This window comes from Homo sapiens, chromosome 20 (assembly GCF_000001405.40).
Source record: "Homo sapiens chromosome 20, GRCh38.p14 Primary Assembly".
In the NCBI taxonomy this organism is placed as follows: domain Eukaryota; kingdom Metazoa; phylum Chordata; class Mammalia; order Primates; family Hominidae; genus Homo; species Homo sapiens.
This window is the reverse complement of record NC_000020.11, coordinates 10,276,449-10,853,164: the sequence shown is the minus strand read 5'-3', so window position 1 is coordinate 10,853,164 and position 576,716 is coordinate 10,276,449. Positions and strand designations below refer to the sequence as shown.

Below are 576,716 nucleotides of genomic sequence, written 5' to 3'. Positions count from 1 at the left end.
TCTGCCATATCCAATTTATCAGGAAGCCTCGGCTCTACCTCCAGAATACCCCCCACATTCAGCTCCTAGCTCACCCCCTTTGCCACTACCTTTTAAATTCAAGATACTATCATTTCTTGCCTGGAATGTTACAACTGATGGCCAACTGGGCTCTCTGCCTCGCCTTACCTCCATCCTACTCTCCACACTGCAGCTGGTGAGAGTATTTTCACACCCAAATTACCTTCCAAAGTTTTCCCACTGCCTTTGAGTGGAATCTAAGCTTTTTACACAGCCCACATAATTTTCCTTAAGCTGTCTCCTTCTCTCATCTTTACCACGATTCCCTAATACTCTCCCCTTCACTTACTGGGCTTTAGCCATGCTGGTCCCCTTGCTATCCTTCCATTGCACCAAGCTCTTTCCCTTTGTCCCAGATGGGGTTTCCCAGTGGAGAGCCTGTGATGGGGATTCTTGTGCATGCAGGGAGGACTCTCAGGACAAACCTACAAAATAGTTTGGGAGATAGAACAGAGAAAGGAAAGACGCCAATCAAAGATACAGTCTCCACCAGAGACCAGATTCAGCCTGATGATCCCATGGCCCTGCTTAAGGCAACAGACTGGCATCTTTTTCCATTCAGTCATTGGCTGTGGTCCACCCCTGAGGGTGGACATCATCTCAGGCATTCTCCTGCAGGAAAGCGCAATTGCAGTTGTAAGCAGATAGCAGCCAACACTCAGGGAAGCCAGGGGATGTGTACCTTGGCCCTTGGGATGTAGGCAAGGCATTAACAATTCTACTAGATCTACCTTAAGAACTTGTTTTAGCTATTCCTTCTGCCTGAAGCATGCTCCTTCTAGATCTGCATGTTTCTAGCTTCTCATTATCATTTTCATCTTGGTTTAAATATCTTTTCTGAGTGGCCATGCTTGACCACCTAGCTAAAGTAGCTACTCTGACACACTGCCCTTCCAGTTAGTCAATATCATTATCTGATAATATCCTTTTTCACTGTCTGAAATCATATTTTTTATTTAACGTTCATGTGCATGTTTATTGGCTGTCTCTCCTACTACAATGTAAAGTCCAGGAGACCAAGAATTCAGTCTTATTTGCCAATTTAGTGGTAAAGTAAAAATACTCTGAAGTGAGACTTCCAAGTTCAATTTCTGACTCCACTATTTAATAGCTATATAAGCTTGAGCAAGTTAAGTAACTACTTATAAGTCATTGTGTTGCTGACTCCCATCCTTCAGATTAATTGGGTCATTTGGAGGATTAAATAAGTTAATGCAAGCAAAGTGCTTGGAATACTGTCTGATACATGTTAATTATTCAGTAGATGCTAGCCCATGAGATGTGCCTGGTATATGAGTGAATGAATGAATGGATGGGTAGATGAATGAATGAATGAATGAATGACTTCCTTGGCAACTCAAGCTGCCATTCTGCTCCACCTATATGGTTTATAGCAGAGGCCACTGCCATTTCCTTGACTTTTACCCTTTAAGGCTTCAAACATTCTTATTCTCTTTCTCAGCCATCAGTAGGCATCTAAAGTACCCAAATTAATTTTTGTTTCTCAGTGATTCTTGGAACCACCCAATACTCCCATCTCGACCATACTCATTGCAAGTCTGTAGACTTGAAGGCTTAATTTCCTGGGCAGCAGCATGCTAAATTCTGGAGGCAAGGCTCTAGTCCCACAGTCACAAGCACTCACTGTTCCACCAACAACTCTTTCCCATCGCTTTGCTCAGGCCACCCTTGCCATGTAATCCAAAAAGCTGGCTGCATCAAGACGAAAGGAAGTTTTCAGTAAGCTTCAGCCACCAAATGAACTGTGGTTTTGTCTGTGGCCTGGATGAAATGGATAAAGGTGCAATTAGTTCAATTCTCCTCTGAAAGGCAGAGTTTATGGGAAGTAAGAAGCAGGGGCAGTCGTTAAGCAAATATAAACTGACCGCGTTCTGTTGAGCAGGCACTGTGGGGAACATGAACCGTATCATAGGAGGAGACGAAGAATAAAAGACACAGTTCAGAAAGCAGTTGCCCTGAGAGGGGATAATTTTATTGACCTAAATTTTTCTTAAGGAGGCTTTTGTATTTTTTTGGGTGAAAAGGTCGGATAAGACATTTAGGATTAGTGGAAAGGCATCAAGAACAAGCCTAACCTTCCATTATGGGAAGACCAGGCAATGTATTTGTCATTGAAGGGGGAGAAAAAGAGCAGTGCAAACAGAAATAGGAGAGGGAAGTTAGAAGGCAGAGGGAAGACAGAGGCATCTTGAAGAGCTGTAATTGTGTTGCTTACTCCCATTCTTCTATAAGGTGGCTAAATTCAACAATGCCTGGAGTGAGGGGAGGTTTTGTAGAAAGCAGTGAAGTGTCTGGGTTTCTGGACCAGCAGACTTTAAATGATCTAGAGACCACACCTACCCAGTAGGCCAGAGGAGATGGGAGGTAAAGGAGCCTCAGGCAAGCTTGGCTTTTGTGGAGGCCATGAGATGGGGTTTGGCCGAAATTAACCCAGATCTCCAATGAATCAAGAGGGTTCAGCAAACACCCTAGCAGCATCTAGATACTCTCCGACTCAGGGAGATGTTTAAGGGCAGACACCCACATCCCAGTGTCCATCCCTGTGGCCCCATTTTCAAACCGGGTCTAGAATCTTCCTCATCAATCATATACCCAAATCTAAGCTAATGAACAATTTTAAGCAGTGGCTGAGGCTCAGAAATAACATGTAGAAGGGCAGGCCCATGGAGATCATCCAGCATCTCTTCTTCTGCATAATCTTCCAGGGTGATTTCATTCACTCTCTTGGTGTCAGATCTCGTCTGTAGTCTGGAGAATCTTTAGCCCAGATCCCCCCTTAAGAGCTGTTGTGTGTAGCAGCCACTAGCCACATGTGGCTATTGAGCACTAGAAATGCAGCTAGTATGACTGAGCAACTGCATTTTAAAAATTGTATTTCATTTTCATTTATTTTGATTTTTTAAAAATTATACTCAATTTAATTATTGGAACACCTTTAATAATGTTTGGAACAATTTAGGTATGTAAATCTACTTTTAAAAAATTTTTCATTTTGATTTTTGTGGGTACATAGTAGGTGTATAAATTTATGGGGTACATGAGATGTTTTGATAAGGCATGCAATGTGAACTAATCACATCATGTGAACTAATCACATCACGTGAAATAATCACATCATGTAAAATGGGGTATCTACTCCCTTAAGCATTTATCCTTTGTGTTACAAACAATCCAAATCTACTTTTACAACTATCAATTTTTCATACGAATGAAAACTTAACATCCAAATTGAGAGGCTCTGTAAATGTAAAATATAAATTGGATTTAGATGATTTAGTATCAAAATGTCTAGTTTTCATTAATAATTTTATATTGATTAAATGCTGACATATTATTTTGGATATATTGAGTTAAATTAAAACAGTATTAACATTAATTTCACCTGTTTCTTTTTATTTGTCTTGATGTGGCTACTAGAACACTTAGAACTCCATACATGGCTCACATCATATTCCACTGGACAGCACTGCTCTGGAACCATATGGCCACATCCCCCCTTAGGTTATTCACAAGTACCTCAAACTAACATATGCAAATTATCATATGCAAAATTACATTATCTGTTGTCTCCCATCTCACCCCCAACCTCTTCCTCCTCTAGAATTCCTTAAATGCCTTCATTCATCAGATTACATTGGAAAATAATCTGAGAGTTATTCTTGATGCTTCAAAGTCAGTACCACCTTCAGTAGCATGTAGCTTATGCACTCCATAAGGGCAAGGGCAGTATCTGTCCATCTGTCTACACTTAGCCAAATGCAGCGTGTGGTAAGACCTCAATAAAGACTTTCTAAAAGAACGAATGAGCAAACAAGTGAAGGGGTGACTCATCTCTGGCATTGCTGAGAAGACAAAGCACGCATAGCACAGTTAAGCAGAAAAGAGACATTCCAGTGTGCTCCCTAGAACAGCTGGCCTTGAGGAAGAAAGTCAAAGTCCCGCCTACAAAGCCACAGAGCAGTGACATGAAAACTGAGGCTCCAGCAGCCCCTCTATACAGGGGGGTCTGGAGATAACCAAAGCAATCAGGGCCTTCCCTATGAATTAAGGACATTTGGAGGCGGGTGGGGGAGTTAGCTTCCTGGAACCACACCCTACTCAGCTTTACAACGTGGCCTCTTTGCTGTAAAAGCTGGAAGGGGAATTACAGAGACAACAAATCTAGGTCAGCAAGAATCATGGACAGACTAAGTAGGGAGTGGACAGCCTCCCTGAGTGCCAATTAAACTAGAGCAATGACCAGTTAACAAGTACAACTAAAGAATAGGCTGAAAAAAGTCAGGCTTGTTCCAGAAAGTCTAGCGGCCTAAACACCATCCCAGAGCAATAATAGCAGTGGGAATAGCCATTGACATCAATTTATACAGCACATACGATGTACCAGGAGCTACTTTAAATACTCCTTTCTTCTCACACTCTCTCTCTGTATGTATACATGTATATGGTGTGTGTATATGTGTGTGTGTGTGCTAGCTTCAGTCTTCATAGCAACCCTATACAGTTGTTATCATTATCATTCCCATTTCACAGATGACCTAAAAGAGATGTGGCTCTGGGATTCAAACCCAGGCCATCAGTTACAAAGTCTTCATTTGTAACTATCACGCCATTCTGTCAACCACAGATCAGGGAAAGGAGGGATCAAATCCTAATTTCTGGAACACCAGGTAAGATTGTGGTCCATCTGCTCAGTGTTCTGATGAGTTTATCCAAGGAGCATATTTGGGACTAAGAGAAGAAATAGGCATTATTCTCTTCTCTGACACTAGCCACGTTCATTCACTTCTGCATTAAACGTGTATATTTTTTAAGCTCTCTCTTACCTGTGTTTCTATTTATCCTAGTCTCTTCTTGAGACAAGGACTTCTCTTCTACTCTTCGCTACTACTGCAAGATTGGAAGATCTTAAGGAAAACTGGTGTATTTGGAGGGCAGAGATTCTGCATTAATGGAGAGTTAGGTTGGCTCTGCTATTTCTGCCTCCTTGTGCCTTAAACTGAGGAATGGATCCAGCTAAGCACAACTTTGTAAAAGAGCATGGAGCAGGGCCCTCAATCAACGAAGCTGGGGGGCAAGAGGAAAGTAGGGACACGGGGAGCTAACATTGTGTGATGATATTTGCAGTGGTTTTAGACAAACTAAATAACACCAAAAAAAGAGGAAACGATACAACTTCTGACAATGTCACTATCCTCACATTAACTTTTTTGGAAAGAGAGACATAGAAGGGAATGATACAGAAGAGAATGATAGACTTACTCTGTTTTGCTCATCACATAAACACAAGAATAAGGGTGGGAGATTGTTTAAGGAAGGAAGATTGCAAGTCAAAAAGGGGGAAATTTTTCTAGCCATAAAAACGCGTCAAAATTGAATCATCTCTTTTGTATGGTTTTGAACTCCAGTTTGGGGAAGAGACCTCAACCAAAGACTATTGACCACTGGAATTTGAGTTTGAGATTGATGACCATTTAATCCCAACTCTAAGATTTTATGCCCTGAATGTTACCAATATATTTTCTATTAAGATATAACTTATACAACATGAAAGTTACCATTTTAAAGCGTACAATTCAATTATGTATAGTATATTTGTAGAGTCATACAAACATCACCATTTTCCAATCCCAGAATATTTTTATGAAGCCAAAAAGAAGCTTTATATATTAGCAGTCACTCCTAATTCCTCCTCCCTCAATTCCTGGCAACCATTAATCTACTCCTTGTCTCTATGGATTTGCCTATTCTAGACATTTAAGTCATATAATATGAGGTCTTTTTTGTCTGGCTTCTTTCACATAGCATAAGACTTTCACGATTCACTCATGTAGTAGCATGAATCAGTATTTCATTCATTTTTACGGCTGAATAATTTTCCATCATACGGATATACCATATTTGGTATATCCATTCATTTGGTAGTGGATATTTGGGTTGTTTCATTTTTTAGCTGTTATGAATAATCCCACTATAAACATTTATGTACAAGTTTTTGTGTGAACATGTGTTTTCATTTCTCTGTGGTATACACCTAGGAGTGGAATTGCTTACTTGCACAATAACTCAATTTTTTAACTTTCTGAGGAGCTGCCAAACTGTTTTCCAAAGCAGCTGTACCATTTTACATTCCCACCAGCAATGTATGAGGGTTCCCACTTCTCCACATCTTAGCTAACAGTCAGTATTGTCTGTTTTATTACAGCCATCCCAGTAGATGTGAAGTGGTATTTCCTTGTGGTTTTGATTTGCATTTTCCTAATGACTAATGATGTTGAGCATCTTTCCATATGCTTATGGACCATTTGTATACCTTCTTTGGAGAACTGTCTATTTAGATTTTTGTCCATTTTTAATTGGGTTGTCCTTTTATTATTGAGTTGTAAAAGTCCTTTATATATTCTGGATGATCAATATATCTGACTTTCACTATAAGTGAATAAATTTGAAACCTGGGTAAATTATCTTTCTAGGGGAAAAAATAGGAAACTTGAAATTATTTAAGAGAACCTAATATGAATAACCAAAGAAGAGATTATGAACATTTATAAAGAGCTATTTCCCTGTTCTCCCTAAGCCCCTCTTATCCTACCCTACCTAAAATTCCAAAAAGCACCAAAGCCAGTTGGTTTCAAGGGTGAATTTTTCAAATCTTCAAGGAAGAGATTTTTCCTTTGCTATATAACATGTTCCAGAGTCTAAAGAAAGGATATTTCTTAACTTTTTATGAAGGCAACATAAAACTTCACCAAAACCTGAGAAAAAAAATAGCCCAAGAAAAAATTATAGAACAACCTTACTTATATATGTTGACATGAAAAGCTCATAAATTAAATATCAATAAATGAAATTTGTCAGTACAGTAAATGAATACTACAGGGGAATAACCTTTGGAAATCGTAAGATGATTGAATAATGAGGATTCAGTATAATTAACAATGCATGTGAATAAAAAACTCAATATTCAGAAAAGGCATTGAATAGAAACATTTATTTCCAGTTCAAAAACACTCCTTAGGACCTGTACATTGAACAACAGTACAATATCATCTCACATCTTATATAAAATAACATTAAAACATCTGAAACTATTTTTAAAAATAGCAAAAATATATGGAAACGGAACTTTCGTAAACTCCTGGTGGGAGTTCAAAATGGTCAAATCACTTTGAATAAATATTTGGTAGTATCTAGGAACACGGATAACCTACATACCATATGACCAAGGAATTCTACTCCAGCGTAGAATATCCTAGAGAAATTCTTGTACAGTTTATAAACCGACATATACAACAATTTCCATGGCAAAACTCTTTCAAAATAGAAAAAAATAAATTATATTAATAGGAGAATGAATAAACATTTGTATTTTCATTTCATACAACTGTTAAAATTATGTAGCTCTCTCTATTCAGTCATGTAATTAGAACTCCACACAAAATGTTGAGTGAAAAAAAAGCAAAAAAGCAAATAGCACACACCTTAAACATTTTTGTTGTTGTTGTTGTTGAGACAGTCTCACTCTGTTTCCCAGGCTGGAGAGCAATGGCACAATCTTGGCTCACTGCAAACTCCGCCTCCCAGGTTCAGGTGATTCTCTTGCCTCAGCTTCCTGAGTAACTGGGACCACAGGCGTGTGCCACCATGCCCAGCTAATTTTTTTGTATTTTAGTAGAGACAGGGTTTCTCCATGTTGGCCAGGCTGCTCTTGAACTCCTGACAGGTGAACCACCCACCTCGGCCTCCCAAAGTCCCGGGATTACAGGCGTGAGCCACTGCACCCAACCTTAACATTTATGTCTATTTTCAAAACACAAAAACAAACATTGTGTATTATTCATCAACACATACATAAGTATGTAAATATATTAAAATGGAGTGAAAAAGATACATATTCCTTTCACATTTACCTCTGGGTTTGGAGCAAGAACAATACTGCCAGTGGAGGACTTTATCATTCGCCGTAATCCTTTACTTCTTTTATTTCAATTGGTGAAAATTTTAACAATCTTCAATTCTGATTGGTGAGTGTATGAACATGCATCATTATTCATTGTACTTTTGAGATTTTTCAGATTTCTGAGAACAAAAAAAAATTTTCATAAAAACAGACACCAAGTTCCTCAGTATGGTAAAAATATATATTTCCAAACAAAAATTAGTCCCATTCTTAATGGCAAAACAGGGGAAGCATCCACATCAAAATAATTTAAACAATAAGGATCCACACTATTAATTTATATGAGTCTAAAGGGCTCTAGCTATTTAATTAATTGATCAGAATTTTAAGATGTATATGTATCTTTAAGTATATGTCTATAGGATTGTATATTTGTGTGTATGTATATGTTCATGGAGTGTGTGTATGTGTGTATATAAGAATTTGTATATATGAGTATGTATATGTATATGAATGCATATGTATGTGTGTGAAGGGGGTGTATGTGTATGAGTATGTATATGAGTGTGTCTGTGAGTACAAACACCCACTAACAGACACACTCACATATATACTCTCATACACATATACCCTCTCACACACATATATACACATTCATATACTACATAGCCACAGGTATATTCGCTTACATACATAGGTATATGTATGTAAGAGTATCTGTGAGTGGGTATATATGTATGTATGTAGGAAGGCGTGTATGTGTATATATATGTATGGGTATGTACATATGCATATATGTGTGTGCATGTGTGCATATGTGCCTAGGTATGCATATGTATGTATGTGCATGTGTACATGTATGGGTATGTATATGCATGCACATGTGCATGCAAACATATCGAATAGGAAGAAATACATACCAAGTGTTCCACATGTGTTTGTTCTGTATTTTCGGGTAGAGTTTATGCTCATTAAAATCTGAACCTGTGACTTGTGTTTCTTTCAGAATTTGGAATTAAGTTCTCAATAATTCTTGTAGAATTAGATTTGGCACCAGAACCCCACAATTTCTACAGACGGGCAAGAATTCACAGATCAAATTTCAGGACTGTTTTTAGCTCAGTACAAGATAGTTGGTGGTGAGAATTTTAAAATAAAAATGAAACCCTAGAGATAAGTTTCTTTTAAAATTTTTACAGATATAGACACAGTTATCCCCTTTTCTGGAATTCATAGCAAACATCAGGAACTAAGATATTACAATTACCTCTAAATTTTGACAATTTCTCAAAAATTGCTAAAGTTCGTTCAGGAAAGATAGAGAAGATACGACGCTGTGGATGACCTGTTTTGTTAGCCAGAAGGACAGAAGAGAACCCACCAGGTGGACTTTGCTTCCACTCCGGGCCAGTGGGTAACCATTCATTTGAAGAAGGTGGCATCAAGAAGTCAGTAAAAGTGGGGGAACCCCTTCGTGGATCCCGTATAGCAGGAGAGAGAAACGGTGGTGTTGGTGGCAGTGATGAATGTGGCCTTCTGGTCCTGTGTAGGAAAGCTGTAAACTCACGGGTTCAATTCCCAGGATAGGAGGGTGGGGTCTGGAGAAGAGCAGCATGGCCTGAGCCTTAGCAGACATGCTTAGTGATTGCATCCCACTGACAAGGAGACACAGCCATGGCTTTTGTTCTGCATGCCTGGAAAGGCAGCCAGAGCAGGAGAGCCATCCAAAAGCAAGAAAAACCATTTCCTCACAAAAGGAGAGGTTATTCTCTTATTTTCTTTTCCCCTGGAGCCTGAGTCAGGCAAGAAAGCAACACCCTAAGGTCAGATCGAAGTCACAGAGCTGAGAGCTCCATTCGGGTTCAATTTGACAGGCTGAAAGACACTCATAGCCCAGATGGGCAATAAACCAGAAGAGCCACAGCAGCAGAAGCAATGCCTTATTCCCAAATATTGCTTGGAGCCCAAGAAGAGTCTCTTGCATTTCAGCTCATACTCCCCACACAGCAAACCAAGCTGTGCTCTTTCTGGGTGGCTGGCTCAAAGAATCATACATTACAGTGGAAACTCCCATTTACTTCATTTACTGCCATTTATAATATTTTCCACTATTTGTAGATAATAAATTCATCCTTTTCTTTTTTCCTTTTTTTTTCCTTTTTGTCAAAACTGCAGGCCACTCCAAAAGCCAAAAATGTTCCAAAATCTTACTCGAATGTGTTCCCCTTCATTTTCTCTGATAGCTTTAATGGTTTCTTTGGAATTGCCCCAATATCAACCAAATTAACAATGCTGAGCAATAAAAATTGTTACCTTCATTCTTGAGTGCCAAGGGGCCTTTTGAATGAGGATGCTTAAAGAAGAGAGGTTAATTAAAGTCACTCCCAGAAAAATAACCACCCACCACAAAAAGTTTCTCCCCAGCCCAGTCTAGCTCTGTATCATAGTTATTGACAATCTCCAGTTTATTTGAAACTCATTTAACATGCAGGACTGAAACCATGAATTTTGTCAATGGAATTACATCTCTGCAATTGCCTCACCTAAGCCTTTCAGAAGGATGTTAAGCAGGAGTCTTAGCAGGAGATCAAAAGGAGAAAGGGAATATTCCAGGCTTACTTTATTTCACAGAAGCCTGGTGGTTTTCTCAGTCTGTGAAGAGCCGGGCACACGTTGCATATGTGCTGCATGTGGAGAAATTAACGTTCCACTTGGAAACCTTACTTTTTACCAAATAACAGCCTCAGAGAAAAGCATGATGAACAAAGCCACAACAGCATCTCTTTCATTTTTACACCCTTCAGTCTACTGGCAAAATTGGAGCAATAAACATGTCAGCAGCTCATTCCTCTTTCTTATATTCTGTCATTGTTTGCTTTGGCAACAGCTACTATCCTAGGGCCAGGAGGAAAAGTGGACATACTGGACCAGGATAAAAGGTGTCAGCCAGCTAAGTTCATCACCAAACCCCAACTGGTAAAGGAAATTGGTATCCAATTCACGTGATTGCTACTGCTCATAGCTAAGATGCTGAGTCAGGCTGAAGAGCTATCCTAGAGGAGGTAGCAGAAAATTACTTTTGTTTCATTAAAAGTGAATCCTAATTGGCAATTATCTACAAAGCAGTAAAGAGAAGACATTATTTTGATTGTTTGCTAAGCTTTCTGCATCTCTAGAGAGATGTTTTCAGCATCCTTCAGTGCTTGGCACATCCTTGTTCCAAGGAATCTTCTTTGTATGTTGCCTCCTTCTGTTAAGATATCTATATAGGTGCCCTATACTTCCTACATTAAGTAATGCAGGGGTTCTCAATTTATGTAGTTCAGTCCCTTCCACATGCATCTTTTTTTCTCTTCATATTACTTTTAACTTGTGTCTTTACATTGAAAATGTATTTTTTATAAACAAAACACAGGTAGACTTTCCTCTTTCACTCAGTCTGACAATCTCTGCCTTTTAATCTGAGTGTTTAATCCATTAATGCTTAGTGTAATTATTTCTATAATTCAGTTTAGCTCCACATGCTTCCTATTTGTTTTCTATTTGTTTCAATTTCCTTTGTTCCTTTGTTTCTGCTTTCCTGACTTCACCGGGATTGATGAAGTATCTTTTAATATTTTTTAATCTACTCTACAGTTTTTTAACGATATCTCTAGTTATTTCTCTTAATAGTTACTCCAAAGATTATAAAATGCATTCTTAACTTGTCACAATCCATCATGAATTAATACTGTACCACATCTAATGTATTAATCTTACAAAAGTATTCTTCCTTTTACCTCCTTTCTATTTTTATGTAATTGTTATCATATGCATAATGAGTAAATCCCAGAACACATTGCTTATTTTCCTTGAAATAGTCAATGATCTTTTAAAGAGAATAAAGGGGGAAGACATTGTATATTTACCCAAAACTCATTGTTTCTAGAGCTCATCATTTCTTCCTGTAAAATATTGAATTTCTGTTTCCATTCAGTCCTTTTGAATAACTAGGTATGATAGAAAGCTAATGCAAATTAGTGTCTGGCTGAAGAGCTAACTCTAACAATGAACAGTAGGAATGAACAGCAGCTTTCTTGTGATTGTGAATACATATATCACACAAGTGATTTGCAGCAGGGACTTAGGGCCTGTTTATTCTGAAGGAGAGAAAACCCAGAGGTGATGGAGTAAGCCTCAGAAGGCTGTCAAGCCAAAGGTAAAAATAATCTTCTCTAAAAGTTGGATCTAAGATCAAAGAGTTTAAGAAACTTAGAAGCTGATTTACATTCAAGATAAAGAACTAGGACTATTCAACATGGAAGAAAATGTCTTGAAAACCATCAATTCTCCATGACAGGGCTGCTCAGTCTGGGGAGGCCGCATGACACAGAGGTTGAATGTGGGCTCTGGTGTCTGACTTTCTGTGTCTGACTCCTACCTCACCATTTACTTGAGATGTAATCTTGGGTAAGTTCACCAACTTCTTTGGACTCATTTTCTTATCTTTAAAATGGGCATGATAACAGGATCTGCCTCAAAAGTTTGCTGTTGAGGAATCACCTGGAACATGCCTGGAGCACTGTCTGGCATGTTCTGTTCTGAGTACTCAGTAAACATCAACTATTACTGTTACTGTTGCCAGAGGACTCTTCATGTTGTTTCCAATGCTAAGATTCTGTTTTACTCTGAGTCTTCTGTCTTTTATTATGCTTGAAGTTCAAAGCAGAAACAGAACATTTGTTTTCATGTCACCGCTTTCTTCTTTCACTAAACCTCAATAAACACATGAGAAATTCTCTGTAATTTTTGTTTAATTCCTAATCAGTACCACTGACAGGAATTACTTCTTTTATTGAAATAATCTACCAAGACAGGAACTATGGGACAAATACATCACATCACATTCCTAGGACAATGAAAAAACACAAACCATAGATAAAAACAGAATTATTCCTTGATGCATGCTCTTGAAAACTGGTCAGCAATGAAAGAAATAAGACTTGGCCTCAAAGTTATCAGACAGTGGAAAAACAAGAGAACCAACTTATGATGATGGCCGATGCTATCCAGTGAACACTTGTAGGTAATTTAAAGTTCTAAACCATCCTCATTACAGGACCCACTAACTTCATTTTACAAATGTCAATGACTGAAGTTTGGAGAAATTTATGTTACTTTTTCAAATTCACACCTGCAGCCACACTCTTTCCTCTTTGCACCATAACAATGCTACATCATGTCCATGGGCAGCAGGAGGGCAGGGGCACCTAGACTATGTCAAGATTTAGAAAACTAGATATCGATGTGACTAGACTCAGTTAATGGAAGGTAGTACACTTGGGTATCAGCAGGCCTCTCTTCAGGCAACCAAAAAGGGGGCTGAGGAGAGAAATTAAGAAAAGGGCAGTCTAAGTTTAAGTTCCCCAAAAAGTAGACAAGAATCAAGGACAAGTTTAAGTAGGTGATCTGGGAAGTAAAGAAACAACAGCAAGAAAGTGAAGTCAAACAAAAGGAAAGGCAGCCAGTAAAGCTTGTTTACCAAACAAGTTACTACTGTGGGCAACTGGAGCTTAACCTCACTGGAGAGCCCTGGGAGCCAATATAGAGCCACACACCTCTGAGTTATTGGAACCAGAGAGTGAAGGAGCTGGGGTGCTTATACACCAATCCAATTTATTTTTTCTGTCAGTCAGTGGTTGAGAGCTGTCTCCGGGGGGCATAATCCCATGGCACTCCTATCTACCATGTACATGAGCAGAGTGGCCTATGATGGCAGAAGAAGAGTCTCAAACTAAAAGAGGCAGGTGTGGGCAGTTGAGAGCTAGGCCAGCACACATTTACATTGGTAAAGGCCAACATCAGGAATTCAGCTTAATGAATATCAGAAATCACAGTAGGGTGATGGCTTAGTATATCAGCAAGAAGCTAAGGCTAAGAAACCGCCTCTATAGAAACTATACTTATTGCCTAGATCAATTCGTTTATGTTGGTATTGAGGTAACTGATGGCCAAAAAATGTCCCTGGATGCTCAGTGCACTAAAGGCAAATTGATATTGCAATTCCCTGCACTTGAACTCCTGTACTCACATCTATTGTATCATACAGAAAACTATAATATGATGTACTTTCTTCCAAAGTAGATTTAATCCAGACAATAGCCTCCTTTAAACTACCAGGGAAAGAAAAAAAAAAACGGTGTCTGGATCACAAATCCATATAGGAAAGTAAATTGCAGAGAGGAAAATAGAGAAATAAAAAGCCACATTTACACACGTATACCTTGAAAACAATTTGGCTGTTTCTTAAAAAGGTAAACATATATTACCATACAACCCAGAAATCTTCCTAGGTATTTATTCTAACTATTGATCTAAGAGAGATGAAAACTGACATTCACACAAAAACCTATATGCCAACATTTATAGTGGCCCTTTTATAACTATCAAAAACAGTAAACAAACAAATGCCTCTCAGCCTCAGAATGGATAAACAAAGTGTGGTATATCCATATAATGGAATACAACTCAGAAATAGAAAGGAATGAACTACTGACATATGTAGTGGTTGTTGTTGTCATCCAACAACATGGATGAATCCAGCATGGATGACTTTCAAATGCATTATGCTAACTGGAAGAAGCCAGATTCAAAAGGCGATATTGTAGGATGCATTTATATGACATTCTAGAAAAGGCTGAGGTTGGGGAAAGAGTTGACTCCAAATGGACAGCACAGGGGATTTTATGGGTGATGGCTATGTGCTATATCTTGATTGTTTTCGTAGTTGTATGACTGCATACACTTATCAAAATTCATAGAATTGCATACCAAAAAGAGAATTGTATTGTAAATAATTTTTTCAGTGAACCAATCAAATAAATAAATAAAGCAATGGTAGGTTCTCATAGCAGCAAGGAACCTCAGTCAAAGTTAAAAACCTAACCCAGGGCACAGGGTTTGTGAAAGTTCCACCCTTTTGTGCTTCAGCCATTGGCAGCAGAATCCCAGGCCCTTAGTAACTGAGATGGTCCATGATTAAGGCAAAAATATGTGCAGACTAACAGATTCTTTGAACCTCCACACCACTACACCTCCAGCCCTGTGGTAGAGCCAAATCATGTGGATTGATTGCAGTCCAGTACCACAAAAATGACAATCATTCAATGAGATAAATAACAAAATGTTTAAAAGAAGAATATCAGATTTTTTAAAGGTTGGAAACATAACTTCAGTCTGGAGACTAGGAATCACATGAATGGTAAAACTGTCTTTGATAATACATGAAGTGTTTGGGACAGAGGAAGGAACATAAACTCTGGAACTCGACAAAATCGAATGTGAACTCCAGGTGTGACCCTGGCTCCATACTCCAGCTATGACTGTGGCAGAGTGAATTTGGGTCCCAATTCCTCTCCCCTCCCTGGACACTGCTTTTTACCATGTGACTTCATAGTTCTGCCCCTTGCACTGTGGGCATCGTGTACTTCCCCAACCCTTCACTTTGGGCTCAGTGAAGAGATCTGCTTTGGCCAATGGAATGTGGACAGAAGTGATGACATGTTTCTGAGGACCCACCATATCACATAAGTTTCTGTTTGCCTCTTGAGCTTTTGTCATCTGCATCAACAGAGCTTCTCTTGTGTAGCTGCTGTTCCTTTAGCCTGAACCTCGAAATGATCTTACACAACATGGACCATGCCAGCTACTCTCCTGACCTAAGAGCAAGCATCAATTATTCTTCCTTGAAGTCACCGAGTTTTGGGGTGTTTTTTATTCAGCATTACTGCAGCAATAGCTAATGGATACAATGATCTAGATGAGCACTTTTATCTCCCATTTATCCACTTATTCATCCAAAACAAATTTTTATTGAACACATACAGTATGCTAAGGACTAGAGTAGATTTTAAGCCCTCTGCCAAGTGATGAGCCTAGTTATCTCTTATGAAAGTAACCCAAAGCTCACTACCATGTGGGTACAAATGAGGTCACCAATGCACATATTTTGCCAGCTCCAAACCTCCCTCTGCTTACACAAGTAGTCCAGTCCATAAGGTAATTCTTGTGAAGCTCTGAACTGATCTGGGCTGTAGTCTGACGTCTCTCCCTCCACACTGTGTTTCACATTACCTCCCTTGCCTTCCATATCTCTGAAGTCTGCTTTACTGAGCTGTGCTTGACTGTGAGGATCCCACAGCACTGTGGGTACTGAAGCTTTTAGCTGTGATAGGCACTAGACCTATGGGGCTATTTCAGTTTAAATTTAAATTTATTTAAATTTAAACAAAATTAAAATTCAGTTCCTCAATCCTATTAGCCTCATTTCAAATGCTCAATAGCCCTATGTGTCCCATGAATACTCTATTGGACAGCACAGATAAAGAACATTTTCCTCATCACAGAATGAGGAAAATGGACAGTGTCCATTGTAATACTGGACAGTGTCAATTTGAATGTGTGAGTCCCCTCTTCTAGCTTGCTAATATTGCCCTTTTTCTCCCATGGGCTTATATATGCCGTCAGGGTGTCTTGTGCCAGCCTCAGTGCTAAACCCAGAACCAACAACAATGCAGACCCTATTGCAGAATCTGCCTCATCACACCATTTCCTTCTTTTGGAATTAATATTCTGGGGTCTCCAGAGCCCTTTCCCGAAGCTTGGCTTCTGTTGTAACCCTTCCCCCTGCCAGATCCATTCCATTCAAGTTATTTTCCTTCTGCACAGGTTTCTTGAATTCCATAAAAATTTGTCAATACATTTGGTAACATAAAGGAAGAGACATCACCCAACTCTTTCTGCCTGATGTAGTCATACCTCAGATCCCTCTAGGCAGAGCTGCATTCATGTAGAATTAAAATAGAAATACGAATACTCAGGCATTGAGGTGAGGAATAAATGCAATCATATGTTTGGCCAGGTGCGGTGGCTCACGCCTGTAATCTCGGCAATTTGGGAGGCCAAGGTGGCTGGATCACTTGAGGTCAGGAGTTCGAGAGCAGCGTGGCCAAACATGTTATTTAGTAGAGCCAGGGTTTCACTAAAAATACAAAAATTAGCCAGGCGTGGTGGCAGGTGCTTGTAATCCCAGCTACTCAGGAGGCTGAGGCAGGAGAATCTCTTGAACCCAGGAGACAGAGGTTGCAGTGAGCCGAGATCATGCCACTGCACTCCAGCCTGGGTGACAGAGCAAGACTCTGTCTCAAAATAATAATAATAATAATAATGATAATAATATGTTTAACATGTACAGTGCAGGACTTGGAGCATAGTGGATATCAACAAACGAGACTTTTCCCGCTAGTCATCCCAAGTGTATTGAAATTGGACAAAATTTTCTGATGCTAGATACTGGCTGATTTCATTACAGTAATGCCCAGCCAGACAAGTTCATAGGTGACTAGAAGTAACTCTCAGCTAGGATCCATGATTATCTCCCTTCAACTGCACCAAGGTCTTATCCTTTTGCCACTGGAGGAATAAAAGAAAGAGAGATTCCTGATTAGAGGATCCAACTCCAACTAGATGTCCCCTAAATGATTCTAAATGTTTCTAAAGGAATCTCCAGTTCTTCCTTTGGCTCCTTGGCAGCTGCTTTCAGAAACATAGCATGACCATTTAAAAAATCTCAACACCTTGGCCACTCCTATGTTGATCCCCCTACCTTAACCACTGGAGTAACATTCATGTGCTTAAAAAATTAACATAGAAGGAGGCCTCATTGGGAAGAATACGTCCGTCTTGAAGGAAGAATTGTTAACCAAGAACAAAGCTACAGGAGGGTTTCTGTTGTGTTTTCGTCCAAGCTCTTTGGAATTTTTGGTCTTGGACAGACAGATCAACACAGCACATCGCTCCCAAGTTTCCAACCCCAAAATATTTTTCTTAATTTTAAATCTTTGAAGAAGAAATGCTACATTTGCTTCATGATTTTTTACTATTGAACATGATGGAAAGAGAATGCTAGCTTCTGTCTCTTGTCCCCCAGTGGAAGTGGGGCCAATGGAAAAAGCTGAGATGTTGCATTTTTCTGCCCATCTATTGAGATTTTCAAAGTACACCACTAAGAAAATATTCCTATTTAAAAAGAAGTTCATCCCTGTTACTTATGGCTTTGATGATTAAATTTGAAAAAGACTTATAATTCTAAAATAAATGAACCCTCACCCCTTCCAAGATTCCAGATCCTAAATATCCCCAGACACTTCCTCTTAGAGGAACTGGCAGGATAAATTTGTATTTGCCATTCTCCGAAAATGCTGATCACCAAACCGAGCTGCTTTGAATAGGCCTTTCAAACTCCGATGCATCTCATAATATTTTGCATGAAACTTTCCACCCATAGTATTAAAACTCTGTTTATTCTGCTTTTCTCTCTTCCATTTTGTTCTAATTTTGCATGTTCTGCATTTTATTCCATACCTTGTGACTTGTTCCTCTTCCTTCTTTTCCCTCACTATACCTTTCCCCTCATGTGTTTCCTTCTGTCTGTGATACACAAGATCCTTGATTCTCCCTTGGTCTTTCCCAACTCAGTCAACAGCTAAACCTTCTGCCAGACCCCAGAGCCACAAACCTAGGACTCATCCTTGATTTTTCACGGCCAACATCCAATCTGTTCATATGCCCTCCTGAATGTGCCATCAAAACATTTCCCGGATCCATACACATCTATTTACTCTGTTCCACCCTTCACTCCAAGCTAACATTATTTTCACCATGATCTCCTGATTGGCATCTCTGCTTCCATTTCTGTTCTTCTACAATTGATTCTTCATATAGCGTTGGAGTGATCTTTTAAAACACATGTAAGTTTATTTCATTCCCCTACATAAGCTCACCAATAGCTTCCTTTGAGACTTATAATGAAATCAGAATTTCTTATAACTCTTTCTAAGGAATGGCTCTGAAGGATGTAGTCTGTTCCTACCTTCCAACCTTATCCTCTGGACTCATTTCCTATCATGTTCTCTTTGGTCACTATAATCTAGCACACTAGCCTTTCCTCTGCACTTTGAATTTTCCTACTTTCTTCTGCCTTAGGACATTTGCATTAGCTGTTCCCTCTGCCTGAAACAGTCTTTCCCCATAACTCCAAATGACCAACTCATTCTTGATCTTCAAGTCAGTGTTATTTCAGAGAGGACTTTCCTGACCACCAATCTCAGTGTAGCTCTCCAGTCCTTCTGGATCCCATCCTCCCAGCATGTATTTTTATAGTATTTATTACTACCTAATATTTGCCAGTTTTACTTCTTTGCTGATTGTCTATTCTTCTATATTGGAATGTTAGTCACATAAGGGCAGGGATTTTTGTCTATCTTGTTCACAGCAGTATCCCCAACACCTAGAGCTGTGACCAACACACAATAAGTGACAAATAAATATTTTGTAATGAATAACTGAGTAACGCTCCCAGAATTATTCTCTTCTCCTCATCTGTGAGGGGGAAATAGGCTGATTTCTTTGAGGAGCTATTCTTCATCTCAACCAGAGAGATGATGTTACTCTCTTTAGACAAGACTGGAAGAGAAAGAAGTTAACATCGATTAAGGGCTCACTCTGTGATTGGCACTGTGTTTAATCCTCTAAACATGTTATATCATTTAATCTTTACAATATTCCTTTGAGTCACCAGTATCTTCATTTTTATAAATAAAAAGCTGAGAGCTAACTCTAGTAAAAGCTATGTAGCCTCATCTAGATTGTGTTTAAATCCGAACACTGTGAATAATGGTTGCTAATGCTCAGAGCATTAGCACTGAATCAGCATCACCTCTTCCCTGAAAATTGCTCTCTTATGACAGAAACACCTCATAAGAAGATTGCATGTCCTGTGTTGTCCCCTAGACAAAAATTGACTGACACAGGGGCCCAAAAGTTGACCAACCCCTTGGGACAAATTCCGTGGTACAATTTACCCTCCAAGTCTCCCCACAGGATCAGGCTGAAGCTAGATTCCAGCCAAGCTTTTCTACACTTGCTCAGCATCCTCTCCTGCCCCTCCTGCTTCCCTCATTCTGGTGCAAATGTTTTCTGAGAGCATCCCCTTAATAAATCATTTACACAAAAGTCCCTATCTCAGGCTCTGCTTCTGAGGAACTCAACCCTAAGACACTTGGAAAGAATGAATCACATACTCAAAGTCAAAGAATTAATATGTGGCAGAGCTAGAATTCGATCACAGGTCTGTGTGACCCTTGGGCTCTCACCACTGCATCGCACTTACTCTTGAAATTCTATTTTTGAGCCTTCAGGGAAGACTGCCATGGACCATTCTGGTATAAGAGTTTCTGAAATATGCCTAATGCCAAAAAAAAATTCTGCCACAGGAGTTAGTGGTCCTTGTACTCCCAAGAACTACAGCATAAAGGGGAAAAGGATACATTAGGGAAAAGAGGACAAATGGTAGCTAAGGGACTGGCTCTGTGCCCTTCTATATCCAGAAAGCCTCTGTCTACTCTGACCTTCAACGCATTACTTGAGTCCTCCATCTGTTTCTTTATCTGCAAAATGGTGATAACATCTATGGTGAAAAGTCGTGCTGCAATGTCTGCTAGGTAGTAGGTGCTCTGAAAATGGAGCTAATAGTCTCCTAAACCACAAGTGTTGCTACCCCACTCCAAAGCTCTCTTGAGATTCAAGTCCTAGGTCTCCAAATATGTTCCTTTCATCTCCCACTCCTCACCACCACTTTTTCATGGAGGCTGGTTTTCAGTGCATGTAAAATAAGTTGGTTCAACTAGTTAGGCCAAGACTGGGGGTTGCCAGGGAGCTGGGTGTTGAGGGGAGAATACCTCATTGGCTTTTATCTGAGGCATCTAGTTCTGCCTGAGCATGCTACTGGGAGATAGGCTGGTATTCACCTCCCCCAAGTGATGCTACAAGAATGAAGACAATTACACATGGTCCAACTATGCAGAAAGTTATGATGTGTCTTATAGACATATAGCTTACCTCCCTTGACATGAGAAAAGGAATTGAGCATACTTCAAACTTATTTAGTGCCTCTTAAATGGCTGGCTGAGCTATAAAAAATATCACCTTCAATGTCATAGTTAACATTCCCTGTGCCAAGAACATACAATCATTATTCTGTTCATTCCTTACTACAGGCCTGTATTTTTAAATACTCCTTCCCATTTCCAGAGGAAACTAACACTTAGAGTAGTGGTCCTCAAATTTTAACACCCATCAGAATCATCTGGATGGCTTTCTAAAATCCAGATCACTGAACCTTCTCTCCTGAGTTTCTGATTTAGCAGGTTTGGGTCTGCAGCCGCAGAGTTTGCGTGGACCACACTTTGAGCACTGGCTTAGACAACTTACATAAAATTTATAAGACTCCAACTCTTCTCTGTTTACATGGCAAAATTCCTGCTCTTTGCTATGGAAGGGAAATCCTTGCCTGGTTATCACGTTAAGTGCTGGACCTGGCTCCTCCTGTCACAAGAGCCAATGGTTATAATATCTTCCCAACTTCACATTCAATTATGTCACTCACACTTCACACAGTAGCCCAAAATCAGCTATGGTGGGAGTATTAACAACATGGAAATTGGTGAACACTACAAATCAGAGTTGATATTTTCTAGAAGCCAATTATTAAACTTCTACCAGTAGACTACAGATCATGGTCATGCCTTCAGATTTCTCTCCTCATTCTCCATCCCCTCAGAAGGAATTCCTCAGTGACCAATGGCCATGATGTGGCTAGGGAAATGGCTCCATCCACACAGTCATATGGGTTTTAACACCACATTCTTAAGTCCGTTTCTTTTCTTCAGTTTTTTGTTTAAGAGGGAAAGTGACCAATTTCAACATGAACATCTTCTCCTGAAAATCATGGTGAGCACAAAACAGCCTTACTGTGGATACTTCAGATTTGCAAGGCTCATTGTGAAGTCATCTCATGCATCCCATCCCTTCATTTATATTTGTAACATATATTTTTTGGTGACAAATATTCTCTTCCAGGCACTAAATTAGACAAAGGGGGTAGAAAAGAAAAGACAATGGTAGGCCTTGTGAAGCAAATAGTCTATCGCATGGGCTTAAGGAAAAACAAATTTTCAGATAGAAGAAAGTCAAAAAGAAACCTTCACCTTGGAATTCTTATTTAGGTTTCAATTTTTAAATGGGTAATGCATTCATATACACAGTACGAAATCCTACAGGTACAAAAGGATACACAGTAAAATATAAGTCTCCCTCCCACCTTTGTCTTCCAACCACTCAGTTCCCATCTTCTGGGAGGAAAAAAAAAAATGCTACTTTCATTTTCTTTGTTTATCTAAAGATACTTTATGCACATACAAACAAAAACATTTTTTCATTTTTTACACTAATGATAGCTCATAACACAAATTGTTCTTCATCCTTCATTTTTTCATAATAACATACATTGGATATTATTCTATAGCAATAAAGATCTGCCTCACTCTTTTTGACCATCAACCATAATATATTTATCCAGTCCCCTATTAAAGTTGTTTATAACGTTTTTCAGTTACAAACAGCACCACATTGAATAACTTTGTGCATTCATTCCTTCATCCATGTATGGATATTTCTACAGGATAAATTCCTAGAAGTGTAATTCTAGGTCAAGGGACATTTGCAATTTTAGTAGTTATTACCAAATTGTCCTCCAAATTATTTGTAGTAATTTACAGGGCCACCAATAATGTATGACAGTTTCAGTTTCTTATTTTTTCAACCAAATATATCATTAAACATTCAGGCGTTTGCCAATCTGAGAAATGAAAACTATTATAATTTTAATACACATATTTATTATAATGGATGAGGTTGAGTGGCTTTTTACAAATACAAGATTCACTTGTATCTGCTTTTTAGTAAACTATCTGATCATATACTTTGTCCATTTTTTTCTACTAGGTTTTCAGTCTACTTTTATTGATATGTAGGTACTTTTTATACATTATAGAAATTTTTCCTTATCTGATATGAAATGTAATTTTTTCATATGGTTATTATAAACTGAGAAGAAATCCATTAACATTAACCACAGGACCTTTCTTTTTTAGCCCACAAACTACCTCCTATACTTAAATACATTTGAAAGTAGTAAAGAACTTTGGGTTCAGGAGCCATAGACAATATTAAAAGTATTTATTTCCATCCAAAACTATAGCTTTCTAAAATTGTGGTAAAAGGCATAAGCTCCAACTAGATCATTTGACAGTAACATGTAGAATCTCACTCCTGAACCAACAAGGAAAAGAATCCCAGAATGAAGACCATGAGAAGTAATGGAGAAGGACCAGCTTCGGTTTGTTGTCTCAGCAAGTGTCAGAGTGGAATGCTAGGATGTCTTGGGAAGCTTGCTCGCTTGTTTATTTTCAAATGCCTTTTGAGAACCCATAAGGAAAGCCTAGATAAGAGCAGACAGGACTAGAGATGGCTACTAGCTATGGGGATTCATGTGGGCCTTTAAAAGGGACACTCCACGCCCACCCTCTACTCTGCCCTCCAAAAGAAATTTGCAAACTGGAAAAGGGGGCAGCATGAATTATCTCCACACAAGTCCCTAGATGCCTGGGTTTACTTATAATAGCAGCTTTCTTTTGTGATTCAACAAATATATCTCTTACAAATAGGCAACTTTCTGCTTCGATGCAGGATTGCCAGCTCTGAGCTAATGCCAGAGCCGTCTGGGCTGTCCCTCACTCCAAATTAAGGTTTTCTTAAACACTGTTTTCAAGAAGTTGGGGGTGGCTCTGGTTTATTTCCGATAATCAAGTTTTGCAAAGACTTCTGGCTAAGAAAACACCACATAAGCCTCTAAATCCCAAGAAGGCCCAATAGAAACCTTAAGGAGAAAAGATAAAACTCTCAACAGGCGCCAATGTCCTGGGGCTCAGATCTTCAGAGCAGCGTGAAATCCACACTTCAGGGGGCTCAGAAATGGAACTCCCTAGTCTCTTTGAAAAGTGGTCATGAGACAGTATCTTCTGAAAAAACTGGCAACCAAGCCTTTAACTGTTAGCAAGAACACCTAAAACTGTACTTGTTGATCTACAATTTTATGGTTCTCCCTGCATCCCGCCACAAAGCGATAACCCCAACAATGTAGATGGAAATGAATGATAGGCTGAACTCGTGTTGTGCAAATGCCAAGATGTAACTTAAGAGGAGCTTGCCACCCCAAAGGCAAGTATAACACTCATTTTTGCAAGACTAGGGTAGTGTTTCCTGCTTCTTTTTCATCTCCTGTGGTTCCTCACACTGGGTTTAGTGCACAGTAGGTGCACAATGGGCAAGGATGACCAAGTAGGCACTCTCACAAAGTGCCCCAGGTAGTTGCAGGAATATTTTACTCTTCCCTGCACTCCCAGCCAAGTCTTACCCATTCCTTAAGTCCTAGCACAATTCGCTTATCTTCCAAGAACCTTCCAGGCTGCTTATTTCAGTTCATATTGATTTCTCTCTCTACTCTCTTCTCATCTCCTGCACTAGGGTCTGAATAAATTCAGCACTTAATATAGTTCACCTTGTGTAATCATAGACTTCTCTATTTGTGTATGGATCTTGACATCACAGCTACACAAGAAGCTCCTGGAGCAAAGAAACATTTACATTCACATGCTTCTGCAGAGAAAAAAAATGAACTCTGCTCTTCATGTTCTAAGTCTTTCATGCTGTTCTCTCTGTCTGAAACATCTCCTTCCTTTATCTTCATCTTTCAGACCTCAGCTTAGCAATGTCTTCCTTTAGGAAGGCTCCTCAGATGCCCTGTCTTTATCTCTATGACAGTGGCCATCACGCCATGTGATGATTGATGGCTGCCACATGGACGGACTGTGTCTATATCAGTGAGTGAATGCTGCATACAAATCCACCACACCCCAAAACTTAGCGACTTCAAACATGAGTCCATGAGCTGTGCCCAGCTGTGTTTGCTCATGCATCTGTGGTCATCTGGGTGGCACTAGCTGGTCTAGGATGGCGTTAACTGGGCCACGTGCCTGTGACCTCTCATCCTCCAGCAGACTAGCTTGAACTTGTTCACACAGCATCTGGGCAAGGTTCTGAGAGAAAGAAAAGGGGCAAGGGAGAGATTCATACAAGATATTTTGAAGCATAGGTGAATAACTGGCACAAGGTCACTTTTGCTGCACTCTATTGTCAAATCAAGGCACAAGCCTAACCCAGATTTAAGAGTGAGGAAATGGACTCCTCTTGAGAGGAGCTAAGATAAGTCACATTACAAAGAGGCATGCTACAGAGAGGGGTGAAGAAGTGCAGTCATTTTTGCATTTAGTCTCCCATACTCTCCCTCACCCAACCATAACCTCCTTGCAGACAGATATGATGTTCTGTTCACTGTTACATCTCTAGCCTCTAGGACAAGACTAGCAGAGAGCAGTCTTATTTGTTAAACAAATATATGAGTTAACTAACAAATAGTGATGAAAATAGAGGAAATGGGGAGGAAAACCCTCAGGCTTCACCATCTATGTGCCGTGGATGAATGTTTTACTTAATCCTTTCAATTTATTTCATTGGTTCCAGGAGCACAGTCTCAGAACTCCTATGCCATTGCATTGTCTACTTTTAAGTCTGGTTTTCTGTGTCAGGTACTATTCTAACCTTTTTTTTTTTTCCCGACAGAGTTTCACTCTTGTTGCCCAGGCTGGAGGGCAATGGCACAATCTCGGCTCACTGCAACAGCCGCCTCCCATGTTCAAGCAGTTCTCCTGCCTCAGCCTCCCAAGTAGCTGGGATTACAGGCATGTGCCACCACGTTCAGCTAATTTTGTATTTTTAGTAGAGATGGGGTTTCTCCACATTGGTCAGGCTGGTCTCGAACTCCCGACCTCAGGTGATCCACCCACCTCGGCCTCCCAAAGTGCTGGGATTACAGGCGTGAGCCACCGCGCCTGGCCTATTCTAAGCGTTTTATGTGAATTAGTCAATAAATTATTACACAAATACTGTGAGACAGACATTATCTCTCAATTTACCAATGAGGAAACTAAGGCACAGAGAGATTAATAGCCTCTGCAACTTCACAGTTCAAAAGTAGCAGAGGTGGAATTTGAACTCATCTAGTCTGGGTTCCAGGTCAGCTCTCTCAACCACTACATTACATTGTGCCTCAAAATGTGTGGCTTATACAGGCTTTGCCAATCCTAGCTACTAGAAAAGTTCTCTACTTCAATAGGGTTGTCCAATACAGTGGCCACTAGCCACATAAGGATATTTAAATTTAAATTCATTAAAATGTACAGAATTAAAGGTTCAATTTCTCATCACATTGGCCACATTTTAAGTGTGCGATAGCTAATGAATACCAAATAGGACAGGGCAGAGAACATTTCCATCGTTGCAGAAATTTCCACTGGACTGCATAGATCTAGAATATTCCACTCTCAGAGAATTTTCCTTAGATCACAAAGAGAATGAAACCTGAAGCTTTTAGGGTCAAGATATGATGTTCTGTCATATGGCCATTTACCAGCAATGTAGGAAATTGGCAACTTGAATTCTGGGGTCCTTCAACATGAGCATGTGTGGGCCACTGAGACATCACAAGTTGTATTTCTAATGAATATCATCTGAATGTAGAATTCATGCAAGCATGAAAAGCAAGCATTTTTTTAAAAACCTATGCAATTTGAGTTCTCAAAAGCTCTATGCCCTGGCCCCATATTCTCCATCTCAAAAGCAAACCCCTATACACTCAAGGTGGAAAGGTCCATCTTTTCTGAATGGGAAAAACACCACATGATATGGGGTGGAGGAAGGCACAATACAGAGAAAAGCAGTAAAGAACCTTTTCTTGGTGAAGAGAGGAACAGCTGGTGAGCAGGATCGAATGAAGCTTTTAGAACATCTGACTCCCAGAACTAGAGACCTGGCCAAGGATTCTTGCTTCTCTGAATTTCACTTTAAATGTGATGTCTAAGTAATTCCAAACAGCTGAGGAAATTTCAGCTATGTTATATAAATATTGCTGTTATTTCTCCACTCATAGCTTTTCATGCCATTATTTAAATCTGATGATCTGCTCTGCAAATTTGGCTAGGGCTCTCCTGAAAGCTGCTTGCTTAGTATTGAAGGTGGGTGACAACAGATGAAACGTGGGGTGATGCCTTGCTTTGTGCCTCTGTTTGCAACTTCCCACCAATGTTCTGAGAGCAAACACCAACTAGCCTACAGATGACTTGTCTCTTTGTCTATCTAGATATTTCCAGAACTCTGAAACTAGTGAGAAAGTAACAGTAAGAAATCAGCCTTGAAGAGAGTCTTGTTGGTGTCTCAAAAATCAGTCATGATTTGGAAAATAAGAAAGAGAAATTAGTACAAATGGTATGCCATACCACGTGGATTGTCTTTGACGTCACCCTCTTTCATTATAAAGTCTGCTAAAAGGTGTGCTAGTTTTTATGGTTTTCAAAACATGATGAGTTTCCAAAAACTAAACCTCAACCCACTAATAGTGGCTAGTTTAATAATCAAACATAGTCTTATACTGCAAGTCATTCCCCTAACTGCTCAAATCCAGGTTTTGTCTTTCTTCTTCCTTTTATTATAGAAGTATATAATTAGACCTGAACTCAAATGTTAAGAATGTAAAGCCTCTTTAGAAAAAAGAATGGAGTCTGTGGAGGAAGATGCACTACTAATTTTAGGATACTGCTCAAATGCAGTTGAACAGGTTTAGAAAATCTTTGTGGTTAAATTCCCCACCTTTCCCACCAGGATGGTCATTTAATGCCTGTCATATTTTTACCTAATACTATAAGCCGCGTACACCCAGACTCATCTACAATATCAGCTTTATCAGAAAAGCTAGAGCGGAATATGATCAGTGGGAAAGATTAAGGGGGCTTTGCAAACAGAGGAAGGCATGTTCCATGTTAATTGCTAATCAGTTTCTGCCAATATGGCACCGTGACAGAGGCAGCAGGCCTCATATAACAAGAAGGAGATGGTCTGCTTTTCTGGGGTACAATATGTATAAAGAGAAGAATCATCCAACGACCCCAGGTGACTAATTTCTCTATAAATTTATTATTGACAAAATAGAAGCCTTTTTAATGGGATTATAACTACCCAGACAGCTGCTCTGCTAGTTGTGGAGAACATGGTTGACAAAAAAGATTTAAAGGAAAGAATAGAGGAAAATAGCAAACCTCCAGCCAGGCACACTTAGGACCCCATTTGCTTGAAAATAATAGGATCACATTGCAGATATGAAAGGAAAAGCCAATGCGCTTAAAGCAATCGCTTTCTGCACGCTCCTCATCATTTCTCTCCCACTGCTCAGCTAAGGGCACTGTTCAACAACAAATGGAGACGCCCCCATTTCCCTTGTGCCTGAAGCAGGCCTTTCAAAGGAAAGGCCACATTGTCTGGTACAGCGTTCTTTAAAGGAATTAGGTTTGAATTTAAACGGTTTCTAATGTGGACATGTTCTTTGCTTCCACTGCCAGGCTAACTTTTATAATTTACATGAAACTCATTGCAAGTTTTACTCAAAAAAAGCAATTATCTCAGATGCTGCTCTTCAGAAAAAAAAAATAATAATAAGTATATGAAGAACTGATCAAGGAAAAGAAAAATTGCCTTAAGAATCAATTCCACAATTAAATTTCACTTGGATTTCAAAGGACATTAAATAAAACGGTAGTATCTCTTCATTGTCCTCTATTAAGAAAAAACAGTGAAAAATAATATATGAGATTGTCTACATTTTTTTAAGGTTTATGGAAAATAGTGCTTTCAGATAAGATGAGAGAACATAGAGCCAAGTCTATGACTTATTTCCTTATATTTATCCATAGTTTCTAGTGACTTACACATTCATTCATTCGATAACTAGAAATTCAATGGAGAATGAAACAAAGTACAATCCTGCCATCAGGAGCTTATATTCTAGGGGGAAATGCTCTAAGTTAGATTCTCATGGAGCTGAGCCTGAGATGGGGATTCTTTTACATGTGATTTATAAGGGAGGAGTCTCAGGTAATACCAACAAGGCAATGAGGAAGCACAGGGCAGAAGAAGCCGAGAAAGTATATGATTTCAGCTGATCCCACAGACAGCCCTGGAGTGTGAGTGACACCACAGAGGCAGAGTGGCATACCCTTGCAAGCATGCCCATACCCCACCAAACCCCATATCCTCTCCATTCCTCCAAAGTTAGTCAAGGCAATAAAACAAGCACACGTGACACTGTCAAAGGCCAACACAATAGGAGGTGTTTGAGTTTTTTTGTTTTTGTTTCTTGTTCATGTAATCATTTCGTACAGATTTTCTTGATCATGTAGTTCTTCTTCAAGCTCTGAATCAAGAACCGAGGTTCCTTCTATCTTCTTCCTTCACCATCTTCACATACACGATTTCCATGATGGAAAAAGCAGATGTGGAAACCCCTAGAGGGTGCTCCTGGGAGCTTTTGAGGGCCTGGAAGCAGCACACATCACTTCCACCCACATTCTATTGGCCAGAGTGCAACCAGTGATCAGATTTAACTGCAAGGGAGGCTAGGAAAGGTTGCTTAGCTGTGTGCCAGGAAGCAATGAATACACATTTAAAGAACATCTAGATAGTCTCTACCATCCCTCCTCTCTGACTCTGTGCTCAAAGAAGCCCAGAAGAACAGACATGCAAGTGCCTGTAGAATAGAGAAGACCTTCTCCCAGCACTCATTGACTGCACCCGTGAAAGGTAATCCATTGCCCATAGGCATCTCTGCCGCCTAGGAGCAATGGAAGAGGCAAAGGCATGGGAGTGGGAAGAGGAGAGACCTGTTGCATCCGCCCAAAGCTGATCCTCTAATTCTCATTTATTTCAGCTCAGTTTCCTCATCTGCCAAGTAGGACAAAGACCCAGTGATAACTACTCTATACATCACACTGGAATTTTTTAGAGGGAAAGTAAAGAAACAAAGAATTTATTTTTATTTAAATTCAGTGAATTTAAGAGCTTTGGCCAAATTTACAATAATTGATTAGTGATGTAGGTAAATTCTAACTCCAAGTTTTTTCAAGTCCTACTGTAATAGCTCTCATAGCAAACATAGAAGCTCATGGAAGAGTATACGTCACTGCCCAAGTGTATGGTGGAATTGTCTTTTGTTGCAAACATGTGGGTTATCATCACTTTTCAGAAGGACATTTAGGGGGCCACAAAGGAAAATTCTCCAATCAGCCTACAACAAGATTAACAATATCATGAGGCATAGCTAGCTCCCAGAACATCGTGATAAAGCCGTTAGCTTATTCACCAGGGAATGCTGGTTACCTATTCGGAAAACAACCCTCTTCCAAAGGGAATGTTTGCAGGCTGGAGCAATCAAATGACAAGAAGTAGGATCATAAATAAAGAGTAGAATGAAATCTTGCATAAACACCAGCAATAACTTGGCTGGGTGACTCTCACCCTAGAGACACATGAGCACCACATGAAGAACTTTTTAAAATGTGGATGCCCAAACCCCACTTCGGATAAAGTAAATCAGAATTTTTAAGGTAGGGCTCAGGCATCAGGATTTTTTAAAGTTTCCCAAGCAATTTTATTGTGCAGCTATATTTGAGAGCTACTGGTTCTCCCAGTGTGTCTTCACAACATTTTTTTTCCTCAAATACTGTTAACACTTTTATTTATATTTTTACAGACTTTTCTTATGGGTGCATGTACTATTCTTTCAAGGTTGAGATCATATTAACTACATGTATTCAGGATACCAAACCTTGCCAATTTTTAAATTTTTTTAAAATTTTACTTTAAGTTCTGGGGTACATGTGCAGAACGTGCAGGTTTGTTACATAGGTATACACATGCCATGGTGCTTTGCTGTACCCATCAACCTGTCATCTACATTAGGTATTTCTCCTAGTGCTATCCCTCCCCTAGCCCCCCACCCCCCGAGAAGCCCCAGTGTGTGGTGTTCCCATCATTGTGTCCATGTGTTCTCATTGTTCGACTCCTACTTATGAGTGAGAACATACCGTATTTGGTTTTCTGTTCTTCTGTTAGTTTGCTGAGAGTGATGGTTTCCAGCATCATCCATGTCCCTGCAAAGGACATGAATTCATCCTTTTTTATGGCCGCATAGTATTCCATGGTGTATATGTGCCACATTTTCTTTATCCAGTCTATCACTGATGGGCATTTGGGTTGGTTCCAAGTCTTTGCTATTGTGAACAGTGCCACAATAAACATATGTGTGCATGTGTCTTTATAGTAGAATGATTTTTAATCCTTTGGGTATATACCCAGTAATGGGATTGCTAGGTCAAATGTTATTTCTAGTTCTGGATCCTTGAGGAATCTCCACACTGTCTTCCACAATGGTTGAACTAATTTACACTCCCACAAACAGTGTAAAAGACTTCCTATTTCTCCGCATCCTCTCCAGCATCTGTTGTTTCCTGACTTTTTAATGATTGCCATTCTAACTGGCATTAGACGGTATCTCATTGTGGTTTTGACTTGCATTTCTCTAATGACCAGTGATGATGAGCTTTTTTTCATGTTTGTTGGCTGCATAAATGTCTTCTTTTGAGAAGTGTCTGTTCATATCCTTCACCCACTTTTTGATGGGCTTGTTTTTTCTTTTAAATTTGTTTAAGTTCTTTGTAGATTCTGGATATTAGTCCTTTGTCAGATGGATAGATTACAAAAATTTTCTCCCATTCTGTAGGTTGCTTGTTCACTCTGGTGATAGTTTCATTTGCTGTGCAGAAGCTCTTTAGTTTAATCAGATCCCATTTGTCTATTTTGGCTTTTGTTGCCATTGCTTTTGGTGTTTTAGTCATCAAGTATTTGTCCATGCCTATGTCCTGAATGGTACTGCCTAGGTTTTCTTCTAAGGCTTTTTATGGTTTTAGGTCTTATGTTTAAGTCTTTAATCCATCTTGAGTTAATTTTTGTAAAAGGTGTAAGGAAGGGATCCAGTTTCAGCTTTCTGCATATGGCTAGCTAGTTTTCCCAACACCATTTCTTAAATAGGAAATCCTTTCCCCATTGCTTGTTTTTGTCAGGTTTGTCAAAGATCAGATGGTTGTAGATGGGTGGTGTGATTTCTGAGGCCTCTGTTCTGTTTCATTGGTCTATATATCTGTTTTGGTACCAGTACCATGATGTTTTGGTTACTGTAGCCTTGTATTATAGTTTAAAGTCAGGTAGCGTGATGCCTCTCGCTTTGTTCTTTTTGCTTAGGATTGTCTTGGCTATGTGGCCTCTTTTTTGGTTCCACATGAAATTTAAAGTAGTTTTTTCCAATTCTATGAAGAAAGTCAATGGTAGCTTGATTGGGACAGTATTGAATCTATAAATTACTTCAGGGAGTATGGCTATTTTGATGATATTGATTCTTCTTATCCGTGAGCATCGTATGTTTTTCCACATGTTTGTGTCCTCTCTTATTTCCATGAGCAGTGGTTTGTAGTTCTCCTTGAAGAGGTCCTTCACATCGCTTGTAAGTTAGATTCCTAGGTATTTTATTCTCTTTGTAGCAATTGTGAATAGGAGTTCACTCATGATTTGGCTCTCTGTCTGTTATTGGTATATAGGAATGCTTGTGATTTTTGCACATTGATTTTGTGTCCTGAGATTTTGCTGAAGTTTCTTATCAGCTTAAGGAGATTTGGGGCTGAGACGATGGGGTTTTCTAAATATACAATCATGTCATCTGCAAACAGAGACAATTTGACTTCCTCTTTTCCTATTTGAATACCCTTTATTTCTTTCTCTTGCCTGATGGCCCTTGTCAGGACTTCCAACACTATGTTGAATAGGAGTGGTGAGAGAGGGCATCCTTGTCCTGTACTGGTTTTCAAAGGGAATGTTTCCAGTTTTTGCCCATTCAGTATGATATTGGCTGTGGGTTTGTCATAAATAACTCTTACTATTTTGAGATACATTCCATTAATGCCTAGTTTATTGAGAGTTTTTAGCATGAAGGGCTGTTGAATTTTGTCGAAGGCCTTTTCTGCATCTATTGAGATAATCATGTGGTTTTTGTTGTTGGTTCTGTTTATGTGATGGATTACGTTTATTAATTTGTGTATGTTGAACCAGCCTTGCATCCTAGGGATGAAGCCTACTTCATCCTGGTGGATAAGCTTTTTGATGTGCTGCTGGATTTGATTTACCAGTATTTTATTGAGGATTTTCACATCGATGGTCATCAGGGATATTGGCCTGAAATTTTCTTTTTTGTTGTGTCTCTGCCAGGTTTTGGTATGAGGATGATGCTGGCCTCATAAAATGAGTCAGGGAGGATTCCCTCTTTTTCTATTGTTTGGAATAGTTTTGGAAGGAATTATATCAGCTCCTCTTTGTACCTCTGGTAGAATTCAGCTGTGAATCCATCTGGTCCTGGACTTTTTTTGGTTGTTAGGCTATTAATTGCTGCCTCAATTTCAGAACTTGTTATTGGTCTATTCAGGGATTTGACTTCCTCCTTGTTTAGTCTTGGGAGGGTGTATGTGTCCAGGAATTTATCCACTTCTTCTGGATTTTCTAGTTTATTTGCGTAGAGGTGTTTATAGTATTCGCTGTTGGTAGTTTATATTTCTGTGGGATTGGTGGTGATATCCCCTTTAACATTTTTTATTGCATCTATTTGATTCTTCTCTCTTTTCTTCTTTATTAGTCTGGCTAGTGGTCTATCTATTTTGTTGACCTTTTCAAAAAAAAAAACTAGCTCCTGGATTCATTGATTTTTTTTGAAGGGTTTTTCCTGTCTCTATCTCCTTCAGTTCTCCTCTGATCTTAGTTATTTCTTGTCCACCGATCCCACAGAAATACAAACTACCATCAAAGAATACTATAAACACCTCTAAGACCACAGTGCAATCAAATTAGAACTCAGGATTAAGAAACTCACTTGAAACCACACAACTACATGGAAACTGAACAACCTCCTCCTGAATAACTACTGGGTAAATAATGAAATGAAGGCAGAAATAAAGATGTTCTTTGAAACCAGTAAGAACAAAGACACAATGTACCAGAATCTCTGGGACACATTTAAAGCAGTGTGTAGAGGGAAATTTATAGCACTAAATGCCCACAAGAGAAAGCAGGAAAGATCTAAAATTGACACCCTAACATCACAATTAAAAGAACTAGAGAAGCAAGAGCAAACAAATTCATAACATCTTGTTGAGAGTGAGGGACACTTGAAAGGAAACGGGGGAGTGAATTATGCAAATAAGAGGCTTGAGGTATGAGCAGAGCATCTGAATAATGATGAGAACAGACACATGAAATTCCCACAGTAGCAGGACAAGTAGTCAGCTCCATGTCCTTCCTCCTGCAACTTCCCACCTGCTGGAGTCATTCCTGTCAACATCTCCCAAGCTTGTGTCCTCCTTGGGAAGTGTCTTATATAAATAGTTTCTGAGCTTCCATCACCAGCCTGAGCAAGGTTTCTCAGGATAGGAAGGCTGATACGGTGTGGCTCTGTGTCCCATCCAAATCTCACCTCTAATTGTAATCATACCCATGTGTTGTGGGAGGGACCCAATGGGAGGTAATTGAATCCTGGGGATGGGTTTTTCCCATGCTGTTCTCATGACAATGCATAAGTCTCAGAAGATCTGATGGTTTTATAAAGGGGAGTTTCCCTCTGCACACTCTCTTGCCTGCCACCATGTAAGATGTGACTTCACTCCTCATCCACCTTCTGCCATGATTGTGAGGCCTCCCCAGTCAAGTGGAACTGTAAGTCCATTAAGCCTCTTTCCTTTATAAATTACCCAGTCTTTGGATATGTCTATATTAGCAGTGTGAGAACAGACTAATACAGAAGCTGATGTTCTAAAATACTTTTGATGGCAATGAACTGGAGGCCACAAAGTAGGCTAAGAACAGTCTCCATTTATTGAGCACTAACTACCTGTAAAGCACTGGGCAAAGGGCTTCACATGTGTTATCTCGTTTCACACTATAAAGTAGGTAATGTGACACCTATTTTTCAGAGAGGTAAGCTCAGGCTGAAAATGAAAAATTTGCTTTAAGCTATCCAACTAATAATAACAGTAGAACCTGGTTTCAAACCTAGACTACCAACTTTCAAAACTCTTGCAGTTAAACAAAAATGGTTGCTAGATATAGGGGCCTATTCAGTGTCTTGAGCTCAACCACCCTTCAGAGTTGGAAACCTATAAGGGATAGAGAGGGAAAAAAACCCTGAGATTTATTTTAAGTAAAAATTTCAGGGATTACAAAGCTCAAATATTACATAAATCCATAACATCAGAAAAAAAGTAAAAATATAATAAATTCTTTAAAAAGCCAATTGTAATCATTCTCTGATCCGTGCATATCCAAAGCAATCAGCCTTTTAAGACCCTATCTGAAATATGGAAGGGGAACATAGTAGAGAGCCCTAGAATTTGTTCACAAAGACAGTGAATATCATAGGCTCAGAGCTGACCTTGGTGAAAAAGGTATACATAGCTTCCAGCTTAGGAAATCTAAACTCTGTAAAGAAAGGTAGCATATTTTAAATCCAAAAGACATCTTTTTGTTTTTAACAAATCCAAAATATTGGGGTTTTCCTATGGAGAAAAGGCAAAGCCCCCATGTGTTTAGAGGGGAGCTGATTTGACCAAGACTCAGCTGTCAAGAGTTTTATTTTTCTGGGAACTCAGGGACTAAATGAACTACATTTCAACAAATCAAATCAATTATACTAATATTAATTTTAATAAACTACGTATAAGCCAACCAAGTATGGTAGACAGGTTGTAAAAATGGTCTCAATTCTTTACCTTCCCCTGGTTCTCTACCCTTGGCTATATAATGTTGTAGTGCCTGCCTCATGTCCCTAAATTTAGCCCTGTGATTTGTTTTGGTCAATTAAATATCAGCAAAGGTGATGTGGGCAAAGGCTTGAAATGGGTTTCCATTTAGTCTGTTGCTCCTCAGCTTCACATATAAGCATGCCTTGGCTAAACTGCTCAAGGTAGAGACATGTAGAGCAGGCCCCAAATGTCCCAGTCAAGGTCTCAGACATGTGAGGAAGTCCAGCCAAGATCCGCAAAGTTACCCAGCCAAACCCAAGCTGATAGACATATGAGTAAGCCCTACCAAGCCTGGCTCAGATTGGCACAACCACTCAGCCAAACCATAGATTTATGAACAAAAAGGTTTATTGTCACATGCATGCGAAGCTGTATGGCTACTTGTGATGTTGCATTATTGCAGCAATAGATAACTGATATATCATGTAATAGAAATTATATTTGTGACCATTTCTTGATACTCTGCAAATATTACCACCATTATATATTTTCAATAAAAGGTGTCCTTCCTCCTCCCTCCCACCCCTCCCAATTTCCCTTAGGCTTGAATCTCTCTCATCTCTTGAGTTATTTTTAGAGCCAAAAACTTCCTCTATGCCTTCTGGCAATCAGCTGTTGCTCAAAGACATACCTACCTAAAGGTAATTTGTTCTGTATTCCAGAAAATTAAAGTAGAGCTGAGCTTTATTTTACATATCTCTTTCTTCTCCATGCAACTGGAAGCTGAACTTTTTCACAACATCAGGTACAGAGTAGGCACTCATTAAATATTATTTGAATGAATGAAGTAAAATAAAAAGTAAGATTGACCTTAAATGAGAGTAAACTCAAAGTATCTATTGGTATCTTTTGGTTGCAAGTGATGGAAACCCCTTATCAAATTGGCTTCAGCAAAAACAAGTATTTAACTGGTTAATGTAACTTGAAATTTCCATGGGTGGCTGAATTCAAGAATTCAAACAATGCCATCCCATCAGGACCTGGTTTTTCTCTGGATCTCAGCTCCATCTCCTGCTTTATTCATTTTTTTTTCAAGCTCTGAGTGGTACCCCTGAAGCTACAGTCTTACATCTTCCAAATAGAAAAAGAAAAGGTGTTTTTTCCCCATTAGTCCTGGGAAAGCCTTGATTGGTTCTCTCGATTCTGGCTGTATCACATCCCCGTCCCTGAGTCAATCACTTTGGTTGGGGAAATGCAATGTTCTCATTGGCCAGGCCTGGAGGACATAAGAGGTGGAGGTAGTGAATGGGGGACACCTTCACTGAAAGAAAGTGAGGTGTGGGTTCACAAAGAAAAACATCAAGATTAAATAGATGCTGCATCCACCCAGGCTCCAAATCTACCTAATTAAACAGGGAAAGCACACATGAGGTTATAATACATGCACACCATGTCTGACTCCTCTTGTGCACTTCCTAGGGTCTCTTACCACCACCCCCACTTTCCACTACAGCATTGTTGCTGCAACCAGATGTATGTGATGTAACCTGACAGCACTTCAGCTCAACTATATCATGTACCTCTCACTTTCTATACTGGGCCTTTCTATGCCACAGTCATGTAGGATGCCAGAAAGAACCCAACCAGCCATTCTGGCACACATGCAAACTTAGAAGTGTAAGGGAATTAACTCATGGGGCATCCTTGACCATGAGTAATGGAAACCAGTGGAGAAATACTCCCTTCTTCTCAGAAGACAATCCTGCATGGCTTCTGGGGGCTCTGGACTGAGCCCTAGTACCCACAGCAAGAATCAGCTCAATAATTCACCATGAAATTGGCTTTTCTTCTTTCCCTACTTCACTCTCCCCAATCTCCTGCTTCTGATCCCTGGAATCATTTCCTAAAACAACCTGCACGCAACCCCTTGCCTCTGGTTCTGCTTTTCAGTGGAATCTAGGCTTGGGTGCATGCACACACTCACACACAAAAATGTACACACACACACACACACAGCCCCAACTATATGCAGGAGGTGAAAAAGAATGCAAAACAAGATAGAAAAAACTATCCTTTTCCTCTTCTTTCAGCTTAAAATCAAGTTATCCCATCCACATTCATTTCTGCCAATCATTAAATGGACTTCAATAACTTTACTGGTAGTTCTATAAGAAAATAAAACTCCCAGGAAAACTTCCCCCAAAAATTCTCCTCCAGATCTTGAGAAGGGTTCTCTCTCGAATGAAGCACAGATCTTTGGGATTACTAACCAGGAAGAAGCAATGGAAGGAGACCAGGAAACTGGAAGAGATTACATGTGACCTAGGCCTTAAAGGGTATGTAGGATTTCCATATGGAAAGAAGTGATGTGAGCAAAATCTGGGCTTGACACCTGAAATGTGAAAGGCATCACTAGTATCAGAGCTGGGGTGCAAGTCGGTCTCCCTGGAAACAGAGATCATGTCATCTCAATGACAGCACTACTGCCCTCCCAGAATGCCCAGTCACCACAAAGTATGCAGAAATGGTATTTACACTCACATCATCTAACATACCAAGTAAACAAAACACTGCTCTTGCAAATTGCAGAAAATATAAAAAAAGATCAAAATATAGTTAATATGTATACTATATATCACAGATCAATGTTTTTTAAAGTACAAAAATTCAAAAGCTAAGTCAGCAAAGGATGAGAACAGATGATTCGTTTGAAAGGATATGGAATTAGATAACACAAAGGAAACAGAACAACCTTATTGTCACCAGAGATATGCAAACTGAACAAGATGCTGCTTTCTACCAAAATGGTAAAACACTAACATCATTGGCCATAACCAATAATGGTAGCTCTGTATGTTGCTAATAAGACTGTAAATTGATAGAACATTTTGGAAATACATTTGGCAATATTATCAAGAGCCTTAAATCTTTTCACTCCTTTTGATGATATAAGTTCATCTTTTGGAATCTATGGAAAGGAAATAATTCTGGATGCAGAAAACAAACAAATCTGAATTTAGAATTATCCTGCCCATTTGTAGCATTACAATAGCAAAAAATAAAATGGAACATTATCTTCTAGTAAAAGAATGCTAAAGCAAATTACAGCCTGTTAATGTAGCATATTATTATGTAACCATTTAAATATTTATCAAAAATTTATAATAATATATTATTAAAATCATGTGAAATAAAAAGACAGAAATCATAATTATATATGCAATATGAATACAATTCTTGTTCATATTGCACATAGAAGAGGCAAAGCAAGGCATATATAAAAGTTTGAAGAAATAAACACTAAAATCTTAGCAAGCATTGTGTTTGAGCAATTGGTACTACACTTTGTTATATTTTTAAATGTTCTATAACAAGTACGTACTTAATGAGAAAAATTAACTCGGTATTTTTTAAAAGATTATTGGTTAAAAATTATACCTATATAACAAAAACTGAAACTATATAAGCCTGTAGACAAGTATTAGGAAAAAAAACACAGAAATATAAGCAGTTGTTGCATTTGGATCCTAGAATCAGAGTGATTTTTATTTCCTTTATGGTCTTCATAACATTGTTTTGCAACACCACATACACACAAAGAGATAATATTGAACTGATTTCAAGGAAGGTAGTCCCTCTGCTCTATAGGGATGGATCAAAATAGATTCCTACAATAAGGATCAAATCCTTGCCCTGGAAATCATGAAGAGTCAATGTTCACAAATGTAAATTAAAGCAGGTCCTCTCCCAAGTCTGAATTAAGGACAGTCCAGAGAATTGGAAGCTTCGTCCATGATTACTCTCCAAAAATGGAAAGCCTAGGCCTTTTGCCTATCAGAATGTATCACACTGACAAGACCCTCAAGAAGCAATGCCAAAGAAGAGAAGTCCCAGCACATATAAACATATCCACGCACATAAACACATTCATTCTCAAATAATGGGGGTCAAAGGCATTCGGTCACAGCAAAGGCGTGGCTATCTTAGAAAATGCCTGGTTTCCTACCTTTGGACACAGCCAAATAGTAGTAGCTACTTTAATTTCTGGATAACAAACAAAGCTTAAGCGCTAGACTCTAAGTGAAGGGTTTGGGGGAAAGAAGGAGCTCGGGTTAAGCCAAACTGCAGTTCAATTTACTGAAAGCTTCAAAATATTACCAACTGTCTGTTTGAAATGCGTCAGCAACGGTTCATTTTTTTTCCTTTTATCAAAACACATTTAGACTGTGGTGAATGACAGCATAAATCTTAAATAGAAAAGATACAGGGAAAAAAGACCACCCGGGTAGAACATAACTGTAAATGTGTCCATAAAACTATATTTGAATTCTGTTCTTATACACAGAAATGCATTTAACCTTCCCAGCAAGACGCTTTCACCAACCTCCAAAGAAAGTGTTACCAATTAAGCTAAAGAAACTTTAAGAGTCAATTTTAATTACACCAAGAGATGCTCCAATCACTTCCCAGCTCCAGCTGAAGTTTTTACTAGAGATGGCTGGAACCAATTTACGTGCTTTTATGTTGCGTCTAGACTTTAATAAGCGGTTTAAGCACGAAGCAAGCCGATGCCAGCATCAAGCAGGCTGCAGTATAGTCTGCATGTAGAAATACAATAACCCTCAGGTCCCAGCCCCTTCTTGCTGATATCAGGGAATACTCTCTACGATGCAGTTTCAAAAGCAACAGGATCCAGCATTTATGATAAGATTTTCGACCCTTTTCTTTAGCCTTGTTTAAGTTTTCCTCTCTTTTCTCAATACCAAATGCCTTATAAGATCAGCCACTCTAGCCTTTCGCTTAGTCTTAAAATTAACAGTGGGGAATGGAGATAACTGACTTGGATCAGGTGTGCCTCCCAAGACAGCGCAGCTGGAGCCAGGTGCTGCTTGTTACCTACTGGCAAGAGGGAACTTCTGCAAGTCAGGTGAGCCTCCATATTCCACATCGGTAAAGTGGGAATCCTACCTGACGTTTTGTGTAGGTGAAACACAGTCCCGTTTATAGTTAGTCAGGTTGCTAGGAGGCAGACTGAGGCCAGGATTCACAGATTAAGGAAGTGCTACCAGAAAGCACCAGGTGGGGAATGCTGGACCGAAAAGGGGAAGAAGTGGAGCCAGAGTTGATATTCCCTACAAATTTCCAGTCCCTGCCTCAGCTTGCATAAATCGCTAGAGCACAAATTATACCTCAGAGTTTGTCCTGAATCAAGGCAAAGGAGCAGGGCTTTCACAGTCGTACCCTAGCTAGTCCTTGGCTACAGATGGTCAGGCTGGTATTGGTTGGAAATGTACACTCCCAGGCACTTATGGCTCTCGGAAAGTAAAGCATCTCCAAGTGCCCAGAGGTAACTTTCAGAAGGTCACAGGTTCAAGCTGTTGGCAGAAGCTGGGAATGATGCAGCAAGCTTGTAAAAGAATTTTGGCAGGGCACACGTTCACCCCGCTTTGCAAACTGTGTTGGAGAAGTATTGTACGAGTGATGGCCGCTACTAACGTTTTTAAGTACTAGGTACCTCTTACAAAGCACATCATGTGCATTAGCAAATCACTTATGAAGTATGTTCAGTTACTATCACCATTGCACAGTGGGGAAAACAGGCTTAGAAAGGCAAAATTACTTACACTCACAGCCTTAGAAGTAGCAAAGCTGGATTGAGAACCTTGTTCATCTACCTCCAAAGGATACAGCCCAAGTTCCTACCTACTATATATCCCATTGTTATCTCTGAAGCATCTAAATTAAAAACCAAAATGGCAACCACTTTCATGGGATCCATGCACATAATGAGAATGAATGAAACTGAAAGGTTTTAGACAATTGGGTGAAACAAAACTCCAAACAAAACCATTTGACCAACTTATGGGATCAATAGGCAGACAGTTTAAGACTCCTGAACTTTCTATGTATCTGTCTGACCTTTCTCATTAACATCAGAGGCTCCATAGAGACCCTGGCCAACAACCACTCAGGTTAAACATTTAAGTCTTTGGGGCCCATTTTTTCAATGTATACTGTACAGGGTGGTAGGTTATAGGTAGGAAGAAAATAAACTCCTGCTTCCGTGGCCATTACACACATTAACTGGAATGTGGAAGGCACCACCTGGAGTTGTTCAGTGCATCTGCCCTGTCTGGGTCTTATCTTCTTTGAGTAGCACAGAATGGATTGCCAAGCTTGGTAGGATTTCCTTTGCTCTTTTTGGGGGAGAGGTGGGGGGAAGGGAACTTGTTATGTTGCCTAGGCTAGTGTCAAACTCCTCAGCATAAGCAATCCGCCTGCATCAGCCTCGGGAGTAGCTGGGATTACAGGCACGTGCCACAGGCCCCAGCTCTGGGTTCCCTTCTCTCAACCTGACACTGACCTAATGACAGCAGGTGACTCTGGTCACTACTGCATAGTACATAATCGCTCTCAGGTAAAAAAAAAAAAAAAGTATTATTAACTACTAAAATCTACTCTGTGCATCTATATTTTCAGAGATTTCTGCACAAAAGTGCAAAGGTGTAAGTGATACATTTTAGATTGAACCATGTGAAATTGACATTTTTGTAGTTTAAAAACAGTTGAATATCAGCAAGTTCACATGGTTCAACACATAGGCTACTGAGAGCAAAAGGAAGAATAAAAGATTAGATTAGATTTAGATTTGCTGAGGCTCCTTCATGGCCCTTTCAAATTGCTGAATGGTGTGCATCATGAGTAAATGGGCACAATTGTTCGTTGGAGCCACTGCTGTCCTTCACCAGAATGGTGGATAAATGACAATAGATGACTAAAACTGGAAGCAAATGTATGATAAATGCATCTGATAGCAATAACTTAGGCATACCCTTAGGATGACCCTGTATGGAAGATGGACCTGAATGTGTGTTCTGAGCTAGGGAATCCAGGAGTTGCCAGCCCAGAGTTCCTTCCTTGTCTACAAGGAACATCTGAGTCCCTGTCCCATTCCATAGAACACTGGCCATATAGGGGATCAAGGCCCCAAGTTTTAGGTTGAATGATGATTGCCAGGTGGAGGTTGTTAGTGGGAAGGCACTAAGTGGAAACACTATATAAACTGCATGCATTTTGCAAGCTGTTGTGGTTTTCCCACCTAGTCTGCCACCTCTGGGCCATGCAGTTATCTTGTCCAGCTCACCGCCACTGGACCGTATGTAAGGCAGTTCTCCTGCCCAGCTCACCACCACTAGACTCTCTCCCCGGTATGTAGCCCCCAGTAAAACCCCATGTCTCATTTGCTGGCTCTGGGTCTCTTCTTCAACCGCTTGAACATGGTGCCTACCCCACTGGAGTCCATAGAGGTTCAGCACAACAGCAAATGATCTAGAAATGTGGGGTCAACTAAACATTTTAGCCAAACATAGAGAAGAATAGATTGATGCGAGCTTCCTCAAATTGGTCTATGGAGGTGGTTTAATTCATGGATAAATAGTTCAAAGGAAGGTAGCAGAAAGAGAAAAAGATAAATCATGCCTGGGAAACTTTCAGACTGGATGACAAATGTTGAACAGAGACATCCAGCCTGCCTTCCTCTCATGCCTGCGGCTGCAGCATCTGTATAAATTACACATGTCATTTACAAATTATATTCCAGATAATCCACATGCAGATAAAACTTGAAAATTAAAGACTTAAAAGGCAAAATTGGACTGTTTTGCTCTGTCACTAACAAGAGTTATAATCACTGAATTTTACGTCTAGAAGTGAGAGACTACTTCTAGTCCAGGGATGACACATGAGTTGCAGTGTCTATGATGAGCTGGATTGCTGGTGCCTGCCTAGAGCACTGAATGGAGGTGTCTTAGGTCTTATTTGGGCTTGGCGGAAACAATCGCCATGGTCAGTTGGTTGTGTGTATCCCGGGCATGGGAGAACGGGTGGTCACACATGCACCACACATTTGTCATTCCTGACCTAGGCATGGAGCCCTCGAGGCCTCAGCTTGCTCATTTGTAGAAAAAGACACTTGAACTGGGCTATGTCTGAAAACCTTCCATGTCTAACACACTGTTGTTGTTTTTTTTCTGATTAGCTATATATGTGATATCTTTCCTGATATTCTGTCGCAGATTCCTGGTTGCCCAAAATTTTTATTACAACGAGACAGCAGCAACAATCCAATGATAGCGGCCCTTTTCTTTACTTCTTCACGTTCTGAGCTACCTCTCCTGTCTCCTCCGACCTCAGCTGAGATTCACTCTATCACGTTGTTTCAGTCATGCGATAATGATAGGTGCTCCATATCATGCCCTTAAATGATATCTCACAAAACTTTGTCACATCCCCTTCTCTCTGAATTTGCTCCAGAAAATTAAACATCATTTCATTTGAGAATCGGGCCACCGATGAGTGTACAAACATCATTCCCATTATTTTGGAAGTGACTACTTTCAAGTCACTGAAGAAACTAGATGGGACATGTGTGAAGACTTTATGTCTCTGAAACACATAATTTTGATTAGCTTCTTCCACAGAGACATGGCAAAAGTAATGATGACAGCAGCTGCTAGTTGTTGAGTCCCCTGATGCATCAGGTCCTTAGGAACATAAACTCAATTCTTACAACTACCCCTGAAGTTGAGTGTTTGTCCTGGATAGCCCATGCATGATATATGTTGAGATCCACCATACCTAAAATCCCTGTATCAGTCAGTCAAGCTTCCATCATGTAAGACCTGTTTCACTGAAAGGGTTCACTAACAAGAGTGGCAGGAAGGGATTATTTACAAAACTATGGTCGGAATTAAGGGAACCAACTAGGGATGGTGAAGCACCCAGCGTCCAGCAGAAGTGGGAAGCCATTACCACCTGTAGGGCTGGAGAAAAGAGCTGCTACTAAAATGCCAGAGAGTTGTAGCCAAGGTGGGGATGCTGATTAATAGAGGCTGTGGACCCTGCCAAAACCATGGCCACATGGTAAGGGACAGATGAAGAATACATACCCCAACTTCTCTCTCCTTCATCATCTGATCGCCTTCCAATGCTTCCCATTGGCCACACCTAATGGGAACAAGACAGCACAGGCAATGCAGTCTGTCGCCCAGGCTGGAGTGCAGAGGCGCGATCTCGGCTCACTGCAAGCTCCGCCTCCCGGGTTCACACCATTCTCCTGCCTCAGCCTCCCGAGTAGCTGGGACTACAGGTGCCCACCACCATGCCCAGCTAATTTTTTGTAATTTTAGTAGAGACGGGGTTTCACCGTGTTAGCCAGGATGGTCTCGGCCTCCTGACCTCGTGATCCGCCAGCCTCAGCCTCCCAAAGTGCTGGGATTACAGACGTGAGCCACTGCGCCCGGCCCAACATGGCTTTTTTCTTCTTTCTACCACTCTTTCCCTGTCTCTGTCTTTCATTTAAACCTCACCAACAGAGAGAATACCATTGAGTCAGGAGGTGACCACCCATTAGGGACCCTCCACTGGTTAGAGTGCTCATTTTAGGCTTCCTCAGAGCTAGCTCAGCCCATGGATGGTTGCATTTGATTCAGGATCCCTGGAACCATCTGCAAAGGCAAGGCCAATAGGGTCATATGACATTAAACACAGCTATGTTGCTCAGTAAGGGACTGTCCTTGGTAAGCTCCACCTGCCCCTTCAGATCCATTCTCCACTCTTCTCTGCCCTGCTATGTACCCTGAAGGCTGAGCTCTATAAACTGCATTGCCTGTGCTGTCTTGTTCCCATTAGGTGTGGCCAATGGGAAGCATTGGAAGGCGATCAGATGATGAAGGAGAGAGAAGTTGGGGTATGTATTCTTCATCTGTCCCTTACCATGTGGCCATGGTTTTGGCAGGGTCCACAGCCTCTATTAATCAGCATCCCCACCTTGGCTACAACTCTCTGGCATTTTAGTAGCAGCTCTTTTCTCCAGCCCTACAGGTGGTAATGGCTTCCCACTTCTGCTGGACGCTGGGTGCTTCACCATCCCTAGTTGGTTCCCTTAATTCCGACCATAGTTTTGTAAATAATCCCTTCCTGCCACTCTTGTTAGTGAACCCTTTCAGTGAAACAGGTCTTACATGATGGAAGCTTGACTGACTGATACAGGGATTTTAGGTATGGTGGATCTCAAAAAAAAAAAAAAAAAAAAAAAAAAAGCTGTGTTGGCAGAGTAGAAACAGACATAAAGAGGGAAGATGAGACAGGAAGAAACTCTACCATGAATATGGTGGCAGAGCTTCTTAGGAAGGTTCTGCTGCATCCTGTGTAGTGATCACTTGCTACGTTTCCTTAAGTGCCTGCATTCCTTTTAGTAATCCCTGATCTCCAGGGTAACCTGAGCCTGCCTTTGATCCTTACAACCTGAAAGGTTGCAACCAGCAAAGTGCAATTACTTTGATACTACAGTTGAGCTAATTGAAAAAGAAGAATTAAGAATATACCCTAGGTGACACAGAAAATAAGTTCCCACAAAGGAATCTAAACCTGGTTCCATCTGTCACAAGCCCATGGGCTCTCCACAGAGCACAGTGCCTGTTGCAGCCCAAGACAGAGTTACCCCGATAACAGAATTCAAGGACAGTTCTCTGATTTTTCCAAGAAAATCCTCCAATGATTGCAGAATTTCCACCACTAAGAGCTGATAAATGTGTCCATGTCTTCTTTTTTTTTTTTTTTTTTTTTTTGGCCGAGCACTCAGTCTTTTCAGAGCCATTCATAATGGTCTGCATAACACAGGGATGTTAAGAGCACCATCTCAGAGCTGTTGGCAGATGTTCCTGGCTAAAATGACTTTCTGGAATGCAAGAGAAGGATATTTCACACCAGCTTCCACTTCCTTCCCTAGGTCCCTCGAGACCTGACTGTGACCAAGGCATGCTCAGAACAATATGTGACACAAACAATATTCGAACTTAGAAAGAACAGAAAGTATTTCAATTATATGCATAATAAAATATTGCATATTCCATTGCTTCAGCTGGTAGAAGTAATGGAACCATACTTGGTGATGTAAGTCATTGAGCTGTAATAGAGCAATTGGGAGATTTTGGTTGGCAGCTGAGGACTAGGAAATGTGTAGATAAGATGTCAAGATCTGCAAAAGGTTTTTAAGACCTCCTGCCTCATGGATGCTTATATTCTAAGACAGGGTAAACCTGTGTCCTGCAATCCCCAAATGAACCCCTTACAGTCTCGTCATTCATCTGAAGGGCAAGTCCATTTCCACAGGTCAAGCTAAAACCCAGGTCAAAACCCAGTCCATTTTCACAGGTTAAAGCTAAAAACCCTGTGTAGCAGTGGAAAAAGCTCTAGAATGTTTTTCCACATTCAAACGAGGGCTTCCTTATCAAGTTCATCAAAGCATTTTTTAAAAATATAAATGTCTCACCAATTTGCCCAGGAAGAATAAATCTTCACAGCCACCTCAAAGGCTTGACAACTTTATTTTCATTGTGTGGAGCTGGGTGGGTCCCCTGAACTGGGCTTCCTAAGGAGACCTACCCCTTCTCCGCAGTTTCCAGGCCTGCCACTCCAGTGAGAGCGATCAAAGGGGAAGGAAAGTCGAGCCGCTGAGCCTCAAGGAATAAAGCTAAAACAACAGATTTGTTCCTTGGCTTCTCTCTTAAATACGGGCAGAGTGTTTAAAGCCCTGTAAGGAAACGCTCTGGGGCCCTGGATATGAGAGAGGCACATCTAAACCCTTTCCCAAGAGGAAATCTCTCACCTCGGTGGGGTAAATTAGCTCATTAAGAGCAGCCAGAAGCAGGCAGGAAACCTGGGAAGTGGGAGCTTTAATTCAAAGCATAGAAAATTATAGATTTCTTTACACATTAAAAAAGCATTTATCTTGGCTGAAAATGAAACAACTTTTCAATGATCAACACATGGTTTAAATCTGCTTTACTAATTTATATCTCTCCACCCATCTGCCTAGTTGTTCAGCTACCAGGAAATTCAATTATATTGAATACATCTTCATTGAACACCTACTATGTGCCTGTGGTGCATTTATAAATTGTATAAACGCAAACAAAAAACAAAGGCAGGTGCCTTTCCTTTTGTTCAGGAGGTGATACTCACATGTATTAAAAATTGGAAGACATTTGCTTTTCACTTCTCAACAAGCACTTATTTTTTATATACCAGGCATTGAGCTCAGATGGGAACACCACAAAATGGAATGTCAAAAGGGCTGCCTTCAGTGGAATCAAGTGATAAGATGTATAGAAGGGGTAACAGGTAAAGCAAGGCAGGGGATTGAACTGTAGAGAGTGAAGTTTCTCCACAAGGTTTTCTAGAGGAAGCAGGACCTGAACTGATCTTGAAGTATACAATACAAGCAAAAGTGGTCCCTAGAGGATATGGCTTTAAGTCTTTTCTCTGCTGCTATAACCGCAGACAATTTCAGTTCTCTGGGCCTTAATTTCCCTCTTTAATATGAGCACATTTTACTAGAATTATTCATGTTGTTTTCTTTCTTTCTTCTTTCTTTCTTTCTTTCTTTCTTTCTTCCACTATTTGGGACCAATTATCCATTCCAGATAGTCCTGACTTTCTTTGATGAAACCTATGGGCCTTTCGTCAGACTGTTTTGGATATAAAAAACAAAATAGATAAGAATACAAAGGTAACCAATTATATTTTTAAAATACTTCTCAAACTACTTAAAACCAAAATTGTAGTTTAGTGTTAATGTATACCTTTATTAACACTTTGTAATGACTAGATCCAGGCTTAATAATCTGGAAATTGCATAGGCTTAATAACTACTGCAATTTCAAAGTATCAAGAAGTGTCAATGATATTTCAAGGTCTCTGTAATGTCTGTCCTATGATACGCAAGGATCTGTGATTTCAATTGGTGACAAAATCACAGATCCCACTAAAACTACATTTTGTTTCTTGCATTCATGATTGAAGGACATGCTAAGTTTCAATTAGAGATACCTTAAAATAAAGATATAACTTTTTCCATCCATGTTCACAGACCCTGTGTTAATTTTCTGTGGCTGCCATAAAAAGTTACCATAAACTTGGTGGCTTAAGATAATAGAGATTTATTCTCTCACAGTTCTGGAGGCTGGGAGTTCAAAATCAATGTGTTAGCATGACTTTCTTCCCTCCAGAGATGCCAGAAGAGAATCTGCTTCCCGCCTCTCACAGCTTCTGGGGGCTGCAGGCAGGCATTCCTTGGTTTATAGCCACATCTCTCTGGTCTCTGCCTCCAATTTCACATCACCTTCTTTTTTGTGTGTCAGTGTGTGCACACATGTGTGCACATGTGTATGTGTGCCTAATCTTTCTCTCCCTATCTCATGAGGACACTTGTGATGGCATTTAAAGCCCACCCAAATAATCCAGGATAAGCTGGTGCTCCAAAGATGTTTAACTTTTTCCCATATTTCTCCATATAAGGCAACGTGAACAGGTTCCGAGGATTAGGACGTGAGCACATCTTGGAAGAGTCATTTTTAAGCCTACCTTAGCCCCCCTGAATTCTACTCACACTTTGTAGAGATCTATGGACCCCAAATGAAGAACCCTTATATTTTACAGGGATTATATCAAGGTGCCCACAAGTACAAATATACCTATAAGACCAGATAATAGTAAGCGCCATACAGAAAACTAAAACCAGGTAAGAGAAAGAGACTAGGGAAAGAGGTGATAACTGAACAGGGTGAATGAAGCAAGAGACTGAGCCATTTGACTTCACTGCCGAAGAATATTCTAGGCAGAGAAAATAGCAAGTGCAAAGGTGTGCAGTTAGATGCATGCTTGGCATGTTTGAGAAGAGGCCAGAGGCCAGGGTGTATGTATGGATGAGCAAAGGGGTGAGTAGTAGGAGATGACATGTCAGAGGTAGTCCTCAGGCAGGTCATGATCCCCAAGGGATTTGTAGACCATGGGAGAATTTTGGGGTTTATATCAATGCTTTGCAAAGTCCCTTGATGGTCCAGAGAAGTGGAAAAACATAGTACAGTGTCTCTTCTAGAAGGATCGCCCTGGCTGCTTAGGGTGAGTTTGTGGCAGAGGGGGAAGACCAGGAGAGCAGGCAGGCCCATTGGACAACTACTGCCAGCAGGACAGGCAAGAAGTGCTGGTGGCCTGGACTAGGGTAAAGGGTGGAAAGGAAGAGAAAGAGTCAATGTGGGAATACATTTGGAAGGTAAGGACTTTTTAAGATGTCTGAGACCTCAAGAAAAGATTGGAAGAATGTGGATCAGTGGTATGGTAGGGAGAAGAAAGGATGTTTGACAAAAGGAACACGGGAGTGTCACCCCCGTTAAGCCTGCCCATATAGGCAGAAGTGGCAACGAGGGATTCAGCTGAGAATGAAGAAGCCCAGTGTGCCTCTTTGACTGCTGGATTGTGATCACACAGAACAAGGCACAGCACAGAGAAGACAGAACCAGGAGCTTGCACAGCAGAAAGAGAAGACTGATGCCCACCAAGGCAGAATTTGTTCTGTTGTGCCCCTTTCTTGACATGGAGCTTAAGACCTTATTTACTTGTCCTTTTCCATCTAGAAAGGTAAATCCTATAACAGCTGTCTTGCTTTCATTGCTTAAAATCACTTGAATAAAGGGATACATTGAAAATATATATATATATATATATATGGGAGGATAGATATATATATGGGAGGATATATATATATATGGGAGGATATATATATATATATGGGAGGACATATATATATATATATATGGGAGGATATATATATATATATATATATGGGAGGATATATATATATATATATATATATATGGGAGGATATATATATATATATATATATATGGGAGGATATATATATATATATTCAGAGGACATTGTGGGTTATGTCCCCCAAAAGTCCTAACCCCCAATACTTGTGACTGTGACCTCATTTGAAAATTAGATCTTTGCAGATATAATTGATTTAAAATGGAGTCACACTGGATTAAGTTGGGCTCTAATCCAAAGACTGATGTCCTTATAAGAAGAGAGAAATTTGGAGACAGTAACCCATACAGAGGGAAAACAGCCGTGTGACAATAAAGGAAGAAATTGGAGCAATTGGAGTCATACAGCTGCAAGCCAAGGAATACCAGGAATTCCCAGCAACCACGAGAAGCTAAGAAGAAGCAAGGATGGGTTTTTCCCTGAAGTCTTCCGAGGGAAAAATGGCCCTACTCACACTTTGATCTCAGACTTCTATCCTCTTGAACTGTAAGAAAATAGATTTGTGTTGTTTTAAGTCACCCAGGCTATGGAAATTAGCATGGCAGCCCTGGGAAACTAATGCAGAGAAATTGCATGAGAGAGAGAAAGTGACATGATGGCCAAGCTGTGGGACTTGAGACAGACTCCTGGTTCCCCTGCTTGTTTGCCACATTGCAATCCATTGCCCATCCATATTGATAGGAGGTGCACAAAGAAAAGTCTCTCTGTTCACATGCATCTCCTCTGACATAAACTGTCACCCCAAATTCCCATCATCCCTGCTTTGACCCAATGCATGTAAGAAAGGCCTCTGCTCTCCAGGAGGGGCTCAGACATGCATGACACCATGACAAATCCTTGTTGTTAGCTCCTTTTCACTTTTCAAGCCATCGAGGTTGGCTCTGGGGGAACAGGACACAGGATAGGTGAATTGCATTGAGAAAAGGTCAGAAAACCTGTGGAATGTGGGGAGTCGCAGGAGAAATTCCATAGTGGCAACTTCTTGGTATCTAATGATCTGTGTGGTAGCAGGATGAAGTGGGGGCGGGAATGAACTTAGATGACCATGATAAGGTGTGAACACAGTGGAAGGGCTCAGAGGAGGGTTGCCATTTAGCTCAGAGTAGAAACACTTGACAGCCCACTTGAGGCAGGTGTTGTCCCCTTATGTGGCCAGCTGACACAAGGCCAGGAGCAGGATTGGAAAGCTTGGGGCTTCATCTCAGCTCTGCTATTGGAAAGGATGGAGTTACTGAACACATTTAGTAGCATATATGTGGCCTCCCTTTTTAAATGCTTTTTAAGCATTTTTTAATCAATAATCCTTAGTCAAAATTAATTGTTGGATAGGGAAAAACAGAGGTTAGTGTGGCTGTCACCAGAGAAGGACCATCAAGATTACAAACTCCAACATTACTATTTTGATGTAGACCACTTTATAGATTGTGTCCCAAGGGCTTTGAGTTTTAAGGTTATCCCATTGCACTGAGGTCCACAAGGCCCACTAATTTACATTGCTTGAGCCTAATTTACATTCCTTATGCCTATTGAACTTGAGGCTCAATATTAGTCAAACTGGACTGATAAAGTATATTGGCATTTTTCTCCCTCACATCTAAAAAACAATTTAGGAAAATGAAGAAAAATAACATCTAGCATATTCAGTATGCTACTTTTTATATCAGTTTTCACGTATTAGCTCTAGGCAGAGAGCCCTTGTGGGTAATTATGTTTTAATATAGTACAAACCTCTTTAAAAATGATACCATGTGCAATTAGGAGTTCAAAATGACCTTGTTTGATGAAGTTTGATAAAATGTCTCTATTTGAGAAAATACTACAGCAGTCTTCAAGTGTAAGACCAGTGGGCCTCATGTTGCTTATGAAAATGCAATAGAATAGGCACATTGAAGTAAGATGTGCTTCACTCAGATGATTTAAATTATAGATAAACACCTCACATCTTCTGCCATGCTTTTGATTAAGCAAAATAAGGAGTGTGAGCAACTGACAAGTTGAAGGCACATGCCCCTCTCGTTCAACACTCTATCCAGTCTGCGGATGCCATTCCTACATATGAAATGAGTTCTAATCAAAGACATGCCCATTCCAATTTGAGAAAAACATCATGGTAGTTTATAGAAAACTTCCTTTCTGCACTGACCCACAACCTAAACAAAAGGTCAAAATCATTTAAGTTGTTTCAAAACGAACAGTTGTGATATAAGCCAGCAACGTGGTGTGGACGAAAGCCCACACAATTCCTTTGTAAGCTGCAGAGCTAAGTAAACACTATGAAAGCCTGCTATTGTTTACTCCGATACCTTAGTCAACACTTCGGAATCATTAGCTTTGGGCCCTTGGGTAAAGCTGTTTTTAAATTCTCCATTTCATAGTCAAGGTCAACTTCTACTATAGCCAGCAGACTCAGAACCCGAAGGCCACTTCTCTCCTCACATACACATATTCACTCTCACAGACATCAACAGAAGGGTCTCCTGAGACCCAGAGGCAGGGTGGTGGTTAGCTCCCTCTCTCCTCTTTTACCTTAAAGCTGAAATGCTAAGGAGTCAGAGTTTAGGTCTATCAAATACGGAAGCCACAAAGAAAGAAATAACACGTTTGAAGTGAACAGATGGATACCAAATTTGTTGGCCACAGAAATTTTAGCAGTGTCTAACAGTGTTAAATTATCTTCTCACCAAACCATCCAACTGAGATACAAAACCCTCGGCTTCAAGTATCACTCTTTATGGCCACAGATTATCAGTGGGATTTAAAAAAACCAATCATCATAACGCATAGCCCTCCCAGCCTCTGTATTTGCACAAAGACCATATACATAAAATACATAAATCTTGGTCTAGAAGGCAGGAGGCTTCAGTCCCAGTCATCCAGCCACTGACACTACCTAGTAGGATGACTCCTATGAATCACTGAAGCTCTCCAGAGATGTGTTTTCATTTCTTTTTTTAAAAAAAGGATAACTCAAAAAATGCTGAAGCTTTTTCTGTGATGTCTAATAACTAAATGACAGAATCTAACTGCATAAGTCCACAAGCACAGCAAGAAGAAACTGTAAACTTAAAATAAAATAAATTATCTGGAACAGTATTATCTTCAATTATGAAATACAGGACATTAATCATTTACACCACACCACTGGCAAAGAGAGGTAAATTAAATACTAAGGTGACTCTCTGGGCTGTGCCTAAGGTGCTGACCCAAGCAGCTAGGCTGGTACAATACCAGTGCTGACACTTAACTAGATATGTAGCCAAGACCAGCCAAACCCAAGATGCCTGGGATTAGGGAAGGGAGAGGGCACACATACAGAGCGAGTCTAGAAATTCTCCAAGGTCAAGACTCATGTCTCAGGACCTGTGACAGGGCAAAGAATACTGCAGTCAAGAGGTCCCTTCATTTTCCACAAGCTGGATTCATTTGCAAGTACACAGGAGCCATATACACAGAGGATTGGTGTCCTGCCCAGCCCGCAGAAGCCTCCTCAACACACAACACCCTCCCTGAAGCACAATAGTTATAGAATCACTTAAATGAGACTCAGACATCATATATAAAAATCCTTCCAATGATAACTATCTTCCAAGTACTAGGAAGAAAGCAATGCACACCTGCTCCACCCTGTCATCCCCCAGCCCCACCACCCCCCTCCCCCAACACACACAGAGCAGTTTCGGTCAGCTTTGACTGCTCATTCAGAATGACCACTAAGAGTTTAGCCAGCTCAGATAAAAGTAGTAACCCAGGGACTCTGCTGGCAAACCCTCAACGGGTAGAAATTCTGTGGATTAGTCAGTCATCTGCCAAACCATGGAATTCAGACACACTTTGTGGATCTGTTCCAAACATACAAGTTACAGCATGCTACTTACCCCGCTGAAAGGCATTGGAACAAATTCTTCTGATTGATTGATTGCCCAGTTGGTTCATTGGTTGGTTGGTGAGTGGGTTCATTGGTTCTTTTAAGGATTGGTTGCTTAGTTAAGCTGTTGTTTGGGTTTCTTATTTTGCTTGGCTTATTAAGAATTGACTAGACCATCTAATGTATAATGCTTCTAGAAAAGAACATAGAATAACATCTTCCTGAATTTGGAGTAAGCAAAGATTTCTTAGAAAGGGCCCAGAGGGCACTAAATATAAAAGAAAAAATGGTAAATTGGACCTCATTAAAATTAAAATTAAAATTCTCTGCTTATCAAAATACATCTAAGAGAATAGACAAGGAACAGATTAGGAGATAACTATATTTGAGAAAGAATGTCTATCCAGAACATATAAAGAATTCCTACAATTCTATAGAAAGAACGTCCATCCAGAACATATAAAGAATTCCTACAACTCTATAGTAAAAAGATAAGCAAACCAATTTTTGAAATGAACAGAAGACTTGACAGACACCTTATATATAAAGGTCATATATATATGACCAATAAGCACATGAAAAAGTGCTCAATATTATTACGATCAAGGAAATGCAAATTAAAACCACAATGAAATGCTATTTCACACCTATTAGCATGGCTAAAATGAAAAATATCAATGACACCAAAAGTTGGTGAGGCTGTAGACCAAATGGAACTTTCATACATTGATGATGAAAGTATAAATGATACCAACACTTTGGAAATTATGTGGCACTATTCACAATAGCAAAGACTGGGAACCAACCCAAATGTCCATCAGTGATAGACTGGATTAAGAAAACGTGGCACCTATACACCATGGAATACTATGCAGCCATAAAAAAGGGTGAGTTCATGTCCTTTGCAGGGACATGAATGAAGCTGGAAACCATCATTCTCAGCAAACTATCACAAGGACAGAAAACCAAACACCACATGTTCTCACTCATAGGTGGGAATTGAACAATGAGAACACTTGGACACAGGGTGGGGAATATCACACACCAGGGCCTGTCAGGTGGTAAGGGACTGGGGGAGGGATAGCATTAGGAGAAATACCTAATGTAAATGACGAGTTGATGGGTGCAGCAAACGAACATGGCACATGTATACCTATGTAATAAACTTGCACGTTGTGCACATGTACCCTAGAACTTAAAGTATAACAAAATAAATAAATAAATAAAAATATAGGGGGAAAAAAGACACTTTCTTTAAAATGTAAACATGCATTTACCCTGTGACCCATCAGTTCCATTCCTGGGTATTTATCCCAGCTTATAAAAAGACTTAAACAAAAATGTTCATAGCAGCTTTATAAACATAGCAGTGTTTATAATAGCTAAACACTGGAAACATCCAAGGTATGCACCCACAGGACAATGGAAAAACAAACTGTGGTATATTCATACAATGGAATAATATTCAACAATAAAAAGCAATAAATTATTGATACATGCAACAACACAAATGGATGGATCTCAGAAACAGTATGTCGAGTTAAAGAAGTTGGATGTAAAGATTTTACACCACATAATTCCAATTGTATGAAGCTCTAAAGGAGGTCGAATGAATCTATCATGATGGAAATCAAAATAGTAATTTCTTCTGGCAAGGGGAGGGAGACTGTCCAATGAGAAACCCAAAAGAACTTTCCAGAGTGATGGAATTGCTTTGTGGGTTACATGTGCATATGCGTTTGTCAAAAATAATTGAAATCACACTTAAGATTTGTGGATTTCACTGTAAGTAATTTATATATCAGTTGAAATATATGAAAAAAAGAACTGGCCATTGCAGGGAAACAGATGATGACGTAAAGATGAAATGACGATATTCCAATCCTCAAGGACTCTTCAATGATGGGGGAGACATCATTTCTCTGACAAGATCAAAGGGTGTAGGGGAGGAAAGGATGGAGTTACTGAACACATTTGACAGCGTATATGTGTCTCCCTTTCTAAAGCCCTGATGACTAAAAAGCATTTTTTAATAAATTGAATCATAATCCTTAGTCTAAATTAATTGTTGGATAGGGGAAAACAGAGGTTAGCATGGCTGTCACCAGACAATGAGCATCAGGATTACAAACTCTGGCTGGGCACGGTGGCTCACACCTGTAATCCCAGTGTCTGGGGAGGCCGAGGTGGGTGGAGCACCTGAGCTCAGAAGTTTGAGATCACCCTGGGCAACATGGTGAAACCCCGTTTCTACTAAAATACAAAAAAAATTAGCCGGGTGTGGTGGTGCACACCTGTAGTCCCAGCTACTCAGGAGGCTGAAGCACTAGAATGCCTGGAACCCAGGAGACAGAGGTTTCAGTGAGCCAAGATCGTGCCATTGTACTTCAGCCTGGGGGACAAACGTGAGACTCCGTCTCAAAAAAAAGATTGCCAACTCCAACATTACTATTTTGATGTGGACCACTTCATAGATTGTGTTCCAAGGGCTTTGAGTTTTAAGATTATCCCATTGCACTGAGGTCAAGAAGGCCCACTAATCTGTGTAAGGCACAATCTTCCTGAAGACCTTGAAAATATCTTGCCCATTGTCCTGTTCCAATGCCCAAATGCCCACATCACGGATTCTTTTGGGTTAAAGTAGAGATAGACACTAAAAGACCCAATACCCCACATCTTCCCTGTAGCCCATCTCTAATCCATGACATTTGAAAACTTGGTCTTCCCTTCGTAGACATTCTTTCTCAAGTGATACCCTTCCTATCCTCCCACAAGCTGTCCAGCTTTATTTCCTGCATCCTAAAAGACACATATCAGCTGATAAATTCAGCTCTCTTCTCAGAGACTTAATCCAGAGTATTAGATGGAACCTAAGAAGGGGAGCTGGTGTATTCTAACATCAGGCTTGGGAAACCCAAAAGCTAACAGAAAGAGCTAAAACACTCTAATTCCTAAGCTTCTAGATGACTCTCCTGCAGCCATTGACTGTTGACCATTAAAACATCATGGCAGCGCCCTCTTTGAAGGTTCAGAGTCACTGAGCACCCAAACATGCCACCCTTTCCATTACTTCCCCAGGTCACCCTGTCCCGATTCATACATAGCAACAAACTAGCCTGACCAAATAAAAACAAGCACGCTGCAGCCCAACAGCAGATCTGAAAGCTTCAAAAATGAAAAACCACAAGTGCTGAAAGACAGTTACGTATTTAGCCTTTTCATGAAAAAAAAAAAAAGAAGAAAAAATATCAAACATGAGAATAAATCCACCTGTGGGTCCCTATCTCTACTGAGGTCACCAAAAATCCCTCCCTCTTTGTTTGCAAACTGTTCAGAAGCTAATGAAGGAAGCCAGCAAATAAACCAAGATTAATGGCCGATTTGTCATCTGGGAAGGGAAAGGTGAGCTCCACGCCTCAGCCAGAGGAAGCAAACCGGAGGAGGTGGGGGCTGATTTATGGGTTTGGGAGCAGACTAATTAGAGCCTCATGGCAGGTGATAAGGGGGACCAAAGGCATTTGGGGAAAGCAAAGTGAAAGGAGGCAGGAACCCGGCCGAGTACTTAGTGCAAACTGCAAGCTGGAGAGGGCAGGGGCCACAGAAACAAGCTCCAGACGCAAAACAGACCAACTTTGAATTCCAAGAAAATTGCGTTTTGGAAAGTTCCCAGAAGCCACCAAGAAAAGCCCATGTTCCTGCATCTCAGATAAGGTCTGGAAACAAAGTCCTTGCGGCTCAGTTTGGAAGAGCTGCCCCCATGCAATTGCTCACACCAAGCGGCCAGCATGCCAGGGTCACCCAGCCCACCCTCCCGTGTCCTTCCTAGCCCAGCTTGCTTAGTGCTCCAATAGGTCAGTTGGTTGAACAGAAATTGTCACCAAGATGTAGCCTTCACTTTGAAGGTCTGCACACACTCCAGCCATGTTTACTTCCCACAGATTTCCTGCATGTAGGGAGGAGCCATCGGGGTGGTGATGGGGCTGAACCTGGGACTGGAAGAACCAGCACACCAAGGAGGGAAGACTCTCCATGCATCATTCCCTTGAGAGAAGCCCAGGCTGGACAGTGCAGGGGTGGCCTCTTCAGATGGCAGACACTGTGTTCAGGGTAGGAACTCAGAAGGTCATGGACTGCTGGAGTATGTCTGGGGAGAAGGAGATTGAGAGGAGAGGACACCCTGCCTTATTTTTCTGAGAAGAGAGCTTCCTTTTTCCAGAACAGCTGGCACCATTTGCAGTGTGTGTGTGTGTGTGTGTGTGTGTACACTAAATGCACACACACACCTGCAAGTACTCAATCTCCTCTCATATCCTTCAAAGGCTAACCCTGGGTTCTATCTACCTTTAATGGGATGTGTCATTAGATGTAGCAAACAAGCCCAACGTCCCTCAAGCATCTGCTTAACACAGCATTTGGGCGACGAACACACAAAAAGCTCACGCTTCACTACTATGCAATATATCCATGTAGTAAAATGGTATTTGTATCCCATAAATTTATACAAATTTTAAAAGCACAGCCGTCTTTTTCCCTCTCTCATTTTAAAAATGTGAACAAAAAGGAGGCAGAGAAAGAGACAGAAAGAAAGGCAGAGAGGGAGGCACAGGGAGGGAGGAAGACAGAGAAAGGGAAAAAAGGAAAGGATGGAAGGGAGGGAGGAATAAAGAGAAAAGAGAAAAGAGGAGAGAGACAGAGAATAAAAGGAAGCAAGAGAGCAGGCAGCTGGTGCAAGAAGTAAGGGTCTTTTCTCTCATTTTCCTGTCTTTTAATAAATCACTGTAGCGGCCTGTGACCGCTCTCTGTTATCCCTAAATGCTCAAGCAAACAGCTTTTCTTTGAGACTATTCAAGTGGCTGCCAGGGAGGCTGGAGCTGAGCAAGCAATGCGAGCCGCCGGCCTGCCCGCCTGTAATTCAGGTAGAAAAGCAAGCATAAAGTCAATATTCATGGTGCGGGTAAGAATTGCCACCACACAATGAAATGGTAATGAGCCGGCTCACAAAGGAGACAAGCCGGATAATCAGCTTTTAAGGAGGTGCTGGGGCACATGAGGCTGCCAGGGCCTGAGCGGGCGTCCCGGCCATGGGCCCCCACCATCTGCGGGCATTGGCAGAAGGCCGGCGGGAGCCAGGGCGGGTCTCACCAGGCCCTCTTCCCCTGGCCCTGCCTCTCCATTTTGTCATTCTGGGGCCTCAAGGAGCCTAAACTTTGAGGACAAAAAGCCGCTTTGCAGCCACTGTCTCCTTGCTGGCTTTCAGATGAGTCTGGGGTGATGGCTGGCAGGCAAACGGGAAAATTGGAAACCTTGCAGCTGTACCTGGCGTACATGCTAAATGCACGCAGCGGTCGTTACCTGACTAGCTCCAGATCCCTAAGCAGGAAATCTTACCCAAAATCACAGACACTGGGGAGTGGAGTCAGGCACTGGGTATGTCAGTAAATTCAAATACACAAAGGGATTTATTTTTATTTCTTCTACAAGATTCCACTTTATACACCTTTTTAACAGGCGATCATTTAATCTCTTCAGCAAAATTAGAATAAAAGAAGGGTCAAAAGGAAATGAAGCCATCAGATGAACGACCACATGCAAACTGCGTTTAGACAGCTATGGGATGGTTCCAGGGTGATTGGTGGCCCTGGATTTGAAGATAATGTTTTTCCTGAGACTACAATTTGATTTCATCTATGGTGTTGTCTACTGATGTCTGTTTTGAGATCGACTCAAACAGGCTTTCCACAGTTTCTCATTATTCTAGAGTAAATCTGTTGTCTTCATCACCATCATCATCATCTGTATTTGTACCTCTAGTCATTACAAAATTAATTTAGGTGACTGTATTGGTCTGTTCTCAAGCTGCTAATCAAGATATACCTGAGATTGGGCAATTTATAAAGGAAAGAGGCTTAATGAACTCACAGTTCCACATGGCTGGGGAGGCCTCACAATCATGGCAGAAGGCAAAGGAGAAGCAAGTCCCATCTTACATGGTGGCAGGCAAGAGAGAGAGCTTGTGCAGGGGAACTCCCCTTTTTAAAACCATCAGATCTCATGAGACTTATTCACTACCGCAAGAACAGCATGGGGAAAACTGCCCCCATGAGTCAATGATTCTCCACCTGGCCCCGCCTTTGACACGGGGATTATTATAATTCAAGGTGCGATTTGGGTGGGGACAAAGCCAAACCATATCAGTGACCTACAAAAATACATACCAAAAACCAAGACAACATGCAATTTAAAATAAAAAGTGAAAGGAAAATGAGGTAAGAGGTGAGATGAAGCCCAACGTCCTGTATCCTGGCCCGAGCTGAGCTGAGAGCTGGTTCATGGCTTTCTAGTAACCAGTTCAAAAAGAAAAACACAATCCTTAAAACCAGTGAATCTCAACTCAGCCCCAGGGTTTCTGATACATGTGGTTTGGGGGTGGGGACCCACACATTTTTATGTTTTAAAGCTCCCTGGTGAGATAAAAATAGACCAGTTCCTCAGGACATAATCATTCTCGATGTTCATAGGAAGAACATTGTGTTATATGGGAAAAAAAAACCCTCTCAGCAACTCCCTTACAGTAAAAGCAACAAAGTTGGTTATGTTAAGGCATGAATAAAGCACAGGAGATCAAGGAGAAGGGACAAGTACTCCAGGGAAAAGAAATAGGATGAGAAAAGAAAAAGAAGTATACGAGCAAATCATGAAACATTTAGTTGTTGGTGAAAACATACACACAAGTGGAAGGAATCCAGCAAGCTGATGAAAAGAGGGTTGTGGAGAGTCCTGAATGCCCAGCTCAAGGCGTGGGGTTAAGAGTGCAAAGGGAAGGGAAAGTGCAATTGGCTGGGTTCAAATCCCAACTCCCCTGCTTACTAGCATGTGGGACCTTAGGCATGTTGCCTACCTTTTGGGGCCTAGGTTCACCCATCTGTAAAACGGGCTAAGAAAAGTACTTACCTTGTAGGCATAAATGAGATAATCTATGCCAAGTGTCGAACATGGCACCCAATACAATAGTGCTGTGAACTGAATGTCTGTGTTCACCCCAAATTCCTATGTTAAAATCCTAATCCCCAAACTGAGGGTATTTGGAGGTGGGCCTATGAGAGGTGATTAGGTCATAAAGGTGGAGCTCTCAGGAATGGGATTAGTGTTCTTTTAAAAGAGGCCCGAGAGAGAACCCTTCCTCCGGGGAGGTTACAGTGAGAAGATAGCCTACGAGGAAGTGGGCCCTCATCAGACACTGAAACTGCTGGTGTCTTGGTCTTAGACTTCCCAGCCTCCGGAACTGTGAGAAATAAGTCTCCATCGTTTATAAGCCACTAAGTCTATGATTTTGTTATAACAGCCAAATGGACTAAGACAATTATCTAGTGTTATTATTTTCATTGTTATTGCTGTTACTATTTTCTATGCAGTGAGAACAAGGGAATAACATTATTTCATGGAATGGCTCCAAGATGTACTAGACTTTGTATACATATATCTTATTTAATTTTGCAACAACTTAGTCTAATAGGTATTATCATTATCCCCAATAGCCAATTCGATCTCAGTGTGGTTAAGTACTGTGCCCAGGTTGTGGAACAAGGAAGTGGTCAGACTGAGATTCAAACCCAGAAACTGTAGAATATTCCAATGATAAACTGAGGCCAATTTGCAGTAAAGCAAATAAAGCTTAAGCTTCACAGACATCTTCACTTGCCGAGGATGCTCCAAGGCTCTAAATCTAATTTTGCATTTGTACTCTGTAATTTTTTTTTTAAGTAGAGATCCCAAATTGACTCAGATCCACAAAACCTGGACCTATCTTGATGATAATATATATGAGTAACATGGTCTGATCAGAACTGTTCCCTAATAAGGGAGGACCAAGGATAAAGTGACAGGAGGAAGGTCAAGAAGAAATGAGTTTTGTGGGTAGAGACAAAGAGTTCAACCTTAGCCACATTGCATTAAGGGGACCACAGAATAATCAAATTGGAGTATTTGTAAACATGGTTCAGGAGAGCAGGTAGGGTAAGGAGATACAGACTGGGAATAATGGGGCAGACTGTAAGGGAGAAATTATTACCCATAAAGACTGTTCTAGAGCTATGCTGTCCAATAGAGAAGCCACTAGCCACATGTGTCTATTTATATTTAACTTAAATAAAATTTAAAAGTCAGTTTCTCAGGCCCATAAGCCCCATGTCAAGTGCTCAATGACTATATGTGGCTAGTGGCTACAACAAGGAACAGTGCAGGTACCTTTGCAGATAGTTCTGTTGGATAGCTCTGGTTCAGAAGGTCAGAAAGTGATTAGGGACAGGTTCACGGGAAAACATCTGAGGAACAAACAGAAGAAGAAGACAGGGAATAAACTGGGGAAACTGGGCCATAGAATCAGGAAGAGAACCAGGAGATGGAATTCTCAGCAAAGAGAATTTCAAAACGTTTATTCACCAGCTCGGCAGTTAGCAAAGACCTTGAAACGGCACCTTTTTCTTACAGCCACAAATACTCCCTGACATGGCCCTGCCCAGAAAGGAAACCTTGAGAAGGACAAACGACAGCAGCAGTTAGGGAAGCAGGTGCCCAGAGGCTTGCTTGCCCTCCCTTCCATCAGGAGAAGCCTTTAAAATTGTACTCAAACAGACAAGGCCCACGCCTGCCCATGCCCACACGCACCTCTCAACAGGCAGCTGCCTGCATACCTACGCAACTTCCTGTTTGCTTGTGCAATTACCTACGGTTCACATAAGAATGCATGTCCTGAGCGCAGCCTTTTCTGGCCCACACATGTATGTGCATATTTTGAAGGTGCAAATGAGGCACTGAGCATAGTTTTTTAATGTAGCCCTAAGGGGTACATTATTCTGATCAGCACTAACATAGCCGTCCTACATTAAGGCATCGACTTTAGGTCCCACTGGAGGCCACAGTGTTAAACAAGCAAACAAATCTAGTTTCCCCGTGTGGCCCAAAGTTTCCCTTTGCCCTTCACTTCTACCTCTGCCTATTAAAGTCTCACCGCCTGCCAAGCACCCACCTCCTCCTAACTCCAAGTCTTTCCCCAGATTCTTGCTCATACCCTAGGTATTTACATAGGTATCTGTGTGTTTCTCCCCTACTTAATCATGACCTTGTCTTTTTAACCTTTGTCTGCCCCATACTATCATGCATCAACTTTTGAAATGTGTCCCAGTGCACTTTCTTTGGGAATGAGTTCCTCAGTCACAGAGCCTGTGACTGCAGCAGAGTCTAGCTAGGTGCTCAATAAGCCATTTTCCTCTTTCTCCTAACAGCTGGACCACATTTCCCAGCTTCCCTTGCAGTTCTATTCAATCATGTGACCAAGTTCTAGCCCTGGAAAGGGGCAGAAGTGATATGTATGACACCTCCAGGTTGAGGCAATTAAGGACAGATATTTCTTCTACATATTTGCTCTCTTCTCTCATCTAGTGGATGGAAACGCAGGACCCAATCAAAGGCTCTATGGCTTTGGATAACACAGCAACTAGACAGAAGGAAACTTGGTACCTGAATGGCTGTGTGGAGCAATCTCTCTCACTCCCCTGCCCACCTCTATTGGACTGTGATACAAGATTGGACTGTGAACAAGAAATAAACATTATGATGTTTAATCCTAAGATTTGAGATTTGTTTATTAGAGCAATCAGGCTACTCTGTTGTAAATTGATTGCAAAATTTCCTCCAATTATTTCTCTTCCATACAATGTGATTTAGCAGTTTCTTCCATCAAGTGGTGGTGTTTATTTTCCATTCCTTGGACCTAGGTTTGGCCATGTGTCTTGAACTGGCACATGAAATGTAGCAGAAGTGACAGAGCCAGTTCCAAGCCTAGGCCTCAAGAGACCTTGCAGGCTTTTGCTTACTCTTTGAGATCTCAGACTCCACCACGCGAAGAAGCCAGACTAGTCTGCTGAAGGTTGAGAAACAACATGGAGAAGAGCGAATTGTCCAAGCAGACCAGAAGTTAATAAATCAAGCCAAGCTGAATCAACCAAACTCAGACCAGATCAGCAGAACTTCCGAGCCAGCCAATCCATAGATTTATGAAAAATAATAAGTGGTTGTTTTATGTCACTAAGTTTTGGAGTTCTTTGTTACACAGCAAGAAATAACTAATATGCCTGACTAATATAGTAACTATTTTAATAGATTATTATTCAAGCAGTGATATTTATTAGACCCATACTCATTCGTCTTCTAAGAAACATCTGCTGTTCTTGTTCCCTAACCAGACACTGGTGGCAGGTGTAATCAGAAAGACACTCCTACCCCCACCACCACACACACACACACACACACACACACACACACACACACACACATAATCCTGGGCTTTTCCAAGACACAGATGTGTCCTATCTTTACTCTGTTGTCAGTTACAATTATTTAGTGTCTCCCAGTCATAGCCAACAGACCCTAATGTTGTCTAAAGTTTTACCTTCCATTAAATATTTCAATGGATTCCATATTTTTGCTTAGGTGAAGAATTTTTTTTGAAATCTGCTTCGAAAACTGCCTATTGCTTTTATTTTGTATGTCAGGTATTTTATAAATAATCTCTGGCAAATTCCCCTAAGAAAACTCTAGTTGAGGCTATGAGTTCCTTTTGCTACATCTCCTTAGCCACCAGCTTCAGCAGCAGCTGGGGTGGGTCATGATTGCTGAGGACTTCCTCTCTTCAGCACATACCACACACTTCTCACCAGCCCACACACAGGGGCAGCCACCAGATGGGGAGAGGGAACATTAAATCCCTCAGGAACAATCTTCAGCGTTGGGTGATGGGAGTAGATGGAGAAATACCTTACTCCTTTGGGGAGTTTTTTAGGGTATACTCCTGAAAAGCATTCCACATGGTTACTCAAAGGATCCCCTAGAGAACTGATCCCTAGTTCCGTGTAATTGTAACAAACTCAATAGTGTACCTTTTTACTGGCTTTCTCTCTATCCCTGTCTCACTCTTCTCTGCTCCGTTACTCCGTCTTCCAGGGCTCAAGTACCGGTACCCAAACTACCCCTACCCAAGTCTTTGCAAAACAATACACAAAATTTTTGTGTATGTGTGTATGGCCTTATGGCTAAACTCATGCCCTTTCTCAACAACCCCCCATAGAGTAAGTGATGATTTTAACTCAGATTTTATCTCAAGGGCCAATTCTCAGCATGGTGTTGGTTCACAAAGTTCTTTCATTCTTTATTGAATGAATGAATTAGTTAACAAAAGAGAAGCTCGACCTTGTAGTTTTCAGATACAGTCATTCTTGCCCTGTTTTTATGAATAGGTGGGTTTCTTACCTTCATTCATTCAAATACTTAGTATTTACCATGTGTTAAGCACAGTGTTAGCCGCTATGAATGTAAGAACAAATAGGGTCCTATCAGACAAATGTGGTGTCGATTGCACCGACTTTGTTTGTTCTTTCATTCATTTATTCACATTCCAGGGCACAGACCTTCAGATCTAAGATTGCCACTTAAAACCTAACCCAGAGTTGGCCTGGAAGGAAGATAAAGCTAGCAAAATGGGGACCAAATCTGGTTGCCTAGAAGACACATAAGGCAGGTGGCCTCTGTTTTAATTCCCCATGTGGCACCCTGGCCATGAGTGGACACAGCTCATAAAAAAAGAGCACTAAAATCTAAACTTTACTTCAGCCAATACCTTCCCCCATTGGTATATTGCTGCTTTTCTCTCCCCATACCTGAACCCCTTCCTCCTCCTTCGGCCACCATCTGCACATAATTCTAGGAAGGCTTGTTCTCTTCCAGATCTCGTGGTCACAAATGACTTATTGCAAAGGTTTTTCTGCCCATAATACTGACATTTTCAAGATGGGTTCTCAAGACTCAATAATGGTGGAATTTTAGCTATTGAAACAAACAACCCAAATACTCTTCAGGCTGTACCTGTATCATGACACCTACAAACTTCAACAGCTGACCTTATGATGGAGAGTGTGACAGTGAAAGATTGAAGCAATGATGAGACACCTCTCTGCTTCCTACACATGCTTCAATTCTTGTACCTTGAAAGTCTGTTTCTTCTCCATGTGACAGCTAACAGTAGATAACGGCTATCTGTCTTATCTTGACCTCACAGGGACATGTGAACAACTAAATAACATCCAGTGAAGCTGAATGTCCTTGAATAAAAAGGCCTTAGACTACTAGGAATAAGGCACAGAAATATGTTCTCATTAATTCAAATTTGTGCTGCAAATTTGTTTTATTTCAACTAAATAACTGAATATTCTTTTATCATCCTTATTACTAATATCAATGCTTGTTTCAATATTTCATGCAATTTTTAAATCAGTTCACTTTGATTTAAATATCGTTAAAGAGAAATGTTAAAACTCTGCCCTAAATTGAAAACCAGTGACCCTTGTCATAAATAGACATTAATGTTAAAAAGTACCTAATTAATTAACCTATTAAACAAAATGTTAAATAGATGAAACTCTTTTTGTGTAACATCAGGGATACACATTTCATTCTTTGGAAACACTACCCTAAAGGAAACAAAAATAAAGGTATTTATAGTAGAACCACCTAGAATGGAAGAGGGAGGTACAAAACCAAACCCAAGCTTTCTCATCAGAGTAATTTAGGTTAATCCATTATTTATTTCACCCTTCTGGCATGCCTCAGGGAAAGTGAAATTTCATCACCCCACCCAACCCCCACCATGAGGTCTGTCAATATTTTCATCCACACTCATGTTTAGAAGTTTATGACAGCTGGGCAGGAGGTTCTGTAATGTTAGGACACCAGCCTTAGGGTCACAAGAAGCTCTTGAAAATGAGATGGGAGAAGAGATGGCTTTACTCATTTCAGCCATGGATTTTTCCTTGCCCATTCTTGCTCTACAGTCTCTGAAAGAGTCTTTCCTGTCCTACACACGCTCATTCCTAGAGCATGAGAAGCAAGTGGTCTGAATAGAACCCTGTACTTGCTGTCTTCTAGCACGTGGCAGTTCTGTGTTGCAACCAGGCATCAGCATCTCCCCAATTAGTGACTCCTTCTCTGTATCAGTAAGCTATTGCTACATAACAAGTAGTGAGGGTTTAATAAATATAAAGAATGATTTGTAATTGATCTGTTAAACTCTGCTATTAAAAGGACGCTTCTCAAGTCTTTGAAATTGCTTTTCAAAATTTGTTCTCTTTAGACATTTAGCCAGCTCTCTCCACACAATTTATTAGTCAAGATTTATTTTGTAAATGATTCCTTCAATGGTCTTTTTAAAAGAGAAAAAGTCTGAGCACAGGAGCTCACAGGTATAATTCGAGCACTTTGGGAGACAAAGGTGGAAGGATCACTTGAGGCCAGGAGTTCAAGACCAGCTTGGGCAACATAGCAAGACTGTCTCTACAAAATAAAAATAAATTAGCCAGCCCTGATGGTCCTTGCCTGTAATCCTAGACACTTGGGAGGCTGAGGCAGGAGAATCACTTGAACCCAGGAGTCTGGGGTTACAGTGAGCATGACTGCACCACTGCACTCCAGCCTGAGTGATGGAGTGAGACTCTGTCTCAAAAAAAATGAAATAAACAAAAAAGCAGAAAAAGCAAACTTTAACCTTCATCCATTACAAATATCTCAGAGTCTATTAACAAAGGCTGGTGATATTTCAGAACTAAGACAGACAATTACCTCTGTGGGTTCAGAGACAGAAAAGGAATTTGATGATTCTGAAAGCTTCTACTTAGTGTACAGTCTAAAGACACTGCGGGGAATCACAACAGCCCTTTAACAGTGGTGTTTTTCTCTGTAATTACTGTTATGTCTGATAACAACATGTCTTTATCCTTTGTGGAATGAAACAAGGTATAAATATAAATAACATCCTCCCATACATTCACACTTGAAAAAAATTGAAGCAGGTGTTTTTTAAGAGCTATGTGTTTGATTTAACGTTGTTTAAATATTAGCTCACAACAACTAAGCATTACACCATTGTATCGATTATTTGAATCGCATCTAGTTTTTCCACTTGTTTGCAAGGTCTCCTTGAGTACTTCATTTTTGTCTGATAATATTTTTCAGTGGTTTCACTCAAGGAATTATCCACTTGTTATGAGCAGCAACAGTGCTTCCAAAATTTTAATATCTATACAAATCACTTGAAGATCTTGTTAAAAACACAGTTGCTTTTCAATTACTACTACCAGTGTAGTAGGTCTGGGGTCAGGACTGAGACTGCATTTCAGACCAGCTCTGAAATGAAGTTGGTGACGTAGGTCCACACAAGAGTCAAGAGTGGACTTGTGCTGTTCTTCTAACACTTAAAATTTTGCTAAGATGGAACATGATACAGCACGTGACGATCAGGCTGGAAAATAGGCAGCAGCTTATATCATGTCTATTAATGTCATTCACTCTGTGATCAGCAACCTGAACTCAACCCGGTGTAATGCCAAAGGTGTTATCACCTGGCTGGTCTTTTGCTGAATAAAAACAAGACACCCATTTGTGTGGACACAGGAAGCAGGAGTGCTGAGTCATCTTCACTTCTCTTCCCGTCATCTTCTAAATTTGCATCTAAATTACTTTCCATTCTAAAAAGGCTGGATTCTTCCACCTCTCTTTGTAATTCTCTTCCCTTTCTTTGCTCAGACCTGTTATCAAACTGCCATCTTGTATACACATTAACCAAAGCTAAATAATGCAGGTGATATTGAGGTAGGAGGTGGGACTTGACTCCAGCGGCAGGGCTTGGACACTGGACCAAATTGAAGACTAGCTAAAACAAAAGGCAAAAGCAGCTTTCCATAAGACATACCCACCAGTGTCCCATGTCAGTTTACTATTGCCATGGCAACAGCAGGAAATTACTGCCTTTTTCCATGAGGAGGCTCTGACAACTGGGAAGTTACCACCCTTTTCCTAGAAACCTCAGAATAATCTGCCCCTTAATTTGCATATAATTAAAAGTGAGTATAAATATGCCCAGAGTAACAGCACTGCCTCTGAGCTGCTACTCTGGGCAGACTGCCTATGGGGTATACCTGCTCCACAAGGAGCAGTGCCTCTGCTGCTGTACATTGCTGTTTCAGCAAAAGTTGCTGTATAACATCACCCACTCACCCTTGAATTCTTTCCTGAGCAAAGCCAAGAACATTCCCCGGCTAAGCCCTGCATCAATATCTGCAGATCCAAGGCTTCATGGTGAGGTGTACATGAGCTGGATTTTTTTTTATCAGGTGTTTGGTCCACCTTTTCCACTTGATAACAATCCCTGTGGATGGGACTGGCCTTCTATTGGACAGCACATAGAACAAATCAGCAGGAGAGTGTTTCTAAGGAGGTGGAGCCTCTGATATTTGGTTTGAGCCCTTAAACATGAATATCTTCCAATTTCATGATCACAGTGCTTGGATCAAGGGGATTTCTTTAGCCATTTGTCTACTGTTTGTCTCAGAAACAGTGCTGTTTAATAGCTTGCTACAAAAAGTGCAGTCTGTAAACTAATAGAAAGATCCATTTTCCTGGCACGGTGCCTCATGCCTGTAATCCCAGCACTCCCAGCACTTTGGGAGGCAGAGGCAGGTGGATCGCTTGAGTTTACGAGTTCTGGAGAAGCTTGGGCAACATGGCAAAACCAGACTCTACAAAAAAAATACAAAAAATCAGCCAGGCATGGTGGTGTGTGCCTGTAGTCCCAGCTACTCAGGAGGCTGAGGTGGGAGGATTGCTTGATCCTGGGCAGCAGAGGTTTCAGTGATCCAAGATCAAGCAACTGCACTCCAGCCTGGGAGACAGAGCCAGATCATGTCTGAGGAAAAAATAAAAGTGGGGGGAAGAAAAAGAAAAAGAAAGAAAGAGAGAGAGAGAGAGGCAGAAAGAAAGACCCATCAATCGAATAATAGGAAAAAAGGTTCTGGCTCCAATTCTGCCCCCTCTTAGCTGAGTGAGCTTGTACAAGTCATGTCATCTCCTGAGCTTCACTGCTATTCATTACAAGAGTTAATTTCCATCTCTAACTTTTCTGCCAGCTCAGATATCCCTTGACCTGAAATGCCTCCAGACCAGAAGCTGCTCACAGCTATTGACCTACACAGCACAAATAGCCCTGGGACCACAGCCACTTCTGCAAGTGGACCTGCAGCCACATATTTCAGGGCAGGAAGGTCTGAAGGCATCCTATGCCAGCTCCGTCATTAAGCACAGGAACAAATCAAGGTCCTGGAAAGCAAGATGACTCCTCCAAGGTAATTTGGCTCTTCAAGGGCAGAACAAGAACCAGAACACAAGTCTCCTAATTCTCAGTCCAACGCTCTGCATAACAACCCATGCATTCAAGAAACCAGGCTTAGGGAGGCCACATCAGGATGAAAAGTTCCCCTCTGTGCTGGATGGCACGGAACTCCTTATGGAACAAAAGTGTTGGAGTACCTGCAAGGCAACAGATAGTCCATCTTCTCCACATTTATCCAAATACACAGGAAGGGCTTTATAAAGATTTGTTGAATGAGAGAATGAGTGATTCCTTTGCATTTTATTTCAGAGATGCATTTGTTGGCTTTTAGCATCTCTGAGTGTGTAAAAGGGGTTTTAGTGTCCTTCCCAAATTCCCTCAGCATTTATCTCTATTCTCAAAGGCTGCTTACTGCAAACATGAGACTCTCTTCCTAAGGACTTCTTTTCAGGCCACAGTACATGATCAGTCTGAGTGCAGGGCATCTCAGAAGCACAGGAAAGTTAGTACTCCTAGAGAAACCCTTGATCAATGATGAATGAGGAGTTGGTGATCAACATCTTAACTTCTTCACTTCTGGGACAGGACAGTTCTGAGGCATGTTCTACGGAGTTCCAGAGTGCCTCAGCAGGACTGGGCTGTAGCTACCCGCACTCGTGATTGGCTTGATAACATCCACTTTCTTTCTTCCTTCCCTTCCCTATCTCACTTTCCTGCTCCCCCTGGAATCTCCTCCCAAATACACTATTTGTACCAAAATCATTATCTCAGGATTTGCATCGGGGAATCCAAACCAAGGTACAGTGGTATCAACTTGGTGGAAAAATAGAACTTTCAAGAGGTCTCAAATTCTTTTGGATGCAAAAACTGTACTTTTATCTGATTCTGTCTTTGGGTTTCCCCAAAAGCAGCTGCTAAGAAAAGGATGTGGGTACAGGTAGTTTATTTGAGAAGTACCTCAGGAAGCAGAAGTGGGAGACTAGAGGAGTGAGACAGAGAAGGGAAAGAGAGCCAATACAAAGTGTGTTCATGAGTCAGTTGCTGTGGGAAGCTGTGGGCACAACCCCACTGGGGAGCCCCTGAGAGGCCGCAGGGAACGCACCTCAGAATTCTACACTGGAGGGCAAGAAGCTGGTATTCATTCACTGACAACCATCCTGGGGCCTCAGCTTCTGGGTTTCCTAACATGCCCCACGAGCAGCCCAGCCACATCCTAGAGATCACAGAAGCTCTCAGCGTTCAGGGGAGCTGCCTGCAAGGGACCTCCAGGAAACCAACAGCATCTGCCATAGATTCTGCAGGATTTTTACTGATCAAAATGCTACTCTGTTCAACAAATGACAATCTTGCTGCTCCCCAAAAAAACTATGTTGAGCCTCCTCAGTTCTGAGCTTGCTTTGTTTTGGCTTCCTTGAAAGATATCCTTGAACTCCATCAGTTCCCAATGCAAAACTTCTAGATAAACTGAAAAGCAAGAAGGATGAGAAACGGAACTACTAGGGGAAAAAAATGAGCCTGAAACCTTCCAACCTCAGTCATGCAACAAACACAACTGGAAATATTCAGCAGTCATGTCAGTACCATGCCTGCCCTGTCTTCAACACCCTCTCCCGGCCGTCGCACCTCACCGTGGAGTCCAAGCTGCAGTCAGGCTCGTGGGACCGCACAAGCCCTTCCTTTGATGCTTCCCTGTTCAGTGTTACTGAGACCTCCTGATCAGGGGGGCCCCCGAGGTCAAGGCTCTATCAGGAATAAGGTTTCTTAAGTGCCATGTGTGAGACACCATCTGACACTGTTTATAGATCGATTTAGCCCCTTATTGACCATGGGACAGAAGTTAAAAGCATTGCTTTTGGAGCTCAAATGTGTTAACTTCTGAAGTGATGTTTGAATTAGGGTTAAGAAGGGCCCAAAGTTTTGATCTGCTGATTAGAGAAAAGAAAAAAAAAATAAAAAGAAGAAAGGACATAAACTAAAACATTTTTTTCAGAAAGGAAATCTGATTCTTTTTACTAAAACCAAGAGACCAGCCCATGATTAATCTATCAACTACAGAGTTGACATTAGATGTTCTGTAGTCACAGAAACATCTGAATTCTTCAGCTGCCAAAATGTGGATGATCTATTAAAATGCAACTGCTGGTTTTGAAGTAACTCACTGAAAAAAGTAGCTTCCTTCTTCAATAGGTCAAGGCTAGAAAGAGAAGTATCCACTGGGTTCATATCTGGAACAATCACCTTTTTGCCAACTGTAAGTCAAATAAAGCACATTCCTTGCCTAAAAGTTGACATTAGTAAGACAATAGTTGTGTGGTAAACAGACACAAGCAGCCCCACAACTCATGCTGTTAGTATTAGGCCTGCATTCCCTGAAATGTCTTTGGATTTATAACACAAAAAAATCTAGCAAATAAATTCCCCTCCCTTATATGAGCTCTGTGATAAAATGCCTGTAATCTAGGTATTATGCAGTGAGGTTGACCATTTTTAACTGATGTGTTTCTTATCTACTATGTGGCATAATAGGAAGCAGTGGCAATTAAGACAATTAGATATGAATAGGAAATAGTTCTTCTGATTAGAACCAAAGACTGGGCATGCTGGATATTCAACAAGTGGAAATCGGTGTGTATGGTATGTTATGAGCTGACACAGACACACTTCTGCAATGCAATCATGATTATTGCATTAACAATGACCCAAGGCATGACACAGCCCTGGAGTCTGTTTGGGCCAATCAGAAAGAGCAATTGAAGTTCAATAGGATTTGAAAAGTTTAATAAACTCTATTGTATTCTAATTCTTTTAAAATTAGTAAGGTGAATTAAATATGGGTTAACTCTCTATTAAGCTAAACAACTGATGATCCAAAGGCTCACCAGAAAATAGTTGACTGTGGAAATTATCATCCCCAAAATAAACAGGCCAGAATCCTTAGAAAATTAATGAAATGATGTCTATAAGTAAAATATCTAGAAGAAAAAGTATTGTGTTAATATGAACTGGAAAGTATTTATAGGCAACTCAAAGTATGTTCTAAAATTATTTTTGATCCTATTAAGAACATAAAAAAGCAATAAAGATCTAAATCTTTTAAAAGCCTCTGGATTAAATGTAATATAGGCGCAGATATTTTGCCAGAGCAAGACCTTTGCTAACGATGGTTCGTGCAGTCTTTGTATCTCCTATGAGTCATGTCATATAAAGCTTTTAACTCGTTTTGAGCTCTGGAAATAACAATTGAAACTTTTATCATTTACATAATCGTTTAATAAACATTTGTTAGATATCCGCAATGTTGACATATCAGTATGCAGGCCTGGAGAACTCCAGATAGCTCCACCTTACCCAGGTGGCAGGGGTACGTTCCAAATGATTGACGTATGCCCAGATGGTCTAAGCATATTTAATAGCATGTATGTGTGGCAGGGTGGGGCACAGGAATGACATATATACATCATGATAGAAGGGGCTAGAATTAATATCTTTCACGTCTTAGACAAATACCTGTGGTTCTGTAAGATGATAATTTGAACATAGACCTTGATAGCTATCTGAACCACATTCTCTGAGAGCCACTAAAAAGCCATTCATTATTTAATTGTTTAGTCAAGAATCATTTCCTGAGCATCTATTAAGTGCCAAGAACAATTCTAAGTGCTAAATTACATTAGGGAACAAAGACAATGTTCCTGGTGCCTATTGTTACAGTCAAGGTAAGTCTGAAAAATTTTTAGAAACAGAGTTTTTGATCCATTTTTATCACACCTTTATAATACAAAGGCTTAATATTGAATAAAATGCTTTAATGGCAATCTCATTTGATCTAGGCTGAACTCTATTCCTGAGAAAATCACATGAATTGAGAATTGAAGGAAGTCAATTTTCTCAAACATAGTGAGAAAAATTGTCCATGTGAATGAGGTTTTGATAATTTTTCTCTGGTGGTTTAAATGATCTATTCCAAAAGTTAAAGTTAAAATTGCTTTTATTAGAGTTTCAGAATCAGTGTTTTGAGGTGAGCTGTCAGACATGAGGCAAAATTATGTGTGTCAGGAGCAGAAGTTATTAAACCTGACAGCCAAGCTCAGAATTTGCTGTTCTTGAATTTTAAGCCCAGTTCTTGGCCTATTGAAGCACTCTGTCTGTACTGTTTTTTCTCTCCTGGATAGAAGCAACCTTAATTTCTTCATATTTCAAGAGGTCTACCAATACAAAAATTAAAAAGATAATGCAGATATATGGGGCCATTTTGGGAAGGCAAACAGAGAGGTAAAATAAGCATGTTAGACAGGATAACTTCTAAACATTCTGTCTTGGCATAAAATCTGTAATTTGACATAATTATTAGTTATCTATTATTAGCTAGCTTTAGATATGGCTAGCTAATTACGTAGATATATAAGACTCTGCCTTTAATAGCCTGATATAGAATTCTAAAAATATAAGGTGATATATGAAAGGTAATAAAAGAATGCAAGATAATGTTATAAAAGGAAGAAGGAAGGGAAGAAAAAGGAAAGGAAGAAAAGGTGTGTAGGGAGACCATTCTCTCACACTGAGGAAACAAGCAGTTTGTTAACTTTAATCTCTGCCATTTATTTACCCCTTGTGTGAAAATTAGCTCTTTTAAGTCACTGGATATAGTAGACACAGTACCCTCTGCCCACCTGAGTTCATCTCCATGTGCAGCAGCCAGTTTTCATGCAGGCTGGCAGCTTCCCCCTCATGCACTGACACCTCCCTCTGCTTCTCAGCCTGATGGCTTTTTCTAGCGCCGTACGTGTTTGCTCAGTCCAGCACAGGACAGCCCAGGACAGCTCAGAAGCACTAGGGGTTTAACACCTCCACGGCAATTCTTAACCAATGAGAAACAGAAGTTGATAAATATGCAGGGTTCCCTGACATGTGTGAGGTGTGTTCCACATGGTTTCCCAGAGGCCCCCAGCAACAGTGAGCCCCACCACCCACAGCGGTAGCCGGAATTGGCTTCCTTCCCTCTCTGTCTCACCCTTCACCACCCCCTCACCTGGCTTTCTGGGGTCACCTTCCAAACAAAGTACCTGCCTCAGGGCCTGCTTTGGGGGGAAACGAAACCAAGACCAAAGGAAATGATAATTTAACAGCAGTCATTTTTAGAAAGTTTTCAATTCAACTAACCCTAATGTCTCCTCCTATAAAAGTCATGTTCTCCCTTAGTAAGTCCTTGGCAATATAACCTTAACCCAAACTCAGCATTCCCTACAGAGAAAGTCAATGGAATGTCTGTAACTTTCCTTACCAGCCCTCTTTCCCTGCCTTCAACCATCTCTCTTATTCTCCTCTCCAAGCGTCCCTCCTCCCAGTAAATCTTTGTATTTTAACATAAAGTGAAATTATGACTGTTACATAGAAAATGGAGAAATTTGAAATGGTTCATGCTGAAAATTTTTTCCCAAAATTGATGTAATTTCTAATGATACCAAGTAGTAAAAACAACAGAAAGCAACATCATGGTTTCTCCTCATATTGGCCACTTTGCCTTCCCAACTGATCTTCCCAGGCTCTTTCTCCTGTTTTGATATTTAAAAGGCTGACACAAATACCTTCCTTCAGTTCAGCTTTTCAGAAAAATTGATAATAACATTGGCTAAGGTTTATTGAAAGCTTAAGAGTATTTTATGTCAATTAACTAACAACTTTCATGACAGCCTCATTTTTATCATCCCTTTTTTTCAGCCTTATTGAGGCATAACTGATAAATAAAAATTATATATATTTACAGTATACAATGTGATGTTTTGATATATTATACATTGTGAAATGATCACCATGATCAAGCTAATTAACATATTCATCACCTCACATAATTACCTTTGTGTGTGTGTGTGTGTGTGTGTGTGTGTGTGTGAAGAGCTTTTAAGATCTACTGTCTTAGCAAATTTCAAGTATACAATAAAGTAATATTAACTATAGTTACCATGTTGTACCTTAGGTCTCCAGAACCCATTCATTTTGCATAACTGAAATTTTGTCCACTTTGACCAACATCTCCTCATTTCTTCCATCCCCTAACCTCTGGCAACCATTCTACTTCTGCTTCTATGAGTTCAACTTTTTTTAGATTCCACACATAGTGAGATCATGCAGTATATCGTTTTGTGCATGACCTTCCATTTTCCTCTAGGTTTAATCTTATGTTGTTGCAGATGACAAAATTCCCTTCTTTTTAAAGGCTGAGTATTATTTCATTGTCTCTGTGTATCACATTTTCTTTGTCCATTTATCTGTTGATGGACACTTAGGTTGACTCTGTAGCTTGGCTATTCTGAATAGTGCTGTAATGAACATGGGAATGCAAACATCTCTTCACAATCTTGTTTTCAATTTATTGGACAAACATCAAGAAGTGGGATCCTGAATTCTATGGTACTTTTATTGTTGATTTTTTTGAAGAAGCTTCATAGTGGTTTCCATAATGGCTATATTAATTTACATTCCTACTAACAGTGTACAAGGGTTTTCTTTTCTCCACATCCTTGCCAACACTTGCTGTCTTTCTTCTTTTAGATAATAGCCATCTTAACAGGTGAGAGGTAATATTTTATTGTGGTTTTTGACTTGTATTTCTCCAATAATTGGTGATGTTAAACACTTTTTCATATACCTGTTGGCCATTTGTATGTCTTCTTTGGATCAATGTCTATTCAGGTCTTTGCCCACTTTTTATTTGGGTTATTTTGGCTTTTGCTATTAAGTGCTGTGAGTTCCTTATATATTTTGGATATTAACCTCTTATCAGATATATGGTTTGCAGATATTGTCTCCCATTCTTCAGATGGTCCTTTCACTGTTTATTGTTTCCTTTGCTTTGCAGAAGCTCGTTAGTTTGATGCAATCCCATTTGTTTATTATGAATTTGTTCCTGGTGTCTTTGAGATCATATCCCAAAAAAAATTCTTGCCCTGACCAATGTCAGGAGCTGTTTCCCTATGTTTTCTTTTAGTAGTTTTAGAGTTTAATGTCATAAATTTGTATTTAATTCAGTTTGAATTGATTTTTGTATATTGTGTAAGATCCGGTCCAATTTCAGTCTTCTACATGTAGATATCCAGTTTTCTCAACACCATTTATTAAAGAGACTGTCCTTTCTTGGCACCTTTCTCAAAGATCAATTGAATGTAAATCAATGTATTTCCTTGATCTCTTTTCTGTTCCATTGGTCAATATGCCCATTTATATGTCAGTACGATGCTGTTCTAATTGCTATAGCTTTGTAGTATATTTTTAAATCAGGTATTGTGATTTAGCTTTGTTCTTGTTCAAAACTGCTTTGGCTATTTGGGATCTTTTTTGGTTCTATATGAATTTTAAGATTGTATTTTCTATTTCTGTAAAAAATGCCATTGGAATTTTGGTAGGGATTTCTTTGAATCTGTAGATTACTTTGGGGGTATGAAGATTTTAACAGTGTTACTTCTTCCCATTCATGAGCATGAGCTACCTTTCCATTTACTTGTGACTTCTTCAGTTTGTTTCATCAGTGTTTTACAGTTTTCAGTGTATAGATCCTTCACCTTCTTGGTTAAATGTATGCCCGTTTTTTATACTACTGTAAATGTGATTGTTGTCTTAATTTTTTTCAGATGCTATTTTGTTAGTGTATGCAAACACAATTGATTTTTATATATTGATTTTGTATCCTGCAACTTTACTGAATTTATTAGTTCTAACAGTATTTTGGTGGAATCTTTAGAATTTTCTATTCATAAGGTTATGTCGGCTGGGCATAGTGGCTCGCACCTGTAACCATAGCACTTTGGGAGGCTGAGGCAGAAGAATCACTTAAGCCCAAGAGTTTAAGACCACCCTGAGCAACAAAAGGAGACCCTGTCTCTAAAAAAGATTTTAAAATTAGGTAGGCATTGTGGTGTATGCCTGTAATCCAACTACTTGGGAAACTCAAATGAGAGAATCGTTCTAGGCCAGTAGGTTGAAGTTGCAGTGAGCCATGATTGCACCACTGCAATCCAGCTTGGGAGATCCTGTTCTGTAAAAACAAAAAAAGAAAAAAAAAGATTATGTCATCTGCAAACAGAGATAATTTTTCTTCTTCCTTTCCAATTTGGATGTCTTTTATTTCTTTTTCTTGATTAAATCACTCTGGTTAGAACTTCCAGTTCTATATTGAATAGAAGCAGCAAGAGTGAGCATCTTTGTCTGGTTTCTGATATTAGAGTAAAAGCTTCTAGCTTTTCACCATGGAATATGATGTTAGCTGTGGGCTGGTCTTGCATAGCCTTTTTATTTTTATTTTTACTTTTATTTTTATTTTTATTTTTTTGTAGAGATGGCAGAGTCTTGCTCTGTTGCCCAGGCTGGTCTCAAACTCCTGGCTTTAAGCAATTCTCCTGCCTCAGTCTCTCAAAGTTCTGAGATTACAGGCATGAGCTCCTGTGCCTGGCCATATATGGCTTTTATTAGGTTTAGGTGCATTCCTTCTATCCCTAATATATTGAGAGTTTTTATTATAATAGGATGTTGTATTTTGTCAAATGCATTTTCTGCATCTGTCAAAATGATCATATAATTTTTATTCTTCATCCCGTTAATGTGGTGTATCACATTTATTGACTTACATATGTAGAGCCATCCTTGCATCCCAGGGACAAATTCCACTTGATTATCTTTTTATTGTGCTGTTGAATTCAATTTGCTAGTATTTTGTTGAGGCCCACAGGAACCTGGGGCCATGGGAGCCTGGTCTTGGGACAGGTCTGGATCCTGGATCTGCAGGGCCAGCCTGAAGACTGGGGTGGGCCTGGAGCCTGGATCTAAGAAGGCCAGCTAGGTTTTACTGAGATAGGCCCTGTGCTGGAGTTAGAGAAGTCAGGTGCTTGCCTCACTCTCCAACCCCCATGCAAAGGAGTAGGAGTGATGCAGGTAATGTGAAACTGTCCTTCCTGTTCTCCTCAGTGCAGCTTTTCTTATTCCTGTGCTCCACCCACGTGCTGTGCTGTAATCTCTCACTTAGATTCCTCAGCTTTTGTGAAGTTATCTTTGCATATGAATAATTCTTCAAATTGATATTTCAATATGGGGACAAGCACTGGAAACTCCTATTCTGCCATCTTGCTGATGTCACTCTTTCCATCATCCCCATCAACAGATGAGGAAACTGAAGTAGCTTGCCCAAGGACACTGTCTTAGTTCATTTGTGTTGCTATAAAGGAATACCTGAGGCTGGCTAATTTATAAAGGAAAGAAGTGTATTTGGCTCACAGTTCTGCAGGCTGTACAAGAAGTATGGTGCCAGCATCTGCTTCTGATGAGGGCATCAAGAAGCTTCCACTCGTGGCATAAGGGGAAGAAGAGTAGGCATCACATGCAAAAGATGAGGAAAGAGGGAGGAGGAAGGTTCCAGACTCTTTTTAACAATCAGATCTCATAGGAACTAACAGAGCAAGAACTGACTCATTACTTTAAAGAGAGCACCAAGTTATTCATGAAGGATCTATCATTAAGACCCAAATACCTCCCAATAGGTCCCACCTCCAACATTGGAGATCACACGTCAACATGAGATTTAGAGGAGACAAATACCTGAACCATATCAGACAGTCAACTCCCAAGTGTTAAAACTGGGATTTAAATTAAGGCAGTCTAGCTGAAAATGGACATTTAGTTCCCATGTTAATCAGCCTTCTCTGAAGTGATGTTTATTACAAAACTAACGCAAAACACAACAGAAAACCACAAACCTTGAATTATACCTCAGAAGATAAAAGGAAAGGAAGGCTACATTGACACAAAAGAGCTCAAACCAGCATAGAGAGGCGAAAAGCTGGTTTGGACTGAGCTGCCACCCATAAATTACCACGATTCCCAAGACTGAGCAACAACTTCTTCTGACTAAGGTGCATTTAGAAAACCTGGTAAATATGTGCAATGGCACGCCATCCTGGGTTACACTGATGTCTTCAGACAGATATTATTAACAATAAAAAAACCTCTCAACTCAAACTGCTCCAATGACAACTGAAATAATTGTGCTAACTCAAGCTTTCTGTCCTGGCCACATGGCTACTTCAGCTGTGAGGTATTTTGGAGAATTGCAAAGAAAAAGGCAGTTCTAGGGCAGAATCCACCTGATCATACTTCGCAATTTAGTTCCTATATCTCTAATCAAGGCAAAATGTCAAAAAAATTATTTCATATCAAATCACCTCTAGGGAAGCCACAATCTAGTTAGACTCACACCAGAAAACTGGCATTTATCAAATTAAAAATGCAAGAAAATATCTTTAATTACTATTGTGCTGGTGTCAAATACGTAACTATGAAATTCTTCAATCATGACTTGCCTTAGGGTTAGACAGTAAAGGTATTAATTGACTTTTCATTTGCTTAACGTATCACTTCCAAGGCAGCCACTAGTAATCCTGATTACCTGCCTTCCCCATAAGAGAAAAAAGAATGGGACAAGAACTAGCATATAATTGGTTGAGGGCTCTGTTGTTGTTGTTTTTTGTTTTTGTTTTTTGTTTTGTTTTGCAGATCTGCTCAGGCTTGTGCATAACTACGTAAACACAAAAACCCAGGGCTCCAGATGTAAACATGCAATTACAGTAATGAACAAGAAAGCAGAAAGTGGAGAAAGACTAGGCCATACTTACAGTTTTACTTATTAAGGAAGAATCAAGAATATCCATGGGATTACTGGATATCTGCCCCATGAGTGGAGATATCAGTGGCAATGGAATGTTTTTAAGGGAGGAAGGAATTCAGAATACACGTCTATACACAGCAAAGCCTGTTGATCTTGTCATGGTGGGTGGCAAAAGTTGACAAAGAAACCTGAGTCACTGAATATCTTTTGTTTGCCAGTTCCATATGATTTTCTTTATATGTGTGGGTTTCATCTGTATAGTTTGATATAAAGAAAAAGCTACAAGCACTTTAACTTAGCAAGAAAAAAAAATCAAGACCCCAGATTCCAGTTCTCCCATTCAAACATCACTTTCCCCATCTCTCTGCAAATACAAACAACTTCACACTAAGGAAAGTGAGCCTCCCCAATTCACTGCTCATGCATGACATCATACCCCTGTCATTATTCAACTCTCAGTATATGAATAAGCTACAGCACAGTTTACAAGCATAGAGCAATCCATTTTGTCAATGGGAACATTGAATTGTTTCTCCTTTTTTACTTCCAAGAATAGGGTAATTCCATAAACAAGAATGTCTGGGAACACATGCAAATTTCCAATCAACACTCATCTTTGAAAAGTCACAGGGTCTCTTGTCAACAGTCCAACTTACAAGGTATCAGGTTCCGCTTACCTTTTTTAACATCTAACAATTAGCCAGAAAGACAATCCATCAGGACTGCTATACCACTGTGTACTGGAGGAAGCGACAAGTACAGATAGCTCTAAACCTTGCTCTTAAATGCCATTGAGAATATTCCTATTACACCCTCCAAAACATCTTTCTGATGACTTTTCTACTGAAAAAAAAAAAAATGTTTTCTTTTCTCATTCTGCCTTTGAACTATGATAGAAGATATGTTTTCCTGATGTCATGGCTATTGCCAAAGAATAATGATAATCCTTACTCAATCCAGTAATACCTTGTATATATATAACACCTCTGCATTCCAAAAGCTCAAAACATTTTTATGAAACACTAGCTCTGTCTAGCACTTCCATCCTCAGCAAGGCATATACATAATCCTCACATACAGAATAGGAAAATGGAGACATCAGAGTTAGGTAAGTCATTTCTCTAAGATTGCACAATGCAGTTGACGATGAGGCCAGAACAATCTGCATCCATTTACTGGGCTGCCTTCTCTTCTCCTACTAAGATTCCAAAACACGTAAATAAATAAATCTGACACACCTTTGAAATGAGAATAATAATGGTTACTTAAGGCAGGGAAAACGTTTGTCTTACCATCTCATAAAAAAAGGTACTAATTAAGGGCCTTTTAAAAAAGCCCAGGCCTACCCATTTTCAGGTGAGTAATGGTAGTAACTTGGAGGCTCACCACCAATAGATATGTAGGACGAGGCTAAGAGTTAGCAGGAAAGGTATGGATCAAGTTTTAGCACGATAGTGTTACCTCCAGCCTCGCTAAAGAAGGATACTAAAGGTTGTAAAAAAAAAACTACAATTCAGACACCATATCAGACACTCTATGCCTGATTTCTCATTTACTCATACATCAACCTATAAAGAAGATAATAGCATCCCCACTTCACAGATGATAAAAGTGAGGCTTGGGAGATTTACTTACTTATACAAGGATCCCAGCCAAAAAGTGGCAAACTCTAGGTAGTCTTGAAAGAAGATGATCTGCCGTTCCCAGAAGTACTCAGCTGCCTTCAATTCGGACTAAGGCAGAATGATGTGTCCCAAATAAGAGACCTCGAGTGGGTACATGAAGTTGAATTATAAGAAATTGTTAATATCCAACTGCTTTCAACTCACAAAACGGATATGTCACGTGGTTCAAAGTATTACTTTGGGGGTCCCTGAGATGTTAATGAAGGGAACAGACTCTCAAAAGTATGAATACCAAGGGCAAAGTCAGAAGCTGCATTGGAAATCACAACTGAGGGCTTCAAATAAAAGGGGCAGGCTGATGGAGAATTGTAATTCAAAAAATGCACCAGTACATAATAAGCTTAGTGAGAAAGGGTGTGTTCCCACCACTGGAGCAGAAACTTTCTTTCCCAGCCCTTCTAGGATTTTGCCCTTTCCATTCATCCTTTCCGATCAAATTCATCCTTTAGGTAAACACAGGAGGGATTAGAGACCTTTAATTGGCTTTCAGGAAGGAATGGTAATCTGAGATGCCTGGGCAGGAACTATCTTGTGTCTTGTGGGAGATAAGCAGTGAGAGAAAGAGGAAAGGAAATATCTGCAGCCTGACAGGCCGTTCCCAGCCAAAGAGGAGAACATTCAAGAATAGGCAAGACTGTTAAGCCATTCACCCAAATTTGTCCCTGAGCTACCAGCCATTTTGAATTTCTGCTTCCCCTCTAGCTCTTCCTTGGTGAAGTAGAGAGGTTCAATGGCATCCCACAGTCTAGATCAGTGGTCTTCACACTTTCGCATGCATCAGTATCACCTGGGGTCTGGCAAGGGTAAGGGATGCTAAGACACAAGTTGCTGGGCCCCACGCCCAGAGATTTTTTATTGAGGAGGTGTGGGGCAGGTTTTGAGAATTTGCTAACAAGTAACTGGGTGATGTTAATGCTGCTAGCCAAGGAGCTCACTTTAAAAATGAGTAGCCTAGCTTCCAGCTGTGTGCAATGCATTGAGTCTCTCTGCCATGTAATGCAATTACCTGGACTGTGTTTGCACATATGGGAACCACACATGATCCAACAAGGATGATGCAAAGAGATGATGCTGCCCAAAGGATTGTGACAGTGGGTGCTATAATGTTGACTTTGGTGCAAAACAGTTTGCAACCCAACTGACTCTGTGGGATTAGTATTAATGATAATATCTAACAGTCATTGACTGGTTAGTATGTGCCAAGCAGTATGCCAAATCTCTACCTATGTTATCTTTGAGGCATAAGTACTGATATAACCCCTGTTTTATAAATGTAGACTCTGAACCTCGTTGGATTAAGTCCACCATTGCTTAGCCAGATAATGGGGAAGGTGGAATTGAAACTCATGACTCTGACTTGCCATGGTGCATTGTACTTCCTGAGCTCCAGAAACAATAGATCAGGAAAAGAGAAGTCTAACTCCTGCGTTCTTTGATAAAGGAATAAATATGGGTGACTGGGAGGTCACAGTTCTTTCTTTGCTCTACTTGCTCATGTCTTCTCTGGGTAACTCGAACATTCTCCTCCAGCCCCATTCTCTCCTCCACCTTATCTGCTTTATGTGTTAAAATGCAAGAGGCAGGAGAAGGGGGTGTCCTGCTGCCAGAGGTGGTGCCTTAGATTTACTTCTCTTTCCCTGTTGAAACAAACAACTAATCTTCCATGGGAACATCACCTACTTTTTGGGGACTCTGGCACAGGAAACGTTATTATGGTATTGGGCTCCAATGGGAGTTAATTGCAAGGAATGGAACATCTTGAACAGAAAACCTTCTTGATTTTATGACATCCAATTCTTACATTTTCTATCTCAACTCTTTGTTGGTGGGAAGAAGGCAAGAGGTAGGAAAATGAAGCTACAGAGACATTGGGCTCTTATATGAATGGAGGATTACTTTCATTGTTACCACTCTGGCTTTGATATGCTACTTAACTAATCTCATAACTTGCTCCTTCACTCTGACAGTTTCAACTTAATAATTTAATCCATGACCTGGCTCCCAGGCCTGGGACTACACATTACTAGGGTAGGAGTTGATGGAGCCTCCTATCTAAACAAGAAGAGGGCTGAGCATATATCAGGAGTCAGGCATCTGACATACAAAGTTCACATGCAACCTCATGGACCATATCATTGGCTAGGCATAGATCTTCAGGAACACTGCCACACAATGGCCAATTGTCTTGGGGTCACCATGTTCAGAAGAGTTTTGTTCTATTCTACTTCGGTCCTGCCTTATGCCTTGATTTTACTGAACTTGAGTACACAAAACTGTGGCCACACATCTGCTTACAGTGATGACATCCTACAATCTCTAGTGAGTAATAAGTGAGGCATTAGGTCCCAACCAATCGCCTTTCATTCTGACCATTTTCAAACCTGTTCAGATATCTCTGCATTAAAATTTTATGTACCCTTTGGCCCAACAATAACATTTCTAGATATTTATTCTACAGATATACCTGCACCTGTGTAAAATAAGACACTATAGCATTACCTGTAATATCATAATACTGGAAGCAATCTAATCCATGTGATCTATGAATAAAAAACTGGCTAAATAATTATGGTCATCTATATAATAGGATCACATGCAATCATTAAGAAGAATGAAGCAATCTACCTGTACTGGAATGGAACAAACCATCAGGATGTACTATTAAAAAAGGGGGGGGGAATATTATAGTATATTATGTATGTAGGTAGAAAAAAAGAAAAGTTTTACTGTACATGTATATGATGGAAATATAATATACTTGAAGGAATCATGAGAAAATAGTAACATTGCTAGTCACTTCAGGAGAGATATTAGATGATATGCCCTAAGTATAGCCGGTACTTACTCATCACTCCTGAGAGGCTTTGAAATTGATTATAGACATTATTCCATGCAGCCTGAAATAGAGTCAAGGAGGAAAGGTAATGATATGGAATAAATCTCATGTTTATTCTTGCCTCCTCCCTGCCGCAAATGGAAGATCCCCCATCCCCAGCCAGGTCCATGCATGCTGGGGAATACCATTCACACACACACCATTCATTCCAGCTTTTACCAAGCCCTCTCCTCAATATTCTACAGCAGAATTTTCCTGTGGAAATTGCTGGCTTTTAAAAGATATAGACACAGCCAGGCGAAAATGCAAAGTCGCAGCCGGCCTTGGGACAGGCCTACAAAAGACGGCAGCACCCTCACGTGAATGTACTTGGACAGAATGAAGATTCGAGAGCCACATTGCCTAAAACATATAGCTGCTGGAGAGCTTGCTCTTCTGTAAACAAAATCTTCAGAAAAATACAGCAAGCAGATATTTTCCCTAAATAAAGTATTATTTCTCAAAGTGTGTTGATTGTATCTCATTGTAAGAACCCCTCTGTATTCAAGAGACCTTGACCACTTGCTCCTTCACTCTCTTCCATGTGAGCCGTCTCTCCTGACTACTCTCCTACCTCTCTCCCTGCTTCTTTCCAGTTTCCTCCTGGCACAATCTTCCTCCTAATCCCACTTGTGAATGCTTGTTCTCTGTTTCCTTCTTGTCTCATGCTACAGACCTTCCTGGATTCATCTGTTCCTATTTGTTTTATTATTATCACCTATGTACCAATGACTCCCAGATGTCTTATCTTCATTTTTATTTTTGAGACAAGGTCTCTGTCACCCAGGCTGGAGTGGAGTGGCACAATCATAGCTCACTGAAGCCTCAAACTCCCAGCCTCAAGTAATTCTTCTACCTCAGCCTCCTGAGCAGCTGGGACTATAGGCATGAGCCATCATGGTTGGCTCTTTTTTTTTTTTTTTGAGACAGGGTCTCACTATGTTGCCCAAGTTGGTCTCAAACTCCTGGCTTCAAGAAATCCTCCCACCTTGGCCTCCCAAAGTGCTGGAATTACAGGTGTGAACCACCATGCCTGGCCCCAGATGTCTTAATTTGTTCTGCAATCTGGAACCCAACTTTCAACTTCTTATGGAATATCATCACTTGGATGTTCCCTGGGTACATCAAAATCCACATTTACAAAATTCTGAGCATATCATTTTTCTTATCCTCCAATCAACTTTTTTTTTTTTTTTTTTGAGATGGAGTCTTGCTCTGTCCCCCAGGCTGGAGTGCAGTGGTGCGATCTCAGCTCACTGCAACCTCGACCTCCCGGGTTCAAGTGATTCTTCTGCCTCAGCCTCCTGAGTAGCTGGGATTACAGGCACCCACCACCACACCTGGCTAATTTTTGTATTTTTTAGTAGAGATGGGGTTTCACCATGTTGGCCAGGCTGGTCTCGAACTCCTGACCTTGTGATCCACCCGCCATGGCCTTCCAAAGCACTGGGATTACAGGCATGAGCCACTGTGCTCAGTAGATTCCCGTTTTTTTGTTTTTTGTTTTTTGTTTTTTGAGACAGAGTCTCTGTCATCCAGGCTGGAGTGCAGTGGCACAATCTTGGCTCACTGCAAGCTCTGCCTCCCAGGTTCATGCCATTCTCCTGCCTCAGCCTCCTGAGTAGCTGGGACTACAAGCACCTGCCACCACACCCGGCTAATTTTTTTTTTTTTTTTTTTGTATTTTTAGTAGAGACAGGGTTTCACCATGTTAGCCAGGATGGTCTCAATCTCCTGACCTCGTGATCTGGCCGCCTCGGCCTCCCAAAGTGCTGGGATTACAGGCGTGAGCCACTGCGCCCGACCAGTAGATTCCCTATTTTAAGGAATATGCCCATCACCCTCCTAGCCACCCAAGGCTGAATCTTAAAGTCATTCTTAGCTGATGCTTCCTCATAAACATCACATCCCATCTGTCAACAAATCTTAATACGTCCATCTCTGAAACATTCTTCTCATCTATACCACTTCCTCCATTCCCAGGCCCATCATCTCAGTTTAGGCCAGCAGTCCCCAGCCTTTTTGGCACCAGGGGACTGGTTTTGTGAAAGACACTTTTTTTTCCATGGCTGGGGTTGGTGGGGGCAGAAGGCTTCCAGATGAAACTGTTCCACCTCAGGTCATCAGGCAGTAGTAGCTCTCATAAGTAGCGCGCCACGTAGATTCCTCCATGCGCAGTTCACAGTAGGGTTTGTGCTCCTATGAGAATCTAATGCCGCTGCTGATCTGACAGGAAGCAGACCTCAGGCGGTAATGCTGACTGGCCCGAAGCTCACCTCCTGCTGTGTTGCCCGGTTCCTAACAGGCCATGGACCTGCACCAGTCTGTGGCCCGAAGGCTGGGGACCCCTGGTTAGTCATTATCACTGCTCAATATTTTATTATGACAGTGCCCTACTGCTGTGCCTGCCTCCAGTCTCTGTCCCCTCCAACCTCTGCCATTCAATAATGTGGCTTTTTTGTTGAAGTCCGTCTGATGATTGAATAATATGGAGATGACATTCCAAGCTCCTTACATGATCTGCAAGGTTCTGCATGATCTTCCCTTTACTAATTTTTCACTTCACCGCCTGCTTTTCCCCTGCATCCGCCTGTATTGAATTACAGCCCCTCAAACTACAGCCCAGCCTGCAGCCCACTATCATGTGCTATTCCTCCTGCCTTTAATGTCCTCCCTGCCTCATCTGCCTGCCAGACTCCTATGCATTCTGCAAGCTTCAGCTCAGTTCTAACGTTCTCCGGGAGTTCTCACCATCGTTTTCTCCAGGCCAATTCCAGCTGAGTTAGCTACTCTCTCTTTATTGCCATGATCATGATTCTCTCTGTTTTCTTCTATTTTTCTATCTAGCTTCACATTGCAATAAACATTAGAGGAACTTATGCCCTTTTTAATCTATCTTTTCTTCTACTACAGCTATAAATCCATGAGAATGAGGACTATTTTTCACTTCTTTTTCTGTCTTTAGGGGTTACATCGTGTCCATCATACAATGAAAAACTAGTTCCTGATAAGAAATTAAAGATTAGGTATCATTCTTCTGACTTCCAAAAGAGTATTCTTTGTAATACGCTTACAATAATAATGGACCAATTGGTTAAAGGAGGGGGAGGTATATTAACAAAGTAAGTAATCTGCAAAAAATAAGATAGCTCTTCACACTATACAGAAATATAACTGTACAACTCTCTCATGATTTCAAAGACCCTGTAACTGGAACTGTGTTTCAATAACAGAAATAATTCTTATTTAAGTGTCTCCTAAGAATTAAGTTATTCATTCAAGTATGTATATGTGTCAACTTCTTATTACTGAGTAAAGCTGGAGATTCCCTTTCAACCTAGATAAATTTACTGAGGTTTATTTCAGGGATGACATCTTTAAGAGTTCCCAGATTTGATTGCAATTTGTAACAATTACTGCAATTCTAAGAGTCTGATCCCCGGTTCTCAGGAAAATTTCTCAGCTGACTGGCAGGTTTGTCCAGAAATGTCTCAGTCCTTAGGAAAAAACTAAGGAAAACCTTCAATTGTCTATCAAAAAACAGGTGGAACACCTTGAGTAGTTCTCTCATTCCATACTATCTCCTCTTATTTCATCTTCTTGGTTTGACAATGACATGTGGGGATGAGTGATAAATCATATTTAGATTTACTGAAATTTTGCAACATTATTATTTCCAGATTTCATGCCATAGGACTAACCTATAGGGGAGACTTTAAAGTAAGGCTATTTGGAGGCCTAAATAATGAAACCCATCCAAGTGGAGACAAAGATTGAACCACATTATAGCAAACACAACTTTCAAACAAACAGAAGCTGCCAACAAAGAGCTCATCTTGTTGCAAAAGTTAATTTGTACATAGATTTGTTTACAGCCTAAAGTTTATTTTTCCATAGAATCTAAGCTATACATCATAAATCTATTCCCATCTGCTTGTAACGCATATTTAGTGCTCCTACAATTTAACACTGATAAAACTGAAGAATCAACCCATCTGTCACATCCAACACGATGTCTGTGGGAAACAATATAAGTCTAATTTCCAACAAGCAAAGTATCAGATTTTCCCACAACTCTTGCAGAGAGAGAAACCATGTTTGAAGAGGATAGGGAGGAAATCCCCAAGATGGGGCAAAGGGGAGTTTGCATGAGCTCTAGCCTGCTAGGCTGGAGAGACTGTTTCCTGCAGCCAGTCACATCCTAACTAGGCATTTGTATTTCAGGAGGCAGCTTATAGAGCTAAAAGGAAATTCCACAACATCAGACAAACCCAAATTGAGGGACATTCCACAAAGTATCTGGCCTGTATTCATCAAAAATATCATGAAAGACAAAGAAAGACTGAGAAACTTCCAGATTAAAATAAAAGAAAAAACAACTAAAGACGTGTTAACTGAATGCAGCATGTAGTCTAGGACTTTCTTTTGCTATAAAATATTTATTTTTGGACAGTCGGGGAAGTGAATGAAGTCTATGAACTGGATAATAATATTATGGCAATATTAATTTTTTGATTTTGGTAATGGTACTACAGTTATATAAAAGACTGTCCTTGTTTTTAGAAAATATGCACTGAAATGTTTAAGATATCATGTCTGCAACCTATTGCCAAACAGTTCTGTGGGAAATATACATTATATATATATATATATATATATATATATATACACACACACACATACCCAAGAACTGTTACATATATGTGTGTGTGTCTATATACACACACACACACATATATATATATATATATATATAACATATATATGAAATAAAGAGGGAGGAAGGGAAAAAAGAATTGGTAAAATGCAGAATGTGGGTATGAAGCATACACAAAAATCATTTGTACAATTCTTGCAACTTTCCTGTAAGTTTGAAATTATGCCAAAATACGAAATATATTTTTCAAGGAGAATCCATCATGTTATTATAATTCTCAGTTATGTGTTAGGATTCTCAGTCATGTGGTCTTGGGGCCTAACTTGCTTTTTAAAAACTTTTGCCAGTTGAGTAGCAATCAAGCAATGCTCCCAGTCCTTCACAGTGTGAGGTCCTTGCTTTGAAAGAGTCTTTGCCTCTGATTCTTCTTTGCTGAGATGGCTCCTAGGGGGAGGATAGAACCGACCTACCAGCCTGTAGTCACCTCAAGAGGACCCACCATTGTGAGTATTCTAAACAGAGCTTCCCGTTCTGAAGGCATGAGCAATATTCAACACTTTCACTCAAAACTTTGGTTGAGCCTGTTTAATTTGGCTTTCCTTTAGTTTTACTCTGCTATGCTTGGATAACTGTGTGCATCTATTTACAGCTTTCCCTGTTGTCTGAGAACGTGGCTTTGAGACAGTGTCATAAGCCATTTCCAACACAGATGCTAATGATTTCTTTACATTAGCTGCTCCCCTCCACTTCTCCTGAAGGTCATCTGTGCCATGGGATGTGGGCTGGTCCTCTTCATTCCAAGCAGCTCACCCAGACTGCTTCGCCTGGCCTTTCTTCCGGCAGCTATCATGGTAAAAGGCTTGACACAGCCCTGTTCAGGCTTGTCCGTGTGCCAAAATCAACATACAATACGTACTTCTGGGTTTTTTAGAGCTGACCCCAAAATATCTATTTACCCAGACGTTGACATTCTCATGAGTAATAGGCAAAGCTCCGAGGACATGCTGTTGGTGGCAGAGCAGAATTCAGAATTCCACTCTGAATTGTTGAGTTGGACGGAGACTTGGAGATCGTCAGTTGCAACCATATCATTTTAGAATAGGGAAAATGGGGCTGTAAGGGGTAAATAACTTGCTCATCAAAACTGGGATTAGAACCCAGGTACTCTGTCACCTGGATCAGTTTCTTTTGATTCTACCAAAGGAATGAATGCACTTGAGCGAAATGGCCCCGGGAGCCTGAGTTATTAGGTGGGTGATGGCGAAGGCAGCCTCCCAGATACATACTTTGGGATTAGAGACAACAACGTTTCCAAATCCTTTTTTCAGATTCCTACACGAAGAAACCTCAAACCCAGGATTCAAGCCAAAAACAATGATTCTCAAGTTCCTATGAAATCCTGGATGGATGTTGAACTGGGCAACGTACTAGCTGACTCCCGTGGCAGATGCGAGCCTCAACAAAGCTCCAGGGCTGGCACTTCAAGGGAGCGGAGGTGTGTGTTTGAGTCTGAGTCACATGCAGTAGGCCATCTGCTCTTATCAACAGGATGAGTGAGTGTAAAGGAATATGAAGGCCATTTCTGAAAAGCAATTCAAAATTATATGCCTCCTATTAGCCTGACTCATGCGTTTCTCACAGCCTATAGAAAAGCTTACTGAGATGCTTTACAGAGAAACTTCCAGAAACTTACAGAAAAGTATACAAGAACAGGGATATTTCACTGTCTCTTGGGCCTAGGACAATACAAGGCAGTCAACACTATTGACTCATTCATTCGTTCACTTATTTGTTTCTTTATTTGCGTGATAAATAATCACTGATTTCTACTTCGTATTAGGTGTCAGGCTGTATTACAGCAAGGTGCCACCCTCAAGGAGCTCATAGAGCTGGTACAAACCCTAAGTAACATATGTATTATAAATATATATGTGTGTGCATACACACACACACAACTGAGTTGCCTTTTCAGTAATGTTTGTAGCAGCTCTAACAATAAAAAAGGGCAATTCAATTGAATTTTGACCAAAAGATATGCATAGGCAGTTCAAAAAAAAAAAAAAAGAAATGCAAAGGCCAGCTAAACACATGAAAGGGTGTTCACGTAGAACACCATACTAGAACAGTTTAGAACAGTGAGATACCATTTTTAGATATCAGATCTGCTGAAATTTAAAACACTGACAATATCCAGTGTCTACAGGCTCTGGAGAGCCAGACTCTTCAAACACTGTTGGCACTGGGAATATAAATCGCGATACAATTTTGAGAGCAGTAGCTATCAAAATTTTTAATGTAAGCACCCTTTAACCCTTTATTTCTGCTTGCAGACATCCTTCTCAAATCCATCTCAAGTGGACATTAATTCCTTTCCTTGCCACACAGCATTCCTTCCTCCTTCTAGTGACAAGAGCAAGGCTAACTAACACTGGGGAATCACTCCCCTTCCCCATGTCCAGTTTATGTCACAAGGCATGGCATATGCCTAGTCCTAGCCTATGTTTCTCTCTTTTTTTTTTTTTGAGAAGGAGTCTCGCTTCGTTGCCTGGGCTTGAGTGCAGTGGCGTGATCTCTGCTCACTGCAACCTCCACCTCCTGGGTTCAATCCATTCTCCTGCCTCAGCCTCCCGAGCAGCTGGGATTACAGGCGCCCGCCACCATGCCTGGCTAATTTTTGTATTTTTAGTAGAGACGGGGTTTCATCCTGTTGGCCAGGCTGGTCTCGAACTTCTGACCTCAAGTGACCCACCCATCTCAGTCTCCCAAAGTGCTGGGATTACAGGCATGAGCCACTACACCTGGCCAGCCCTGACCTATGAATGGATTACATCCTCCAGCCACAATAATTAACCTAGAGGTGGGCTTTTGATACAATTTGGGAACATTTCCTTGGGCAACTAAGAAAACTGCCCTCTGTTTTCCAATGGCCTTGGAGTTCTGAGGGTAGAAACCTGGAGCTCCTGGCAATGAAAAGGAAAGACCTGGAGAATGACACGACATGGGGGACGGGGGGGTGGGGGGATCAGTCCCTGTGACACTTCTTGAGCCCTTGGTAACTGATTCTAAAACCAGATCCACCCTTTCACCACATAAATTTGCTTTTGCTTAAGCTAGTTGAGGTTGGGTTTTCTTTTTTTTTCTTTTTTTTCTTTATTTTGAAATAGAGTTTCATTCTTGTCACCCCTGCTGGAGTGCCGTGGCAGGATCGCTCACTGCAACCTCCTCCTCCTGGGTTCAAGGGATTCTCCAGCCCTAGCCTCCCAAGTAGCTGGGATTATAGGCACCCGCCACCAGGCCTGGCTAATTTTTCTATTTTTAGTAGAGATGAGGTTTCACCATGTTGGCCAGGCTGCTCTGGAACTCCTGACCTCAGGTGATCTGCCCACCTCAGCCTCCAAAAGTGCTGGAATTACAGGCGTCAACCACCACGCCCGGCCGAGGTTGGGTTTTCTATTGCTGAAAACTAAAAAGCTCAAACAGACACATTCATCTACAGGATGGCCAGCACATGTGTGCAAGATATATGCACTCACATAGTCATTGCAGCATTTTTTTATAACAGTGGAAAAAGTATCAGGACCCTAAGTGTTCATCAATAGGAGAAATGTTTCAATAATTATAGTATATCACACTATATTATGGAATCTAAGGGTATTGTATTATTGAAAAAAAAACAAGTCACAATGCAACATGTATAATGTGATTTCATTCATGTGAAAAGGACTGTGTATAAGGATGTGTTCAAATTCACTTATCATTGTATACACAGATTGGTAAATGTATTTACATTTGTATATCTACATACTTTTAAATGTGTATATATAAAGAAAATATTTGGAGGTATGTATACCAAATAGTGGTTAGTTCTGGGAAGGAAAGTAGACCAGGATGAGAGAGAGAAGGGAGGGGAATAGGTGATGAAGGAGAAACATTTTATTCTTTCTTTTCCTGTGCTTTCCTGTGTCATTTTAAATGTTTGTTTAAAAAGAAACAAAGGGGAATCCAGACACAAACAATGTCTTATGCAAAGGCAAGAAAAAGCTGAAAGAGAATACTGAAATATTTTACGTTAGGTTCCTCCAAAAGCCAACCCTGAAGCAAGGATTCCAATGTGAGTAGTTTATTTGGAAGGTGATTCACCGGAACACTGGTAGGGAGGTGAGGAAGTAAGACAGGAAAGGAAGGAAGCAAATAAAGGATGAATCAAGCCCGAGTTACCACTGAGGGCAACTGGAACTTAATCCTGCTGGGGAACTCCATGAAGCAATGTCAAACACGTGCCTCAGAGTTATCTCACCCAAGGGAGGAAAGAGTGGAGGTATTTATACACCCATTCTTGGAAGTCACTGGTCAGGGATGCTTCCAGGGGCCATTAACTTCCTGGCACTTGAAGCCTTCCCCACACATGGGCAGAGTGGGTTGTGTCGGTCAGAGAAGCCCTTGGGCAGAGTGTCGGGTGCTGGCAGCTGGAATTTGGGCCAATGTTCATTAAAATGCTAAGTGTTGAGAGAACATACAGAGGGCGCAAAGATCATTGGCTTTGAGTGTGTTCTTCCAGGACTGATAAGGATCTTAGCGTAGATGGGGACAGATGGTGTCAGGATAGGTAAGAGAAGAGACCTGGAAAGACCAGGGTGAGGCTTGGAGGTTGAGATGACGAAGAGATCTTTTCCACCATGATAAGAACTTCTTGACAATGGGAAGCTACCAGCCTGTGTAAGTCAAGAGGTGATTAGATTAGATTCATACCTTAGAAATTCATTTTAGAACAGCGTGTCTAATTAAAGGGGTCTGGTTGTATTCAACACATTCACATGTAAAGATCCACTAATTGTGAGTGTCACAAGTAACATTCACCCCTTTAACAAATATCTGTTCGGCACTCTCTATGAATATCTATTAAGCCCCAAGAATATGTTTTCAATACTTTTTTTTGAGACAGAGTTTCACTCTGTCACCTAGGCTGGAGTGCAGTGGTGCAATCTCGGCTCACTGCAACATCTGCCTTCCAGGTTCAAATGATTCTCCTGCCTCAGCCTCCTGAGTAGCTGGGATTACAGGCACACACCACCACGCCCGGCTAATTTTTGTATTTTTAATAGAGACGGGGTTTCACCATGTTGGTCAGGCTGGTCTAGAACTCCTGACCTCGTGATCCGCCCGCCTTGGGCTCCCAAAGTGCTGGGATTACAGGCGTGAGCCACCACGCCCGGCCTTCAATACTTTTTTCAAACCGAGTGTACAAGTTATTTTTCTTAATGAAATACAGATAATTCCCTAATCATCACATGAGATCTGTTTGATTTGCAGCCTCATGTATGCTCTTGAGGGGGGAACATAGGCAAGGAGCTCCAGCCGTGGGGAATTGTGCTCATAGATGATGCTCTTTTCCTGTTAGCTGGCACATGAGCTCCATCTGTCAGCATTGAAATTGCTAAGAAATGGTGTTTATAAAATGAAATTAGAGCACACACTGAAGTCAACTGGGACCACTGGGAAGTTTGTTTATTTGTTTGTTTTTTCCAGACATTCAAGAAAGAAATAATGGTCTTGAATTCAGGCCGAATTTTCAGGTGTTGAAGGGAGGGGCTGAATCTGGGCTGGCCATTCTCCATGTGTTGCTTACCCTACCAGATTCCTTTTGCTCCCCTCTCTGCACTCTTTCTACCCCAGGAGCCTGCCTCCTATCTATGGCCTACAGCTCCTTTGCCCTGTGATTTTTGGTTGGCCTTTGCCAACTGGAAGCACTGGCAGGAAATCAGAGGATGAGAAGAGGGACAGCAAATGATGGTGGCGATTGTCTCCCTGGCTTTCGTCCCTCACTGCCCCTACACCTTTCCAGAGTCCTGGCAGTGGCTGCATCTCCTGCTTTAGCTCCCATCAGGTGGCCCTTCTTCCACAGCTCCAAGCTTAGAGATCAGGTACTTTTGGGAATTCCACTGCCACCCCTTGCACCTTATTTTCCTAAGGATGGTAAAGGCATCCTGCAGCTTGCCCTTGGGTCTTTTGCCACTGTTTGTTTGTTTGTTTGTTTGTTTGTTTGTTTTGAGATGGAGTCTCACTCCGTCACCCAGGCTGGAGTGCAGCAGCTTGATCTCAGCTCACTGCAACCTCTGCCTCCTGGGTTCAAGTGATTCTCCTGCCTCAGCCTCACGAGTAGCTGGGATTACAGGTGCCTGCCACCACACGGGCTAATTTTTGTATTTTTAGTAGAGATGGGGTTTCAACATGTTGGTCAGGCTGGTCTCGAACTCCTGAACTCAGGTGATCCACCCGCCTTGGCCTCCCAAAGTACTGGGATTACAGATGTTAGCCACTGCATCCAGCCTTGCCACTGTTACTTAGTTTTCTCCTCCCTATTCGAAAGCCAACTGTTCATTAAACCCTACCTTTCAGCCCTTTGAGTGCTCAGTTTCCTGCAGGAACTGTAATTTCTACAGAGAATAAAAGAATGTTTCAAAGGTTACATTAAGCCTGGCTAGATTTCATGATCAACTAAACATGTGCATGGGAGGTTGGGAAGAAGGAAAAGACAAAGACTTCCCAGTTTCTGGCTGGAAAAGGGAGACAGATAGTTGGCAGTGTGAGAGCTGAAGCCACACAGGAATGAGCAGGTGAAAATGCTGCATGATAAGGAGTAGGCAGAGTTGCTCACAGGTGAGTTGGCATTTTAGACATGTTGACTTGATTCTCCAAGCTGGAGATGCTGCCACTTGGACAGAGCAGTTGGAAATAGAGCGGAGGACTGGAACCGAGATTGCAGATAGATTTGGGAGAATTGAAAGCCATTAAGAAAACCTCGGGCAAACCTTGTGGCTTACACCTCCTTCCTTTTTCTCTGCATCTGCTTCTCCTCCAGCCCCACCCAAATCCTCCCCCTTCAGCCCAGATTCCCCACATCCCCACATAAGGTTACCTTTCCGGCACAGTATCCCACACTTTCAAATCTTGCCCTTTTTCATCACCAAAGATTTTCTGGTTTACAATCTTTCCAAGACCAGAATATTGTTTTCCAAAATGAAAATGAACTCCTTTGATAAAGTACCTCCTTCTAATGTAAAAATAAACTCACATATTACTGTTCCAAGAGAGGATTTGTACATTTTCAAAGGACAATGGCCAGACTACCAATTGGACAATGACTGAAGTCCTTAGTTCTCAAAGTAGGATCCCCCTCCTCCTGAAAAGACCAGAGAGTATTCTGCAGAGTGGCCAGGACTGTGGAAGAGATACGGTCCATCCTCCTGAAGCTTCATTTCCACTCAAAGATTTGCAGAATGGGTGATAATTTTATGTTACATAAAACATGAATATGTGATGGAAAAGATGCAAAGTTCCTACCAATTTTTAAGATAAAACATAAACCTCCAAAGGATTCCCTGCCAAAAGTTCACATTGAATTTGACCTGCTCATGAGGATGCTTAGTGGGAAAGGGGGTCTAAGTTGGAGAAAATTGTCTCTCCAAGGACTATTCCAAAGGCAGGAATTTCTGGACATTGGAGAGCAACTATTTTAGAGCCAGGAACTCTCATGATATTCCCACAAATCTTGCTTCTTTGGCCCACCCAGACTCCATAGACAATGCCTGTGTCTTAAGTGGCAGTCCCTTGCTTAGTTGCCTTCTCTAACTTTGGAACTTGGTGCATAAAATACCTTTCAGATAATGTAAATTCATCTACTATAAGTCTTCTTTAGGTTTTTCTGTCATACACTGAATTTTAAGTATAGCACATTTGCTTTCTTCCTGCAGAGAACATATCCTGATTCCAGGAAAGTCTGCCAGGGGAGAAAAAAAAAGTGCATACGCCAACTTCTTGAAACATTTGGCACCTGCCGCAATCACCAATAAATCTAAACTGGACAGCTTGACATTTCCTCAAACAAGACCCCACCTCTCAAAGAACATTTGTCCTAACATGAAAAACAATAAAAGCCCAGCTGATAGAATGCAAAACATTCTTCCTTGTCTAACTGCAGAAGCAAAAACAAAATAATTGCTTGCTTAGGCAGTGATTTGAGCCATTCCACCATCCATGAATGTTATGGTCCTGTTCAAATGGCATCAGTAATAACCCTCAATAATTTTCAAATTGGAAGAATTTATACACTGTGTCAACACTCTTTTTTTTTTTTTTTTCGAAACCTACCTGCCCAAAGAAAACTGCACTCTGATCTTCTTAAGCATTGTATATGCCTGAATGAGGGCTGTGGAACTCGTTGCATCCTTTTCTACTTTGTAAAAACACAGTTGTCAGTTCCGGCTTTAGAAACAATTCAACTTATAAACAATTTAATGGAGGTTTCCTGTCTCCTCCTTTCCCCTTTAACATGGAGGCTTCCTCCGTTGTTTCCAAAGGAGGACCTTAGCTTCCCCACCAAACCCCCATGCCCACCAACCCTCCTCCCTCTCTCTACGCAAGGGCTGCCAAGATCTCCCAAAAGGAGGACAGGATATAGCAGAGCCTCTTCCAGTTTCCCAATCTCTTGAGCTGCCTCTCGAAGGGCTGAAAGTTTAAGCCTCAGCAGCTTCTGAGCACATTCGTTGCAGTCAGCCACTTGAGGAATCCAATAGACCTTTGCTTGGAACATTGTTCTGTAGGAAAAATACATCCCAAATTCCAGGGGACTTTGGAACAGAACATTTTCACATGATAGCATGTGATCTACACAATATGTTAGAGTCTGATGCATGGTTTCCATGGACCTACAAGATTTCATGGGAGTTTCCTAGCAATGTCACTAACAATTAATCTAGGGGCCTTTGGGAAAGACTAGAAAGACCATCCATTTACTTTAACCATTATTAGCAAAATAGAGACAAAAAGTTCATTCTTTGAGTTTGATTTCTGTTATTTTATAATATATCAGAAATAGTCACATTGGAGGAAATCAGAACTGTTTGGGACTTCTTTTAATTCTTTCATGGGTTGACATTGTTATTTTGATTTCTATGTAGACAAACCAAGCTTAAGGCCTATTAACAATACTAAGAAGGCCTTGATATTAGATAGAGAAGAAAAGTATATTTATGCAAATACCAGCCTTGGTTTTGGTACTAAACTGGGTAACATGTGGGTGTCTGTTTTCCCATGAGTTAGGTTTGCCTAGGGCTTCCTTCCAGTTTAATGTTTCATGATTCCAATCATTTCTTCCCTGTCTTCATGCATGGTTCTCCAATGGTACCTTCCTTCCCTGGAGGAATCTTTGCCAAGAAGACTTCTGCTATAGCTACCAACATAGCTGTGCCACCTGATTCCATGGATTGGCATCTCCATCACCTAATGAAGCAGAGATAACACGGAGGACCTCAGTCAATACTATCTACAAACCTCAGTTGATATCATTTGCAAACCTCCCTGATTCAGTATTAACATTCACAATATTTAATTAGGCACCATTGAATTTCATTTACCAAATGTCAAGCAGATGACAAAATTCTCCCAATTTGATAAAATTTGATAAATTTTAATGTTGACATTAAGTCACTTTTATTTTAGAAAACAGCAAGACATCTTAGATTTTGAAAACGGAAAAGTCAATATCACCAAAGTCTGTTTGTTGGTATAAGATAAAAAATTGAGTTAATTCTTTTTGTTGTCTGTTCTTTGCGCCTCCCTTCTTTCTTTCTTTCTCTCTCTCTCTCCCTCCCTCCTTCTTTCCCTCCCTCCCTCTATCCCCCTCTCTCACACACACAAACACAAACAAATATATACTCACCATCCCTTCAATGTGTGCCAAAGGTCTCTTTTCAACAGTCAAAGCATGTTGAGCATAAAACCAAGTACTACTTGGCAGGGAGGTTTTTATTCCAAAGAACATTAGATTAAACAACCTGCTAAGTCAAAACAGCTTGCGTGAGCTTTAGAATCAGATAAAACAAAGGGTCAGCTAAACTATGGCCTATGAGCCAAATATGTCTTACCGCCTGTTTCTGTATACCTGTAAGCTAAAAATTGTCTTTACATTTTTTAAAGAGTTAAATATAATTTTTAAGTATAATATTTTAAGACACAAAAATTACAGGAAATTTGAAATTTCAGTGTTCATAAATAGTTTTATTAGAATACAACCACACCTGCTTTCCTCTATATTATCTGTGGCTGCTTTCACACTACAATAGAAGAGACTAGTAATTGCAACAAAGACCATATGACCCACAAAGCTGAAATATTTATTATCTGCCCCTTTATAGAAAAGGTTTGCCAATTCTTGCGATAGGACTGCACTTTGATTCTGCCATTTAACATCTCTGTGGCATTAAGCAAGTTTCTTACCCTCTGTGACCTCAGTTTTTATTTCTAAATTAAGTCATGATATACAACTTGCAGATATCTACAATGATGCTTGGCACCACATATATTGGTTCTTCTGCCACACCTCTTTCCCATGTCTTTCTCTATGTAGCTGTCAGAGGCAACAAGCCAACAGATGTTGGCACAGTTCAACTTGCAAAGAGGGCAGACCACATCATATCTTGGTTGCAAGGGCCTGGGCTGGGCTTCTGGGTCTGCTTTAGTAATAGTTATTTTTGGCCAGTACCTGGACTTTTTATTATTTTCCTTTCAGTGGAGGAAAAAGTGGATATTCACAAATTTGCATCTCCCACTTTTGCTAGTATACTCCTGGGAAACTCTTGAGCAAGAGGAAAGTGTGTTTTAGTTGTTAAACTGATAAAATGTATAAAAATATGTCAATAAGCACTAAAAGTTGGAGGGTCCGGGCAGCCCACTCCATGAAAATTAGAATTATGTATCCAATATGCAATTACTGCAAAGCATAACAACTCCCACAGTGAGAGCCCAAAATCACAAGGTCCTTGGAGACTTCCCTGCTGTTCTCCGGATCTCTCTGCCCACTTCATTCAAAATTTCTTTTACCACTAAGTCAACTCAACAAGGAAAATGGTACTCTGAAACCAGCTGAGCAGATGATTTCTACCTCAGAAGGAAACCACTATGTTTAGAGAAATTGAAGTACAACTCGGGTAGTTTTCTACTTAATTGGGTGGCGGCGTGTTCCTGTGGAATGAACTTTGGAAGAGGCCTGAGTTCAGATATCAGTGTGCCTCCTACAGCTTTGTGACCTTACCCATCCGGCTCTCTGACCCTCAGTCACCTTATCTGGGTAACGATGGAAATAATTTTTACCCCATAGGGTTGATATGGGATAAAATATATAAAGCATATCATGAGCTTATGAGCAATGACTAGCACAGAAATGCTGCTATCCTGACTTCCATTCCAAGTGGAATCAGGGGTTCAGGATTGCCACCATACTGAATACCTGCCAGTGCCAGGAACTATATCTATATACAAGATGCTAGTTAATATTTGCAACAGCTATGTGTAGCTGACATTTCTGGCTTCATCTTTTAGATGAAGATATTGATTAAGCCATTCTGAAATAATGATGGGAAAGTACTATTTTCTGTATGAAATGTATAAATTTAAGGACTGTAGCTGGTTGGTTCTGCTGCTAGCTTTGTTCCATAAAAATTACTAATGGTGTCCAGGGCTGAAAAGATGACAAAAATAATGTATTTAATCTTGCCAATTAAAAAAAAACTTTTTATTAAAATACAATATACAAAAAGTACCCTTAAGCATACAGTCCAATGAACTTTCACAAACTGAACACAATCTTAAAACCAGCACCCAGACTAAGAAACAGAACCTGACTAGTACCCAAGAAGTCCCCGGGAATGCTTTCTTCTGGTCACCAATACTAATTAGTATCCTGACTTCTATTTTTTGTTTGTTTGTTTGTTTGTTTGTTTGTTTGTTTGTTTTGAGATTATGCCTCACTCTATTGCCCAGGCTGGAGTGCAGTGGTGCCATCTCTGCCCACCGCAAACTCCGCCTCCCAGGTTCAAGCGATTCTTGTGCCTCAACCTCCCAAGTAGCTGGGATTACAGGCACCTGCCACCACACCCAGCTAATTTTTGTATTTTCAGTAGAGACGGGGTTTTGTCATGTTGGCCAGGCTGGTCTCGAACTCCTGGCCTCAAGCAATCTGCATGACTCAGCCTCCCAAAGTGCTGGGATTACAGGTGTGAGCCACCACATTCGACCTGCTATCCTGACTTCTAACAGCACAAATCAGTGGTGTTTGTTATACAAACTACAGTCATAGAGTGTGAGTTTTTGTGCATGTATCTGGCTTCTTTTGCTCAACATTTATGTTTATAAATAAGATTCATCTATATTGATGCATGTAATTTAGAATTATATCATGCACTCTCAATACTGTATAGCACCCCATTTTTGCAAACATGCCAGAATTTATTTATCCAATCTATTGCTGATGGGCATTAGAGTAATTCCAGTTATGAGGAGTTTGAACATTCTACTACGTGTCTTTTGGTGACTGTTTTCTGCGTTCTGTTAAGCACACACCAACAAGTGGGCTGGTTGAACAATAGCATAGCTACTTTCAGCTTTAGTAGATACTAGCAACCATTTTTCCAAAAAGGTTGTGTCAATGTATACTCCCACCAGCAGTGCATGTGAGTTCCAGTTGTCCCACTTCCTTGCCAACAGTAAGCATCTTCCATCTATTTCATTTTTGTCATGCTGGTGGGTGCCTGCTTGCATTCTTATTTTTGTCCTATATACCCAAAATATTCAAGGACAAGAATGAAAGACAAGAAGTGAGTACAGGAAGAGCAAATTGAGGGAGTATCACAAAGACTCCAAGAAAAACATGGGGGCCACAGCCACGTAATTACCGACTAGAAACCATCATTATCAAATGCATGTGGAATTCTAGTGCTCAATGACTCAGCCCCTCGCCATTGGTGTATTTAACGACAATGGTATATTTAAATTAAAATTCTACAACAGATTCCTGATTTTCCATCATCCCACCTTTGCACGTCAGAATTGCATTTTCTTCCCACCACTTTTTGGGTCTCCCAGAAGAGCCTTAATGAAATTTGTTGGCAAGGAACAAGTAGGAGAAATAGGAGAAGACTGGGCTCTGGATATAGTAACAATTGATAAACATAAATGTGTACTTCAAAATGGGAAGGAGTGGGGAGGAAGAGACCCAGGGTGTCCCTAACACATCCTGTCTATAGGGATAACATCACCAGTTGGATACACGGTAATAGTAATACCTTGCCATTGAATAGCCTTTTTCAATTTATAAAATGCTCTGTGAATCTATGGCATGCATGGCAAGAAACAGATCCTGTGAAAGCAAGGTGCTGGAGGGAGGGCTGCTGCATATCTGGCTTCACAGCAGAACCTTTACTGCGGTAATGGAGTAGAGGCTGCCCTCAGTGAATGAGGGTTTAGGACAATAACAGGAGGGGCTCATGCTCGCTCTCTCTCTCTCGGTCCCTCTGTCTGTGTCATGACATCTGACCCTGGGGTGATGCTGAAAATGGACCTCCCTCCCTGACTGTTCCCATGCAACATACATCCCTACTCTCTACAGCAACCCAAAACAGTTTCACTGCTGAATGTCTTGTAGCATGTGGCCCAGACTCCATAGCTCTTAATAATAGCCAATGCTTACTGGATGCCCACCACACACTGGGGAGTGTGCTAAACACATTACATGCATTATTTATTTTGATTTGGCTTAATTCCCACAAAACTCAGTCACACAACAGATAATTCACAAGACTCAGGATAAATCTAGCTCTCCCTCTCTACCCAGAAACCCATGTGATCTCAGGAGGACTTTTCCCTCTCCAAAACACACCCATGCCTGCTAATGCTTAAGGTCCCACAGTTTCAGCTCTGTTCCTGTGTCAAAAAGGGTTTGTACTTGTTTGATGCATTAATGTTTATTGGGCGCATTATCAACCATTGACACCTTAAGGGAACATGTTTAGAAGAAAAAAATCTTTTTGTAACCTGAGAGCCTGGGATCATGAGCTTCTGAAATGTCAGGAACGTGAACTACAGAACAATTTTCTCTTCCCTTTAGTGTTTCTAAATCCACAAATATTTTTGTAGATTTCCTTTGAGAAAACTCTCTCAGACTCCAGGGCAAAGACTAACTCAAAAGGTGAGGATGAAACAGACATCAAATTATATAAGTCCCAACATGATAGAACAAAAAATTTCCCTTTCACTCTGTACTTGGAGCTAAGTTTAATTATTTTACCCAACAACATATTAACCTCCAAATGGGTATGGTTTGAGGAAACAAAACAGACACTTGAAAAGGTCTAGATATTTCATATTTGACAGAGGCATAATGGGTCCTTACAGTCCACTGGGGTATCATTGAGATAGATGGTGATGGTTGACACCAGGCAAAGGACAAACTCAGCAGTACCACCCAGCCCCAAGCCCACCAAGATAGGAAGAGCGCTGTCTTCTTTCACCTTTCATCCTCCCCTTGCTCAATTCTCTGGTCTTACCTACCTCCAAATCATTTTCTACAATGTAGACAAAGAGAAATTTCAAAATCTGAGTGATTCTTTCCCCTGTGGTTACCCCTTTGTTCTTGGAGTAAGAATTCAAATGCTAACAGATACAAAAGTATAGTGAGAGAGGAGGAAAAAGTGCTAGTGTTCTATAGCACTATAAAGTGTCTGTAATTAACAATAATTAATTATATATTTTCAAATAGCTAGAAGAGTGGATTTTGAAGCTTCCCAACACAAATAAATGATCAAGGTTTGAGGCGATGGACGTGCTAATTACCCTGATTGGATCGTTACATATTGTATACATGTATGGAAATAACATACTGTACCCCATAAATATGTACAGTTATTAAGTGTCAATTAAAAACAATGACAAAGCAAGAAAAACATTCTAAATGCTGAACAACACCAACAATGACCTGAGGAATCTGGCTCCTACCTACTTTATTTGACCATCTCTCACCAGTGCATATGTCAGTCATTTCAATATTCTTTTAGTTCTTCATGCATAGTGAGTGCTCACCCACATTCAGGCCTCCCACCCCACCGTTCTGCACATATGCCTGGAAAAATAATTAAACTTAATTCCTGCTCCCTGTCACTGAATAAACTTTGACTTACTCCTTGGATCTCAGATTAGATTTCTGCAAGAAACCTTCGTCAGGTCCCCAAAAGTGAATAAGACCCAAGTGTTCCTAATGCCTTCCCTTGCATTAACCTCATGTCCATTGACCATAATTGCCTATTCGTTTATCTACATCTTTGAATGTCTTGTTCATTGGTGTATCCCATGTCCTAGTACAAGGCCCGCCCCACAGTAAGTGCCAAACTATTTTTTCATGTTGAATTAATTGAATAATTTGTTTATTAAAATAGGATAATTTCCTCTAACCAAAGAACAGATTGCCAAATTGCCTTCAACCTTCTAAGATAAGCTTGCTATTTCCTTTTGAGAAAAGAAAAGAGAAACTTAACGGAGAGAAGAAAGCCTAACACTCTGCAAAACTAAATGAATTAATTCCATTTAGCCAACAAGTAAATACAGGATTAGGAGTCAAACAGCGACAAAACCTCCCTTCCTTGGCATGTGTTGAATGCATGACCAGCTCTGAAATGTCTTCTATTTTCCCAGACTGCTTTTGTTGCTTAATTGTTCAGCAAAAAAAGAAGGAAATTCAGGCACTCCCAGGTCTCCCTCCCACGGAAACCTGTTTTACTAGCTGCATTTTATATGGCTGCAGAAGGCCCCAGAAGGAACTTACGGAAAAGAACAGGGGCTTAACAACCGTGCATCCTTCAGCTCCAGAACACACATTCAAGCTTGTGAGAGACTCCGGCTTGGGTGTTTTCCTTATGTTCCTCTCAGAGCTGCTGCGTCATTCATTGAACTTGTATTTTGGTACTGGTACAAAGCATTCCCTTTATGGTTCACTCCCAGTCTTAAACCTTACATGTGACCACATGTAAATGTGTATTTTTATGGTCCTATAATCTCAAGACTTTTAAATCTCTGTTGCTTAAAAGCATACAGTGAGCTGAAGTGAAAAGCTCTGGAGGTTTCTGATCATCTAGAAAACAGTTGATGTGCTGGTTCTAAGTGGCTTCATGGCTTCAGTTCTTTCAGGGACTGGACATAGCAGACAAAAGGCCCTGACACCTAATTAATTCTTCAGGGCCTTCAAAACAAAAATTCAAAGTGATCAGAAAATATGCAACCTGTTTCTAGGTAAATGCTTCAGCTGTAGACACCTGTATCTGCTTGTCCACTGGCAGGCTTCCTCCCTAGGGCCTGCTCCTTGGCTGTCTCACAGTACATCCACAGAATTGATTTTCTTCCCTGAGCTTACAGGGAAATCCTTGGGTGGCCTTAATGAAAGGTGGGATTTAAAAAAAATAAATTTTATTGTGCATATTTGAGTTTTACAACATGATGTTATGGGACACATATAGATAATAAAATGGTTACTATAGTAAAGCAAATTAACATATCTATTATCTCACATAGTTTTTTTGGTGACAAGAGCAACTGAAATCAACTTATTTAACAAAGATCTCTAATTCAATATAATTGTATTAACTTTAGTCCTCATGTTGTACATTCAATCTATAAATTTGTTCATCCTATATATCTGCAATTTTGTTCCCTTTGACCTATGTTCCCCCATTTGCTCTCCACCCTTCTTTTACCCCATGGTAACCACAGTTTTCTTCTGTGTACTTGACCTCTTTTAAAAAATATATTCCACATATAAGTGAGATCATGCAGTATTTTTCTGTGCCTGGCTTATTTCACTTAGCATAATGTTCTCCAGGTCCGCCCATGTTATGGCAAATGGCAGGATCTCTTTTTTAAGGCTGAATAATATTCCATTGTATTATGTATGTACCACATTTTCTGTATCCATTTATCAGTCGATGAACATTTAGGTGTTTCCATGTCTTGGCTATTGTGACTAGTCCTGCAATAAACACGGGAGTGCAGATATCTTTACGAGGTAGTGACTTCATGTCCCTCAGGTACATACCCAGAAGAGGGATTGCTGGGTTGTACGGTAGTTCTATTTTTAATTTCAAACTGTTTTCCATAATGGCTACATCAACCTACATTCTGAAATGTGGGAAATTTACAAGGAAAATAAAAACAGGAGAGAGGCTCAGGATGCAGGAAATGTGTTCTCTTTCTGTTCTGCAGAAAGCTTTCCTTACTTTCTCTCAACTCACATTTATTTTTCTCATCTCTCATTCTTCATTCTTATGATGAATATTTTGTGAATCCGGAGCAAGGTCTGATTTTATTCCAAAATTAGCACCATTTTTCTGGCACTGAACACAGGGGATTATGTATCAAAAGAATATTTGCAAATGTGAATTTGATGAAAACTACTGCATCTACCTCTCTATTTTGACCTCATTAAATAATTTTCTATACCCAGAACACTTGAGATGGTTTTGCATTATACAAGTTTAATTCTCATATGCATCAAAATATTTGTTTTTTAATGCCAAATTGGTCAGTTATTACTTTTTTCAAAATCTTCTTTGACTTTTGTTTCTCCTTTTTTTTTCTTCTTTCTTTTTTTTTTTTTGTTTTGAAAGAATTCATTTGTTTCTGAAAGATGGTCATACAGAAGAAAATAAGCTCAAGGCCCTCGATATTTCGGTCAAGGTCTTCACTTTCAGTTGAATAAATTCTGCATTCAAGGGCCCCACACGGAAGTGGGTGGGAATAGTTACATTTCCAGCCACTCTGCATCTCTAGCTTTAGTTTATTTGCAGTGAAAATTCCCAAGGTTTTCTTTCGTTTTATTTTGTTTTTCCATTTGCTCCCTCTCTGACCTGTACTTGTGCCAGCAAATCATTTCTGACCCAAGTGAACAATTTTACAGACAGCCCTGTTCATTTCCACTTGTTAGATTTGGCCCAAACTCAGCGGTCATGGCCTTTTGAATTTTAAGTCAATCTTAAAGTCAATTTAAGTCTCTTATCTAGAAATTGTGTTCCCTCTCAGCATTGTGTCCACAACATACTTGATGATCGTATTTTCAAATCTTCCTCTGAGGAGCTGATTACATTGTTGGTAAGGGTTGGTCAAGAAACAAGTTTTGGCATTACTATTATGATTAGATTTTGAAAGATTGGGTTTTTATTGATGCAGGTCCTCAGGTGGGCATTAAGAAAGAGTTTTGACAGTAACAAGGGATGAGAGGTGATGGAGGTGTTACATTTCCAGCACTTGAGTTTTCTAAGAACTGGCTTAGAAACAGCAATGGCTTCTGATGAAGTGAAGCAGGAACTAGCTAAAGGTTTACGAAATTGTTTTGTTTGGTATCTTGGAAAAGAAAAATGATCCCTCCTATAGCAACATCTTTATTTCATATGTCTATATTTTAAGAGTTGGCCCTGAAACAAAAAATCAGTCTAGTAGGAAGCTGATTCTTTTTTTTTTTTTTTTTTTTTTTAGACAGGGGATCACTCTGCAACCTCGGCCTCTGGAGTTCAAGTGATTCTCCCACCTCAGCCTCCTGAGTAGCTGGGACCACAAGCGTGCCACCACACCCCACTAATTTTTGTGTCTTTAGTAGAGACAGGCTTTCACCATGTTGCCCAGGCTGGCCTCAAACTCCTGAGCTCAAAGCAATCCACCTGCCTCAGCCTCCCAAAGTGCTGGGATTACAGGCGTGAGCCACCATGCTCAGCCAGAAGCTGATTCTTATTCACATTTTGGGGATTGCTGTAGATAGGTCTCTACCAGCTGGCCCCATGCATTCCAAGAACAAGCAGGCAAGCCTCTTTTCTCTTTTTGTGGAGGCCCAGATATATCTCAGAGTCTTATATTACCTTCCAAAGCAGCATGTAAAATCCGAGGTAGGAGTTTTATTTTTCTGCTTACTTACGTGTACCTAGACTTGAGCTATAAAAATACTGAAGTCGATAGTCAAATGTTAATCCAAGAAATTTTCAGATCACAATTCTCCCTCTCTGTCCTCAAGGCTTCAGCTCACTTTGATGAGTCTTAGAGTACAACATGAAATGTATGATTTTGACACCTGTGTAACATGAAGGTTTCCTTTCAATATTGTGTGTATTTATTAGGTGTTTGAAGCCTTGAAGGTATAAATAACTATGCTCTTCTGTACTCATGGGATGTGATTAAATTACATTCATGCATAAAATAATTCACATTGTGCCTTTTTCTGTGTTGTTAAATACTTGAAATCCGATCAGAACCTTCAGGAATTACCACACTTATCTTGCAAGGACATTTAGATTGTGTGAACATTCGTAACTGTCACATTCTCATGGCATTTATAATGAGAATGTAAATAAATAATGAGAGAAAGAAATTAAGCAAGGTAATGAAGTAATTATAAAAAACCAAGCTGAATCTCAAGAAAATTAAAATTGTGGATTTCATGTTAAATATTGAATCTTCTCTTTAACAAACTTTTTCATACAATCCTAACAGTTGTTTCAAGCAAGATCATTGATTAAAATTAGCAGGTGAAAGTAAGAGGGGAAACAAGATTTTTATATAGTCTCAAAGCATATCCCCACAGAATACTTACTGATTACAACAGGAGATGTGTAATTTTATAGTGGAGAAACTAGCGGACACTCCGTTAACCAAGTGATCAAAGTTAATATCACCAGTGATAAGATATCAACACCACATGCCTCCTAATAGGCTGCACTGAGAAGGACACAATATCTCTTCCATGGTATTCCTACTAAAAGTGCATAACCTGAGAAGAATCATGAAAAACATCAGACAGACCTAAAATGAGGAAACTTTCACAAAATCACTGGCAAAATGTTTAACGTTCAATGTCACAAAACACAAAGAAAGACTGAGGAATGTCTCAGATTAAAGGAGAATAAGTAGAGGTGACAACTAAATGCAACATACAATCCTACATTGGATTCTGGATCAAGAAAAGGATATTAGTGAAATAATGTAAAATCTAAGTAAAGACTATAGCTTAGACAATAGGATCGTATCAACGTTAATTTTATCATTTTGATCACTGTACTGTAATTGTAAGAAATATTACTATTTGAAGAGTCTGGATGAGGGCATACTGAAATTATACAATATTTGTGACTTTTTTATAAGTCTGATATTATTTCAAAACTAAAACATAAACATTAAAGCCAAAATAGATGAATAAATGTGCCCCTATCTATGTCCCATCTGATAAATTGCTGAAAAAGAAAAAAGAGAATGGTCGAGAAATCTAAAGTTTGAGAATTACTGAATTAGATGACATATAAGATCCCTTTCCATTCTACAGTTTTACAATTCCACAAATTATGAAATTTAGAAAACCACAATGTGTCAGGATCAATTGCTTTGAGAAAATGTGCCATCAATTTAACCATTAAGAGATAATTTATTTGAATTTCTTTCATCTTTATGTCCACACCAAGGAAGTAGAATCAGCTAATGCTTTCATGAGAGACATCAACTACTTGAAATGAATGTGCTTCTTGTCTTTTCCACTAGTAAGTACATGTACACATGTATATAATCAATGCATGCCATTCTAGATAATACATGAAGTTGATAATTTAAATTATCCATACTCATCGTAACCTAGCTTGGTCTGACACCCAGCTTCCTAAGGCTCACAGTTGGGGTGTTCACAGATTAAAAATTTCATTTCAAATTGCCTTAAATATGCAGGAGATAAACTTGCTGCTATAGGTGTAGAAAATAACATGAAATATATTCTGTGGAACTGTTTAAATATAACCCACATAATTGGGCCTCCATGTTAATTTTTTAAAATAACAACATTCACTTAACTTGGCAATGTCCACACTTTAAAATGAAGGTAGAAAAGTATATTTGAATTTGAAAACAAATTCTCTAGCTAAGACTAGCCTCGGGAATTACTTATCATCCCTGATTCCTACACGTTGAAACATTGTTTTAAGAAAGTATTCCATGTTGTTTTTACCAAGGGTACTTTCTTCTCCTGCAGAAGAATGGTGAGAACAGACTTAGAGACAGCACCTTGGGGTTCCAGCTTTTTCTCTGCCACTTGCCAGCGCTGCCTCGATTTCCTCAGCTGTAAATAGAGAAGACTGGGCGAGAAGGGGATCTTATACCATGTATTATGGACCTCTTGGCAGTGTGATAAAGACTATGTCCTGTTCTCAGAATAATGCTTTTTGCTCATAAGTAGATAAAATATATAAAGTTACTCAAAAACCTAATGACAGAAAACACAGTACTCAAAATAGTTTTAAATGTGTGATATAGTAATATATGTATTTTCTTTAGTAGCACACTAAAGAAGAAGATCTAGCAGTGGGTTCAGTAACTACCATAATTTCACAGAAGTGATGGGCAGAGATGATGTCTTGAGATATCTACACTATAATATGATATAAAGACATCTTTGATTTCCACTGTGTCAATATCATGGGTATAGCTGATGTTCTTATGATTTTTTGTCCTCATTTGAAATAGAAAGAAAGAGTATATTTCAATTAGACGTTAGGGAACACAAAAATGTAATTATTTTCCCATCCAAGTTCACAGAATCCCCCTGGATTCTCTCCAAGGATCCTTTGAGTACAAACCTCTGGACCAGATGACCTCACGGTTCTCTCTTCCCCCCTCGAGCCAGTCGTTTCTCTAATCTTCTCTGGCCTTCCACCTTGAGGACCCGAGTCCATCATGTGTATGTGTGTGTGCCTCCCTCTGGGGACTCAAGTTTAACAAGATATCAAAATATTTCATTTGCGAGTCTTGGCTGCTGTACAGCACTTAGCAAAGCAGAGCCAGTTTTCCTAGTTGAGATTGGTCAACACCAGGTTCATTTGTCTAGTATTTCACAAAATATTTTCCCACATTTGTCCCACTGCAGTTTGAAGGCTGTAACTGACAATATAAATGTGCCCTAAGGTGGAAAGTCCGACCCCATTTCCCTGAGTGATCTCCAGGGTTGGCCATTACCATGCAGATGCCCGGAGTCAAGGGATCTCCATAGATCTGCTAATTATTCCCCAGACTTTTCCACCAGCAATAAAAATCCCATTTGTTGCAGCTTGTTTGTAGAACAGCCCCCATTTCCACAGTGGTGGTATTAATTAGCAAAAACCTGTGAAAATGACCAGAGTTTATGTGCTTTAAGGAGAGGGAAAGAAAGGAACCTGGATCACTTCTAAATATTCTTATAAATTCCCCTATTGCAACCAGGAGCTAAAAGCTCACTTGTCTTAGATACTGTGACTTTTAATGCTTGTAGTTCTAAGTGGGAATTAGTGAAGCCAATTAGTGAGTTCCCATTAGAATAGTGACTTGGTGAATCCTGAATGCAAATAGATACATTTCTCAGATAATCAATCACCATTCCCTGATGATCTAGTGGCGCCTGAAACTGAGCCTGGAGAGATCCTGGAAGCACCATTCTTAGAGGAAAGACCCCTGCTAGTGGGGAGCTGTAGAAACAAACCATCCCTCCAGGGTTCCAGAAGATATTCCAGATGATGACACTGGGCACTGGGGACTGGAGAGTGATGAAGGGTGTCCCTGTACTCCAGCCCAGGAGGACACACAAGCTTTAACCTCAGAGACATCTGATATACACACACAGGGACAGAGGCTGAAGGAGAAGAACGAATGAAGCTGTAGACGTTTTCGTCAATGATCTTACCAAGTTTTCCTGTTGGAGCAGCTTTGTTTCTTATATATGTTTGTGCTAATTTTTAAGTGGCCCTATTTTCTGTTTGTTACAGGTTAGCCACAGGAGAAAATGGTCTGTCCTACGCTTAAAAACCCAGTACTTAATCACTTGCTAAGCAAGTGTGACTCTAGCTTTACTTCTGAAGGGTTAACCAAATGGATAAAGGGTAATAATTCTTCCCTCTCTTCACTTTCAATGAGTGTTTCAGAATGTTTTACTCCCTAATTTCTACCTCGAGCCAACAATCACTGCTGACTTTAGCTAAGAATTCTATTTTTTAATATTTTTATAGCTGCAATGTGAGTTTCCCATGCAGTTTTTATTAACTCTGTTTCATTGCAAGGCCTTGCAAGCAAAAACGGCCCTTATTTTTATTTGGAGAAATCTATTTCGGTGACAATCTAGCCTCGGGGTAGCTATATGTCAATCTCTTTGCTTTTTTTCCTGTTGAAACAAGCATGGGAAAGTTGCAAGACAAACGCCACACAGGGCAGGGCTGAAGGAAGCAGCATACCGATCCTCATCTCTGGCCAGCTCAATTCCAGAAAGTGAAAGGAAAGTGAATGCCGAGGAGGTGCAACTATGTAAGGTAGAAGAAAACTTCTGCATGTCTACCCACTTTTATTCCCAACAGATGAAAAGGCTTAAATTCTCACCACTTATCAACTTTTCCCAGAAATGACATTATTTGGGATTATGCCGGGAGGCTGGAGTGTAATGTTTACAAGAAGCAGCATGTCTTCTTAAAAAAGAAATGGGACTAGGTGCCTGGTGATTCTGGACTGCAACCCCATGGCATCCTAAACTCTACTCACTGTGACCCCTTTGGAGATAAAGCCAAAACTCTACTCACTGTGACCCCTTTGGAGATAAAGCCTAGTCCTTCTGAGGTGTCCCACAGGGATTATCAAAATTCAAACCCCAGCACCCTACACTAAGAAATGGCAGTATGACAGCTGCACCAGTCCTAGGTGTGCACATCATGAGGCCACGTTTTCCAAACACACACAAGCTTGTCATCTGAAGCCTTGGCTGCTTGATTGAAAACAGTATTTGGATTCCCAAACCTTAAAGCTAAATTCTGAAAACAAATGGGAAAATATAACAGAGAGCAGGGGAAGTGTGAATATCTTTGAACAAGTCTGACATCGTCCCAGATTTTTACATTATTTCACTTAATCCCCCCGTCAACACTACCAAGTAGACTTAATACTCACCTTTTATATATGAAGATAAGGTTGGCAAGAGAATTAGCAGCCAAAGAAGCAGGTATAACTTATATTCTCTCTTTCTCTAGCACAATTAGAAAAAGACAAAGTTGGAAGCCACCCTAGAGTCCCTCTGGTTTTACCTCTTGTTTTTCAGTTTATGTGCAATAGAAGAGGGACAATCTAGCCCCCCACCTGTTTTTGTAAATGAAGTTTTATGGAGACACAGCCACACTTGTTCATTTACATATTATCTATACTTTTGCATTGCAAAGGCAGGGTTTAATAGCCACAATTAATATCATATAGCCTACAAAACCTAAAATATTTATTGTCTGTCCCTTTACACAAAATATTTGCCAATTCCTGCTAGAGAGCAATTTGAGAAGAACTGACATCTTAATGATATTGAGTTTTCTAAACCATGCATGTGGCATAGTTTTCCATTTATTAGGTCTTCCATGACTGAAATGTTTTGTATTTTTGTGTACAAGTCTTGCACATTTTGTTAGAAATAAGTTTAAGTATGTTATGCTTTTTGACGCTACTTTAAATGGTATTTTTAATTTTATTTTCAATTGTTTGCTGTTGGATACACAAATACTATTGATTTTGTATATCAACCTTGAGTACTGAAATCTTGCTACACTTACATATTAGTTCTAGAAGCTTTTGTGTCAATTTCTCAGGATTGTTACATAGATAAAAATGCCATTTGTGAGTAAAGAGTTGTATTCTTCTTTTCAATCTCTATGCCTGTTTTTCTTTTTCTTGCCTTATGGCACTGGTATGAACTATAGTACAATGTTAATGGAATTGGCCAGAGTAAATATTTTTGCTTTTTTCATGATCTGAAGGTGATTTAATAGCCACCATTAAGTACGAAGTTAGTTGTTGCTTTCTCCCTGGATTTTGAAGTCCACCCTTTCATTTCTTTGTGTCTAGTGACAATGATTTTTTTCACAGAATGAATGAGAAAATGGAGAGCCTAAATAATCTGAATGTGTATTATTGAGTCCTGCCATATGTTCAAGTTTTCTAGAGTTGACTGGTTTGACAAGGCAAAAAGGAGATGGGGGTGGTGAGAGAAAGTAGTACAAAAGTCCGCCTTTCTGTGCTGCTAATTGTTTGAGAGAAAGTCTTGAGTAAGAGCGTGAAATGGCACAACTGCCTTGGAAAACTGCTTGGTGGTTTCTTATGACATAAAACATACACTTTCCCTCTGACCCAGCAATTCCACTACTGGGTATCTACACAAAAGAAATAAGTGCATCTGCCAACAAAAGTCTTGTACATGAACTTTCATACCAGTTTTATTTGCAATGGCCAAAAATAAGAAATAACTCAAATGTCCATCAGCAAGATTAGATGTTTAAAGTGTGGTATAATCATACAGTGGCATACTATTCAGTAGTTAAAAGGAATAAACTCTTGATACACACAACAATGTGGATGAACTTCAAGAAGATAACACTAAGTGAGGGAAGCCAGACTCAAAGTAGTGAATATTGTTGGACTCCATTTATATGAAATTCTAGATCAGGTAAAACTAATCTCTAGTGATAAAAATCAGAACATTGGTTACCTGGGGTGGATGGAGGGGGAGGAATTGACTAGAATGGGGCAGAAAGGGACATTCTAGGGAGATGAAAATGTTCTAAATCTTGACTATGGTGGTGGATCCATGGGAGTATATATTTGTCAAAACTCAAACTGTATACTTCAGATCTGTGCATTTCACTGAATGTAAATTAATCCTCAAAGAATAAAGTTAGAAAAAGCAAACCTTGCACTTCAGCCTGGGCGACAGAGCAAGACTCCGTCTCAAAAAGAAAGAAAGAAAGAAAAAGCAAACCTGCAGAGCAAATGCAAAACATTAATAAATTAGTCTTCATTTATTTGATGTACTTTATCATTTGTCTGATGTAATTTCAGATACTTTGCCCCTGGTATGCAGAAGATCTGCTGAAGACCAATCGGCAGTACCATGGAATAGCTTTATAAGCAGGAGTCCAGCCCCACAATCTCTACCGACAGTACCGACAGACATCCCCCTACTAATAAACATACACACTATGCAAAAACCATTTGTGTGTCAAGCAAAGAAGCTTCAAAACTGGTTCCATACACCTTTTCCAACTGAACTGCAGGCTTCTGAGCCCTTCTAATCAGAAATTTGGGGGCCACCACTGTGAACCTCAAATCACTTAGTCAGCCAGCCACTCAGACTGAAAGCATCCTTTTCCATCCACTTGCAAACCCTTGTCCACCCTCTTAGCTTCCTGGGTTCACACACATGCCCCACCTACTGCTCTAAATCACTGGAGTAATTAACTAAACAAGTAAATGCAGTCCAGGTATCACGCTTACAACAGTACTGGAGATTTAGCCGAAGACCAGGCAACATTAGATATCACTACACTTACCACTTCTGTCTTCCCTTTTGTTCTCCTTCAGTCCCACTAGATACTGAGAGGTGTCTGCTTTCTCAACTGTTCTAGAATTTCTGAATGGGCTGCAAGAGCCTCCCCAGGAGATAAGAGACCAGAGAGCACAATTTTTATCTAGAGAGGCCTAAATCCTCACCGAGTTCACCACACCCTAGAATTTCAGAGGGCTCCAGAACCATAACATTTTTTTTTCCTTAAACCAAGACTCAGGCCAGAAAAACTGGGTTTCACCAAGCTCATCAGTCTGTCAGATCCAAGTGAGGCCTTTGCCCTTGCTGCACTTGCTTCCCAGGACCAACAGGCAGCCATGGTATCCAGCAGGTGCTCTATAAATGCTTTCATAAAATGTGCACTAGGGTAGGGAGATGGTGACTCTCTTTTCAGGGTACTGAGAAGTTTAAAGTGTGCAATAACAAATTTACTCATCTATACAAATTAAAATTGGTTGACTCATAAGAATTTTCTTTTGAATTTTTACAATTAGATTTTTTTTCCCCGTAAAGAATCCTTTGCTCTCCTGGGCTACACAGGGGCACACAGGCAACTGAGTTGAAATATCTGCTTTTGTTTCTAATCCAGGAAAGGTAGTTTAACAGAGGAGAAAAAGCAGCGACTTGGAGGCCAACCCACCCTAGCTTCTGACCCAGAACGTGTTACTTAAAACCACTCGGTATCTGAAGATAATAATTGCTTACATTGCAAGGTTGGGAGAGCCTGGGACCGTGCCTGGCATCATGCTTGGCACATATCTGGATCTCAATGATTGGATGTGTTTTTAGGAATAATAGAGCTTCCCTTTCTCTAGGCACATGGGAAAATTGGCCCTGAGCCCCACCACCCCCAGTCCATCAGCCTCTGCCCCATTCTAAATGTATCCCAGGGTCAGGGGTTCAGAAATGAAGTAGAACATGAGGGCTGTCTTAAGCCAGAGCGATGAAGTCACGTCCTGGTCCAGCGTTCACTCAGGCCTTTAGGGAACCGGAGAAGAATGATGCTTCGAGTGTCTGAAGTAAGCAAACAAAAGAGGAGACAAGCAGCCTGAGCTCCAAAATTCAAACCTAGACCCAGCAACCATTCCAAAACGGCCTCAAACTAGGGCACCACGAAGCATTATGTAACCAGAAGGCTTCTTTATTTATTCCACTGGCAAACATTTCCTGCTTGGTTTTGTATAAACACGGGTGCAGAATTTCCTAGCAGTCGTATCTTCTGTGGGGCCAGCTATCATTACCCTGTTTGGTTCTGAAGGCTGATCTCATTGTTTCAGCAGCTCGCTTCTCCTGCTCACACCAGACGCTTTCACTGGTGAATTACCTCCATTTAGGGATGGGGTTTGGTTAAACACTTTTGGATTTACAACACAACAAGATTTAATTGTCCAAAGGAGCATCCGCAGCATGAAAGAATCCCTTCCGCCAAAAACCTGGGAGCTCACGTGTAGTCCTCAGTTTTTCTGAGAGGTGAAAAGAATGCAAAGATACTTAAGGGCTTAATTCAGGCAAGGTTCTACCTTGGTAAGACCATATGGACATGGCAGAACTCAATATGTTCTAGAAGAATCCTAAGAATTTTACAGATATTAAATCATTCCATGCATACACACAATTCTATAAGACAGATATTATTTCATTTCCATTTTACAGATGAAGAAACTGAAGCACGGAAAATCAAGGTGACACAGTTAATAAATGGCAGAGCCCATATTCAAATCCAGTCTGGCAAGCTCTAGACTCTGTGGTCTTATCCGCTATGCCACATTACCTAAACACAGTTCCTAGGAACAAATAATATTTGAGCTGTGTCTTTCAGCCCCTGCCTCAGGCAACCATGCTCCTTTCACATAACAAATATTTATTGACAACCACCAATCTAAAAGATGCAGAGCTAAATAGGACATAGATCCTCTTCTCAAGACCTGTGCTGGCCATTTGCCATTGGCCACATTTAATTAATTTAAATTAAATAAAATTTAAAATTTATTTCCTTAGCAGCACTACCCACATTGCAGCTGCTGAATAGCCACATGTGGCTAGTGGCTGATGTCTTGGACGGTATAGATACAGAGCATTCCATCATCACAGGAAGCCCTCCTGGAGAGATGTTCCAGCCATTTGCTACTCAAAGAGGGTTTCCTGGACCAGCAGCATCAATATCACCTAAGAGCTTTCTAGAAATGCACAGTCTCAGGCCCTGCCTCAGACTTATTGGATCAGAATCTTCATTTTAACAAGATCCTAGGAGATCTGGGCATACTTTAAAGTTCACGAAGCACTTCAGTCTAGAAGCTTTTTTTGCCCTTAACTTCTATTTTGCCAATAATCTCAAACTCTTTTATCAGACACATACACCATTATTCCCATTCCCTGCTAGAGTACTCATTAAAGTATATTGTCTTATAATAAATGACTTAAAGAACCAAAGCTGTCCAAGTTAAAGGAATAAAAAGATAATGGAGTGACAGGCAGCGGGGTTCTGTCCAATATTCCTTCAAACTGCACTATGTAGAGGGGCACCCCTTCCTCCTGTAAGATGAGTCTGGGCAGAAAAGATTAGATGGGAGGGAACAGTGGAGAGACCTGAGCTTGATGGTCAGCACAATGGGGATCCCAGTCTTGGATCCCTTCCTAGTAACTGGATGACATTAGACAAGTTGCTAAAATCCTCTGGACTTTAGGTTCTCCATCTGTAAAATAAAGCAGATTGTGAGGCCCCTTCCACCTCTAAAACTTTGTGTTCCCATCGAGCTGGTGTGTAAAGGGAGGAAGAATTGGTCCTCTGGGGTGGGATGTCAGCCTTGGATCATGATGAGGAAAGAATTATAATATTTCAATCAAGTATAAAGGAATCTCACAATAAAGATCCTTCCTAAGCAGAAATCAACATGGAATAGAGCATCATGGACCCTGTACACAGTGGGGTCAACTGAGGCATATTGTAAAATGTCTCCCAGTGCTAGACTGATTACATTAATGGCCTCAATTCTCCACCCCTTTCTATGTCCACTATCTTTGCCATGTGACTGCAACTCCCATCAAGTGGTGTGGTCTTTTTCCCCTGCCCTTTTCATTCTACCATGTGACTTTGTAGTGCCCTTCTCCTCTGACCCTGGAGATGGTCATGTGACTTGTTTTAGACAATAAAAAAAAATAAAAAATGATGGCATACAAGTCCAAGCCTAGACCTTAAGATGCCTGAATACTTCCTCTCTTGTGCTTCTACCACCACCATGAACATGCCCGGGCTAGCCTGCTGGAGGATGAGAGACACATGGAGCAGAGCTGAGTGATTGCAACTGACCCAAGAAAAGCCATCCTAGATTAGCCAACAGCCAGCTGACACCCAGGCATGTGAGTGTGCCCAGTCAAAATCAGTGGAGGTGGCTAGTTTAGACAAAGCTGACCACAGATGCATGAGCCACACATGTTTAATTTTGTATGTTACTGAGGTGTTGCATTATTGATACACTGCATCATTGTGGTACTGGATAACAGACATACTCCCTTATAAGGCAGCATCACTGTATGTTTCTAAATACAGATAAGATTTGTGATTAAAATCATCATCATAGAATCTAAGCCCTTTTCATCCATTTCTAATTTAACTCTCACAACTACCCTATAAAGTAGCCTCTTAAAAATGAGAAAATTGACGCTGATATAGGTTAAGTCCCTTGCCCATAATTTCATGGCTTCTAAATGTTTGAGCCAGGATTTGAACCACGTTGTCCAATTCCAACTCTTTTTCTTTTTTTTTTTTTTTTTTTTGAGATGGAGTCTCACTCTGACTCCCAGGCTGGAGTGCAGTGGTGTGATCTCGGCTCACTGCAGCCTGTGCCTCCCAGGTTCAAGTGATTCTCATGCCTCCACCTTCTGAGTAGCTGGGATTACAGGTTCCCACAGCCATGCCAAGCTAATTTTTGTATTTTTTTTTTTGTAATAGAGACAGGGTTTCACTATGTTGGCCAGGCTGGTCTCGAACTCCTGACCTCAGGTGATCCACCCGCCTTGCCCTCCCAAATTGCTAGGATTACAGGGGTGAGCCACCACACCCAGCAAATCCAATTCCATCTCTGAGCTACATTTTAAAATGCCAGTGCTATCTGCATATTGTAAGATGACATGGAAAATGACTGGCCTAAGATTCCAGGCTCCACCCCAGTTCTTGCCAATAAAGAGTTGAGTAAATGAGAACATATCGTGGCTCTCTAAGCTTTGGTTTCCTCAACTTTAAGAGGAAGAAAATGAACAAGCTGATTTTAATTTTTCTTTTATTTCAACATTCCATTATTCTATAAGATACGAGCCTAGTTGGCCAGGCACAGTGGTTCATGCCTGTAATCCCAGCACTTTGGGAGGCTGAGGCGGGTAAATCGCCTAAGGTCGGGAGTTCGAGACCAGCCTCACCAACATGATGAAACCCCGTCTCTACTAAAAATAAAAAATTAGCTGGGCATGGTGGTGCACGCCTGTAGTCCCGGCTACTCAGGAGGTTGAGGCAGAAGAATTGCTTGAACCTGGGAGCCAGAGGTTGCAGTGAGCCGAGATCGTGCCATTGCACTCCAGCCTGGGAGACAGAGTGAGATGAGATTCCATCTCAAAAAAAAAAAAAAAAAAAAAAAAAAAAAAGATATGAGCCTAGTTTTTCTAATATCTAAGACTCCTTCTTGGAATGATAGAATCATATCTTAGAGGCTTTATGGTATTGTTTATAATAGACTTTGGGCAGAGATCCAAGTCTGATGGACATTGGGGTTCTGCTGGGGTCTCCTCCATCCCTGCTTGAGGTTGGATAAGCTGAGGTTGAAAACTCAAGAGTAAACACAGGAGCCAGATTGTTCTCCAGGGCTCAGAGCCAAAGGAGCCGGATGGATCTTACTACCATCACAGCCCTTGGCATCAAAAACAGCTCTCTTAGGGATTGTGCCAAGCATGGGAGGAAAATAATGTCATCTAGGGGCAGTTGGGGGGACAGAAAGAAGGCTGAGATAGAAAAAATGTACATATACAGACATCAAGGATAAATAGCAATAATAATAACAGCTAACGTTTATTAAATGTGTACAATGAGCTAGATTATGTGGTCGACATGGGAAGCACCTCCCAGATTCCTTTTCAGGAAAGGCTTGCTGCCCAGTTGTAGGTGTACAATCTGCATGCAGCCTCTAGCTGCCAGCTCCTTCAGGGTCTGCCTTTTCCACAGTCACCACACCCAAGCCACGTCCGTTCTTGGGCAGCCCACACCAAATGACTGATCTATTCAGAAATTTAAATGATTAGTCATCTCAATTCAACTCAGGACAGCTCTGGAGGGCTATGCTGGCTTCAGAGTCTATGTCTGGTTGGTTGAGGCTTCATCGGACTTATAACACCCAATCTTACTTCTTACCCCTTCTTTTCATGGGCATTAATGCTTAGTAAACATCTTGTTTACCAAACTCTGTCTCAGCACCTACTTCCAAGACACCAAACCAAACTCACTCTATGGGTTAATGGTGATAGTAAATACTGTGATATAATCTATTCGCCTGATGGAAATTTCATTTTGTTTAAAAATAAATAAATAAAAGAAAAAGGAAAAAGGAAGGAAGGAAAGGAAAGAGGGAAGGTAAAGGAATGAAGGGAAGGGAAGGCAAGGGAAGGGAAAAGGAAAGGGAGGAAGGAAGGGGAGGGGAAGGGAGGGAGGGGAGGGGAGAGGAGGGAAAGGGAAGGGAATGGAATGGAAGGGAAAGGAAGGGAAGGGAAGGGAAGGGGAAGGGGAAAGGAAGGGAAGGGAAGGGGAAGGGGAAAGGGAAGGGAAAGGGGAAGAGAGGAGAGGAGAAAATTAATAGAAGTTATGCACTTCCTAAGATTCTTGACTCACTACCATAGGCCCCCAGAAATCAAATTTGTGACACTTTTGGACCATTATGAAAGGAGTTGTCAGTGCTCAACTAAGCATCAGCCTGGATGAGGAAGAGAGAGAGAAGAGAGAGATAAACTTCTCCCCTCTGTTCCCAGATTGCTAACAATCCTTCAGGTTCTACAATAGCAGAGGAAGAAGCTGGCAATAAAGGAGAGACTCGGGGCAAGTTGGACCATGAATATCAGTAATGCCTGACTGGGTTCTCAGAGGTCCTTTTGTCCTTTGTTTTCCTTTCAGTTTATGGCACCACCTTTTTTGTAAGACATAATAATAATGAGAAATGCATCTTGATCTGTTACTATGACACAAGCAAATGTGTATTACATCAGTTATCACTCACAGCAACCCCAGAATAGTGAGGTAGATGTTATTGTTCAGCAACTACTCACTGTCCCTTCCTCCTTCCATGGGAAAAGCATGATGACCCACCCCTCAATGTTAAACTTGGCCATATGACTTGCTTTACCAATGAAATGTAAATATATGCAAGCAAAGCCTCTGCCTTGGTTGTTAAATGGTTCAGTTCATTCTTTCATGCTTCTCACATTGGCCTCAGAGAACCACTGCTCTCTCAGCCTCATATCAGTGGACTAGACCTGAATCCAACTGTCAGCCAGTAACAGAGTTGTCATACTTGACCTACAGATAATTAAAGGAGAAATAAAATATCTGTGACTATAAGGCACTAAATTTGTTTAGGGAAGGGGCTATTTGTTACACAGCAGGACTGTAATAAAAGCTGACTAAAACAGACATGTTCTGTGCTTATTTCCATTTTCAGCTGGGAAAATACAGGTACAGAGAAGTTAAGTGGCTTGACTAAGGTCACACAGCTAAACTGGTGAAGCTGGAATTTCAACCAAGCAATACAACTCTAAAGCAAAGTTCTTAGGCCCTGCTTTATATTACATAGTGTTTGAGATAAACATTGTGAATCCATTCTATGTGAAATGTCCGGGGAGCTTCGAATTCCACCTCAAACCAAGGCACAGATATTTTATTTCCTAGGTCTTCTTTTTAAGCATTCTTACATTATAACATCTATGAACGAGCCCATATTTAACATATGACTACTGTGAATATGAGAATCAAAGCAATTACACTAAAATGTCCAATTACATCATTGGCTTAGGAACTATGCATACAGTTTCCATTTCCGAAAGACAACGAGTTATCATTTTTTAAAAATCTGATTTTTCTTATCAATGGAAAACTCAGAGCTACTTCAACTGCAAGAGAGATTAGCAACATGTTCTAACAGGCATAGCTCTAGGCCTTTGTGCATTAAGAGAAGGACATATATGAAGGAACTTGAATTTAACACTTAAATTAAAAATATGTATATACTTTTTAATTTTGCAATCGAGTAATCAAAAAATCTTTCCCCTTGTGATTTTATACTTATAAGCAAACTTTCTCTATGTGATATCGAAATGTATACAATTAAGACAAATGATTGATGTGAGCCTCTCCATCCCCTGCTTTTTCTTCTCATTTACTGAATTTAGACTACGAAAAATTCTTGAACCTTCTTGGGGAATTTAAAACCCAAACAGAACTTCCATGCACACCCTTCCTCAGGACAACTTTATCCATCATCCCCTGCCATTGTGGCTGCTTTCACAGCCCTTTGAGAGGATAAACTTGTGACCCAAGCTGGGAAGTTAGGACTGACTCATGCTGAGCAGTTGAGCAGTATAAAGTTCATCTAGTACTTTAATTTATTCCTTCAGAGTTCCTACTGCCCCTACCAGAAGCTTATTGCCACCGTCCTCCAAGTTCTTTCAACTCAAACCGTTTATGCACCTCACTAGAGATACAGAACTATAAAAGTTCTAAACCGTTACTTTAGATTCTTTTCAGGCTCCTTCAGAAGATCCGCTCTAAAGACAGTGGCATGCGGCAGCAAATTACCTCAAAGGAAACATGCCATAAAATACTTACTGGAAAAATGACCTCGGGTAGAAGATGCATAACAAAGATTATTATTATGCATTTTAAGAGCCTGCCTCTAATTATCTGAAATGCATTTTACCTCTTTTAGCCTATGAACGTCATGAACAGAATCAGGGTAATTGCTCTCCTCACCTCCATACTAGATGGACGAACTGTTCTTTTGTGGCTCTGAAGGTCTATATCAATGACTTTCAAAAGGCAGCTGAGCAGGTGAGAATACACATTACAGCTGCAAAGCAAAACAAAATGCCTGCCAGCTTTTTATGCTCATTATGAGGTCTGCTGTCAGCCTGGCCCTGACCTCTGCATGACAGGAAATGCACAATGGTGATGGAGTCCTCATTCCTGCCTTCATGATGCTCAAGAAGCTCGTGTTCCCTCTGCAAATAATTGTGAGCAACAAGCTCAAGATGTGTTCCAATCCTTGAGAAAGAATACAAGGGCAAGTTGATCAATTATCTTGATCTCAAGTCTACAAGCAGAGAATAGACTGACACTAAATAATTCTCGTACGAAGCAGAAAGTGATACATGCCTAAGAGAGACCCAGATAATAAGCAATGAGGGGTTGAGCAGAAAGAGAGAGTACTTGAAATTAAGGGGAACAAACTGAGGCAGGAACTCTGCACTGAGAAAGCCTTTGAGGTGGGTCTTGAAAGACAGAATTAGGACTTATGCAGATGAAGGGAGGGCTTTCTAAACAGAAGAGAATTCTATTCAAATAAGCAAAGGATAAAAAGTGGGGAAGCAAAGACAGAAGATGGAAATAACTGTTCCACAATGAATCAACTGGAGGAGACACAGTTGGCAATAATGGGCCATAGATGGGAAAAGTACAATGGGAGTTAATTTGGGGGGTCCATTACTATGAGGCTCAGGAAGCTGGCATGTCTTCAAAATCTATGTTGCTGAGCTCTTGGTGTTGTGAAAACAGAATGGGGGGACAATCCAGGATACTACCCTGTTGTGACTGGGACAGTCTGCTTTTATCTAGTTGACATACTAGAGTTCCTGGACAAGATTTCATATGAGGGACCAAATATGAAATGACTGCTGTCAGCAAATAGAAGCTATGCAAGATCTTTAAGAGGATCGGGTGAGTCAAGAGATCAGATGCCAAAAGATGAGTCTGGTGGCCGCAGTGTTTAAGATGGATTAGAGTGAGGAGAGTGCAAACTTGAGAAGATGAATTAAGAGGTTAGTGCAACATCCCCAGGTAGAGGCACTGGGGGCCTGAACTCAAGTACAGCGGTGTGGGAGGGGAGGCCAGGCAGTTACAAGCAGCACTGAGGTCAACCTTCTGGGCCTTGGAAAAAAGTGGAATACAGTTGAAGCGTTTGAGCCTGGGAGATGGGAAATTGTCACTACTAATAGAGGACACAGAACACAGGACAAGTTTGGAAATTGAGAAGCCGAGTTCAATTTGGGAAATATTAAGTTTAAGGTCCTGGCAAGATTTCCAGTTGGCAAGCAGCGTGGTAGAAGTGTCTTGTCGGAAGTTGGGAAGAAAAACTCACTGGATAAACACACACATGAGAAATGAGCACATGAGACAGTTAATCATATACAAGAGGGTATTTTTTAATAAAATGCAGAAGCTCATTACATTCCAGATTCCACTTACTGTTTTGCCCATTTGCTGCCTTGGTATTTCTTCCTGACCCCGAATAGAACAGGTGCACAATATTTGGTCCCGGAATTCTGCTCTTCCTGTTTCTTATTCTTCTACTCAGAGATCTCATTTATTACCAACTTCAAAAATCCACTCCAGTCCCATTCTGCTGCTCACTCCATAGCCCCATAGTTCCAACTGCCTGGTAGAGATGGCCACCTGACTTGGGCATCTCAATCCCCAACTCAACACATACAAAGATAAATTCATCGTCTCTTCTCTTCCTTAATTGGTACTTTCTCCAAACGTCTTTATTTCTTTGAATAGGGACTTTGAGCTGTGGTGCCTCAGACCTTTTCTAATTCTTGACACAGCCATCCTAGAATAGCCGTTTTCTGGGACATTGTTTCCCCTTGTATTAGGCTGTTCTGATGCTGCTAATAAAGACATTCCCGAGGCTGGGTAATTTATAAAGGAAAAAGGTATAATTCACAGTTCCACGTGGCTGGGGAGGCCTTACAATCATGGCGGAAGGCAAAGGGGAAGGAAGACACATCTTAAATGGCAGCAGGCAAGACAGCATGTGCAGTGGAACTCCCCTTTATAAAACCATCAGATCTCATGAGACTTATTCACTATCATGGGAACAGCATGAGAACGATCTGCCCCCATGATTCAATTACCTCCCACCAGGTCCCTCCCACGAGATGTGGGAATTATAGGAGCTACAATTCAAGATGAGATTTGAGTGGGGACACAGCCAAGCCATATCACCCCTCCTCAAAGCTTCTGGGAGCTCCCCAATGTGGACAGAATAAAAGCCAAGGTTCTCAGCCCAGGTTTCAAGGTCGTCCACAAAGGCCATCAATGGCCATTCTTGGGTCCACCCCAAATCACCTTTCTAACCACGGTTTCTACTGCCTCTCTTCTCAACCCTGCATGGAGGACACAAACCTGCACCTGATACTCAAGCATGCTTACCTTTATTTCTTCCCTCCTTCTCAAGTATATTAGCATTCCTTCCTTCTGGCAGGGAGCATGACTCCCCAGCCGATTCCTCATTTGACCTGTATCCATTCTCCAGGCCTTGTCAAAAGTCCTAACTTGTCCTGAACCCCCTCCTTGTCCATTCTGGTGGACAGAGAACAAAGTTGAGCTTCCTCTACCCTCACTAAACAAACCAGATGGTGTTTGCATATCTGTTTCCTCATGTATGATATGGGGGTTAAAACCTTACCTATATCATAAGATTTTTAAATTAAATATGAGCTCAATAAATTATTATTATGATCACTAGTATTATATGTTAGACATTGGGCTAGGCATTTAAGGATGTAAGTAGGAATACTTACATCCTTGGCTTTTCATGGCAAAACATGCACAATCCCCACCCTCTTTAAAAACTCCATAAAGAACCAGCCCTTTGCCATGTACTTCAAACATTGTTTCACTAATAGTGATTTTCTAGTTTTTAACTCTTGAGAGCAAGTAACTTATCATCTTAGCTTAATTATTCATGGCCCTGAAATAAAACAAGAACATCCTTCCAAGTCATATTTTACCTCAAGGAGCTCAAAATCTAATGGGAGAAAAAGCAGAAGTGAACAGGAGAGTGCTTTGTGCCTACTGGACTGGGAAGAGGAGATACAAGTGATATGACACTTCTTCGCTGTCTTGTCTAATTATCTTTTCTAAGATGTCAGGTATGATTCTTCTATGTGAATGTAAGCCTTGGACAAAGTATTTTAGAATATTGTCCTGAAGTAACTCCTAGGAAAGTGTATCTTATTTCTCTTTCTTGTGCTTTTACCTTTCCCAGAAGACTAGGTACTAAATAATTATATGTTCATGGGATAAACGTTTTTATTCCAAGAGTTGGAGATTTTTGCTCATCTTACCATACTTAAAATTATAGTGTAATTATTAATAGTTCAATATTTAACACCTTTTACTGATAGGTCCTCACCCTTATGTATCTGCATATCACACACATACACACACACACACACACACACTCATCTCTAACTGCCCAATTCACATGTACCCAAAGACATTTTAAAAGCACTCAATCTAGAGTCAAAAAAAAAAAGAGAGAGAGAGATTCTAGATTCGAGTCTCAGCTCCACATCTAGAGCAGCGATCAAGCGTGTAAATTATCCTTGCCAAGTCTCAGTCTACTCATCTGTAAAATGGGTACACCAAAATGTGGCTCCCGGTCCTGATTGATCATAGGACTCTCATACGGGGAGACTTGTTATTCATATTCCTGGATTCCAATCTGAACCTATTAGAGCAGAAGTTCCAAGGGAGGCCTGGAATCTGTATCTTTAAAAAATCACTCCAGATGATTAGGTTAATTCATGAAGTTTGAGGATCCCTTTAGCAATTCTGATTCCCCTCACATTAAAAGGCCTCCTCCAAGAAGCCTGGGATATCCTGGAGCTAGGATCTGAAGCAGAGAGTGTATAACTGTTCTAAGACAGAAGCTGTAATAACAGGGTCACTCCTCCTTGTTTTCTGCTCAGAAACAGCCTTTCTTTTCACTTCCCAACTGCGGTTTCTGATTAACATAAATATTTCAACCATTTATAATTCTTTCTCATTGATGGCTAAGGGCAAAGAAAACACTTTGATTATTTTGATACCTCTTAAGACTTAAAGCCAGCTTTGAACATGTGACACAAAATCTCCTTCATCAGATAGTATTGTTGCAGTTGCTGAATTCAGTTTAAATCAGATGGGTATCTTCAATTGTTTCACTGACTGAACTGTGTTATTTTAAAATCTTATTGCATCCTCCCTGTTTACCTAAAGATATGTTTAAGGAAATATACTCAGCTTTACTGACTTTGATCAAGGCTCTTCTATAAAATGCCACTTTGCTGGTGCTTTAGCTCAATTGACTTAAGAGAAAAAATTTTCCCACTGTCCCCGGGGAGCTCCAGGGCTCTGCTTTGCCAGCTCTGGAGAATGAGTTTTTCTAAAAGAACAAAACTACCTACAAGAGCTTCATGGACTGAAGTTTCCAAACTCTGAGCAAATTTGGGGAAATTTGAAGAAATGTGTGTGCTCATCAAATATGACCATGCACCCTCCCCCTATATCAAATGATTCCATGCCTATAGACAAACTAACAAAATCATCTAAATTCTATCAGAAACTAACTTTCTGTTAGAGATTCTGTACCTTTTTTTCCCTGCAGTTTCTGGCACAAGAAACCTGCTCCCAAGGAGTCCAATTTTCTGATAAGGGGTCTCAGCCTATGGAATCTGACTGCCTGGCTCCATCTTTTGCTAGCTACGTGAATTTAGGCAAGGCACTCAAACACTTTGTATTTTAGTTTCCTCTTCGGAAAAATAATAGTGCCTGCTTTTCCAGGTTGCTATGAGGTTTAAATTAGATATTACATATAAAGGGCTGAAAATAAATCCTACCGCATAGTAAGTACTCCACGAATGCTAGCTTTTATTTCTCCTTGCAGGGTTATAGCATTTGAGGCAAAATAAGTAAAAAAGAGTCCCCTATGCCCTGTCTGTCCCACTACCTCAGCAGCAGACAGATGTCTTCTTGAGTGCTTTGCCTTTGTCTATACCAAGAAGCCTGTTCAACCAGGTGAAACAACTGCCCTGGTCCATACATGCTTCTATTTTCTTCCTCAAAGAGAACTTGGAGTTCCCCCATGCTTGGATGGCAGTCACTCTTAATCTTTCTCTGCTTTCTTTCCTATAGCCTAAGAGATACCACTAGCTGGGTCTCAAGTACTCTATTCCAATTTGCCATTGTGAAGTCATCTTAATAACACTTGCACACTAGCAAGCTCAGAACAGCACTACTTCAGTTTGTCCCTACTGCTGCCATTCTGGAAGTGAGAGATGCACAAGCCAAACTCAGGTAACCTCAATCTCTAGCATCTAGTAGACACTCAATAAATACTTGAGTTATTAAATCAGTCCTCTCAACCCTTCCCACTAAGGCATTCAGACTGTAGCAATGGTAGTCTAAAAACCAATCCTTCTCTCTAAGAGTGCCCTTCCAAAAGGGAAAGGAGGGAAAGAAGAAAGAAGAAAGAGAGGGTTGGGATTGTGCATGTTTTGTCACAAAAAGCTAAGGATTGTTATAGCCATTGGGAGGGAGGACATAAATATGAAGTAACAGACATCTAAATAAATTCCATCTATTCTGCAAGATTCAAGCTTTTATTTGATGTAGATGAGACAGTAAAGAACCTGATGTCTTGACTAGGGAAACAACAAGAGAACTACCCACGACTCTAGATGAGTTACTTAGCAAGGGAAACAGGCTTTTCTAAACAGCTTCTGCCCCAGAAAGGCTTAAATAACATCAACTCCTTGGCCTTGGGTCCTTGCATGCTCATTTCTTACTGAGCAAGATGGCTCTGCATTAACAAAGACAATCGAAAACCAGATCATGCAGAAAATGAATTGATGGCAAAGCTTCCAGAATGAAAAAAAAAAAAAAAACTTACCATGAAAGTGACAAAACCTAAAATCTCACTGATTTAAAATATGGGATTTTGAGATTAGGACAATTCTTACTAAAATATGACTTGGAAGGGTGTTCTTGTTTTATTTTAGGGCCATGAATAATTAAGCTAAGATGATAAGTTACTTGCTCTCAAGAGCTAAAAACTAGAAAATCACTATTAGTGAAACAATGTTCGAAGTACATGACAAAGTGTTGGTTCTTTATGAAGTTTTTATTACATCCTGTTCACTGGAATACTGAAAACTCAGATCGTTCCCAGAACCTATTATCATGGTCAGAATTCTATGTTCAGAAAAAAATGTACTGAACTTTCAAAATTTAGTTCGTATCTGAAGGGAGGGAGCTGGGAATGAACAATTCTACCCAGGAAAAATAATATGAATTATTCAGAAGAAAATTCTCCATAATAGCTTAATCTTCTCTGCTTCCACATATTTGTAACTGATATAGCTTCAGGAAGTAAAGAAGTTACACCCATGCTAGTTCCAAGTGAAAGGGCCCATGGCATTCTGGGAGTGGTCTCCTCTTATCAGTGTTACTTTGGGGAACACAATAGCTTCTGGGCAATGCCCATTATTGGGAGATCAACCAAATTGCCAATTTTCGACCCTAAGATAGTGGTTGAATTAGCGTAAAAATCTCTAGTTATAATGTATTTTATTATTCTGAAGATATTAAAAAAGGGATGACTTTTAAATTTCAAAATATCCCACTAAGAAAGCTTTCTAATTATTAATAAAGGTGGTATAGACAGCAAGGAAAATGACATAGAAATGAAATTTTATTTATGTAGAATTCACTTATTGAATACTTTTTAGTCTGATCTATGTTCTAGACAGAAACACAGCCTGATCCTTTTTTCTATTCTCTTTCTGTTTCTCATGGCTGTCTCTGTTACCAGGGCTGTGCCATCAAAGGAAACCACATATGCTCTTGGCCTGGCTAAACATGGCACGGTTGGCACGTGGATAAAGAAGGTCACTGTGGAAGCATGAACAGAAACAGCACAACATTTTGCATGCAAAAAAAAATGAGTCACAGATACCTTAAGAATATATTACTTAGAGAAGAGAAAATGTAAACGGATTACACATTTGGGAAGGCGCAAGGGGAATAAATGGTTAAAGGAACTGAGATTGGCCCCACAGGGTGGTTGAGTAATATATGGAGTGTTATTAGATCAAAGTTCTCTATCTCCAAAGAAAAAACAACCAAAAATTGGCTTTAAGTCAGTCCAGAAAGATGTCAGCTTAGCTTTTAGGATGAATTCTTGATGTATAAGTTGATATGTATCATATTAGGTTACAAAGAGAAGTCTTGTAATCTCCCTCCCAGGAGAGGCATGAGACAGGAAAAGTCCAGTAATGCGCACGGCCATGTCAAGTGGCCGATTCACCCAGAGCCAGAGGAACCCACCAGGAGACTTACCAAGGTCCTTAGAGGCTCGGGATTTTCTCATAAAACAAACACGAGGCTACAGAAGTGACTGCTCTGCCTCTTGTTCAGCAATTTTAGCAAATTCCAAATACTTTTCCTTCATACAAATGAGGTTAACAGCAAGAACAGATTTTACAAGGACATTTTACAACCAATCAGCACCTCGTGGAATGAGATAAATACCTGCTTTTTTCCTTAATATGGTAAATGGCTGGACATAGTTTAAAATAGAGCCAAAGCTTGGTGCAATTAAAAAAAATAGGTGACAAACAAGAGACATGTGCAGGGCAAGCATGTAAATAGCTTTTGGGGAAGAAAGCTAATGGATCTAGTGTTCACACAGGGAAATTTCACTAGACTCTTTAACCAAAGTCAATCTGCCACGTTGAGGAAATGCAGGATCAGCCTTGATACTTTTTGTCCCAAGGGAAAGTTGCCTGGTTGCCAGCAAAAAAAGAGAACTATTTCCATTTCTGTTCTTGCTCTGAACAGTGGGCTGAGAAGAAATTGATCTCATGCGGAAGTCTACAAAGAGAAAGCCTTCTGTTCACTTCTTTCTCAGTTGAGACTTGCTCCTGCCAAACTAAAAAGACACACATGGAATCACAGACTCTTACAAATAAAAGAAATTTAGAAAGCTTGCAATCTAAAACACACACGCATCTCAAAACATACCACTAGCTAAAGAAGGCCCGTAGCCCAAAGAATATTTTTCCTTTTCTCACAAGAAAGTTGCAGTCTAGGTTAGAAAACCTGCTGGAGGGCAGTCCCATCTCAAGAACGCAAGATGGTTGCCCCAGTTCACTCTGCACTGAAGTGAAACCTCCAGCTTCCTCCCCAGACAGGTCCTCCCCAAAGAGATCACAGCATCTCTGTTCAGAAAGAGATCTCAGTAATCTGTCTTAATTGCTGAGCTTCTAAAAAGCTTTTGACTCCGCCACAGTTATGCCTTAAAAACCCCCACACCCACACTCAGAAATTTTTGTGTTTTAGCCATAAATTTTTTTTAAGACAGTTGAATCAGAAACCTTGGGACCATATTGCTCTGCCAAATAAGTCATGTACGTGGAAACTGAACCCCCACTAGAATGCCTCAAGTTGTGGCTAGGTGTGTCACTGATCTCTTCTCTGTTTAAAAAAAAAAAAATCCTTTCCTTCTGTTCCTTTACTTCTTTTCTAGGTACTAAGTAAATAAGTAGAGAGTTTTGTAGTCCCCAGCTTGTACAGCTAACCCCTCATAAAACAATTCATATTGTATAAAATAACAATGCTATCCATTGAAATTAAAATGGAAAAATTTTAACTGTTACTCAGCAAAGACAACAAAGGTGTCCCCTTTCAGAGTTGATAAGAGATCATGAGATTGAAACTCTGCACAGCACTTTGAAAACTAGAAGCCCTAGTCTTAGGACCTCATTCTTTTAAAGCCAATAGCTTTGAAAGCTTGCTAGATCTGAAACTGGCTCCATCCTATGTTATGTTTTTGATCTACAACACTGTGAAACAATTACTGTTGTAATCAAATACACTTTGATTATTTACAGCTCTCTATGCCATTTACCCTTACAGAAAATAGTTCTTAAACCATATGGATAATAGAACAAAGCAAAATGGCCTTGAAAATAAACCAATCCTGCAAAAAAGTCATGTTTTTAAAATGTGTGTCTGTGTGTGTGTGTGTGTGTGTGTGTGTGTGTGTGTGTGTGTATAAGAGGGAACAAGTATTTCTGAAAGCTCACAAAATTGGAAACAAGGCAAGTCAGTAAAATTTCTTCTAAACCACCTTTCTCTACCCCTGGAAAGCATTTTATGAGATAATGAAAACCTCTAACATTGAGTGATGTGATTAAGTAATAAAGGGCTGAATTTTCCTTCCTATGTAACTCCACAGGGTGCTTCCTAGTGCATTGCAAATGTCTGTATAAAGAGCTAACTGTGTGTTGGTGTGCCACCAGATTACTGGTGTTCGTTAAAGGAGATCCCACTGAGATTTTTCTCTAGACTGGTAAAACAACAGCTTCATTCTCTCTACCCTAATGGGCTGATTAGTGAGTCCTACCCTTCCTAGAAAGCACTGTACACAGCAGATATAGGTGCATTGTCTCAGCCCTAAGTGTGAAAGAAGAGCAAGCTTGCACACTTGAAATCTCATGGTTCACCAATCAACACTATTTGGTTGGGAGAGTTTGCCTGAAGAACTAACATGCCTTCACATGCTTCATATGAGATGGTGACGTTCAGCCACTGCAGATATTCCAGGCTACTAAGAGAAGATATATAGCCAGCTGTCAACCCCCGGAATGCAACACTTAAAGGATGGGGAATGTATTCCTTCCTGGGTTTAATCTCATCACTGCTTCCCTCTCTGAGGATGGTGCAGGGCACCCAGGTTTGACCCAGACTACTGCTCCACAGGTTCCAAGTAACGCATGGGTTAAGCCAGCCAATAAATCAACCTCCTAACCAGGGCTTCATCACCCTATACCTGGACTCTCACAGCTTTGCAGCCATCTGAAATTTCTTTAATGGGATTACCCTGATGGACATAAAATCTCTGGAGTCTGTCATTGTAAAAGGACTGCTTCCAACAATATTTATGAGAAGGTGCTTTTGCAGTTATTCCTCAAATCTTTCTCCCAATATTCAAACTTTCTGTATTCTAAATTCTCCTCTCATAAAACCTTTCACCACCAGATGCATGCATATGTGAGGAGGTGTGTGTGTTGGGGGGGGGGAGTATTAGCTTTATTTTTTAAAACTTTTATTTTGAAATTATTTTAAATCTACAGAAACACTTTCACAAACCCCTCTCTGTTTCTGTGTGTGTGTGTGTGTATCCAGGCATACACTCAGTCGCAGACAGTTGTTTCTGGACCATGTGACTCTAGGACACATGTAACGTGTCCTTGTTCTGAAATACCTCCATGTGTATATCATAGGAATAAGGATAGCCTCTTACATATCACAGTACTGTTACCAAATTCACGAAATTTAACATCGATGTAATATTTTCTTCCTACAGACCATATACAAATTTCATCATGTGTCCCCAAGAACTCCCTTTATAACAATTATTTCTCTGAAAGGATTCAGTTCATAATCACATATTTTATTCAGTTATCAGCTCTGTAGTCTCCTTTAACCTGGGAGCAATTCCTCAGCTTTTCAGTTATTTTATAGAATGTTTCTCAACTTGGATTTCTCTAACATTTCCTTATGATTAGGTTCATATATCAAATTTGGGCCTGGAATACTACATAATGATGTGTTCTTCCTGAAGTCTCATCTCAGGATTCTGATACCCAATTTGCCCGTTTTTGTGATGTTAGTTTCTATGATTTGATGAAGATCTTGCCCCACTTCTTCATTGCATAGAGACCTGTTTTCCTTCTTTACCTTTAGATACCTTGAAATTATGTAAGTAATCTGCATTTTTTTTTTTTTTTTTTTTGAGATTGAGTCTTACTCTGCCTCCCAGGCTGGAGTGCAGTGGCACAATCTTGGCTCACTGCAACCTCAGCCTTCCAGATTCAAGTGAGTCTCCTGCCTCAGCATCCCGAGTAGCTGGAATTACACTTGCCTGTTGCCACACCCAGGTAATTTTTGTATTTTTAGTAGAGACAGGGTTTCACCCTGTTGGCCAGGCTGGTCTCAAACTCATGACCTCAGGTGATCCACCCGCCTTGGCCTCTGAAAGTGCTGGGATTACAGGCGTTAGTCACCGCATCTGGCCTAAGTATTCTGCTCTTTATTTAATCTGTACCTCTAGATTTAGCATCCAATGATGAATCTTGCCTAAATCAATTTTCACTCCGACGTTCTCGTATTCTCTAAGTTACATTGCAGAAACTTAATTCACTGACACCACTCCAGGGCAGAAGAAAACTAGATTGCTTTAGCAGTCATGAGGCGTTTTCACAGGGTGACCATCTCATACGCCGGGAAAAAGGGGAAAATGCCTATGCTACAAATGGGCCAGCTTTGTCACAACAGGCTTTCCTTTTATCCCAGTTTCTTCAAAAGAGTCCTGTCTCCAGAGGTGCAATTCCAAATCAGAAGTCACCACACCATCTTCCACTCCTGTGATTCAGTATCAAGCATTTTTCATTATGCTCACATACAGCCTTTAGTCCAGGGCACTTCCTCCCTTTTGTTTAAATTGCTTGTAGAGTAAACATCTCAAAAGTTAGGATGGCAGCCAAAAGAAGATAATCTCTCAGGGGAAAAGATTGGAATCCTCACAATTTCCATCACCAAGAAGCAAAGGAAAATGACAAGTTGCTATTCATTTCCAAAGAAATTGTACTCTACAGTGAAGTTTCCCACCTTTAATTTCATGAAATGAAAGTCTTTCAAAATGTTACATTTTATAAATGGCAAAAAAAAACCTGCATCGCAACATTTCCTATGGAAACAAACACTTTTGCATATATTATATAGATAATTTACACACAAACACTTTTCCTTATAAGAGGAGCTGCAGGCATCTCAGAAACCTGATAGGTTAATTATCAAGAGAATACTCTTCTGCTTCACATGAAATGAAACAAAGTGAAACCTACTGGTTAGGGGAATCTATCACTTATGCCCTCTGGGGTTTATCATGTTCGCTAAAAATAAACACACTTCTTTGAGGACAGATGGAAAATGTGAGGTGACAATTCATTCTCCAGGAGAGCTCGTTACTTCCCAAGAGGCAAATTCTCACTTCAAGGTGTGGAATCCCCACCTGCATTAAAAAACCTCTGCAATCTATAGGCAAGCATGCCTACTGCAGTGAGGATTATTCTAATAAAACTGGAGTTTGATTGAAAACAAAAATAAAAACAAAGTGATAAGGTCCAACATATAGTTGCTGATATGGCCAGTCTTGCTTCCCTTATCACTAATCAGAATCTGGCAGCATGAGTTAGATTTTGTCATCTAAGAAAGATTTGCTTCTCTTTCTTATATTGGCATGTATTGTGTAAAGAGACTATAGCAAAATCCCAGCAGCCCAGCCAAGTAAAAAAGACTACACATGTTCAAATAGAGTGAAAGAATACTGCATCCTGTTGTATGGTATCCTGTCATGTCAGATTTTATTGTATTTCAGAGCTGGAAGCAACTTAAATATCATTTTATAGCCTCCTCATTTAATAGGCAATGCAAACAATGGCACAGCTTGGATACATATTCATTTAATAACTATTTAAATTTATTTAAATAAGTATTTGTTCACAGAATATTTACCAAGCCCCTACTTTGTGCCAGGCACTGGGCCAGGCCCTAAATATATGATGGGAAATAAAGTAGAAATAATAGTAGATGATCCTTACGCTCACAGATATTGCAACCTACTTGTGGAATTTATTGATAATAACATCATAGTTCATTAAAAGCTTTCATATAGATCACTAGTGTTCAGTAGAAACGTATTATGAGTCACTTATGTAATTTTTATATTTCTAGTCCTGTCTCCAGAGGTGAGAGTCCAAATCAATTGGCTACATTTTTTAAAATGTAAAAAGAAATAGGTGAAATTAATTTAATAATATACTTAATTTAATGCAATGTATTTAAAATAATCAATATAAAAAGTTATATAGTCAACACAAAAAGTTATTGATATGTTTTACATTCTTTTTTATATTAAATCTTCAAAATCCAGTGTGTATTTTACATTTACAGACATCTCAATTCAGATGGTAAATTTTCACCAGAAGTATTTGATCTATATTTAGATTAAAATTTACAGTTTAAAAAGAAGATTGGCAAATTCAAGTTGTATCAGGCATTCTTAAAAGTTTTCAAAGACCTGAATCAAGCAGGTCTTAAATTTAAGTTAATCAAAATTAAACACAATTAAATAATACAGTTCCTCAGTCACACTAGACCCATGCCAAGTTCTCAGTAGTCCCATATGGCCAGTGGCTGCAGTATTGGTGCTGTAGCTCTAAACGGCATCCTTTTATTTTTCTAAGAAATACATGAACAAAGCAGGGCAGGCATTACTGCCCACATTGTATACATGAAAAACAAACAAGCCTCGGAGACAGATAAAATGAGTCATCTGAGGCTGTACACTACTGCAGTGAGTGGTGGAATCAGAATTCAGTCCCAAGACTCCCAAAGCCTAATGATATTTCTCCTCCACCTCTCTGTATTAAAAATGAGAGTAAAGAGTCCTGTTCTGTTCACAGCACTATGTTAGGTTGTACAGAATCACAAATGCCAGATTAATAAATCTGGACTTGAGCCAGCCCACAGGTAACACACAAGTAGCCTAAGAGCTGAATTTAGCCACAAATGTGTTCCATTGAGCAGGTCTTGTTTTTCTTTTGCAAATCTAAACTTAACTGCTTCTCAATAGGACATGCATTTTTTAGTTTACCAGAAACCTCACCACCCCCTATTAATCATAACCATTCAGTTTCACTCACTTACTCTTCTTTCCCTAGCCCCTGATGCTTTTGAATTTGCAAACCCAGTGAGGCAACAAGCATCATTAACAGTTTTCAAGCAAGGAATGAGAGTCACCCAATACTGCTTTCAAAAGACTAATCTGGTCCTCTGTGCAGGCTCAGTTGGTATCAGTAAAGACTAGAATCTAAGAAACTAGTTTAGTACTAGCCTGTTTAAAACCTCATTTGCCCCTTTCAGATTTTTCTTCTAGCTCTCATTAAAATATTTTTTGACCCCAAAAGAATCTTCCAGAATATCTAAAGTTTTTAGTGACTCAAAAGAAGCTTTTAATGAAAAGATAGAGCTACACACACACACACATAGAGCTGGTCCCTACCTGCAGGGCATCTGGATGACTCCTATGGAAGGCTTTTGAGTTCAAGATTAAGATAAGGATTTTAAAGATGTAAAGACATCTTTTTTCCTCCCCTGCTTCCTTGCTAGGATGCACTGGACAAAACTTATATCTTCTATATATCTGTGTTCTTTTCTAGTCAAGTGAAAATTTATTAAAGCAAAAGCAATCAATCAAACTTGTTTTTCCAATATGAGTTTATCAGTTAATCTGGTGCCACTATGACATAACATATTCATCATAACTTGGGAGAAGGTAAGAATTTGTTTAAGTCAATTCACTGAAATAGTCCAACTACATTTTTTGTAATTCATTTCAGAGTTAGTTTTCCAGATACGAAAAATATGTTCTATTACTTGAATCTACATGTTTTGATGATTGCGTTGAGTAGGTGAGTCTAATACAAAAATTCTCAAACCTGAATATTAGAGTTATGGGGTGGGAGTTGGGGAAGAAGTTTAATTAACAAGCAGATTTCTGAGACCCAGAATTAGATTCTATAATAATTCAGTAGGTCTAGGGCATCTCAAATCCCATAGGCGAATCTGATGCAGAAGATACCTGTATACCACATTTTGAGAAATATGGTATGAGCAATTGGCCATGGATCACAGCTCTTTCACCTGGATCAGAGATCCCTAGATTTATTGAAGATTACTTACCAACTAAGATGAAGTATATTGATTGCATTCATAGTGCGAAGTAATGGTTGCTTTGTGTGCACACTTTCTGCAATGTGATTCTGTGGATCCTCCCGTCAAGAGGAAGATTCTACTTCCCTCCCTTTCGAGTCTGGGCTGGTCTTGTGATTTGCTTATAACTTTGCAGTGAAAGTATCAGCACATCAGCTCCAAGTATGGGCCTTGAGAAGTCTTGCATGCTTCTGTCTCTCAGATCCTTGTCACCACCATGGGAACAAGCCCAGAAGAGCCTGCCAGAGGATGAGACTGCATGGAAGAGATTCCAATTGTCCCATTCAAAGTGACCTTAAATCAGCCTACAGTCAGCCAGCCATTGAACGTGTGAAAGAGCCCAGCCTAGAAAAACAGAGCTCCCTATCTGTCCCACAGTTGGCTAGAGACTCACAGTGAGCTGGCCAGTGTCAGAAGTATCCAGCCAAACCAAGGGCAATAAATCTTACTGTTTTAGGCCACAGAGTTTGGGGTAGCTTGTTATGTAACAGTGCTAACCGACACATAAGGCAGAGTACCTACCATCTGTCCTCTCTTCAGGCAAGTTTGAATGAGAAAACAATTCCTTCATAGGAAGAAAATACATCTGTTATTGTGGCAGATAAACCCATGGGCAGACTCTTACCATTTGATTTCACTGGGTTTTATCATGGCCCTATAGTTCTCCCAGCACTGGTGGACCAAGGTGATGGCCAAGGAGAAGTGATATCCAGGCCCCAAATAAAGTAATAGTTAATAACAAAAAGCAATGTTATTTAAAAGCATTGCAAGATTAAAGACCCAAGCCAAAACTTAATGAAGAATTTTTTGTGTGTGTTCCATCAAGGTCTTGCTGTCCATTCACCATAAAAGAACATAGTGAAACTCTGTCTCTACTAAAAATACAAAATAATTAGCTGGGAGTGGTGGGTGTCTGTAATCCCAGCTACTTGGGAAGCTGAGGCAGAAGAATCGCTTGAACCTGGGAGGCGGAGGTTGCATTGAGCCAAGATAGTGCCATTGCACTCCAGCCTGGGTGACAGAGGGAAACACTGTCTCAAAAAATAAAAAAAAATTTAAAAAAAGCAAAAGGAACACAACAGATACAGACTTTATTCTTTTGAATGATAAAGGAGACATGTAATCTGGCATTTTTTTTCATGTTTCCTGTAAAATCCTTCTAGTCCACGTGAATTCTTCAAAAGCATTTACAAATCAGATCTTTTAAGGCTCCCTAAATGCAAAACCAAAATTCAGACTTTTCCAATAATTCAAATATGGCTCTGCTGAATCTCACTGCTGCTAAATTATTGCAAGCTGTTTCATGTGTCTAGAATCCAAATGTTAGAAAGATCAGGTCTCATAAAAGAAATGCATCTTTGGGGTCTTAGAATATTCATCGTTTTGGCACCAGTTGCATTACTCTCTTCTTGTAAAGAAATGTCCATGGCACAGGGAACTCTTGGAGCAGTGGGTCGCAGAATAGCAAGCATGCCATATGCTCAGCAGTTCACAAGCACAATGGCCTTATGTCAAGGGTGACATTTTGACTAAGAATCTCTTTACAAACTCGACTTTACATGAATGTAATGGGTATGTCACATTCAAAGGCAAAAAGAGTTACTTCTTTTGTTTGACAGATAATTATTTCACCCGTACAGAAGAATGAACAAAGCCTGTCAAAATCATAGCCTGTCCTCATCGCTGGCCATCTACAAACACACAAAAAATGGAAATGAGACTAACAAAGTCTATTTGCCCATTAGAGCAAATATTGACCCCACTGGCCCCATATGCTTTCCATACCTTTCTTAAAGATTGCTCCTTATAACAAAATGACCAAAAAAGCCAACAAAAGAGCCACAAAGCTACTAAGTCACATTCTGTAGCATTTTATAAAGTTACATATGCCAGAAAAGAAAACAGGGAGAGAAAGCTATATCACAGACTCCAAGACGATTTCCCACACCTTTCAACAAATTTCCTACCAGGTATGAGTCCCAGGTTTTTATAATCCTAAAGCAAGGAAAGTCCTATGGTTTCATAATCCTCATACTTGGAAGCAAAAGTCTAGAAGTCAAAATATTTCTAGATCATATTTTCAGAAGAAGGTTTTCTCGCCATTTTAGGTTAAACCTACAGAGCCTCAGGCTTTCTGATTATACGGATCCTGACGTCTGGCTGTTTTACTAGTAGCTTAGTGACTTCCAGTTCACGTTTGCCAACACTCTAGGAGTGCCCTCTTAGTGTGAGCGGTCAGAGATGATTAACTGAAAAATATTTCCAAGTTAAACATTGATTTGCCTCTGCCTCCATTTATTCCTATCTTGGATGACCTTTCTAACTCTTTTTTTTAAACAAAGAAAGCAGGCACCAGTGGCTTTGCGTTTCTCAGTGAAAAGCAGAATTCTGCATTTGTTAGTTTTTGTGGTTTTATCTTATAAAGAAATGAGTAGGGTATTGGGGCAATCCAAGGGAGACTATTTGCTTTTCTTTGAACACACTCACACACACACACACCTACACACATAGATGCACACTAACTCACACACACAGGCACACAATACATATAGACTCATACATACATACACACATTCATGCACACATATACACACAGGTGCACACACATACACACAAGTGGCCACACACACCTATACACACAGATGACTCACATACACACAGACACACACACACAGACTTACACATACATACACACAGATACATACAGAAATACATACACACCCCCCACCCCATACTCATGACTTGAATGAGGTCATTCTGTTATGTTTCATTTCAGTTACCATTTTACTTCAGTATTTGATCTACACCAATTCAGAAGGTATGAAACTAGCTTAGCTTATGAGGGAGCTGAACGCTCTCCTCACAGTTTTCTTCCTACACTTTAGGAAAATGGCCTTATATATTTAAAATAGCTATCTCTAGGTCTCAAGCCCCTATTTTTGAATCCATGACCAAATCCTGCTGCATTTGAATCTCAGACTATTTCCAAAGCCCATAAAATTTTATATTTTGATAGACTTCATTATATTGAAAGAGAGAGAGTGAACATCAAGGGTAAAGGAGAAAGAATACTATGCTGAGGTCAAACGAATGAAGCACAGGTATCTGTTATGTTATTTCTTTATTTCCAACATATCCAGCTGTCTCACAGAGGCTAACATAAAAACCAAAACATCTGTGCACATGAAAGATTTTTCTTTTTACTAAAGATATATTGTTTAATTTTTTATATATTTTTTTCATACAAATATAATGTACCCTTATTCTAATTTTTGATGTCCTTATAGAATCTGGAATAAGTTTGTATAGCAAAGATAAGAAACAACTTCCTGGGAAAAGGGCATTTATGATCTAAAATTATCTAAAATATCGCATACCAAAAAATAGGCCAAATGTGTTTACATCTTTTTCTTTATCTTTTTTTTTTTTTTTTTTGAGATGGAGTCTCACTCTGTTTTCCAGGCTAAAGAGCAGGGGCACAATCTCGGCTCACTGCAACCTCTGTCTCCCAGGTTCAAGTGATCCTCCCACTTCAGCCTCCCAAGTAGCTGGGAGTACAGGCATGCACCACCACACCCAGCTAATCTTTATATTTTTAGTAGAAAAGGGGTTTTACCTTGTTGGGTAGGCTGGTCTCAAATGCCTGACCTCAAGTGATCTGCTGACCTCAGCCTCCCAAAAGTGCTGGGATTACCAGTGTGAGCCACCAAGCCCAGCCTCTACATCTTCTTCTGATGAGAAATTTCGCACGTGAATATTGGTGGATGTTAGGAAATTATTGTTAATATTTTTAAGGTATGATAATTTTGTTGCAGTTTATGCTTTTTTAAAGTATTATCATTTTTTAGAAGGTAATAGCAATCGATAAAATATATGAAGTCAGAGATTTGTTTAGGAAGGTTAGGGAGTTTTGCTGCAAGATTAACTATAATTAATTATTGAATCTGGTAAAGGGTACTTTAGTGTCTGTTTAAAAGTTTCTATAAGACAATATTTTATGGAAAAAAATATTTTTCTATTGGCTTACAATCTTCCAAGTATGAGTAGATATCCTTCCTTTAAAATAGAACCTCTTTGGGCTAGGCACAGTGGCTCACACCTGTAATTCCCACACTTTAGGAGGCCAAGCAGGGAAGATGGCTTGAGCCCTGGAGTATGAGACCAGCCTGGACAACACGGTAAAACCCTGTCTCTACAAAAAACACAAAAAAGTTAGCTGGGCATGGTGGCATGCACCTATAGTCCCAGCTGCCCGGAAGGCTGAGGTGGGAGGATCACTTGAGCCTGGGAAGTCGAGGCTGCAGTGTACCATGATCATGCCACTGCACTCCAGTCTGGGTCACGGAACAAGACCTTATCTCAAAAAATATATAAATAAAAATAAAATGAAATAAACCCTCTTTGCATCTGACATTTCAGAAACATTTCCAGAGCAATAAGCATAACACATAGAAGGTGAATAGTGTTTCTTTGAACATTAAAACCAATTACCACCTTTTCTTGATAGTCAGAGCAAGGGTGTTCTAAGTTCTTTGACTTAACTGCACTCAGATTTTAACTTTAGGTTTCAACTGCTACACATTAACCACTGCAATTTCACTCCACCCTTGCTATCTTTTCTTAGTAATCATCCATTCACCCTTGTCTGAGCCACTCTCTCATAATGCTTTTCTGGGTAGCAAAGTATGGAGCAAGGCTTATGTTGATTTTATGCAGCCCACATTCCTGGAATGTTAGTACTAAGTACAGAATTTGACCTGTAACACAGTGAAGAAAGAGTTCAAATGCAAACTCCAAAGATATCCATCCCACAGAATAAATGCCAATAAGCAATTTCCTTTTCCCAGCCTACCAGAGATTTTCATCAGATAGCCCATAACAGACAGAACCCATGCCAATATTTTATAACCCATAAAATTTCTTCAAGCAATCGTACAGATTTCCAGCCATCCTTTGATCAGTCTTTGTAACAATGACTCTGGGCCCTCGCCTAAAAATGATTCCTAGATCTCGATATATATACAAGGGAAAAGATCTGGCCTTCAGAAAGCCTCTCATTAAAGCGCTAATCTGTTCCACCACATTCTTCCAAGACACAGCGACCAGCATTCTAGCCAGCCTCAATGGCCAGCCCTAATAAGACTGATAGAAACAGCTTAAGTAATTGGATTGGTATATGGGATTGAATGTCTGACAACAAAAGATAGCCATCTCTATTCGACCACCAAATCTTTGTTCCAGCAATGAATTCATTTAGCAATGTGCTTAGAGGCTCCTGAGCCTGGGCAGAAATAACAGACTGGGGACACAAAAGCTAGGCCAGCTGATGAGCCCAGAGACAGAGGCTGCGCAGTTCCAAAAAGTTAATTACAGTGGACAAAGGCAGCAGACGATGACTTGTTGAATCATTACTATAATCACATTACTGCACTGCTCTGAAGTTCCCAGCCAAGGTGGCATTGCTGCTTCTCATTCTGCCCATGTACTTCATACTCATTTGCCACCTGCAATTTACTGTGTGTGACTTCTCAGTTGACATGCTTTTAACAGCTCAGCTTGTTTGTGTATGCTAGACATTCTTAAATTTTTCATATTTTTCTATCAAAAGAGCCTGATAGGAGAAAAGTGTTAAAGTAGCTGGTACAGAAAAAGTTGGTGTTAAAATTATCTATTTGTCTCAAAATTTGTGATTCAGGAAAGCACTATCATGCATTAGTGCAACTATTGCAACATAATTGCAATATCAAAATCATATATTTATGTATATAACTTTAGAAAGGTCTAAGTAGGGTTAATATAATATAAAACAAAACATCGATTTACAGCTTTAGGTAGGTCTAAAGAAGGTGAATATAAATCAGAATATTGACATCTAAAGCCCATGCTAGGGTGAAAAGTATCAAGGAGTGCCCATACTCAGTGATTCTGAAGCAACATTATTAGTTAATAGTTTCCTAGAAGTTTTGACATGGTTATTTCTTGACCACTGGGTATTCAGTTTCCTCAGCAGTGTGACATAAATTATTTTCACTTTTAACTTCTCTGGGACTGTTTTGGTCTGTCTGGAAAACATACCAGTCAGCGAGTGAGAAGAGCATCTCATTTTATAATAAACAGAGATGGTGGTACAATAATCACAGCTAAAACGGTAATAACACAGCAGCAATAATAATAGTAGAAGTGGTATTATTAATTAATAATTATTTTAGATAGCCAACTTAGAGTGGATTCTAAATATTTCTAAAGGAAGGTCTGATTTAGCCATACAACATTCTGTAAGAGGACTCAGGCATCATTCTACATTAAAATGGAAAGAAATAGCAAAGCCAGGGTGCCTTTGCTTTCTCAAACAGTGGCACCAAAGAAGCCCAAATACAAATGTCTTGACATCTAGTCCAACACTCCATGTCTTTAAAAAGCATCTTTCCGCCAAGATTCCTTGCCCAACTTGGCAAAGATATAGAACCAGCTTCATAGTCCAAATTGTGACTTTGGATTGCAACTGAAAATACACAATCATATTTTGTCCAAAGTTGGCATGTTTTTCCGTTCCCAACTTATCATCCTGCCAAATGGAGAACGTAGTCGCAAATGCTTGGAACTATAACCATAAAAAAAGGTTGGAATATTTCTAATCAGGGATGAACATATTTTTTTATTTTAACATAAATCATGAAGAGAACCTTAGAAGGATTTTTGCTCAGACCTTCTTGGCAGAGATTTCTGGGGGCTTTGCTGATGTTTTTGAGGAGAAATGTTCAGAGGAAAGGACACTGGTACGTTTCCAAGCCAAGCGGTCACTCCTTTGCTGGGAGCAGGTGATTCCCGCATCCACACAGCCTCCAGAACACACCACGTCTGTGACCATCACATTCCACAAAACTGACGTTACCTTGATAAAAACAGGTCCCCAATTCAACAAAACATCCCAAACACCTGCCTAAATGCCTTTGTCTCTTTTTTGTTTTCTAAAAGGGACTGAAGTTGCAATCGATCTGTACGTCTGGCAATCAACTGCAGGATATTTGCCGTATCCCTACACACAATCCCTACACACACGCGGAGCTTAAGTGGATCCTGCGCTCTACAGAAAGCTCCTCCACAGTGCGGTCCGTCGGGGCCTCCGAATCCCCCTCCAGGCCTCAGGCTCCTTCCGTTCCCACCATCCTTTCCTCATTCCACATGCCCTTCCTGTACTGGATACAGCTTTTCTTTTCCTAGGACTACGTATTTCTTCCATCCTCCCCAGGATCATAAAGCCCTCAAGGGTAGGGATGGTGAGGTTTATGATCTTCCCATTCCTCACAGTGCCTAGCACAGAGTGGCATCCCATCAGTGTGTCACGGACCCATTAGGATGGACTGAGAACATGAGACAGACAGAATCTGTTGTACTTAGGTACAACGTGAATAGGCATTGATGACTTGCCTTCGAGGTCAACGTCAGTTTACCAAGAAAATAATAGGCTTTCAGTTCCAGTGTTTGCAGTCTTTCTAAATCATCCAAGGTGTGACTGGAACATGACCACAGCTTTGTATAAACCCCAAACCTGACAGCCACTCACAGTGTTACAGGAAATGTGTGTCCACACATAGACATACAAAGCCTCTGTCTTGGAGCGGTAAACACCCGCGGCGTCTGTGACTAACGGTGAAATCACTTCTGTGCCGAGCCGACGCCCTGGCTCCTCTCGCAGTGCCACTGGGACAATACAGGTAGGCATGACATGGCTGAGCACAGGTGGACGGATGTCCCGTGGCCTCAGTCATTTCACATGTCACTCTTTTCTTACCTATCATTCTCAGCCTCACCCCCTGCCCCTGCTTGGCCACGGAAGGCTGCTGCTTTTTGAAGGTATTCTGGAAAATCTCTGATCAAAGGGTCTTTCCCAGCTTCTTTGTAGCTCCTAGTTGGTGCTGGAATGAAGTCCTACCAAGAGCCAGGCTGATTTCTGCCCCTTACTCTTCTGCCTGGAGCATTCCCAGGCCTGTTTTTCATTATCAAATTATCTGTCCTTCCCATTGAGCACATGGTCCAACATAGACACAGTAAGTTGGCAGCCTAAAACACACAGGCCACACTGGGCCTGCAAGGGGATTTTGATTCTTCTTGACACTATTCGTTTGTTTCATAAATTCATCACCAATGTTTTTAAGTCAAGAAATTTTCTATGTCAGTTCAGATGTCTAACCTCTTTTTAAAAATTGGAAGGTTTGGCCACCTCTGGTTGGCATTTCTACCTGGCACCAATCAACTGAAGCTGAGAAATGGCTGTCTTTTTAGCTGGGGAAGCAGCACTCCACTTCTCCACTGTTCCCATCCATCCCCACTGTCCCCATCCATCCCCACTGTCACACACTTGACCATCCCATGAGCTCACATATGTACCTTGCATGGCAGAGACGGGAGAGCAGTTCACAAAACATGGTTTCTCTTTCTGAACACACAAGACTATATATCCTTATTTGTACACCCATGGTTATAGAAGCATTATTCACAATAGCTAAAATGTGGAAAAAACCCAAGTGTTCACTGATGGATAAATGAATAAGCAAAAACGTGGTATAGACACACAACACAGTATTATTCAGCCTTTAAAAGGCAGGAAATTCTGAAACATGCTACTACCGGGAAGAAGCTTGAGGACGTTATGCTAAGGGAAATAAGCCAGTCACTAAAAGATGAACACTGCATGATTCCACTTACAGGAGATACTTAGAGTAGTCAAAATCATACAAGATAAAAAGAGTTCTGGAGATGGACGGTGGTAACAGATGCACAACATTATAAATGTGTTTAACACCATTGAACTATATTCTTTAAAATGGTTAAAATGGTAAATTTTTTGTTTTGCATATTTTATCGCATTTGATTTTTTTTTTAAGATTATAGTCATATGACTGAGCTCTGGCCAGAAGAATGTGTATAGCAGTGACATGTGCCAGTTTATGGTGAATGCCATAAAATTTCTCACATGTGATTTTCCATGTTCTTTTCCTCTCCATTTGATGCAGTCAAACCACATGTTGAATATGGCAGAACCATCATATGGAAAGATCCCAGGTTGGAAGATCCACTTGCTGACTAGAACAACTTTAGATAAGTAAGAAATGAAAATACTTCTATTATGTTTCAGCCATTATGCATTTTGGGTTTGCTATAGCAACTAGCAGAACTTTAATGCACCTACCTTTGAGCATCTGAGTCTGGGACCTGATTTAATACCTATAGGCCCATCGTTCTCATCTTACATTGAACTACCCATGACTAATCCCTCTGAAAGGCACCATTTCTTGTAGAAATCAACCCACTATGAACTTCAAGAGATGGTCTTCCTCCCTGGACCTCTCTAGTGAGTGGCTTTGTCCAACATTAATTTGTATAACTGTGATTGTGTCTGAAGTTGCCTGACTCTTAACTTAAATCTTTACTTTCTACTCTAGAAAGTTCTGGCTCTGGTCTTCATGAACTTCTTAGAAAAGTAATGGATGTTTATAAACAATAGAATCATGGCGTATTATTCTGTTCTCACATTGCTATAAAAAATACCTGAGTCTGGGTAATTTATAAGAAAAGAGGTTTAATTGGCTCATGGTTCTGGAGGCTGTACAGGAAGCATGATGTTGGCATCTGCTCAGCTTCTGGGGAGGCCTCAGGAAACTTACAATCATGGCAGAGGGCGAAGGGGAAGCAGGCACATCACATGGCCCGAGAAGAAGCAAGAAAGAAAGAGGGGGTGAGACGGGCAGATCACTTGAGGTCAGGAGTTCGAGACCAGCCTGGCCAACATGGTGAAACCCAATCGCTACTAAAAATAAAAAAAATTAGCCAGGCGTGGTGGTGCATGCCTATAATCCCAGCTACTTGGGAGGCTGAGGCAGGAGAATTGCTTGAATCCAGGAGACAGAGGTTGCAGTGAGCCGAGATCATACCGCTGCACTCCAGCCTGGGTAACAGAGTGAGACTCCAACAAAAGAAAGAGAGAAAGAGAGAAAGAAAAGAAAGAAGGAAAGAAAGAGAGAAAGAGAGAGAAAGAGAGAGAGAAAGAGAGAGAGAGAGAAAGAAAGAAAGAAAGAAAGAAAGAAAGAAAGAAAGAAAGAAAGAAAGAGAAAGAAGGAAGGAAGGAAAGAAAGAAAGAAAGAAAGAAGGAAAGAAAGAAAGAAAGAGAGAAAGAAGGAAGGAAGGAAAGAGAAAGAAGGAAGGAAAGAAAGAAAGAAAGAAAGAAAGAAAGAAAGAAAGAAAGAAAGAAAGAAAGAAAGAAAGGGAGAGGGGGAGGTGCCACACACTTTCAAATGACCAGATCTTGGGAGAACTCTCTTACTACCACAAGGACAGTACCAAGGGGGATGGTGCCAAACATTCATGAGAAATCCACCCCAATGATCTAATCACCTCCCACCAAAACCCACCTCCAACCTTGGGGATTACAATTCAACATGAGATTTGGCAGGGACACAAATCCAAACCACTAGAGTAGTCTGGTCCTTTTTCCTAGATTCCCCAGCCAGAAGACTGTAGAAAGAGAATCAAACTCTCCTGGTGTACTTTCGAATGCAGTGCACTTGACAGCACCATCCTTCATCTCTTATTGCAACTGACACTATTATTTAGCCTTGACCTCACCTCCACAGTCTCTAGCAATTTATGGAACACCTATCACACACAAGTACTACATCAAGTATTTTATGTAACTTTTTAAAGTTTATTTTATAATAAATATACAAGATTGTACTATTATCTCCACTTTTAAGATATAAAAATTGAGACAAAAAGAGTTGAAATTCCTCAAGGCCACACAACTGGAAAATGAAAGGTAGGCTATAACTCAAACACCTATGCTTTCCAAAACCATGTTATATTTCCCATGACAAGCTTATCTTTTTCCCTAGAGGAAAGCACTTTTGTGTCAGTTAGCTGTTTCTAGGAAACAAATCACCCTAAAACATGGTGGCTTAAAACAACCACATGTTTAGCCCATGACACTGTGGGGTGGCAATTTGGTCTGGGCTCAGTTGGGCAGTTCTGCTGGTCTTGGCTGGGCTCACTCATACATATGAGGTTAGCTGGTGGATAGACAAGCTAGATGGCCTCACTATCTTATCTGGGGCCTTAGCCAGGAAAGCCAAAATGACTGACAAGGCAGGGCCTCTTTTCATATGGTCTCTCATCCTCCAACAGGCTAGCCAAGGCTTGTTCCCACAGTGGCGGCTGCAGAGTTCCCAAGAGCCTAAGAGCATCAAGAAAGGCAAGTAACCAAAACCAAGCGATTTTCAGTTCACCGCCTATGTCACATTTGCTACTTTTCCATGGGCCAAAGCAATTCACATGACTAACTCCAGTTGCAAATATCAGGAAATAGACTACTCAATGAGCAGACCTTCAAAATTATATTGCAAAAGGGCATGCAGAATGGAATGGGAAGAATGTATAGACATTTTCAATATTTCAGGTAATTTAATTTGTTTTCTTCTAGTATTTTCCTCCATATTGCTAAATAATATTTATATATGGCTACCACTTAAGTAATTGACTTCAACTACTATCTTCCAGTTTATGATCATGACAGTTAAGAATTTGACATTTTTACCCTTTTACTTTCTACAAAAAATTCCCATATAACTTTCACCCAAATTCCCTAAATATTAACATTTTTTTACCACAACTATTTTATATGTATTTTTTCCGAAAACCATTTGAGAATGGGTAGCAGACATGATTCCTCTTTACTCCTAAATATTTCTGTGTAAGTTTATAAAACCATGGCTTAAATAACCACAGTACAATTATCAAAACTCAGGAAATCAACTTTATAATACTATCATCTAGTCTACCTTCTGCTGTCCAATATGATATACATTCACTACACATGGCTATTTATATTTAAACTAATTAAACATCCAATCCCTTGGTCACACTAGCCATATTTAAACTGTTCAGTAGCCACATCTGATTAGTGGTTGTAATGGGTAATGCAGAGAACGCAGCATCACAAACAGTCTTATTGGACAATGCTGGTCTATATCTTTCAAGCCCTGTTGGGATATAGTTACAGATTTACAGAGATGAAATTTATATCTGTTACATGAGGCCACAAGGTAGTAATTATTACCTCCATTTAAAATATATATATAAGTAGAGAGTTTATTTGGGCCAACCTTGAAGATTGCAACCCAGGTACATACATTCAAATTGCCCTGAATATATACTCTGATTAGCAGCAATTAAAAATGGAATTTTAAAGGCAAAAAAAAAAGGGTCACAGGGCATGGGCTGATACAAAGTTTTCTGTCAAGAATTCTCTTTGGTTTACAGCAATAATATTGATTAGTGATTGGCTCTACATTGTTAAGCTGTAAGGTATGGGTTACAGTGTCTGGTGCAGCACTATTAGGTTAATTTATAGCTACTTATAGCACTAGCAAGCAGTTTCAAGAGATGAACACATAGCTCAAGGGGGAAGTAGGACATGATTTTTGTCATTTTAGTGTCTCTTTGAGCTTAATAATTTAAAAGGACTCAGGCCGGGCCTGGTGGCTCATGCCTGTAATCCCAGCACTTTGGGAGGCCAGGGTGGGTGGATCACTTAAGGACAGGAGTTCGAGACCAGCCTGGCCAACATGGTGAAACCCTATCTCTATCAAAAACTACAAAAATTAGCCAGGCATGGAGGCACACACCTGTAGTCCCAGCTACTCAAGAGGCTAAGGTGGGACAATCCCTTGAACCTGGGAGGTAGAGGTTGAAGTAAGTGGAGATCATGCCACTACACTCCAGTCTGAGTAACAGTGAGACTCTGTCCCCCCAAAAAAGGACTCACATTCCTCAGATAAAAGTTCTTTTCTTTTCTCGTTTCCCCCTTTTGATCAAAAATCTTTCTTCTTGAAAGCATCAATGATCAAAATTTGAGTGTCAAGGTGTTCTTTGTTGCCATGAAAGCATATTTCCAGGTAATACTGTCATAGTAGAAATACCATGTACATAAGAATTATAATTAAAAAGATAATTTGTATGCCAGAACAAAAAAGAAAAAAAAATTTTTCTTTGAGAAGTCAACTAAAAGCACCATGAAGAAAATTAAATCCAGGTTCTTCTTTAGAGATTTATTATAGCCAGGAAGTAGTGCAAGATTTAGCCAAAATTTTAGGCAAATAATAAAATTCAAAAACAATGGAGAAAGCTAGAATCCACCTCCATATTTTAGATAGAGAGACAAAATTAGAAAAGTAAACTGGGTCCATGACTGTATAATAAATCAATTCTGTATTCAGAGACCCGAACACAAGCTTGATTGTTTTAACACTTCTCTTTTACCATGACATTTTATTTTATATCTTAGTTTGGGTTATCCAGAAGCAGAGCCTGAGACAAGAATTCACGTACATGTGGCTTATTAAGGAAGAGCTCCCAGAACAAACTAGTAAAAGAATGAGGAAACCAGAACAGGGAAGGAGCCAGCCAAGGTGGTGATTTCAGGCAAAGTCCCGGCCACAGGCCCATCCTGCAGGAAACTCCGAAGGATAAATTATACCAGAGAGTTTGGCCCACCTAGAGATAGGGAGCTAGGCCTTCATACACCCACACCTGTTAGTCATTGGCTATGTAAACTACCAGATACTTCTGGAAGTCCACTTGTTGTATGGGCAAAGCAGTGCTGGTAGCTTAAGGGCCATCCTCTGAAGAAAGCTAATAGTTCATGCTGCTAGAATCACAGTGCACACAAGCTGAGGCATGGGGCCACCCTGAACCAGTAAAAAGGGTCCAAGAACATCTGGGTGCAGGCCCGGCAAAAACCATGACAGACTATTCTATCTTATTATTCTTCATAAAACATGTTCATTGAACATCTCCATTTGCCTTTTGTATAAATAAAACTTGAAAATCAAGCTGATTCAGAATAAATGCTCATATATTTACCCTGGCCTATTTCCACGAGGTATTTTCTTGTGCCTACAATATCAGTTGAAGAAAAATGGGTGGGGTGGGTGGGGCCACCCTTGATAAGAAGCATAAAATCAAAGGGCAGGAAACATGGAAAACAGATTCAGGGACAGCCTAGTACAAATCAGTCCACTTGTTAGAAGCGAAACCCCTCTGTTGGAGAACTGTCTTCTCTTCTCCTGCTGTCTACCCAGACTGCAGAAATCCACACAGCTTTCTTACAAAAAGTGGGGATTGCTTTTAGGATACAAGAATGTCTCACAAAACTAGAGATGATAAATCAGTGGGGCATCACAAGGAAGCTGGGGAGCCATCAGCAACAAACACAGGTTGCCTTTCCTTTTTTATTCCTTTGTTTCGCTATACAGTCTTGGATCTCTGCTTCTCTATGCAAATGGACCAAAAGTGCCTGTTTCAGTTCTGAAGTCCACAAGCTGTGTTGACTCCAGAAGTAGATCCAGAAGTATAGATGTCTCATTCTGGTTCCTTTGTTTAAATTCTTGGTCAGGACAGAATCCAATTAGCCCAGTTCTCATGACAGGGGTCGACCTCTGATTCAGTCATCATATCCCAAAAGAAAATAGGATTACCTTGCATAAAGATGGTATCAGGGGCTTGAGCAAGGGTGCAGGTTAAGTTAAAGAATATGGCAGACTTTTTTTTCTAATGTCCACAGCAATATTTCTGGTCCCTGATACTCTTCAGAATTTTGCCACTCTTCTTCACTCTGAGTGGTGGGGTTTGGGTTCCCTTCTCTTGAATCTAGGCTGAGACTTTTGACTGCTCTAACCAATACAATATTGCAGATGTGGTGCTACGGGCTTCCAAGGCTGCTAGGTCATTAAAAAGATACAGCTTCTGCCTGATATTCCTCTCGATCTTCCTACCTTTTCCTCATACTCACCCTTGGGAACCCAGCCACCATGCTGTGAGGAAGCCTATGCCACATGGAAAGATTACATGGCCATGTTCCCTCCAACAGCCCCAACTAAGATATCAGCTGACAGCCAGCATCAACCACCAGACCTGTGAGCAAGGAGCCCCAGATGACTCCAGCCCCAGCATCCAGCCACTCTAAATGACCTTGAATCAAGCAGACGTGAGCTGTCACTACAAAATTCTGCCCACATTATAGATTCATAAGCAAAACAAATGTGCCATTGTTGCTGGTTCTAGCCACTTGGTGGAGGGTGATTTGTTTTGCAACCATAGTAATATCTCAATAAGCTTTGGCGTTCCCATCTTCTTGAACCTCAATGAATTTGTAACCTTGGAATTTCTGACCCCAGTGTCCTGATTTTCTCTTCTGGTCCCCTCACCTCACAACTACCAAAACTAAGCAAGCATGATTGCTGGGAATATGTGGAAAAGCAGTCCCTAATTTATTATGTATTATGTTTTCTATTCCGTTAAGGGGGATTTAAGATACTCACTTCCCTCCCAGAACATGCAAGGGAGAAAACAAAAACTACCATGTACATGTCAAGGAAGAGTATAAAGAACAAGCAAGCATGGAGCTGTTCAACATGGTCAGGCGTGGGCTTTTGAGTTTTTATTTTCATTTGTTAGCATGACAAAACATATAAGGGCAAATCTGAACTCCCCACCAAATAACCTAAGATTCTTTCATATATACTCTTGTTTAGAACCATTTAGATGTACCTCATTGAACCACTCCCTCTCTGAAGCCTGTGGGTTTATAAAATGCCAGGAACACCTCTTGCACACCATTCTGAAACTTGATATATGATCACACTGCAGGAAACTTTATGAATGATCACACATGCTCTTCATTTTTTTTCTTACTACATTGGCAATTGGTAGCACCTTGGACATCACCCTACTTTATTTTCAAAACATCATTAACTCATTAGTCAATTGGGTGTACTTGGGGCTACTATTTCCAAGGAGTCTTATGGTGGTTTCAGGACAAATATTTCTCTAGGAGTGGACTGCTTTGTCCAGTGCAATGATTCTCAAAGTGGGGCCTCTGGGCTAGTAGCATCAGTATCACTTGAGAATTTGCTAGAAATTCACATTCTTGGGCCTGGCACAGTGGCTCACACCTGTAATCCCAGGACTTTGCAAGACCAAGGTGGGAGGATCACTTGAGCCCAGGAGCTTGAGACCAGCTTGGGCAATATAGCAAGGTCCCATCTCTACAAAAAAATTTTTTTTAATTACCCGGGTGTGATGGCACTCACCTGTAGTCCCAGCTACTCAGGAGGCTGAGGTAGAAGGATTGCTTGAGCCCAGGAGGTCAAGGCTGCAGTGAGCTGAGTTCATGCCACTGCACTTCAGTCTGGATGTCAGAGAACCCATCTCAAAAAAAAAAAGAAAACTCAAATTCTTGGACCTATTCAGACCTACTACATCAGATTCTCTGGGAACGGGCTTAGTAATCTGTGTTTTCACAAGCCCTCAAGATGATTCTGATGCATCTTAAAGTTTGAGAACCACTAATCTAGTTACATCCAATAGAAATCGCAACAGTGACTGCAAAGAGAGAATAGAATTGTTAACTAGGTAGAAAATTCTAACAAGGTAATTGAACAGGCAAAAAGGAAACCATTAGGTGTCAAGGAGATAGCAACTGTAGGCAGCAGCTCCTAGAGCAAAGGGAACAAAGGGAAGAGATTGGAATCATTCAACTTACATTCTCAGAGGAGAGGAGGGCCCTGCAGAACTGAAAAGGCACCATTGAGAAGGATCCGAAGCTCAGCTGGTGCTGTCCTCAGGATTCACAGTCCCTCCCACAAGCTGGACCCAGGCATCTTGGAAGGACACGGGCAGCTGATGCTGGTCTGGTGTCTCTAAGGGAATGTGATAATGCTTGTTCTGTGAGTGCTGAATACACTGCAAACCAGAACCACCTGCTGCTACCAGAACTAAATGAGGCTTCCTCAAAGAACAAACGTTGCTCAGGTGACACAGGAAGGCATTGCTTTCTTCTCCAATATTGCAGTTTCAGTCTAGCACCCCCTACTGGCAGCAGCTGGCAAGGCTGAAACGGAACTAACAGGGTCTCCGCTCCAGCGGCCCCAGAGTCACAGAGAAGGATATAAGAGGGAGGGTTTAGAGTTGAAAGACAACAGCTTAATAACTGGCAAAGTTATTTGGAGCTGTTATTTCCAAGGTATCTTATATGGTCTCAGAACAAGTTCCCTTTTGGGACAGGCCACCCTCTGCCTAGAAATCTGACACCCCGAGTACATTGAGTGGTTTGCAGTGGCGTATTCACTGGAAAGGGCTCCTTCAGATAACAGAATACGCTTTCACTATCCTCTTCTTATTGTGAAATGGCAGGGAATTCTTTTCCCCACTGCGGAGGATGAAAGCCAAGGAAGAAAGAAAGAAATGGGATTGCTGAATGAGCAGGGATTCGGGGTGAGGGGAAGGAACTGAAGGTTACTGGTGTCTCAGGGCCTTTAGTTGGTTCAGACAGCGAAACCTGCTCTGTCTTCCTCCAACATTAACCTTCCCAGGAAGTGACAACTCCTTGGATTTCACAGAGCTGGTTGTGTCCAGCAAGCATGCTCTTTGGCTACTTCAGAAACTGTCTCCTGTGCTTTAAAAAAAAAAGAAACTCACATGTCCTTGAGGCCTCCTCTGACAGCTGGCAGCAACACCTCTAGTTCAGGTTGTTCATCCCTGCACCCGTACCTGTCAGGTCCCCCATCACTTTGAGCTACATTCCTTCCTTCCACGCTCTGGCTCTTTTAGGAAACAAAAGATGATGCTTAATGGAGAAAAGAATATGCACAACTTTCAATGAAATTGAAATGAAATTTTGAGGGGGAAGAAAGTAAATCACTTATCAGGCAGTGGAGAATAATGAGGGCTTTTTCATGAAGGTCACAGACATCCAGAGATACCTTCATATTACTCAATCAGCCCCAACCCATACCTCTGCCACATGACCTCAGTAAATGCCAAGAAGAATACTTTGAAAAGCCCAGGTAATAAAATACTTTTTTACAGAAAGAAAATGAAGATAATAAAGAGGTTATACTGTGTGCTAGACCTTGAGCCATCCGTCCTTGGCAGTTCCTAGAACTCCAGCTTTTTCTCAGAATTTTTAAGAGCAACGCCTTCTCTAAATCCTGACTCTAAAACTTGTCTTGAACGCATTTGATTTCATATACAACAACTGCTTTGCCTCAGTTCACAACCATCTGTGAATCAAAATGAATTTAAAAGATTTATCACAAGGTAACCCCCCTTCTCCTAACTTGCCTCTTTCTACAAATGTCAGACTTGAGGTTCAACACATCATCCAACTTTGGAAGGCTTCCTAGGGAATAAAAGATAAAGTGCAAACTTGTCCTAACATTCAATGTCATCCAGAGTCTGGCCACATCTCCTCACCATCTTCAACCCTCTGTCACCTAACCATGTACAACTTTATGTTGATAAGCTTTCTTTCAGCATATATATTCCATTTCTTTATCAAAATGCTACTAAACCTTCAAGGTATATCCCTTTGATGAGTCTTTCTCCAACTGAACCAGCCTGCCTCTGGCCTTTTCTCTCTTCTGCACTACCTCGTATCAACTAACTCTGATGATGATTGGCACTTCATCCTAGAATGCCCACATAATCCTGTTGTTCCATCTGTCTTTGCTCTTCAGTATGAATTATATATAAAGATAAGAACTGTATTTTATACAGCTGCATTAGCACCTAATATATTTTAAATTGGAGCATAAATATGAATGCATATGCCAGAGTTCTTGGTTGAGAACAACAAAAACTGGCAGCAACAGGAAATATAAGGTACCTAGAAGTCTAACAAAAGATATGCAAATATTTTACAGATAAATCCTTTATTGAAGGGCATCAATAAATAACTTTAATAAGCAAAGAAATACACCATGTTCACAGATGAAAAACTTAAAATTGCAAAAACATCGATCTGCAAATTAAAATTTAAATGTAATTTCAATGAAATTGTCTACCCAGTTTTTCATGAATCTTGACAATCAGGTGATAAAATCTATACAGAAAAGCAATGCCCCCAGAATAGCCCATTTTAGGACCAGGCATGGTGACTCACACCTGTAATCCCAGCACTTTGGGAGGCCGAGGCAGGTGGATCACCTGAGGTTGGGAGTTCAAGACCAACCTGGCAAAATGGCAAAACCCTATCTCTACTAAAAATACAAAAATTAGCTGGGCATGGTGGCAGGCCCTTGGAGCCCCAGCTACTCAGGAGGCTGAGGCAGGAGCATCACTTGAACCTGGGAGGTTCAGGTCGCAGTGAGCCAAGGTCATGCCACTGCACTCCAGCCTGGGCAACAGAGCAAGACTCTGTCTCAAAAACAAAAACAAAAAAGAATAGCTCAATTTAAAAGAAAAAAAAATGAAGACGGATACAGAAACTCGTTCTACCAAATGTTAAACATGTTTTGTGTATAGCAATAGTGATGAATGTGGTATGGTATGGGCACAGGAATAAAGAAAGGTCAATGGAACAGAATAGAGACCCTTGAAACAGTCACATCCATACATTAAAATGTGGCAGGTAACAGAAGAGGCACCACAGATTATTGAGAAAACAATGAACTATGTATGAATGTGGCTGGGGAGATAGCTTGTTAGACTGCTGTCCTTGCTTTACATCATGCAGAAAATCTATTCCAGGTAGTCTAAGGGCTCAATGGTGACAATCCAGGAGAATTTCTTTATGGTTTGAGAGTAATAAAGATTTTCCTGACAACATGTAAAACACACACACATGCACGCACACACACACACACAGAAATTACAAAAGTGGAGATGAAAAAATTCAACTACATTAAAATTTAATATTTTGTATATCAAAAGATACCATTTTAAAATGAAAAAGTCAAGTCATACACTGAAAAAATATATTGTCAATGCTTGCAATGATAGAGTCACTCTACAGATAATTTGAATAACTTACACAAAATCTGTAAGAAAAAACAACCCACAAAAAAAAATTGACAAAACATGAGATTCACTGAAGAGGAAATTCAAACGTCTAATAAATAGCTTCTGTAAAGTAATCAGATGTACAGAATGGAACAAAATACCATTTCTCATTCATCAAAAACTGGTAAGAAAAATGGTTATGTGTGATAACAGCATTAGAAGAATATGAAACCATAAGACACAGAATTGTTACATAGTGGGAGGATTGTAAATCGCTGCAACCATTGGGGAGAACCATTTGGCAGCAGCTAATATATTTGAAGGTAAATGTATGCAGCAACCCAAAATTCCGCTCCGAGGAATATACCCCAGGTAATGTTCCTAGACAATGCTAATGCTGCTTCAAGGGGCAAGTTACTAAAGATTACCTATGGTAGTAATGGATGGCCAACTCCCCTTTCTCAATGGAGGTAACATATGAGCTAGAAGCTCAACTAAATGTCCACTTAACATTTCAAGGTCTTTAAAAAGAACTCTACCACCAAGTATTCATTCCAGTGGTTCTCAAAAAATAAGACACTTAACAATTCTGGTAATTTTGATTTTTAAATAGTGAGTAATAGCATCCAATAGTGTTCTGTGTCTTCAGTAGCCACTTAGCACCTCACAGTCAGAACACAGATATGATTTAAATGGGCTTAATTCCCAAGGATAAAATATCATAAAAGTGATTTTTTACCCTGCTAACTATGATCCAATTGAGAGTTTACCCCACATAAATTTTAACATCAGGGAAAAGGGTCATCTGAATTAAAATGTCATCATACCAACAGTTTTACATCTGTGTCTCACCTGAGAACCCTGGTAAATAGAACCAGGTTTTCAAGAATTAAAAAGGCTCAGCTTTTGACATGAAATGCTTAGAGACCAGGGCAATTTAGATTCCACTTTTACAGCCAAATGGATTAATTATTCTGTCCACTTTATACCAAGAAAGAGAAGCAGAGGCAACTGCAAAAGGAAAACTAGGCAAGATTTCCAACAAGGGGCCTATCTTTTGTCCTTTGCTTTTAGTGGCTTCCAATGTGACCTATTAAAGGTATACTCTTGGCCCCAAAAAAGGAGAAAGAAACTATAGCTTTGTATTCCCAACTCATGTATCTTTGCTTGCAATCTTGCATTCAATTTCAGTGTAATATGAAGAGGCCTATTCTTTTACAAAAAGTTCCCTCTTCCCACCAGGCTTGTTTGTTATTTTATGTGTTTCTGCATCATTTGTAGGCTTTGCTTTGATCTGCATTCCTCCTGGATGTGGGGTTTCCTTTTCAGCTACCAAAAGGAAAGCTGGTCTGTTTGAAAATCTGTTTATTTGGATTTTTTGCTAGCCTAAAGTTCCTATCTTTATCAGGATGCGCAGAGCTCCGTGTCTGCCAGCCTTGGACATCACTAGTTTTCCCTCAGGAAAAGGCAACTTGGAAAAAATACAACTTGCCCGTCTGTATTTGGAATACTCTGGGAAAAAGGTTTTAGAGGTTTCAGTTTAAAACTTTAGGAAAAGATTCTTTACCAGATACATTTAATCAGCAGTGGCTTTTTCATGTTTAGACTGAGAAAAAATTGTTGCCTCTCTCAATATTTGTCAGGAATTTTCTCAGCAAGTAACTGCTTTCTTGCGTGCATTGCCAACTGCATCTGCATTTACCAGCACCATTCAAAGAGAAAGGAAACACAGGACCGTGTGGCACCCCTCTCCCCATTTAGGCCAGCATGGTCCTGTGGATCTGGGGAAAAAGAAGGCCCCAAAAAGCACATACAGTTGGCAATATCACATTATCACTGTCTCCAGAATATTTTCCTTTTAAAAGAAATGTTGGCCGGGTGCAGTGGCTCACGACTGTAATCCCAACACTCTGGGAGGCCGAGGTGGGTGGATCACCTGAGGTCAGGAGTTTGAGACCAGCCTGGCCAATATGGTGAAACCCTGTCTCGACTAAAAATATAAAAATTAGCCAGGTGTGGTGGTGCACACCTGTAATCCCAGCTACTCGGGAGGCTGAGGCAGGAGAATCACTTGAACCTGGGAGATGGAGCTTGCAGTGAGCTGAGATCCCTCCACTGCACTCCAGCCTGGGCAACAGAGCGAGACTCCATCTCAAAAAAAAATTAAAAAAAAAATAATAAAAATAAAAGTCAACATTCCTCCAACAGAAATGTAAGAATAAGACAAATAATAATTCTAAATAGAAAAGCCAACACTTGATTCAGGGATGGCTCCTAGGTTGCAACTAGCATCTCAGCTCTGGTTGCTGGGCAACGGCTGCATGAAGAATGTCAAGCATATCAGGACTCCTTGGGTATAAGGATCCATGGCCAAGTGTTAGGGACACCTTTCATGGCATGAAAGTGTGTGTCACATATAGGGTGGGATCAGCTGAATGCATCTAAAGGCATGTTGCTGGTGCTGTATAACTCTGCTTAAAGTGTGTTTCGAGGATGGGGTGGATTACTTGTTGAGGACAGGGTCACGGGTTATTTAAAGCAACCCATAGTCTACAATGTATTACCTATAAGTGATATTGGCTCCAGACCAACATTTCTTCCTAGGAATAGTTCTTCTTAGGAAGACTGAAACCGTCTATAGACAAAACATAGGGAGGAAATAAAAAGGCTCTCTGAATGGAGAAGACAGGAGACATTCTCTCACATCCTCCAATTGCCTCTTTGAGGGAGAAACAGGATGTGTTCCCCAAGGACCTCACGAGACAGTCAACCTCACGGATGGCAGTGCTCGGGACCCTCTCTTTGGAGGGTTAGCCAGAAGGATTCAACCCGGGAATCCAAACAAACTTAGGAAAACAATAGGCAGGACCAGGAAGGAATGGGAATTATTTGTCTGTTTTTAATAGAATCCTGCCTTCAAATTGCAGCTTTCCTCTAGGAAAAAAAAAAAAAAAAAAAATCACAGCTTTCTTTAAAGTTAAACATGAACAGTTTCTGGCCTCAAAAGATAGAGATCAAAATAAACTCCAGTTGTTGTCTAAGAACCACCTCTTTTGCAAGGACACCAGGCCTCACTCAATTTAGGCTGCCTTGGGACAGGTGGCAAATCCACAGAATGGAACTAGTTAGATAAGGCAATTCCACACTGAGGCTTCTCAGAGGACCAAGCAATTACAAATCCCAAATAGGAATTAAGATGGACTTGTTTACAACAAACTCTGGGCGGCTCTGATTTCGCAGTTTGGCCATCCATAGGGAGACCTTTGAGTCTCTGAGAACCAACAGAACCTTTCACCCCCTTCAGTTACCAAACCCCAAAAGTCCACATGTTGGAAGAAACCAGGACTATTGTTAAACCAGAAGGTTTTGTTTCGGCAGAACATTTAGATTGCATTTTATTCCTTTAAAAAAGGCAGTTCTAGCATACGTGTAAGTGCTATTTGTGAGGTAGGGCAAGCCGAATTGAGGATTTCATCCTGGCAGATCAGGAAGAAACAAAGGAGCCCTTGTGGAAAGTTTTGGTTTTGAGACTCAAACTTCAAAGGAAGCTCAGCAGAATGAACAAATTGTCAAAAAGATGATTGTTAGGAGGAGGATGTCTTCTTTCTCAAAAATTCCCCAGGTGCAAAAAAAAAAAAGCCATTGGCATACAGACTTTAAATAATTTACAAAATTTTATAATACATCTCACCCTCATCTTACCCCTTCATGTCTCTTAAGCTTAGATGGAACACAATACGCAATGGTGGCCCTCCTTAGAAGAACGTGGGCATCATAGACTCTGTTTTCCATAAAATCTCTTCCAAAAAGACCAATATTTGAGTCCTGTTTAAAAACATCTGCTGAGAATCCCCCATCTGAAGCCAGAATCCCAACTAACAGCCCCTGGATAATTTACTAAAGTTAATCCCCTCCCCTAGGAGATAAGCAAACGCACACACTCAAGAATCCTGAGGGCAGCAGGGGCTGGGATTGCAGGGTGGTCAGATCAGGGCTACTCAAAGTGTGGATCTCAGGCTAGCAGCCATAGCATCAACTGGGAGCTTGCTAAAAGGCAAATGCTCCAGCCCCACCCCAGACTTTCTGAATCAAACTCTTGGTAGGGGGAGGGATGAAAATCTGTTTAACAACTTCTGGAGGTGATTCTTAATGGAGACTTCACTGTGACAAGCATTAAGCTAGAGGGATCATAAGGAACTATCTAGTAGCTCTCTGAGAGGTCAGCCCCAGAAGGACTTTGAAAACAGCAGGAAGGACATTGAGAGAGGGCAGTTAGAAGAGAGTGGGTGCCTAGGACCTTGGAATGGAAAGGGAGATTGGCAATCATCACCCGTGCCTTGGTCTGAGGCCATAAAACCAACAAGTATACATTACCTTTGATCTTGGGAGGAACATCAGACCCTTCCTGCCACCCTTCTCATTTTTCCTGCCATGCAAAGGAAGGGCAGCCTATATTTTGGAGAAGTTTAATAAATATTGCCTGCCAGGGAATTGAGATTTTCATGGGGGTTCAAGGGCCACGAAACCTAAAGAAGGGTCTCAAATGAGAGCGGGTTCTTCACTAATCTAAGACCATCTCGATTTCACCCTCAGCAGCCCCTTCAACTCTATGGCTTATGACCTACTAGCAACCTCTCAAACATACACCAGTGCTCTCTTTCTCCTCACTCATCTCCGTCCTCTTTCCCAGGTGCATCCACTCAAGCCCAGGACTCAGCTCTCTGTCACTGAGTGTGGCCTGGCTGCCCACCCACACTATTCTCTCATGCAGAGCCAAGCTTCATCTAAGACTTAGTGTTACAGCTACTCAAGAGGTGTTCACTTCAACTCATCAAGTTTTTAACTGAGCAACTATTATATATAACCTGCTGCTTCACTCCCTGGTTAAGTTCTACCTCCCTTCCTCTGAAAATGCCATGCAAGCACAAACTTTGTCACAGATAAATGAAGCCTTTGAGAGATCAAATGTTCCAACCATAATGTAACGGCTCCTTTGGCCTTAGTTTGTGAAGTATTTTTATGATTTTTAGTTCCTACTCTGTTCATTCAGAACAAACTTCACTCACTTCTCATTTCCCTATACCCCTTGGTTGAGGCTGACCATAGGTCTCCATTCTACACCAAAACAATGATGACTATGCTGAAGATAATGGCAGTGGCAACTCAGACATGTGGTGAGCTCACCATGTGCCAGGCATTGAACTAAGCATTCTACATACATTATTTAAGTTTCCCAGCCACCTTATAAGAAAGGCACTATTATTATTTCCACTCTATGGATGAGGAAACTGAGGCTTAGTTACTTAACTGAGGCAATTTAAGTAACTTGCCCAAGATTCCAGAGCTCAGCAGTAGCAGAGCTGGAACTTTAACCCAAGTCTATCTGACTTTTATTCTTTATGCTTTCTTACCTCCATATTTATGAGGAAATAATGTGAAAGTGATTTTAACCTGTAAAGCACTATCTACAAGAAACGCATTTTTCTAAGGACTCTCCTGCTCTTTCTGGTCCCTCCATTACTCAACCGTATTTCCTACTTGACAAGCGTCAGTGTGGCATTTTCTCAGTTTCTCTCTCACACAACTCCAGATCCCAGTCTTATGTGTCCTACAGCTTCCTCTCACCTAACTTTCCTGGACCATTTCACCGTGAGACACACATTGGATGGGCCCTCTGCGAAAGAGAAGGCTCTGGTAAAGTCATTAATTCAGTCACATGCTTAGTGCATGGTTTGTTTAGCTAGAACGGCAGGCTTTAACCTTAGCTACACATTGGAAGATTTAAACAGTCTCAGTGCCCGGGCTGTAACCTAGACCAATTAAATCAGGATCTCTGGGGGGTGGGGCCCAGGCATCAATAATTTTTAAAGTTCCCTAGGTGATTCCAATGTACAGCTAAGGTTGTGCATGTTGACTACGGGTTTAATATCCCTGCTACTGCTCTGATATTTTTTCATGTACTCTGTGATTACAAAGCCCTTTGGGATAGACTTTACATTTGTGTTTCTCCAGTATGCCTCATGGACCAGCCTATGTTTAGGAGAAGTTTAATAAATATTGCCTGCCAGGGAATTGAGATTTTCATGGGGGTTCTTAAAATAATTTTTTGTATAAGGAAGTCGCCCTTAATTAGCCATCTGGGATCATTTATTCTCCAAATACTGTTTGGGTCCCGAAACAAGCCAGAAGAAATTTATTCTCTGAATATGGATGAAATTGCCCATGCTCTTTTGCTTTCTCTGTAACTGGTGGAGCTATGAAACTCTTACGGGGAGTCTTCTCCCAGCCTAAAAACACCTGAGAAGGTCAGAGAGCATGTTTCCAGTGATGCATATCAATGAGCTCTGCAATAAAAGAGAGTAGACTGAACACTCATTCTGGATATAGCTTTACAGTATCTTATGTCCAAATTTCTTAAAATGAAAGAACTTAGCTATAAGATCTCATACTTCTTGGTGGCAAGAGAGAGAACTAAAATATGTGGCCATGATTGGCAACAGGGTAAAATGGTTGTAGAGTTTTCTTTTGCCATGTGTAGGATAAAATGTAAACAATCTGGTAGATGTTTAAGCTGAGTGATACATAGGTAAAAATCCACTCCAAACCCCTTGAACCATCTCTACTTTACCTCTGCTCTTTTGCTCCGTTTTCTGAAGTGAATGCACCTTCAAAGAAAACCCAATTGTGACTTTACCTTGAAGATTTTATTCTGACCACTTTCAAACAGGGGTTATGAGTGGAAGCTTCTAGATTAGGGAAGAGTCAGTTTCCTAAATAGAATGTCAAATCATGTGACACCTTTCATCTGCTTTCCAACACATGAATTAAGCCCAGGTTTACCTCAGCCGACCACACCTCAGCGAGAGAGAGCGAAGAGGATTTTCAACAGGATTAAATGATATGAATAGCTTTCAGGTTTCCACTGGGGGCAGAGCTGGGGGCGGGGTGCTGCCGCAGCAGCTGCTCAGAAAAGAGAATAAAGGATTTTCTGGAGCTTTGCGACTCCATGTATCTGCTGAGGATTGATCTGAGCGCCTTTCTTATCCTCCTTTTGGTGGGAGAGGAGGGGCTTCTTTTCAAAGTCACATTATCTGACAACAAAGCCTAAACCAGGAGGGTGGTGTTTTGGGGCTTGCACACTTGCTGGGGAGAGAGGTGGGCTCAAAGGCTTCTTCAAGGAGGAGGCGCAAGGGCCCTAACAGATGGGCCTGAAGGCTGGGAAGGACTGGGGGAGGTAGGCCCAGGCTCGCTGGCTTTCCCAAAACCTCTGACCTCAGTCTTCTCCCAGGTGGCTCCTGCTCTGACAGCGACCTCACTGAAATCCCTGCAGTGAAGGGTGTCCACCCATGTGTGTCTGGGTACTGGGAGGAGCGTGTGGGTCGTGCGTCTCAGAAAGACCATTCATGCGTTGCTGGGGAGAGTGCAAAATGCTGCAGCCACTCTGGAAAACAGTTTAGCAAGTTTCAAGTTTCCCAAAAAGTGAAATGTACACTTCCCATATGACACAGCAATCCCAATCCTGGATATTTACCTAAGAAAAATTAAAAGGTGTGTTTACACAAAAACCTGTACTCAAATGTATAGCAGCTCTATTCATAGCCAATGAGATATGAAACAACCCAAAGATCTCTCAACTGGGGATGGATAAACAAACATCCCTGTATGGACTATCACTCAGCAATAAAAAAGGATCCAACCTGGAAGACACACTACAACGTGAATGAATCACAAATACACAATGCTAAGTGAAAGAAGTCACACTCGAAAGGCTGCATACTGTTTGGTGCCATCCATGGAACATTCCAGAAAAGGCAAAACTATACGCACAGGAGGAGGGAATGAGGACCAAAGGGCAACATGATCGGACTGGGGGAGTGATGGAGATGTTCCGTGTCTTGATCATGGGGGTGATTACATGACTGCATGTGTTTGTCAAAATTCATAAAGCCATATACCAAAAAGAGTGAATTTTATCATATGCAAATATGGAAAATAAAACAGCAACAGGTATGCCATGAAAGGTATGAAGAGGGATTTTAAAGTTCCTGGCCCTCCTAGCTGCTTTCACTATAATTCCACACTCCCTTTTCCAGTAGATGGTAACTGAGAGGGCAGAATGGATTGTTCTAGATTCCCATCACATGCTGCTGCAGTTGGTGAACAGGTGACCATATTCCCTAGTTGGTTCCCAGGCAGTCCCAATTCCTTTTTCCTTAGCTCATCCTCCTTTTTCTCAAGAAGAATATATGGCCTTGGCATTCTTTCTTGGGCTTATTCATTTAATATAAATTTCCCTTTGGTTCCCTCTTCTAATTCTTCACTGAGAAAAATGAAAGGCAAAGTGTACATATTATAACATGACTGAAGGGCCATTCAGGACCTCCACTTCCTGCTAAGGGACATCCCAGGCTCTGCACCCAAGCAAATGGGGTTGAGAGCACTGCTTTTCTAAGCATCACCATCACCTAGGAACTTGTGAAAAATGCAAAATCTCAGGCCTGTCCTAGAGCTGTAGAATAGGAATCTGCATTTTTAACAAAATGTCCAGGAGACTCATATGCACATTAAAGTCCAAGAAGTCCTGTTTTAGATTTAAGTGTTCATCTTAGCGACCTGATAATTTATATTCCCGCTAGATGTTGTGGAAAGAACAGGGCCTTTGGTCTCAGTTGACCCTGACTCTTACTCCACTGATTACTAGCTGTGTGTCCTCCATCTAGACCATACTAAGTGAAAAAGTGATGCTAGTTATAGAAGTGCATCACCTTTCTGACCCTCAGTTTTTCTCATCTATAAAATGGAGATATTAATATCAACTTTATAGTGTTGCTGTGGGGGTTAAATTATAAAATGTAATAAAACAACACTGTACCTGGCCCATAACCTAGGTTTATATATCTGTTGCCTCATCCCAGCCAATTAACTTACCCAGTCAATTCAATATTCATCCCATCAATTTACCCAGCCAATTCAATACTTATTGCCAGAACATTGAAGTCAAATCCAGTATCAGTTGAGACATTTGAAGGAATTAAATGGACTGGGGTAAATGGTTAGAGGAAGAGTAAGATGACCTTGATAACTGTACTATTCTGGAGGTATACCAGGTCAGTGACTCTCAAAGTTTGTTCCTTGGAATACCATCACCTGGCAACTTGTCAGAAATGTAAACTCTAGAGTCCCACCTCAGACTTACTAAATGGAAACTCCATGATAGAGCCTAGCAATTTACAGTTGAACAAGGCCTCCAGGTGATTCTGATACATGCTAGTGGGACACTGTCAACAACACCAAAAACCTACGTTATCAGCCTTTGTTAGAGACCTGGTATAAACAAGCAATATTTAGAGAAATATTGGAAAGCTAAGCTGTTCCTCCATCTTCTACAAGTAAGGTTAAAGAAAGTATGGTTAAAGTAAAAAGTCAGGTATTTTTTTTAACTCAGTATTAAAACACATTGGTGTGTGAAAACATGTCTGGTTTGGTTGTAATGGGCATTGCCAGCAATTTGCCGCTAATTCATCCAACAAATTCATTCAGCAGTTAGTAATAATGCTCCTGTTATGTGTCAGGCATTGGTCCAGGCTCTACTAACAGAATAAAACCTTCTTAAGTGATGCAACCATCACTAGTAATTGGTTGGTTAATCAAAAATGTTGGTTAAAGATGGAATCATAAAACATGAGACACAAACGTTTTACTTTAATATCAAATGTATAAATGAATATGTATTTGCCTATCTTTTGATATAAGACAAAAACTTTTTAAGTTGTTAGTATTGCAGCTTATCACATCTATAACAAGCTAATTTATTATTGTTAGTCAAATAGGAAAGCTAAAAGACATTTGGAAAACAATTTAAACGCAGAATTCTTCTAGATTATTCAGAATAGTTAAATATTATTTTAAAATTGTCTTGGTGACATTCATTGAATAAAAATTCATTTTTAGCTACTCACATTTATTTTCATCAAGTTACATTTAACTTGGGTTGCATAGAAGCACTATCTTTTTTAAGAACTCATATTCATCAGTTTATGTAATATTGAGTTGAATGATATAATAAGTACAATTGGCATATACAGATTCGGGAACCCTCCCAATTGACTACTGGGAAGTATAACAGCTGATTCCCTCTTTGAAACAGACTGCATAGGAACATGAGAACTCAGTCTATTTACTGCAAGCGTTCTCCACACTGTGGGGAACAGTCAGTATTTATTAAAGAAGGAATGCTGAACATTGGTTAATCCAATGATTAGGTTAAGTAGAAGTTGGTTATAAGAGTCTTTATCAGGATTGTTTCAGGGGAGCCTACTAATAACTTATTTTTTAAGATAAGTTGGAGCAGACTCAAGATTATTCCTGCAATAAGGCCACTTTAACTCACATTTCAGCTTGCTTTCTCAAGTGGAGGTTATTGAGTTAAGGTTGGCCAGTCTCTGCTACGTTTGGCTCACAGAAGTTTACTAGTAGTGATTATCATTCATTGAATACTTGCAAGCTGACATTTGTGGTTCTGTTTTCTTTAAAATTTTCACCCATGAAGGCTGTAGTAGTTATCTAATGCCACAATAGTGCTTCATAACAAACCAGCTCCAAACTTGAATTAAAGGAGTCAGTTGTTATTTCTCACAAGTCTATGAGTTGACTGGAAAGTTCTGCTGATCTGGGCCGGTAAGCTGATCTTAGCTGGGCTTGCTCATGTGTCTGCAGTCAGCTGGTAGGTCAGATGGAGGCTGACTGGTCAAAGATGATCTCATCTGGGACTACTTACTTCTCTTCCCCATAACCTTTCATCCTCTGGCTCGTTAGTCCAGCTTGCTCCATGGCAATGATAGAGTCTTCAATCCACCCCCACTTCACCTCCAGACTGCTTCCTCTGAGCTGTGCTTTGTTGCCATGCCCTCAGTTCAGGGTGCACCGTTCTAAGAAGCAGTTGCATTTCCTCTGCATTCCATAATGTAAGACGCAAGGTCACCCAAAATATTTATAATTATATGCTCACACATATGTGTATATCTTTCATAACAAAATGCCAGAAAAAGCTTTGCTTCATCTGAAGGACTAGCTTGTTGATTCTGCATGGAGACTGTTAATCTTGTAGCTGACTGTGTTTCCTTGGTTACTTTGGCTGTCAAGGAGCTCAGCATCCAATTCTCAACTGAAGTAGCCATCCTTGACCTGCCTGTCACTGATCTTGATCTTCTATCTTCAGCTCCATTTTCCTTGGTCCTGATATTTATTCATTTATATTTTTCTATTGGCTTATATATTTTACCTGAAATTTGCTGAAAATTATTAAAAAACTATCTGGTCTATATATACTTAAATAAATAACTGTAATTTCCATTACGACGCTGAGCTCATAATGGGACAATCAAAGATGGATTTGATTAGCCAATACTTTTACCCAATGATAGAGTATTGCAATCATTTAGTGGAAAGATCATTTGATAACTTCTACTAACTCTGGAATATTTCTGTTGTTGTGGGTTAGATTAAGGCCTCTTAGACCTTAATGTGCACACAAATCACCTGAGGATCTTGTGAAATTGTAGATACTGAGTCAAAAGGTGTGGGACAGGGGTCCGATATCCTGAATTTCTATCAAGCTCCCAGGTGATGCCAATGCTGCTGGTCCTCAGAGTGCATTCATAATAGCAAAGGTATAATAATAAGACCGAGGCTATGATGACCAGTGCTGTGACATTTAGAATTGACTCACTTGTTGCAGGCAATATGTGTGCGATAGATCCTAGAAGAGTGAGTTCAAAAAGCAGATAAATCTGTGCAAAATGGTCACTTCTGTACTCCAGGTTGTGATCATCCTCAATCAGTGGTATCAACTTCACATTTTGTTTAAAAGCTGGCTCCTAGATGCTTTTTATGTTTATAGACCTGAGTTTCCACCCTATCCATTTATTTTGCTGTGGCCTCATAAAGAGTAGATTCCTAGGAAATCACTCAGTTCAACCTCCCATCCAGGACAGGGAACCTCCCTCTCTCCTGCCACTGACAATGGTCCACAGCAGCCTGTCAGCCTGTTTGATATCCATAGATGGCAGGGACTTACTATCTCCAAGGGAGCCTCTTCCATTAAGGAATGGCTCTTATGAAAACAAAGTTTGTTGCTGAGTCAAAATCAATTTCCTTGTAACCTCACCCATTAAGCCTATTCTGTCATCTGCAGCATTTCAAGTCCGCTCTCAAGTCAGCCTTCCCCACACTGCAGAGAGCTGCTATGCTTCCTTTCTCCTCTTCTCTGGTTACACCCTCTCAATCCTTCATTTGCTCTGCTTAAAGGTCTATATTTTTAGACATTTTATCACTCTTTTCTGGGAGTGGCACAGTTGGTCAATATTCTCTTAAAAAACGGTGCCTAGGCCGGGCGCAGTGGCTCATGCCTGTAATCCCAGCACTTTGGAAGGCCGAGGCAGGCGAATCACAAGGCCAGGAGTTCGAGACCAGCCTGGCCAATATGGTGAAACCCTGTTTCTACTGAAAATACAAAAATTAGCCGGACGTGGTGACATGTGCCTGTAATCCCAGCCACTTGGGAGGCTGAGGCAGGAGAATTGCTGAACCCAGAGAGGCAGAGGTTGCAGTGAGCTGAAATCGTGCCACTGCACTCCAGCCTGGGTGACAGAATGAGACTCCATCTCAAAAAAAAAAAAAAAAATGGTGCCTAGTAGATACCCCCCAAAATTGAAAGCAGGGTCTTGAATAGATACTTATACACCCATACCCATGGTCAGAACAGCATTATTCACAATAGCCAAAAGGTAGAAGCAACTCTGGTGTCCATCAATGGTTGAATGAATAAGCAAAATGTGGTCTAAAAATACACTGGAATGTTATTCAGCCTCGACAAGGAATTCTGACATATGCTACAACATGGATGAACCTTGATGACATTGTGCTAAGTGAAATAAGCCAGGCATAAATGGACAAATACCATATGATTCCACTTAAGAGGTACCTAGGGTAGTCAAATTCATAGAGAAAGAAAGTAGAATGGCGATTGCCAGGGCCTGGGGGTGGGTGAGGAAGGTAAATGGGTGTTGTTATTTAATAGGTATAGAGTTTCAGTTTTGCAAGATGAAAACGTTCTGTAAATTGTTGCACAACAATGTGAATTTACTGAATACAACAGAATTAAAAATTGGTTCACATGGTGATTTTTATGTATATTTTACCACAATTCCAAAAAATCTCCAGCCCAGAGCTGGATAGACCCCTCTAGATGTGTTAAGGCCAATGCGGAATATGCTGGGGCTATGATTTTTCCTTGACTGCCAACGCCTACATTCCTCAGACTGTGAGCCCTGCCCTTCCTAGTATCTGCATTACACTACCTGTGTGGTCTGTTGAAACCCACCCCCGCGACCCCAACTTCTCTTCACATGAATTTCTGCCAAACTATCCTGAAATAGAATAATTGACTTCTCTAGTTTTTATCTGGCTTTTAAGAAATATTATCACTTCAGTGGAGGAAATAACCATCTTTTGGAAATTAAACTTTCTTCTTTATAGTCTTTCTAAGTTTTCTATGTCTTAGCCTTATTTCCAAAAGCAAAAAGAACTTCTGATATTGCTCTGAAATGATTTCTGAATGATGCTTATGAAAATCTATGTATCAGTAAACCTATGTTATGACTAATATCTAAGGATCTAGAAGTGTATAGTTGTTACTTGTACCAATATTTCTGTGCTGAAGCTAGTATTTCTTTATTTAGTCATCCTTAAGTGCTGTTAGCATAAAGCAATAATAAAAACAACTATTTATCTTCCCAATGGGAAATCAAACCTAAGCATTGCAATGATCCACTTTTGATGTTCTTAATAACTTCTAATTTAGAGGAAGCCATCAGTACAGAAACCACTGGCTTGAGAACAAAAGTGTCAAACACAGACACAGTCTTGTAATTTATTTGGGACCATTAACCTGAACATGAAATATGTAATTCAAAGCTCTGTTATTTTCATGCCATTGGCAGGTGCAATCACCTTTCTTTGACTCTCACATTTATGTATGTGAAAATTTGAAATTTTCTCAGATAACTAAATACATTTAGCTCTCCTTCCTCAAGTTCCAGCAACTACTTTACCTTATTTATTTATTTATTTGAGATCTGGAGGCATCTGTTTGGAAAAGCTGAGTGCAAGTGAGATGAAAGGTACTCACAGAGAAAACTGTATTGTGGTAGTTTCCAAATACTACCTGCTTCTGGAAGTGTAATTTCCAGAACCTTTCAGGAGATGAAAAGGCTTGTAAGAGATCAGTCATACTTCACAATTATAGAAAATTGTTAGTTGCATTTAAATCAGTCGACTGTACAAATGGACCAATTTGGTTAAAAAAAAATTCCATCCCAGAATATCTATAGGTTAAGTCATTCAAGTGCCATTCACAAGAACAGACGACTCACTGTATCAGTGCCAAAAAAAAGGAGGATATGTGAATCATTTACAGTTGTTTTGAGAATGCCAATTTAACAGCAACTTACACGCAGAATTTTTTTTTTCCCTGAAAAGACTGAACTCTAAGAAAAAAGTACATTTTGTACGTAGGACTTCTCCCACACTCTAGCTTCACAAAGAACATTTGATTTTAACTAAGGAGTAAAATGTAAATATTAGTCTCGTAGTTCTGAGATTTTGCATGTAAGTTTTTTGGCGACTTTCTGTGATTGGTTTGGTAAAGGGTATGTGGACACATAATTCTATTCATCCTGATGGTTTTCCACATAATGACTATGAAACAGGATTGGGGCAGGGAGGACAAAATCATAACTACCTGGGCTCAAGATAAAACCAAGACAATGTTTAACATGCGCTCATACAAAATCACTGTTGATAATACAAAAAAATTCACAGTTCTGGTTTCAAAAAATTAATCCAGATCTCTTGTGTACATATGATGAATCTTTGGGAAAAAAATAGCTGGATCTACTCAACTTATGCTTGAATGAGCAAACTTGTGGCCTGGTTGTGGTTGCTACAACTATACCCTGATTTTCAGTGTCTGTTATCTATAGGTTGGTGGTGGGTTTTTTTCCATGTAGAATATCTTGTGATGTGGGAGAATGATGTTGTGCTTCCTTAGGGAGCTGGCTGGACAGGTTCATGGGAGGCAGTAACCTGGCGGGACATGTGAGCTTCACTGGGCTCTGCTGGAAAGGGGCAGAAAGATAACATATCCGTGGAACAGGATTTGTGAACTTGTGTTAACATCTCTGCAAGTTCAAACAAGGAATAAGGAAGATCTTAATGGATATTTTACATGTGCCTTCTCTACAATTTGAACCTAACTGGAATGAAGAATGGGAAGAAAGAACTACTTTCCTTTCGTTCACTCTTTTTTTTTTTTTTTTTTTTTTTTTTTGAGATGGAGTTTCGCTCTTGTTGCCCAGGCTGGAGTGCAATGGTGCCATCTCATCTCGGCTCACCGCAACCTCTGCCTCCCAGGTTCAAGCAATTCTCCTGCCTCAGCCTCCTGAGTAGCTGGGATTACAGGCATGCACCACCACGCCTGGCTAATTTTGTATTTTTAGTAGAGACGGGGTTTCTCCATGTTGAGGCTGTTCTCGAACTCCTGACCTCAGGTAATCCGCCCGCCTTGGCCTCCCAAAGTGCTGGGATTAGAGGCGTCAGCCACCGCTCCCAGCCTCATTCACTCTTAAAATCTACAGTATCACCATTCCTTTGAAACACACTCTCCACTCAGTAGTGCTGAAGACCAGTATTGTGGTGTTGCCCACCATATTCTTGGCACCCACAAAATACCTGGCAAATCAATAACTATCTTCCCCAAGATTTAAGAAGGAAAATTTTCAAACATAGAAAAATGTCGAAGAATTTTGCAGTGAACACCACTGTAACACCTAAATTCTACCATTAAGACTTTACTGGCTGGGCGCTGTGGCTTATGCCTGTAATCCCAGCACTTTGGGTGGCCAAGGCAGGAGGATCATCTGAGGTCAGGAGTTTTAAAGCAGCCATGGTCAACATGGTGAAACCCCATCTCTACTAAAAAATACAAAAATTAGCCGTGTATGATGGCATGCATCTAATCCCAGCTGCTCGGGAGGCTGAAACAGGAGAATCACCTGAACCTGGGAGGCGGAGATTGCAGTGAGCCAAGACTGTGCCACTGCGCTCCAGCCTGGACAACAGGCTCTGTCTCAAAAAAACAAAAAAAGACTTTACTATTTTGCTTCAGCGTGTAACCACCCACCCAGCCATCCTCTCTGATCCCTCTAATTTTGTATGCATTTCAGTGTCAGTTGCAGATATCATTCCACTTCCCCGCTAAATGCTTCAGCACTCATATAACTGGAGGTGAATATCTGTTCACAATTCTTTTTTCCTCTTTTGAACACCTAATGAAATACAATCTTAAATGTACTATTTAATAAATTTTGACAAATGCATACACCTGTGTAGCCCAAACACCTATCAAAAATATGAAACATTACCCCACAATGCCACCAGAAGAGCCTCAAGCCCATCCCAGTGAAGCTCTGCTCCCACCCACCCACCCTCAAAATCACTCTTGTGATCTTTTTTCACCAGTTTTTCCTGTTCTGGAACTCCGTATAAATAAATTCATACAGGATGTAGTCTTTTGTGTCTGGCTTATTTCACTTAACATAATATTTTTTAGATCATCGATGTTACTGCTTATAATAGCAGTTCTCAATAAATATTGATTAGCTTATTTTAACCACAGTGTTGATTAACCAAGGATTACAGTTGATTAGATGTACTTAAATACAGCTAATATAGCTTGAATGTCTCTTATAAAGCTTTTGCAGGTTCAGAACTGCTATATGTTGTTGACTAGATAAAAGTGGGGCAAGTTTTCTGGGAAAAGAAAAAATGAGGCATCCATCATCTTTTTAGAATTAAAGGAAAAGATATCCAAGGATGATGTTTGAGCACACGAGACAGGTCAGATAGTAACTGACTACAAGCCTCTCCCCTTCTCTCAGGTGTAGGTATGACAGCTAAAGATGGCATTTTCCACAGGAAGGTTGTTCTGGAATATTCATTTACACTTGGAGGCTATACCCCAAAGCAGGACAAGCCCTGCCAAGGGGGAATCTCTGTATTTCAGTTCTCTCGGCAGCAGTTCCTCATTCTCTAAGGAGGGGGCCTGACAACCGGCTTCAAGGAAGCAGAGGATAGAGCTTCCACTCAGTGTCTGTTGTGGTAAACGTGACTGGCTTTTTGGGGGAGTCCCAATTATTTGGAAGAGCCCCAACTGAAAATTTTCAAAAGAATTCCCTCTAGCCCACAACTGCCTTCTCTAAAAGTGGGTTCCCAGGCTCAGGAAGGGTGTGGGACTCTGTGCTATGTGACATAAAAATTTTGTGTTTATCAGTGATTTGACATTCTTGTTAGGTGTAATCAGGTAGTTTTCACCTCTCAGAGTTTATATTTTCTTTCCTATCAGTCAAATGGGCTAAATTCACTGGTGGACTGGAGGTGACACCAGCTTGCATGTGGCCCAGATTGCAACTGGTGGCACCTGCAATCTCAGGTAGCCCTTCTAGGTGAAGCCAGGTGGAGATCTAAACACTTTAACTAAAGGTCTGGCTCCGCAGCCTCTTTCCTGAGAGCTGTGGGGGGCACAAGGCACAGAATTAAAACAGGGTCCGACATAGGGAACTCCAAGGAGTGTGCTCTTTAAGATCACACCAGCCTTTTTCAGCACCATTTTGCCTTTTTTTTTTTTTTTTTTTTTTTTGAGATGGAGTCTCGCTCTGTCGCCAGGCTGGAGTGCAGTGGCATGATCTCAGCTCACTGCAACCTCCGCCTCCCAGGTTGAAGCTATTCTCCTCTCTCAGCCTCCCGAGTAGCTGGGACTACAGGTATGTGCCACCACGCCCAGCTAATTTTTGTATTTGTAGTAGAGACCGGGTTTCACCATGTTGACCAGGATGGTCTCAATCTCTTGACCTCGTGATCCACCCGCCTCGGCCTCCCAGAGTGCTGGGATTGCAGGCGTGACCCACAGCTCGCGGCCCATTTTACTTTTAAACCGTTATTTAGCACCCAAACTCAGGGATACTTGGGAGTAGAAATTAGAACGGGACAGATAAGTGGGGAGACTGGTGTTGATGGAAACCTCAGTGAGAAAAGTGTAGATGGGATTACAGTTGACAACTGGTTGCCTTGATTTAGGATAATTGGGGAAAGGGAGGCTGGGGCACATTGAAACACCCAGGTTGTCGCTGCCTACCCCAGCTGCTAACATGACCAGCTGTAAACTTGCTCTGTTCTTAGAAACCTCCCTTCCAAAACATGGATTCTCCCGCCAGTGCTCAAGATGGGACACATTACCACTAAGTAAGCACTTTTCTTAGGAGCATTTCTTAGGCTGTTAAAATGCCAAGACTCCTAACCATCCTTGGTAGCTTTGAACCTATGTAAAGAGGTCAGTTAGCTGCCCTAGTTTATTCCTCAGAATGATGAGATTTGGCACTGAAAATATTGTTCATACTGAGCCTCCCATCAAATGCAATAAGTAGATAACCACAAATACCCACCCTTTTATGCTCATAACTCAGCATGTTGGAAACTATTTTCCCTTGACCTATTGCCAGCCCATCACGCCCCACACCCAGGAGAACTCAAGCCCCAAACCGGCCGCTGAATAGTCACGCTTTTCTGCAGGACATACCTACTATTAGGGCCAAAACTTTGTCCACCCTTCAAAGGAAGTCGATGTTTCCATATAAAGGTCCCCTCAAATGCAACAGCAAGCCCGTGGGAGAGGGGTTAGCAGAGGCTACGGCCAGCCCACGGGCTTTCTTCGACCTTGATTATGACCAGGAGTGTAGCTGTTAATTGCGAGGCTTGCCTCAAGGTGGAAAACAGTATCGGTTTCCACTGCCACCCCAGAGAAGGCAAGTTCCGCGGCTGGCGGTGCTGGGGACACGGTCCCTCCCAGGCCCATCTCTTGCCACCCAGAGAGCTGCTCGGAGGCCGCCTACAGGTGCAATCCCGGCACTGCGGCCGGGGCGTCGGGCCGGGGAGGGCGTCCAAGCCCACCAGCATCTCCGCCGGCCCTTCCCAAAGCCTGAACAGGGCCCCGGCGTGCCCGCCGCCTTCTACCCCCGGTTTCCCCGCGCCTCTGCCCCGGCGCGGTTTGGATAGGAAGCTGGGAGCCCTCCCAGGCTCCGCAGACTCGGATTTGGGAGGGGGTGGGACGCGGCCGAGGCTTCCCCTCGAATCTGCGGCAAGCCTGGCTCCAGGAAAGTTTTTCAAAGTTCCCAGCAGCGTCTGCCCAGGTCGCCTCCGCGGGGCGAGCAGACGGCGGCAAGCGCGCCAGCCTCGCCGCCGCCTCTGCCGCCAGCAGAGCGCTCTGGGCGGCTCGCTCGCGGGAAGCGGGCCGAACTCCCGGCGGGCAGGCAGGCCCTCCTCCCGGGGCGAAAGCCGCAGCTGACGCAGGCGGTTCGGAAGGCGGAAGCTGCCCCGCTCCGACCGCTCAGTCAGCGCCGCGGCGCCTACACCTGGGGCCCCGACGCGCGGGCAAAGGCGCACGGCCCGGGGCGCCCGAGGGGGCGGTCCCCGCTGGGGGCCTCCAGGCGTCCCTGAGCAACGATCCCTTCCAAGTACCTCCCCGCACTCTCCCTTCCCTCCTGGCCCGAAGCTCCCGAGGGCGGGGGTTGGTGTGGGGCCCTGGTTCTTCTACGCCGCCCTGAGCATCCCGCTGCCCCCAACCCCTTCCAAGTTCCTCCTCGCACTACCCCCTCCCCAGCAACGTGAAGGGGAGGGGCGTGCCCAGGGTGAGCACGCCCTCTCATGAATATTAATAAGCGCGCATGCGCCCTGCCCGGCGTGCTGGGTAGAGGTGGCCAGCCCCGGCCGCTGCTGCCAGACGGGCTCTCCGGGTCCTTCTCCGAGAGCCGGGCGGGCACGCGTCATTGTGTTACCTGCGGCCGGCCCGCGAGCTAGGCTGGTTTTTTTTTTTCTCCCCTCCCTCCCCCCTTTTTCCATGCAGCTGATCTAAAAGGGAATAAAAGGCTGCGCATAATCATAATAATAAAAGAAGGGGAGCGCGAGAGAAGGAAAGAAAGCCGGGAGGTGGAAGAGGAGGGGGAGCGTCTCAAAGAAGCGATCAGAATAATAAAAGGAGGCCGGGCTCTTTGCCTTCTGGAACGGGCCGCTCTTGAAAGGGCTTTTGAAAAGTGGTGTTGTTTTCCAGTCGTGCATGCTCCAATCGGCGGAGTATATTAGAGCCGGGACGCGGCGGCCGCAGGGGCAGCGGCGACGGCAGCACCGGCGGCAGCACCAGCGCGAACAGCAGCGGCGGCGTCCCGAGTGCCCGCGGCGCGCGGCGCAGCGATGCGTTCCCCACGGACGCGCGGCCGGTCCGGGCGCCCCCTAAGCCTCCTGCTCGCCCTGCTCTGTGCCCTGCGAGCCAAGGTAGGAGCCCTTCTCCGGGCCTCCCTCCCAGCCGTCCTCTCCCTCCCCTCGCGGCGCCCTGGGCGGTTGAGCCCCGCGAGCAGGCTCGGCAGCCCTCGAGCGCCCGACTCCTCGCCCCTGCGCCCGAGCGGCTGCACCTGGGCTGAGCGCGCCAACTCCCCCACGGGAGCCCCTGCCTCCTGAGGGTGACCCCTCCAGGCCGGACAGGGGCGCGTTCGCTCCGCTGTTGCCCCCCGGGAAGTCGTCGGATTTCTTCCGCACTCGTGCATTTTTTTTTTTTTTTGCCCCGGAATCATGTTGAGTCCTTGAACGTAGTTTCGCAAAATTATTTTCACTCGGCGAGGAGGGCTCGTCGGGGCGGGGAGTGGGAGGGAGTCGCCACCTCTATACTCGAAGAAAACAGCTTTCTCCCGCGCTGACCTACCTCCTTCCCTCGCCGGCAGGTGTGTGGGGCCTCGGGTCAGTTCGAGTTGGAGATCCTGTCCATGCAGAACGTGAACGGGGAGCTGCAGAACGGGAACTGCTGCGGCGGCGCCCGGAACCCGGGAGACCGCAAGTGCACCCGCGACGAGTGTGACACATACTTCAAAGTGTGCCTCAAGGAGTATCAGTCCCGCGTCACGGCCGGGGGGCCCTGCAGCTTCGGCTCAGGGTCCACGCCTGTCATCGGGGGCAACACCTTCAACCTCAAGGCCAGCCGCGGCAACGACCGCAACCGCATCGTGCTGCCTTTCAGTTTCGCCTGGCCGGTGAGTGACTACTCGGGAAGGAGGCCGGGCGGAGCCTCACACCCGCGCCTGGCCGAGCCCTGTTATCCCTTGCGAGAGGGATTTAAAGGGCTTTGGCTTGAAACTAGGCGCTAACTGGGGAAATCTCTAGGGGTGGCGGGTGAGGGAGCCGGGACACTATAGTTAGATCTCGGCTGGGGTAGTCGAGGTGGGTCCCATTCCTGCTGCTATTTGCTTAGTGCACAAAAGTGGGGATCCCAGAGGGTTTATGGGACCAGGCTCCTAGGAAGGCCGGTGTAAACTTGCAACTTGAAGTTCCCAGAGTAACTCTCCCGGCCCCAAGCCAAGAGATCGTTGTAGCTGATCTCTTTGCTTAACTAATTAAACCTGGTGCGCCGTGGAAGGCGACTCGGCGCAGTTCTGGCCTGCGAACGCCGTCCAAATTGGCAACCTCCCCTTTCCCGTGAACGGCCGGGAGGGCGGGTGTGTCCTTCCTGGAGGGTGTGGGGGAGTCCGTTTCCCGCTGCTCCCCGGGAGATTTTAGTGTGTGCGGGGGCGCTCTCCAGGTTCGGCTTAAGGGCCGGGGGCGGCCGCCGCAGGAGGAGGTTCTTGGGGCCCTCACAGGAGCTGTAGACCTGGGAACCCCCGCCCGCTGCTGGCCCCTTCCTGCCCCCGCCCCCGAGTGGTGTAGCTCTTGTGGCCTCACTTCCAGCGGTTCCCGGGCTCTGGAACAGCTGTGTTTGCAGACTTCCCCGGGAAGGGCGGGTGCACGGCCCCCGCAAGCCTTCGGGGGCCGTGCCAAGGCTTGGAAGGGGTGGTCTTCTGGAGGTAGTGCCTGAGGGTGTAAGTGATAGGCCCTCATCCCCCCGCCCCATTCCGCCCCCAAAGGAGCTCGAGGCCCGGGCCCAGCTGGCAGATCCTGCAGCGAGGCCCTTGCAACATCCCAAAATGGGTGGAAGGAAGATGGGTGCGATTGCAGAAGGGGAGGAAAGGGAAATGTTGGGGGTGTGCCCTCTGCCTGGCTCCTGCTGTCCAGGAGGCATGACTCATTGCCAAGACTGGGGCTTGGCCTAGCCTGTGCTGGGAGGGTGGGTGGTGAGAGGGGGAGCTCGGTGCCCCAGAGCATTGCTTTCCACCACGTGCTCTAATGGGGTGCACTCTGCTGCCTCCTGTCCGCCGGCTTAGGTTGTGATTCTGGGAGGAGACAGAGGGGAGACTATCTGGCTGTGTCTGTGTATGAAGCTTGGGGTGGCTCTTAAAATCCACGATTACAGGAGCTGGCATTATAAAGTGCCCTCTGCTGTGGGTGAGATAAGACAGTTATCAAAAACTGCCATGAAAAGGGGTTTATAAAAAGAAAAATTAAAACCAACGCTGTCTGTGAAGCTCTCTTGAGGTCCAAGGGCTGTTTCTGTTGTGGGATTTCATTTTTACCAAGAGTATTTATCTTGTTTGTTAATCCCCTATTAGGGAGAACTTTAAGCTAAAGAGTCTGGCTGCGTTTAAATCTGGCTGGCCCAAGCTGACTGTGAATACTCAAACTGCCCTTGAACGTGTGTTTGGAGTTTAGGGGGAAGGGGCCTGCAGGTGGTTCCACCCTCCTGCCGGAGGATCTGTCTGGAGCCCCTCGCTTTTCACAAGACCATAAAAGGAATCTTATTAGTGATGTGGAAAAGCAGCAGCCTGGCTGAGGCTCATTTTGGAGAGTAGGGTCAGAGGGATGGCTAACATGAAAACAAGGAGGCTTGCTCCCTCGCTGGCCAAGGAAAAGTGACCTAGAAAAGTGCGTCTGTCCGCTTTTGACACTTGGTCAGAGTCCTCAATGGAAAACGAGCGGAAATAGTGTGGGAGGGTAGGAGAGGCGATTGATTTGCATTTGCTGGTGCTCTTCTGTGGTTTCAGGCCCCACGGGTCACCAACCATGAAATAGACTCTCGGCTTTTCTCGAATGGGGGAAGACCGATGGGGCACCACTGAAAATGTGGTTCTTTTGAAGTTGGGACAAACGCATGTATCACTCATAAACAAGTCTCCACCCTGATGCCCCAGAAAGGCCTGCTGTGAAACATAAGATTTAATTCTCAAGAGAAATTGGAGTTTAGGTGTATTTGTTTTTCTGTATGTGGTTGGAGAAACGGCACAGTCCGTAACTTTCAAGAATGATTCCAGGCTGAGTAGAAACGTAACTGAAACACTTAAGTAGCTGAGCGAGTATTTAACTAGAGGGCACAGCTTCATTTAGTTTGGCAATTAACTATGTCTTTTAAAACTGATTTCCTTGAATGGGAAATAAATGAACTTAGTACAGAATTCAAGAGATAGCAAGAAAAGGATATATGGTTAAAAACAAAACAAAACTCCAAACCACCTTGGGCTCCCAACCCCTAGCAGGCACAATTACCATTTGCATGAGTCCTCCCAAATTTGCTGACGCTGGGTATCAGCAAAGGGTGCAGGGGTAGGTCAGTGTAGAAGGTCATGTAGTTCATGCTTTTTGTTTGGAATTATGACCCCTATCCAAGCAACTGTTCATGTTCTAGAGAGGACGAGGAGGAAACGATTTGGTCAGATATGAAATACAGTCCATGTTCTGGTGTGCATGTGAAAGGCTTTGTAGAGGTGGCCCTTCCTGTCATATATCATATCTGAGTATGTCCCACGTGGTGTCCCCTGCCCCGGCTCTGGTCTTGGGGTAGTTTTTCACCACTGGCTTCTAATTCTCATACTGTTGCTGCTCTAAGGGGCTTAACTTGCAGCAACTATCTGGATTAATGATTCTCAAATTGGGGGACCAAGTGATAAGAACCATTATTGTGGGAAGTAATTGGGCTTAACAGGAAATAATTTAGGAATTACCACTTATAAATCACTGAAACGGTTAATCTGTACCTCCCAAAATTAGTGCTAAATCCCAGTAGTGCCTGCTTATTAAAAATACATTAGTGTAATTACCACTACTCATCTCCAAAAGCTTTTTGGGAACTTCAGAACCCCAGTTAGCTGTATTGCTGCATCGGTGGCCCCAGAGTGAAATGAATCTAGAGAAACGTTAGGGGAAGAAATTGGGGTATCTGGCTTATTAGCCTCATATTTAAATTCCATTGATCCTATTAAAAGACTTGCTGAGATCAACTTTTTTTTTTTTTTTTTTTTTTTTTTTTTTTTTTTTTTTTTGGAAAATCCAATGAAACGTGATTCTTCTGTGTGAGGGATGCCAGCTTTGGCCCCCTTCATGCTTCAGGCCTGAATGACCAATTGCCACGATGCTAATCACAGAATGTAATTGACAGGCCCTTACTTTTATGCCTTTTGCTGTCTTTTCCAGTCCCTGAGCTTCTGTAGATATGGTGTGGGCACATGGAGGGCTTAAGGATGGGGTTCTGATTTGACCTGCCTCCTTTCTGCAGCCAGGATTTGCATCCTGCCCGTGTAGTCAGCATGTATACAAAGAAAGAGCATGTGTGTACGTATGTGCTCAGAGCAAGGGACTTTCTGCATGTGGAGAAAACGCCTTTTGCCCTAAGAAGTCTACCTCAAACCAAAGGGATGAAGTGATGTATCTGTGTTGCAACACTGGGCTTGGGGGAAAGTGAAGCTGTGCTTGCTTTGAAAGAGCTGTGCTAAGTATCTGCAGAATAGCTGCTCCAAAAATGGAATCTTTATTCCAGGTACTTGGTTTCTAATTTTTTTTTCTCTTGCAGGTGTAACCTTCTGTGTTTTCTTTCTCCTTGTTGTCTTGTTTCTTAGCAACTTATTCAAACCTCCAGTACTTATAGGAATTTGCAACCCACCAGTTCCACACCCGTAATTCTACAGGGACTTAAGATGTTTTTAGAAAACGGTGAAACTTTGGCGTGGAGGCTCTTGGGGGAGTTCAGTGGGTTAAAAGGAGAGTCAGCAGCAACTTACAGGCATGCAACCTCCCAGAAAATCAGCAATCTAAGTGCTGCTCAAAATCTTCACACCAAATAGTGGTGCCTTTGGGGACCTTTTAGATAGAAGACGTGGAAAGTTTAGCATGGAGAAAAAAGTTACTTAAAAAAAAAAAAACAGTGTCAAGGTAACAAGGAGCCTTCACAGTTCCTGATCTGAAAACAGGAATGTGAACCAGAGGCCTTGGCTGGATTCATATCACCCACTGGCCCCATTGTAGAAGGGCCAGAAGTTGGTCCCAATGTCCGGCTTTCAAGGTTAGTGACAATGTAAGAATGCATGATCTCTGGATGTGCATACAATTAGCGTTGTAATCCATAAATGCAAATACTCCTGCAAATTCTTCCATGGTAAACTTCTGTAAGGCATGTTGCTCTTCCACCTACCCCCATCCTTCAAGCCTAGGATCTAGGCTGCTGAGAGAAGTGACTCTTGGCTTCAGCTTTTAAATATATATATATCTCTCAAAACTTAATCTTTTCTTCCAACTGTTGGAAGATACATTGGGATGAATGGAAAGTGGTGATTCTAAAATGGTGGTGGAAATGGAGGAGGGTCCTGGGTTCAGAAAAATCCCACCTTTACTTTGGTGCATGGCACTGGGTGGCTGTGTTGTGACTTCTTTGCTGATTTCTGATTACCGCATGGACCACAGCAGCCCTGTGACTGCTGTTTTTTTTTTTTTTTTTTTTTTTTATGGTGCCAGTGACATCTACCATTGGTGCAGTGCGTGTGCTGGGAAGAAATTCCGCAAGGTGGCTCCCAGTAGTTAAAGGAGTACATAAATAGTCAAACATGCAGAGTCCTCTACCAGCTCAACCCAGTTTTTATGCACTTTTGGTAAATAAACAGAAAGGCTTCTTGTTCAGGCTTGCTCTGTGTGAACCAGACCGTTGTGCTTGGCTGGCTTCTTGGTATTCTATCTATTAACCTCGCCACCCTTTTGTAACTGGTGCATTTAATTATCAGTGGGATGCTTTTCAAACAGGTAAGGGTAATGATGGGAAAGGGGGTGGGGATGTCTCATTGAGAGTCACAAATCTGGATATGAGCTTTGGGGCCCCTTGGTGAGCCTTTGAGTGGGCTTTGATGAGAAAATCACCCTTTGTAACCAGATCGGACTCTATTGACATGTCAAGCCCTACAGACTTGATTGCTTTCTGTGCCTGAAGTCTTAGCCTAGATGCTATAGGATAGTTGTCCTTTCTTATCTCACTTTCCCAAAACCCACTCGCATTGTGTGCATGAGTACGTGTGCATGCGCCACACATGGACTCCCTGCAACCTTTTCTGCTTAATATGTTTTGTGACTGGAATATTTTATACTCTGGCCACCCAGACACAGGCAGGACAATAGAGTTGGCCGAATTGACTGAAATGAGGATTATGGAGAATAATAGGGCCTCTCCAAAAATAATGCTAACACAGGACAAGCGACAGGAAGCAACAGTTGAGTCAGCAGAGCTCAGGGCCCCTGACGAACCCTGGGAGCCGACTGACTGTGCACAATGGCCGCGTTGGCACGTCGGGCATTCCCAGGATGTGCGTGCCGCCGGCGGGCCTGCCTGTCGCAGCAGCCTGGGGTTTTGGACGCCGCACGCGTGCCGTTTGGATGGCGGTTTATTTGTGTCCGTCAGCTTGGCAGGAGGGGAGGCAGCCGCTTCTCAGGGCTTGGTTTGGCTGTCACTGTTGCCAGGAAAAGGAAGCTCCCGGCTGCCAACACAATTACCTTTGTTTCTTACATCCCCCCTTCTTAATGTGGCAATTAAGTGCTTACCGCTCTGCCCAGTGCCAAGGTAACCGCCATGGAGTGGGACAGGGCAGAGAACACAACCTTGGCACAGCAGCCTAAGTGTGGAGGGCGGGAGGAGGTGCAGGGGCCCCAGCCTTGCTGGGAACCTGGTGGCCCTTGGATGCCTTGGGGCTTTGATGCCAGGACTCTCCTCTAGGTAGAATTCCACAGAAATCTTCCAAAAAGCAATTCCGAAGGCTGACCATTCCTCTTTGATGCCACACCAGAATGGGAACCAGCTGCCAGGTTTCCAGATTTCCTTGGGCTTGGAGCTGGGAAGGGGCTGAAGTGACTCACTTTGCAAATCCAGACTAAAGATCTGTTTGCTACCCCTCCTTCCTGTGTGGCCTTCACAGTACTGTTCTGGAAAACATAAGGAAAGATGAAAGCCAGGTGACTCTTCGGCAGAGTCTTAGTTCTGTAGTCTGAAATCAAGAAAAACCCAGGTATTTGCTTTTGTTGTTGTTGTTTTGCTGTATAAACTTAAGTTTGAACACTTGCCTTTCCAAGCCCTCCTGGGATGGAGGACTCCGCCTCTACTGGGGGTCAGAGTTGCAGTGGCTGCTTGTATGTGACTTCGGCATAGTGGATTTGCTGCTCTGTGGCCTGGTCCCTGCTTTGATGTGGGGTGCATGATCTGGGATCTCAGTGCCTGGGTGTATGTTCAGGGATGTACAGAGGTCAAGTGTGGGCCTGGGAAAAATTAAAGTTCTCTAGCAACTAATAATCATTGTTAAATTATCTTGATTGCTGATCTATAGTGTGGGGATGGAGTGGGAGGTTGAGTGCCTCCTAATAGGAACCTTGGAGGGAATCCTTTTTCTCTGTAGGGCTGGGCAGGAGGAATCCTCCTGCCCCAGGAGACCCTAATCCCCTCCCTGAAACAGACAGGAAAAAAAGTCCAGGCTTTGTTGCCGTCACTGTAGCTCCCTGCCCTCACCCTGTCTCTGCCTCTGAGAAAGAAGGGCAGTTCATGGAAAATCACAGAGCCAGGCACGTAGGGCTGTGTGCAATTCTTTTCTCTCCAGGTGGGGTGATGTCGGTCAGCAACTTCTGAGGTTTTCCCAGTTCTGGCGAGGATGAGCCTGGTAGACTGCTTGGTCGTCCAAGTTCTTGTGCAAGACCTAAGGATGCTTTCCTCTTTGAGTATTAAACTGAGTTAGTACTGCCATGCCAGCTCAGTCCCGGCACCTTCCCTTGCAGTGGGGTTTGTGGGTATTATGTGTTTAGCGCTTGTGCAAGTCTGTCAAAACTCCTGGTATCAATGCATTTAATCAGAGGATTAATTACAACAATACTGTTGAAGTGGAGGACGTGGGCCTCAACGTGACCAGCAAATGAAGGGCTTAATTATACAGAATCAGCCACACATCTGGCCTCATTTTGACTGTGCTCTTACCTCAAATCAGTAGAGAAATATAATTTCTTGCTGCTCTTAGGGAAGAGTCCTGTAATTTGCAGGAAGTCCTAAGAAACTTAAAGAGGCAGTAAATAAGGTATAACTTTCGCTAATAAAATAGTAACAACAGCAATGAATTTGGACCTGTGGCCACTAACAGGAGAGGGCTGGGTATGTGCCCTGGCTTGCCCGGTTTTGCTTGCTTTTCTGAGCATTTTCCCACAGTTATCAGTGAACGAAATGGAATCCTACTCTGCTTTGAGTATGAAACATATTTCGGCTGAATTCCAAGGCAGGGTCTATCACAAGATATTTTTATATTCAGAGATGACCTGCTGTGTCACTCTGAGAGCGCTAAGCTGGCCTTGAGTTATGAATGAAACTCCCTTTTACCCTCCCTTTTTCTCTTTTTCCTTTATCTTATAGGTGCTTTCTCTTCTCTTGGCAGCAGTGTGCTTCTGGTGGCACAGCACGGTATTATTTAATCTATACACGCTTCTATTTCCTATGGCTTGGTTTCTGACACAGCAAAGCAGGGATTCATAACCTAGTTCATGTTCCTTGTCTACCCCACCTGCCTTGAGTACATTTCTTCAGTGCCAAGATAGCAGAAGCTTCATTTAAACGCTGGTGTTTTGTGAGACTGACCTTACTGTAAATTACGAAGGAAAATTTTAGAAAAGGAGGGAATTTGCTAATAGCTTAGGTTTGGCTGGGGGTGGGGAGGTGGAATTCTGAGATAAGCTTGGAAGATAAAAGGTGCCTTCAGTTTAACAGCTGGCATCTTGCCAGTATCCAGGGAATTTGTTTAGTTAGTAGACTCTGATTATTCTTGGAATGTTAGATCTTATTAACAGATAAGTTCATCAATAAATATAACCCATGGGTGTGCGGTTGTTTCTCCCTTTGTACTTTCTTCCCTGGGATCTGCCCCCAACTCCACCGCCCAAGTGAGGTTGACTTCTTTGTCTTGCAGAGTCACTTTGCATCTACCCCCTCCTGTTTCCTAGAGTTACCCGATACTTGTGGGAGCCAGGATGGTCTCACATAGACAGAGTTTTCAAAGGGGTTCTAAAAAGGAAAAGGGGGCCTCCCTAGAGACTGCCTCACCAGGGCCCAAAGTGTAACCTTAGCAATACCCCCTCGGTACAAATACCTGGTTAGGTTAGCTTAGAATAAATTCTTTGTGTGTGTGTGTGTGTGTGTGTGTGTGTGTGTGTGTGTTTCCTCATGCACTAGGGTCAGGGTCTGGAAAGTTTTGGGAAACTATATGCTAAATACTCTCATATCATATAGTGAGGTGGCATTTCCTGATCTCAACTTTGAGCTGCCTGCATGCATGTTGACTCCAGTGCGTCCCTGCCAGGTGAAAGGAGTCATTTGTCAACCTGGGAAGAGTGCTGACAAAGGAAGGGGAGTTGGTTTGGATTTAAACATCCAGGAACTCAATGCAACAACCAACAGAATTTTTATTTTGGCATTATGGTTTTGTTTGGTGGGGTATTCTGGGAGGCCAAGAATGTACGAGATTTTGGAAAGTCGACCCTGTTTCTGAATTGCTAAATTGTTTGTTTGTCTTGCAGAGGTCCTATACGTTGCTTGTGGAGGCGTGGGATTCCAGTAATGACACCGTTCGTAAGTATCGCTTCTGTGGACTTTTCTCTAAACACACGTGGAAGTGTGGGGCTTGGCCAACCAGTTGGAGCTGGATCTGTCTCCTTAGTACTTAGCATTTCTGCCACCTCTTGCCTTCTGTTCTCCCCTGTACCCCAGGGTGAACCTTCAGTGGAATGTATTCCTTAACTTTTCTAGGATTTTTGCTTGGAATATTAAGTGGCCAGAACAGAATCCCAGTTAACTCATTCCCTGATTATGAAACCTAGATTATCTTCGGGATAGAGATCTTAATGGTTTTACAACTTTAAAACCTTGTAGTCTGCTAAAGGATCAAAGTAGTGACTTTTTAAAAGTCCATTTAAACTTTAAGTGAGTGTTTAATCTCTCATCAGAAAGATAAAGCCATAAAGGTGGTGCTGGGCTCTAGAGACCGACCTTGAATTTCACTTGGTGGGCAGGTGAGCTTCTAGTCTCTCCGGGTTTCCCACACTGCTCCACAAACCTTTCATTGAAGCGCAATTCCAGAGCTTCACAGCCATTACCTGCCTTGTCCCTTTCTGAAAGATGGCTCTGTTTTCAGTGCAGGTTGCCTTTCAGGACTGAGGGGTTGGTTTTGGTGGATAAGCCATGGAGGATGTGATTGAAATGACATAGTCTGGCTTACAAAGTAGTCTTGCTCTTTAATTGTAACTTTACAGTGTTTTCGCTCACGAGCCGAAACTTCAAGTTCCCTTTTTGCCAGCAGAGTTTGGGTTGCGGTCGCTGGAAAACTTGATGCTCACTGAAATCTCTTGGTCTGTGCATGAGGAAGAGTGGATCCAGCTTCTTGTCTTGGCTCTCTGTTCTCTGAATGCCTTGTACTTTTTGCTTTTCTATCTTACCATTTTTTTTTGTTTGCTTTCACTGTGAATAATATATTTTCATCTTTCCTTGCCTTGCTTTTTTTTGCTGACAGAAAATGGTGAATGCACACCGTGGGTGCAGTGAGGGCTTGGTGCCTGCTACGTGGGCAGCTTCCACCTGTGGCTGGCTTATTGGGCTACTTGGAGCCACAGAATCATTGCTGAGCTCCGATGTGCCAGAGAGTCCCAGGCCATTTGGGTCACTCTTCTAGCTTGGGAATCTTAAGTCCAGCTTTTTGGATGTCATCCTCCCTGGAGGGGGAGCTCATGAAAGTCCAAGGTTCGAGTCTTCCTCCCCAGAGGGCTACCCTGTAATGCCGTGGGGGGGTGTGTGTGGGGGTGGCAGGGAAGCTCTGTCAGCCTTGGCTATGGCTGATGCCAGTCAGGGTCATAGACACCTGTTTGTTCTCCCCTCCCTGCCACAAACGTTGAGGACTGTGAACATTATGTCACTGTGACCTGCTTACAATGGTAACTAAGCGTTAGGCAGAAGGGGTTGAGGAGGGGGGAGACATAGGCTCTTCTGTAATAGTATGGTGTCGACATGGTGTTCTTTCCCCTCCCTTTTAGCTATTGAAACAATCCACCCGGTAGAGTGAACAGCTTGAGGTTGATCCTGGCCTGTGATAAGAGCCAGGTCAGTATACTTGTTAGGGACATGTGAGAGACCTCCCCGCCACACTGCAGCATTCACAGCACCTTTCCTGGACCTCCTGTCACCTCGCAGGTCAGGGAGTTATGTCCCCTGGGAACCCAGGGCTTGTCCAGAGCTACCCACAGTTGTCTGCATTTCCAGGTAGCCCGATTTTGGGGTTCTAGGATGTTTCATCTCCTGGGGGGGTAATCAAATCCCTGGAAGAGGACAAGAAAGACTGAGGTAGGAATAAAGTTCTTTTAAACCTCAAGGGTGCCCATTGCAGGTTATCAAAACTCACTTGGTGAACCCTGAAGAGGGAGATGGGTTTGGTGGAAATGGTTTCTCCACTTGCCTATTTGGCCTCTTTTATGATGCTTCCAAGGAATCTTGAATTCAGCACAGTCAAAACCAAACTCAGGATCTTCTCTTGCCAAAAGCAGTCCCTTCCCAGGGCCCCTTCTGGGTGTCTGGCACCGATATTTGAACACTCATTGCCATAAGCCAGAAATATAGAAGGCGATCTGTGTACCCCCTCTCTGTTAGCATCCATACCTAGTCCACCTCCAAGTTCTGAAAAATCTCTCCAGCTCTTCACTTGAATCTGCCTGCCTTCTGCCACTGCCCTGGTCCAAGTCACCATCTGCTCATGACTGAACTTAGAGTAGCCTTCGTCTGGTCCACCTTTATCTGCTCTGACTCACCTCTAGTGCTTTCTCCATTCTTCTGCCATCCTGGTCTTTTCAGAGCCATAACATTTGCTTGTCACCCTTATTATGAAAAACCAACCACTTGGTGGCCTTCTGTTGCTCTTGGGACAGATCTTCATGTGGCCCACAAGGCTCTGTGCAGCCCAGCTTTGTCTCCCTGCCAGCCTTGTCTTACACACCGTGTTGTCCATCGTATCTGTAGCCTGGCCATACCCTAGCAGTTGCCTTCCTATCCTCAACTACATCACATGCTTTCTGGCCTCAGGACCTTTGCACATGCTGTTTATGCTACTTGGAGTGTTTTGTTCCTTTCTTCACCCTCAGCCACTCCCTCTGGACTGCACTCCACAGGGCAGAAGCTGAGGATGTTCAGAAGCCCAAACGGAGTTGGCTGCCCTGTGGGACCCAAGCGAGTTGTAAACATTCTGGCTTCAGATGTAAATCAAAGGCAGAGCCCTGAGTTTTAGGGCAGAGAATTCCTTCTATCAGCTCTGCAGTGAGCCCTCACAGGCAGACTCGGGCCCAAATATAGCCTAGGTGCTGTTTATGTATTTGAAAGTATTTAAGGCTGGTCCTTCTGTCATCGGTCCTCCAAAGTCTTTTATTACATTTTGGGACTGTGGTATATAGAGTTCCAAATTTCTTTCTCCCCTAGAGCAAATGGTTTCAGTTTACTGTAATGCATAATAAACATGTAAACATAAATAGGCACACTTCAGACCAGGTTTTCCCTGTAGCTTAGCTTTCTCGGCTAAGGCCCCCTTCCAGGTTTTTGGGTCGGTGTGGTCCCAGGTTATGCTCAGACTCGCCCTTCATCACCTCCTCCTTGGCCTGCGAGGCGGTCATGGCTTCTTCGTGACTCATCTTCGTGGCACTGGGGATTGCAGGGAGGCATGGTGATGTCCTTTTCCAGTCACAAGGCTGGACTGCCAAACGAACTGCCACAGATTCCTTTCCAGTGCCCCAAGCTGAAGGAAAGCGTGATCAGGAAGCAGGCAGCAGACGTATTTGAACCCAGACATGCTCGACCCCCTCCCTGAGCAGGTGTGAAATTATGTATGCAGCTCCATAGCTCCACTGAGGATTCTGAAGTGATCCTCTGCACGACACTTCCCGGAAATAAGTGGAAAGCTTACTGCATGACTGAAAAGTACATATCAGTCCTGCACCCCTAGGATTGCCCTGGACTCTTGTCTAAACTGTTTGTTGTTGATACCAGCCTCAGAAGCTGGATGCCTTTAAGCCATGGCTAGTGTGTTTAACCGATCCCTTTTATGAAGATCTTGTAAGCGCGTGGTAATAGCCCACTATGCTTTTTAACTGAACCAGCAGAGCAAACATAGTTAATGGAGAGACATTTTTGTCATTCCTTGGCCTCTGTTTATTTGCAAAAACGAGTAAAGTGTTACCTGCCTGCAAGTGGTTCAGTGCGTGCCGGGGTGTCAGGCTGCAGGTATGTGAGCTTGTTCAAGGCTTGTCTTGCCCACGCAGCAGTTTGAGAGCCCTAGAGGGCGAACGCTGGGGCCCTGTTGGAAGCGGTGTGTGGATGAAGCCACCCAGGAGTCCCTTCTCTCCTGGTCACTTATAGGGCTTGCATCACTTTTTAAAGGAGCACTGGCCCGAGGCCTAGAAAAACAGCCATGTGGGTGGGTAAGAATCACAAAGACATTGCAAGTCAGTCCTAACTGTCTCTCCAAGATGGTCTTGAATTTGACAAGGTGATGAAGAGTTGGTGCTGGCAGGTTTAAGAAAACAAACACAAAACCAGGTTGGGGTGCTGATTTAGTGCCTTGCTGCCTTTTCAGATCCCTCCCCTGAACTGCTGGCACCTGATGTTTGAGCTATTTTTGTACCTGTCTCTTCTCAAACTAGATGATAAGTGGCCTCAGGGCAGGGACTACATACTCCTGAGAGCTGCTTGAGCTCGAGGTGTTTATTATCCTCAGTAAGCATTTTTTTTCAGGAGCATGACTTGGCTCAAAAAAACAAAAAGAAAAAAGAAACCCTCCCCTCAATTTACCTGTGTCTAAACTTTGGTGAATTATTCTCCCATCTGCCTTCTGGGCAGAGGAGAAAGGTGGAATGCATCAAGTTCAAGGTCTTGGTATTTAAGAGCTGGCTTTAAAGGTTGCCATGTTAACAATTGTAAAAAAAAAAAAAAAAAAAAAAAAAAAAGTAACTTAATCGTCTCCTTGGCTTCCAGTTAAGAGTTTTGAAATGGACAAAAAGCTTTTCTGAGCAAGACATAAAACCCTAAAACCAGAAATGATTGCTGACCTTTATCTGGAATAATGAAATTTCTTCAAGAGCAACATTCCATAGGGAGCTACTGTCTCTCATATGTAAAGAGCACTTGCAAGTCAGTATGGCAATGTAATAGAAAAGTTGGCAGAGAAGAGAAGCTGTTGCTGTTCACAGGAACAAATATAAATGGTTTTGTAACTACCAGAAAGGGCTCTTGCCATCACTTAGTTAAATGCTAATTAAATGAGATACCTCTTTACCTATCAGGCATAGATTAGAAGGTTTGATAATGTACAACGTTGGCAGTGTTATTGGGAAACACAGCTTCCTGGGTGGTGGGAGGACAGACTGGTAGTTTGAGACTGTGGACAGAGGTTGATTTGTTGTGCACGGACTCTGATTCAGCACTTCCATTTCTAGAGTATCTCATTGTGGGAACCATACACAGGCAGATACGTTCAAGGAATGCTCACTGTGGCTTTGTTTAATAGTAAGAAGCCCAAACGACTCACATGCACACATGTCAGGGACTAGGTAAATTATTTATTGGTGTTTCCAGACAATGAAATACTGTGTACCCATTAAAGAAGGTAAACAAGTGGTAACAGGTTGTCTCTGGGTAGGGGCATAAACTTTTCATTTCTTTGCCTTTTTTACAACAGATAGAATTTTGTAGCAGGTGCATATGTTTTTATTTTAAAAAGCCAAAATGGTCAGGGAAGAAGGCTGCAATGTGAATATTAACATGATTCATCACTTTGTCTCTAGAACCTGACAGTATTATTGAAAAGGCTTCTCACTCGGGCATGATCAACCCCAGCCGGCAGTGGCAGACGCTGAAGCAGAACACGGGCGTTGCCCACTTTGAGTATCAGATCCGCGTGACCTGTGATGACTACTACTATGGCTTTGGCTGCAATAAGTTCTGCCGCCCCAGAGATGACTTCTTTGGACACTATGCCTGTGACCAGAATGGCAACAAAACTTGCATGGAAGGCTGGATGGGCCCCGAATGTAACAGAGGTATGTGTGTGTGTGTGCATGTGCACGTGTGCCTGTTGCTTTTAGTGTCCATTTATCACCCCACCAGCAGGCAGGTGGCATGCGGCTATCTCAGGTGGGGTGGGATTTTGGCTGTTATTCTGGGCCTGCAGTATGAAGATGCGGAGTGTAGAAGATGCTGTTGGTGCCCCATCCAGATCCCCTTTACTGGCATCCCCATCCCCCAGGTGCTGTGTTGGCTGCCAACAGCTCACAGCTGCTCCTTCTCAGGAGACTCGTCCTTGGCCAAACCAGTGCATGCCCCATTCCTCCAGCTCACAGTCAGTGATTGACAGACATAGGGCTACAAAGCCCAGCTTCCTTTGCCTTAAAACAGTAGTACAATTTGCACTCTAGAGCTTACCCTGGGATTAGGCTGAAATCAGACTCCAGTTGAGACCATGTTCTTGCTCAGCTCTTTCCCCTACCCCATCTGCTTCCCTCAATTCCTTCTACCTATGTCCAGATCCCCTTCTCAGACTCTGCTTCTAAGGAACTTGACCCAAAATAGATCCAGACAGGACTAGGTCAGCCCAGTTGTTGTCTGAACAGGCTATCCTATAGGAAATGATAGCCCCTGCATTCAGGGTAGCCTTGCAGCAAGTTTTCACTAGGTGTCTTTGGGGGCATGGCTTTGATGGGGAGAGGTATGTGGTTAGCTCAAGCTTTCCTATTGGTGTAGGAGTGGGCCCACTTTTAGTCTCTGTGCTGTCTACTGTCCCAGTCCCTTTATAGAATTCAGTGATTCCAATTCATAGCAACTTGATGGGTAATTCTGTTAACTGTATAATATCCCCTCATGAGCAATAATGTACTCTGCTTATTTTACATGATAATTAGGTAAATTGTTTTGATAGACTCAATTTCAAAGTGAGTTTTTCAACCATGAGAGAGGGGTGGGTCATGGGGGAAGGAATTTACAGCTCTCCCGGGTAGTACTACTGCTTTCTTAAATAATTGGAGAGAAGAGTTTAAAAAGGATGGCATTTCTGGAATTCAAATGAAAAGGGGAATTCATTAACATATTTTAGTGTGTTTTAAAAATTAAACGACCTAACACTTAGTGTGGGTTTTTTGTTTGGTGTTTTTTTTTTTTTTTAAGATAAGGTGCTCACTTTGTCACCCATGATGGCACAATCATGGCTCACTGGAGCCTTGAACTCCTGGGTTCAAGTGATCCTCCTGCCTCAGCCTCCCAAGTAGCTGGGACTATAGGCACATGCCACCACACCCAGCTTTTTTATTTTGTGTAGACATAGTCTTGCTATGTTGTTGAGGCTGGTCTCGAACTCCTGGCCTCAAGCTATCCTTCTGCCTCAATCTCCCAAAGTGTTGGGATTATAGGCATGGGCCACTGTTGCCTGGTCTTAGAAACTGACATTTTTTAGAAGTTACTTTTTTCTTTTTTTTAAACGAAGTAGAGAATTGCTCTGCAAGGATACTTTATAAAAGTCTCACCAGATCTGGCCACCAGATTAGCCTGCCCAATGAGTCCAGCCTGGCTGGCTCTGTTAGTCCCATGGAATTTTCAAACCAGGCATTTGGTATGGGTTGTTTTTTTTTTTTTTTTTTTTTTTAAAGGCTGAGGCTCATCTGAATGTGTCCTGGTGGGATGGGGAAGGATTATCTATACCTTTTTTTCTTCTAATGAAAAGGGTGTGGGCAGAATGGAAACTGACCAAGCTCTGCTCAAGGAGCCAGGGTAGCTGTGGTTTAGAGAGGCTGGACGAAGGTCCCCCTTCCCTCGTCAACTTGTCTGCATTTTGTCCCCAAACAATATCATGTTTTCAGAATCTGCTAACAAGGCCTTGAAGTTTAAAGCTGGTTTTGTTATTTGGGCCCCTCCCATCTTCCTCTCCTTACAAGGGACTTGATATGAGACCTGTTAAAATCGTGGAATTTGCAGACTTTAATGCAATGGGCCATTCTCATGACCGGGGCGATGCAAGGAACAGGCAGTGTGCTGACACGCCCTTCTCTGTTTTTTACAGCTATTTGCCGACAAGGCTGCAGTCCTAAGCATGGGTCTTGCAAACTCCCAGGTGACTGCAGGTAAATCAACTGGTCTTTTGTGAGATTTCTTTTAATTTTCCTTTATGTAAGAGAGGAACTGACTTTATTGTGACTATGCCTCTTTTTTCCTTGGAGAACAAGAAAGCTTTTTTAAAAAAAAAATTCAGATAGACACATCCGAAGCTTATTAAATTATACCAGCTGTCTGGTGGAATGCACACACCACTTCTCTCTTGGAATAAAAAGAAACTCTTTGGGCATAGCCAGTGACTTCATGTATTAACTGTTCTGTAAATTGATAACACATTTTTATAATCTTCCCTTATAGTGCTGATGGGCTAGATGGAGGGATGTGGGCTTGTTTCTTTGCGTCTCTCTCCTCTTCCACCAAGGCTTTCTTCTCCCAGCCCCCTCCCCGACTTTTCCCATCAATAGGCGAAAGTCCAGCATTCTTTAGAATGGGATTAGTCCAATCTCCTGGCCCCTTTGCAGGCGGGAGCTGGGTTGGTGCTGAGAGGTTAATGGCTGCCCTGGAATCTTGTCAGTTGAGCCTGATGAATGTAGACTTTTGCTGCAGTCCTTTGAAGTCTGTTCCTTTATGGTCCAGGAACAATGCGGAAGCCAAAGGGAGGCCTGCCCTGACCACTTCACGATGGCGGGTTTTGGAACTTCTTGAAATTTATATTACGCCCGTTTGGAAAAGGCTTATTTTGGGAAATATTGTTGGTGTCTGTGGTGTTTTTGGCAGTCTTAATGCTTTGCTCTCCCTCCTCCCAAATTTTAAGGAGTAACGCTAAATGGATCCTTTGAGCCTGTCACTTTTGCCCCCAAAGCTACTCTGACATGAGTAAAGGGAATCTTATGAAACATAGTCTAAACCAGTATGTCCCAAACTAATGTTATTTGGGGCTCTTATTAAAACGCAGGTCCTGATTCTATAGGTCTGGGCTGAGCCCAGGTTTCTGCATTTCTAACAAGCTCCCAAGCGATGCTGCTGATGGAACCATCAGCAATCACTGCCCCCAGACCTCAGTACTCAAAGTGTAACTTCCAGAATTAACAAGGGAGCTGTTAAAATGCAGGTTCGTGGGCTCCGTCCCACATCCATAGAATCCTAGTCCTTGGTTTGGCCCAGGAGTCTGCATTTGACAAGCTGGCCACATGACTTTGCTGCTTAGTAAATTTTGAGGCTACTCCTTTAAAGAGAACTATCTGTGGCCTTTACCTTTATGATTCCACCGCTCCGTCTGTTCCCCTCCCATGCAAGGGGGAACATGGAACTAAATTAAGAACTGGTTGTCCCGAATTGTCTCTTCCTACACTTCAGAAAGATAGTTTATTTCCTGGAAGGCTGAGGGGCTTCTCCTGCTGTCTCCCATTGGTGGCGATGGACTGTAGTATTTAACAGCATTGCTGTCCAATGCGGAGCAGGAATCCACCTACCTTAACTCTTCCTAATTAAGGGTGTTCTGGAGAAAGTCCCAATGGCAGTGCTATTAGTGATTCCAAGCCTGCTGCCTGCTCAGATGGATATCAGCGGAGGCCGACTGTGATTTGTGCTGCTGTCATCAGAACACACATACAGCTATACAGGGGAGGGCCCTCCCAGCCAGAACAACAGGCTTTGTTTCCAGAATTTAGCCCTTTCTCTTTCGAAGTCCCACCTCCCTCTCCCTGCCCAGACACGCACTGATGGCCTTATTTACTTAAGGTGCGACTTTCCCACACATCATTTGCATAGTCTCCCAGCCCAGTTTTCCCTCCCTACCTTGAAAGAAAGTCAAAACAGAACCTTCACGCTGAGGAAGTTCAGGTTGTGTCCTGCTGCAGAAATAGTTGAATGGCAAGTTACCTGCAAGTTGTCTTTTGGATTATGTATTACACAGGTTATTTTTTTTTTCACCCCCACATGAGAAAATTTACTGGTTTTTGTTGTTCCCAAGTAGACTGAGTCCCTTTCCCTGGGTATACATGCTTGCTTATTGCAAGCCTGCCAATAATATCAAACTTAATTATGAATCATCATCTGAGGAAAGTCACTTCAATTTCTCATGAGAATCTTAATCATATATTATTAAACTGGGATAACTTGGTTGGTGCCTCTTTTAGGGTCAGTATTTTTATTTGTTTTCTTTTGAAGTCATCCATGGCCTCTTGTGGTTGCTTTTTTATGCTTGGGGATTGAGGTCTCTTTAATTAGGTGAGGTTGGGTCCTCAGCTGCCTCTCCTTGCCTTTATGAGGCAACTTGAAGAGGGCTAGTGATCCTGAATTTGGAAGAGAATAAGGGAAGACGGTGAGAATATTGCCATTTCGTAATCAGTTCCCTCTTACTATCTTTCAGGCTAAGAATATCAGCCTTGACAGAATGGCTACACCCTTACCTCCCACTAACGTGGGTGTCCGCTTTTGAGAAATTATTTAGATTGTAATTTTGTTCTTATCTTACTCCTTTAGTCACTTGTCACGTTGACATTCCATTTTACATAAACCAGAATCCAGTGTCTAACTTTAAACCACACATTCTAGTGATTTCTTTGCATGTGGGTGTGCATAGCTTGGTTTCAGAAGTTAGGAAGTGGTTAGTCAGTATTCTCAGGGGTTAAGTTGACTCTCAGCCGTGGGTGATTAGCTATTAGCTAGATCCCTATAATTTTCCCATGACAAGGATTTGCTAGCCTGCCTCCCGCTCTTGGGAAACCGAAAGCCTTTCCTTCTGGGGAGCTAGAGGGGGCGGGGGTTGTTTTCCAGAGTTACAGCTGAGCAGCTTAGGGGGTTGGCGCTGATCGTGGCTTTTCCCAGGTCCCGTTCTGGAAACATGTTGCCCATCCCACCCGCACCCCACCCTCCACCCTCCACCCTCCACGCTCCACCGGGAGGCTAGTTGATGTTTCTCCCTGCCTTCCCCCACCCTTGTTAAAGCTTGGCTCTTGAGAAGGCAATTAAAGTTTCAGAGGGCTTGAAAATTCAAGGGAGAGTGGTTTGAGACGCTGCCCCCTCTCCCACCCCAGATGAAAGTTGTTGTATTTGTTTTTGTTTTTGCTTGGGGATCAGAGGCACTATTTGGCCCCAAAAGAGTATGATTAATCAAGGTGCTTATATAAAAGAACCTCAACTCCGCCAATACTAGATAAATTAAGCAGACTGCTTTCTTTTTTTTTTCTTTTCTTGGCAAAGCAAGAAATCACTATAAATTAGCACACAGTAATGGGACACAAATTATGGAGTTGGTTCCAAGTGTTGTCATTTCCTTCTCCTTCCCTATAGAAGTGGGTTTAGAGAGCCTACTCTGGCTTTGGCCAAGGGAGGGTGCCCCTTTCTCTCCTTGTTTTTTTAAATAAAGCGTCATCGTGAGGCAGTTTCCTGCTGCACTTGGTGGCTTGTTGCATTTCTGTGCACTGGGGTCATGACTTTCTGTGCAGACAAAGAGCAGAGTGGCAAGTGCAGCGTCTGCAGAGACTTTGGCATAGCTCTCTTGTCACCGAGAGAGTCCTTTCCTCTATAGTCTGTCGCAACTAGGTGCACGGGTTGATTTATTCCATGCCTTCACCTTTGGCTCACTCGTGTGAGCCTGAGAAGAGAGTGGCTTTGTGAAGGGCATCCCCATGCTGGCCTCTTCCCAAACAGCCCTCCTTTTGTCAGGAGTCGGCTGGGAGGGGACCTCAGCTCAACTGTGAAAATGTTTGTTTATACGGAGCCCCTGATGAGCCTTGGGAGTCTACCTTCCTGTCCCCAGAAACAAAACAGAAAAAGCCTGGACTTTGCAGTCTTCCATTTGAATTGTACAGGTGTCTCTTAACGTTCAAAAGGCTAACCTGGAGGTGTGCTGTGTGTCTCCAGGTGCCAGTACGGCTGGCAAGGCCTGTACTGTGATAAGTGCATCCCACACCCGGGATGCGTCCACGGCATCTGTAATGAGCCCTGGCAGTGCCTCTGTGAGACCAACTGGGGCGGCCAGCTCTGTGACAAAGGTATGGCCCTTAGGGATGAGACCCAGGGTGGGATCTGGGGGTGGGATGGCACTAATTTGGTTTCTAATTTTATTGGCAGGGGCTTTTATTCTGAATTCTCCTTGAATGCTGTGTGGGTTTTCTGGTTTTTCTTTTTAAAAGACGACTGGGGCTAGAAACATGGTGGGTTCGCCATCTTCACAGGCGTCTCTTAGTGACTCCAGGATCTTTTTGGCAGATCTCAATTACTGTGGGACTCATCAGCCGTGTCTCAACGGGGGAACTTGTAGCAACACAGGCCCTGACAAATATCAGTGTTCCTGCCCTGAGGGGTATTCAGGACCCAACTGTGAAATTGGTAAGTGGTCCAAGATGAATGAGAGCCCTTTGTCTAATTTTTCTGTACTCAGCTTTTAAAAAATATACTTAAGGACTTGTTTAAGGAAAAAAAAGTGAAAATAGCTTCCAAAGATAGGCCTTATCCCAACCATTCTATAAGCCTTTGTAACTTTCAAGTCTCTAAAGTTTTTTGGGTGATGCTGATTCGTATAGGAGGCAGCGGGAGATGAAATGACCCCAGCTCTGAGATGTCTTGGAATGTGGTTAGAGACAGCTCAGCGAGAAAGATGACTTCCTTTCTTTCCTAGACACAGCAGGGTTCTATCACACGCTTGCTTTTGGTTTTTGAAATATGCTTGCACTAGTGGCTGTGGTGTGGGATTCGGTTGGAGGGGGGTGTGGGGAGGTAACGGTGTGCAGGCATCCCTCTCTGACTGCCATCCTGGTTTTTGCAGCTGAGCACGCCTGCCTCTCTGATCCCTGTCACAACAGAGGCAGCTGTAAGGAGACCTCCCTGGGCTTTGAGTGTGAGTGTTCCCCAGGCTGGACCGGCCCCACATGCTCTACAAGTAAGTCCAATTTTCAGCCTGTGTCCATTCTAAGGATCCTTGTGCCAAGATACCACGCTGGGGAGAGGTACCTAGGCTTGTCCAGTGTGAATGTCTCGGTGAGAGAGGGGCGGGTGCAGGCCTAAGTCTGGTAAGCAGTCTGGTGGCTTGTGTGTTTGGAAGTCTCCCAGCACCCCCATCCTGTCCCACTAAGGTAGCGCATGTATCTGTTCTTGGAAGGAACGTCCTCGTGGAATCGCTTGTTCCTTTGCATCTGCTTCCTGGAGCTGGCCACCTTCCAATTGTGGTTATTCTTCTTGCAGCCATGGAGAGGCTGCCTTCAGGGGAGGTTGTCACTTACTACTGGATTCTGTCATAGGGCCAGGGGGCCCCAGAGAAGAACCTGGCCTGCAGAGTTCCTTTGGCTGTGAGACAGGGCTGTATATCAGAATCACCTGGGCTGCTTTACAGTGTAAATCTCTGGGTCCCCCAGATTCCCTCCAGAATCGGGGAGTCCATGGTCTTTGATAAACTTCTGGAATTCTGCAGTGCAGCCAGGTCTGAGAACCGCTGTCATCAGCACCCCAGGTGTGGTTATGGATGTGGATTTCTGGGGTCAGATTGCCTGTGCTGGTCCTAGGCCCCCACCTGTCACTTGCGGAACTCCAGCAGGCCACAGAAGCTCCCCGGGCCCTCTTTAAATGGCACAGTAGCAATTCCCATCTCCGAGGTTGTCATAAAGACACAAAAGTGAATACTTCATAAATTGTTAGGAGTTGTCTCTGGTCAGAGCAGAAGTGGAGAATGCAGCCTCTAGGTGTGCTATTTTGGGCAAACTCTGTAAGCAAATGAGAGGAATAAGGTTTTCCACCTGTAAAGAACTATTTTTCCTGACTTCTTAGCTACTTCTGAGCCATGATGAAACTTTTCTTTAAAAATAAAGATTAGGCAGATAGAGATGTCCTGTGTTCCTCCTGGGCGGATGCTCCGTCAGTATCCAGCTGTCTTTCTCCCCCACTGCTTAGGTTGGGGATTACATGAACTGGGGCAGTGGGGGATTTAAAGCTAAAATCAAGGCTTCGGCCTTATCGTCACCGTCCCACTTGTCCTGCTGTAGCTTTCCTTGTAGCAGGTGTCTGGCTCTTCAATGACAGCCCCTCATGTAAGAGGTGATGTTAAAGGATCTAATTGTCAGATGGATTGAATTAAATTGTCAACCCCCTCCTTTTCTTGTTGACCAGACATTGATGACTGTTCTCCTAATAACTGTTCCCACGGGGGCACCTGCCAGGACCTGGTTAACGGATTTAAGTGTGTGTGCCCCCCACAGTGGACTGGGAAAACGTGCCAGTTAGGTAAGAACATCCCTGTGACTGTAATTTTTATACCAAGGTTGGCTTTGATTGTCAAAGCCATTACAGAAGACGAGCGTGTGGCCGGCAGTGTGAGTTCACACTCCATCATGCTAAGAAGTAATTTATTATCAAGAGTCTAGCAGGCCTGGGAGAAATAACTTGAATGCAAATGGACTAGCTCTTTTAGGCCCTGTGGGAAAGTCGTGGGATTCCTTGAACCATGTCAATCGTCTGTCCGAGGAGTGTTCAGCTGGGTTCCAAAAGGGGATGATCTCATGAGGAATGAGCTGTCTGCATTCTTTTTGCCACATTTAAATCCCAGCAACTAGGCTGCCTGGGTTTTGCACAGAAATGCCTGGTGGCTTTCTGCTGTTTTGTTGGGGGCTGGTTAACTAGCAGCTGGAAAGTTATCAATTAGGGTTCTTATTGGATAATAGCTAGGGAGAGGGATCAGATGCTTAAAATAGAGGGAACCTCTAGTATCTTTTATTTAGCTAGCTTATTAAAATGTCTCATGTCTCAGACAAACTCTGGCCTGTTCTTTTTTTTTCCAAGGTGGGGGAGATGGGGGTTGAACTTCATTTCTCATGCTCATCCCCATCTCCTTTCAGATGCAAATGAATGTGAGGCCAAACCTTGTGTAAACGCCAAATCCTGTAAGAATCTCATTGCCAGCTACTACTGCGACTGTCTTCCCGGCTGGATGGGTCAGAATTGTGACATAAGTGAGTGACTTTGTTTCCATTTTGATTTTCATGAAACTTGGGTAGCCGACTTGCTGGTCCGTACTGGGGCTCCAGTCCTAGGACTTGAGCAGTAGAAGGAAAACCTTAGAGTGGGAATGGTTTTTTGAGAGGGAGTGGTCAGGGCAGCAGTGAAAACATACACTTTATCAGGCTCATTAGCTGCGAAAACCAGCCATATTCTGATAATGTGGCTGAAACAATGATGTGAAGTTTCACTCCCTCATTCTGGAAGAATTAGGGAGGGTCCCCACCCAGCGTAATAACCTTATCTCACGGAAAGCACACAGGAAATCTGATTTGAAACTTATCTATCCTGAGCTGAGAAGGCTTTTCAATTAAGCCCAATTTCACTGTAAATTACCTCTTTAAAATGATGACTTATTTATTTTTTAGATATTAATGACTGCCTTGGCCAGTGTCAGAATGACGCCTCCTGTCGGGTATGTAAATCTTTGCTTAAATCAAAACTTTGACAATTGACAACAAATCTTTAGATTTGTGCGACACTAGGAGAGCTCTGTCCCTGTGAGATTTAAAAATTTGGGTGAAAAAAGAGTCTCTTGGAAGTTTCGCTAGGGCTTATGTTACCCCAGCCTCGTGGGAGTCATTTTGAAGGCATGCACATAGAAATTCCTCTAACCACTTTCAGAGGTTTAGCATTTGGCTATTTCAGTGAACCAGCTAAACCGCAACAGTCATGCTAAACCGCTGAAGCCCTGTGTTTGTGGAATACATAGAAAAAAAGCATGTGTCTCTCTCTCCCCTTCTCCTCTTCTAGGATTTGGTTAATGGTTATCGCTGTATCTGTCCACCTGGCTATGCAGGCGATCACTGTGAGAGAGACATCGATGAATGTGCCAGCAACCCCTGTTTGAATGGGGGTCACTGTCAGAATGAAATCAACAGATTCCAGTGTCTGTGTCCCACTGGTTTCTCTGGAAACCTCTGTCAGGTGAGTGGTGGCAAAACCTCAGATGGCCAAGTTTTTAGAGCAGAGCCGCTGCCTCCTCCGCTTCCCTTTACTTTTCCCTCAGCTCTTGTGTCTGGAATTTCCTAACATCTATTAACATCCTATTGATGAGAGAGTCTCTGCTAGACAAATGCTGGTGGAAGGAGATACTGACGAATTATTTTCTTCTTAGTGTCTTCGTCTTTGTGTTCTTTTTGGTTCCCTCCACCCCCTCTTGTGCTCCCTCTCCCACTCTGCCCCGTTGTTTCAAATACTGGACATTGGCAGTCCCTACAGCATAGAGATGTATCTTACAGGGTGTCTCCTAATAGAAACCGAAGGAACTGTCAGATTCCAGTGCCTGCTGCCCCAGAGAAGTTATCGTGACACCTTTGTTTTACTCTGATCCCTCCCCCTTTTCGCTGTTCCTGATATTTGCAGCTGGACATCGATTATTGTGAGCCTAATCCCTGCCAGAACGGTGCCCAGTGCTACAACCGTGCCAGTGACTATTTCTGCAAGTGCCCCGAGGACTATGAGGGCAAGAACTGCTCACACCTGAAAGACCACTGCCGCACGACCCCCTGTGAAGGTACCTCCCTTCTCCCGGGACCTGGCTGTCTCCAGACTTGCTCCTTTTGTCCCCACTTACTACCACTGCCCCTTGTTACACTTGAGAAGTAATGTATTGGTGAGGAGGACCTCTATAGTGAAATGATCCTGCCTGTGTAGCGGGCCGCAACACGTGGAAACAATCTATTCCGGCCTGCCAGTGGGAGAGCCGTGTCTACAAGTAGCCCAGGGGAGAGAATGTGAAATCCATTTAGCATTCCTGTTCTGGGGTGGGCTGATGTGCAACGCTGAGGCAAATGCCTGAGAACAACACTGTCAACAGAACTTCCTGCAACGGCAGACAGAGGGGGATGTTCTGTATCTGCACGGTCAGGTATGGGAGCCCCAGGCCATGTGGACTGTGACTAGTGTAACTAGAAACTGATTTTATTTCATTTTAGTTCATTTAAATGTAAATAGCCACATGTGGCCGGTGGCTGCTGTATTAGGCAGCACAACATTTAAAGCTTCTATAAGATTGTCCTTGAGCCTTGCTTAAGATCAAAAAGGAAGTAAATAAAGCAGGTCCTTTTGCCTTAGCAAGTGTTTACCAAATTGGGTAGATGTCAAAGGTAGGATGAAGGGGATCCACAAGCATGTGGGTTTTCCTGGTTGTGTGGAGGGAGAAAATGCTTTAAAACTCTTTGCCTGGAGTCTCAACTTTGCCTGTCATAATGTGATGTGGCACGTTGCCAGTATCTTGGCTTCCCTGGGGTGTGTCTCATTAGCCAGAGGGTCCCTGTCTCCAGGAAAGTGGGCTTGGCCCAGGCCCTTGGCTTAGGAATGCCGCATCTGTGGGTGCATGGCTGTGATCTGATCCCAAGCCTATCTTCTAGTGATTGACAGCTGCACAGTGGCCATGGCTTCCAACGACACACCTGAAGGGGTGCGGTATATTTCCTCCAACGTCTGTGGTCCTCACGGGAAGTGCAAGAGTCAGTCGGGAGGCAAATTCACCTGTGACTGTAACAAAGGCTTCACGGGAACATACTGCCATGAAAGTAAGACTCCCTCATCCGGGAATGGACCAGTGCTCCCCAGCCTGCCCCTGCCCCTGCCTCTGCCCCTGGCCCACCCTGGGATCATTGGTGTTGAAAGTTTTTTTTTTTTTTTTGAGACCGAATTTCGCTGTTGTTGCCCAGGCTAGAGTGCAGTGGCACGATCTCGGCTCACCACAACCTCGGCCTCCCAGGTTCAAGCGATTCTCCTGCCTGCCTCAGCCTTCCTGAGTAGCTGGGATTACAGGCATGCGCACCACGCCCACCACGCCCAGCTAATTTTGTATTTTTAGTAGAGATGGGGTTTCCCCATGTTGGTCAGGCTGGTCTCGAACTCCCAGCCTCAGATGATCCACCCCCCGACCCCCAACTTGGCCTCCCAAAGTGCTGGGATTACAGGTGTGAGCCACCATGCCCAGCAGTGTTGAAATTGTTTTAATCAGAAACAGTAAGGCTGGGGAGACTGGTTGAGACTTATCCTTACATCTGGGATCTAAGACTGAGGTCGTGTTCAATTTACCAGATCACTCTGCCTCGGAGCCTCCATATCTATGTTGGAACATTCTGGAATGTTGCTAGGTTGGGTGATTCCTCTTTTCTGTAGGAGTTTCTTCCCCACTTTCACCTAGTACCGGTGACTAAATGCCCATGTGAGGGCATTAAGTGGGTAAGGCACTCTCTGGAAGCTTCTGCTTGATAAGCCGCCTGTCTAATTTGAGAAACAGCCCTGATGGAGGGTAGCAGGTGGAGGTGCCAGGTGCATTGTGTCAGGAGGGAGCCATGAAAACTGCTGAACAGTGCTTGTCTATGGCTTCACAAGTCCTTCAGTTCTTTTTTTGCTTTACTTTGTTTCATAGATATTAATGACTGTGAGAGCAACCCTTGTAGAAACGGTGGCACTTGCATCGATGGTGTCAACTCCTACAAGTGCATCTGTAGTGACGGCTGGGAGGGGGCCTACTGTGAAACCAGTGAGTCTGCCACTCTTTGGGGAGCTCTGGGATGTATGGGTCATGTTGGAGGGATCCCACTTCAACGTGGGAAAACTTTCTTTGTACTGGAAATCTCTGGAAGCAAGACCGCAGTGATTTCTGCACTGGGACAGTATCACTTGTGTCTCATTTGCATTTATGAGTCCTGATGATAGCTTATGGGGAGGAGCTTCTGCTGAGGACCTATAGAATTAGACTGTGTAATAAATATTCCTGCTTGCAAGGAAAGTCATATTTCTACTTTCATTTCCATGGGACTTCCAGAGGCCCACCCCACATCTTGCCTAACTTGTGGCATTCAAAGTAACCCAGTTGGGAGCTCCTTTATTCCTGGAAAAGCCTGATTGTGTTAAAGTACTACGACTGTGGCTGTTCTCAGAATAGGATGTTGGATGTAAGCAGTAGGAAAGGCTTGGCTCTCGCCTGTCGTGAATGGTCCTGGATCTCGTCTTCAGCCGATTGTCTCCCCTTTGATTCTAGATATTAATGACTGCAGCCAGAACCCCTGCCACAATGGGGGCACGTGTCGCGACCTGGTCAATGACTTCTACTGTGACTGTAAAAATGGGTGGAAAGGAAAGACCTGCCACTCACGTAAGTGGTAGTTGGCCTTGGATGCTATCTCTGGGACCCTTCCCTCTGTCTTCTGTGGGAGGGGGCCACTGGGACTCACACTGAAATATTTTCCTCCAGGTGACAGTCAGTGTGATGAGGCCACGTGCAACAACGGTGGCACCTGCTATGATGAGGGGGATGCTTTTAAGTGCATGTGTCCTGGCGGCTGGGAAGGAACAACCTGTAACATAGGTAACTTTATGCCCCACGTGGGATCTGCAGTGGGCATGGCCACCTGGGCGTGTCTGCTGGTTGGCCCCTGGAGCTTATGATATTTCTCTGGGCCTGGTTCTTGCCCCTCCAGACTGTTTCTGGATACTCAGGGAGGGTGGTCGTGTCTGCTCTTCTTTTATAGCCCGAAACAGTAGCTGCCTGCCCAACCCCTGCCATAATGGGGGCACATGTGTGGTCAACGGCGAGTCCTTTACGTGCGTCTGCAAGGAAGGCTGGGAGGGGCCCATCTGTGCTCAGAGTGAGTGTCCTCCCCCCTTGAACTCTCCCAGGGCTGTCGGAGCAGATCCTGACACCCTTGGGGACTTGCAATGGAAACCAGAAGCAGAGCTGTTTGATGTCTGCTTTTGTATCACCTGGGTCTGCATTAATGACTTGATGGGATACAGCCCTGACCTGGGCATGAGAAAGTCGCCAATAAGATAAGTGGAGACAGATGGCGTCTCAGTTCCCAGCTCTGGGTCTGACCAGCAGCCTGTCTCCTTCCATTCTCACCCCCACCCCTATCCCCTACCAGGGCCTCTTCCTGTGTACATGTGTCCCACAGCAAATGAAACTAAGTGTGGTGCGGGCCTGGTTCCAATTTAGCAAAGGTATTTTGCTGGTGTTAACTACGACTTTATCATTTGGGTATTAGGAAAATAAGTGGTGGTTTTACTTAGGGCTAAGACCGCTTTCCCTGTTGAAGTCCTCACTATTAAGTTGTCTTTTCTTTGCAGATACCAATGACTGCAGCCCTCATCCCTGGTAAGTGTGACATCCTTTTAAGCCAGCACTCATCCACTATCGTGTGTGTGTGTGTGTGTGTGTGTGTGTGTGTGTGTGTGAGAATCACCCAGGGATTGTGTTTAAAATGCAAGTTCTGAGTCAGGAGGTCTGGGGTGGGGCCTCAGACTGCTTTTCTAACAAGCTCCCAGGTGAAGCGATCCTGCTGCCCCATGGACCACACTTTAATTAGCCAGGTTGTGTCCTCATTTAGAGCAGTGATTTTTCAACCTTGGCTGCACACCAGAATCACCTGGGAGCTTTTAAAAATCCCGCTGCCTGGGCTGCAACCAAGACCTGTGAAATTAGACTTTCTGGGGGTGGGACCCAGGCATCAGTATTCTTTTAAAATTCCCCAGGCAACGGCCATGGGGTGAGAGCCACTGACTGTAACTGGTGTGGTGACATGTGAGTGATTGGCAGCCAGAGTAATGGACTGGGAGGTTGGTAACCAAGGTGGTCTTTGCTTTCTTAGTTACAACAGCGGCACCTGTGTGGATGGAGACAACTGGTACCGGTGCGAATGTGCCCCGGGTTTTGCTGGGCCCGACTGCAGAATAAGTAAGGACTGTCTCCGTCTGGTTTTCCCAATGGCTTTACCGCTTCATTCCATGCCTCACCCCAAGACTTTCATCTTTAAAAACAAAGCCACCATTCCCTTTAAGTAGCTCTCATAGAGCAAAGGATCTCTCTCCTCCAGCTGGGATTAAGATATGCCAGGCTGGATCCTCCCAGGTACCTGCTGGTAGTTCCCTGGGTGGTGTAGCCCTCCTTGTTCTTGGGGAGAGAGTGCCAGTCACAGAATCTGATGATTAATCTACAGTGGGGTCCTGAAGAAAGTATGTGCATTTCCCCATGACTAACATGAAATTATGGGCAAGCAGATGTTAACCACAGCTACACTGGTATAGGATAAAGCTAATACAAACGGAAGGGAGGACGACTGTGGCTTCCAGAGGCTTGTCTGTGCTGGGTCTGATCAGGCCCTGGAGAAATGACTAAAACAGGAAAATAGGGGCAGGCAACGCAGTTTTTCAAGAGGCTTAAAGCATATTATTTTGAGCCTTTTCTCTACTTTTTTACAAGCCCTTTCTCTTACAGAACAAAAAAGGTGCTAGAGTAGTTATGGTTTGATTCTTGTACCCAAATTGTCTGAAATTTTACTGGTGCTTGAAATCCAAGTCTGGGATTAACTAGTCTTCAGCACTAGATGGGGGCAGGTTGTATCTGTTTCATGTTTCTAAATAAACAGTTGGCAAACTGTGGCCCAGGGGCCGTATCCAGCCCACTGTCTGTTTTTATAAATACAGTTTTCTTGGCACACAGCCACACATTCATTTATGTATTGTCTATGGCTACTTTCATGATACCACAAGAGTTGGATAGTTGTGACAGAGACTATATACCCCACAAAGCCTAAGATGTTTACTGTCTGACCCCTTCCAGGAAACTTTGCCAGGCTTGCTGTAAATTGCACTGTCAAAGGAATCAAATTAAAAATTGCTGCCTCCCAAAATGGTTCTCCACTGTTAGAACTCAGGATGGTGGTGGTCTTTGGGAGCCAGTGATTGGAGGTTTTTGCAATAGATCTGTTTCTTCTTTTGGATGCTGCTTACCTGAGTGAAAATTCATCAAGCTTATGATGATATGCTTTTCTTGTATGTTATGTCAATAAAAACAATCTCAAAACATTGCCACACACCATCAGTCCCTAAACTTGAACTCCATTTCTCCTAGACATCAATGAATGCCAGTCTTCACCTTGTGCCTTTGGAGCGACCTGTGTGGATGAGATCAATGGCTACCGGTGTGTCTGCCCTCCAGGGCACAGTGGTGCCAAGTGCCAGGAAGGTATGTGTGCCAGGCTTCAGCTGCCCATGGGTCTTCTGGGGTGAGCGAGCTTTGCAGTCACCATTTGACTTTTCACAAATAAGCCACTGTGCTCAGGGAAGGGAACACACAGTGGGACTACAAGGGAAAGGGAACGTGAAGAGTCTTCCCCAAAACAGGTAGCTGTTGTTTTTGGTCAGCTGTTGCCACAAAACTGTGTACCAAACCATCCCAAACTGCTGTGGCTTGCAGCAAGCATTATTTTTATTGCTCATGATATGCAGCATGGGCAGAGAGATTGCGCTGTGGGTTGGGTTCAGTTCGACCAGTGGCTGTGTCTGGGGCATATTCCTTTCATCGCCAGTGGGTAGGTGTGCAAGAGGCTAGTCAAAGGCTCTGCTCACATCACATCTGCCAATGTTACATTGGCCAGAGCAAGTCTTGTGGCCAAGCGCAGAGCCAGCAAAGGCAGGAAGTACACATGCTGTTACTGTGGGAAGAATGATCTTAACATGGCAAAGGGCACAGGCATAACCATTTCATAACAGGGACCAAAGAATTGAACCCCGATCCGGTTCACAGAAAAATAAACTGCTCACCCGTCTCCACCTGTCAGTTTCAGGGAGACCTTGCATCACCATGGGGAGTGTGATACCAGATGGGGCCAAATGGGATGATGACTGTAATACCTGCCAGTGCCTGAATGGACGGATCGCCTGCTCAAAGGTAGGACATGATGGCTGCCGCAGTTCACCTGTGTTCTGGAATCAGGGATGAGCATGCCTGCTAAGCTGCCAGCTTCTGTTTTTCTCCAGGTCTGGTGTGGCCCTCGACCTTGCCTGCTCCACAAAGGGCACAGCGAGTGCCCCAGCGGGCAGAGCTGCATCCCCATCCTGGACGACCAGTGCTTCGTCCACCCCTGCACTGGTGTGGGCGAGTGTCGGTCTTCCAGTCTCCAGCCGGTGAAGACAAAGTGCACCTCTGACTCCTATTACCAGGATAACTGTGCGAACATCACATTTACCTTTAACAAGGAGATGATGTCACCAGTATGTAACAACCTTTGTTTTTTTTTTGAATGGTGGATGTCTGCTTGCTTGCTTTAAAGGAGGAATGCCATGAGCTAGGATCTACTTCTCCCTAGCTTACATTCCTGTTTTATAATAAAGTAAGCTTGAACTTAGCCAGCCTCAAAGAGAACATCTCAGCCTTTTGTTCTTCCTCTCAATCTTACACGTGTGTGGGTTTTTAAAAATCGTTTTAGGGTCTTACTACGGAGCACATTTGCAGTGAATTGAGGAATTTGAATATTTTGAAGAATGTTTCCGCTGAATATTCAATCTACATCGCTTGCGAGCCTTCCCCTTCAGCGAACAATGAAATACATGTGGCCATTGTAAGTATAAGACCCATTCACACCTCATTATTCGATGGCAAGGCAGTTCGGTTAACCAGTGTCTGAATGGAGCAAATTCACTGACAAAAAGCTTTGCAGACACAGATTGTCGAGTAATTTTGAAGAAAGGCTGCTTTGAGTATTCCTCTGACTCTCAAGTCTGACAATTGTTTTTCCAGTCTGCTGAAGATATACGGGATGATGGGAACCCGATCAAGGAAATCACTGACAAAATAATCGATCTTGTTAGTAAACGTGATGGAAACAGCTCGCTGATTGCTGCCGTTGCAGAAGTAAGAGTTCAGAGGCGGCCTCTGAAGAACAGAACAGGTAGGTGTCAAGTGGGACTAGTTTGTGTGATGATAGTAGATGATCTCATTATACTATTCAATAAAGCCATCAGGTCGAGGGATTATCTGGCAGTGCCCTACCCTCGCAGGAGCTCCCAATTTAACTGAGAACTGAGGGCAGCCTACTTTACTAAGGTCACATGGCCCATGGGAACAGAGGTCTGCCTCATATTTTCCTTCCCAACACACTATGCAACGTTCCCTGCAGAACAGGTATTGTGCTAGATCCGTGACAAAGCCCTAGGACACTGCTTGTCCTTTGTCCTTGAGTTTGAAGCTGTACAAAGCCTGACTTGGCATTTTGGTGTCCTGGGACAGCCTAGCCACTGCTGAGCTCTGTGAGGCTCGATGGCCCCGCAGGGGTGTCCAGGCTTCCCTCCTGAGGATCTCGAGCACCGTTTCAGCCAAGGGAGAGATTGGGCATGGAGCCATGGCACGTTTGAGCTGTCTGTGCTAATTTGAATCGGATTTCTAGTTCTGAAAACCAACTCCTGTACTGAGCTGCCTCAGTAGCCAGACTTAACAAGACACTGCTCTCCCCATGCGAAGTCAAAGAGCCTGTAGGAGCTGCCGCTCCACCCAGTCTCTCCAGGGATAAGAGTATCAAGGTCTACAGGGGCCTGATCCCAGCATTTGCTTATCAAGTTGTGAAGTGACCATATGCAATGATGAAAAGGGACTTGTCCCTGTGGCCCCCCTCTTAGGGATAAAGGGCAGGAGAACCACTGTTGGTATTCTTTTGTTCCTGCGATGATGCTTTTTTCTTTCTTTCTTGGAGAGTTAATTGGTTTTGTGCCTGCCTTACAGATTTCCTTGTTCCCTTGCTGAGCTCTGTCTTAACTGTGGCTTGGATCTGTTGCTTGGTGACGGCCTTCTACTGGTGCCTGCGGAAGCGGCGGAAGCCGGGCAGCCACACACACTCAGCCTCTGAGGACAACACCACCAACAACGTGCGGGAGCAGCTGAACCAGATCAAAAACCCCATTGAGAAACATGGGGCCAACACGGTCCCCATCAAGGATTATGAGAACAAGAACTCCAAAATGTCTAAAATAAGGACACACAATTCTGAAGTAGAAGAGGACGACATGGACAAACACCAGCAGAAAGCCCGGTTTGCCAAGCAGCCGGCGTACACGCTGGTAGACAGAGAAGAGAAGCCCCCCAACGGCACGCCGACAAAACACCCAAACTGGACAAACAAACAGGACAACAGAGACTTGGAAAGTGCCCAGAGCTTAAACCGAATGGAGTACATCGTATAGCAGACCGCGGGCACTGCCGCCGCTAGGTAGAGTCTGAGGGCTTGTAGTTCTTTAAACTGTCGTGTCATACTCGAGTCTGAGGCCGTTGCTGACTTAGAATCCCTGTGTTAATTTAAGTTTTGACAAGCTGGCTTACACTGGCAATGGTAGTTTCTGTGGTTGGCTGGGAAATCGAGTGCCGCATCTCACAGCTATGCAAAAAGCTAGTCAACAGTACCCTGGTTGTGTGTCCCCTTGCAGCCGACACGGTCTCGGATCAGGCTCCCAGGAGCCTGCCCAGCCCCCTGGTCTTTGAGCTCCCACTTCTGCCAGATGTCCTAATGGTGATGCAGTCTTAGATCATAGTTTTATTTATATTTATTGACTCTTGAGTTGTTTTTGTATATTGGTTTTATGATGACGTACAAGTAGTTCTGTATTTGAAAGTGCCTTTGCAGCTCAGAACCACAGCAACGATCACAAATGACTTTATTATTTATTTTTTTTAATTGTATTTTTGTTGTTGGGGGAGGGGAGACTTTGATGTCAGCAGTTGCTGGTAAAATGAAGAATTTAAAGAAAAAAATGTCAAAAGTAGAACTTTGTATAGTTATGTAAATAATTCTTTTTTATTAATCACTGTGTATATTTGATTTATTAACTTAATAATCAAGAGCCTTAAAACATCATTCCTTTTTATTTATATGTATGTGTTTAGAATTGAAGGTTTTTGATAGCATTGTAAGCGTATGGCTTTATTTTTTTGAACTCTTCTCATTACTTGTTGCCTATAAGCCAAAATTAAGGTGTTTGAAAATAGTTTATTTTAAAACAATAGGATGGGCTTCTGTGCCCAGAATACTGATGGAATTTTTTTGTACGACGTCAGATGTTTAAAACACCTTCTATAGCATCACTTAAAACACGTTTTAAGGACTGACTGAGGCAGTTTGAGGATTAGTTTAGAACAGGTTTTTTTGTTTGTTTGTTTTTTGTTTTTCTGCTTTAGACTTGAAAAGAGACAGGCAGGTGATCTGCTGCAGAGCAGTAAGGGAACAAGTTGAGCTATGACTTAACATAGCCAAAATGTGAGTGGTTGAATATGATTAAAAATATCAAATTAATTGTGTGAACTTGGAAGCACACCAATCTTACTTTGTAAATTCTGATTTCTTTTCACCATTCGTACATAATACTGAACCACTTGTAGATTTGATTTTTTTTTTTAATCTACTGCATTTAGGGAGTATTCTAATAAGCTAGTTGAATACTTGAACCATAAAATGTCCAGTAAGATCACTGTTTAGATTTGCCATAGAGTACACTGCCTGCCTTAAGTGAGGAAATCAAAGTGCTATTACGAAGTTCAAGATCAAAAAGGCTTATAAAACAGAGTAATCTTGTTGGTTCACCATTGAGACCGTGAAGATACTTTGTATTGTCCTATTAGTGTTATATGAACATACAAATGCATCTTTGATGTGTTGTTCTTGGCAATAAATTTTGAAAAGTAATATTTATTAAATTTTTTTGTATGAAAACATGGAACAGTGTGGCCTCTTCTGAGCTTACGTAGTTCTACCGGCTTTGCCATGTGCTTCTGCCACCCTGCTGAGTCTGTTCTGGTAATCGGGGTATAATAGGCTCTGCCTGACAGAGGGATGGAGGAAGAACTGAAAGGCTTTTCAACCACAAAACTCATCTGGAGTTCTCAAAGACCTGGGGCTGCTGTGAAGCTGGAACTGCGGGAGCCCCATCTAGGGGAGCCTTGATTCCCTTGTTATTCAACAGCAAGTGTGAATACTGCTTGAATAAACACCACTGGATTAATGGCCTGTAGTGTCGAGGTGAATTGTTTGTGAGCAATCAGGGGAACTGGCCACAGCACTGAAAGGGTTTTAAAGGGTTTGGAATTGGTGTTGGGAAACGAGCAGGGAGATTTAATGTCTGCCTCTTTTTTTTCCCTGGCTACTTAGATTCATATTAATGTCCTGTTGTAAGGGTGTGGTCTGAAATGACTCTTGTGCACATTTACCCATGGGGTGGTTTCCTCACGGCACAGGAGGTGGTAGTTGCAAGCTTCTGGTGTTCGGGCTCATCACTCATCACCTTGTTCCCAGGGAATGAGTGTTCTGGCCTCACCATGCAGCCTTGGAGTGCTGGTGTTCTGGTCTTCTGTGAGGTTCCAGAGTTGGGCTGTCCCCACCTGTCACGGGCAGGAGAACTCTGGTTCTCTCACTTGTGGCTGGTGGAGGCCCTGCCCCCGCATCGCGTGGTGGGGTGTGGGAGAAGCTTTGCCTCTGGCACCTCTGCGGAAGGAATAAGCTGTGGTAACAAGCACATGGACAGCTTCCAGCAGCCGTGCAGAGTCACCAGGACTCTGCTTCTGGCTAGGAAAGCCAAAGCTCACCCTTCTCAGAGCCATCCCCCAGCACTTCAACATTCAGGCCTGTCCACCCACGTCCGGTTTTCATACAACTGGCACAGCAGACTTTGAATGGAGGAAAAGCTGATGGGGATGTTTTTCTTTGTTCTCGGGGAAACATTTTTTCTTCTAGGCTTGGAGTTGTGCTAAGGAACATCTTAAGAATGAAAGATGAGCTTTAAGTGTCCTGGGATCCTTGTGCATGAGCAGAGGCCATCGAGGGATTTGGGATTGTGACAACCCTAAGAGGGCCAACACTGTTTTGGCTCATTGGGGAGGTGGCCTGAAGGACCCGGACAGCGAAGAGTTGAGGTTTCCATGACATCTCCCTGCCCTAGCGTAGCTCCGCTTTCTCACCAATGTCTGCCAGTAGACAGCTGGGTTTCCACAAGGTGGGGTCAAAGGGAGGGAGAAATCTAGATCCTACTAGCCAGGAGACAGTCATTTCGCAGCAGTGGAGTCAAACACTATCCTGAAGCAAAACCTTGTTCTGGTGGTTTGTAAACTTGGATTCTGCAGGACCCCAGAATTCCTTGGGTAGCTGCCAGATGCTTTTGTGCCAAGAAAAAAAAAAAAAAAAGTTGAATGAGTCTCTGCAATTCTTTATTCCAGGAGGGAAGGGATCTTGGGATTCATGGGTGTTGTCTTAACTCACCTTCTGTCTGGGACACCCCTGGTATTGGGAGGGCATAGATCAGCCTCCTCTGGATGTGGCTCAGTGCCAGGACTTTAATTGTGAAGGGTGGATTTTCCCCTTCCTTCAGGAAGAAGGAAGCAGGCAATGGTGCTCTGGTTATCCTGGGGTTAGGAAAGTTGAGAGGAAGGGACTCAGTGCCTTTACCATTCATTCCCCAGGAACGCCCTGGGCTCTCTTTAAAGGGGCCCTGGAAGAAAAAATTTTCAGTCCAGAAACTTGGCTAACTAGAACTCTAGCATTAGAATATCCCATGAAACTCCAGGAAAGAACACTTAAAGCTGGTGTTTTTTTAGGATGGGAAGCTCTGTCCTGAGATTCTATACTTCCATGATGTAGAATTTGAATAGAAAGTGGAGGGGGAGGATGTATCTTAATTGACTAAAAGCCAAAGGAGACTCAGTGGTGATTTGCGAGAGGGTTTACAGTTTGAAGATGCAGATTTCCAGGACTGGTCCATGACCCTATTAGACCAGATGCACCAGAAGTGGAGCCTGGGAATTTGAATTTTTGACAAGCTCGCTCTTCCTCCCCGACTCATGCACTCTAAAAATTGGGAGCAACTCTGCTAAAGTGCTACAGTACCAGCTCTTAACTAATTATAATGTTTTTCTTCCTTGTTAAACTGAATTAAATAGCCTGGAAGCCAGTTTGTTGCTAAATTGCCACCTGACATCATTTTTAAGTAAAATGATTACACCGCCCCTTGAGCAAGATGTGGTCTAAGTGCTTCATGCCTATTAGCTGATCTGAGGGGTCAGTGAGTCAAAATGAACTTATTCTGTAATATTTCTTAGGTAGCAAGGAGCAAAATGGGCCAGAGCGTGGGTTTCCCACCTTTCCAAATGGCTTACACCTGTCTGCTCCAAAGTGAGCAAAGGTGCAGCAAAAAACCAGTTGCCTTTAAAGGAAAAAAAAAGTTCTACAGGCCTTTCGGGCTTTGAAACTTGGGCTGAGCAATGCTCCACCATTTCCGTTTCGACTGTGGGTCTCTTTCTTGCCTCTACTGGGAATGAGAAACAGGAGTTCAGAGGTTCCTGGTCTGGGAAGACATACAACAAGCACATGGGTTATGGGAAGCCTCCTCCTGCTAATGTGTATTTATACTTTGTAAGCTCTGATTCATCCAAGCATTGGAACAGAAATCTGCTTCCTGAGGTTCTGTTTTTAAATAGATAGTTTGCAAAAACAACAATTATTTTTCTTAACATTTTTTTTCCACCCCACAAGCAGCTAAACATCCCAGCTCAGGGTATGTCAGTCTCCAGCAATGCCAACAAACAGCTTGGTTATCTGAGCTAGAAGGGTGCCCTGAGGCAGTTCTCTACAGTTCTGGCCCCAGAAGTCTTAAAAACAAAGTTTAGAAACCATTAGGGCAATCTTGTTGCATCACTTCAAATCCACGAGGTATTTCGGGGTCTATTAAAAATAACGAATTTCCGTTTGCGAACCATTGCCTTCCAATGGCTGTTAAAATAAAACTAAGAGCAGGTTGGGGGGAGTGATGCTTGTAGGGCCGCCGTGGTATCGCTGCCTGGCAGCCGAGGAGCCTAAACCCTGCCCGGCAGCCTCTGAGATCATGTCAAAAGGGTGCGGCTCTCTTGCTTTGGACATATATTCTACCTGTATTACTTGCTCTTGCATGCTGGGCACAACCTTCCTGGCTTAGAGTGTGTTTCTTTCAAGTCCAAGACAGCTTTTACAAGTCTCAAATTATGTATCATTATGCCTGGGTCCAGTATTAACCTGTGATACGCAAGTCAGGAAAATTAACCTGGAGAATAAAGGCTCTTAAATCCAGTAAGAACCTTGAATTGAGGTCTGCCTGCTGCCTTTTCCAACCCACCCGCACTGCAAATATCCACACCAGGGCACCCAAGGGTTGAGTTATCCAGAAAGCAAACGCAGATGCCAGCAACATGAAAGTAACAGCTTTGTTTTAAAGAGAAGCTCTCTTGGCAGGGCTGGTGGTGCTCATCGGTGATCCTCGGGGGAAATACAAGTTTGCAGCTGGCTTCCTAATCACTACTCAGTCAACCAAACAGGTTCGCCCCCTCTGTTCTGCACCTGAAGAGTGAAAAGCTGTTTTAGTTCACCCTTGCTGAGATATGTGCAGTTGAAATACCTTTATCATAGATGTTACATGTGAAACACCTTTATCACAGGATGTTAATGCAATCAAGGACCTTATCCATCAAAGGATCCAACCCCCACTACTTTCCCAGAAGAGGAAACTGAGGCCCAGAGAGGTTCAAGGACTTGTCTGAAGTTATACAGAGTTAGCAATAGCCAGAACTAGAACTCTGGGCTCCTGCTTCTTGGGCTGCTGTGTTTTCTGCCTCTTCTGGGAATTTGCGAGGTTTATGCCGGCATCCTGCCCTTAGTGTGATTTTAAAAGGTAAAACCTTGGGAGATCAGCACTTCACAAAAATGGATGCAAAGTCTCAAGGGAGGTCACAGGAAGCGACTGCTACGACAGTGTCGCCAATCTGAACTGGTTCTGCCTAGAAAGTGACATCTGTATAAACCCAGGAGCAATAGGTGTTTTCTGCATCAAAGGAAGATTAAGCCCTGCTCCTTTGTAGGCTGTTCCTTTGTTCTTGGGAAGTTTCTGATTTCCCTTTTAGTTTTTGCTTCATAGAATTAAAATGAGTTGCAGGAAAAGAGGTTCAGAAAGGAAATCAACAGCCTCACTAGGTCTTATTGCTGCCTGTGTGTGTGCACGCATATGCACACATGCACATTTTACAGGTGTTTTCAGAACCACACTGCTGCTCACCGGGGCTGAGATGCAGGTGCCAGGGTCCTCGCCAGTGTCAGGTGATTGCAATTATCATTAGGCCTCATCCCACGTTCTCTAACCACTCCCACTCCCCCTGGCAGCTTCCTTCCAGGTTATCACCACAAAAACACCTGAGCATTTAACAGGACTAAAATCCAGATCGCTTGAATGTGATGAAGTTCGCCACGTCCAGTGTGCGGTTGGGCCAGTTCAGACACACCTGAGAGTTCCTGGAACTGCCTGTGGGCAGCTCTGCTTCCTCCACCTGACATCCCCAAAAGGCTACTCCTCCACAACCTGTTTGTCGTGTCAGGGTAGGCCAGAAGTACATTCTATGTAGAAGTTTCCTCTGCGCCCAGGCACCCACACTGAGTGACTTGGAAAAACCCCATCCCCAAGACAGAAACATAAACCCTCCAAGTTCAGGACATGAACAATCAGATACCCTCAGGGGCTCTCTCTGGCTTTGCAGTGATGTTACTTTAGAAGAATTTTTAAAGAATTCAAGGCATAAAGCAGAAAGGAAGAGCGCAAACGTGACATGTCCTACAGGTTTGCAACAAACTAAGAAAAAAGTGCCTCTAGTAAAGTAAAGGGAGTGGGAAGGGGCCGGGAGGGACCACAATCTCTGGCTTTCTCCACCTCCACGCCCTGTCATTTCCGTGCTTCCTGTGAGCTCTCAGTCGGACAGTGTTGGCTGCAGTGCAGTTACAAAAGAGGTCCTGAACATCTCCTGCAGAGCATTCAGCCTCCACGTGGGCCTGACCCTTCCTTCACTGGACTGTTACTTTCACCCTCTTGGTGTGCAAAGCCAGGCTGTGTGCTTAGTGGTCAAGAGCATGCATTCTGGAGTGAAACTTCTTTGATTCCAACTGCAGCTCTTCCTTCCAGCTCCTGGTTTGAAATTTTCCACCTGTGTGCTCTAACAACACAGTTTCTGGGCTTTGAGGTTTGCCAGACCCAGATTCTAGGCACTGCCATTTACTAACTTGGGAAAGTTTCCAAAATTCTTTGTGCCTCAGTTTCCTCATCTGTCATGGTGACAATAAATGTGTGCCACTATAGTTAATATTCATGAAAAGGGCTACAGGTAAAGGAAAGAACACTGCTTTCAGTATTTGCTCTAAGTAACCATTAAAAGATTAAGGAATTCAGCTAGATTCCAACTGACAGTCTACTTTCTCACCGTTACACCATTAAACTGGGCCTGTCAGAGAAGAGCTAAGTGCTGTTGGATCTGGTCGTAGGCAGGACTCCACGATGGCTCCCAAAGCTCCCTGGTCCCTGGTTATTCAATCAAACGCTAATCCTGGTACTGCTGTGAAGGGATTTTGCAGATGTCATTAAAGTCTCAAATCTGTTAGCCTTCAAATGTAGATTATCCAGGTAGGGCTGACCTAATTACAGGAGCTTTTTAAAAGCAGAGAGTTTTCTCTGGCTAGTCACAGAAGGAGAAGTCAAAGAGATTCAAAGCATGAAAGTGATTCAATGCCAAGGTTTCTCCATTAATGAAATGGACGAGGTCATGTGGCAAGGACCCGCGAAATGGCTTGTAGGAAGTCCCCTGCCAACAGCCAGCGGGACAATGCGGATCTTAGTCCTACAAATGTAAGGAACTGAATTCTGCCAACAAGGGAGCTTGGAAGTGGACCTTTCCCTGGTTGAGCATCCAGATGAGGATGCAGCCTGGCTGACGCCCTGATTTCAGCCTTTGAGACCCTCAGCAGAGGACCCAGCTAAGTGTCAAAAACTGTGAGATAATAAACTTATGTTGTCTTAAGTCTCTCAATTTATGGTAATTTGTTACACAGGGATAGAAAACTAACATAGGCTTCTTCTAAAAAGGATCGTACCAGCTATGTCACTTGTAGGTGTCGTATTTGGTTGTGACTATACAAATCGTTGTTAGCTTTTTCCCTGATCAATTCAGAGCCGGCTTCCGGTGCAGGAGAAAGAAAAGCTCATTTAAGACAAGAATGAACTATAGGACTGTACAAAACTTGGTGCCTAATTGAAGTCTACAACAGTGTGTGGTCTGTGAGTGTCGACAGCTGTCTACAGCCTGCGAATAATGAGAATAGAACACAGTTTTTTTCTTCTATATCCCTCCAAACCCCTATTTTATAAAATGTGTGCCAAATGAGGTAAGCTCAGATACCTGGCCTTGGAGGACTCCAGGACACTCAAGTCTTGAGATAGTTTTCTCTCCTTATGAAACGAGATACTGTTTTGACTTCCATTTTCTGGAGGTTTTCAGTGGGTTGGGCATTTCAGAAATACTTTGTATTCCCACCTCCGGCTTCCTCAGAGGCCTTCCCTACAAGGAAGTTCCCTGCTTGGCCGTCGTCACTGCACAGTGGCCATTTCTTTGGCACTGAGAAGGGGCTAAATGTGAAGCCAAACTTTCTCTCCCACCATCTCTCTGCTAGGAGTGCCCTTGCATGGAGGGCAAGGCAGGTGGCCTAGGCAGACTTGCATTGCTGGTAGCAGAAAATTAAGGTTTCTCTTAAGTTCAGTGAGCTTTTCTAAAACAACATTATTAGGACCTGGAATTAGACTTGACAGACATGCAAAACAAGAGCCAAAGTTGTTTCTACAACTGGGGCCCAGAAGAACATGAGATTTGATAAACTGGTACCAGGAAATGCTATCTTCAAGGGAAAACAGGGAAAATTTGCTGTAGAAAATTCACAGATGGATGCAGAGACTCCTTGTCTTTGAGCCTGTGTAAAGATTTTGGTGACATCTAGAAGGTTCTTTCCGGTGAAGATGCTTATTGGCATCAAAACAAGAACCCCAATAGCAACCCAGATCCCTGACACCTCTGGCATAGAAAGCTCTGCTGCCTACAAGTGCCTTCAGATTGATTGATGGGGCATTTTCACAGGAGAGCCACCTAAGAATATTCTTTTCTAGATGCCCCAGGCTCTGCCACAGGCAGATGGCCCACATGCTGAGCAGAAGGGCGCTGGGACAAGGCTCACTGGGGCAGCATTTTAAGGAGAATATATCAATAGAGCAATGTTGCTGCTTCACAAGGTCCTTCTCTTGTGCTGTGACAGGAAGGTCCCTCTAGGCTCCTCCTACTGGGACACATCCCAAATACCCAGCCCAGTCTCCCACCTCCTGGCTGGAGGCTGCCCTGATTTACCATTCCACCTCTCCCTCTGACAATAGGAATGGATGCGCTGGTATTCATCTTTCCAGGCACCCACCGTGGGTTTGGGAAAGAGCCTTCTGCGTTCTTCTCACCAGTCAAGCATGTGAAGGAGGAACTGAAAAGGCCTTGGGAGCTGCTGGGCCTAGAAAAATTCCCAGTCAATCCATCACCTGCCTCCTCTGGAGCAGGGTCTGTCAGTCTCTCCACTGTTCCTGGGGCAGGTGGAGAGAGGGATGTGAAGCAACGAGTGGAAATGAGGTGTGAGTGTGCCTGTGTGTGTGTGTGTCTGTGTGTGTGTGTCTAAGCGCAGAACAGGACTGGTAACAGAAGTGCAGGCGAGAGGGCGTGGGAGACTGGGAACTCATTTATAAAAGCTCTTCTGCCCTAAAGCAAGTCAAACTCCCTGCTGAGGAGTTGCTTTTTCTTCCTCCCTTTTGAGTCTTGTGTGCTGAACTGACCTCTCCCCTGGCAGAGGTCAGCGCTCTGCTCACCCCGCACACACTCAGCCTTCTGGGGTTTGATCGCCTTAGAGCCTGAAGAGGAGAGAATTCTTCAGCATTAATTTCTAAGAGAAAAGCCATAGTAAATCTTGTGAAGAAGCTGGATTTTTTTTTTAAAGAAATATATATACACGTTATGATAAAAAATCTTTCGGGAACTGTGCAGAAAACAAAAAGCAAACATAAAAACCATACATCATTATATAGCCCCCTCCCACAGCCTACTTCACTCCTAAAATAAATCAGGCTGGGTAATGAATGAGGTTTTAAGAAATGCAACTGAACTTAAAATACAAGGTCAGTATCTCATCCTAGGTAATCCTTTGGAGGATGAGAAATTCTCCTGATTTTCCCACAGGGTTATTTCAGATGCACTTTCTGAGCCAAACTATTTTAAAAGCATTCATTCTTCCACTGCCCTGCCAAATGCTAACTTGAGATTCACACGCACTTTTAGAGAGAGCCTATTAATGATATTAATGATCATGATCAAAGGCAAACCCCAGAGGTTTATGTAAAAATTTCAGACAATTATTTAGGTGCTTTAAAGACCCATCTTCTGAACGAGGGTAACAATTTCTCAATGTTGGCAAAGATGATGGGTGCGTTGGGATGTGTAGGTTCTAAAGCAGCAGAACCAATGCAGAGGGGCCTTCAGAAGAAAACAAAACACATCTCTTTGTAAGATTAACATGTATGACTGTTGACTGACACCTTGTCCCCAAAGCCATGCCTACTCATTTACTTGAAAGTAGGTACACTTCTGATTTGCAGAAAGCCCCTCTTCTAAAGAATACTCAGCGAACCCTGTCTCTTTTAACATCCGCTATTTACATGCACACACCACATTTTTAAACAATAGTTCTAACTATGGTGTCTCCTGAGAATCATTATTTGATGAGCTTTAAAAATACCAACGCCCAGGCCAAACCTCAGGGATTCTGATTGAACTAGAAGCTATCCAGGTGACCCCAGTAGGTGGCCAGTGTAGAGAACCATTTTCAAACAGATGTAGACATTAATACATGGGAGGGGAATGTTTATCCCGATGCACTAAAAGCTGTGTTTGGCACTTAAAATATTAGAGATAATTTTATTTGACAGATGAAGAAACTGAGGCCTGGGAGGTTACATGACTTGTACCAAAACATATAAGACCAACTAGTGGCAAAGCAGCAGCCTGGACCCAGGGATTGCAGCTTGCAGCCCCATGCTGTTAGGCAGTCCCCAGATCCCAGGCCCAGCCCCCATGTCCAGGGCAGGGTGTCTTTCCTGTGGGTTAGGCCAGACAGCGGGCCACCATGACCAAAACACTAGGAAGAAATGAGCTACGCCTCATCGACTGCAGTGGTTCTCAGCATTGCACGCACAGCTATTCAAATGTATTATTCCAACCTGACTAAACTGCTTCTGAAAAGTTATGTACAAAACTAGAGAAGCCTGCAGTACTGAAATAAAAGGCAGTGTAGACAGTCAGCCCAGGACTTCATCAGTTCTGAGTAAAGATTAGATTCACTTGGAAAATGGAAATGAATCCACTTGGGGAATGTCAAGATCCTTGGAAAGGAGTCAAAGTGCCATAGTTTAATCTTGCCAAAGAGGTCTATCTTAGCTCTTAGTTGGCAGCAGAATTGGGAACAAGTCCACATTGTAAGGAGCACCCCAAAATCTTAGGGGTCAATTTAATCCAAATGTTTCATGCTGGGTTTTCAATACCTAAATCTTTAAGGCCGATGGTTAAATGGAAAGCTCCTTTGATTATTTTACACAGTATTCAAAACTGCAGAATTATTTCAACAAAGAAAACACAAACACTTCTTACAAATAGAGCATAATTTAAAATAGCTGTCCAGAAAAGGGCATTTTGAATATGCATTTCTTGGGGTTAATTCACTTGTTTTTGAAGAACAGAAGTGATACACATTAATTTTTTAAAACAATTTTACTCCTTATTCATAAAACAGTACATTTCTATTACATAGGTTTCATCCCCTAGGCATGCACAACCATTTGAACTATTTAAACAGTTTATAACAAAACAAATGAGAAGATAAGGGAAAAAGAGCTCTCCTGGGGACTTACATAGCTGTTTGGTTTTTCAACTTGATTGAAGAAAGTTATTCGGGGGATCTGTCCAATTCACACCTTCTGTTCCCTGATCAAATACTTTAGGGTCAAACATAAGGTTTTATTGATTTTTGCTCAAGCAAAGAATTAACATTTTTGATAAGGAACTGTAATGGCAATTATAAGGTAATATGGTGTATGGTAATATTATGCTGCCAGAGGAAACATTTGACTATGATTAAATTCAAGCCCAGTACTGGGTAGCTCTAGATAATTAAAGATAATTTTATCCATTCAAGTCCCCTCTGTTAAGCTGCACATTGACACATATTTGTTCCCTGTCTTGTAAATAAATATAGAAAGCAAATTAGAGTGAGTCCTGCAGATTTCTGAGAATTTAATTATACCCTTAAATTGCAATACCAATGATATATACGGTTAGATTTCTGTACTGAGTAATTACCTGAATTAACTTCGTTTTACAATGCTTAATTTATTTTGTACTAAGGAAGGCTTTTAACTATTTAAGATAAACCAACCTAATTTTGATTTTTTACTTGCTTCAACGTGTTTCAGTTCATTAATGTTTCAATAATAAGGAATGAATTCTCTTGTCTTGACAAACCAAGCATGGAAATTTCCCCATAAGAGAAAAGAAGAAATTAAAATGATTTCCATATTCAAGTCACAGCACGCTGAAAAGAGAACTTTGAGTTCTTAGGAAAGGCATCTGTTACCTCCAAAGGAGGGCCACTCATTACAGTTTTGTGTAATATTACAGTAAGGTCTGCCAAGAAGGAATTCAAGGAAATTGGGAATGACGACACTGTGATCCCAGGCCACTCTCTTGAGCAGAGGTTTCCTTCCCTTATGTGTTCTGCCCTCGCCAAGCTCTTTCTGAAATCAGAGGCCACTGACATGCATAACAAACCATGCTAAAATCCAAACATGACACCAACAGCAAACAATTACACTGTGATCCCATTGTGGTCCCCAAGATATATCTTGAGATACTTCAGAGAGAAGCTATATTCTTCATAAATCAAAATACAGAGGGTTTTTATGATTCTTGCTTTTTATAAAATGAAATACACTTCTATAGTATTAAAATAAGTGAACAAAAGAACTACAGCACTTACTCCCCTACCCCCAAATGTTTGCTTCTTTGCATTTCACAATTCATATGCATATCTGGACGACAGTTAACCTCCAGTGGCAAAGATAAGAAAATGTGAAAGAAAAATCATACAGATTGTTCCCAGACCTTTCTTGTTTATGGACATTAAAATAACCTCAACACCAATCTATTAAGATGCCATCTGAAAGCACATGGAAGTGGCTTAGAATCTATGCCGCTGAGAAAGTTAGGAAATTCAAAGTTATAACATTAATCAAATCATATCAATGACTTCTCCAAGCATTGGAGTCACAGGGACTTGAATATAATTTGGGGTACTACGCAAGTGGTTGAAGAACTTGTTCTTTTTGACTAACAATACTGACACTGTTTCAGACTTTCAGATGCCAAATTATTAAGATCATTAAGAATGTCAAAACAGGCCGGGTGCGGTGGCTCTCACCTGTAATCCCAGCACTTTGGGAGGCCGAGGCGGGCGGATCACGAGTCAGGAGATCGAGACCACCCTGGCCAACACGGTGAAAACCCGTTTCTGCTAAAAAAAAAAAAAAAAAAAAAAAAATACAAAAAATTAGCCGGGCGTGGTGGCGAGCGTCTGTAGTCCCAGCTACTCAGGAGGCTGAGACAGGAGAATGACGTGAACCCAGGAGGCGGAGCTTGCAGTGAGCCAAGATCGCCCCACTGCACTCCAGCCTGGGCGACAGAGCGAGACTCTGTCTCAAAAAAAAAAAAAAAAAAAAAAAGAATGTCAAAACACATACCATTCCCAACAGTGAGAACTCTTCATATCCTACCTAATAAGCAACAACAACAAAAAACCCCTGGCATCCATTTACCCCTTTGTACTTCCAAATATCCAAAGAATCATGCAACCACTCAAATAACAAGAGAGCCAGGGGTGTTTCAGCCATGTGCAAGAAAAATGCTTAAAGGCAAAATTCCTCAAACACATGTCACAGTGTGGGAACTGAGAGCCATTCCCTCTGTAAATCCTGTTAAAATCCCTTTTACATGAAGGGACGTGAGGGCTGTGAGGAAAACTACATCTATCTACAACCAAAGGTGCTATTTTTTCTCTTCGATCACAGTAATTGTTATATCCCCAACTATAACAAACTCTAAAGCCAAGACTTTTCCTGACAGAGAATCATTCTAAGTACAAGTACTAGCCTTAACCACCAAGCCCAGGTTAGCTAATGAAATAAAAATTTCTCAATACCAGAGTGATACTTCAGAGAAAGATTAGAAGAAAACAGAAATAACAAAAAACCAACAGAACAAACAAATAAAAACTTCTCAATAGAAATGTTCTCTGGTGGCTCCAGCTCAAATATCTCCCCCCTAGTTCTGGAGCAGGCAGTGGCTACTGTTCTAGTACAGCCGTCTTTTTAATTCCAGACTCTTCCAGAGAGCTGCTTCTTGGTCTATCCCCTGGGTTACTTATTACTTGTGCCCTCCCTATATCTAAATCGTTCTAATTGCTTCTGTTTAAGAAGATTCAGTGACACACTGTGGTCCTGTGTTCAATAAAGAGCACACCTAAAATACTGTTTGCTCTAAGAGAGGCGCCTACAGTGGGCCATGGAAATGCACATTCTACCAGGTACTCGGTTTCCACTCTGTGCAGCCCACCCCTATTGTATAAGCAGAGTCAGCTCCACTGAAGTTAGTATTCTGTTGGGCTCCCTCTTCTCCTATAGAATCCCCTGACTGGGTTCCGCTGGGAGCAGGAAAAAAGCCAAGAGGGAAGAGGACAGGATACCAGTAGGAAGGGCTGTTTCAAGTGGGGGTGGTGAGGCTGGGATCATGGGACAGGAACAGGTTTCTAGGCAGGGTTTGGAACATTAAAGTAACAGTATCTACCACCACAGTCAGGCTTGGTGACCAAGATGGAATTTCATGACCCAAAATGGTGCCATGAAATATAGCTGCTGCTTCATGAGTCTTACTGGTCTTAACAAGTGGGGACAGGAGATACGGGAAAGGATAGAACGGGATGGAATAAACCACTAATCCATCTCAAGCATGAACCTACACTATGCCTGTTTCTGTACTCTTGTCATTGTTTTGGGCTTTTCTGGGTGATTTTTCTGCTAACTTCAACACTTTAGGGAATATACTTGGTTTTCCTTATTACTTAGGGGAGGTGCCATTTCAAAGGACCACCCCATGTTGAACAGAAAAAAAAAAAAGATGTATTGAATGAATGGACCTTGAATATTGTTTCTTTCCTCTTTTAGAGTGAAATTCGGTTATTGGAAACTTTTAGCGGGTGTCCATCCAAAATAAGTCATTGCTACAATTCACTATGTGACATTTCATCAAGCCCACTGGAGACAGTGGGTGACATTGTAAAGGGAAGGCTCCCATCTTGAAATTTGAACTGCCTGCGAAGCCTTCCAACTGGGAAACTGGAACCTGGTCACTGAGTTCCTGTTAGGTTATAGTCTGTCCCAAACCAAAATCCTGGAGGTGGGTGCAAGAGCAGGGACTGGGACATGCTTGAGCTACAGGCAACAACGAGCCTCTCTGATGTCTTCTCCTAAGGTTGGGCAGAATCGCCCATCGACTTCAACAATTATAAGGGAAAGTAACACCTTCATGGGTGCCATGGCTGCCATACTGTAGAACCCGGAAGAGAGTGACCCATACACCAAACCCAAGTGTTTTACGAGTTTGAGGGAGTCCGAGGGGATGCATGTGCACATCTGGCCCCAACTGGTGAGCTGGAGGCCATGGCAACCAGGCTGCAGGAAGCACTGGGGAGTGTTCTATTAGTCCAGTGGTTCTCAAACGCGAGCATGTTTCAGAATCACCCAAAGGCAGTTACTCAGCATGGGGCAGGGCCCAATAACCACATTTCTAGCACATTTCCAGACAACGAAGCTGGTCCCAGGACCACGCGCTAAGAACCACTAGCTTGTTCTTTCACTGCCCTCCTACTCAGGCTGAGGAGCAGGGGGATGGATTGTACCCCTGGAGCTGAAAGGCAGCACGGCAGCACTGTCTTTGCACGGTCCATTGTGTGGTCTGCACAGTGATGTGCCAAGAAGGGGCTCATGATCAGTTTCTTCATGCAGTCCTTGCACAGTCTCCTCCCTGACAAGGTGGATGGCTCTTTGTCATTACTAATTCTCTGAAGACAGTCATAAAATACAATGATAAAGAAGCAACGCTGTTAGAACAAGCATATAGCCTCCCGGTTTGAAATGCTTTGAAAACAAACCATAGCCATAACACAGATAACACACTTCCTATTTAAATTAGTCATTCTAATTAATTCCTTTAAAATCCCGGCATCTATATTCGCAGCTCTCTTGTCACAGGTTTGGCCACTATGTCCTCAACTCCAACGGTACAAACCTCTTCGGTGTTAATGGCCTCTTTCGTATTTCTTTCTTTTCTTGGTTGGGCTGTTCTGAATTGTAGATAATCTTTCAGTGTTTGTGGCTAAGCCGGTTTGCTGTGCCTGCCCTGGGTTATTTTTCATAAGATGTCTGGAGGAGAGACTTTCCAAAACATGCAACTCTTCCTTAGACGTGGTTTTTGCCAAATCTTGTTTCAAAAGTAACCCTGGATCTGACAACTCTGAAGCTGGCAAAACCCTGACAGCTTTGCTTTTTTCCACTATTATTTCTCTCGGGACTAATCGATCACTTCCAAGAGAAACTCTCCCGTGGTGGTCGAAGTCTTCCGCAGAGCTGCAGTTCCTGCGTTTCTGTTGGGTTTTGGCCACTCGTGGACTTTGTTTTGGACATGGTGATGCTGACTCACAGCTACAGACGGGGCTCCTGCTTAGAAGCCCTGTCTTTAACCGCTCCCCAGGATGAGGTTTTTGCTGGCCACTAGTGTCTTCTGGCTGGGTCTGATTAACTTTTTCCAGCTTTTGAACAGGAAGCCCCCAGTGGCTCTCAGCTGCCTTTATGGAATCCTTTGCTTGTCCCATGGATTCTGATGGGGGACTGGAGGAAGCCTGACCATCATTCCTCCTCCTTGCTATCTCTGCAATCACTGAGTCACTAGATGTTTCCACAGTGTCTCTTCTGGTCTGCGATTTGCTCGTGACACTGCTTTTTGTTTCAGTTCTTTTCACACTGAAACAAACAAAAATGATTTTATGGTTTGTAAAGCTGTCACTGCACTGTTTCCTCCAGATTCCCTCTACCACATTTCCTACACCTGAAAAAGGAGGCAGGCACTACCTGCCCTCTCGCTTCCCCAGCAAATCTGGAAACACTCCCCACCACAGGTGTATGTTTAAATGCAGACTGAATCAAGCAAAAACCTTCACATATTCCATTATACATGATACTGCTTATCAATCATTGGGTTAAAAATGGATTTATGATGGCGTTCACATTTTAACTAAGGTAAATAGGTATTCATTTCCAATGTTAAGGGTCAGTACTGCCTATATACTGATTTTTTTTTTCCAGGAGTAGACTCAGGCTCTGTGTACACAAATGTACACATACACACAATTTCTACTTGTGAGTAAAGAAAAATCTTCTGGAATTTCTCTCAGGCTATTTCAAGATGTTACCCAAATATAACCACCATTTAGCTGGTATCAGGTTTGTTGACCAAACTTGATCAACAAATGGGAGTAGGACTTAGTTAATATAATTTGAAATGTCCTGGAAGAAATTTCAGATAGTCAGCATGAAAGGCAATAAAATACAATCGTGGAAGACAAAAGAGTGTCGATATAGCTGTATATAAGCCCCTTGCTCCTTACAGCGTGCACAACAGACAATGTAACTTCACTCTGATGATAAAGTGAACTTTGAGGGGCAGGATAGAAGCTGCACAGGGAGAATTAGAGACTAAAGATGTTAACTTCAGCATATATTTACAGGTTTGTGAATGGCAAGAAATTTCCTCAACCACCAAAACATTGAAAGCTGAAATATTTATTTCGGCTAGCTTCAGTGTGAAAACAAATACATGTAATATTCATGTTCTTACTGTTGACACCAGGAGCATGAGGATTATCGTAATTATATTAAAGTCGGAACAAGGATCCTAGGAAAGGAATTTTTTTTTTTCTAGATCTGTCTGTAGTCCCTCCGAAAGTGGTATGAAACACACCACCAACAGGTGCTTTTCATCTTCAAAGAACGTGTCATTAATTACTCCTTGCAACACACCTGTGAAGCAAGGATTCTATCCCTATTGTCCAGAAAGCAAGAGAGTCAGGAGGGAGGGGAGAGTAAGTACGTGACGGAGGGGAGTTTGTGCTTCAGTTCCAGGCACTCTGTTTAATTCTGGACTTCATGTTATCTATCCATACATAGAGACAGGCAAAAATGAGAAAAAGGAAACACATTGCACCTACATTTCTTTCAGAGCATTTCTCCGGAGCTTTGCACTGGGAGGAAGTGAACTCTCTGCACACTCAGCAAAGTAATCAGACACTCCATGGAGAACTCTTTCTGTCTACTCCAAAAGATAACAAAGGTTCAACCAGAAATCTATTAGCTGAACATGAGAGAAAACAGTTACACTCTGAATGCCCCAATGAACACATTTATTTTTGTAAAGACTGAATGAAACTGCTCAGTGGTAAGCTATTTTAACCTTTTTTACCTAGGACTTTATGGTTAATTGTAACTTCTTTTGGACTCCCAGTCCACATTTCATACATTAACATGCGTCATAAACATACAAAACTGTAAGGCAAATAATGTTGATTCCAAACCATCTGGGAACTCTTGGCCAATATCTGGTATCTGTGAGGCTCAGGCTGTGACAAAAGCCCCAGAATCCTACTGTGTGGGGCAACGTGCCTGTGAGCTCTGTTCTTCTAGCAAGACCTGGTGACACAGTGGTCTACACCCTTATCATCCTAAGAATTCCCCATATTTTCTCTATCTGCAAAAACAAAGAATATTTTGTGGCCGGGTGCAGTGGCTCACGCCTGTAATCCCAGCACTTTGGGAGGCCGAGGCAGCCAGATCACGAGGTCAGGAGATCGAGACCATCCTGGCTAACACGGTGAAACCCCGTCTCTACTAAAAATACAAAAAAAACTAGCGGGACGTGGTGGCAGATGCCTGTAGTCCCAGCTACTTGGGAGGTTGAGGCAGGAGAATGGCGTGAACCCGGGAGGCGGAGCTTGCAGTGAGCCGAGATGGCACCACTGCACTCCAGCCTGGGCAACAGAGCGAGACTCTGTCTCAAAAAAAAAAAGAATATTTTATCACACCCAAGACCATAGCAACAGTCAAATCTTTTAATATTGGTATTTTGAAAACTGTAGTTTGTGATTCTTGGCTACCAAAAAATTCGGGACTTTTTTCCTTATACTAACCACCACTCTGGTTTTATATAATTCATAGATTATCTGCCTATCTAGCCTTTTGTGTTCCCATGGAAGCATCATAAGGAAGTAATTATAAAATGTAAAAGCCTACCTACCTTGCCAACATTAACCCATTTCATGCTTTTGGAATCTCTTCTCCTTTTGGTTATCAAGTAGATAATCCATACAAGGTGTTAACTCCTCATATTTTCTGAGAAACTAAGTATTCTTCTCCATCAAATTCCAATAAAATGTTGCTACCACCAGAAACAGCTTTAGTAAGTTGTCAGTAGGTCCTTGCTTTAGACCTACACTGGAATTAGCAGTGACAGCCCCAGAGTACCTGGTGGGTGGCAGCCATGAGTACCGTGCCTGGTTATCCTACAAGCCGAGGGGATGTGCTTTGCCTAATCACTGCCCTGCACCACTGAGGATGGGCTCTTCACACTCTTCAATTGTGCCTATCCATCTCAGACCTGGGCCAGTGTCACTCAAAGTCATATCTGGTTATAACCCAAGTGAGTTTTAAGCTAGTGAACAGAATATTCTAGGTTTTATTGGATTTTATTGGATTATACTCCCTTTTTTTTTGTTTTCTAAGACTTACTAGTTGGCCAAAATGAGTGACAGCTTAAAATTCAACTGAGAGAAAGAGAGAGATCGAGAGGAATCGAGATTTATGTGTGAAACACTTCTAAACATGCCCTATAAGTACAGTAGATTCTCCCCTCACAGCCACACCCTGTAAGTGCTGTATTTTCAGAGCTGAACAATTAACATAAGGAGCATGAGTCAGGCTTTGAACAACTCTGTGGGAACCAGAAAGCCTTTTGCTATTAGGAATGATGTAAATTCCCCAAGGCTGGAAGAAATCCACAATGGAAGGCAGACAGGGTCATAAATAACAACAATGAATACTGCATATGCCACATAAAGTATGATGCTGTGATAGTGACACTCTTTCAAATCTCGTATTAAATTCAATCACTGCCTTTATTTATTTATTTTTAAAATTCAGTTTAAAGAGCACTATGCATTTCCTATGGGAACTTCAAAAACTCCTTTAAGAAGCAGAGCAGTCGGCTCTCATCCCAAATTCCTCTGACAACAATGGGGGAAAATGTCCTTGGAAGAAAAAGGACAACAGAAAAGGTGATAAGAGTGACAGGAGGAAATGTCCTGTTCAAAAAGTGTAAAATCTGTGACTTAGTTTTCAAAAAAAAAAAAAAAAGAAAAAAAAAGAAAAGAAAAAGAAAAAAAGAAAGAGAAAAGCAAGGCGGGGTCTCCCGCTTACAAATTAAAACCACATTTGGCAATTTGTTGAAGGAGGCATATTTACATTTGTATGAAGACTGGGTGGGCAGGAAAAAAAAGATTAGACTCCCTCTTCAGCCCCTGAGCTGTCAGGTCTCATTAGAAATCTCTTACTCTAACATTTCTAGGGTCAATTAACTCCCCTTTGTCTCTAAATCAGAGCCTCTGGTGCTGCTCCCCTCCCCCGCCCCCCCAACCCCCAAGCCCCCAAACAAGTATTCCTTAGGAAGCAGCTATCACCTGGGAACAGGATTTCCTAAAGGGAGTCATCCTGATTACTAAAGGCTTCTCACATCTGGCATCAAAATGCAATCTGAGGCTTATCCGGAGGCACAACGCCAAGGTGCAGATATATAATGTGTGCTAAGAGGGTTGCAAGTGCCTTCTGGGCTTACGGGACAACCCTACTACTTTTCAGATTCTGCCATGAATAATGATCCCATCATGTCTTGTAAAGAATGAAGATAAACCCAACATATTCAAAGAGGCTACCAAAGAGCTGGCCATCCAAAGTCCAGAATGGGACATTCTGAGTCCATGGAGACTCAGGTATTAAAAAATTAGATTAACCAACAGGATCTTCCAGGGCCTTCATAAATGATTCCTTACAACCTGGAAGGTAGCTCTTACACTTGGGCCAAGGAATAAAATTCTACAAATATCATTCCTTGGTATACTCCATTTCCAGCCATCTGCCTCATGTCCACCCTACCTCCTATTTTGTTTTACTTTTTGGTTATACTTTTAAGATTTTTGGTTCAAAAGTTTCTCTCTATAAAGAATGTCAGTACACAGTTCTAGGGCAAAACCAAACAGAAATAGGGCAAAGCCCTGGCCTCTAGGGAGATACCCTCCCTCAGCAACCTAAGCAGCCTAGGCAGGCCACAAGGCAAGGGATCAGGACTTTTCTCGATCTTTGGGGGTACTCTGGAGACCAGTACCCCAAGGATGAAGACAGTCAATGCACATGTCCCAGTACAGAACCAAGGGGAAGGCTGAACAGATGAATGTTTGAGTATGACAATGGGTGATATTACCCTATTCCTGTATGGGCTGACCTGGGAAACACATTTTAAATTCCAGGATAGAAAGGACTGCAAAGAGAGTCCCCACCAGGATGAGCTAGGTGCCTAAGATATCCTTCTTGCCTCTAATCAGAGAACAGGCTGATTTGAGATGCAGTTAGAAATACTGGGCCAGGCGCAGTGGTTCATGCTTGTAATCCCAGCACTTTGGGAGGCCAAGGTAGGAGGATAGCTTGAGCTCAGGAGTTCGAGACCAGCCTAGGCAACATAGTGAGACCTCATCTCTACAAAAAATTAGCCAGGCGTGGTGGTGTGCACTTATAGTCCCAGCTACTCAGCAGGCTGAGGTGGGAGGATCACTTGAGCCCAGGAGGTCAAGGCCGCAGTAAGCCATGATTGTGCCACTGCATTCCAGCCTAGGTGACAGAGTAATGCTTTGAAAAAAAAAAAAAAAAAAGAAAGAAAGAAAAAAGAAGGAAAGAAAGAAAGAAAAAATAAATACTGGGCAATGTTTAAGTCCCAAAGGCACATTGAAACTGTGGATAAACCAAGGAGTCACCCCACAGTGACTTACTAAAAACTGGTTTTGAACAGAACACTGTTGGATTAATGGGAGATAGGGAGAGAAGTTGGCCTAAAACGGCAGAGAAAACACCTGCTCTTGAGCTTCCAACCTCCTCACGAAGTCTGTAAAGCACAGGAGGGGCTCCCGCAGGCCAGTGGGAAGACTGGCTGCATCAGAGGCACAGAGGGAGCCTTTTGAAAATGGAGATTCCCAAGACCCATCCCTGGAAGTTCTGATTCACAAGATCTGGGATGGGGCGAGGGCATCTATATTTAGGTTCCCAGGTGATTCAAAAACTGCCGATATACATAAAACAACACTCAGCAAGGCAGAGCAGCAGATAAACAAACACAAACTGGTACAGTGAGACAGCCTTTTGCAAAGTGTGGTCCATTTATCCCATGCATCAAAATCATGTGGGAAGTGTGTTTAAAAATGTTCTAGGTTCCACCTCAGAATTTGGATCTCTAGGAAGTGGGGTCAGGGCATGTATATTTTGGGCAAGCCCCTCAGTGATTCTGATACCCAGCAGAATTATTGAACTTCTGCCCTAAAGGCACACAGAATTGATAACTGAGCAGAATCCGACAGAGTAATCCAATCAGGCAATATTGACCTCTGTACCTGGCAATGCTTGAGGCCCTTGAGGGAAAGGACCTTGGTTTCACAGAGCCCCTATCTCAATGGAGAAGACAACAAACAAACAAATAAACGTATGTCAGGTGGTTATGATGTTATGAGGAGAAATAAACATCTAAAGGGCCATGGGGTGCTATGTTAGATATGGTGGTCAGGAAAGGCTGTGGTAGGTAACAAGGTGGGCTTTACACTGAGACCTGAGTGAAGGACAAGCCACAAAAGCAGACGGGGAAGAGCATTTTGGGTAGGGGGAAGAGTGAACACCAAGGGTCTGAGGACAGAGTATGCCTGGAAGGTGCAGAAACTGGAGCGTAAACCAGGGGAAGAGGTCAGGAAGCAGGAAAGAGGGGTGTGTGTGTGTACTGGTGGTGAAAAGGCAGATCTTGTGTGACTTTTGTAAGGATGGCATATTTTATTGTGAGGAAGATGATATACCCATGGAAGCTTCCTAGAAGAAAAGGGACTTGACATTTTATTTATTTATTTATTTATTTATTTATTTATTTATTTATTTCATTTTTTTTTTTGGGACTTGACATTTTAAAAGGAATACCTTGGGCGTTGTAGAGGGACAAGGTTACAAGGAGGAAGACTAGTGATGAGGCCTCGGCAATGATTGATTGATTCAGAGATGATGGGTCTTGGAGAAGAGCCTGCTCCTTGGGGAGCAGTGGTTAGAATGGAAATATAATTTGATGGGAGACCCAACACAATGTGCTGATGGACGGGATATAGAGAGTGGGAGAAAGAGAAGTCATTGGTGACTCGACAATCTTTGGTTTAAATAACTGGATGAAGGAAGTTGGCCTTTACCAACACAGAAAATATAGTAAATTTAGGGTCAGGCTTGGGGAATAAGACCAAGAAATCAGTTTTAGGCATTGCTATGGTATGACTGTGTCCCCTCCAAAATTCAGGTGCTGCCAATGTGATGGTATTAAGAGGTGGGGCCTTGAAGATGTAATTAGGCCATGAGGGCTCCACCCTCATGAATGGGATTAGGTGTTTTTATAAAAGGGCCTGAAGGAAGGAGTTGGACCTATTGTCCTTCCACTTTGTGGGGACACTGTTCCTCCTTTCCGGAGCATACAGCAATGAGACATCATCTTGGAGGCAGGGACTAGACCCTCACCAGACCCCAACCTGCTGGTGATTTGATCTTAGACTTCCCAGCCTTGAGAACAATAAGAAATAAATTTCTGTTCTTTATAAGTTACCAGTCTTGGGTATTGTGTTATAGCAACACAAATGGACTAAGATGATGTAAGGGTCCTCCTGGATATCTAAATGGAGGTGCTGAGCAGGCAGGTAAGACACAGGTTTCCGGCAGAGGGAGGTCTGAGCTGTAGACACAAAGCAGGGAGGTCTGAGCTGCAGACACAAAGTCCTCAGAGTCAGTCAGGATGAGCTCTACTAGGAAATGACTTTGGATGAGTAAAAGAAGTTGAGAAGATGAGGAGGATTCAGGAAAAGAGACTATGAGGGAAGCATCAGTGAGGAGGAGAAAAATCAAGATAGCATATTGCTCCTGGAGGCAAGAGAGAGTGACATGGAAGTGAAGAATGAAATGTCAATGAAAGTGACAACTGTATGGAACACTGCTGACTGGTTATGAGTGAAAACTGATCACTGGAAGGAAGGTGACTTTGACATAAGCTGTTTTTGGTGAAGTGCTGGGATCCAAGCCTACCTGAGATGGGGTCAAGGGAGAAGTGCAAGTGGCTGCATTGGCACTTCTCCAGTATGAAGGCAGACTGGAGACTGAACTCTCCAGGAGAAACAGAATGTGAACTGTACGAGCAAATTGAAATTTTCTACAGACCCATTAAAAAAGTAAAAGGACACCTTTAAAGGTGAAATTACATTTCAATAATATATATTTAACATAATATAAAATATAATCATTATAGTACGTGATCAATGTAAAAAATATTCAGATGTTTTATATACTAAGTCTGCAAAGTCTGGTGTGCACTTTCAACTTGGATTACATTATTTCTGACTTGCCGTATTTTAAATACTCCATAGTCAAATGTGGCCAGTGGCTACAAGTACTGGCCAGCACAGGTCTAGACAACACCACTTTGGAAGAATTTTGCAGTAAGGGAGAACAGAGAAATGGGGGCACCCACCACTGTCACCCTCAATACAGCTTGGTGAGGCAGATATTAACACCACGCCCCAGGGTCAGATGCTGCTGGCTAGAACCTGATGTGACATGGACACACAACATGGGATGGTAACACCCCTACCCATCTGACAAACACGGCCTATGTTGGGAGTGACTTGCAGCCAGCTCTCCAGCAACTGGCTGAAGGCTCTAAGACATTAATATTAGCTGAGGTTGGAGTTTATGGCGGCAGATCTTTGGGGCCATGTCATCAGGTTACTGGTCACTCCAAGAGTCCTTGGGGTGCACCAGCCAATCCCAGCTCATCCTGACCACATGGCCCACCCCATATGATCCTCCTAGTATCCTTCATAGCCATACTGGAAGCATATGGCAGAAGCTATCCCACCAAACTCTTGTTTTTAGGATTGTAAAACGTCATGTGAAGGCAATAAAGGGATGAAAAAAAGCTATTCAATGTCTTTAAAATTGTTCTCAAGGTAGGACTTCATGAATTCTGTCTTCATCTTTTGAGAGCTGGATCTGTTTTCTCATGGTTATGTACATGAGTTTCTTCTGATTCTGTTACATTCAACCCCAAATGAAAATAATTAATGGCTGGCTTTACTGGGTGCTGGGCGTGCAACGCGAGGCCTCCGATGGCGAGGTCCGACGAGGCTACCACAAGGTGTCCCTGCAGGTACACCTGGACCGGGTGGGCGAGGGCGACAAGGAGGACGCCACCCGCTGCTTCCAGATCCTGGAAAAAGTCTATTCCATTCTCGGTGACAGAGAACAGAGAGCAGTGTACGATGAGCAGGGAACGGTGGACGAGGACTCTCCTGTGCTCATCCAAGATCAAGACTGGGAGGCGTATTGGCGGCTACTCTTTAAAAAGATATCTTTAGAGGACGTTCAAGCTTTTGAAAAGACATACAAAGGTTTGGAAGAAGAGCTGGCTGATATTAAGCAGGCCTATCTGGACTTCAAGGGTGACATGGATCAGATCATGGAGTCTGTGCTTTGCGTGCAGTACACAGAGGAACCCAGGATAAGGAATATCATTCAGCAAGCTATTGACGCCGGAGAGGTCCCATCCTATAACGCCTTTGTCAAAGAATCAACACAAAAGATGAATGCAAAGAAAAGGAGGGCTCAGGAAGAGGCCAAAGAAGCAGAAATGAGCAGAAAGGAGTTGGGGCTTGATGAAGGCGTGGATAGCCTGAAGGCAGCCATTCAGAGCAGACAAAAGGATTGGCAAAAGGAAATGGACAATTTTCTGGCTCAGATGGAAGCAAAGTACTGCAAATCTTCCAAAGGAGGAGGGAAAAAATCTGCTCTCAAGAAAAAAAAGAAATAATGGAATTTTTCTCTTCAAAGGTCCTTAGGTGTAAATTGATGCCATTGTAAGCAAGGTGCAGGCAAGACTTGAAGGCAAAAAGCAATTCAACTCTTGAGAAAAGGTGTCTTTCCAGCCTGAATTTTTCAGATTGACTAGACCAAGCAGAATCTCTCAACCTGATCTTAGTATTTCCTAGAAAGCACTTGACATTGTGTGAGGTCTCACCTGAAGGAACTTGGTGGTGACAGTTGGGAGGGTGGAGGGAGGCAGTGTCCCTTCCTGACAGCACTTGCCTCCATGGATCTTCTGTACACAGCACTCTTATCTAGGATGTGGTTCTGTTCATGCCGCTTTCTGCGATGTGCGTGTCTGTTAGAATAGGCTCTCTACCCAGCTAGAACACCTTCCAGACACTTGCTGGACAGCTATCTTCCACATACTTCCCAGTTTACATTTGGTCTTAATGATCTTGAATAGATTCTCTCTTCATTTTACTCAGCCAGGTTTTGTACTGATGTACAGGTGTTAAATTACTTCAAGCATTTTTGTAAGATTTGTATATGATTAAATAAAAAAGGTAAAACATGATGATTAAAAAAATAATAATAATTAATGGCTGGGCGTTGTGGCTCATGCCTGTAATCCCCGCACTTTGGGAGGCCCATGCGGGTGGATCAGCTAAGGTCAGGAGTTCGAGACCAGCCTGACTAACATGGTGAAATCCTGTCACTACTAAAAACACGAAAATTAGCCGGGCGTGGTGGTGCATGCCTGTAATCCCAGCTACTCAGGAGGCAGGAGAATCGCTTGAACCTGGGAGACGGAGGTTGAGGTGAGCCGAGGTCACGCCACTGCACTCCAGCATGGGCAACAGGAGCGAAACTGCATCTCAATAATAATAATAGTAACCCAACCAGAGTATTTTGAAAAGTAGGCAATTCACAGTAGAATATTACAAAACATAGTCTTAGGGCATATTCAAAATGTTACTGCTTCTCGATTCCTCCTAATCACATCTGCTGAGAATGATACACCCAGAGTTGATCGAATCAGGCTGAGGCTCCTGGCACACGAGTCCCAGCACAGAGGTGAAACGGAGTGGAGTCTAAGGTCTCATGTTCATTGTTGGCTTGTCCCAGGGCCAGCTTCTCAACCCCTTGATGGTTGGTTTCTCATCTACCTTACAGGACTGTTTGGGAAATTTAAATGCAGTGAGGTGTAGGAAGCAACTTTGGAAACTGGAGAGTGTTGAACACATTTTCAAATGTGATGCCTTCACAAACCATGTGGGGCTGGAGAGAAGGCAAGAGTGCCTTGTATTCATGAAGAACTCATATGATTCCCAAAGTCCTTTTCCCAACATCTCATCTGGTCCCCAAGGAGTATTCATCAGGGCAGGTATTGTCACTATGTGATGGATGAGAAGAATGAGACCCACAAAGACTGAGGCCGTGCATGTAGTCAGGGGCAGAAATGAGTCTAGGAGGCCTGCTCCCTGTGCAGTAGTACTCTCTTCACTTTGCCCAATGGCCACAGTATCATTTGCCATCATGGTTAGATATGGACTTATAGAAAGAGAAGAGCACTTTGGCTCCAGTCCTCTCTTGGTCACTACCTGACTGTGATATTTGGACAACTGACATATTCTCTGAGCACCAGTTTCTTCATCTATAAAAAGAGAGATGATAATAATGCCTCTATGGTGGATACTCATTCAGTTCCTGGAAGCAATGCTCAGATTTTGTCCTGGAAAATCACATCTTCAACCCCCATCCATGTCCATGCATTTCAAGAGACCTTGTTTCCCTACCTGACTCCAGAAACTGGCCTGTGGCTCAGGCCAATCAAACTACTGAACTAACAAGCCTCAAAGAGATGCATCAGCCACAGCTGTCCTGGCAAGAGGCCTCACCTCCCCCTGCTGGAAGGATATGGACCTGAGGCTGCCGGGACCAACCACCACACATAAGCTGAGAGTGAAGCCAACACAGTGGAATCTGGAGCCAAAGATGGTGAGAAATGGAGTCTTAATGATATTCTTTGTGTCTCTGATCAAGCTGTACCTAAAGCCTGGACTTTTCAGGGGCATGAGACAAAAACCTTCCTTTTTTGGCTAAGCTGCTTTGAGTTGGCCTTGCTGTCTCGTGAAAATGAAAAGGTTCAAGACTGATACAATCTCTTCTCAGGTTTGTTGCACTGAATAGGTTATTGTATGCGACAGCCCTCTGCAAATAATTAAAACCTTCTGCCAACAATAAAAGCAGATTAAAAGTGTAATATATTATCAGCTTATTTGGGGGGCATATAATAATGTTAAAGTATGAAACTGGAACATTTTAATTTGTAATGAGGCAAAAAGAACGTTACAACCATACTTTAGTGGACACCTCATGATTTTCAGGAGCATCAGCGATGTGAAATATGACACATAAGAAAGCCTCAGTTAGTTACAGAAAAGCAGTGCAAACAGAGCATGAATGACAATGACTACAATCCCAGACCACAAGGCAAAATGGCTGCGCAGAAGCCACCTGTCTTTAAAATGAAGAAGTCTCTCTTTCCTAAATTTCACTAATAATACTTTTTAAATTTTTTGATAATAACTAAGTAAAAAGGGCAAAACAGGTGGGACAGAGTCGCAATGAATAACGAAAAGAAAAGATGGAAACACACAAGCATGTATGTATTGACTCAAGGGAACTGAGGCAAACAGGAGGTGAAATGAAAAGTGGCATCGCATGAATTCCACTGGGACTGAAGTTGTTTTTCTCTAAAGATGACAATGATGATGGACATTTGTTCTGAGACCAAAGGCAAAACACTTGGCACAGGGGCTAGCACCTGGTATGTGAGTCCACGTGAGACATGCACGAGGCAGACATGACCTTCCCCATTTCAGACTTGAGGATACTGATGCTCTGGATGGCCAAGCCATCTGCCCAGTTCCCACAGTGAGGGGCAAGCCTTCATTCCACACGTGTCTGGCCCAGAGTCCGTCCTCTGAGGACTTCACTTCTCTGCCTTCCCATGAAAAGGGCGGGTCTCTAAGGGGAAGTGAGCCAGGGCTGCTGATAATGCTGTCATTTGGGTTAGTAGTGAATACTCTCATTTTCTCTTTAAAATTATTTTTTAAAAGTTTTCTTTTCTTCTGAATTGATGCCAGTGAAGCTCTTGTGTAGATCTGGGGAAGCACCCATAAGTGGCTGCAAACAGTATCACCCTAAACATGAAATCGGTGAAAATAATCAAGGAAGTTATTTTGCAGGAAGTATACATTTCACAGGGATTTTCCAGTTTACATTCACCTACCCTCAAGAACCTAAAAATATATCCTGACCAACCTTAGCCTCTATGCTCAAATCTCTGGTGCCAAACAAGTGTGACAAACTTGGACATTTTGAAGAATTTATGGGTTTGGGCCAACACTTGACATTGTGAGGCTTATCAACTGTTCTGAGAATTGGATAGAAGCTATTTAACTTTGACCAGAAAAAAACATAAAAATACACATTTTTTTTTTAATTTTAAGGAATTCATGAATCATAGGCTAGTAACTCCAGTTTAAAAGTAGAAGGGAAACATCTGTAAAAAATAGAGAAAACATACTAGGAATTATCCAAGGCAGAGTTGGGCCACTTTAGGAGGTCTTCTTGTTAAAAAAAAATGCCTTCTCTGACAAAGGCCTGTGGTTGAAAAGTGCCAACACCTGTGGGAAGGTAGACAGACCTCTTTCGGGATGATGAAAGAAGGATAATGTCTTTCCTAACATCTCACCTGACTGAGCATGTGGGCCTGAACAGGGACATGGTGGAGAGAGGTGGGTAAACATGAAGTCCAGCTGCGCAGGGAGTAGGGCTAACCAGGAGAGAGCCCACAGTAGCCCTGGGCACTGATGGGAAAAGGGTCTAAGAGCTAGAGAGAACACACCACAGATGATTGTCTCATTTCAAAATTCTGCTCTGAGCTGGCCTTCTGCCCAGGGATGTGGAAGGAATAGCTCTTGCCATTTCCCTGAGATACAGATACTAAGGCCTCCTCTTTCCAAGACTCAGAGCTCATGATAGTAACAGCTTTTGTGAACTAGTCTGGGAACCTCATCCCGTTATGACACTGTATCCTTGGGAAAATGAGTATTGAATTCTAAATCATCTGCTAACTAATGAACTCTCTGTGCTATCACTGTGGGTGTTCTGATGAAGATGGGCTTTTAGGAATTCAAGCCTGAGAAGTCTGCTGTCTCTTGATTCCTACGTACTTTAGAGAGGTGACTGGGTTTTTCCTCCAAAGCCGTATCTCAATGTGAGTCTGCTGGCAGCTACTGGAAATCGAAGGTGTTGAGCTGGGTGGTCGCTGCTCCTTCTCCTCCTCCTCTTCCTCCTCTGGATGTTGGTTAACAGAACTCCCACTGAAGGTCACAAGTTTTTGCCTTTAGCGTGTCTCTTTCTCCAGCACTGACTGGCTGGCTAAATGGGGGTTTATCACTTAACTCTTTGGTACTTTAGTTTTTATAGCTGCAAAATAAAGTTGAGCTGGCAAGTGGAGAAAATAATTAGGGAGTCGAGTTTCTTGGGAAAATATTAATAATATAAGCAGAATGATAGTGTCAGGTATTTTTCTCCTTTCAAGCAGGAAGGAGAAGATTGTACAGCAGTCTGTTAATGTGGCGTTAATTGCATTTAAATGAAGACTTCTTCAGAGAAGAAAGGAAATGATGTTGATAAAAATTAATACTGTATAAGTGCCTTAGACTTTCTATGACCTTTTTTTTTTTTTTTTTTTTGAGACAGAGTATTGCTCTGTCACCCAGGCTGGAGTGCAGTGGTGCAATCTCGGCTCACTGCAAGCTCCGCCTCCTGGGTTCACACCATTCTCCCACCTCAGCCTCCTGAGTAGCTGGGACTACAGGCGCCTGCCACCACATCCGGCTACCTTTTTTTTTTTCCTGTATTTTTAGTAGAGATGGTGTTTCACTGTGTTAGCCAGGATGGTCTCGATCTCCTGACCTCGTGATCCGCCCGCCTCGGCCTCCCAAAGTGCTGGGATTACAGGCATGAGCCACCGCGCCTGGCCTTCTATGACATTTTAATATTCATTATTTCACTTGCTCTTTAGGAAAACTTGAGAACGCTGTACAGAAAGTATCATGTTTACCTTTGCTTAACAAGTTAGGTGACTAGTGCTCTTGTGAAGCCAGATGACTTGTGTAAGGTCATCAGTGAATAAGGGGAGAGGCAGTGGTCAAAGCCAGGTCTTTACATTTTAACTCAAATCCCTTTTCCAGTTGTTCTATTCCCCACCACGTTTTTCCTAATCAAATCTATCAAAGGGTTCATCAATGGAGATCACGGGCCTCTGCACAGGCAAAGATACACTATGAGAAAAAAACCACAAAGGATTGGGGATGGAGATACATCCTATTCCAACTTATCCTATCTAATGATCCTCATTCATTTAACCTATCCTATTCTACTTCAGCAAAGGGCAGGTTCCCTTGCAGGAATGGCAGTGGTGGGAGGAGGCACAAACCATGTTTTTCACAAATACTGGCTAAACATTTGGGAAGATTTCATTATTAAGAAAAGAGAACAAATTTCATTATTAACAAAAGAGAACTCAGGTTACTGTAATATACAAGCAAAAGACAATCTTTTAAAAAATGATCTCACCCTAGAGATTTTTTTTTTTCTTATTTTCTCCATCTTAGTCTAGAGAAACTAACCAACAGAGGACATCTTCATCCTCACTACCAGCATTTTCAGAGGGTCATCTCTCTGCCAGTCCCTATAAGGTTGGGTGGGGATGGTGGCTATCCAAGGAAAACAGCCCATCGTAGGCCACTTGCTGAGGGTGTGGCCCTAATCTATTCCTTAACTATCTGTTGAACATGTTCTGACCCTGAGCCTTGGCCTTAACTGATTGGAAAGGGACAGGGCAGTCAGCCTTGGGAGGGGGCAAGCACCATGAGAATTCTTTCACACTAAACAGTAGTGTGACTTAAGAGAAGTGTTCTATTTAGTGCTTAAACATTGTCTCTTGGCAGTATGTCCCACTAATCTTTCTACTTAGATGATGCTAGTGAGGACTAGCCTTGTGTGGCTGATGCAGGTCAGCAGAACCTTGATGGCTATTTTGGCCACAGCTCAAATGAAGCATAAGGCAGAGAACCCAAATATCTTAGTGTCATCAGCGAAATCCAGCTGCTAAGGGGCAAAAGAGAGTCTGCTCCCTACAGATGCCTCATTGTCATGTGTGCACTGACGGTGTGGCAGAGGCAGACACAGCTCGGCTGTCCCTTAAACCTAAAGACTATAATTAGCATAATATTGGTCACTACACGGAATAAAAAGGACCTCATATCATAAACTAAAATACATTCCATAAAAGTATCAGAAGAAAATACAAGTGTTTATCTAATTTGAAAAACATAACACCAACATCATCGAAAGCAGAGATCATTACAGAAAACACAATTCTGAGGAAAAACAATGCATCCTACCATACAGCACTGACATACAAGTGAAAGGAAAATAATAAACTCACTGAGAGTTACTTTCCTTACTAGATAAGAAGTCTTCATGTAGCAGAGTTTGTCAAATACAAAATCATCAGTAAAAAAAATGGACAGAAACACATAACTGACAAATAGGGTCCTAGTTAAAATACATACACACGGACCTCAGTTTATTAAGTATGATGTATGAAGAGATACCATCCAGATCACTAGCAGAGACTTTGTGTTCAGGGTTGTGGCTAGTTTTTATTTTCTTTATATATATTTGGATTAAAAGCTTTTTTGTACAATGAATATGTACAATATTGGTCATCAGTTATTAGGTAAAATCTAAGTTCATAACATTGTGGAAAATGTGAAATATGAAAACAGCCTCTCTCTACTCAAGGAACTTTCCCTAGTGCTACAGGAATCTCTTGTTAATATCTTCCACGCAATTCACCACTAGCGTTGTTTAGAAATAAGAAAAATAAATTTTTTTAACTCTATGATAGATCATGAAAAATCTGGAAAAGTCATCCACTACTTATTTCATTTTCTAAACACAAAAATAGAGAATTCTTTTCTTGAATGATCTGATTTATACTTATGCAAAAGTTAAAGGATTCTGTCATGAGGGTACAAACATCAGTGCACAGTCAAATGTTAATTAGCTTATTTCTTCTGTTCTAAAAACATAAGGCCTATAATGTTAGCTTATAATTTCTATTTACATCTTTCTTAAGATCAAATATAACTACCCTGGAAGTTTTTCTAATCATAATTTTTTAATCTGCAAGAAAATTTCTTCTTTGTGCAAAATTATTTTGTAGTTTTTATTTAGCTACAGTTTTATTTGCTTCCTCCAATAGAAATCCCATGTGAGAAAAGATTTTTGAGATAATTTGATACCCTCCCCCTTGAATGAGAGGAGGGCTATGGCCCACAAAGGGCTGGATTATGCACAGCTGAGGACTATAACAGCCAAGCTAAAAATAACTCAGCCTTCAATAGTTTATTTGAAGTGAAAATGAGTCTAAACTCATTTTCACTTCAATTTTGTATTCAAAAACTAGAAGGACATTTCTTTACCACTAAACAGTAGTGTGCCTTAAGAGAAGCAGCTGAGTTAGTGCTTCAATATTGTTTCTTGTCAGGATGTCCCGGTAATCCTTCTACTTAGATGATGCTACAGTGAGGACCTAGCCTTGTATGGCTGGCCTACGTCTGCAGAGTCTTAACAGCTATTTTCACAACTTGAACCACAACTCAAATAAAGAGTATAAGGCAGATAACTCAAATATCTTAATGTATATGTCCACTTGTAGGCAGTACTAGCACTACAAATCATTTTTTAATTTCCAAAAGGATCACAGACTTTGAGAGCTTCGGTTTAAAAGTAAAAAAAGTAGGGCTGGGGGATTTTGGACTTTCCTTCTGAGGAACGGCAGAAGAGATCCAATGGAACCCTTAAAGATACAGGTGCAGAGTGGAAAAATATTTAGGAAAAATGGAGGCCCTATTTGAATGACATTTTTAGGTCACCAGGATATCCTTCAGCAGCCTTGATCTGCCAAACTGTAAGCTCCTTGAGGGCCAACACACTTTCTTACTTTTCTTTGTTTTCCTGGTGCCTACCAGAGTTCCCAGTATAGAGCTGGGACTTAGCAAATTATGTTAAAATGTGATGGTAAAAACAGATGGGAAGGCTGATCTCCAGAGACTAGAAGGAGTGGCTGTAACTAACACACAATGAAATAGTAGCTTTGTCCTGACCCAGAAATGTCCCAGATATATACAGAGTTCTATGGTTATTTACACAACTTTAACAAAGAAATAATAAATAATTTTAAATTTCCCAAAGGCTCCAGGACTTTACATCTGAGAAAGAAAACAGTTTCTACATAGGCTTTTGGGTTTGTAAATAAGAAAATATTGTTGGAATGGAATGTAGCTGAGCGCAATCAAAATTCACTTTATGTTCTTCATATTTCCAAGGAAAAAAACGGTGAGGAAAAAACAAACCAAATAAAGGTAAAAACTCTCAAAAGACTCCCCAGTCCTATATCTAGCAATAGGTCAAAAACTGAGGCTACAAGAGTTTTTAGATTTCTTATGAGAAACTCTAGTAAGAAAAATACAATGACTCATTTCATAATAATGTCCTTTCTTCCCAAAGTACACATCACAATTCCCACATCCCTAGCACATGGGCACTCTGTGCAGAGCTATTGCAACACAGAGGATCTCCCTGCACCAAAGTCCCTGAGTGGACAAGAGAAACGCAACAGTGACAGCAGGGACAGACCTCCCTGGCGCTGTGGTGCTTAGGGGCAGCGTGGCTGCATTCGCTCTGCTCCGTAAAGGAGGGGGATTACTCCCTTTGTACTGCCTGATCTGGAACAGCAGTTCTTTTGTGCAACCACCTTTAAGTACTGGGGAGCTAAGTGCAGCTGGCTTCCTTGTCTACAGGTTGAAAGAATCCCTTGACAGAGGAGTTTTGAATAGACGCTCCCAGATTTCCTAACAAATTGTCACTTAGACATTGAGAATCCAAAAAAAAAGATGAAGGAAAGGGAATGTGTGCTCTCAAGGCTACAGCACGAGTAAGGCACCCAGGCTGTTGCTCAAGTACTAGTTCACTCCTCTGTCACTTCTGTGGCTGCAGAAGAGTGAGTTAAGTCAATAGTTATACAAAAACAACTGAAGTTTATTGCCAAAGAAATCTTTCCAACATAGCTACTGCGGGTACCAATTTTCCCAGCCTTGCCCAGTCAGATGTTCTTGAGAATTGCTATCCAGAGAAAATGAGATGGATCCTGCCCTTTGGTGAATATCCATGTAAAGTGATATAAGAATTCAAAGCTTGAAGCAAGTCCAGGGAATACTCACAGGAGCCTGACATCACTGGCTGTGGGCATTTGAAGTATGGAACAAGTGATAAGAATGCCTTCTCTCAGGCAGAAGGCAGTTCTGGAAGGGAAGGGCTGTTTATTGATCCTTAAATAGCTGAGACAGGCAGACTCTGTAGAGGTCAAATATCAATGAGAATTAAACTACAAGACACTTCTGGTGGAAGGATGGTGTAGTTGGCTTGATGGGTCATTTGTGGGAGAGGGACCTTTACTTGACCTGGGTCTTTTATTGCTTCTAGTAACAACAGGCCTGAGGAAGTAGTGGGCTGGAGGCCTGTGAGGAGGGGAGGTGGCAGAGGTGAGCAGGCTAGGCAGAGGGACGCACAGAGCTTGAGCCCCGAGATGAAACTGTTGAGTAGTGCCAGGCTTTAGCTGACATATGTGGCTGGGAAAATGTATATGTGAAGAGACAGAGGTGGAGTAAATGAGCAACTGAAGAGACAGAAACTGACCACAACTAAAGACAATCACTCAAAACAAGGAACGAGCCTCATGATGGAAATGGCATTTTCCTCATAAGTTAATGTGGTTAACTCTGGTCATGTTATCACTGGTTATCAGAACATCTTAAAGATAAAGAAACTGAACTCACTCATGTAAAAGGCTTAGACCGGTGAGAGTTTCAGAATGAAAATTCTCAATGTTTAGGAAGTCCTCCAGATTATAGGATTTATATGACAGCCGGTATAGAAAACTTACATCTGTATAAATACCAAGGCCCCTAAGGGGGATAATATTTCATTTGTATTGAGATGTTTTAATCCCTCCTTAATAATTTAAGATACTAAGTATTAATATTACATATCAGATAGAAGATCTAATTTCTCCTGTATTTCATTTGAAAGTAATAATACTTTCTGGAACAGTTAATTGTTGTTTTCTTAAACCCATAGATCAATTTCTTCCTTGCTCTGAATCAGTTAAGCTATATTATATTTTAGATGTATGCCAATGGCATTGCCACTTTAGTATTTATTAGTTTACGAAGATAACTCAACATCCTGGAAATATTTCAAAGGACAAACTTAATACTTTTCACCAAATTTGCCTCATTCATTTAATGTGTATTCTTAAGAGTTTGACTGATGGATGAAGAAGAGGAAATATGAACCACACTGGCTGTTGCAAAGGGTTCCTCTGCACCAAACGCAGACATCTAAATTTAAATATAAGTTCTCTGCTCTTTACTTTTCCTGGGTCTCTATTCACCCTTGTAGCCTCTGAAACACTCTTCTTATGTATTTATTTAAGATGAGATAAGAAGCTGGTTTTAGATGATGTGGGCCAAATTTCAGATTTCATACGGATTAAAAAATAATAAACATCAAGGGTAATCTAATATTCCCATAAATTATTTTAGAAGCATAATAATCATGTCACACTTCATGGCCCGGTTAATGTCTGTTGGATTTTTTTTCTGTTTGTTAAAGATTCAAGTCATATGTCCCTGTTTCTTAAAGATTCAAGTCATACGTCCAAAAATATGAAAAAAAGTCTGTGTAGAAGTCAGGCAGACTGGACTGTGGCTGCAGGAAACACACACACGTGCAACAAGGAGATTCTCAAGTGTACATGTTCAGCTTAAAAGACAAAGCAGTCAGCTGCAATTCTGAGTCAGTTTTATCTATTTGTCTGAAGAGACAACTCCAATAAAACAGAAGCAGGCCCTGCTGGAACTCAAGACTTAGCATGAGAAAAGGGAGACAGAGAAGGAGACAGAGAGACAGAGAGACAGAGAGACAGAGAGAGAGAGAGAGAGAGAGGGAGAAAATGAACCCTATCAGCTATGAAATAATACACTGGGGAAAAGTACTGGTTCTCATGAAAATGTCGGTGATTCACCATGGAATAAAATTTAAAAGCCACTGACCCCAATGAAAGCCTCCAGTGGAAACATGTGGATTTTGCTTCATTTCACTTAAAGACTTTTCTTTATTTCATTTAAACACTATCATAAGCACCATCACAGCTTTTGTGATGTGTTGCTTTCTCATTTACAGTTGATATGGAAAAGGTACTGCTGATTAAAATGGTCTTGAGGAAAAGAAGAACAATACACGAATTAGTTGATATTACCACGTAAAACAGGTAGGGCTTCTTGTTCCCTTAAAACATGCGTTGGGTGCTCATCAGCTGAATGACAACAGCAGACAATTCTTGTTTTCTATTTTTTACAGTAACTCAGCATTTAAGCAGACTTATTTGTTTATAGAATTTTTTCATACTCACCAAATCTTCATTCTGACTTGCTAAAAGATCACGACTGAATGCAAGCTGACTGACACAAACCACAAATCTGTCAGGGAATACACAGAGTTCTGTATAAAATGAAGAAAAACAAGTTTAAAGGTGTCAAAAAACTATAAACACAGAATGGTTGTTCCAGATTTTTGTTCATTTTAAGTTACTGCAATATGCACATCCATATAAAACATACGTCTCTTCTCTCCTCCCATCCTTTCGGTGTTTGCCGTCAATAGGGCAGGGTGAGCGCAAAGCTCTAGGGAGAGCTGATGAGGCTGCAAATTGGTCCACCTGCGCCCCGGGACCATTACATTACAGGAAACCCCCAGGCAGAACCTCTGTAGCCTCCCCTCTGTGTCAGTCAGCTGTTTTCTGATTAGAACTCCTATTTAGAAAATAGGATCAATGTTTTCAAAATGAGCATGTAACACTTTAGAGGAAGAGGAAGAATATTAGATAAAATCTAAAAATGTGACCTATCAATGTTTTTCCTAGTTACTTTACTTATCATCTCCTTGGTTAGCTAGTCTTAGAGAGCTCCCCGACCCTGGAGGGCAAACTACTAATCTGAAGCAGGCTGGGAAAACAGCAGCTTTTCTTAGGAATTAATGATCCAACTATTAAGAAAATGGTTAAATATACAATAAAGATGGTAAAATTACACCATACTCATAGTAATCTATTATTGCTGCTTCTTAAAACAAAACCATTGACTTCTCATTGGGAAAGACTGAATAAATCACTGAACTGGACTCCTCGGCATTCAATGAAAGGAAGGCAAGATGGTAATGACATCTGGATCTTTCCTTTTCTCATCTGTCTGTCCATCCATCCATTTGTTCGCCAGCCTCCAGCTACCCAGGCATGATGTCTGGAGTGATGCTAAGCTGATGCCAACAGGGTATGTTCCAGGCGGGTGGGGAGGGGGCTCTTCTCCCTTTTTCCTACTTGGTTGTACTGCTTGAATATTTTTATGATATACATGTCTGATATTTGTGATAGAAATTAAGTCATTTTTCTAACAGAGAAAGCTTCCCTCTTACATGAGACCAATTTCTTTTTAAAGATGGATATTATGAATCAGGTGAGTAAAGCCTTTTAGGTACACTGCACATGATGGCAATGACTGAGGTAATAAGGTATCTCAATTTGATGCACCGCTTGGAAGCCAAGCAAGAAGGTGTCAATTACATGGACACAGAATTTAAACAAGTTAACACCTTACACTACTAGACTAGCTTAAATGATCCCAAGAGGCCCAATGAGTTGTTGTTCCAGTAACAGCTCTCTCCTTATCCCATCAACCACTGCTGTCTCCTTGGCAGTCACTCTCCCTATTCCAAGTTATCCTATTCAGAACAGCAGGTTAACAGTTCTAAAAAAAGAGCTCCACTCATCCTGCTCAAAAACCTACCATGGCTCCCCAGTGCCCAATATTCAAAGCCCTCCATGATTAGGGATTAACCTGTTGTTCTGGTCTCACTCCCAATTAGCCTTCCTCATGAGGAAAGCCCCCATTTCAGGTGGGGGCCTGGGTTTTTTTCAACTTTGACCCCATGTGGGCATATGATATCTGGCTAGGTGACTAGAGGTGGATTTTGAAAAGCCAGAAGAACAAAATTAGCAAAGCAATTAATATTTATTCATTAGTTCTTAAAAGATCTTATTGCGATAAATGGTATATAGCCTTTTTATCATTTTATGGGAGGGAAACTGAGCCACAGAATTCATTATTTTTCCACCTCCCCCCCCTAAAAAAATCATAAAATTGAAATACAACAGTTCATTAGTGGATCAGAACTGGAATTCAAAATTATCAGTTCTATCAAATAATTCCTCGGTATTTGCATTTGTTCCTCTGAAAAGTAACAATGTTCGAATGGCAGATTTTAAACATTTTGGTGCTGCCAGGTATTAACAGAAAGCAACTTCTGTACCCTTTTGCTCTGTTTAGGTCATTATTGAGAGTTGTACTATTTTAATATTTAATTAAATATTTAGGCAATGATAGTCCTTACCATAAAGGGCACAAGTGCAAGGTTAGCTGACTTATTTTACTAGAGAGTTGAACAAAGTGGAAGGACCTGTTAAGAAAGCAGTATATCTAAGGCTGGGCATGCTGGCTCATGCCTGTAATCCCAGCACCTTAGGAGGCCAAGGCGGGAGTACAGCTTGACCCCAGGAGTTTGAGACCAGCTGCAACATAGTGAGACCCCTTCTCTACCAAAAATTACAAAAAAAAAAAAAGCCAGGCATGGTGGCACACACCTGTGGTCCCAGCTACTTAGGAGGCTGCAGTGAGCCATGATTGCACCACTGTACTCCAGCCTGAGTGACAGAGTGAGAACTTGTCTCAAAAACAAACAAATAACAGCAAAAAAGAGAATAACATATTCGAGCAGAGTTTACAGTTAAGAAAATGCAGATAATCATGAAGATTCCACAGCAAGCCTCTATATGTTAATTTTTTAAAGTTCCTATATCATATCTTATATATATACTGAAATTGTCCATGGAAGGTGAACTAAATTTTCTTTCCAGTGCTCAGATCAACCTGGAGAATGATCATTAGCTTCTGACTTTACTGTTGCTGGCTGGACAAGTTTGAAATCATATCCTTAGTGGACATCTAGACTTGGGGAAGTGATGGGGGAAAGTGGCCTCATCACACACCTAGGGAAAGCTCTGAGAGCTCAGGGCTGGGAAAGAGCTTTCTTGTGTACACACCTGCTCCATATGCCAGGGCTTTGGTGTGCACAGACAATACTGAAGTGATTCATAGTTCAACTGTGTTGAGTCACTCTGAAAACTCAAAGAAAGTGCTGAGATGCATCAGGAAAGGAAAGCATGATGTGGCCCAGCTCACTGTTCTTAGAGAGGCAGTAAACACAGTACAAGGTGGGAGGAAAGAAATCGCAAACTTTCGGACACACTCAAGACATGAAGGCAATGAAGCAAGTGGGACTCTCCACTCCTTAATTTTCATCCCTTCTCTATCTAGGGCAAGCAGATTGTGTGAAATGTCTGACAAACCAAGAAATCGGCTTCTTACCAGCATTCTGTGTGCTCCTGATGCAGCGAAGGCGTATCCCTCTCTTGAGGAAATAGGCTGTGATTTGAAAGCCATAACCTGGAAAGTGAAAGGGAACATCACTAAGTTAAGTTTGTTTGCCGCTAAATCTCTGGAGTTCAGCCCAGTGCCTGCCATAAAAGACACATTCAATAGTTATTTAGCAAATGAAGCTGAGTGTGATGACTCACGCCTGTAATCCCAACAATTCGGGAGGCCGAGGCAGGCGGATCACTTGAGGTCAGGAGTTCGAGACCAGCCTGGCCAACATGGTGAAACCCTGTCTCTATTAAAAATACAAAAACTAGCCGGGTGAGGTGGCGGGCACCTGTAATCCCAGCTACTCAGGAGGCTGAGGCAGAAGAATCACTTGAACCTGGGAAGTGGAGGTTGTAGTGAGCTAAGATCACTGCACGCCAGCCTGAGTGACAGAGCGAGACTCTATCTAAAATAATAATAATTAGTAAATGAAAGAATAAAGGAATTAACAGAGGGCTTCTCTTGAGAGGCAAGGGTGAACATTACTATCTTGCCTCTTCCAGGAGGCCTGACTATGACGCTGGCATAGTCCCTAGTCCCTGAAGTCCCTCAGTTACTTCAACTGTAAAACGAAATAAATGAGGTCTAACGTACTTTCAGATGGGATAATTCAGTCGGAGCTTGCGAATAGATCTTAGCCACCTTCTCATACTCACTGCTTATTAGCTCATAAAAAGAAGCAGTTCATACCTATTTGAACATGGATGTATTTTGCCTGTAAATAAATTAATTCAAGTATGTCAAAATCTTCATATAGAATGAGATTAAAAGAAATATGACATGAGTAAAAAAATAATTTCTCCAACTCACCAGAGTGGCCTAAGTGAAAGAGACAGAGCATAAAGTGTTGGCAAGAATGCAGGACAACTGGAATTCTCATACGCTGCTGGCAGGAGTACAAATTGGTACAGCCACTTTGAAAAAAATGCTTGAGTATCTAAAGCTGAACTTAGGCATGAACATACAGTGTTCACAATAGCACTCTTCACAATAGTCTCAACCTGGAACCAATGCAAATATCCATCAACAGTAAATTTTTTAATGGGGATATAGTCACACACTGAAATACTATAGTGCCTCTAAAAATGAATGAGCTACAGTTATAGGTAGTAACAGAAATACATCTCACAAACATAATGTTACATGAAAGAAGCCTGATCCAGAAGAGTAAATGCCATCTGTGAAAATGGAGACACTATCATTCGTCTCATAGGGTGGCAACAGATTTTCAGATGATTCACAGAAAGTGCCAGCTTAATTCCTTCCTCTCTCCCTTTCTCTTCTCTTCTGGCTTCCCTCCAGGTATAAACTACTTTGTTGATGATTTTCCTGAAATCACAGTAAAACCGTTCCTGGTTATCGCAGTCAGCAGTCAAGTTATTTGGTAGAAGAATCAGAAGCAAAAGCTCCACCAGAGTGGGGTGAGGGTCCCCCTCTGTCAAACTGGAGTGGCCAAGAGTTGCAGGAAGTAATCTCTAGGACCATCAGATTCTCCAAAGTCCATGACTATGGTTGGTCTGAAATAACTTATATAAAGAATACAATTAAAGAAGTTTCCACTTTCATATTCAGTATCCTTCCGACACTCCTGTAGAAAGACCCAGGACATGAGTGACCACAGACTTGATGCTGTCTAAACAAGCGATGGCTCTGACAGAACAATTGCTTTAGTCATGCAGATTGTGCAAGAACAGTGACATCTATGAAAGGATAATCTCCGGATTTGCTGAGATAAAATAATTTTTTCCTAACACACTTGAAAATAGATTGCATTTCAGTCATGTGGCTTTCTTCTGCTTAAAATGTCAAACAAAATATACACACCACTGACATTACTCTGAGTGCTTTAAAACAAATACGTTATTTCTTAGGTCACTGAGAGAATGGAAGTCATTTCTACATCTGTTTATTTGTCCAACTGCTGAGGGAAGAAGTGGAATCCTTAACAATTGGTGACTCACAAACACATACAGCAAAATTTAAAAGTATTTTTCAAGTATTAATTTATAATGCAAGTCTTCCAAAGAACTGAGAAAAAAAAAGTATAATATCTGTTATTCTACCTTTGCTGATATATAGCTCTAAGTGATTAAGATTCAGGAGGCATGTTCGAAATTTCAAAAATCTTCTTCCTATGCAAAATCTTTAGCAATAAAATGTTATTATCAGGCCCAGTGTGGTGCTCATGCCTGTAACCTCAGTACTTTGAGGGGCCAAAGTGGGAGGATTGCTTGAGGCCAGGAGCTCGAGACCAGCCTGGGAAACATACTGAGACCCCGTCTCCTTAAAAAAAATACAAAAAAACATTAGCTGGGCATGGTGGTACACGCCTGTAGTCCCAGCTGCTCAGGTGGCTGAGGCAGGAGGATTGCTTGAGCTCAGGGCTTCAAGGCTGCAGTGAGCTATGATCACCACTGTACTCCAGGCTGGGCGACAAAGCAAGACCCCATCTTAAAAAAAAACGTTATTATCAGGAAGGGGCAAAATCTGAAGTTGACCATGAAAGCTACAGTTTTGAGTCCAGGAAGCCTGGTATCTGAAGATACTACTTGAGTGACAGCTAAATCCTATCTGGACTGCTGAACAATCAAGTCTCAATATGACACCTTCCCCTATAGAAAAAGAAAGCAGTATAAGGCAGATTTCAAGTGATTTGTTACTGAAATTAGTAGGAGAAATGAGTTTATTGAAACCTTGACCCCTACACCTCCCACCCCAGGACAGAATTAAGTTAAAAGGAATCATTTCTAAATAGCATCTTGTTATTAGTGGTTTCAATGGAAAACCTGCCCAAATGGCACCTACAAGAGAAATAGCAAGTTTAACATGTAAAAAAGATTTGCACCTGCTTAATCCAAATTCGACTGGTCATATGAAACTTTGTTTAAAGAGAAACTTGAGGAGAGATTAAACACAAAAGGTACTATGCCAGTTCTTATGGCAAACTAAATTTGATCTATAAACAGAGAAAATTATTGCTGCTTGAAACATACTGCACTGAAATGCTTAGAAAGATGTATTTCATTTATTCATAGACAAAAGGCAATGATAAAGACTACATTCTTATCTTTGCTTTTAATGAAATCAACTTCACAGAGTTCAGGAGGCCACTGAGATTTTGTACTTACCCAGGGCTAAAGCAAAGCTCCACTACTCTCTAAAGCTAAACAGCAATTTGGCAAAGGATCCAAAAGTCCTTTTGCTTTTCCTACTTGGGGCACCAGCTCCCAGCTCGCTATGCTGGTGTTTTAAATGCAGAAAACCTGAGTCAGCAGAGCAAATGGAAATCATAAAGTGATCATCTTTTCATCTGAAAACTACTGGATGATGGTATTAATATTATGAGGCACTTGCAAATCACATTTCAGTATGCCTGTTTCCTTGCTGGCGACTGTGGTGCTCCTAAATCTGAGAAGACTGTCTTTAGACACAAGAAGGGATTTGGATTAGAGGGAGAAAAAGCTTTGCAATAGAAACATCTTACCACCAGGCGTCTGCAGGTATGTGCATTTCCAGAAACAATTGATATTTTTGAATTGCTTAATGTAACACAATCATCTAGTATCAGCAAGATCCCATCTTCTCCCCTGGCCTCCAAGCAGCCCAAAAAATCTCCAGTTCTTGTGCCACCATTTGCTCTCTGTATGTCGTAAAAAGCTGTTGCACTTCTCCTTATCCTTCTACAAACAACCTCCAAAGCATGAAGCCTCAAATGATTACTTGTTACCACACTAACTTTCTTCTGGCTTACCTAAGTTGTTCATCAAAAACTATTGAGTCTCTTTAAAAAAAATGGAGAGGTGGTCAGTAATGCATATGAGAGAAAGAAAGGACAAACCACAGTCCTCCTACTATTTTATTTCATATTCTGTCTAAAATAAGCTGCTCCAAAATGGCTCTACTAGAAATTTGCAGTCTTCATAAACAGAAAGGCAAAAATTACGACAAAAAAACTCAAATATGAATTGAACAAATTCCATCCTGGCTTAGCAAGGCAGTAGATTAGTTTCAAGTAGTACCATGTTCCAATGAGTAATGGTTTTAAGGGAGTGGTCATTTATTTGGGTTGTCACAGTTCACAGTCCCAAGACACTGAGAGCAAATATTCAATGAGAGATTTTACTGTAAAACTATCCAGCCTCACTTGTTTTCCAGGGGATTCATAGCTAAGGCGACTTGAGCTTCCCCACAGCTGCCAACGGGAGTCTGTGGTCTGGTGCGTAACAGTGGGAAGTCCTCTCCCACAGCTATTACGAGACCATTCATGGACGAGCCTGGGAAAATGCCTCTGTGTGGCTTGGTGAGCCATCAGGACCTCCGGGCAGGTGAATTCCACTTCATTGTGGACCCCACCCACCACCTGTGTGGCTCTCTTCCAGCAAAGCCTTCTCCCAAACTACAAGGCAGGCTCAGGAAGACCTACGATGCCCCTCAGTACTTCTCTCCCTGAGATGACTCCATTATTATCATCACTCACACAGTCTGAAACATTTCAAACATTCAGAAAAGTAGAAAAATAATGTCATGAACATCCCAAAACCCACCATCTAGATTCAATAACAGTTAATATTTTGCCGTATTTCATACACATATTTTCTAAACTGCTTCGAAGTGGACATCATGAAACCTTACTCCTAAACATGTGAGCACAGCTCTTGAGCAATAAGGAAATTCTCCTTCATCACCACGACACTATTATTACAACTGAGTATGACATTACCGATCAAATAATCAGCCTATATTCAAATTTCTCCATTGTCCCAAAATGTGTATCACTGATCTGATTTTCCTTTGAATCGGATCCAACCAAAGATCATGGATTTTAAGAGATGTATTTGCTTATATCTCTTTTAATCTAAAATAATCTCCCTTTACCTTTTAAAAAAAGAACTCTGAACTTTTAAAGAGATCAGGCTAGTTGTGTTATAGAACAACCCCATTCTACATTTGAATTTTTTTTTTGACAGGGTCTTGCTGTGTTGCCCAGGCTGGAGTGCAGTGGCACAATCACAATTCACTGCAGCCTCAACCTCCTGGGCTCAGATGATTCTCTCACTTCAACCTCCTGAGTAGCTGGGACCACAGGTGCATGCTACCACACTCATCTAAGTTTTAAAATTATTTTTAGAGACATGGTCCCCCTATGTTGCCAAGGTTAGTCTTGAACTCCTGGGCTCAAGCGATCCTGCTGCCTGGACCTCCCAAAATGCTGAGATTACAGGTGTGAGCCACTGCACCCAGCTAAGCTTTTTTTTTTAACCTCAGTTGCCTAAACACAAAATTTCAACCTGTATGCTCTTTTAAAATGCCAGCCATTTATTAATTTTGACTTCTCCTTTAACTGCTGTAGGAAATTACAGGTTCAAACTAAAGCTATAATGACAATTCAAAGACTGGCATACAGATGACCTGAAAATTTGGTCCTAATGATAATTTCAAAGAAATAAAATTATGGATTTGTAGATAGTTAAAATTTTGGTGAAGATAAGCTTACTTAGGTAGGTTGGATAGTGGTCTGATATTTGCTTTAAGAAAGGGCACTTTGTCATAATCAGATTACTATGTGCTAACCCGGAAGCAGCTCTGCATTGCACGCCAGTTCAGACATGTGACTGTTTCCAGTCTGAAGTCATGAGTCAGTTCTCAAGCTTGGTTGTGATTTAATAAGAGAACAGGAAGAAAGAGGCTGATACCAACTGAGTACTGACAGTATCTTGGGTATTAGACTAGACTAGGAACATATAATATACTTAAAAGATGAAGAGGCTAGGCACAGTGGCTCACGCCTGTAATCCCAGCACTTTGGGAGGCCAAGGTGGGCAGATCACGAGGTCAGGAGATCGAGACCATCCTGGCTCACATGGTGAAACCCTGTCTCTACTAAAATAAAAAAATTAGCCAGGCGTGGTGGCACGCACCTGTAGTCCCAGTTACTTGGGAGGCTGAGGCAAGAGAATCGTTTGAACCCAGGAGGCAGAGGTTGCAGTGAGCCGAGATCATGGCACTGCACTCCGGCCTGGGCAACAGAGTGAGACTCCATCTCAAAAAAAAAAAAAAAAAAAAAAAAAAAAAAGATGAAGAATACGTGTGCTTTCAAGCTATTTCATTAAGGAAAAATGAAGTTGTAACTCATTACATCCCAAACTGTGTCACTCAGAAAGTTGCACCTTGTCCTTATCAAAAGGCCTAGGGTAGAAAGGGTAGGGAAATCATGAGTTTGATGCTGTCACTTCAAACATGAAAAGAGACTAAGTATGAGATGGGGCCTATGAAAAAGCCTTGATGGGGCCTTTGGAAACATGTTATGGGTCCAAGTGTGACCTCCTCTATTGCTGGTGATGGGGGGGGGTTGGAGAAAGGGGTTGTTCTGTGGGAACTGAAAACCAAGAGTCCTGTCCCAAGTTTAGGAATATACATACGGGATCCTAGTCTAAGACCACAACTGGGAAACAAATTTGGTGGGTAAGTGGAATATTTGATCCTAGGCTAAAAATTTCACTTATTACCCAAGACATTTAGAGATTCCAAAAAGGTTCCCTTGAGATAACATTTCATGTCCCTAAATAAGGACAGTACTAGACTCTGAGTCACAATAAAGCTATGTCTATTTGATGCCAAAACAAATGGAGCATGAAATGTTTCATGAATAAAATCATTATTTATAAAATAATTCTTCGGAGCCAAATTTATTTAGAAAAAAACACCCATTTTCTGCCTGTCACCCTTTTGACTTTGTAGGTAATGCCAGAGGGCACATGTGCCACAAATTTCATTTTCTGTGGGACCCATCAGAGATTGTTCACATGGAATAAGAAGGCTTTTCAGAGCAGACAAAAATTAGAATAAAACAAATTGAGAAATGATCACTTCAGATTTCTTCCCCATGTTGCTTTCCCACTTTTTTGTTTATTTAAAAAAAGGCCCTTAACATTAAATATGAAAACTGTGTTTGGATAACACGCAAGCATAGATGAAATGATATTCAAAACTATGGTTCCCACAATCATAACTCTGCCAGGCCATGCATAATGATAAGAATAATATAATACTGTGTACTTATAAAACTCAAAGTTCTCTTTAAAACCCTTCACTCATCTTTAAATAACTATACACAAAAGAAACAGAGATGTTTAATAAGCCTTCTAAATGAGGTAGCTGCTTGTTTGAACTATTAGCTGTTCAAGCAGGCCCCTCTGCAATGGATTTCAAATTTCCTGTGCATACAGAGGAACACCAGATGAAGCATATCCTCTGTGGCCTCCCTGTCTTGCAGGGAATCCATTTCAACTCTGAGATTCTAGATCATGTGCAATGAGAAAGAGAGTTCATGAACCACTGGACTATTCTAACAGGACCATGGACCCAAAGGACAAGAAACAACCTTGGAAGTCTCCTAGTTCATTTCCTGTTTGTCAGCCAGGACCACATTAAAACCATCTTTTAAAAACAACACCAAAATGCTGAGTGAGAAGATGCTATACCTACCTATGTGCCACTTTATCTGTCCTTTATATGAACTGAGATTGCAAACTTAATGCCTGAGGGGTAAGACAGGTAACAGGAAAAGGGTTGGGTTCTGACTGGAAAACTGGAGAGAGCTCAGGGCTTGTTTAAAGGGGACAGCAGTGATTTTCAAACTCATCGGAAACTAGGGCACAGGGGTACCAGAAAAGCTGGAAATCCAAGTTTTTATGTGAAATCTCTTCAAATTTTAACTTTGCAAACAATTCAAACTTTTAAAATATATTGTGTGGTCCAAATAATATGTCTCTGAGAGCCAACGTAGCTTTATATTGTCAGTTTGCAATCTCTAACTTAAATTCTTCACACTTCAGTTGAATTTCTTTTTTGTGTGTCTTCGGCAGAGCTAAAGGAAAGCTGGCCACTACCAAATGCTTGAAGATAGGTATTCAGTTTCAATTTAGTCATTTATTCTAAGCTAAATAAACCCAGGTCCTTAACCTTACTAAACAGGGCATGTTTTTCTACGTTAAAATCATCTTTCTGACTCTTAGGTCTGACATTAAAGATACTCAGCCGGGTGCGGTGGCTCATGCCTGTAATTCTAGCACTTTGAGAGGCTGAGGCGAGTGGAATGCCTAAGCTCAAGAGTTTGAGACCAGCCTGAGCAACACAGCGAAACCCCATCTCTACTAAAATACAAAAAATTAGCCGGGTGTGGCAGTGTGCGCCTGTAATCCCAGCTACTCCGGAGGCTGAGGCAGGAGAATTGCTAGAACCCGGGAGGCAGAGGTTGCAGTGAGCCGAGATCGCGCCACTGCACTCCAGCCTGGGTGACAGAGCAAGACTCTGTCTCTAAAAATAAAATTAAAAAAATAAATAAATACATACATAAATAAAATAAAATAAAATGATACTCAAGGGTTTGACTCAATATGGGGGAAAATGAAAAGATGATATAATTTTAGAAATCATTAATTGTATAAATGTGTGGGATCTGCATTAAAAAATTACAAAGTTTTCATAATTAATTAGGAAAAGGTCTTAAAAAGATTAATATACCATGTTCTCAACTGGAAGGGCTAACCATCATAAAGATGTGAATTGTTCCCATATTTATTTGTTTAACAAATATGTACCGAGTGCCTATTGTGTACCAGACAATTCCAGTCAAATATCACAATGAAACTGTTATTTTTTATGTGTGTAAGGGGAGGAGGCAGTTTGGAAGCTGCGAAAAATAATGCTAAATTTAATCTAAAAGAATAGTTAAAAAAAATTCAAAGTAAAAAAAATTTTTTTCCTAATTAAAAGTAACATAGACTCAATGTATTTTTAAAAATCTAGACAAAAAAAGGTGTAAAGAGAAATGAATCTTCAACAATCCGACCACCCAGAGACCCTTTGTCACTTTCGACTTTTGATATCTTCTAGGTCTTTTCTCAAAATATATAATCACATATACTCTTATTTCTTTCTACAAAAACGAAATCATATGATGAATGTTGTTTTATAACGTGATTTTTAAAAACCTCAGTACTATGAACATTGACTTTGTGTATGATACCATTTAGAAATCCGTTTTTATTCTTTCCCAAATGAATAATAAATTGAGTATTCAACAGAAGATCCCCACTGATCCCTGGTTGCCAGGTCTGTCATACACAGACCTCTCTTTCTGACTCACTTTATTCCACTAGCTTATCATCAGTCAGTTAACACTATGTTAATTACCTGAGCTTTATTTATAATAAATCTTAATCTAGTAGGGCAATTTCCTTTCCTGACTCCCAACATTATTTTTCTTCTTCATCAGGAGTACTTGAAGTTATTCTTGGCCTTTTATCCTTTTATTAGCTTGTCCAGTTGCATGAAAAGCCCTTTCAGGGTTGGATCAGAAAGACCTTGAATTTATAGATCAATTTGGAGAAAATAAACATCTTTATGATAATGACACTTCCCATACATTTGACATGGTAAATCTCCTAATTATTTTTAATAACTTATTTAATACCTTCCAATAAAGTTTTTTTAGTGTTGTCATGTAAATGTTATCTCCTAAAAACTACATTTTTAAACTGCCTGCTGTTGTAACTGACTTCTATATGTTGTCAGCTGAAATGCCTATTAAATCTTTTTTCCCCACCTTTATTGGGGTATAATTGATAAATAAAAGTTGTATACATTTAAGGTATAGAACATGATGATTTGATATATGTATCTATTGTGAAATGATTACCACAATCAGGCTAATTAATACAACTATCACCTCATATAGTTATCTCTCTTTTTCTTGCAGTGAGAACATTTAAAGATCTCTCTTACCAAATTTCAAGTATGCAATGATTATTAACTACAGTCACCACAGTGTACATTAGATTCCCCAGAACTTATTCACCTTATAACTGATAGTTTGTGTCCTTTGACCAAATCTCCCCTTCCTTCCCTCATTGACCCCTTCCCCTAGCCAGACTCTGTCCCTACCCCTGCCTCTGGCAATCATCATTCTACTCTCTGCTTTTATGAATTAGGCTTTTTTAGATTCTACATACAAGTGAGATCACACAGTATTTGTCTATGTCTGGCTTACTTCATGTAGCATAATGCACTCCAGGTTCATCAGTGCTGACACAAATAGTAGGATTTCCTTCTTTTTTTATGGCTGAGTAATGTTCCATTGTATACATACAGCACATTTTTAAAGATGCTAGTTTCATTTCCTTTGTATATATACCCAGACGTGAGACTGCTGGATCATATGGTAGTTCTGTTTCTACTTTTCTGAAGAATCTCCATACTGTTTTCCATAATGGCTGTACTAATTTACACTCCCATCAAAAGCATGCAAGGGTTCCCTTTTCTCCACACCTTCACCAATACTTATTATCTCTTTTTATAACAGCCATTCTAACAGGTATGAGATGACATCTCACTGTGGTCATAACGTGCATTTCCTGATGGTAAATAACGTTAAGCACCTTTCCATATACCTGTTTACAATTATATGTTTTCTTTGGGAAAATATCTACTTAGGTCCTTCCCCATTTTTAATTGGGGTATTTAATTTAGTTGTTTTCTTTCTTCCTTTTCCTTTTTTTTCTTTGCTATTGAGTTGTATGAGTTCCTTATATATTTTGGATATTAATCCCTTATTAGATATATGGGCTTGAAAATATTTATTCCATTCTATAGGTTACCTTTTCATTTTGTTGATTGTTTCCTTTGCTGCACAGAAGTTTTTAGTTTGATATAGTTGCTTTTGTTACCTGTCTTTTGGGGTCACATCCAAAAAAATCATTGTCAGGACCAATGTCAAGGAGCCATTTCCCAACTTCTTCTACTAGAAGTTTTATGGTTTCAGGTCTCACATTTAAGACTTTAATATATTTTAATTTTTGTGTATGGTATAAGATAAAGATCCAAGTTCATTCTTTTGCATTTGGATATCCAGTTTACCCAGAACCATTTATTGAAGAGACTATTCTTTCCCCATTTTGCATTTTTGGTGCTCTTGTCAAAGAATATTTGGCCATATACACATGAGTTTATTTCTGGGCTCTCTATTTTGTTCTGTTGGTCTAGGGCCCATTTTTACGCCAGTGCTATTCTGTTTTGCTTGCTATAGCTTTGTTTTAATTTGAGTAATTTGTATGTATATTTATTTTAGATTTTTCTGCATATACAATCATACCATGTACCAAAAAAGGGACTTTTCTTCATCTCCAATTTTTTCACCTGTATATTTTTTTCCTGTTTTATTCTTTGGGCTGGAACTCCTCCAGTAGAGTGTTGAATACTGCTGCTGGTAGGTATCTTCTGGTGCTCCTTATTATAAAGCTAACACTGTTAATGTTTCACTTACTACTGAGAACATTTGTTGTAGACTTTTTGTAGACATATTTCTAATTTTCTAAAAATTTTTATTATAAATACTGGTTGCTTTTCCTGTACCTTGTATAATTGTTACATGCATTGCTCTTTTTAATTTATTAATGTTGTAAATATTACAAATTGACTTTTAATGCTGAGCCAACTTTGTATGATATCATGATTTTGTTTTCTATATTGCCAAATTTAGCTTGCTAATATTTAGTTTAGGATTTCTGCTTTTATATTTGAGTGAGATTGACCTGTAATTTTCTTCTCTTTTATTGTCCTGTTTTTTTCTTTTCTTTTTTGATCCTAGTTTTTAGTGTCAAGTTATAGTAACCTCATAAAATGAATTGGAGATGTTAACATTTATTCAAGTACATAAAACTGGAGTTACCTAGTTCTTAAATTTTGGGGCGAACTGTCCTGGTAAAATATCCAGACCTGGTGCTTTCTTTTTTAACCAGTGGTTTAAATTCTTTAATAATCTATTCAGGGTTTATATTTATTCTTAGCTCACATTAACAATTTATATTTTTCTATGAATTTTTCTATTTCACCTTAGTTTTCAAATTTATTGGCACGAAGTTGTTCTTAATAGTCTTTTATTTTAATTTCCACCTAATTTAATTATGTCTTTTTTCATTACTAATACTTCTATTCCTGATCTAATTACGTCTTTTTTTCATTACTAATACTTCTATTCCTAATATTTCTCTTCATCTTTTTTTCCCTCTTTATCACAAATTACTGCATACCTATCATTAACAAGCTGTTAAGCCAAAATAAGCAAGAAACCATTAGTCTGGGGTTGTTTCTGTACTAGGAACCCTTACATAAATAAGCAAACCAAAACTTAACTTAGAGGCATTCCTTGTGACTGATTAATTTTGAATGGAGCTTCAGCCAATCGCAGATAACCAACTAGCAAATTCGTTATATTAACTAGGGACTTTCTATTGAACCATATCCAAATAAGGCAAATGCCTAGCTATAACCAATCAAGTAATTTCTTTACTTTGCCTCCACATTCAGCCTATGAAAGCCCCCTGCCCATACTGCTGGAACGGAGCTCTCAGAATCTCTTGTGGATTTGAGTGTTGCCTGATTCATGAATTGTTATTTGCTCAAATAAACTGTTATATTTATTTTGTCTAAAGTTTTTCTTTTAACAAAGTCAAGTGGGAGAAGGCAAGGATCATCAGTAGCCATAGGACTAACAAGAGAGAGAGATATTCAAGGGACACTTTAGAGATGAAAATCAGAGACAGGCTTGGTTGTCAATGAAACGTGTTCAGAGAAGACTGATGACAATGACAATTTTTTTTAACTTTGTTGACTACATGAGTGGTAGCTTCCTAAGGTATAGAGAGGGTAGGTAGGCTTGGTAAGATAAACCAAGCTTTAGAGATGAGGATCAATGAGATTTCTGGGTGAAGCTGTTTGGAAAGCCAATAGAAATAAGGTGTGCAGTGGCTGGGCACGGTGGCTCATGCCTGTAATTCCAGCATTTTGGGAGGCCGAGGCAGGTGGATCACCTGAGGTTAGGAGTTCGAGACCAGCCTGACCAATATGGTGAAACCCTGTCTCTACTAAAAATATAAAAATTAGCTGGGTGTGGTGGTGTGCAACTGTAGTCCCAGCTACTCAGGAGGGAGGCTGAGGCAGGAGAATTGCTTGAACCCAGGTGACGGAGGTTGCAATGAGCCAAGATCATGCCACTGCGCTCCATCCAGCCTGGGTGACAGAGTGAGACTCCGTCTCAAAAAAAGAAAGAAAGAAAGAAAGAAAAAAAAGGAAAGGAAAGGAAAGGAAAGGGGAAAGGGGAAAGGAAAAGGAAAAGGAAAAGTTGGAGTTCAGAGGAAAAGTCATGGCTGCAGATCTACTGAAGCAACTCTGGCCAAAAGGAAGAAAAGTCCATGGCAGAGCATGTCAAGTGAGAGATCAAAGGGCAAGGGCAGGACCACTCTCAAGAGTCAGCAGAGAAAGAGGGGCCCACATGGAGTAGTTAGATCAGAAGAAGGCCAGCCACCATAGTGAAGTCTTGGAAAAGAGAGTTGAAAGATCAAATGCCAGAGAGCATTAGTGACAGCAGAAATAGAACAAAATACTCAGCTGGCAATTGAGAGGTGATTGGTAGCATTTCGGAGGTAGCTTCAGGGTGGAAGAATAAATGAGAGTATGAAAGAGGACACAAAACACAAACATCTGTTCTGGGAACTTTGCAAAGATGAGAAGCAGAAAACAACACAGGAGCTTCAGGGGAAAACATTAAATTAAAGAAAGATCATTGTGTGTTTCTTCTTTCATGTCACACTTCTGTTTTTGTTTCCCAGTTGCATGCTTGCTTGCTTTCTGCTTTTTCTTTTTATGTAGTCTGTTTTCTATTCTACATTTTCTATTCAGCATTTGTCTGTAACAGACATTCCTCTTAATTTTGTCACAGTCATTTGGAATTTCTATCCCATTTTATAAGGTGCTAGGTCTTTTACCCATTTTTGATGCATTCACTCAAGTCATGGATGAAAACACTAAATATTCCTAAAACTTATCATCTCTTCTACTTCCTCTTCCAGTTATTAAATAATCCACTATCAAGCTCAAATAAGCATCTATCTACTAGTCTAGGGTCTTTCCAATTCCCAATCATGAGTCCACTGCCCATATCTAAATCACTTGGGAAATTTGAATCTCCAAGGCTGAGGTCTTTTCCAACCATACAGATTCCTGGATTCCCAGGCCCAGAGAACCTGGGGTGAGAGCCAGAGAACTACATTCTTTTAAAAGAGCTCCAGGGAATTCTGATGCTCAGACAGGTCTGGAAGTTACTGCTCTAAATCTTATTTTGTTGATTTACTGGTATGTTATAATGAAATTAGTAGTGAGAGTCTTATTAGAGTAATGGTAGTGCTTTGCAGAGTTCTTAGAAGACAAAAACAAAATGTAAGTTCTGTCAGTGAATATAAGAGGTTATCCTAGTTCTTTAAACACAAACAAACAGGCCTTTAGCTGGATTCTATAGCAACAGTGAAGAGGCAAGGGGAGACAGCTAATTTCTAAGCCACTCAAGGCCTAAACTACTGAAGCAATTTATGAGAAGGCAATGCATATTAGCTCAATTATTATCACTCCTCCAGGGAATTTAAATGAACCGGTCTCATGCCTTCTTTGTTTTCTTTTCTTTCTTTCTTTTTGTTTTAACTACCTGCTGATTTGCGTTTTTATAGGGGAAAAAAAACCCACCATGTATGTGCTTTTTATTTTTATCTTCTATTATACAAGTCCTTAAGAGTTCACATAAGATGTATATTGGGCTGATATGTAAGCCTTATGATGATAGGTATGCAATAACTTACCATCTTAATTAAGGTGCTAAATTAGATCTTACATAGACTTAGATTTAAAAAGGAACTATGTATGCTAACACCCAGGTTTTATTGCAAAACATTACCTTGATATTTTTATCTTAATTGCCTGAATTAAGCAAAGTTTCAGAAGCCTACGTAAAAGAGTCTTTTAAATTTTGTTTTGCTTAAACAGTATTTACTAGTAATATAAATACCTAATGAACAAATCTAAAATACTGATTAATTTTAAAATCATAAAAAGCTCCATTTTCATTGTATATACATTGTTAGCGTGAAATTAGAAGGGATACAACCAGAAATCATGTGTTGCCAGATGAGATGCAACAGAAAACACACCCCACATACCACAAAGTATTCTCACACAAGGGACCCCAGCCTCATCAGGCCTGTGGCTCAAACCACCAATCCACAGAAAATACAAGGGGCTGGAAGAGGCAGGTTAATGCCACCATCCGGATGCAGCCAGCCAAATCCAAATGTGGGAAATTCCAGAGGACATTTGACCCGCTTTCTTAAATAAACAGATAGAAAAAAAATTGGGGATGAGGGTTCCTACAGGTTAAAGGAGGTGTTCTTCTATGATAAAGATAATCAACCGAGTGCAATGAATGTGTACACCAACCTTGTTCAGACCCTGAATAGAACAACTCAACTATAAAGGAACTGAAGAGACGTTCAGATAAATCTGAAGATGGACTAGATAGTTGATGACATTACTTTTTTGTCTTTAATGGCGTTTTTAACATTTTAAAAATCACTTCTCTTTTAGAGCTCTGTATGTTGAATCATTTATATATAAAATTAAATGACATCCAGAATCTACTTTAAAATAGTTGGGGGAGCAGGGAATAGATGAGCATATAAATGAAATAACATTGGCTATATGCTGTTTAAAACTGGGATGCTGGCAACAGATAAGTGGGGGTTCATTATATGATCCTATTTTTGTATGTATTTGAAATTTCTGATGTTTTAAAAAATGAAAGTATTCTTTTAAAGATTTATTTGTAAAAAAGAAACACCACCATGAAAATATTCAGGGCCTTTCAAGATGATACATTTTTTTCTTCTAAATATTTATATTAATATAGACCCTCTTCCAAAGTCTCAGAACATAAATCATGATTAAAGCTTATTTTTTTAGGTAATTTCCTAACCCTGAAAATAACATTTTATAAGGAAGGCAAAAGTATCTTTTATTATGTTGTGAACTATAACTATAATCTTTAGAATAATTTTTCTAAGTAGATAACAATTTAAAGGAAATCTAAACAAAAATGATCTAATAGGTGATTGTAAAGCTCTTATCTTCCTTAAGCTTAAATTATCATACTATTGTAAAATACGAACAATAACTTCACCCTGAGATTTTTAAACTAGTGGCCCAAGTTGAAAATATAGATTTATAGATACATAGTTATAGATACATACACACACATCTTGCAGACTCAAGCCAGATTACCAACCCGTTAAGCATGGAATAGAAAGTGCACCATTCAATAAAAATATCACCTTGTACTAAACAGGGCTAATCTCTGAAAGCTGAATTGGGGAAATCTGAAAGCTGAGATAAAGGAAACCTTCCTGCTAAAAACACAGAATGCAGGTTTTAAAAAAACAGTTTACATATGTAACGCAAACAAAATGGAAATATTAAGGAAATACCAGGAACAGAGGGAATTTAAAATAAGAGTAGGAAACAAACAGACTGACACTCTAATGGCCTATGGAGAAGTGTCAGATCAGGTGTCTGGGAAGGTCTAAAGCTGCATCCTGCCTGCACCCTGCCACCTCTCCAAGATCCTGGTCCCCACTCACTGACAGGAGTACACACAGCCCTGTCATTCCATGAAAACTTCACTTTCCTTTTATTTAGATATTTTTCCTTTTGTTGCACACTGAGAATTCACCATTCCCTGGGGCCTCACAAAAGCTCATAACATTTTATTATGCCACATTTCCCAGCTTCCTGGAGATCCACCCCACGGAATCACTTTTCATCACTGTCCTTCAGCTGTTACAAATGCAAATATTTTCAAGGCATTACTCAGCTCTCAGTCATCCCACTTCGGGTGAAGATGTTTCCAGTTACAGGGGGCTTTGATGGTGGACAGTGGCGTGATCATAGCTCACTGCAGCATCAAACTTCTGGGCTCAAGCGATCCTCCTGCCTCAGTCTCCCAAGCAAGTAGGACTCCAGGTGCACACCACCACACTCAGCTAATTAAAAAAAAATTTTTTTTTGTAGAGATGGGGTATCACTATGTTGCCCAGGCTGGTCTTGAACTCCTGCTCTCAAATGATCTTCCTGCCTTGGCCTCACAAAGTGTTAGGATTACAGGCATGAGCCACTGCACCTGGCCTCTCCCTTTGTTTTACTAGAAAGTCCGCATGGTGTGAGACTTTTCTACCTGGCATTTGCAAATACTTGATACTTTACAGTGCTTTGGGGTCTCTGAAAGAGGATCCTGGAGAAAGCTCTGAGTTGTAAAGCAATATCCACACAATCAAGGGTAATAATACACTACATCTTGTTCAAACTCAGGCACGTTCTGTCTCTCTCTTTTCTTCCTGGACTTGTGCATTTCACTGGTTTGCTAGGTTTGTCTTCATCTTTTCTCAGTGGCAGATGTCTCCCACCAAGGTTCTCACATCTAAGGTTCTGTATGAAGCCACCTGTAAGGTTCTGTATGAAGCCAAATATCACTACTTTTCAGGATTTTCTCAACATCAGCCCTGCCCACACCTCCTGCTATCAGCTCCCTGTCCCTCCATCTTGTCCCATGGTCTTCCCCAGGCTGCTGCTGCTCTCTACCACCAGCACCTACTTCTGGACACACTGCTACTCTGCTTGTTTGCATCATTCAAACCCCTTCCCCATGCATTAGAGCAAGTCTCACTGTTTCTCAGCTCTCTCCTCAACACAGCTTTTCTGGAAAAAGGCTTTTTTGGGGCTCAGAAGAAAAAAAAAGATTCCTTAGAAATGGCATTAAGGCCAACATTGTTAAACAAGTCTGGGCTGTACACCTTTGTCTGGAATTATTGTCAATCATTTCTATTAAATATCACATTCATGGTGAGCTATTACTGAGTTGGCAGTTTGGCAGCAAACTGGAGTATATATGTCTGTATATGTGAGGCATTCCACTAAAAAGGGATTTTACTCTTTCTTAATCTTGAAAATGATTTCAGTAGAGGAGTTCCAGGAGCCAGTATGAACAGGAAATGGTTATGCTTTTTTCATTCTGTCAAAAACCAGGTGCCCCTCAAATAGTAATAATCGAACCGGAACCATCCAACTCATGCCACTTGCACACCTACCACATATAAGTACTATGTGAGGTCCTAGGGGTATCAAGAAAAATGCTCTGCTCCTGAGGGACTCAACTGAGGGCAGAGGGAGAGACAGAGGAGTTAAAGGTAGGATGGTTACATTGTAAATGCTACTGCAACAAAGGTAGGCATAGGCAACTGCAATGTTAAAAAAAAAAAAAAAAGGGTAAGTCTAACTTAACAAAGGGGAGTAACAAACCAAATTGGGAGGAGGGAGATCCTCAAGGATGGGAAACATTCAAGCAGAGGATTAAAGCATCAGGAGCATTCTGCTGGGACTGAGAAGCGGAGGGCACTGCATTCATATCTGTGCAAAAACTCAGACAAGTCCTTTTGGCTCCTGGCAACCCTGGTAGGGTAGACTGACGCCTAGAGTTCAGAATGCATAGAATAATAGAGAGAGATGGGGGACAAGCCTGGAAGGGTGAACAAAGGAGGTTAGATTTTAACCTGGCCTCAACTTTAGAACCTGAGGGAAAGGATTCTGAATGAGAATTAAAGACCCATGAGTGCCCTCAGTCATACCTTGCAAATACTGGTGACTCACCACAGTTTTTCTGCCTATGAAGACCTTGACTATAATGAGGATAACTTTTATCTTCATTGATTTGGTTAAAATGGAACAATTAGAGTCAAGAAATTTGTGAAAGGTTTAATTTAATCTAAATCTCTGGAGAAGACCACTGGCAAAATCAATGGTACTTTATTAATTCATTAAAATTCAGATATTTATAACAATTTAAAATCATGTTTGCACTGGCTAGGTTAAAAAAGATTCTTGATCCTAACTAGTAAATGCCAGCTTTGACCCTGCTGGGAAGAAAAAAAAAATAGTTCCATTAAAAGAATGAGAAGACAATTTCAAATTTACTATAAAGCTACAGTAATCAAGACAGTGCAGTATTGGCATATGGAAACACATGTAGAAACAGAATTGAGGCCAGGCACGGTGGCTCACGCCTGTAATCCCAACACTTTGGGAGGTCAAGGCGGGTGGATCACATGAGGTCAGGAGTTCGAGACCAGCTTGGCCAACATGGTGAAACCCCATCTCCACTAAAAATACAAAAATTAGCTGGGCATGGTGGCGGATGCCTTAATCCCAGCTACTCAGGAGGCTGAGGTGGAGAATCGGTTGAACCTGGGAGGCGGAGGTTGCAGCGAGCCGAGATCACACCACTGCACTCCAGCCTGGGCGACAGAGAGAGACTCTGTCTGAAAAAAGAAAAAAAAGAAAAAAGAAAAGAAAAAAAAGAAACAGAATTGAGAGTCCAGAAATAAACACTCACATTTATTGTCAACTGATTTTCAACAAAGGTGCCAAGAAAATTAAATGAGGATAGAATAGTCTTTTCAACAAAAGGTACTTGGACAACTGGATATCCACATGCAAAAGAATAAAGTTGGACCCCTAACTCATGTCATATATGAAATTAACTCAAAATGCATCAAAGACCTGAATGTAAGAGCTAAAACTATAAAACTCCTTAAAAAATAGATGTACATTTTTATTACCTTGGATAGGGCAATGGTTTCTTAGATATGATATCAAAAGCACAACAACAACAACATAGATGAATTGGACATCATTAAAATTAAAAACTTTTGGGTATCAAAGGCCACCATCAAGAAAATGAAAAGAAAATCCACAGAAGAGAAGAAAAATGTTATAAATCATATAGCTGATAAGGGACTTATATCTAGAATGTTTAAAAGAATTCCCATAACTCAATAAAAAGACTAATAACCCAATTAAAAATGGGTTCAAATCCTGAACAAACATTTATCCACAGAAGATATACAAACGGCCAGTAAGTACTTGAATAGATGGTAACATTATTAGTCATCAGGGAAATGGAATCAAAACCACAATGAGATAACACTTCATACACACAGGACAGCTATAGTCAAAAAGACAAACAGGTGTGGCTAAGGATGTGGAGAAAATAGAAGCCTCATACACTGCTGGCAGGAACAGAAAATGCTGCAGCTACTTGGAAAACAGTCTGGAAGTTCGTCAATATGTTAAACATACAGGTACAGAATGACCCAGAAATTCCATTCGTAGGTATATAGCCATGAGAAATGAAAACATATGTCCACTCAAAAACTTGTACACGAATACCCATAGTAGCATTATTCATCATAGCCAAATGTGGTTAACAACCCAAATGTCCATCAATTGATGAATGGACAAAATATGATAGATCCATACCATGGAACATTATTTGTAATAAAATGAAATAAAGTACTACTGATATGTGTTATAAAATGAACGAATCTTGAAAACATTATGCTGAGTGAAAGAAGCCAGTTACAGAGAACCACATGGTGTATGACTCTATTTGTATGAAATGTCCAGAACAGGCAAATCCATAGAGACAGAAAGTAAGCTGGTGGTTGGTTGTCTGTGGCTGGGGTATTGGGGAAAATGAAGAGTAACTGCTAATGGGTAAAGGGTTTCTTTTGGAGTGATGAAAATGTTCTCAAATTGATTCTGGTGATGGTTACACAACTCTGAATACATAAAAACCATTGAACAGTATACTTTAAACAGGTGAATTGTATATGAATTATATCTCAATAAAGCTGTTATTAAAAAAATGAGAAGTATTCTTCAGCTAAATGGATTGTTGACAACTGTGTTCCTCATTTTTAAATCTCTCAACTAAATAGTTAGGAAGAATGAGGCTTTCCTGTAAGTGAAAATGTCTGAGATTTAAAAAACGAGATATATAATTATTCCACCACACTGGTAAACAACAAGAGGCTACAATGGAAATATGGAAACAATGTTTCTCATCATTTTGACTGATTCAGCAAATCAATCTATGAGTATTTGATGGTGAATTCTATAATTTTCCAACAGTAGGCTTCCTGGCCCTACAGTCATCCTAATTAAGCTTCATTGTTGTCATTCATTCATTTCTTATTATCATTAAAGAGACAGGGTCTTTCTCTGTTGCCTCAGCTGGAGTACAGTGGTATGATCATAGATCACGGCAGCCTCGAATTCCTGGGCTCAAGCCATTCTCCTGCCTCAGCCTCCTGAGCAGCTAGGACTAGAGGTACGTGCTGTCACACCCAACTAATTTATTTTTATGTTTTTTTGTAGAGACAGAACCTTGTTATGTTGCCCAGGTAGATCTTGAACTTCTGGTCTCAAGCAATCCTTCTGCCTTGGTCTCCAAAGTGTTGGGATTAAAAGAGTGAGCCATCATGCCAGGCCTTATTGTTATCTTTCAGTTCATTAGAATACTATATAGTACTACAGCCTTCCTAAGTTTACTCAGCCTAATTTTCACTTTTATAAAAAGCTAGAGGAAAAAAAGATTGAATAAGCTAAAAATGAAGGGGGGAAAGCATGAAAAACCCTCATCATAAGGGCATTATTTATAAATTCTGTACACTTTTGTTATGAAAACACTAGTATTTTACTAAAATAAGGGTAAACTTAAACAATACAAAAATCTCAGTCTTCTAGAAGTTCACACTACCTTGAAGGGCAACCAAGAAGCTGTTTTATTTTCAAATATATCTAATAAGGATTTGTTAAGTTTTTAAAAAATATTTTCTATTTAAGTGAAGCTTTTGCAAATCATTCTTGTAAATAATGAGAATTTCTTCCCCGCAGAGGAATACTTTCTATTTCAGTGTTTCTAAGAATACACAGGGTTAAAACTGTGTAAAATATATTTTCTCACAGTTGGGGGAGAAAAAAAACACCGCAAATAGGAAACCAGACAGCTAGGGGGGTCAAAACACTACACTTCCAGGTCAGACTTCTGGTTGCAATTAAGTAAAATTCCTGAAAATATTTGTAAGGAAATCATATTTTTGGTGTCCCCTTTCAGGTCTTATAACTTTTATTTTCTTTAGCAGCAACTTATATTGTGGGTATATACTTATCTATTCATTCATTACATACACACACACAAACACACAAATATACACATTTACTTGGACACATACATTAATCTATGACCCAGAATTGAAATTCAATCTTGGCCTAAAACTTAAAACTAGCATCTTTTCCAGGCATTCATTTTTTATGCGTGAGATCATGTGGAGTTAGTTTTGTTTTTGCTTAATGTAGGCATGGATAATTTTCTCAAGACATTTCACAAAACAGATCAGGCCAAGTTTCCCATTAGGTTATGTGGTTCATGATCAAATAATTAAAATAAATGTGAATCTGATTGGAGTTTATGCTCTAAGTAATAAGGGCATTGTGGTACAACAACAAATATAAACAAGCTATACAATTAGGTGTACCTGAACAGTTATTCACCATGCCTCTACTCAACTCCCTGGGAACAGCCCAGGGATTCTTAATGCTTCACAAATAAGCACCTCACTCTGAATCTGTGGCAAATTCACTTAGAGACAGTATAAATGTCTATCGTACCAAAGGGAGTCAATTCCCCTGCCCAGTTTATAGAAGGTATTATAATGAATATAAAATTATTTTGATCATGAACAACTGAAGTGGTTAACTAAAATATTTAGTAACCATAAAACTTCACAATTGTAGGTTATCCACTTTTATTCCAAATAATTAGAATAATTAGGGTGTCATGTTAGGGAATTTGAAAATGAAAGCTCTCTTGTTTTTAATCAACACTTGGGTTAGAATCCCCCAAATTCCCAAGATATTCAGGTAGCAAATCACGGTCCCAATGTGTTAGACCACAGTGTACTATCCTAAACAAGGCCTCTTCACTCATCCTTCAAACACTTCAAAATCAAAGGGCTCTTACTGATATTTAGTCGGTAAGATAACTAGTATCCATTTTCTCCTTCCAGCTTCCTTATGGGTGTTAATATTAGGAATGTGAAACTCAATTACTAGAAATTTGAAAATCCGGGCATTATGATGGGAGGTCCTGGCCAAAGGAAAAAAAAAAAATTAAAAGGAACAGACAAGCTGGTGAATGCTACAAGTACTTCCTAGATAAGAGAAGGCTTTTCATTGCTAAGGTGTAATGGACCTGAAATTCTTGAGAAACAAACAGTACATGCTAAGGTAAACAGTTCCCACTATACCTTGTCATCCTACATATTAAAAATATGTATGTTACTCCTATGAGAAGCAGCCACTGTTATATTGGGGGTGGGGGGTAGGGAGAGCTTTCCTGATTATTATTATCTGTCAAACACAGGAGAAGTTGCTGCCTTCTAAGACTTCACCTGGAATGTGTCAAAGGAAAGTACAGCCTTGTAGGGGTCTCACTGTCTCCCTGTATGCCCCAGCCCTCACCCCAATACATTATTACCCAATGCTATGTGGCAGCTAAACCGTTCAGACAATATAAAACCAGTGCCCCAGGTACTATGTTCCCAACATGCTGGAATAAATGACTTTCACTGGGTCAGGACTGTTCTCTTCTGCTGGGTAAAATGGAACTACAGGCCTCCCATCCAGTTGTCATCGTTAGAAATACTGTGACCGAACAGATCACCAAAAGAAATGTTTTTAATCTCACCCCACATCAATTTAAGGGCAAGTGATTTTCCTTCCTATTACTTTTCCTCCTACTCCTAGTGGGGCAGGAATGCCAACCAGTTCTACCTGACCCCAGTGGGGACCTGTCTTTGGAATATGTAGTAATAAGTCATCAGTCTTCATGGAGCTAATGAGAGGGCAGGGCTCTGAGCTAACTGGAACAACTCATTAAAAAAAAGTCTTGCGGTCAGGCACGGTGGCTCACGTCTGTAATCCCAGCACTTTTGGAGGCCAAGGCGGGTGGATAACCTGAGATCAGGAGTTCGAGACCAGCCTGGCTAACATGGAGAAACCCCGTCTCTACTAAAAATACAAAAATTAGCTGGGCGTGGTGGCACGTGCCTGTAATCCCAGCTACTTAAGAGGCTGAGACAGGAGAATCACCTGAACCTGGGAGGTGGTGGTTACAGTGAGCTGAGATTGCACCACTCCAGCCTGGGCAACAAGAGTGAAACTCCATCTCAGAAAAAAAGTCTTGGAAAGTAGCATTTGGTAACAGAGATCTTTCAAGAATCTAAGAGTCCTGGGGTATTTGGTAGAGCTGTTGTGAGCTTTCCAGTTCCCAGATATGCCGAAAGTCTGGTTGTAAATGTGAACAAGCCCAAGCAGATGCAAAAGTAATACTGGAGTTGTGTCACCATAAAAGCTCCATCAGAACTGGCATTGTAATTTGAAGCAGAACAAAGGCAATATGAACTTTGTTTTATGATGGAAAAATTATCTTTCTGATGTGTGGGGTAGTGGGTTCAGATGGGTGAGATGGGAGAGAAAGAAGCAGTATGTTCACAGCAGGCCAACAGGATCATTCTAATAAGGTTTATACTTACATGGGAAAGGTCTTGTAATGGTTCAAATTGAAGTTTGACAACCTCTGGTCAAAACAATTCTAACCTTTCTGGAAGATTTGTACATCACGTTTTTTTGAATTTTAATTTCTTGTAAAAATTAAAAGTAGACAAAAGTATCAGTCACTGCAACTCTGGCTATGTCCATAACAGGTGATGATAACAAGTGGAAACATTACCCTTGAAAGTTTAGAAATTTTGTTTACTTTCCATTTACTGTAATAAGTGGTTAGAGAAGTTTCCCCAGTTTTTGAGAAAGCAAAGCATTTTGTGTTGTCATTGGTGCTTTAGCACACTTTTGGTAAAAAGTATAAAACTTCAAGTTTTACAAATTACCCATTCCTGAAAAAATAATCTTTGTTGAAATTGCAGCACATTCACCAGACAACTTATTGGCATTTGCTTTCTCATTATTGCCCTTTCAAGCTTTACATGTGTGGATAAAAGCCTATAAAATGTTTTGATTGAGTCCATTATGGGAAGAAATGTAAATAATAACCAAAGCTATTTAAACATTTGTAAAAAGAAAACACGTTTCCACAGTGCTTTATGAGAGATCTAGGGAAATCCACTTCTATTTGTAAAGGGCTGTGAATAGAAAAAATACAATGTCTAAACAGTAAAAATATTTAATAGAACAGCAGACAACTGAAAATGTGCTGTGCAGTTTGACTGTTGCTAAAACCACATGAGTGACTATTTCTTCCCCTCTTAGTCCTCCTCCATGTCTGCTGTGGAAGTCAGAGAACTACCTAGCTTGCTCTGTGACTGCGGTACAGTTCCATTCCTACTGTGCATGGGTGTGCACAATAGGAGCACATTCTAACTGCCCATTGTAATAACTGACTCACATAAAAAATGACTCTTAAAAATAGAATTACTTGTCAAGGGCCTATGTTTATTCAGGGATCACAGTGGTTGGATGTACAGTACTTGTTATTTTGTTGTTAATGTGTGAGAAAAACACTGACTGAAGGGAAGTCTATGGATGGTGTTTTAGAGCAAGTTTTCATTGTCCTCTGAAAATGCCTGAAGGTTTGTATGGAGGAAGGGCTGGGCTCTCAAAAGGGAAAAAGTATTTCACTTCTGAAATTTATTTTAAATAGGAAAAGGCCCTGTTTTCAAAGGGCTGGGAAAATAAATACAAAACAAAACACCACATACACAAATTTGCACTCGCGGGGATGCCGGGGAGAATGGCTCACAATGAGCCTGTGTCTGAAGAGCAAGGAGAAAGCTTTTTTTGGCAGGTATCATGCATCGGGTGTTGGGGAAAGTTGAGGAACATTTCTCAGACAGAGGAAAGAATAGGAAAAATTTGCTTGTTTTGGCAATTCTTGTCTTTTTCTTTTTCGCCTCTTGTCGTGTGAACACACACTGATTCCCCAACATGGTGGTAATGTGCCCCACCACAGAACGCTGCTTGGGAGGTGAGTGTTGACGAAGAGAGAGAACACCTTGGTAATTCGTCCTTGAATGTTCACCAAAGATACCTCGGATGCCACAGAAGGGTGAGCAGAGGGCTAGGTACTTTGGCTACAGATATAAGCTAAGATTTTAGAGAAGCATTCAGCTTAGAAGAAATGCCAAAAAGCAGGCCACTGCAGACAGAAACCACAGTACCCAGGAAAATTTAATTTATTTTATGGCATTTTCCAAAGGACTGGGTTTCTTAGATGTTAACTACAAGAAAAGGTTATACAGAATAGAATAATAGGCAGTAAAAAAAATTTACTGTTACTGTTCCACAAACAGAAAAATGTCCTGAACCCTATTTAGACAAAATGCATTGAGGCAAGTGCTTACAGCTGGAAGATGAGCTCTGTTTGGGGGTCTATTTCTCCCTTTCCATCTCATGATCAGAGAATAGAGAATATGAACTTTAAACCAAGATACCCACATGGTAATTCAAGCAGAATACTGCTCCTAGTTAATTTAAAGACAGATGTGTTTTTATGATTAGAGGAAAATTGTATTTAAAAAAACCACATAAACATACAATACTCTCCTTAATAGGGATACCAAAGCAATGAGGACAAACCCGGTGTCAGACAGTGGAGTTTTCATGTGGCCTCTGACACTTCCTAGCTAGTATCTGATCTTTGGGCAAGTTACTTGAACCACAAATCTGGCTCTCATCTGTAGAGAAAGGGTTCTAAAGCTTAGGAATGGTTAAAAGAAGGGCTAAGAAGCCTGGCTAGAAAGGACTGTCTCAGGGATCTGCCATGGGTAGGTGGAAGATCTAACCCAGAGCCAGCATCCGAGGGGTGGACGCTCGGTAAGGTACCTGGGCAGGATAGTAATACTAACAAAGACCTGGGGTGGGGTGGGGCTGAAGGGAAGGTATTTCCTGTCCCTGGAGTCAGAAGATGTTGCAGCCTAATCTTACACTGGGGTAAGTTGTGGTTTTGACTTTCTGAAAACCAGATGAGAAAAGCTATTCAATAATTTGTAATTCACAGGCCACTTTCATCTCTGTGTTTTGTGTAAGGGGCAAGAGATGTTGCAATGGAAACATGCTGTAAAGTCTCAGCAAAGAAAATGGGACCTGTGAGCCGTAACAATTCATTTATTTCTCCCAACACTTGTGCTCTGACAGGCTCTGCAGTGGGTGCTGAACAGGACAAGACTCCTGTCCTCAATGAAACTGAAGCCTATCTGTGAGGCAGGGAAGCAACTGGAACAATGAGTGCTGCTACACCAGAGGGTGAGCAGGGAGAGAGGAAGGGAAGTGCTCTTGAGAGAGAAGCTACACAGAATCAGATAAGGCTCCTTGGAGGAGGTGATACCTGAGCACAGGCTGGAGGATGAGGAGGGCACACACAGGGGAGCAGAAGCAGTGTGTGCAGAAGCCCAGGGTGAGACAGCAGCACACTCTGGGGATGGAGTTAGGGGAGAGTGACAAGCTGATCAATGACCATGGGCACTCTCTGGGTTTGCTGGCCAAGGCCATCTGGGAATAATGACTCCTAGTCCCTGGGGAGAGAGGATCCTCCTGAACTCAGCCGACTGCAGGTCTAGCTGGAAGACTGCAAAAGCCTCCAGGTCCTGGGCAACTGGCTTGTCCAGCATACTCCTAAGCAGCCAGACTGCTCGGTGCCCGAACCTGGGACTCAAATGTTTGCCACCCCCAACTCCACAAGGTCACTTTTATGCTGCCCAATAAAAAAGGGTGATGCAGGCCAGGCATGGAGGCTCACGTCTGTAATCCCAACACTTTCGGAGGCTGAGGCAGGAGGATCACTTAAGCCCAGGAGTTCTAGACCAGTCTGGCCAACATCGTGAGACTCCATCTCTGCAAAATTTTTTTAAAAAAATAGCCAGATATGGTGATACACACCTGTGGTCCCAGCTACTCGGGAGGCTGAGGTGGGAGAATCACTTGAACCCAGGTGGTTGAGGCTGCCATGAGCCACGACTGTTCCACTGCACTCTGGCCTGGGCAACAGAGCAAGACCCTGTCTCAAAAAACAAGTGTGCATGTGGCTGGGCGTGGTGGCTCACGCCTGTAATCCCAGCACTTTGGAAGGCCAAGGCGGGTGGGTCACTTGAGGTCAGGAGTTCCAGACCAGCCTGACCAACATGGCGAAAACCTGTCTCTACTAAAAATACAAAAATTAGCTCAGCGTGGTGGCAGGCGCCTGTAATCCCAGCTACTTAGGAGGCTGAGGCAGGAGAATCACTTGAACCTGGGAGGCGGAGGTTGCAATGAGCTGAGATCGTACCACTGCACTCCAGCCTGGGCAAAGAAGCAAGACTCCGCCTCAAAAAAAAGAAAAAAAAAAAAGAGTGTATGTGTGTGATACATAGGAGCACACCTTGGTACACGATGCCCAGAGTACATGATCTGTCTGCATGCCGATCTGTGTGACAATACCAGCCTGTGCCCGGTGATCCCCCTGCATTCCCCAGAACTATCTGCAAAATGGTATGTGGCTCAACATGAGAAAGACATGCTACCAAGGCCACTCCTGAGTGGATAGCCACCTTGTGGGTGAGGGATGTCCCCCAGGGAGTAAGAGTTAGCTGCTGAGAGAGTTAACAGCTGGAACAGATATGATGTCTGCACAGTACCAAAGCTCAAGAGTAAAGGTGGGGCAGTTGGTAACTGGGTGAGTAGAAATTTGTAGTCAATTTAAGCACATGGCTGGACAAGTCACTTGGTCTACTGGAGGGCCATGATCCAGTGGTGACCTTGGTCAGAACCCTTTCAGAGTGGTGCACCCCAGAGCTGTCTCTGGCTTACCAGTTAATTGATTATGTCCATACCTCCAAATAAGACGGAGAACATACTTAGACTCTACTTAAACTGTATGTTATGGGGTGAGCTGTGCACCTCTCCCTGCAAATTCATATGTTGAAGTCCTAACTCCCAGTACCTCAGGATGTGACTATATTTGGAGATTAGGTCTTTAAGGAGGTAATTAAATTAAAATGAGGTCATCAGGATGGGGCCTAATCCAATGTAACTGGCATCCTCATAAGAAGAGACAAAGACATTTATAGCGGAAAATTATGTGAAGACAAAGGGAGAGGACGGCCATCGACAAGCCAAGGAGAGAGGCCTCAGAAGAGACTAACTTGCCAATACTTTAATCTCAGACTTCTAGATAAGAGGAGACACAGGCATTTACAGAGGAAAACTCATGTGAAGACGAGGGAGGAGACAGCCATCAACAAGCAAAGGAGAGAGGCCTCAGAAGAAACTAACCTTGATCTTACACTTCTAGTCTTTAGACTTTGAGAACAAATAAATTTCTGTTAGTTAAGCCACTCGGCCTGTGGTATGTTATGGCAGCCCTAGCAAACCAATACACTGTATAACAGGAAAAAAAAAATCTAGATCTGGGTCGGGCACAGTGGCTCATGCCTGTAATCCCGGCACTTTGGGAGGCCGAAGGGGGTGGATCACCAGCCTGGCCAACATGGTGAAACCCCATCTCTACTAAAAATATAAAAATTAGCTGGGTGTGGTGGCACGCACCTGTAATCCCAGCTACTTGGGAGGCTGAGGCAGGAGAATCGCTTGAACCTGGGAGGCAGAGGTTGCAGTGAGCTGAGATCGTGCCATTGCACTCCAGCCTGGGCGACAAGAGTGAAACTCAGTCTCAAATTAAAAAAAAAAAAAAAAAAAAAATCTAGATCTGGTGCACAGGGACCTGACTTGCCACCTGGCCAGTCTCCAGATTTGGGTCAGTACACGGACTTATTTTCTCCTCGAAAGGAGAGCCAGGCAGTCCTCAAGTAAGGACCCTTCAATAACGTTACAAGTGCATCCTTTAAATCTTCCACGTGGGATCAACAGAGATTACTAAGGTATTTGCACAAGGGAAAAAGAGAAATATTCGAACTTTTGAGGAGGATTAGGCATTGGCTCTGAGATAATTCTTGGGTTCCTGATTATTGCTGTGATCCACCAGAGGGTGACATCTAGAAATGTGGCTTAAATTCATCTCACGAAGGGCACAGCATGACTGTAAAAATCTGCAGTTGTCTTCCCAGTTGCTGAGTGTATCCTTGGGATAGGTTTATTCTGCAACTGACAGAATCCACAGTTGGAATTCATGTTTCAGGGAGTGAGAACTATTACAGTAATTATGGGCTAGGTGAAAGTTTCTGGAACTTCTCCCATCCCACCAAAATTGTAAACTAAAATCAGTATTAATCCCTAGGAGATCAAAGAGATCTGCCGCCATGAGAAACCTGAAACATCCATGAGCATCTTTCATATGGTCTTATCTCACTTTCCTCTTTGGTAAAGCAGAACACAGATGAGTCTTACAGAATGATGGAAGGTTAATATAAGTTTAATTAGCCAGAGATTCTTCCAGAGGCGATCTCTCAGCTGGAGAACTACAGCACCTAGCATCAGTACTACAGAGGCAGCAAAATCTGTTTTTTTCTATCTCAGTGAACAGCGAACACAGAAGCAGGTTTCTATCTACTGGCAGAGAAAGTCACGCAGCTTCACTGTTTTGCCTCATTGCTCTGTTGACATTCTGCTTCAGTGACACTACTGAATCTACAGGGAACTTCATTATCTCACTATCTTGCAGGACATTGTTCTGGTCTACCACACCAAAGGCATTATGATAGGACTTACACAGCACAAGGTGGCGTGTATTCTAGCTGTCATGCTAAGACACAGGCATGTCAGATGGTGACAGATAAAGCCTTTCAAAATACAGTTTCTGAATGTACAATGGCCTGGTGCACAGGAAAAAGCTCATCTAAAAGGAAAGTCAAGTTTTTTACACCTTGTACCCCTTACTACTAAGAAATAGGCACAAACATCAATGAGTATGTCTGTGTGTTTCTCTGACCACTATGAGAGACCTGAAAAGGCAATAGCTTCACTCGCCAGTTATGAACAGATAAAAATTTGTGCCTAATCAGTGGCACTGCCCAATGGGATGGTACTAGCCAGAAGTGAATGAATGTGATGATATAACCTCACTCAGGGTGGAAAAGAAAAATCTGTCCAGTGAGCAGACTGTTGAGTGGTATATTTTGGGTCTATGTGGCCTATAAGGAGAGATGGCCTGAGAAACAAATATATACTGATTCACTGGCAGTGGTTAATAGTTTGAAGAGAGGGTCATCAAGAACTGGTGACATAAATATTTGGGGAAAAGTTATATAGAGTGTGAGAATATTTATACATTTTGTGAAAGTTCTCCAAAGAGCCCTGTCTTAGTCTATTGTGTTGCTAAAACAAAATACCACAAACTAGAATAAAGAATAGAAATTTACGTCCTCACAGTTGTGGAGGATGAGAAGTCCAAGATCAAGGCACCAGGCACCAGCAGGTCTGGCGAGAGTCTGATCTCTGTTTCCAAGATGGTGCCTTGAACACTGAGTCCTCCAGAGGGAAGGAATGCTGTATCCTCACACGGCAGAAGGAGGAAGGGCAAAAAGGCCTCCATCAAGCCCTTTTAAAACAACATTAAACTATTTATGAAGGCTCTGCCTTCATATGCAAATACTTTCCCCACCTTCTAACACTATTGCATTGGGGACCATTTCCAATGTGTGAATTTTGGGGGATACTTCACACCACAGCAAGCCCCATTCAGGAGAGGTTCTTATAATGAGTAAGACAAGGTGACATACCCCATGGATGCTGGCTGGCCTCTTTCCCTAGCTGCCAAAGTACCTGCTCAAAGGGCTCATAAGCAATGTGGCCATGGAGGCATGGATGAATGTTCTGCTAGGGCTCAACACAGACTTAACCTACCCAAGACTGAGCTCTGCCAAATGCCCAATTTGCCAGCAATAGCAATTAATCTGAGCCTTGCCACCAACTCTCATTTCATAGGGAGATAGGCCAGTGATGGTGGGTAGATGACATTTGACCTCTTTCATCACAGAGGAGCCAATGCCTTATCTTCACTAAAATGGAGCTTTCTTCTGGATTTGGATGTGCCCTGTATGTCTGCCATGTTTCTGCCAGCCACATCATCCACAGACTTCAGGAAGGCCTCACTTGCCATCACCACCACTGCGATTCTGACAAAGCAGCTCATTTTACAGGAAACAAAATAAGACAGTAGGCTTGTAAAATTCAATGGTCTTACAAACAATCAAGCACAGCTCAACTGCAGCTGGCCTTACTCAATGGTGGAAAGGTCTATTGAAAACTCAGTTGTGATGCAAATTATGAGGCAGGACCTTGTAGAACTGGAGTAAGGTCCTAAGGGATGCAATATAGGCTCCGACCAGCAGAACATGTGCTACCTTGGCCAGATACATGGTTCCTGGAACGAAGGACTGGAAAAGCGAGGTGACCACCTCAGCAAACGTTTACGTTCCATCCCCATGACTCTGCTTCCTTAGTACTCAAAGGATGATTATAACACAGATGATAACAATGAATCGGGCTGAAAGTTCAAAGTACCATGTGACTGTTTCAGGCTCTTTATGGCAATATACAAACAGGCCAAAGGGGAGTTGAAATGCTGGCTCATGATGAGATGAATGGAGGGAGAGAGGTATATAGACAAAAAAAAAAAAAAAAAAAAAAAAAAAATGTAATCAGTTCTACCTGGTGAAACATACCCAGTGCTAAAAGTTAACTAAAACAATGGCAATCTCATCAAGGCAGGACCACTGGCAGCTCAAATCCTGGGGGAATGAAGGTAAAGAATGCTAATCAGATGAGTTACAGGCGAAGAACACAGGGAATACAAAATAAATAGAGGAGGGAAGATACAAACATCAACTACTTATTTCACAGTTACAGAAATTAGAATGGTAGCATCTACCTACCTCACTGTCCTTTGCTGCATCATGTATTTATTTATACATCAGTTACTTTTTTGGCTGTTTCCCTACTATTTTATTTAAGGTTTGTTGGCAGTAGTTCACTTCATTATTTAGTTGAAAAGTTAACAAATATGGGCTGGGAATGAACTAGAAGGGGAGTAAACATCACTTAGAAGTCCTGGACTTGGAGCTGGGACTTGAGACTCTGGGTCATCTCTTTTGAAGGATATGTGGTGAGCACATTTCCTTTGTAGTTGGGAAAGTCAGGCTGTTAGGCAATAGCTTGTTGTTACTGATTAGAAGCTCATGGAAGAAGGAAGCCAAGAGGAAAGTTATTAGTGGATATTTGTAACTTGTGTCCACCCACTCAAAATTGTTGACCATCATCCTATGTTTTGATGACTTTCCACATTTTATAAGTGTCACTTTCCCAAGGTAAAAGCCAAACATTTTGCCTCCCCTGACTCACTTGTAACTAGGAGACAACCATGAAATCTAGTTTTGCCTTGTGGTGGACTCAAAAGGGAAAAAACAGCACAAGGCTGTGGCCACAGGCCGGGCAGTCAGTCTCTGCAGGGTGGGGCAGAGGATGAGGCTCGGCAAAGCTTCTGATACGTGGTCCTAAGCATCACAGGGAGCATGTCTCAAAGCTGTCCCCGACTCATGGCTGAGGCTGTTTTGCGTAGCTTCACAACAGGGCTCTCCAGCACTCCCCGAGATCCTATGAGCTATCTAATATCTTTAATCAACTTCTTCTCTGCTTAAGAGCCAGACCCACTCTGGCTAGTCTCAAGCAGAGAAAAAGTGAAATAAAGAATGTCAGGCAACTAAGGTTCCTGACCACAGAGGGTTTCAAGCTGGGAGCTATCACATTTTTGCCTTCAAAAGGCCACTCTGGCAGCAGAGGTGTGGATGAATTAAGAGGAAAATCACAGGCTGTGGCATTAATTTAAGAGCTGATCAAGACGGGCCTCGACCAAGGGAGTGACAAAAGGAAAAAAAAAATTAGGAGGGAAAAGGCAAAAACCACAAACCTAAACTATAAATATGCAGTTCTGTCAGTAAACACATAAAAACACACAGATAAATAAAAATCAAAAAGCACAATATCTCCTTTTTTGATTTTTGGACTGTCAGTCTGGCAAAAATTAAAAACACTGGTAATACCCAATATTGGCAAGGTTAAGAGGAAAAAACATTAGTGAGGCAGAATTGATGGGAATTGACAGTCAAGTCTTTAAAAAGCCTTATACCATTAATTTTTACTGATACTGAAATAAATTTTCAGTAACTCTTAAAAACAATGAGGCTATTGGCAATGTCTGTACTATGCTGTTCTTTGACCAAGTTTGTGAGTAATTTTCATACTCCTTTATATCATATAATTGGAAAAACAGCCTCCAAGTCATTTATGCAAATTGTTTATAAAGAAATCTCAAAGCATAAAAAATATTAATATTATTATAGCAATGAGCAAAGTCACCAGCCTAGAGACTTCAGCTTATCCAGGGTTGTATATTAAGTATATATACCCAAGTTGAGGCATATTCCAATATATGGATCTGGAAATGTAACAAAAGGTAAGGAACTCATGCAAATGAGAGAAGATATCCAATTTACACAAAAGCATAAACAATCCACATTCATCCAAACTACCTACACAGAAACAACAACTCTATTTTCAGGGAACATGAGACATAGAACTGAAGACTGAGGAGGAAATAGGCATGGCTTTTTGGTTAGTGGTTTTGAACTTGGTTTTGAAACAGGCTTAAAAGACTATAGGATCAGCTGAAAACAGGCAGTTAGATAAATGTATAGAGAGATGTTTTTGGCACTGATGACAAAGTAAAAGCATGAATCAATTTCTGTTTTTAGTGATGCTGTTAATAAACAATATAAGACGGTGGTATACCATGGCGTGTCCCTCTTGTCCCTGCAGGTGTCTAGATCTACACAGCCTAGAACAAAATGAACCTCTGTCATCAGTGAAAATCAATCCTGTGGTCGAGCTGGGTCCACAATGCTCATACCTTTTAGAAATTGACAGTTTAGCAAGAGTCTAAGCATTTATTAACCAATCCCTACCAAAATACCAATGACATTCTTCACAGAAATAGAAGAAAGTAACACTATAATTTGTATGGAACCACAAAAGACCCAAATAGCCAAAGCAACTGTGAGCAAAAGAACAAAGCTGGAAACATCATACTACCTGATTTCAAAATATACTACAAAGCTATAGTAACCACAACAGCATGGTATGGTTATAAAAACAGACACATAGAGCAATGGAACAGAATAGAGAACCCAGAAATAAGTTCACTTATTTAGAGCCAACTGATTTTTAACAAAGGTGCCAAGAACCATATTAGGGGAAAGGACACTTTCTTTAATAAATGCTGCTGGGAAAACCGGATATCCATATGCAGAAGAATGAAACTGGGCCCCTATCTCTCACTGGATACAAAAATCAACTCAAAATGAATTAAAGACTTGAATTTAAGACCCAAAAACTAAAAAACTACTAGAAGAAAACCCAGAGGAAACTCTTCAAGACATTGGTCTAGGCAAGGATTTTATGAATCAGACTTCAAAAGCACAAGCAATAAAAACAAAAATAGAAAAATGGGACTATATCAAACTAAAAATCTTCTATACAGCAAAGGAAACAATCAACAGCATGAAGAGACAACCTGTAGAATGGAAGACAGTATTTGCAAACTATTAATCTGACAAGGGACTAATGTCCATAATATACAAAGAACTCAAATAACTCAATAGCAAATAAGCGAATCTGATTTTAAAATGTGCAAAGGATTTGAATATTTCTCAAAGGAAGACATACCCATGGCCAACAAGTATATGAAACATTGCTTAACGTTATTAATCATCAGGGAAATGCAAATCAAAACCACAATTAGATATCTCACCGCAGTTAGGATGGCTATTATCAAAAAGACAAAAACTAACAAGTGCTGGCAAGGATGTGAAGAAAAAGGAACTCATATACATGATTCACGGGAATTTAAATTAGTACAACCATTATGGAGAACAATTTGGAGGTTCCTCAAAAATCTACAAATAGAATTACCATATGACCCACCAATCTCCCTACTAGGTATTTTAACAAAAGAAGAAAATCAGTATATTGAAGAGATCTGTACCCCCTTGCTTACTGCAGTGCTACTCACAATAGCTAAGATAACGGAATCAATCTAAATGTTCATCACCAGATGAATGGATAAAGAAAACGTGCTGTATGTATACACAATGGAATACTATTCAGCAATATATACAAAAAAATAAATAAATAAAATAAAATCTGTCATTCATGGTGATATGGGAGAGGGGCAAGGAAGTGCTGGGTAGAGAAGGGCAGGGTCCCTGGTGAGGGCTCCACCCTTGGGCCTGTGCCCACAGACCTAGGTGAGGACAGGCACTCCTGTTTTCACGCCCAAATGTTGTATTTTCCAAGAACACCATGGCCTACCACGCCCCCCATCTTGTGCCTATAAAACCCCCCGAGACCCTAGCGGGCACACACACAGGCGGCTGGACAACAAGAGGAGCAGAGGAACGGAAGAAGTTGTTCTGACAGGCACCAGCAGATTCCGGCAGGCCATGGACAGCGGGATAACGTGAAATTCTGCCAGGGGCAGTCGGAGAGTCCGGCAGCTGGGCGGCCCAACTCCAGGGGAAGACCACCTTCCCACTAGATCCCCCTTCTGGCCTCTCCATTCACCTCGCGGAGAGCCACCTCCACTCAGTAAAACCTTGCACCCATTCTCCAAGCCCACGTGTGATCCAGTATTTCCGGTACACCAAGGCAAGAACCCGGGATACAGAAAGCCCTCTGTCCTTGAGATAAGGCAGAGGGCCTAATCGAGTAGATTAACGCAACCCGCCTGCAGACGGCTAAACTGAAAAAGCACATTGTAACACACGCCCACTGGGGCTTGAGGATCTGTAAACACTCAACCCTAGACGCTGCTGCAGGATTGGAGCCCATGCTTCCTATGAACTGCCCGTCTGTATGTTCCCCTAAGGGTTGAGCCGCAGGGCACCGATGACACATCCCCATCCCACGCCCTGTTTCAGGGATAAGGTATCTTTTCCTGTTTCAATAGCAACACGGATGAGCCCAAAGGAAATTAAGTGAAGTAAGTCCGGCACACATACACGATGGAATACTACTCAGCCATAAAAAGGAATGAATTAATGGCATTCTCAGCAACCTGGATGGGACTTGAGACTATTATTCTAAGTGAAGTAACTCAGGAATGGAAAGCCAAACTTGTAAGTGGGAGCTAAACTATGACGATGCAAAGGCATTAAGAATGGCACAATAGACTTTGGGGACTCAGAGAGAAAGGTGGGGAAGGGAGTGAGGGATAAAAGACTACAAATCAGGTTTAGTGTATACTGCTTGGGTGATGGGTGCACCAAAATCTCACAAATCACCACTTAAGAACTTACTACTATAACCAAAAAAAAAAAAAGAAAAAAGAAAAATAGATATATAGACATATTAAAATTTGATGATGTAATCAGAAAATAAGAAAATAAAATATCACATGTTCTCACTCATATGTAGAAGCTATTTATTAAAAAAATTGAGCTCATACAATCAGAGTTGTGAGTATTAGAAGACTAGGAAGGATGGGGAAGGGAAGGATAGGAAGAGGTTAGCTAATGGATATAAGACTACCACTAGAGTAAGTTCTAGTGTTCTATAGCACTATAGGGTAAATATGGTTAACATTAATTTATTGTATATTTTTTAAAAAAACATAAGTGAGGATTTTAAATGCTCACAACACAAAGAAATGATAAATGCTCAGGTGATAGATATGCTAATTACTCTAATTTGAAAATTACACATTGTATACACGTATCAAAATATCACTCTGTATCCTATGAATGTGTACAATTATTAAGTCTACTAAAAATAAAAAAACCTTAAAAATAAAAAACAATCCTTTAAACAATTTACAGTTTCCTTAGGAATGTTTTATTTGCTATTTTTATACATTTTGCCTACCATTAAAAGTCCTGAGGGCTCTTCAGTTAATTTTCTTTACCCAAACAAAGTATCTTCATTAGGACATATTTTTAAAATGTATCACTATACTAACATGACAGTCAGAGTCAAACATAATTGCCATCTCTACGGAGCAGAAATTCTATTTATTTTTTGTCCAAAATCAAAGTGCTCTGTGCCTACCTTTTAAGGACAAGGGATTGGATCTTGTGAATTCTGCATTTGATGGCCTGTGCTGTTTGCGAACTTCCAAGTACTCCTGAACTCTTGAATCAATGGTTTCTTTTAACAGTAAACAGACTTCCTAAAGCAAATAAAAAATTAGATATAACCTTCAAATTTAATGCAAAAAAATTAACATATATATTAAAAAGTTAACAATGAACATTTCATTTCATTTTGCTTTTTAATTTAGCTGTGAATGTTGAAAGGAATGTCATATGTGCTCATGAATAACACCGCAAATTTAAATTTGCTACTGAAGTTTGCTCGAAACCATGATGTTGGCTCACTGTGTGATCTGGGAAAGTCATTTCATTTCTTTCTGCCTCAGTTTCATATTTCTAAAAGAAAGATAAAAATATTTCAGTGTAAACATCAGGGCAAGGAGGTAATAAGTATGGTAAAGAATGCTTTCATATAAGTATCAATCAGTTGTACTGTGACAAATAGAAGAAATAAGTCAAGAAGAGCCAACACTGGCTGGCATCAAGGGCCCCAGGGAAACACCCAGTGTGGCCAGGGGACTGTAGACAGGGATGGGGCCAGGAGTAAGGGCATATTCATCCACTGCTGGTGCAACGGCATGGGGAACCCACACCACAGCCCAGTCAACAGCAAGCAGCCCCCCATGGTTTTAGGGGACTGTTTCATGTTTATAGGCACAGTGTTGCTAGATCTTTGTTCAAAAGGAGTCAGAAACAGTAATTTTTATATAAACTATCCCATTTTTCAAACTTGGTCTAAAAATTTTTAAAAATCTAAACACCATCATTCATTAGTTTCTGGTCTTGGGTTTACAAATCTACTCAAGAAGGAAACTGTTGAGCAGTGAGTTAAGCAGAGAACTGGAAATCACTAATCCTATTTTCTTCTACGCTCTTGTTGATGATACTGTATATGCCTTTGTTTTTGTAAAAACGTACTACACTCATGTACTAACAGTGAAAATAATATAATTTCTCTAAAGTAGATTAACATTTATTAGGCGACAGAAACACATGGTTTTAATTCAATTTCAGTATTCCTTATCACTAGTAAGTTTCAGGATAGGTCAATTGTTTTATTGTTTTGGTGTTATTTATAATAAAGGTAAACAAAAATTTAAGCCCAACACAATGGGAAGATACTCTTTGCAGTTGTTTCCTGCACTAACAGGAAATTGTGACCTAATGTAGAAAAAGAGAGTAAAATCATACACAAATCTAAATTTCTTAATTTAGATTAAGAACTGATGTATAAGAACTGATGATTCCTGTTTAATTCCCAAAGACTGCAGAAAACTCAGAGTTGCCCAGGTCACCTCAAACCTGTTTTGCTGGTTTCTTGCAATGTCATCTCAGGTTGATCTCTTAGAATCTTCACAAATTAAAACAACAAAATTTTTAGCTGTTCTAAAGAGCAATGATAGCAAAACTTTTCCTTTATTAAAAACACTTGTACTCCTCAAACAATATAGAAAACCCTTGATTTAACTCATGAGTGTGAGTTTCTAGATAAAGTACAAACACTGGTTTCCTCTCTCCTGCTTTTCATGTTGCAGCCTAAAGATGCAGTGCCTCATGGAATACAGAGATATCCCTTTACAGTTGAGTGTTTCGGCATTGTTCACACAACAAAAAGGCAGCCTTGCCGCCTCATAGGTTTTTTTTTTTTTAAAAAACAATTAAAGAATTTTGCTTCACATGCAGAGTTCAACTATGACTGGGCTAGAAAATATGTGAAAGACATACATGGAAACAAGGATTGCTAAAATTTGGCTATAAATGCCCTATAAGGCTAAAACTAAAAATAGCATGACAAAAATAAAGCAAAGGCTCATACACACAAACTTTCTCCCTCTAGCTGTGGGGCTTTCCTTCTGTGAGTCAGTTTGACGAATGCAAGGTAGACCAAGTGCAGTGTGATAGACACCAGTAACCGACCACACCACACGTCATGAAGCTTTCTCTTCAGAACCACAACAATGCAAGAAAAGAAAACTTCTCAGCTACCTTTGAGGGGCAGATAAGAAGAACAAGTTAAAATCAGTGCTCAAGACAGAGATGCAGAGGGCATCTCTAGGCTAACGGGCTGTGCTCGCTTCCTCGAGTTGACACATGGAACAGTTTGACTTCAACTGTTTGGGTACAAAGACTACTCGTGCTGCACTCAAAATAAACATATGTTAATACATGTAATTAGTTCTTTTTTCTAAAAAGGAACTGGATATTCTTAGGCTTTCACTGTATAAAATGACTGTTAAAATGGAATCAAATTGGTTGCTCATAAAATCCCAATCATGAGAGGATCTAAGGATAAAGAAGATGAAAGCCTGGGGACACTGAACCTAAGCTAAAGTCATAGCCTTTCTTCAACTAGCTTTTCTCCTTTCTTACGCACACACAAATGATCCCAGAGGAATTTTAACATCAGCGAATTGTTTTTTTTTTTTTTTTTTTTTGAGACAGGGTCTCACTCTGCCACCCATGGTGGAGTTCAGTGGCATGATCACAACTCTCACTGCAGCCTTAACCTCCTGGGCTCAAGTGATCCCCCCACCTCAGCCTCCAGAGTAGCTGGGATTCCAGACACAAGCCACCACATCTGGCTAATTTTTATACTTTTTATAGAGATGGGGGTTCACCATGTTGCCCAGGCTGGTCTTGAACTCCTAGACTCAGGCAATCCGCCTGCCTTGGGCTCCCAAAGTGCTGGGATTACAGGTGTGTGTCACTGCACCTGGCCAATATACATTTTAAAAGGGCAAATTAAAGAAGCAGCAGCAAACCGACCATTTGGTTTTGAGAGGCAAGCTCAGCCTGCTACAGCGACCTGCCCCTTGCAGCTGCCAGTGCAGCACTGCTCTGCAGGTCCTGTCATGCACTGCACAGCTTTGCTAAGTCATGCCCTGCTGCCCTCAAGTAGGTACTATGAGCATCCACGCAGCTGCATGTGGCTCCTAAAAAAACAAAAACCTAGCCTCACGCTTTGGCTATGAGGTGATTCACACACCCAGGGCTTTATTCTAAAGCATTCCAAATTAACTGAATCTTGGGCAAAACGGACTCAATATTAACAAGAAAGGTCTAAGGCCGATAAAGGTCTAAGGTGGCAAAGCCGAAAGGGAATGGAGAACAGGCCTGGAATGGTGGATTCCATAACATTGTTAATTTAAGTCAAGTCAGAAGATTTTGGGGTGAGGTCCCCTTGGGTGACTATTGGTCACTTTGGGGAAACGAGTGAACAGTTTTGAATCACAGCAACATGCGTTAGTAAGCTAGGAGTGGAATTATATGAAGGTAAGTGGCAGTAGGAGATGTTGATTGACTTGCTAAATATTTAAAAGTCCTGAAGAGAAGAGTCCACAGTTATTTACCTGAATGATAAATCCCACCATACAGAACCTTGTGCCTTCCTTTTCTCAGCTTTAGGTCACCAGGTATTCTTTGCAAAATAATGACAGCAAAGTCTTGATAATATTATCCTTTGAATGAAAATGTATTATCCTATAAAATCTTTTTTGGGGGGTGGGGATCTTTTTTCTAGTGAGCTCCAAAAGCTAATTAAAAGCAATTATCACAGAAAAGGGTGGCTTTTTGTTTTTTCACCACTGTCAATAGTTTCTTCGCCATATACTATATTTTAACAAATCTGATTTTTATTTCTCAGTCTAAAAAGCAACTGTGGTAAATGGACATCACGGATAATGATATTTTTAAAGGTGTGTAAAAGCCACAAGCTGGTTACTCCTGCTCTCTGGTGAGCAGGGATCAGAGAAGGAGGCAAAGCAATGGTGAGAGCTCAGTGCAGCTTGTAAGCCTCCACCACAAGCAGCACTTGGGTGGGATTGTTGAAACTTAGAACCAGGAGTGAATTTGGCATCTAGGCAAACCTCTTCACTTTCAGATGAGGAGGCTGAGGCTCAGTGAAGTCCAGCATCATGCTCTGCTAAGCCCCCGGCTACTGGCTTTCCTGACTGACCATTGTGAGAAGGAACACCGTCAAGTATTTCCTGACTTGTCAAAGGCTCATGATAATACAAGGATGATAGAAAATAAAAGCTGAGGCTTTAAGATGGGTGTGAAGGTTCAGCCTTGTGTTAACTGCCACACCTGCTTCAGGTGCTCAGGCCATCCTTCACAACCAGTCAGGTTAAAATCCCTGATTACTGAAATAGTCACTTTAACTTCTTCTTCTTCTTCTCCTCTTTTTGAATATATAGAAATCCTTCCCCCAAAACAAAGAGGTATAAAATGTCTGGTTTAAATAATACAGTATCATATGAAGTTTATGAATGTGTCAGTTTCTGAAGGAAAAAAAAAGTGGGTGCATATGTGTCTGTCATTGGGAATACAATTGTTTTTCAAGGATTAAATACGCAACATTTTTTTCCCACTAACAGAAATGAAAGCTGGAAAGAGCTGATATTTCTTATAGCAGCAGCAGCTACTTGCAATTAAATAGTAGAAAGTTTTGTTGTACCTCTTTCTTCTGTTCAGAAAACCAGCTTGTATCTTTGTTTGAACCTTGTGGCAAGATATGAAGATCCACGAGGACAGCAAAATTCCCACACTGAAAGACATTAATGGCAGAGTCAGTGTCTGTGCGGCTCATGCCCAGCAAACAATGAGAGAAAATCTCACAAATTCCTATGTGGTTGCTCATGATGAAATGGCAACAAAGTTCACTACTAGACAGAACTTTTAATAAAGAACATGGTTACAGGTCATAATCTACTACTTTCCCTAAGTTTAACATTTACAGTGGAAATGCTAAGGAGAGATGCAATGTTAATCAAGACAGGAAAGACAAAATATCTGTCTCTGGGCTGCACCTTGAAAGGGGATGTCCAAGCATCCCGGCAGCAGTTGGAAGACGTGAAGCATCGAGAGAAGTTAAATAGGTCAGTACTAGGTAGGCTCCACAAAAGAATGATTCCATGCACAGCCAGGGGAATTCTTTCTTCTAAGCAGCAAATAACAGATATAAGATACTGCATTTTTAGACGGACAAAAGGATTGGCTAGGACGGTACACTTTGGAATTGAAATAGGAACATGGAAGAATGAGAAATAAGCAAGAAGATAAAGATACATACTGAATGCTAGTTAACAAAACAAAACAAAATTCATTAAAGTATGCTACAAAACTGTACAAAGCCTGACTCTGTTCTTATTCTATAGGCTAGCGCTGTCCAGCACTTTAGAAAATAATGGAAATATTCTATATATATGCTGTTCAATAAGATAGCCATATGTGGCCGTATGTGGCCATATGTGGCTGCTGAGCACTTAAAATGTGGCTATTGTAACTGATAAGCTACATTTTTAATAAAATTTAAATTAAATTTAAGTAGCTACATGTAGCTAGTGGTTCCATACTGGATAGCACAGTTACAGACCCTGTGAAAAGTTGTTGCCTTATAAATCCTCACATATGAGTGAAGTAATTTCTGAGAATCACAAGATAACTGTGAACAAACTAATTTGGTAAGGAATGGGACACCAAGGTTGGGGATGGTCTGAGAGACCCAGAGATTCGGTTTATGAGACTCAGAGGTTCAGTTTTTTCACTTCCTTGGCTGGACAGTTTTGTTTTTTTTTTTTTAAATTCTGTCCTATATATCAACAGTGAAAGGAAAGTAGTTTCAACAAATGGTTAGACCATCAGATGTAAATATAAAGTGAAACTTGACACCTACCTCACGCTATATACAAAATTTAATTTGAGATGGATCACACACCTAGACAAAAAAGCCAAAACTATCTTCCTGATCTTTGGAATAGGAAAAGATTTCTTAGGATCCAGAAAGCACCAAATATTGAGAAAAATAGTTGTAAAATTGTTAAATTTTCAAAATTAAAAATTTCTGTTAACGAAAAAAGCACCACTAATAAAATAAATAGGTATGTTACAGACTGGGAGAAATGTATTTATGTATTCAAAAATACATGTATCTGGCAAAAAGGACTGGTACCCAAAATATGTAAAGAACTCCTACAAACTGATATTTTTAAAAAAAGCAAAACAAAAAACCTGAGTTTGAATAGACACTTCACAAATAGGATAAATGAATGGCTAATAAGAAAATGAAAAAAGTGTTCAATATCATTAGTCATCAGGCAAATTAAAATTAAAACCACCAAGAGATACAACTACAATACCCACCAGAATGACTACAGTTAAAAAGACTGACATAACATGAAATGTTGGTAAGGATATGGAACAACCCAGACTCTCATACTTTCCCAGTGGAAATGTAAGATGGTCTAACCACTCTGGCAAATGGGTTTGTCAGTTTCCTGTAGCTAAACGTACATTTACTTATCAACTGAGCCAATGATTCCTTCCCAGGTGTTTACTCAAGAGAGATGAAGTATATGTGCACACAAAGACTTGTATGCAAATATTCATGGAAGTTTTATTTATAATAACCCAACGTGAAGACAACCCAAAAGTCTACAACAAGAGAACAAATTGTGCCATATTCATGCAAGGGAACACTACTCACCACACTACCGATAGACTCAACATGTATTCATCTCAAAAACATTAGGTTGAGCAAAAGAAACCAGACCAAAATAACATATACTGTATGGTTCCATCTATATATAATTCTAAAACAGCAAAATCAACGTGTGATGAAAGGAATCAAAACAGTAATTTCCCAGGGGGGTAAAAAACTGGGTGAGAACTGTCACAAAGGAACTTTGTATGTGATAAGACTATTCTGTATCTTGATGGGGTATGTTATGTATACACTGCAATCAGTTCCTTTCACTATATTTAAATTATACATCAATAATAAACAATTTTTAAACACTGTGTAAAATGCACTCATACTTGTTGGCAGTTATTTAAAATGTAGGTATTACGTCCCTGAAAATGTGTGGGAGACCCAAATGAAGTTTACCAGGTAATAAACTGTGAAGCATGTTGAAAGATGGTTTCCTACGATGTAAAAGAGTGCACTTTAGTGTGTTACAGTTTAGTGTGTTGCAACCAGCATTTTATTTTAATGAAAGAGAACTGAAGATAATATTAGAATGCAATACAAAATATCAATGTGTCATATGGTTAGATCAAGAATTGTTTTGTGAAATGTAAGTAAGTGTGTACTCAGTTATGATGGAAAGCCTATTTCTTATTGTGGGTTGTAATAAAAAATGTTTGAAAACCACTCAAGTATACTGTTAAAGTCCTTCTCAACTGTTGGTTACAGAATTTAACCTTTAAGGAGTATGCTGCCACCAGGTGGAGGTCGCATGCCACAACTACAGGATCTTAGCCACGGAATATTAACCTTTCCTGTGCCATGGACTTATTTAGCCAACTGTGAAGCTGATGAAAGTTGCTCAGAATAATATTTTTAAATGCATGAAACACAACACATAGGATTAACAAGAAAACCAATTACACTGAAGTACAGTTATCTTAACGAAAGAAAAATTTGAGACATAGGAATGTATGTCCTTGTTTATTAAGGCATTGGGTCTTGTCACATAGTGATGGATCTAGTACTACTACAAATCTGAAGTGGCGATAAGCATAAATGATATCTTCATTATCTGCAACAACCTTAATGTAATATGAAAAGAGCTATAATTTCTAATGGTGACAAATACTGCTAATATTATTCATATTTTGATTATGAATCCCACGTTCATAATAAAAAGGAAAACTAAATTTACTAGAACTTGATCACAATAAAGACGTAACTTTTTCCCATGCAAGTTCACTGGCCTCTGAATTCAATCACAGGCCCATTGAAGTTCCAAGGATTCTGGAATAAAAGCCCTTCCAAAGCGGTAAAACATGTCTCAACACATTTTATTGCAGGTTCCTACAGGTGCTCTTTCCTGATTTTTTAATCTAAACCAAGTTCACTGCTACCTTTTCATTAGCAAAACTAATTGTTTTTTTTTCTTGTAACCCTCCTACCACCGCAAAACTAATTCTTTAAAAAAAAAAAGGGGGTGGGGGGAGGGGAATCTTAAGCTTAAGCAACTTGAATTGATACTGTAACAGCAGCTTGCTGAAGAATTAACCTAATAGTAAGGTCCAATTTGGTATTTTTCTCACCATTTTGTGACTTTGATCACAAATAACCTAGTCTAAGTTTGAAAATAAACAGATTGAGTAGAATGTCTCTTTTTAGAAAAATAAATTGTCAAATCTTACTGTGGTGAGCAGACTTTCCTGGGGTTTCTGGAAGCCTCCACTGTTTGGCAGGCAGTCCCCTCCCCCGCAGGGGGCTCTCCCTCTGCAGCCTGCAGTTCTGAGCTCTCTCAACTCCCTCCCACACTAGGCAGAGGTATTCTGCCTTTCCAAAGTTCCCTGCTCTCAAAGCTTTGCTTCTTGTCACTCATGAGAAAACAGAAGTGAAAAAAAAAAAGAAAAAAAAAAGAAAAGAAAGCTTCTTACACTGCCAGCAGCACAGCCTCCCTTTCTCCTCCTCCTAATTAGGAGAAGGTTATTTCTAGTCTCAGAAGATCAACTCTCCAGCTTTCTTCTGAGAGAAGCAACATGGTAACCATCACTTCTTTCTCAGCCCAGAACTGGTCACTCTGCAGAGGCCAAGCCACCTCTTGAGCAACCATCAGGCTGCTAGGAATAGCTTCACATTGCATGCACTGGGCTGCGAGTCCCCCAGCCAGGGTCTGGTCTGGCTTCTATCCCCTCCACCCAGAGGATTCAGCCAACAACAGGGGTGTCACCCCCAACTCCTCCCTTCCCCTAACCCTCCAGAATCAGTCACGCATCTTGTCCATTTTAATTTTTTAGAGCGTTCTCACACACACTTCTCTCTTGCTCTGCTGCTCCTATCTTCTCCCACTTGGAAGATTACAGTCACTTCTGTTGGTGTCCTGGATGAACCCTCAATGCATATCTGGGAAATCTCTAACCTATAAATCGGATCAGTCCACTCCTGCTGCAGCTCAGAGCAGCAACTCACAAGCTCTAATGAGGCCCATGTCTTTGTCTCCTGCACCTGACGTTTTCATCCTTGGCTTACATTACAACTTGCCTCGCTGCTTCCATGCTTGTTGAGATCCTATGCATCCTCGAACCCTAGCAGGAGTGTGGTCAACTCTGTGAAGCTATTCTGAACAGTTTCTCTTTCCCTGCTCTGGACCAGCCCATTCTTCATGTGATTATTTATTTCTACATTAAGTGACTGGTCCATGTAGGGCCCCCATCCTAGGCTATAAGCCATGGAGACAGGTCTATACCTCTGCCAATCTTGCATCCCCAGTGACCAACACACTACCAGCCCTCAGTGAATACTTAATATTTAATGAAAGGAAGACAAATGAAAAAAACAAATGACAGAACAAGTTAGCCCCAAGAATTGGGCAAATCACAGCCTTGTCTGCAAAGGGAGAGCTCTAAGCCCTTTCCAGGGACCAAGCCGTTACTATTCGGCCCAGTGCACTGATACATCATAGAACAACTTCCTCTCTCCCTATTCTGGAGTAGCGACAACTCTGCCATCAGCAACAACAAGCAGTCATTTTTCATATTTCGTGAAATGGGAATACAAGAATCTTAGGATTACTTCACTGGAAACTCACTGCCAACTGAACGTGTTGGTTATTTTTCCTATCTCTTTCCTAAGAATTCCAGAGGTGCAACTCACACTATTTCCAAGTCCTCGGAGGTGGGAGGTCTTGTCTTCTGTGTTTACATTAAATATAAGAATAAAGGTGAAAATATTAACATTTCTCACCCACAAAGCCATCTCTGGAGCAGACTCAGAACTCTTAAGAGATGTAGAAAGGTCCCCACATTCTCTCATGCACTCATTGATCATCTGAAACACCTGCTGAGTTTCACAGGGGCACTAGCCAGGCCCTGAGAGAGGGAGGGGCAGCAGCTGGGCACTGTGGCATGTGTGACCACGGCACATACCCAAGTACCAGAGGGAGCGGAGTGACAGCTCTGCCTGAGGAAGGTGAGGGAAGGGGAGGTGGTGTCGCAGTCAAGTACTGAGGAACAGGGAAAGGAGTGCAGAAGGAAAAATGAATAACGCCCCATGCAGAGAAAGAGCTCGCGTGCTTTGGAGACGGAAAAGAGTCTCAATGCAGAAACACAGGGCATTGCTGGCAGATGGGGCCAATAGGGCAGGAAGGCTCAGGCCACAGAGGGGCCCTGGACAGGCTGAGGAGGCTGGTGGGCTGGAGGGCTCTCTTGGGTAGGAGTGTGGAGCATGGGCGGGCAAGGGGAAATCACTGGAGCCAGGCAGACAGGTTCAAAGCCACTGCAGGAACCCAAATAAGAGATCAAGCAAGGTGATCTCGAGGTGAAGGGGAAGGGGCACATTTGAGGGACACTCAGAAGACAGAAGTAAGAGGATGTGGTTGGGTGTGAGGGAGAGGAAGGACAAGGGTGAGGCCCAAGGCATGTGGTCCGTTTCTACCACGCCCACTGGGTTTCCAGAGGCAGCTTACATACATGGGTCTGTCGCTGAGAAGCCACACAAATCGTCATTGGCATTTTACACCTACCTGGCATTGAGGGTATAAGGCAGCTTCAAGTAACGAGGCAAAGATTAAAAATGGGGAGAATAAGTAAAAGCAAACAAGGGTAAAAACATAAGATGAAACCGATGATAGGCCTGCACGAAATTCCCACCATAGTCCCAAGTCTCTGCAACATCTGGCTCTGAGATTCCTAGGTACAAATGTGAAAAATACAGCACCAATCAGAGTCAAGAAGATGAGAAGGAATTCATGCTGAGGATAACTGAATCATTTCTGATACTACAGCTAGAAAGAGTTTCTCCTAAAGGCTTCCTCAGAAGACATGGAAATTTTCTTCCTGGAGTGTGAATTTTACAAAAAAGTTCTAGAAAACATATTAAATATTTTCATATTACCACAAACTGCATATATCTTACAATGCAAAATTTTATAGTGATGTGATTAAACAATCACAGTTTAAAATATTGATTGCCATTTACAGAGCACCTATGTTCCAGGCACTGTGCTAAGTTTTACTCAGAGCATTCAATTAAATCCTTGCCACTCTGGTGAAGGAGCACAATGATTATTTGCATTTCGTAGATAAGGAAGCTGAATTCGGGAAGGTCTAGTCCAAGATTACACAGGCAGTGAGTGCCAGACCCAGGAATCAAATCCAGATCTGAGAGACTCCACATTGCCAGACATTACTCTGAGGAAATTTAACCCCTGTGGAAGGCTACTCAGGACACACTTCCAGCCTCATGTGGGAGCACGTTTAGGCTGTCTAGCCTGGAACCCACTCCCCTTTATTTGGGAGCTGGCCCCTATCCCCTCTAGGTGAGCAATGGCAGCCAAGTGTGCCCTAAAACAGCCTACGCCTTAGTGCCTGGTGACTGCACCAGGGATTCTCAACAGGGTCCCACAGCTCCTTTCCCTGGGCAGCCTGATTCCATGTCTGATTCCATTCCAACACAGATACGGAGAGCTCACTGTAGGGCCCCATGCCACTGTAGGGCCCCATGCTGAAACACAAGTGCAGTGAGGCAGTGAAAGCCTCACTGTAGAAAGAACGAGGTGGGAGGGGTGGTTAGGGAAAAGAAAAGGTGAAGAGGGGAAAGAAAAGAATGCAGCAGAGGATGACAGCAATAAACCCTGCAAGAGGTGGGGTAGAGCTGTGAGGGTAGAAGAGAAGTCTCCTAACATTAAGAATCCCTATCCAGAGAGTTAAAAGCTGAAGAAAAGTCAATGCAAGTGTGTTGTCAATTGAATTCCCTTGGCCAGTTACTCACGTGAAACACTGGCCCAGGAAATCCAAGCTTGTAGTTTACATATAAGAAAGGGAACCAGCATACCTTTTGGATGGCATACTCAGTAAACTAGCAGACAGGTCAGGAGATGGGAGAATAAAGAGTCATTCTGTTGGAATATGCTATATATTTAGTCCAATTGCAAAAATCTACTAATGGTGAACAAGCTGGCAATAACAATAAGATTCATGGAGCGCTTGTGTGCCAGACTTGGTGTCAAGCCCTTTCTGTACATTATTGCATTTAATTCTCGTGACAACTCACAAAGCAGAAACTATTACCCCTTGGCGTTCTGGAAACACTGAGAAATTTAAAAGCACTCTTTCTCTTTTAGGAGATCGCTGGTGATCATGACTGGGTTTTGTTTGGTGCGGTGCCTTGCCAACCTGGCAATACTTGTCAGGTGGGGTACAAGGAACACTCCATAATCTCAGTAACAGAATTAGACACAGCCTGAATATGAGATCATAACACACAAAGAAGGCCTGGAGAGGCCGGGTGTGGTGGCTCACACCTGTAATCCCAGCACTCTGTGAGGCCAAGGCGGGAGGATCACAAGGTCAGGAGATTGAGACCATCCTGGCTAACATGGTGAAACCCCGTCTCTACTAAAAATACAAAAAAATTAGCCGGGCGTGGTGGCGGGCGCCTGTAGTCCCAGCTACTCGGGAGGCTGAGGCAGGAGAATGGCATGAACCCGGGAGGCGGAGCTTGCAGTGAGCCGAGATCATGCCACTGCACTCCAGCCTGGGCGACAGAGCGAGACTCCGTTTCAGAAAAAAAAAAGAAGCCCTGGAGAAAGCCCTTTGATGACTAATAGGAGAATGTCCTGGTGCAGGAAGTCCAAAGACCATGAATCTCTTCTAATAATGCCCCAGTTTAGGAGGCGTTGAACCACCTCCTTTCTCTACTGTCAGTTTCCCTATATACAAAATGAGTGGACTGAACTAAATTGCCTTCAAGGTGCCTTCCCTTTAAGATCTCATCTCCTGGTCATTTTGGTTTGCAACCATTTACTTGGATTCTACCTGCACACATAGTGTCTGTCCTCCTGTGGAGGTTATAAAAGTGTCACACTGAGACTAGCACCTCATACTGTCCTCTGTCAGTCCACTATGGGCCATCCACCAGGTGGCCTTTGTGGAGGAGCTGCCTTCTGTTACCTTTGGGTTGTCAATGTCTAGTACTGGGTCTGGCACACAGATGGTCGTGAAGAGTGTTTGTTAAGTGAAAACATATATCAGTGATGAAAATTAAGTGGCTGGCTTATTCTCTCTCTAGGAGGGATTACCTCCCTCTCACCTGCACCCTGAACGCAGGAAAAAAAACACTGCAGAATCAAGCTAATGGTTTACAACTAAGGTTGCCCCAGGTATGCACAGAATACTGTCACTCGTGAATTGGAATGGCTATTTCCCCACTTTCCAGTCAATCAGGCAGAACAAGATGCAAGTACAAAGCCCTGGTTGACAATGTGAATCCAGACCAATTAAAGGAAACTTCCTTGGTTGCAAATGGATGACTAGTTCTTTAAGCTTGAGTTTTTCGGGTTAAAGGGATGCTTGGGAGAGTGTGACTTGTCTGAGGTGAAAAGGACTCAGGAGGGGAGGGAGCTCCTGTCTCCTGTTCAGTGTCTGTTGTGGGACCTCTGACTACAGGTCAAGGATGTGTAACTTCCCAGTCACTTGTTTTCCACAACAGATTTATTACTATGGTTGGGGAAGGATTCTACAAAGATAAAAACACAAAGGAAAGAGAAAGAAAGATGAGGGAAAAGCAGAACAAATGACTTTGACAGCAGCTTCTAAAAGGAGGAGAAAATCAAATAAGAGGCTGTGATGTCCTTCAGTAAATCATCTCTGGTATCCTACTGAGAAAGAGTTTTGAGTTTTGACCCAGAGTGCTGTAGGGTGGCTCACAGTCTCCCTGGGTAAGATTTGAGATGGGAGGCAAAGTACTGCGTGGAATAAAGCAATGGTCAACCATGTTATTATGAAGGGCTACTTAAATTTAACATATGCCCCTGGGACCCTGGGGTAGAATTCCAGGCTGAATCACAAACTCTCAAAGCCATCACTGCATGAAGAATACATTTGGGAATAGGCTCTCTGGGGGTCCCTTCGAAAGATGAGAACTGATTTCATTTCTTTAGACCCTCCCTAATGGTTTTCAGGACATGATTATTTCAAGTATAAACCTGCAGGTACCTTCCCTCAGTCGACTGGTCAGTGGCATAGACACAGCAGGTGTGGCAATGAGTAAAACAGTGGCCTGGTTCAGCACAGACCTGACTTCAAATCCTAGCCCTGAGCCTCAGTGGCTCTGAGACACAGGTTAAGTTCCTCCAACATAAAATGGAGATAGCAATGAAAACTACATCATGGTTTTATTTTGAGGATGACATGAGACAATGTGGGCATGAGGCTTCTGCACCATGCCAGCCATACAAAGGGCTCAAGGAAGAAATATTGGCTGCTTTTCTCTTTTTTTTCTCCAAAGGTAGAATTTGTCTTAAATTCCAAAGACTTTCAAATGAATTCTGAACTGTTAGTTCCATAAGATTTACAGATAGGTAGGGCAGAGGTTTCCACCTATTCCTATTAAGAGCCAATAAATGCCTCATAATTCTTCTGCACGGTTTTACTCCGGCCACACACTGCTTCTACGAAAAAGAGCAGATGGCTTGTAATCACACCACATTACAAGTAAAACTATGAACTCTCCTCTTACATATTTCTGCAAGAGAGCACATGAAATGAAAAGACAACCTGACAGAAACTGCAATGTACTCGTCCGTAAGGCCCCTGACTTGAGAGGGTGCAAAGTGGCTGGGAAACAAGCATCACTCATATTTAGTGACATTTATGCTGGTCAGGAGCATGTTCTGGATCAATTATGGCATCTATAATCTGAAACAGGAGTATGGGAAACAACAGGAATATCAGCACCCACAAATTTTGTCCACTACTTGATCTAACATGTGTGATCATGAGGCATTGGAATGTGGCTTTGATTTTAAACTAAGAATTAACATGTTAGAAAATATTCTTTAATATTTGTGAAGAATCCTGACATGAAAGAAAAGCTTTTCAGTTTATGAGTTAGAGGAATTTATGACAAACTACATATGAGTCAAAGAAAACCCCTGTAAATATTCCCCTAGTAATCAACATCTAGGTTGGCAGATTGTTCTAAAGGGTGGCCAGTTTTGGAGGGAGATTTCTTGAAGCAGGAAGGAAGAGGAAAGACAGGTAGCATAATTTTCCTACCTCTGTGGGTGGAACCAAAGTGTCTTTGATAAATACTTTGGGGATTCTGGATGACTTAGAGGAATTCAGTTTATTTGTTTATAGGTAAAATAATTTAAGGAATCCCCCCCACAGTGGTAATTTTTCCCTGGAATCTTCTCATTTACTTTCTAATACAACAAAGGACTTGCCAGATAAAGCTATGACAGGTACTCTCTGCTCAATCCAGCTGTCATTTAATTTTTTCTGGGGTATTAGCATTGTATGAGTACTGCTTTGTTTTTTGTTTTTTAATGTACAGCTGTGTCACAGAATGAGTACTGTGTATCAAGGGGGCTACACATTTACTCTTTTAAAGCGGGTGTCAACTTTGACAGGCCAAAGATAGGGCTAAGTGTGACCTTTACAGGAGACAAAACAGCATTGAAGTATGTGGCTGCAAACTAAAACACAACCTCAGAATGAGGAGTTTCTACTATTTCAGGGCTCAGGGTTACCAGAACCTTGGAGAGCCCCAACAAAGTCAAGTGCTAGGCCTGTTTGTACCCTTGGCCACACTTACCATCCTGGCTCTGCTAGTTCAGGAAAGCTCTCTGTGTGTACGACCTTAGGGATATTTACCCACTAGAGCCTCAAGCCTAGACTACCGGTTCTCAGAGTACCAGCAGCCGGTTCCCAGAGTACCAGCAGCCACAGCATCTCCTGAAGCTGATTTGATGTGCAAATTCTTGGATCCTACTCAGACCTACTCAATCAGCAATTACAGAGAGGGGCCCAGGATCCGGTGTTTTAACAAGCCCTCCAGGTGATTCTGGCATATGCTGAAGTTTAAGAGCCCCTGCTACAGGCCCCCTTGTATCCTGGAAGAATACTCATAGCATTCTCTGTAGAATACAGGAACTTTTTTTGAGGTTACAATAGAAAGGAAGAAAAAAATACCTGATGAAGTTTCACCATGTAATACAACAGGAAATATATTCACCAGAATATATTTCAACTGTAAAACTCACAAGTAAAAAAATCACCATTTTATCATAAATACAAGAAAATAATTCCTTTAGTGTAAATTATGATTTTCTTTAAAAAGAAAAAAAAAGGCTGAGCATGGTGGCTCACGCCTGTAATCCCAGCACCTTGGAAGGCCAAGGCGGACAGATTGCTTGAGTCCAGGAGTTCGAGTCTAGCCTAGGCAACATGCCAGAACCCCATCTCTACTAAAAATACAAAAAATTAGCCAGGAATGGTGGTGCACGCCTGTAGTCCCAGCTACTCAGGAGGCTGAGGTGGGAGAATCATCTGAGCCTGGGAAGTCGAGGCTGCAGTGAGCCAAGATTGTGCCACTGCACTCCAGCCTTGGCAACTGGAGTGGACACCCTGTCACAAACAAACAAACATTCTCCAGAGGTGAATGTGATGTGTAGCCAGGGTGAGAGCTACAGATAAAACAGTGCCTTGCTGAGCATCTTCAAAATTCACCTCTGAATTAGGATGATAAAGATGATGAAAATCCAAAGGGAAAAAGAGATCTACCTGCTGGATGAAGGGAGAGCCTTAGGAAGAAACAGAAAGGAAAGGCCAGAAATGAAAAGAAAGGGGGCTGTAAACTCCAAACAGTTAAGGAACAGATATAACTGCATGTAAATCCTTTAATGAGTTAGATGACTGGGCTCAGAGGAATCCATCCCAGGGCACCAGAGCCTGGCTCGACCACTGGGATGAGGAGGAGCACAAGAGTTACCTGGAGGACCTAGAGAGACAGAAATGATGCTGCACTTTTCAAAAAGGAGAGAAAGATGGATTTTACAGCTATACATTTCATCCATAACAGACTACTAAGGGAGAGCCTGAAGAAAACCCCAATTATGAAAAACTAACCTCATTTTCTTCTTTGACAATATTCTTAGCTGCCATGACTGGTGAAGGCAGTTGACAAAGCACACGTGAACCTCAGCCAGGAATCAAATGAAGTTCCTCATGACATCCTTTTATTCACATTACTCCACTAAAACAGCTTCTGTCACGGTTACCAATGATCTGCATGTCACCAAGCCCAATGGTCAGTTCATGATCCTCATACTACTTTACCTCAGCACCATCTAACAAAGTGGTTCTTTCACTTCCTGCTTTCCTTGATTTCTTGGGACACCAGAAGTCAGCTTTGCTCGTTCTCCTCCCTCCTCACTGGACACACTTTCTCAGTCTCCTTTGCTGGCTTGTCCCATCACTTTGGCCTCTAAACACTAGAGAGTCCAGGGCTCAGTCCTTAGACCTCTCCTTGCCTCCATCTGCACTTTCATCAGTCTCAAGGTTTCAGACACTGGGCAGTTTACATGCTGAGAGCTCCTAGTCTTTTTGCTGTAGCCTAGACCTCCCTCTCGCCTCCAGAGGCATATATCCAATTGCCTACTGTGCATCTCCACTTGGGAGTCAAATAGACATCTACAACTTAACAGGTTCAAAACCAAACTATTAATGTTTACCCTCAAACATGGTAACTAATTGTAACTCCATTCTTCCAGTTCAGGTCAAAAACGTTGGAGTCATTTTTGATGCCTCTGTTTCTCCCATATTACACATCCAATCTATTAACAAACCCTAACAGTTCTACCTTCAAAAGGGCCTGGCACATGGTAGGAGCTCAATAAATATTAATGAAATGAATCTATGAACAAATGAGTCCTAGTGAATAAAACAACAGAAAAATAGAAGTGGATGAAATGACAGGTGGGTTCATAACCAGTTAAACAGCCATAACCACAGGACCCATTAATGGCCAAACAGCAACCTGGATGGGGATGGTGAACAACTTTTTCCTCGACCCTGGTCTTGGTCTGCATTTCCAGCACTGGAATGGATGAATATATAGGGGACATACCCACAAAATAGGTGGATGTCACTGCAAAGAAGGGGACAGTGCATATCTGGGGTAGCAAAAACTGGATCTGGGAAACAAAACAAAACTCTAAAACTGGACCTCTGTGATTCAGAGGGAATCTAACTAGAGAGAATTAAACTAGGATATATGTAAGGGTCATATAACATTTGGCTCCAAAAAACTAACAGCCCAAGTGGAGGCATTCTTAGTCAAGAGTAAGTGCTGTGAGCAGGCAGCAGAGTGCCATCGCTGTAAATGATGTTAATTTCATGTTAGGCTGCCTTAACAGCAGTGGCCGGGAAAAGTGACAGGATGAGGCTTTATGCATTTAGTGCTCAATTACTCTCAATATTGAAATTGAGACAAACTATCACGTACCCAAATAAGAGTGATCAGGATAACAGCAACACTTAAAATCATGTCATGAGCATCAGCTGAAGAAAGTAAAATGATTAATCTAAAAAAGAATAGCCAGGATAATATAATATTAACAGGGCTTTCAAAGGTGGAAGAATAATCCTTAGTTCTCTAGGGCCTTAAGGGATAGAGAACCAGATGAAGCAGAGAAACCATAAGGAGACAGGTACTGGCTCCACCTAAGGAAGACGATCAGACCAGCAGGACTTTTCAAACAGGAAGTGATCTGCCGCAGGGGGTGTGCACTGGCCACTCAACCCAGGGGAGAAAACTCTATTGACACAAAGCCCATTAAAATGGGCAACTGAATAAATATTGCACTGTTATCATAGGCCACTGGTCTCCCTGTGAGGAGTGATGAAAACTACACAGGAAAGGATTGACTGCTGGCTTGTTGCATTGGACTGATTTAGTTACTTCAACCATCCAATGCACCATTGGCTTCCTGGTTTTTTGTTTGTTTGTTTAGTTTACACCTAAAAATGTGGGCTTATAGACCCCAAAAATCTGAGTACTTGACCTTTTAGTGACTTTAACATGCAAAGCATGGGCTTTAGAGTCATACAGATACATATGTATGCAAACACTGGCTGCCCCCTTTACTGGCCACAGAGCCAGGGCCAAGTTTCTCAGCCTCTCTGAATCTTAATCCCTTTATCTGTACAATGGGACAATAATCCCTGCCCTCCCAGAGATGTTATGATTAAATTCAAAAAGAAAACAGACTGCAGTGTCCACAAACAGGAATTAACTAATTGAGAGTAGTTAACAAACATCATTCTCAGTCTCAGTATCTTATTTAACAAGGGTGACAAAATTGACCACTGCTGTCCAATAACATTCTGTGATGATGCACATGTTCTATATCTACAATGTCTAATACCTTAGCCTCAAGCCACATGTGGCTACTGAATATCTGAAATGAGGCTGGTGTGAATTTTAAATTTTATTTCTAATTAAATTGGTTAATAAGCAGTTAATTTATTAACTTAAACAGCTACATATAAACTAGTCACTGCCACATTGGACAGCCTAGACACTTCCTTAAAGTGACTCCTGGTTCAGAAATCCTGGTTCTATTATTTTAGTGAGAGACTAAAACCACAAAGGGCAAGCAACATTGGGAACCTCATAATAGGAAGTGCCCAGTGATGCAAGGGGAATCCCATCCTGCAGGGAATTCCAGAAGGCTCCTAAGGACCACATGTGAGGGAATGATAGGGACTAACCTGGGAAATTTCTTTGAACTTTACCAAAGAAGGTGCTGATCCAATAGAATTGTTTTATTTTAAAGGTGTTTTCCTTGTAAATAGAAAATGAAGCAATAAAAACTGTTACTGACAAGTAAAGGATTAAGAAGTTTGTTTCCCTTTACCTTTCACCCTCACTCAGCTTTATCAAATGAGAAAACAAAATTCAAAATTCATTCAATGCAAAATAATCCCTTAGTTTTGCTGAGAATGAACCTTAAACTTTAGCACTGAATTTCCCTCACTATTCTGCTCTGCTTCAGAACTCAGGAAACAATCCCATGACTGCTTTCATCACAGAGAATTTCTACAGAATGAGTAAGAGTTCAAAGGGAATCTTCAACCAATTCATGCCTAAGGCAGGAAATTGAAATGGGACAGAATATGTTAGACAAACACAGGCGAGGTCTGCTGGTGAGAGCCGAGTTTTTCTTCCTCTGACCCATTTTTAGAGAACTACAAAGAGGAATAAAGGGAGGTCGTTAATTGGTCACAGGACTTGTGTAGAGCCACCTCTACTTTCCTTTTCTAGTTGACTGCTGGGAATAACACCCTCTTCAAGGAATGCTCAAAGGGGAAACGTGCTGGGACAGGAGACCACTGATGAAATGGCTTCAGAAGCCGAAGATCATTAATTAAGAATATTTAGAGTGAGGTTGAAAGCTTGGCTGAAAAGAGTGGGAGGGACAAGTCTGTATCAGCTGCTACCTACACATTAGCAATTAAGCCTTATAAAGGCTCTCAGTGGAAAGTTACATTTCCCAGGTATCCTCCTCGGATAAGTGAAGAGCCTCCTGAGCCAAATGAACACTGAAGACCATAGCATTGACTTCAGAGTAATACTGCCAGCATCCACTATTACACACCCTTGATTCTCAGGATTCGATGTCTTCAAAACACCACTACCCATTGCCTGACACAGTGTTTCTCAAACTTGGGCGAGCATCAGATTCACCAGGACGGCTTGTTAAAAACACACATTGATTAGCTTTGTGCTCGGCTAGGTATTAAAAAAACAAAAAGAAGAAAGAAAGAGAAAGAAAGAAAGAGAGGGAGGGAGGGAAGGAAGGAAGGAAGGAGAGAAGGAAGGAAGGAAAGAAGGAAGGAAGGAAGGAAGGAAGGAAGGAAGGAAGGAAGGAAGGAAAGGAAGGAAGGAGAGAAAAGAAAGAAAAGAAAGAAAACAAAAAGAAACACAAATTGCTAAAGCTCAGCCCCATGGTGAGACTTAAACCTGGGGTGAGGCTGAGAATGTGCGTTACTAACAGACTCCCAGGTGATGCTGATGCTGCTGGTCTAGAGACCACACTTTGAGATTCACTGGCCTAGAAGAGTGGTTTGCAACCCTGGCAGCACCTCAGAATCACTTGGGGAGCTTTTAAAATAATAACTATGTCCAAATTCTACGCCAATGAAATCAAATCAGACTCTCGGGGTGGGGCCTGGGTATCAGTATATTTTAAAAGCTCCCTACCCGATTCTAATGTGCTGGCTGGGTTGAGACCCACTGCTGAGATGATTACCTTCAACTATTTAAATTTGGAGACTACATATACTCTGAACAGTTTAATAATTATTCCTTGTTTTAAGTAAATTCCATAACTTTCACACTCATAAAATGAAAAAGAGAAGCAGAAAACTACCTTGTTTTTCCTTACACATTAGAGATAGGGAGGCAGATCCTGGTGTCTGCTTGATTCCACCTGCCCTTACTGGTGATGGTCACTTTCTTCTTTTTTTTTTTTAACAAACCAAAATATAATGAGCTTCTTTGCACCTGCAAATGTCACCCTCCACTCCAATTCTGCTATTTAGACAGGATTCCCTACAGATTTACTAATTAGAGCAACTCACGCTTTGTGAACACTGATAAATCTTCTAATCCCTTTAAAATATGGTAGGTAAAAAGTGATACATTTTCATGACAATCCTACAACTATTTGAGGAGCAGGTAATATTTCCAAAACACTCAAATTCTTCTAATGTTTCTTCCTTCAGTCTCTTTTCTATCCTCCTTGAATGCCTTTTTTTCTTTCTAAATCAGATTCTACTTTTCCTTCATCTATCATCTGCCTGCCTGTACCCTTCCTTCATCACCTCTGCCTTAATGTGACAAGTGTAAACTTTACAATTAGTTATTCTTATGAAATAAAGTTTTATGGTGCCTGTTCCTAATTTAACAAACAAGGGAACTGAGTATTTTTATTTGGTGAGATAAAAAGACACTAAATTATTTTTGGTATGTGCCTCTTGATTAACTCTGCCTTGGGCATTAGTCCTCAACAGGAAACTTATTCCCCACCCTTAATTCCTTAAATTAAGAAACCTTCAGGCTGCAATCCACTGTGTGCCATGAATCAGCACCTATTGGTGAAATGTGACAATACAGTTTACCTCAAAATAATACAGCCAAAGAAGGTCTGGTGCGGTGGCTCACACCTGTAATTCCAGCACTTTGGGAGGCCATGGCAGGTGGATCACTTGAGGTCAGGAGTTCGAGACCAGCCTGGCCAACATGATGAAACCACATCTCTATTAAAAATACAAAAAATTAGCAGGGCATGGTGACATGCACATGTAGTCCCAGCTACTCAGGAGCCTGAGGCAGGAGAATCGCTTGAACCCAGGAGGCAGAGGTTGCAGTGAGCCAAGATGGCACCACTGCACTCCAGCCTGGGCGACAGAGTGAGACTCTGTCTCAAAAAAAAAAAAAAGATGAAGGGCTTTATCAATAAGAATCTAGAACTGTAATTTTAGATTCTTAATCAAGAGGTGATTTTGCTCCCTTCCTCCCTGTGTACAATGTCTGGAAACATTTAGGACTGTCACAGCTGGCATCTAATGGGTAGACTCCAGGAATACTGCTGAACACCCTATACTGCACAGGCCAGCTCCCACCGCAAGGCATCATCTGGTCTATAATGTCATTAGTGCCAAAGTAGAGAAACCTTGTCTAAAACCTTCTGCATGGAGCCAGCTGACTTAGCCCTGGAGAATTTGTAGGGATCAAAGGCCAAGAGGAGGAAGAAAAAGAGGTACAAATGGCCCTGGGTCAAAGAGGTACTACAAAATGCTCAGCCAAAGAGTGTGGATGCTGCTCATCCTCCCAGCTGCCCGGAACAACAAAGAAAGGGTCCTCTTAGTCTTTACCTTGCCAGAAGTTGTCAATGACTGCTTTCTTCATGGGATTAGGGTTTAATTTGGTCACAGAAAGAATTCTATTCCATGATTCATCACCTGGCCAGCTGACAAACTACCCCAGCTCTATAAAGCATTCTTATATCACTGTTAGCTTTTAACAGGGCCTAAATCAATGAAAGAAGGGATGGAGGCAGGGAGAAAGGAATTAAAAAATAAATTCAGGAATTGTGAACAGACAACATCTAAAAAATAGGCTATCTCATTACTTTTGTCAAAATCTAAATGATCATGTTGTCCTTTCTCTTGAGAGACCTTGTTACCTAACCATTTTTATTTTGGGTAATTTGCATGGGGCATTTGCATAAGGGTAAAACTTAAAGATTCTTCTCATGTATTATTAATGTCATAAGGAGATCATGATATTAGATGTATTTCTTGTTGCTATTCAATTCCTAGAAAAATTACATGAATCAACTGAACTGTAAATATCAAACTGATCCAGCATAAAAAGATCAACATCATGTCTTTAGATCCTAATAATCCAAACGAGTATGGTAGCTAGCTTTTATCTGTGATACTCTTCGGGCCAAACTGCAACCTAATGGATTACTTAAGAATCTAAATTTTAAAAAGAGTTATAGTAAGGAAGTACATGCCTCACGAAACAGTGTTTCCTTTGTAAGTATTCATTACGGGTTCCATTAAACACAAAGCCCACTTAGTTGACTGGAGTATTTACCTTCTTCCCAGTTGGGGAGGGAAAGAGAGGTGCCAACCAAAGATTGGTCACAAAAAATTAAGCACTGGGTAGGGCAACAAGGACTGCCCTTAAAGTAGTTCCTGCATAAACTGCCATAGTAGCCCCATATTTTCATTGCCCCCTCCCAACACAGTGCGTTATTTCAGCATATTCTCAAGTTTTACCATGTAACATAAACTCATCTCTAAATTATAAATTGTGTAAATATGTCACCAAGAAATGCTAAAATGCTGCTATTGAATATGAATTGTTTATCCCAGGCCTCTAATGTTCTATGCCCTAAGCTTCAGAGATATTAGATACTAAAATTTGATTAAAACCATATTCCTTGCATTTGCTGCCATTATCAATGATGCAAATTCACACATGTGTTAGCTAATGAAGCAGCCAGACAGGGTTTCACAGGCAGAGAAAAGGCTGAAAGAAATCTTTTTTGCCAAACAGAAAGTGGCCCAACTGTGGGAAATGATATGGATACCCAAGGTAGTCCTCAAAGCCAAAACTGTAAATAAGATTAGACCCTCACATGGTTCCATGGTCTGAGTATACATTACAACATTTTAAACCAAACATTCATTTCATTGTAGGGATTTATGCCAGCTGGCATAGCACAGTTGACCAAAGTGAAAATCGAGCTTGAGTTTTCCTTCCTTGTAAAACTCAGTACGTTTGTAGCATTAGCCCCTTACCAGAAGAGGGCAACGGTGGCCAGGCTGGCATTATTCACAAAGAATAAAGTTACCTGCAGCCAAGGTAACGTTTGCCAAGGGAGCCAGACCTTAGGAAACTGCCTGCAGAACTGCTGGCTTCTGAGTGTCACACATGCAAAGAAACAAGGCTCTCTGCCTTTCCTTTTCCTTGGATGAACTAACAGGCGACTGAGAGATCAAACCGTTGCAATATTTCTAATTGATGATACAGAAGCACTGCTCACTGCAACCAACTCACCATATTTATTTAATCCTTTTTTTTTTTTTTAAAGAGACAAGGTCTTGCTGTGTTGTTCAGGCTGTCCTCAAATTCCTGGGCTCAAGCGATCCTCCTGCCTCAGCCTCCCAAAATGCTGCCATTACAGGCATAGGCCATCAGCGCCCAGCCCTATTCACCACATTTTAAAGTTATCCTCTCTCCTGTCCATACTAGCTATAAAACTTGTCACATTCCAAAAAACAAGAAGGTGTGTTAAAGATCTCTAAGTGGAGAACTATTATGTAAATAGTATATAAGAAGTTTGCAAATTATAGATACCGTAAGAGCCATTCTACATTCAGGTTCAAGTTCACCCACAGTGCCCTGACTTTTCGGACTCCCTTGGTGGAGTCTCCGGCGCTCATTTCTGCTTTTCTCCCTCACTAGTGTTTCCAGGCTCATCTTTCTAAACAGTGTGTCTCTAGCTCAGGGTCTTCAGGCTTTCTCAAAACAAAGCATTCTCCAAAATCCTTACCCCTTTGAAAGCATTTGATCTGCTATGCAAATTTACTCAATATTTGCTTTTTAAACACATTCATCTCTAGTGAAGGAAAGAACTTGTTTTTAGTTAATAAAATTCAGGCATATGTGAGTAGTGAACACCTGGGTGAAGGGGTGAGGATGGAGCATGAATGTGCATGCAACACAGGTAGTTCCATTATTCTCTCCTGGTTTGGGAATTCATGAGACTAAGGATGAAACCTCTTAAGTTCATACCTTGACTCTTACCCTAGACAAAACTACATGTTCTTGGGCCGGGCGCAGTAGCTCATGCCTGTAATCCCAGTACTTTGGGAGGCCGAGGAGGTGGATCACCTGAGCTCAGGAGTTCGAGATCAGCCTGGCCAACACGGCGAAACCCCATCTCTACTAAAAATACAAAAATTAGCTGGGCATGGTGGCACGCACCTGTAATCCCAGCTACTTGGAAGGCTGAGGCAGGAGAACTGCTTGAACCCAGGAGGCGGAGGTTTCAGTGAGCCAAAATCACACCACTACACTCCAGCTTGGGCAACAGAGCAAGACTCTGCCTCAAAAAAACAAACAAAACCTGCACGTTCTTTCCAAACCTGCTCCCTCCTCCTGTTTTGACTCAGCCAGTGGCACTAGGACTTATCCAATTCTGAGACCTCAACACTTCCCTTCCTCAGCAGCCATTTGCAATTCATCACTTCTAACCCCTTCCATGCCTCCAGGCCAAGCCATCACCTGCTCCAGCCTGGCCTTCTGCAACCGTCTTCCCTGGTCTCTCTCCTGCAACAACTCACTTTCAATCTATTACCAGTCTGTTGCCAGAGCGATCATGCCATGCCCTGCCTCCACACCCCAAACCTCATCCCAGCTAAAAACCTTTGGAGGGGCCTTCCACTCCTCTCAGAATAAAGACTAAAATCCTAGGAAGCTGGTAAGAGGTTGACCATATCCCGGTACACCCAAGTCAGTTGCATTTTACGCCTTTCTATCCAGGCGTAATTATTAATAGCTCCCCCTTCTGCTCTAAAAATTATCTTGATTTTCATAACAACCTATGTGGTCTCCTTTCATGGTAACCTATGTGGTCTCCTACAAGTACATGATAACCTACAAGCCTCTGTGAGGTCTGGCCCCTGCCAGCTTCTCCAGCACCATGCCAACCCACTGTCCCCTGTGCTCTGCTCCAGCCCTGCTGGCCTCTGTTCATGCACTCGTTTTTAATTTATTGAGCATACCCCAGACGCCAGCCCTGCGCCAGGAGCTGAACACGGAGCAGGACAAAGCAGAAAGGACCTTGGCTCTGCTGGAAGGAGCTCCCCATTCCTTCTTCTACCCCACCTTCCCCTAGGCTCAGGCTTGACTCGAGGCTCCTTCTTTACGGAAACCTTCTAAGGCTCCAGACCAGGGCAACTCACCCTTTATCTTGCAGGCAGCATCATGTACCTCTTTTTGAAACAATGATTCAAGATTGCAATTTTTCCTGCTTCTGTGTGATTGATCTGACTGCCAGCTTCCTCCAAGAGACAATAAGGTCTGCAATTTAGTTATTGATGATTGACACCCTAATGCTTACCAATGCCTAGCCCACAGAAGGTGCTCAATAAGTATATTGCAGAAAGAAAGGAAGGAGGCAGGGAATACATGCTCACTCCCCGACTCAGGGCCAACACTCCTTCCTGGGTCCCAGTGCAGTTCTAATGGTGCCCAGGGCCTTACAAATCCTCTCATAACCTTGGCTTCTGCCCTGTTTACCCCTACCCACAAGGCACAAAGTTGGTTCAAGGGGGCTCTGGCAGAAGTGACCCACCACCCTCACCCTGCCTCGGCTGAGACAAAACTCTGTGCTCCACATGCAGACTCTCCCTCCCAGCAAAAGGCTGGAGGAAGATCTGGGAACTCATAACCAAAGGAAAAAGGGAGGGCAATGTGAAAATCAGACAACACAAAATTAATGGTGAAAATTTTTTAAAAATAAGAGATGGCTAGGTGCAGTGGCTCATACCTATAATCCTAGCACTTTGGGAGGCTGAGGCAGGAGGACCACTTGAAGCCAGGAGTTCAAGACCAGCCTGGGTAACATGACAAAGCCCCATCTCTACCAAAAATACAAAAATTAGTCAGGCAGTGTGGCATGTGCCTATAGTCCCAGCTACTCTGGAGGCTGAGGTGGGAGGATGGCTTGAGCTCGGGAGGTGGAGCTTGCAGTGAGCTAAAATCATGCCATTGCATTTCAGCCTGGGTGACAGAGCCAGACCCTGCCTCAAAAAAAAAAAAAAAAAAAAGGCCAAGAATGGTGGCTCACACCTGTAATCCCAGCACTTTGGGAGGCTGAGGCAGGCGGATCACCTGCGGTCAGGAGTTTGAGACCAGCCTCACCAACATGGTAAAACCCCGCCTCTACTAAAAATTCAAAAATTATGTATTTTTGTACATAAAGGTGTGGTGGCACATGCCTGTAATCCCAGCTACTTGAGAGGCTGATGCAGGAGAATCACTTGAGCCCGAGGAGGTGGAGGTTACAGTGAGCCAAGATCATGCCACTGCACTGCAGCCTGGGCGACAGAGCAAGACTCTGTTTCAAGAACAACAACAAAAAAGAGATGTTTCATATAAGATGATCAGACCATCGAGAAGACATGAGTTGCAAATTTTCATGCACTGAACAACCTTCTTCCCACCAGAGTGATTTACCTTAAACTTCTTTTCATTTCAAAGTGGATCTCTGTTTTATTTGCACAAATACAAGGCTCATTCATATGAGAGTTTTCCCAAGAGGTTTTGAAATACTGAAGTTTCTCCTTCTTGACACAAAAATATTGCTTGTGGGCCAGGCGTGGTGGCTCACCCCTGCAATCCCAGCACTTCGGGAGGCCAAGGCAGGCAAATCACGAGGTCAGGAGTTTGAGACCAGCTTAGCCAACATGGTGAAACCCCATCTGTACTAAAAATAAAAATAATTAGCTGGGCATAGTGGCAGACATCTGTAATCTCAGTTACTTGGGAGGCTGAGGCAGGAGAATTGCTTGAACCCGGGAGGCAGAGGTTACAGTGAGCCGAGATCACGCTACTGCACTCCAGCCCGGGTGACAGAGTGAGACTCTATTTCAAAAAAAAAAAAAAATTGCTTGTGGCTTATAAAAGTCCATTTTTTTCTTCAGCTTTTCTATTCAGTATGAATTAAAATCTCATAGTCCAAATTTCAGCTTGGGGATATGCACCCATCTTGGAGAGGGGCACTAAAAGAATACGAACCCCTATTTAAGACACTGGTTATTTTCACTACAATATGTCACCAGGGGGCCTCAGGTGAAGTGAGGACTAGAGATGGGTTGTGTTTTTATGAAATCGTCCACATGACAACACCCTGCTGCATGTGGCTGCACTATGTCCCAATCAAGGGTAAGCCAACAGGAAAGGGTACTACAATCAGGTCCTTCCCATCAGGAGGGATCTTTCCCTCCTTCATGTCACCTTCCCAGACAGAGGGCCCTTTGATGCACCAACCTAGTGAGGGTGCGGATACTAATTTCTTTTAATTGACAAATAATTGTGTATATTTATGGGGCACAATGTGATGTTGTATGTATACACTGTGGAATGATTCCAAGCCAATGAACATATCCATCCCCTCCCATACTTATGATTTCTTGGTGGTGACATCAATCTTTTGATTAGTTCTTTTGAATTCAATAAATTAAATACAGATGAAAGTTCTTATATTTTCCCATACCACCGTGGATCATTTAACCTCTGCCCCCATCTTGGCACATGTACACAACTATGGAGACCACTCCAGTCAATGACGAGATAGCTGATGACTCAGATGAGGCCCACAGTGAAAAAGGCAAATTCCTGCTGGCAGTTGCAAACCAATGTCAGGGATGTGATGTCAGAAACTTACGCTGGAGTTATAGGAGATGAAGCAGGGCATGTGTAGTGATGGAGAATAAAAGCTATAAAGAAATGAAAACTATCCTGAGAATCCAACAGCATACATGTGCAGGGAAAAGACTGTAAAACTTGCTCCTCTGATACACCATGTTTGCTTCTGTCTCAAAGGCTTGGTACCTGCTGTTCTCTCTGCTAGAACCACTTCCTCCAGACGCTAGGAGGTGTCTCTCTCTTTTCACTCAGAGTTCACCTTGAAAGTTCAAGTCTCTCTGACCATCCTATTTAAGCAGGAACCACCTCCAGTCACTAGCCACCAAGTTACCATCTTTTATTTTCTTTGTCACACGTCTCGGTATCTGAAATTGTCTTGTTTCTTTCTTTGTGCAGTGTCTGTCTAACCCCTGACTGAAATGCCATCTCCATGAGACCAAGGACTTTGTCGGTCTTATTCAAAATTGGGTCCCCACAGCTGAGAACCATTCCTGGCACATGGGAAATAAGGAATAAACATTTATTGAACAGGTACAATTTTTAAAAACAGCAAAGAGAAACACAAGAGTCATAGAAGACTGAGCTCACTTCTTTCAGGCCATGTCAGATCAAGGAGGCAAAGACAAATAAGACCATAGAGGACATATAATAGATAATGTTGGTCCACAAGATATACCTCAAACCCTATGCAATGAAAGCAGAGAATATACCATGTTTCCAATCATTCATGAAACTGTATCTGTCCATCTACATTTTTAATCTCCCAAATGAACTTCCCTGTCAAGTCACGGCAGGTAGGAGGTGGGGTGAGGGTCTGATCCCACAGCAAGACTTAACAGCTGAGATGGGTGGGGAGAAGTGGGCATGTGATGATCCCAGAAGAGGAGTCAATGCTGCAAGCCTGGCAGCGGCCTGGTATCTGTCTACTAGGCCCATCCATCTTCATGTCACATTGCTCAGTGGACTATCCATGTGCAGTCTAAACTGGGAGATATGATATAACCTAGTTAGCACAGGAATAAATCTAAATATGTTTGTAAAGCTGAGGACTTCACAAAAATATGCTCCTTACACCACTGTGGTACTCTCTGTAAGAAATATCTCATGTATATAATATGATAAAGTGTGTTAATCAGGGTTCAGCATTTATGCTTTTTTTGTAGAATCCAGCTACGAAGTTGGTTTTTTGGAAGAGTCTTGGTAATTTTTTTTTTCTACCTTAGAGTCACTTTAAAATCCCTTTTTAAAGATTTGTTTCAATAGCAAAATTAATTTTCTTTTTATAATCAAATCAATTTTTAAAGCAAGATGGAAAAAGGCTTACAGCCTCTATACTAAAGCCTATGCTCATGCCATAAATAATTTATAGCAAGATGGTTGCTTCTCAGTGGCAGGCTCAAATTCCCATTTTAATCAAAACTGATTTTGCAATCTATTTCTCAATTTACGTGTGGTCAGGGAGCTTCTCACCAAGTGAGCACGCAGACTCCATGGAAATGTGCACTTTTCCCAAACTCCTAACAAATCGGGACATCGTTAACCACTGGTAATCATTTTCTTCTACCCTCTGATGCTCTTAACTTCATCAAAGGTTAACGTCATGGCAGTAGCTTCAGAGGGAACTCAAAAGCTGAAAGCCGCAAAACACCAATGGAACTATATTCACTGATATTTCCAAATGTGTAAACAGACCTCACAAAGAAAAAGCTCAAAGATTCACTGGATTATCTAAACGTACAAACTCATACCAGAAACACAAAGAATAACCAACAAATGAAAGGACCAGCCAGTGTATTACTGTGCTTCAAATCTCCAACCAGTACGTCTGAGACTGCACCGCCTTACTCTGGGGCAGGCAGCACAGGCAAGCCTTCTTACACGATTGTTTCCCAAAACAGTCTAAATTCCCTTAAACAGTAGGTAGGCAGAGTGTCAGCCTGTTCACAATATGGATTCCCAAAACTTTTGGGAACCACCATTCTCTGTGTCTGAGTGCTGGCTCGGCAGTTGAGACTTCAACAGAGAGAACTAGAATCTTCACGCTGCCAACCCTGCTGGTCTGCTCCCAACTTTTGCTCCATAGATGGAACCTCTGTAGACTGCATATGGTCTTGGACTTCTTCATTAGCAGAGAAATGAAACTATTTCCAAACTGAGGGCAGAGATTCAAAATGCTTCCCAAACTCATGAAATTCTCCTGGCACTGAGAACTCTGTTCATTTTGGCTTGAGGTGGTTTATATTCAGGTGGACTAGAATTGAACATTTTCTATGATAGCAATTATGGGAGAGGGTCCTTGAACCTTCAATGATTTTGGTGTTCCTCCTTTCTTAGAGATATGGAATTCTAACAAAAGTAGGATTTAAAAAAAAAGAAGAAGAAGAATGTGAGTAATCAGAATCATTTTTTTTTTTTTTTTTTTTTTTTGAGATGGAGTCTCACACGGTCACCCAGACTGGAGTGCAGTGGTACAATATCGGCTCACTGCAACCTCTACCTCCTGGGTTCAAGCAATTCTCCTGCCTCAGCCTTCCAAGTAGCTGAGATTACAGGCACCTGCCACCATGCCCAGCTAATTTTTTTGTATTTTTAGTAGAGATGCGGTTTCACCCTGTTGGCCAGGCTAATTTCAGACTCCTGACCTCAAGTGATCCACCCGCCTCGGCCTCCCAAAGTGCTAGGATTACAGGGGTGAGCCACCGCGCCTGGTCCAGAATCACTTTTAAAATGCCATTTATTTTATCTTGTTTTATCATTAGCCACAAGGCTAATGAACGTAAGATTACATTATAAAAATTAAATGTCTCATGTTAGCATGACAGGAAAATCAATCTACTTACTCCTCCTAAAAACAGGACTTTTAAATAAGTTAAAGCAGTAAGCAAAATCTGAATCTACTTTTTAGTCTTTAGACATCATCCTAAATTTATTATTATAAAAAATAGAGAATATGGAAAGCAAACAGAAACAGAAACCCATCTGAACAATTCACTGACGTATCACTACCTTTCTTTCCTTGTACAGATTAAAATAATAGACAAATATTGTCATGTGTTTAAGTCACGTGCATAAAGGAAAGCTCAGGGAATATCAACTTTGAGCTAGGCTGTGTTTGGTTACATAGTTTGTGGGTATCTGAAATGTCTGCATCTATGTTCAGAAGAAAAATCCCGAATTACAAAAACATCTAATGTGACAACACAGGTATGTTGAGCCCAGGGAAATATGACCAGTGGGGCAAACACTGGCCAGCCACTCTGGTTGGGTGTGGATCTTCACATGGGTATCAAAGATTTTCTCTTCTGAGTCTTCAGGCTGGGGCTGACAAGTCTAGGCCCTCCTCTGTTGGCCTGGTACATAAGGAGACAGGTCTGGGGTTTACTCCAAAGAGCTAGTCTGATATAATGACAACACATTCCTAGGAATTTTTTTTAAAAAGAAAAGAAAAGAAAATTCCAAGAATATGGCAAGGCCAGTGAAGCTTAACTTCCACAAGCCTTTTTACTCCTAAGTAAAATTATTTTCTTCTTCATAAGTGTTAGTTGTTGCTTTTGTTATTACTCATGAGTATCAGATAAAGGAAAGGGAAAATGGGCAGGAGGATGAAAGACTGTGAAAGGTGCAAATCCCATTTGAATGATTCAGCCTTACCAGGAAAATTAATTACATTTCAAAAATGATGATATTTATCAAACTAATGTTTGATAAATGGACCCACAGAAGGTCCATTTAAGCATTGTTTTTTCCTATTGCTTTGATGCTTTCTTGTTTTCATATAATTTCAAATTTCAGAAAAGTTGCAAGAATAGCGCAAAGTTAGAAAACTTTTGAATTAAATTCTAGGAGCTTAAAACCATTTTTTAATTAACTGCAAAAGTTAAAAATAAAACAAACTACTCTTACCTGACAAATGGTTACACAACAGCCATAATGATCAATTACTTAGGAAAGGTGGAACCACCAGGCCTGTCAACATTTTTTTAAAAAATTGAAACACGCAAGACAGAGGATGACATTTGTGACCCGCTCCCAGGAGTGCACAGATAAGACAGGCTGGGGGTTATGTGTAATTACAGAGGCACCAGCTGTCCCTCTGCACATTTCTTTCCCAAATGAAAAAGCAGGATGGAATGCAAATGAAAAGGAGTAATTATATTAATGAATAATCTTAAATGTGCGTCAATCTTTTTTTGGAAAGAAATCACTGACAAACTTAGGTACTATATTAGCAATCACAATTTATCCAAAACATACTGCACTGTGAAGAAACCATGGATTAGAACCTCTAACAGAGATGATAATTTTGGATTCCAAATTATTCTTCCTTATTAGATGAATCCAAGAGAGCTTTGTAAGAATACCCCAGAGAAATAATTTTGAGTGTAGTCAAGTACCCTGAAACAAATGAAAGCAATAAAACATCTCTAAAGGCTGAAGACTACCTTCCATTTCCCTTATACCTTATAAAAACATCTTCCTTGGGGACAGGATGGAGTAAATTTTTACAGAAAGAAGTAAAGGGGCTCATATTGAATACACTGAGAGGATTCTGTAGAGAGTTTAATCTTTGTATCATAAAGCCACTTTGCATCCAAAAGCCTGCTTGAAACACCTCTAGTTGGTAAATCATGAAACATGCCTTCTGACTAGTCCCCTCTGCACCTTCCACATGTGTCTAACCTTCCTGCCAGAGTTGTTCTTCGTATTTTTAACTCCTTATTTCTATGGCTATTCAAGGATGTATTTAAATAATAAGTTAGGACCCTCATGGGCGAGCTGGCTTTTCTGGCAGAACTGTGAGCTCTTTGAGGGGCAGTATTTTGTTTTTATAGCTTTTATAGAGCCAGCGCCTAGCATAGGGCCTAGTTTATGGCATGTTTATCTGTTAAGTGAACAAATGAACCAGCAAAATACTGATGGTATGTGATCATTACAGCCAGAAGATGATATATCTTTTGATTATCAACATACAACACATATCTCAATGGGTACCTTGCTTTGGTTGCACCTGTGAATAGCCAATGCATTCCCATCTGGGTAACAGAAGGAGATCCTGTCTCTCTCTTTTTTGGGATGGGGTCTCTGTCACTCAGGCTGGAATGCAGTGGTGCGATCTTGGCTCACTGCAACCTCTGCCTCCCAGCCTCAAGCAGTCCTCCCATCTCAGCCTCCCAAGTAGATGGGACCACAGACACATGCCACAAAACCCAGCTAATTTTTTGTATTTTTGGTAGAGACAAGATTTTACCATATTGCCCAGGCTGGTCTCAAATTCCTGAGTTCAAGTGATCCACCCACCTCAGCCTCCCAAAGTGCTGGGATTACAGGCATGAGCCACCGTGCCCAGCCTGAGACCCTGTCTCTTAAAGAGAGAGAGAGAGGGGAGAGAATAGATTTCTGTTGTTTTAAACCACTTGGTTTGTGGCAATTTGTTATGTCATCCATAGGAAACAAATACAGAAGCCTACTAAAAACACAGCAGTTCAAAAACAATTTGATGGAGAAAACACCTGAGTGGCAATCTTGAGGACATATTTCAGACAAATACCAGCACGTGTCAGAAACACTACTAAATTTTACTTGTTAATGAATTATATTCTAGCTCATCCCAAAAAGGATCATGACAGCTGACAAACCCAAACCCAATGATTCTCATACACCTGCCTAAAAACTGACTTTTCATGCTTTGATAAACCAAAGTTGAGCAAGAGCTAAATTATAATTGAGAAAGAGCATGATTTCCAGAGTGGGAACCATTCTCTTTCTCAACTATAATTTTATCACCTCAATAGACATCTAGATTGATGACTAGGCTTTTACCAAGTAGAATATTGGGGAAGAACCCTGAAGTCTATGGGAAGAGTGTGAACAAATGCAGAGGCGTGAAAGTGCAATGTGATGTGCGCATGAAGGAAGGAGGGTATGATGGGGGAAGGTGAGACCGGAAATGCAGGCTAGAACAAAGAGATCAGCTGACAGGCCAGTGATGAGCAGGGAGAGGACTCCATGGAGAAGTGGGGCCCTTCTGCTGCTCAGCTCCAAGAATGCCGGCAGCAAGGCATTTATCAGGAGACCCCCAAGTCCTTACCCCATATCCACATTCCTTCTCAGAAAGTTACTAGAATTGTGTTCCACCGAAAAAGGAATAAGTCAAGACAGTGGAAGGTGTGAGAAAAGGAGAATCTAACACAGAAGAGAGGTGAAGGTAAACAGAAAATGACGTCTGTGCGCTGAGCCTTGAATGCAGTTGGTCCAGAAAGCAACAGAATGACATCTCCAGGAAGACACGAAGAAATGTGCTGGTCCATTACCTGATGGGTTTGATTGTGGGAAAATATTTCTTGGAAGGACTTTATAATTCATTTGAATAATTCTGGAGGAAAATAGTGATAGAAACAAAGAAAACCATTAACACCCCCTAATCCGCCAAAAAAGAGGCAACTCTAAATTCCAGGAAAAACAAACCATTATAACAATGAGAAAATGTATTCATGGTATATAGTTCGGCTAAGCGGTAAAAATACTTATATAATTATAATAATATAAACATTAAATACAGATTTAACTCAACATTGTAATACAACTATGGAAGGGAAAGAGGGGAAGCTTCTATGTGAGCAGATGGAAAGCAAGAGGTATGAGTGCTAAATTTCCGTGTAGAGAAAGGTCAATATATAACATCAAAATTGGCAAATCAAATTACTGTATAAACAGGTAAAAAGAGGTGTCTTCTGGAGTACAGGATTTGGAAATAGGAAGAACTGAAGGCAGGGGTCTGCTACTTTTTCTTAAAATCCTTGTGGTACTGCTATTTCATGTTTTAAATGATATACACATAAAAATGATGAAAATACTAATTATAAAGAAACCACATTTAAAATAAAAGAAAAAGATAAGCTGGATCAGATTGTAAAGATTTTATTTTATTTCTATCTTTCTATTTTTAATAATGTGCTAGGAACTTTTTTCTCTATCAAACAGGATAAGCACATACAGGACCACTGGCTCCAAAGGGGAGGATAGGTGCAGAGGGGAGAAGCTGAAGACAATGATACTAGTTAAGTGGCTGTTACGTAACCTTAGCAACAGGAGATGACAACCTGAACCAAGACAATGGCAGTAGAAATGACGAGGAGAAATGTCCGAGGAACAAGCAAGTATGACTGAGCAGGAGATCAGAATTCTGGATGTACTGAGCTTCAGATGTGAGCAAGCATGAATCATTACCTCATTTTCGAGACCTGTCAACTGAGGCTTTGAAAAGATAAGATCAAATGGCAGGTAACTGGCAGAGCCCAGTCCTCCTTCTTGACACTGTGCTGACTTCTGTACATACAACACTCAGCTAATACTTTTGTAGCTCCACTACCATCCTGTATCCCCACAGGTCAAATAAAAACTTGAAAGCAACTCACAAAAATATTAATTATTTTAAACATCAAAGACATTTTTACGAATATAGCAAACTGAATTTCCAATTAAACCTCTTCTTTATGACTATTTTCTCATCACTGCTGAGTGGGCTCCTGGGAGCCCTGTGTGTTTCTGACTTCATCCCAGGCCTGGCCATAGCTGACGGAACAATCATTTCATGTTTCTCGGCAACGTGGAACTAAGGCAGGGCGGGTGGTCAAGAGTGTCTCCCTGCATGGCTATGCCTGTTATGTGTAAACCTGGGCACTGTGGAACAAAAACAGAGCCTGAGAAGAGTCCAGCTGATTCCCAAAGAGCAGCAGCTGAGAGGAACGCTGCCAAGGGTCCTCCTTTCCTGGAGTTTTGCGAGCCATCCCTGTAACTGTGTAATCAATCCCAAACGGACACAGCCAGTCCACTTTACAAACCCCATGAGGCCTGCAGCTCTCTTCCATCACAAAGCACTGGGGCTGGCCCAGGCCTGCTGCCGTCACCAGGCCTTTCCACATTCTCTACGCCTCCCAGTGCAGAGTCTTAGGGTCATGAGCCCGCTGGTCCCCCAGCCAGCCAGGAAGGCTCTTACGTTCGACCAGCCAGCCCTGCCCTTGCAGGTCCCTGTCAGACAGGAACAACAACAAAATGGCCAAACATCACTGCCTCCTCCTACCAATTCATTTTTTAAAAATGATACTTCACCTACTGTCTCACATCCTTAAAAAAATGAATTTAATAGACTCAAATAAGAATTTGGTTGCAGCTAAGTGATAATGTGACTTTTTGTTTATATAGTGAGACAACTCTTAAAAAAAGATTTTTTAGTCTGCTCATAATTTTAAAGCTTAATATGAGCTTCTCACCTAATACCTCCTCCAGCAGACAGTTCTGACGTATCATCTCCTGCAATAAATTATTCATTCATTCATTAAATCAGCACTGGGTGTTTGGTGCCGGGCACCGTGCCAGGCCCCGTGGAGGATGGTGTGAATAAGCAGTCCTGGTCCCTGTCTTCTATGGTGCTTACAGTCTCATTTTAGAAAGTCATTAGTGTTTAATGCAACATTTACAAAGGTGAAGGATCTGTTACTTTATCTTATAATTAATCTTCTTCCATATAATCATATGTCTGTAGATATGAAGAAATAAACACAAAGGCGTTTGACTATGTCTATATACAGAGGTCAATTGAAAGAAGGAAGACAATTTAGGCAATTTAATAATTATCATGAAAACCAGTTAAGTGTGATTTGGATGAATTCAACTCCTCCTCCCCCCTGCAAACTGGCTTATGTGTCCTTTTATCATTAGAAACAAATTTCATATAAACTTCCACCAGGAGGAGAAAGCTATAAGCCTGTCTCTCTGACTGTCACAGTATCTCGTGGTATAGCATCCCTTTCAGGTGGAAACCAGCTTGAGATCCTTCTGGCCAGAGAGATAGTCCCCACCTGCTCTATAAACTTACCCACTGGCCCATCCCATGCCAAGAGGTCTGCTACAGAGGAACAATTTGATCTCTGTTTGCACTTAGGATTCACATATGCATGCAGGCAGGTCAAGCAAAGGCAGGGAAGAATAGTGGGCCGGGAGACTTAGAGGCTAAATGGCAAGGAGAAACTGCAGGATGATCAGGGCTTAGAGAGAACTTAACACAGTAGGGAAGAGGGTTGTGCACCCAGTGAGGTGGATGTGATATGCTTTCTGTCCTACCAAATTCTTATTCACAGAAGGCCCAAGCAACCCTGTGGTGGGACCCCCTTCCTCAGCAACAGGCTGTGCCATGGGGTAGGAGAGATGGTCTCTATGGTTTCTGCAGCTGGGCTCTTGTGGCATCGATGGATGAACAGATTCAATGGCGGGGAAGAACAAGGAGGGTTCTCTGTGAGAAACAGGACCAGTAGCAGCCAGCTGGGCTGATATGTAAGCGCATGAGATGACCTCCCTCCCCAGGACTGAGTGACGGAAGGGCATTTTAATGAGGGTAAGGCACTTGGCTAAGAATGCAACAGGTCAACAAAATCCAGGTTTTAGTTGCATGCACTGTCACTGGTACCCGCAGGCCCAGGAGACCGGGAGCCATGTGTCTCCTTCCCTCCTAAATGCTTCTCTTTGCTCCCTGCTGGGCTGCTTGGCAGGAAGGAAAAAGGGTCAGCCAGCTCTCACCAACAGAGCACCTCCACCCTACGGGTTTGTATACTTTTTCCGCGTATCATTGTACTTTAAGAAAACGTTGCATAGCTTTAAAAAGGCAGAGGGGAAGAGGATTGAAAACACTGATTTCTGTCACTGAGAGTGTTAGGAGGGCTTTAATAAGTCTTTACAAAAAGAGCTAAGATCCCCCCAAAAAAGGCAACATTAAGAGAAAACTAATAATGTCATTGCATTAACTGCAACACAACGTGCATTTTCTATTGAGAGCAGAAGATCAAAACAGACATTTTCCAGTTATATCTTACTAATAATTATCTCTAATGCTTGCATGTCACAACACATGCAAATCTCTTCAAATCTCTTGAAGGGGGGTGAAAGGGAGTGAGGAAGAGAGGCCAGTCACTTTAGAGTGCCATAATAAAGTGATGTCTCTATGTGATGCTGACTAATGTAGGGCCTTCTGTAATCAAATTAAATGACACATACTTCAGATCTCTACTAATTATGGATTGATTTTTTAAAAGTCATTTCCCCACCTGTCCCCTTAGCTAACTGGCACTTCTTATGGCTCACAGTGTGCCCATCTCTGCACTCCCTCTGCTCCTAAATTTAAACACTTTCAGATTATCCGTTGTGCCTTAGAAAGCCAAAAAGCCAAGCACTTTAGAATTGTATGTAAAAGAGAAGCAGCCTCTGAAGGAAGAGAGATGTGGTGAGGAAGGAGCTGGGGCCTCCATGGGCATATTTGGGGATGTAGCACCACTTCTGGCCTTCTTGGTTTCCTGGTGACTTGGTTCCTAGCATTTTAGTCCTCATGAATAATATTGCCACTCAGAGTAAGACAGCTGCTTTTGACTCAGCATTTTAATTGAATTTAATTCATTTTCAGTAGCCTTGAGCAGGAAAAGAAAATACTAATTAGCTCAAGGATATTAGCTAAGGGACCTCACTAGCCTGGGCATCAGGTTCCTTGACTGTATGTAAAGGATCTCCTACAGAAAAATCCACACTAAGCTAGGAGGCACAGGAACCCACGTAGAGAGAAGAGAGGTGATGGGAGCTCCTAAAAGAAGAGCAATATGAAGCCTCAGGAAGACAGCAGTCATGGAGAGCGACCAGCCTAGAATGAATGGAACAAGAGAGAGGAGTCCAGGAAGGATGACTCACAGAACAAAAACACAGACACACAATGAGAAAAGACAGAAGAGAAAGATGATCTGCCATGGAGAGAAGTGGACTGGCAGGCACTTTTAAGAGCTGCGGGAGAGTAAGACAGATCAGCAAGGCTGCTGAAGAGAGCAAGCAAATGAAAACAAAAGAGGTGTGGGAATTAAAGAGAAACGAAAGGTAATCAGAGTACACTGCCTGGCTCTGCAGTAAATACTGTCATAATAATATATCATCATAATAATGAAAACACAATAGGAATTTCTATAAAAATGTGTCAAAATTAAATATACTGTTTTAAATAATCCTCCAGAACTGCCATATAAGGATGCTATTTATAAGTATGAAGGTGAAAACCAGAAGAAACAGCCAAAAGAGTCTATAGAGTGCTCACTTCTGGGGAGTGGGAACAGAGGATAGAGAGGAGTGGAAGAGGGAACTATTATTTTTGTTTCAAAGTCTATAATGTGATTCCAACAATTAAAGGGAGAAAGAATTTTAAGGGGAAAGAAAAGAAAACATATGTTCATACAGATGGTGTTGGGACAACTGAATAACCACATGCAAAAGAATTAAAGCTGGGCTCATTCTTCAAACCATACACAGAAATTAACTCAAAATGAATCACAGACCTAAATTTAAGAATGAAAACTCTAAAACTCTTAGAAGAAAACATAAGTGTGAACTTTCATAATCTTGGTAAGGCAATGATTTCCTAGATATGATACAAAAACAAGTGACAAAAAGAAAAAAACTAGATAAATTGGGCTTATCAAATTAAAAACACTTGTGCTTCAAAGCACACCAGCAAGAAAGTAAAGAGACAATTCACAGAATGGGAGAAAATGCTTTCAAATCATATACCTGATCAGAATATATAATGAACACTTACAATTCAACAATAAAAAGATAAATAACCCAATTGAAAAATGGGCACAAGGGCCGGGCGCAGTGGCTCACGCCTGAAATCCCAGTACTTTGGGAGGCTGAGGCGGGCGGATCACGAGGTCAGGAGATCAAGACCATCCTGGCTAACACGGTGAAACCCCATCTCTACTAAAAATACAAAAAATTAGCCGGGCATGGTGGCGGGCGCCTGTAGTCCCAGCTACTCAGGAGGCTGAGGCAGGAGAATCGCTTGAACCCAAGAGGCGGAGGTAGCAGTGAGCTGAGATGCACCACTGCACTCCAGCCTGGCCAACGGTGAGACTCTATCTCAAAAATAAAAAAAAGAAAAGAAAAAAGAAAAATGGGCACAAGATTTCAATAGACATTTCTCTAGAAAATAAATAGTCAATAAGCACATGAAAAGATGCTCAATATCATTAGCCATCAAGGAAATGCAAATTAAAACCACAACTGAGACACAACTTCATACCACTAGGATAGCTGTAAACAAGAAGACAGACGATAGCAAGTGTTGGCCAGGATGTGGAACCATCATACGTGGCTGGTAGGAATGTAAAATGGTATAGTCACTTTGAAAACAGTTTGGCAGTTCCCCAAAAAGTTAAACACAGAGTCACCATACGACTTAGCAATTCCACTTCCAGGTATATACCCAAGATAAATGAAAGCATGTAAGAATATACAAAAACTTTTACACAAACATGCATAGCAACATTAGTCATAACAGTCCAAAAGTAGAAACAATCCAAATGTCCCTCAACTGATAAATGGATAAGCAAAAGGTGATGTATCCACACAATGGAATATTATTCAATCATAGAAAGAAATAAAGTACTGACACATACTACAACATGGTTGAACCTTGAAAACATTTTGCTAAGTGAAAGAAGCCAGTCACAAAACACCACGTGTTGTATAACTCCATTTATATGATATGTCCATAACAAGCAATTTTTTATAAAGACAAAAAGTAAATAAACAGTTGCCAAGGGGTAGGAGTGGGCACAGAGATGAGGAGAATGACTGCTGACGAGTATGGGGTTTCTTTTTGGGGGGGTGATGAAATGGTATAAAATTAGATCACAGTAATGGCTGCACAACTCTGTGAAGATACTAAAAACTACTGAATTATATACTTAACATGGAGGAATCTTATGGTATATGAATTATGCCTCCATAAAGCTGTTTTTAAAAGTCGATAAGGCAATGATTACACAGATGTAAATATTTGTCAAAACGTATCCAACTTTTGCAAAGACTATGACAGTGAAAAGAAAAACATTCAACTGTACATTTACATGGGTGTATTTTATTATATGTAAATCACACCTCAATAAAGCACATTTTTCATAAAGCATCTCCAATGCAATAATTTTACAATTAATTTATAACAATGTTACTTTCAGAACACCAGGCAGGAAAGAATATCAAACTCATGACTACCTTTCTGTGGCCAGCATTACTCACCTGTGTTAGGCAAACATTTTCTGCCTTCCTTAGAAAAGCCCCTAGGTCAGGAATGGTAGCTCACACCTGTAATCCCAGCACTTTGGGAGGCCAAAGTGGGTGTATCACTTGAACTCAGGAGTTCGAGACTAGCCTGAGTTACATAGCCAAACCCCGTCTCTACAAAAAATACAAAAATATTAGCCAGATGTGGTGACTCCCACCCATGGTCCCAGCTACACAGGAGGCTGAGGTGGCAGGATCACTTGAGCCCTGGAGGTCGCAGTGAGCTGAGATCGCAGCGCTGCAGCAGCCTGGGTGATAGAGTGAGACCCTGTCTAAAAAAAGAAAAAAAGAAAGAAAGAAAAGAAAGAAAGAAGGAAAGGAAGGAAGGAAGGAAGGAAGGAAGGAAGGAAGGAAGGAAGGAAGGAAGGAAGGAAGGAAAAGGAAAGGAAAGGAAAAGAAAGGAAAGGAAGGAAGGAAGGAAGGAAGGAAGAAGGAGGGAGGGAGGGAAGGAAGGAAGGAAGGAAAGAAAGAAAGAAAGGAAGAAGGAAAGAAAGAGAGAGAGAAAGAAAGAAAGAGAGAAAGAAAGAAAAGACTGGTCTCTAGTGCTGGGTGGAGAATGGTCATCCAGAGCGTCAAGACTCAGTTTCCAGCAGGAAAGCAACAATGTCCGTTTAATCAATGTGTTCTTAAAGTTAGCAAGTATATCTTCCTAACAGAACATTAACTTTTCTAAACAGAACTCTTTTTTTCCTTCAACTTTTAAGTTCTGGGGTACATGTGCAGGATGTGCAGGTTTGTTACGTAGGTAAGCGTGTGCCACGGTGGTTTGCTGCATAGATCAACCCAACACCTAGGTGTTAGGCCCAGCCTCCATTAGCTATTCTACCTGAGGCTCTCCCTCCCCCTGCCCCTCCCCACTCCCAGTAGGCCCCAGTGTGTATTATAAACAGAACTCTTAATTTGTAAACTACTATTTATTCTCGGTTTGCTTTTTGGGAGAAATAAAATTTCACCTTAAAAACATAAAATTTTCCTTCTGGAAGGAACTTGTATATAGCAAATCCCTTATTTGACAAAGGCTGAAACTAATGAAGGCCTAGAGAAGTTAGAAGACTTGCTGGGGAATGCAGGGATGATAAGCTGACAAAGCTGCTGAGCACCAGCCCAGGTCGCTTCTCCACACCTCCAGGGAGGGTGGCCCCATCATCAGCACAGATGGAGGGCTTCCTAAATACCCAAGATGCTCTCCTCACTTATTCCTCACATCAACCCTATGCAGCAGGACAATTAGCCCCTGTTCCAATTTACTGATGAGAAATGTAGCTACTGAGATGTTAGCAAGCGGCCTACGGACAAGGAGCTAGGAGTGCAACTTGGGCTGCTCATTTGTCTCCAGAGCCTGACCTTCTAACTCATAACATATGTCCGTCTCCCTAAAACCAATGCTTCAGATTTTCATTTCTTTTAATAAATGTTGACATTTTTCGTTTCTAATAAGTGGGAAGATTCTGACACATCACTTCTGTTAGAACACTCTGTTTATCCCCACCCTACATCACGTTCTGGCCTATGTCCATTCTTTGTCTTCAATCTGGTCCCTCCTCTCATCTGTCCCTGAATTTTCACCTTGTCAAGCCAGACTGAGGGGCAGAGCAGTACCCCTGGTTTCTGACAGTGTTATAAAACAAGTGTGATATTGACATTGACCCTGTGAGGGTTTGATGACAGTCTTTCTGGTATGGTACCTATGGAAACAAAGAACCAGTAAGAGATGGGGTTCAGAGAAATGATCAGTTTAGAACAATTTCTTAAATTCTTAGGAATGCTTTCTTATATGCAAGGGCTTGACAATGTAAAATGATCAGAATGTTCATACATAGTTCCTCCCATGCTCATTCAAATACATTAGTCCAGCAGGTTTTAAGTTGCAGGTTGACCTAAAAGATAATCTTGATCTCAAAATAAATCTACTAAATATTGTATAGATTGAAGGGAAAGAAAAGGAGACCTCTCTGAGAAGCAATACCATATTTGGACTTAGGAATCCACTGGGATGTAAAACATAGACAAAATTATGGGCCACTTTAGAACAAAGCTATAACAGCCCAGACATTTTTTCATTCTGTGAAAGGGAAAGATGAATAAAAGCCAATGGAGACAACCTAACCCACTTTGAAATTTTCTTTGCTGATGCCAGCAAATTCCTTCTGAAAAAAATCACAGCAGCAAACTTATTATTACTTGATATTTCTATCACAGCTGTCTTTGATGGGGTGAGCTTCTGAGGTTTTCCGTGTTAGACCCATCTTAATGAAGAAGGGCTATAAAGCAATGAATCTGATTTGTTACAAAACATCTCAGAACAGACACTTACAAACAAGCATACGTCTTAGAAGGCAGAATGCTCATTCCTCAGTGCTGCCAACCCACAGCAATTTCTTTTCTGTAACAGCCTAAGATTCAGTTTATAAGCCTCAGTAGAAGACAAACCTCATTACCTTAGAATCATACCTCAGCTTTGCTCAATAACATTAATCAACATTAATCTGTTGAAGATTAATAAGGTGATTTTCTCTGAGTTGAAAAACTAAACTTACTTTCTCTGAGCTAAAAAAACTAAACCTTTCCTCAAAGAATAAAAACTTGCTAGCATTGACATTTTGTGTATGTGTGTACCTACCCATGCCTAGGAAGGCACCACTATCCCAGATACTAAGGTGCAGATAAAAATAGCCTCACGAGGCCAGGCATGGAGGCTCACACCTGTAGTCCCAGCATTTTGGGAGGCCGAGGTAGGCAGCTCCCTTGAGCTCAGAAATTAGAAACCAGTCCAGACAGCATGGTGAAACCCCGTCTCTACAAAAACACAAAAATTAGCCAGGTGTGGTAGCACATGCCTGTATTCTCAGCTTCTCGAGAGGCTGAGGTGGGAGGATCACTTGAGCCCTGGAGGCAGAGGCTACAGTGAGCTATGATCACGCCAGTGTACTCCAACCCAGGTAACAGAGCAAGACCAAGTCTCAAAACAACAACCACAACAACAAAAAAACCTCAAGTAACATGTGAGAGAGCTGTTCTCACACAGCAAAATCAGGTGTAAAGACTTTATCTCTCTTAAAATATCAGCTTTCAGAAAGAAATAATCATCTGATACCAACCATACAAATACACCTAAAAGCAAAGTTTTTAAATTTAAAAAAGTTACCATTCAGATAGAATATTCAGGCTAGTGAACTAAATGAGCTATGCTTATGCCATGAATTTCATCCAGAAGACATCATTTCCTTCCAAATACCTGAGAAATAACAGTTTCTTAAGTCCTTAATGTATGCACACTATAATTGTAAGTGTTTTGACTGGATCTCATTTGGAGTAAGGAGCCAACACTTTTAAATAAGCCAAAACAAAGTAAAACTGGTAATTACATTATAGGACTTTATCCTTGTTTTAATACTTTCTTTCTGAGCTTTGGAAAGCAACTATATCACTTCAAAGGCACACCTGTTTCACCAGAAAATAATTTCTCAAAAACATGCTTCAGCTAGGTCTGGCACGGTGGCTCATGCCTGTAATCCCAGCACTTTGGGAGGCTGAAGTTGGCAGATCATCTGAGATCAGGAGTTCGAGAACAGCCTGGCCAACATGGTGAAACCCCGTCGCTACTAAAAATATAAAAATTAGCTGGGCATGGTGGCAGCTGCCTGTAATCCCAGCGACTTGGGAGGCTGAGGCAGGAGAACAGGTTGAACTCAAGAGGTGGAGGCTGCAGTGAGTCGAGATTGCACCACTGCATTCAAGCCTGGGTGACAAGAGTAAGACTCCGTCTCAAAAAAAAAAAAAAAAAAAAAAGCTTCAACTTACAAATAAATGTGAATTTAACAAAAGACGCATCGACCTTCAATTCTGCCCCTCAAGAGTGTCCTATTTTCTAAAATACTTCAAAAATGGCCAAATCCAAATTGTCCACATTCCCAAAGAAGAGATCTTGAAGCCAGAGAGTCCTGTGTTCCAAAGTTGGTTTTGCTGCCAATCCTACTAAAAATTGCTTAACCTGACATACAGCGGATGCAACAGGGTGGTGGGACACTTCTCCACCTAAAAAATACAAAACTATAAAGGAAATGTACAAAGCACTACATTAATACTCACCCTATTTCTGTTGTCTCTTCTTACATAAAAACTACTTTCACAATATGCTACTTGCTCCTAGGCTTATGAAGCTCAAACCTTTCAAAGCTGCTTAGAAGAATTTCTCTCAATTTGACACAAGTTAACTTGACAGAGAAGAAATACATTTTTTAACCACATTAAGGCTCCCAAGTGGCCCATTAAAAGTGTTTGTAATTATTAGTACAGTTATTAAATACTTAATGCATTGTACAGAGGGTGATCCTTCCGTGCTACAAGAACTTTAACTTCAGCATAATCTGACCAGAATGCTCAAACAGGAAAGCTAACTGTTTGCAGATTTTTGCACTTGGTGCCCTAATGTCAGTTAAAATGTGGAATACAAGAGGAAAGAATTTAGCCAAGAGCTTAACAGAACAGAGAAAGAAGTTGGGGCAAGAGTCAGGCAAACAGGAAACATCCTCTCATTTGTCCTGATGCCAAAACGAACTTAAGACAGTTGTCCTGGGGCAACATTCAAAATCTGGGAAAATGCACCAAATAGAATACACCTCAAAGGATACATTTTAAAAAGTTGGGGCCAGGAGGCATATTCACCGGTTTCCCACTCTCACCTCCCACTCCCCGGTAGAGTTTTGTAACCAAACCTAGAGGCACCCTTCTTTGCACTTTTCTTTGAATGAGTAGCTTGCAAAAGCTCCAAATGACTGTCCTCATTGTGGTTAGGGTCACTGCTTTGGAAAATGTACAAAAAAATACCACCCAGAAATAATAAGAGCTGATGGGAATTATTTTTAAAGATTTCCTTTTGGCATAGGTTTATCTAAAGAAGGCAACTCCCCTCCCTTTGAAAATTATGTACAACTTGGTGTTCTCCTTAAATCACTGAGCTAGAAGTAGGGGGCCTAAAGTATAAGAGTCCAGAGACTAGTGTGGGCCACTCTCCCTCCACTGTCCTCGCTAGAAGCCACAGGTGTCCCACAGAGATGCACATCTTAAGTGCCAGGCAGATGCTGTGCTGCATACTGACTACTCTGCTGCAGAGGGGCAATGGCCAGTGATAGGCACAGCTAGGACTCCTCCAGTCCTTCTAGCCCTTGGGCCCAGCCAGACAAAACCCTGGGAATGCCAGAGGCAGCTCTAATGCAAAAGGCAGCCTCCTACTCTTCCTAAATCCAAGGATGCCCTTGCCCACCTGGCATCTTCTGCCCTCAAGTCTCTCCAGTGCCCTGAGATTTCTCTTAACCAGCAGGCCTAAGGATTTTGTAATGAAAAGGTGCAGCTAATACCCCCGACTTCCATGATGTTTGTACCTAAGATGGATAGGATGAGAGGTATGTCTTCCACCTCTTAACCTCATCCCAATCTTCTCCTGCTTTGATTTGACTGATTTATTAGATTTAATTATTTCACACCTGTTCAATCTCCCAGCTTGGGTTCTGGAGCCAGACAGTGTAGGCCTGAATCCAAACCAAATTTCCAGCTCTGTGACCCTAGGCAAATTTCCTAAGCTTCTGTGCTTCAGTTTCCTCGTCAGTAAAACTGAAATAATAATCATACTTAACTCCTGGGGTTAGCAGCTGTTTCCTAAGATAGGCCATATATAAAGCCTTTGGTACAGTGTCCAGCACACAGGCACTACTCCCAAAAAGTAAGCTAGGGATGCTCCTCTAGGAGGTCTTCGTTTTCCCTCCTTGAGTTTTCCTTCACTGCCAGGACCTCTTCCTGGACTAGGACAGGATAGAAATCTATGGAAAAGTCACCTGATGCAGAAAAGTTCTGTTGTAACAAAAAATGACTGACCATGGTAAGGACATAAACCAAAGTTTCTATTTCACCTTAGTCTCATTAAGAAATTTAAAGTGGCTGGGTGTGGTGACTCACACCTGAAATTCTACCACTTTGGGAAGCTAAGGCAGGAGGGAGAAGTGCTTGAAGCCAGGAGTTCAAGACCAGCCTAGGCAATAACAACAACAACTATATATATATATATATATATATATATATATATATATATATATAGAGTGTGTGTGTGTATATATATACATAAAATATATATACACAATACATATACTATATATAAAATATATATACACTATATATACTATATATAAAATATATATACACAATATATATACTATATATAAAAAATACTATATATACTATATATAATATATAATACTATATATATTTTATATATATATAATGTATATATACACACACCTATATATATATAAAATTAGACAGGGATGGTGGGGCACAGCTGTAGTCCTAGCTACTTGGAAGGCTGAGGCAGGAGATCATTTGAGCCCAGAAGAGGTATGATTGTACCACTGAACTCCAGCCTGGTTGACAGAGCAAAACCCATCTCTTTAAAAAAAAATACTTAAAGTGACATAATACCAGGATGACAATACGTTAATTTATTGACCAAGACATTTTTGAAACTAAAAAGGGGTGCTATTAATAATTATAACAAAACATCTAGGATTCTCCTACTTAGCACCCACTTGTAAATTCTTTCTCATTATCAAGAAAAACCCCATTAAGTGAAAATTATAAGCCAAGGTCAAAACCCAGCTGTTGCCTGTTTTTGCAAATAACATTTTACTAGAACACAGCCATGCTCACTTGTTTACATATTGCCTATGTCTGCTTTTGTGCAATAATGGCAGAGATGAGTTAATGCAACAGAAACTCTATCACTCACAAAGTCTAAAGGATGTATTATTTGGCTATTTACAGAAAAATTTTGCCAACCCCTGTTCTAGACTCAAGTAACTCAGAGACATTGCTTTCCAATCCCATAATCTCACATTTGTATGCTATTATCTGACAAGAAAAAAATACCAAATTACTTCTCTTATGATAGGCATGAGTTTTTACTATGCAACAATTTCATGTTAAATTTCAATAAATTTTAGTTTCATACTTAATGAACATTATTACACATGGAATGGTCAAAGGAACTCAACTATTTACTAGAGAAGAAGAAAACCACTGTGGTCTCCACACACAGGAAGGGCTGTCACGTGAAGAGGGTGAGTCAGCACCGTGTGGTGACTCAGCACTCTGCTCTCAGTCTGGCCACCTAACTGTGGGTCCTTACGTTTTCCAAGTGTCATCTGCGAAGCTGGGGTAGTAAGAGTACTTTCCTCACAGGGAGGTGGTGAGCATCAAAGAAGATGGAACACGTCCAGCTGCTGTACTGCTTTTCTTAAATTAGTCATTTGTGCTTGCTGTTACTGGTGAAGAGCTGGACATACTCTGCTGGCAAAATTAAAACAGCTGGAGGTAGGTTTCAAGGAGGCAGATTTCAGCTTTCAGCTCAACTTAAGGAAAAGCCTGATCGCCTTACTGTCTGCCTGGGAGTCAGGTGAACAGACAGTCTCATGGAGTTCAACATCCCTGACAGTATCCCTAGGGCAGTGTGAGCCCCATGGCATGGAGGATTCAGAAGGGATTGCAGGAGAGTGAGGATCTGACTAAGACTGCCAGTGCCATGTGTTTTTATCTGAGACTATGATGAAGAAAGCTTTGGGAACGCACACCATCAGCCCCATCTTAAGAACGGGGAAATATGTAGGATACACCAGAGAGTAAATAGGTGTCAGCAGATTATGAGAACAACATATTGCAAACTTTTTAAGTTTTAAAGGACCACCATCAACTCAGAACAGAATAAGGACACAACTTGGTTCCATTTTGCCAAAAAGGTAAATGGAGGGACAAGAACACGGCACCAAAGCCAGGTTCTCTGATAAAGTCACCCGGGAAGCGGCCCTGTCTCCAACAACAGGCCCAGTGGTTTTGGCTGGCAGGGTCCTTCAAAGGTACAGTGTGCCCAATTCATGCTGCGTCCATTCACCCTGGGCCCATTAATAATTTGCCAGGCACCGCCGGGTGCGATGGCTCACGCCTGTAATCCCAGCACTTTGGGAGGCCAAGGTAGGTGGATCATGAGGTCGAGAGATCGAGACCATCCTGGCGAACATGGTGAAACCCTGTCTCTACTAAAAATACAAAAAGTTAGACATGCATGGTGGTGGGCGCCTGTAGTCCCAGCTACTTGGGAGGCTGAGGCGGGACAATCACTTGAACCCGGGAGGTGGAGGTTGCAGTGAGCCGAGATTGCGCCACTGCAGTCCAGTCTGGTGACAGAGCGAGACTGCATCTCAAAAAAAAAAAAAATAATAAAAATAATAATAATAATAATAATAACAACAATAATTTGCAAGGCACCTAAGGCCATGGCCAGGCTCTCTTTCACTGCAGCTTGCTCTATCTTTAGTAGAGCTGGACAGGCTCCACCAGCAGGGCTCCGTGCTCCCCGCTGATACTAGCAGGAAGCAAGATACTTGACTGCACAATGGGCCTGTGGCCCCAGCTGCCCATTATCCAGGATGAAAGGTGTGTGTGGCCACAAGGAGTATGGCTCATGCACTCTTTAGCACCCTAAGGGCTTGGGGATCATTTGTTCAGTCTGAATACAAATCAAGGGTAAAAACCACATGGCAGTGTCACAGACATGACAGATGTAGTATCCAGTGCATGGACGGCACACAGCCTCTTTCCCTTCACCAATCAAGAAGAGTGACTAGTAAATGCTTTGACCATTTTCTTCTTTTAAAAAGGAAATTTTAAAAATTTAAAATTATATTGTTATTCTTCCTTTTAATTCTGCCTGTTTGACTTAATATTATAACATTAGGCTCAAAAATGACCAGTGACTTTTTCAATGACCTTGTTATTTAAAATTCTGTACACAGAATGTTAATAGCTGCATAATATTCTATTATATTGCTGTGTCAAAATTTATTCATCAGGCTGGTGCAGTGGCTCACACCTGTAATCCCAGCAATTTGGGAGGCCGAGGCAGAAGTTTGAGGCCAGCCTGGGCAGCAAAGCAAGGCCCTGCCTCTAAAGAAATTTTTAAAATTAAAAAATAGTTAGGCATGGTGGTACACACCTGTAGTCCCAGATACTGGGAAAGCCGAAGGGGAGGACTGCTTGAGCCAGGGCTTTGTAGTGAGCTATGATCGCACCACTGCATTCCAGCCTGGGCAAGAAAGTGAGACTCTGTGGCTTAAAAAAAAAAAAAAAATGTATTCATCATCCCAATGCGGGACCAACTGTCCCCATTTTTTCACCACTGTAAACAATGCTGCAATGAACATCTTTCTGGATGGATCTTCGTCCACATAGTGAATCAGCTGCAAACTACTTTTCTTTAACAGGAAGAGAATCTGGTCTGTATCAAGGCGATATCCTACCACACTTGGGAAATGAGGTACAGGAGAGCGACCCTCTACTTTATAGTGTTGCCAAGGCTGTCCAACTTACTGGTTCAGATAAATTACAGCCCAAAATCAGAGCAATTTCACCCATGGTGGTCACTGTTCCACAGTGGGGACGGTGCTCTGCTGGTGACTATCAACTCGGTGATCTCAGTCATTTTCCATTCAGGGCTTTAGTTTCTTCAACTGCAAAACTATAAGCTGGAATGAGATTATCTCCATGTTCCCCACTATCTTTATAATTGAATAACAGAAATAATTGAAAGACCCGGGAACAACAATTTCACAGTCAGAGTACCCTAATGCTGAATTACAACCTGATGCCAACTACCATGGCAGTTAAAAGAGACTCCGTGCCCCTGGCACTAGGTCAGACGTTGTGGGTAGAATCACAGGGGAAAGGGAGTGACACCCTGACTCGGAGTGGGAGGAGGGAGATTAACCCATCACAGAGCTACTAAGGAATGCTTACAGAGCCTCACATAGCAGCACTGACCTCAGCATGATTCTCTTGGGAAGGCCATAAATCCAAATGTGTCTGCCAGCCAGTATCAAAATGTCAGGCTGGGATGTCTAACAGACACCCCAAGTTAGGCCCCAGGGTCTGCAGGGAACCCTCAGTGGAGAGCCACTCACTGGGAGTCGTCTTTGGCTGTACCCAGAATTTACTTAATTTGACTATCTCCTTTCCCAGGCCCCAGCGGATGGAACTCATAAATAAAGAGTGAGAAATGCAACTGAAGCAGAGTTAGAAGCAGGCTCACTGACAACAGCAAGAAGGGATAGCTGCCAGCCCACGGAGAAGGAGAACCAGTAAAGTTAGCAAAAGCAGGCAGAAGAGTTTCTAAAGCAACATACTCTGCAAAGCAGTCTGGGCCATGTACTGTAGGAGCAAGTTGCCAGCAGCCCCCGGGAGCATGAATGGATATAGCAACTGTTGTTGAAAAGAACAATCCTGATCAACCCACATCAAAGGCTAATAGACCTCATTTAAGAAGACAGGGAAATGTAAATCTGTGAGATACTTCAGGATCATTTCTATCAAAAGCGTTTCATATAATAAAGGAATAAGCCTCAGTTATCTGGAAGGGTCACCCCTGTTGAGCAGCTCATTTGCTGAAGATATCACAGGGGCAAGGACAAACTGACCCAGGACAAATCATGCTACAGGAATGCTATAAAGAGAAGGATTTTCAGGGCTGGGCTCTCTTAGGCTCTGCCCGCATTGGCATTGTGCCTAGCACTGTGTTAAGCCCAAACTAGGTGCTCGCCAAGTAGGCTGATGCTCCAAGGGCAGGGCTGTGGGCACACACACTGGCTGACTCCGGCCAGGTGAGCACTGGGCCACAACCTGCCAAGTGTCCTCTCATATAAGGCTGGCTCTCTTCTCTACCTCCCCTTCCCCCAGATGCAAACCAGAAACAGGATCTGCTAATAAATTATTAGGCATGATCGCCTCTAGCATGGGGAAAGCAACTAAGAATGGTAATTAGAAGTTTAATGTTTACGTACACACACAAATGTGTGTATATATATATCAAATATACACATATGTGTATATATATCTCAAATATACATATATGTATATATATATATATAAAGGAGACTGTATCCCTCTGCTCCTTGTATGCCTTTTAAGTATTCACAGAGAAATAATAAAAAAGGCTGGAAGCAAACATGCCAAAATGTTAACTGCTGTAAATTCTGGGTGGTTGGCATAAAGTGCTGTTATATTATTCTTGAGACTTCTTTTTTCTTTGCATTTTCCAAATATCTCAAAAAATAAAAGATAATAGGCTTCTGTCCCAGGAGGTATGTCACTAAATCATGCATCCATGTGTCTATCCCTGCAAATACTGACTGCTTTCCTGGGCCTAGTATTTGTTGCACTGCTAGGATGCAGTGGTAAACCAGCAGATCAAATCCCAACCCTCATGAGGTTTTTGGTCCTCAGGGTAAGTTTATGCTGGGTTCATTCTTCCTCTCCTCTCTGAACTCTTATGAGATGGGCAATCAGAAGAGGGTGTCTCCTCTTCCACAACTCATTTCACACAAAGTAAAACCCAAACCCCTGCCGTGGACTATACAACCTTACCTGAGCAATCTCTTCCCACCTTTCCCACCTCATCTCCCCACTTTAAAGGGGCAGTCATAGTGGCCTCTTCCTCTCCTGTCTTGGTCTTTGGCCCTGCTGTTCCTCTGCCTGGGGCACTCCCACCTAACTCTACACATGACGGGTTCTTCACATCTTCCGGGTTTTAGTTCAAATCGCATATCCTCATTAAAAGGCACTTGCCTCCTTGCTTGTCAAAGGCACTGGCCTCCCATAGGCTTAGAACACTGTCCCTGAGACACATCTGAGCTAACTCCCTCATCTCTTCAAGTCTTCTCAAGCAGGCCTTCCCCAGCCACCTGATTTAAAATTGCAGCTTCACTTGAGATTTGCCCAGAGAGTAGAATTTAAGTGTTCTCACCGCCCCACCACACACAAAATGTGAGGTGATGAAGGTGTTAATTAGCCAGATTGCAGTAATCATTTCACAATGTGTAAGTTCATCAAATCATCACATTGTACACCTTAAATATATGCAATTTTTATTTGTCAATCATATCCCAATAAAGTCGGGAAAATAAACAAATAAAAATAAAATTGCAGCCTGTCCGTTCCCACACCCCCTGCTGCCTCACTCCTCCTGATACCTTTCACCTGGTTCTGCTTTTTCCTGTTGGATAGTACTGACTGCTTATGAACATGCTCTACAATTTATGTCTTTATTCCAGTTATTGTTTATGGTCTGTTTCCTGTACTAGAATGTGAGACCCCTAAGAGAAGAAAATGTGCATTTGTTTTGTTCACTGACACATCCTAAGGGTCTCAACAGTGCCCTTGGTAAACATCTCATGTTGAATTTCATAGCAATCATAAACATCTTCTTGTTTACCTGATTACTTATTTAGTGTTTGTTTCTCTTCAAGAGAGCCAGAGAGTTTGAGCAAACAACATAAGGCCTGTCTGTCTTGTTAAATTCACATGCCTAGCATGTAGAAAAGGATTTGACACATTTGAGGTGTTCAGTAAATTTATGAAACAAAAGAAAACACTGTCAAGCTGGGTCCAATGTGGGTTTTTCAATAAAGAAACTGCATTGTAATCCAGCCACCCATTTTCCTTTGCTTCCCTGAAAGAATCTTAGCCATCTGAAAAGGAATCATTATTTTAGCTAGCATAATCGCGATGCAAAAATAATTATTTCACTTATTCTGTACCCCAAGTTTGGAAGTCAACTACAGACTCTAATTGCTGCCTAAATCCCAGTAGTAAACAAACCAGCTTTGCATTTTATATGTTACCATGAGGTTCTCCGGGTTTGCTCCTCAGAGCCAAAGAAATGTTGACACAGTTGCACACCAAGTTTCAACATGCTGATCATGTTAAAATAGTGCACAAGAAATATTTTTCCACTTTATAAAAAGCCAGACTGTTTACATGCTTAAGTGGCCAGAGACTATGCTATCTGTGTGTGGTCCTGAAGTTTCAATATCATAACCATGAATACAAAATGGAGCAGCATGCAATAAACTAGTTTATGTAGTTTCTCAGCCAAAATGGGAATCAAGATGTTACCGTGCAAGAGCTCATAAATGGGCAGGTTAGAAAAGGGGAATAATTTTAATATATTTTTGAAAAAAAAAAGAATTAATGTAATACAACTCGGTTATATTTATACGTATATAATACAGACAAACATATTAAATAGAAGATGAGAGAGACAGAGGACAGAAATAGCTCACAAGGTCTTTGGCCAATAGATTTCTTATCAAGATCACACAGAAATATGCTGAGCACAGCATTAACTACAAGCCCAGGATCAAGTGGTAGAAAAGATCTATGAAATGGTTACCAAACACGGATCTTCAGTACAAACATGAGAGAGATGAGAGGCGTTCCTTCAGCTTGGCCCAGTAGCTGAACATAAGCCTTGTGCAACCTCCCAGGAGCACTCACCAGAGGAGGGGCCCTAAGTTCACAGTCGGGCTAAAGAAGACATGCCCTGTCTCCTATGTCTTTTCCATTTTCCGAGTAGCACTGGCTTTGGTCTACAATAATTTAGTCTTTCTTCAAGCTAGAAATAGAATTTAAGCAGGGGCTCCACCCTGTCCAGACAAGATATAAGTGAAAAGAGACCTCACAGAAAGAAAAATTATCTACATCTGACTAACTGAAGACATGCACACATTCCCAGAGTCTAGAGTTTAAATGTTCAAGACAGTTTCTGGATTCTGGGCTGTTTGCATTTATCATTCCTCTAAGTCCCCAAATGCTTCAGGTTAGTGAGGACTGCTTGTTCTCACATTTTTAATAGCTTTCTACTTGAAGAAAGTTCTCAGTACAGTGTGTCTAAACAAAAAAATAAATCACTTAATGTGAGCAGGTTCATGTTGCAACACGAAATGCCACTTCCCATTTGATTGCCAAATGCACAAACTGTTATTCTCAGTTGACTGAATAAGTGAAAGAATGGTACTTCATTAAATTTTTTTTTTTCCTGGCATTATCTTTTTTTCCTCCTACAGTTTCTTTTACAGAGTCTTCCGTGGCTATAGGTCGGAACAGTTTTCCTGTTGCTATGAGAACGGCATAAATAAGTCAAGTTTAAAATTCACTTTGGGGGTATGGAGCCGCCACAGTTCCGGCTACCTAAGCCCTCCTGGGTGTGTGTTGCGTACTCTTCCCTATAGGCAGTGGATCACAGCCATTTAACATGGCCTTCCTCCACCATGGCCCATCTTCTGGCCAGAAAAATCCCACAAGCCTCGCAGAGGCCCCCTCTAACTGCTTGGGCTTCTACACACAGACCTAGTAATGGTCTTCTGTGCTGCAAGGAGAGAAATATAAGCTCAACATTAACATTTCTCCAAGTGCAGAAATTCATGGGCCTCCCAAACTCCACCAAGCACCCTCCTACTTCCTCTACAACAATGCCACTGAGCAATGATCAAAATGAGGAGCCCTTGGAATACATTTGGAAGGGCAGAATAATGGGCCAGGAAGCGGGTCTAGGAAGGGGCTCTTTACATCCCCTGCTGTAGCCTTCCAGATCTGCCTCACCGAAGGTCCAGGGGCTCCCACAAGGGACCAGAGCTACATCTGCAGGAGGGTGGTTCTTCCTGTATTTTCAGGGCATTCTCTATTCACAATTAATCTGTCCACTCTTCCAGTGCTCCTGGACCTCAGAGACAGAAGGTATGCTTGTCTCACTTTACTGAACTGCACTCCAAGGTTTGAAGATCAAAAACCCTACTCCTAAGACAAGCCAGTCAGTGAGGACAACAGTATTTAGGGAAGCTCAAGGCTGTCAAAGGAAAGGTCAAGAGCGCTCTCCACCCTTAAAAATATCTAGGCTTTCTTCATGGCTGCTGCTTCTTTCTCACGAAGAGCATTGTGGGTTTAATTGTGGGCTGAACTGGATATCATAAGATCCAAAAGATATTAGGATAAGTCCTAACTCCCAATACCTGTGAATGTGACTTTATTTGGAAATAGTCTTTGCAGTTGTAATCAGGTTAAGATGAGCTCATTAGGGTAGATCTTTAATCCAATATGACTGTTGTTCTTCTAAGAGAAGAAGACAGAGACACAGAGAGAAGAGCTGTGTAATGACAGAGGCAAAGATTGCAATGCATTTACAAACCCAAGAAGGCCTAGGGTTGCCAACAAACACCAAAACTAGAAGAGGCAAGGAAGGATCTCCCCTAGAGCCCTCAGAGAGAAAGCATGGCCCTGCCAACACCTTGATATCAGACTTCTGGCATCCAGACCCATGAGACAATAAATATCTATTGTTTAAAGCCACCCAGTTTGTGGTTGTTTGTTACAACAGCCCTAGGAAACAAACTCAAAGAGCAAATTTTGCCTTGAGCTAAGAAACGAAGTCATGTCATTTGTGAACAGAGATGATGCCTTTCAGAGGAAAGCAAAGCTGCTTGCAAAAGCATAGGGCACACACATCAAATCCTCCCATGGCAAGGTGGCAGCAGGCTGGTCCAAAGAGCAGGTCCACAGAAAACAGCACATTTGGCTACTTCTTAAGGGTGCCTGGCAATGTCTGGCTCACACTTTCTAGGTTGCTTCAATGGTCCATCCAACCCAGCCACACCTCTAGGCCACCTATACTAAACTCTGCCAGTCAGTCACCCGCCAGCTGTTAGGGAGACTCAGTGGCTAGTTTAACCCTGTAGACCTCTGGCGGACAGCAGGCCTGAAGACTCAGAAGGACTGCATCATATACACCCTTGGGTCCTACCTTAACCTTGGCATACAGAAGAGTCCCATTCATACCCAGAGTGAACCCTGCTGATATAAGGGAATGTGGGAGGACAGATGGCAGGGTAGGCCATAGTGAGGTGGCCAACAGTTGTATCAATGCTGGAGGTGTGTCTAAGGCAGCACAAGGCACTACAACTAGAGGAGGAACCAGACTCACAGTCACCAATATCAAGGTCAAATAGCAAGAAAGATAACATGAGCCATCAGGTCTAAAGAGCCAGATGCCCATTGTGAAGGGCTACTAGAACATACTACTGGCAAATTCTCTAAATATTTACTGAGCACCTATTATGTGCCAGACATTATTTTAGGCATGGAGGATAGCAGTGAATAAACCAGGTAAAAATCCCTGTCTTCATGAAGCTTGCATTAGAATAGAGACAGACCAAAAAGAAAAAAAAAAAGGAAACTATTTAGCCCATTAGATGATGACTTGAGTATGATGAAAAAGAATAAGGCAGAGAACAAGACAGAAAATTTTGGGGAGGGGGCAGTTAACAGAGTAAATGGGGTGGTCAAGGAAAGCCTCAAAGAGAAAATGATGCCCAAAGAGAGGGAGTACACGCTGCAAATATCTGGGGGAAGAGCATTGTAGGCAGCAGGAGTAGTAAACACAAAGGCTGTGAAAAGGAGGCTGGCATCTTCGAAGAAGTCCTGTGAGGTTGAAAGTGAGTGGGTTTGTGAGCGGGGACATGTGAGTGTGCATGCACATGCACAGAGAAGAGTCAGATCGGAAGGCCTGAGGGCATGGGCTTTGCCTCTACATAAGATGGCCTGGATCAATACCCCAGCATTGGAGCCGAGGAGTGATGGGATCTGACTGGTGTTTCACAGGATCCTCTGCTGCTATGTAGAGGGCAGGCTGAAGGGAGGCGAGGGCACAGAGACCAGGTAGTGCAGAAACACATGGGCCTCCCAACTCCTCCGAGCATCTGCAGTGCCTCCCACTTCCTACACAGAAATGCCACAGAGCAATAATTAAATGGAAGCCATCTCTCCTCACTTAAAGGGGTAAGTGCCTCACCTTTACTAGCACTGAGGATTACAAATCTTTGCCAGTGGTGTGCAGTTACTTAACCCCCTTGAGTATCTATGCTTAAGAAAAAATGAATAAGCCGCCGTTTCGGCCCCACCCAGTGAAAAATCTGCCAATAATTGGCTTATTGAAACTAAATGCAAACCAAAGATCACATCTAGGTTTATTTAAAGACAAACGGTGTGCTCTCATCAGAGTACTGTAAGCAATGTGCCCATTACATTTTTACATAGGCATTCAAAACATGCATATAAAAGTAGTACATTTGCTTAAAAGTCTTATAACAAAATACTAGATTTTTTTTAAAAAGTTGTCTGCGTCTCGGAAGAAAATGAAAGGAAATGAATACATTTTGACACGAACTTTTCTTCATGGCCACAACAATTCTTGTTTCACCACCAGACTGCTTTAAGTCTGTTTGTCTGGGTAAGTAGAAGCAAGGAAAACCTGCCATCTGGCATGACTGCCATCTCTTTGTGGCCACACAATAAGTCTTGGGCAACTCTGCCTGCTGCCCTCGAGAACCAAGTGGGGTGGCAACAGCGGAGAGGAGGTAAAACAAGGAGGCTTCTGTGGAGGCAGAAGTATTTATCATGAGCAGTTCCGCCTCTGAAGGAAGGAGATTGCTGTGGGGGCTGAGCACTTTATTGCTGGGCCCCAGCTTTTTGGCAACTGCAAACAGTCAACTTGCAGCTCTTTGGGGAAGGTGAATTTACAGATGAGGACAGCTCCTTTTTTAGCTCTGGTTCCTTTACTACTCATTAGCATCTTTTTTTGAAAGGATAGACTGTGGGGGGAGGGGAGAACAAATAAGAACCAAATGTAAATTAAAGCATTAGTTTCTTTTGGAGTATAGCGGAAATTTTTCTGCACTGATTATACATACATTATTATATAATGTCATTATTACTCCCTCCACCATCACTAGCATTTCTAAATATGGTAATATTATATAACTACAATGTTTTTCACCTATTTTTGCCATCATCATTGTAAGTACATATGGCTAAACTTGTGCTTCATATGGGAACTTTCGCGATTTATTTTCAGGTGTAATTCCTGTAACTAAGCCACCAACTAGTTTCATCAAATATCACCATGGCAGTGGGGAAGGAAGCCTACACCAAATGAACACATGAAAACACTGGTTCTACAGGATTCTAATGCATTATCTCCCTGCAGACATGGCCTTAATCTGTGCTTATGTAACACACTCTGCATTCAGCCTGAGTTTGGAAGCATTTCCAACAAGAACATTATCCATAAAACAAAACTGGTTGCAAATTAGAATCCTGAAATGAGTACCTGAGACATCATGAGGGGCAAAGCATGCAATGGTAGACCCTTACAAATGTTCATATTTTTATTTACTTATTTTATTTATTTTTTGAGACAGGGTCTCGCTCTGTCATCCAGGCTAGAGTGCAGAGGTGCAGTCATAGCTCATGCAGCCTCGACCTCCTGGGCTCAAGGAATCCTCCCACCTCGGCTTTCCTAGTAGCTGGGACTACAGGTGTGCACCACCACGCATGGTTAATTTTTTAATTTTTTTGCAGAGACAGGATTTTGCTATGTTGCCCAGGCTGGTCTTAATTTCCTGGACTCAAAGGATCCACCTGCCTCAGCCTCCCAAAGTGCTAGAACTATAGGTATGAGCCACCATGCCTGGCCCCATCTTTTTCCACACATGAAGAGAACCACACATAGAACTTTAACACATCAGTGGCTCATGCCTGTAATCCAAGCACTTTCGGAGGCCAAGGTGGGTGGGTCACTTGAGGTCAGGAGTCCAAAACTAGCCTGGCAAACATGGTGAAACCTCGTCTCTACTAAAAATACAAAAAATTAGCCGGGTGTGGTGGCGGGCACCTGTAATCGCAACTCAGGAGGCTGAGGCAAGAGAATTGCTTGAACAATTCAGAGGTTGCAGTGAGCTGAGATTGCACCATTGCACTCCAGCCTGGGCAACAGAGTGAGACTCAGTCTCAAAAAAAAAAAAAAAAAAAAAAGAATTTTGACACATAACATCATAAATTCAAAGTCTTCCCCATCTATCTAAACCCAGAGCTCAGACCACAATGTCTAATAAAGGGACAGGGTTCTACATAATCTTCTGGTCTCCTGACAAAAGAGGTGTTTCTTAAATAAGTCATCTAATAATTGTACAATAACCATGTTTTAACCACAGCTTTTCTTTTTCCAACTTTGACATGTACCATTTCCTTGAATTCAGTTATTGGGTTTATTTGTATTTTTGACAGCAGTCATTATCATGATTAGCTATACATAGATTTACTCTTCTAGATCCAGTTAAACCCAGGTTATAGATTATAACAGACCTAGAATATTTAACTTTTATCATTTTGACTTTTAAAGGACTACATTTTAAAAATATCTTTTATCTCCAATCAAATGGATACTATGCTATCCTCTGTGAAAGGAGGGTAAATAATGACCTTGTTCTCATGTATAGTCATACCTTTCAGCATTTTCACGGACATCAAAAAATTTGTCTTGTCTGTAGGTAATACTACTAATATATTTAAATATTTCCTGTGCCAGGAATACAAATGGGAAGATGAAGCACATTGATTTTCATGAAAATTATCATTCATACAACAGACACTGTTTTTCAAGCAATAACCCATTACTGGATCCTGAAATCAGCTTACTGATTTACAACCAATATGTTTAACTGAATGCAATGAATTGTCTAGAATTGAATAAAACAAGGTATATTACATGTTACAAAGCTACATATTATTTTGTGATACTTTGGTTTCAATTATTTGTGTAAATGCATGTGTGCGTGCATGTTGTGTGCATATGCATATTGTGTATGTATGTTGGGGTTCTTCAAATCATGTAAAATGTATTTCTTATTGTAAGTAAAGTTCAAAGATAGACAAGTGTCTGTCATTTAACTAAAGAGAGTAAGCTATAAAAGTCCAAGCCATATATAACATAAAGAATTAAAGTTGAAAATCTGTATTAGACCCATAATTTTTGTCATTAAAGAAGTTAATAAGATCACTAAATTTAAAATAAATAAAAATTTGTTCACACATATAGTTAAGATAATAATGATTGCTGTAAAGATACAAAGTAGGGAGTAGAGATATTTTAACATCCAAAGCATATGTAAATATACATATTTTAGTTGTGATCATCCTCAGTGATAATTTATTGTCCAAATGCTTTATGTTATTTTTCCTACCTAGAAGAGGCCAATAAGAATCGCTATTGTTCTAACCCTATACAGGGTAGAATGATATGATAACAAAGTAAATTTGTCTAAAGCAGGAAATTTTTAAAAATTAGAGGATTTTCAAAAAGAATTTTAATATGGATATTAAAAATCTGAATCTTGAGAATAAGGGACAATAGACTCAATTACAATAGAGTGTCAGGTATAATCACCAGTTGTAAACTCCGTCACCACAAAAAAAAAAAAAGAAAAGAAAAGAAAAAAGAAATTGCTACAAGCACCAAAGAACCTCCCATCAAGATGATACAGTTAAGTGCTTATTTTGAAGCATCCCTATGGCAATGATCAATTTCCTTAAAACCATCCACAAAATATTACAGTGTTAAGACACTTCAAAACTGAGATAACCATTTCATGAGACAGAAATGGACCTGAAATAAGCAGGAGGCAGGGTAGATACCACAGAACTGGCAGGGGCACAGGAGGCAGGGTAGATACCACAGACCTGGCAGGGGCAGTGGGAAGTTCCATTCTGCAGAGTAATGGGAGAGATAACCCCTGAGGCCACACTGGGTGGGATGGAGAAGGACTCGCCAGAGGAAAACTTCTGCTAACAGATTGACCTAGGGCACTGGCATGATAGGAAGCTGTAAACACAGGGAGGCAGGAAAACACAAACACAGCCTCAGGAACTGAACAGAGCTGCCCACTGGCTCAGCTAATAGATTAACAATATCTAATTCACTGCAAGACAGATGATCTGAAATTATATTACCTATGTCATCAAATCTAGGATGCCAATAATTGTTAAGGAAGAATATTGCTATGTACCACTAAGAAAAAATATTGCCAGTTAAAATGATATATCCATGAATTATAGATGTATCCCAATCTGAAAGATTTTAAAACATGAAAAAAAGTGAGTCATGGAACTGATAATATGCTCTATGACTTGGCTCTAGACTCCATGGTGAAGGAGTAGAGAGAAGAGAAAGCTGGTTCTCAGTGAGAAGAGGCCATTTTTTAGAAAAAGCAAGATTGGTGGAAGGATTGCATACAAAGGGCAACAGAGGAAAAATTAACACCAAAAAAAATTTTTTTAAAGGAAGAAGCAGCAGCCTACTCAAAATGAGCCTCCAAACCAAAATTCCAAAGTATATGAAGAATTCTAATATTAAGAAAAGTGACCAACAAAGTCAATAACCAGAAAAATAATTTCTGGAACAGTCTATTTGAATTCTAAACAAGTACATTTAAGAAGTTTAAAGAAATAAAAACATCATTTCATTAAAATGAGTAAGAAATTATAATACAGAAAGAGATAATGCTGATAGGAAACCGATATGAAAAAATGATAAACACAAGTAATAGGGCAGAAATAAAGTTTCCGAAAAAAGAAAGCAAAGAGAATAGTAGAAAACCATATTTGAAGAGGGTATACTAGAGACTGCCAAAATTGAGGAAATGATTCCTCAGATGAAAACACCTTTGAGTACAAAGCAAAAAAGATAAATCCACATCTAGACACTATAGTGAAAGCATAAAGTATCAGGGATTTTTTTAAAGTTGTAAAATTTAAAAGTTATCACAAAATCTAATGGCAGATGTCTCATCTACAGAAAATGGAAGAGTGCCTTCAAAATATTCACAGAAAATATCTGTTGACCTAAAATTTCATACTCATGTAAAATAAACTGCCATCCAAGATTCAATGCAAAGTAATTTCTGACATTGAAAAACTAAGTATCAATCAATCAATGAGGGACAGACTCCCACAGTCCCTCATTAAAAGAACTATTAAATGTTTATCACTGGGAGAAAATGCATGGGATACCTGAAACAATAGTGACGCCAGATACTGATTAAAAACAAAAAAGAAAAGAAACACACACACATAGATACATACACTTAACTTCTGATTGAAAAAATATTAATAACCAATTCATTTTATATTAAGAAAACACTGTGAAAGTTGTTCAATGTTTAAACAAAATGTGCTAAGTCTAGGTCACATATGGAAAAAGGATAGAAATACTGAATGACTTTAGAATTTGCTGAAAAATGTTAGAATGAAATCCATGAGAGATACTGTAGATGATATGACCCCAAGCCCCATTCTTAATTTCTTCCTGGCTTCCTTCCAGCTATAGAAGGCTACCTGGCACAGTTCTAGCCAACAACAAAAGCCCCTTGGGTGCTACTCCCAGAAGTCTTTGCTTTTCTGACAAAAAGAAAACTCCTCAGTGAGCACGCCTTTTTTTTTTGTCCATTTGGCCTTTCCCAATTCCCTCCTGCCTAGTAGTACATGGATGTGAGGAAGTGCAGCTGCCAGCCTGCAGCCATAAAGCTATAAGAATGAGGAAAAGCCCCCAAGTTATGGGATGATAAAGCAAAAGATAGAAAAACCTGGGTCCCTGATGGTAGGTCCACCTCTAGGTTTTGTTTCGTGCAAGAAAAATAACTCCTATTTGTTTGTGACTCTCTAATTGGGTTTTCTGCTACTTGCATTGAGTATAACTTTAGTAGTAAAAAGAATTATGAGCAAACTCTAAAAGAAGAGAATTACTGTGTATGATGAATTAAGCAGAAGACAGGAATAGGAAAAAGAAGACACAAAATAAAGGGCTAGCTAGGAGACCTGAAATGTTGCCAACACGTAGAAATGATCAATGCTCGGGTGATGGATACCCTGACTTGATCATTACACATTCTATGCACGTAATAAATATCACATGTATCCCAGACACATGCATAAGCACTGTGTATCAATTACAAAAATAAAATAATTTAAAAAGAAAAAGAATGGCAAGCAAAAAATATAATGTAGTAGAAATAAGTCCAAATACATTAATATTTGCAATAAATGGAACCAATGAATAGGTGCAGAAAAAAAAAATCAACCAAACAACAACAAGAAACAACCCAGCTATTTGCTACTTACCAGAGAAGATGCACAAAAAGGGCTGAAAAAGCAAATGTCTTTAAAAATTTAACCAAAAATGAAACAAAATTAAAAATCAACCAAATAATAACAACAACAAAAAAAAACCCAGCTATTTGCCACTTATCAGAGAGAATGCACAGAAAGGGCTTGAAAAGTAAATGTTTTACAAATTTTAACCAAAAGAAAAACAGGTGAAGAAATGTTAATACTGAAATATTAATAGCAGACAAAACAGAATCTTAAAGGAAAACCATCAGAATTACTAAAGATGGATACCTAACAATATACATAGAAAAATCTATGAGGATGATAGAATAATCATGAACTTGTTTATACTTAGCAGTGCAGCTTCAACATACATAAAGCAAAAACTGACAAGATATAAGGAAAATGTGACGAATCTATTACTATAGTGAGAAGCTGAAAAACCAGGCAAAATATTTAAGCAAAAACATTAATAAATAGTGAAATTAACTTATCTGATTATTTAATAGAATCTTACATTTAATAAATCTGGACTACGAATTCTTTTTAATTATACTTTAAACATTTACAAAACCCCGACCATGTACCAGATCAGAAAGGAAGTCTCAACAAATTTCCAACAATGGTTATCACACAGACCACATCCTCTAGCCATAATGTGGGCAGTTAAATTAGAAACTGACAATAGAAAATATTCTCAAAAGGTATTTGAGAAATTTAATATGCAATCTTAAAAAAATCAGACAGTAAGGAGAAAATGACAATGACAATCACAAAATACTTAGAAATTAATAATGTTGAGAGTACTATATCTCAAAACCTGTAACATGCAGTTAAAGTGACTCTTAGATATATTTTACAGTCATATACGTATTTTCATTATTTTTAATCGATGAATAAAAATTGTATGTATTTATTCAGTACAATGTGATGTTTTGATAAATGGGAAAAATGTGGAATGATTAAACAAGCTAATTAACATATCTATCATCTCACTTGTCTTTTTTTGTGGTGAGACATTTGAAATTTAGTCTTCACAATTTTGAAATATACATTATTAATAACTATAGTCACCATGAGGTACAACACATCAAGAACTTATTTCTCCTAACTGAAACTTTGTACCCCTTGATGGCCATCTCTCCATCACTCCACAAACTCTATTATATGTACTTTCTAAGACAGAAGAAGGAATCAAAATCAATTCAGCCTAAAATAGAGTAAACTAAAGAAAGAGGAGGAGACAGAAAGACAAAGTGGGAGTAGGGCCAGGGGGAGATAGGAGGAAGAAGGGAAAAAGCAAGAGGGTAAAAGGAAGAAAGTAGAAATTAAGCAGAAAATAAGAAAAACAGCAAATATTAACAAAACCAAATTCTGGCTCACCAGAAAAACTAAGCAGGCAAACGTCTAGCACAAATAAACAATATTGGATAAAAAGGAGGATAATGTTAAATACAGAGTTTTATTTAATTAAAAGAGAAAACTATAACTCAATTCTATGTCAATATATCTAAAAACAGATGAAATAACTTTTTCTAGAAAAATATTAATAACAGACTCAAAAGCATTATATTGTATACAAACCAATAAGCATTAAAGAAACTTATAATAATATAAATATAATAATGATATTATAACAGTAATATAAATAATAATAATCTTAAATAATCAAAAAGCTTTATTTCCATCCTCCGCCCTAGAACCACAGGCCCAGGCAGTTTCACGAGAGAGTTTTATGAAGTCTTCAAAAAATGGATAATTACAAACTATTACAGAATACTTTTAAAGGGGTGATCCATCATTTAACGAGATTAGTAACAAAGTCAACAACAACAAAAAAAGAAAGCTCATTCATAAAAAGTTTCAATAATGCTAAATTATACTGTCAAAGCAAAGCAGAGTTTATCCCAGGAATTGTAAGATCAACACATCTACTAAATGCCGTATTGAGATATTAAAGGATAAAATACGATCATCTCAATAAATGCTCTTAAAAAGTCTTCAAGTCCAGGTGTGGTGGCTCATTCCTGTAATCCCAGAACTTTGGGAGGCCAAAGCAGGAGGATCACTTGAGGCCAAAGGTTTGAGACCAGTCTGGGTAACACAGTAAGACCCTGACTCAAAAAAAAAAAAAAAAAAAAAAGGCAACTATAAAAAAAACACTTCAGTAAAGTTTAACACTCATTTTCAAGACAACATAGTTGCAAAGTAGACCAGTAGGAAACATTTTTCATCTAAAATGTGTTATGTATCAAAGCCTGACGCAGACATTGCTCTTAATAGTAAGGCTTTAAAATTATTTCCATTAAAGTCAGGCACAAGACAGGAATAACCACTACATCTTCTATTCACATTGCATTGGTCCTAGGCAATGCAATAATTCAAGAAATAGAAAATGGATATATAAGAATTGAATGTTCATGCATTTAAAAGGGCTGAAAAAAAAGAACTTAATGAAAGAGACAAAAGTTACCTTATCTGTAGATGTTGACTATACATAAAATATTCAAAAGAATCTTGGAAAAACTATTAAAATATGGGAGTTCGATATGGTTGGTGGTTTCAACATCAATCTAAAAAATGAATAATTGTCCTAAATCCTGTGATAATCTATTATAAAATGTAATAGAATAAAATATCCAATTTATAGTAGCAACAACGAAAAAAATGCCTGGAAACAGACCTAATAAAAAATCTTATTTAAGGCCTCTATGGACCTAGTTCAAAGACAAGACTCAGAATCATAAGACTGCAATGCTCCCCAATTAATCTACGAACTCAATATTACTTAAATCAAAATCCCAAATGTTTAAGGAAGATCAAAGGTCACAGAGTAGCCAAGGCAATGTTGAAAAAGAAAAAAGTAGAAAGATTTGTTCTGCTAGATGAAAAGACATACCACCAGGGGCAGTGGCTCACACTTGCAATCACAGCACTGTGGGAGGCCAAGGCAGGAGGACTGCTTGAGGCCAGGAGTTTGAGACCAGCCTGGCCAACATAGCAAGACCCCATCTCTTAAAAAAAAAAGACTTGTGATAATGTTACAGTAATCAAAACAGTTGGTATTAGCATAGAAAGAGACAAATGATAATGTGTACATAAAAAATATGTCTATTTAGAATCATACTATATGACAGAGGAACATTACACTTCAACGGGGAAAGGATAAGCTGTTCTGAGATAACTAATTATCCATTGGGAAGTAAAAACTATACCAGATGAATTAAAGAACTAAATATTTTCAAAAACCTAAAATTTTTGAAGAATATATTAGATACATTTTGGTTGGAAAGATACTTTCAAGCAGACCTAAAAAGTACAAACCATAAAAGACTGATATATCAGTCCATATTAGAATTTAAAACTTCTTTTCAACAAAGACACTGGAGACAAAGTAAAAAGACAAGTCACAGATTAGTATTTATAACAAATATAAATGACAAAAGATCACTATATAGATAGCAGTTATGTCAAAAGATAACAACAAACAGTCCTGCAGAAAAATGAGTAAAAGATATGAACCAGGTATCAACAAAAGAAATAAAAATAAACAGTAAGATATCACTTCACACCCATAAGATTGGAAAAAGTAAAAATTCTAGCAATACCAAGAATTCCCAAAGATATGAAGAAAAGGAAATTCTCATATGGCTGGTGGGAGGGGAAACTGACGCAACTACTGTGGAGAGTAATTTACACTGTCCAGTGAGGCTGAGGCTGAGCCTGAGTCATGTTCTGTAGTTCTGCAATCCCACTCCAGGACACATCCCCTACAGCAGCCAGTATTTCTGTGCACCTTCTCCCTATTCACACACCCAAGAACATTCATCACAAACTGTTGGGAATAGCACAAAATTAGGGAAAACTTAAACATTCAGCAGAAACGGGTAAATAAATGGCATAGAGTTATAAAAAGGAAAACTATGTAGCAGATCCTTCACTAAAGCTACATGTATCCACAGCCAACATAACAATGAGTAGTAAAAGCAGACTGCCTAATACTATGCACAGCATGTACCATTTATACTAACTTTGAAAATGTGCAAATCAATACCAAATGTTGTTTATGAGCACATTTGCTTGTAGAAAAGGCAGGAAAATGTATATAGAAATAAAACATACCAAATTCAGGAAAACTGTTACTTCTGGGGTAAGTGAGGAGTTTATAGGTTGAGGAGACATACACGGGTATTAAAATATATTTACAATTTTTTAACCCAATGATACCAGTAGATACTATTACGTTGAACAATGAGTTCTTGAATTCTTTTGAAATAATTATGCCTCATAGTTTCCATAAACATGATAAATATTATTCAATATGTATCAAATTATTACATAACACATAAGTTTAAAGATTTAATAAGAGAATCACTTTTGGAATTAAAAAAGAAAGTAATCTTCAGATGTAAAAGATGCACCATGCTTTGGGGAAAAGTGATAAGCATAATTGCTAAAAAGATGGTTAGGTTCTGGAACTTGAACATTCTCTAGTTGTGCAGACAGCAAAATTGAGTTGAAATGGGGGAAACCTGAGATGACTTTAATGCTTCTCCACACTGGTTCATGGAGAAGACAAAGGAGCAAGGTCCGAAAGCTCTGAAGAACGTTAGAGCTGAGAATCATGAATATGATTACTTGGCTGCACAAAGTAAGAATATGAGAAAAAAACAGGGGAGTTGAGGGAGAAATAGGAGAAAATATAAAGGCATTAATTTCTTCATTTCCTTTAAGAAGAGTTGATGGGTATTATGTTTGGCAAAATGTGATGAAATGTTTAAACTGCGAAATAAGTACAAGGGTGTTCCTTATGCGATTAGCCATTTTATTAAGTATTTAAAACACAAATTATTTTAAAGAATTACATCTGCAAGTGACAAAGCAAGACAAGAGGCAAGTACCAAAGTGTGTAACAACCTGTGTTTTTTTTTAAAGTGGAGCCTACTGACAGCAACGTGACAAAACCACTCTCTTGTTTGCTTTCTCCTGGACTATCCTGAATGGGGAAGAGAGGGGTGGAATTACAAGTAGCTTGCTTCAATTTTGCATAACCCTGGATACCCCCCTGTGAGGGTGTGAGGCATGTGAAAGCCATCTGTGTTGTAGCAGAAAACAAGTTGAGAGCTACTGAATCAGAGCATTCACATCAAAGAATGAATGCAAACTGGCTCTCACCACCAGAAGCCATGTTCACAGGGAGAAGGAGAATGGACAGAGACTCTCAAATAAACCACAAAACAATGGTGAAAAAAACACTGTAAGTCACTATATGGCCAATAATTTCAAACTGCAGACCTACCAAATCTTTTCAACCTCTATTAACTAACAGCAACACAGATGGGTTGGGTTTCAAGTCTCTCCATTCTTTCTGGATCCTCTGGAAAAGGCACAAAGAAATAAAATGCCAAAACAATAGGTTACCCAAAAAAAGAGCAGGAAGTAGAGTCAGGAAAATTCACAAACTAACTGAGTGACCAGTCTCAATGTGAGGTCAGAAGGTTCTATGAGACTGTGAATCTTAATCTAAAGCAGGGGGTGGGAGGGGATGACTTATTTTTAACCCACATTTCACACTATAGAAAGATGTTACAGGAAGACACACGGACCCAAATTAAGCTGAACATCTTTGTTACCACTGCTCTAAGCCACTGAGGAGACAGAACCAGCATGAAGGAGGATTCTGGGACAGACCCGGAAATGGAATATTTTAATTATTATATTTTATTCATAAACAAAATGATATTATAAATACTCATAAAGAATTTTATACATGGACTTATCCAAAGTTAGTTTTAGTCTAAAAAAAAAAGAAATTTCCACTACTTTAAATACTAAAAATATCTCCTTTTGAAACATGTTCTTTAGGTTTGCATGATAGGGATTCTTTTTTAAGGCCTTTCATGGTGATAGAGTTTTTCCAAGGTGTGTCATTCATAATCCATACAGGTGATTCATCATGGCCTCCTTAGAATTAGATATTAACACTAAGAACTTTTTTGGCCCTTCCCTGTTTTTACCTATGAAAGATGTATGGGTGGGGTAGAGTTAAGTGCAGAAGAAAATTTAAATCAGAGACCAGATTTAAACATTTGCATGTGTTAAAACACCTTCAGAAGATAACTCGGTAATTCTTAAAGAACCAAGTAAGCTTCATTAAATGTGTGAATAATACCACTATCTTAACTTAGCTGAATTCAGAGAAACTGTCCTCATGTTAACCATTTCCCTTTCCCTCTCACTGAGGAGTACAAAGGAAATAGAAGCCATTGAGGCCCATCCAGACACATGTCACCATGGGTAATCCCACTCCCCTTCTAAATTCTATCCCTAAGCCTAACCTGACCCCTTACTCTTGTGCTAGCACGTTGAGGAGAGGGAATATTTTTACAGAGCAAGAAGGTATAAAAGGGTTCTGGGGAAATTAGGAAGAGAGCCTTAGACAGAAGGGCAAATGGTATCAAACATTTCATACATCTTGTTTTAAAGATTTCCTCTCTATACTTTGAGTCAAATGGCAAGTTTAAGGCCCATTAAAAAAAATTATCCACTATAACTTAGGAACTAAAGGAAAAGCAAGAGAAAAATAAAATCTAAAGAGAAGGCCTTAGGTGGTATTATTTAAAATGTATCTTGTGGGTTTCAGCTGCCCATTTTGTAGGGAAAGATAACTGGTGAAGAGGGGGGTGGTGGTTTCCTCACTGCTTTCCTCTGGGACAGCACCAAGTACAATGTCTTGATTTGTCTACATTAGTGGACCGAACTATAACCTAATGACAAGTCAAGTAAGAAGAATGACCCCATACAGAACTCCTCGACTTATGTGAACGTTTGGCATGAACTACACTTCACGATTCCAGGCTGCTGCTGCACTACTGTTTATGGAGGTAAGGCATCTAGCAAATACCTGAGTGGCTTGTTTCTATGGGCAGGTTCCCTTGTGAAAACTAGAACAAGCCTGTGGACGTCTAAAAGAAATCATTCTACAAATCTAGGGAAGGAAAATTCATGAAATGACATCCAAACTATGCTAACCCCAAACCAGCAGAAAACAGCTATATGCTTTTAAGTGGTATGTTCTTTGGTTATATATTATAATCATGTACAGACTAGACATGCTGTCATTTGTTCAGTGTGTCAACTTGAAATGGACAGCCTTGCCCAATATTTCAGCTCAAGGGAAGTGTCTATCACCAATGACTCTTGAATGAAAAGAAAAAAAATTGGGAACTGAAAAAAACATATTCTTTGCTTATTTTAGCTATATTAAGAAATATAACAATTACTTCTCTGGAAATGAAATGCACTCTTTGAAGTGTTAATCATCAGATGTCAGAGCAGGAAGGTCCTGACATCATCTACCCCAATACTGTTATTTTACAAATAAGGAAGCAGAAGACGAGGAGACTGAGAGGCTTGCTCAGCATTTTACAACTTTGAAGGAATCAGGGCTGTATTTGCTTCCTGAGGCTATGATATAAAGTACCAAAAGACAGATTCTCTTGGCTTAAACCAAGAGAAATGTACTCTCTCACAGTTCTAGAGGCCAGAAGCTGAAATTAAGGTGTCAGCAGGGTTGGTTCCTTCTGAGTATGGATATGAGGGAAAATTTGTTCCATGCCTCTTCTCCTAGCTCCTGGTAGCCTCAGGTGTTCCTTGGCTTGTTGATGGCATTATCCTTGTGTCTTCACATCATCTTCCCTCTGTGTGTGCTGTCTCTGTGTCCAAATGTCCCCTTTCTATAGGAACATCAGTCATATTGGTTTAGGGTTCACCCTAGTGACCTCATTTACCTCTTTACAGACTCTGTTTCCAAATAAGGTCACATTCTGAGGTCCTGAAGGGTTAGAATGTCAACATACATTTTTGGGAAGGGATATTTCAACCCATAATAAGGACTATGAGCAGAACTCTGTTGGGACCTGGGGAGAGAACCCAGGTCTCCCAATGCATGACAGTGGCCTTTCTTATTCATAAGATTTCTCTGCTACCACAGCTGATAGGTCCTACTTACAAAGTCAGAAATGACTTCCGCCCACAAAAAACTGATATCTCACAAAGGACAATGAAACATTCAAATGCCAGGAAAAGGAAATCATCATTCCATTTGGTCACTAATGTTCACCAATGTATCCTAACTTCCTCCCTCACAAAAATGCCTGAAATATTTCTGCAATATGCCTGCCCTCATGTCTAAAATACCTACTGTTCAGCGAACATGCAAGAAATATGACTGGAAGAAAAACAACTTAAATCTACTCTCCCATTTTGCCCAAGACCGCCCTCTCGAGCATCTCAGCATGCCTGGAAAAGAAACATGTGTGCGAGAAGAAACCTCAAGGCCCTCAGATTCCCAACAGGTCTCAGTCTCCTTCTGCTGCCCAAGTTACATATCAAGTGGCTGACTAATCAAGACACCCAGGTCCATGGCTGGGTTGCAACATCAGTGCTTCGGCTGAGAGCTTCATCCCGGCAGTGGCACTTTGCAGCAACCTAACTGTTAGAACAGTTCAATCATCACTCACCCTGCTGCCTAAGTATGCCTGAGTCTGAAGATAATTGTCATATTGTCTCACTATTTTCCATTACAAATTAATGACATCTGTAATACTGAGTCATAAAAAGTCTATCCAAAGAACTGTATTAAAAATTACATGGAAATGATTTCTCTAAGTGGCCTCTTGACAAACACATGACCCACCCTTTTCCATTAAGGCCTTTAGAATCCTGATCTACAGCTGGCCTTGGAAAACTGGGAGTTATGTTTTACTGCACAAGATCTAACAAGTATCACAGTTCCAAAAGTGAATAAATAAGAGCTGAGCAGGACTAGACTGGATGTTGATTTTGTTGTTGTTGTTTTTGTTTTTAACTCTTAAAGAGCTACTGCTTTAAGGAATAGTTTTCTACAGAGAACAGAGGCATTCAGAGTTAGAAAAGCGTGCAGGCGGCTCTAATCCAAACCTCTGTTTACTGAGTGAGATGTGAACGCCCAAAAAACTGAAGTGAATCAGAATCAATTGATCAAATGAACAATCAACACTTAACTGTACCCTCAAGAGATTATTCAAAAAAAAAAACAGAGCAAGTTTGAATGTAGAGATTCAGGCATTACTTTCTTCTAACAGAATTTTCTTTCAGGCTAGAATCCTTTCAAAAGAACAATTTTTAAATGTTCTAAGAAATCTTTGCTAGGGTTGAACGTTTAATGTAAGTTGATTTCAAGTAATATTTGAAGGGCTATTAACTATCTTAGAATTTAAAATTTTGTAAACAGGGACATTGGGCTATCCTGGCTATATACTCTGCATGATCATTTATCCCAGAGAAGATATAAACAATAACAAGCTATTTTATATGAACTGATGGCCTTTCCTGTCTATATTTCCTCTATTTGCAAATTTGTCCCAACCTATGATTTAAATACGCATGTTCACATGCGTATTTAGCCCCCTAAACCTCATTTCTCCTCTGTATGTATGTAGGAATTAAAAATTTTACCAGGGTGTTGTGAGGGTTTAAGGAAAGTATATAGGAAAGAGCCTGGCACACCAGTTCCATCTCTTTCAGTTCTTGATTCTTCAGGTACAAAGAGCTCCTTCTCTTCCTGTCAACTCCAGCAGCATTTCATCACTACCGTTCTAATAGTCTAACCACTCTGTGCATGGTAATGTCTTCATCTCTGAACTCCTTCACAACATGTTATGTGATGTCCTGCATATAACATGCCCTCAATTAATTTCAGCCTGAATGTTTCAAATAAAACAATTTTTTGCAAGACTGTGTTAGGATGCCTACCTAGTAAAAAAAAAAAAAAAAAATTTAAGCAAGGAGTTGATAATTATTTTAGTTAAGATGCCAAACAAAAAGAAAACTAAGAACTAAATAAACAAACCCTCTTGAATATACAGTTAACCCTTGAACAACATGAGTTTGAAATGCATGGGTCCATTTGTACCTAGATTTTTCCAATAATGTTATACCGAGGGTGCCTGCCTCTCCTGCCTATCCTACCTCCTCCACTTCTTCTGCCTCCACCACCCCTGAGACAGCAAGACCAACCCCTCCTCTTCTTCCACCGACTCAATATGAAGATAACAAGGATGAAGATCTTTATGACGATCTACTTCCATTTAACAAACAGTAACTATATTATCTCTTCCTTATGATCTTCTTAACCTTTTTTCTCTAGTTTACTAAATAATAAGCATACAGTATATGTTCTCTAGTTTACTATATAATAAGCATACAGTATATAGTACATATAACATAAAAATATGTGTTAATGGACTATTTATGTTATCAGTAAGGCTCCTGGTCAACACTAGGCTATTAGTAGTTAAGTTTTGGGGGAGTCAAAAGTTATCAGTGATTTTTTTTTTTTTTTGACAGAGTCTCCTTTGTCACCCAGGCTGAATGAAGTGTAGTGGTGCGATCTCGGGCTCAATGCAAACTCCACCTCCTGGGTTCAAGCGATTCTCCTGCCTCAGTCTTCTGAGTAGCTGGGATTACAGGTGTGCACTACCATGCCCGGCTAATGTTTTGTTTTTTTAGTAGAGACAGTGTAGTAGAGAAAGGGTTTCACCGTGTTGGCCAGCTGGTCTTGAACTCCTGGCCTCAAATGATCTGCCAGCCTCAGCCTCCCAAAGTGCTGGGTTTACAGGCATGAACCACCATGCCCAACCAAAAGTTGTATGTGGATTTTCAACTGCATAGAGAGAGTCAGTAGCCCTAACCCCCATGTTATTCAAGGGTCAACTGTATAAGCATCTTGCACATAAGAGATACAAAAAACAGCCCAATTATCCATGTGGTCAATCAATAACCCCAACAAGCTTGTAAATTTTAATGTAATCATTTCTTGACTCAAGAACCCATTGATTCCCTAATGCCTAAAAATATAAGGCTAATCTCGTATGTTGGGCTTTAAAGCCCCTCTACAATCTTCAGTCACTCTTTCCATCCAACTCTGTTTCCCAGGTCTCCCCTTGGCTTCAGTGAGCCCTGTCTCTTCGAGGTCCCCCATTCAAGCCATCTTCATTTCTACCTTCATTTCTGAGTGCACTCTCCCTGTGTGCATTCTCTGTTCTTTGTCAGGAATTCAGGTGTACCCACATGGGTACCACCAACTCCACAGGCTTTTCTGAGCAGTCCAAGCCACTGTCATCTTCTTCAGGCACTATATGGACAATTTGAATACTTGGGATTATATGAGGCCCTGTGTTACTAGCTATCTTTTTCATATGTGTATGACTTAGTTGTCTAACTAGCATATACTTTTCTTGAGGATAATAAAAGCATATCTTTTCTTAAGGGTGAGGACTATGTCTTACTTATTCTTTCATTCACTTAGGCATTAAATATTTATGGAGCACCTATATTAAAAACTGGAGATGTGAAACGAATTCATCAGACATAGCCTTTCCCTCAATGACCTCACAATTTTGGTATCACTGTGTGCCTCACACAGTGACAAGCAGAGAGAAGTCTTCACCCATCTATTTACTAAAAAGCTGACCATTGAGAAGCTGGCCATATTTCTTTTTGGCATACTACTAATAGATACCAAAGCAATGAGCTCCCCTCAAGATACTTCTTAGATAAGTGAATGAAACTCCTAGCTAAAGGAGGAAGTGAAGGCTATTTCTTCAGTGACACTATACACTAATTCCTTCACTGACAATGTATCTATCTATAACCTAAAGACCATCAAGATCTGACTCTACTAGATGCTATATTTTGCTATCAGAATGAATAAATAAAAGGCTATCTCATTGTAGGGGAGGAAAAATATCTTTCCCTTACTTATCTTAGGTTCATGACTGAGGCCCCTAAAACAAAAGACAAATTAACGAGAGAAAAGCACATAAATTTACTTAATATAAGTGTGACATGGGAGCCTTCCTAAGGAAATGAAGATCTGAATATAGGAGTAAATGTGTATATTTTTATGCTAGGTTTGATGAATAAGTGGATAGTTGTGGATAAGTAAGATTAGATTTAAAAGTATGATCTAATGGTAATAAACTGGAGGAAACATAGCAAAGTATGTTTGTTCAGACTTTTCTCTGTGACCCTTTGTATTCAGAGATAAGGATGTTCCTTTCCTCTGGGTATAGAGAGGGCACTTCTCAAATAAGGTCTTACGATTTGCTTCAGAGGAAGGTCAGAAACTCCTTCCTAGGTTTTATGACCTCCTTTAGAAGAGAAGGGTGGGGGGAGGGGAAAATGAACTAATGCTTCTGCTGTTTTCACATGTGCCATACTTTGGGGTCGCATGGCCTGAACTCCATCATTATCATAGACTCCTTTTGGGAAAGCATTATCTTAAAATGGTTTCCTTTTTGCTACTAGTTTTTTTATAGTCAGGATTTTAATATGTAATTAAACATTTAAAAATTTAAAATTAAATTGTAATATGTAATTAAAATTAATTTGCATTTTTGCAACATTCATGAGGAATTCTTCATTTATGTATTACCCAATCAATACTATAGAACTTTCTTGATAATCATTTTGTTTGCTAGTAAAACTAAAGAGAACAAACTAACTCATCCCATACTAATTACAAAATTACCTTTCTTGGACAAGCGCAGTGGCTCATGCATGTAATCCCAGCACTTTGGGAGGCCTAGGTGGGTGGATTACTTGAGGCCAGGCGTTCAAAACCAGCATGGCCAACATAGTGAAACCCCGCATCTACTAAAAATACTAAAGAACTAGTCAGGCATGGTGGCACTCTCCTGTAATCCCACCTACTCATGAGGCTGAGGCACGAGAATTGTTTGAACCCAGGGGGCTGGGGTTGCAGTTAGCTGAGATCACGTCACTTTACTCTAGCCTGGGCAACAGAGCGAGACTGTCTCAAAACAAACAAACGAACAAACAAAAAACTTATCTTTCTGTTGTTAATTTTATCTGTGGTGATATATAGATAATACATAGATAACGTATCACTATAGATAATAAATGAATAAACATGAACAGTGTATGCTCTAATAAATGAATAAACATGAACAGTGAATGGCTGGGACTGGTGCATCATCACCATTCTGAAAATTCTTATTAATGCCTCTAACTCGGGAAAAATGCACACTAAACAGATATGGCTTCTAAAAATAGGTTTATTAAGGTACAATTTTATGTCGTAAAATTCACCTGTTTTAAGTTTCCAGTCTGATGAGTTTTAGTAAATTTATACAGTTGTGCAATTGTCACCATAATCTAGTTTTAGAACACTTCTAAAAGGTCTCTTAGCCCATTTGCCCACTTCTGCAAATACGCTTTCCTTCTATGAAGTATAGGGAATGGCTATTTGGGAGGCAGAGTTAACAACAGGGAGGATGTTCCCATGGCAGAGGATCTCACCCTACCCCACTCTCCCCAACAAGGAGTAAACCCTGACACAGTACCTCTAGTACAACCTCAGAAGAGAGTAGGATCCAGGCATCTAGTGTATAACCACCTCACCTCAACTGTGCTTGCTTCCTCCAGGGACCATTCTTTACAGGCTCAGGAAAGTGATCAAGCCAAAAATACCCAGTCCTCAAACTTAGCTTGAAGAAAAATCAAACTGGCCTCAGATAAAGAGGGAAGACTATAAAGTCACTCACATGATATCAAAACAAATAGAATGCATGAAAGAGCCGCATAAGACCACGATTAAATTAAATGGCATGGCTTTCACTGTGATTCTACCAAAAGCACAATGCAAAAAGGCACATGTCCAACCCAAAAGGAAACATAATATGAGAAACCAATTGCTTAAGGCACTTAGAGCCGTAGGAAAAGCAGGAAAAAATCAATCAATCGAGAACCCAAAGTTTTATGACCAAAGTAAAATGAAAAAGGGAGCTTGGAAGACAGCTTCTAAGTGGCCCCCACTGATCCCTGCCTCCTGGTTTTCACACCCTTATATAATCTGCTCCTCTTGAGTGTTTTGCTTCTAGCAAATAGAATGTGACAGAGATGATTATGGGATATCACTTTGGGATTAGATTTCAAAAAGACTGTGGCTTCCATCTTGGGCACCCTCTCTTGCTTGCTCTGAGGAAAGCCAGCCGCATGTTGTGAGTTGCCTTATGGAGAGGACCACTTGTTGAGAAACAGATGTCTCCAGCCAACAGCTGGGGAGCACCCAAGAGTGAACTTAGAAATAGATCCTCCCCGCGACTGAGCGTTAAGAACAATGCTGCCCTGGCTGACATTCCGGTTGAAGGCTTGTGAGAGACCCTGAGCAAGGGGCTCTCAGCTAAGCTATGCCTGTATGTCTAAGCCATAAAAATTGTGAGTCAATATAAGCTGCTAAATTCTGGGGTAATTTGGTGACCAGAAATAGGTAACCAACATAGGGAAAATAAGGAAATAAATTGAGAATCAAAGTCAGCGTTACTATAGCATTAATATATAAGGGAAAACAAGACAAACAAGATGCTGACATCCCTGAAAACTAATTTACTGACAGTGAGAAAGTTTGCATAATCATGGCAAATTCAAATTTTAAAATAATAAAATAAACAAGGAAATTGAAGCAATTAGAGAAAAGCTAATAAAAATGAAAGGCAGATAAAAATAATCTAATAGGAGAACAGATCCCTGAAGAAGACAACTTAAGAAATGGAACAGACAATGGATTCCAAGATATGAGACAATGTAAGAATCTCTCTGGACACTTAAGATGACTCCATATCTTTCCTGCTGTGAATAGTGATGCTATAAACATACAAGTGCAGCCATCTTTTCAATAGAGTGATTTCTTTTCCTTTAACAGTAAAACTTAGACATCACCACTATACAATATATCCAGGTAACAAAACTGCACTTGAACCCCCTAAATTTATACAAACCTTTTTTAAAAAAGAATGTCTCTGAAGAATGAACATACCAAAACAAGTACACATATCAAAATTTAAAAAAAAAAAAAGTTGTAAGAATATTCCACACTGAGAGATGTTATAGTTAAGCTTTTATACTTCAAGGACAAATACAAAGTCTTCTAGATATCCAAAACAAAAAACAAGTCACCTATATAATAGGGAGATATTAAGTTGGCTTTGCATTTCCCCAGAGCAATATTCAATATCAGATAATAGTGGTGAAAATGTTGTTACAAAGCTCTGAGAGAAAGAAAGTAAGAGCCAAGACTACTACACCCAGCTAAAGCATCATTCAAATATAAAGGCAAAGAGGACACGTTCTCAAGCATGAAACAATTCCGGAAATGAAATACTTACAATGTAGAAATCAATCACTAGTATCTAAAACTGAAATTTAATTTTTTAAAAATCAGTTCAACCTATTTATTTCTAGGCTATTTTAATTTCAAAGAAATCTTATAGGAAAATCTACATGAGAAAAAGAAATTTGAGGTTCAGCAATTCCTTATATTTCAATTCTTCTTTTATCTATTGTTAAAGTAAAATCACGTTTTATATTTTTAGTTAAAACAATAGCTATAATATGCCATATTTAACAAAAGTATTTCTACCTTTAATTGTAATCATTCCATCTGTACATATGATATAATCTACAGTACACATCCGGAATGATGTTCTTTTAACACTATCAAGTTATTTGGACTGATTTTCCTTTTTTTTTTTTGGAAACAGGGTCCTGCTGTTTCCAAAACTCTAGGCTAGAGTGTAGTAGCTCAATCACAACTCACTGCAGCCTCAACCTCCCAGGCTCAGGTGATCCTCCCATCTCGGCCCCAATCCCCCAGTAGCTGGGACCACAGGTGCATGCCACCATGCCTGGTTAATATTTTGTATTTTTTTGTAGAGACAGGATTTCACCGTGTTGCCCAGGCTGGTCTCAGACTCCTGGGTTCAAGCGTTCTGCCCACCTCAGCCCCCCAAATGCTGGGATTACAGGCGTGAGCCACCGCACCCAACCGAGTGACTACTTTTTCTTCTTTGAATTATTCATAATAAAAATAAATAGGTCATTTTTTATAAAACAAGTTTTGTTCATCTGTTTACCTGCTTTGTTTGTTTGTTTGTTCTAGATGGAGTCTCACTCTGTCGCCAGGCTGGAGTGCAATGGCGCCATCTTGGCTCACTGCAACCTCTGACGCCCTGGTTCAAGGGATTCTCCTGCCTCAGCCTCCCGAGTGGCTGGGATTACAGGCACCCACCACCACGCCCAGCTAATTTTTGTGTTTTTAGTAGAGGCGGGGTTTCACCACATTGGCCAGGATGGTCTCAATCTCCTGACCTTGTAATCCACCTGCCTCAGCCTTCCAAAGTGCTGGGATTACAGGCGTGAGCCACCACACCCGGCCTCTGTTTGCCTGTTTTTAAATAAGAGCCTGGATGATAATACTGTAACATGTTAACAGTAATAGAAATATGCAATTCGAGCCGGGACGTGGCTCACGCCTGTAATCCCAGGACTTTGGGAGCCAAGGCAGGCGGATCACAAGGTCAGGAGTTCAAGACCAGCCTGGCCAACATGGTGAAATCCCGTCTACTAAAAATACAAAAAATTAGCTGAGCGTGGTGGTGCACGCCTGTAGTCTCAGCTACTCAGGAGGCTGAGGCAGAAGAATTGCTTGAACCCAGGAGGCGGAGGTTGCAGTGAGCTGAGATTGTGCCACTGTACTCCAGCCTGGGTGACAGAGTGAGACTCCATCTCAAAAAAAAAAAAAAAAAAGAAATATGGAATTTGAGCGATGAGAATATGGAAATTTTTCTTCTTTATGCATTTCAGTTTTTAATTTACCAAACAAAAAAAGAAGTATACTAAGACCCTAGAAGTTATACAATACAGATTTTCATTTTGCATCCGCAGATGACTTACCCAGACTGTCCTCACCTTTCCCAGAAGGCTGGTTTGTCATATGGGAAGGAATCAGAGTCACTACTTGCCTCTAGGTGGAGTCCACCGTCCTAACCACTTCTCAAGGTCTCCCTAACTCCTTCTCCAATGCCAGTCCCGAATCTGGGCAGAGGCCTGAGTAGGGGGAGGATTGGCAAGCTCATCCCTGGAATCCCAGGTTTTAGGCAGTTTTCTCTTGCTTCTACCTGAATAGAGGTAATACGCCTTTTTCTCCAAGACTGACCCCCTTCTTTCTTTCACCTTCCCTCTTTGCATACCATCTCACCCCATCCCACTTGGTAAGCCAAAGGAGCTCAAGAATCTCTCCCTTGGGAGTGGCAGCTACCTCTAGAAGAGCTTAGAAGAGTTGGTCAGATTCATTAAGCTTTTACAAAGGAGTCTGGGGTCCAAAATTGACCTTTGACCAGCACAGTCATCAACGCATCTGTTTTCCTAAAGGATTTTTTACTGAGGGGCAAGGACAATAAAGAACAAGAATCAGAGGCTCCAGGGCCCCTTCTTTAACAATGTTACCTGTGCTGCCTACCTCCCAAGAGAACATATTTTAACATGGTTAGTAAATGTAATATAGTTAATATTAATAAAATGTTTAAAATTACAAACCACTATAAGTAGTTGTGTTATTACTGGACAAGGATGATTCTAAATTAATATCTTCACAAGCTTGTAGCTAGAGTTTCGATCTTCATCAAAGCATATGCCTTTGAGTCAGAGACCCCAGGCTTGAAACCTGCTTTTCACATTCTCTACCTCCCAACTGAGCAAATTACTCAATCTCACTGCCTGTCACATCTGTGACATGTCAACAGTAACATGTACTTCACAGTGTTGTGAGAACTAAACAGGAAAAACACCTACTGAACTAAATAGGAAACACATGAAAATGTGAAAAACACCTACTTTATTAGGTAGTCAATCTTAGCTCCCTTTCTTTTGCTGTCACAAAAAAAGCTTTTAAAAGAGAGCTTGGCCGGGCGCGGTGGCTCACACCTGTAATCCGAGCACTTTGGGAGGCTGAGGCGGGTGGAATGCCTGAGCTCAGGAGTTCAAGACCAGCCTGGGCAACACGGTGAAACCCCATCTCTACTAAAATACAAAAAATTAGCCAGGCGTGGCAGAGTGCACCTGTAGTCCCAGCTACTCTGGAGGCTGAGGCAGGAGAATTGCTTGAACCTGGGAAGCGGAGGTTGCAGTGAGCCAAGATCACGCCACTCCCACTCCAGCATGGGCGATAGAGCAAGACTCCGTTTCAAAAAAAAAAAAAAAAAGGGAGATTGTAACAAGGAACACCACAACACACAGATTTCACATCTTAAGCAGCTGAAATAAAATGCCCAAAGAGGATGAGAAGGAGCCTATATAATCTTAAAATAGATATGTTTCCCAGCTGGTATCTTTGATTACTAATTAAGCTAAGGCTTATTTATTTGGTAAATGCTTACCAGTTGCCAGGCATTGTGTTAGAAACCTTTTATGTAACAACCCCATGAAGATTGACACTTATTATCCCCATATTGGAGAGAAGGAACCAAGATCCTAGAGATGAGAAGCAGTCAGGTCCATCTGACAACTGTGCAATAGCCTAACAAGAATTCCCTTCGGCCGGGCACGGTGGCTCACGCCTGTAATCCCAGCACTTTGGGAGGCAGAGGCAAGCGGATCACCTGAGGTCAGGAGTTCAAGACCAGCCTGGCTAACATGGTTAAACCCCATTTCTACTAAAAACACAAAAAATCAGCTCATGCCTGTAATCCTAGCACTTTGGGAGGCCAACGTGAGCAGATCATGAGGTCAAGAGTTTGAGACCAGCCTGACCAACATGGTGAAATCCCGTCTCTACTAAAAATACAAAAATTAGCCAGGCGTGGTGGTGCATACCTGTAACCCAGCTACTCAGGAGGCTGAGGCAGAAGAATCACTTGAACCCAGGAGGCGGAGGTTGCAGTGAGCCGAAATCATGCCACTAAAAGAGCGAAACTCCGTCTCAAAAAAAAAAGAGAATTCCCTTCACAGTCAGGTCAGAAATCTAAGGAACACTGGTATCTTTAGAACCTAAGACACCAAAAACCTGTGTCTGCTCTTGATACGGGAAAACCCACATTAATGCCCTAATAAGACCTCTTAAACTTCGAATAATATTTCTTAGAATTTAAACTGAAGACTGAAGGAAGGAGCTAAGACTCTTGGTTTTGCTGAAATTTGGAAAATCTAGCTTAACTGCAAAAGCATTAATGTTATGTAGTACCATTCACTTTTATTAAACACACATTTAGTTTGAATACTAGTTAATTTAAAAGTGCCCACAATGTTAAAGATAGTGATGGGTAAAACAATGTTCATTATATTCCTTCCCTTTAACAGTTTTACATTTTTCCATTGAGTTTTTTTTATCTACACACACACACATCTCCCATGATCTCTGCAATAAGAGGCTGATTCATGTAAATTTTACAGAAAGCACCCTTCTCTGGATAATTTTAACTTTTCCTAAAAATAAATATTCCAGTCCCCAACCCAAGGAGGGCGCAGCAGATCAAGAATGCACTGTCATGGCAGGTGGAGAATCAGTCATTATGGGAAGTGAAACAGACACACGCGGCATAGGAACTGATACAGCAACATCTGATTCCATCCAGCAACCTTTAAAAATGTAATCATTTTATCAGCTGTTGGTAGACTTTGCACAATGGCTAGCAGTACTACTTGGTGACAATTAAAAATACTAAAGCTACAATGCATTTTTTGTTGTGGAGGAAGTACAAATGGAATGCTGAGTCAAAAGCAAATATGCACACTCATAGATGACTATGGGACACTTTGCAATGCATTCAGTGCTTCAAAATTTAAGATTTAAGACCAGATTCATGCTACTGAAGGTTGGGTCCTCTCCCAACTCACAAGATCATCAAAGAGTAGCCATTCAAAAAAGTTTAGTAGAATGACATCCTCTTTGACACTTTTCTTGACTTTTACAATATTTGGTTTAATTATCATAACAGATATATATATACACACACACACACAGTGAGGGATGTGAAAAACCTTAAAACACTTCAAAATGCACACCGATAATAAAACACATTGCCAAGTTGTAAGTAAAGCAGTTAATTATGACCATCGTCATCCCCAGGAACCAAGAGAAGCTTCTCAAGGGTCAGATTATTCCAGCTACCTCTTGGATGCCCCCGAGGCCTCTCTACAAACTGTAAGTGCTCATTACTATGTTCTGTAAAAAGGCCTGTCTATGAGACTGCCAAAAAGAAACTTTCCAGCAAAGTCTCTAAATTGTAAAGTACTATCATGTAACTTCTGGGGGAATCTATGCCCCTCTTTCTGACAGCTGTCATGCTCAAGGGTGGGCATGGGCAGCCATGTATTTACCATGTGACACTGCCCCGTGCCACAATCGATGAAGCAAAAGTGGACATCTGCCCAAATTCACCTCCAGAAGTTTGCTATTGGGGCAGAAAGTGCAGCAGTTTTGTAGGATATGTCACTTGGGAGGTGAGGAGCCACTATCTTCTGCAACATGAACAAAGGAGCAGAGAGAGGCCAGCAGAGGGAGAATAACAAGGAAGATGCAAAGACCAGAATCCCACTTCTCAAAGAGAGGCCCACAGTGAAGCTGCCTCAGGGCCATGGGCAACCTGAAGCTACCTCCAGGCCCTCACCAGCTCAATAGCACACTGATGCCAGTATGCTGAGACAGTCACACTCCCTTATCATAAACTGCCCATTTCAAGTTCTAGTAGTTTGCGTGGGTGTTACTTCCTTCCAAAGAGCCTTGACTAGCAGTTACGCTAGTCTAAGCTAGTTATTATGACTCTAAATAAGACACTAAGTTCCCTTGGGCAACTTCTGAGATCCTCACTTTCCACTCCCCAGGGATTCTCATCTCATCACTGAAGGAGCTGAACAAGGATGTTTTTCAATGTTAAATTCTATGCATGACCTCAATACACCAAACTGATGGTGGCCGAGCTGTCGGCTGGAGCAGAGACAGGGATCTGGCTCTGGCCCTCCACAGAATGCAGTGCTTCCAGGGAACTCTGCTGAAAGCCCTGACTTGGATGCTCTCTAGGGATCCTGGCTTAGCCTTGGCAGATAATATTCCCAATGAAGAGCAGCTTTACTTGAGCGGCTCCACGTGCTTGCCCAAAGAAGGCAACAGACAGAGGATAAGGAGTGTTACTCAAGTCTGAGGACCAGGAAGCTGGAGAAGATGAGACTCTCTCACCACCCATGGCCTGAACCCACGGCTCCCTGAGGAAAAGCAAATGCTTCCAGTCCTGGATGGTGGCGCCAGAGGGAGGCCGAGGTAAGCTATGATACAGAGATCAGTGGCCAAAGGGCAGCATCATCCCAGGGAACACCCCCAACACCTCTGATTCAGCAGCCCCGATTAGATGGAATAAACTGCTTTTCACTTCGGAAGTTTGGCTGCAACATAGTGGTAAGGGAGGGAAAAAAAGGAAGTGAACAAGGCGGCCGGCGGAAGTGGAGAGGCTCCAGCCCCAGCCCAGGCCCCCAAGGCCCATCTGGCCTTCCTTCTGGGGTTAACCATGATCCTTATTTGACCACAAATGGGAGCGGGGGAAAAAAGAAAAAGGAAAAAACTCCACAGAGATGTAAATGGAGGACATCAATACCTAAAGTAAAGAAGGGAAGGGGGTCTAGGAAAGAATGGCTCTTAAAAGCAAACTCCAGAGTTCAGACATTGTATGGGGCCTCATTAAATGGCATTAATGACTCCCACGAAGTTAGGGCTTAGAATATATCTGCATAGCTGTGTTATGTGATCTCTCAATATTATTTTGGACTGAAGAATATCTTGTTCAGAACGATGGGCTTTTGTAAGAAGCTCCTTCTTACTTGACAACTTGAAATATTGTTAGACCAGCACACCATTCATAAGCTTTTAAAAAGAACTAATCAGAACTCAGGCAGCTTTGGCCAGGAATGGTGGCTCATGCCTGTAAACCCAGCACTTTGGGAGGCCAAGGAGGATGGATCACCTCAGGTCAGGAGTTCAAGACCAGCCTGAGGCCGAGCACCGTGGCTCACGCCTGTAATCCCAGCACTTTGGAATGCTGAGGCAGGTGGGTCATCTGAGGTCAGGAGTTTGAGACCAGTCTGGCCAACATGGTGAAATCCCATCTCTACTAAAAATACAAAAATTAGCCAGGCATGGTGGCGTGTGTCTGTAATCCCAGCTACTTGGAAGGCTGAAGCAGGAGAATCGCCTGAACCCATGAGGCGGAGGTTGCAGTGAGCCAAGATCACGCCACCACACTCTAGCCTGGGCGACAGAGCAAGACTCCTTTCAAAAAAAAAAAGAAGACCAACCAGCCGGGCCAACATGGTGAAACCCCGTCTCTACTAAACATTTTTTAAAAATTAGCCAGGCGTGGTGGCAGGCGCCTGTAATCCCAGCTACTTGGGAGGCTGAGGCAGGAGAATTGCTTGAACCTGGGAGGTGAAGGTTGCAGTGAGCCGTGATTACACCACTGCATTCCAGCCTGGGTGACACAGTGAGACTCTGTCTCAAAAAAAAAAAAAAGAAACAGAACTCTGGCAGTTTTAAGAAGAATTGCAGAATAAGCTGCTTCAAGACACACTCTGGCAGAAAAATATTAACCACAATGATTATCAATATTTATGACAATGAAGATGAATATTACTAATAATGCCTAACACTTACTAAAATGGTTACTTGGTACTGTGCTAAACACTTTATACGAATCCTTTTATTTAACCCTCTCAATAACCAGTACAATAAAATCACTGCAATGACTGTGGGAGATACTAATGCTGCTGGTCCAGGGAATACACTGAGAACCAGTGCTTTAGAGACAACAGAGATTTTCTTTTCTCCTACTGCCCTTAGTTGCTGAGCTTTCTGACCCCAGTGGTTTCAACCATTTAGCCTGTGAGTAGAAGTGCATGCCCAGTCTCACCTATCAGGCCTGGTTCACAAGCTAAGTACCACCACAGCGTATAACAGCCAGACCGAATGCTGGCCATGCCCCACAGCTATTTTTTTCTTCCAGACAAAAGTTACTAGAATGCCAAATAACTCAGCTGTTCACAGACCAAAATGCATTTTTCAAATTAAGTTATTTTTAAGCCTGCTTTCTTAATAGCAACAATGTTCTAAGGACAATTTATAACAACAAAACAGATAAACAAACTTAACAGTTTTGTTTGAACTCCTGGTCTTAGAAAAATAAGCCAGCATCTGCAAAACACAATTAAACACCTAAACATTTTTATACTTGAATGAAACAAAACAAAACAAAAAAACCTCAATGAATATCTTTAACTATTGTTGGCTTTAAAAGGCCTGTATCAGGTAACAAAGAAGGGAAAAGGGATGGGTGCTAACACCTTCTGGGTCGTGACTCTGTGCTAAGATGGACAATTATTATAGAAGTGAGTTAACATTAATCCTATTTAATTAACCCTATTATTTAACAGATGTGTACAAAAGCTCAGAAAGACTCAAGTCACTTCCCAAGGTGCTGGTCAATCTTAAGGCCCTGGTTCAAACCCAGGCCTTTCTGCCTCCAAAGGCCAAATTATTTCCATTATACCATGCACACAAAAATCCCTTAAATAAAAATGTATAGTATTACCAGGCCGGGCATGGTGGTTCACGTCTGTAATCCCAGCACTTTGGGAGTCCAAGGCACGCAGATCACGAGGTCAGGAGATCAAGACCATCCTGGCTAACACTGTGAAACTCTGTCTCTACTAAAAATACAAAAAATTAGCCGGGCGTGGTGGCAGGCGACTGTAGTCCCAGCTACTCGGGAGGCTAAGGCAGGAGAATAGCGTGAACCTGGGAGGCACAGGTTGCAGTAAGCCGAGATCGTGCCACTGCACTCGAGCCTGGGCGACAGAGCCAGACTCCATCTCAAAAAAAAAAAAAAGTATAGTATTACGGAAATGTAGAGTTTGACAGGCCCTTAGAAACTCCCTAATTCAACATCTCATTTAATAGATAAGAAAACTATAATAAACAAATAAGAAAACTACACTAAACAATTTCCAAAGATGGCCACCAACAATCCCTTCCCTCCTCTGGAGGTACGCTGCTCCTTCCATCAAGAGGCAGTTATTTCCTCTCCTCTTGACCTTGTGATTTGCTGCCCAATAGAATACAGTGGAAATAATAGTGTGCCAGTTCCAGAGGTAGCCCTTAGGAAGCTGGCAGCTTCCACTTTCATGTGCTCTGGGGAAGCTAGATGCCATGTTGTAAGGGAGCTCAAGCCAGATTACTGAGTGATGAGACACCTTGTGAAGAGAGAGGGTATCATTGAGAAGAACTAAACATGTGAGTGAAGTCTTCTAGAGCTTTGTAGCCTGGTCAGTAACCAAATGCATCTGAGTGATTGACCCCAGCCAAAGACAAATAAAGCAGAAAAACTGCCCAGCTGGATTTTCTGACCCATTGAAATATGAGAATAGTGGGGCTTCTTTGTCACACAGATACAGATAACGGAAACAAAAGAGGCTAGCTGACTTGCCCCTAGATAGGAATCAATAGCAAGGACTAAAATCTAACAACCCTAACTTCTAATCCTGACCACCTGCCACTGTAGCCCAAAGTATAAACTGATTAACAAATAGTGCACCCAACAGACTGGCTGCCCTATGGCTTTTCCACAACATCCCATTCAGAAACATGTCTGAAAAAAATTACTGGGCTCATCTGGTCATAACCCAGCTATGCTGGGTGCTCTGGTATCTCTTTTTCACTAACCTTTATTTAATGATATTAGTTTGACACATTAATTTCTCACTGCAAACTACCTGAGGTTAGGGATGGGCAATCATCAGCCTCATCTGTGTCTATAGTGCCTAACCCAGGGCCTTGCATGATGAGGATAAATAAAGATTTGCTAATTGAGCCCTCACATATGAAAAGAATTAGACTACTCCTCACTCCCAAGAATTATGAGACCAGGAACAAATAAGTCAAGGCCAAGTCCCTCAAATACCATACAGCATGTCACTGTAAGATAATAAAATAATTACTGACAGCCTAAGACATGCATAAAATGTTATTTTCCCACTTTCACAGCATTATGTCTTTTATATTAATTTGATATCCAAAAGAAACCCTGTAAAACAGACACTGCTGTTAATCCTACCTTATAGCTGAAGAAATAAGATGCTCAAAGGGGTAATAAAATTCACCCAAAGTCATCCAGTTTTCAAAAGTGAAACCACAACATGCATTCAGGAATCCTGATTAAAAGTCTGATATTTTAATTTTCTAGAATCCTTTCCTCAAAGACTTGATGATCTAAATTTCAAGAAGTGCTATCAAAGAACCTAGAGTAAAATGAATAGATTTAGAGAACCACAAAAATTTAGAACCAGACATGATCTCAATACTAATCAGTAACATATGGTGAATTTTTCAGGTAATAAGGATCCGGATGCTAGACCTGGTACATACCTTACCAGAATCTATATAATGCTATTCCACTGTGGAACAAACAGCATGACATTCTTTTTTCACCTCATATTAAACTCGCAAAATATAGCACAAGTGTGTGCATGTGTGTATGTGAGTGTTTAAGGTAACTATTAATAACCTGATTATTTCCAACAGTCTGAAAATCAGTGTTTTTGTCACATGACACTCACATGGGACAAAGTGACACATATAGAGGCCTAGCTTCCTGTATTACTTAATCATGGATATTCCAAGAGCCTACTACTAGAGAAGTATCTCAAAGCACAATTAGCAAACACTATGCATCGTTACATTATTTGGCTAATGACGGCTACGCTGCTGTACGTTTTTGCCATTTCAATGGAATGTCATTTCCATGGAATTCTCTGGGACTGTAAATTGCAAGGACACTCTCAATCGCTACCCCATCCCTCACTTTCTCAACCAAGCATCCCCCAAACTAAGAGTAATAATAACAAAAAGGAAAGGTGAGTCGGATGAGCAGTAATGGTAATAAAACTATGACTTCAAGGATTTCTTTCCAGACTCGACTGGCCCCCTCCAGCCCTTACTGCTGGGACCAGGGCGGAACTGGGGTCCCAAAGCTTTCAAAGGACAAAGAGGATCCTTACTCTCCGACCATCATCTCCAGGTTCCTGAATCTGGAAAGGAAGTACTGAAGAGGCAGTCTTGTGTCACTCTGAGAATGCTTTCCCTGGGGCCACTTTGGATAGTTTTCGTCGTTGGGACTGTCTTCCCTCGGTGTTTGGTGGTGGTACATCCTAGTGAGGAGGACTCTATGACAGAAGCAATCTAAATATACACATTCATAAAAGGCTAGGGATGCAAGTGTGCACATACAACCACCAGGCAAACAAACAGGCATTTAGGATGTCATAGTAACGTGGGCACGAGCCAACGACTGTAAAAGCACTTTAGTTGCTGTGCTTCTTTAGATCACAGCGGGAAGATACTTTATAAAACATTGGAACAATGATGCCCCCTACAGCCCTCAGAGAGAATCCAAGGTGCTTACTGAGTTCATCTATTTGGTAAGAGATCCTGAGTTTACTTTTCTGGTAAGAATTAATTTTTACACTAGAATAAGTAATAAAAACACATGCTTTGTACATATGTTGGAAAAAATTAAAAGTATCAAGGTCTAACACTAAGAAATTATTAAAATAAAATATAATGTCTAGACAATCAAAACCATTATACTGAAACATTTTACTTTTCTGAAGCATATAGAAGCAAATTCTATGGATTGTCATCTTGATTATTAATAGAGATTATTTTCAAAAGAATTATTAAAAATATTTTCAAAGTGGAACTGTGGACTCCTAAAAGGAGAAATAGGTTGAGATGATTTTTTTTTTAAAAAAACAAATATACCACAAATTGAAGATTACAACATTCCCTGACTGGAACTGAAAAAAAGACCAGTAAGAAATAATCCAAAGCTGGAGTGACTTCCCTGTTCTCTATGAGCCAAGACGAAGAAACTTGTCATCTTTGGGACAAGGAAAGTGGGGGGTACTGGGCACTTCAGAAATGCTTTAGACCACACTTGTCCAACTCGCTGCCCAGGATGGCTTTGAATGCAGCCCAACACAAATGTGTAAACTTTCTTAAAACATTATGAGATTTTTTTTGCGATTTTTTTTTAAAGCTATTGTTAGTATAAGTGTATTTTATGTGTGGCCCAAGACAATTCTTCTTCCAGTGTGGCCCAGGGAAGCCAAAAGATTGGACACCCCTGCTTTAGATTATTCAAGGTCTGTGCAGATATGAAAGAAGCATAGGACAGCTCCTTCTTCCCAGGGAATGTGGCTAGGCATAATGTATATAAAAGCAGATGTATATCACCTCAAGATGATGTTCTTAGGAAAGAAAACAAATTGGAAATATATATAAAACATAACATAAACTGCACATAACAGTCAAAAAAACACATAGCAAGAGAGAAATCAATATGGGAAAGGTTTAGATGTGTAACAAAGAAAAAGCAAGTCATTCACTGGTCAAGCTTGGAAAAAGCTGAAGGGTGTGGACCAAGGAAGAAAAGGTGAGAGATAGCAAACAGAGGGAAAACCACAGAAAAGCCAGATGACTGCAGGAAATGCAAATGCATTAGTTTCACAGGAATAAGTGGGCCACGTTCCCCAGTTCCAAGATGAAAACAAACATGGGTCCAAGTTAAAAAGGAAGGGGAGAGTAATTATCAGAATGCCTTACGTCTAGCTGGAGAGTTCAGATTAGATCCATTTAAACAAAAGGAATTACCCTGATCACCTAAGCAAGGAAGTAACATGATGAATATGATGTTAAGAAAACATTACCCTGGCACTTGTCTAGATGAACTGGAATGGTAAGAGAAGAGAGGCACAGAGGTCCTCAGAGATTAACATGGACATAAAAACAAGGACAATAAAGGCTTGAATTTCTAAGAGGAGTAAATTCAAGATGCTCTGCAGAGCAGGAATGCGTTTAGTAAGTGACTAAAGAATGAAGGACGAGACATCATTTGGCAAGCCCAGGGTGTGTGGAGGCAGCATCAGAGACTTTCAAAGCAAAAATCAGCTTAGATGAAAGCCATGATAAACTCAGTTCTTTGTTTGAAGTTTTAGGGATCAATGTAGGCAGAAACTTCTTGGAGGCAGGTGGAAAGTTGAGACTAAAAAGGAGGATAAGAAGCCAGAGCTGTATTTACACATTTTTAGTCATCCAAAAAAAGAACAGACTAGTTTATCTATTATCACATGAGGAAAGGACTGGGAAAATGAAGCCTAGAAAACTGGGTGTCTGGCCAGAAAGGCAGAGAGAACTCTTAGAAAAAAAAAATTAATTTCAAGTCCAAGAACTTTGTTTCAAAGTCATCAACACTCAGAGCAGATGCCTTACAGAGTGAGAAGGTATCTAAAAGCTCTAAGCCTGAGATAAAACTCATTGGGTGACTGCTGGTGTGAAAACTTTTACTAATTTTATTTCAATTCTTTCACGAAATCAGCACATACTTACTTAAATACAGCTTCCAGCATGAGCAAAGCAATAGAACAATGATACTGAATGGGAAAACAGCATCCTATGTTAGTTTGGGCATAGCATCAACCACTCTGCAAACTCGCATTGACCCTGTATGTCTTTAAAACATAAAGCTCTTACAAGGAATACATGAAATTAAGGAGGAATTGGAAGATGCAGACTTTAAGTATCAGGAGAAGAAATATAGAGGTACTTCTTTCACTTTAAAAGTTTCACAGGGACAAATCTCTGTAAAATCATTCTTCGGGACAAAGGTTGCACACTCCAAAGTTATTTCCAGTAAGGAATATAACCATTTAAAATGTTTGTGATTTATTCTGTTTAGGCACTTCAGTTTTATTCTTTCTTAAAATGTGTAGAAAAATCAGTACCTAGAACTCAATTGATATGAAAATAATTGCATAAATCTTTTCAATGTGATACACAAAATCAACGCAGCCATTTTCAAATGAGCACTGATAATAGTCAGTACCACGTTCCCATTTAAGTAGACGAAAAAACCTAGGACACAGGATTTAAGTGATTCCTTGAGGCAAACTAGCAAGACAAAAGCCTAGTGATTACCCATTTACCATTCAACTGTCTCTTTCTCTGAAAGTTTAAAGAGCTGCTCTATACTTTTACTATAAAGGGGAAATCATTGTCAATTCTTAGGCTTATTTCTCTTTTTGTGGTGTTCTAAGGAATGTGAAGACTAAGGTTAACTGAAATTCAGAGAAGAATATAAAACTATAATTGCTCTGAAAGAGTGGAAAGAAAAACATTGATAGTAAAGATGCAGGGAGTTCTTTTTTTTTTAATAAAATCTCTCCTTTCCTCCTAAATATTAATAAAACCTTAAATCTTTTACTTTAGATTCAGAAAACGACTCAAGCTTCCCACCCCTAAATTCCAGCCCTCCCCTCTCCCAAAATAAAAAGTAGACAACCCCATCAAGAGCAAAAGTAAAAGCGTTTAGCCTCCTGGAATGGGTGGGAAGAAAGAGGAGGGGATCATTACACATTCCCTGTAGAAGACAAAGCCAGATGCACATTCCAGAGAAATCTGGCGGGTCCGAGTTTTTCCTTAAATACAGACTGGCCTGTCACTAAGCCAGGCTCTGTAATCTTCCCAGGCTGCCACCGCTAGGGAAGCCAGGAATCCCTTCTAATTAATCAAGCCCTCCCAACAAAAATTTTCCCACCCACAATAAAGTAGGTTGGGGGGGAAGGGAAGCAGCAGAGAAAGCTCTGCAGCCAAAAGAATTCTAGACTTTAGTATAATACCTAACTAATCCAAGAAAACAGATGCAGGAAGCAGAGGAAATTATCTACAGAGACACACAATGAGGTAGGAAACTTTCACAGCACTGCTCCGCTGGGACCCAAAATTTAAATTCAAAATCATAAGTTAGAATTATTATTGAGAGCGACCCTGGCAACATTCTATACTTTTTCAAATGCCTCTAAGGCAGCGGGTGGACACATAAACTTTCCTGAGGTAGACACCATGTGTATCACTTGACACTTTTAACAATAATTTGATATTTGGATTTCTTTTTTATTTTACTAAAGTTTTGTTTTAATGGATAAACATTCATGACTATTACATTATGTGTCCATGTCTATTTCTTGCAAAGGAAATGGCTTTACCTTGGCCTTGCTAACTTACCCCACACCTGCAGCCAGTTTAACCCAAGGTAACTTCATTGAATGCTTATTCTGATAAGGTACCAGGAGGTAGGAGTACCAAGGATACAGCAATTTAGATCTGTGTTGGCCAATACAGCCGATACTAGCCAGTGGTGCCTACTGAACATTTGAAATGCAGCTAATAGGAATTGAGATGTGCTGTAAAAGATATATTTGTAGGCCGGGCACAGTGGCTCACGCCTATAATCCCATCACTTTGGAATGCAGAGGCAGGCGGATCACTAAAAGTCAGGAGTTTGAGACCAGCCTGGCCAACATGGCAAAACCTCATCTCTACTAAAAATACAAAAATTAGCTGGGCATGGCGGCATGTGCCTGTAATCCCAGCTACTTGGGAGGCTGAGACAAGAGAATCACTTGAACCTGGGAGGCAGAGGTTGCAGTGAGCCAAGATCTTGCCACCGCACTCCAACCTGGGCGACAGAGCAACAAGCGAGACTCAATCTCAAAAAAATAGATAAATAAAAGATATATTTGTATACATATTCTATACATAAATCAGTGTGTGTGAGTGTGTTTATTTCAGACTTTGCAAGCAATAAGGTCTTTGTTTCAACTACTCAACCCTCCACTTCATTGTAGCATAAAAGCAGCCAGGGATGATATGTAAACAAGTGGGAGTGGCTGGATTCCGGTAAAACATTATTTACAAAAACAAGCAGCTGGCATGTGGGCTGTAATTTGCAGATCTCTGGTCTAGATCTTTTCCCTACCCTAAAGAGTTTATTATTTTGGAAATTTTAAAACACTGGGGTGGGTGCAAAGCTTGGGTTTAAGATTGCTATGAAGCCTTGGGGAGATGCGCCTGCTGCTACCACTTCTTTCAGTTAAAATAAGAGTCACTCACTGAAGTACAGGACATACCTCCCTGCTAGAAGCTGCAGTAGCCCAGAAGTCTATAGACCCTGAAAGTTATACTTCCAAGGATTCCTACATCTCATGCACTACTGCCATTTCCTGGAAGTCTGGCCTCAGAAGAGTCTTCAACTCTTGAAAGAGTTCAAGAGCCAGCTGTGCGGTGGCAGTGCCGCCTGTAGTCCCAGCTACGTAGGAGGCCAAGTCGGGAGGACAGTTTGAGCCCAGGAGTTCATGTTCAGCCTGTGCAACATAACGAGATCCTGTCTCTAAAAAATAGTGATTAAAAAAAAGAATTCAAGGCCAGAACCACAGCCCTTAAAAACAAAAAAAAAGTATTCATATGCAGGAAGGTCAGATGGGTAAGTCGTTTGCATGAATAATTAATGCCATTCCAAGGGCAGTCTTAGAATAAACAACCCAGATGAAGTGTCAAACTATTTGGTGTTCATCAATTTTTCTGTTACTTTGAAACCCTGCTCTAACCAAGTACTTTTCAACCCAGTCAAAAGTGGCTGCATCTATGTGAAAAATTTGCATAAGTTAATTAATTCCTTTTAAATGTTATTTATTATTATTGTTTTTAATTTAGAGATGGGGTCTCACTATGTTACTCAGGCTGCTGGTCTCTAACTCCTGGCCTCAAGTGATCCTCCCTCCTGGGCCTTCCAAAATGCAGGGATTACAGATGTGAACCACTGTACGCAGCCTACATTTTATTTATGCACTTAATTTTTATATTAATGCATAGACACATATTAAAACGACATATCAAAGTGAGGTCTCAAGCTGGGTGTAGTGGTGCACATCTGTAGTCCCAGCTACTCAGGAGGCTGAGGCAGGAGGATTGTTTGAGCCCAGTAGTTCAAGATCAGACTGGGCAGCATAAGGAGACCCCATCTTTCAAACAAACAAACAAACAAAAAAACAAAATGGCCTCTTCTGCCTCATCCAGCCCCCTCTCTCACTCCAACTCTCACTCACCATGGGCAACCACACTGAAACTTAGCTTTTTGATCTGGTAATTTGCCAACATATTTCTAAACACTATGTTTATCCTACGAATGTCTTATTATTTCAGTTTTATATACTTTATGTGGAAAATGAAGACTTAATCCTTATACCTGCCCTCCCACATGTTTCCTTCCCCAGCCTTCCAAAACTTGGAGTTCACAATATTATGAAATGTAACCTCTGTTCAAAGCTGAACCATGCAGGAGGATCACTTGAGCCTAGGAGTTCAAGGCCGCAGTGAGTTATGACTGTGCCACTGCATTCCAGCCTGAGCAACAGGGCAAGACCCCATCTCTATAACAAGAAGAACAAAAAGTTGAGCCACGTAGTATACTATGCTTAATTTCCTATCTTGCACAATCTTTTGTTTACTGAGAACTGAGGGTTGCATCATTTTTCTTTTGTTTAGTTTTCTATATTCCTATGACTAAATCATTCCCATGCTACCTGACAGGCCTAAAAAAATCTCTTCTCAATGCATTTAAATACATGATGTATTTTATTCATTTCATTTTTTGTTGAAGAAATCTTTCATGGAACCCTCTGTCTTCTTCCAATAGGACTGGTTACTTTGGTTGCAGTTCAGAAACCAATACCCAGAAATATAACACTTTGACATGCTAAACTAAAAAAGCAGCAGCAAGGTCTCTCTGACCTCCTCCCCTCCTCCTCTCAATCCGTTATCTCTCCCAAAGCACAAGATGAGGCTCTCCGCTGAAGCTCTATTATCTGCCCAGAAACTGGATACCCAAAGAGGAACACAATTGCCTTCCATATTCCCTGAAATTATCTATAGCAGAGAAGACTAAAGAATGCAACCACACAGTGGACAGGCATTTCAACTAGGTATTATCTGCTTCTCGGCTCATTCAAATTCTAAAGAGAATCATTTACAAGTTAATTTCTGTCTCTCGAGTCCATTCATTTCCCCTAAAAATCAGTTACCCCTATATCTCCCAGTTCCCTCTCCCCAACGAAGAGGGTATTAAGGGTCAACCGTCTGGCTCTTTGGGTTTTCTTTTCTTGTTGTTGTTGTTTTTAGAGACAGGGTCTCTCTATGTTGCCCAGGCTGAACTCAAACTCCTGGGCTCAAGCAAATCTTCTGCCTCAGCCTCCCCAAATGGCTGGGACTACAGGCATATGCCATCACATCCAGCTTTTGAGTGTTCATATTTTGTATGACTCCCATGCACTTGTGTGCACATAATAAATTTGTTATGCTTTCCTTAGTTAACTTATTCTTTTGTTACAGGAGTGCTGACTGTGACCCTCCATGATGGGGAAGAAAGGATCATACCCTTTCCACCCTTACACTTTCTAGGCAAAATACACAGTAATCATCAAGGAATTTGGTTAGGCCCTCATCTGACTGGTTCCCTATTTCCTGGATCCCATATCTGATTCTTTCTCTGTTTATTCCCCTATTTTGGAAGACCACATCCTTTCTAAAACAGTGTGCATCAGAAGGGAAGTGTTTTCTACATTCTGCATCCTAAAAATAAATGTCTCTATTCTACCATGTGACTGAAAGTTGGGCTGTAAAGGGAATTCTTGGTTGGAAACCATTTTTCCTAAAATATTAAAGGTATTGTTCTACTGTCTCCTAGTTATTGCTGTTGAGAAGGGTGTTCTGATTCTTGATTCTCTGTCTGTAATCTGTTTGCTTTTTAAGTTCTTCTCTAAATTCCCAGTGTTCTGAAATTTTAGGATGATATACCTTAGCACAACTCTTTTTCATTGACTTTATTGTGTATTCACTCACAGCTCTTTCAAACAGGAAGTTTGTATCCTCCACTTCCAGTAAATTGTATTGCATTATTTCTTTCATAATATTTTCTCAACCATTTGTTTTTCTTTCTAGAACTCCAATTTTTCATATCAAGACTGAAACTCTAATTTTCTTGTGGTTTTCTCCTCAATTTTTTAATCTATTATCTTTTTGTTCTACTTTCTGGGCAGTGTTCCTTGGTGTTTGCCCCATACTTTATCATATTTTCATTTATATTATGTTTTTAATTTATAAGAGCTCTTTCTTGTTCTTGGGAATTTCCCTAGTTCGTAACATCCTAACCTTGTTTTGTGGTTATATGTAATACCTTCCTTTTTCGCTCTGAGACTCCATCTCTACAAAAATTTAAAAATAAAAAAAATTAGCCGAGAGTGGTGGTGCATGCCTGTGGTCCCAGCTACTCAGGAGGCTAAGGCAGGAGGACTGCTTAAGCCCAGGAGGTCAAGGCTGAAGTGAGCCATATTCACACCACTGCACTCCAGCCTGGGCGACTGAGTGAGATCCTGTTTCAGAGAGGAAAAAAGCACTCTCAAAGTAATAAGGAAAAGAAAAACAGGGAAAGGCAATTGGCCACTGGCCACACAGCACTCACACAAGACTTCAGGAGCAGTGTTCCCTGGGAAGAAAGCATGTCTGACAACATCAGTAGCAGGTGTGCAGGTCTCCTGCTGCTCATGATACCCTGGAGCAGAGCACAGAAACCTGGCAAAACTTCATGTCAGATATTTAAAAAGGGATCCCCATGCTTGAGTCACGGAGCTTCTAAGTAAGGTACATGATTAGAGAACCACTGGTCCCTAGCCTGTCAGAGGCAGAAATACAACCACAAAGTGATGTGCAGAGCCTTCAATACGATGTGTCAGAACCCTGTCCCTATCCCTATTATGCTAGCCTGATACTCACGGTTGAGGCAACTCCTCTGCCTGCCATGATCTGGAAGCTTTGTTCCAAGCCTTGCAGGCATCACTATAAGATGGGATAATATGGTAGCAGAATATGCCATTTCCATGGGTATGGAACAGACCCATCTCTTGCATAATTAGGGGCCTCACGTCCAAGTTTCATGGTTGACCAGGATGGTCTGCCCTACTTGGCCATAGCCAGTTTCAACAGAGTTTTGCAAGAAGCCCAGCCCTTTTCTGAGCAGACAGACTACCAGGGCTCAGTCTTGGAAAAATTAATCTCACTCCTCTAGCATATAATAAAGTCATATGAGACTATCCAACAAACTTCAAATAAAAGTTCTCTATAAGAAGAGAACAGAGAGAATTAGGAGAGGCAGAGAAAATGGTCAAGAATTTTCCAAAACTGATGACTTGAGCCATCAAATTGAAGACATACATTTTATCCCAAGCCAGAATAAAAACAAGACTATAACTAGAGATTTCATAGTGAAACTATAGAAGAGCAAAGACAAAAATAAATCTTAAGAGCAATCAGAGAAGAAAGACAGATAACCAAGAAGGAATCAGATCAGGCCAACAGTGAACTTCTGAGGTGAGTAGTCTCCATAGACGCACCCCAACAATTCTCCCAATCCCTGTGAGAAAATACTGCTTCTCAAGTCAAGAGTGCAGCTTCCCCTGACTCTAGGCTGACCCTGTGAATGCTCTGATCAATGGAAGTCCACAGAAGTGGCATCTGAGATGTCTGCATCTAGGCCTTCAGAGGACTGACAAATTATACTTCTTTCATTGTGCAAGTCTTAAGATGCTACCCCTCAAAACTCAGCCACCGGGGTAGATGCCCAAGCCATGCAGAACAGGCACGTGGATGAGAACTAAAGGACAACAATTAACAGATCCAGCAATGATTCCAACCAAAGCCAGCATCAACTGCACTGAGTATGCCATCTTTCATTTTCCACCTAAGTTGAGTCCCTAAGTAGAACTGCAGCCCCAACCAACATCAAAAGGAAAAATTACTCAATTGATGCTAGGCAACCTACAGAATCAGGAGAGATTATAAAATGGTTCGTGTTTCAAGCCACTAAGTTTTAAGGTGGATTTAAGCATCAATACATAATGAAAACATTTCTCAGTAGTAATAAAAGATGCCAGAAGAAAATTAAAAATTATCTTTAAACTGTTGTTGGAAAATAATGCTCAACCTAGAATTCTAAAACCAACCAAATATCTTTCTAGGGTGAGACCAAATACATTTTTAGACACACAAATAGTGAAAGTTCATCACTTACATGCCTTCACAGAAAGAAATACTAAAGAATATATATATGGATACAAAAAACAACTGAAAGCAATGAAATTTATAAATATGTTAGTAAATCTAAATAAGCACTGACTTGGTTAAAAATAAGACAGAGCTATAATATTACATAGTATCTAATCTGGCCAACTAGCTATTGTAATTTATATTTTGATGTTTTGAACTTGCACTTATGGTAAGACTAGCATACAGAAAATGTCCTAAAGAAACACCAACATATATGAAAGCATCTCCAAGATCTTGCACTCATCATCAGTTCTTCTCTTCTCCCTTCCCACTATCCCTCACACAGGAGCCTCCCATCTATCCACACCTGAGAAGGTCTCAACCCCAGCCATCAAGGAACAAACAAGGGACATTTATAAGAGGAAAATGAAAGAGGGCAACCAGGCAAGAGAACTCTCCTGGCATTTACCCAGGTAGAGAATTTGCTGATTACTTCTTTTGCTTCAACCTTTTATCTGCTTTGACATAATGAGAAATCAAGCCATGGACATGGAATATGAATGATAGTTTTTAACAGTAAAGACCAAGTGATGACCAAAAAGCATCTTTAAAAGATGAAGCAAGGAACGCCTCATAACCATATGAACATTTTCTCCGCCGTCTCATTCTCAAAATATAAATTTTCCATATGCCTACTTAAAATTGTCAAGTCCCCAAAACACCAAAAGCAATTGCAACAAAAGCAAAAATTGACAAATGGGATCAAACTAAACTAAAGAGCTTCTGCACAGCAAAAGAAACTATCATCACAGTGAACAGACAACCTACAGAATGGGAGAAAATATTTGCAAGCTATCCATTTGACAAAGGTCTAATATCCAGAGTCTACAAGGAACTTAAACAAACTTACAAGAAAAAAAACAAATGACGCCATTAAAAAGTAGGCAAAGGACGTAAATAGACTCTTCTGAAAAAAGGACATTCGTGTAGCCAGCAAATATATGAAAAAAAGCTCAACATCACTGATCATTAAAGAAATGCAAATCCAAAACAATGCAATACCATCTCACGCCAGTGAGAATGGCGATTATTAAAAAGTCAGGAAACAACAGATGCTGGTGAGATTGCGGAGAAAAAGGAATATTTTTACACTGTTGGTGGGAGTGTAAATTAGTTCAACTATTATGGAAGACAGTGTGGCGATTCCCTAAAGATCTAGAGGCAGATATGCCATTTGACCCAGCAATCCCATTACCGGGTATATACCTCCCAAGATATAAATCATTCTATTATAAAGAAACATGCATGCGTATGTTCATTGCAGCACTAGTCACAATAGCAAAGACATGGAATCAACCTAAATGCCCATCAGTGAAAAAACGGATAAAGAAAATGTGGTACATATACACCATGGAATACTAAGCAGCCATAAAAAGGAACAAAATCATGTCCTTTGCAGGGACGTGGATGGAGCTGGAAGGCATTATCCTCAACAAACTAATGCAAGAACAGAAAACCAAATACTGCATAGTCTAACTTATAAGTGGGAGCTGAATGAGAACACATAGACACATGGGGGGAAACAGCACACACTGGGACCTGTTGTGGGGGAAGGGGGAGGGAGAACATCAGGAAGAATAGCTAATGGACACTGGGCTTAATACCTAAGTCATGGGATGATCTGTGCAACAAACCACTGTGGCACATGTTTACCTATGTAACAAACCTGCGCATCCTGCACACATGCCCCAGAACTTAAAAGTTGAAGGAAAAAAAAAAATTTTGCAGAGTCCCAAGTGTAAAAAGCAGAAAGTTAGGAACCTCGATTTTCAATTAACACAGAGCTCAGTTATATTAGAAAGTGATTAGCCTCTTTTTAAAAAGCTATTAAACATTACTTACTTTAACAGCAAATTTCTTAGATGCCATGGCTTATTGATTCCACAGTAACTACAGACCTTTAAGAAAAAAAAAAGTTACAATTAGGTATATTAAAATTTCTTTTTATTTGGATATTATACAGGAAAAAGATGGGCTGAATAGTAAAATATCAATAGGTATTTATGAGATGAATGTTCACTTATAATTGCCCTTAACCAAAATACTATATTAAATTAGTAATTTAAGCACTGCTTGCAAATAAAAGGACAGGCCCTGGCCAGGCATGGTGGCTCACACCTATAATCCCAGCACTTTGGGAGGCCAAAGTGGGAGACTCACTTGAGCTCAGGAGTTCGAGACCAAACTAGGCAACACAGCAAGACCTCATCTCTACAGAAAGAAAAAAAAAAAAGAGAGAAAAGCACAGGCTCAGATGGCTTCCCTGCTACATTCTATCAAATGTGTACAGAATAATTTAAACCAATCCCTCATAAACTCTTTAAAAAAACAGAAGCATAAGAAAAATTTCTCAAATAATTCTGAAGCCAGTATCATCCTGATACCAATACCAGAGAGAGACATCACAAGAAAACCACACATCAATGTCCCTTATGAAGACACAAAAATTCTCAACAAAATACTAGAAAATCAAACATAGCAACATGTAAAAAAGATTATACACCACGATCAAGTTGGATGTAGCCCAAGAATGCAAGGATAGTTTAAGATCTGAAAATTAATCAATATAATACACTCTATTAATAGAATAACAGAAAAAATGCACATAATCATAATACAAAAAAAAAAAACCCAAAATGCTTTTTTAATTAAAAACAAAAAAAAGCCAACACAATAGGAATAGAAGGAACTATCTCAACCTGATAAAAGACATTTAGGAAAAACCAAGTGCTAAAATCATACTTAATGATGAAGACTAAATGTTTTCTCCCTTAAGATGAGAGACATGTCTTTACATGAAACGTCTGCTCTTGCCACTTCTTTTCATCATTGTACTAAAGGTTCTAACTAAGGCAATTAGGCAAGAAAAAGAAATAAAAAGCATCCAGATCAGGAAGAAAGAAATAAACTGTCTATTCATAAACAATATGTTCTCATATATAGAAAACCCTAACAAATCATCAAAAAACTACTAGAATTAATAAGTTCAGCAAGGTTGTAGGATATATGATAAATATTTTAAAATCTACTGTATTGCTACATATCAACAATGAATAGTCCTAAAATAAAATTTAAAGAAAAATTCTATTCATAATAACATGAAAAAGAATACTTAGGAATAAGCATAGCAAAAGTACAAGATTTGTACACCAAAAGTCATAAAATATAATTGAAAGAAATTAAAGACTTAAGTGGAAAGATAACCCGTGTTCATGGATTGTAAGACTTAAAGCGGTTAATATAGCAATATTCCCAAATTGTTCTCAGATTCAACATAATCCCTATCAAAATCCCAGCTGACTTCTTTATAGAAATTAACAAGTTTATCCTAAAACGTATATGAAAATGCAAGAGATCTGGAGTAACAAAAACAATACTGAAAAAGAAGAATCAAATTGGAGAACTCAGCCTTCTCAATTTAAAAGCTTATTACAGCTGGACGCAGTGGCTCACGCCTGTTAATCTCAGCACTTTGGGAGGCCGAGGCGGGTAGATCACGAGGTCAGGAGTTCGAGACCAGCCTGGCCAACATGGTGAAACCCCGTCTCTATTAAAAATACAAAAATTAGCTGGGCATGGTGGCATGCACCTGTAATCCCAGCTACTCAGGAGGCTGAGGCAGGAGAATCGCTTGAACCTGAGAGGCAGAGGTTGCAGTGAGCCAAAATCATGCCACTGCACTCCACCCTGGGTGACAGAGCAAGACTCCGTCTGAAAAACTATCAAATAAAATAAATAAATAAATAAAAGCTTACTACAACATCACAACAATCAAAACAGTATGGTACAGGCTGAGTATCCCTTATCAGAAATGCTTAGGACCAGAAGTGCTTCAGATGTAGGATTTTTTCAGATTTTGGAATATTTGCACATACATGATGAGATATCCTGGGGATGAGATCCAAATCTAAACACAAAATTCACTTATGTTTCATATATACCTTATACAGATAGCCTGAATTTTACATATTTTTATGATTTTGTGCATGAAACAAAGTTTTGACTTCATTTTGACTACAGATTGTCATGTGAAGTCAGGTGTGGAATTTTGTACTTGTGGCATTATGTTGGCATTCAGAAAGTTTCAGACTTTGGAGGATTTCGTATTTTGGATTTTCATATTAGGGATGCTCAACCTATACTAGCATAAGAACAGACATATAGGCCAGGCACGGTGGCTCACACCTGTAATCCCAGCACTTTGGGAGGCCGAGGCTAGCAAATCACTTGAGGCCAGGAGTTCGAGACAACCCTGGCCAACATGGCGAAACCCTGTCTCTACTAAAAATACAAAAAATTAGCTGGGTGTGGTGGTGTGCACCTGTAATCCCAACTACTGGGAAGGCTGAAGCACGAGAATCATTTGAAACCAGGAGGCAGAGGTTGCAGTGTGGCAAGATTGCGCCACTGCACTCTAGCCTGGGGGACAGAGTGAGACTCTGTCTCAAAATAAATAAATAAATAAATAAATAAATAAATAAATAAATAAATAAAAGACATACAGGTCAATTGGAATAAAATTGATAGAAATAGATCCTTAAATTTATGTTCAATTGATTTTCAACAAGGGTACTAAGATAACTTGATGGGAAAATAGTTTTTTCAACAAATGGTTCTAGAACAACTGAGTATCCATATGCCAAATAATAAAGTTAGACTGCTACATCACACTATATACAAAAAGTTAAATCAAAATGGATCATAGACCTAAATATAAGAGCTAAAACTATAAAAATCTTAGGAAAAAACAAAGGCATAAATTTTTGTGACCTTTCATTAGGCAACAGTTTCTTAGATATGATACCAAAACAGAAGTGACAAACACAATTAGTAAATTAGATTTTATCAAAATTAAAAACTTTTATACTTCAAACCAAGAAAGTAAAAAGATAATACACAGAATAGAAAAAAAATCTGCAAATCATACATCTGATGAAGGACTCATGTCCAGAATATATAAAGAACTCAACTCAATAAGAGGACAAATAATTTAAAAATAAGCAAAGAATTTGAATAGACATTCCTTCAAAGAAGATATACAAATGACCAATAAGCACATGAAAAGATGCTTAACATCATTAGCCATCAAATGCAAATCAAAACCACAATGAGATATTACTTTATACCCATTAAGATAAATAGCTAAAATCAAAATGACAAATAATAACAGATGTTGGCAAGGATGTGAATAAACTGGAACTCTCATACATTGATGGTAGGCATGTAAAATGTAGCCACTTTGCACAATAGTTTGATAGCATTTCAAAATTTAAAGAGTTGCCACATGACCCAGCATTTCCATTCCTAAGGATATATCCAAGAAAAAAAATAATAACTCCATACAAAAAAATTATACAGGAATGCTCACAGAAGCACTACTAATAATAGTCAAAAAATGGAAACAACCCAAATGTCCATCAACTAATGAACAGATAAATAAAATGTGATATATCATACAATAGAATATTATTTGGCAATAAAAAGGTAAATATTCCCCTTTACTGTGCTCAGCCAGGCAACTGCTTTTTCTCACCCTGGCAGAAACCTGGAGTATTTTCTGAAGAGGGTAAGACAGAGGATCTCTAGTCTGGAAAACACCAGGCACAGTAGAAGGTGGAGTCTTCTGAACAAAGAGACATTAGGGAATACAAATACAGAGACCTTCCTCTGCCTGCATGCCTCTCTACCCTGCCCATACTCTCCAGACTGCAGACTGAAACCTCCCTATTCAGAGAATTGGACTAACCTAAAAGACACTGTCTAAAAATACTGACATAGGGGTTCCTTGGGGAACAGCCTAAACAGATGGCTCTTAAGTGAAGTCCACATCCATAAGCCCCACACCCATATGCAGAGATTCTAGTCATCTTTTAATGTCCCACTCTCAAATACAAGTAAACAAGCAGGAATCACCTACCACCTAAGGCAAGATTAAATTATGAAAGAAAACCAAATACAGAAAAAAACCTATTTGGCTGAAACAAAGTATGGAGGGAGAAGAAAACATTTTTTAAGAATTATCATTAGGGAGATTGCAGATACTACAGCCATAAAGCAAAAAATGACAGCAACAAAAAAAGAGAACTATCAGAAGACAACAAACTAAAACAATGATAGTTGAATTTTAAAAACTTAATAGAATGGTTGAAAGATAAAGCTGATGAAATCTCTCAGAAACTTCAGCAAAAATTAAAAAAATGAAAAGAGACAATAAATTAAAATTAAAAGACCAATATAGGAGGTCAAACACATGAAAATTAGTATGGAGACTGACCCATATTACAGCATCTATCCCAGTGAAATTTTAGGCATTGGGGATAAAAAAAAAATTTTTTTTAAGTGCGTTGGGGGGTAGTAGGAGGTGGAGAACACAAAGGATCAGGAGTCAGAATTGGTTCCAAACCGCCCAAAGAAATGGAGAAATATCTTCAAAATTCTGAAGAAAATTGTTTCCAACCTCAAACTGGATTTAAACTTCAGGGAAGAAAAAAAATTCTTATGCAAGCTCTTATAAAACTGTTTCATGTATTTTTTCTCAGGAAGCTACTAAAGATGTGCTTCACCAAAATGAGGAAACTAAGCAAGAAAGAGGAAACAGGAAGGGTGAGACAGGAGAAAGGCAGAGCAAAGCTGAGGATCTGGTGAAAGGAGGCCTCCATGAGAGCTGTGGGTAGACCACAGGAGAAGCGCAGGTGCAGACCAGAGCAGGCCGCAGGGGAGAGGCACGTCCAGGAAGATCTACACACACACACACACACACACACACGGATGAGTTTTAGACAACTCGTGGAGAATATGAGATTGAATTAGGACAGGTACATGGAAAGCTAAACAGCAGAAGAATAACAAGGCAATGACTGATTCCATGATAAACAAAAACTGCAGTAAATAAAAAGAGTGCTTAATACACAGTTCAGTTATGACTAGCATTTATAGTTATAATAGCAAACATTGAATCCTGACCTAAACAATATTATGCTTACGATGATATTAGAAAAATAGGGAATGTGTGTGTATAAATATGGTGAGGGCATAGAGGTTAAACAGAGCAAAAGATCTCTAATGGTGATGGAATGTTTCAGAAACAAAGCAGACCAGTAAAAACAATAACAACCACAATAGCTATAGTAAAGCAAAAATACAGACGGTAATTTAGTGATCGGGATCCAATTCTTTTTTTTTAATAAAATTTTTTACGTTATTTATTTATTTATTTATTTTCTGAGACAGAGTCTCACTTTGTCAACCAGACTAAAGTGCAGTGGCTCAATCTAGGCTCACAGCAACCTCCACTTCCTGGACTGAAGCGATCCTCCTGCCTCAGCCTCCTAAGTAGCTCAGATTATAGGTTCATGCCACCAAGCCCAGCTAATTTACATATATATATATATATTTTTTTTTTTTTTTTTGAGACAGTTTCGCTCTTGTTGCCCAGGCTGGAGTGCAATAGCGTGATCTCAGCTCACTGCAACCTCTGTCTCCTGGGTTCAAGCGATTCTCCTGTCTCAGCTTCCCGAGTAGCCGGGATTACAGGTGCATGCCACCACGCCCAGCTAATTTATGTATTTTTAGTAGAGACAGAGTTTCATCATATCGGTCAGGCTGGTCTTGAATTCCTGACCTCAGGTGATCCGCCCACCTCGGCCTCCCAAAGTGCTGGGATTACAGGCATGAGCCACTGCGCCCAGCCTATTTTTATATTTTTTATAGAGATGGAGCTTCACCATCTTGCCCACGCTGGTCTTCATCTCCTGAGCTCAAGCAATCCACCAGCCTCAGCCTCCCAAAGTGCTGGGATTATACGTGGGAGCCACCACGCCCTGCCTGGATCCAATTCTTAAGTACTAAACTCTGCCCCAAACTGAAGAACAAGATGAAGAGAGCTCACAAGGATGGAGGAAAGGGGTTGAGGAGGACACCATAATTCACAAGCCTTGAGCATGGAACTATTTGCCCGTTGAAATTTTTAGAACAGGTCTTCCAAAAGAAATATAATGCAAGCCACAAATGTAATTTTAAGTTTTCTAGTAGTTGCATTTTTAAAAAAGTAAACAGAAACAGATAAAGTTAATTTGAATAATCTATTTTATTTTATTTTATGTTTTTGAGACGGTGTCTCACTCTGTCACCAGGGCTGGAGTGTAGTGGCACGATCTTGGCTCACTGCAACTTCCACCTCCTGGATTCAAGCGATTCCCCTGCCTCAGCCTCCCAAGTAGCTGGGATTACAGGCGCCCGTCACTATGCCCAACTAATTTTTTGTATTTTTAGTAGAGACGGGGTTTCACCATATTGGCCAAGCTGTTCTCGAACTCCTGACCTCATGATTCACCCGCCTCGGCCTCCCAAAGTGCTGGGATTACAGTCATGAGTCACCGTGCCTGGCCAATCTATTTTATTTAACCTGATATAGCCAACATGTTAGCATTTCAACATGTGAGCTATATAAAAATGTTTACATGCTTGTTGTTTTAACCAAGACTTTGAAATTGGTTATATTTCTAGGACATCTCAATTTGGACTGGTCATGTGTCAGGTGCTCAATAGACACTTGTAGGTAGCCACCATTATGGACAGCGCAGTTTGAGAGCCTTTTTTTAAACAAGAAAAACACGGCCAGGCGCGGTGGTTCACACCTGTAATCCCAACACTTTGGGAGGCCAACGCACGTGGATCACTTGGGGTCAAAGTTCGAGACCAGCCTGGCCAACATGGTGAAACCCCATCTCTACTAAAAATACAAAAGTTAGGCAGGCATGGTGGTGGGCGCCTGTAATCCCAGCTACTCGCAAGGCTGAGGCAGGAGAATCGCCTGAACCTGGCAGGCGCAAATTGCAGTGAGCCGAGATTACGCTACTGCACTCCAGCCTGGGTGACAGAGTGATACTCTGTCTCAAAAAAATAAATAAGAAGGGCACTTATTTCTGTATCCTGAATATTTTATTTCTAAAATAAGAGTAATAATACCTAACTCAAAATTATTGAAAGGACTAAATAAAATGACATACAAAAACACTAGGCCTGCCGGGCACGGTGGCTCACGCCTGTAATCCCAGCACTTTGGGAGGCCGAGGCAGGCGGATCAAGAGGTCAGGAGATCGAGACCATCCTGGCTAACACGGTGAAACCCCGTCTCTACTAAAAACCCAAAAAAATTACCCGGGCGTAGTGGCGGGCGCCTGTAGTCCCAGCTACTCAGGAGGCTGAGGCAGGAGAATGGCGTGAACCCGGGAGGCGGAGCTTGCAGTGAGCCGAGATCGCACCATTGTCCTCCAGCCTGGGCGACAGAGCGAGACTCCGTCTCAAAACAAACAAAAAAACCACTAGGCCTTCGATGAGTATTGATAATTATTATTACTCAGTCAACAGTGATTTTTTAGAAATTGGTACCCTTTGGTTTTAATTTTTAATGTTTTAATGTTTGCCTCCTATGTGATGAGATCCTAATTTTTTAAATGGACAAAAATATCTTTATCCAAACCCTAAGTCATGTTAAGTATTCATTTCCATTCTCTAAATAACATAATGCACATGACTTAGAAAAATATTTAATGAAGTTTATCTTAGCAAGCCCATTTAGACGCAAGTGTAAGTGGAAAAAAAGTAAGTTCCTGGGAAATCAGGCACATGTTTAAAAACAATGTATATAAAGGTTGTCCTGAAAACTTTATATGAATTTTTTAAAATTACATTATTTTTGTCTAATAAACATAAAATCAGTCACCTTAAATACATTAAATCAGGCTTGAATAATCTTGCTAAGAATTAAGGAAGTCCCTAAATGAGGGTACTTAAAAAGAATACTCAAGTGCATCAGCTAGACATGGAACCAGGAAAAAGGGGACAGTTTTGTCAATAAGTAACCATCACAGGTAAAAAAAATGTGTGATCCAATTATTTTTTAATTACACACCAGTTTTCCCATATGTACTTTTTTTCCTGAAGGACAGATAGACCACGTGGAAGGCCAAGGCAAGGCTTTCACATCATATCTGCCTTGGATAGATCATAAATGAGCCATATTACAGTGAGGTTACTGTGATGGCTAATATTACTAATACAGTTACATTTTCACATTTTCAACTCACAATAAGGTTTTGTTTTTGTGGGTTTTTTTTTTTACTTTTATCAATAAAACAAGAACAGCTACATTTACGATGTAGATTCTGAATTTTTCAAAGAGTATCATCAAAGTCCAATATCAAAAAAATGATCTCTAGGGATCTGGAACTGAAAAGCATGTATTTTTTATATAAAATAATATGGTCTGACAATGTAAAATAGGCTACCTGGGAAGAATGAAATCTATATTCTGAATATTTTAGTCTGTTTTTAATATCATAACACACTCTGCCTCAAGTTATGTAACTTTTTCACTTGTTTCCACAATGTTTGGAAATTCAAAAAGTCACAATTTTAGGGCTAAAATAGATCTTACAGACCCTCTACTCCCAGCCTTGCCATCTATTCCCCTAATGAGAACTTATGGGACCAGGCCAGCATCTCACAGCTGATGGCCTAACCAAGCGCTAGATAGAGTCTTGTCAGGTCCACTGAGGGCAAACTAGCACCATCTGTCACCTGTAGAATTGCCAAAGTCAGTGACTAATTGGGCTGTCAGGGTAGGTGTGACCTTCTTCCCTCTGCCTCACGCCAAGGTCCAAGTTCCCAACACAGAGTATGACCTCAAATGAAGCTACATGTGTAGTGGTCCTCTCCTGTTAATCAAAGAAAGAAAGAAACTCTATAGTTAATGAAAATGAAGTTTGAATTAATTTATCACTATGCTACATAATATGGCACCCTTCATAGACAAAATATAAATAAATGAATTCTACCAAGATAAAGCCCATAACACATCTGGAAAGTCGGTTGCATAGACCTTGAGCTTGCATATTTGCTAAAGTCATTTCAGATAAAGAAACCATCTTTTCTTTGGTTTATGACAGCACTAGGCATGTGCTGGGGATGAATTAAACGGTGAATTGAAATCTGAAATGAACTGAGCCAATCTGCTAAGTTCCAAATATGGTAAAATCATACTTATCCATGGTGGAAGGAGTACACACTCATATGTGAGCAGCCCTCAGAGCAATGCCTAACACTAGAGGGTACTCAAGAAAAGCCTGCTGGGTGAAAAAAATGTTCCAGATAATTGGTGCTGAGTCACTTATGCATATAACCTTTTTATTTTTTTTCTGTTTTTAGGGAAATTTTCCAAAAATATACTGAATCTTTATTAATGTTCATAAAAATACCATATATTGAATATTTATCTGATATTCCCAATTAAAGTTATCATCACACTGAGCAATAAACACATCACTGCCCCTGTGAGCTGCTAGCTCCTACTCAAAGCTGCTCAACAGTAGGCCAGCGGGGTCGTCTGCCTGCTCTCGCAGGTGATCCCAGAGCTGTCAGAGTGCCTGAGTCCCTTTCTTAACTCCATTCTTAATCTTAATCAGATGGGCCTAGAAAACTAAGAGACTAAGGCTAATGTGATGTTTTCCAAGCCACTCTTACATGGATTTGCATGGACTTCAGTGTGCGAAGGCTTTGAGCCATCTGTTTTACATAATAAAATGACTATTACCTCTACTTCAGGATTAGGGTTTCTATAATGATGAAATCACCGGGTCATGGTACAGTGCAAAGTGTCCCTTGGATTTAAGCCTCAGCATTTAATTCTTCCCACCTCAAAAAAACAGTGGAGTTGGAAAGGTTGACCACTATAGTCTATTCCATTTCTAAACCTCTAGAATCCAAAAATCAACAGTAGTTCAGGGTTCAAATAATGCCAGTATACAAATTCTTCCAGAGAAAAGAGTAAGAAGGAAATCATCCCACCGCTCATTTTATGGAGTACTGATAGCAAAACCAGACAAAGGCAGTAAAAGAATGAAAAATCAGTCAATTCTATGAGTGAACATAGAAGCAATAATCTAAAAGCAATTTTAATCTAGCAAACCTACTTAAAAACAAACAAACATCAGAATCAAGTGAGGTATCTGAGGAGTGCAAGGTTAGCTAAACACTACAGAAATCATCACATTAAAAAACTGAAGTAGAGGCCGGGTTCAGTGGCTCACACCTGTAATCTCAGGACTTTGGGAGGCTGAGGCAGGAGGACTGCTTGAGCCCAGGAGTTCGAGACCAGCCTAGGCAACAAAGTGAGACCCTATCTCTAAAAAAAAAAAAAAAAAAAAATCAGCCAGGTGTGGAGCCCCCACCTGTGGTCCCAGCTACATGGGAAACTGAGGCAGGAGGATCACTTGAGCCCAGGAGTTCAAGGCTGCAGTGAGCCATGTTTATGCCACTGCACTCCAGCCTGGGTGACAGAGACCCTGTCTCAAAACACAAAAACAAAAACTAAAGAAGAAAAAAGGCACATAAACATTTCAGTAGAAGCAGAAAAAAATAAAAAGGTAACATTAGAAATCTATGAATACAAAGGAATTTCTTAATCTAAAAAAAGCATCTACAAAAATGTAACAAAATGCTTAATGATGAACCAGTAGAAACAACTTCTTTGCAACAAGTAGAAAATGTAGAACTTAAAATATCATTTAAACTAGCATCCCACAAATAAAAAGTATCTAGGAATAAAATGAAAAAAATATATACGAGACATCCTCTGACTGATCTACTAATTTAATGCAACTCCAAACACAAACTTGAACAGGGAAACTGAGAAAGACTAAAAAAGATCAAGACACTTCTAGAAAAGGAAGAAAAAAACAAAAGATGGGGCTTGCAAAACTGCTACAATGCAAGGTAAAAAAACTAACGTACTGGCAAACGGGCAGACAAACAGGCAGAGGGGGCAGACTCCACACACCAGAAACCAATGCATGCATTTATGAAACTGATGCATGCTGGGAGCAGCACTGTGAAATTAGTGTGAAATGAAGAGATGACTCATTCAATAAACTGTGGTCAAACAACTGCTCATATCTATTTGAGAAAAAATTAAATTGGACTCGATCTCATACAAGACTCAAAAATCAATTACAGATGGGTTAAAAACTCAAAGGTGTGAAACTAAAACCTTTCAGAGGATATTTTTATGAACTCAAAATCATAAAGGAGTTTTTTAACTAGACAGAGAAAATGTAAACCATAAAGAAAAAGAATGACAGCTTTGGCCATATTGAAATTAAAACTTTTCTAAGAAAACTGGGAGAAAAATATTTGCAATCCATATCTAACAAAGGATTTCTATCTAGAATACATAGTCTCAAAATTCAATAGTAAAAAGCAACAGTCCAATCAGAAAATGGGCAAATGACAAACAGATATCTCACCAAGAAGGATATACAGATGGTAAAAAAGCATATGAAAAGATATTCAACATCATTAGCCATGGGAAAATGTAAAATAAAACCACAATGAGATATCACTACATATCTACCAGAAAGACAAATAAAAAACAATAACACCAAATGCTGGTGAGGGTGCAGAGAAAATAGATCTCTCATATATCACTGGTGGGACTGTAAAAGTGGTACAGCCACTCAGGAAAAGTGACTGGAAGTTTCTTATCAATCTAAACAACCCAAAAATTGCTCTCCTCAGAATTTATCCCAGAGAAATGAGAACTTAGGCTCACGTAAAAACTTGTTCAAAAATGTTCATAGTAACTTTTTTTTTTTTTTTTTTTTTGAGACAGAGTCGCACTCTGTTGCCCAGGCTGTAGTGCAGTGGCCCAATTTCGGCTCACTGCAACCTCTGCCCTCCGAGTTCAAGTGATTCTCTTGCCTCAGCCTCCCAAGTAGCTGGGATTACAGGTGCCTGCCACCACACCTGGCTAATTTTTATGTTTTTAATAGAGACGGGGTTTCACCATCATGGCCAGGCTGGGCTTGAACTCCTGACCTTGTGATCCACCCACCTCAGCCTCCCAAAGTGCTGGGATTACAGGTATGAGCCACCGCATCCGGCCATCATAGTAACTTTATTCTTAACAGCCACAAACTGGAAACAACCCAGACATCCTTCAACGTGTGAATGGTTAAACAAACTGCAGTACCTTTATACCCTGGCATATTACTCAGGCAGAGGGAATAAACTATTGATACATGCAACTTGGATGGATTTTAAGGAAATAGGCTGAGTTAAAAAAAAAAAAAAAAAAAAAAAAGCAATCTCAGCCAGGCACAGTGGCTCATGGCTGTAATCCCAGCAGTTTCAGAGGCCAAGTAGGGCAGATCACCTGAGGTCAGGAGTTCAAGACCAGCCTGGCTAACATGGTGAAACCCTGTTTCTACTAAAAATACAAAAAATTAGCCGGGCTTAGTGGCATGTGCCTGTAGTCCCAGCTACTCAGGAGGCCGAGGCGGGAGAATCGCTTGAACTCAGGAGGCGGAGGTTGCAGTGAGCCGAGATCACGCCACTGCACTCCAGCCTGAGTGACAGAGTGAGACTCCATCTCAAAAAAAAAAAAAAAGGGCAATCTCATCGGCTGGGCATGGTGGCTCACATCTGTAATCCCAGCACTTTGGGAGGCTGAGGCGGGCGGATCATGAGGTCAGGAGTTCAAGACCAGCATGGCCAACATGGTGAAACTCCATCTCTACTAAAAATTAAAAAAATTAGCCAGGCGTCTTGGTGCACACCTGTAATCCCAGCTACTAGGGAGGCTGAGGCAGGAGAATTGCTTGAACCTAGGAGGTGGAGTTTGCAGTGAGCCAAGATCGCGCCATTGCACTCCAGCCTGGGCAACAAGAGCAAAACTCCATCTCAAAAAAAAAAAAAAAAAAAAAGAAAGAAAAAAGAAAAAGCAATCCAACAGAAAAATGGGGAGAGGTGGTCCCCAGAGTAAGGTGCCCCTGCCTCCCAACAAAGTCTCTGCAGGTCTGGCAAGGCAGTAGGGGGTGGAAGGAGAGCTTCTCATCCCTTCTGTTATTTAGGCCTTGACAACCACTGTGCAACATCCAACCATGAGACTTGTATATCCTCTGGGAGCTGAGGGGCATGTCCCTCACTATTCTTTTACAAAACCCAATTAGTTGTGATATCTAAACACAGAAGAATTGACGGAGAATCTGTGGGGAACACATGTTCTCTTCCCTTACTACATGCACACAGCCTGTTATCTGGGATGGAACAGATGACAGTCATGGATGGGCCCATCCGCCTCCCACGAGAAGGAAAAATCACAACATGGTGCTATGGTCTACATGTTGGTATCCCCCCAAATTTATATGTTGGAACCTAATGCCCAGTGTAATAGTATTAACGGTGGGGACTTTGGAAAGTGATAAATAATGAGGGCTCCATCCTCATGAATGGGACCAGTGCCCTTATTTTAAAAAAGGCTCAAACAAGCTCCCCAGCCTCTCTACCTTATGTGAGGGTACAGCAAGAAGGTATCATCTTCGAAGCAGAAAGCAAGTCCAGGCCAGGCGCGGTGGCTCATGTCTGTAATCCCAGCACTTTGGGAGGCTGAGGCGGGCGGATCACGAGGTCAGGAGTTCGAGACCAGCGTGAACAACATGGTGAAACCCCACCTCTACTAAAAATACAAAAATTAGCTGAGCATGGTGGCACACACCTGTAATCCCAGCTACTCAGGAGGCTGAGGCAGGAGAATCACTTGAACCCGGGAGGCAGAGGTTGCAGTGAGCTGAGATTGTGCCACTGCAATCCAGCCTGGGTGACAGAGCGAGACTCCAGCTCAAAAAAAAAGAAAGAAAGAAACCCCTCACCAGACAGTGAATCTGCTGGTGCCTTGATCTTAAACGTCCCATTCTCCAGAACTGTGAGCAATAAATTCCTATTGTTTATAAATTACTCAGTCTAAGGTATTTTGTTATGGCAGCACAGGCAGACTAAAACACATGGTGATGCCAGCAGCTCCAGACCCCTACAACTACAGCCTCTTAAAGTACCTCTAATCTCTATCCTTGTACTTCCCCATCCCCAAACCCAACATTAGAGGTATCTGAGCATAAGTCCCCTATTCAAAACTCTTCACTGGGATTTCCCACAGCATCAGAAGCCCTTTTGTCAATGCTTGTATTAGTCTGTTCTTGCAATGCTATAAAGAACTACCTGAGACTGGGTAATTTATAAAGAAAAGTGGTTTAACTGGCTCGCAGTTCTCCAGGCTCTACAGGAAGCATGGCTGGGGAGGCCTCAGGAGACTTACAATCATGGTGGAAGGCAAAAGGAGGCAGGCACATCCTACATGACTGGAGCAGGAGGAAGAGAGAGAAGAGAGAGGTACTATACACTTTTAAACAACCAGAGCTTGAGAGAACTCACTATCCTGAGAACAGCAAGTGGGAAATCTGCCCCCATGAACAATCACCTTCAACCAGGCCCCTCCTCCAACACTGGGGGTTACAATTCAACATGAGATTTGCTCAGGAACACAAATCCGAACAATATCAGTGCCCCTGCCCAAACCTCCATCTTATGGCACAGGCAACTTCACACCTGTAATGCCACCACATAACCAACTCCTGGCACATGTCCTTGAACATGCAGCTCCAGCTCTCCCTGCCTTCACCCATGCATGCCGCACTGTGGAATGTCCTCTCCTAAAGCGAGTTGAGTTATCCTCTGAGACCCAACTCAGATGCCACCTGTTTCTTGGAGCCTTCTATGAACCAAGTGAATTGCTCCTTCTCTGGGACACACCTGAACCACCTCTACTCTCACGCTTAGCCCACTGAATTATAACTAACTCTGGTCCTCTCCCTGACTATAAGATTCCCAGGGACAGGGTCCATTCATCTCCTCTTTAATATTTGGGGTGTGGCACTGTTATGCATTAAAAGTTTGCTGACTTGGGTCCATTGATGTTACTAAATCAGAATGTGGTTTTTTGTTTTTGTTTTTGTTTTTTTTTAGATTTATACCTATTTATCCAACGTATCTTTACTGTCCCTAAATTCCAAATTCCACAGTAAGCCTTCCAAAAAAGAGGTCAAGCACTCTGGACCTATTTCACCAAATAAATAATACTTCAGTTATATATAATCATACAGCCAAAGCTGAGAGTTGTAATTCATATAAACACATACCCAGAAGATCCTAGTGTTTCATATTGAAAATAATGGGCAACAGATTAGAGGTGTGGTTGAAGTTTATACCACAAAGATGATGTTTTTGGTGCATAAATTTCTTTGTCTTTAAAATACTGGCATTTTAACATTCATTTAAATGGAAAAGATATTATTAGCTTCTATCTTAATTAAGTTTTAAATCAAGGAACATCCTGAGGCTTTTCTAAATTTTTTTTACTGATCATTAAAAAGCAAGTGTGCACACACGCACACAAAAAGCAACAATGCATCTTCAATGATTATTTTCCTAGGCCCTCAAAGTTGCTTTCAGCAGGATGCAACAAGCTCAGTGACCAGGTTTACAGAATAAATGTTAAAAAGCCTTTGCTACCAGAGCTGGCAATTCAAGTCTAAATTCAGTGGCATTTTTATTTTGTTGCCTGTTTTTAAGAAGTGTAGGACAACCCAAAAAGATCAATTTTCCAAATATCTGAAAGTATATAATTTACATAAGTATGCTAAGTTAGAGTATATTATAACTTACAAATGATGCCTCATCTTCTATTGTGCATTCTTGAGTCCACTCTCTCAGGCCTGAAAACAAGCATTCTTTAACAAAGAGGAGACTTTGATAGGGTATGACCTACCAAAAATATGATTACATGTGTGTTTTTAGTGGAGTGAGAAAGATCCTAAGAGCTTTAAAAAATTAATTTGGGAAGGGAATGGAAGTAGATTAAACAATATCACATGGTTGTCCTGTCATTTAAATACAAAGCAGAGATAAACTCTAATAAAGAAAGTCAATGACCCTCTAGATTATTCTGTGGGAAAATCTAAGGCACTCTGAAATTCACATTTGTCTTCTTTCTAGTGTTGCTGGCCTGTGTCACAAGCAAATGCTCTCATTAAATAGACCAGAAATTAACTTTAGGTTTCTAATCTCCAGATTTCAAATTTTATCTAGGAAATTATTATGCTTCTTTCTATCATCTTAAAAAACTTTCATTAGTTATGGGAACAGAAACAGAAAACAGCAAAGGCAAAGCCCTAGAACTTCTGAAGTTACAGCTATAATTCAAGAATGAGAAATCATTTCACTGTTGTCCTCTCCCAACACATGCACCAATCTTACCACCAAAACAACCAATATCAAGGAATGAATCACAAACTTAACAAAAGACCAAGGAAAAATGACAAATGAGCAAAGGCCTCACTGGTGACCACTCAGATAAAGGCTGAAAGGCAACTTCAGTGTAAAAAAGAATTAGTTTTTGCTATTATTCAGATGGTAATTCTGAATGCCAAAGTTTACTTATAAAAAAAAAAACAAAAACAAACACGTCAGATTCAACACTGGAAAGAGGATAATGCAAGTAACAAAAAAATTAGAACTTTTAAAAATCCTTTGTCACTAAATGTAAGTCAAACATTGATACTCTACCAAGAATAATTCCATGGAACAGTGCTACCTTTTAGTTACTCTATACTCTCAACCTAGTCAGTTGACCCATGATCTGAGCCTCCCCTTCCTGCTGTGCCCACAGAAAATCCCCACCAGCCACTGCATGGGATGCTTTACTAATAGGCAAAATTTAGTAGGTTTTCGTTGTTGTTGTTGTTTAGAGACAGGGTCTCGGTCTGTTGCCCGGGCTGCAGTGCAGTGGCGTGATCACGGCTCACTGAAACCTCAACCTCCCCAGGTTCAAGTGATCCTCCTGCCTCAGCCTTCCGAGTAGCTGGGACTACAGGTGTAAGCCACCATGCCCAGCTAATTTTTGTATTTTTTGTAGAGATGAGGTTTCGCCATATTGCCCAGGCTGTTTTCTAAGTCCTGAGCTCAAGCACTCCACTCGCCTCAGACTCTCAAAGTGCTGGGATTACAGGTGTGACCCCACCATGTCCGGCCTGAATCTAGTTTTTATTTAATACCTAGTCAGAAACAGACATAGGCACCCACACCTGATGCATGTCCTTAGGTTCTTGTAAAACACATCCCTTCAAATTCTGACTCTTCGTATGACCTGAGACAGGCTATTCAACTCCTTTAAGTCTCTGGTTTTCTTACCTCTGAAATGGGATAATAACAACAGTTTCTATTTCATGGCTCCTGTAAGGATTACATGAGATCAGATATGTAATTATGGGGCCTAGTGCCTGATACACAGTGGATGCTCAGTGTCTTAAACGGAATCATTCCAACAACAAGAGCACAAGCAAACAGCACATGATCAATCCACTTTGTAACCCAAGAACTCTGATAACTAATGTTTTCCAGTCACCTTTACATAGAAAAAAAAAGTTCTGATAATCATTAATAAAATAGTTTTAAAATCTAATCATTTCAAAGCAAAAACTGTTATGATGGAGAACAGATCACTGGTTGCCAAAGGTGAAGGGGTAAGGAGTACTACAAAGGGGTGGCAGAAGGGAAGTTGGGGAGGAAGGAGCTGATGGAACTGTTCCATGTGCTGATTTCGATAGTGGTTACAAAACACTCAATGCACTGATTAAAACTCTGAAAACTACATACCCAAGAATAATTTTATTTTACATAAATTAAAAATAATATTTATTTATTTATTTTTTAGTTTCTAGGTTTTTTTTGAGACAGAGTCTCACTGTGTCACCCAGGCTAAAGCGCAGTTGCACTATCTTGGCTCACTGCAACCTCTGCCTCGTGGGTTCAAGCAACTCTCCCACCTCAGCCTCCCAAGTAGCTAGGATTACAGGTGTGCACCACCATGCCCAGCTAATTTTTGTATTTTTAGTAGAGACAGGGTTTCACCATGTTGGCAAGGCTGGTCTCAAACTCCTGATCTCAAGTGATCCGCCAGCCTCGGCCTCCCAAAGTGTTGGAATAACAGGCGTGAGCCACCGTACTGGGTCTGGAATAATTTTTAAATGCAAAAAATAAAAAAAAAATGCAATCTTTTCTAACTAGAAGATAAATCAAAAGTGACACAAATGAATTTCTATGTCCACGATATTGTAATAGCCATATTCTATATATTATCCCATAATTAATATGAGTCAAATCCAATTTTAAACCACCTCTGATTTATTCAAGCACAAAACGTCAATACTAAAATAAACACAAGTAACCGCTTTTACATAATAGAAGCAAAAAGACTTTAGAAATATACTTACATCAACTCAAAATATAAGTGGTACTCCCCATCTCCCTGACAAAGGGGAGTTTTATGAAATTATAGGGTTGGCTTTATAGATCTCTACTTTGCTACCTAATAAATAGGTTTCTTCATGTGCATGAATTATTGTCCTCAATCTCTAAAAAGTAGACTTGAGGTTTAATACAGCTTAAAGTGATTAGACATGTACATGTCAAGAACTAACAATCCACTTAAAAGTCAATGCACACATTTTGCATTTTTAAAAAGCCATGTTTCATTCACAAAACATTAATTCATAAACTACATAACAGCAAAGGTGAAGTTTTAATACAAACATGCTTTATGACTATCACCTCTTGGTTTCACTGTATACAGAAGGCTTCATTACCAAATAATTAAACTTCTAAAAAAATTGTTAGGCCAGCCCCCGTGGCTCACACTTGTAATCCCAGCACTTTGAGAGGCCAAGGTGGGAGGACTGCCTGAGTCCAGGAGTTTGAGACAGGTCTGGGTAACATGGTAAAAACCCAACTCTACTAAAGATACAAAAAATTAGCCAGGCACAGTGGTGCGCACCTGTAGTCCCAGCTACTCGGGAGGCTGAGGCACGAGAATCACCTGAACCCAGGAGGTGGAGGCTGCAGCGAGCTGAGATCATACCACTGCACTCCAGCCTGAGAGTGGGACCCAGTCTCAAAAAAATGAAAAAAGAAAAAAACGTTTTTAATTAAAATAAGCTAGAGAAGAACAAAGCAATGTGAGAATGAGATTGTAAAAATAAGAACAAACCAAATGTCCATCAATTGGTGAATATGTAAACAAATTATTATATATCTACACAATGGAATACCGCTGAGTAATTAAAAAGGAATAAACTATCAAAACTCCCAACAACAAAGACGGTTCTCAAAATAATTATGATGGCCAGGCGTGTGTGGCTCATGCCTATAATACCAGTGCTTTGGGAGGCTGAGGCAGGATTGCTTGAGACCAGGAATTCAAGAGCAGCCTGTATAACACAGCAAGATCCTCTCTAAAACAAAATAAAAATTAAAAAAAAAAAATGATTATGATGATGATGAAAGAAGCCAGACTAACCCGTACCCCCCAAAAAGCACATACTCCAAGACTGCAGTTAGATAAAAACCTAGGAAATGTGGCCGGGCATGGTGGCTCACTCCTGTAATCCCAGCACTTTGGGATGCCAAGGTAGGCAGATCATTTGATCAGGTAGCCTGATCAACATGGTGAAACTCCATCTCTACTAAAAATACAAAGAAAAATTAGCTGGGCATGGTGAAGGAAGCCTGTAATCCCAGCTACTTGGAAGGCTGAGGCAGGAGAATTGCTTGAACTCAGGAGGCGGAGGTTGCAGTGAGCCAAGATCGCACCATTGCTCTCTAGTCCAGGTGACAGAGGGAGACTTCATCTCAAAAAAAAAAAAAAAAAAAAAAACACACACACCTAGGAAATGCAATGCAAACTTATCTACAGCGATAGATCAGAGGTTTCCTGGAAGAGGAGTGGCTGGAGGGATGACAATGCGGCAAGAGGAAACTTTTAGGGGTGATGGATACCTTCATTATCTTGATGAGGTGATGGTTTCACTGGCATAAACATACCAAATTGTACACTTTAATATGTGCATTAACTGTATAACAGTTATACCTCAATAAAGCTGTTTAAAAGTACTTACAGAAAAAAAAAAAAAGGCCTCTTCCAGGCCTGGTATATTGTGTTTATATCACCCTCTTTTCTAAACAAGTTCATATCCCGAAAAGTCACAGAACTGTAATACCTTTCCCCTGGTGATTTGCATGCATAAACAAAACCTTAAAGCCCAGAAATTTAATTATCATAAAATTTAACAATAGTTAATTAATATTTACATGGCTGTGACTATGTGCCGGGCACTATGACAAGCATTTTTCTTGTATGAATTTATCTAACGTTCACATCAACCCTATCTTACAGATGAGGAAACTGAGGTAGTGAAGGGATAAGTTATCTGATCAAGGTCACAAAGCTGATTAGTAGAGGAGCTAGAATTTGAACCCAGGGAGTCTAGCTCTAGAGTTAATTTCCTAACCCATCATGTTCTACTGCCACACACAATATGAGGTATGTTAATACTAGAAGCAATGAATATTGTACTTGTAAAATACTTTTCTTTCTCACACTCACAGAATATAAACATTCACTACAATTGGCAACACCACATGAAACTAAATAAAAAACAACAGTGGCTTTATTTTCTTTTCCCAATTAATAGATGGAGGGAGGAGAAGCAGAAAGGCTGGACAACTTTCTTAGGACACAGAGCAAATAATTGGCAAGTTGACCAGTTACTGGGAAGCTGGTTCCTTACATTCTTAATCCAGATCTTTTCATGGTTTTCAAAATCCCGATTATTTTAAGTAACACCATAAGGGAGAGAAAATCTAACATAGCAACATAAAACGTAAAAGTTGTTTCTGTTTTCTCATACTCCTTACTGGCTCTTTAATTTCATCCAGAGGGTCTCAATCTCTGCAGATACAGGGCTGGAGTCTGTTTTTAAAGCTCCCAGGTGATTGTTACGTGCAGCCAAGGCTGAGAACTCTTGATTTAGTCTTCTCATTAAAGAAAGACAGAAGGCAGCTGGGTGCAGTCGCTCATGCCTGCTTTCCTGCACTTTGACAGACCAAGGCAGAAGGATCGCTTGAGCCCAAGAGTTGGAGGTTACAGTGAGCTATGATCCCACCACTGCACTTCAGCCTGGGCAACAGGGTTATACCCTGTCTCAAAAAATAAAAATAAAAGAAGTAAAATAAAATGGGAAGACAGAAGAAAGCAAGGTGCCACAAAAAGCTTTGGTAAACCAAGGCCCAAGGTTTTCCAAGTCAGTATTGAACTGCTGTCCACATGCAAACTTTTGAGTTCAACTTTTAACAAATTAAAAGTACAAATATGCATACAAGATATGAGAAAGCAAGAAGCACAGTAAACAACTTTTAAAAAAAAAACGCAAACCAGTGGTAAATTGGATGCTAAGACTTACAGAGAAAACCCTACATTTCAGATGTTATAACAGAAATTACATATAAGTATATTGGGATGACAAAATCTCTTTTCAACTTTTTGGAAAGCTAAATTGACGCCCTAACATCAAGTCAATGAACTAAAAGCACAGAAAAAAACCTGTCAAATATCCATTGCATTTAGAACATGCAATAAATTGATAATACACTGTGAATCTAGTTAAGAAGCACGGGTTGAACAAAGAATGGGCCAGGCCGGGCGTGATGTCTCAGGCCTGTGATCCCAGGACTTTGGAGGCCAAGGCGGGTGGATCACCTGAGGTCAGGAGTTCGAGAACAACCCGGCCAACATGGCGAACCCTGTCTCTACTAAAAATACAAAAATTAGCCGGGGGTGGTGGCGCGCGCCTGTAATCCCAGCTACTGGGAACGCTGAGGCAGGAGAATTGCTTGAACCCGGGGGGCGGAGATGGCAGTGAGCCAAGATCGCGCCACTGCACTCCAACCTGGGCAACAGAGCGAGACTCCATCTAAAAAAAAAAAGAAAGAAAGAAAGGGCTGTATCTTTAGCCCATGCCCTGAATCAATGTTCCTTGAACTTTAAGGTACACTTCTTGAGGAAGATTCTGATTCAGCAGCTCTGGGGTGAGAGTCATGAAGTGTAATTCTAACAAGCTCCCAGGGATGCTGATGCTGGTGGTAGGTGAAATGAACTTGGAGCAACAAGGCCCTAAGTAACTGGAATATTAGTTTTAACGCTAGCCAACTGGCTTACAAATATCGTTATGTCTAGGATCCAAGAAGTAAGTGTCAATACCATTAATTCCTACACCCGGCCAAAAAAATTAAAAACTAAAAATAAAAAAAAATAGTTCAGGGGAAGGAGAAAGCAAATACTTGTTTATACAGTCTAGCAGTGCTAAGAACCATAAAATACTGTTATTTGTCTCAACCTAGTAGATGTCAAGGTGATAAAATGTAGGCTCCATGAGTTAATGGATTTTTTTTAGCTAACTCCTGAATCCTTATGGCCTAGCACAAATTAGGTACTCAAGAAATGCAATGAATAAATGAATGAATGGGAAGTATATACAAACGCAATCTGTATTTACCTCACATCTCCAAAAATGTCTGGGAAGGGGGAGGTATTTGTACTGCTGGATGCAGGTAGCCATGATTTGATACAAATACCTGGCCCATCTACTGCATTCCCTTTGTGCAAAGACAGTTAACTTTCCTGAATAATATCTCCACCGTAATGCCCATGCTCATGGCATCCTGATGTTTAGCAACTTTTTGGCTTTTTGAAAACAATGAAGAAAGGTGGAAGTACAGGGAGAAGGATTCGGAAAAGTCTCAAAAAATCAAAGCCAAAAACCAGGAGGGAGGAGATGGGCAAACAGTTCAGTTCACTTGAAGGAACATCTGAGGTTGTCAGAGGTCCATGTGCTTACCTATGATGGTGGCGGGGTTTGGGCTCGGGCTTTATATGTTTTGTTACTGTCCAGGGTCACTGGCGGAGTAGTACCTGGCTGTGGAAACTCGGACTACACAGGTAGCCGGAACTGCAGCCAACCTTCAGAAGCTTAAGGGAAGCACTTTCGCGCTTACTTCCTCCTTCCCAGGGTCTCCGCGCGCGTTTGGGAACTCAGCCGCCGCCCAAACACAAAATGATCTGGGCAGCTTCGCTGCAGGATTGAGGCCACAGCCAGGATTTAAGATGGCAGCGAAACACTTCGATGGCCCGTGGAATCTGCCCAAAAGAAAAATGGCCTCTGTTCAGAATATCGCGGCTTTCAAAGTGGGCCCAAAACAAAAATGGCGCCGGACGCAGGCTATTTTTAAAGGCTGGGACCCCAATGACTCTCATTAGCAAATAACGTATCATGGTAACTCACGGTGCTAGGCAGTTGAACTGACCGAGAGAAAAAAAAACGCTTTTCTGTGGTGTGTTTTCTTAACATTGGAAAATGACTAGCTCAAGAATGGAACATATATTCGGTGCGAAAGATTGTGAGAAAGGAAAGGTAGCTTTCACAGTGCCGGATAAATTTTAATAAAAATAGCCATGTTTGAACATAACTTCCTATATGTTTTTTAATGTTAAAAGAGAATAAAAGTTTTGTCCTGGAACCCAGAAGCAGGATGGGGAAATGCCGGGTGAATTATCTAATCTGTGAAGAGTACGAGCTGCGAAACTCCGCACTTCCCTGTAAGCCCTCAGGAAGGACTGAGGGCGGATGCTTTAGTAGAAGGCAACTAGCTCTCACGGCGCATGTCCGTTTTCCAAACCCGATCCCGGGAGTTACGGGAGAGTAAAAATCCTGATTTTCCAGACAACCGCACAGAGAGGCGGGATACTGGCGCTGAGCGACAAATCCAAGCGCTTTGTAATTGGTCATGTCAGGACAGAGAGCAGAGCGCAGTGGACTATTTCTTTCTTTCATTCAATAAATCATTGTCAAGCGCTCACCAAAAGGCAGAAGCTGTGCCATTTTGATATGTTATTTAAATTTTATGCGTTCTTTTAAAATTTCAGTTTCAACAATTTGCTGGAATATACGCTGAATAAACTTCGCTCCCCGTTTTTTCCGGTGACGGCCGCTGTTGGCTGGAGCTTCACGGAAAACCCGGAGAAGCGGAGTGGGGGCGGCCCGGCGTCGACCGCAGAGCTGCGCGTGCTCCGTGCCCTCGCGCGACGCGAAGGTTGTCGGGATCCGCGGCAGCAGCGGCTGCTTGAGATCTGTTTCTGGGGCCTCTGGCGGTGGCGGCCTGGGGCGGCGCGACGGCTGGTGCGCAGGTGAGAGCGCTGGGACTCTAGGTGGAAAAGCCCGCTTTGTGTCCGGCCGAAGAGAGGGGAAGGGGCTTGTAGGCGCCTCCCTCTCCACCCCCAAAGGTCACCGGTGTCCTCACTGAAGGATATTTGAGGGCGGGGACAAGGAGGAGGCTGGCTCTCTGTAGGAGGCGAAAGACCGACCTCTGAAATAGCTGCCGATGGTAAATGTTGCGGTCGGCACGGATGCGGGCGGCGAGGAGGTCTTCCCGCCGGTGGGGAGAGCTGGAGGAGTGGCGCCTCACCACGCTCCCACCTGCGCTGCCGCCTTCTACGCCGAACCTGTGACTCCCCGTCCCCTCCCTCGCTGGGAGGGGCCCCGTGTGCCCCTGACTGTCTGGAGGGTGCACGGTGTACCCCAGGCTGTCGGGAGGTGGGGGCCGCCCTCCGACGGCGTTAGAGACGTTGTGCAGCGTGGCCCTGCCAGCTACGTGAAAGCAGCCGCGGGGCTTGCAGGGCTGTGGACCTTGTAGGGATGACCCTCTAAGGTCATGCTCGTCTTCCTCCCCGATAAGACCATACCCAAATCCTGTTGCCGTTTCAGAGACTCAATATGACGGTTTCATTCATTCATTAACATCTTCAGTTTATCCATAAACAGATATACACGTGTCTACAGCACTGCCGAGTTAGTAGATACGGCAGTGACCAAGAGGGACTTGCACGGTCCTGACTCCATGTTCTAGTGATGGGGGAGAAACAATACGCTCCCTATCCATGAGTTCCGCATGTGTGAATTCAACCAACTGCGGATAGAAAATATTTTGGGGCGGCGGGGTTTGGTGGCTCACCCCTGTAACCCCGCACTTTAGGAGCCCGAGGCGGGCGGATCACTTGAGTCAGGAGTTTGGGGCCAGCCAGGCCAACGTGGCGAAACCCGGTCTCTGCTAAAAGTACAAAAAAATGAGCCGGGCGCAGTGGCGCACGCCTGTAATCCCAGCTACTTGGGAGGTTGAGGCAGGAGAATCGCTTGAGCCCTGGAGGCGGAGGTTGCGGTGAGCGGAGATCACGCCACTGCACTCCAGGTTGGGCGACAGAGACTCTATTTAAGAAAATAAATAAATAAAAACATTCTGGGGGAAAAAAGATGGTTACATCTGTACTGAACACGTGCAGACCTTTTTTCTTGTCATTCCCTAAACACTGCAGTGTAACAACTACTTACATAGCATTTAACGTTGTATTAGGTATTATAAGTAGCCTAGAGATTATTTAAGGTACATGGAAGGAGGTGGCAAGTTGTGTACAAAACTACACGATTTTTTTTTTTTTTTTTTTTTTTTTTGACAAAGAGTCTCGCTCTGTCGCGCAGGCTGAAGCTGGATCTCTGCTCACTGTGCAACCTCCGCCTCCCGGGTTCAAGCAATTCTCCCTGCCTTAGCCTCCGGAGAAGTTTGGGATTACAGGCACCCGCCACTGCACCTGGCTAATTTTTGTATTTTTTAGTAGAGATGGTGTTTCGCCATGTTGGCCAGGCTGGTCTTGAACTCCTGACCTCAGGTGATCCACCCGCCTCGGCATCCCAAAGTGCTGGGATTACAGGCATGACCCACGGCGTCTGGCCTACTACACAATTTTTAAATCAGGGACCTGAGCATCTGGATTTGGGTATCCATCATGGGTCCTGGATGCAATCCCCCAAATACTGAGGGGTGATTGCACATTGATATTGAGCAAGATGTTTCTAGATTGTCCTAGGTTGGGTTTCCTGAGAATCAGACTCTGAGGAGATTTAGAGGCAGGACATTTACTAGAGAAGACTTTTTGGATGATTACCAAGGAAGAAAGGAAGCAGGATTGGGCAATAGAAAAAGTTAAGCTGCAGTGAAGTCTCAAGGATGTTCTCCACCAGTCCCACAGGAACTCTAGTGCTGGGTTGGCCCTTCAAAGTTGAAGAGAAGGGCCAGGCTTTTATACCCCTTGATTGATCTGTCGTTAGATGTCTGTTTCCCTGGAAAGGGCCTAACTTCAACTCTCTTCAGCCAAGTCAATCATGGACGGAGGCTGGCAGCCGAGGTCTGTCTCAGCTCTTCCAGGAGCTGGGGAAATAAGCCTTTCATTCCTTAGGGGGGTCAGGGTGGCACATCACAGCATTCATCACAAAGGTAGGGCTTTGAAGGAATCACGTGCTAGAGAATAATGGGGAGGGAGAGGGAAAACACTTTAGGTTGAGTGCTGAGAGAAAGGCTCTCTGAGTAGGTGACATCTGAACTAAGAGCTGAAGCAGAAGAATAAGCCATCCTCTGTGGACCAAAGGGGACAAGATTCTCTACTTTTCTGCTACGCACTAGGAATATAGCAGAGAAGACAAGTGGCTGCTACCTTCTGTTATCGTGGGTGGCAGTGACTAGTTTTTCTAGATCTTGACTCCCTGCCGTAACTAAAGATGGAGTAAGTAAAAATGGATTGAGACTAATTCAGAGGAGGATAGAGGAAAAAATGAGAACTATGATTTTGAAAAATGAGTCAACTTGGTAAAGACTTTATGCAGTTTTTTGTGCGGGTTTGGTTTGGTTTGGTTTGGTTTGGTTTGGTTTGGTTTGGTTTTTTGACCCTATACAGCATTGAGTTATGTTTTATTAAGATTGTCCCATTATCTTCTCAAACCTGTATTCTCCTTGAGGACAAGAATCATGCCTTACTCTTCTTGGTAGTTCCCCCCTGAGGCTAGTAGTCTTGCTAGCACCTAATAGACACTAAGTGAGCATTTGGATAGAATTAATCTTGTACATATTTGAAGTGAAAATTGCTAATCCCTAAATATTGTGAATGTGGGATACATGACTGTGTTTGGATTTGTCTTTACAGTATTTCCTCACCTTATAAGTTGGAACCCAATTTTAGTCAAAATATTCGATGATAATATATAATTGCTTTGATCAAGCAGGAACCTCCAGGGGTGCCTATTTTTATATATGATTCGTATAAGATAATATACTCCCAATAAAAGTAATGGCTGCCGTGTATTGAGCACTTCCCACATGCTAGGCACTGTACTAAGCTATGAATGTATATAGTTCTCTTCATAATGTGGCCCCCTATTTCAGATCATGACATTGAGGCAGGAGAGAAGTAATTTGTCCAAGACCATAACTAATTTGTGGTGGAGGTTAGACTTTGATTCTCGCCATTACTCAATGCTTTTGCTCTTATGTAAAACGTTGTTTCAGACCAACAGCGTGTCTGAAAATGTCGACCAAGTTTCAGTCATTGTAGGATTCTCACATTTGATCACTTGGCTGCTCTATTAACTGTTATTAGAGAAACATACATGAAATTTTTCACCGTCTTTGCTTCTTTGCTCTGTATCAGTTTTCTGACTTCCTTCACAGCTTTCCTGGCTCTCACTTTAGAAGCTTGACAGTTATCTGTCCTATAATATCCTAGAATCTAATTACCAGATTCACTACCCTAGTCAAACCCCAAAGACCTCTGAACCTCTCTGTTGAGACTGGGTATTTTTATTCTTAGCTAACTAACTGAAACTGCCCAGAGAAGTGGGCCTTCCTTTATGGGGACCACTTCCCTTAGTTTGGGCATTAATTCTAATCCTCTCCAGTTCTTGCTATACTACAGGTTAATTCCAGTAATGTTTTTTTTCTTTTTGACATAATCAAAATAATAATAGCTAACAATTACTGAGCCCAGACAAAGTGCCAAGTATTGTGATAACTGCACAGCAAGCTTATGATATGGATGTTATTATTCACATTGTACACACAATGGAACTGAAGCACAATGAGATTAAGTGACTAATCCAAGGCCACACAGCCAGTTGTAAAGTGGTAAGTGAAGATTCAAAGCCAGGTGGTATGAGTCCACAGCTCATCCCTTAATCACTACATGACAATGCATTCTTACAAAAATGATTTAAAGTGCTTGACTTTCTGAAAACTGGTAGGCAGGATCTAGATCCTAGTGGATTTTTCTTTCTGCTGTACTAAGAAATTTAGATTTCACTCTAGTCAAAAATGTCACTAAAGGCTTTTAAGCAAAGCAGGAATACAACCAGATTTGTTTTTGTTTTTGTTTTTTTGTTTTTTGTTTTGCAAGATGGCTATATTAAAAGTGTAGAGAATGGATTAGTGGATGTAGACTAGAACAGTGGGTCTCAAACTTTAGCTTCAGAATTACCTAAAGAATTAATTAAAACACAGATTACTGGACCCCACCCTAGAGTTTCTGACTCAGTAGGTCAGGAGGGGCAGCTTGATAATTTGCATTTCTAGTAAATTCCCAAGTGTTGCTAATGGCACTGTTGAGAGGACCACAGTTTGAGAACTACTGGAATTGAAGCAAGGAGGTCATGTGAGGGCGCGAGGGTCTGGACTGTGACCCTAGGGAGGAGGGATTATGTAAAGAAACACTTATGTCAAATGGCAGGATGTGCTGAGTGAGTTGATGAGGAGCATGAGGAAAAGGGCAGAGTCCAGTATATCCAGATTTCTGAATTGAATGGCTTAGTAGATGATGCTTTTTGTTAACGAAACAGGAAATCCAGGTGGAACAGCAGTTTGGGAGGGAAAGAGGACTTATTTTTATATGAGATGAATTGAGACTATTTGTGGGGACGGTTAGTTCAAAGGTGTACAGTAGCAGTTTATTATGTGGGTCTAAGCTGGAGATGAACGTGTGAGAGCCAGAGTGGATGCATGATCATAGAAGTTTGGGGATTGAATGAGACCGCCCAGGAAACAAACACTACCAAAGACAGATCTTTGATAAGGATGAATAGGTGGATGGAAACCAGCAGGCTATTAAAGGAGACTAAGAAGGAACAGTATAGAGTCCTGAGTACTTAGGAGTCTCAAGAACACATCAAAAGGCTACAGGGAGATTATGTAAGGGGAAGGATTGGTGATCTTTATGGTCAGAACACTTTCCATGGAGAATGAAACAAAAGCAGATTGCTTGGGTTTGAAGATGGAATGGGAAGTGACTAGGAAAAGATGCATTATTTGAAAGGAAAGAGATTGTGTAGTACTGGGAAGGAAGATGGTAAAGGGCAGTTGCCTTAGGGAATTTGTTTTTGACTCTTTTCAGTGGAGAAAAATAGTCATAGTTATGCAAAAGAGAAAGGCCCTTAAGAGTGGAAGGTTGGAGGTAGATGAGAGGGGATAATGAAGTTAGAACCCCAAAGACACAGTAGAAAGTGGGACTGGAACACAGGTAATAGGAATACCAGTTCTTCTGACAGCAGGCAAGGAGTTTTATTTATTTATTTATTTATTGAGACGGAGTCTTGCTCTGTCACCTAGGCTGGAGTGCAATGGCGCGATCTCGACTCACTGTAATGTAACCTCTGCCTCCTGGATTCAAGCGATTCTCCTGTTTCAGCCTCCCAGGTAACTGGGATTACAGGTGCACCCACCACATCCAGCTAATTTTTCATATTTTTGGTAGAAATGGGGTTTCACCATCTTGGCCAAACTGGTCTCAAAATCCTGACCTCAAGTGATCCACCTTCCTCAGCCTCCCCGAGTGCTGGAATTAGAGGCGTGAGCCACCGCGCCCAGCTGAAAGAAGATTTAGTTGAGAGCTAAGGTGCACATAAGGGGACAACAAGTTAGAGGTGTTCATACCTAAAGAGCTATAATGTCCTCTGGCCAATAGGTTATCTGCAGAAATGAAGGTGGAGCATACAATTAAAATCTTGAAAATGATGAAGGGTAGAAATGGGCTCTTTAGGGATTCAGAACATACCAGGAACATAAAGTGTTTGCTGTAGCACTAAAGGCCCATTCATCTAGGTATCTGATCTGGAACAATCTGGCTATCTGCATGATACCTACTCCCCTCTCCTCCACCAATCACCAGCATCAAATGGCAGCCAGGGTGTAAAAACAGTGAAAGGGGACAGGATTCTCAGACAACTCTATAAACCACTACAACCATTGTGATAAACCACAGCTTGCTGGTAAGCTAGTTTTCACTTCTCATTAGTTGTTAATCACTTGCTTAATATTTGAGACTGCCTACAATTAGTGAAACCCCCATATAAGACTTATGATGCTTTCAGTATATTTTTTATTTACAAATACATTAAATTCACAGCAATGAGCAGGGAGGAATAGCAAAAGACATAAGATACTTACGCATACCTGTTTCGGCCTTCTGACTGCAGATCCACTCCTGACTCAGTTACGCTGTTAGCAGCCCAGCTCTTGGATATAGGTCAAGCTGACCTTGAATGGTTTGGTGGGGAAGGTGGTAGGATTTGCAGAATGGAAACTTTAGAACTCAATTATGATCCATGGGTTCATTAAGAATTACAGTATTGTTTTTGGGGTGTGTGTTTTTACAAGACTGGAGAAGTCCAGCAAAATGAGTGTTATTTTAGGTGATATAGTTGGAAAAGAAAAAGGAAAACGATTGTTCTGTTTACCATGTCAGTTCATTTCATAGCACAGTTGAAGACCACGTGCAGTCTTTTCTATTGTGTACACAGAAAAAATGCCACAATTCAAACTGCTGTATTAAAAATTGAGGATAAAAAATAACTTTTGAATGTTGATGATGAGAATTCAGAAATGAAGAATTCACAAATACCTAAAGCCAACATTGTCATTGTAAAAGAAAAGGCATAGTACAATTCCAGTAAACTTCATAAAGTTTCATTATCACAAGAGCTGGGTTAATTGGTTTTTAATATTCTATCTAATGTTCTTCTCATGATTAAATTACATTCAGTGGAAGTTTTTAAAAATTACAATTTTTTCAAATCACAACAGCAATTAAGACCAAAAAGAATCCGTTTTACACTGTGTCCAAAAGGCCAGCAGATGGCGCCCAGCAAGCCCAATAGGCAAAATGAGAACATTTGATGTAACATTCCCTGCATCCAAGTTATTTTAGGCCTAATTTTGCAGGAAGCAATTAAAAAAACTTGATGGCTTTAACTAATACTATGCTAGATAGAATAATCTGATGGCTAGATCCAGCTGTTTGGGAAGTTCTAGGAAGCTTGCTTGCCTTTTTGCCCTTAACCTTACTTTGTGTGTGTGTGTGTGTGTGTGTGTGTGTGTGTGTGTGTGTGTGTGTGTGTCAGTGTTTTCTTTTCTTGGCCTTTAAGCTACTCTAAAAGATTACAGTATTTATAATGAGGTAGAAGCATAGCAAGTTCTCCCTCTTCTGTTCATTAATCTCTTGCTGTCATTCTATACTGAGAACTAAATTAAAGAAAACTGAACTAACCCAGCTAATCTCAACCATTAGTAGGTCACGGATGTGTTTTTGGAGGATATAGACTCTTTTGCCCTCTAATTTTTTTGTTTTTCTTACCTCCAGAACTGTAAGATGCCCTCTAATTTTGGACAAGTGAAATGACAGCTGTTAACCTTTTATATACCTGACATGAAAATCAGCCAAGGACATGCCACGGGGCGTGCATGGCTCATGCCTGTAATCCCAGCACTTTGGGAGGCTGAGGCGGACATATCACTTGAGGCCAGGAGTTGAGACCAGCCTGGGCAACATGGTGAAACCCCGTCTCTACTAAAATACAAAAATTAGTCGGGCATGGTGGCGTGGGCCTGTAATCTCAGCTACCTGGGAGGCTGAGGTACGAGAATCCCTTAAATCTGGCATGCGGAGGTGAGCCGAGATCACACCACTACGCTCCCCCTTGGGCAACAGAGTGAGACTGTCCCAAAAAAAGAAAAAAGAACAACATGCCAGGCATGATGCCCCAAGCTAGTTGACCTCAGTGATCCTCAAGGGTGTGCCTCACGCCCTCCAAATGTTCCCCTCATCCGTGATCACACACTGGAAATCCTGATAGACAGTACTGCCCAAGCTGGGGCACTAATTCTTGACTTGAAGAATTGCTTAGTAGAGTACTAGGCAAGACTTTAAAGACTTCACATCTAAATTGAATGCCACAGTTAACTGACAGTAATCTTAGAATCAATCATTTAATGTTTCTTCATTTATAAAATGATCTCATAAAGTTGCTATGAAAGCAAAACAAAATGAAAAATATGAAACTTTTGAATAATTTAAGACCATACTTTTGAGAGAAGAATATGAAAAGCATAATCCACATTAAGATTGCCTCTAAACTTTTTCTAAACTTAACAAAAGACATTTTAGTAAATGAAACTATAAATATCAACTCTATTTTACTTGATCTAAAATTTACTAATCTCATTTCATGTCTCTTGATTTCTCTATCCTTCTAAAGGAGTCTTTTTTTAGAAATATGTTTAAAGAAGATTCAGGAAAGAAAGAAAGGGCAGTGGCAAGTACATTAGAGGGTAAGGAAGGGAAAAAATCTCATTTCTCTTGTTGCTTTGCTCCAAACTTGAAAAGTTCAATAAATGAGCATCAAACACTAACTTATTTTAGGGATTAACCAGTTACTGCTCATCAAATCTGATCATTTTGAGCTTATTCTTGAGAAATCTTTGTTTTAGACTCAGAATCTCTACAAGACAGTCCATGCCTCTTGGAACAACTTGCCAAGTGTTTTGAGGGAAGGACCATCTCAAGGCAAACTGTAAATAGCTTAAGTTTGTTTCACAAATTGGATCTCCCAGTCTGTCTGCTTCTCAGTATCATGAACCTTTCTAAAAGTCAAGGTTTTAAAAACTTTCTTGTCAAGTTCATTTGAAAAATGAGTTAATTTTTAAGAAATTTGTTAATTCTGAAAAGCAGCACATAGAGGCTTTGAGCATGGACTCTGGAGTATTTACACAAATATTTATTGCCATAGCATATTTTGCAATAAAGCATTGAAAAATCTCAAATTTCTTTCAATCACAGATTGGTCAAATTAGGATATCGCCATTATAATCAAATGCTGTATAGCTCTTAAAAATGATAATGGAGATTTATATTCTTTGCAAGAGGGATTACAAAACAGCATGTGTATCATGATCACATTTTTGTTACACCCAAAAGATTTTAGCTCTCTTTTCCTTGTTTCTATATTTGCTAACTTTAAAAAGTAAGGTTATACTATACTATATTTATTAGAAAAGAACAGTAATGCTAATTTTCTTTCTTTCTTTTTTTTTTTTTGAGACGGAGTTTAGCTCTTGTTGCCTAGGTGGGAGTGCAATGGCATGATCTTGGCTCACTGCAACCTCCGCCTCCCAGGTTCAAGTGATTCTTCTGCCTCAGCCTCCCGAGTAGCTGGGATTACAGGCGCCTGCCACCACACCAGCCTAATTTTTTGTATTTTTAGTAGAGACAGGGTTTCACCATGTTGGCCAGACTGGTCTCAAACTCCTGACCTCAGGTGATCCACCTGCCTCGGCCTCCCAAAGTGCTGGGATTACAGGCATGAGCCACCGTGCCCTGCTCTAATTTTCATTTTGTAAAAAACCACAGAGGAACTAAGAAGAAAAAAAGTGCTAAATTTAAATTGTATCCCCAAAATATGTTTGATTGTAAGTAAAAGCTCTGCAAGAGTTTATAAACAAAATAAATAACACATTACCTCGCTAACTACCATATCAAATATAAAATTTGAAAACTATTTTTTTTTTTGTAAAACTAGCAATGAGCTTTGCTAGTAAGGTATAGTAAGGTCTAATGTGTCTTGCCCTGAGAAGAGGTTATGCAGGCAATAGAATACATCCAATGTACTGGAGATTTTTCACTATTAAGTGAAAGAAATGAAGTAGTTTAAAGTTATATGCCAATGTCATTTTTTAAAAATATATGTTTTTTCTTTTAAAATAGAGATGAAGTCTCACTGTATTGCCCAGGCAGTCTCGAACTCATGGGCTCAAGCAGTCCCCCTGCCTGAGCCTCCTAGAGTGCTGGGGTAACAGGTGTGAGCCACTGTGCCTGGCCTTTTTTTTTCCTTTTTATTTAATATATATTTTTTTCTTTTAAAATAGAGATGAGGTCTCATTATATGCCAATGTCATTTTAAAGTGCTAATTCCATCTTGCTCAGTGAAAAGGGACTATTATATGTACAGTGTGATACTTATTGTTTTTATGTGAATTAAATGAAAACTCTAAAAATAGTTTGTAACGTGAAAAGCCCTTCCATACTGATCCTAATCATTTCCCAAGCCTCTCAAAGGACAACAGAATTATCTGTCAGAAAATAGTTACTTGCTCTCTCACCCCCATTAGCCAAATCAATATATGAGATATGGAGAATTTGAGGAAGTGGGGACATGTAGATGTTCAGTAAACATTAAAGCAATTAATCATTAAATCAGTCTACATCATTTACTAACCAGGAAATACTGTACTGAGTCTCAGTGATGTTTAGCAAATAGAGTTTTCAGTTAAAATAGATACTGATTTCCAGGTTTAACTAAACCTAAATCTAGAAAAAGATTCATCGATCCTTAAGTTATCCTAATGGAAAGAGTAATAGACTGTTAAGCACAATATACATAAAATTGAGCATTTCTTTTATCTTTAACTGGGAGATGACCTAAAGATTCACTAAGTATTATAGGGAGCTAACCCTATATAATTTTCACTCTTCTCAAAGAGGGTTCATACTATGTCATTACATGCTGTTAACCACTTTGCTGGAGAGAATAGTACAACACTTCCCCAAACATTAGTGTTACAGATTGTCATTTAATTTGTTCCTAATTTTAGTTCTTGAGTTACAAATCTCAATTTTATTATTACATCCTTTTATCCTATCCAGTCTCTTTTTTGCTTTTGGTTTGTTTTTTTGAAACGATCGCATTTCATCACCTGTCCTGGAGTGCAATGGTGTTATCTCAGCTCACCGCAGCCTCAGCCTCCCAAGGTCCAAGCGATCCTCCTACCTCAGCACCCCCCACGCAGCTAGAACTACAGGCGTGCGCCACCATGCCCAGCTAATTTTTGTATTTTTTGTAGAAACGGGTTTTGCCACGTTGCCTAGGCTCAAGTGATCCGCCCACCTCAGGCTCCCGAAGTGTTAGGATTACACTTTTGTGAGCCACTGCACCTGGCCCTAATCTCTTTTTATAAGCTAGGGTTTTTTTTCCTTGAGTTTATAGTTCAGAAAAAAGCTGACAAATGTTGAATTATGTTAATGATCATGGAGAAGTAAATGGTGAATGGCAGAAATGGCTCTTAAAAGTAATGTGACTTGAAGGGCCGGGCGCAGTGGCTCACACCTGTAATCCCAGCACTTTGGGAGGCCGAGGCGAGCGGATCGCAAGGTCAGGAGATCGAGACCATCCTGGCTAACACGGTGAAACCCTGTCTCTACTAAAAATACAAAAAATTAGCCAGGTGTGGTGGCGGGCACCTGTAGTCCCAGCTACTCGGGAGGCTGAGGCAGGAGAATGGCGTGAACCTGGGAGGCGGAGCTTGCAGTGAGCTGAGATCGCACCACTGCACTACAGCTTGGGTGACAGAGCAAGACTCTGTCTCACAAAAAAAAAAAAAAGATAATATAACTTGATAACCTCATGTTGAGGGGAATAGAGGTGCCAAAGTCACCTTAAGTATTGAGACTGGATATAAATAACAGTATCTTCTAGGCCTTTAGTTAAGGTGTTTGCAAACAAGAATGCCATATGTCAATCAACACAGGCCAGCTGACCTTTGGTGCAGCCTCTGTCCCTCCTATAAGTAAGTAGCCCTTAATAGAATTCTTCCCTCCTTACTCTAAATTCCTCCCCCAGTTATTTTATTGTACCCTTAAATTCCCAAAGGCTTTTGCCTTTGGACTTCACAATGAAATTTAATTATGATACAGTTATTTGTAATTGATTCCCTCTAAAAATGGAACATAAGCATGTCAATAAAAGGTGTATTCTCTAAAGGTTACAAAAAGTATATAGTATACCACAGTACGTTAGAAAAGGAAAAGGCCATAAAATACTTTCATTTACAAAGCAGGTCGTGTTTCCTCTATCTAGTAATTAAAATTTTGCCACAAAGTCCTTATAAAATATGAATTGAGACCTTTGGGAGAAATGATTTATAATGCTAAGAATAACATGTTCATAGCTATAAGATAACATCTTTTATTATTTTTAGTATGTATACACAGAACACAGATGGTTCAGACTATTTAACTCAGTACTATTGTGTTTTGGTCTTAAAAGGGGGAATAAGAAATTCTTTTCAGACCTTTTTCTAATGGCATTTAGACAAAAATAAAGTAATTTAGGAGATTTCATGGTACTAAAACTCAGAGATGCAATTGAGCCAAGTTCATAGCATGTCTCATAGATGGTGGAGCAGTCCTTATTAAGAGTATAAGGAGTCTTTAGAGGTTGTCCAGATTCAAGTTCCCAAACCCAACAGATCATCAAACATAGCATCTTTCTGGGCCCTACTTCCATCCTTTCCAAATTTAAAATATATATATATATATTTTAAAAGCTAACTAACTTTGTAACTCCAGGCAACTGTCTAGCCCCAGTTTCTTTGTCTAAACTAGGTCGATAACCCTGTAAGTTAGGGTTTTCTAGTGATTCAGGGCAAACACTCTAAAATGCAGTAGTTTTGCACATAAATGTGGAAATGGCATTACATTCATTCTGATTTGTAGCGTTCAAGCCAGAAATCTTTTACTGCAATTGGAATCCATGTTCAGCTGTTGCAATCGCAGTTGAAACACTATCACTACATCCTGTCAGAATATAGAACCTAAATTCTTACTGCATATTTGTGGATTACCGTTTGATTCTTCTGTTAAAATTGTGACTAAATGTAATTTTTTTTTTTTTTTTTTTGTGATGGAGTCTCATTCTGTTGCCTAGTGCAGTGGCATGATCTTGGCTCACTGCAACCTCCACCTCCCAAGTTCAAGCAAGTCTCCTGACTCAGCCTCCAGAGTAGCTAGGATTACAGGCATGCGCCACCATATCCGACTAATACTTTTAGTAGAAACGATGTTTCACTGTGTTGGCTAGGCTGGTCTCGAACTCCTGACCTCAGGCAATCTGCCTGCCTCAGCCTCCCAAAGTGCTGGGAATACAGGCGTGAGCCACCACCCTCAGCCTGTAATTATAATTTTTAAAAAATATAATTTAAAAAAAGGCTCTTACTCTATTGTGGCTCAGAGAACATTAATATATTTAAAGAACACTCCATGCATGTGTGTTTTCAAAGATTCATATAGCTTTTCCAGCAGGTAATGTTGCTCCTTTGCAATTGTTGCCAAAAAGTCAGTATTGCTCTGTAAGTTTCCCAAGGCTGACTGCCTGCTCCCTTTGGGTCAATGACATGTCTCTTTTTGTTTATTAACATTGCAATGTATTATAATTTAAAATGTTTAACAGTCAGCATTTGTTAGAGTACAGCATGCTACTTGTAGTGATTTAGAAATGTAATTAAAGGGAGGTTATGGGTTTTAGTGGTTTTTTTCCTCTAACTGTAACCTTTTCTTAGGTACACTGATGCTGAAGTACTATGAGCCTTCGGAACTTGTGGAGAGACTACAAAGTTTTGGTTGTTATGGTCCCTTTAGTTGGGCTCATACATTTGGGGTGGTACAGAATCAAAAGCAGCCCTGTTTTCCAAATACCTAAAAACGACGACATTCCTGAGCAAGATAGTCTGGGACTTTCAAATCTTCAGAAGAGCCAAATCCAGGGGAAGTAGCAGGCTTGCAATCTTCAGGTAAGTTCCATTTAATCTGGTTGGTTAATCATATGGCACATTCCAACAATGGGAAACTCAATCTTTTAGATCTCTGGCAAGGAAAAGCCTAAATTGGTAAGTTACCTGTTGTTTTTATTGTGACCCACTGGCAAAATACTATTCTGCAGTTGTTTCTAGAAAAGTTCGTTGTGCAGAGACATTTGACACTTGCCTGGCAGTCAATTGAATGCAAAGGGAAAGAGCAGTTTTGCTAGCAGCATCACCAGGATCATGAATGTGTGCAAAGGAGCCCCTGACTCCTTACCATTACATATCACAAAAGTCCAAATTTATACAAGATTATTTTCTTCTATTAGTGTTCTTTTTTTTTTAACAATACAAAACTAATTGTATTCATTTCTTAACATCAACTATTTTAGCTTGACCATAATTTGTTACTTTTGAGAGTCACTGAAATAAAGAGGATGAAGTTATATAATTTAGGTCTATAGTCCCTTATCCATAATTCCAAAATTCAAAAAGTTCTCAAAACCAAAACATTTTATCCTCACTCCTTTGACAGCAAAACTTGATCTTAACTGACATGAGGCAATTTGCAGTGCAGTTGTCTCCCTTTATCCGCAGTTTGGCTTTCTGCAGTTTCAGTTACCTGCAGTCAACCCTAGTCTGAAAATATTAAATAGAAAATTCCAGAAATAAACAATTCATAAATTTTAAATTATGCACCTTTCTGAGTAGCATGATGAAATCCTGGGATATTCTACTTCATCCACGCAGGATGTGAGTCATTCCCTTGTCTGTCTACCTGCTCGTTAGTCACTTAGCAGCACTCTGGGTTAGATCAACTGTGGTGGTATCTCCGCGCTTATGTTCAGGTAACTGTTACTTTACTTCACAATGTACCCAAAGCACAGGAGTATTGTGCCTAATTTATAAATTGAACTTTATCATAGGTATGTATGTACAAGAAGAAAACATAGTATATATAGGGTTTAGTGCTATATGTAGTTTCAGGCATCCACTGGGTGGTCTTGGAACATATCCCTCATAGATAAATGGGGGAGGTCACTGTTTTTATTCCACTTAATATGAAAATTGAGTTTCACTGCAGAAATTTTATTGGCATTTGTCACGTTTGATTTACTATAATATAGCGTTATACTATATTATGATTATATTGATTATGTATGTTATATACACTATATTGTATTTATAAAATCTAAGAAATTCTGAATTATGAAACTCATCTGGCCCAAGGAGTTTCAGATAAAGAACTGTGACCCTGTAATTGTAAAGCATTTTCTATTATAATTTACTTTTTAACCTTGAGGTGAATAATATGCTCTAAGTTTTGTTATAAGATAGATGAGTGTAAGGTTCTGCTCTTTATGGAAGAAGAACCTCAGTAAGATTTTCCTTATTTATAAGCCTTGGTCTGAGATTTTGACTTTTGGTATAATTACTGGTTTCAACAATATTTTAAATCAAGATTTTACTTTTAAATGTTCATAAGCAGAAGTGGAAGAGCATAGCTTAATATATTAGACAATTATTAAATATAAAAGCCAGGTAGTAACATAGAAGCTTAACAACTTAAAAGAGTAACTTTAGGACATTCTATATAAAATTTGTATTTATAGGAAGAGTTTTAATATATATAAGCAGGGAGTTAGAGAATTTATTAGGTGCTGGATTTTTATATATATAGTCTTTCAGACTAGTAAGACCATTATATTATGTATGTATATTGTACTTATGACAAGAAGTAAAGAACAAAAAGATGTCTTAACAGTTTGGAGGCCAGGTATGGCCAAACTTTGGAGGAAGAAAATCAAGTAGTTTCTTCTCATGCAAAAAGAAATACTCTTGGAGGAAAAATAGAGCTGAGAAAAGAATCTCCTCTAAAATGTTAGGTGAATGTAGTAAGAGATTTTAGATGCCAGTGCAGCAATAGTTAAAAGTTTTAGAGGCTAACATTTCCAGTCAAGCAAGCAGAAGCAGATATTTAAACAGGCTTTTAGTAAGCAAAAGTTAGAGCCGGATTTAGAGTAAGTTAAACACAAATTCCGAATAGTTGAAGTACATCAAAAGAATGCATTTATTTGTCTCTTATTTTCTATTCTTATTTTCATTATGGAAAATTACATACATGCCTCAAGATAAAGAGAGGATAGTATATTGAGCCCTCAAGTATCCATCAACTGGCTTTAATAGTTAATGGCCTTTTGCCACAACCAGCTTTAATAGTTAAGGGCATTTCGCCACAACCAGCTTTAATAGTTAACAGCGTTTTGCCAGTCTTCTTTTATCCATCTTTTCCTCTGTTTTTTGAACTGCTAGAATATTTTAAATCAAATCTTAAGCTCCACTATGTAGTCCTTTTGTATGTGTCTTTAACAGTAAGAATAAACACACATACACAAACACATTTGCATTATCACCTAGAAAAACTTAACAGTGACTCTTTACCTACAATTTGATACCCAAGGCCATGTTTATATTTCTGAATTTGTCTATAAAAAATCTTTTCAGGTGGTTTGTTGGAATCAGGATCCAAACAAGGTCTACGTATTGCATTTGATAGATAATATCTCTTTTCAATTCCCCTCCTAAATCTGCCTTTTAAAAAATTTCCCACATTCTCAGTTTGGCTGATTGCTTCCTCATCTTGTCATTTAACAATTTCCTCTTTCTCTCCCCTATTTCCTGTAATCTCGTAATTATATCAAGAGGCTACTTTCATTTGTTTTTTTAATTTACTTTTTGAACAAGAATACTTCATGGATGGTACTGTGGAATAGATCCTAGGTAATCATGTTGTTTCATATATAATGTCTGATCCACTTTTGATGATGATGTTGATTTTTTTTTTTTACAGAGAAGGCTACAGTGCAGTAGCAGTAGCATATCATAGCTCACTGCAGCCTCAAACTCTTGGGCACAGGCCTTGATTTGTCACCCAGGCTACAGTGCAGTAACATATCATAGCTCACTGCAGCCTCAAACTCTTGGGCACAGGCCATCCTCCAGCCTCAGCATCCCAAGTAGCTGGGACTATAGGCATCCGCCACCACACCTGGCTAAGTTCTAAAATATTTTTAGAACCAGGGTCTTGCTGTGTTGCCCAGGCTGGTCTCAAATTTCTGGCCTCAAGCAATCCTCCTGCCTTGGCCTCCCAAAGTGATGGGATTACAGGCAAGAGCCACTGCGTCTAGCCAGTGTTGCTAAGATTAACAGGCAAGTTAGCAGTGTTTCTTTCCATTATAAAGTTCCCCTTTGATTTTTTTTTTTTTTTTTTTTAAGATGGAGTCTCACTCTGTCACCCAGGCTGCAGTTGGGTGATGTCGGCTCACTGCAACCTCTGCCTTCTGGGTTGAAGTGATTCTCCTGCTTCAACCTCCCGAGTAACTGGGATTACAGGCACCCACCACCACACCTGACTAGTTTTTTGTATTTTTTTAGTAGAGACAGGGTTTCACCATGTTGGCCAGGTGATCTTTTACTTAATAATTATTAGCGACTATTCATTATCATTGCTGTAACCTAGAAATTGGCAAACTTTTTTTCTATAAAAGATCAGATAGTAAATATTTTAGGCTTTGCAGATCATATAGTGTCTATACCAACCCTTCAGCTTTCTGTTGTAGTGTAAAAGCACTCATACACAGTACACAAATTAATGAGCATGGCTGCTTTCCAATAAAACTTCATTTACAAAAACAGGCAGCAGTCTGGATATGGTCCATAGGCTTAATTTACCAACCACCATATATGGGTCTAATGCACTATTTCATTAGGGGTTGCCAAATGATGCTGCTCAAATTCTATCATTCCTTCTCCATTTATTAGCTGGAACAACTTTCCATCGTCAACTATTCAGTTACCCCAAAATGCATTTATACAAGGAAAGCAAGATTAATGTTTTATCCCTGTAATTCCCTTTATTGGTTTTTATAATAATGAGTGCTCAAGCCACTTAGGGTTTTTGTTTTTGGTGTTAGTATGAACCTGTGGGTTTGCATTTATTTCAGTTATATTAATCTGTTGCTGTCGTCATGTTTTTTTTTAATGCTAAAGTTGTCCCATTTTGGATCCTCTCCAAGTTGACTCCTGTTGTTGTTTTTCCTTTGTCCTTGTGATATGACCCACGTAGTCTTTAATAACATCCTTACTTTTGGGCAGAAAAGGACCCCAGCTTACCTTGTGTATTTCTTACCTCATACCTATAATCATTCTTTTTGCCAAAGAACTCCATTTGCTTTTAGGAAAAACTTTCACCTGTTTGTATTTTCTTTAAATCATATTTTATAGTGCACCTCTTAATTTAGAAGAAGTCATGCAAGTTTTACTGTTATTTTAATTAAGTTATCCATCACTGCAACAACAACAAAAACCCATCTGCCAAGCCCGTGCATCCAAGAATAGTCAGGACCATTCGTCTAATGGTAACTCTTGGAATTATGGAGCACCTTGTTTAGGAAGAAAGAGTTTTAATAGAGCTGAACTGATACTTCCAAACATGTTCTATAAACCAGCCCCAGTGGTTTGGTTTTTTTTTCTCTTTTCTCTTTCTTGTACCTTCTTTTGTTCAGGTCTAGACCTGTGACCACAGGTCAACAAGTTTTGGCATCTTTAAAATGATTTGGGAGTCACTACCACTTTCAGTGATTTCTTTGTCATTTTAATGAAATACTAGCCAAAAGATATGTGTACTGGTCTCACTACTGTAAGACTGACAGAGGTGCCAACATGGCATTCTGTTTTTGAAAAGTTACATGACACTATTAAGTATTGAAAATGTTCTAACTAGAAAAACGATTTTCTTAATCATAGTTTTTATTGTGGGGTGTGTATGTAAGTTTTAACGTGCAAATTAACATATAGAAGTCACTTTGTGAGGTTTCATTTAAATGTATTTCTCAGATTTTGCTGAATCTGTAATAGCCATTGAAATATTTAAGTACCTTGGCTGTTCCTGGCATCAATAAACAGATTTTTCTTTCCCTCCTCATGCCATACAAAAGTTGACAATAGCTTTATCACCACAGGAAGAAAGCTGACCATCATTGCCCTTTATTTGGGCCCAGTTGCCATGGTTACAGCCCTTTAGCTAAATTGGGAATGGTAACCAAAATAACATTTGCATAACATTCCCTTGTTCTGCCCACCTCTTTGCACATCTTCAAATCAAGGTTTTGGTCTGATCACCATACTATGCTGTAGCCTACTTTTAGGAAGTACTTTAGGCTAAATAGATTTGTTTCATTTATGCTAAATGCTCTCCTGGACACTACCATACTCAGCATATTCCTGGAAATACTAACGAATAATATACCTTTAAAACACCCGGCCTCAACAGATAAGATCTATGATCTAACGTTTTTATTCTTTTCACACATTATTATTAATGTGTCAGGAATTTATGCCTCAAGGCACACTTTTTTTTAGCAAGGACACTACCTTGTTAAGGAAACTAGAATTGTATTTCTACATGTCCTTTTGATATATAACATTTTATGGTATTTAGACTTTGAAATTGAATTGCAACTCAGATCCTATTTTTATTGTTGTTGTTATCCAGCATATCCCTTGGTTTTTGCATGTACTGTCATTAACCAGTGCTTTGGGGAGGATTCGTTGACTAGGATTTCCAAAACTGAAAATCATTGATTGATAACGTAAAATGATAGAAAATTAGCTCTGACTTTAGCCAGGTGTTTAAAACATGGTTTGTTTTTTGGTACAATGTGTTGTGCAGAATTATTCAGCTAAATATAGACTATACATTAGTGAGTTCCTGCAGTAGACATGCCAACAGCTATCTTGTTTTTATAATTATTTACAAACATGACTTGATATAAATGCACTTCTGTTCAAACCTAAAGTTTCCAAGCAAACCACAATTATAGATAAAAACATAATATTAAATCTTCATGTTGGAGAATAAAGATATTTGGGACTTCTTTTAAGACTCAGAGACTTGCCGGGCACAGTGGCTCACGCTTGTAATCCCAGCACTTTGGGAGGCAGAGATGGGCAGATCACCTGAGGTCAGGAGTTCGAGACCAACCTGGCAAACATGGAGAAACCCCATCTCTACTAAAAGTACAAAATTAGCTGGGCATGGTGGCGCATGCCTGTAATCCCTGCCACTGAGGAGGGTGAGGCAGGAGAATTGCTTGAACCCAGGAGGCTGAGGTTGTGGTGAGCCAAGATCACGCCATTGCACTCCAGCCTGGGCAACAAGAGCGAAACTCCATCTCAAAAAAAAAAAAAAAAAGACTCAGAGACCTAATTCTCTGTTTTATATCGTAGCATTTCTCTCCTAGAAGCATGCCATATTCAAATAACTGTGCTGTAAGCTTTCTAGCCATGTTGTTGTGCCTTACAGAATCACTGAAATACAAGCACTTTTTCTTGTAGAGGGGATTTATTGAAGAATAAAGGAATTTTAAGTCAAAGTTGGTCTACCTTTCTCATTTTCTGGACGTTTGTGCCAGTTAGTAGTTCCTTTTTCTAAAAAGGCAGCAGAGCATTAGAATAAATTATTAAACTGCAGTCTACAAACTGCTTGGGAAGTATTTCTCTAAAATGTTTTTTTTATTATTTATTAGGTAAAGAAGCAGCTTTGAATCTGAGCTTCATATCGAAAGAAGAGATGAAAAATACCAGTTGGATTAGAAAGAACTGGCTTCTTGTAGCTGGGATATCTTTCATAGGTGTCCATCTTGGAACATACTTTTTGCAGAGGTCTGCAAAGCAGTCTGTAAAATTTCAGTCTCAAAGCAAACAAAAGAGTATTGAAGAGTGAAGTAAAATAAATATTTGGAATTACTAATTTGTCATTAAATCATTCTATGCTGATTAGCTTCATAAACATTGAACTTTTTGATTTTATAGCCACAATGCTGCATATTCATACTTTAATTCCTAAAGAATAATTTTTAATGTTAAAACGTGATAATGCAATAAATAGAAAAATGTGGTTTACAAAATAAAAACGGTCTTCACTAGTTACCACCTGAAGTAAGATGTCTCGTTTGGAAGCTAAGAAGCCATCATTGTGTAAGAGTGAACCACTGACAACTGAGAGAGTCAGGACCACACTTTCTGTCTTGAAAAGAATTGTAACATCATGCTATGGCCCCTCAGGTAGGCTGAAGCAGCTGCACAATGGCTTTGGAGGTTACGTGTGTACAACCTCACAGTCCTCAGCTCTGCTCAGTCACCTTTTGGTCACACATCCCATTTTAAAGATCCTGACAGCCTCCATACAGAATCATGTGTCAAGCTTCAGTGATTGTGGCTTATTCACAGCTATTCTTTGCTGCAACCTGATTGAAAATGTTCAGAGATTAGGCTTGACACCCACCACTGTCATTAGATTAAATAAACATCTTTTGAGTCTTTGCATCAGTTATCTCAAGTCTGAGACCTGTGGTTGTCGAATCCCAGTGGACTTTAGTAGTACTCAGATCCTCCTTTGTTTGGTGCGTAGTATATTAACAAGTAAACCTGCCTGTATGCTCACCAGAAAGGAAACAGAGCATGTCAGTGCTTTGATCCTGAGAGCCTTTTTGCTTACAATTCCAGAAAATGCTGAAGGCCACATCATTTTAGGAAAGAGTTTAATTGTACCTTTAAAAGGTCAAAGAGTTATAGATTCCACTGTATTACCTGGGATACTCATTGAAATGTCAGAAGTTCAATTAATGAGGCTATTACCTATCAAAAAATCAACTGCCCTCAAGGTGGCACTCTTTTGTACAACTTTATCCGGAGACACTTCTGACACTGGAGAAGGAACTGTGGTGGTCAGTTATGGGGTTTCTCTTGAAAATGCAGTCTTGGACCAGCTGCTTAACCTAGGAAGGCAGCTAATCAGTGACCACGTAGATCTTGTCCTGTGCCAAAAAGTTATACATCCATCTTTGAAGCAGTTTCTCAATATGCATCGTATTATTGCCATAGACAGAATTGGAGTGACTCTGATGGAACCCCTGACTAAAATGACAGGTAAAAATCACTCTTTGCTTTTGCCTCTTACAGTTAATAAATCACACTTTTTTGAGCAGAGATATTTTTGGTTTGTGTCACTGTTAACATCTTGAAAAATTGACCCAGCATGTGTCAGTATCATTTCTGGCAGCAAAGGTTTCTGGAAAAGATCCTGTATTGTTCACATACTAAAAATGCAGTGATTATAGCCATTTTCTATGTATTTTCAGCCCCCTAATGTACTATATCATCTAACCCCCAAATATTTTACAGGTTATTGAGAAGTCTAACATCCCCATAATCCTAAGGTCTTTCATACTTTACACAAAATTCTTCAGCCTCAATTGACAAAACTTTTAAATCATGTTATATTTAGAAAGTAATTTTGTAACTAGAATGACCCTTTTTCTTCACTTTGTCATAATTCCAGCAAACTTCTGTACTTCTCCTTAAGTAGTTGTTTCTAATGGGAGGGGGATGTACATGCACCTATGTTTTACCTATATCAAAACTGTTCCCACCTGACCTTGAGAACCAAGATCATCTTTTACTTTCAGCACCTATTACAGGCCTGGCCCACTGTGGGTGTTCTAAAGTGTTTGTTGAATTGACCGAAATATATTTGGTAATATACAGAACTAAAATAGGCAAAAAATTCACTGTATTTTACAAACTCAGCAAATTAAAAGCAGATATAAGTACTGTTAGAGCCAAAGAAAAATGACAAGCTGAAGAGTTCCTGATGTGAGCTACTTTTCAGTATCCTTTAACTGCTTTGACAATCTATCAGAAAGATGATCATTTAGTCTGCATTGTTTCCAATTTTTAAGTTACTAGACTTAAACCATTGTTAAAGTTTATTTAATAAAAGTCTTAGTATAAATTATCAAAAAGGAGCCATATGTATGCCAAGTGTTGAATACATAATATCTCTGGGTTATTGCCCTACCTTGGTAAGACTCAAATGACTGTCAAAAGTAGAGTTTCTTAATAATGGAAATAATTCCTTGGAACTCGTTGTTGGTATGGTAAGTCAGACTGATAGCCTTAAATATCTACTAGCTTTGCATGAATCTGGCAATTTCCAGTTTGTGAATACTGGGTCTTCCAGACTCATTTTTAAAATATGGGACACTTTAGCTGGGTGTGGTACATGCCTGTAGTCCCAGCTACCTGGGAAGTTGAGGCAGGAGGATTACTTGAGCCAAGGAGTTCAAGTCCAGCCTGGGCAACAAAGCAGGACTACATCTAAAAAAACAGAAAGGGCTGGGCGGTGGCTCATGCCTGTAATCCCAGCACTTTGGGAGGCCAAGGTGAGCGGATCACAAGGTCAGGAGATCGAGACCATCCTGGCCAACATGGTGAAACCCCATCTCTACTAAAAATACAAAAAAATTAGCTGGGCATGGTGGCCGCACTTGTAATCCCAGCTACTTGGGAGGCTGAGACAGGAGAATTGCTTGAACCCAGGAGGTGGAGGTTGCAGTGAACCGAGATTGCGCCACTGCACTCCAGCCTGGTGACAGCAAGATTCCCTATCAAAAAAAAAAAAACCAAACATTTTCCCGTAGAAACCATATTGTAACTGGGGGCTGGGTTTCCACACTAGCCCATAATATATACCTAAACATGGCATTAATAGCCATAGCTTTAGTCCTGGATCTTGGGAGCAGAGAGCTTTTGAGAAAAAAAGAAAAGGGGGAAAACTACCAGGCACATAGCGCAGGTAAACTTTTAGGTAGATGAAGTATGTTTTTGGCCTTACCTATCTCCCCTGGTAATCTAAGTTAACATTACCTCATTTCAGGCCTTCAAACAAAATTCCTGTTTATTAATGATATAGGTTGTGTAGTGGGTGTTACTGTGGATGGGTGCCACATGTGAAGCATATTGCAGCTTACAGAGGTTTTTGTTTGTTTTAAGGTGGAGTCTCACTCTATCGCCCAGGCTGGAGTGCAGTGGCGCAATCTCGGCTCACTGCAACCTCTGCCTCCTGGGTTCAAGCAATTCTGTCTCAGCCTCCCTAGTAGCTGGAACTACAGGCACACGCCACCACGCCTGGCTAGTTTTTTGTATTTTTAGTAGAGACAGGTTTCACCATATTGGTCAGGCTGGTCCTGAACTCCTGAGCTCAGGTGATCCACCCATCTCAACCTCCCAAAGTACTGGGATTACAGGCATGAGCCACCACGCCCGGCCTGGAGCATTTTTAACATTTGACTTGGTTTGATTTATTTGTGAAGTATGCATTATTATCCCCACTTGCCTCTCATGTGAGGGAGGCAGAAAAGTTAAATGACATGAGTGACAGCATCCAGTGGCTGATAAGCAGTAGAGCCGGCCTTCTCATGCAGAATCTGTTGTTCCCACCATGTGAAAGAAATTATACTATAAGATTTTGGGTTTTTTACTTAGATCACTTTTTTAAAGTATTCATTATTCTTGAATATTTCAGAAGTAAACAATATTCAAATAAGTGAAATTGTTTAGTGATTATATTCTATAAATTTTTTGAGATGGAAGTGTTTTTAGGCATTTTAGCTTTTTTTTTTTTTTTTTTTTTTTTTTTTGAGACAAAGTCTCGCTCTGTTGCCCAGGCTAGAGTGCAGTGGCGCAATCTCAGCTCACTGCTCACTGCAACCTCTGCCCCCCAGGTTCAAGCGATTCTCCTGCCTCAGCCTCCCAAGCAGCTGGGATTACAAGCACCTGCCACCACGCCCGGCTAGTTTTTGTATTTTTAGTAGAGACGGGGTTTCACCATGTTGGCCAGGCTGGTCTCGAACTCCTGACCTTAGGCAATGCCCGCCTCAGCCTCCTAAAATGCTGGGATTACAGGCATGAGCCACTACACCCGGCCGACATTTTAGACTTTCAAACTAAACCCCATTAGTTTGAAAGAAACCATCTTTTAAAGGTGAGTCTGAAAGAAAAGGAAACTAGCTGAAAGGGGTGAATGGCTCAGAATTATAGCTTTAGACTTTAGTATTGTTTCTTGTAGGAGTTTGATGTAGGTTTCTTTTCTTACATAACTTCCATTACGTTTGGAGATTTGGAAAATTCAAGTCACGCTAACTTCTTTATTCATATTTTTACTTGTGGTTTATAAAACTTCACTATTTTACATGTGCAGGTAGGAGGACAAAATACTTAATATATCAAATAATAGCAGTGAAATAAGCATGTCACTTTATTTTGGCATAATTCAGTTAGCTATTTTATAAATAGTTGCCAGACAAAAAAATAATTCTTACATATTCACTATGTAGCGTCCCGAAGGAATTCAACTACACAACTATTTGGATAGCAGCATTTATTTTAAATTGAAAATAATAATGCCTTTAAAAAAAAATAGCCTGTCACATCACCCGTAATCCAAATTAGTGAAGTTCTTAATTTGGGGTCTCTAAACCCTGAATGGGCTTTGAGGGTTTTCTGAATTCCTTGAAAATGTATGCAAAATTGTATGTGCCCTTTTCTGGGAAGACAGTACAAAATGACTTCTAAAAGATTTTCAAAGAGATCTGTAAACAAAAATAACTTCTACTTTACTTTATTTGTATATCATTTTAATAGCAGAATATAACTTAGCAGTTTAGGAATATTCATCTTATTTATCCTGTATTTCATATTTTAAATTATATGCTTGTGGGGCTTTTATGTTGGCTAGGAATAAATATACTTTTAAATGGTTGTTTGCTCCACTTTTGCTTATACAACTTGTATTTTCTAATCTTTAAAAAATAGGAACACAGCCTATTGGATCCCTAGGCTCAATATGTCCTAATAGTTATGGAAGTGTGAAAGATGTGTGCACTGCAAAATTTGGCTCCAAACATTTTTTTCATCTTATTCCTAATGAAGCAACAATCTGCAGCTTGCTTCTCTGCAACAGAAATGACACTGCCTGGGATGAGCTGAAGGTAGGTAATGAACTTTGAATTCCATATGCAGAGGCTGAGGGAGGAATTAGTCACTCAATAGTTATTATGATTTTTTTTTCGTAGCTTCCCTAGGTAGTATAGAAAGCAAAAATTAAAATGATTGATGCAAAGTCACAAGTAAGCTAATTTAAATGCCTGTGGCATTATAATAAATTTGGCATGTGTTGCCATTTATTATTTCTACTATTTACTAGAAACCTAAAAGGCCCTTGACATGCGAACTTTTCTAAGAAATTAGCTTGAATTGTGTAGTCTTTGATGGTAATGTGTATGAATAATTCACTTGGAAAAATGAGTTCCCCAGTCAATACCCATCATCCACTTCTTAGCAGAGTTTCCTGTTCTCTGCCAGCAATAATACATGCAACTTTTATACAAGGGAAATGATAATCTATGGGATTGGTCACAAGTTTTAAAGATTCATGTATGCTCAAGGATATATCCTTAGTAAATGTTAAAGGTCTGTGTGATTTTTTATTTATTATTGCTGGGATGTAACTGTATTATTTCCAAATCCATTCAAAATAAATTTATTATTTAGACTGAAATGATTTTTTTAGTGGAAGTGTCAGCAAACCTTGTTGACCCAGATATTTTGAGGCCATATATTCGTCTCAGTTTGAAGAGCTAAGTGTATATGAAAGAAAATACTAATCTGGCTCCGTGAAAACAAACTTCTGACTGAAGTATCTTCCCTTAATCTCTAAACCTTACTATTCAGAATGTATTAATCACATGACAACCTTGGCACCACACAAGTTTTGTTCTTTTGTAATTAAAATCACACTCTCTGTATTCACTATGATGCTTTGAGAGCATGATTTTTTGTGTGTTAATATGATGTGAACGTCTGATTCTGATGATTTGGGTTTTTTCTTAGCTCACGTGTCAGACGGCACTGCATGTCCTGCAGTTAACACTCAAGGAACCATGGGCTTTGTTGGGAGGTGGCTGTACTGAAACTCATTTGGCTGCATATATCAGACACAAGGTATGTAAGATAATCCTCTTCGGATTACCTGAATTCTCAGCAACTTTTGTTTTCTGAGATAATAAGCCAAAATCATAATATCCTATAGTCTTTTTGTTAGTTTTAACTTTTAGGTTCAGGGGTGCATGTATAGGTTTGTTATACAGGTAAACTTGTAGCCTTTAACACTGAATTTTTCAGTAGTCTAAATAAAGTAGATAATCAAAAACACTTGAGGGAAATAACAAGGTAAATATAAGGTAATATCCTTATTACAATGATTATTATAAAAATATTTAAGCAAGCGATCACGTTCTTTGAGTATTGTCTACATGTTCTGCATGTTGAAGCTAGCATTCTGTTATTGGGAGTTCTCTTAGAGATCTCAACTGCTGCAATACAGTAATAATTGATGTTCACAAACAAAAGGGCCAAGTTTCTACAGAATACTTCAGTATCTTCTAGAGCATCAAGAAAAGTTTCATTTATTTAAGCAATTCACATATTAGATTCTATTATAATTTTAAAATTGGTATTTATGTATGTTATTTATTAATTATACTAAATAGAATTTTTTGATTGGTCTAGGAAACTCCATTTCCTGACAGCTCTCAGATAAGTTTAGTGCATTGTTGTTCTGATTATTTCATAAGTACTGGCCTACTTTATTTGAAAATGGATAGAAAAAGGTATAGGTGTTTTCCAGATATTAGCAATCGATTCATTGGGTAAACATGCCCTGTCCTTCCCCAAATAACTTAGAATCTCTTTGAAGATAAAGCACATTCATGAAAAGTTATCAGAATATACATTATGGAAAACAAAATTTGTGCCAATCTATTGGTGCTGAATGGACAATAATGTATTCTGAAATGGAATTGATAAACTAGAGAAAGTTTTTTAGAGGAAGGAGGTGTCTTGAGTAGGAAAGTAGTCACTGTTTTTAAGCAGTTAAGATATGGATTTTTTAACCCATCATTCAGTTATTAGTTTGCTAATACAGACATGTTGCTTAACAAAGATATATTCTGAGAAATGCATCATTAGACAATATTGTTGTGCAAACAATATAGAGTGTACTTGCACAAACCTACATGGTAGAGCCTACCACACTCCTAAGCTATGTGGTATAGCCTATTGCTCCTAGGCTACAAACCCTTACAGCATATTACTGTACTGAATACTGTAGGTAATTGTAACACAATGGTATTTATGTATCTAAACATATCAACACACAGAAAAGGTTAGTAAAAATATGGCCTTATAATCTTATGGGACCACTGTTGTATATGCAGTCTATCATTGACTGAAGTGTTGGTATGTGGTGCATGGCTATATATTAATTTTTCTTTTTATCATGGAATTTCTAGGATAAACATTTTTAAATAGTGGAACCAGAAGACTGTTTAAGGTCTTATTACCTTTTCATTAATTTAAAGAGAAGAATATTCATTTTTAAAACATTGATATGAAAATTTACATCATGATTTCCAAATAAAAATATGTGCATTCCCATTTTAAGCAAATCTCAAACATTTTGCAGAGATAAATAAGTACTCCATTTGGGACATCAGTCTTCAGGAACTTCCTCCTGTGTGCAGAAAAACCTGTAATACATGTATTATGCCTAGTCCTTCATGTATTAAGGAGGCACTACCAAGCCTCATTCAGAATAAGCTGATGGTGGGGTTATTCTGATTCACTCATTCTGGTAACATGACTGGTAGTATATACATTTTTAATACATTTTTACTATAACCAACCTAGTTAAGGGTTTGCAACCCGGCCGGCTGACCCATACAAGCCCGTTAGCATTGTGCCAGACCCCAAATTAAATGAAAGTAAGTAATTACTTTAGGAATAAGATTTTGATTTCAGTATCTTATTTTTCTGAAACATTTTATATTAATTGCTTTGTATGTGTTTTCAATGTTTTTATTACTCTTTAGACTCACAACGACCCAGAAAGCATTCTCAAAGATGATGAATGTACTCAAACAGAACTTCAATTAATTGCTGAAGCATTTTGCAGTGCCCTAGAATCTGTTGTTGGCTCTTTAGAACATGATGGAGGTGAAATTCTCACTGACATGAAGTATGGACACCTTTGGTCAGTTCAGGCAGATTCTCCCTGTGTTGCTAACTGGCCAGATTTGCTTTCACAGTGTGGCTGTGGATTATACAATAGCCAGGAAGAACTCAACTGGTCTTTCTTAAGAAGCACACGTCGTCCATTTGTGCCACAAAGCTGCCTTCCACATGAAGCTGTGGGCTCAGCCAGCAACCTGACCTTGGACTGTTTGACTGCAAAGCTTAGTGGCCTACAGGTGGCTGTAGAGACAGCCAATTTGATTTTGGATCTTTCATATGTTATTGAAGATAAAAACTAAGAGAATAGCATGTTCGTATTACAAGAGAAACAAATAAACTAGTCTGTTGGCAATTGAGAAAAATTGTGAGTGTATTTGTTTTCTCCCAAAGCCCTGTTCTACATATTTGGACAAATGACTCATAAAATTATAGATACACTTATTTAGGAAAAAAGGTGATTCGTGAATGGAAATGCCATGAAACAATAAAAATATGAAGCATTATTTATTTAAAAATATTATAGTTATCTTAGGGATTCTATACTGGCTGCTGTACATTGTTCTAAATTTTTGTTATGTTGGCATCATTTTGAGAGCAAACAAATAAAAAAGACTCCTAATCCATGCTCTAGTTTGGATATACATATTTTAGATATTTTCCAGTTAGCAGTAATTACATATGCTTAAAGTATAAAACTAGATCTCAAAGTGTCACAAAACATTCAGTATATATTGCTCAATCAAAAGAAGTATTCAAACTGCACATTTAGTAAAATTTCACTTTTCTCCATGCCCTTTATCTCAAGCTATATTCTTCAGTGGTTAGGTAATTGAGTAGAACCTGGTTTGCCTGCAATTTGTAGTTTATATCACAACTCCACATTTTTGTTATTTTGGGGAAATGTTTGCTTTTGGGGGGAAAAAGTAGATTTATATAGTAACCAAGGCTAAAGCAACATTGTAATGTCTTCATTTTTAAAGTGGGAAGAAGGACTGGTTTGTTTTACACTGGGGTTTCTCAACTTTGGCATTATTGACATTCTGAGCCCCATAATTCTTTGTTGTACGGAGGCTGCCCTGTGCATTACAGCTTACTGAGCAGCATCCCTGGCCTCTGCACACTAGATGCCAGTAGCACCCTCCTGTTGTGACAACCAAAAATGTTTCCAGACATTGCCAAATGTCCCCCGAAGAGCAAAACTGTTGTTGGTTGAGAACCATAGACTGATAGAAAAAGGAAGGACAATAAGGAGTATTCTAGCAGGACTTCAGAAAGCAGCATAAAGGGAAGGGGAAGTTATTTCTCTAGTCAATAGTATGAAAAAGAAAGTAGAAAATCTCCCATGTTCAAAGTAGAGACATTATGTTTCACCAAGGGATGTAGTTTGAATTTTATGCAAATATAAGATGTATTGATAAATTGAAGAAGAAATATAGAAGGCAGCCACATGAATAAGCATGGAGCTATAACAAATGTTGTATTAAACTTTAGGAAAATATTTTGGAAATTTTTGGGAAACAAACCAACCTAATAGTCAATGATCAGATCTATAGCCATGATAAAGAGAAATAGAATTGTTAAACAATTTCCTCTGATATTCTTGTAATCAAAAAGAATTTTTACTCTGAGCCAAAGGAAAAAACTAGCAATACAAGCAGCAATGCCATCCATATATGTTAGGTATCAGCCCCACCTGAAGTCTCATAAAATATTTATCAAAAGTTTTACTCCTTTTATTATTACAATCAAATAGAAGGGCAGTGTGGTAGGCAGCCTCTAAGGTGGCCCCACCTCCTAGTTTCAGACCTTGCATAATTTCCTCCCCTTGAGCATGGGCTAGACTTAGTGACTCCTTTATGTCTCCCATTTCCCAGCTTTGTGGACAGAATGTTATGGTGATGGTTATGGTTATGCCTTATCCATAATTTTATGCTGTGAGTAGAAGGCAGATAACTTTTCTCTAGTTTCATGGGTCTACAGATGGAAAGCAACTGTGTTCCAGGAACTGTACTTAAAGAACTACCTCCTGAGGAAGCCTGGGGTGATTCCAGTTATGATATCACCCTGACTTGATTCCAATTATGAGATTCTGAACTTTGAGCTGATGTTGTAATGCAAAAGTGAAACTTTTGAGGATCTGAGGAGTAGGGGGGACGTATTTTGCATGTGGTAGGCAGCCTCTAAGATGGTTCCCAATAATCTCACTTCCTGGTGGTTCACTCTCTGGGTGTAGGTGGGACCTAATGACTAGCTTCTAATGAATAGAATACAGCAGAAGGGACAGGATATCACTTCTGATATTTGGTGGTAAAAAGATGAGTTTGTCTCTTGATGCCTTCTCTCTCAATGGAAGCCAGCTGTCATGTTGGGAACTGCCCCCTGGGGAGGCCCACATAGCAAGGGTTGAGGGAGGCTTCTAGCCAACAGCTCAAAAGGAACTGAATCGTACCAATAACCACAAGAGTGAATTTGGAAGCAGGTTCTCCCCAGTGGAACCTTGAGTTGAGTATAGCCCTACCACTGGAGCCACACGAGAGACCCTGATGCAAAAAAGCCAGCTAAGCTACTCCCAGGTTGGTTCCTAACCCACAAAATCTGTGAGATAATAAATGTTGTTTTAAGTCAAATTTGGGATGTACTTTCTTATACAGCAATAGCTATCTAATAAAGGCAGGAGGAAAAGCTTATTTGTAATAAATTATTTACTGAAAACTTGGTCACATAAATGGAAAAAAGCATTCTTGATGCCATGCCTTTGCATTTTTATCATCACCCCAACCTAAAAGAAGGGTTCTTTATCACATGTGTTTACAATGTGTCACATAGGAGTTGGGTATTGTCCTGGTTCTCTTTGCCCTTATCCTGCATTTTTTCAAGTTCCTCCAAGAAGGGGTGACACAGCGAACCTCTCCAATTGATCTTATAGATTAGGGGCTTCTACTTTTCACGATAGCCACTTTTTAAATTCTATCATTTTTAGCTTTGCCATACAATTTGATTACATTCCTTAGTGAAACATCAATGCTCTTATTTTGAATATATCACAAATTCGTTAAAATATATTTACAAATACCTCTATGTTTCCTAAAGTTATAATAATCCCTAGCAGAAAACACTGGAAATAGAAAAAAAGAGAAAAAAAACCTTCCTCTATAGTTCAAGAAAATTAGCGTTCAAACTTAGATGATAAAACATGAAATGAAAATTCTTGATGAAAATAATTTTAGAGGAGTTCCTTTTGGCAGAAATAAATGATAAGTAAAAATAGCAACTAAGGTAAGCCTCAGGCAGTGTTTTGTGACTTAAAGTAAGATTGAGGTCTGAATATTGCATTATGAAGTACCTCAGGAGAGAGAATGGGAAACCGTGATCGCTGTGGAAAAGGAAAGGGAGAGTGTGAAGAAGAAAATGAAGTCGGTGACAGCTGCTCAATAATTTCGTGGGACTCTCAGGACATGTAACATTAAACGTTATTCAACCATAGGAGTCCAACAGGATTATCATCTTATTAATCAAAAGGCATTAGGATTTTAGCAGCAAGGAAGAAAGTGGAGAGCTACAGCAAATAAAGGAAACTTTTAATCAAATACTTATTTGGTCTTATAGATATCCTACCCTTTAATTCTTCCATTTGTACCATATTAGAGAGTCTTTATATGTTAGACATTGTAAGTCAACTGTTAGACTGAAGCACTTTATGTAAGTGAAGTATTTTACACAAGATATTTAAACTATATCACATTAATATCTTTTATTATAGGTATCCTTGAACTCATTTGGTTTGTATTATCAAAGCTACTTAGGCATTTACATTGTAGACAAGAAATTTGAAGTAACCATAAATCAGCCATTGTACTATGTATTTTCATATTGTTGTTCATATTGTTGAGCAGTTCTTTGGATAACTTTAAAATAAAATAATGTTGTTTACCATCACATACATTATGCAGGTTATTTAAAATTATCATGTAAAAAATCAATGCAGGCCTTGACAAAACATACAATTAGTTAGGTTATTCCTTCCTGATAATCTTTGGGGAATAGTCAAAGAGACTAAACATCTCCTACAAGGCCCTGTTTCAGCTGTCTAAATAAAGCTATCTCTTAATCTGAAGGAAAAGTCAATTTTGAATATCTGATATCTTTATAATTTTTTTCATGTAGCTAAGTGCTTCCATTTAGTAACTATTGTATCCCATAATGGAAGTTTTTGCCAATCATCTACAGAATTTGAATTTAGATGCACCTAAACCCAATGTTAGCCTACTTTTGGATTATAAGTAGATTTATATGCTGCTTTACTAAGAATATAGTAATATTCATGAAAGAGAATGCAATCCCTGAAAACTATTCCTAAATGTAAGTGAAGCTGTTTGTTGGAGAGACGATTAGTCTTGGCGCACTAAAATCCATAGAATACTATATTACCTGTAATGAAGTGTGAATTTAGAGGGAAATAAAACAGCTTGACAATCTCCTATTAAAAATTCTCTTTGAGAAAATACTTATAATAAACATCTTATTTTAGCCATCTTGATTTTGTTTCTAGTATTGTGGTTTGATTTTGGGAAGTATTAATTGAGCCCTTTCTGTTTGCAGATAGGATAGTCAAGCGTATTTGGCGGTGAGAAGAGGAAAAAACAACACAGAAATTTGTTCACAGTCTCTGGCCTCAACAAGTTGATCATCTAGCCAGGGAGAATTTTTTTTTTTTTTTTTTTTTTTTTTTTTTGAGATGGTGTTTCGCTCTTGTTGCACAGGCTGGAGTGCAATGGCGCGATCTCAGCTCACTGCAACCTCCGCCTCCTGGGTTCAAGGATTCTCCTGCCTCCGCCTCCCGAGTAGCTGGGATTACAGGCATGTGCCACCATGCCCGGCTAATTTTGTATTTTTAGTAGAGATGGAGTTTCTCCATGTTGGTCAGGCTGATCTCGAACTCCTGACCTCATGTGATCTGCCCGCCTTGGCTTCCCAAAGTGCTGGGATTATAGGTGTGAGCCACCGCGCCTGGCCGAGATTTTTTTTTTTAATTATTAATTTTATAAGTTAAACATGTTGTAATAGAAAACTGGGAAAATATGAATCAGACACACACACAGACACACACACACTAAAGTCAAGTATATTCCTGCTATCTTCAGAGATAATCAGTGTTTACATTTTCTATGTATCTTTTCAGTTTGTTTTCTGCATGGATTTTTCCAAAAAGATGATCATACAGTATGTTCTGTTTTATAATCTATTCCTTTTACTTAATATGTCATGAACATCATACACATATAGAATTCTACACATTCTGTTATTACATCATGTTTCTTTTAACTTTTATGGGTACCTAGTAGGTATATATATTTATTGGGTATATAAGATATTTTGATGCAGGCATACAATGTGTAATAATCACATCAGGGTAAATGGAATATATTATATCATTTTTAATGCCTGAAGAAATTTTAGTTATAAAGATTATGCCATAATTTAGTTAATAAATTGGTATTAGTAAACCTTTGGGTTGTTTTCAAAATTTTTGTGTTAATATATGCAACAATGCAGTGAACATACTGTATATATTGTTTTCCCATATCCCTGATTATTTCTTCAGGATAAATAAATATAATTCAGGTTTCTGGGTCCAAGTGTACTGGAAATGGAAAGACTACATGTTATCTACCCCCAGTGATTTTTTTAAATATTAGTTTTAAAAGGAGAGTCCATTTTCAGTTACTAAATTGGCAAAGATAGTAACTATTGTTGGCAAAAGTTTAGGAAAAGGAGCACTTTCACACTGTGGTTGCGGTATATTGATGTGACATCTGGAGGACGATTATATAATAGATTGCCTTCCATTTCTAGTACACTAGTCAAATGCTTCTGAAATGCCTTCCACATTTTCTATCAGTAAGTTTATCTTTCTCATATGCATTTTTATTTTTGTATTTATTTTCTCATATGCATCATTAAAGATATATACATATTCAGGTAATCTTTAGAGCAAATGCATAGCCTCTCTTCATGGGCTGAACGTTCAGCCGCACATCCCCAAGCTAGACATGACGTCTTCTTAATGATACAGTTTTGTACCCATCTGTTGACTTGTCACTCACAAGCAGCAGCAAAACACCTATGTGGTATGATGAATTCAAACAATAAACAAACTATTGCCCTTAAGTTTTTACTACCTTCAACTCTTATGGTGTCTATGAAATGGGGTGGTATATTAGTTTTTTAGGGCTGCCATAACAATTGCCACAAAAGTAGTGGCTTAAAATAACAGAAACGTATTCTCTCTGTTTTAGACACTAGAAGTTTGTCATCAAAGTGTTGTTGGCAGGGCTATGCTCCCTCCGGAGGCTCTAGGGTTAATCATTCCTTACCTTCTCCAGCCTGTAGTAGCTGTCACCACTACAATCTGCCCTTGTATTCACATGGCCTTCCACCGCCCTCTCTGTGTGTCAAATATCCCTCTCCTTTCTCTTGCAAGGACACCAGTGATTGGATTTAGGGCCCACCCTAAATCCAGGATGATGTCATCTCAAGATCCTTAATTGCACTTGCAAAGACCCTGTTTCCAAATAAGGTCACATTCACAGGTAGCAGGACTTAGGTCTTTGGACATATCTTTTGGGGGGACATCATTCAACTCACCACAGATGGTAAAAAACTGCCAAGATGTAAATCCTTCTCCAGGGCTACAGATGCACAGAAAGCAAAATACAGTCATCCCTGGGAATTCTTGGGGCATTAGTTCCTGGACCTCCTTGGATATCAGATTCCTTAGGCAAAATGGCACAGTATTTGCATGTAACCTACACACATCCTCCTGTATACTTTAAATTATCTCTAGATTACTTATAATACCTAAAACAATGTAAATGCTATGTAAATAATTGTTACGCTGTATTTTTTATTTTTGTTATTTCAAATATTTCCCATCCACAGTTGGTTGAATCCACAGATGTGGAACCTGCCATATGGAAGGCCAACTGTGTGCCCAATGTGGACAGAAGGTACCAATGCCAGGTTTTACCACCAAGCTTATCAAATCATTTCTTAGTTTATTGTCGTTCTTTGATTATAATCGTCTTTTTTGGTAGGGTGCAGTCTCTTTTCTCTCTTTTTTTCCTTAAATTGTCCTAGACCTGACATTCTTCCCTACTCCCCTTTTCTACCTGCATCATCTTCATTCATTACATAGGTATATGTAATACCTAGTGCATTCTCCTGCACTAGGTATTACATATAAACTAGCTACTGGGGCTGGGCACAGTGGCTCATGCCCATAATCCCAGCAGTTTGGGAGGCTGAAGCAGGTGGATCACTTGAGGTCAGGAGTTCAAGACCAGTCTGGCCAACATAGCAAAAACCTGTTTCTATGAAGAATACAGAAATTAGATGGGCATGGTGGTGTGCACCTGTAATCCCAGCTACTCAGGAGACTGAGACATGAGGATAGCCTGAACCCGACAGGTGGAGGTTGCAGTGAGCCAATATTGTGCCACTACACTCCAGCCTGGGCAACGAGTGAGACTCTGTCTAAAAAACAAACAAAAACAGAAAAAATGACCTACTGGGCATTGAACCATATTTTCTCTATACTCAGATAATTTATATAAAGACATATGAAGAAAAATTTTGTACATGCTTTTGTAAAAGAAAAAAAAAGATCATTTTATATAACTTTGACCTGCTTTTATATAACTTTGATCTGCTTTTACATAACTTTGATCTGCTTTTTTCAGAAAAGTCTCTAAGTCATCTGAAAAAGCTAATTCCTTTCTTTAATGGTCACATACTATGCCTGTAGAGATTGTAGTGGAAGATGTTGGTGTCCCACCCAGGTCCCATTTGAACTGGCCTAGTGTACCCATCCCCAAATCCTGCGAGCATTAGCTGCTAATGGCTTACAGCTACCTCTTCTCAGGAGAGCTACTCTAAACCCAGAGGCCACCTTGCCAGAGAGGTTATGACAAGAAGATTTTTATATCTGCCTTCCTCCTGTATGTCTGTACCCATAGACAATGACTTTGTACATATATTCTTTTTAAGAAGGCCAATAACTTTGTACACATATTGTTACCTACTTATGTTTTCATTTATAAGTGTTAGATTCTAATGAATGAAACCTCCAGGTCAGAAAAAGATTTGCACTCTTTACTAAGTATTGCCTCATTATTTTGCAAAAGACTGTAACAATTCATAATTCTACCAGCCATTCATGAGTACCATTTCCCATAACCTCATTACCTATTGCCACTGCCAGTTAGTAATAGGTACTATGTTCTTTTTTATTTTACCAATTATTAGTTCCTTGTTATTTTGTTTTGAAGTTTCTGATTACTAATGAATTTGAGTATTTAAAAAATATATTGCTAGCCATTTGGATTTGTTCTTCTTTGAATTATCTATATTTATTGCCCATTTTCTTATTTTTCTTATTTGTAAGAGTGCTTTGTGCATTATAAATGCTATTAAAGATATTAACCTTTCATCTATCCTCTTTGGTACAAATATTTTTTGCAAATTGTTTTCTATTTCTTTCAATCATAGGATGCTTTACCAATTAAAACGCTTTAATTTTTCTCTAATCAAATATGTCTATGTTTTCTAGTCTGGGTTTCTTATCTTGATTAAAAACCCTTAGGTCTTCTAAATATTCTCCTAAGCATTTTGCCTTGTACATTTAAGTTTTAATCTATCTGTAATTATATATATATATGATATGAGGTATAGGTTCAGTTTAATTTTCTTCTAGATGGAGAACCAGTTGTGTCAACATCAATTATTTTTAAAATATCTTTTCCCAGCAAGTTGAAATACCACCCTTGTCATATATTACATTCTCATTTATGGGAAATTTATTTCTAAACTGTCTTTTCGACTAATTTTTTTTGCCTTTTCTTAAAGCAATACCACACTTATTGATTATAATCATGTCTTAAAATTTTTAGTATCTGCTAAAGGAATTCCCTATTTCACTATTTTTCTCTTTAATATACCCCTTGGCTATTTTTTAGTTTTATTCTTTCATATAAATTTATAGATCATTTCATGTAATTATAAAATGAATTACATTGGAATTCAATTCAGGTTTATATATTAATTTGCAGAAACATTAACATTCTTGGGTTATCAAGTGTTTCCACTCAAGAACGTGGTAATCATTTCATTAATTCAAATCATATTTCATTATCTTTATTAAGATTTTAAAGTTTTCAGTATAGGTTTTAAACCTTTTATGTTAATTTTTAAGCATCTCATTGTTATGTTGCTATTTTAAATAGAATAATTTTCAATTACTAAATGCCCAATACTATATTTCTATATTTTTCGAAGACCATGAATACTGCTCACTGCTAATGGAGATAATAAAGCACAGATACTTTTAAGATCCATGAGGTTGTTTTCTTTTTCACATTTAACTTTTCTAAAATTGGAGTGTGTCTTAAAATCAAAGTATACATTATTTGATTTTTCTTTTTCCCTATAAAAAAACATATTTAAAGTTGATGATGTTTTACAGACATCAGACAGGTTTTACAGACTTTTACAGATTTGAGAAAATAAGTGAGCCTATGCAGTTTACAGAGCTGAAAGGAAGTGTGGCATAGCATTTTGAAGACAGAAAGACCCAGGTTTAAATACTTAAGTAAACTCTAACTTTTGTGAGCTTCTTAACCTTATGTGGTTGTTCTTAAGAACCAATGAAATGGCTCTCGGCTCTCCCCTCTCCCCTCTCCCATCTCCCCTCTCCCCAGGGTCTCCCTCTCCCTCTCTTTCCACGGTCTCCCTCTGATGCCGAGCCGAACCTGGACTGTACTGCCGCCATCTCTGCTCACTGCAACCTCCCTGCCTGATTCTCCTGCCTCAACCTGCCGAGTGCCTGCGATTGCAGGCGCACGCCGCCACGCCTGACTGGTTTTCGTATTTTTTTGGTGGGGACGGGGTTTCGCTGTGTTGGCCAGGCTGGTCTCCAGCTCCTAACCGCGAGTGATCCGCCAGCCTCGGCCTCCCGAGGTGCCGGGATTGCAGACGGAGTCTGGTTCACTCAGTGCCCAATGGTGCCCAGGCTGGAGTGCAGTGGCGTGATCTCGGCTCGCTACAACCTCCACCTCCCAGCCGCCTGCCTAGGCCTCCCAAAGTGCCGAGATTGCAGCCTCTGCCCGGCCGCCACCCCGTCTGGGAAGTGAGGAGCGTCTCTGCCTGGCCGCCCATCGTCTGGGATGTGAGGAGCCCCTCTGCCAGGCTGCCCAGTCTGGGAAGTGAGGAGCGCCTCTTCCGGGCCGCCATCCCATCTAGGAAGTGAGGAGCGTCTCTGCCCGGCCGCCCATCGTCTGAGATGTGGGGAGCGCCTCTGCCCCGCCACCCCGTCTGGGATGTGAGGAGCGCCTCTGCCCAGCCGCGACCCCGTCTGGGAACTGAGGAGTGTCTCTGCCCGACCGCCACCCCGTCTGGGAGGTGAGGAGCGTCTCTGCCCGGCCGCCCCGTCTGAGAAGTGAGGAGCCCCTCCGCCAGGCAGCCACCCCGTCTGGGAAGTGAGGAGCGTCTCCGCCCGGCAGCCACCCCGTCCGGCAGCCACCCCGTCCGGTAGGGAGGTGGGGGGCAGCCCCCGCCTGGCCAGCCGCCCCGTCCGGGAGGGAGGTGGGGATCAGCCCCCGCCCGGCCAGGCGCCCCGTCCGGGAGGGAGGTGGGGGGCGCCTCTGCCCGGCCACCACCCCATCTGGGAGGTGTACCCAACAGCTCATTGAGAACGGGCCATGATGACGATGGTGGTTTTGTGGAATAGAAAAGGGGGAAAGGTGGGGAAAAGATAGAGAACTCAGATTGTTGCTGTGTCTGTGTAGAAAGAAGTAGACATGGGAGACTTCATTTTGTTCTGTACTAAGAAAAATTCTTCTGCCTTGGGATGCTGTTGATCTATCACCTTACCCCCAACCCTGTGCTCTCTGAAACACGTGCTGTGTCCACTCAGGGTTAAATGGATTAAGGGAGGTGCAAGATGTGCTTTGTTAAACAGATGCTTGGAGGCAGCATGCTCGTTAAGAGTCATCACCACTCCCTAATCTCAAGTACCCAGGGACATAAACACTGCGGAAGGCCGCAGGGTCCTCTGCCTAGGAAAACCAGAGACCTTTGTTCACTTGTTTATCTGCTGACCTTCCCTCCACTATTGTCCTATGACCCTGCCAAATCCCCCTCTGCGAGAAACACCCAAGAATGATCAATAAAAATAAAAATTAAAATTAAAAAAAAATAGTTTAAAAAGTAAAATAATAATAATAATAATAATAATAATAATAATAATAATAGAAAAAACCTTATAGACTACTGTTTAAAATAAAATTTGCTATTTTGGCCAAAAAAAAAAAAAAAAAAAGAACCAATGGAATGAATTAAAAGCTCTTACTACAGAGCCAGGCACATAATGCACACTCAATAAATGGGAGGTAGGCAAAATATTCAAGTAAATTCCAACACTCTGACAATCACACATTATTTTAGCAATTTCAAAAACAAAAACAGTAAGAATGTCTTAAAAATTTAACTGAGATAAGGCAAAACTACAAATTTATAAGTTGAGTGGAGTTGTTACAAGGATATTTAATCATTTGCTTAATTTTGAAGTCCTCTTACAGGCTTAGTAACTTAACTGGGCATACTCTTATAATTCTCTTAGGTGGTGTTAGGGACTACACACAAGGGGCATATTTATTAAATCTCCCAACAGTCTTGGTCCACTAGAAAAATAGATAGATGTGCTAAGTTTTACTTTTTATCAGCACATTGGATATATCTATGAGTATCAAGTAGATTATTTTATTACAAAGGAATTTAATATTCCCTGGATTTAAGAAAGATGGATTGAGTTTTTATCAACAGCTTATTAATTAAAATTTGTTCCCAATGACTGGCTCTTAAAATATTATCAAAACTATTATTTTGCAAACCTTTACTTCTTTACTTTTATTTATATTTTTTGGCCGTAAGAAATGAATACATATGAAATAAGTTTCAATCTATTTTAAAATTATATAATAGCTTAGATATTCTTAGGTTACTTATCAAAATTAAAGAACTTTTAAAAACTAAAACAGAAATTCCTATCAATTTCTCAAGAGAAATTATCAGCCATTCTTATTTATTTTACTTAAGCATTTACTATGTATGAACATTTTATTAAATTAGATTTTTACTTAATGATAAAGTATAATGAAAAATTTTGTCTTAATATTTATAGCATATGAAACCAAGGGTTTAAAACACAAATGAATTCAAGTTCTTGTTTAAATACCTTTTTTACTCTTTATTGAGCATCGTAAGAAATAGCTTTGTCATTTTCTACTATAAATTAATTCCTGATAATCCTCAGAGATGAATCTGTCTTCTCATATTTGAATGCTTTCTGGTTTTATTTTCATTGTAATGAATGCTCTGATGTAAACACTAGGATTGTGCTTTGGAAATAGTTTTAAAATATGAAATTAAATATGGTACATTTGCAGGTTTTTTGGTCCTATGATTCTTACTTTCTTAGAACCAGATTATGTTTCTCCTCATTCACAGAGGTTGCAGTGAGCCAGGATTGCACCACTGTACTCTAGCCTGGCCTACAGAGTGTGACCCTGTCTCAAAAAAAAAAAAAAAAATTTCTCCTTATTCATTCGATGAAGACCTTTATTGGTTACCATGTCAAGTCATTGTGCATATATTTTTCCTGTTCAGTTTCAATTCTTCCATTCATTTGTTGAGCTCCTAGTGTCATAGCTAGGGATACCATAGTAAGTATGAAAAGACATAGTTCCTGGCCGGGCGCAGTGGCTCACGCCTGTAATCCCAGCACTTTGGGAGGCTGAGGTGGGCAGATCACAAGGTCAGGAGATCAAGACCATCCTGGCTAACATGGTGAAACCCCGTCTCTACTAAAAATACAAAAAAATTAGCTGGGCTTGGTGGCGGGCGCCTGTAGTCCCAGCTACTCAGGAGGCTGAGGCAGAAGAATGGCGTGAACCTGGGAGGCAGAGGTTGCAGTGAGCCGAGATCGTGCCACTGCACTCCAGCCTGGGCGACAGAGCGACACTCCATCTCAAAAAAAAAAAAAAAAAAAAAAAAGAAAAGACATAGTTCCTGTTCTGATTGAGCTTAATGTCTAAAATTCACCCACATAAAGGCTAAAATTCACCCACATAAAGGTACACTTACAACTAAACTATTAAGAGATAATCAATCTGTTATTTTGCTTTGTTTCTTTTTTTTCTCTTTTTTTTTTTTTTAAGACAGTCTTACTCTGCTACCCAGGCTAGAATGCAGTAGTGCAATCTTAGCTCCTGGGTTCAAGTGATTCTCATGCCTTGGCCTCTCGAGTGGCTGGGATTACAAGTGTGTGCCACCACACCTGGTTAATTTTTTTATTTTTAGTAGAGGCTGGGTCTTGCCATATTGCCCAGGCTGGTCTCGAACTCCCAGCCACAAGTGATCTGCCCACTTTGACCTATCAAAGAGCTGGGATTACAGGCATGTGCCACCATGCCTGGCCTGATAATCTGTTTTTTAAGAAGACGTAATAGGAATAAGAGAGATCTTTTAGATATCAAGCGTCGTTAGAATTAATTAGAATCAGAGAAAAATGAGATTATTCCAGACAGAAAGAACAGCATATACAAAGGCACTGTTGTAGGAAGAAACATATGTGAAGAATTGGAAGAAGGTCACTGTGGCCAAAGCTTAGAGTAGAGAGCGAGAGCAAATACTGTGGAAGATGTCTCTGAAGATACAGGTTGCAGCCAGGCCAGGCCAAACTTGTGATGATGAAGGGTTTGGAATTAATCTAAAATCAATGGAAATTCTTTAAAAAATTTTTTTTTGTAGAGATGGTGTCTCACTATGTTGTCCAGGCTGGTCTTGAACTCCTGAGCTCAAGTGATCCTCCTGCCTCAGCTTCCCGAGGAAGATTACAGGTGTGAGCCACCACACCTAGCCTGCAGTTCTGACATTGTTTTAAGTTGAGGCAGGAGGGCAGTAGGGGGGAAATAGTGAGTTTGAGGAGGAGAGATTGGTTAGGAAGTTATTCATTAGAATAGTGAAGGAATTATGGCACATGGTGGTGTCAGTATACATGAGAGACACAGATAGATTCAAGAAACATTTAGCAGATGCATCCAGGAGTAGTTGTGATGACTTCAATAATCACAAATGGACAATTGGCAAGGCACAGTAGCTCATGTCTATAATCCGAGCACTTTGGGAAGCTGAGACGGGCAGATGGCTTGAGTGCAGGAGTTCAAGACCAGCCTGGGCAACATGGCGAGACCCCGTCTCTACTAAAAATACAAAAAATAGCTGGGTGTGGTGGTGTGAGCCTGTGGTCCCAGCTACTTGGGAGGCTGGAGGACCACCTGACTGGAAGCTGGAAGTTGCAGTAACCCAAGATGGCACTACTGCACTGCAGCCTGGGACAGAGCAAGACCCTGTCCCAAAACAAAAACAACAAACAAACAAACAAAACGAATGGCCAATTAGATGATTAGAGTTAACTCTCTGTTTTTAACCTTAACTCAATTTGATGACTGGAAGAGCACAGGGTTTGCAAGAGGGATAGTAGTTTTGTTTTGAACACAATGAGTCTGAATTGGTTTCTTACTAATCAAGTGAAGAGATTACTAAGACAGATCTACTGATCTGGAGTTCAGAAGATAAATCTGGCCTAGAAATATAAATATGAGTCAGTTTCATCTAGGTTGCTTAGTTTGGATGTTTGACCCTCCAAATCTTGTGCTGAAATTTGACCCCCAATATTGGAGGTGGAGCTAGTGGGAGGTCTTGGGTCACATGCGGGTGCATCCCTCATGAATGGTTTGGTGCTGTCTTCTAAGTAATGAGTGAGTTCTTGCTCTATTAGTTCCTGCAAGAGCGAGTTGTTAAAAAGAGCCTGACACCCCCTGTTTGCCTCTACTCTCACCACGTGATTCCTGAACAGGCCAGCTTCCCTTTGCCTTCTGCCATGAGTAGAAGCAGCCTGAGTCTCTCACCAGGAGCAGATGCTGGCGCCATGCTCCTTGTACAGAACTGTGAACCAAATAAACCTTTTTTCTTTTCTTTCTTTATTTTTTTTTTTTTTGTTTTAGAAGGAGTCTCACTCTGTCACCAGGCTGGAGTGCAGTGACGCAATCTTGGCTCACTGCAACCTCCACCTCCCAGGTTCAAGCAATTATCCTGCCTCGGTCTCCCGAGTAGCTGGGACTACAGGCGTGGGCAACCACGGCCATCTAATTTTTGTATCTTTTTTAGTAGAGATGGGGTTTCACCATGTTGGCCAGGATGGTCTCGATCTCTGGACCTTGTGATCCGCCCACCTTGGCCTCCCAAAGTGCTGGGATTACAGGCGTGAGCCACCGCACCCAGCCTAAACCCTTTTTCTTTTTTCTTTTTTCTTTTTTTTTTTTTCTTGAGATGGAGTTTTGCTCTTGTTGCCCAGGCTGGAGTGCAATGGTGTGATCTCAGCTCACTGCAACTTTCGCCTCCCAGGTTCAAGCGATTCTCCTGCCTCAGCCTCCTGAGTAGCTGGGGTTACAGGCATGTGCCACCAAGCCCAGCTAGTTTTGCATTTACTATAGTAGAGACGGGGTTTCACCATGTTGGTCAGGCTGGTCTCGACCTCCTGACCTCAGATGATCTGCCCACCTTAGCCTCCAAAAGTGCTGGGATTACACGCATGAGCCACTGCGCCTGGTCTTCTTTTTTCTTTATAAATTATCCATCCTCAGGTGTTCCTTTATAGCAACACAAATGGACTAACATGATGGTATTGAAGCTGTTCATTCACTAATTCATTCAATCAGCATGTTTATCACACTCCCACTATGTGCTGGGCACTGTTCTTGGTTCCGGGGATTCAGATAAATTTTAGAGTCAGCTTGACAAGTTCCATGAAAATCCTTTAAGATTTTAATTGGAATTGCATTATTTGTAAATTGATACCTGTATAACATTTAGGCTTTTCATCCTGAAAAAGGGTGTCTGTCTTCTTTACTTGAATTTTATTTAGTTATTTAATATTTTTGTAGTTTTTTGTTTATTTCATTATATATTTTGAATGTTTCCTTTGTTGAGTTTATTCCCGGATATTTTATAAGTTTTTTATTATTGTAAATGGAATCTGGTTTTTAGAGATGGGGGTCTTGCCCCATCACCTTGGGTGCAGTGCAGTGATGCAATTGTGGTTCACTGTGGCCTTAAACTCTTGGGTTCAAGCAATCCTCCCACCTTGGCCTCACAAAGTGCAGGGATTACAGGCATGAGCTGCCACACCCACCCAGTCTCTTCCTCTCTTTTTGGACCTCATTGCATTGGCTAGGACTACCAGTACAATCTGAATAGCAAGAGGGCTAGTTAGAGCTTCTTTTATTTTCTTTTGTGATTTTCCAAGTGATGCAGGATTTTTGCTCCTTAACTCAGCTAAGTCCGGGTTACTGTCTCATGGTCAGGAAGAATTAGGCATGTGGACACCAGAGAGTGAGTGGAGTAGAATTTATTAAGGAAAAGGAAAGCTCACAGCAAAGAGAAGGGTCCTGAAAGCAAGTTGCCAGTTGCCCCCTTCACAGTTGAATACAAGGGTGTAAGGCACGAATTTCTGGTGGCTCCACCCCATCCTTCCAGTGTGCCTGTGGGCCCTTGGTCTGAGCCACTCCATATTAATTTATATCCCTTGCTGTGCATATGTTACGGAATGGAATTTTCCACGTGGACATGTTTAGGCAATCCCCCTTTGCAAGTTCCCTTATCTGCACAAAGCATCTCATGCTGTGGAGCCAGTGGCAGATTCTCCGGGGACCCTTCCCTTACTGTCTGCCTAAAGCAAACTGGCTAAATTCTTTCACAAGTTTTTCTTTTTCTTTTTTTTCTTTTTCTTTCTTTTTTTTTTTCCAATTTGCATTAGAAAGCTTTTATTGAGACAAGGTAAACAGTGGGCTGAAAATATTACAGGCTGAAGGAAGGCTGAGGAAACCAGTATGAAGGCTGCTCAAATGATGAACTAAATACATTCCAAAGGTACTATTTATACTTAAGGCAGTTTTAAAAGTGAGGTCTTAACCAAAAATCCTTTACATGGCATTCAAAAAAAGAAAAAAGAGGGGGTCACTTAAATCTTTTGTATTGACTAAAAGAGTTAAATTATGTACCCAAAATCTGTACAACAAGGGCCTGTTTTCAGCAGGTAAGCCTATGTACAAGTAAGAACCTCTTACTCTTATAACATTGTCCTGTTTTCTTTTGTTTTATAAGAATATATAACTCCTATCCCCACAGAGTTAGTCCAAAAGGCCTGAGTGACCTCATAGAAATATGGAGCTACCTCTACTAGAGAACTATTTACACTGCGCTGTAAATACACATATGTGTGTCCACCCCCACAGCTAAGCTGTCAATGCCTTGAGTGAAGGGGTTACAGCTCATTGGTTTTATATCTACAGTGACAATTAACAGGCACTCAATACTTTTTTTTGCATGAATGATAAATGAATTGATTTTACACTACCACCACTATTTACATTAACATTCCCACCATTAGCCGTCTCCAAAATAAAAACACCAAATTGCTGCCACATTTTCAGCAGTTTTCACAATACAGTGCTTCTGGACTTTTTAATGTAAACAAACATGCTTGATTTACCAATTTTCAGAGTAATGACACAAACTTAGCATTCTTCTTGGAATGGAAAACTTGCTGGGAAGTTACTTCATTCTTTTTCTCTTTTTCAAAAGTGCATCTCGTAGCACCAACTGTTTTTCTCGGAAGGAATGCTTATTTTTTCACCGGACATTCTGGCTATACTGCATCATCATAAAGTTCTTCTGTTTTTTCTCCTCTTTATTTGTCAAACTGGGAAATGGATTCATTTTGGTTTTCTTCCTCACAAATTCTTTTCGGTCTGTCTTTCTAGCCATTGCAGTTGCTAGTCTTGTCTCTTTGTCAGACTTCGGCTTTTAATGAAGGCGTTCAATGTCCTGAAGAGAAAGTAATTCACCCCTGGGCTCTTCATCACTGTCTATTTCAATTTATTTCCTCTTCTGGGATTTCCCAGGGGCAGCATCAAGTTCTTTTCTCAGTTGGGCCATGCGGATTTTCTGGAAGTCTTCCTGAGTTAAAACTTGGCTGGTGCTGATGGCTGCAGCTTTGGCTTTCCACTCCTCCATGGGCATCCTGTTCAGCTTCTTGGAGATTTCTTGCTGTTCTTCATCGGAAGAGTGTTGCACATCAATCTATTCACCATCAGCATCCTGCTCCTCACTGAGACTGGTATTTTCCCATCCATCTTCATCATTTTCAGCATTCTCTTCTTTCTCACCTTCCAGAACTTCTGCTCCTGGAATGTAATCTTTAGCATCTAATTCTCCATATTCTTGTACTCTTGCTTCTATGGAGGCCTCAGTAGGCTTACCCTGGAATTTCTTCTGCAGCATCTGAGGATTCAGTGTTCGGAAGAGCTGAATCAAAGTTCTAGCACACATCATTACATTCTTATCCTTGTGTGTTTTATACTGAGCCAGGTCTTGGAGAAGTTCTTCAGTCATGGCCAGAGAACATCGAGCTGTTTTCTCTTTTATAGCATTGATTCCTACTGTCATGACTTCTCCAGAATTCTTGTCGGTAACCAAATTGTTTGCCACAGTCATAAGCAATGATTGAATAATCTCTGGGGGTACTAGGTGATGAGATGCTTGTGCAGCAAACGGAGGATCTTTGTTACTTCTCTTTGGTGGGGCTGCAGAAACCTTTGCAAACAAGGATGGAAATTGAAGAGGAAGAGCTCATGAATTCCCACCAATCTGGAGATGAGGTTCATGAGCATCATTTTCACTTCAAACTTCTCCTTAGTTCACTCAAGCTGCTTTAGTAGTTTTTCTGCAAAATCTTGGGGATCATGAATTAAGTGAATGGCTGAAAAGTTAAACATCTCTGATTTTTTCTTGTTTTTTTTTTTTTTGTTTCTCAGATTCGGAGTTACAGTCCTGTTTTTCGTCTTCATCTTTCCCAAGACAGAATGTCAAAGTGGCAACTAATATCTTGGTGACCTTAGAGAAATGTGCAGTTGTGATAACATTGACAGTTTTGGCATCATTCCAGATGTTCCCTCTGTAGAGTTCAATCATTACATCTAAAGACATCTTGGCTGCGGTTGCATTGCTATGTCTTAACATGATGTACTTGAAATTTTGCAATACTGCATTCACTTTCCTGTTCTTGTGTTTTGCATTTATATTCTTGATATCAGTCACAATATGTGTGTATAAAGTCTTTCACAGAAGCTTATCATGGCAACGTAGAAGTTCAAAGAAGAGTTCTAGCAGGCTTGATGGAATGATGAGATTCTTATTTCTCAGCAAGATCAAAGCTTTGCAAAATGTCATTTGAAGATCTGGATCTTATACGGTATAATTGCAGGAGAGAAGCTCTTTCACCTCTTGAGGAAAATTACTTAAATACTCTGGGTAGCAGTGACTAATCTGTAGCAAAGCAAAGGCTCTTCTGAAGTTTCTCTCTTTCTCTCCTATAATTAAGATGCAGACATTTAGGCTGTTCTGTGCCATAAACATCACCAGCTCTGCTAGTTCTTTGCTGGGTTTATTTGGTTGCAATTTGGAAATCTCCACATTGGATCTGTAGTGATTTTACTGCTGTAGAAACTCCTCAATGCAGGCCGGTGGGTCTAGCTTGATCCGATTCTGTGACTGCGGCAGGTTACTGGGCAGCTTGTTGTTTCTGCTGGACATTTTGGCTGCAGACTGGCTTCGCGGCCAGCAGTTTTAATAAAACTCAGATGGCCGGTAGCCCCCAAACCCTGCCAGCTGCAGCTACAAGTTTTTCAAACTTACACCCTTCCCTGCTAAAGAACATATTTTTTGGGGATATAATTAGTAATGTCCTCAAATGCTTAAATTTACAAGAAAATAAATAATATATAGTAATTTGATTTATGGGCTTTATTTTATTTTTACAAAATGTGAAAACATTTAATTTTACTGTTCAGGCTCGGTGCAGTGGTTCACACTTGTAATCCCTGCACTTTGAGAGGCCAAAGCAGGTGGATCACTTGAGGCCAGGAATCCGAGACTAGCCTGGCCAACATGGTGTAACCTGGTCTCTACTAAAAATACAAATATTAGCTGAGTGTGGGGGTGGGCACTGGTAATCCCAGCTACTTGAGAGACTGAGGCAGGAGAATTGCTTGAACCCAGGAGGCAGAGTTTGCAGTGAGCCAAGATCACTGCACTCCAGCCTGAGCAACAGAGCAAGACTACATCTCCAAAAAAAAAATAAATAAAAATTGTACTGTTCAAATGAATTCTCTGAAAAAACTATTGACATAAGATGGACTTGCCAATTCTAAACAAGAAGGGTCCATCTGGTTTTCTGTTTGAGATTTACGTCCTAAAGTATATCAAATGAGTTTAGAAAATATCAGGAATAACCAAGCCTAATTTGAGTGTATGTCTGAAAGACTACAAAAATACTAGTCTCACAGTTAATGATGACCCTGTAGTATGTGCTACGAATAGCATTTTAGTTCCTGTTAATAACAGCTTGCCATCTAAACAGAATAATGTAAGGTTTGATGAGTATTACTTTAAAAATCAATATTGCTTTTATTTTCAGTGAAGTAGAAACCAGTGCCTTTATCTTGGTTTTATATTTCAATTGCTACAAAAATAAATATGCTCAAAGGTGCATCAGACAGCCATTGTGCAGCTCGGAATTCAAGGTATAGCCAACTAGACTTTTCTGTGAAGAGTGTATTATTACTCGTCTTCAAAAATTTGGTTGACCAGAATTATCTGACTTGCCCACAAAATTGCATAATTTTAATGGAATTTAATGTCAAAATGAATAAAACAATGATGACTTTGGCATACCCACTCTGTAGATAAAAACAAATTATTTAGTTCTAGAAAAATATACTTCATAAAACAGAAAACATTTGATTAAATGGTCAACTATTCATATTTTCAGTCAAAATATATATTGACTTTCAAATTATGAATGATTGAGACTATCGTCTGGCTTCAACTAAACTACGCAGCAAGTAACTTTCATCTTGTTCGGTTATACCAGCCCATTACCAAGAATTTTAGAAATCCTGTGTAACACTGGACAACCCCATATCACTTCACACATTTTAAACATACATAGATGATTGAAAAATTTAGATGTATATTTCAAATTTAATCATTGTTCAGAGTTTTATTCCTAACTACAAAGACAAAAATTATCTAAAAAATATTATGATTTTCTCTGGGTGATCAAATTATGAGTGACTTTATCTTTCAACTTTTCTGTATTTTTAAAATTATTTGCAGTGAGCATATATTACTTAATTAATGAAAAAAAACTAGTATTTTTAGAAATGGATTCAAGCCGATTGGAAATGTTTATTAGAATAAATCTTCCCAAGGGCAGAAATTTTGCAGATGTTTCTGAGCTACAAATAAATCTTGTGTTCCTTATCAGATCTCTACCCTTCACCAGCCTCCCCTCTCTTTGGGGTGAAACTTGACCAGCAGGAAACAGGAGATGGGGAGGAACTAGCAGAATAATTCCCCTGGTGCAATCTTTATCATGAATTGCCAAAGTGGTTCTACCACTTTATGCCTTGATTAGCAGTGATATGGTTTGGCTGTGTCCCCACTCAAATCTCATCTTGAATTGTAGTTCCCAGAATTCCCATGTGTCATGGGAGGGACCCAGTGGGAGGTAATTGAATCATGGGGGCAGGTCTTTTCTGTGCTATTTTCATGGTAGTGAATAAGTCTCACGAGACGTGATAGTTTTATAAATGGGAGTTTCCTGCAAAAGCTCTCTTGACTGCCACCATGTAAGATGTCACTTTGCTTCTTCTTTGCCTTCAGTTATGATTGTGAGGCCTCCCCAACCATGTGGAACTGTGAGTCCATTAAACCTCTTTCCTTTATAAGTTATCCAGTCTCAAGTATGTCTTTATTAGCAGTGTGAGAACAGGCTAATACAAGCAGTAACTACCCATTCCTGTCTCCCACATCTTTGCCTGTGTTTGGTCTGGTTTGCAGCAATTGTCAGACTATGTTGCCTCATAGATAGGGACCTGAGTTTGTTCACTTCTCTCTCCACTCCATCCCAACTGTACATACTCCTTGCCCTTGTATTATAGAGATTAGGACCATTACATGAATACTGAAGCAAGGACTCGTTGTATTTATTTCATTCATTCAGAAACTATTTAGTACCTCCTGTGCATTGCACATGGGGGACAGATGATAAAAGAGCAAAAAAGGTAGCTTTCAAAAAACGATCAGCCTGGTGGGGGTCACGGGCAGACACTTTAACATCTGGCACAGTACCATGTGATAAGTGCTGTGGTGAAGCTGTGGGTTACATGCATGTTCAAGCTGCCAGGAGAAAGAATGTGAGGTTGTAACTGATTCTATCTGGGCAAAAAAGGGTCAGTCAAAGCAAGGTCGCCCAGGAAATAGTATTTGGGCTGAGTCTTAGAGGTGAACAGTAATTGCCTTGCCCAGTTTAGAAAAAATATACACCAAACTTTTTTTTTTTTTTTTTTCCTGAAACAGAGTCTCACTTTGTCACCCAGGCTGGAGTGCAATGGCACGATCTCAGCTCACTGCAACCTCCACCTCCTGGGTTCAAGCAATTCTCCAGTCTCAGCCTCCCGAGTAGCTGGGATTACAGGCATACACCACCACACCCAGTTAATTTTTGTAATCTCAGTAGAGACGGGGTTTCACCATGTTGGCCAGGCTGGTATTGAAGTCTTGACCTCAAGTGATCTGCCTGCTTCGGCCTCCCAAAGTGCTGGGATTAGAGGCGTAAGCCATGGCCCCTGGCCCAATATATACCAAACTTCTACAAGGACTAACAATGCTAACTTAAGGCCTAAAGCTATAACTCTGAGTAATTCACCCTTTTGGGTCAGCTGCCTTTCCTGTTGAACTCACCTTTAAAAGATGATTTTGTTTCAAACTAGTGGTGCTAAAATGTCTAAAAACACTTCCAGCTCAAAGAATTCATATAAAATAATCACTGAACAATTTTACTTATTTGAATATTGTTTTACTTCTGCAGCTTCCAAGAATAAGAAATACTTTAAAAGATGATCGAAAATTTAAGAAATAAAAAAACCCCAAATCTTTATTATAATTTTACATGGTGGAAACAAGAGCCTAGAGTGAGAAGACTTGGCTCTGCTGCTTATCAGCTACTGGATGCTGTCACTCATGTCATTTAACTTTTCTGCCTCCCTCATAAGGGAAACATTACTGAAAAAAACAGCAGTCAGATCTGAATGGTGGCATCCCCTTACTCTCTAATACTGGAGTATTTTCTAAATGCTTAGGCTCCCAGAACAATGTTATCATTAAGAGCATGGATTTAACAGGCGGGGCTTAGTGGCTCAGGCCTGTAATCCAAACACTTCGGGAGGCCAAGGCGGGCAGGTCCCTTGCGTTCAGGAGTTCAGAACTGGCCTGTGTAACACAGTGAGACTCCATCTCCACAAAAAATACAAAAGTTAGCCAGGTGTGGTGGTGCACGACTGTAGTCCCAGCTACTTGGGAGGCTGAGGCAGGAAGATCACTTGAGCCCAGGAGGTTTTGGCTATAGTGAGCCATGATTGCGCCACTGCACTCCAGCCTGGGCAGCAGATGGAGAACCTGTCTCAAAAAAAAAAAAAAAAAAAAAAGCATGGATTTGATGTTAAATAAACTTCATTTCAGCCCCAATTCTCTCAATTCCTAATGATTGACACTGGACAAATTACCTAACTTCTATGTGCCTCCGTTTTATCATCTGTAAAATGGGAATAGCTACCACATGAGGGTGCTGTGGGAATTGAGTGAAATAATTAGTGTAATGTGCTGAGCACAGTGTCGAACATAGTAAGCCCTCAATAAATATTTGCTGATAGAACAATTTATTAATGGGATAGTGATATAATTCCATTTCAGAGTGGACTTCTGGTGGGACATAGAGTTTGATGGAAATACTAGTTTTTCAATTCTGTGAAGAAACTGTATTTGCACAATAGTAAATGTGAATCCTAATAGAATTATAGTACTAAAGTCAACTTGTTACTTTTTTTTTTGAGAAGGAATCTTGCTCTGTCTCCCAGGCTTGGCTCAGAGATCTCGGCTAAAGGCAACCTCCACCTCCCGGGTTCAAGCGATTCTCCTGCCTCAGCCTCTCGAGTAGCTGGGATTACAGGTGCCTGCCACCACACCTGGCTAATTCTTGTATTTCTAGTAGACACAGGGTTTTGCCATGTTGGCCAGGCTGGTCTCGAACTCCTGACCTCAGGTGATCCGCTCCACCTTCCAAAGTGCTGAGATTACAGGATTGAGTCACTGCGCCCAGCTCATTTTAATTTTTCTGCCTGTTTCTTTTTGTTGGGAGAAAAGATAGACAGGGTGGGAAGTCTACTGATTAAAAGAGACTCAAGAGATACAGTAATCAAATGCAACATATAGTCTCTGGATCCTGAATAAAAAATTAAACAACAAAAAAACATGAGACAATGAGGAAAATGATAGTAGATTCACTATTTGATAATATTAAATTATTTTCATCAATTAATATTAGTAATGGTATTGTGGTCTTTAAAAGGTGTGTGTGTGTGTGTGTGTGTGTGTGTGTGTGTACTGAAGTTTTTGCAAATGAAATATGTTTGGGATTTGCTTTAAATCATCTAGTGAGGGGAATGAGGATTTATGTGGGTTGTGGAAAAAACAAGATCAGCTATAAATGTTGATACTGCATGAGTGGTACCTGAGGGCTCATTATACTCTATCCTCTATTCCTGTATATATTTGAAAAGTGTAAAATATTTTGCTTTCACAAGACAACAGTAGTAATTTATCCAAGTCCTATGATTTAGTACTAGAAAAGCTCTTTTTCTTTTAAATTGTTGAGTGGCCATGTTAATCATCTCACATTTCTGATAATATCTTTGACATAAAAATATTTATAGAGCATGCCTTTGAATTTCTATCTCTAAGTGCTTTTATAATTTATGAAACTCAAAAGAACATTTCTGGGCACCTTGGCTCAATGCAGGTGAAAAAACATTGAAAAATGGAGTCATGATTAAGAAATTTTTGAAAGGTCTTAAAATGATTAGACTCCCAAAGGAACAGAACTATGATTTTATTTTATAATGCACCCATTGATAGGAGAGTCAAGGGATGAAAAGTGATTTTAGAAGAGGCACACTTTAAGAACATCTGAACTCTGAAATGTCATCAGAAATAATTATTCATTTACCAAAGGATTTGCTTCAGCCTTCCTTTAAATAGTGGTTTCCACTTGAGCACTAAAATAAACAACCCAAATGCGATTAACTATCATTTTTAAGAGCACACTTATTAGACAGAATACCTGTAATTACGTTCTGAGCTGGAACCTTCCAAAAGATTGGTTAGTATTTCTGTTGCATTTCGTTTTATGCCTTATGGTATTATTACATACATAGAAAAACGTGCACATAAACATACCGCTTGATGCGTGTTCACAAGCTGAACACGTGTATGTGACCAGCAGCCAGATGAAACAGGAAATTCGTCCTCTGTGTCACCTTCCAGTTGCCTCCCCCTCCCAAGAGAAGCTATTATCCTGACTTCTAACACATGGATTAGCTTTGCTCAGTTTTTGTACTTTACATAAATAGAATCAAATAGTCAGTAAGTATTTTTTGTGTCTAATATCTTTCACTTATTATTATGTTTGTGACATTTATCCATGTTGTTTTGTGTATCATTATCATTGTTGTTTTATATTGTGTTGTGTAATAGACCACAATTTATTCATCTTTCCATTTTCCCATTGATGGACATTTGGGTTGTTTTTCAGTTTGGGACTATTATGAATAGTGTTGCTAACAGCATTCTCATACATATCATTTGGTCAGCATTACTACTTCTTTCTGTTGGGTATCCATTACTCCGAGAGGAATTGCTAGAACATGACTACATGCTGACAGTCAGCATGAGCTGATGTGGCCAAAGAAGTACTCACAACTACCAGAGTGTGAGCATTCCAGTTGCTCCAAATCCTTCCCAATATTTGATATTTTCTGTCTTTTTTAACTTTAGTCATTCTGGTGGATTCTAATTTGTAAATGGTTTTAATTTGCATTTCACTGGTGACTAAAGAAGTTGAACACAGTTTCAAACATTTACTGGCCACTTAGATATTCTCTTTGAATTTATCTTTCATAAGATATTATCTGTTCAAATCTTTTGTTAATTTCTACCAGATCACCTTGTCATATTTTCTTATTGACTTGTAGAAGTTCTTTATATATTCTGGATTAACATCTTTTGTTGAATACATGCATTGCAAATATTGTGTCTTTTCTGTGGTTTGTGTTTTAACACCTTTTATGGGACCTTTTGATAAACAGAAGTTTGTAATATTAACATAGTCCAATTTTTTCAATTAGTTCTGTTTTTAAAAAAAGTTTTATTATTGTACCTTTCATATATCAATTTGCAATTCACTTGGAATTGATATTCGTGTTAGGCTCAAATTATATATATACATACATGTGTATATATATGTAGAGAGAGAGAGAGAGCACATAATAAAAAGGCCATTCTTTACTGCCCTGCAAAGCCACTTTTGTCATAGATCAGGTAACCATGTATATGTGTAAATAGAATTGAATGTGGGATGTATTTGATAGAGGAGGGGGAGAAAGGAAAGTGTTTATGCTTACATACATTAAAATGCTTTAAAAATGTAAGCTTCCCAGCTGAGCACAGTGGCTCACACCTGTAATCCCAGCACTTTGGGAGGCTGAGGCAGGCGGATCACTGTAGGTCAGGAGTTTGAGACCAGCCTGGCCAACGTGGTGAAACGCCATCTCTACTAAAAATACAAAAATTGGCCAGGCGTTGTGATGCATGCATGTAATCCCAGCTACTCAGGAGACTGAGACTGGAGAATCGCCTAAACCTGGGAGGCAGAGGTTGCAGTTAGCCGAGATCACGCCACTGCATTCCAGCCTGGGCGACAGAGCAAGACTCTGTCAAAAAAAAAAAAAAAAAAAAGTAAGCTTCTCAAATGCATATCCTTGCTACTCATATCCACAGTCAGTGCTCATGAACAAGATGATATAGATGAAATCAATATTTTTTAACAATCTCTGAATATAAAATCTTCAATTTCTTACATTGGATGGAAAAATTGTTGAAACCATACTAGCATACAAACATCACATAAATAGGCTTGAGTTAAAAACACCTGGCAACAACAAGCAAAGTTAAGCAAAAGCCATAAAATATCTATCATTTGTGAGAGAAATAAAAGGAAAATTCTTTAAAAATCCATATTCTTAATGACCAACATAAATCACTTTGTGTATGATAAAACAAAATTTCTCCTGCCTGCTTCACCTGTCTTCATTATTTATTAGTTTATCTTGCTTTAAAATCTACCCAGAGGAAAAGCAAGGACAAGAGTGAAATCAGTTGCCATCAGTGCAATTGAAAAGGACGAGCCCAGGGAGCACTGGAGGTGCATGAAGAGCAGAAAGTGCACAAATTTATTTATCTTCTTAACTTTGAAGGCCTTGGCTTAGAAATCACAGGGCTTGGTTTCATCCTCAGCCTAAGGGAGATAGAAGGAAAATCATCCGTGACAGGTAATTGTCCAAAGCAGAACATGTAGGTAAGGGTTGACAACATTTTTGGAGTGAAAAGTGCTTCCTATTCAGGTTAGAATATTTCAAACCCATTTGCTCAAATCTTAGCTTGTGTCTTAATTGCTGACAATTTTACTCTTTCTTCCTCAAAATGGATAATAAAGATTTATTATCCTGTGAGCTGAGACCTTTCTTTTCTTTTAACTGAAGTATGAAATGTCAAATGAACCAATCTTTCATTGCTATCTGTTGTGATGGAAGATGAGTATAAACCATGGAAGTTTAGTAAGTAGGAAAGAAAAAACCAAGAAGGATAGGAACTTCCTTTAACACATCAGCCCCATCCTTTAACAAATGAGAAACCAGAAGCCAAAAAGATGGCAAGACTTGTTTAAGATCTAGCAGGGAGCTAATGAGAGAGCTGAGAATGGAATCCAGGGTTTGCCATATTCCTGCAACACATTCATTTTATTGGGTGCATTCAGTTTTTATTTCAAAGGATGGCATCAGGCAGCAAAATTTAAGTAATGGGAAATTTCTGTGTTTCAATTGCCTATTGGCTACAAAATGTACTGCCTGCTACTCGGTAGTGTAAAACAGCAACAAACATTTTGTTGTTGTTATTATTATTTTGAGACAGGGTCTTGCTCTGTCACTCAGGCTGGAGTGCAGTGACCCGATCATGGCTCACTACAGCCTCAACCTCCCTGGGCTCAGGCAATCCTCCTGCCTCAGCCCCCACAAGTAGCTGAAATTACAGGTGTGTGCCACCATGCCTGGCTAAATTTTTTGGGAATAGTTTTTAAAGATGGAGTTTTGCAGTGTTGCCTGGGCTGGTCTTGAACTCCTGAGCTCAGGCAATCTGCCCACTTCAGCCTCCCAAAGTGCTGGGATTACAGGCCTGAGTCACTGGACCTGGTTGTTGTTGTTATTATCGCTCATGGTTTTGGAGGTTCACTGGGCTCAGGTATGTAGTTCTCAGTCAGGAGTCTCTATGCAGTTGTGGTCAGCTGGCAGCTGGAGCCTCCTGATGTCTTCTTCGCTCACATGTCTAATGACCGATGCTGATGTTGCTGTCCTCTGTGACCTCAGTGAAACCTGTCAGCCAAAACACCTACATATGGCTTCTCCACCTGGCCTGGGTTTCATCAGGGCATGGTGTCTGGATTTCAAGAGCAAGTGTCCTAGGAGAAACCAAACAGAAATTACACCATCCTTTATAGTCCAAGTTCAGAAGTCAGTGGGCCACTGTCACTATTGTCACAGCACACTGAGATTTAAGAAGTGGGAACATAGCCCTTATGTCTCCATGTGAAGAGTGTAAGAAGAGCACGTGGGGTAGAAGATAGCATTGTGATCATTTTGGAAAATGTGATCTGCTATACCATGGTATCATGAAGAATCGATCTAGTCTTTGTTCTCAGTTTCTGACACAGAGCTTCAAAAACACTTGGAATTTCCTGTGGTAGGAGTGTTTTTATTATGCTAACAAGGTGACTCATGGTGGGACACTAGCATTAGGTTGGGAGCTGGCTGCCAGAAAGACCAACCGTGTGATCAGAAGGCTGGATCTTTGGGTCAGTCTGACTTCCAGGGATGGGAGAGGAACTGGAGACTGAGTTCAATCATATGACAATAATGTAATCAATCATGCCCAGGTAATAAAATTCCAATAAGAACTCTGGACACCGAGGTTCCGTGGAGATTTCTGGTTGGTGCACACATCAATGCTCTGGGAGGGTGATGAACCCGGATTCCACAAGGGAAAGGCTTAGAAGCTCTATGTCTCCTCTACCACCAAATCTTGCCCTATGCATCTCTTCATTTGGCTGTTTCTGATCTGTATCTTTTTTTTTTTTTTTTTTTTTTTGAGATGCAGTCTCGCTCTGTCACCCAGGCTGGAGTGCAGTGATGCAATCTTGGCTCACTGCAACCATGGCTTCCTGGGTTCAAGCAATTATCCTGCCTCAGCCTCCTGAGTAGCTGGGATTACAGGCACACGCCACCACACCTGGCTAATTTTTTTGTATTTTTAGTAGAGACAGGGTTTCACCAAATTGGCCAGGCTGGTCTCGAACTCCTGACCTTGTGATCCACCCACCACAGCCTCCCAAAGTGCTGGGATTACAGGCGTGAGCCACTGTGCCTGGCCGCTGTATCTTTTGTAATAAAACAGTGATCATAAGCACAGTACTTTCCTGAGTTCTGGAAATCATTCTAGCAAATTATCAAACCTGAGGGTGTCATGGGAAACCCTGAATTTGGAACTGGCTGTTCAGAAGTGCAGGTATCCTGGGGACCACTTGTGGCTGATGTATGAAGTGAAGTTGATATTGTGGAGGACTAACCCACTAACCTGTGGGGTCTATACTGTTAAAAAGAAAAGCCTTAGACAAATTAAATTTAACAGAGTTTAATGGAGCAAAGAACAATTCATGAAGCAGGCAGCCTTCCAAGCCAGAGTAGCCTCCAAGAGACTTCAGTGTAGCCATGTGGAAGAAGAAGATTTATGGACAGAGAAAAGAAAGTGAGGTACGGAAAACAGAAGTGAGGTAGAGAAATAGCCACGTTGGTTGCAGCTTGGTATTTGCCTTATTTGAACATGGTTTGAACAGTTGGTCACCTTTGATTGGCCAAAACTTGGTGATTGGCACAAAAGTAGGTTAGTCTGTTTACACATCCAGTTAGGTTTCAGTTTATTATGTACAGAGAAACCTTTAGGATGAACTTAAAATATCTAAGGAGGCCGCTTTAGGCTAAACCTCATTTAACTGTGCTCACTCTTGGTTAGTAGCATTAAAATTGAATTGCAGGACACACAGTTGGTGTCATAGAATTGGTGTGATAACACTCATTCATGTGACCTTCTTCAGTTATCAAGTTTTCTTTTTATTATTCTCACTTGTCTTAAAACGGAATTTTATATATGTGGTACCCACTGTACGTGCTGGAGACAGCTTACAGGTATTACAAAAAGCTCAGAGAGCATTCTGTTTTTGTCTCCAAAGCTCTCTCTTTTCCATTTTCTTCCTATGTCAAAGATACCTAGTGAACATTTGTAATTTCCACTTTAGTGGGTTTCCTATCCTATCTTCAGTTTTAAGGATCAGGAAGGCTTGGACAGCACTTCTTTCTGATAGGTCAGGGTGTTCTGCTCTGATGGAGATAATTACAGCAACATCTCCCGTACTCAGTGCTTGAATATTTTCTCTTTTTCTGCCTACATTCTCTCTTTAGTTGATTTCATCCTGTATCATGGCTTTAAGTACCAGCTATCTACTCCCAACAGGATGTCTCCTCTGAACTCCAGATTTTTACACTAAATTGCCCAGCCAACACCTCCACTCATATGTTTAATACTCATCTCAAACTTGACACTAAGCTCATATGGTTTTCTCCAAATCCTGTGCCTCTCACAGTTTTCCTAATCTCAGGTAATGCTGCCTTTAACCTTCTAGTTGCCCAGGCTCCATCCTTAACTCTCTTTCTTTTGTATTCCATCAGCAAATTCTAACGGACCTGTTTCTAAATATGTTCCAAATTTAACCACATCTCTCTACCCACCACTGTCACCATTATTTATTGACTAAACTATTGCAAAGTCCTCCTAATTGGTCTTTTCACATCCACCCTTGCCTCATCCCACAGTCTGCTCTCAACACAGAGGGCAAAGAGAGTATGTTAAAAATTAGTTAATAAATAAATTAGATCATGTCATTTCTCAAACCCTCCAATGGCACTCTATCCCATTCAGAGTAAAATGCAAGGTTGTTAGTAAAACTTACAGACCTTACAAGGCCTAGTTCCCTTACCTCTCTGATTTCGTATTCCAACTTCATCTTTTTTTTTTTTTTGAGACAAAGTCTCGCTCTGTCACCCAGGTTGGAGTGTAGTGGCATAATCTTGGCTCATTGTAAGCTCTGCCTCCCGGGTTCATGCCATTCTCCTGCCTCAGCCTCCCAAGTAGCTGGGACTACAGGCACCCGCCACCACGTCCAGCTAATTGTTTGTATTTTTAGTAGAGATGGGGTTTCACCTTTTTAGCCAGGGTGGTCTTGATCTCCCAACCTCGTGATCCACCAGCCTCGGCCTCCCAAAGTGTCCAACTTCATCTTTTTATTCACTGCATTACAATCACAATGGCCTACTTCCTGTTCCTCCAGCATATCAGATACACTCCCACCTCAGGGCTATTGTACTAGCTGTTCTCTTTGCTTGGAATTTCACTCCCTTATACCCACATGGTTCACCCCTTGCTTAACTCAGATTACTACTCAAAATTCTGCTTTTTAGTAAGACTTTCACAGATCACCTTATTTAAAACTTCAAACCTCCTCCTTTCTGGATATTCATCGTATTCTTTCCTGCTTGATTTTTCTCCTTAGCTAGTATTACTATCTAACATACTATATATTTTACTCATTCAATGCCCAATTAGGAGCCAAATAAAATACTTTAAGCAATTTGGGAATTTGGAAAAGGGGGAGATTCATAAGGCAAGACTTCATGGAGTGGGAGGATTTGAGCGGACTTTTGAAGAAATGAGTGGGCTTTGAATAGTCAATGAGACGTGTACGGGTAAGAAAGTTAATACCTTTTGAGAAATGCAAATCAAAACCACAATGAGATACCATCTCACACCAGTTAGAATGGCAATCATTAAAAAGTCAGTAAACAACAGGTGCTGGAGAAGATGTGGAGAAATAGGAACACTTGTACACTGTTGGTGGGACTGTAAACTAGTTCAACCATTGTGGAAGTCAGTGTGGCGATTCCTCAGGAATCTAGAACTAGAAATACCGCTTGACCCAGCCATCCCATTACTGGGTATATACCCAAAGGACTATAAATCATGCTGCTATAAAGACACATGCACACATATGTTTATTGCGGCACTATTCACAATAGCAAAGACTTGGAACCAACCCAAATGTCCAACAATGATAGACTGGATTAAGAAAATGTGGCACATATACACCATGGAATACTATGCAGCCATAAAAAATGATGAGTTCATGTCCTTTGTATGGACATGGATGAAATTGGAAATCATCATTCTCAGTAAACTATCGCAAGGACAAAAAACCAAACACCGCATGTTCTCACTCATAGATGGGAATTGAACAATGAGAACACATGGACACAGGAAGGGGAACTTCACACTCTGGGGACTGTTGTCGGGGGGAGGAGGGGGGGAGGGAGAGCATTAGGAGATGTACCTAATGCTAAATGACGAGTTAATGGGTGCAGCACACCAGCATGGCACATGTATACATACGTAACTAACCTGCACATTGTGCACATGTACCCTAAAACTTAAAGTATAATAATAATAAAGAAAAAGAAAAAAAGAAGTTAATACCTTTTCCTCACCCATTGCAGGGGTCATAGCTGACACGTCTATAACAAAAGACAGATTAACAAGAGAAAAATGTAACAAATGTATTTAATCAAAGTTTTATATGACATGGAATCTTCAGAAATGAAGACCGAAAGATGCAGGGAAAACTGTATTTTTAGGCTAAGTCTGATGAAATAAGTGGATAGCTGAGGAGAAACATGACTGGACAAAAAGTGCATGATCTAGTAATAAACTGAGGAGGAAATTCAGCAAAGTCTCTTTGTTCAGCTTCTTCTTGGTCTCTCTGTGTAGCATTCCTTTCCCCAGGACATCTGTCATATGAGAGTATTATGATCTACTTTCAGGAAAGGTAGGTCATAAGGTCTTATGGCTTGCTTTGGGGAAGAAAAAGGGGTGAGAGACAGGATGGGGGGAGAAGATCAGGGAAACCTTCTAGCTTCTGAGGTCCTTCCTATCTCCTTCAGCTCAAAAATACTCAGTGTTCCAAAAAGTATCACAATACTTTGTAATACTGTGTTCTGAGTCCTGACCAGAGAAAGGGAGTAGTCCACATAAGAGAAGGTGTAAGCTATTTTCCTGAGATTTTTGGATGCAAAAAGATCTGACCTCTTAGTAAGTAGAGGATTTCAGTACTTTTTTAAAAAATTGGCACCTCCTTGAATGCAAGAACTATTTAATCTCTGTGTTCTCAAATTTTATCTATCTGGCATGGAATAGAAATTTAATAAATGTTGGGTGGATTATTCAATGAATAAATGGATGGATGGATAAATAGAAGATGGAGGTAGGAATGAATAAGGGATGGGTAGATGGATCAGTGGGTCAATGGATCAACAGATCAAAGGATAGATGAGCAGGCAGATGACACAAACTCTTGCATTCAGCTGCTTCCTGTTTAAATGACATTTGTCTCTAACCATAAAGATGATTCTACACTAGTGGATCAAAAGACTCAGATAATTTTGACCTACAACTGAAAAAAATCTTTCAAACAAACTATAAGACATTTTCACTTTTCTTTATGCTACTTCTACAGGTTCAGTCACTGGAAAACTTTCTATATTGGAAACTAAAGTTCCCTGTCATGCAATTCAAAACTAGACTGTGAAACAAAAGCTGATTATTAATTTCTTGGTCTAATCTTTATATGTATTTGGTAGGGAAAATGATAATTATCTTCATTATATAAGTGAAGCAAGTCAAAATATCATGCTTTGTGAATTCCAAGATGCTCATTTTTTCCCTCACATTTTAATATCTCTGAAATAAAGATGTATCTTCACACATCAATGGTGTTTTAGTATTGTGTCATAGTTTAATTGGCAGCATTTTTTCTCTCCTGGTGGCATTTTTTAAATGGTTTATTTGATAAGCATTGGTGTCTTAGAGCCATGAAACAAGATCAATAATTATCTCAACGTGTCAAACCCAGTCTATGGTGGAAGTGGGACTGGAACTAAGATTTCCTCAGTTTTTAACCAGTGTTTTAAAGACTAGATGAAATTTACACTAAAAAATGGAGCCCTTGGCAAATTGCTTTTATACCATACCTTATAAATTTAAAGAAACTATCATTCTCCTCTTCATGTCTCCCATTTGATGTTACAAGGGAAGAAATGTTGAGTTTCAGAGACAATATCTTATGATAATTTTCCTGCAGCTGGTACCTCGCCTAATGTTGCCAAATATAGCAAATAAAAATACAGGAATGTTCCACATGTTGGATATGTTGGGGTTCATAAAACAACACCCCTAAATATGGCTCTTTGGCGTGCAGAACAAAGGAAGCAGCCTCAATATCTCTCTGATCTCACCAACCACCCCGATCCTGTCTCTCAACACTTCTCACAAAGCACAAGATGAGGTTATTCTCTGAAATTCCCTTATCTGCCTAGAAACCAGACATACCAAAAAATTGCACAATTGCCTTTGATTTCTTCCCTGAAATTCATCAACCAGAGAAGAGATAAACTCATATCACAGAGAAAGAGACTGAACATTAAACACCATGTCTAGAGCCCAGGCAAACTTTGTCCCAAACCATTGTTTGTTCTCAGGTCCCAATCAATTTCCAAAGAGAATCATTTACAAGATACTGCCTGCCACCCAGGTCCATTCATTCCGCACTAAAAATTATTCACTCCTATATCCCCATCTCCTCTTCCCCTATGAAGACGGGCATATATGCATCTGGACCTCACTGGGTTATTTGAGTAATCATCCTCCAGAATTCCCCTGTGCTTATGCATGTTAAATAAGTTTGTATGTCTTATTCTCCTACTAATCTGCCTATTGCCAGCTAATTTTCAGCAAACCTTTGGAAGGCACACGGAGGGGAAGCCTTCTTTTGTCCCGTATATTTGGAACAGACGCTGAAAAATAATGTATTGTTAATCTGAAATTCAAATTTAACTGAACATCCTGTATTTAATCTGGCAACCCTAACCTCACCCAACTTTCACAAGAAAGGAAATCAACAGACTGGTTTAACTTTCCACAAGATTCCACAAGAGTGCCAAGCAGGGGAGCTGGGCAGGGAGGTTGGGGCTTCTCCAGTGGGGTGGAAGGGCATTGTCTGACCCATGATCTTGGGAGCTCCGCTGATTCATTTCTTAAGATTCGTGCTGGAAGTGTGCCAAAACTCATTTCGGTTGAATGCTAACTGGCCTAGTGTTTAAATAAATATCAGACTGAAGCCAACTATCACCAACTTAGAAGGAACTTCCGGGGTAGACTGTTCTCTTTTAAAACTCATAGGTGGAATGGAATTTAATCATGAAATAAAAATACAGTTTTTAAAGGTTATTTTAATGTCATGAATAATAATCTAATAATTCTGCAAAGATTTCAAATATGTTTTACATATAATCCTTTTATTCTGCCTTCCATTCTTATTTAAAATTGTGTAAACATTTGTTGGTTCAAAAAGGATGGAGTGTTCCTAAAGTTATCTAGTAGAGGCATTCTCTCTTTGTAACTTTATTTTGTAGAGACAGGGTCTTGCCCCATTGCCCGGGCTGGAGTGCAGTGGCACCATCACAGCTCAGTGCAACCTGGAACTCCTGGGCTCACGTAATCCTCCTGCTTCAGCCTTCTGAGTAGCTGGGGCTACAGGTGCATGCCACCACACCTGGCCAAGACATTCTCTTTTACTAGATTTCTATTAGCTGCTGATCTTGCTTGACTTAACTACTTGAAAGCTTTAAATTATTGATTTTGTAGGTAAAATCCTCAGCTTTCACAATCACTAATTATAGTAGCACTTTAAACTCCTACAATAATGAATATATATTTATACTCCAACTTACTGATAGCATTTTAACATATAAAGGTTACAAGGAGATTTTTCACACCAGGTTATATCTAAATGATCTAGATGCTTACCTCTATTCAAAAATGAATATTCAGATATTAATGATAGATCTGAAATATGTACAATAATTATATATAAATAAAAATAAAAATAAATAATACTCCTGAAAGAATGGCATGCTTGTTTTATTTAATTTTTTCTTGAAAACACTGAAAATGTGGTCCTGCATCAGCCGCATTACTTGGGAGGAATTCACAGGCTCTCAGGCCCACTCCAGGCTTTCAAAATCAGACCCTCTGAGGGTGGGGCTGTGTTTAACTAGCCCTGCAGGATACGCAAGTTGAAGTTTAAAAAGCCCTGACCTTGCAACAGAAGGACCTGGCAGCTGGTTAGAAATGCTGGATCTCAATCCCAACCCAACCTAAGGAACTGGAATCTGCATTTTAACAAGATGCCCTGGTGATTTGTGTGTACCGGTAAGTCTGAGACACGCTGCCCTAGAAAATACTGTAACTGAAAGTTGTGTTTTATTCGCTGTCTCTAACCAGCTGATGCTGATGAGGAGCCTTCTAAGTAGGAGGTAAATGGGTACCATCCCTCTGAAAAACCCAGTCTTTTATGAAATCCACACCAAACCCATTCCTGGAACTAAGTTCTTATCACCTGCTTCAGACACATCAAGTTTGCCAAGGCTGGGCATGGTGGCTCACGCCTGTAATCTCAGCACTTTGGGAGGCTGAGGTGGGCAGATTACCTGAGGCTGGGAGTTTGAGACCAGCCTGACAAACATGGAGAAACCCCGTCTCTACTAAAAATACAAAATTAGCTGGGTGTGGTGGCGCACGTCTGTAATACCAGCTACTTGGGAGGCTGAGGCAGGAGAATCATTTGAGCCCAGGAGGCGGAGTTTGCGGTGAGCCGAGATTGTGCCATTGCACTCCAGCCTGGGTAACGAGAGGAAAATCCGGCTAAAAAAAAAACAAAAAACCTAAAATTTGCCAAAAGACTAATATTTTATTTTCTCTTCTTTCTGACCTGATGACGCCTCTCCCCAGTGTGTTGAGTTGCATTCCCCATCCACCCCCTTACTTTACCACTAGGAAAAAGATCTGATGTGTGAGGGTCAGAGTCCTGTAGACAGCTAGAAATTGACTTTTAAGTTTGAACTCTAGGTTAAATATTGATTGATTTTGATCTCTCAACCTAACACAGTCTTTGGGAGAAATTATTTGTGTTTAACCACTCTTATGGCCATAAGACTATTGCTTAAATTTAACCCCAATCCCTCCAGCAGCTGAACAAGTTTATCTCCATTATAGAAGAAAATTCTTGATTACAGCTCTGCAATCCCAGATGTGCTTTGGAATTTGAAATTTTTGGATTGTAGAAAGATAATACAGTGCATATATTGCATATTGCATTCCATCTCCAGGGGGATCTAAAGCAGCATCCTGTAATAAACACATTTAAGTCTCTGCAATAAAACACAAAAATTCACAGTAAGTGAGATAAACTGACATTATAAACAGCCTCATGTGAGTTCCGGTTTTCCATTCAGTTTAAGAAAAAACTTAGTTTTCACAGCTTTTTCTATTTGGACAGTATGGATAAGAGAGTGTGGATTCCAAGAACAAGGTACAAGTTGGTGTAAAAAATTAAAGGGAATGAGCACCAACTGGGAAAAGCTGAAGGGAAACAAATGAACAACAGCAGTGGTAGACACTGAAAAAGCTCATTTAACAGATTTCTTTCCACAAGCAAGCTGCATGTAGATGAAAATTCTTGCTCTTCGGGGGCCAGGCTCAGATTCCCAACCAGGAGACCTTGCAACAAAAATGAGACTGATTTGGATTGGGAGATAAAGTTTAAGGGAGAATGGAATGAGGGAAATAATAAAGAGCTATGGGAACACCTAGAAATGGCACTGCGTATGTGAGCTAATTATTTCCAAGGCTGATTCATTTCCCAGTTCACAGCTGACTCCCTTTTATTCCCCTCATTCTTTTAATTCATCTTTGTCCATGTGCTGAGTGGTGGATGGGTCAGGATGCCTTGGCCCACCCTCAAATAGACCCAATGTTTTTGTAGCCTTTTAGAAATCTCTGGCAGAGCGTGGCTCACATCCATAATCCCAGCACTTTAGGAGGCTAAGGCAAAAGGATCACTTGAGCCTGGGGGTTCAAGACTAGCCTGGTCAACATAGTGAGATCCTGTCTCTATAAAAATAAATTTAAAAGAAAATAAAAATAAATCTCATGGCCTCTTCTTAGATCTTTTAATTTTACATCCCAAATCCTCAGTTCCGCTCTGCTCTTTGTTTTTCTTCAGAGGGAGAAGAGAGGGATCTCTTGGGTCTCCTCTGATTATTTAATTGGCCTTTGGTCAAGGATCATAACAGGTTAGTGGAAAGGAGACGGAAAGTGGAAGGCTGTGGCCCTCCTTTAAGAAGCATGGTGCTGGTCAGGCGCAGTGGCTCATGCCTGAAATCCCAGCACTTTGGAAGGCCGATGCAGGCAGATCACTTGAGCTCAGAAGTTCAAGACCAGCCTGGGCAACATGACAAAACCATGTCTCCACAAAAAATACAAAAATTAGCCAGGAGTGGTGGCACATGCCCGTAGTCCCAGCTACTTGGGAGGCTGAAGTTATGGGGGCATCGCTTGAGCCAGGGAGTTTGAGGCTGCGGTAAGCTGAGATCGCACCACAGCAATCCAGCCTGGGCAACAAAGCCAGACCCTGTCTCAAAAAAGAAGAAAGGTAAAAAAGGTTAAAAAGAAGCATGGTGCTTTTCTTTCTCAGCATGTTCCTGAGGATTTTCTTTTTACCATCATCTTTTAAAGAGTGAATCTAACCTGAGATCTGACAAAGATAGGTTAAATATTCAAGAGCAAATCATTTCTTCCTCACAAATACCTTCCTGAATAGAAAAACAAAGCACCTCAGAAGTCTATATCACTTTTAAGATAGTCACAGGGTTTTTTGTAATGTAAATTTTGTTAATGAGTGGCATACATAGAGAAAAGTGCACAAATCCTAAGTGGACAGAGAGATGACAATGACATCATAAGAAATGTGTATTTGGTCTCTGCTCACAGTTCCTGGCACAGGGCTTCTGAAACTCTTGTAATTTCCTGAGTGATAAGGGTGCTAGGAGCATTTTTCATTACAATGTAGTTGTCCTTCGGTAGCTTCAAGAACCCCCCTTCACCCCAGATAGCACAATAGGAGGTTGCTCAAGTTCCTGAGATAAAATGATGTAGTATTTGTATATAACCTATGCACATCTTCCCGTATACTTTATATCATCTATAGATTACTAATAACACCTAATACTATGTAAATGCTGTGCAAACAGTTGTGATACTATACTGGTTTTTACATTTGTTTTTTTTTTTTATTGTTTTTTCCAAATGTTTTTGATCTGCAGTTGGTTGAATCTCGGATATGATGGGCTCACTGTATTTGTTATTAGTCCTGGTTTCTGACACACAAGCAGTTCTAAACCTTTTGGAATTCCTGGAGTGATCAAAGTGTCTTTTTGTATGTCAGTGGAAGACTGGTGGCTGAAAGCCCCTAGAAAGATTCAGGATGGGGGCTGGTTGACAGAAGAACAAACCATGTGATTAAAGGGTTAGAACTTTCAGTCTGAACTCCAACCTCCAATGGCCAATGATCTAATTAATCATGTCTACATAATGGAACTTTTGTAAAACCCCTACATGATAGGGTTTAGAGAGTTTCTGAAGACATGGAGGTGCTGGGAGGTGGCTCTCCTGGAGAAGGCATGAAAGCCCCATAGCCTTTCCTCATACCTTTCCCTGTATACCTCTTCATCTCCCTGTTCATCTGTATCTTTTGTAATAGCTTTTATAATAAACTGGTAAACATAAGTAAATATTTCCCTGGGGTTTGTTAGCCATTATAGTAAGTTATCAAACATGAGGAGGGGATTGTAGAAACTCCTGATTTATAGCTGGCTTTTCAGAAGTACATGTGACAACCTAGGACTTAAGTAGGGGATAGTTTTATGAAACTAAGTCCTTAATCTGTGGGGTCTATGCTAACTCACAGTGTCAGGGTTGAATCGTAGGACATTCAGTGGTTTGCAGAGAATTGGAGAATGGCTTAGTGTGGAAAACCCACATATTTGATGTCAGAAGTGTTGTGAGACTTTAGAAAAACAGTTGTTTATCCTCTTTAATGACTTGTCACAGAGTTTACATACTCTGTAACCAGTGCAACAGACCAAGTAATAGAACATAACCAGCTCTGCAGAAGCCCTTCCGAGTCCCTACCCCAAAGGTGGCCCCATCTGAACAGAACATAGGTTAATTTTGTTTGTTTTTAATTTCATTCTTTTGTTTTGCTTCTTATGCCTAACATATTCATGAGATTCAGCCACATTATTGTGATACATTGTAGTTCAACAGTTTGTATTGGTGTGTAATACTTTATTGTATGATATGCCACTTAACCATTCTCTAATGAGTGGTCATTTGGCTTGTGGCCAGTCTGGGCTATCATGACTAGTACTGTTTAAGCATTTCTGTACCTGTCCCTTGGTGAACATGCATATGCATTCCTGTTGGATACCTAGGAGTAGGATTCCATAGGTGGGTCACTGGGCATGTGCATGTTCAGCTTTAGTAGATATTAGGTTGGTGCAAAAGTAATTGTGGTTTTGGGCCGTGGATTTTAAATCATTATAACTAGCCTCAAACACATCTTTATTAATCAAAATAGGAACCATTATAACCAACACATTTTTGCCAATGAGAAATAAGTTTCTTTTATTCCTGTAGCATAAAAATCCATGCTTCGGGATTTGACAAACTCTTGGAAAGCATGTTCTGCATCCTGCTGGTAGTGGAAGCATTTTCCCTGCAAAAAGTTGTCAAGATGCTGGAAGAAGTGGTAGCTGGTTGGCGAGAGGTCAGGTGAATATAGTGGATGAGGGAAAACTTTGTAGCCCAGTTTGTTAAACTTTTGATGCATTTGTTGTGAGACCTGCAGTTGGGCATTGCCCTGGAGAAGAATTGGGCCCTTTCTGTTGACCATTGCTGGCTGCAGGCACTGCAGTTTTTGGTGCATCTCATCAATTTGCTGAGCATACTTCTCAGATGTAATGGTTTCGCCGGGATTCAGAAAGCTGTAGTGGATCAGACCGGCAGCAGACCACCAAACAGTGACCATGGCCTTTTTTTTGGTGCAAGTTTGGTTTTGGGAAGTGCTTTGGAGCTTCTTCTTGGTCCAACCACTGAGCTGGTCGTCACTGGTTGTCGTATGCAATTCACTACTCATCGCACATCACAATCTGATTGAGAAATTCATTGTTGTTGCATAGAATAAAACAACAGTTCAAAATGATGATTTTTTAAATTTTTGGTCAGCTCATGAGGCATCCACTTATTGAGCTTTTTCACCTTTCTAATTTGTTTCAAATGCCCTAGAAAGGTCGATGTTGAGTTATTTGCCAACTTCCCGTGTAATTGTAAGAGGATCAGCTTTGAAGATTGCTCTCAATTGGTTGTTGTAAATTTCCGATGGTCAGCCACTATGCTCCTCATCTTCAAGGCTCTCATCTCCTTTGCAAAGCTTTTTGAACCACCACTGTACTGTACGTTCGTTAGCAGTTCCTGGGCCAAACGCGTTGCTGATGTTGCGAGTTGTCTCTGCTGCTTTATGACCCACCCATTTTGAACTCAAATAAGAAAATCCCTTGAATTTGCTTTTTGTCTAACATCATTTCCATAGTCTAAAATAAACATAAACTAAACAGCAAGTAATAAGTCATTAGCAAAAAAGTATAAAGAGAGAAATGCCCATTAAAATGATGTATAATATAACCACATTTATTTAAGAATGTATTCCAATATCAAATGGCAAATTCCCATAATGCAAAAACCGCAATTACTTTCGTACCAACCTAGTACTACCAAAGAGTTTTCCAAAGTGGTTGTACCAATTTATACTCCCACCAGCAGTGCATGTGAATTCCACAGGGCTTTTTAAAACACATCTCCATGCACAGTCATGTAATTTTTCAGTTTAGATATTTGAAGTTGTCCCTCTGTCTTATATCCATAGAGATCCTCTCAGTTGAACTATGAGCCTCTCTTTACCTTTTAAGTCATCCCACTTTGAAAGTAAGCTCTGAGTTTCAGAAGAGAAATGCCTGGCTCACTGTTCTGTGAGTTTCACAGCACTCGATAGCCTTTCTTGTTCCTCCTTGACCAATCTTCTTTTGTAACACCAGGTGTATTGATTTGATCATTTCTGAACTTTCAGAGAGCAGTTTAAGGGGCTCACAATTTAATGAGTAATGTTCAGACTAAAAGTTAATTAGTGAGGCATTGAAGAGTTAGCTGAGAAAGTATACTCAATTCTAGCAGAGTGTAACACTGAGCAGAACTTGAGACAGCAAAATCAGGGTGACTTTCACATGCAGTTTGTATGTCTCATTACTTTGTAATCACATGTATGGCCACACATAAGGCAAAGACACAGGGTGTATGTACCTTACAGAAGGCTTTATTGGCCTCATTTTATGCACAGGTGTATAATCTAATACCAATAACACCTATTGATTAACCACTGGCTGTGTGCTAGGCAGTGTGATTGAGGCTTTAGATTCTTGCTATTCAAAGTGTGGTCTGGACATTAGCAGCATAGCCATCAACTGGGAGCTTGCTAGAAATGCATAGCCTCACGCCTCACCCCAGACAGGTGGACTCAGAAACTTCAGTTTAACCAGATGCCAATGGGGTTCTGAAACACATTAAAGTTTGACAAGTGCCGTTTTAGACACATTATCAAAATTAATCCTCATTATGACCATGTAAGGATGGGAGAGCAATATCCTCACTTTAGAGATGAGGAAACAGGGACATAGAAAGTTCTGCAAAGAGCAAATTCAGAGAAAGACTGACAGCAGAGCACAGACTTGTAATCATTATTCCATGAGACCTCCAAATTATTCTATAAGCATTTAATTTATGTATAAATTTTAGGAGCTTACCTTGGTATAAATAAATGCTGACTAACATTGGAAGTCTGGCCTTTTCAGTATTGACTTTTGGTAATTCTGATATGTTGCTGCTGATCAGACAAGGTTGATTAGACAAGATTGAATGTGACAATAGAGAACTAGTTTTGTTCCCAGGTAAGGTGGGCAATTTGGTGTAGATGGATAAGCAGATGAGTAAATGAGTTGACATTGTTGAACTTGACCTGAGCCCTGTGCTCCCATAAAACAGCACAGTTAAGAAATCCTCACAACATTTTGTCATCCAAAATCCCCCCCAACTCTTTTTTGTTCCAGGAAAAGGTTTATGGCAAAGAGCCATCCTCCCTCATAGAGTTAGGTCAGATTGGCTGTCCACTTTCTGATGACTCCTATCACACTTGCATGGAGGCCTCCCTTGTTCACCTGTGACAAGGCCAAATATAGACCTTTCTTCTTTGGCTTGAACCTGCTCAAAGGCCAGAGACAGACCCTCCACCTCTCTTTTGTTTGTCTCATGAATGATTATCTGAGATTAGAACTACCTGTACCCTTGAATATAGCTAGACATAGAGATAAACATTTTCTTTTCGGCTAACAGAGAATTTTCCTAATTGCAAAATAACCTAACTGTAAATCACCCCATTTATAACGTGTCTACACCTCCCTATGAAAGTGTAAGGCAGGCCGGGCATGGTGGCTCACACCTGTAATCCCAGCACTTTGGGAGGCCGAGGCAGGATGATCATGAGGTCAGGAGATTGAGGCCATCCTGGCTAACGCAGTGAAATCCTGTCTCTACTAAAAATATAAAAAACTAGCTGGGCTTGGTGGCACGCGCCTGTAGTCCTAGCTACGCAGGAGGCTGAGGCAGGAGAATCGCTTGAACTTGGGAGGCGGAGGTTGCAGTAAGCTGAGATCATGCCACTGCCAGCCTGGGCAACAGAGTGAGACTCTGTCTGAAAAAAAAAAATGTGTAAGGCAAACTACCTTGCCAAGACACTGTGGGGTTTTCTCCTAGTTTTGATAGTCTGAATAACATCAATTTCCTTACTTGTTGGTTTTTATCTTTAACAGGGCTCATGGTCTTAGTGACTCAGGGTTGGTGGTCAACTTGGCAAAGATGAATCTTGCCTTATTACCTCTGAGTTTGTAACATCAAAGATAAGAAATGATTGTTCCTTTCAAACTGCAAGAATTATCTTCTCCCCCAATTACTGTCATCTTCCCCCAGGTCTGATAACTTTAATAAACTACCATCTTCTTAAAGGCTCTCTGGAGCACAGGACTTCACCTGGGCTCCGGCATCAACCAGTATTAAGTTTATCCTTAGCAGGTTCAGTGGCCTCTGAGTTTCCTGCTAAGGTGCTGAAAATGTTTGAAAACTGTGAGAATATTTAAAGCAGAAATCCCCTAAATGTGTAAGTGTGTAATGAGGTTGCAGAATTGATCTGACAAGCATCGGAAGGCTTTGCACTAAGATATATAATGCATATACTCTTTCAACATTTGCATTTCATTTAATAACATCATTTTGTTCCTCTAGAAGTCTGCTTATCCTTTGAATATAAAAGGTGTTAGGAAGAAATGTGTATTTATTCCATTTTATTTGTCACAAAGGAAGAAATCAAGCTCTTTCCTATGCTTTACTAAAATACATGCTTTCTCCAAAACAGAATTTTAGAAGCAGCAGGGAAAGGAGGTTTGCATTTGTTCTGTCTTCCATTTTTGCCATTAGAAGCAATTCTGAGATCTATATAAAAATCCATTTAAGGAGCCTTCTTTGCATTGCATTTGTGTTGTGGGTCAGATATTAAATGATTAGGAAATAGAGAATAAATAAACAAATAAATAGAGAAGTCCTGATTAACCAAATGGTTTTTGGCTTGAGTTTTTAAATCCTGACACTTGAATGTGTTATTCAGTGTTCTTTTCCTATTAAGTGTGAGTGTATTTAATGAATTCAGATTAGAAACTATTTTTAGGTTCTGTTAAAATCAGGTCTAAGACATCAGCAGGAAGTGAAATATCAAGATCTATTAATTACTGTTTCTGTAAAACTCTATAAAGCTATTATTAGAATTATTATATCCAAAGTTGTCAATATATAAATGTTTATGACTGTAGACCTTCTTATTTGGCATAGAGTCTATGCAGAAAGATCATCTACTTGTCAGTCACTTTCACTGCCCACCTCCAACCTGCTGTCATTAAAATCTCAAGCCTTACTTTCATATCTGTGTTTTCTAGTCTATCTCTAGGGAATAATTAGACAGAACCAACAGCACTGAAGATAACCAAAGGGTTGTAATGGATTTCAGAAGTAGTGAGAAATAACAACAAGCAAAGACCTTTCAGCACAATAGCGACACTGTGGCTGGATTTTGAACCTAAGCCAACTGAATTATTTTTGTAGTATGAGTATACAGTTAGGTTATGGCAAAGTTATCTTAGCCTTTTTACAAAATAACCTCTACTATGAATCAATGCATAAGATCTCAAGACTGTTGTTTATTATTTTTTCGAGGTTATTTATAGACTGAGTTAATCCAAGGTCCAAATAGCAGCACCTTCCGTTGAATGCAAATAATTCCATTTGTATTTTCGTTTTTAAAAGTTGGATGAGCTCATGGTCTACTCATGATAACAAATCCACCAAGCAAGTGTTTGATTTAATTGAACATTTCTGTTTTATAAACTTAAAGCAATTTATATTGTACTAAATGTTATTTTTTAATAAAATAAAATTTATGGTGACATTTAAAAACAATCAAAAAAGTATAAAGAATAGCACAGGGGTAATATAACATGTACCCACTACCCAGCTTCAGAAGTAGAATTTAACCTTTACATTTGAAACTCTTGTATTCTCTCCCCCAGTTACAACTCCCTCCCTTTGGAGAAACCACTGTCTTATTTATTTATTTATTTATTTATTCTTTTTTTAAATTGTACTTTAAGTTCTGGGATACATGTACAGAACGTGCAGGTTTGTTACATAGGTATACACGTGCCATGGTGGTTTGCTACACCCATCAACCCGTCATCTACATTAGGTATTTCTCCTAATACTATCCCTCCCCTACCCCCCACCCCCTGACAGGCCCTAGTGTGTGATGTTCCCCTCCCTGTGTCCATATGTTCTCATTGTTCAACTCCCATTTATGAGTGAGAACATGCGGTTGTTTGGTTTTCTGTTCCTGTGTTAGTTTGCTGAGAATGATTGTTTCCAGCTTCATCCATGTCCCTGCAAAGGGCATGAACTCATCTTTTTTTATGACTGTATAGTATTCCATGGTGTCTATGTGCTACATTTTCTTTATCCAGTCTATCATTCATGGGCATTTTGGTTGGGAACCACTATCTTAAATTTGGTGATTGATATTACCCTGCAATTATCTTCAAACATGACTGTATCCCTAAGAAATTATGCAGAATTTTATGCATCTTTTAAAACTTTACCTAAAAGGTAATATATTGTATGAAATTTTCTTCAACTTGCTGTATTTTGTCAACATATATTTGTGAGATTTATTTCTGTTGATGCATATAACTGTGGGTCATTTTTTTTAACTACTGTATAGTATTCTAGTATTCCTTTTTTTTTTTTTTTTTGAGACAGTCTTCCTCTGCCACCCAGGTTGGAGTGCAATGATACAATCACAGCTCACTGCTGCCTCTATCTCCCAGGCTCAAGGGATCCTCCCACTGTAGACACCCAAGTAGCTGGGACCACAGGTGCATGCCACCAAACCCAGCTAATTTTTTTTTTTATTATTTTTTGTAGAAATGGGGACTCACTATGTTACCCAGGCTGATCTCTAACTCTTGGGCTCAAGTGATCCTCCCATCTTGGCCTCCCAAACTGTTGAGACTACAGGTATGAGCCAATGAGCCCAGCCTGTACAGTATCCCATTTTATAACTATGCCATAACTTATCCATTTAAGATATTGCTTATTTTACAAAGTTGTTTTAATTTATATGTAATTTACCCATAGTGGCCTATAGGGGTCCCTATTGTTTCATAGCCTTGCCACCATGTGCTATGGTCAGAGTTTTCTTTTTTGCAAATTGTAAGAATATGCTAATTATTAATTTAAGTCAACATTTTATTAATATGTAAACAAATTTTAAACAACCAAATATAAAATTTGGAGCTAAATTACCATTCATAGGTATATTAATTAGAGCAGAGATAAGCAAATTTTTTCCTAAAAGGCCACATGGTACACACTGTAGGCTTTGTGTGCCATGAGATCTCTGCTGCAACTACTCAACCCTGTCACTGTAGTGCAAAAGCAGCCATAGAAAATACACAGACAAACAGGCATGGTAGTGTTGCCATAAAACTTTATTTACAATATCAGAAGGCCTATATTCAAGCTATATTTGACAACACTGAGTTAGAGTAAGTGTATCAGAGTTCTTCAGAGAGACAGAGTCAAGAAGATATATATATGTTGTTGAAGGACAAGAGAGGAAGAGTGTATCCTAGCTCCAGCAGATAGGTTGATACATTCACCTTTTTTCTGCTTTTGTTCTCTGGGGCGTCCCCCAGCAGATTGGATGATGCCAGACCACTTTCCCCACCTAGTTCATCCAGACTCACATGCTAATCTCTTCTGGAAACATCCTCACAGATGCATCCTGAAACAATGCTGATATGGTTTGGCTAGGTGCCCACCCAAATCTCATCTCAAATTGTAATCCAAATTGTAAACCTCACATGTCGAGGGAGGGACCTGGTGGGAGATGACTGGATCATGGGGGTGGTTTTCCCCATGTTGTTCTCGTGGTAGTGAGTGAGTTCTCACGAGATCTGGTTGTTTGATAAATTTCTGGTACTTCCCCCTTCTTCCCTCTCTCCTGCCACCATGTAAGACGTGCCTGCTTCCCCTTCGCCTTTCGCCATGATTGTAACTTTCCCGAGGCCTTCCCAGCCATGCAGAACTGTGAGTCATTTAAACCTCCTTTCTTAATAAATTACCCAGTCTAAGATAGTATCTTTATAGCAGTGTGAGAATGAACTAATACAAATGCCTTACCAGGTTTCTAGGTATTCTTTAATCCAGGCAAATTGACACCTAAAATTAACCATCACAGTAAGTAACACTAAATGCTGTAATAAATCGTCTCCAAATTTCAGTGGATTAACACAATAAAGATTTATTTCTTATTTAAGCAAAATCCAAGGTAGAATTTTCTGGTTATTTGGCCCCCTGGGAGTTTCTCCTTCAAGCAGCGACTCAGGCTTCTGTGCTTCCTTCATGTTATGCTCTGTAATGTGTGGCCTCTGTGGTTGCCACAGAAGGGGAAAAGAGATGGTGCATCTGGTCATGTGTCCAGTCAGCAGCACCTCTATATATACTCCATTGGTCATACTCCAGTCAAATGGCTCCAACTGAAGGTCAAGGGAGGCTGGAAAGTGGAGCTGTCACATGTGCCAGGAAAAGAAACAAGAGTAATGAGCATGGAGCCAGTCTGCCACAATATGAGTTAAATATATTAGTATTTCATGAGATTCCACAAAAAGCATCATGATTTCCAGACTTGCTGCCTGAAGAATTTGAAAACCATTAAGGTACGTTCTTCTTTAAAACACTAACACTCCTGTTGGACTCTAGAAATGCTGATCTAGGCCAGGCACCAGTGGCTCACGCCTATAATCCCAGCACTTTGGGAGGCTGAGGCAGAAGGATCACTTGAGCCTAGGAGTTTGAGCACAGCCTGGGCAACATAGTGAGACCTCATCTCTAAAAAACAAAAGTAAATAAATGCTGGTCCAACATTTTCAACTATTAAAAGCCTGAAACAAATTAGTTGACTAAGTGCCACGGATATAAATTAGTATTTTCATTCAATGAATTTCTTCATTCTTGTCTACATTCCCATTCAAGAACAGAATTTCTGGAGTAAAATTGAGACAAATACTTTTTCCTCCACTGTAGACTTCTTGGCTAGGCTTCATACATTTCTTTTTAACTCTTCAACCCAAGGGTCACACATGCTATGGAAATTACAGCAAATACTAATTGATTTTATTCCAAGTTCCTGAGGCTTCTTAGGCACTTATATTATTCTAAAAGAAATGCCCAGGATGGTCATGTGGCACTCTAGGGATGATGTGTACTTTGGGGTTAGGATAATCAGAGTACATTATTTTTCACCAAAACCAATTTGTTCAAGTTATTTGCTTTCCAAACTTCTATCTACAGTCCATTGCTTCTATGGTTCTATTTTATATTGATCACTCTTTTATACAGTGGAAGCATAAAAGACTATATAAACTACACATAGGTTCTATAAACCTTTGTGTTTCTGCTTTACAATGAAATGGCTATCACTAACTTGCAATCCAAAGGCCTTTCCAACAAACATTCAATAGTTCCTTTTTAGTGTTGTGAAATAAATGTAAATGAGTCAATTGGAAATTGGATGGAAATAAAAGAGGATCAAATATCTAGAATGACTAGTATATTATTATTAAGATATAGGCTTTTTCTCTTTTTTCCCTAATAACCACTCCTGTGATTTATTATGAGATGTTGCTGATTATGGTGCTGGTGGTCAGGAGATGATGACTCTGTGGATATTGCGATGTTGTGTTATATATAGTTTTAGCAATATCTCAAGGAGGTATTATTATCTTCATTTTGTTGAAAATGCAACTAAGGTGTAGTGTCCCATCTATCACCACATGCCTAGTAAGCAGTAGAGATGAGACTCAAATGCAAGTTTTCCATTAGAGTTGTTAGTAACACTGTCATCTGTACCAGGGCTGCCTCCGTTAGAATGGCACCCAACTATAGAACACTATGTTTACAATTTATGGCCAAGAAACCCTGTGTTGGCTTTATTTTTTCCTTCACAGATTCCCAGAATGTTATAAAATTCAATTCTTCACATAGCAGTTTGATACTTTGTATCCCTCCCCATGGAATCTGCCCACAAAAATTGTTATTGTTGATTCAGGCTTTCCATTGTCTGGGAAGAAGAGTTGTGCTTTATTAAATTAGAAATGAGAAAAGAACTATTGATCAAACAAAGCAAAATGAAACATTACTTGAAGGAGTGAAAAAAGTGTTGAGCTTTCTGAGAAATGAATTAAACCTCTTTGTTCAAGTCCTAAACACACCATATACAGGAAAAAAGCCTTAGCAAGCGTCATAGAAAATATTTATGGGACTTGGTGCAGTAGCTCATGCCGTAATCTCAGCACTTTGGTAGGCCAAAGTGGGAGGATTGCTTGAATCTAAGCTGGTTTGAAACCAGCCCAGTGAGACCTTGTCTCTATAAAATGAATTAAAAAAAAAAAAATAGTTGGGTGTGGTGGCATGAGCCTGCAGTCCCACCTACTCTGAAGGCTAAGTTGGGAGGATCGCTTGAGCCCAGAAAGTCAAGGCTTCAGTGAGCCAAGATGGCCGTCACTGCACCCCAGCCTGGGTGACAGAGCAAGACCTTGTCTCAAAAATAGTAAAAAACAAACCTCAAAAGAAAATGTTTAAACCCTTTAAAAAAGAGAGAAGAAAATATTCATCAACTAGATAGAAAAAATGTTAATTTATGAAATGCTCATATCATTGTGTTTTGCATCAAAGCACCTATATGCTTTGATTTTAAAAAGAGATATCACTATTAAAACTGTTTAATCTTTCTGGAGCTCAGTTTTCTCATCTGTAAAATAGGAACAATAAAGTCTATTCTTCTTATCTCTTGGTGTTGTAAAGGCTAAATGAAATGATTAGCCATTCCTATTGACTTTTGTGCTTTTCCCACTGCTCTCTATGGGTGCACTGGCTGTTGGAGTGGCTATAATCCTAAGGAGAGAAGAATAAGCCTGCCATTTCCCAGCTTCCTTCAGGTAGCAATACCAATAGAATATGCACTGCTGGCTGGGCACAGTGGCTCATGCCTGTAATCCCAGCACTTTAGGAGGCCGAGGAAGGCAGATCACGAGGTCAGGAATTCAAGACCAGCCTAGCCAATATGGTGAAACCCCATCTCTCCTAAAAATACAAAAATTAGCCGGGCATGGTGGCGAGTGCCTGTAGTCCCAGCTACTCAGGAGGCTGAGGCAGGAGAATCACTTGAACCCAGGAGGTGGAAGTTGCAGTGAGCCAAGATCATGCCACTGCACTTCAGCCTGGTTGACAGAGTGAGACTCCATCTCAAAAAAAAAAAAAAAAAAAAGGAATATGCACTACCATGTAGATATGCTACACTTGATTTATTATAGACTGACTTTGACCAAGGTCAGGGAGAGAAATCCACTCGGGCCCATAAACTCTCAAACAAACATTTAATTAAGTTCAATTTAACTCTATTATAAATAACTTTAGAATGTTTTCTCTCTACGTTATCTTTTGTAACCTCAATCCCAAGGTGGAACTAGAAAGACAACCACTAGCTCCACATGTAATTACTATTTACTTCCTTTGGATGTGTTTTTTCCCATTATCAGATGGGGAAGTTCAGGTCTTAACCAAGGAAGCCTAAGTGGGCTTGTGTTCAGGCTCTGTGGGACTCCCTACCCCACTGGGTCACATTCCAGCTGTGTTCTTGGCTCAGTTCACTTTTGTGGTTTCAAGAATGTAAATAATTTGCACTTTTACCCTCTTCTTTTTATCTATTTCTGCACAAGGTATTGGTGACCTGAATATATTTCCTTGAATTCATCGACTTCAAATATTCCATTTCTGTAACTGACCTCAATATGTTTTCCTCCTTTGAAACAATAAACTCGCTAACAGATCAACACAGTCTACTCATAGTGAAAAGATCATGAATAAACATGAGATTCTTTGGAATTTGGATATTGCTATTACTAGCTTTGTGTTGCTCGTTTTAAACCCAAAACACTAGTAAGGGTGAACTAATCGTCCCAGGACCACACGTTGTCTTTCCTGTCTTTAAATTTTTGCTCCCGTACTTCTGCTTCTTTCAATGTCCTCTTGCTGTCCTGACAAAGGTTTCAATCCAATCAACCTTGGTACTGAAACTTCCTGTAAACACTTTCTTAATTTCCCAAACCTGGAGTCATTATTCATTGGCATTTACTGTTTATAGAATTCATTTATTAATGTACTCAAGAGCTGCCTTGCAATAGTGCTTCACTTACTCTTTTACCCCTTATTTATCCTTCATTCTGCTTAGTGCCATGTTAATGTCATTTCTCCCTGCCTAGAATTTTAACTCCTCAAGTACAAGAACTGTTTATTGTACTTGTAGGTAATCCAACCTTCCTCAGTTCAATGCCTTAATTTAGACACCCTGAAAAAATAATTGTTTTTATTTTTTGTTTTAAGCATTGGTAGAATATAGTTGCTTCCCACATTTTGTCAAAGGAAGTTAACTTGAGCTGGTACTGCTTTAACTTATTTCTGAGATAGAATAGGAATGGGATGCAGCTCCTCCTTCACATATTTTTTTTTCTTTTTCTCTAGTTCCACTGATCACAAAACCCACACCACTCGCTGGTGATATGCCCACGAATCCCAAGGCTTTAGTCACACAAAGAAAACAGCCGTTCTTCCGCGCTTTCATAACATGTAACCATGCCTTTTACGTAAAGAATTCCAGAAACTGGCTTAGGAAATCTAAATATTGTGGACTGTCCCACCTTGGGAAGGAATGCTGAACAATTGATTTACAGCTTTGTTGCTGCCAGCCAGACCACCAGGTGGTCCATTACTCAAGATAAACATTGCAACCAGATATGCTAACTGAATAATCTACCCCTCACATGCTTTGCCCAACCCAGCCTGCATACCCTACACCTGATGTTAATTCCCGTGCTTTGCCTAATAAAAAAGCCCCAACCAGCTTTTTCAGGGAGTCCTTGTACCTCCACTGTCTTCCTTGAGCTTGAGCACAAGCTCCAAAATAAAAACCTTGACTGGGAAAACTACCTGGCCCCGTATTAATTTTTATTACATGGGAAACCAAAGAGCTTGTGATCTGTAACATTTCCAAATCTTCTGCTCTGAATTTTGTTTTTCTTGAGACGGAGTCTCACTCTGTCACCCAGGCTAGAGTACAGTGGCGCGATCTCGGCTCACTGCAACCTCTATCTCCCGGTTCAAGTGATTCTCCTATCTTAGCCCCCAAAGTAGCAGGGATTACAGGCACGCACCACCACACCCAGCTAATTTTTTGTATTTTTAGTAGAGACGGGATTTCACCATGTTGACCAGGCTGGTCTCAAACTCCTGACCTCAGGTGATCTGCCCGCCTAGGCCTCCCAAAGTACTGGGATTACAGGCATGAGCCACTGTGCCTGGCCTGAAAATTCTTTTTTTTAAATTAAGATTTACTTTTTTAATTCAAAAGTTAACACAGCAGAGGTGTTTGTTCCAGGGGTGGTTGTGATGATTGTGGTCTATGACACAGCTTCCACACCTCGAGAATAACAATCGTCAGTGTTCAGTGAGCACTCCCTATGTGTTGTACTGTGAATAATCAAAACATGTATTTAGGCTACTTGGGAGGCTGAGGTAGGAGAATCACTTGAACCCGGGAGGCGGAGGTTGCAGTGAGCCAATATCACGCCATTGCACTCCAGCCTGGGTGACAAGTTTTGAAACTCCGTCTCAAAAAAAAAAAAAAAGTATTTGGTCTTTGCCCCTGTTTCCTGCCACAGAGTTTCAGAAACTCTTGGAATTTCCTTAATGACAGGAGTGTCTTTTGTTATTCATAATGAGCCACTTTTGCTATATCCAAGTATATGCTAATAAGGTAACTTTTGGCAGAGCCCCTAGAGAGCTTCAGGATGGGGGGTGGCAGCTAGGAAAATCAACCATGTGGTGAGAGGGTTGGAACCTTCAGCCCCAGTCCCTGCCTGCTGAGGAGGGGAGGCCAGAAACTGAGGCTAATGTGGCTAATGACTGATTCAATCATGCCTACATAATAAAACTTCAATAAAAGCTCTGAATGATGAGGTGTGAACTGCTTCCCAGTTGGTGCACACATTGATGTACCAGGAGGGTGGCAGACCCTGGCTCCATGGGGACAGAAGCTCCTGTGCTCAAGACCCTTCCAGATCTTGCCATCATATGTTTTTTCATCTGACTATTCATTTGTATCCTTTATGGGAAAAGAGTAATTGTAAGTACAGTGTTTTCCTGAGTCCTGTGAGTCATTCTTTCACAGGGTGAACCTCAAGGGGGTGCAGCCTGGGAGGTCACATGGGTTCTTGCCTTCATGCAGGAAGGAAATCAAAAGTGAGATGACAGAGTAAAGTGAAAGCAAGTTTACTAAGAAAGTAAGGGAGTAGGCCAGGCGAAGTGGCTCACGCCTGTAATCCCAGCACTTTGGGAGGCTGAGGCTGTTGGATCACGAGGTCAGGAGTTCGAGACCAGCCTGATCAACATGGTGAAACCCCATCTCTACTAAAAACGCAAAAATTAGCTGGCACACACCAGTCGTCCCAGCTACTCGGGAGGCTGAGGCAAGAGAATTGCTTGAACTGGGGAGGCGGAGGTTGCAGTGACTGTACTCCAGCCTGGGAAACAGAGTGAGACTCCATCTCAAAAAAAAAAAAAAATCAGAAAGTCTTACGGGGGCAAAAACCAGTTACTGCATTGTGAGGGCTCAATTGGCAATGTATTCCTGTTTAGTTTCTCCCTCTTGATTCCCTGATCCCCTGTTCCCCTCCAAACCGCCCCCATCTGACACTCCTGCTTCCTGGAATTATTTCCCAAATAAACTACCTATATGTTCTCAGGCTCTGCTTTCCAAAGAAACCAGGCCATGATAAGATATGGCTAACCTCAGCCGGAGGGATATTGATGTTACCTTAATGACAAAATGGTACAGGGATGAATGGGTTCTTGCTAAGTTTACTGCTCCTGTACTTTGACTTGTGGTGAAAGAAAATATGTTGAAACTAATTAAAATGGTTTCACATCATGAAATTTTTTGAAAGAAATGACCTCGAGCTAATAACATCTGAAAAATGAATAATAGGACAATTGAAAAAGTAACAATGAAGAGTGTTCTTTAGAATTTATGGAAAAATTAATACGAAGGGATTCAGAGTAGATAAGATATCCTTTTATGTGAATTTAAAATATATTTTATTACAGAAGGATTAGGATAAAAACCTTTGATAAGTTGTCATCTGGCTAAGGAAGGACAGTGGCCACATCATGCTGATATTTGCATCCTCACCATTTGGTGCCTGGAACATAATAGATATTTTAAAAATGTGTGTTGAATGAATAGAATCTTAATATTGGTAGTTAGACATTGTAATGGGTTGCATCGTGGCCATGAAAAACATGTCCAAGTTCCAACTTCAGATACGTGTGAGTGTGAATGTGATCTTATTTGGAAAAAGAGTCTTTGTTGGTGTAAATTAAGTGAAGAATCTCAAGATTAAACCATCCTGGATTAACTAGGTGGGCCCCAAATCCAATGACAAATGTGCTTATAAAAAGAAGAGCAGAAGCAGACATAGGGGAGGACCATGTGAAGATGGAGGCAGAGATTGGAGTTGTGCAGCTACAAGCCAAGGGATGCCTGGAGACATCAGAAACTAGAAGAGAGCTTTTCACAAGATGGTGCCAAAGATGAAGAAGGAAGCTTCCGTCCCTCCTAAAGCCAAGGCCAAAGCAAAGGCTTTGAAGGCCAAGAAGGCAGTGCTGAAAGGTGTCCACAGCCACATACACACACACATAAAGAAAATCTGCACGACCCCCGCCCACCAAGACACTGTGACTTCAGAGGCAGCCCAAATATCCTCGAAAGAGCACCCCCAGGAGAAACAAGCTTGGCCACTATGTCATCATCAAGTTTCTGCTGACCACTGAGTCTCCCATGAAGAAGACAGAAGACAACAGCACACCTGTGTTCATTGTGGATGTTAAAGCCAACAAGCACCAGATCAAACAGGCTGTGAAAAAGCTCTGTGACATTGATGTGGCCAAGGTCAACACCCTGGTTAGGACTGATAGAGAGAAGAAGGCACATATTCTTCTGGGTCCTGATTATGATGCTTTGGATGTTGCCAACAAAATTGGGATCATCTAAACTGAGTCTGGCTGGCTAATTCTAAATATATGTATCTTTTCACCAGAAAAAAGAAACTAGAAGAGACAAGGAAAAATACCCCCCTACAGCCTTGGAGGGAGTGTGGCCTTGCTAACAGCTTGATTTCAGACTTACAAACTCTAGAACCGTGAGAGAATAAACTTCTGTTGTTTAAAGCCACCAAGTTTTTGGTAATTTGTTATGGCAGCCCTAGGAAACTAATACAGAGGTATGAAAAAAAAATGGTGAAAGCTAATGGAACATAAACAATGATTTCAACCATAAAAACACTCAACAAATATTGATCAAGCCTTCACCAAATGCCAGGGACTTCTCGAGGGAAACAGCAGTGAGCAAAATATATGGAGGCCTGTGTACTCACAGTGCTTACATTCTAGCAATATTCTGGTCAGAGAAGCCAGCTTATTCAAAACCTTTACTCTTAACCGAGGCGTGTGTATGTCTGTACCTACATCAGGACCAACTTTACACAACTAGTGGTAAAGAATTTAGAAAATAAAGATTACATAACAACAAAGGAAGCACTTACCACAGAGGACTCAAGCTCCAAATTTCCAGATGGGATATATTATTTTTTAACAAGGATAACAGAAGAAAGACATTCAGAGTTTTTTGACCTTCAGATTTCCATGCAGCTCATGAGATAGATTGGAATTGTCTCCTTGGTTGCAACAGAAGGTTTATCTTCTATAAGCGAACGCAAGGGCTTTGGCTAAAATGTAACTGTATTCCAGTTTGGGGAAAAATAACTCAAGGAAATTTTTCTTAAACTTGTTTTTCTACAATACTTTTAAAAAATATTATGCATCTTAAACTTTTGACAGGTGCCATTGATTATCTGCCAGAGAGGACTAGCCGGTAGCTAGAAGAATGATCATACAACAAACCAATATTAAGGGATAGGTTTGATTCAAAAACCTATGAATCAAATGTGTGTGTGTGTGTGTGTGTTTGGATTTTTACACTTGCGATCATGACACTATTGCCTTTCATGCTGTGTAAATTTAATTAAATGTAATGACCCTAATCAATATAAACTTAAAATAACCAAATATAATTTTGTGTTAAAGTATTATCTGTGTGATTGGAATACAACATAACAATACTATATTCTGCAAGAAGCACTTTGGCTTCCAGTGGCTCTAATACTAGAACAATTCTGAGGCCTGCTTTGTTAGCATCAATCAGCAAGCAGAGCAAAGCTCAGAAATGCTGGACAGAGAAAGCATAAGATCAAATCTGAGAGAACACTTAAAGATGAATCTGAAAACTTCTTTACCTTTTAATATTAATATGTCAGGGTTAAATCATGAATGTATTTCATGTATGCAGGTTCAACTTGGCAAAAATAAATAAATAAACAACTTTTTAAATTTTAAATTGCAACTGCTAATCCACTAATTGAGAGTGAGTCCTGTGGTCAAGGTGAGATAGGAAACTTTGTACCCTCAGCCTCCTCAGTCTCTGAATGCCTCTTGTGTGTGTGTGTGTGTGTGTGTGTGTGTGTATGTGTGTGTCTGTGTGTCTGTGTAGCTAAGTTAAATATAATTCTTGTATTTAAAATTATGTAATTTTTCATAGAACATGTCCTCTGATTCTAAGCCCACTATTCTCCCCAGCTTTTAACCAGACCTTTCACTGTGTTCAACATCTTGAAAGGGATATAGACTGTGTTTTAGGGGTAATTTGAGGGGTTTTTCAAAAGTAAATTGGCTCTGGAATTTCTGTCTCATATAGAATCTAAATGAGAACTAGAGAGAGAGAGAGAGAGAGAGAGACTCTGTTGAACATTATATGACACAGCCAAGAATATGAAAAATGATGACAGTCGCCCCAGCAAACAGCTTGACTGCAATCTCGTGAGACACCCTGAGCCAAAACTATGCAGCTAAGCTGCTTCTGAGAAACTCTGAGAAAATAAATGTGTGTTGTTTTAAGCTGATGAATTTCAGAGTAATTTGTTATGCGGCAATAGATCACTAATACTGTGTCATAGATTTGAAGAAGAAAATGTAGAGTCTTTGCCTTTCTATATTTTGAAATCAAGATGAAAGAAATATGTGCAAAAAAAAAAAAAACCCTATAAAACAATGTGAGAAATGCCATAATAGGAGCAAGTCATTAATAAGCCAAATAGTATTTAGGAGGAAAAAAATGGTTACTCCATTTCTGATCACTAGAGGACTACATTATACTCCACTAAACAAAGAATAATCTGCTTTCAGCAAAAAGTTTCCTAGTTTTGGGAAGTCCAAAAGGACTATTGCCAAGGGAAATCCAGGTTATAGTAGTAAGAAATGGCGGAGGGGAGGAAGAGCTGAGAAGCACACAGGAGGGCCACTGACACTTATTGATTACTTATGGCTCATGTACTTTATCCACATTTTCTTATTTGATCTTCACACCAATTGTATGAGTTAGATCTAATTTTCTTTATCTTATAGATGGACACTATCTATACCAAGGAATGAAACCTTTTGTTTTTGGAATATTCTATAGCATTTGGCAAATTTGGTCACTAAGACTATGCTGAAAGTCAGACTCTCTGGCCTGTAATAGATGGTGACCTGAATTTTATTACTAGTCAACTGCCATCAGAGAGGTATGACAGTTTCGTAGGGGTTGGGCAGCTATTTCAAGAAGGGTCAGGAATTAAACAATGAGCAAAAGTAACGTAATCAATAGGTTTTTCTTTCTGCCCAGTTCTCTAACTTTATAGGTGAACAATACTTTCCAATCTTATTTAACTCTCCTGAAGTACTCCAAGTGGATATGTTCACTATAATCTTTACCTTGACAGTTATGATTATGTCCACATTTTTAAATCACTTGAATAATTAAGAATAAGCACAAGACATTTACCTTCCAAGAAAAAATTATCAACGGCTTAAATTTCTTTGAGAATATGCACTACAGCATCACTCTTATTGCTAATGATTTATAATTCTGTAAAATTAGACTTGTAAAACAGAAATGAAAGGAAAATGGTTATTACCAGGTGAGGAACGGTTAGAAGTTGGCCTAGATAATTGTATTGCTAAAAAGCCATTTGCTTCTTGTTTTAGTCTGTTTCATGCTGCTTTAACAGATTACTGCAGATTGGGTAATTTATAATAAACATACATTTATTGGCTCACACTTCCAGAGGCTGAGAAGCCCAACATGAAGATTCCAGCATCTGGTGAGGACCTTCTTTCAGTGTTAAAACATGGCAAAAGTCATCATATGGTAGAAGGGCAAAGAGATCAAGAGGGCCGAACTTGCCCTTTTATGTCAACAGTAATCCCACCTATGAAAGCAGATCCTCATGGCCTAAGCGCCTTTTAAAGGTCCCACCCTTAATACCATTACAATTAAATTTCAACCTTACTTTTGCAGGGGACAAACATTCAAATCACAGCACTTCTATACCTTGAGAAGTGCTGAAAGGTTACTCCTCAAATGATTTCTTAATTGTTTTGTTAAAATACCTATAATACCTGTGACCAGAGTCACTGCTTTTGTAGTTTTGTGAGGTTTGATCCTTTAATGGGCATGAGAAACGCTACATGATCACAAAACAAAACAAACACAACAGCAACAAACACATACAGGAACTTCCAGTATGACTCTGTGTAAGTAAGTCTCTTTCTTTTTCTCCTCCTGAAATCTATACAAAATCTTCAAGGAGAATGAAGAAACACACTTCAGAGATGCCATCTTTAGTAAAAAGTAGGAGACAAATATGATTCACAGACTGTAAAATATAAAAGCAACAGACAGGAAGAGCAGCTGAAAAAAGTAAAAGAGAAAAGGAAGGATAAAGGCAAAAGGTTAGTGAAAGAACCCAGAAAAAACAGATTTCAGAAAGCACTGTAAGAATACACTGGCTAAAGGTGATAGAGCCATCTTGAAGTGACTATGGACAATATAGAAATTTTACAATACTACAAATCGGAGTGAAGAAAGTAGGAGTTAAAATAAGTCTGCTGATTTAAATGACGTCATTAAAAGCTGACTAATGAAGTGATAGGCATACACACATTTTTAATAATACAAAGGTAACGATAAGAAAGATAACGTTATTGATTTAAATTGGGTGGTGGGGAGGAGAGGAAGGGAATGGGGAAGAAGGAGAGAACGCTATTTTTTATTTCTTGTAACAGGGAACTATTGTATGCTGACGATATGCATTAATAAAAATAATCATCATAACAGAACTACAGACCTCATCAAATCTTAGAACTATACACAGAAAGCAAACCAAAGAAAATAGACTGCATGAAGTCTTTAAAATATTAAAGACTTTAATATATAAAAACAGAAAATGTGAAATAATATGACAGAACAGAGACCAAACACATGTCAGCTCAATAAATATAAATGGATTTAACTTACATTTTAAAGGAGAATAAGTTTAAATTAGGTTGGAATTTAAGCGATTATAAACCCTATGCCATATATGAAGGACACGTGTTAGAAAAGTGATTTAGGATGGTCAAAAATTGAAGGATGAGCAAAACTGTATTAGGAATGGCAAATTTTTGAAAACCCAGGAATCATGGTCATAATATCTGAAAAGATGTAATTCAGTCCTAAAAGCTGTAGGTACTTCATAATTTTGAAATGTGTAAAGCATATAAAAATATATCAGTTTTTTGGGAGGCCAAGGCTGGTGGATCACCTGAGGTCAGGAGTTCGAGACCAGCCTGGCCAAATGGCGAAACCCTGTCTCTACTAAAAACACAAAAATTAGCTGGGCCTAGTGGCGGGCACCTGTAATCCCAGCTACTCAGATGGCTGAGGCAGGGAGAATAGCTTGAACCCGGGAGACGGAGGTGGCAGCGAGCCAAGATTGAGCCATTACACTCCAGCCTGGGCAACAGAGCAATCAAATAACATGGCAACAAAAAATCATAAGACAGAAACTATAGAATAATAGAGGACTTCAAATCAACTCTTTTATTCTAAAATATTTTATTATTCTATTTTATTCTATAATAGTTTGGATGAAAAATAAGAAATGATATGAAAGGTCTAAATAACATAATTTTAAAGTAAAATTGATTATATATATATACATACACACATAAATATACACACACATATGTGTGTGTGTTTGTGTGTGTGTATATATATATGTTTATTAGAGCATATGCATTCTTTCCAAGTGCCCACCAACACATATAAAATAGGGTACAAAGGAAACCTCAATAAGTTCCAAAAAGTAGAGATACCTTTTGTCTTGAATGAGTGAATGACTGTTTCTTGACCTCTTACTGTGTTTTATTTTGGATTCTGCCAGAGAACAGATTCTGACACAAAGACTTGAATGTAATTTAGGAGGTGAACATTTTGGGCTTATTTAGAAGATAAAGGCAACTGGAATTGAGGGTTACATGAGACAGGGAAAGGGAAAGGAGCCAATGATATGTACCTTGTCAAGTCAGCTGCTGTTAGGAATGGCTGGAGCTCATTTCTGCTGGGAATACTCTGAAAGCTGGTGTAGAATATTCTACCTGAGGGTTAAAGAAACTGAGACATTTATACAACAAATGGCAGAGGGGGATCCAGGGGACAGTGAAAGCCCTTAGGGAAGGAAATGCGAGGGCTGGCTGTTGAAAGTTTGACTGATGTGCATTGAAGAGGAGTCAGGGGACACAAGGTGGGGCACCAATAGCATCTGAACTTCAATGTGTGCAAATACAGCATTCAACGACGGGGAGAGCTGGATAAAAGCAAAGTCAGATAAAGATAAAGTCAGAATGGACAAGTTATTCTGGGCACCCAGGTTAGGTTAAGCAGAAGTCTAAAATCAGAAGTTTTTTTCCAAAGCTTTCTTCTGTTGTTTTTCTATTTTCTTAGTTCTTTCATTAAGGGCTTTTCTTATGAGTTTTCCTTACAGGGAGCCCCCTCTTCCAGTTGGTGTGTAAATGCCTCAGTTCTTTCATCTATGTTAGGCTGTACAATTCTTCAATATTTAGGAATTAAAAAAAAAATCTAACACTTTTTGTTAGAATTGTTTGCATAATCTTTCCTCATTTGGGTAGCATTAGATGTAGAATTAAGATTGGTTCCCATTCTATGCTTGTTCTTCCTGGCTTTCCTTCTATTTTGCTGCTGCTGTTTTTAAAGAGATTTGCATTGATTTTGTGATGTGGCTGGTGGGTGCCAGGAGGAACTTAACTGGAAAGGAACTGTGAACAATTTGGGAATGTGGGGACTGTAAAGCCAGGGGTAAAAATGTAAAAATATTTAGTGTACAACACAGTGTGGGCAACAACCAATCACCATGTGAACCCTTGACTACATACCGACTTTCTGCTCTATGCCAGAATTAACCCTTTAGTAGGTGACTGATCTTGGGGGTTCTAGAGGGAGAGGCTGGGATTACTGGGATAACCTGAGGATTATATGAGTGGCTCAGAGCCATGGCTAGTTACCAAATGGTGCTTAAGTATTACATATTTTAACAAGATGTGAATACTTGCTGAATCTCAGCCCTGTGTATAACCTAGATAAAACTTTGTCAGAATTTGCTTCTTTCTTCCAGGTGCAGTGGTATGTTCTTATGTCTCAGGATCCTTGGAGTGTCACTTCACCAGCTGGGAACATCTGTGGCCAATGGCACCTTTGCCTGAGTTTTGCTTGGGCCCACTGGACTTGTTCCACCCACTTGGCCTGGCAGGCTGCATTCGGCTTTTGCTCCTAGCCTGGATCCCACACCTGCCAAGGGCAAGCCAGGCATGGACCAGTGAGGGGGTGCATGAATGAGTGAGCCTGGGGTCCAGCCACTGTGCACAGCCAGGCTGTGGTGGGGCAGGCAGCTCCAGGCATTGGCATGGGTGCTGGCTCCCTGCTGTGGCTGAACTAGGCATACCACAAGTGGCTTCCACTGCAGGCACTGGGGAACCTGTTGGTGCCCAGAATCTTGGAGACACCAGGAATGGCAGAGCCCTAAATTGGGTGTCATAGCCCTGGTTCTGGGAGCTCTTAGTCTGGGCTTCCAGAAGGGCAGCAGCTCTTCTCTCCTCTCTTTCTCCTTGCCATGATGTGGTGAGCAGTGGGGGTGTGTTTCAGCTCTGTTTGTGTTACAGCTCCTCCAGCCCCACCATTCAGTGGGTCTCAAGTTCTTGTCCCACATCCAGGAAGAATGAGATACGAGGACAAACGGAGGGTGAGCAAGGGGTGCTTTACTGTGTAACAGTACAGTGCTCAGGAGACCCTAAGTGGGCCGCTCCTTTCTGCAGGCAGGTAGTCCTGACAAGTGTGCAGCTCTCAGCAGAGAGGAGACTCAGAGTGGGTAGCTCCTATCTGCCTCCAGGTCATCTGGATATCTACCCAAGTCTGGCTGTGTCTGGGGTTTTTATGTGCTTCAGAAGGGAGGAAATGCATGCTGATTGGTCCATGGGAGGTGATGGGCAGGCCCGGAGAAAGCACCATAAGTTCTCACTCTGGTCGGAGAAACTGGCAGCCCCGCCCCTAGTCTTCAGGCTATCCCTGGCTTGAAGGCAGGACTTCACTGGGGTCCTGCCCCTTTCCACCCAGGAGGCTCTCTGCCTCCTACCACCATCAACCTACCATCTATGGCACCCACAGCACCCAGGCTGTTCATGCAGAGGGGTGCCTGCAGGCCCATGCCAAGCTGCCCACAATTCCCCCTCACTCTCTCCTGTGCTCACTGGTACTCAAAGTCCAGAGGGGACTGAAGCGGCAGGGGGCTGGCATGTCAGTGCCACCCCAAGAACACACAGACCTGGCCAAGTTGAGACAGTGACCAGTCTCAGCCACAACTTTGCTCTGAAATAGAAGCAGGTGCTGGGAGCCAGGAGAAGGAGGCCAGGCAATAGGATCGGGCACTTTCAAGCCTGCAGGGGCAGGGGGGCTTCGCAGGTCCACCCCCCCTCCAGAGCACAGGGATGCCCATGTCTGCAGCCATAGTTGGGTGGCTGCAGCAATGCCCAGGAGTGTGGGGTTCCCACCCCACCAGCTTGGAAGGGGATGGGGCTCCTGCCTGTTCCCAACTCCTGCTGGCTCTGTGGAGCATGCAGCCCTGGCTGCACCTCCCTCGCTGCAGCAGGCATCTTTGCAGCAGTGGCTCCAGATAGGCTGCTGCTGCTATCATTATAGTCGCAGTTCCTTAGAAGGCTGAGGCAGGAGGACAGCCTTGAGCACAGGTGTCTGAGGCCAGTGTGGGCAACACAGCAAGACCCTGTCTCAATGCAATAATAATAATAATAAATTTACTCCTGTGAATTGGGCTTAATATGACATTTTGCCTACCTCTGCTTTTCAGATGGGGGCTAAGGAGTCTACAAAATCCCCCAAATGTCTATAATTCACATTGGTCATGTCTAGTGACTGCGGGAAATACATAACCTCTGAAGAGGTAACATGGACAAGATTAGTCTAGACTGGTATTTTAAAACTCTTGCTCCAATACCATTTCTAAACATTAACCTACAAATGAAGAATTTAGTGTTTCTCTTTCAATTGATACTGAAGGAGAGTCTGAGGATCTCTAGCGCGGTTAAGCTAGTTTCATTGTAACATGTGGCTGCAATGCACAAATTTTCAGTCATATATTCATGGGATTTAAATTATTTCAGATGTGCCTTCTCCCTGAAGACATTTTTCTGATTTTAATCTCATGCTTTTTTTTTTTTTACTAATATTGTTGTTAAGAAAAAATATTACCCAAAGCTTATACGTAAGGTAAAAAAAAAAAAAAAAAAAAAAAAAAAAAAAAAGAAACTTTGTTTCCATTGTTAGACAATGCCCTGTTCCCAGATCAAAAGTTGGCACCTGATACAGTTTGGGTGCCCCTTCCAAATCTTATGTTGATGTGTATTGTCCAGTGTTGGAAGTGAGGCCTGGGGGAAGGTGCTCAGGTCATGGGGGAAGATTACTCATGGCTTGGTGCTCTGCTCACAATAGTGAGTGACTTCTTTTAAGATCTGATTGTTTAAAAGTATGTGGCACCTCCCGCTTACCCCTTGCTCCTGCTCTTGCCATATGATGTGCCTGCTACCACTTTGCCTTCCACTGTGAGTGAAAGCTCCCTAGGTCCTCCCCAGAAGCCAAGCAGAGGCTGTCGATATACTTGTACAGCCTGCAAAACTGTGAGCCAATTAAACCTATTTTCTTTGTAAATTACCCAGTCTCAGGTATTTCTTTATAGCAAAACAAGAATGTCCTAACACATCAAGATTTTTGTTATATTTTGTTTTCTGTAAAGAGCCCAGATAGTATTTTAGACTGTGTGGGCCATCCAGTCTCTGCCACAACTATTCAACTCTGCAGCAAAAGCAGCTATTTAAAACATGTAAACAAATGTGTGAGGCTGGGTTCCAATAAAACTTTATTTACAAAACAGGTGGTGAGCTAGTTTTGACCCAGAGTCTAAGCAAGGCTGTAATTGGATGACTCCTGCCCTAGGGTGACATGATATATAAGTTTGTTTGATTTACGATTTACTGTTGATTAGGGCTCAGACAATTTACAACTCTATGGTATTGCTTTACTGGAAACTGATAAGGTATAAATAATTTTTGACCAATGTTATGCAATAATTTTTGTCCAGAAATGGTGGGGATTATTTTTGCCTGATGGTGATACACACAAATTTCCCTGGGTAGAAAAGATAACCTCAAAGGATATAGTTGTATTGCTAGTAGAACAATAACAGTTTTGCGTCTTTGTGATTTATTGCAGAATTCTTTTCTTTCATTGACTATATAATTGTCAGTCTTTGTATCCTACAAGTTTGAACCTACAAGTTGGTTTGAACCAACTTGGTTGGTTCAAAAAAACCATTAACTCATTATTAAGTCTAATAAAACTTTGATTTCTATTCATTATAAATTTAATTGAGAATTATATAATTTTAAACATTTTGAAAATTACATTTTGGATATTGTCTGTTAAGATATTTGCCTAGATTTGATCCCAGTGCTCTTGTCCTTCAATTTTATGAACAGGTAGGGAAAGGAAAAACTATTTCTATTGACTTTCAAATCCAACTCAAGACTCTTAAATAATCTAACCAAGAGCTGAAAACAAGTAAAAACTATCTGAATGTGATAAAGAAGCCATAGGTGCCTTGGAAAGAGCATTTAACTGAAATGTCAGGATGTGGCTTCAAGTTTGGCAGTAGCAGAAAGCATGTGGCATGTGTTTCTAATTCTGATACAGCGAACCTCTTGCAACATTTTCTGTTTTCTGGCAACATCTATCTCAAGATGGCAGGTGTTTTGCTCACTGGAAGTTGTGGGCACTTCTTAGATGTTACCTTTAAAACAGGAATGAAGGAACTTTTCAGAGTAAGTGAAATCCATGCATTAAATGTATTTTTCCCAAAAAATAACCCTCAGGAAAATTTAAGAATTGAGATTCTTCTCTCCCCCTTTGGCTCACAGCAGTGACTGTGTCTGCTTTTAGGAGAGGCTGAACTTTTGAAGGACGGCTGAGCTCATGCTAATCAGCAGGCAGTAGCAAACTGAAGTGGATTTTTTTTTCACATTAGACTAGATGGTGTAGTGCCAAGTGGAAAAATATTATTCAGTTTCATTTTGGATTCATGAGTTTCTTTTTTCTACTGTGTGATACTTGAAAGTCAAACTGAATGTCAGAGATAAAAATGTCATGCAGATTATAGCTAGGTTCCCTGGGTTAGTTGGAGATGTACACAGTTGAGACTCTTGACTGAGGTATAGAGAGGTCAGTTCAGCCCTGCTGTTCCACAGCCGCCCCCTGCTATTCCTTACTCCAAAACAGTAATTCACTTTTTGTGTCCAGTTGAAAGTCAGGTATGACTAATATTCAGCTGTGCTCCTAAAAGCTTAAAGACAGTCAGTTTATGAAAGCGCTAAGGATAAAGTTTTTAGAAAAGATAGACTCATAACTCTTCTACAAATAGAAAATGGACACACGTCAAAGATTTTATTTAACTCGTTAATGAGGAAACAGTAAGATGTTACAACCAGTTCAAGAACAATTTGAAGAGAAGACATACATGTAGGCTACCATAAATGTCAAAATGAATTTGAATTTCCATAATTGGTGCCAAAATGACTTGTTTGGGTAGGGGGGAATCAACTGAACCTCCCAGATTCACTTGTATATTTGTGGAGGTTCAATTCAATCCCAATGCTATGGTCTTTCAATTTTATGAACAGGTAGGGAAAGGAAAAAGTGTTTCTTTTGACTTTAAAAACCAACTCAAGACTCTTAAATAATCTAACCAAGAGCTGAAAACAAGTAAAAACTATCTGAATGTGATAAAGAAGCCATGAGTGCCTTAGAAAAATCGAATGTGGAGCATCATTTGCATTTCTTTCTTTTTCATAGCAGCATTATTTGTAATAGCTGAAATGTGGAAGAAACACAAATGTTCATCAACTGATAAATGAACAAACAAAAGGTGGTATGTCCACACAATGGAACACCACGCAGCCCTAAGCCATAAAAATGGATGAGTGTTCATTCATGCTATAGTATGGATGAGCCTGGAAAACATTATGCTGCCTCAGAAGAGCCAGACACAAAAGGCCATATGTTGCATAATTCCATTTATATGAGTTGTGTCCAGAATAGGCAAATCCACAGAGGCAGAAAGTAGATCAGTGGTTGAGAAAGGCTGAGAGGAAGGTGGAAAGGAGGGTGACTGTTAATGGAGATGAGGTTTCTTTTGGAGTGATGAAAATGTTCTGAAATTAGTGTTGATTGCGTAATTCTGAATCATTTGCATTTTTCAGTTGCAGAATTGTAAAGAACTCAAATAAAATAAAAGGTATAGAGACTCCAAAGAATCAGGTAACCTGGAAGGGTATATTAGACAATGCCTATATTTTCATTTAAAACATACAGTAATTTTTTTGGGTGTATTTTAGTCCTTTGCAATTTTTCTCTACAAAAGAAAACTCAACTAAAATTATGTTTGTATCTCTAGGGTTATATAAAACAGAAAAGGCAATAGTGTTCTTCTCCTGCATCTGTTTGCCAAACACAACATAATAGAACAACAGATGGACTAAGTAGCAGACACTTGAAAGCTAGAGAAATCAAATGGAAGAAAAAGTAAACTTTATTCTTTGCTTAATCATTGCCCTTACAGCATTTTACTTTGTGTTTCACATTGTGGAAAATTTTAAGAGAAAAATACTAAATGGACTGAGCTGTCTTAAGCTCCCTGTTTTCATTTTACAACTTTTCAACATTTTGTAATGTCAGAAAAAGCAATATAAATCTAAAGCCTTAGAGAATAACGTGGAAATCTTGTGACAATTTTTCATGGAAGGAAGAGGCAACAGCACAATGGATTCTACATGGCATACCTTTCTAATAACCCTTCTTATATACCATCCCCCCGAAATATTCCACTCCTAATAGCTCTTCCTGAATCTTTTCTCTCTCACGTACTCTCCAAAGTTTCCAGTTGTGCTAGCTCTTCTGTTTCTCCTGTCTTTTCTCTTTTTGTTCTCATGAAGATTAATTGCACCTTCTCAATTCTTCAAGTCTTCTCTCCTTCCACAACGATACCCTGATAAACAAACCAAACAAATACTATTTCTTTTACCCTTAGGAAGAAATGGAGAGGGTGATCACAAAAACTTGTAATTTGGTATTTTCCTCCACACCACACTTTATTTTTAACCTAAAGATTAAATATGTTTGCTATATACCTTGGAATATAAATAGCTACCACACTGTAATTTTGAATAAGTACACCATAAATGATAGCAATTTTATTAAACTTGTGTAAAAAAGTATTTCTATACTTCATCTAAATGTCAACTGGGTTCCTCCCAATACTTCCAAAATTCAGGTAGGCAAAGGGCTGTATTAGTTTGCTGAGGCTGCCATAGCAGAGTACCATTGACTCTGTGGCTTACAACAGAAATAAATTTTCTCACAATTTTGGAAGCTTGGAAGCATAAGATCAAGGTGTTGGCAGGTTGGTTTCTTCTGAGGCCTCTCTCTTTGGCTTGGGGATGGCCATCTCCTCCCTGTGTATGTCTAAATTACCATTATAGGTAATTTGTTTAGTTTAATGTTTATGATTCTTATGGAGAAAATAAACATAATGCACACATTTAAAGTGTTCTTCATTTATCTTTGCATTAGTGCCTAAAATACATATTTCTCTTTCAAGATGGCATTTAAAAATTATTCTAATACAGTAGCAGCAAAAATACAATTCTGCAATTATAAAAGAGCTCAACTGGAATCCATAATTAAGCTATTCTTATGTTTAGAATTGTGATTCTGAGGCCAGGCGTGGTGGCTCATGCCTGTAATCCCAGCACTTTGGGAGGCTGAGCCAGATGGATCACTTGAGTTCAGGAGTTCAAGACCAGCCTGACCAACATGGTGAAACCCTGCCTCTACTAAAAATACAAAATTAGCTGGGCATGGTGGCACATGCCTATAATCCTAGCTACTTGGGAAGCTGAGACAGGAGAATCACTTGAACCCGAGAGGTGGAAGTAGAGTGATCCCAGATCATGCCATTGCACTCCAACCTAAGCAATGAGCAAAACTCCATCTCAAAAAAAAAAAAAAAAGAAATAATTGCGAATCTGAAATAAATACCACTACTATGTAGCTCTGTTGTAAGCTTTCTAAGTTTAGTTTATTATTTATTTATTTATTTTTTGAGACAAAGTCTCACTCTGTCACCCAGGCTGGAGTGCAGTGGCATGATCTCAGCTCACTGCTACCTCCTCCTCCCGGGTTCAAGCAATTCTCATGCCTCAGCCTCCAGAATAGTTGGGATTACGGGCATGCAGCATCACATCTGACTAATTTTTGTAATTTTATTAGAGACGGGGTATTGCCATGTTGGCCAGGCTGGTCTCAAACTCCTGGCCTCAAGTGATCCGCCTACCTCGGCCTCCCAAAGTGCTGGGATTACAGGTGTGAGCCACTTTGCCCAGCCTAGGTTTGGTTTAAACACACACATACACAATTTCAGTTGTGGGAGGCTTTACAAGTTATACTCCATGCACTTTTTTGAAAGAGTTCCAAAAGAGCCAACCAGTCCACAAGACAGGCAAAAAAGAGTTAAGTAGGATAAATAGGACTCCTACATAGCATTAAAGCATGCAATAATCTGCAGCAAACAGGGAGCACTTCAAGGTTGGCCTACTGTCTTCTTTAGAACTGATTTCATCTTAACATTTTTAAAAGGTGGACATTTTAACATCATCAAGTCCATTTGGGTGACATGTTTCTTTTGTGTTAACTTGACTCGCCTGAGTGACCTAGTTAGTGAACCAGTCATGGGTAATTTGGTCACCAAGCAAATCAAGCCTGCAAGAAAGGCAGCCAGTATTCAAAATACCACGTTATTGTCTGAATATATTCAATTTATTTTCAACATAAACATGTAACCTCAATAGTGAAATGTGTAACTAATGCAAGCTCCTCCAACAAGACCAAGACAGCATCTCTTCTTCTAAGGCTTAGGTTTTGCCCAGAATTCCCAATATAGGGAATAGCCCATACCAGGAGTCATTGCTCCCATTACAAAGCCTTGGGCTGCCATACACATGTGGATCAGGTGAAGGGACATTTTAATATTTCCCCTGATCTTCAATTTGTTAATCCATGTGCAACAATTGCTGCAAAACCTGCTATTCCAGTGGGATTAATGGTGTCTTTTCAGCTTTTCAAATAAGTTTGGATTCCTGATCTTCATTATATGAAGAAAGAAAAACATCTGTGTTGGTTGACACAGTGATTGCTTGAAGAATCTTCTGACAGCGAGAAAAACTCTTACAATCCAAATGGCTCCTCCAATCTTTATAGTTTCCAATTTTTTCTTATTATTGAGTTTTAGGAATTCTTTGTTATATTTTGGATATAAATCCTTTGTCAGATAAGTGTTTGCAATTCTTTTCTTCCATTCTTTCATTTTTTTAACAGTGTCTTTTGCAGATAAGTTTTTAATTTTAACAAAATCTGACATAACTTTTTTTTTCTCTCATAGATGTGCTTTTGGCATTATATCTAAAAACTCATCTTCTAATCCACATCATATAGATTTTCTCCTAGGTTTTCTTGTAGAATTTTTATAGTTTTACACTTTACATTTAGGTCTATGATCCATTTTGAGTTAATTTTTGTGAAAGGTGTAATGTCCTTATCTAGGTCCCAGGACCATTTGTTGAAGATCCTTTCTCTGCTGAATTGTCTTTGAATCTTTGTCAAAGATAAGTTGACTATATTTGTGTGGGTCTATTTCTGGACTGGTTTTAATCAATATACGTAGAAAACTTACTGTTAGGTAGCTTAATACCTACGTTAGGTATTCAAATTTATTCTCTAAGAGGTAGAAAACAAGTGCCCCCACGTCTGCTATCTCTCCAGAAGGAAAAAGAAAGGATAAAAATAAAATGCATTTAATTTCAATAAGCATTCGTGTGTATGAAAATCTACCTCAAAATAGCTAAAATGGTAAAAGATGTGTTGCTATTCTAAAGTCAGAAGAGTTGGATTTGCCTCCGGCAGCTTTAAGCTTCCAGGGTGTTATGGCTCACTAGTTTCAGGTTAGAAAATTAGAAATGCAAGGCATGCTATGGTTTCAGTATCTGCTATTCTATCATAATTTTGTAGTACAAGGGTTTCCAGGGAGGGACCTAAGGTAGAGGGTGGGAGGGAGGGGGCAAAAATTTATGGAGAAAAGAATGAAAGGTACCAAGAGAACTGGTCCAACTATCTGTCTTTATTTTTAACAGCTTTCAAAGCAAGTCATGCATGCTGAGCACTGCAAAAGCACCAGGCATTTGTGGAGTGGGAAAAAAAATCCTCTGGGAATACACTGCTTGAGGGGAGAAAATGGCTTCATAAAGAAATGATGCAAACACCATACTTTGCCCTGCCAGCAACTTCTCTCTTAATTTGCAACTGCAGAATGAAATATCCACTACACCAAAGCCTCAGTCAGCTGCAAAAACAATGTATTGTAATCTGATATTTATTTTTGCTGAAATGGATCCACGGCCCTGACATTTCAGATTCTGCAGCTTTGCAAAGCAGCCAGAGAGCCTTTGCTGCCCTTGGGGGAGTGCAGAAGGCCATGAAACATCTTCACTTTTGCAATATAATTTTTCTTCAAGAACTCAAGCCAGAGTTGCATGAGTTTCCATCCAGCTTTGGGAGGGAAAAACAAAAACGAATTAATTAAGCTTACCAGACAGCCTTCAAAAAGTGTAATGTCAGCCCTTTATTATGATATAATATCAGCCAACACTTGGTTCACTTTCCCCGGGAGATACTGGATTGGAGCTGCTGATTATGGAAGAAGCACTTGGCTGTCCCAGCCCACACACTCAAGTGATTTAAATCTAGTCTCAGGAGAGACTTGACATCATAAAGGGAAAGTGTATTCAGGTTTTCTAATCTATGAAAACATTACCTCAATACTGCTAAACTCAAGCCTTACCACCATTTATTTCTTTCCTTCTATCACAAAACTTCACGGAAGAGGAATCAATGCTTCACTACTTCACTACCTAACATTTCCTTAACTCTGAGATCCACTGCCATAGAAAACGTGAATGATGCTCTTCTTTTAAAGGTCACTAAGGACCTCACATTCTTCAATCCAATATGTATTTTTCAGTTGCCATGGACTTTACCATTAGACACCACTTACCAACCTTTTTTTCCATTCTGAAGCTTTGTGTTTCCCTGCCTTTTGTGGACATAGTGCCGGAAGTTTCCTCTCTGCCTCTTTTCTGTGCCTTTTCCAGGCCGTTCCTTGTGCTCATTCTCCAAGGTTCTTTATTTCAACCTCTTATTCTTTTATATTCCGTCTCTCAACAAGCCCCCGTTCCCATATTCACAGCTGTCATATCCCTGATGGCTGGCACTTTAGCAGCAATCTTGAATCATGAAGTACCCTTGAGGATGAAATTCACCAGTGGAGGATGCTGAAGCAGGGCATTAGAAGAAACTTGCCAACCTCCAGATTTCTTTTATGTAGTAGAATAAGCCCTGTGTGTTTAAGCCATTCTTCCTTTGAACTTCTTATTTTATGCAACAGAATCGAATTTAACTAATACAAATAGGTATCAGCCTGGGTATTGTGGCTCATGCCTGTAATCCTAGCATTTTGAGAGGCTGAGTTGCAAAGATCGCTTGAGGCCAGCAATTAGAGACCAGTGTGGGCAACATAGCGAGACCTCATCTCTACAAAAAATGAAAAGATTAGCTGGGCATGGTAGCACAGGCCTGTAGTCCTAGCTACTCAAGGAGGCTGAGGTGGGTGGATTGCTTGAGCCCAGGAGTTTGAGGTTATAGTGAGCTATGATTGTGCCACTGCACTCCATCCTGGGAGACAGAGCAAGACCCTGTCTCTTAAAGGAAAAAAAAAAGAGTATAATAATGCCTTGCTCGTAAAGTCAGTATAAGGTTTACAAGATACATACAGGTCATGTATCTAGCTTAGAACCAGTCATGGCCTATGTGGCCAAATTTTACAGTTATTATTATTATAAACTCTATGCCTATATTCTAGCTGTGGTATACACCATACCACAGACCATCAACTGTGTCCTAAACAAATCTCCCCACAACCAATTCCTCCTAATCTCCTTCTTCTTTGGTTTATGACATGACTAATTTGTTTCTAATGAAGGTGTTGATTTTCCCATTCTTTCCCTTTTAATATTGAATCAGTTACTAAACCCTACTAATGTAGTCCTTTGAAACATCTCCAATTATTTTCCTCATTTTTATATTTCCTCTGCAAACTCCCTAGTAGGGACTTTCATTATTACCTACCCAAACTATTGCAACTGTCAACTCAGTTGTTCCCCAACCCTTGTGTATCCTCCTCTTTTCCAGGTTACTCTATGGAAACCTTGAGATGAAACTTCCAAGAACCCTGCTCTAATCTTGTTACTCCTCTAATTGAAGACCTGAATAACATATGATTGTCCACTGAGCTAGATAACTCCCTCCTCAGCCTGGCTCTTGAGACCCCAACCTATCTTCTGACCTTGATCTCTGTCTCCTTACATGCCAGTCAGTCTAGACTCTTCAATTTGCCTTCTACTTTCTTAACTCTGTTGCTTGGCTCATGTTTCACTCATCCAGAATGTTCTCTTACTCCATCCACTTCCTACATTTCAATTTCTTAGCAAACTCACAAAGCTGCATGGAAATATTGTCATTCCAGGAAGTCCTCTTTCTAAAATGGATGTTATTTTCCCTTTACTTCAAGCATTTTGTGTCTGTCTTATGGCATTTGTGTTCTATTGCTTCACAGCAGTGATTCTCAAAATTTGGAGAGTATCAGAATCACCTGGATGAATTCTGAAAACACAGATTGCTGTGCCCTACTCCCAGAGACCCTGATTTACAAGGTCTGGCGGGGTGGAGCCTGAGAATCTGCATTTCTCATAGGATCCCAGGTGATGCTGCTGGTTTGGGGATATCACACATTGGGAACTGCTTTATAGTGATTTGGATCTAATTCTCCTTCTATATTGTAAATGTCGTGAGATGGAACAATATGGCTTATTTTAACCTTTGTATTTCCCGTATCTTTCAACACGCAGTAGATATTTAATGATTATTTATTAATATTGAAGGCCAAAGTTTTGCTTTTAAACTTGACACTTAATTTTTGGAGTTATGTTCTGTTGTTGGTTCTCATCAGCCAGAAAGAACACAACTAAGTGCTATTGCCAAGGGCACAGCCGAATTCTTCCTAGTCTTCGCTGTTGTTTTTGGTCTGGGGATGTGAGCTCACAGCATGTACTTGGAGGAATGTTAAGTATCAAAGGCAATGACATGACATGAATTCAGTGAACGCAGTAGTTGAAGGACTCCCCCAAAGAAATAGGGTGACAAAAGTTCAACATTTGTGAAATTAAGTATGAAGGTTGCCATGGTAAGGTAACAACAGATTTGAAATCTATAATTGTACTGGAGAGAGGCCTGTTAGAGTCCCCTCCATGTATTTTGTTCTCTCTTATGCTTTTAATGCTTCAGAAGCAAGTCACTCTGAATTCAAGTTGTGATTATAATTACCCTTATTATTATTCTCAGAACGTTCTTTGGAACCAACATGGTTTTTAGGGAAGAAAATTAATTGCAGCTTTTCTTGGTTTAGAAATGTAGGCAACTGGATATTCTGGCAAATTCACATCCTGTCTTCTTCCCATGCGTAGATAACAGACTTTCTCTTTCTACCTGTCTATCCAGTTTTCCAGTAAAGGTATTTTTTCAGGAGGGTATTATGGAATTCTGCATATTGTAATTGTTTTTGAAATCATAAGAAAATCAAGAACAAGTCAGCCAGAGAAACAATAACACCACAGTCATCTCCCCAGAGACCTTTGTTTTTAGGTTTTAATATTTCATGTCAGACTTCTCATGAAGTGAATTCTATAAAAATAATGAAGGATATATGGAGATCATTACAATAAAGGATACATATCAAATATGGATATTTTTTATTTTAAGGAGGCAATTTAATTATATCCAGATGGAACATTTAAAAAGTCACATCTATGCATCATCATCTTTCAGCAGTAGCACAGATGGTACCTTTTCATTTGTACCACGTGCCAACATTGACAGTGTGTCCAGCTGTCTACCCCGCCTCCATCACAATTCCAAGTTTATGTGTAAAAGGACATGTTGGTTAAGTCAGAGACCCATGGGAATCTGCATTACCAGGGGCCATGACATTACTATTTTACAATATTTCCTTCTTGAGGGAAGCGGATGGGGTTGCCAGACCTTGACTTTTGTTTGCTGCACTTGAGTAAGGTGCCCCAAGTCTTTTTGCCCCATCCCGGGGACAGGCCACAGATCCGCAGTGATAGAGAGAACCTCGCAACATCCGCAGACCTTCTGCTAAAGCCCTTGTTTGTTTAATATTCTGTTTCCTTGCTATTTATGTTTCTAGAAATTAGGGAGAGGCTTATCCCTTCATGTCCCAAATAAAGTCAAAAATGATGACTGATTTCATCAAGGGCCCTACAGCTTACGAGAAGCAAACGAACAAACCCATAAAACCAAATAGAGTGGAAACACATCATCACCAGCACCACCGGCACCAGCACATCGCCCCCCTCCCCCATCTAACTGTAGGAATGGTTTGTGTGGAAACAGTAGCAGGATTTTTGTTTCTCTAGGGAAATTCCTATGGTCTTCCTGGGGCAGCATACCAGCTTGGGGCCCAGAAAAATCAGGGGAGGCACCAAGAAATTAAGTAATGGGAAGCACTTCTCATTGCATTTGAGGGCAGCTAAAGAGAAAATGAAAGCACTTGCCGGCCGGGCACGGTGGCTCAAGCTTGTAATCCCAGCACTTTGGGAGGCCGAGGCGGGGGGATCATGAGGTCAGGAGATCGAGACCATCCTGGGGAACACGGGGAAACCCCGTTTCTACTAAAAATACAAAAAATTAGCCGGGCGCAGTGGCGGGCGCCTGTAGTCCCAGCTACTCGGGAGGCCGAGGCAGGAGAATGGCGTGGACCCAGGAGGCGGAGCTTGCAGTGAGCCGAGATGGAGCCACTGCACTCCAGCCTGGGCGACGGAGCAAGACTCGTCTCAAAAAAAAAGAAAGCACTTGCCACTCTCAGGCTGACCTGCAGTTTGTTTTGTTGTGATAACACAAACTGTCCAAAGAGCAGAGAATCCCTAATTTTGGCATATCCTAGGGCCCTGGGGCATTTCATGGCCTGGCACTTACCACTTTATTGACAAATCCTAAACTGACTGATGTCACTGATAGTGATAGGCACTTATCATTTTCAACATTCCACAACTGTGCTAACCTCAGTGGTCTCCTGCCCCTGGCTGTTGGTAGAGAGCTTCTGGTTCTTTGAGTTCTTTGAAAAACACTGTCTCCTCATTCCTCAGCCTTTCCTGTGTCGTTGCGCTTAGTCAGGAGCCTCTGCAGCTCCTCTCATCAAGAGATGGAGCCTATTTCCTTGCCCTTTGGTTCCGATATCATCTGTGTGATTTGCTTTGGCCAATGGGATGTCGGCAGCTGTGACTCAAGCAGAAGCTTGAGAAAAAGCTTGTTCTTTTGCAGTGGGGTTTGCTCCTCTGCTGCAGCCATGAGCAAGTGCCCAGGCCATCCTGCTGGAGAATGAGAGGGATGTGGGGCAGGGCTGAGTTGTTCCATTTGTCCCAGGTAAGAACAGTCTAGGAGCAACTCACAGCCAAAGGACTCCGAGACCAATACTTTACCTTCCATTTCATTGTCAAATTCTGGTTTTAGGGCTGGGCATGGTGGCTCACTCCTGTAATCCCAGCACTTTGGGAGGCCAAGGCAGGCAGATCATTTGAGGCCAGGAGTTCGAGACCAACCTGGGCAACATGGTGAAACCCTGTCTCTACTAAAATTACAAAAATCAGCCAGGTGTAGTGGTGCGTGCCTGTAATTCCAGCTGCTCAAGAGGCTGAGGCATGAGACTTGCTTGAACCTGGGAGGTGGAGGTTGCAGTGAGCCAAGATCATGCCACTGCACTCCAGCCTGGGTGACAGAGCAAGACTCTGTCTCAAATAAAAAAATTTGGCTTTATCGCCCATGTAATTCCCAAGTTTGCCCACTTTGCTCTAACTCCATGGCTGCCACCCTGACAGCTGTACCATATTTCACCTGGATTTCTGCAATGTCCTTTTTCCTTCACACTTTCCCGCAAGACTTTGCCCACTCAGCAACCTGGGAATCTTTTAGAAACATAAATCAGATGGTGTCAGTCCTCTGGATAAACCCTTTGCTGGGTGCTCCTTCCTCTTAGAATAAAAGCCAATACTTAGGCTGGGCGCAGTGACTCACGCTTGTAATCCTGGCATTTTGGGAGGCTGAGGTGGGCAGATCACTTGAGGTCAAAAGTTCAAGACCAGACTGGCCAAAATGGTGAAACCCCATCTCTACTAAAAATGAAAAAATTAGCCGGGCATGGTGGCGGGCCCCTAATGCTAGCTACTTGGGAGGCTGAGTCAGGAGAATTGCTTGAACCCAGGAGGTGGAGGTTTCAGTGAGCCGAGATCATGCCACTGCACTCCAGCCTGGGAAATAGAGCAAGATTCTGTTAAAAAAAAAAAAAAAAAAAAAAAAGCCAATGCTTAGCAGTTCTCAAGGCTCACACGGTGTCTTTCCTTAGCCAAACTCACTACACTGCCCCAGCCTCTTCCTAGGCTCCTGTTCCACTGACCTGCTTTTTTCCCTTAGCAAGATAACTTCCTTCCCATCTCCAAGCCTTTGTCCGTGCTGCTCCCTCCACTTGGAATGCCCTTTCCCCAGCACTGCCAATCACTGGCTGATTTTCTTGCTTCAATCTTTGCTGAAACATTACCTCCTCCTGGAAAGCTTCTCTGTCCTCTACCTAATGAACCCTCCAAGTTGCAGTCATACCATCTAGATGATTTCTTTCATAACATTAATCACGATCTGTAATTATCCTATTATTTATTTGCTTCTTCGTTGGCTGCCTTCCTAGTTAGAATGTAAGTTCCTCTTAGACAAGATTGTGATTTTCTTACTTTCACTGATATTTCCAGCACCTTGCCCAGAGCTCAGCATATTGTCAGTGCTCTGTGGCTGCGTCATATATAAGGTTAAAAGTGGAGAACCCTTATACCTGTACATGCATTCACACAAATAACACACATGCAATGTGTTCATGTGAATGTTAGTGATTCCTTTTTCTTTCTCTGTGTGTGTGTGTGCATGTGTGTGTGTTTTTTGACCCTGTCACTTAAACTGGAGTGCGGTGGTGCAATCACAGCTCACTGCAGCCTCAACCTCCCGGGCTCAAGTGATCCTCCCACCTCAGTCTCCTGAGTAGCTAGAACTACAGGCACACACCACCATGCCTGGTTAATTTTTTGATTTTTCTGTAGAGATGAGGTCTCACTATGTTGCCCAGGCTGGTCTTGAACTCCTGGGCTCAAATGCTTCTCTCACCTCAGCCTCCCAAAGTCTGGGATTATAGGCATGAGCCACCATGCCTGCCATGATTCCTTTAACTTCACTCTCATATGTAATGTATATGTGGAACACACATATATGTGATATATTTGCAGTATTTGTGTATAATGTATAATATATGTATATATGTAATGAGATCTTTATTTAAAACATTTTTGGAGTCCTTTATTTTTCACCCAACACACACACACATAAATATACACAATTTACTCCTCAGAATCTTGCATTATATAAAAATAGAAATTGAGCATCTTTTTGTAACAGCAGATATAAGCTTACTTATTTTTAAGGTTGCATAGTATTCCTTTGTATGGCTATATCATAATTTATTTAGCCATTGTGAATTGGTAAGTACTAAGGTTGTTTTCATTCGGTGATGAGAAAACAGAAACTGAAGGAGATAGTTTGTCCAAGCCAACCAATGTTGAACTTGGGGTCTGAGTCCTAGTAATGGGGTGGGGCACCTGAAGCCTAACCTGGCACACCCATGCCATGCACATGGTAGGAGACATGTTTGTTGGGGGTAGATTCCATTCCTGTTGCTGTCCTTTTTTTTTTTTTTTTTGAGATAGAGTCTCGCTCTGACACCCAGGCTGTAGTACAGTGGCGCGATCTCGGCTCACTGCAATCTCTGCCTCCCAGGTTCAAGCAATTCTCCTGCCTCAGGCTCTCAAGTAGTTGGGACTACAGGCACGTCCCACCACGTCCAGCTAAGTTTTTGTATTTTTAGTAGAGACAGGGTTTCACTGTGTTAGCCAGGATGGTCTCGATCTCCTGACCTCGTGATCCGCTGGCCTCGGTCTCCCAAAGTGCTGGGATTACAGGTGTGAGCCACCGCACCTGGCCGCTGTCCTATTTTTTTGGCTCTACTTTCTCCAATCAATTCATCTCCCAAAAGTTGAAAGGGATCATATATGTCAGTGGTTTTCAAACGTTACTGCTCATAAAATTACCCAGAGATCTTGTTATAACACAGACTGCTGGGCTCCACCTCAGAGATTCTCACTCAGTAGATCTGGGGTGGAGGCTGAAATTCTGCATTTCTACCAAGTTGATGGATGCTGAAGCTACTGGTCCATGGTCCATGCTTTGAGTATGTGAAGCACTCTGTAAAGTCTACAAAATCAAGAGGGTGTGAGCTTTGAGCCTGTACTGAATCCTTACTGAATGCCAGCTATTGGGATAAGCATTATGGGGAAATAAAGAAACCCAACGTGGAGTCTCATCCATAAAGACTTAAGAATTTAATCAGTGAAAACAAAATGTGTAACAAAAGCATAAGTTTTCAGTACAAAGAAGAGTGATATAAGTGCCAAAGGAATAGTCTTTAATTAGAAATCAGTTCTGGGGAAATAAACACTCTACTTAGTGCAGACCATCTGATTTTTGGAAACTTCTTGAATATCAGTTTTGTTGATAAAACCTTCTCCCCTCACTTTAGCATGTGTGGAATTAAGTGTTTTCCTGGAACTTGTTGACAACTGGTTTGAGCCTCTGCTTGCTGTCTGTCTCTTAGCCGAGACTGTCCCAAGAGCCACATTACCAGAAATGGAGGCCGACTGAGATCGGTTTTCCTAGAGCAGAGCCTGAGACGGGAGGTTCTTGTGTAAGTGATTTATTTAGGGAGTGCTCTCAGAAGAAATCTGAAATGGGATGAGGAACACAAGACAGGGCAGGGGCAGGAGAAAAATGAGGATATGGGCTCAGTTGTAGCCTCAGCCTGACCCCACAGGGAGCTCTGGAACAAGAACAGCAGCAGAGCTGTGCCACCGTGAGTCAAGGGGGCAGCCTTCAGCGCCCCACTGCCAGTCACTGCTGTAGGTTGTTCGGGGGGGCGGGGTGGCATCATCTCCAGGGTGATGTGGCTCCCTTTGGCACAGGTGCCTTCATGAGGACCTTGTAGGCCAGGGGACCCCTCCTGACTTTCCCCCATTTCCCCCCTGATTCTCACAGTCTTTGTAAAACCCTCTTTTCTTTCTTCTCTTTTATTTGGCAAGCATGTATCACACACATATTCTAGGCACTATTTGTACACTTGTAAGGTCCATTTAGGGCCTCAATCTCTGTTCCACAACAAACAGCGATGTCACTTGCTGACAAAATCTGACCTGGTGACTCCAAGGAGGTCCTTGACACTCTCCCTCCGGGGTCATACACCTGTATTTTATTCGTGGTCTTCTAAAGACAAGTCCCAGTTTAAGATCGAATGTCCTGCCCTCTCCACACTGGAGGGTTTGCCCTCTCCTGCCCTACCCCACACTGCAGCCAGGGGAATCTCTAGTCAAGAGAGGCTGGCCCTTTCACTCTCACTTAAAATCTGTAAGGATGCTCTATTGCCCTCCAGGTAAAGTCCAAATTCCCCATCCTGGTTTGTAAGATTCTTCATGTTTTGGTGATCAGCCCACCTCATCTCTCACCTCTACTTAAGCTTGAGGAAAGTCAAAATGTCCACTCACCAGGGCATCCGCATGTCTGTGTCTTAGCTTGTTCTACTGTGCTGAATAATGGCCACCACAAGATACTAGGTCCCAATCCGTGGAAACTGTTAATGTTACTTCACAGGAAAAATGGGTCCTTTAAGATGTCATTGTAAATGATCTTCAGATGGAGAGATGTTCTTGGATTATCTGGGCCCTAAATGCAATCCTAATGTGTTTGTAAGATAGAAGCAGGGCCGGACACAGTGGCTCACTGCAGTAATCCCAGCATTTTGGGAGGCCAAGGTGGGCGGATCACTTGAGGTCAGTTCAAGACCAGCCTGGTCAACATAGCAAAACCCAGCCTCTGCTAAAATTACAAAAATTAGCTGAACGTGGTAGTGCACACCTGTAATCCCAGCTACTTGGGAGGCTGAGGCATGAGAATTGCTTGAACCCGGGAGGCAGATGTTGCAGTGAGCTGGGAGGGATCACGCTACTGCACTCCAGCCTGGGAAACAGAGTGAGACTCTGTCTCAAAACAAAACTAAACAACAGCAAAAAAAGACAGAGGCAGTGGGAAAGCTGACACATAGAAGAGGTGAGGGGAAGAGGGAGACAGAGATTGGAATGGTACGGCCACAAGTCAGGGACTGCTGGCAGCTACCTGAAGTTGGAAGAGGCAAGAATGGATTATCCCCTAGACCCTAGCCTCTTTAGGGAGCGTGACTCTATCAGCACCTTAATTTCAGATTTCTGGTGTCTAGAACAGCAAGAGACTAAATGTCTTTTGTTTTAAGCCACCTGTTTTGTGGGAATTTGTTACAGCAGCCATAGGAAACTAATACGGTTGTGATTTACCTCTTCCTGGAATTACTCAGGACCCCCACTCTCTCCCACAACACATATTTCATCAGCATAATTCTTTGTAGCTCATATGCTGCCTCCTCCAGGTAGCCTCCCAGATTTCTCCTTTCACCACCTCCAGGCTTGGGTCTGAATAGACAGCCCTCCTCTGTCTCCCATAATTCCTTATGCGATCCTCTGTCATTGCTTTTGCTCCATTCTTTTGTATATGACTCTTCCTAGGTCAATCTCCTTGTTAAATTCTAAATCCCCAGGGTCCTATTCATTTTCCTAGCCCCCGGGCTTGGCATCATGCCAGGTAAAAGTGTCTTTTCTGTATTTGTTTTCTGCCATCATGGGGACATAGATGTTATGGTCCAGTGGTTAAAGGAGAGATTTGGGGACCTGACAAATCACCCTACATGGGTGGGTGGCAGCTCCCCAGGCTAAGCCAGGAGTGGGCAGCTTTCTCCCTGACTGTCCAGCCCTCCAGCTCAACCTGCTCTAGAGCTTTTTGGGGCCGGGGGCCTGGGGTGCTCCCTTCAGTTTCATGTCTGCAGCACCCATGTTTATTTTCTGCTCATCTTTTTTTACAATCTCCTCCTCTCTCTGCTCTCCTTATCCTGCCTCCCAAACAACAGTGACTCACCACCTCTGATGCTGCTCCCTTTTGTCATTATTTTTAGGAGCCGCATGATTTCCCTCATTATCACCCTCGGGCTAGACCAGGATTTGGCCTGCAGTGTTTTATTTCTTAGGGCCAAGGTGCAGAGCACAGACCAAGTGACATTTCAATAAACTAGATGTCAGGTTAGTGGTCTAATAATCTGGTTTCTCTGAGGAGGTAGAGGCTGAATGTAGCATTTGAAAATTAAAGATTGGGCTTCAGTCAAAGGGATGATCTTGAGTCTTTTCAATTCTTCCTCTGACACACACAATTCCTGGCCAACATTTGCAGTCAACTTTGACACTCCCTCCTAAAATCTGACGTTTTTTATTAGCCTCAAATGAAGGTAGGTAATTGCTTTGTTATTTTTTTAGACAACAGATAGAGGGATTCTAACATGGAGGTGGTGGTGACAGCCTATTTTCTACCCTTTGTGCTGTTTAGAAGCCACCACAATGTTGTAATTACGAAAGCTGGGCTTTAGGGGAGGGTTTAATAGCTTGTTCACAAAGTGGCTGAAAGTTATCTATTGCTACGTACAAATTATCCCCAAACTCAGCAGCCCCAAACAACAAACATTTGTGACCTCACAAAGTTTCTGAGAATCAGGATGCAAGAGCAGCATAGCTGGGTGGTTTTGGCTCAGGGTCTCTGATGAGACTGCAGTCAATATGTTGGTTGGGGCTGCCATCTTCAGAAGGGGCTGGAGGATCTGCTTCCTAGAAGCAGATCACATGGCTATTGGCTGAAGTCCTCAGTTCCTTGTCACATAGACCTCCTTAGAGGGTTGCTTGAGTTATTTGTATGACACAACAACTTGGCTTCTTCCAATGTAAGTGATCCAAGAGAAAGAAAGGAGGAAGCCACAGGCCTCTGATAACCTAGTTTCAGAAGTTACACATTGTCACCTCTGCCTTATTCTAGTCCATAGAAGTGAGTCACTAAGCTCATACCTGAGGGGAAGAGAATTAGGCCTCACCTTTTGAAGGGAGTGTTGAATAATTTGTAGACATATTTTAAACCACCCAACTGTCTTTTTTTCAAATAGCTTCACACAAGGCAAACAAGTCATTGTTACCCTGTGGATAAAAATACCACCTGGTATTTGAATGTTCTGCTGGGAGGTTGCAAAAAACATGGAAGTCTTATATATCACACTCATTGAAATAGTGAAAAAGTCATATTTATGAAGATGAGTGAGAGGGTATTCTGCTTTCGTAGGCATGGATGAGGGAAGAGTTTGGAAAATGTGGGGGACACAATTTAACTTAGAATTTTCTGTTTAATATATACATTGTTAACTAGCTATCTCATTGGGCTCTTTGATTCAACAATTCAACACTATGAGGAATGAGACAAAAATCCCTGCCTTCAAGGATGAGAGATGAATGATGCAGAGCTAACCCAGCTAAGCTGCCCAAACCTAGCCCAGCCTAGACAGAAACTCAGCTGACCCATAGGTGCATAAATGATTCCAGCAGAGACGGGTAGAACTGCTTAGCTGAGCCCAGCTCAGATATATACTGAAGAAGTGTGAGACATTAATACTTATTGTTGTAGGCCACTGAGATTTCATGATTACTTGTTATGCAGCAATAGGAACAGACACAAGTTTACAGTGTCATAAAAGAGACAAACATAATGAAAAAATTTGCAAAGCAACATATAATAAATATTATACTTGAAGATTGTATAGGGTGCTCTGAGAAGAGTGAAATGGGAGTGTTTAAATCTGCCTTGGGAAGTTGAACACTTCAGTTGCCTGAATAAAGTCCCCAAGATGAGCAGGTATTTGCCAAGGTGGGGTGGGAAAAGCACATCCTTTCAGATACTGCAACTATCTTAGTAAATTGGAGAGCAATAGTAATGGATGAGTCCTAATTGGTGGCAGCCACTGGATCAGGAATAGCTTCATACATAGTGCTAGAATTTTCACTTCATCTTAAAGGTAACTATTGGAGGATTGAAGAGGCATAAACTGATCAGACTGATGGTTTTTTAACCATGGTCTGGGAGTGGTATGAAGGGTGAAGTGAGACCCAAGCAGGAACTGGGTAGGCTCATACTGAGTGTGTGCTCTCCCAGATATGGCCATGGGAAAGGAGGGGGCAGAGGAAAGAGATATTCGGAGGTGGCATAGACAAGACGCGGTGACTGATTTAATGAGGGGGTGGTTCCTGGCTTCAGTCCCAAGGCAGAGAAGTTTAGAAGGGGGCGGTGGTGAGCATGTCATGGTGGTTCATGATGAGTTTGAAGTGCCTGTGGGTGAGCTAGAAGGAGGTGTTTAGTAGGCAGGCAGAAATGTGGTTTTGGGCCTCAGAAGAGGAGCCTGCAGCAGGCATCTAGGTTTGGGAATCATTTGCATAAAGGTAGTAGCTGAAGCTATTATAGGCAAGGTTGGGTTTGTATACTTTGAGAAGCAAACCCAATTTAGTATCTTAGGGAAATGCAGACACCTAAAATATGTGCAGAGGAAGAAAAACCGAAGGAGATTGACAAAGAGCAGCCAGAGACGACCCAGGGGAAAGCAGTTTTGCAAAAACAGATGAAAGAGTTTTTTTTTAAGTTGGAGGTTAACAATATCAAATATCCCAGGAGACCAGAGTAGCTGAGGATTGAAAAATTTTACTTCTTTGTTTTGTGCCCAGAAAGTATGATGAATTTTATGGTGACCTGAGTGAGGGTTTCATAAAGGTCAAGAAGGATGGAAGATAGACTGTAGAGAATGGACAGGAAAACTGAGAGTCAAGAAATGAAAACCACAATGGTTATTAACTGCTGCATGATATTTGAACTATCCATGGTTTCTTGGTCTTAGCACTGACTTTAGCCATGGATGGGTAGACAATTCTGTGCAGGCTTTGACTCACTTCAAGCAGGAGGCATCTTGCCTTTAGTGTGTACCTTGGGTTTTCCTTTTTGTCTCAGGGCTTCTTCAATGCTATGGGCATCAATGAGAGTTTGCTCGACCCTGTGGATGCAAGCGTGGCAGTGTGGGGAAATTAATACCTCTAGAAATAACCCTTTAGGTACAGGGATGAAAGCTGATTAATAAATGCTCCTGCCACCCATCTTTTGGGTGGCCAATACTGAGAGGCATTCTGTACACTTCTCAGAGGTCCCATGGAATTGAGCCCCATTGCCCAGAGTGGTGACCTTGACAACAATGCTTACGGTGGCCTTTCTTTCTTAAAAGATCTCTTACTCTGGCTCTCTGAGATCACCTCTTAAATAAACTACCTGAATCCAAGAGCATATGTCAGTCTCTGTTTTGAGAGCATCTAAACCAAAAAGGAAATATTTTAGACACTAGTGATTTAAGACGATTACGTACATATCAACAGGTACTCACTCACTGCACCCATTCTCCCAACTACAGCTCCTGCTACTTAGGTAGCCATGTTTTGTGTCACATGACCAACTTCTCCATCAATAGCTCATTGGACCAAAGGTGAGCACATGACTGAGCTCAGCCAATCCAAACATAGGCTGCTCAGCAACCTATGATGTTGCCTGTTGTGAACCTAAGCGGGGGAACTAACTGGATTCCTTTCTGTGGGAATTTCAGTAGAAAACATCTCAAGAATGAGGGAGAAAAGCAATGAAAGCAGAAGCTGAAAGGTTGAGATGAAAAAAGTAAATGGAGAAAACATGGTTGGTTCTCTTTAGCCAACATTATGAGGTAGCCAAACTGGTGAGAATATAAAGACAAACAGATAGAAGTGGAAGTACCACATAGCCGTTAAGCAAGAGGAAGAGAAGACTCCATGACTCTCTAATTTCAATTCTTCTGTGTGACCTTCACCACAAGCTTCCTTTTGCTTGAGGGACGTTTAGTAAGACTGTTTCATGCAGCTACAACAGCCTCAGTAGAGTCAGTGTGACTGGAGAAAGATACCTATGGAGAGGGAATGTGTTTGAAGCCCTCACTCATTGCTCCAAACCAACACTCTACCCTTTTCCACCCTGTTCTGGGTCTTGGAAGTGCCAATTTGTGTGGACCTCATTACTGACTCCCATCCACTAGCTTCTGGTAGGCTTTGGCCCTTGGGAGCCATCAGAAAGGCAAGAAATCAGACGGCAGGAGTAGAGGGATACTGGTATTTATTTTCAGTTTTCTCTCTCCACGTTGCCCTAGGTTGGCTCCATCCCTTCACCAAAGGCCACAGCTCCAGCCAGACGGTGTCCTCTCCATGGAAAACTACCTTTTCTAGGCTCAGGGAAACAGCTCCCTTTCCTTGCCTCTTTGGGACTAGGGATGGGAAGGGCCCCCACTGTTGCTAGTCCCAAGGGACTGCACTCTCCTCCTTGGTTTCTCTAAACCTGCCCACACCTTTATAAAGAGTCGCTGTTATTAAAGTCCTGTTACATTACCCAGGCATTCTAAGAGCCTGACTGATACAGGAAGGCAGTACAGCATAGATGGGAAGGGACATTTTGAAACTGGAGGGACAGGAAATGAAAGTGGTTTATGCCTTATAATTGCAGACCGTGGTGCTGTACTACTGCAGGGAGCATTTTTCACATTGGGAAGCAATTATGTAACCTATGCCTATATATATATATTTGTCATTTTGGTAACTATTTTGAACTTCCTTGTTGAGATATAACATACATACAGAAAAGTGCACATGTAACATATTACACAGATCAGTAAACTTTCACTAACTGAACACGCCCATGTAACCAGCGCCTATATCAAGAAGCAGGATTACTAGCATCCCAGAAGCTTCCCTTGCATCTTTAGTCACTAACCATTTCCCCCAAGGATTACCACTATTCTAGCTTCTAACACTATGGACTCATTTATCCTGTTTCTGAACTTTATACACATGGAATGGAACAACGTGCTCTCTTTTGTATTTGGCTTCTTCCATCCTATATTGAGATAATAAGACTTACGTATGTTGCTTCAGCATGTAGTTGTAGTTTACTTATTCTCTTTACTGTAGGTGTTCTATGTGAAAACAACCAAAATTTATGTCTTCATTCTATTGTTGATGGGCATGTGGATAAATGCCAGTTTGAGCTACAAACATTCTAGTACCTGTCTTTGGGTGAACAAAAGTATATACAGTTGACCCTTGAACAACCTGGGTTTGAACTGCACAGATCCACTTACATGTGGATTATTTTCAACCAAATGGGGATGGAAAATACAGTGTTCATATGATGCAAAGCTCAAGGATACAAAGGGCTGGCTTTTTCTATACTCAGGTTTCACAGGACTGACTTCAAGACTTGAGTATACACAGATTTGGGTAGAAGCAGAAGTCCTAGAACTAATCCCTTGCCTATACAAAAGGACCACTGTATTTCTGTTTAATAGATACTTAAGAATGGAATTGCCAAGTCAGTGTATGCATACAGCTTTAGTACATACAGCCAAATGGTTTTCTAAAGTGGTTATACCAGTTTACACTGCCACCTGCTGGGCGTGAGAACTTCAATGGGATCATACATTTTCCGTGGTACCAGTCCAGGATTTTCCTGTGTTCCCAAGGACCCCAGGCCTAAGGAGGGGTCAGGCAGAGAACTCTATTGATCCAGAGTTTGGGATTTATAGTCCAGGATTGAAGGGCAAAACAGGGAAGATGTGACCCAAGAGTGGAGGCTGTCACACACTGGAGCTCTTGGCAGGATTGGAAATTGGGGTCATTGAGAGAAAACTTAGAAGCAGACATTAGAAGTTTAGGTTAGTTTGAAGGGCAAGTGCAAAGACATAAGAAAGAACATGAGAGAGTGAAGGTATGACTATTTTGGTTAGAGAATGACATATATGGAGTTTAAGATTGCTGAACTTTGGAGCAGTGTTGGATGAGCTGAGACCCAGGATGAGAACAGCTTTGTGGTGTAGGAGGGTGTACTCAAGGGCAACTTGGTGATGGCTGTGAGAATAAAGAAAGAGAGAGCAAACAAGGAACAGGTTATTTCGGGAAGATGAACTAGAAATAGCCTGAAGAGGCAAGGGAGAGCTGAGTTTGTAAACAGCCTCTGTCCTCCAATCCTTCAGAAACCATTGTTATTTAAAAGCTTCTTTTTATACTTTTTTCTCTAGTTCCTTTTTTTTTTTGGACAGAGTCTTGCTCCAGGCTGGAGTGCAGTGGTGCCATCTCGGCTCACTGCAACCTCTGCCTCCCGGCTTCAAGCGATTCTCCTGCCTCTGCCTCCCGAGTAGCTAGGACTATAGGCACCGGCCACCACACCCGGATAAGCTTTGTATCTTTTGTAGAGACAGGGTTTTACCGTGTTGGCCAGGCTGATCTCGAACTCTTGTTCTTTTTTAACTAATAATGGCAGTTCTCCTCATTCTCTTCCGTGTTACCATTTTGTCAAAATTGCTTGACTCTATCTTCTTTGGTGTTCCTTTTCCTTTTCTTCCTCTTCATGCTAAACTATCTGGTTCATTGCCTCTGGGTCTTTAGGATTAAAAGAAACAAAACCAAAAACAAACCAAAAAACACCTTTCCTGATATTATTATCTGTCATCCAAAACCTTAGATCTACTACCAATATTTAGAATATTTATATATTAATATTTCCATCTACTCTTGAGTTCATCTTATTTGTCCTCTAAATTATTCTAGAACAGAGGCTTTTAAAGATTTCTTTCTCTCTCTCTCTCTCTTTTTTTTTTGCCTCTTCTTTTTTAACAGTGAATGCTTTCAAACAAAATCTTCGATGAAACCCTATATATGGAACAGGCGAATGTGGAGCTGCTGTTACTGTATGCAACCTGAACAATGAGATGCAGTACCCTGGGTAGGTGCCCTGCTTGTGTGGTCTCTCCCTCTTTTCCCTCCCACAGTAGATGCTTCTTAAACACGCCTTCTAATTTTCTTGTCCCTGTCTCTTATTCGACCCACAACAGTGGCAATCAGTTTCATACAGGGTCCAACCAGCCTTACGGAAGTGTGAGCTGACTGTCCCCACTGCAGCCCCACCCCTCCCTTCTGCCCTGGAATTTTTCTAGTCCTCTGGTGCAGGACATTCTTGCAAATAACCCGTTGTCATCCATGCACACAACCCAGAACAGGGAAGTAAACACCCTGCCCTGTGGTAATCTTTAAGGTATATAAATGAAGGTTCTGAGAGTAGAAATTTACGTGGGCCATTGTCACAATCAAATTGATAATTGTGGAAAACAAAGTGTGGCAATCCTTGACCAGAAAGAGTTGGGAGTTGAGGGGCAAATGCAGCTCCCTTTCTTGTCCCAGGCAGATGGTCCTAATATGCATTTCCTAGGCTTCCCAGCTGTCTCACAGAATCAAACGTGCAGGTGGCTAACTCCATAACTCATGCCTCCATTGGCTTTCCAATGACTTTTTTCACCATTCACTTCTTCATCCCTCATTCCTGCTCCCTGGAGTCACAGTTCCAGATAAACTACTTAAACTTATTCCTCTATTTCAGGCTTTGTTTCCTAAGGAAGCAACCTGTAACATCCCCTAACTTGAGAAAAGCACTTCCAAGGTACTCCAAAGTTTCTTCTTGGTTTGAAATCATTGCTCTGGAATAAAATTATGTTGAGATAGTTGGAAGAGCTATCTTGACTAAAGAACTGTTAATTATTTTCAGCGCTGAGTAGGTTATTTGCATTTAATGTATATAAATGAAAGCCCTGAGAGTAGAAATTTAAATAGGGCATTGTCGTGGTCAAATCAATCTGCATTGAAAACAAAGTGAATTTTTAGTGGAGTGGTATAAAAGCTCTAGCCCCTTGGAGAGTCTGTTTGGTCTAGTTTGGAGTTTTGCCTTTAATAACAAATGAAAGTACAGATTTAGGTCTCTAGGGCTTTCTATCTCCACAGCCTCTGGATGTTTAAAAACACATACCATTAGCACTTGCCTCATCTTTCCTAAACTGGCAGTTGTCACGGTTCCTTTAAAGAAGTACAACAGTTCCTCGGAAGATAGCAGCCACTTCCCACACCCCACACCCCCAGACACCCAGGATATATCTTGTGTATACTTAAGTTGTCTCTGACACACATAATTTCTTTTTCAACCCTGAGTAATCAGTCCTTTTTGTCCCCTTAGTAAAGAGAACACTGTATTTTTGTACAGAAAAGGTGGGGAGGAAAGGAAAATAAAAGAAAGACCCCTTTCCTCCCTAAATTTCAGCGCAAATTTCCACAAAATAGCAACAAATAAAAGATAGAAAGGAAAATAAACACAGAATTGTCCAGAATAAGGGTATTTGTCAAGTGCTAATTGAGGATCCAGTTTTATTTGTACATTTTGAAATGTTTTCTTTCAAGTTCTGGGTATTTAGGGGTTAATGATGTGGCTGAAACCCTATTGCTTTGAATACGAGGGATTAGTTTTGTTGTTTCAGGATTAAGGTCAGTCTTATCAAGAGGCTGTCAGCAGCCACCCTCAGCCCTAGCTACAATCACTCTGCTCATGGTTCTCAAATCCTCCGTTGGGCTGCTGGACCACTGAGCCCCGTGATTTTTCTTTTGAATACCATTAAAGGGGAAGGATACTGGCATGTGCCCACTCTAACAAACACAGAGAGTTCACCTTAACTTTTTGTTTTCATAAGTGTCTAGGGTCAAAGAGGAGAGAAGAATTCCATACACCTCTTTGAGGTTGTAGTAGATTGATTGCAAAGACAGGCATACTATTCACCAATCTCTGTATGCACACTCTTTGCAATGAGACTGAAGAATTTTTCAACAAGAGGCAGAGCATATTTCTCTATTTCTTGGATCTGGACAGGTCTTGTGACTTGCTTTGGCCAATAGGATGTGGCAGAGGTGAAAATCTTAGCCCTCAAGATAAGTTGCATGCTTCCAATCTCTTTTTTTGGACTCCTGACTTTGTCATGAGAACAAACCTTGGCTCCCTGCTGGAGAATGAGAGACTTCATAGAGAAGAAGCCTCAGCCAATAGCTGGCCAACTCCCAGAAGCTGAGCTACCCAGTGGGCTGTAGCTGACCACAGTCACATGAGGAGCCCAGCAGAGACTGGAAGAACTGCCAGCCAAGCTTATCCCCAAATGCCAAACTGCAGAATTGCAAGCTAAATAAATATTTATTATTTTAAGACACTGTGTTTTGGGGCAGTTTGTTACATAGTAGTAGCTAACTGATGACAGAAGTTCATAGCCTCCACCATATTCCTTGAATATTTTGCCTGGTTTCCCTTATTATCATTAACAGTACTGGCAAAAATGATAACAATAGGTAACAGTAAGATAGAACTGTGGAGCGTAAAAGTCGTTTGGGCTCATAGTAACATTTGGGGAAGTATTCCTATTTTCTGCACATGAACAATAGAGAAAACAGTATTAATGCCCTTGACCTTGATGACTTTTGGGTAATGGTCAGAGACTGAATTTTAATGGTGAAAAATTCAGTACCCCCACTGCTACAATTGGGAACATGGAGATACTTGGGCAGTTTATTGGTAGACCTGACAAAGGTATGAAACATAGTTGATGTGAAATTAATTTACTTAAACCTAAGATGAAGTCCAGTGAGTACAACCTATGCACATGCATGTGATAAGTGAATTTTCTAATTAAAAGTAGCAAGAGAGGCCTGTTTCTGACCCTGATGGTGCTGATTTTGTTTCCTTTCACCTTAATCATCATCTTAGTGGTATGGAAGATTTACAAGGCAATTTAATGAACATTATCCTCGTTGATATTCCCAACCACCCTGTGGAATCAGTAAGGCAAGCATCGTGATGTCCATTTTGCTTATCCATAGACTAAAACTCAGAGAAGTCTTAATCAAGACTCCTGATTGAATTCTCTTTCCACAGCATGTCCATGCTACCCTTTAGTGTGCAATTTTGTGGGAGGCAGAACATTGCCTTTTACTATAAACTTTCATTTCTCCAACCCTTGTTTGGGGAGGGTGTAGTGATGCTTGAGGACAAAGGCTAAGTTTCATGGTGAAGGGCAGTAGGTTTAGGCAATCGTTTTGGTATTGCTTTGCATGCAGCTTCTTGCTCAGCACCAAAGAATGCCAAGGGGCATTTCACTGAATAATGATGGATCCAAAAAATGCTTTGAAGCAGATGGAAGGCAGCACATTTCTCTGTAGCAGTGTTTTGGGGAAGATGCTTAGGAGCTGGCCTGAATCTTGTGAAGGTGTTGCCTTAGTAGGACTCTCTGAAGAGCAGACCATGAGACAAGGTTTTCTGGGCAAGTAGTTTATTTGAGAAGAGATTCCAGAAAAAAAACAAGTAGGAAAGGTGGGAAAGAGACAGAGAAAAGCAGATAGCCAGTAAAGTGGTTGATAAGTATCAGGTGAGTTATCACATGAGCAATTAGAGATTGATTCAGCTGGGGAACTCTGGGAGACAATGCAGAACACACACCTTGGAGTTATCCCAACCTAGGGCCAAAGAAGCTGGGGTATCCACTCATCCATCCTCATCCATTCTTGATGACTGCTTGCAAGGCCATTAAAACTTCAGCGTTCTGGCTATCCCTGCCGCAAGGCAGAGAATTACATGATTCTTCACTGCAAACAGCCTTTTATGAACAGAGGTGTGTGCTTGGAGGATGTGGGCAAGGCATCAGCAGGGTCTGGTAGGAGGATTATGGGCCAAATTTTTCTGATTTCTTTATGGAGATAGGATCATAAACTCAAGGCAGTCAACCCCCTGAATAGAATGGTCTTGAAGCTATGTTATGGCAAGAGGCTAGAGGAGCCAAGGATTGTGTAATGGTGGGTGGTGAATACCAGCTGGAGGCATCCTGCCTGGGATTGCTCCTCCAGAACAGTGAGACAACTGAGAGTGTTGGCAACTCATCCAGGAGATAGCTGCAGGTACTACAGTTAAATGCCTTGACAATGGTTCACTTTTCTTTGTTTTCTTGTTCCCTACATTCTAAGAGACAGACTTGAGTATCCAAAACTTAAAGAACCTGAGGTAGGTACACAACAAACATGTTTGAAGGTAAATTAGTAAGTGGATGATTGTATGAAGACCTAAATCTTGGACCATGAGGTCAACACCTTCTACTCTTCTAAGAAAATTTGACTTGACATTCATTGCTTGCATACCACTTGTCTCATTATCTGAACTTGCTTCCTTGCTCACTGGGCCAAGGGTTTGCAACTTTCTTCTAGCATATGTAGGAAATACTTAACACGAGTACTGATTCACAGAGGAGGTACTCCACTATTATTAAATGATAAGATAGAGGCAATTTGTACTTTCATTTCATCACTTTCAGCCTCTGCTTCTCCAGTGGGTCACTCTGGATGTATTTTAATTACTCTAAACCTTGAAGAATTCCCTGACTAAACTTCACTTTATTGGTGAGGTCTTCCCTGACCATTCTATTTTACAGTAACACCTGGCTATGAATTGAATGTGTCACCTCCAAAATTCATGTGTTGAAACTTAAACCCCATTGTGGTGGTATTAAGAAATAGGGGCTTTTGGGGAGTGATTATGTCATGAGAACTTCACTCTCATGAATGAATTAATGCCTTTTAACAGGGCTGGAGAGAACTAGCTTAGTCCCTTTTGTCCTTCTACCTTCCTCCATGTGAGGACACAGTTTTTCCCCTCCAGAGGATGCAGCAATAAGGCACCATCTTTGAAGCACAGAGAGCAGCCCTTACCAGACATCAAATTTGCTGATAACTCGATCTTGGACTTCCCAGTCTTCAGAACTGCGAGAAATAAATTTCTTTTATTTATGAATTACCCAGTCTGTGGTATTTGGTTATAGCAGCACAAGTGGACTAAGATACACCCTCTGTCCTACCTCTTATGCTCTGTACCCCCTTCATTGTGTTGCATTTCTCTACAACATTTACCATTCCATATCCTTTATATATTGTTAATCTCTCTGTCCCTAGCTTGAGTGTAAGTTCAGTTAATGCAAGGAATTTTCCCTGCTTTGTCTGTTTGCTTTTTGTTTCTCCTAGTGCTGTTTTTCCAATACTCAGAACAGGGCTTGATATATAATGGAAGCTCAGTAAATATTTATTGAATGAATGAGTGAATAAAAGGTATGTTCACAAGGACCTTCTGCTATGACATCTAGTCCATCTTTCTTTGCTTCTCCTTGTGGAGGCAATTGTCTCCAGGAGTTTCTTGGCTGGCTGAATTGACAAAGGTGCATTTCTGAAATGTATATTTCAGGACTCTCTAAAACTTCAAAGTCACACACATCTGGCTTAAATCACACTACATCACTTATTAGCTGAGAGAGCTTGTTCAAATAAACTATCAATTTCTTCATCCGCAAAATGGGGCTAATAATGCTGGTTTTGCCAAATTGCCAAGCTTTTTTTTTTTAAGAGTTTAATGAGTCAACATAAATGAAGCACTTAGCACAATGCCTGGCATGTACTAGATAGATGATCACAAAATACGGATTTTCTTTTCTTTTTCAATGCAATCATCAGTTTATTAATGAATTAGTGACACAGAGATTGGGGAAAGTTGGTGAAAGCAGAGGCTGGAGGAGGATGTGGAAGAAGGGTAACAGAAATAGAAATGAGAGTCCGACAAGAGAAAAGGACTCTGTTACTGGGATCTGGGGCCACCCTTCACCTTCTGGTCTTTTGTAGAAGGGTCCTCTGCCAGTGCCAAGTAGGAGGGAGGTAGAAGATTGAGCTTTCACAGTGTTCCACATTGCCCTAATCATTTCATTTCTAATGTACTTTCTGAGTTGGCGCATTACCCAGAGCTGATTCATCCCTGAGGCATAGGTCTCCCTTTAGCCTAACGGAGATGACTGCATACAAGTGGTGGCTGGATAACCTCAATCATCAAAAGAAATATGCTTCAGAAAAAATAATGTGACAGGCTTTAAAGCAAAATGCCTGTATCTTACTTTTAATGTATCCAGTGAGAGGTTTTAATTACTCAAATGATGTGGAAACACACTCACTCATCTGGCTAAGAACAGATGGAGTTTGGAACAGAATTTTCAAATGTGGCCCATATTTGACCCCTTGGCAGCTTTGACGTATGCAGTAAATTTATTCACTTTTCCCATCTTCTAGCATCCTTTCTACTACCTTAATTTTAAGGAATAAGTTTGTTGTTACTATTGTGCCTTAGAATAACTTCCAAAAGCCACTGGCTACTTATAGAGCCTGTTCTCAGGCTTGTGAAAAGGTTAAAGAACTACTCATATTTACTGTCATCACTGTTCTTGCTCCTTAATTGCTCTCACCAAACCTCCAGAGATGCTTTTATGGATAAAATTATCTGACAGCCAACCAAGGCAACCAGGATGAATGTATCTGCATTGCTACTATGTGGACATAGAGAGAGGTGGAGGAGGTGGCAGAGGTGATGGAAGTGATGATGATGATGTTGGCAGAGGAGATGGATGGTCAGGTGGTGGTGGTGATGGTGGCAGTGGGAGCGGTGGTGGTGATGGAGGTGATGATGGTGATTATAATGGTGGTGGTAATAAAGGTGGAGGTAATGGGCATGCTGGTTAAGATGGTGTGGAGGTGGTAGAGCCAGTGGAAAAGGTAAGGTGGTGATAATTGAGGCAGTGGTGGTGTTAGTAGGAGTAGGGATAGTGATGGTGGAGGTGATGGCGGTGGAGGTGTTAGTGGTGGTTGTGGTGGGACAGGCAATGATGTTGGTAAAACTGTGGGGCAAGTGAATAAAAAATCTTATGTCTACACAAAAACTTTTACATCAATGTTCATAGCAGCATTATTCATAATAGTCAAAAAGTGGCCAGGCGTGGTGGCTCATGCCTGTAATCCTAGCACTTTGGGAGGCCAAGGCAGGTGGATCACCTGAGGTCAGGAGTTTGAGACCAGCCTGGACAACATGGTGAAACCTACTCTCTACTAAAAATACAAAAAAAAAAAAAAAAAAAAAAAAAAAAAAGCTGGGCGTGGTGACAGGCGCCTGTAATCCCAGCTACTTGGGAGGCTGAGGAAGGATAAGCACTTGAACCGGAAGGTAGAGGTTGTAGTGAGCCGAGATCATGCCACTGCACTCCAACCTGAGCGACAGAGCAAGATTCTGTCTCAAAAAAAAAAAAAAAAAAAAGTCAAAAAGCAGAAACAATGCAAATATTCATAACCTGATACATGGATAAACAAAATAGTATCTATGCATACAATAGAATATTATTTGGCCTTAAAAAAGAATGAAGTACTGATCTGTGATACAACATGGAGGAACCTTGAAAACATTATATTAAGTGAAAGAAGCCAGTTCCCGAAGACCACACATTGTATGATGCCATTTATATGAAATGTATAGGCAAATCTATAGAGATAACTAGTAAACCAGTAATTCCCTAGGGCTGGGAGAAGTGAGATGGGAGTGATTGCTAATAGGTATGGGGTATTTTGGCGGCAGTGATAAAGATGTTCTAAAATTAGATTGCTACCTCAGTGAATATACAAAAGAAATTAATTATATATTTAAATGGATGAATTTTATAGTGAGTCAGTAAAGCTGTTTAAAAAAACATGGAGTCAGTGGTGGTGTGGTAGTGAAGCCCTCAATTTTAGATGGTGGGGATTTTGTGGAAAGGAAGGAAGATTGGAGTTGACAGACACCAGATATACCTGAATCTATGTAGGGCCATGCCTGGGTACCATAGATTTTTTTCCTATAAATTTTTCTTTCTATGTGTTCTGGATAACTACATTTTCTCCCTTAGTCAACACTGAATTCACAAAGTAATTCTGGAGCAGGTTATGAGAATCAAGCCAAGTTGTCAGTTGCCACTGGAATCATGCTTAAATCTTCTATTTTCCCCCACACTGTCCTCGGTGCACAGAACTGGCTTTTAGTAGCTGGGATAGGGTAGCCAGGCTTTCTCTTCTCGTGTGAGTGCAAAATCAGACGAGTCCATGAAGAAATTAAAGCAGATCATCTGGAGTCTATAATTTTTAATAATTTTAAACTAGCTACAAAATGTCAATCACTTCACAAACTGACAGAGGAGACAGGAGGAATTTAATATTACATGCTATAATGATATTTATCTCACAGTTTATATTTCATTCATTTATATTATTTTTTTAAAAGGTTTCTTTATCAGCTACTAAACATCTCAGCAATTTGGTGTGCATAGCTCTAGATTAAGCAACAAAGAATTGTACTGATAACAAACCACAGGGGAAATGGTGGTTAGTAAGAGTCAGCCTTATAAAATTTACATCCACACTGTTTCACAGCAAGATTGCTCTCTCCAAAACATAGCCATCAAAAGCAGCAAACAAACCCTATATTACATCCATTTGACATAATTTCAGCCAAACATATATTTTGCTGGAAATGATTAAATGGTGAGTGTGTCAAATCCATCTTTTTTAAAATTCTTTTTTTTAAAAAAGGATGATTATGATTTAGAAGTCTCTATATATTGACAGGAAAAAAGTGACACTACTGCACTTTTGCTGGTATAACTTAATCTTGACAGTGTCTCAATACTGAGCATGCTTTGTTGTTGTTCTGTTGTTGTTGCTGTTGTTTTGTGTGTGTGTGTGTTGTCTCATCAGTATGCTACTGTCATGGAAAGTTTTTGTTTAAGTAGGAATCTAAAAATCTATTTAGTTCTCATGCATAAATGCATAAATCACATCACTTTTAGTGCAATGCCTGTTATGTAATTCCACATTGTCTAATCATGAAATCATAAAGACAGATAACAGCCATGAGGAACCAAAGACGGCACATTTTGAGAGATTCAGAGCCTGACACTCAAAGGACCGTGGCAGTAACTCTGTGGAATGTCACAGTTTTACAAGAACAATACTGTGGATTGAAAGAATCAACAGCACATTGAGCATTCCTAAATTGTTGTTATTCAGCAAATGCCACCGAGGAGAGAAAATGAAAAATGAAACTCAAGACCTCAAGGAGTTAGAGCCACCAAATGACCACTATGTACAACCTTTGGAAAGAAAGAGACCAAGAGAGAACAAAAGACACAAAGTATTGTTGGGAAGCTGACAGATGACACAGGACAACATTCACAATGGGGGTGGACTGATGTGTGTTATGTGTGCAGACCTACTAGATAATACCATGAGAAAAGCATGAAGGAGCTATCTTGCCCGACAGCATTTGGAGGAGAACACGGGTGGGCACACTTAACCACTTCCCAGCATCTTTGTTGCACGTTGGTTGGCCTCATCAATTCTGGTTTTGTTGGAATCAGCCTAGAAAAGGGGGAAAAGAAACAGAACTCAGGTTACCCCTTAAAAATCCATTCACCCTTCTGGGTCCGGGTCCAATGCTTCCTCTTGGGTGAAACCACTTAAAACCTCCTTGGTCAGCATGGGCCATCCTTTCTTTTGTCTTCCCAGAATGACGGCTATGGCTCTATTTGAATGTGACCGTAGAAGCTTAATTTTCATTTTTTTTTTTTAATGAACGAATATATTTTTTCAGAATCATTGCTTTTTTAATTTTCATTTTTAATAATTTTCCCTACCAGAGAGCGTAGGCTTATATATGATTTATCTTTCTATCCTAGAAAGACACTCAATGACTTCTGTGGTAGGCATTCACATCTGTTGGACCAAGTTGAATTACACTTCTTATACTGTAGGATTGAAACCATGGCTAATTTATTAGCAGTGTCCCTTTGAACAAATTACATCTTGGGGGCTCAGCTTTCTCTTCTCCAACCTGGATGATAAAAAATATTGCTAATGAGCATGAGCATGTACAGTGGACCCTTGGACATCATGGGTTTGAATGGTGTGGATCCACTTTTGTGTGAATTTCTTTCTTCCTTTTTTTTGAGACAGGGTCTTGCTCTGATGCCCAGGCTGGGGAACAGCGGTGTGATCATAGCTCATTGCACCCTTGACTGCCTGGGCTCAACTGAGCCTCCCATCTCAGCCTCCTAAATAGCTAAGACCACAGGTGCATGCCACCATGCCTGGCTAATTTTTCTATTTTTTGTATAGATGAGATCTCACTATGTTGCCCAGGCTGGTCTCAAACTCCTGGGCTCAAGCAGTCCTCCCTCCTCAGCCTCCCAAAATGCTGAGATTACAGGCATGTGCCATTGTACCTGGCCAGGATTTTTTTTCAATAAATACACTGGAAAATGCTTTGGAGATTTGCAACAATTAAGACAAACTTGCAGATGAATGTGTTACTTAGAAATATTGAGAAAATTTAGAAAAAATTAGGCATGTCATGAATGGATAAAATATATGTAGATACTAGTCTAGTCTATTATTTACTATCATAAAATACATATAAATCTACTATGAAAAGTTAAAATTGATGAGACTTAAACAAATATAGACCATACATGGGCCTATTTGCAGTTGAGAGAAATGTAAAGGTGAAGTATTAAATCATAATTGTATAAAATTAACTGTAGTCCATACTGTACTACTCTAATAATTTCATAGCCACCTCCTATTATTGTGGTGAACTCAAGTGTTGTGAGCATCCGTTTAAAATGCTCTGTGATACTAATCATCCTCACCATCTCTCCAGTAAATTGCATAGTGCAGTAAAAAGTGATCTCTTGCAGTTTCACATTTAAAAAAAATCATGTTTAGTGCAATACTGTAAACCTTGAATAACATCATGCACCCATACAAAGTGCCACCAGTGATGCTAGCAGTGCTCCCAAAAAGCAAAAAAAAGTCACGACATTTCAAGAAAAAGTTGAATTGCTTAATGTGTACTGAAGATTTCAGACTGATGATTCATCTTGTAAACAAATGATATAAACTGATGGTATCAATAAATACAGCATAGTATTATAAATGTATTTTATCTTCCTTATGATTTTCTTAATAACATTTTCTTTTCTCCAGCTTACTTTATCATACGAATACAGTAAATAATACATAAAACATAGATGTTAATGGACTTTTTATGTCATTAAGGCTTCCAGTCAACAGTAGGCTACTAGTAGTTAAATTTTGGGGGAGTCAAAAAATTTTCAGCTGCATGGGGGTTGACACCCTAAATCTCCATGTTGTTCAAGGGTCAACTGTACTTTGTTCCACTCATTAAACTTTGACAACATCAAGATTAACAATATCAACTATAAAGTGTGTACTATTATTAGCTCACTTTTCCAAATGAGAAAAGCAGTCAGAAACGATCTGGGGAATTTGTCTGAAGTCTTAGTACTAATAAATGGAGAAACCAGAGTCTGAATGCTAGCAACCTGGAGTCAGAGTCCACACTATTCATCACTTACTATTCAATTTGCTGAGATCAAATGAGTTTATACACATAATGTGCTTGGAATAATGTTTTGCAAAACGAAGGGCTCATTAGTTTATCTTGCAATTATTGTTACCGTATGAGAACTTGGCTTGCTTCTGGGATGCTTAATAGTTTTTAAGTTGCATTTCTGAAGATTCATTTCTATGAGTTTAATAACTGTCTTTTCTTTAACAGATGCACATTTACTATGATTTTGTAACTGGCTGGCTTTAATCTCTTGGTTGATCTCTTTACTGCTTGGGTTATGTTTGCTGTATATGCAGCATGAAACCTAGGGCTGCTACCAGCATAAATCTTTAAATTCCAGAAAATGAATGATTCCCATCACCACTGAGAAAAATGCATCAGCAACCAGAGGTGAAGACAACGATTCTATGGAGGCTTTTCTTTTGTCCTTCCCTGACTGGTAATGCTGTCTATCCTTCTACAGCCTGGGAAGAAGAGGAGGAGGCTGCCAGGCAGTGTGGGGAAACCAAACTGTTTTTCTCTCAACCAGTATCACTCAATGATTACCAGCTTTGTACCTATTGTGGTGCTGTACTTCCCAATTTTTATTGAGCTGAGTCTTCTGTATTCAGTTCATATCGTGAATTCTCAGGACATTAGAATTATCCATGTTCAAATAGAAATTTGCAAAGTTAAAACAAACATATTTCCAGATTAATCATAACTTTGAATACCTGGCAATGGTTCTCTGTCATCTGTTTGGATAATTGACACTTGTCTTTTAAAATCAGTATTTACATAGTAAGATAGGGCATTGATTTTGATTGTTTTGAACTACAGACTCACATTTTTGACCTCAGGTTTCTCAATTGGAAAATGGATAATCTCACCAATTTTACTTGGTTCTTAAGCCCTCCCTTTCCAGCTACAAATGGTATCAGAAATAATGACACTTCAGTGCAAAGGAAAGTTACAGGATCAGAGCAATGTGAAATGTTCCTGTAGATTGAATTATTATGTTGCCAGACTAAATGCTCTGAAAAGCTCAAATGAGAAAAATAATTCATTTTAAAATGATGGCATTCCTGAGCGCAAACATTCTAGGATCTCCTGTACAAGAATGCACTGAGGGGCCTTCACCTGGGGATATTTGAAGTAGAGCATGAGGTTACTCTGTATATCCTTAAAGGATCTGGGAGGAGCTGAAACAGACTTATGTTCAATGAGCATCTGTGATTTCCACCTAACTTACTTCTGAAGCATATGAAAATTCCACCCCATGCAATATTTGACACAGAAAGTACTGCCCCTTTATTATATAAAAGAATTAGCTTCTTTTAAAAAAAAAAAAAAGTCTGGAATCTCCTTGTAGATGTCTTCCTGGTATTTGGAGAATGCCCCTATGATCACCCTACTTATATGCTGTAGGACTTTATTTATGATGGCTGTCCCATTCCAATTTTTATATTTCTATTTAGAAAATTCTAAATTTGCTGGAGTGCCCAACATATGTTACATGTTTGTCCTTGTGAGAAGGCCAGGATGACCACCAAAGAGCCAGTAAAAGTTTAGAAGGAGCTGTTCAGCCCATCTTCTGAACGCTCCGGGAATCTCTTCAACTTCAGACCATGCCAGGTGACTTTTAGAACCCAGTTCATACTTCCAGCCTGTTCTGATCCTAGGTTTGAACAGTTCTCTTACTATCCTTCAGGTGAGGCAATCAGGTCACAGAGCTGGTGAATGGCAAAACCCTGTTAGAACTCAAAGTCTTAGCTCTCAAATGCTGTGTTTTCTCACTGATAGAAGAATGTGAGGACTGCTAAAGAATCAGCCTCACTGTATTCCAACGTGTGCCTGTCATCTACCACTGACAACTTTATTTTTATTTATATATTTACTTATTAGAGATGGGATCTTGCTCTGTTGCCCAGGCTGGAGTGCGAGTGCAGTGGCACGATCATAGCTCACTGCAGCCTGGAACTCCTGGGCTCAAGGAATTCTCCTGCCTCAGCCTCTGGAGTAGCTGGGACTGCATGCCTAACTTACCACTGATAACTTTAAATCAAAGTTTGAACATTGCTAAGGTATTTCCTTAGCAACAGTTCCCATAAACCCTCTGATATAGGCTTGCTTCCAATTCAGTAAGTTTTCTGAAAAAATTATGTTTTTAACCTTAGAAGGTATATCTATATATGGTTATTTTTATATATGGTTTTTATATATATATAATAACCATATACATATAATATATATATTATATATTATATAATATATATAGTTATTTATTTATATATATAAGGTTATTATTTATATACATAAATACCCTTAAGCAGAAAACGAGATTTTTAAATAAAGTAATTTCTTGACAATCCATGAGGATGTATTGAAAATCTCATTGTTAAGGACTCCCAAAACTTCACTATTGATCCAAGTGATGAGAAAAGATCATGATTGATAGAGCTGGGTAAAGGTTGCTGTTGGGGTCATGAGAGATTATGAGAGAAACATCATAAGACTCTCCTTACCCCTACAGTGTGATTGCAATTACATCTTAGATATGCAGGAAACTTCCACATACTGTCCCGTTATCAGAAATGAGAACTTCAATGAGAAGGTGGAAATCTATTAATAATTGTGCAGTTCATGCGACATGATCATTTGGGGCAATGCTGGGTTGAAGTGGGCTCTATTTAAATCATGTGTGGATTTTGATTCTGGAAAAAAAAGGGGCTATTTAAAGTGCTGACTGGAAACTAGTTATTCAAAGGCAATTAGACCCTTCTCCCACTTAAATGATTCTGCACTCAAGGAATGATACAAATTGAAATAGTCATTATCCATCCACCTGCCTGGCTTCTGATTAAACCTTGTAGCTGCATATGTCTCTGTCTTTATAGTACACTGGGCGTAGAAGAAAAACCTTCTCCCTAAAGATGAGAACTAGAAATTCAAAGTGGCAGAATCAAGATGCCACTTGCCTTTCCAGGAACACATTTTCTTGCTTAAAGTTCAACTCTGTCAATAAGAGTTTGACCCTTCTATTAGTAAAGACGCTCCTTCTGGAACCCTAATTGGCTTTGATGCATTATCTAGCTGCATCTGCAAGTAAAGTGGGTCCATTAATAGAAAATGAATACTTCCTGTTTTTTTCAAATTGTTTTTTCTGTTGGAGGGCAGCTCAGCAATGATTTTTTAGTTCATTATTCTGGGCCGTAATGGGTTAGGTCAGCTTGTGTTGGCTCTAGTGAGTTTTGAAACTCTCATTATTATTCTAATATCTATTGATTTACACAGCTTTAAAAGCTTTATCATATGAAAGCCTTCTTAACAACGATAAGCATGCCATTACTTGCAAAAGTAAGCAAAGCACAAGTATTTTGCCAACCAACACTAAAGTTTGCGTAGTTTTCATACTGATCAGGCAAAATATGCAATCAGATATTTTTAACATGGAGTATGTACAACACAACAGGACAAAGTGTTCCCTTTATGCCTACTTACTCCTTTTTCAAGTCATTGGAGGTTGCTTGCATACCAAGAAACTACTATTTAGATTTATGATTCTAAAAATCTTAAAAGTATCCTTCTCTGCTCACCAAAATGGAATGAATTATTATAAGAAAATTTAGGATATCAGACAAAGAACTTCAACGTCTCCCAGGGAATAAACACACAACATAAGTTACCCACATTGAGTAGATTATAGATGTACAATTATCGTTAAATCTATAATGTCTCTTTTTCTCCTTTTTAGCATTTGGACATAAGAGTTTGTAATCAATATTCAAGACCCTACTGATTGAGGAAAGGGCATGAAACATGGAAATATAAATTATGTCGGAGTTCTGTGTTGTAGAATATCAGGTTTTGGTGCCCTAGGTCTCTTTATAGGAACGTTCCAGTGTTTCTTTCCAATCTCTTCTAATTTTAAGCCCCCAAACCCACCCCTTCCCAGTCTACTCCCTCCAGTCTTTCTTATGGCCCACGTTGACATGGTGGATCTTAGAGCCAAGTCTGGTGTCCTTGTGTAAACTCAATTTCATCATATAAAATTCCCTGTTTTTAGAACTGGGGATGTGAACTGTTAAACTGGAAATGGAACCTGGATATTTTTGAATTCTCATTAAAGCTTTGGCATTTATAAAAGCAAAGCTCATAATCATGTCCTGGCTATACTGACTATTCTTTCTCCCATTTTCTGATTCTATCCCTTCACCACCTCCACTTGACAAACTATTAATACTAACCATCCTTCAAGATTCAATTCAAAGTCAACTTATTCTGAGATTTTCCCGAACTTTGCCTCTTGAGATCTTTCCTTATCTAACCTTGTTTAGCATTTTATCTGTGGATCTCTTAGTGAATTATATTTTGAGTGATAGAAAATTCATCTGGAGGCTCGTAGCCTCCCATAGGCCGTGAATTTCTTGGCAGTAGGGGTGGTGTCTTTCTCATGTGTACATGGCCCACAGTGCCTAGCACAATGCCTGGCTGACAGGAGCCTTTGAGAATATTTGCTGGATTAAATTTGACCCTCTTATTTTCACTCCAATTCTGTTGCTGAGTCCTATATTTTTCTCTTGGAAAATGAAGAACATTTCCAGCTATCAGTGCGCCTGAATCCAAGGTCGTGTTTTGAGGATCTTGTTATGCCCTTCACACTTCCTGTTGGTCATTTCAGAAGTGACTCGCAGTAGGGACTTGCTGACTGCCACGTGCTCACCTTCTCCATGATCCTGTCGATCTGGCGATTCTGTGTATCGATCTCATTGCCCATATCCAGGGCCATGTGACGGAGGTTCCCGATGATGCCGCTCACCTGCTCTAGGTTTTCATCCATTTCATTTTCTCGGGCATCATTTGTTACCCTGGGATCCAAAGAGCAAGTTTTAGAAGACAGAGGGTGGAAAACATATTGAATACCAAGGACCCAAAGCATAGTGGAAATCTGTCGTCCTCTGGGCATCAACTTTATCTATCTTTAATCTCCATCCAGTACAAAAACACATTTTAGCTTTCATACATTTAAAAAAAATGTTTAAAATTGCTTTTTGAACCCTTGAATTTCTATTCTTAAAGAAGGTATATTAAATAGATTAATTTATCTACTTTCTCACTCCTTCCATTATGTTGTTTCCCCTTCATATGTTTATTTCAATTTTTATTGTTTAAGGATGAAAACATTTTCTTTGAAAGGACTTTAGGTCAGAGCACGAAGATGGAATTAGAAACGATATTCTTCTTTCTAAGAATATTCTTAATATTTCTAAGACTCAAATTAAGTCTCAAAATTTCTAAGACTCAAATTAAGAATACAATAAAAAGCTTATTGTGCTAAGTCAGAGTCTCTGTGCTCATCTCTTTTCACACTTGGGATTGACACCAATGGGAAGAGTAATGATAATTACAGTTTGCCCCTTAACCCTGCTTGCTCCCAGGAACTCCAAGGAGAGCTACTTGTTCAAGATGATTTTTATTTACTCATATGTTAATAACATGGGTTTTTTAGTGGCATGGTGCATAGGTGATTTCAGAGTCAAAAACTGTGAAACTGTGACAAAAGAGTATTGTTTCAGGTTGAGTGGAATGGGAATGGGAGGAAGGAGCTGGCTCACAAAACACATTACATTTTTTCACAGTCCAACTTGAAAGTTAAGGAGGTACTTATTTCAGAATTTCCCTAGTATATATGGTATTGAGCTAAAAAATATTCAGAAGGGTTAAAATCCTTCCCCCATGGTAACTCCCAATGCAGACTGGCTCATTATGGTTTCAAAAGCAGCCCAGGGCAGAGAAAATTAAAAAACTAAAGGAGAACTTTCTGGCTTTTTCCTGTAGGGAAGAAGTTTATTTAAATGATCATCAATAGCTAAGAGATACTTCTAGTTCAATGGTGCTTGGCCCTGAGTGCATATCAGAATCACCTGAGGAGCTTTAATGGGCCACAGGTGCTTGTGTCTCACTTCAAGAGATTCTGGTTCAATTGGTGTGGATTGGGCCCAAACACTGGTAGTAAAAGAAAAAAAAGTCTCCCCTGGTGATTCTAATGTACAGCCAGGCTTGAGAACCCTTGGGCTACTTTCCCTGGGAGCAAAGGGAGAGCTGAGTTCTGAATTGGCTGATGTGTGTAACTTGAGTTTTTTTTTTTTTTAAAGGAAATGCCCCTGAGTCATAATTTGAACTTTTAAAAATAGATATTTAAATTGGCTTTTGATTCTAGGTTTCAAAATAAATCATTAATAAGAAGCTCATTATTCTCTATTTTCACTCCAAATCCGTTCTTGGACCTTCTTTGCTCTGTGCTCTCAGGAGCTGACCTCATGACTATATCACCCAGCTCCTCTTACCCTCTGGCTTTCAGTAGGCTTTGGCTAATGGCCAATGAAACTGCAGGGCAAGAGGAGTGAGGGGCTACAGCATTTATTTCCCTCTTTCACTCCCTGTTAGCTTTGGTAGTGGCTGTATTTCTCTACTGATAGTTCCTTGCCCACAGTCGTAACTATTGCTGGGTTCTGATAATCATTCCTTCTCCTGTCCCCCAGGACTATGGTGGTAACAACTTCCTGCTATTGCTAGCTCAGAAGTGCTTCACCATTCCTTGTTATTAGTCCTGCCCACCCCTCTGTAAGTAGTCTCTTTTATAAGCTCTATTCAATTAAACTCATGGAATGTGATGCCTGTCTACTGCCACATTGAGTCTGGATGTGGTCATGTGACTTGCTTTGTCTAATGAAACCGGCAAATACAAGGTAAGCAAGCAAAGGTTTGGTAAGTGCACTGAGGCTTGCCCCCTTGGAATACTGCTACCACCATGTAAGGAACCTGGGCTCTCTTGCTGAAGAGGCCACATGGAGAAGAACAGACATGCCCCACCAACAGCCCCAGCCAACCACCAGACAAGTGAATGGGGCCATCTTGGATCACCCCACCCAGGCAAGGTCCAGGAAAGGCTTAGAAAAGAACACTTAGCAGGTATGTAGATTAATGAGCAATAAAATGGTTGTTTTTTAGAAAACCACTCAGTTTTGGAGTTGTTTGTACTTGACAATAGAGAACTGCTACAGTGTATGCTGCATGAGGCTCACCTGCGGATGAAGCCGCCACTGATGGCCATCTGCTCCCGTTCGTCCACTACACGAGCAGGCTGGCTGGCCACCACTCCGTCCTGATTATTGCCCCAGGCTTTTTTGTAAGCATCACTTGATTTAAGCCTATGCAAAAGAGAGGGTGAGTGACAAGGCACAGGGGTGGAGGAGCAAGCTCTCAACAATTGTCACTTCTTCAAGCGAAGAATCGAACCAAGCGAATGAGTTTTAAGTCGAGGCATTAGATAATACCGATATATCATAATCCAGACCCAAACAGTTGGCCACCACCATGCCTCAGCTACTCAACATTTCACTTCCAATCGAATCCATTGCAATGGACTGCAATCTTTGCCCACAAGGTTGTTCTTGTTTTGGTTTGTTTTGTGGTTTAGTTTGGATTTTGGACAAGGATTAAGGTAGCTGGAGGACATTTAATTCTATTTTAGTGATGTGATTATATTTGGAGACATAAAACAGAGAAAAACATACTGGCAGACAGACACAAAACAAGACTGCCAAGTAGAGTGTGCACATCACACCACAGCAACACACTGTCATCAAGAAAACATCCTCAACCAAGTTTTTACACACCATCATGCAAAGATCCCTGTGGAATATTTTTTTTTCCCAACACGTGTGGAACTAACATTTCCAAAGCTCCATGAAGGACATAAAGGATTGGTGGTTGGCCAAGAGTGATGGTCTTTGCATTGCCTCTAGAGTGATTTGAATTAGATAATATATCGGTACTTCCAAACAGTCACCATACATCCAGAGTTGATGTACAAACCTTTGTCCACAGAGACAAAAAGTAAAAGAAGCATAGTGAAATGAATGCAGGAAAAGAGAAGAGAGAACAAGCCATCTAGCACCAAAAAGGGAAACCCCTCTACGTCTTCTTCATGCACCAGCTACAGGCATGAGTAGAAAGTGAAGCATTCTCATTTAAGCCAAACTACTCCAGAAGTTGACCATTCTCGAAAAAGGCACTAGCAGGACAGTAATAGCCTTCATGAGGATTTGAAACGCAGGTTCAGTAGCTTCTTTGTTGGGCTGAGGGGCAGGGCAGAGAGTGCTTACAAACTCCTAGTTTAAACTATCCTGGGGTTGTAATGGAGGAGAGTGGTTTAATGCTGGTATGGTCTCCATGGGCTGTATTTCACTGAGCTGCCTTGGAGAAAAGACTTAAAATCCAGGCATACCTATTGTGCCCAATAGAAACATGTGCAGCATATTTTGGTGAGTGTTGTAATTAAAGGCAATCAAAGATGTTTTTAGGTTCTTTACATAGTAGAAACCATATGCTTTTTAGTCCAAAAACAAGAGACATTCTTTGGTCCCATTTTCACATTTTTTTTTGTAAGACACCAGAATTTAACATTTTATCTTCTTCTTTCGCCAGAGGACCACAGCCATCTATTAAAACTGGCTCTAATACTTGCAGACTGGGGGCCAAGCAACCCTAGAGACAAACTGGAAAATTGTACCAATGGAATTTCAGCAACTCCCACAATCAAGTCTATAATGCCGCAGGCCTTAGTGCAGTCAAAATTAATTGCACCAAAGGGCCATGGACCCATTCAATGAAACGAGATCCCCAAACTAAATTTAATAGGGCTTAGAGTCTGGCTTTTTTAATTTTTATTTTTCCAACTCCCCATCTCCTCCCTCCTCAGATTAAAAGAAGTTATATGGACTTTGTGATGTTTTCTGCTATGTCAAATGTCTGCTATACCATCTTTGGCAAAGTCAAAGGAGTGGGAAGTATGCGTTTCTGAAAGAAGGCAAACCACTGCACCCACAATGCTGCACATAGACTCACATCACTGCCGTACATCTACCATCGTCCCTTGAAACATGCCGAGACAGGGCGAAGCCCTCAGAGAGTCCAGGGCACCACCAGCCACTGCGTTGTGACACATGGTTTTTAAAGCATTATTTACACACAATAGGGAACACCTCAGTCAAGCTTTGAAGCTTAGTTTAGGGTCTCTTGTGCATTAAGGAAATTAGTGACCACTCAAAAGTGGAATTCGTAGGAGCCATCATTTCATTAGAACATCAGAATCCATCCCAGGGGACCCTGCCTTCACCCTTTCTTCACACACAGTTGATGAAGGGGGGAAAATGTATCTGTTGGAATTTATCATGAAATGGATGGAAATCTCACCTGGGGGCAAGTTGCCACTGAAAGGAATATACAGTCAAATCTTGACTAACTGGAATGCTTGGTAATGAGGCTTTTTTTTTTTTTTTCTGATGAATTATATGACTTTCTTAATGAACAGTGGGGCCATGGAGGAAAGTTTTGTTTCATGGATGATGAGTGAATATCTTTGCTAGACTCCTGAGCCACTTTCCTGCCTGAAAGTCTTAAGGTAGAAGACCTGATTGAATCTTTCCTTGGTTATCATTTATACTGATTGCTTGATGGCCTTTTCTGTGAAGATCAACTCTTATTGTTTGGTCCTCATAGATGTGGAAGTTGCAGGAGGATGGAGACTAAGTGAGACAATGCAAACTACCCTGGAAGAAAAACCATTTTACATTTCTGATGTGATTTTTTTTCTTTGTTTCTTTTTTGCTAAAAATGGAAGGGAGCAAGAGCATGCAGCTGAGGTTTCCAGTTAGCTAGATTCCAGTTAATCAGGCTTTACTGTAGATCACTCTTTAAAAAGCAGAATTTTTTAATTTTTTTGCAATATGAGCCCCTCCCCCTCCTAAACAGGAAGTGGGATATTTTAAATCAGCCTCAAAGTTTAAAGGATGTGAATGGTCATATAATCTGCTAAAAATGACGTCAATTTCTATTCTAAAAGCTAGGATCAGGAGAGCTTTTAGGAAAAAGTCTTCTTTTAGAAGGGGGAAGTGGGAGGGGTGAGGGAGATTGGATAAGGAGTTTAATTTTCCAAATGCATGTTGGGCAATCCACTCATGCATTTCTTTTTCCACCACTAGTCAAATGAGACAATCTTCCAGAACCCTCAGTTTTAGGTTCCTTCCATTGCAAACCTTTATAACCACATGTCACATTTCTGCTACATTCCAAAAAAGCGTTGCAGAACCTTGAGAACAGTTGAATGTTTTGTGATGTTGTGCATGCAAAATCTACACATTTCAACATTTCAGCCAGTGTACGGGTAGATCTTCCAAGGAGAAAAATTTGGGAGGGATGGGTCCAATTTGAGTAAGGCTTGAGCACTTCTTGCTGAAGAGCTCATTGCCTCTGTGTTGGGTGCAGTGGCAGCATCTATTGACAAAATTTGGCAACTGGTGGGCAGTAGAAAGGGAGAATCTCTGTCATATTCTCTAATTTATAGAATCCTTCCCTGGGCCAAATTACCTGTCTCTTTTATTTTGGAAAAAATCAAACCTTCGCATATGTGTTTCTCATCTTCCAAACTTACCCGCAGCCTTTTCTAAATCTGTAATTTTGACTCTTGGGGTTGGGGAAAAGGAAGTTCCCTGGGTGCCTCTTTCTTGAGGCTAGCCTCTGTCTCAAGGTACACTTTCTGGAAAATGTTGAAACGTTCATCAATAAAAGTTGCTGACAGTGAAGCTTTCACTGTAGTATGCCTGATTTTTAATGCATCAACAGTAACTCCTGCTAATATCATCTATGCTATGAGATGAATGCATTGGAGACGGTATTGATCTGTTCTGCATGCCACATGCTCATCCTGCCTATGAGCTTGGCAGGAATGAGCTTGTCAAGGCTTGGAGATGGGCCTTGGGAAATCAAAGCTTCAGGCAGGCAGGCAGCACCTACTTGTTACAGGGACACACACAAAGCCCGCAGAATTTTCCTAGGTCCGTCAAATTCTTTTCTGCTTCTTTCATGTCCTTATTGATTTGGTCCATCCCTTCCTCAATGCGTTCCAGTTGTTCTGATTAAACACAAGTATTTTATCCCCACAGAATGAAGCAGATGGAAAAGGACAAAGAAAAAAAGACAAAACTTCAGACATTCACTTTGACATTAAAAAAGAAAAAAAAAAAAAGAAAGAAAACTGGACGCCACAGATTAGAGCTGGTACCCAGTACCTACTTGTTACAAGGACATATGAAAAGGCCACAGCATTTCCCTAAATCTTTTAAATTTTTCTCAGCCTCCTTCATGTCTTGGTTGATATGGTTCATGCCTTCTTCGACACGATCGAGTTGTTCTGGTTAGGACAAAGGGATGACAGTGTGGAATGAATTTTTTGGGGGTCTCCAACAGAACATGAGAAATGACTATGTGAAACAGAATTTGAAAGAGAGATATTACAATGCATTGTCCAAGAGGATGCATTGTTGAAGACTGCTACCGCTGCCCTACACAGGTATGGGTGGAAAGAAACAAACCAAACGATGCTCAAAATACTTTGTAATTCAACATGATGGGATGGGGTGGAAGGCCTGTTTGATTCTGAGTGTCCAGGAAAACAGCACAGCATATTCGCTTACTCAGGCACCAGTGAAATCCAGGAGAAAAAAAAACAGGGTGTTAGTTTATGTTTTAGGCATTCCAGTTTAACGCTACTAAGGAAAGGATCTGCTTCAACTTTAAAATATCTCCATCTTTTGGTTTTTAAGCATCCTCAACCAGATAAGGGTAGAAAATAGAATCCATTTTCTTCTTTGGAGACAACAGCAGCAGCAGCAATCATAAGCAATGGGTATGGATGTCTTTTCTTCCCCTAGCAGTGGCAGTCTAGCCAGAGGTAGCCATGGTCTGCACTTGATTGTGCATATGTAATTCGTAAAAGCTGTTTTTTAAAAAAAGAGTAACATCCACACAGCAACATTGTAAGTCCTGGAACATTGCAATTCCTCTATCATCCTATGACTTAATTGCTATGAATGTTTTGGAAGGCATTTCACTTCTCTGCCCCCTGATTTCCAAGTCTATAATGGGGGTCATGCTCCAAGCCCAGGCAGAGAGCAGGGAGAATGAATGTCTCTTTGGAAGTAGGATTATGAATTGGAACATAGGACAATATGGTGTCACTGCTGCCAGCATAGCTGACCTTAGTGTATCTAAGTACATAGATCAATAGTCATAAAAATGAATCATACTTCTAGGTTGCCAAGGTTACATACACCAACTTGATTAATTTTTTTGAATTGTATCACCAAATTGAGATAACTACAAGTTCAATGAAAGGATTTTTAAAACAGCTTTAAAAGACCATTAAAGGAAGGCAGCAATGGATGTCTTCGCTGGCTAATTACAAAACCTAATTACATTTCCATTCCTCTTTTCATCTGTATTTTCATGCATGCATGCCTGTGCCTCCTGGAATAAAGGCATGCCTAGAATACAACTGATAAGTACATTTCCAGCCTAAGGGCATACATTATCACTTAAACACAATTTCACATTAAGTTATACAGTGGAAATTGTGCTTCCAAAAAAACTAAGATACATTCACTAGTGACCCAAACTGCCAGACTGTGAATTTGGAAAATAAAAGCCTACTGTGTTTTCTTTCGTGAGGCTAAAGAACAGAATTCAGTTCATGAGGAATCTGCTATTTCTCTTATGCTTTTGAAATGACAGGTGAAAACAAAATTTCATTGTTTATCCAGCATTGAATACCTGGAGGAGATAATAAGGTAGTGCAGGAGAACTTTTGCCGAATAAATACAGGCACAGTGATGGCTTAAAAAAAAAAATCCGCAAATATAGCTGGGTGTGGTGGCTCATGCCTGTGATCCCAGCACTTAGGGAGGCCAAGGCAGGCAGATCACCAGAGGTCCAGAGTTTGAGACCAGCCTGGCTAACATGGTAAAACCATGTTTCTACTAAAAATACAAAAAAAATTTCTGGGCGTGGTGGCATGCGCCTGTAATCCCAGCTACTTGGGAGGCTGAGGCAGGAGAATTGCTTGAACCTGGGAGGTGGAGGTTGCAGTGAGCTGAGATTGCACTATTGCATTCCAGCTTGGGCAACAAGAGCGAAACTCCGTCCCAAAAATAAAAATTACAATTAAAAAAAATTTTTAAAAGGCTATATATATGGCAATCCCCTACATTCAAGAAGATTTTTTTCTTTTCTAAGGATTTCACTCCAGTTTCCTTTTAAGAATGCAATAAATTAGTCTGTAGATCAAGGTAAATATTCAAGTGGAGGGACTGGTGTGGGGAAAGGAACTCATCATCAGATGAAGAACCATTATATATACAGACAATAGGGATGCCAAATCCCAATCAAGTAATTGCTAATGGCCTCTGGGAATGCAGGCTTGAGATGGATTGGAGGAGGCATCTGGACTCAGAAGGAGAGATGCTGCCCCCAGCTAATGACAGCTGAAATAAGCATAGATTATGGCGTGGGGACACATATGCAATTATTTGTCTTTCTTGAGGAGTTTCTCCTAAGTTACAAAGCGAGTTGATAATTTTTTTTTTTTTTGGCCAAAATATTAACTCTCTGACAAGATATTAGGGACCCATCCACTGTGCTTCCAGAGATTAGGAGGTAACATATATATGTGAATTGGTGCACAGGTATTGGACCTATGAATTAGATAATTGATATTAAAAAGGGAAAAACAAACAGGCACGTCTAAATCCATATTTCAGAAAGCTGGGCTCTGCCATCGGTTACCAGCTTAATTTGGCAAAGTTTTGACTAAAAGAGAAAACTCTGAAGCTGAATTTGATTCAGAAAACTATTCAGAAAATAGTTGATTCAGAACACTATTTTATAACTACCAATATCAGTTGAATATATATTTACATAAGAATTCTAAGTCAAACCTTTAATTTAAAAAATATTGTGGAGTCATTTTGTTGCAGAAATTCTAGCAATAATATTAATTTTTAGAGTGTACTGAGTTATGTTTGTGGAGATGTTTGGCATATTGGGACTTCATGGCACTTCAATGATTTCTGTGAAGATGCTTCTCAGGAAATGCTTATAAGCATCTCATTCTGGGATGAACAGCAGCATCTCTGAGGCTGATGCAACGCACCATCCAGTGTTGACTGCTTTTGATCTCCCTAAGCTTGTTTTCTGGCTCATTTCTGTTTATTCTTGGGGGCTGGGAGGAGAATAACATTTTGAGTAGGGAGGGGGTCTTCAGGTAGGTGACACTATATGTTGGGGCCAGAGCTTGGGCTTTCTTTTGCCATGATATTGGATCACTGGTTATTTGTGATAGATCCACCAATGACAGAATCCTCAAGGATCTATATTAATGTTTTCCATTAATATTTTTCCAATGACTGGTGAAAACAAAATTTCTACTAATCTCTCCTAAGTAAGCCAACATGGGGCCCTTAGTATTCTCAATCTAGTAAAAATCAGTAGAAGAATAGTAAGCATTAATACTATTAATCTAGTATGCAGCCTTCATGAGTATATCCAGTTACAAGATGCTGCCTCTATGAATTTCATTTTTCTTAGCATTTATGAACATATAGAAATTTATTTAAATTTAAATAGCCCTATGTGGCTATCATGACTAAGTACAGCCTTAGTCATTCATAACAGATATTGGTGAATGGACTTTAGCTAGAGAGATGGTTTTTCAGATGCCACCTTGTAGTGCCATGAACCTTTTAAGATAGCTGACTCTCCGGACAGGAATTTACTTTGTCTTTCTTCTGTCAGACAGTAGTCAAATATTTCACTGTTTAGTTTGGAGCTGATCCCAGGAGATTTTCCCAAAAGTCACATCTTCAGCATCAAAACAGACATACAACTCAGCAAAGACCAGCAAAAGGAACAAGAGATATGCAGGTAAAAGCCCACATTAGTGCCAGGGTCATTTGGGGACTTCCCTTGGTGACAAATTTTCTAGAGGAATGAAAGTTCCAGGGCTCAGTACGTTTCCAGGTCTGGTTGTCATGCTCAGTGCTCCTTGGTGTCTCCCGATACCTGGGTATAAAGCAAGAATCCCATAGGAAATTTCCTAGTGCAATCATTTAACTGGACAACCTGGAATGGCCTGGCCTGACCCAACAGTGGTTGAGATGGTTCTTTAGAAGAATGGCTGTTTCTTGAGGCTCCCGTGCTGCTGTGAGGTAGAAATAGTCAACACTTTTGGTGCTCACGCATAAACAAAATTAGTAGAGCATAAATGAAGAGAAATTTCAAAGCAGTTACTGATCTAAACAAGTAAAGGCAAAATTAAAATGCACTTATATGGCAGTTAAGATAGCTGTTGACATGCTCATCTGTCAATTAGAAAGGTCCTTCTGTGTCTCTACTGCCTAATTAAAAAAAAAAAAAAGGTCCTAAGTTCCTATTATACTATAAATGAAATGTGTACCATTTAAGACCGGCCAGAAACCACCTACTTTCGGGGGTTTTACAGTTGCGTGTTTCTCATCAGTGTCTATCTACTCACCACACATCTGGTAAAACCCAGTCTATCCTTGTTTAACTGAGGAATTCAGCATTTACTGTGGTATGGCTATAATTGAAATGTCTTAGCCGAGAACATTAACTGTCTCATGGGGAAATCTGTCAAACAGACATTCTATTCTGCTTTGTTTCTCGGAGAATAGTACATAGGTGATTCTGGAGATAATTTGTGCTAAAGAAGATATATTTTTGCATTTTTATGAAGATTTCAGCAAATTATATCTCTAGATTTTCTTCATCAAAGTACAATGCAATTTATCACTCATGTAAGCCTGTTATTCATGTTTTCTCTTTTTCATTCCAGGTTTGTATATATTATTTTCCATGTCTTTATGTCACTGCTTTATTGTTCGGGGGGAAAAGGCTCTATTCTAAATCTTTCCTAAGTCTACCCTCCATTGTAATGTCTCTTTTTCCACCCACATGAAGTTACAAATTATTAACTTAAAAAATAAATAAGGTGAAACTGCTAATTATTTGAGTGTATATGTTTATTTATTTATTTTTTAAATTTTTTTATTTTATTATTATTATACTTTAAGTTTTAGGGTACATGTGCACAATGTGCAGGTTAGTTACATATGTATACATGTGCCATGCTGGTGTGTTGCACCCATTAACTCATCATTTAGCATTAGGTATATCTCCTAAAGCTATCCCTCCCCTCTCCCCCCACCCCACAAGAGTCCCCAGAGTGTGATGTTCCCCTTCCTGTGTCCATGTGTTCTCATTGTTCAATTCCCATCTATGAGTGAGAATATGCGGTGTTTGATTTTTTGGTCTTGCAATAGTTTACTGAGAATGATGATTTCCAATTTCATCCATGTCCCTACAAAGGACACGAACTCATCATTTTTTATGGCTGCATAGTATTCCATGGTGTATATGTGCCACATTTTCTTAATCCAGTCTATCATTGTTGGACATTTGGGTTGGTTCCAAGTCTTTGCTATTGTGAATAGTGCTGCAATAAACATATGTGTGCATGTGTCTTTATAGCAGCATGATTTATAGTCCTTTGGGTATATACCCAGTAATGGGACGGCTGGGTCAAATGGTATTTCTAGTTCTAGATCCCTGAGGAATCGCCACACTGACTTCCACAATGGTTGAACTAGTTTACAGTCCTACCAACAGTGTAAAAGTGTTCCTATTTCTCCACATCCTCTCCAGCACCTGTTGTTTCCTGACTTTTTAATGATCGCCATTCTAACTGGTGTGAGATGGTATCTCATTGTGGTTTTGATTTGCATTTCTCTGATAGCCAGTGATGGTGAGCATTTTTTCATGTGTTTTTTGGCTGCATAAATGTCTTCTTTTGAGAAGTGTCTGTTCATGTCCTTCACCCACTTTTTGATGGGGTTATTTGTTTTTTTCTTGTAAATTTGTTTGAGTTCATTGTAGATTCTGGATATTAGCCCTTTGTCAGATGAGTAGGTTGCAAAAATTTTCTCCCATTTTGTAGGTTGCCTGTTCACTCTGATGGTAGTTTCTTTTGCTGTGCAGAAGCTCTTTAGTTTAATGAGATCCCATTTGTCAATTTTGGCTTTTGTTGCCTTGCTTTTGGTGTTTTGGACATGAAGTCCTTGCCCATGCCTATGTCCTGAATGATAATGCCTAGGTTTGAGTGTATAGGTTTCAATTTTGCACCGGAAATCAGGTACCACTCTTCTATTGGGCACCTGTTGTTTAGTTATTTTTTTTAAAAGCAATGACTTGCTGCATCCTCAGTTTCAAAGCCTGGGACATTGTTACACAGATCCAGCCAACAAGTCACGTAATAATAACAAACCCATTGGGGGAGTTCTTAAGACTTCCATTGCTACTGCAGTATCTTCAACATGGAACTCTAGTAGACTTTGTTATTTGTGTACAACTTTTGACAATTTGTATTGTGAAAATTGAAGGAAAAATGTTGGGGTTTATGTTCAACTTTTTTTTCAAACTTTTTTCTCCATTTTTTGGATCAATTGGTATATATTTATTGAAAAAGTTTAATACAAATAAATAATGTAAAACCGAAAGCCTTTATGTGACAGCCAGATGCCTCCAGCTGTGCACCTATGTAGGCTGCCACAGTGTTTACATTGAGGCCAGGCTCTTCCTGGGATGCTTCAAGCCAATGGCTGAGCACAATGGGCTACTAGTGCTAGAACATTTCTGCCCAACACAGGGCTCCTCTAATCAGCAATCTTTGCTCTCGGGCTCCCCATTGGCCTGGCCGAGGGCTTCTCAGAGCAGTACCCATCTACTTTTATAGGCATCAGACCTGCTTCATAGTCTGAAGGCTGCCTCTGCCTGCTCCCGGCAGCTCTCCCCTTGACCTATCACAGACATTTCCCCAACAAATCTCTTTTGCTTCTAATTGCTTCCTGGCATTTGCTCCCCAGGGGACCCCAAATGAGGCATCTTCCTCCAGTCCCTTCTTGCTCCCACCCCAACTCCACAGAAGTCAGTAAATAAAGATCTACCTCATGTATTATATTGGTGGCAGAACAATTCTTTTATGGCCGTACCACAATTAATTGGGTTGGTCTCCCCACCGACAGATACTTAAGTTGTTTCTAGTCTTACACTATTATGAGTAAGCCACATGCATTTTACTTCATATAACTGTAAATGTATATCTGCACTGTAAAATTCTAGGAGTGGAGTGTCTTGGTCAAAGATGAGTGCCCTTTAAAATGTGAAGATATTTTCAAATTATTCTTTAAGACATTTGTATCAGGTTACAGTGCCTAACTGTGGAATAGGAGTTTCTGTTTTCCCAACATATTCACAACACTGGTTATTATCATTTTTTAAAATTTATGCCAGTCTGCTCTAAAAAGTGGTATCTTGTCATTGTTGGTGATTAGAGCATGGTTTCATACATCTGTGATGACGTCTTATTTTACATCCATTTTTCCTTTAGGTTGCTGCCCTTTTCTTTGATATGCAAGGGCTCTCTGAATTTTAGGAGAAGTGCCTTCTCTCTGTTATCTGTCAGGCACGTTCCCCCCCACAGCTTGAGATTTATGCTTAGAGTTTATTTAAGGTTTCCTGTGTTGTGAATACATTGTACATTTTTATCTTTGCCATAAAAAAAATAGTCATGACTCCAAAAAATTTTCTAATGCTTTTACAAAATATGAATAAAAAGAAAAAAACTTTGCAGAAATCTGTTTATTATGATAAGAATTCAGAACGGAATCAGGTAACTGACTAGTGGCTAGAATTATGTACAATCTCACCATAGGGCTAGATACATTGAGATGAAGAAAAATGATGGTATTACCCTTTTCAGTTTCCATGTTAGGTATAGAGATGCTATATTAAAATGCTGGCTCTCTGATTTTCCTTGCTTCTAGCATTTCTGTAATAATCTTTAAAACAGGCCAAATATTTCAATTGGTTCAATGTTGTATTTTCCAGATAATTTCCCTCAGGTTATATTCTGTGAAAAACAGCTCCCAGGTATTTAAGAAATACCCAAAACTACTAGATACTGAGTTGGGATGGTCAAAAGAAGTAGACAACATGATATGCCATACGCTCATTCTATCTACGTATTGTTAGAAGAAAATCAAATTTATTGGGAAAGTTTAGGGGCAAAGATAATAAGAAAATTCTTACACTGTCCAAAATACTATCATTTAAAAAAAATGGCTTTTGCCTTCAAAATTCAGTTACCCCAACATATATAACAGAGATAGTGGTATCATTGATTCACTCATGAAGAAGGCCTCAACATTTCCATACATTTACCAATCTTTTCAACAGAGAAAGAAAAAAAGCAAGATGAAAAATCTAGAACCCTCACATTCGTGTACATGTGTAACACATGTCAAAGCGACCATCTGCGTATGCACAAATAATTTTAAAATGCACATTATTCAGAAGAGGAATTGTTCTTACTGAAGAAATCTGAACTTACCTCCTTGTTCATCCAACATAACCAAAGTCCTGATACCAGCATCTTTACTCTACATTCCAATAATGGTAGCAAAGTTGAAAAGGAGTTAGAGAGAGAAAAGAGAGAAAGAGAAATCAGTAAGGGGACAATTAGCCCTATAAATGGAAAATGAAGAAGGACCAAAAGAAAAAAGGGAGAAAGTATGACAAGAGCCCTGAGGGGTTATGGAGGGATAGAAGAATGGGCCAGCTGTGGACTTGATCTACCAGTGATGCTTTAGGCAGAATGAGGAAATGGAGCACTGTCTCCATGGGGTAGGGCTGGGGTGGGGCCTGCATGAAATCAGAATACACATACTTCATATTATACTGTAATTTTATGTTTGGAAATAAACGTGTCTACAGTTTTTATAACACCAATCACAGAAAGCAAACCTTTGGAAATCTTCTAGTCTAAATTTTCTTCTTTGGCACTATCTATCAGAAAGTCTTCATCAGTGAAATTGGGGAGGGATGCCCCATGGGAAGATGTGCAAGAATCTTGGTGGTGGGGGTTGAGGTTTTCAGGTTCATCAGAAGAGAGCATGGCTTTACAAAGGTTGGGAAACACAGCTCAAAAGGAAACTCACTCTCTCTCCATTTTTCTATCTCTATGGAGAGGGTCTACAGTATTTAGAATGGGTTTGAGATGAGAAATAAGGGCTCTTAATTCTGAAATCTAACATTCTGCATAATAATCTAGTGTGAGAAAATAATTCCTTTACAAGCTTTACAGAAATTCTTCTGTGCCGGGGAAGTCTTTAAAAGGCATCCCTCATCTCCTTACTGTTCAAATAAACCAAATACCACCTGAACCATGGGCAGGAGTTGGTGGTCAGGACAGAAGGAACAAAGATATCTGTATCACTCATACTTAAGAATCCTCATTTCTAGAAAGCCTAATCAGTTAATGCCTTCCATTTTACAGGGCGACTGTTAATGGGTATAAAATGGCATTGCTTATAGTTTGGATGAATTGGTTTTTCAAGTAAAGCTCATGGTACCCCCAGAAGAAATTCTAAGCTAGGACCTCTCTCATGGTGCTTATTTTCCACTGATGTACTTTGAACTAAGAAAGAAAGAGAGAGATACTAGTGGAGGCCAACAAAGTGCTTTTAAAAAAATAGTATTTTAACAATTAAATTTCAATAGTGCTTCTGAAAAATAAAATGCTGAAAATGATTTCTGTGAGCTTTTATAAACTCACCATTTTAGAGAACGTGTGCAGTTAAATCTCCAGGACACAAAAGCCTACCTTGCCTTTGAGCACACTTTGATAGGCTTTAGTGGCAAAGTCAGGATGTAGTATGGACAGGGCTGGCCCAGGGTGGCCTCAGGAGTCCTTGACAGCGCAGACTGTGGAGACAGACTCTGGGCTGGAATGCTGGTGATTTCATTCCCTAACTGTGGGGCCTCAGGCAAGTGTCCTGACTGTTCTGTGCCTCCGTTCTCCTTTGTAAGACAGCAATGACAACAGTTAATACCTCATTGAGGAAGTATGTGCGTTAAACAAATTAATATGTGGAATGTGCTAGAATGGAGTGTTTCTAAAATAAGTGTTTCTAAAATAAATATATTCAGAAAATGCATCTATAGCAGCCTATCTAGGCAAACTAAAAATATCATCATTATCGAGTATCTGAAGCTTCTAGACCACTACTTTTCAAACTGGAATGTGCATATGAATCCTCTGCACATGAATCATCTTGTAAAATGTAGATTCTGATTCAGTAGGGCTAGGGTAGAGCCTGGGCTTTTCATTTCTAACAAGCTCCCTGACATATTGAGCTGGTTCAGGGACATACATTGAGTAGCAAGATTCTAGACTACAAAAGACATTTCAAAATATTTTCTTTAAATGGGTTGTAAACAGGCTTTTGTCTGTACTAGCCTGTATTTTAATGATTTATTTGCTCTTTTCTGCATTCTTTCTCCATTTCTTGTGAGATGAAATTATAAAAGGCAGATGGCTATTCGGGCATAGGGATGTGACAATGCAGGTTCTGCTGAGGGCAGAGGCATCTCGGAGAGCACTTTCTCCTCGAGGGCCCAATCAGGCCACACATGAAATCTTCGCTCCATTCTACTGGGGACAGTGGATGGGAAAAAGGTTAGTGATTTTAGTTTGGTCAGTCCAGCCCTCATCTGTTTACACTTTCTTGATATTCTATTATACCCATTTATTTTTATGTGGAGCCCTGCAAGTATAATTGCACATTTGTCCAATTTGGTGCTGAATGTTTTAACACTAGAATGATTCACGCAACTAATTTGAGGGAGCAAGAGTTTTTTAGGTTGCCCCAGTTTGGGAGAACAGAAGCAGAGAGCACTGATGTGGGAGTCACGAACACTGGGTTGTGCTCTTAGCTCAGCCAGCAACCAGTCACGAGACCCTGGAAGAGACATCTGACCTTCCAGAATGTTTCTCCACGTTTAAGATAAGGATAGGGATGCCGAGTAAGATTGAAAAGATTGAGTGGTTGGTTAATCACTCACAGGCTCCTTTTTACTTTCCTTCCTTCCTTTCCCTTCCTTCCTTCCTTCCTTCCTTCCTTCCTTCCTTCCTTCCTTCCTTCCTTCCTTCCTTCCTTCCATCCTTCCTTCCTTCCCTCCTTCCTTCCTAGTGTTTATTGAGCCTCTACTCTGCTCTAGGCACTAAGGATAACGGGTAGACAAATGCATGACCTCTCAAATGTGTTCCTTTGTTTGTGAGACAATTTGGTCAGGTGGGCAGAACCAGGATCTGGGAGTCATTACTTCTGAATTCTAGACCTATCTTCATAATGCTAGTGCTCTAAGGTCACCTGTTCTGTGTCTCAGCTTCCCAGCTGTCAAATGGGGAGAGTAACTGCTCCCTCATAATTTCTCACAGTAGTTATGAGAGTAAAATGAGCCTCAGAGGGTCCAGCCTCTCAAGGTTCACCTCTATGGGAAGCTGACGCCTCCGTGAGTTCAGGAAATAAGACATTGAGTAGAATCTCAATCCATTTAGAATGAGCTGCTTTGTTTCCTTAGATCCTTTCTTTTTGTGGAATTCTCAAAGAAAAATAATGATTGTAAGAGATGCTGGTGGAAGAGAAGTGTGATGCGTAAGAACTTACACTCTGAAATCAGGTAGACCTGGGTTTTAACTTCATCTCTGCCGTTTATACCTGTGTGTCTCAAGCAAGCTACTTAACCACTGTGTACCTCAAGTTCCTCTACAGTAAAACAGAGATCAAAGTAGTAGTAGAAGGAAGCTAACAAAGATTAAATTAGGTAATGTACATTTGATGATGATGACAATGATAGCTCTAAGCAGAGTATCTGGCACATTTCACCTCGGTACATGTTAGAACTTGCGTTTGGCTCCACTCTTTTGCTGACAGCTTCTATCAAAAATAACTAGGTTGCTTTTGTGGGGACCTAGAAGCTTAAGGAGATGGGCAGGGATAGAGACATGATTTCAGGGAGGCAGAATATTACTTTCTCTTATTCCTTAAATAGTATTATGTTTTAGTAGCTAGGAGTGTGAGGAGGTGGTTCTATTTTTATCTAAGCTCAATTCTTAGTTTCTGTTTGAGATTGCTGGGAAAATCGCCTACCTAAAAACAGGGGAGTTGAAGATACAAAGGATTACTTTTTCTTTTCCATTTCTTTCTGTTCTCTTTTATTTCTCTATTTTAATTTTTAAAAAAATTTTTCCAGATGAACTAAGACAATCTTTATAGAACGTTTCAAATCTTTCTTTTGCCGTTCTGAGATGCTTTTCCCAAAGTCTAAAACATCTGAACTAAAACTAGAACACTCCAGGCACTCTCTCCAAAAGACCCCACATCTGCATATCTGAAAAGGACTGCTCAACCTGATTTTTTTCATTTTTAGGGGAAAGTTTGGCATACACCACTTTAGAATGCTTATTCTCTTTGCATGGCCAAAGTGTCTTGAAAGTCTTGAAAGATAAGTTGGCATAAAAAGAAGGATGCTAAAACATTCTTGAAATATTAGTTGTGCAATAACCACTCCATGGAAGTTATGTGGTGTCTCTGAATTGGCCTGCCCTAAGGCTGTGGGGCTTTTCCTGGGCTTAATTTACATAGCCCAAGGCATTGATGTGCAGACTCCATTTCCTGAATTTAGCATTAGCAGAGTTAACTTTTTTTCCTGGAATTAAATACTACCTCCTCGAGGATACCTTAATGAGTCTCTTACCAGAATCAGTTGTTCCCTCCCCTATGCACCTAAGGCAAATATGGCCTTGAATTTGCAGAGCTACTTACATATCTGTTTCCCAGCAAGATACCAATTTACATCTCCCTTCCTATCCCGGAGTTAGGCATTCTGTGAATATTTGTTGAAATGCATTCACCAAAAGAGAGTTCCTAACTCCAGGCTGAGAACCAAGTGCTACATGATTTCTAACCTTTTTACCTATCTATGGCATTCATTTTTTCTGAACTTTCTCCACTCACCTCTGTGTAGTTTTACACTATCCTTGAGATGCTGATAATGATGACTATTAAAAAGCAAGGCCCCACCCCTAACCACGGCTACACCCTGGAGTCTGTTAAGGATGGTGTAAAGTTGTATATTCCGCTGAGAGATTGTTTGCCTTAGGGAGACTTCACAAGTTTAGTAACCTTTCCTGTCTTTGAGACTGAATTTCAATAAGGATTCAGCTCAATTCAGATTATATGGCGCTGTCAAACCTTGGGATCATGAGTAAGATCCTGGTACTTCAATCCTCAGGTTTTCCAAATGATTTCTGTCCTTGATGAATATTTAATGCAGATTCTCTTTAGAGAACGTCCTTTTTGATTGAAAAGCAGAATATCATCTAAACAGCAAATGTCCTAGACATCAGGATGTTTGACCATAAATAGAAAATAACCCAGGAGGAAGTAAGAGCAAATCAATCTACTCTAATAACACTTTGCTCACAATTTCCTAAGCATGGAAAGTCTAATAGCCTCCTCTCATTTATTAGAGGCAGGAGATAGCTTCCATCTCTTTTGCTCCTTGTTCTAAGATATAGCTGCATGCTTGATTGAAAAATGCTTTAGGAGAAACAAAAACATATGATTCGAGAATCCTACTTCAATCAATAAGCTTTTGAGAGATTTTCCCCCAGAATAAATTAGAGCAGATACTCATTTTTGAAGACTGGACGACATGGCTTGCAGTTTAAGACGATACATGAAAAAGTGACCATGTCTCAGACTCTGATGTGTAAGGGATCAGTTCAAGGTGTGCGTTCTGATTCATTTGTTTTGCTCCTTTCCACAGTCTAGGCAGCATTTCAACATTGCACAGGCAGGCAAATTAGTGACGGTTCTGATATTTTGGAAACTTATATCAGATGTGCACACACGTAACCAAAAAAAGAAAAATGGGATTGGAGGCTATGGTTGAAAGCCATAAGGATGTATTATGATAATAATGTAATAATATACAATCAAATAAATATCTCAGTTGATTTCTAGGCTCCCTTCAGGTTAACTTCAGAGCTCATGTAGGCATATTACTAAGATGGGCTTCTTTCATTTTTCTTCCTCCTGAAAACTTGAGAGAGAATAAGTCCATGCTAAGAGTCTTGCCTGTACTCGTAGATTTAGAATATCTACCTCCTTCTTCATCCTCAAGTATTTCTGCATGAGCAGCAGCATTCCCTGGACAGTGCAGATAAAATATTGCTCTTCACTTAGACAGAACGCTGCTTCCCTATACTGAGGACCTGCTTTGCTAGGGCTGCCTTCCGGTGTGTCCCGTTTGTGCCACATTGCAGGCTCGAATTATCATTTTGGGGGATAACAGATTTTGTTACGTTCGCCCCACCCTCCCACCCCCCGCCCCACCCACTTCCCCGGCTTCCTAGGGAGTGCATGCTTGCCACCTCCTTCCCACTCCTCCAGTGGCAATTCACATTTAGCCATATCTCATTCCTAGGTGAGAAGCTGAAGCTACAGAAATAAGAGAAGGAGGACATTGGCTCCTAGAGTGTGAGAGGCGGCTGCCTTTCCTTTTATCCTTTGTAAAATTTATCTTTTCTTCCCTTTCAAGTTGTTGCATATGAAATTTATGATAGCATGAGGGGAGTAGGCTCATTTAATCATTCTGCCAGAGAAAGCCCAAGATCTCTAAAAACGATAATCACACATGAATTTATATACTGATAAGCAGTTCAAAGCACAGCTAAAACAGCATCTCGCTGAATAAAAACTATTAGGCTTGTCTTATTAGGTTAAGATAAGTATAGTCCAACCCATTCTTTTTCCACTTCATCTCTCCCATTGGGCAAGTTCAATTAATCCATTTATTTTGCCTGGCCGACTGCTGCTCTACCAAATTGGAATGAGTGAGGTTTATGATTGCAAGTGCCCTTTTGATTCCATTATTGCTATTTGCCCCATTTTACCCATTTAAAAATAGTTTGGGATTCATTAACCCTGCCTGGCAAATGGATGCTCAATCCAGGCAGGAATATAAAAAAGCTTCTGTATTTATATTATTGGACTTGATATTTCCCTTTGTTAAAGGGCTTTCCTATTTTTTCATAAATTTTAGTGCTTGACTTTAAATAGAACAATTTCTAAAAATGATACACCTATATGCGTACATATTTTTAAAAGTCATATATGTGGCTAAAGTTAGAACAGAATCTCAAGATTAGATGTAATTTATAGGCACAAAAATAATTACAAATAAAGTTTTATGTAGATAATTCCTTTGTATATTAAGAATTGCTCTAATTTGCTTAAAGTGATACAATCGTCTGTGATTTCTTGAGAGCACAGACTTGGAAATTCTATTATTCTCTGCTTCCCAGACCAGACTACAGAGGTGGCTTGGGCTGGGAAGGAGGGTGAAGGTGTCTTCATGGCTATCTGGCAACTTAAATACAGCATCTCCCTCATTCTGTGCCTTTCTGATAGGCTACATCCACACTGGAATCTAGGGGATCATGGCCCAAGGAAACATCATAGCAACTAGGAAAGGATGTATCAGCATAAGGGATTTGTTCCTTTATCTTAAAATACTGTCACTTCTTACCTCTTCAACCAGTTGCAGCATACGACGGGTGCTTTCCAGCGACTAAGATTTAAAAAACAAACAAACATAAACTTTATGAGTGCAGGATCCAGAGATCTTGGAAAATCAGAAATACTTTATTTACTTGAGAAACACAAAGGGTCTCTGTCACATATTCTTTTCAGTTGGCAAGTGAAACAAAAAATGTCATTACATTTTCAAACTCTTTCCTATCAGGCTTTTTACATGATCAGATTCCCTAAAGCAATTACATTACAGCTTATCTTCAGAAAATAAAAACCATATGAAGCTGATCTTGATATCAAAGACAAAGTAATCTGGAGAAGATAATTTTGCATGCTCAGAATGCATGAAAAATTATCTCAATTACTCAGAGGACTAATTTGGCCTCCCTGGGCCAGGAACATTAAATTTTAAACACAAACATAATTTTTCATGAATCGAGATGAATATAACATCAAGTTTCTTACAAAGCTCCTAGAAACACAATTGGAAGTTCTTATCAATACAAATTAAGTTGTTGCCTTAGGGTGAAAAAAATCAAGCATGTTTGAAATGACCAGCCTATAGGAGAGAGCTATAATAATTATCTTCATCCTTAGATAAGAAAAAACGAGACGGAAAGGCTGAGCTCTGCAATGGTCCCCCGGGCACTGCGTTGTCACTTTTTTCTCAGTTCTTTTGAAACGACTAGAATCCAACAACCAGTGTGATTTCTCAAAGCTTTGCTTTTAACTGACAAACTTATTTTGAACAAGATTCTGCAGGAACCTGAAGGATGTTAACTTCCCTGGAAGAGCTGTCAGCCAGCTGCTTTTTGAAATAGAATGGCTGCAAGCAGCAGTCTGCTGGTAAAGGTTTAACTACCGGCTCTCTGGGAAAAATACACAAATACATACATGTATTCAAGTTTATTATTTTACTGATATAAAGGATGAATAGCACAAAATTTATAAATAATAATAAAATATACAATACTCTCTTTATTGTAAATTCCGCATAGCCAATTGATTCTCACAGAAAACTTTTACTGATTTTTGCTGAACTTTTGTGTCTACAGCTAACCATGTGATGAACCAGAGTAGTTCTGACATGAATGTTGGTTGGATATTTTCATGTATATTAATGAGTAAGAAGAAAATTAAACAATGAAGGCATGTGTTGGAATTGTACTCATTTGTGAATGACAAAAAGGATTTCTTTGCCTTAGAGAATCATAATTTTCAAATACTGGAAGATTTCCTCTTTTTGTGTTATTCATAGTATAATGGCTGCAGA

At 40.8% G+C, this 576,716-nt stretch overlaps 6 protein-coding genes, 2 long non-coding RNA genes, 1 other non-coding gene and 4 pseudogenes across 25 annotated transcripts in view, besides 35 other annotated features; 7 read left to right on the top strand and 6 right to left on the bottom strand.

Annotated features, from left to right (window-relative positions):
• Positions 24,597-24,797: a silencer, noted in NCBI's record as "peak4147 fragment used in MPRA reporter construct". NCBI's record gives its function as "represses an SCP1 promoter by STARR-seq MPRAs in K562 erythroleukemia cells {active_cell/tissue: K562}" and the evidence as "EXISTENCE:reporter gene assay evidence [ECO:0000049][PMID:32103011]".
• Positions 39,374-40,630: an enhancer, noted in NCBI's record as "VISTA enhancer hs1278". NCBI's record gives its function as "enhancer in: limb[9/11] | nose[7/11]" and the evidence as "EXISTENCE:transgenic organism evidence [ECO:0001131][PMID:17130149]".
• Positions 46,286-76,225, bottom strand: LOC107985398 (uncharacterized). Its single transcript, XR_001754497.2, has 2 exons — positions 61,178-76,225; positions 46,286-48,221 (listed from the first exon to the last, which is right to left on the bottom strand). It is a non-coding gene; the product is annotated as an uncharacterized LOC107985398 (long non-coding RNA).
• Positions 76,226-99,137: 22,912 nt separating this feature from the next.
• Positions 99,138-100,075, bottom strand: LINC01752 (long intergenic non-protein coding RNA 1752). Its single transcript, NR_110611.1, has 2 exons — positions 100,020-100,075; positions 99,138-99,580 (listed from the first exon to the last, which is right to left on the bottom strand). It is a non-coding gene; the product is annotated as a long intergenic non-protein coding RNA 1752 (long non-coding RNA).
• Positions 146,495-147,694: an enhancer, noted in NCBI's record as "P300/CBP strongly-dependent group 1 enhancer chr20:10686119-10687318 (GRCh37/hg19 assembly coordinates)". NCBI's record gives its function as "activates an origin of replication core promoter dependent on BRD2, BRD4, P300/CBP, MED14 and CDK7 cofactors, with strong dependence on P300/CBP, by STARR-seq in HCT116 cells {active_cell/tissue: HCT116}" and the evidence as "EXISTENCE:reporter gene assay evidence [ECO:0000049][PMID:35650434]".
• Positions 178,544-178,943: a silencer, noted in NCBI's record as "silent region_12675". NCBI's record gives its function as "represses an Ori minimal core promoter by ATAC-STARR-seq in GM12878 lymphoblastoid cells {active_cell/tissue: GM12878}" and the evidence as "EXISTENCE:reporter gene assay evidence [ECO:0000049][PMID:35858748]".
• On the top strand, positions 179,166-215,481 carry JAG1 (jagged canonical Notch ligand 1). Its single transcript, NM_000214.3, has 26 exons — positions 179,166-179,715; positions 180,159-180,464; positions 189,151-189,202; positions 194,443-194,697; positions 196,707-196,767; positions 200,567-200,697; positions 200,915-201,034; positions 201,471-201,584; positions 202,805-202,918; positions 203,530-203,643; positions 204,058-204,104; positions 204,443-204,616; positions 205,055-205,205; positions 206,062-206,226; positions 207,081-207,194; positions 207,696-207,809; positions 207,909-208,022; positions 208,186-208,302; positions 208,781-208,808; positions 209,302-209,387; positions 210,564-210,677; positions 211,273-211,382; positions 211,472-211,705; positions 211,921-212,052; positions 212,232-212,382; positions 213,210-215,481. The coding sequence occupies exons 1-26, from the start codon at positions 179,635-179,637 to the stop codon at positions 213,665-213,667; spliced, it is 3,657 nt and encodes a 1,218-aa protein (NP_000205.1). The 5' UTR covers positions 179,166-179,634; the 3' UTR covers positions 213,668-215,481.
• Positions 182,374-182,423: a silencer, noted in NCBI's record as "silent region_12674". NCBI's record gives its function as "represses an Ori minimal core promoter by ATAC-STARR-seq in GM12878 lymphoblastoid cells {active_cell/tissue: GM12878}" and the evidence as "EXISTENCE:reporter gene assay evidence [ECO:0000049][PMID:35858748]".
• Positions 182,474-182,523: a silencer, noted in NCBI's record as "silent region_12673". NCBI's record gives its function as "represses an Ori minimal core promoter by ATAC-STARR-seq in GM12878 lymphoblastoid cells {active_cell/tissue: GM12878}" and the evidence as "EXISTENCE:reporter gene assay evidence [ECO:0000049][PMID:35858748]".
• Positions 201,690-201,984: a silencer, noted in NCBI's record as "tiled region #15707; K562 Repressive non-DNase unmatched - State 22:ReprW". NCBI's record gives its function as "represses a minimal TATA promoter and a strong SV40 promoter by Sharpr-MPRA in K562 cells {active_cell/tissue: K562}" and the evidence as "EXISTENCE:reporter gene assay evidence [ECO:0000049][PMID:27701403]".
• On the top strand, positions 203,470-203,529 carry MIR6870 (microRNA 6870). The gene has a single exon (NR_106930.1). It is a non-coding gene; the product is annotated as a microRNA 6870 (primary transcript).
• Positions 205,449-205,498: a silencer, noted in NCBI's record as "silent region_12672". NCBI's record gives its function as "represses an Ori minimal core promoter by ATAC-STARR-seq in GM12878 lymphoblastoid cells {active_cell/tissue: GM12878}" and the evidence as "EXISTENCE:reporter gene assay evidence [ECO:0000049][PMID:35858748]".
• Positions 210,963-211,738: an enhancer, noted in NCBI's record as "H3K27ac-H3K4me1 hESC enhancer chr20:10622075-10622850 (GRCh37/hg19 assembly coordinates)". NCBI's record gives its function as "activates a minimal SCP1, AML or CMV promoter by ChIP-STARR-seq in naive H9 embryonic stem cells {active_cell/tissue: H9 hESC(naive)}" and the evidence as "EXISTENCE:reporter gene assay evidence [ECO:0000049][PMID:30033119]".
• Positions 211,739-212,514: an enhancer, noted in NCBI's record as "NANOG-H3K27ac-H3K4me1 hESC enhancer chr20:10621299-10622074 (GRCh37/hg19 assembly coordinates)". NCBI's record gives its function as "activates a minimal SCP1, AML or CMV promoter by ChIP-STARR-seq in naive H9 embryonic stem cells {active_cell/tissue: H9 hESC(naive)}" and the evidence as "EXISTENCE:reporter gene assay evidence [ECO:0000049][PMID:30033119]".
• Positions 214,842-215,638: an enhancer, noted in NCBI's record as "OCT4-NANOG-H3K27ac-H3K4me1 hESC enhancer chr20:10618175-10618971 (GRCh37/hg19 assembly coordinates)". NCBI's record gives its function as "activates a minimal SCP1, AML or CMV promoter by ChIP-STARR-seq in naive H9 embryonic stem cells {active_cell/tissue: H9 hESC(naive)}" and the evidence as "EXISTENCE:reporter gene assay evidence [ECO:0000049][PMID:30033119]".
• Positions 215,639-216,435: an enhancer, noted in NCBI's record as "OCT4-NANOG-H3K27ac-H3K4me1 hESC enhancer chr20:10617378-10618174 (GRCh37/hg19 assembly coordinates)". NCBI's record gives its function as "activates a minimal SCP1, AML or CMV promoter by ChIP-STARR-seq in naive and primed H9 embryonic stem cells {active_cell/tissue: H9 hESC(naive and primed)}" and the evidence as "EXISTENCE:reporter gene assay evidence [ECO:0000049][PMID:30033119]".
• On the bottom strand, positions 225,135-417,860 carry SLX4IP (SLX4 interacting protein). Its single transcript, NM_001009608.3, has 8 exons — positions 417,712-417,860; positions 394,934-394,989; positions 296,845-296,934; positions 292,345-292,465; positions 254,413-254,490; positions 251,346-251,434; positions 231,751-231,851; positions 225,135-230,506 (listed from the first exon to the last, which is right to left on the bottom strand). The coding sequence occupies exons 2-8, from the start codon at positions 394,958-394,960 to the stop codon at positions 229,786-229,788; spliced, it is 1,227 nt and encodes a 408-aa protein (NP_001009608.1). The 5' UTR covers positions 394,961-394,989; positions 417,712-417,860; the 3' UTR covers positions 225,135-229,785.
• Positions 238,992-239,926, top strand: DNAJC9P1 (DNAJC9 pseudogene 1; annotated as a pseudogene).
• Positions 253,953-255,152: an enhancer, noted in NCBI's record as "CDK7 strongly-dependent group 2 enhancer chr20:10578661-10579860 (GRCh37/hg19 assembly coordinates)". NCBI's record gives its function as "activates an origin of replication core promoter dependent on BRD2, BRD4, P300/CBP, MED14 and CDK7 cofactors, with strong dependence on CDK7, by STARR-seq in HCT116 cells {active_cell/tissue: HCT116}" and the evidence as "EXISTENCE:reporter gene assay evidence [ECO:0000049][PMID:35650434]".
• Positions 259,910-260,204: an enhancer, noted in NCBI's record as "tiled region #11569; HepG2 Activating DNase matched - State 14:Gen5', and K562 Activating non-DNase unmatched - State 24:Quies". NCBI's record gives its function as "activates a minimal TATA promoter and a strong SV40 promoter by Sharpr-MPRA in HepG2 and K562 cells {active_cell/tissue: HepG2 | K562}" and the evidence as "EXISTENCE:reporter gene assay evidence [ECO:0000049][PMID:27701403]".
• Positions 274,270-274,564: a silencer, noted in NCBI's record as "tiled region #6934; HepG2 Repressive DNase unmatched - State 9:DNaseU, and K562 Repressive non-DNase unmatched - State 24:Quies". NCBI's record gives its function as "represses a minimal TATA promoter and a strong SV40 promoter by Sharpr-MPRA in HepG2 and K562 cells {active_cell/tissue: HepG2 | K562}" and the evidence as "EXISTENCE:reporter gene assay evidence [ECO:0000049][PMID:27701403]".
• Positions 274,337-274,537: a silencer, noted in NCBI's record as "peak4145 fragment used in MPRA reporter construct". NCBI's record gives its function as "represses an SCP1 promoter by STARR-seq MPRAs in K562 erythroleukemia cells {active_cell/tissue: K562}" and the evidence as "EXISTENCE:reporter gene assay evidence [ECO:0000049][PMID:32103011]".
• Positions 294,043-294,422: an enhancer, noted in NCBI's record as "active region_17547". NCBI's record gives its function as "activates an Ori minimal core promoter by ATAC-STARR-seq in GM12878 lymphoblastoid cells {active_cell/tissue: GM12878}" and the evidence as "EXISTENCE:reporter gene assay evidence [ECO:0000049][PMID:35858748]".
• Positions 303,635-304,135: an enhancer, noted in NCBI's record as "H3K27ac hESC enhancer chr20:10529678-10530178 (GRCh37/hg19 assembly coordinates)". NCBI's record gives its function as "activates a minimal SCP1, AML or CMV promoter by ChIP-STARR-seq in naive H9 embryonic stem cells {active_cell/tissue: H9 hESC(naive)}" and the evidence as "EXISTENCE:reporter gene assay evidence [ECO:0000049][PMID:30033119]".
• Positions 325,030-325,324: a silencer, noted in NCBI's record as "tiled region #5326; HepG2 Repressive non-DNase unmatched - State 16:ElonW". NCBI's record gives its function as "represses a minimal TATA promoter and a strong SV40 promoter by Sharpr-MPRA in HepG2 cells {active_cell/tissue: HepG2}" and the evidence as "EXISTENCE:reporter gene assay evidence [ECO:0000049][PMID:27701403]".
• Positions 328,930-329,224: a silencer, noted in NCBI's record as "tiled region #8388; K562 Repressive non-DNase unmatched - State 23:Low". NCBI's record gives its function as "represses a minimal TATA promoter and a strong SV40 promoter by Sharpr-MPRA in K562 cells {active_cell/tissue: K562}" and the evidence as "EXISTENCE:reporter gene assay evidence [ECO:0000049][PMID:27701403]".
• Positions 328,930-329,224: an enhancer, noted in NCBI's record as "tiled region #8388; HepG2 Activating non-DNase unmatched - State 15:Elon". NCBI's record gives its function as "activates a minimal TATA promoter and a strong SV40 promoter by Sharpr-MPRA in HepG2 cells {active_cell/tissue: HepG2}" and the evidence as "EXISTENCE:reporter gene assay evidence [ECO:0000049][PMID:27701403]".
• Positions 341,230-341,524: an enhancer, noted in NCBI's record as "tiled region #2397; HepG2 Activating DNase matched - State 5:Enh, and K562 Activating DNase unmatched - State 5:Enh". NCBI's record gives its function as "activates a minimal TATA promoter and a strong SV40 promoter by Sharpr-MPRA in HepG2 and K562 cells {active_cell/tissue: HepG2 | K562}" and the evidence as "EXISTENCE:reporter gene assay evidence [ECO:0000049][PMID:27701403]".
• Positions 341,230-341,744: a biological region, named in NCBI's record as "Sharpr-MPRA regulatory region 2397".
• Positions 341,265-341,744: an enhancer, noted in NCBI's record as "active region_17546". NCBI's record gives its function as "activates an Ori minimal core promoter by ATAC-STARR-seq in GM12878 lymphoblastoid cells {active_cell/tissue: GM12878}" and the evidence as "EXISTENCE:reporter gene assay evidence [ECO:0000049][PMID:35858748]".
• Positions 345,822-345,961: an enhancer, noted in NCBI's record as "active region_17545". NCBI's record gives its function as "activates an Ori minimal core promoter by ATAC-STARR-seq in GM12878 lymphoblastoid cells {active_cell/tissue: GM12878}" and the evidence as "EXISTENCE:reporter gene assay evidence [ECO:0000049][PMID:35858748]".
• Positions 385,894-386,593: an enhancer, noted in NCBI's record as "OCT4-NANOG-H3K27ac hESC enhancer chr20:10447220-10447919 (GRCh37/hg19 assembly coordinates)". NCBI's record gives its function as "activates a minimal SCP1, AML or CMV promoter by ChIP-STARR-seq in naive H9 embryonic stem cells {active_cell/tissue: H9 hESC(naive)}" and the evidence as "EXISTENCE:reporter gene assay evidence [ECO:0000049][PMID:30033119]".
• Positions 417,707-417,756: an enhancer, noted in NCBI's record as "active region_17544". NCBI's record gives its function as "activates an Ori minimal core promoter by ATAC-STARR-seq in GM12878 lymphoblastoid cells {active_cell/tissue: GM12878}" and the evidence as "EXISTENCE:reporter gene assay evidence [ECO:0000049][PMID:35858748]".
• Positions 417,917-418,146: an enhancer, noted in NCBI's record as "active region_17543". NCBI's record gives its function as "activates an Ori minimal core promoter by ATAC-STARR-seq in GM12878 lymphoblastoid cells {active_cell/tissue: GM12878}" and the evidence as "EXISTENCE:reporter gene assay evidence [ECO:0000049][PMID:35858748]".
• Positions 418,943-439,457, top strand: LOC128706665 (uncharacterized). Its single transcript, NM_001394148.2, has 3 exons — positions 418,943-419,057; positions 432,407-432,637; positions 439,234-439,457. Exon 2 carries the CDS (start codon positions 432,428-432,430, stop codon positions 432,617-432,619), a length of 192 nt encoding a protein of 63 aa, NP_001381077.1. The 5' UTR covers positions 418,943-419,057; positions 432,407-432,427; the 3' UTR covers positions 432,620-432,637; positions 439,234-439,457.
• On the top strand, positions 418,943-439,457 carry LOC128706666 (uncharacterized). Its single transcript, NM_001394149.2, has 3 exons — positions 418,943-419,057; positions 432,407-432,637; positions 439,234-439,457. The coding sequence occupies exon 3, from the start codon at positions 439,278-439,280 to the stop codon at positions 439,428-439,430; it is 153 nt and encodes a 50-aa protein (NP_001381078.1). The 5' UTR covers positions 418,943-419,057; positions 432,407-432,637; positions 439,234-439,277; the 3' UTR covers positions 439,431-439,457.
• On the top strand, positions 418,943-452,156 carry MKKS (MKKS centrosomal shuttling protein). 3 transcript variants are annotated; one of them, NM_170784.3, is made up of 6 exons: positions 418,943-419,057; positions 432,407-432,637; positions 439,234-440,635; positions 444,362-444,537; positions 445,439-445,549; positions 447,478-452,156. In NM_170784.3, exons 3-6 carry the CDS (start codon positions 439,651-439,653, stop codon positions 447,916-447,918), a joined length of 1,713 nt encoding a protein of 570 aa, NP_740754.1. In that variant the 5' UTR covers positions 418,943-419,057; positions 432,407-432,637; positions 439,234-439,650; the 3' UTR covers positions 447,919-452,156. The 3 variants fall into 3 exon arrangements, 2 of the variants coding, with proteins under 2 accessions (NP_740754.1, NP_061336.1); NM_018848.3 differs by lacking the exon at positions 418,943-419,057 and adding an exon at positions 421,240-421,481 and having other exon boundaries at positions 447,478-448,385; NR_072977.2 differs by lacking the exon at positions 439,234-440,635.
• Positions 419,037-419,096: an enhancer, noted in NCBI's record as "active region_17542". NCBI's record gives its function as "activates an Ori minimal core promoter by ATAC-STARR-seq in GM12878 lymphoblastoid cells {active_cell/tissue: GM12878}" and the evidence as "EXISTENCE:reporter gene assay evidence [ECO:0000049][PMID:35858748]".
• Positions 421,047-421,548: an enhancer, noted in NCBI's record as "NANOG hESC enhancer chr20:10412265-10412766 (GRCh37/hg19 assembly coordinates)". NCBI's record gives its function as "activates a minimal SCP1, AML or CMV promoter by ChIP-STARR-seq in naive H9 embryonic stem cells {active_cell/tissue: H9 hESC(naive)}" and the evidence as "EXISTENCE:reporter gene assay evidence [ECO:0000049][PMID:30033119]".
• Positions 424,853-424,902: a silencer, noted in NCBI's record as "silent region_12671". NCBI's record gives its function as "represses an Ori minimal core promoter by ATAC-STARR-seq in GM12878 lymphoblastoid cells {active_cell/tissue: GM12878}" and the evidence as "EXISTENCE:reporter gene assay evidence [ECO:0000049][PMID:35858748]".
• Positions 432,668-433,867: an enhancer, noted in NCBI's record as "P300/CBP strongly-dependent group 1 enhancer chr20:10399946-10401145 (GRCh37/hg19 assembly coordinates)". NCBI's record gives its function as "activates an origin of replication core promoter dependent on BRD2, BRD4, P300/CBP, MED14 and CDK7 cofactors, with strong dependence on P300/CBP, by STARR-seq in HCT116 cells {active_cell/tissue: HCT116}" and the evidence as "EXISTENCE:reporter gene assay evidence [ECO:0000049][PMID:35650434]".
• On the bottom strand, positions 464,540-467,480 carry SDAD1P2 (SDA1 domain containing 1 pseudogene 2; annotated as a pseudogene).
• Positions 502,070-502,299: an enhancer, noted in NCBI's record as "active region_17541". NCBI's record gives its function as "activates an Ori minimal core promoter by ATAC-STARR-seq in GM12878 lymphoblastoid cells {active_cell/tissue: GM12878}" and the evidence as "EXISTENCE:reporter gene assay evidence [ECO:0000049][PMID:35858748]".
• RPL23AP6 (ribosomal protein L23a pseudogene 6) lies at positions 503,526-504,053 on the top strand (annotated as a pseudogene).
• Positions 511,514-511,737: a silencer, noted in NCBI's record as "fragment chr20:10322076-10322299 (GRCh37/hg19 assembly coordinates)". NCBI's record gives its function as "represses an EF-1alpha promoter that drives an FKBP-Casp9 reporter gene in an ReSE screen in HepG2 liver carcinoma cells {active_cell/tissue: HepG2}" and the evidence as "EXISTENCE:reporter gene assay evidence [ECO:0000049][PMID:32094911]".
• On the bottom strand, positions 517,947-518,812 carry HIGD1AP15 (HIG1 hypoxia inducible domain family member 1A pseudogene 15; annotated as a pseudogene).
• SNAP25 (synaptosome associated protein 25) overlaps positions 545,747-576,716 on the bottom strand; it is an 88,589-nt gene continuing 57,619 nt past the window's right edge. For 10 of the 15 annotated variants that reach the window (NM_001424416.1, NM_001322907.2, NM_001322910.2 and 7 more), the window contains 6 exons: positions 575,439-575,480; positions 568,393-568,441; positions 559,887-560,004; positions 556,115-556,240; positions 553,753-553,897; positions 545,747-547,036 (listed from right to left, as the gene is read on the bottom strand). In NM_001424416.1, the coding sequence (NP_001411345.1) occupies positions 546,968-547,036; positions 553,753-553,897; positions 556,115-556,240; positions 559,887-560,004; positions 568,393-568,441; positions 575,439-575,480 (549 nt within the window). In that variant the 3' untranslated portion in view covers positions 545,747-546,967. Of the gene's footprint in view, positions 547,037-553,752; positions 553,898-556,110; positions 556,241-559,886; positions 560,005-560,165; positions 560,284-568,392; positions 568,442-575,438; positions 575,481-576,716 lie in introns of those variants that run through there. The other 5 variants (XM_017028022.2, NM_001424415.1, NM_003081.5 and 2 more) reach the window with 2 other exon arrangements.
• Positions 551,752-552,669: an enhancer, noted in NCBI's record as "OCT4-NANOG hESC enhancer chr20:10281144-10282061 (GRCh37/hg19 assembly coordinates)". NCBI's record gives its function as "activates a minimal SCP1, AML or CMV promoter by ChIP-STARR-seq in primed H9 embryonic stem cells {active_cell/tissue: H9 hESC(primed)}" and the evidence as "EXISTENCE:reporter gene assay evidence [ECO:0000049][PMID:30033119]".

Coding starts and splice junctions, on each gene's coding strand:
- SLX4IP (NM_001009608.3), bottom strand. CDS start 394,960: ATGGCATCTAAGAAATTTGCTGTTAAA. Junction 296,935..394,933: donor CTAAGAAATTTGCTGTTAAA/GTAAGTAATGTT, acceptor AATGTCTTTCAG/TGTGGGAATTTTGCTGTCCT. Junction 231,852..251,345: donor CAAGTCAGAATGAAGATTTG/GTGAGTATGAAA, acceptor CTTTTGGAGTAG/ACAGAAAGAGTTCTCCATGG.
- MKKS (NM_170784.3), top strand. CDS start 439,651: ATGTCTCGTTTGGAAGCTAAGAAGCCATCATTGTGTAAGAGTGAACCA. Junction 444,538..445,438: donor CTGCCTGGGATGAGCTGAAG/GTAGGTAATGAA, acceptor GTTTTTTCTTAG/CTCACGTGTCAGACGGCACT. Junction 445,550..447,477: donor CTGCATATATCAGACACAAG/GTATGTAAGATA, acceptor ATTACTCTTTAG/ACTCACAACGACCCAGAAAG.
- JAG1 (NM_000214.3), top strand. CDS start 179,635: ATGCGTTCCCCACGGACGCGCGGCCGGTCCGGGCGCCCCCTAAGCCTC. Junction 204,105..204,442: donor AGAATGACGCCTCCTGTCGG/GTATGTAAATCT, acceptor CTCCTCTTCTAG/GATTTGGTTAATGGTTATCG. Junction 206,227..207,080: donor GGGAACATACTGCCATGAAA/GTAAGACTCCCT, acceptor TTTGTTTCATAG/ATATTAATGACTGTGAGAGC.